Raw genomic sequence first — 462,189 nt, 5'->3', positions numbered from 1 at the left:
AAAATACTCTCTGTTCTTACCACCGAGAAATATAATCGGTAGAGTTTAACCTAAAGGCGTTTCCGTGTGAGTACAAGCCACAGGATCAGTGAGCATTTGCGAGTTAATTACCACTTCTGCGGAGGAAGCAACAAATATCTGCAACTTCTCATCAAAATCGAAGTTTATAACAGAGTAAACGGGAGTATGGTTGTGGTTGGACTTCTCTCCTGCAGCTTAACAGCTGCCTGAATTGGGTGGCACGGTGGCACAGTGGTTAGCATTGCTGCCTCACAGCCCCAGGGTCCCTGGGTTCAATTCCCAGCTTGAGTCACTGTCTGTGTGGAGTTTGCACCTTCTCCCTGTGTCTGCGTGGGTTTCGTCCAGATGGTCCGGTTTCTTCCGAAAGACGTGCTGGTTAGGGTGCATTGACCCGAACAGGCGCCAGAGTGTGGCAACTAGGGGAATTTCACAGTAACTTCATTGCAGTGTTAATGTAAGCCTTACTTGTGACTAATAAATTTTTTAAAACTCTCCAATCTGCGGTAGGAAAGCATCACATTTAACTTCTGCACACGATGATTAAATACAGCGCAAGACTAATAATTAATACAATTGTAACAAAATGTGTATCAGAGAATACACCCACGACAACACCTAACAATTAAAAAGGCTTGCACCTACATAGCGTCTTTCACCAGCGCCAATTTCTCTGTGTTTTACAGCCAATGAAGTATTTTGAAGTGTAGTCATAGAATCACAGAATGCCTACAGAGCAGGAGGAGGCTATTTGGCCCATCGAGCCTGCACCTACATCAATCCCACCCAGGCTCTATCCCCATAAACCCATGCATTTACCCTAGCTAGTCCTCCTGACACTAAGGGGCAATTTAGCATGGCCAAACCACCTAACCCGCACATCTTTGGACTGTGAGAGTAAACCGGAGTACCCGGAGGAAACCCACGCAGACACGGGGAAAGCGTGCAGACTCGGCACATACAGTCACCTGAGGCTGCAATTGAACCTTGGCACTGTGAGGCAGCGGTGCTAACCACTGTGCCACCGTGCCATCCCAACTGTTGTAATGTGGAAAACATCGCAGCTAATTCCCACAAACCATCTGAAAATGACCAAATCATTTTTTAATCTGTTGATTGAGAGATAAATATTGGCAGGTACACCAGGGCTAACTCCCCAGTTCATCTTCAAAATGGTGCCATGGGATCTTTCACATCCATCCAAGCAGATGTATTGAGACTTGTTTCCAAGAGACAGAACCTTTGATAGTGCAGCACTCCCTTCAAAGAATTCCCTAACCTTTAGCAAAGACAACAGTACTGGGACCAAAACAGATTGAATCGTGTTTAAAAATGGACAAAGGGATCGTGAGCACTGCATTGAAATTGTACTGCATCTACATGCGAGGGTGCAGTGAGTGTGGAGAAGCTGCTCCTACTGTCTGGACAGGCCCACACTCTTCCCTGCTTTGGACAAAGTGGGACACTAGCGGGACTCATGTTGCACTAGAGGATCAGCCTTGATTTTTGTGCTCTTGTGGTACTTGATGGTACTTGGTGTCTCAGAGGTGAGGGTGTAACCAACTGATCCACGGTTGGTACTAATAACGGGGCGGCACGGTAGCACAGTGGTTAGCACTGCTGCTTCACAGCTCCAGGGACCTGGGTTCGATTCCCAGCTTGGGTCACTGTCTGTGTGGAGTTTGCACATTCTCCTCGTGTCTGCGTGGGTTTCCTCCGGGTGCTCCGGTTTCCTCCCACAGTCCAAAGATGTGTGGGTTAGGTTGATTGGCCACGCTAAAATTGCCCCTTAGTGTCCTGAGATGCGTAGGTTAGAGGGATTAGTGGGTAAAATATGTAGGGATATGGGGGTAGGGCCTGGGTGGGATTGTGGTCGGTGCAGACTCGATGGGCCGAATGGCCTCTTTCTGTACTGTAGGGTTTCTAAGATTCTTCTAAGATTCTAATAATAACCCCAATAGGTACAAAATATTTCACTGGAGAATATGTAGGGCACCTGTTATAGATCTGGATGATGGAAAATATCACACCACTTTCTACAGGTTATTTCAAATTATTAATAAATAAACCAGTGTATTAAAGCAATGGTGGCATCCTTCTGTCTCGTAAGATGATGATTTGCCCCATGGTGATCAGCTCTGTGTTAACCATCACCTGGTGTGGTTCAGAAGTTCCACTCTGGCGTGGTAGTCTCTGCCGCATTTGCTCCAGAGGAAGGCAGTGGTCTGGGGGTGGGAGAAGGTGCATGATTTGCTGGCTTTTGTTTTCTCTGAGGCTTCTTCTTGGCCAGCTGAGCTTTTCATTTTTGCTCACCTCGTCCAGTCCTTCCAAATAGTCAGCCTCCAGAAGTCATGGTTGTCAGTAACTGTCTCCATGTTGTCAATATCTGCCATCTTCATGTCTCGCTTGCAGGTGTCCTCATAGCCGAGTTATTGATGCCAAGGAGGTGGTGACGGAGTGGCCAGTTCACCTGACAGAAGTTAGGTAAATGGTTGCCATCCATCCGATGAACATGGCTGAGCCAGCACAGAGATCGTTAGCTTAGCAATGAGTGTAGCTTAGCAATGAGTATGCTCCATCACCTCTTGAGATGGTGATCTTATCCTGCCAAGAAATTCCAGAGAGTCAGGTGCCTAGCATTTGATGTCTAGGTCTCCCCAGTGTAGAGGAAGACACAAGTCTTGATGGATATGCAGTTTGGTGTTCTCAATCAGGATGCTCTGTTCTCTTACTCAGCTGGGACATAAGTTGCAGATTTTGCAATGCCCATGTTGATATCAGCATTAAATATTGCTTGTGATTGTGGATTCTAGATATGTGAAACTATCACATAGCACAGTGCCACATTGTCAATGGCAGTACAGCAACATCCTGGACCATGATGTTTGTCTTCCTGCTGCTGATGGTCAAACGATACTCTTTATGGGTGAGAAAGTCTATCCATTTGCCAGTGGAGGTGTTCCTCAGTATGGAATGCGAGTGCAGCATCTTCTCTGGAGAGCCACTCTCTGATGAGGATTTGGCACAGCTTTGTCTTGGATCTCAGGCAAGCAAGGCTGAGCAACCTTCCGTCATTTCTGGTGTGTAAGCGGTCACCCTCTGCAGATGATCTGAAGGTATATGACAGCAGCAAAGAGAAAAATGTGCCAAAGCGTGTTGGTAGCTGAACACAACCTTGTTTGATCCCACTGCGGATCTCGAAGGGTTCTGATGTTGCCCTGTCATAGCTGACTTTACCTATCATGTTGTCAAGGAAAGAGGAGATCATATTGAGCAGCTTCAGCAGGCAGCCAATTTTCAGCTGGATATAGCACTTGGGGCGATGGGATCAAAGGTTATGAGGAAAAAGTAGGATTAGGTTATTGAGTTGGATGATCAGCCATGATCGTAATGAATGGCGGAACAGGTTCAAAGGGCCAAATGACCTCCTCCTACTCCTATCTTCTATGTTTCTATATTTCCCCAGCAACTTAAAAAGACTTTCTCTGCTCACATGGTCAAACACCTTGGTAAGATTGATGAAGGCGAGGTTTAGTTGTTTCTTTTGTTCATGGCATTTCTCTTGTAGCTGCCAGACTGAGAAGAACATTCTAATTGTTGATCTTCCAGGTCTGAAACCACACCTGGATTTGGGATAGATGCATTCAGCCAGGATCTACATTCTGATAAGGGTAACACTGGAAAATACCTTCCCTATGATATTCAGCAGGGAAATGCCTCAAAGTCTCAATAATTGTTGTAATTGCTGCGGTCACCCTTGTTTTTGTACAGAGTCAGAATCTTTGCATCATGCATATCCTGGGGCACTGTCTCCCCCTCCAGCAGAGACAGAGAATTTATTCCACATGCTGCAGGAATACCAGCTCCCCATAGTTGAGGAGTCCAGGTGATATAGCATCAGCACCTGGACCTTTGTCCTGGCAAGCAAGTCAATGGGTGGAATTTTATGACCTCATCATGCCCGTTTTTTGGCAGGAAAATGTTGTAAAATTGGGAGTGATCCGATTAGCAGGAATGGCGCACGTTTTCAAGCACATTCCCCACGCACCCCGGACATTCTCTCTTCCACCTTCTTCCATCGGGAAAAAGATACAAAAGCCTGAGGACACATACCAACCGACTCAAGAGCATCTTTTTCCCTGCTGCCACCTGGCTTTTGAATGGACTTACCTCACATTAAGTTGATCTTTCTCTACACCCTAGCTATGTCTGTAACACTACGTTCTGCACTCCTTTCCTTCCCTATGTACGGTATGCTTTGTCTGTATAGCACATAAGAAACAACATATACTACTATACAAATATACAATATATACTGTATACCAATACATGTGACAATAATAAATCAAATCAAATCAAACATTCCCATTTTACCACAAAAGAATCGGCACGATTGGGACCCGCTCAAAATGGGCAAAACGTCAATTTGCATTTTTTTGCATTCATCACAATGCAATTAGTGAGCTTCACTCCCAATCGTCCCAGCTCACCTGCCTTACCCACTTCCCTTCACTGCAGCTGGAACCGGTTAGGAAAACACCTCAGGTATAAACAGTCGGATTCAGGCATTGAAGCAGTGAGGGCAAGCAAGGAGGTACATCTCTGCTTTCAAACAGCTCTGTGCTGCTGAAGGGGGGTTGTTTCGTGGTGGCCATGTTGCATTTCGGGTCGGGGGCGGCCTCTGAGCGTGTGAGGGGGTGGGAGGCTGTTTTTGTTCACGGGATCCGACATCGGCCTCTCATTTCGGACCCAGGTCTGAGCGCTGACCTTGAGTCTTAGCACTGGGTCTGGTGCTAGTAGCAGCAAGCAATGTTGGTGGTGGGGGATGGGCTGGAAACTCTCAGAACTGGCAGTGCTGCAGCCTCGGGACATGTCAAGTGGCGCTGTCTGGGGCCACTACTGCATTGGTTCTGGGTGAGTGTGGGGGGGGTGGGGGGGGGGGAGCTGGTGGTGCTGTGGAGGGGGATGTGTGGGGGAGGCAGTGCAGCCATTCTGGGGGGCTGCAGGGGGAATTGGAGAGTGTAGCTGGGAGGCTGTGGGGAAAAATAGGGAGTGTGTATTTCTGGGGGGCTGTGGGGGGAAGTGGGGAGTGTGTGTTGCTGGGGGCTGTGGGGGGTATGGGGAGTTTGTGGTGCTGGGGGGATGTGGGGAGTGTGTTTTGCTGGGGGGGGGGGGGCTGTGGGGGGGATATGGAGAGTGTGTGTTGCTCTGGGCTGTGGGGGAGAATGGGGAGTGTCGGTTGTGGGAAAGCTGTGGGGGCGATATGGAGAGTGTGTGTTGCTGGGGGGTTGTGGGGAGAGTGTATTTCTGGACTGGAGGTGAGTAGCCTTCTCTAACTTTTCCATCTGTCTCTCACCCCCCCCCAAAACCCCTCTCTCCAGATTGACTAGATGGCTTCTGCAATGCAACCCATTGATCTTCGTTGCTGCTTGAGCTGAGGAGAAGGAGCAGGAGGATGAATTGCGGGCACAGGAGGCCCAGGGCATACCACTCGCAGGACGAGAGGGAGACGGCCACCGGAGGCAGGACGTAGCTGGCATTCGCCCTGAGGCAGGGGAGGGGGCAGGAGAGGAAGGAGCGGAGACCCCGGCAGTTCCGCACGCGAGTATCCTTTGAGCAACTGTCGGACATCACGTGCCGTCGACGGCTCCGAAAGGAGGCAGTGTGACACCTGTGCCATTTGTTAGAGGATCTGGCACCTCAGGGCATGGGGGGCACCCACTCCCAGTGGTGTGAAAGTGATGGCTGCCTTAAACGTTTACACCACCGGGTCCTTCCAGGCCGCCAATGGAGACCTCTGTGACATCTCACAATCATCCATCCACAAGTGTGTGAAGGAGGTCACGGATGCCCTGTATGCCCGGGCTGGCCAGTATATCAAATTTGATCTGGACCAGACCCAGCAGGAAGCCTGGGCTGCAGGATTCGCGGCCATTGCGGGGATGCTAAATGTGCAGGGGGCCATCGACTGCACCCACGTCATCCTCAAGGCCCCAGAGGAAAATCCTGGAAGATGCATGAACAGAGAGGGCTTCCATTCAATCAGTGTGCAGCTGGTCACAACTGCACATTATGCATGTCTGCGCCAGACACCCCAACAACATGCATGACAGTTTTATATTGAGGAGCTCAGATGTTCTAGAGGTCTTTGAGGAGGAGCCCAGGTGCAGGGATGGCTCGTGGGGGATATGGGGTAGCCACTTTGGACTTGGCTGATGACCCCTGTGTGGAGGCCTGAGACTGAGACCCAATATAATGAGGCCCACATTGCCACCAGTCAATAGTGGAACGGTGCATGGGGCTCCTCAAAATGCGGTTCAGGTGCCTGGACATCTCTGCGGGGCCCTCCAGTGTAGCCGCCTGACATCGTCCTGCGTCGTGCTGGTGCACTGCGCCCTGCACAGCAGCCACAAGACCTTTTGGAGGAGAAGGAAATGGAGGCCGACCAGCCGGACGTCGTTGGGGAGGAGGCCACTCAACAGGAGGAAGAGGAAGAGGAGGAGGAGGACGATGAGCAACACCACCCAGGCGCTGGAGGGCCGGCGGCAGCAAAGGCCAGGCATACGATGGCAACGAGGGAGGCCCTCATCACCACGCACTTTGGTCAAGTCCTACAGTCTCCTGCAACATTGTTACACCAGAGTGGTGGGCCTCGGTTCGCTGTGTTAGCGAGTTTCTGTGGCAGGCAGGAGGGTGATGACGACTCGCTGTGCGCCATGATGATGATGCCCTGGTGCAAACTAGTCTGACTCCTACCTGAGCTCCGCATGCACGCTGACACCTGGGCCCACATCTGATTGGTGGGTAAGGGAGCACTAAACACCCATGCAGGGCCTCGGGGAGGTGGGGGGAAACTCTCCCAGGTTCTGGGGATGCCATGGCAAATGTTTTAAGTCACTGTCAATGCATGCCACCCACTGTAGCCAGTGAATGATTTGAGCGCCTTAATTTTCACAGTAGCAGTACATCTACATGCAGAGTCCCTCCGGCGACCGTCAGGGTAAGTACATTCCTGTTGGAGGCTAATCAGAGACAAGTTAGTCACAGCTGTGGGATGCAATAACATTTATTGGTGCCAATAAAAGTGCCAAAGTAAGTGCTAAAAAAAACATGTGAAAGTGAAACTTTAAAGTGTCTAAATATTCTATCTAACTAGTGTTCTCCTTCACCCGTGCCATCTTAATGCCACTACAACTTCTTAACTTTACATGTCTGACCACTAGTCTCGGTGTCTACCAGGAGGTACATCGGAGGTGGAGGGGGCCAGCTTCCCCGTGGCCTGTGATGCCCTTGGCGATCGTCCTCTGGAGGGCCTGGACCTTGAGGGTCCTGGTCAGCTTCCAGGTGTCATGGACATATCCATGTTGCATTGGACATATCCATGACACCCTGTTCATCCCGTTGCCGCTGAGATGCCCTGGTGTCAGGAGGTGTAGCCACTGCCACAGTTTCCTGAGTGGAAGGCCCTGGCTTTGGGCTGAAACCCTTCCTCCAAACCTGGGGTACCTGTGGGCCCTAGGGTCACTCCATGGGACGGCGGTGCTTCTGCAATGAGCTGCAGAAGCTCAGGTGTGGCCTGGCCTGCCAGTCCTGGAGGACCACCTGCATTCTAGCCATGGTGGGCAAGCTTTCGACGATGGCTCTCTGAGTCAGGGGCCACCTGTCAATGGCAGCAGCAAATGCCATCTGAGACTGGGCCATGCTCTGCAGCCCCTCAGGCATGATCCTCTGTGACTGGGCCACGTTCTCAAGGGCTGCTGCCATAGGCTGCTATGTCTCAGCACTGTCCCACTGGGTCTCCTGTAAGTTCTGCAGCCCTTAAGCCATGACCCTCTGTGACTGGGCCACATTCTCAAGGGCTGCAGTCATAGCCCGCTGGGCCACTTGCAGGTTTTCGAGCCTCTCAGCCATGGGCCACAGAATCTCAAGTAGCTTGTTGGGGCTCTCAGCTGTGGCCCGCTGTGACTCGGTTGTGCCACTCTGGGACTCTGCCGTGCCCTGCTGTGACTCAGCCATCGCTTGGACCCTGCCACTCATGGTGAGGATTTCCTGCCCCAGGCTCTCCACTGTGGGTGCCACCCTTGCAGTGTTGGCACTATGAGTTCAACATTCAGCTCTACCATAACGGGCAGGCTTTCTATGATGTCGAGAGCTTCATCAGTGAGTGTTCTCCCTGCAGTAAAAGTCAAGGTAATGTTCCACCTGACTCTCCAAATTGCAGTTGGTGATGACCTCCCTTCATTTATTTTCAACTGAGTTGTTTTCTTTGTTGATTGACCTGCTGCCTTTTAATCCCATCATACATGCCCCTAGCACTCCTTATGTCGATGCAGGCTCATTAAAACATGGACACACCTTGGCACTCATTAAACCAAACTCCCAGCTATGGGTAATAGCTCCAGTGCTTTGTGGATACCTCAGGAGAATTGAAAGCTGAGGAAGTAAACACCAACAAAATATGTGGAGTGGAGAACAAAGGCATCCTGTCCCAATATGGCACCCTTCCGGCATCTCCTTAAACCAGTGCCAAACATAGAGCATTGCATTTTTTTGGACTCAGCCAGGGAGACTAACCGAGGAGTCTGATGTTTGGGCAGACCTGGGTCTCCATATAATTTGTCGGGGCTTGTGCTCCAGAGAGAATATTCCCATTTCCATGGACCAGCAGTTATAAGTGATAAGCCCAACCCGACTGGTTGGAGAATGTATGCTATGGGCTCCCACCAATGGTGGGAAGGACCATTGTGTCCCACTGGTCAGTCACTATCCACCCTAGGTCAAGCAGCCCCCAACTAGTAAGGTGCTGACCCGCCATGGTCCATGGTTTGCTTCAATGGGTGCCTGGAGCTTAGAGTTTCTGCTCAACAAGTGACGGGATCCATCCAAACAATCAAACAAACAAAAAGAAAAAAGATAGCAACTCTTAAATTGGCAATCTGGAACGTCAGGACAATGTGGACCAGACTGAAAGACAGCTTGCAGCTGCATGCAAGGCACACTAAACTACAAAACCTAATTGCGAGATCTAGAATCCATCCACAAGAGAATTAATATAAATTTCCCAGGAAACGTACTATTCAAAGCTTCTTGAAATTGTCCCTTTGACAAATAAATTGAGCATTTTCTCTTCCTAGTTACAAAGCCATAGTTTCAAAATGTATTTCTTTGGACGGCACGGTGGCACAGTGGTTAGCATGACTGCCTCACGGCTCCAAGGACCCGGGTTCAATTCTAGCCTCGGGTGACTGTCAGTGTGGAGTTTGCACCTTCTCCCCGGGTCTGGGTGTATTTCCTGTGGGTGCTCTGGTTTCCTCCCACAGTCCAAAGATGTGCAGGTTAGATTCATTGGCCATGGTAAATTGCCCCTCAGTGTCAGGGAGATTAGCAGGATAAATACATGGGGTAATGGGAATAGTGCCTGGGTGGAATTTTGTCAGTGCAGGCTCGATGAGCCGAGTGGCTGCTTTCTGCATTGTAGGGATTCTATGATAAGACATCAGGGAAGGGAACATGTTACCCATACCTATCCAACTATCTGCTACTCGCTTTAATAAGTGCAAAATATCTCAGTAAGATGATCATTTGTTTGAATCTTGTTACAATCGCCATGCAGATCAATAATATAAAAAAGGAACTTCCCAAATGACTTCAAAGGAATAAACCAATGGACAAGATTTCACCTATAAACATTTTCACTGTAACAATCAAATCAACATAAATTAGACAAATTAATATGCACATTTTATTCAGTAGAAACCATAAATTACACTTTAAATAGCCAAAACAAGACTGATCTCAACAGCAGTTTCTTCAGCATTAATCTCAGCCACAGAGTCCCTCAAATAGAGGCGGTATGGTGGCACAGTGGTTAGCATTGCTGCTTCATAGTGCCAGGGACCTGGGTTCAATTCCCGGCTTGGTCACTGTCTGTGTGGAATTTGCAGGTTCTCCCCATGTCTGCGTGGGTTTCCTCCGGGTGCTCTGTTTTCCTCCCACAGTCAGAAAGATGTGCTAGTTAGGTGCATTAGCCATGCTAAATTCCCCCCCGCCCACCCAGTGTATCCCAACAGGCACCGGAGTGTGGTGACCAGGGGATTTTCACAGTAACTTCATTGCAGTGTTAATGTAAGCCAACTTGTGACACTAATAAATAAATAAAAATATGGTCTTTCCTAGGTGGATTTCAGTTCCTTTATTCATGCAGGAGTTAGGAACAAATACTAATCCAAGAGCAGCTTCACTCCACCCAAATTACATGGGTACAATGTCCACCAAAAAGCATACCTTCCTGAATCCTGCTCATGGAGCTAGCCTTTTTTCACTTCATTACCATCTGTATCACATTTTCTACCTTCGCTGTTTCATTTGTGCACCACTTCTCCACAGTCAATGTCCCGTTCTGACCACTGGCTGAAATGTTACCTCTCAGCTCTGTGTGCTTTTTCCCCAATCAGCTTCCATTTCCCTAGCAACCAAAGGTACAGCCTTCTAGGCCACAGTACCATGATGTATTGGGAATGCATGAGCATCAAGAAGCATGCTGGTTGGCACCATCAGCTAAGCAAATGGTAGAAAGGCACTACTTTCTGATGCACCCTTAGAGTTCCTGCTCCAGATGACGTTGACCCTTTATGGGTAAGGCTGTGAAAAGCAGCGCAGGTTTGAATAAATGTGTCAGAAAGCATCAATGCTGCTTCACTTGTCGACCAAATATGGAAGCTACTGTTCTAAATCTTTACAGATCTCTAATAGGATGCCAAGGTAAATGCTGCCACAGTTTGCTAAATTTAGCAATTGTTGTCTTACCAGATGTGAAGTTCCGACTCAAAGAATGGAATCTGGTACTTAATCTGGTTTAGCCAGGATTCCCGTGAGATTCTCAAATCTAATAAGCTACAGGAGAGATAAAATGAATAATGATTCAGTGAGGACTGTGTTTGATGTGCGTGTATTAGCCAGGAGCTAGCACAGCTGAGATTCCCAGGCCACAGGTTTCTTTTGGTTTTGATGTTGTGGCCATTCTACCATTTTGTCTGTAAAAGCAGGGAAGTATTGCACAGGGAATAGGTAAGGCCTTACTCAAAATACTGTGTACGGTTGTGACCCCCTTACTTAAAGAGGGATATACTGACATTGGGAGCCGTTCAGAGAAGGTTCGTTATACTGATAGCTGGTGTTTTCTTTGACCGAGCTTTTGATGACCTGTCCTCGTGTTGAGCAGGTTAGGCCTATGCTCATTGGAGTTTTTGCTTAAGTTGTGTCAGCATGAAAGGTGATCTTACTGATGTATACTGATTCTGAGGGACCTCGCCAGGGTGGATGTTTAGAGGATGTTTTCCCTCATTAGGGAATCTGGAAGTATTCCACAGTTTAAATATAAGATGGAGGTGCGGAGGAATTTCTTCTCTCTGAGTGTCATTAGCTACAGAGAGCAGTGGAGGTCAGGTCGCTGAATATGTTCAAGGTTGAGTGAAACAGATTTCTGATCTGCAGGAGTCAAGGATTTTATGGGAGAGGGCGATGGGGTGAGGTGGCAATGAGGTGAGGTGGGGTTGGGGGGAGGTGGAAACACAGACAGGAAAGTGGATTGAAGAACACAGTCAGGTCAGCCATGATCTTCCTCTGGCAAAGCAGGCTTGATGAACCATACAGCTTACACCTGCTCCTATTTCAGTAAAGTTTATTTATTAGTCACAAGTAAGGCTTACATTAACACTGCAATGAAGTTACTGTGAAATTCCCCTAGTTGCCACACTCCGGCGCCTGTTCGGGTCAATGCACCTAACCAGAGCATCTTTCAAACTGTGGGAGTGATGCGCGATATAACACACGAGAGGCGTGATGTACTCGGGAAATAAAGGCTTTTATTGCCAACAATAACAGAGCTACCATATACAGTATACGATCCCAGACTGAAGGGTCACCAGGCAGAGCAGTGACCTTTACACCTCTCCCAGGAGGCGGAGCCGACTGGGGTGTACCATAACAACTATATTAACAGGTAGAACAGCCCAACCCTAATCCCAACAGTAACATATCTACAGACTCATAGTACTGGCCAGACCATGGCTCAGCACTACCTGGTGGGAACCAACAATGGTTCACCACAGGGAGGAAACCGGAGGAAACCCACGCAGACACAGGGAGAATGTGCAAACTCTGCACAGACACTGACTCAAGCTGGGAATCGAACCCAGGTTCCTGGCGCTGTGATGCAGCAGTGCTAACCACTGTGCCACCATGCCGCCCACTCATTTCTCATGATCTTTGAGCTCAACCAGTTCTGGCCTCTTGCATATCATCAATTTCAATTGCTCTATCATGTTTTAGCTACCTGGGTCATTGCTCTGGCATTCCCTCCCCAAACCTCTCTGCTTCACTACCTATCTCACTTTAAGGCGTTTTACAAGCTTGACCCAAGCTTGTGATTACTTGTCTTAGTTTCTCCTTACGCAGCTCGGTGTCAGATTGTGTTTGATAATGTTCCTGTGAGGCTCCGTATAAAATCAAGCCATTGTTCTTGTAATCTGTGACATCAGAAACAAATTGTAAACGGCTGTTTTCTGGTGAAATGGAAAGCATTTATCATAGCTGTGGGATCTACTAACAGAAGCATCCCTGTGTGAACAGATGCACCAACAAGAAAGAAGCATGGAGTGAACAAGACTGCTGTACAGCTTGCCTCCTGGGCTTGCAGAATCTCACTAGATGTTCTGTCTGGAGACAATACACATCTCTTTAACCTGTGTTTAATGTTCCGTCCACCCACATTGTCTGTACCTTTAAGACCTGGCTGGCTGTAGGATTCGCATTCTAATCAGTATTCTGCAACTTGATTTTGTGTCTGTTTGCACTGTTTGAGAGCAGATATCCACTCCATCTGACGAAGGAGCAGTGCTCCGAAAGCTTATGGTATTTGCTACCAAATAAACCTGTTGGACTTTAACCTGGTGTTGTGAGACTTCTTACTGTGAACAAGACTGACAGCCGTCGCTTGCAAACTGCACAATAACAATGAAGAAGATAAAGGCAAAATACTGTGGATGCTGGAATCTGAAACAAAAGCAGAAAGTACTGCAAAATCTCAATAGGTCTGACAGCCTCTGTGGAGAGAGAATAGCTCAAATGTTTGGAGTCAGGATGACCCTTTGTCAGAGCTGAAGAAAAGTGGTACTGGACTCTTCCAAATCTTATTAACTCTGTTTCTCTCTCCACAGATGCTGTAAGATCAGCTGAGATTTCCCCAGTACTTTCTGTTTTTATTAGCATTGAAGCTTGATTTTGGCTGGGTTTCTCCTCTTCACAGTAAGAAGTTTAACAACACCAGGTTAAAGTCCAACAGGTTTATTTGGTAGCAAAAGCCACACAAGCTTTCGGAGCTCCAAGCCCCTTCTTCAGGTGAAGGGGCTTGGAGCTCCGAAAGCTTGTGTGGCTTTTGCTACCAAATAAACCTGTTGGACTTTAACCTGGTGTTGTTAAACTTCTTACTGTGTTTACCCCAGTCCAACGCCGGCATCTCCACATCATTTCTCCTCTTCATCCAGGGAAAAACCAATCAAGTGTACACATTCACAAGTGCGTCCATTCTCTGGGTATTTTTTAAATAATCAAATAACACAGCACCATTGGCTATGCAACGTCGAAAATGGCTTGGTTGGAATCTTTACATAATTCTAGCTTTCAGGCACACACTTAGAACTTTCCACTCTTGAGTTCCGGGAAATGCAATAGTTTGGAATTGTGGCCACACACCTGCCATATGTTAACACATCCATGCTGCAATGAGCTATGTTACCACTGTGTCAGTCCCTTGTAACTGAGATAGGAACTGTGAGTAACAGCATTGCTGCTTTGATAGAATTGGCACTGACTGTTGTTGCTCTCTGAGTCACGGATACCACACCTGGTTGAATCATACAAAGGCCGCGAGGAACATCAAAGACAAAGTTTCCCAATTGAAAGTCTCTCACAGACATTGCTGACTCCCCATATTCCATCCCTTCTCCACGAAAGGGCAAATGATGAATTAATCAGCACTTGCTGAATCAAAGAGAATCAGTGAGCAAGTTAGGGAGGAAGAAAATACCCAGGGGGTGGTTAGAATGTGCAATTCTCTGCCACAGACTATTTTTGAAGCAAAGGACATAAATTCCTTTAAAGGTGAACTACACAGTTCCCTGAAAAAAGAAAATGGAAGAATTGGTAGCTTATATGATCCATTCCGCTGTGATAAAGATACTAAGCACTGACATCATAAAGCAATAGCCATGGTTTGCTCAGACATGAGCCAATAAATTACTTTCTGAAATCATTATGGGGAAAACAGATCATGTGACGAGAATAATTATTTTGAAATAAGAATAGAAAATGATTGAAAAACTCTTGCAGATCTTTGGAGAGAGAAACCGAGTTTATGGGTAGGATTTTCCGGTCCTATCAAAAGTGCCTCCCTAGCCGTCCCCCGTTCCCCCCCCCCCCCCCCCCACCCCTCCCCCCCTCCCACTTCAGCAGGTTTCTCAGGACGGGACATGCAAGCCACACAAAATGTCATAGACATCAGCAGGACCAGAGGATCCTACTGGCAGCCAATGGCAAGCAGCCTCCACCACCAAAATACAAACACTCTATGGGGACATGGGGAGAGGGGATCAGTAAATCCTGCCCAACGTTACAAATGTGACTTCTTTGGAAGAAGACAGAGTCAGAATGTGATGGTATGCTGTTGAATAAAGGAGGAGAGGGAGCTGAAGTAGATCAAAAGATCGGGTCGAGAGCAGCAGAAATTATATGACGAAAATGTTGGGGAACACGGATGAAAGCTATGATCCAGATTGGGTGTTAATAGCAGAATAACGGACATGACTATCTGAAAGTAAATTAATCACTTTGAGATGTCTTTCAATACATTACCCAAGCCACTAAGAAAAGAGTCTGAAAGTAATAACACCATCTCTCTTCCCTCCTTCTTAAATTCAAGACCCTAACTCTAATACATTTTGGAAGCCAACACAGAAATGGAGAAATTCAGTTTAAAAGAACCTAAATTACAATTGCATCGACTTTTGGATAAGACAGATTATAGTTTAAAAAAGACTATCTCCAGAAATTACGGTTTACATCAGCCTCACCTCCACTAGAATTTCAAGACCACAAATGGAAAAATTCTGCCTCAATAACTGATACCAGCAAAGGACTCAGCAACAATTAAATCTCTTTTTTGCCTTTTATGAGTGAATTTTAATTTGACCAAAGAGTAACCTCTGACTGTGGATTTTGGAATTTTGCATGCTTGTGCCTGTATGATTTTTGTGGGTGTGTTTGTATGTGTGAAGGTCAGGACATGGATTTACTTTTTAAAATATCTTTCGAGGTTTACCGAGACAGGTTTTCAGCTCAATAAAAACTCTTTTGTTTAAACTTAAGAAAGCCTGCCAGACTGGTTTCTTTGCAAACAGCATGTAAATAGTTAAGCACAGACATTGAATTCATACCTTATAAATTACAAAAAGAACCTTGCTACAATCAATCAAGGACTGGAAAGAAAGAGCAAATCCTGACACGTCTACTCCCTGGTCTTAACATTGATCAAATTTATACTAATTCTGGATGTGTTGCCTCAGTTAACCAATCCCAGACATTGGTATTCCTTTCAGTTTGATAGATCTTGACAGTGAATAGATGTCTTCCAATTGTACATATATCAGACAGACCGCTTATTCGGGTGCATGGGGCAGAGAAATATTATTCTTTTCCACAAAATGTCTCCTTGCAAAAACTATATCAGGAATTGCTGAGCATTAATTACCCTATGGGCTTGGTTAGTGGGTCAACTTCAATCTCAGAATTTTCTGAATATTTTGTGTTCTTTTTTAGTCAATGTATGCAGAGAGTAGTTCTGGCATTTACCTCATAGAAACTACTAAAAATTAATAATACAGGAAAGTTGAATGTGAAATCTTATGTGTGAATAATAAAGAAGGATAAAGAATAAGTTACTTGTAAATAAAATCTTAGAATCATAGAATCCCGACAATGCAAAAGGAAGTCATTCGACACATCGAGCCCGTACCAACAATAATCCCACCCAGGCCCTCTCCCCGTAATCCCACATATTTACCCTACTAATCCCCCGACGCTAATGGGCAATTTAGCATGGCCAATCAACCTAACCCGCACATCTTTGGAGTGTGGGAGGAAATTTTAATTTACTTTAAATTACCTTTTCGCGGGTGTTTTTTAAAAAAAAACTTTGAACTCTAACCCGGAAGTAGGCCACTGGGTGTTCTGGGAAGGGTCTAAATTTTTCTTCAGCGCGTGGGAGGTATATAAGTAGGCCACACTGTCCAGCGGGCAGCGTCGTTAGCGGGCAGTGGAGTGAGCAGGGAGCAGAGTGAGAGCTAACGGGCTTTGGCTCATCAGGCTTTGGTGTAAACAGGCAGAGGCAGGGTAGGTTTAGATAGTTTTTCCTGTGTCATTGGAAGAAAGGGGGAATTATGAGTGTGAGGCCAGTTTGTTGTTCTCAGTGTCGGATGTGGGAGGTCCTGGAGTCAGCTAGCCTCCCAGACGTCCATATCTGCGCCAGGTGCATCGAGCTGCAGCTCCTAAGGGACCACGTTAGGAAACTGGAACTGCAGCTCAATGACCTTCGTCTGGTCAGGGAGAATGAGGAGGTGATAGGTAGGAGTTACAGGCAGGTGGTCACACCGGGGCCACGGGAGACAGACAAGTGGGTCACGGTTAGGAATGGGAAGGGGAAAGGTCAGGTACTAGAGAGTACCCCAGTGGCTGTGCCCCTTAAAAATAAGTACTCCTGTTTGAGTGCTGTTGGGGGGAGCAGCCTACCTGGGGGAAGCAACAGTGGCCGTGCCTCCGGCGCATGGCACAGCAGCTCAGAAGGGTAGGGAAAGGGAGGATGAGCAAACTGACCACAGCACCAAGGTACAGGGAGCCGTTCAAGTGGGGGGAGAAACAAAAAATGTAGTAGAAATTGGGGATAGTACACTTTTGGATGCTGTTGAGGACGGAGGGAACTTAGCAGGGGTAAGCCATTTTGTACAGGTCACTGGCTCAGAGTCTGTCCTTGTGGCTCAGAAGGGAAGGGGGGAGAGGAGTAGAGGATTAGTCATTGGGGACTCCATAGTTAAAGGGATGGATAGGAGATTCTGTGGGAACGAGAGGGACTCGCGGTTGGTGTGTTGTCTCCCAGGAGCCAGAGTCCATGATGTCTCGGATCGTGTTTTCGAAATCCTTAAGGGGGAGGGGGACCAGCCCCAAGTTGTGGTTCACATAGGCACTCAAGACATAGGTAGGAAAAGGGATGGGGATGTAAGGCAGAAATTCAGGGAGTTATGGTGGAAGCTTAGGGCTAGAACAAATAAAGTTGTTATCTCTGGTTGTTACCTGTGCCACGTGATAGTGAGGAGAGGAATAGGGAGAGAGAGCAGTTGAACACGTGGTTACAGGGATGGTGCAGGAGGGAGGGTTTCAGATACCTGGACAATTGGGGCTCTTTCTGGGGTAGGTGGGACCTCTACAAACAGGATGGTCTGCACCTGAACCAGAGGGGTACCAATATCTTGGGGGGAAATTTGCCAGTGCTCTTCGGGAGGGTTTAAACTAATTCAGCAGGGGGGTGGGAACCTGAATTGTAGCTCCGGTGTACAGGAGGTTGAGAGTAGTGAGGTCATGGATGAGGTTTCAGGGTCGCAGGAGTGTACTGGCAGGCAGGAAGGTGGTTTGAAGTGTGTATACTTCAACGCCAGAAGCATCCGGAATAAGGTGGGTGAACTTGCAGAATGGGTTGGTACCTGGGATTTCGATGTTGTGGCCACCTCGGACACATGGATAGAGCAGGGACAGGTATGGTTGTTGCAGGTTCCGGGGTTTAGATGTTTCAGTAAGTGCAGGGAAGGTGTTAGTCAAGGACAGTATTACGGTGGCAGAAAGGACATTTGATGTGGACTCGTCTACTGAAGTAGTTTGGGCTGAGGTTAGAAACAGGAAAGGAGAGGTCACCCTGTTGGGAGTTTTTTATAGACCTCCGAAAAGTTCCAGAGATGTAGAGGAAAAGATTGCAAAGGTGATTCTGGGTAGGAGCGAAAGTAACAGGGTAGTTGTTCTGGAGGACTTTAACTTTACAAATATTGACTGGAAAAACTATAGTTCGAGTACTTTAGAGGGGTCAGTTTTTGTCCAATGTGTGCAGGAAGGCTTCCTGACACAGAATGTAGATAGACCAACAAGAGGTGAGGCCACATTGGATTTGGTACTGGGTAATGAACCAGGCCAGGTGTTAGATTTGGAGGTAGGTGAGCACTTTGGTGATAGTGACCACAATTCGGTTACGTTTACCTTAGCAATGGAAAGGGATAGGTATATACCAAAGGGCAAGAGTTACAGCTGGGGGAAAGGAAACTATGATGCGATTAGGCGAGATTTAGCTGGCATAGGTTGGGGAAGGAAACTGCAGGGGATGGGCACAATTGTAATGTGGAACTTGTTCAAGGAACAGCTACTACGCGTCCTTGATAAATATGTACCTGTCAGGCAGGGAGGAAGCAGTCGTGTGAGGGAACCATGGTTTATTAAGGAGGTTGAATCTCTTGTGAAGAGGAAGAAGGAGACTTATGTTAAGATGAGACGTGAAGGCTCAGTTAGGGCGCTTGAGAGTTACAAGTTAGCCAGGAAGGACCTAAAGAAAGAGTTAAGAAGAGCCAGGAGGGGACATGAGAAGTCTTTGGCAGATAGGATCAAGGAAAATCCTAAAGCTTTCTATAGGTATGTCAGGAGTAAAAGAATGACGAGGGTAAGATTAGGGCTAGTCAAGGACAGTAGTGGGAAGTTGTGCGTGGAGTCTGAAGAGATAGGAGAGGCACTAAATGAATATTTTTCGTTGGTATTCACACTGGAGAGGGACAGTGTTGTCGAGGGGAGTACTGAGGTGCAGGCTGCTGGACTGGACGGGATTGAGGTTCATGAGGAGGAGGTGTTAGCAATTCTGGAAAGGGTAAAAATCGATAAGTTCCCTGGGCCAGATGGGATTTATCCTAGGATTCTCTGGGAGGCTAGAGAGGAGATTGCAGAGCCTTTGGCTTTGATCTTTGTGTCGTCATTGTCTACAGGAACAGTGCCAGAAGACTGGAGGATAGCAAATGTTGTCCCTTTGTTCAAGAAGGGGAGTAGGGACAACCCTGGTAATTACAGACCGGTGAGCCTTATTTCTGTTGTGGGCAAAGTTTTGAAAAGGATTATAAGAGATAGGATTTATAATCACCTAGAAAGGAATAATTTGATTAGGGATAGTCAGCACGGTTTTGTGAAGGGTAGGTTGTGTCTCACAAACCTTATTAAGTTCTTTGAGAAGGTGACCAAAGAGGTGGATGAGGGTAAAGCGGTTGATGTGGTGTATATGGATTTCAGCAAAGCGTTTGATAAGGTTTCCCATGGTAAGCTTTTGCAGAAAATACGGACACATGGGATTGAGGGTGATTTAGTGGTTTGGATCAGGAATTGGCTAGCTGTAAGAAAACAGAGGGTGGTGGTTGATGGGAAATATTCATCCTGGAGTTCAGTTACTAGTGGTGTACCGCAAGGATCTGTTTTGGGGCCACTGCTGTTTGTCATTTTTATTAATGACCTGGATGAGGGCGTTGTGGTGAACCACTGTAACTACATGTGTATGCCTGGACACACCCATGCTGCACCTGGCCCGAGACTCTCCCTTTCCACCAGAGCGAGATATAAAGGTGATGGTTCCTCCTCCTCGCCTCAGTTTAGGCCAGGTCAGCTACAAGGATGTGCTCCTGTTCTTTGTGAATAAAAGCCTGTTAATTCACTCACTCACTGGAGTCCTCGTATCGTGATTGATAGTGCATCAGGCGTAGAAGGATGGATTAGTAAATTTGCGGATGACACTAAAGTCGGTGGAGTTGTAGACAGTGCAGAGGGAAGTGGCAGATTACAGAGGGACATAGATAAGCTGCAGAGCTGGGCTGAGAGGTGGCAAATGGAGTTTAATGCAGAAAAGTGTGAGGTGATTCACTTTGGAAGGAGTAACAGGAATACAGAGTACTGGGCTAATGGTAAGATACTTGGTAGTGTGGATGAACAGAGGGATCTGGGTGTCCATGTGCATAGATCCCTGAAAGTTGGCACCCAAGTTGATAGGGTTGTTAAGAAGGTGTAAGGTGTGTTAGCTTTTATTGGTAGAGGGATTGAGTTTCGGAGCCAGGAGGTCATGCTGCAACTGTACAAAACTCTGGTGCGGCCGCACTTGGAGTATTGCGTACAGTCTGGTCGCTGCATTATAGGAAAGATGTGAAAGTGTTGGAAAGCATGCAGAGGAGATTTACCAGGATGTTGCCTGGTATGGTGGGAAAATTGTATGAGGAAAGGCTGAAGGACTTGAGGTTGTTTTCGTTAGAGAGAAGAAGGTCAAGAGGTGACTTAATAGAGGCATACAAGATGATCAGAGGATTAGATAGGGTGGATAGTGAGAGCCTTTTTCCTCGGATGGTGATGGCTAACACGAGGGGACATAGCTTTAAATTGAGGGGTGAGAGATATAGGACAGATGTTAAAGGTAGGTTCTTTACTCAGAGGGTAATAAGGGCGTGGAATGCCCTGCCTGCAGCAGTAGTGGACTCGTCAACATTAAGAGCATTCAAATGGCTATTGGATAAACATTTGGATGATATTGGAATAGTGTAGATTAGAGGGGCTTTAGATTGGTTTCACTGGTTGGCGCAACATCGAGGGCCGAAGGGCCTGTACTGCACTGTAATGTTCTGTGTTCTATAAACTGGAGCACCCGGAGGAAACCCACGCAGACACGTGGAGAATGTGCAAGCTCCACATAGACAGTGACCCAAGGCCGGAATCAAACCCAGGTCCCTGGCCCTGTGAGGCAGCAGTGCTAACCACTGTACCACCATGCCGCGCCAAATGCAAGTAACAAATTGTTGTGGTAATTTTAAAAATTCTTTCACAGGATGTGGCCACCGCTGTTGAGGATTGCCCATCTCTAATTGCTCGAGAAGGTGCTGGTGAGCTGCCTTTTTGAACTGCTGCAGTGCCTGTGCCGTAGGATCATCTGCAGCGCCGACTGCTAAAATGGTGCAAAGGTAAAACAGCAACTGTGGCTGAACCTCCCTACCGTCAACAGATTTCACTCAGGAAAAGTCTGACCCTGTCTACGGCTGGGTCGGGATTACTCCCTCTTGTACCTATCAAGAAGAGTTCATCTCTCACAATACATCTTGTCAATGTTCTGCTGAAAAATCTCATTTTGCTCACACATACTAAGTCTTCAGATTTGACACTTGCATTTCAGCTAACGATCCTGGTCAGTTTATAAAATTACATTCTATTGTAAATGCTGTAGCTTTTGGACTTTCTGGAAAATCGAGTCCAGTTTTTGAATCAGTGACTGTACCCTTACCCCACTTGTGATTTCCAACACCCCCTTTCTTAATTATCTCCAAATTATTTTTTGGCAAGTACCAGGATTCAATCCATACATTGTTGTAGATTGTATTTTCAGTAGGTTTGTCGATGACACTTCCATAAATCAATCAGGTGGAATCAACTCTTTACTGACATTTATTTAGTTACTAAGTTGTTTGTGAATAAAGGATGTGGATATGAGCATGGACCTGCACTCCATCACTTTAACCATGGTTGCAGTGCAGCAATGGTTAAGTTAGAGAAGGATGAGACATGTTTTTAAAGTTTATCTATTCATGTCACAAGTAGGCTTACATTAACACTGCAATGAAGTTACTGTGAAAATCCCCTAGTTGCCTCAGTCCGACGCCTGTTCGGGTACACTGAGGGAGAATTTACTGTGGCCAGTGTCCCTAATCAACATGTCTTTCGGGCTGTGGGAGGAAACCGGAGCACCCGGAGGAAACCCACGCAGACACAGGGAGAACCTGCAGACTCTGCCATGACAGTGACCCAAGCCAGGAATCCAACCCGGGTCCCTGGCGCTGTGAGGCAGCAGTGCTAACCACTGTGCCACTGTGTTGACTGTCCTCCAGGTTCCCCTTTCCTCAAGGAGTCAGGCAGGTGCCACCATGTACCCAGAGGGAGGAGGAGTGCCAGCCAGGCACCCCAGCGGCTTCATCCCAAGACACTTCCAAAGGTGCCCTGCTGCTTCACTTCCCATTTGCCAGTGACCACATTGCCTCTGAGGAGGATGCACCTGTGTGGGAGATGATGTGCAGGCTAGAGCCCGCCCTCTAGACATTGGACAACCAGAGGATGATCACCAAGGTCACCTCAGGCTATTGGTCAGCGAGGTCCAGAGGCTGCACCCACAGCAGTTGTGGATGTTGGGGCTCCACATAGGCATAGTAATAGTAAAGGAAGTTAAAATGACGTAGGCATCTAATCACTGTGTACATGAAGCACAATTGTAAGTATATGTTTAATTTCATTTTATTTCAAGGCATTGCCCCATTTGGAGAATGTGCCAGTGACAGATGTGTGACTCCCCACCAAAGTAACCTATGGTGCTGTAGAGATGTCACTCAGTTGGCCTGTAATCTTATGCGACGAGGGTGTCACAGGCCTATCTGCCACATTGCACCATCGCACTGGCATCTTCTGCTGCATCCTCACCTTCATCAGCAGCACCGTCTGCTCCCCATCACAGGAAACATTTGTCTCCTCCATCTTCCCCTCTGTAAATTCCTCCTGTCTTTGTTGAATGAGGTTGTGCAATGTGCAGCAGATCACAATAACCCCGGCACTCTTTCTGGAGAGTACTGTGGTGCTCTGCCAGTGCTGTGCAAGCAGTGGAAACTCTTCTTTAGCGCTCCAATAGTCTGTTCTGTTGTTCCTCTTGTTGGGGTATGAGTAGCATTGTGTCTCTTCGCTGCTACATTTTATGAATTTCACCCTGCAGTCATTAGCCTGGTCTCCTGCGACCATCCCCTGTCACCAAGGAGCCAACCCTGCAGCTGACGAGAGGGAGCAAACATTTGTGACAACTGCAAGTGTAAGTGAAGATGTCTGAATCCTGAAAGCTCCCTGGGTAGCACGTACACTCCTGAAGAATGGGTTTCTGGTGAACACAGATTAGCTGAAATTCGGAGATTGCAAACACATTCTGTTGATTAAGGCCACTGGCTGATCCTCGGGAGCTCTCAGTGCCACAGTCAATTGCCCCTAGTGCCTGTGGAAAACCAACAATGGCAGCGAATTCCACAGCTCCGGCTTCCTGGCTCGCTGGGCCTGTCACAAATCTAACAAATTCACTCTCCTACATAGGGAATTGCTGATCTCCCTGCGTTGCTGCCCTCTGCTGCCCCTTCCTGTTGTTGTTCTGGTCACTGCCCTGCCTGACCCTGGGGTTACCCTCGTCCAGTTTCTCCACAGCTGCACCAGAGATGCACAAGTGCTAAGTTGACTTAACCCATTATATCTGCCTGAGGTGATCTGTGGACAAATTGCAGGGAATGATCTGGTCAGTATATCCGTTGAGGTCTTCCCTCCTGTCCTGAGCATTTTTGCCCAATGGGAAGCTGTATACTCAGCAATGGGCACATCCACTCCACTCTGATCAACACCACTCTGGAGGGTCACAACCCAGAACACCTCTTATTGGTGCCAGCTGCATGGATACCAGAGCAATGAAGCTGGAAATAGAAAGCATGAATGTACGCCCTCCTGCAATCACTATTGAACCCCCTTCCATCACCCTCAGTTCATCACCCTTGCCTTGCCCTCAGTTAAGTTCTAGCCACCCATCTCAATATCAGCCATGACCAGCTCTCAGGGATCCCATTGCCCATCATCCTCAGCAACTCCTCTATCATCACTGAACTTCCCAAAGTTACCCTCAAGTCTCAGGTCTTTGGGAGTAACTTTCTTACTATGACCCTTGTTCCCCACAATCACTCTAGACCAACGCTCTTCCAACACAACATTAAGCTTTTCTACATGGTCCAGTATCCTCTCTCTATCCCCAATCAGAGATCATAGGGCTGACAACTCCTTCCCATTGGCCAACAGGAGCTGTCCTTCAATGCATCCTCTACTCTTTCTCCCGACCTAGCTGGGGTCTCGGTTGACTGAGAGCCATGGAACTGGCAGTAATATTACCTTGTTTGGAGGATGGCCATAAAGATGAGCACATACCTGACTATGGTTCTCATCCCTTTAACTCATGATTATTAGGATATCACTTTAGTTGGCCATCACCATTAACTCCACCCATCCAAAACAGTCCTTCTCCTGCAATTTCAGAGCAACTGCCATGAATAGGTTTAAGGAATAGTGTGCGTCACATTTTAGATCTGCTTCGCTACCTTCTATCCCTCCCCCATCACCCTTCACCCATTCAATACAGCTGTTGCAAGGATAAGGACAGTGGTCTTCATTAGTGTGTTTCACGACTCTGAGTGCAAGTTCCTCAAACACTTACTATAGACATGTTTTCCATGGATCAAAATGTTATACAGAAGCGCCCACATACTGTAGCCATGACACATCACCCACCCTACCTTCTTAATGTTTTAAACAATTACTTAATTAAATTATTTAATTATTGATGATGCTTTTTTATATATATTTTATTAACTTCAATACCATGTTGAGTACTGTTTTAAACCTTTGGGATAGAGTAGAACCTACCCACTTATCAGATTCTCACCAAACGGCCAGCTCCTTTCCTTTAGTAGAGTTAAAACAAGTCATAAAGGGTGAGAAAGAGAGAAAAAGTGAAGGGAAATAAACGCTTCCTGCTCCCCTCACCGAACTCCCCCACTTACCAAACTCCACTCAGCTTTCTTGCTGCACTGTTATCCATGGGATCCTTGCTCCCTGACTGCCCAATGCTGTGAAGGAGCAGCTTCACTAGTTGAGCGCATATGCTTGCGGTTGCACCTATATATCTGGTTGAGTTTTTCAACTCTCGCTTTGAGTTTCCAATTGTGGAATTATGTGTCATTCTTTCCTCCTAGTACCTTTGTGCTATCCCTGAAATTTGTTGGTCATTTGCATGGTTCATTGAAAACTTTAATTTATCATGTGCTTTCAAAGGTATAGACTCAGCTGGAATCTTGCCCTTCAACTTTTCCTGTTCAACTCTGATGTGAACATTTACCTTTGGCTCATGCATTTAACTGCACTAACATGATTGGCAACTATCTTATGGTTTAATTGAATATTGTCTCTCTCTCTCTTGGGAGTCTTTTGTTTCCTCTCTCTGGAGTCTTTTTCTGCCCTTTCCCTGTTGGCATGTTCAGGCTTTAGGCTTGCTCTAGCTGTTGCATCCCATCTATAACCTGGAACTCCAGATCTTCTTTCTTGCCAATGCACTGGGCTGTTAGACTAATTTGACCTCTTTGTATGAATATCATGCCTTAATCTTTCTTTCAAGGGTTTCATTTTCTGATCACAATGTTGAGCCATTTCAAACAGATCTGTGAAGGTCATTAAGTTGCAAAATGCATCAGTGATATTTCTTGTTCGCTCAACCTCTCTCCCTCTCTCTCTGCAGTCTTCATGGAAACATTCACAACCCATTTCGATTTGATTTATTATTGTCACGTATTAGCATACAGGGAAAAGTATTGTTTCTTGCGCGCTATACAGACAAAACATACTATTCATAGAGAAGGAAAGGAGTGCAGAATGTAGTGTTACAGTCATAGCTAGGGTGTAGAGAAAGATCAACTTAATGTGAGGTAGGTCCATTCAAAAGACTGATAGCAGCAGGGAAGAAGCTGTTCTTGAGTCAGTTGGTACGTGACCTCAGACTTTTGTATCTTTTTCCTGATGGAAGAAGGTGGAAGAGAGAATGTCCAGGGTGAGTGGGGTCGTTAATTATGCTGGCTGCTTTTCCGAGGCAGCGGGAAGTGTAGACAGAGTCAATGGATGGGAGGCTGGTTTGAGTGATGGACTGGATGGCCCTTTCTAGTTTCTTGCGGTCTTGGGCAGAGCAGGAACCATACCAAGCTGTGATACAACCAGAAAGAATGCTTTCTATGGTGCATCTTGTCACCTATCTGACTGAACCAACCTGTTGTATTGTGTATAGTTCTTCATCACACTCGTCTGCAGCGTCTCTCGTGGCCATCTGAATAGGCTTCATTGGGTTTTTTTTAGCCAAACACTTGTGTGCAAAATGATATTGCTTCTTGCAGTTAAAACTCTGCTTTCCCCATGCCAGGCAGTCCTCCTTTCCCTGTCCCACAAAGTATTTGCATCCTGCTCTTTTCTGTGATTACTCTGCTTTTAACTGTCGAAATTGCCATGATTCTACTCGCTGTGTTACTGCCATGACCACCATTCAATGGTATAAGATGTTTGATTTATCAGAGCTGAGATTTATGGGGTATGCAATAATCCCCAATTGTAAATCACATCAGGTTCTAGGGATTTAACTATATGGCAAGAAAGAACACTTTAAATGGTGAATTCAGAAAGTTTATTAACCATTAAGAAGGTAACAAGTCAGAAAGATAAATAACTAAGTGTCAATTAACAACAATTAGCAGTAATTTACAATAAAAGGACAAAGCTTAACTTTAACAATTGAACAGACTTTTCACCCCCTTCTCAGACCAAGCCATGAAGTGATGACTCTAAAAAACATTGATAACTTGTAACACACAACAGCTCGCAACACCTCTCCATGAACATTGTGCTCTCCACCTCTCTCTAACCACACCTTCCTCTCTACATCTCTCAACATTTCTCTCTTTACACTTCCCTGTCCTCTCCCTCTGCCCTATCTCTCTCTCTGCCCTCCTCTCTCTCTGCCCTCCTCTCTCTCTGCCCTATCTCTCTCTCTGCCCTCCTCTCTCTCTGCCCTATCTCTCCCTCTGCCCTCCTCTCTCTCTGCCCTCCTCTCTCTCTGCCCTCCTCTCCCTCTGCCCTCCTCTCCCTCTGCCCTCCTCTCCCTCTGCCCTCCTCTCCCTCTGCCCTCCTCTCCCTCTGCCCTCCTCTCTCTCTGTCCTCCTCTCTCTCTGTCCTCCTCTCCCTCTGCCCTTCTCTCTCTCTGCCCTATCTCTCTCTCTGCCCTCCTCTCTCTCTGCCCTCCTCTCTCTCTGCCCTATCTCTCTCTCTGCCCTCCTCTCCCTCTGCCCTCCTCTCTCTCTGCCCTCCTCTCTCTCTGCCCTCCTCTCCCTCTGCCCTCCTCTCCCTCTGCCCTCCTCTCTCTCTGCCCTCCTCTCTCTCTGCCCTATCTCTCTCTCTGCCCTCCTCTCCCTCTGCCCTTCTCTCTCTCTGCCCTTCTCTCTCTCTGTCCTCCTCTCCCTCTGCCCTTCTCTCTCTCTGCCCTTCTCTCTCTCTGCCCTATCTCTCTCTCTGCCCTATCTCTCTCTCTGCGCTTCTCTCTCTCTGTCCTCCTCTCCCTCTGCTCTTCTCTCTCTCTGCCCTCCTCTCTCTCTGCCCTATCTCTCTCTCTGCCCTATCTCTCTCTCTGCCCTTCTCTCTCTCCATCCTCCTCTCTCTCTGCCCTATCTCTCTCTCTGCCCTTCTTTCTCTCTGCCCTTCTCTCTCTCCGTCCTCCTCTCTCTCTGCCCTTCTCTCTCTCTGTCCTTCTCTCTCTCTGTCCCCCTCTCTCTCTGCCCTTCTCTCTCTCTGTCCTCCTCTCTCTCCGTCCTCCTCTCTCTCTGTCCTATCTCTCTCTCTCTCTGCCCTATCTACCTCTTTCTTAAATAACTTCTCGATACCCTTTCCTATACTTTAAAATGTTGAAAGCGCCCACCTGAGTCGATTGTTGTAAAATAGCAAATCGGTCAATGACTTGCCAATAATGAAATACGAATTAACCCATTGGTTTTTAGCTAATTACACACATTAGTCGAATTTTGCGAGAAAAATTCTAAGTATCCAGCTAGCGTGAAAATGGGAGAGTTGCAGATCCATTTTTTGGGCTGGTTTAACTCCCAATCTTGTACACCTAGTGCATGAAAAAATGGACTAGCCTGTTTCTAGCTACTGGAGGCAGTGGGCGGGCTTAACTCACCAGCTGCAGCAGAGGGAGCTATTGCGCATGCGCAGACCTCTGTGGCTGCACATGTTCAATATCAACAGCTGACAGAGAGAAAGAGTTGTCAGGCCTCTGCTGCTGCAGCCAGCCTCAACCAGCCACCACTCCGCCAGGCAATCTGGGGGCCTGCAGCCAGGTACCAGGCTGGCAGTGCCAAGGTGCCAGGCTGGCTCCTTGCCAGGCTTGCAATACTCAAGGGGCACATTCCCCTTGCCCTTGGCCTCCCTGGGGGGCCTCAATGGCTCCGGTTCTACTGGCAAGAGCAACAAGACTATTCCCCGTCCCTGGGGAGGTGATGTTTTTACTTGCCGCAAAAGCAAGTGAGCCTGGATGATTGAGCACCGAGCTCACTAACCAGATGGAAAATCGCATTTAAATAAAATTAAATAAATTATTCAGCCTCTTGCTGGAAGTGGGCGAGAGGCTGACCATGCTGGATATCTGGTTCTGGTAAGATCGTGAGAGCTGAGAAGCCAGTCGTGATCCTGCTTTCTCAGCTCTCGCCGAATTGTACCGGCTCGCTCTGCCCGTCGATGGGCAGGGCAAACATGGCCATTGCCTCAGCTTTTAAGACAATGCTTTCTCTCAAGCTATATCTCTTATCTCAAGGTAGGCTGTCGACCAATAATTGGTTAACGTAGCTGTCTGTTATTTAAAGTTGATGCCCATTTCAGCAAGGGTCTATCCATTCCCCTCCAGTCAAGGTGAACAAATCATGTTATCTCTTTTTATTCTGCCAGCCTGAAAAATACACAAGCTTCTTATTACCACAGCATTTTAAGAATCTGTACTTATAATCAAGTGTTAATAATTTATTCTTAATTATAAAAGTTATAATTTCCAGCCTTTCTAACTTATCTTTTAATGAAATACTTACTCTTTAATTGTTTCACATTTGAGGCTGTCTACTTAATGAACCTGGCTGGTTTCCAATGCTGCTGGTTTAGTTTTTATTAAATAGCTCCCATCAATTTTAGCAGGAAATGCTTAAGGACATATTCATTCAAACTACAAATGAAAGTCACACAAAAACTAGTGATTTTGAAAATACCAACAATGGTCTAATTTTCACTCTGGATCTCGCTGTTGGGTGCATAACATTCGTCCTCGGCAAAGCAGCCAGCATAATCAAGGACCCCACGCACCCCGGACATTTCTCTCTTCCACCTTCTTCCATCGGGAAAAAGACACAAAAGTCTGAGGTCACATACCAACCGACTGGGCGGCACGGTAGCACAGTGGTTAGCACTGCTGCTTCACAGCTCCAGGGACCTGGGTTCAATTCCCGGCTTGGGTCACTGTCTGTGTGGAGTTTGCACATTCTCCTCGTGTCTGCGTGGGTTTCCTCCGGGTGCTCCGGTTTCCTCCCACAGTCCAAAGATGTGCAGGTTAGGGTGATTGGCCATGCTAAAATTGCTCTTAGTGTCCTGAGATGCGTAGGTTAGAGGGATTAGTGGGTAAATGTGTTGGGATATGGGGGTAGGGCCTGGGTGAGATTGTGATCGGTGCAGACTCGATGGGCTGAAGGGCCTCTTTCTGTACTATAGGGTTTCTATGATTTCTATGACTCAAGAACAGCTTCTTCCCTGCTGCCGTCAGACTTTTGAATGGACCTACCTTTTAAGTTGATCTTTCTCTACACCCTAGCTATGACTGTAACACCACATTCTGCACTCTCTCCTTTCCTTCTCTATGAATGGTATACTCCATCTGTATAGCGCACAAGAAACAATACTTTTCACTTTATGCCAATACATGTGACAATAATAAATCAAATCAAATCAAGACTTTCACAATCTCTGCCATCTGTTCTCTTTGCTTGTCTGTCTGATTTAGGGTGGTAGACACTTTGTAGCCCCCCCTCCACCCCCTGCCCCCCTCCCTCCCCACCTGCCAGCAGTGTTAACAATGTAGCTCCTCTTATCTTTTTAGGCTCGTTAATTAAGTTTGTTACAGTGGCAAAACTATGAGATTGCAAGTGGAAAAACTGCCACGGAAAACCATCTAATGTGACTGGAGATGGGATTGGAAAATTTACTGCAGCAATTTTGACTCACTCAGTAATGTCCTCTTTGCCAGTGTTTCCTTTTCCTCTGCAGCCAGTAAATTCACTTGCAAACTGTATGTGCTTTTCTTTCATCCTTTTTTCTGCAGCCAGTAATCCTGTTACTCTTGAACCTCACCCCTTTACGCTTGACCCTATAACCGACATCTTCTACATGCCTTCTCTCCCCTCTGAACCTACACCCATTACCATCCTCATGCCCACCCTGCTCCTGATCTCCCTTTATCTGCACCACCTGTTTTATTCATTTCTGTGAACACCACCCCCAATGATACTATCTGACACCTGACCATGACTCCGGCCTCAGACCACTGCTCACTCTCATTGTCACTGTTTCCTTCACTGCCCGGTGCCCTCAGATCAATCTTCAGGACCCCACCATTGACAGCAGCAAACCGCCTATATCTGACCAGCCCTGCCTAGAAACCCCCTTCCCCATTACAACATGATGCTAGACCTTTCACTCGTCCTTAGATGTCTGCATTGTTGCTGTCCCTCCCTATTCCCTCTGTCACTGCCTCAGTCAGTCACCCTCCCTTCCTCCCTCTCTTACTGCCTTAGACAGCCTTCCCCTGTCACCATCAATTGCAATCTTTCTCCCTCCCTTGGACAGCCCTGCCCCATTGCCTTGTGACTGCCGCCACCCAATCTCAATTATTACTTGTTGTGGGCCAACGCTCACCCAGAAAGGAGCACCTACTCGTTCCTACTCCAGAAAGTACACCACCTTGCCTGCTGCACGCCACGTATATGCAGTCAGGAATCTGAAGGCATGTATTTCCTGCTCACCAATTACCTAAGGGCTTTCTGATGCTTCCCTTCAAACCTCCAAGGATTTAATCCCTTAGTTTCACCCTGCCATCAGGAGACTGATTTTTGAACTTCTTTCCCGAATAGGATCTCATCTACACACTCCTGGGATCATTGCTACCAGTGTGCACTTGTTTCCAGGAAGATCACTCGGAGGTGGGAACATGCTGGGGAGTCGATTATATACACAACTCTCAGAATTAGCTCCCGGCCTCACCTTCAAACATGTTTCCACCCATAGTAATACGGCATGGTAGCTTGAAAGAAAGTTTGTCTATTTAAGACAGGATAATTGAACTCAGCTGCAAATTGGCATAGAAGGTATATGTACCAAAAGCCTCTGGCAAAATAATCGAGATAAATTACCAAGTTAGCTTCTTTAAAAGGTTGCAACATTTTTACTGAATTACAAAATAAGCTCAAGTTGCAGTATTTTGTTATTGATCATTGTAAAATGTTGAAAATTGCAGGTCACCGAGATTTCATTTACATTGGTCGTGATTTTCCAGTCCCACATGTCCACGGCACTAGAAATTCCCGCCTGAAGTCGACAGACCTTTGGCTGGTCCATCGAGTTTCCCCCGACGATTCCTACTGCGGGCAGGACCAGAAAATCCCGGCCTTTACAGTTGTCTTTCCCGAAGCCCCGGTACAGCAGGGACCATGGGCATGTTGACTGGGTTAGCAGATTTTTGGTTTTGGCAGAGTGACACAGGGCGAAGTCACACTTTCCAGAAATGTTCTTATTGCTTTCCTCTCACTGGGGTCTGAACTTGCCAGTTCCCTATGAATAGCCTCAGTGTCCATGGACTTCAAAAATGAGACAAGGTCATCATGGGCATTCCCATAATGCTCGTGATAAGTGGTCAGCTTCCTCCTGTTCTCCTGATTTTTGATGTGAGCGTATGTGACAGCTGGAACTATTCCCTTTGGTGGAATGTCTCGGGTTGCATTGCTGCCAAAACGGGCAGTGCTTGACATGAGGACATTGCGTATGCATGGTGAACGGTACCGATCACGGAATTCTGTGATCAACAGATGCGGGATTTCTTTTTTCTGTTCAACCGGTCTGGGAAGGACAGGTTTTGGCGCAGGTGCTTTATTTCCTGCTGTAAATTTCTCCTGATATTCAGTGCAAAAATCCGCACTAAGTATCTGGCGTGTTTCTTTTTCATTAGGGTGTTTGTTCCAATACGTAAGAGGAGTGGGGACCCTTTGGATCTCTTTTCGGTTCAGATGATGCACCATGAATATTTCATCAGGCTGGGGATTATTCCTTGAATGTTCATACCAAGCGCCCTCTCGGAAAGAATCTGGCTTCCGTGAGGTTTTAGATTTATAATCATGTTGGTACACTGTCTCGTATGGATCAAAAGGTGCTGCAGCTACCGGGCAATCTGGTACGTTCTTGGACCTGGTTTTGGTAGGCCTCCCTTTATTGTTCCTCTTGACATGTTGCATTGTCCTCTTAGATGTGACCCAGGACTTCCATTTCTAAAATTCTGCATCAAATCCAGATGGCATCTTTAAGTTGATAATTGATTTTATATCTCCCTGATCAATTTCCCAGCGATGGCTGCTGTCTTTTTAGGCAACATCTTAAATATCTGTGGGCTTTATAAATGAACCGAATGATTGTGACATCACAACAATGGTGTTATGTCATGACGACACTGTACCAGAGGCTGATATCTAACAATGAGTTAAAATAGGTGCTTAAATTCTGAAAATTTATTGAGACAGATAGAGGCTTAAACTATAATCTTCAGTAGTATCTGTGAAATGTCTGGCCTAAGTTAAAGGTGGTATTTTGCCCCAATGATCGACTACTAATCTCAACAGAGTGTTGCCATTAATATTTAAAGTAAATATATCAGAAATTATCTAATGATATTGTCATTCATTCACTTTTTTACTATGCTCCACTAAAATTAGCAAAGACAGGGGTTGAAATTGTCTAACCTCACCCGCAGCTGGGATTCTTCAGTCCTGCTAATGTGAAGAGACTTGGCTGAGCGCCAAATTCTCCATTCTCGCTGGCAGTGATGGCGTGGCGTGCGAGACTGGAGAATTCCGGCCGGATTTCTGGTTCAGGTCATCTGAAACTTGACAAAAACATAATTTCCTTGCTATTTTAAAATTCAGATGCCCTGTCAATAATTGTGCATAAAACACCAGGTAATTCACATACAGCGTGCATGCAGCCTAGAAATATTGCGATTCTAAATATTTTGTATTGGTGGATCTCCTGCGCCATTGCTCATGGTAAATCGATTGTGAGGCAGTTTCGAGAAGACAGGGTGTGGAATTTTCTGGCCTCTCCCATCCGTGGGATCGGGAGATCCCGCTGAAGGCAACGGAATTTGGAATGGCTCTCCACATATTCCAGCCTTGTCCCCAACCCGTAACATCCCACCCAAGAAAGCCAATACTATCACAACATGACAATAACTAGCAACAATCAACCAACAACTGGAAAGAAAAAACCAGACACAGCAACCCACCATCACTCCCACCATCACACAACCGGAGGAACAAGAATAGACTTCATTTGAAGGCCAGCACATGTGAAAACAAGTAGGGTGAGAAATGCTTCTGGGCCCCTTCCCTATCTCAGGAGAAGATGCTGCAGAGTGAATGAGAATCTAGTCACATGGAAACTACTTGTAAGATTGGTGAGGGACAATTATTATAAAATTGGCAAAATCTAAGCACCATTTGTAAGTTCTAGGTTTTTTTTGAACTTAAATTCTAATTGTGTTCATTTAAGCATTTAGGCAACAGAAGATAGTTTGGTGAAGTAACTCAGGAAATCTTTGATAAATTGTAGATTATTATCTATTCAAGGCAGGGAGGGACTTGACTCACATACTACAGCTCTTGCTTTCTGGTTCAGCTTTGGGCACAGGTTGACACTCGAGGTGGGAATTTTCAGCCGTGCTCGCCCAGAAACTGGAAAATACCATCTACTCCTCGCCCGCTAGAATTCCCACGGCGGGCGGAACGAGAAAATTCACCCTTTGGTCTCTGTTCTCTCTCTGTAACTTCTGCTTCCCTCTGGACTGCAGTCACTTGCTACGCAACTTGCTGTGAAAGCTGCTGCTCATTAACTCATTCCAAGCCACAACTCACAGAGGCGAGGCTAATTCTTAATAGGCTTAAGGGGTGTGTGACCAATCTGTGGTTGGTCAAGTTGGGCATGATCAGTTTCTAATTGGTTTCTTGAGGGTGATGGTCACCTATTGGTTATTTCCCATTGTCCCCTGCCTGGCTCTCTAAGACGTCAATTACTTGTGGGACTATCCCCCTCATTAAAGTTTGTTTTTGTTACTTTACTTCTTGTTAAGATAAAATAATGTTTCGTGATATCCTCTTTGCCTTTTTTTTAGAAATGCTCTCATGCCCTCATTATTGATATCTTGAGCTCATCGTCTCAAAACTTCATTTAATTGGTATTAAATCAGACCCATATCAATGACTCTATGTTTTGGATAGGTCATTTGAAGGTTACTGTTAATTTTCTCTGGTTACTTGGAATGAATTGATTTACTTTTAAAACAAGGGGTAGAGTTGTAAAGTTGCTTATAATCTTAAATCTAATAAAGAAGTTTAGAAAGTACTCATATGAAAAATATATAGGATGTAAGTGAGTATATTTTTCATGTATGCCTTTACTTGAGATAAGACAGCATGTGATGTCTGGGAACATAGATTCATGAGATGTCTAATTGATCTATTGGTAATGTCATTGAAACAGTCGCTTATTAACATTGGTGTTTTTGCTGAGACAACTGCTTTGCCATAGTTGCCGGAATTTTACCGCCTAGCCTGCCCAAGGCCAATGGAGAATTCTGTTCTGTGAGCCTCGTCCGTCCCGATTCTGGGGTGGGTGTGCCGGTAAAATTCCCACAAGTATGTTTTTGTTGCATCTGTCAGTGCTTGGTATAAATCAATTGAACTTAAAGTAGTTTTGCAAAACTTAAAAGTTACAGCAACGCCGCAAAGTCTATATAAAATACATTATCAATGCTTGACAGTGATTGGTGTGCTAAACATAACGCACTACATTCAACTAACAGGTCTTAAAATATAAAAGAACTTTAGAGGTGCAAAATTACTGAACTTACTTCTAAACTTACAAAATCAAAAATGGTCACATAGAGTGAAATAAAGTGACTTTTCTTAAACATCACAAGTAAAGCTGCAATAATTTAATGCACAAGGCCAAATGTTTTTCTTTGCACGATAGGGCTTTGAATTTAGAGAACGGAGCTGATAATTTTAATTGCGAGGGAGGTGGATGGTCCGCACCGGTAATTGTTCGACCTTGACGTCCTGCATCCCTGCCTTTCTCCCTTGTCAATTTTGACTGTGTTGCAAAGACCAAATCATGTGATGCGCTTGTATCCCAGAATTCAGCATTAAATCATATTGGCTTGACATACTTTGATTGTGTGTAAACTAAACTAAATTGCTCATTCAACATCAATTTCCCTCCATATTAGTGCCATTGATTGGTAGATCACCTTACTGGTGTTGCATTTTGTGACAAAAAACAATTGGACATTCCGTGCTGTTTTTAAGAAGCAGTCTGTATCTCTTCTGGGAGAGATGTGTGCCAGCGATTTGTACCCAATAAACTGTCAGACAAAGGAGAAGCTGCAAGGAGCCCTCTGGTTTTCAGATGCAGGTGTTGATGGAAAGCTTGGGAAGGAGGAGTGATGTTCTCTTCTCAAGCGAAGGTGGGAAGATCTCAACCAAGATGCTCAACAATAGTGGGCCCAGTGTCAGAAACATCACCCCCATGAACTTAGCTGTAATGTTGCAAGTAGTTTATAGACTTGACCAGGGCTGCTAAGTTAGGAATCTGAAATCAGATATTGCATTAATCTCTGCTTGATCCTACAATATCTGTTGCAGTAGCATTCAGAAATCATTATCTCTCCCTGATTATCACCATTCTCCTTTAAATTATCTGCATATTTCACTCCACCACCTTCCGCTCCTAATGGAGGTCTGCACCTACTATTCTGCTCGATATTGCTCGCCCTTACCTCCTCACACCTCTACTGCTTTCCAAACAGCAACATCACCAATTCTATCCTGACATCCACATCCTCACCTCGACGACCACAAGCATTTCCCTTTGCTGCAGGGAACCTCACAAGCAACATCACTGATGAGACAAGGAGTAGGGAGAGTCTCCATTTACATCCTCTCCTTTGTCAAGGTGGCGATCATGGAGATGGTTAAGATACATGGTGGTGTATGACTAGATGTCTGATCACATGACATCAGCACCATCATCAAATGTTATCGCATTATTGCCCTATTGTTTTTAAGATGGCCTGTTTATAAATGATACACACAATTTTACAAAACTTGCACTCAATTTGCTTCTGTTCCTGCTTTCAAAAATTGAGGTATTGATTACACAAAACAGTAAATACATTGGGCAGGATATTATGGCCTTGCTCGGGCGAGACCGGAAATTCCCACCTGAGGTCAATGGAGATTTCCATTGTCGGACCCTTGCCCGCTCCAATTCTGTGGCAGGCAAGGTGGTAGAGTTCCAGCCATAAGATCCAGTGTCTGACACAGTTCGTAGGAACATAGGAATTAGGAGCAGAAGTAGGCAAATTCAGCCCTTCAAGCCTGCTCCACATTCAGTCAGGTCATGGCTGATCTCTCCCTGGTCTCAAATCCACCCCACCACCTGTTCCCCATATCCCTTTATTGGAAATATATCTATCTCCCTCTTGAAACCATTCAACGATCCAGACTCCACCGCGCTATGGGACGGTGAGTTCCACAAATTCACCACCTTCTGTGAGAACTAGTTCCTCCTCATCTCAGTTGTAAATCTACCAACTCTCAACCTACACCTGTAACCTCTTGTTCTAGATTGCCCCACAAGAGGAAACCTTTGGTCTACAAATGATGACATTTTTCATCAACCTGAAACACTAACTCTGTACAGATACTGCCAGACCTGCTGAGTATTTCCAGCATTTTCTGTTTTTATTTCAGCTTTCCAGCATCCACAGAATTTTGTTTTTGTTTATCTGAGACATTGGCCTGGATTTTGCAGTTAGCAGTGATGCAAGGACACTTGCCACTGACCTCGATGAAAGCATCACTGCAATTTCTGTGGTGAGGAACTTTCACTCTTGCTGTGATATTAATTGTAACACTTAGCATAAACACGTTGAGATGTTTTCTTACATTTAAGGCACTCTTTAAATATAAGTGGTTCACTGGAGATTTCTGGTGTTGAACAGCAGTGATGTCAACCAACTGTCAGTCAATCAGTTGTGATGGAATATTCCCCACCTGCCTGGATGGGTGCAGCTCCAACAACACTCAAGAAGCTTGACACCATTCAGGACAAGGCAGCCCGCTTGATTGGCACCACATCTACAAACATCCACTCCCTCCACCACTGACGCTCAGTAGCAGCAGTGTGTACTATCTACAAGATGCACTGCAGCACTTAACCAAAGATCCTTGGACAACATCTTCCAAACCCATGACCACTTCTATCTAGAAGGACAAGAGCAGCAGATAAATGGGAACACCACCACCTGCAAGTTCCCCTCCAAGCCACTCACCAGCCTGACTTGGAAATATATCGAAGTTCCTTCGCAGTCGTTGGGTCAACATCCTGGAATTCCCTCCCTAACAGCATTGTGGGTCAACCCACAGAACATGGACTGCAGCGATTCAAGAAGGCAGCTCACCACCACCTTCTCAAGGGCAACTAGGGATGGGCAATATGGGCCCATGTCCCATGAATGAATTAAAAAAATTGTATTAAAGAATTCTCACCGATAGCCAACCAGGAAATTATACTCCATAACAAACTCTGACTCATGGCCCAGCATATCACTCACTATACTAATCACCTTCAGTCCAGGGGACCAACTCTGGTTCAAACAACAAAGAAAAGTACAGCACAGGAACAGGCCCTTCGGCCCTCCAAGCCCATGCCGATCACGATACCCTAACTAAACTAAAAAAAAAACCTTCTGCCCTTACTCGGTCCGTATCCCTCTATTTCCTCCCTATTCATGTACCCATCCAGATGCCTCTTAAATGTTACTAATGTGCCTGCTTCCAGCACCTCCTCTGGCAGCACATTCCAGGCACCCAACACTCTCTGCGTGAAAAACTTCTCCCGTACATCTCTCTTAAACATTCCCCCTCTCACATTAAGCCTGTGCCCCCTTGTAATTGACACCTCCACCCTCGGAAAAAGCCTCTGACTATCCACCCTGTCAATGCCTCTCATAATTTTGTAGACCTCGATCAGGTCTACAATGAGAAGAATAGAAGATACCAGTGATACCAGAGGCTAAAACTGAGGTCCCAACCTGGTGAAGCTACAACAAAGGGCTACAAAGGTGCTTAAGCTGTATAAAAATAAAGCCAAGCGATTTCACAATTAGTCACTCAGATTAGAGCTCTGCAGCTCTGCCACATCTAAGTTGTGAATGGTGGTGGACAATGAAACAACTCATGGGAGGAGAGGGTTCCAAAAGCATCCCCATCCTGAAGGACCAGCATGTCAGTGCAAAAGGCAAGGCTGAACTAGTTGAAACCATCTTTAGGTAGAAGTGGATGATACATCTCAGCCTCCAGCTGACTTCTCAATACTACTGATGCCAGTGTTCAGTCAACACAGTTCACTCCAGGTCGTAGCAAGAAACACAAAGGCTAAGAGTCACTAACATCCTGGCAGCAGTGGTGAAGAATTGTGCCCTAGAATTAGCTGTGCTTCTAGTCAGCCTGTTCCAGTACAGCCACAACAATGTCTTCTACATGACATTGCAGTAAATTTACCAGCAATATCCTGTTCATGAGAAGCACAATTCCAGATGTGAAATGCTGTATTGTTTGTTGTCTGGTTGCTCTTCCCTTTGTAAGGGTTCATTTTAAATATGAAAATAATGTTTCTTTGGTGGCAAGCCTTTGATGGCTTAGGCTACAATTCCAGCACAGATCCCCAGCAGAATGGTCAGAAAAGTGGCAGACGGAATTTAATGCAGTGAAGTGTGACGTGGTGCATTTTTGCTGGAAGGATAGGCAGGGTTAATGTAGACATAATGGCACAGTTCTAAAGAGTGTGCCTCAGAGGAACAGGGGAACCTTGGGTGCATGTGCCTTGATTTTTGAGTGTAGCAGGACATATTGACAGAGTGATTAGCAAGGCAAATGGATACCAAAAACCTGTGTTCTCGTTCACGGCCAGGACTCTCCAGTGCTAAGGCTCACAAATTTGAGATCTCGGGCCATAGGTGCAGGGAGAATAATGAGAAGGGAATCTTTTCTGCAGCAAGTGGCAATGGCCTTGAACCCACTTCTCACAATGGTTTTGGCATTTGAAGGAAATAAACTGACATGGGAATGGGAATTGAGCAGGCGAGTGGGACTGCCTGGACTGCTCCGTGCAGAGCTAGCATCCAATCAACAGGCTGAATGGCCTCACTTTGTTTTGTAAATGATTATGACTCAAATCTCCTCTATTCCTTCTGCCAATTATATTAAATCAATGAAACCTGGTTATTGGCCGCTCTGCTAAAGGGAATAGGTGCCCTTTATAACTTTCTGTACCTCACTTAAATCTGCCTTCAGCCTCTGTTCCAAAGGAAACAATACAATCAGATCCAATTTGGCCTCATCACTAAAATTTTCCATTCCAAGCAACACCTTGGAAATCTCCTCTGAACCTGCTCTGGTGTGGTCACATCCTTCCAGCAATGTGGTGACCGGAACTGTACTATAGCTGTAGCTAAACTAAGGTTTTGGGCAGTTTTCGCACAACTTCCTTGTTTTTATATTTGCTTTTACATTTTATGCTTTGACTAGTAAGGGAACGTCCATAACGGCCTCTTCCTGTCTCTGCTGGTATTAATCCAGTGGCAGGTGGGCTATTTGCCATGTGGAGATTAGGACATACAAACCTGGGCGGGGCACAGCCCCGTGTCCCCGCACCATGAAACCCCATTTCATCATAACTTTCCTCTGGCCTGGTTGCTCCATGATCCCATTGGTACAGTGGCTAGCACTGCAGCCTCGCAGCGCCGGGGACCCAGGCTTGGTTTGGGTCACTGTCTGTGGAGTTTGCACCTTCTCCCCATGTCTGCGTGGGTTTCCTCCCACAGTCTGAAAGATGTGCTGGTTAAACGCATTGGCCATGCTAAATTCTCCCTCAGTGTACCCAAACAGGCACTGGAGTGTGGCGACTAGGGGATTTTCACAGTTACTTCATTGCAGTGTTAATGTAAGCCTGCTTGTGATTAATAAATAAACTTCTTAAAAAACTTTACACAACTGTGATTGTTTCTTTAACCAATGCTGTGGCCACCTCCTTTTTACCCCCCTCACTTTGCCATTTGAAAACCCTGTAACTAGGAATATTAAGCTGCCATTCTGCCCTTCTTTAAGCCAACAAGATTAGTGTACTCTTGTTGTGGTTCCTGGCTGCTGATATATGTGACCTGTCTCCCCTAACCAGACTGTAGTCTTACTTGGTACCTGCTTCATTAGTGGATTAACATTAGACATAGGACAGATTACAGAGTAGGTATGTCTCTCCTGAGCATTGTGTTCCATCCACTTGCTCTCGAGTCTACTACATGACTACCTGAGGTCATTGATCACCTACACACTCATTAGCATACCTATTCTATTAACCCATTACGCTCTACCTCCCACAAGTATTCTATCAGCTTCTTGAACAGTGGTGAGGTGGCAAATTTTGAGGTGCTTTTTGATGTGTTTGTCATATCATTTCTAAATGTACTATTACATTATTTTCCTTTATATTAATCATTTGAGATGCCATAAATCAGGAACCCATGCTTTTTAAGTGAAAAATATTAGTGTCGGTAGGCAGTAGGCATTTTATTTTGAACTGTGTGCTATTTTGAATCATTAGTCTTCAGTGTAGCTGGAATTTCATTAAGCAGTGTTTTACAGGCTGAGCATCGGTTATACAAAATCCTCGGGGCCGACTATATTTCAGATTTCAGATCATTTTGGATATTGCATGAAGGGATAGGCGTAGTAACATTACGATAGCCTAAGCCTCGGCTGACAAAAGCCAAAAGTTAATAAAATCGCTCAAAACGTAAGATGCATCGCAGAATAATAAATGCAGGATACCTGTATTAGGTTCCCGGTTGTGGCACCATCCTCTTTGTTTCATAAGTTTGTCTTTTATTCTATAGATTGACATTATTTCTCCCTCATAGTGTGCATTTTATGGGACTGAGTGCCCTCCATTGCCTCCACTGGTCAGTGGATGTTACTGGAAATAAACTGAAGACTCGATTATTTGATCTTGTTTGAGCTGTAGGTAAAGTAAATTATATCTGTAACTTACTCCCATTTTTTTGATAAGACATCATCCTCCTCCATATCTACTGCAGCGTCACCTTCTCAAATTTCACTGACGTTTATATACACAGTTCTGTCGCTTCATCTGCCGTCACTCTTTAAATATTATTAAGTCTCTCCCATTGTGCTCTGCTGCCTATAATGTGACTCCTTGATTACTTTTTGCTCCACCTCCACTCCCACTGCTGTTACGTTCGCCACTTGCAGTAACTGGTCCCACTCTTGCTGTGCTCAAAGCACTGTGAAGAGTACTGACTGTCCCTTTTTGATGATGACAATTAAGGCACTTACCCTAATCCCACAAGGCCATCTCACCTCAGGTTTTCCACAGGTTTTTAAAGTTTTAAAAAATTCATTTATTAACACTGCAGTGAAGTTACTGTGAAAATCCCCTAGTTGCCACACTCCGGCGCCTGTTTGGGCACACTGAGGGTGAATTTAGCATGGCCAATGCACCTAACCAACATGTCTTTCAGACTGTGGGAGGAAACCAGGGCACACAGAGGAAACCCACGCAGACTCGGGGAGAATGTGCAGACTCCACACAGACGGTGACCCAAGCCAGGATTCGAACCTGAGTCTGTGGCGCTGTGAGGCAGCAGTGCTAACCTCTTCTCCTCAAGGAGTTCAGGCAGGTGCCACCATGCGCCATAACACAGAAAGATGGAAAATTATATAAACAAAGGTCAGCATCATTGTTTACAAAGATTTCAAATAAGGTCAAAATTATGGAACTTTAATTTATCTTGCTTGATGTTATGTCTATCTATAAAGAGCCATCCAGACTATTTACATCCCCCATTTCCCTCAGTGTAAACTTCACCTTGTTCTACTCCCCACTGATGGTTAGATAAAGTATGGTGGAAAAAGGTGTATGTGAAGCATAAAAACTGGCACAGAAAGGATGGGCCGAATGGCCTGTTTTGGTGTTTTACATTCTTTGTAATGGCTATAGATTTTCCGGCACTTAAATTGCAGATGAGGAACTCTCTCGTCCATTTTTCCACAAATCAGCCGAGAGATAATTTAAACAAAAAAGTTGATTACTGCGCTAACTAAGATCAGTTACTCAGTACTATCATTTCATTCTGTACATTTCTGGTCTATATTCCAAAGCATTACCAAGTATTGGCAGCACAGAAATAAGCCAGATAGCTCAGCAGCGTTAATGTTTCAATAGCCTCCTCCCATTAATCTACATCCAACTGCATCAGCATATCCATTGATTATTTTCTCATCCATGTGTTTACGTGGTTTTCCCTCTCACTCCAGCTTTTTTGAGCAAACTACCCCATGCAACCTTCCCAAACTCTGTCAACGTTTCTGGCAGTTGGGTGATCTGTGCCGGAAAGGGGGAGAGCTGAGCCTACGCACACTGGGGAAGCTGGCTGCACAGTGCTCGGGTGCCATTGCGGACGTTCTGATCTCCCAGTGCATTGGGAGACCTCCTGCCACCGCCCACCATGGACATCGCCTCTCCCCCCACCCCCCTCACCCCCCACATCATCAGCGGCAGTGTTAACCCACCCCCCCCACGCCCCCCCCCCACCCCCCACCATGACCAGCATTGGAACATAGAGCCCCTCACAATGTGTTCCCCCGTCACGATCCCCTCCGCAGCCCACACCCCCTTGGCTTGACTCCCCACCCACTTGCCAATCTCCTCCTGTCTGTCCATCATCCCCAGTTTGCCGATCACCCCCCTCTTGGACACCCTCCCGCAAAGCTCCCTCCTTGCATACACCCCCTGCAGAGCCCTCCCCCTTGTATATCACCCAAGGAGCTCTCCCCTTGCAGACCACTCCTGCAGAACTCTGCCCCCCTTGCATATCCACTGCAGAGCTTCCTCCTTGCAGACCTCCTCCTGTAGAGCTCTCTGCCTTGCATGCCCCCCGTGCATACCTGCCCTCCAGAGCTCCCCTCTTACCTACTCCTACAGAGCTCCCCCCTTGCATACCTCCTCCCGACACAGTAATGGTGCCAGGTGGGCACTGTCAGAGTGCCAGGTGGGCACTGTCAGGCTAGCAATGCCCGATGGGCACTGCCTGGCCATGTCCCCAACCACCCAGGGGCTTTGATGGCCTCTGATCCCCCCAGCATGGCCATTGTGTCTGGTCCCTGTTGGTGGGGATCATGAGGAATTCTCGGGGAAAGCATCCAGGAGGCCGGAAATGGCCATGTCGGCCTCATAAATGTCATGCTTTCACGCCCAGATCCCACTGGCAAAATAGGGCCGGGGGGGGGGGGGATGGTGTTTGGCACCAAACTGGTTTGCACCCGGCATGAACTGGATTTCCAGCCTCGTACGCTACCTCCCTGGCCTGCTGCACTGATCAACTGGCATAGCGGACTGGTAAGATCTCACCCTTGGGTCTTTCTTGCACTTTCCAGCAGGTTTGTGTAAAATAAGTAGATCAGTCCAGGTGAACCCGATGATTTTTACTTGTTCTGAATACGTAACATAGCATAACATAAAATAACATAAATAAATTTAGCTTTCATGTGTTTTCTTGAAATGTATAAAGAGTAGTGACTGCTTAATGACATCATCACAAGTTATGGCATCACTAACATTACTGTGAGATCATAACTGAAGATCCTTATGTATTAGTATTTAAAATATGGAAATTACCACAAAGGTGCAATATCAATGGTGCTAGGTTGCTCATGTCATGAGTAGCTTCCAGTCAAATGCAGTATTCATATCACAAGTGGTGGCTCTGTCCGGCAAATCAGTATCGTGAGTATTGTCCATCAGATATTTGAGAAGGATAGCTTTGAGTGGAAACGTACTCTATTTTCCAAGAATGGCTGTGTTTCAGCTTGGTAGGATAGTCCAAGATCCAATCCTCAATCTCTGGAGGATAGCAACGGGGCACTAAAGATGTTCTCAACACATCCAGGGCAAGGAGAGGAAAATACAACTCGCTCTCCTGTACATCTTCACTTTATAGTGACCTCTGCTGGAAAATGTGTGGCAGTGGACACATGAGGACAGATTCAGGCTCACTCCAACTTGCCGACAGAAAACCTGGGCCATTTAATTCAATGTCTCATAAACATAACCACCGGCTGGCAGGCAGGAGCGAGGCGAGCAAAGGGAGGAAGTCGTCACAGGACCCTGAGAGGCGATGTCTAGCAATCAGGCAAGTTAATCAGGGTGGCAGGGGAGAGTGGACTCATGCCATGGGCTTGGTCATTGGGAAGCTCAAGCCAGGGAGAACTGCTACACATACTGGAAACCCATAAAATCTTAAAGCATAACCTTTCCTGCACTCTTCGTGGCTTACTGCTCCTGGACACCCAGTGTGCCTGACACAGCCATCGTCTGGTGTCAAACATGGAACAAGATGTTAAAAATAGTGTTGTGGTCTGAATGAGCCTGTGCTGGATCTCAATTAAGCTCTTTTCTGCTTCAGAAGGAGGGCCTTACACATAGAAACATAGAAGATAGGAGCAGGAGGAGGCCATTTGGCCCTTCGAGCCTGCTCCGCCATTCATCACGATCATGGCTGACTGTCCAACTCAATAGCCTAATCCTGCTTTTTCCCACATGACCAAATAGTGCATGATGCAGAGTCAATGAGAAGATGGTGATTGGAAGCTGCCACATTTTAAACTCTCTGTCCACATAGTGGGTGCAGAGGGGGTGGGGAGGGGGGTTTGCGGTGGAGGTATTGGAGCTATTCAATCTGACCTTTCCACAAAATGGAACGATAAGCAACAACCATCTTTATTACCCCAGTGGATGGGGTGCTCATGAGATTTTAAGGACTTTTATCTTGCTGTGGCAATCATGTGCCAAACAAAACTAACTTAGCTTCCAGAAAATCATCAGAACCGCACACCCATGAGATCTAATTATCATCTCATCATCAAGTTCGTTAAAAGAGCTCAGTTTGTTTGTTCTGTTGGTATGTTTTCTTCAAAATGCACAAAGCCACAGGTTCATTGTATGTATCATAATTGTGTGGGTACAGAATAAGGACAATTCAAATTATATGCAGAGTTCTATTATCTGAATTAATCTTCGACAGGTCAATGGAGATGGGGACAGATGAATGGTGCAATGACATCATTTTGGCATCACTGTCCAGTGACCTGAGTGAAACTAAAAGAGCTGTTAATCATTACAACCATACCTATGCTGCTAATCTGGTTCCTTTGTGTTCGGCTCAACCCCAACAAACAGCTCTTGCTGACTGGATGGTGCAGATGCAGCTGCAAATTTCGACAGCATAAATTGATCAGAAGTTTGCCAGGTTTCAGAAGGTGCACGATTTGCTGGCCTGTTTTCTCTGTGCCCCAGGCCAGCTGAGCTTTTTGCTTCAGTTCACCTTTTTCAATGCCTTTCCAAAGAGAGTGCCTCCAGAGGTCGCAGCCATCAGTGTCTGCCTCCCAGGTGTCAATGTCAATGTCCACCATCCTCACATCTCACGTGCAGGTGTACTTGCAGCAGAGGTATGGATGCCCAGGAGGTTGTGAGCCAGCAGCCATTCTCCATACTAAAGGTCTTTGGGTATATAGCCATCATCCATGTGAGGAACATGGAGAAACCTGTGCTAACGTCATTGGTTTAGGAATGAGTGGATACTAAAGGAATTACGACACTCCAGAATCATTGTGTTGGTGACCTGGTCCTGCCAAGGGATACTGTGGACATGTCTGAGAGAGCGAAGGTAAACAATTCAGCCTTTTCTCCTGCCTAGTATATGTTGTCCAGGTCTCCCCACTGTGGTGGAGTGTGCTGGGGATGCAGGCTTGGTAGACTCTCAGTTTGGTGTTCTCAGTCAGGTTGCTGTTGCTCTTACTTGGCTTGAACACAGCAGTTGCAGCTTTTGTGATGCGTCTGTTGATCTCAGTGTCAAGTGAGCGATTGCTGGTGATTGTGGAACCAAGAAATGTGAAGCTATCAGCAATCCTCAAAACACAAATAGATCATCATGATCTTATTGAATAGTGGACCAAATGGCCTACTTCTACTCCTGTTGTGTATCTTCATATGTTCATATTGTTAATGCTGATAGATGGTTGTATGGCAACATCCTAGGCCATGACATTTGTCTTCCTAATGCTGATGGTCAAACCAAACCCTATACAGGCGTGGGTGAATTAGTTTATTGGCACTGAGGGTGTTCCTCATGATGGAATGTTAGTGTGGCATTGTCAGCATAGAGCAACTCATATCTGAGGTGAGGACAGTTGAATAGGTTCCGTCTGTTCTGATATGTAAGTAGACACCTGCTGTAGATGACCTGAAGGCATATGACATTAGCAAAGAGAAAAACATGCCAAAGAGAGTGTTGGTGCCAGGCCCCACTGTGGATCTCGAAGGGTTCCAATGTTGGCTTTACCCACCATGTTGTCAAGGAAAGAGGAGATCACATTGAGCAGCTTTGGTGGGTGGCCAATTTTCTCCAGTATCTTCAATAGACTGTCTCTGCTCACATGGTCGAAAGCCACAGTGAGAGTGATGGAAGGCAATCTATAGTCAGCTCCTTTGTTCATGTCATCTTTCAGGTGATTATGTCAATCATTTGTAGCTCTTCCAGCTTTAAAACCACCTTGGTTTGGGACAGTTGTGTTCAGCCAAATCTGCAGTCCGACACGAACAACATGAGCAAATACTTCCCCACAATTCTCGGCAATAATGCCTCGATAGTTGTTGCAATTGCTGCCCTCGCCCTTGTTCTTGTACATGGTCACAAATGTCATAACTTTGCTGTATCCATATTAAATGACTTCTGCCGCTTATCAGTCAACCTTTCATCTCTCTCTCCAGGATGCTGAAATCTTAAATAAGAACAGAAAAAACTAAAATATTCAATAGGTTGGGCAGCACCTGTGGAGAGAACTGGAAAAAGAGGGGTTAGGACGGGGAGGAGGAGAGGAAAGGGCAGAGCGAGGAGAACAGGAGGGTCAGGGTAGAAAGGGGGAAGCTCAGGGTGCAAGAGGGGGAAATTGGGAGGGAAAGGAATGGGAACAGGGCAGCGGAGCAGAGGAGAAAGGGAGGGGAGAAAAAAATGGAGATAGGAGAGAGGGAAAGGGAGGGTAGAGTGTTAAAGAAGGGGATGAGGATGTAAGAGGGAAAAGTGGAGGAAAAAAAGGAGAAAGGGGGAAAGTGAAGAGGGAAATGGGAGAGGAGGGAGACAGAGAGAGTGGGTAAGGTGTTGGTATGCGGCTGGGTGCTAGAGAGGGAAGCAGGTGGAGATGATGGGAAGGGAGTGAAAGAAGGCATGGGGAGGGAAACTGGTTGGGAAGGGGAGGAGAAAAGGGGAAGCAGGGGTTGGGGAGGGGAAAGAGAAAGGGAAATGAGGAGTGGAGGGGAAAGGGGAGGAAAGAAGAAAGGGAAGGGTCTCTGATAGGGTGAAAGGCAGGAGAGATTAAATAACAAAAGGGGCGAAGATGCAAAATGAAAAGGAATGCTAACTGGACAAGTGCAGAAACAAAAAATGGCCGAGAGTAGGAGGAAATGGCAACAATATGATCTTTAAGACAGCTGCAGTCTGAAATAAATGGACCAGTGATTATGATCTGCATTTTTTTCAATTTTGATGAAAAGTCATCACATTGAAATATTTCTCCTGTCACTGATGCTGCCTAATCTGCTAAGTACTATCAGCATTTTTCTGTTTTGATCTCTGATTATATAGACTTGAGGCCAACTGCACATAATGGAGAGTATGCAAACTTTATATAGTTTTGTTTCTTCCCATTCAATTATGTACACAGAAAACAATAACACTCAAACCTAAGACATTTAAATTCTCGATGTACAATCGAGTCCATTTCCAATTGATAAATTCCCCAATTTAATGTTTGTTGGCCTCAGGAGCCACTTTTATCTCAAGGTCCATTCTTAATGTGGGAACCTTACCAGGCAGCGGACAAGCTCATTTGGCTGCAGAGTCATCACAAGCGCATTTGATCTTGTCAGCACACCCAAGTCCCTGTTTTTATCCCCAGTCTTCACACACAATCCTTTATTGTGGATTATGAATACTGGCAAGGAATTCCATCTGATATTAACCTCTCTAGTTCAGTGAACTTATCCAATGGCAACAGCTCCACGTGCTGCTCTGAGAACAACACTCAGCACAGACTGAGAATCTGTATTTTGTCAATATATGATTGAATGATGTGGAGATGCCGGCGTTGGACTGGGGTAAGCACAGTAAGAAGTCTCATAACAATGGTGTTTAACCTGGTGTTGTGAGACTTCTTACTATGATTGGAATCCTAATTTTATCGTGCCAAATTAGACAATACACAGAAAATGCTTTGTCTCTAATCTTTACTGCCTACAAAGTACACCAGTTAAACACCTTGTTCCTAATCACATATTACAATGCCAAAATTACTGTTGATTCTTTTGCGTTACAATGTTATGTCCTCAAAATATGAAGCCTTAAAGCAGACAATTATTCTCTATGCATTGCTCCTGGGGTCTTCTAGGTGTCATTGGTCCTTGCAAGTTGCCAGGATAGACCGCACCCATTTCATCAGTAAAGCTGCCTTGCATCATTTTCACCAAGAGCCTGAAGATATCTGTCAATTTTTTTGTGTTGCATGGGTTTTACGAAGGGACAGATTTTGATACATAAGTCCTCATCAAAATTCAATTGACACGAGGTTAATGAACGTTTGCCTTTCTGACTTTCCATTTGAGAGTTCTTTCCTGAGCAGACTTTTCTCTTTGAAAGGCTGTTTGAACACACACACTTTGAAGTGCTGTGCTCAATCTCCCGTTTGTGGTGTGATGTGCCATATTTTTCTTCGTAATGATCAAGTCGCACGGTGAAGTTAGGAAGGATGGTTTTTTTGTTGTAGTATTTGGTCCTTTCCAGGGTTGTTTTTTGGGTAGTGCCCTGAAACAGAGTGTGGATCATTTTGGTTACCAATGCATCGCAGTAGGGGTTTGCCCAGCATGCCTGGCTGTTCAAATGCTCTCTGTTCTCTTCACTACACTCCTTGTAGTTTGAGTTCCAGTATAAACGAAACCTATCAGTGTTAATGGGCAGCAGTGTTGAATATCCCTGCCAGCACACCTTTGCAGGCCTGCAGGGATATGCACATTCTTTGCTGAAGTTTTCATCTTTCACCCGCAGAGATTTATAGACTGATCCAATGGCTCCATCAATTCCTCCATCGTTGTGTCTCCACAAATTCAGCTTTTTCATTGTTCTTCCAAAAAGCGACTGAGCAAACGGAGGGCTGCCTCTGTCTTAGTCACCCTACCTTGATGCTATTTGAACTTTTCAATCACCTTGATGAGGCATTTAATTTGCAGTTCCTCTAGCACTTGCATTCTATAATATGTTGGATAATTGTGGCATTAACTATTGATGGTTTTACAGCCCAATTCAAGCCTTATTAACTTTTTCCAAGTTCATATAGTATCTACATCATGTCACTGATGCTGAGTGCATGGATTATAACACGTGACATCACACTGATTTTACACCTCACAACACTTTGGTTACTGCCTCATTTGTGGCACTTTGGGACGAGCATTAAATCCTGCCTTTGGCCCTTTTATGCTCTGATCCAGGTCTGAAAACGATAAAGGGCATTGACGATTGCCTCTCAACACACAACCCGGGTGTGAGTTACAGATTGGAAACTAATTCAAATGGTTTATATTTATAGAATAACGGATACCTGGTAGTGAGTTACAGAGTGGGAACTAATTGAGGTGTCTGGATGGTCTGAATAGATAACAGATAACGAGGACAGAGTTGCAGGTAAGAAAATCATAGGGTTTTTAGGTAGCTTATGTCATGCATAACAGAACCTTGATTTTGTGTTATTATGGCAGGTTAAAGTGTATATTGTGTTCCAGCGAACAATTTGCTTGAACTAAAATTTAGGTGGACATTATAGTCCCTGGCAGAATGCTACCTGTGGCTAGATTAAGTAGTGATACAGTTTAAAAGTGTTATGATTGGATTTTAGTTTTATAATTTGAGAGCGTCACCCAAATTCAACAGCCAAGCGATACTGGATAGTTTTATAAACAGGCTTGGTCCCTTCCAGCCAGTAATAGTTCTGTAAACACCACTAGAATGCAGCACATAGGAGAGGATGAGCCAGTCATAGAATCATAGAATCATAGAAACCCTACAGTGCAGAAGGAGGCCATTCGGCCCATCGAGTCTGCACCGACCACAATCCCACCCAGGCCCTACCCCCACTTATTTACCCGCTAATACCTCTAACCTACGCATCTCAGGACTCTAAGGGGCAATTTTTAACCTGGCCAATCAACCTAACCCGCACATCTTTGGACTGTGGGAGGAAACCGGAGCACCCGGAGGAAACCCACGCAGACACGAGGAGAATGTGCAAACTCCACACAGACAGTGACCCGAGCCGGGAATCGAACCTGGGACCCTGGAGCTGTGAAGCAGCAGTGCTAACCACTGTGCTACCGTGCCGCCCTCGAGTTGTCAGAACTCTCGAGCAGCAAACGATTCAACAGCTTTTCTTAATGTCTCCCTCTCATCCCCAATACACCACCTGTCATCTTAGCCCTTGGACATTGCTGCAGGACTTTGTGAGGTTAGTGGCCTAGGGCCAAACATCTGCAGCTGCTTCATCAATAACCTTCACTTCAACATAAAATCAGAAGTGGGGATGTTCACCAGTGACTATGCATTGTCTCATATCATTTACAACTCTTCAGACACTGAAGCAGTCCATGCCCATGAGCAGAAAGGCCTGGACAACACTCAGGTTTGAGCTGATATGTGGCAAGTAATATTCACACTTTATAAGTGTCAGGCAATCATCATCTCCAACAAGAAAGGATCTAATCATCACCCTTTGATGTTCAATTCACTGAATCCCCCACCATCAATATCCTGGGGGTTATCAATGACTGGAGACCAAACTAGGCCAATTGTATAAACACTGTAGCTACAAGAGCAGGTCAAAGGCTGGGAATTCTGCAGCGAGTAACTCACCTCCTGAACTCCCTAAAGCTTATCCATCAAAACCAAATCAATTGTGATGAAATACTCTCCACTTGCCTGGATTAGTGCAGCACCAACAACATTCAAGAAGCTCGACACCATCCAAGGCAAAGCAGTCTGCCGAATTGACTTCCTATCTTAAACATTCATGCCCTCCACCAATGATGCGCACGAGCAGCATTAAGTAGCATCTACAAGATGCACTGTGGCAACTCAGCAAGGCTCCTTCTATAGCGTCTCCCAAACCAGCGACTTCTACCACATAGAAGAACAAGGCAGCAAGCGGATAGGTACACCACCACCTCCAAGTTCCTCCAAGTCACACACCAACCTGACTTGAAACTACATCACCATTCCTTCACCTTTGTTGGGTCAAAATCCTGGAACTCGCTCCCTAAACAGCACTATTGGTGAACCTACACTAGGTAGACTGCAACAGTTCAAGATACCACACTTGGAAAAATGCTGCCTTTGATGCCAAGAATATTGGCTCTCATGTCTTCTCTTGAACTCAGTTCTTTTGTCCATGGTTAGACCAAAGCTGTTATAAGTCAGGAGATGAGTGGCAAAGGAAAAACCAAAACTGTGCATTAGTGAGCAGGTTATTGCTAAGTGCCACTTGATAGCACGGTCAACAATACTTTCCATCACTTTGCTCATGAACAAGAAGAGATGAGACACTGGTTGGGTGTAATCAGCTGGATTGGACTTGTCCTGTTTTTTGTGGACAGGACATATGAAGGCAGTTTTCCACATTAATGGATAGATTCTACTGTTGTAGCCATACTGGAACAACTGGGCTAGAGACATGGCTGATTCTGGAGCACAAGTATTCAATCCTGTCAGGATGTTAGGGCCTATACACATTGCTGCATCTTGTGCCTTCAGTTTCTTGATAACATTGGAGAGGAGATTGAGCAGCCTGGGAATGGAGGGATACAAACGATTGGTCTAGTTGGACCAAGGAGCGGCACAGGCTTGGAGGGCTGAAGGGCCTGTTTCCTGTGCTGTACTGTTCTTTGTTCTTTGTTCTTTGAGTAAAGATGGGCATCTGTTATGTTAGGAACCTCAGGAGGAGGCTGGGATGGATCATCCGTGAAGCACTTCTAACGGAAGATGGTTGCAAATGGTTCATCCTTGGCTTTTGCACTGACATGTTGGGCCACCCCATCATTGAGAATGGGGATATTTGGAGAGTCGGTGTGGAAGACTCTCTAGGGCTCCTTCTGACTGTGTTCCACACTGTTGCCACCTCTGGTGGCTTTATCCTGCCGATAGAACAGGACAAACCCAGGAATGATGATGAAGGAGTCTGGGACATTGGCTTTAATGTCAGATTCAATGAATACGGTTATATCAGGTTGACCATTTGATTGAACAACTCTCTCAATTTTGCACAAACCCCACATGTTCATAATGAGAACCTTGTAGGATCAATTGGGCAAGTCTCTATCTCAAACCCATTGCGTGTGTCAGGGTGTGATGATCATCATCAGTATCTTTCTGCTTTTCCATCTCCTTCTCTCCCACCACTGCCTGTCTATATTGCAGTTCTTGGGAAGCTGAAATAAGAAAAGGCACAAGGATAGGTTTGTGGTGTGGAGAGGGGAGAAAAACGAGAGGTGGATGCATACACCACTTGCATCTTATAAATCAGTACAGATGGTGAGTTGGGTTTGGGGTGGGAGGAAGTGGGGTGTGAGAAGGAGGATTAGCTATGAGTGTACCATCATTAGTGATGATTTCAGCTCTGCTGTTCAAAACTACAGTAAGGAGTCTAACAACACAAGGTTAAAGTCCAACAGGTTTATTTGGTAGCAAACGCCACTAGCTTTCGGAGCGCTGCTCCTTCATCAGGTGAGTGGGAGATCTGCTCATAAACAGCAAACAGGGCATATAAAGACACAAACTCATTCAACTCGTTCAAAACTACCGCAGTCAAGGCTGACAAGCACTATCTCCTCCATGGGAGTAAGGACATGCTGCTGTCCCCTGCAGTTAGGTATTGTAAATTTTGGTTATGCATCGCCTTGTCTTGGAAGAGAGAGGGAGGTGTACCAGTGAGTGCCATGCAATTTGTTTGGGTGAGGCTGTTGTCATGGTTGAATAGCTGGCTGCATGTGAAACAGTGAGGTGTGCAATGTGGATGTGGGGCTTGGAGCACTGCTAAGTGTGCGAGGCTGAGGTGAAGCTATATTAGATATGAGTTCTAATTTATATAGATTGTTGGTAGGGGAGTGATGGATATGGTGCATTGAGCAATATGTAAGGATAGTGGTACAGTTGATGAGATGAGCCATTTGAAGATACATTCACTGACCTTGATCACTTGTGTGAGGTCATTGAACTTCTTTCTGCAATGTACTTGTCTTCAGATCTAGACGCCCAGCATTAAGTGCCATGGTTATCAGGTCCCATTGCTTTCGCAAAGTTTGGACAGATGGCCTCTTGTGGATATTTGAGATTTCTCCTAATATCCACCTCCTTCATCAAAGTCTCCAGCACAGCGTTGGAAAGTCTCGGAATCCACTATCCACCATGATGTTGTCCTTCTTGTGTTTTTCCGATGTTAAAATCACTTTCAGAGTGACTTAATGCTCCAGCCAAAAGGTACCTCCATTTAAGGGGTATGAATTAGCTTCAAGTAAACCAGCCCAGCTCCAACTCATGTTAGCCTCTCGTGATTTTGCATCTCTCCTCGGGCACGCAGCCATTTAACAGTGCACTTAGCATTGGCTGCATGCTGCAACCATTTTAATTTGCAGGGACTATAAAGTTGGCACTGCGCATTGCAGTCTTTGTGCCAGTTTTCTGGCCCTGTCCAATCTTGTGGCTGAAATCCCTGTGCAAAACGCATCATAATTTGCTTTATGTGACAATTCAAAAAATCAAATAATATATTTAAACAGTACCAGACTCCCAGAGCTCACTTACCTTGATCCTCGAATTAAGTAGACAGAAGTTCTGAAAGCCCCTGGTTGAATCATACCAGCGTTCCTGGTCCCCTGCTGAGCTAGGCTGAGATTTTAGTTTCAACCCTTTCTTCCTTGCTTGAGGTGGTAAAGATTATTTTAACTAGCTTGAATGATTGATTCTTTGACACTGAGGCATTAAGTTGTGGAATTCATTTAAAGCCTCAAGCTTCCAGCAGTCACTGCCTCTATTTTGTGATGTTGTTTACAGCTCTTCCCTTTTGCATCACATTTTTATTCTTGCTCTTGAGGATCATCACCGATCTGTACACAAACCAACATTTTCATTAAAATTACCAAATGGAATCCTAACTCTCTGTTTTAAGATTAGTTTATTTCCTAATTCATAGAACATAGAACAGTACAGCACAGAACAGGCCCTTCGGCCCACGATGTTGTGCCGAGCTTTACCTCGGCACAACAATTCCTCCCTGTTCCTGACCTCTTTGTTATTTTGTCAGATGTCTGACTTGTTACAGGCAATGTCATTCTCAAATTCAAATGGAGTGCAGGACAGCTGCTTAGAAGCAACCAAAGCAATTTCTAACAGAAAACATAAAAAGGTAAATGGAAATGTTGGAAATCTGAAATAGCAGAAATGCTGGAAATACATCAGCCCCTCAAGAGGCCAGAACTAGGGATTGGTTAAGACCTGACAAAACAGAGATTCATTTCTGATCACTACTGCTTGCTGTACGCTAGTTTTATTGATCGCTGTGTCCACTTTACATATTGTATTCATTTACTGTGCCGGGGAGGAGGGAGCACACAGGAAGCAATTCATTTTAAGGCAGCCTACGGTGCCGTCACAAAGACAGATCTCCCGGTGGCACATGGGAATTAAACAAAACCTCTGGGAATCTGCTATTATTCCAGGGTATCAGTTGAGTACAGGTGCTGTTGCTCTGAAGTGCAGGTCACTCAGATTTTGAAGTCTCGCTTCAGGTATTCCAGAGATCATAGAATCCCTACAGTCAGTGCCGGATTTAGGCATAAGCTAAACAAACTACAGCTTAGGGCCTCACAATCCACAGGGGCCTCACAAAATTTCAGAAGGTTTACAATGAAGAGAAAATTTAAGAGCGGATACCAGAAAAGAAAAAGAAAGCACCAGCTTGAAGAGCAACTCAAAAAATTACCAAAATTACCAAAATCTATGAGAGAGATCAAGCCAGCCAAATGATAAATATGTAATCAGTAAATGCATTCATTTGAAAATAATTTGTATTTTTCATTTTAAATACCTTGCTATTAAATAATTGAAAGGCATGATTATGTTTTCAATTTTTTTGTGGCGACCCAAGGTCCTGTTTTGGTACGCACCTTTGTGAGACCTTTTGGTGTAACTTTTTAACAAGGGACCTCCAAGCTTTATATAGCTTAGGGCCTCACCAAGTCTAAATCCGGCACTGCCTACAGTACAGAAGGAGACACTCGGCCCATTGAGCCTGCAGCAACAACAATCCCACCCAGGCCCAATCCCTGTAACCCCAATTATTTACACAGCTAATTCCCCTGATGCTAAGGGACAATTTAGCATGTCAATCAACCACACAGTCACCCGAGGCCAGAATTGAACCCATGGCCCTGGTGTTGTGAGGCGGCAGAGCTAACCACTGTGTCCTTGGATGTCCTGCAATTCATCCCAGTGAAGGTTTCATTGCTTAACATTGCATGCTACATATTGGACAGTTGGAAATGAAATATTAGCGCCTGCCTTTCCTCTTTTCACAAGTAATGAAGTCTCTATATCCCAAACATTAACTGTTTTTTTTAACCTTTGATGAACCTGTTGCATATTCCCAACATGATGCTTTTAATTTGGATATGCTCACTAACCTCACTTTAAGATTATGTCTTGGCTCCAAATATTTGTATTAGTGAGGGTAAGATTCAGCACTTACAGGATTAGTTATATATTTTTTTCTTGGCCTGTAACTTGGCTGGTCAGAATACATAATGTGTAAGGAATAATAAATAATAAGCTCTGGATTGCATCTTATCTGCTAAGATGTGGAGATGCCGGCATTGGACTGTGGTGGGCACTGTAAGAAGTCTCACAACACCAGCTTAAAGTCCAACAGGTTTATTTGGTATCACGAGCTTTCAGAGCGCTGTTCTTCATCAGAATTGGCTTCTTCATCAGGTGATACCAAATAAACCTGTTGGACTTTAACCTGGTGTTGTGAGACTTCTTACTTATCTGCTAACACTGACCAATCTGTAACTTAAACATAAATGTAAGTTGTTGCTGTAATGAACTTCTGAACTTGACAGAAATATAATCTCACCTTATCACCACAGGTTGTAAGAGATCTGGGAGCTTACCAATGCATTCATCACTGCAGCTAAAGAGAGGTGACCTGGCTGAAAGGTGTTAAGTGCAATAAAATTTAACATTCAAAAACCAAGACACTTGAATGTTTTCATTTAAGGTTTTGTGCTTCAATGCATTCTTGAATAAAACAAACTCTTAGAAAATCTTGTATTTTGGTGCTGAACTTCTATCTTAGTCCACAGTGAGTCAAAAAAATAAAGCATCAATCATAGATATGGAGGTTGCCAAGAGTAGGGTGTGTTCTGCCACTCCCAAAATTCACAAGTTCCTCACTGCTATCAGTTTTGGCACAAGTGAAGTAATAAAATAAGCAGATAATTAATTGTTGGTTGCTGGGCCTTCCAGTTAAGGAGTCTGTGTGGAATTGTTACATTGCATTTTAATTTGGGGCAAGACACCATTCAGGCAAACACTGAATGGCGCAAACAATCAGAAAACCTCAACTAACATGTCGTAAATTAGGATTGACAAAGGAAGAATAGTGGAAGGATTAAATAATTTACTGTGGAAAAGCACTAAAAATAAATGTTATAATTGTAGCAACAGCTTTATGATTTCTAGCGGACTGAGGAGAAGAGGATGGGGTGGGTGGGGGCAATGAGTGAAATGCCTCAACAGCATGCCTGCAGTCAAAGCAACAACATTAACATTCGTGTCATTGATGTCCACAATTTTCTAATTGAGAATGTCCATTTTTTAATTTGTTCATGGGATGTGGGTGATTGTTGCTGCTCAGTCAGGAGTTCCAGAATCGTGTCAGTGAAGGAACAGCAACATATTTCCAAGTTAGAATGCATTGTGACTGGGATGGGAACTTCGAGGTGATGATGTTCCCATGGACACTCACAGAATGATTACAGCACTGAAGCGAGCCATTCTGCCCTTTGCATCTGTACTGGCTCTTTAGAACAGCATCTCAGCAAGTCCCACTTTGCTACCCTTTGACTGGAGCCCTGCAAATCTTTGCTCTTCATATCCAAAACTCTTTTGAAAGTACAATTGAACCTACCTCTACCACACTTCCAGGCAGTGGATCCTAGATTCTAATCACTCATGTATATCCAATAGAAGCCCAACAATACCTTCTCCGAGTTCAAAACAGGCTTTATGTTATCTGCAAATTTTGTAATATGTCCTGTACACCCAAGTTTAGGTCATTTATACTTGAAAGCAGTGCTCCTAATATTGACTCTTCGGGTATCCCATAATGTCCTATCTGAAAAACAACCATTCATCACTATCATTTTCTGTCACTCAGCCAATTTCTCTTCCATGCTGCCACCGACCCTTTTATTCCATGGGTTTCAACTTTACTGGCAAGCCCGTAATTTGCCTTTTGGAAGTTCATGTGCTCACATTAACCACATTACCCTTTGTTATCTCATCAAAAAACTCAATCAAATGAGTTAAACACAATTTCCTTTAACAAATCCATGCTTGTTTTCCTTAATTAATCCACATTTGTCCAATTGACTGTTAAATTTGTCTTGGATTACCTTTCTAAAAGCTTTCCCATCATTGAGGTTAAACTGACCGACCTGTAGTTGCTGGGCTTATGTCTGCTCTCTTTTTCGATTAAGGGTGAATTATTTGCAGTTCTCCAGTTCCCTGACACTATCAACTAATTGTCTAAGCAGAACTGAAAGATTGTCAGTGCCGTTTCTTGGGATGTATCGGATCCATCCCTGGTGATTTAATAACATTTAAATGCAGCCAGTTTTTCTAATGCCTCCTCTTTATGAATATTTAGTCCATCCAGTGCCTCAACTACCTTGTCTTCACTATGACTTTGGCATCATCTTATTCCTTGACAAAGATAGATGCAAAGTACTCATTTAGTGCCTCAGCTATGCTTACTGCTACATAAATCCCCTTTTTATCCCGATTCGGCCCTACTCCTCTTACCACCCTTATGAATTATATGTCTTAAAAATGAATTTGGGTTCTCTTTTATGTTGGCTGTCAATCTGTGAATGGACTTGTTGTTGTATGAGGAAAGGTTGGAGAGGACACGGTGTCACAGTGGTAGGGGCGGTACGATGGCACAGTGGTTAGCCGGGTTCAATTCCGGCCTCCGGTCACTGTGTGGAGTTTGCATGTTCTCCCCGTCTCTGGGCGGGTTTCCTCCAGGTGCTCTGGTTTCCTCCCACAGTCCAAAGATGTGCGGGTTAGCCATGATTGGCCATGATAAATTGACCCTAGTGTCAGGGAGACTAGCAGGGTAAATATGTGAGGTTACGGGAATAGGGCCTGAGTGGGATTGTGGTTGGTGCAGACTCAATGGGCCAAATGGCCTCCTTCTGCACTGTAGGGATTCTTTGATCTGATTCTATGAGGTGTCCATTAGTGTTTAGAAAGAACTGACTTTATCGTTGTTTATTGCAGAAATAATACGTGGGACAGACTTTGGTTAAAAATGAATGGAGCTTTATTAATGGTGTGTGATCTCTTCCATGGCTGCTTCTTCTCTATTTCCCGTGCTAGGTCTATTACATCATTTCCGGTGCACACATTAATACAGCAGAGCTCCAGTGAGCCAAAGGAATAAATACAAATACTTAACACTTCCTTCCCCCACCCTTAAATTGAAAGCCTCAAACAATTTCAAAACAAGTTCAACATGAACAAAAGTCATGAGTCAGTCACTATAAATAGTCTGGAGGTCATCGTTCTCGGAATAGTTGACAGCGAACATCTGGTGTCTTCCTCTTTACACTGATGGGAACTTTTGGCGTCATTGTCTTCACGCTGACATCAAGTGTGGTTAGTTTGGCCAGTGTTGATGTGGGAACTAGAGGTTGTAATAATAATCCAACAATCCCAGGAGTGTAACTCACTTGTATTCTGAGGTGCAGGTCCCGCCATAATTATGTTATCCTTGGAGATTTGTGAAAGCCAATAACGTCAATCATGTGTCCCAATTACTCAATGGAGGATGGGAAAAACCCATTTGTCCTTACGGATTCTCAGACCATAGTGTTCCAATCTTTGGAGAGTGCCATCCAAGTTTCGATGGTGTTACTCTTCATCTGTTCCAGTAACTAGGATGTCATCAAGATAACACTGGACCCTGCTCAGTCCAATCAGGATCTGACCCATTGCTCTTTGAAACAAGTGAGAGTTTTAACAACACCAGGTTAAAGTCCAACAGGTTTATTTGGTAGCAAATGCCATTAGCTTTCGGAGCGCTGCTCCTTCGTCAGATGGAGTGGATATCTGCTCTCAAACACGGCATACAGAGACACAAAATCAAGTTACAGAATACTGATTAGAATGCGAATCTCTACAGCCAACCAGGTCTTAAAGATACAGACAATGTGAGTGGAGGGAGCGTTAAGCACAGGTTAAAGAGATGTGTATTGTCTCCAGACAGGACAGCCAGTGAGATTCTGCAAGTCCAGGAGGCAAGCTGTGGGGGTTACTGATAGTGTGACATAAATCCAAGATCCCGGTTTAGGCCGTCCTCATGTGTGCGGAACTTGGCTATCAGTTTCTGCTCAGCGACTCTGCGCTGTTGTGTGTCGTGAAGGCCGCCTTGGAGAACGCTTACCCGAAGATCAGAGGCTGAATGCCCGTGACCGCTGAAGTGCTCCCCCACAGGAAGAGAACAGTCTTGCCTGGTGATTGTCAAGCGGTGTTCATTCATCCGTTGTCGTAGCATCTGCATGGTTTCCCTAATGTACCATGCCTCGGGACATCCTTTCCTGCAGCGTATCAGGTAGACAATGTTGGCCGAGTTGCAAGAGTATGAACCGTGTACCTGGTGGATGGTGTTCTCACGTGAGATGATGGCATCTGTGTCGATGATCCGGCACGTCTTGCAGAGGTTGCTGTGGCAGGGTTATGTGGTGTCGTGGTCACTGTTCTCCTGAAGGTTGGGTAGTTTGCTGCGGACAATGGTCTGTTTGAGGTTGTGCGGTTGTTTGAAGGCAAGAAGTGGGGGTGGGGGGATGGCCTTGGCGAGATGCTCATCTTCATCAATGACATGTTGAAGGCTCCGGAGGAGATGCCGCAGCTTCTCTGCTCCGGGGAAGTACTGGACGACGAAGGGTACTCTGTCCACCGTGACCCGATGAACATTTCGCCAAGGCCATCCCCACACCCCACTTCTTGCCTTCAAACAACCGCACAAGCACGGGACACGTAGCATTTGCTACCAAATAAACCTGTTGGACTTTAACCTGGTGTTGTTAAAACTCTTACTGTGTTTACCCCAGTCCAACGCCGGCATCTCCACATCTTTGAAACAATGCAGGAGTAGATGTGATACCAAACGGCAATCTTTGGTACTGGAACAAGCCCTTGTGCGTCACAATTGTCAGAAGTTCCTGTGGTTTCTTGTGCACATTTATCTGCAAGTAGGCCTGACCGAGGTGAATTTTTGCTGAAACTTTGGCCAATCCTGCAAACAAGTCTCCAATGCCACGTTATGGATGCTGTTCAGCACATAACGCTGGATTTATGGTGACTTTGAAGTCTTCGCAAATCCTTACAGATCCATCTTTCTTGATGACTGGAACAGTAGGCATGGCCCATTCACTGATGCTGACAGGACTCCAGTCTTCACCAGTCGCTCCAAGTCAGCCTCCAACTTTGGCCTAATAGTTTATGGGACAGACCTTTCCTTCAAGCATTTTGCTTGGCTTCCTTCTTTAATTTTCAGTTTGACTGTAATAACTTTCATGCTCAATATTTCTCCAATAAAACAAGTTTGCTTCTTTAAAATCTTCATGAGGCCTGATACTCCATTGGTTACTTTTGTATAGCATAGACATTTCTCCTTTTATTTTGTTTAAATGCTGTCTAGGTTTGTTCTTGCTTCTTATTTTTATTCTAGTTTACTTTTTCTTACTGCAGGCACGTTCTGCGTTCTTTTCTTCCCACAGCTTTGACATACCATGGCCGGGATTCTCCCCCAAAAATTCTAAGTCCCCAATTTGCGGGAAAATGGGTGCAAATCCCACTTGTTTTTTCAGCGTGATTTCCAGGATGAATCTCTGACACTCTGTGCATCACAGAGTGCCCCAGGCGGCATGGTAGCACAGTGGTTAGCACTGCTGCTTCACAGCTCCAGGGACCTGGGTTCGATTCTTGGCTTGGGTCACTGTCTATGTGGAGTTTGCACATTCTTCTCATGTCTGCGTGGGTTTCCTCCGGGTGCTCCGGTTTCCTCTCTCAGTCCAAAGATGTGTGGGTTAGGTTGATTGGCCATGCTAAAATTGCCCCTTAGTATCCTGGGATGCGTAGATTAGAGGGATTAGCGGATAAAATATGTAGGGATATGGGGGTAGGGCCTGGGTGGGATTATGGTCGGTGCAAACTCGATGGGCCGAATGGCCTCTTTCTGTACTGTAGGGTTTCTATGATTTTAGATTCCCTCTGAAAATCAAGGGGCGGGGCCTATTCCCGCCCGAGAGGTCGGCAGCATAGCGCTGAGTGGGTCAGTGCGCATGCGCCGATCTCTCAGGGAGATTAGCATGCGCAGTGGCCCCACATTGCCAGCCTCCTGATCACTGGCCAGCCCCGCAACACCCCCCTCCCCCCATCGCTCGTCTCCTGGAACCCTTGATCTCCCCGATTTTTTGTTTCTCTGCCCCTCACCCGGATAGTTAGCCCGGGTCACCCCTTCCCTCCTTCTGCCTGTTATCCCAATGCACTGTGGCAGTGGGACCCCCTGACCCTTTGGCACTGCCTGGGGGGCCTCAATGGCCTCTCTTCCTCCAGCGGGTTGTTCCCCATTTAGTGGAGTGCAGTAGTAAACCCGGCTGAAGTGAGCCACTCCTGGTGGGGTTGGGGGGGGGGGGGGGTGCGGGGAGAGGAGGAGGGGAGACACTAACAGGCCCAGAGACCTCAGTCCCGCTAATGAAATTAAAATGACGAATTCCATATTTTAATCCACCCGCACCGATTTTCGGGTGGAAATTTAGCATGGCCAATGCAACTAACCAGCACGTCTTTCAGACTGTGGGAGGAAACTGGAGCACTCGGAGAAACCCACGCAGACATGTGGAGAATGCACAGACAGTGACTCAAGCCAGGAATCAAACCCAGGTCCCTGGCACTGTGAGGCAGCAGTGCTAACCATTGTGCCACCGTGCCACTCATCCGTCTGGCTGCATTAAACTTCTGAGGAACAAACAACACCCCCATTATCCCCTCAGCATGCTCAGGAATGTGGGAACCTTAATGTCTTCAGCCATTTTGTTTGCCTGCACATAATTGTCAAACCACTCAACACGTTGCTCCACATTTTCATCAAAGGGTGCCATGGCATCAAAAACTACCATTTCCTTCCCAAAAGAAGGACCTCTGTGTGCACAGTCTGTAATGTGTTTACAGCAGTTACCTTGCTTTTCTCTTTAAAAATAAGGCACAACCTGAGCTTCAGCCTTTCTTTTTAAACAACTCCCCATTCTATATTTACTTCTGAAATTGCTCTTTAATCACCTTGCAGGGCAATCGTTACTCATATCCGAGTCCGTTCTGTTTGAAGAAAGTTTTTCTTCAAAAGTTCTTTTTCCTGACTTTTCTTTTCCCTCCTCCCCGATGGCTAGCAAGTGCTGTTCAATGTCCTCATAGTTAGTTTGTGTGTTGTGTCTGCAGGATTGACGCTAGGGGGTACTGACTGACAAAGTAAAGGATCTTCATTAATGAGGTGTGTTCAGTATAGGCTGCTTCTTACTCTGCAGTTACCAGTGCTAGCGATTGATGACACCACTTCCAGAGATGTCATGCATATATTGTTATACAGTGCTCAGGGCAGTTTCAGTGCTGCTTCTCCAAAATCAACAAAAATACGTAACACACTCCACTTACTTTTCCTGTCCTTATCTTTCTTCCCTGAACACCTTGTATCCAGGAATATTCAGTTCCCAGTCATTCTTTCTTTTGTATAAGCTGCCCTTGTTATTCTAGTAAGAAGTCTCACAACACCAGGTTAAAGTCCAACAGGTTTGTTTGGTAGCAAATACCATAAGCTTTCGGAGCACTGCTCCTTCGTCAGATGGAGTGGATATCTGCTCTCAAACAGTGCACAGACACAGAAATCAAGTTACAGAATACTAATTAGAATGCGAATCTCTACAAGCAGCCAGGTCTTAAAGGTACAGACAATGTGGGTGGAGGGAGCATTCAACACAGGTTAAAGAGATGTGTATTGTCTCCAGACAGAACAGCTAGTGAGATTCTACAAGCCCAGGAGGCAAGCTGTTATTCTAGACAGCGGGAGTCACAGATTTGGAAGGTTCTGTTGAAGAGGAACTACAGTGACTTGCCAAGGCATCTTGTAGATTGCATACACGACACCCATAGTGTGCCAGTCGTGGAGGGAGTGAAAACTTTAGTTGGTGGATGGGATGCCAATCTGGCAGACTGCTTTGTTCTGGATACTGTTGATCTTTGTGGTATTGTTAGAGCTGCACTCATTCAAACAATTGGAGAATATTCATTCCCACTCCTGACTTGCACATTTTAGATAGAAAGTATTTGGGGAGTCAGGAGGTAATCTTCTCTGAACAGAATACCCAGCCTCTGACCTACAGTAATTGTGTGACTGATCCAGTTAAGCCTCTGATCAATAGTGACTTCCAGGATGTTGATCATGTGGGATTCTGCAATAGTAATGCAATTGAATTTCAAGAGATGGTTACACCCTCACTTGTTAGAGATGATCTATGTCTGGCATTTGTCTGGTGTGGAAGTTACTTTCCACCAATCAGCCCAAGCCTGAATCTCTGTAATCGCCTCTCACCCACAACCTAAAATATCTGAATAGCCCCATGTGCATTCTCCAATTATTGTTTCTATCGGTGACTGTGCCTTTACTTATCTAGGTCCAAAGCTCTGGAATTCCTTCCCTACACTTCTCTGCCTCTCTAACTTACTTTCCTCCTTTAATGCAAAGGCCCCCATCTCTTTGACCAAGCTTTTTGTTATCTGACTGAATATCTCCTTCTGTGGCTCAGTCTTAATTTGTTTTATAATGCTCCTGTACCAACAGGAAGGTTAAGACACTGTTGGCAACCAGACAAAAAGAAAGAGCTGGAGGACAGAGCAAAGGCATGCTTAGGACTGCTGCCGCTGCTTTTTCACTTCCGGAAGATTAAATGCTCAAAATTGGGCCATACCATGTGATGTTAAATGCAATCCTGGGTAGATCCATGCTACCACAACCAACAGGAACTGAAGCTTAAGATGGTTCTGGAAGCTGTATCAAAGACAGAACACTGTTTATGCAGAAACCACTGCCTGTAAAGAATCCTTTAAGGATCCAGTCCCTGAAGGAATGGGACTGGAATTCCAGTCTAGCAGCATCCAAGCCTTGAAAAAGATTGTGGCTGAAACTATACAGAATGGACTACCGCAAATGTAATTCATAGCTCATACCAACTGTTAATTTACATTTAATTAACACAAGTCAGAATCATTCTAAAAGTGTAAGTTAGAAGTGAAATCTTGTTCAGTAATTTCTTTATTTGGGGACCATTTGGTTATTTTGGTGTATGGTGCCACATGGGAATTGTGACACTGATGACAGAGTAGACTGACTGATGAGGTGGTAATAGGTTGGCTTGCATTTGTCCTTTTTTTGGCCAAGTCATACCTGTACAATTTCCGGGTCCCTTTGTCAAATAGATGCAAGCATTAGCTAAAGATACAGCTCGCTTTGGAGCACAAGTCTTCAGCACAGAAACTAAGATGTGATCAAGGCCCAAAGCCTTTTTTGTGGCCAGGGCAGTCTTTTCTTGTGAACTGAATTGTTTTGAAGACCTGCATCACAGGAGGAGGTTGAGATGGGCCATCAACTCAACATTTTTGGCTGAAGACCATTACAGCTATTGTAGACAAACATTACATTGTAGACAAACAGACAAACATTACAGCCTTGTCTTTTGCACTGATATGCTGGATTCTGTCATCATTCAGGATGGTGATATTCGTGGAGCCTCTTCAGCCGATTAGTTGTTTAACTGGGCCACCACATTTCACAAATGGATTTGGTAAGACCACAGAATGATCTAATCTGTTGACCATGGAATCACTGAACTCTCCCTGGCATGTAATTTCTGTTTAGCAAGCATGTAACCCTGTGTTGTAGCTTCATTGGGTTTCCATCTCATTTTTGATGTACCTGGTGCTCCTCCTGGCATGCTTTCCTACACCTCACGTAAAAGCAGGTTTGATCCCCTGACATGATGAAAATTGTAGAGCAAAGGATTTCCTAAGTCTTGCAGTTACAGTTTGTGGTGGAATACCATTCTGCCACGCATTCAAATAATCTCTTTCAAAACTATATTTTTTAATATGGAGACATTGCTTTATCTATATATTTGGATGTTGACCCAGAGTTTTCTTTTAAGTCATAAGTTCACCGTGAAAACTGTCAACAAACATGCCTTTTCCAAGAAATCACCTGAACATCATGGTACTTGAAAGGGAAAGAGCTATTTGTTTTGAATAGCAAGCACATTAATTGATTGGGGGGGGGGGGGTGGTAAAAGCTGATAAAAAGGTTAGCGACTTACTGGAAATCAGATGACAGAGAAAAGTGCAAGTTTTGCACCTTTGATTTTGAATTCAGTCTTTGAGGAATATGCAGAGGAGCAAGCCTGCCCTAATTGATACTCTCCCTTCCTTGCCTGAAATTTCATGTGTGGTTATCAACCCACAGCTGAGAATTCTCATCTGCCTATAACTTGTCTGCAAATGGAAACCGAGAAAGCTGAGGAGGATTGATCCAGCCCTATTTTCATCCATGCTGTGGCTCCTTTGGAAAGAACGTCTACCAACTACAGTAACCAGCAATCATCCTTCTATCAGAGCACCAGATTAACTGCATCAAAACCCTGTCAACTTTATTCTTAAACTTCTTAAAGTTTTTTTTCCCCCAATCATCTATTTCTGAAGAGCCTCTACTTGTTTGCCTGTGTGCTCGCTGGGGAATATTTTAAGAGGTCAAGTTATAATTCCAGATTACAAGAGCGTTAACCAGTTCTTGGAACTCATTTTAAAAATTTTCTTTTATAATAGATCAATCATTCTGAGTTTACTGAAAGAAGCCTGGTCGAAATATCTTTTATTCTTGGTCTAATGGTAGCAAAGGTAAACAATCAACTATGTTGGTGAGTGAATTTTAAAGGAATAGTGTGAGCTATGGAGTAGTGGGGCTAGATGAACTGTGCACTCCTCCTATCCTGATCGTAACACTGCCGGTGGCACACGCCATAGATGCTATATTTAAGCCACCAGATCTGCCCAAATCTATTTCATTCAGCCTGGTGGTAGTGCCACACAAGGTGAAAGTTTCCTCAGTGGGAAGATGGGGCTTTGTCTCCATAAATATATGCAGTGGTCACTCATACCATTAATATCATGGACAGATGAATCGGAGACAAATAGATTGGTAAATTAGAATGTTTTTCTCATGTTGCTTCTCACAGACACCAGTGGTCCAGTCGATTATCAGTAGTGCTACCATGTCATTCTTGGTAATGGATTTTTAAGTTCCCTAGAGTACATGCTGTGACCTTGCACTCACTGCTTCTTCCAAGTGATCTTCATGAAGGAATACTGTTTCATGAGTCGAGGGAGGATTGCCGTTGCCAATCAGCATGCGTTTTCTGACCCCTGTCTGATCTAATGCCACATGACTTAGGAAAGCAATGTTGAGGATTCCCAGGATCACTGCCTCCCAACTGCATATCAGTGTGTTCCCAGCTTTTGTGGGCTAATCTTGCTTGTTGGACAGGACTTACCTAGGAAGAGCTGTGGGATATTGGTTTAAAGGTATGATTCTAGCTATCATTATGCTATGCTTCTGTTTGACTGGTCTGTAGGTAAGTGCTCCCACTGTTGGCACAGGTCCCAACTGAGCTGTGTACCATTGTGTCTAGTGCCTACATTGGTACTGGGTGATCAACCCAGTTTTATTTTACTATACTTCTTTGCAGCAGTTTGATACAACTGCGTGGTTCAGGGGGAAGTTAAGAGCCTACAATTGTTGTGGTCTGAAGTGAAACCTAGAGCAGGTTGGGTCAGCAGATTTCCTTCCCTAAAAGGGCTCAAGTGAAACAATAATCCATAGATTGCAGATTTACTTGATCAGCTGAATTTAAATTTCCCAGGTGTTGCAGTAGAAGCACTATTTGAATGAGAATTTAGTCAGTCAAAGCATATTGAGGTCATATGCAAACTTCATTTTTGTCCAATTTGCACCAATCTCTTGATTTAGTGAATCAGGCATAGACCAGTTAGCTGTATCTCTTAAGGGAGGTGAAAACAGGTGTACATTTTTGTGAAGTAGTTTTGGCCCAAGGCAATCCAGTGGATCTAAAGAATGCCCATCTATCATTACAACCAACACCATTACACTAATTGAACATTTCTAGCTCAAGTATTTGATTAAGTATAAAAGAGAATACAAGGATCAGCTCGCAACAGAACAATGAACATGCATAAACATTAATGATTGGAGCAGGGAAGGTAAAGGAGTTATTTTGCTTCAAGCAAATAAGCAAGTATTGTAAAATCTGCTATGTTGGTCACAATAGCTTAAAATTAGACTAAGGATTTTTATTTCCACAAACATTAGCAGCTTGCACATCTGCAATGGCATGGCTGGCTATCGGCTTATGCTCATTAGATTGTCAAACCAAATCAGGAACACATCATCAGGGATTCCTCACTGCAAATGGTGGAAAGTAAGAGGGTTCTACTACTTCCTAGTAGTATTATAGAAGAATACAAGAGAAGCAAAAGAAAAAATAAAACAAAGAGGTTGTTGGAACTTAGCCCAAGAATTTAAAAACAAAATCCTTAATTATTTTCCCCAAATTGTCAGGAATAAAAACTGCTTTGAACAACAGGGCAAGGCACAGCATGGATATAAGCAGTTTCAGTCACCCCATTTCATTTCGTCAGTTCAATATGTAGAATGGCAGGGACTATTGACAAAGATAGAATATTTCAAAATATCAAGCTTCTTTTACCAGAAGAAACCTTTCTCCATTTTGACACAGTACTGAAGTATCTTGCAAAGAACTGTGAACCGAGTCAAAAATTACAAATGTATAATCTTGTTAGTTGTTGAAAAATTCGCTGTTTCCTCATGTTATCACTAATTTGACTGGAATCAGTATCATGGTACATTGTTAATCAAAGGAATCAATGCAGTAACATTCCATGCCATTTTCCAAAGTAACTCCAGCAATCAAATTTTTTATTTACTGTTTTACTTTTGTTGTCAAAGTACAAAGTTGTAAAGTTCAAACTACGAAATGCACCTTTGTTACACATGATCAACACCTCCAGTCTGGATGAAAGAATTTCTACTCTTAGTGAGAATGTTCTTAAATCATAATCATTGCTGACAATGTGCATTGAAAAGGAATATATCAATATTTCCAACTGATTATGTGGAGAAAAACAAAAAAATCTCATTTTACATTATTTTTGCAACTGGTGCAAATATCATGCAATTTGTAATGATCTCACTCTCAGCCAGTGGAGTGAAGAATTAACACCAGAAGTTTCCTTAAGGCAAGTGAAGACAGGGAAGGCGGAATGTGCAAGGTAGCACATTGTGGTAAGTAATAAGAACAATGCACAAACTACCCCCATGGGTATATATGAGTTTGGTACTGAACTACACACTTCAGAGAGCTTGATGTTTGATCTCTGATCTTTGCTGGGCTAGCTGATGTCAGCCAGGGGCTGAGGAAAGATCAGCAGAAGAGGGCCTTCATGATTGCAACCCTTATTGATCCTTGCTGAAAAGTACATAAGTGGACTTCTAATGAGGTCAAGATCAGACTTGATTGTGATACTGAATGGGCTTGTTTATCTTCAGAGGAATGCCAATGAACATGTTACTATGCTCTATCATGAGACATTACTTTTAGGCGACGGTGAGAAAAAATGCAATGTGCATTGTTACAGAACATTAAAAATAAACAAGACAGTAAAAATCTGTGTTCACTGCCTATGACCACCAAGTTATGGCTTTACTCCAAGCAACAGACATTTCTACTGGATTCTTAGTGATCTGATATAGCTAGGGCAACAAAGGAAATGTAGCGGGTGGCATAGCACCCATCACACTGCCCTCAAGCCTGAGCCCTGACTTGCTTTTGACCAGTGACTCCTGTTAAGGGTCACTGCTCAGGGATATGAGAAGGCCAACATCAGAATTAGAAGAGAAATGAATGCTCTTTGAAGGAGCTGAAGGTAAATGAGCTTATGGAAAGGGAGATATTCCTGAGGAGGTAACACATCTCCCCCTTGTTCAGAACAGTTTTATTTAGTGGACTTATGCCCATTAAGAATTGATTTAATATTGCCAAAATAACTTTACTCTTTTCTTACAACTAACACCATTACACCAATTGAACAAAAAAAGAGACAGAGGAAACTTTTATCCTATCAGTGTGGTGGGACTGATCCCAGAAGTGAAAGGCCAGAGCCTAATCTACTACACAACCAAGTCTTTTTAAAAAAAGTCAGAACAGTGAAGGAAACTCAACAAATGAAGAAAGCAAAGGGCAGTCAGAGCCTTATACATTTTGGAAATCTGATCAACACCTGAGACAACTATTGACAAATGAGATGTGATTCAGTAATAGTAGATAAGAAAATTCTACTCATTTAGAGGAAGCTCCATTTGATTTTAAATGGTGAACAAAAAAGCTAAATGTTTTGATTGTTAACTTGCAATTAGAGATATAACTCATACATTTTAAAGGATGGTATTTTAGGAAAATATAGTCCTTAAAGTATATCTCAATGAAAAACTAAGGGACAACAGTTTCATTAAGGTATTAGACAGCAGGATCATGCCAATGGTTAGGCACGTGGAGTTAGGAAAAATAACTGGATAGATAGCATCAGCTAAAAAAATATAGAAACCAGTATTATTATATAGGTGCTTAATCAGATTGAATGAAGTTAGAAAACAGTATTCTCCAAGGACCACTGTTATTCATAATTAATGAATAACATTTTGACTTAGGAACAAGATAACTCAATAATCAGTTTTAAGATGATAGCAAATTGGGGTTTGGTTAATACGGAGAAAGAATTAAACAATGCAAAATATTTAAAAACTTGCTGATTTGGCAAATGAACTTCAACATAAATAAATGAGGTAATATACCTCATCTTTGTGTGAATGAAGATTGAGCTTCAGACAGACTCAAACTTCCTCCTGTCTCCAACAGCTGATATCAGAAGGTGAGGATTTACAGACAGAAATCTCAATCCAAACTTCACATCAAGACCTGACAGAGTCATTGCTGACACCTTAGAAAGAAAACTCAATTTGATAGAAGAGAAATGTGATTTAAGGATACAGGTGAAATGGATCATTCAAAGCAGCAAAGCACATCAGCAAAGCAACTGAAATTTTAAGAAAGCACTGGGGGTTTATTTCTATTGGTATAGAATTCAAACACAGTAAAGTGTTGTTAAACTTGTAGAGGACCCTGATAAAACCACCACAAAGCACAGGTTTGGTCTCCACAATATAACAAGGATAAAAGCACTGGGGAAAGTGCTTAAATAATTGAGGATGGTCCCATTAACTAAGATATTACAACAAAAGAGAAAGATTGAACTGTTGGATCTTTTTCTTCAGAAAAGAAAAAAAACTGAGGTGGCCTGTCAGAGGTCAATAAAACTACAAACCACTTGGACAGGATAGATTCAGAATGCTTCAACTTTTGAGAATGCAAAATGCAAGGTAGGTTACTAACAAGTCAAATAGGGAAGTAAGGAAATATTTCTTATTCAAAATGGTTGGAATGTGAAACTTGCTATCACAGAAAGTTTGAGGCAAATAGCTTAGCTTTCAAAAGGAAACTAGATGAATACATGACTGAAGATATGCTGAAAGAATGAAAAAGACAGCTAGAATTGGGAAGCTGCTCCTGGAAAATATGAGCAACACATGATACTGAATTGAATGGTCTATTTCTGTGTTGTATTAGAATTAAAATTAAGCTGGTATTACCAAAAATTGAATTTTCCAGTTAAAAACAAATACTAATCAGTGAGTTTCAGCTAAACATCCTTGATCTTCTGGAAATATCCTCAAAGTATGGTCAGAACAGAAAGAAAGATCAATTAATATAACACTTATCTCTCAGAAACGCCCAAAAGTGGTAGGTAGTTTATGCACAGCATGATCTCACAGATATGACAGGCTAATCCCGAACAGTGAAGGTTCAAGTAAGGAACATTAACAGGAAAACAGAACTACTGGGTAGTTCAATTTCCCGTTGAAGACTTATCTTCAACATGTTTGCTTTTAGCAACATAACCAAGTTACAACAAATGGATGACTGAAGTTCTGTGCAATTTACAACTGAAGATAATGAATCAGAATCTTGTGTGTTTTATAGAATAAATCACAATACATAAGAACATAAGAAATAGGAGCAGGAGTAGGCAGGCCATCTAGCCCCTCGAGCCTGCCCCGCCATTCAATAAGATCATGGCTGATCTGATAGTGGTTTAGTTCCACTTACCCGCCCGCTCACCATAACCCTTAATTCCCTTATTGATCAGAAATCTATCTACCTGTGACTTCCAAACATATTTAACGAGGTAGCCTCCACTGCTTCAATGGGCAGAGAATTCCAGAGATTCACTACCCTCTGAGAGAGGAAGTTCCTCTTCAACTCTGTCCTAAACTGACTCCCCCTTATTTTGAGGCTGTGTCCTCTAGTTCTTGTTTCCTTTCTAAGTGGAAAGAATCTCTCTGCCTCTACCCTGTCTAGCCCCTTCATTACCTTATATGTCTCTATAAGATCTCCCCTCAGCATTCTAAACTCCAACGAGTACAGGCCCACTCTACTCAATCTCTCCTCATAAGCTAACCTCCTCATCTCCGGTATCAACCTGGTGAACCTTCTCTGCACTCCCTCCAAGGCCAAAACATCCTTCCGCAAATAAGGGGACCAAAATTGCACACAGTGCTCTAGTTGCGGCCTCACCTTGTACAATTGCAGGAAGACCTCCCTGCTTTTATACTCCATCCCCTTTGTGATAAAGGCCAACATTCCATTTGCCTTCTTGATCACCTGCTGCACCTGCAAACTGAGTTTTTGCGATTCATGCACAAGGACCCCCAGGTCCCTCTGCACAGTAGCATGTTGTAATTTTTCACCATTTAAATAATAGTCCATTTTACTATTATTCCTTCCAAAGTGGATAACCTCACACTTGTCAACGTTATACTCCATCTGCCAGATCCTTGCCCACTCATTTAGCCTATCCAAATCTCTCTGCAGACTTTCCGCATCCTCCACGCAATTTGCTTTCCCACTCATCTTTGTATCATCCGCAAACTTTGTTACCCTACACACGGTCCCCTCCTCCAGATCGTCTATGCATATGGTAAACAGTTGAGGCCCCAGCACCGATCCCTACGGCACGCCACTAGTCACCAACTGCCAACCAGAAAAGCACCCATTTATTCCAACTCTCTGCTTCCTGTTAGATAACCAATCCTCAATCCACGCTAACACTTTACCCCCAACTCCGTGTACCCTAATCTTCTGCAGCAACCTTTTGTGAGGCGCCTTATCGAACGCCTTCTGGAAATCCAAAAACACCACATCCACCGGTTCCCCTCTGTCAACCGCACTCGTTACATCTTCATAAAAATCCAGTAAATTCGTCAAACACGGCTTTCCCTTCATGAATCCATGCTGCGTCTGCTTGATCGAACCATTTTTTTCCAGGTGTCCTGCTATTTCTTCTTTAATGATGGATTCCAGCAATTTCCCAACTACGGACATTAAGCTAACCGGCCTGTAGTTACCCGCCTTTTGTCTACCTCCTTTTTAAAACAGTGGTGTCACATTAGCTGTTTTCCAATCAGCCGGCACTTCCCCAGAGTCCAGCGAATTTTGATAAATTACAACCAACGCATCTGCTATTACTTCTGCCATTTCTTTCAGTACCCTGGGATGCATTCCATCTGGGCCCAGAAACTTGTCTACCTTTAGTCCCATTAGCCTACCAAGCACTACCTCTTTAGTAATAGTAATCGTTTTAAGGACCTCATCCCTACAGTCCCACGACCATCAATTTTCGGTAAGGTATTTGTGTCCTCTACCGTGAAGACCGACACAAAAAACTTGTTTAAGGCCTCGGCCATTTCCTTCTAAGGGTCCAACATTTACTTTAGCTACTCTTTTCCTTTTTATATATTTGTAAAAACTTTTACTATCAGTTTTTATATTTTGTGCTAGTTTAGTTTCATAATCTACCTTTCCTTTCTTTATCGCTTTCTTAGTAGTTCTTTGTTGTTTTTTTAAAGCTTTCCCAATCTTCTAATTCCCCACTAGTTTTGGCCACTCTGTACGCATCGGTTTTTAATTTAATACTCTCCTTTATTTCCTTAGTTATCCAGGGATGGTTATCCCTTTTCTTAAATTCCTTCTTTATCACAGGAATATATTTTTGCTGAGTACTGTGAAGTATCCTATGTCATGTGGCACTATTACAATGATGGCATGTATAACAAACCTCCTTCAATCTATTTACTAAAACTTCAAGGTGAATGCACTCGGAGTGTGCTATTAGAGTTTAGATGGATGCAAATTTGAGTGCCATTCAGCTCAGATTGTCCTCGAAGATTTATCAAGTTAGGTATCCTAAGCTAAATTCTCCTGGACAGCCAGCCGGAGAGTCAAAATCATAAAATAAAAACTTATCTTGAAGCCTCTCAAAACAGAAGTCCATATTTTCAACATACCTTACTTTTGCGGAAAGCACCGGACAAACGAGGGACACTCTTCCGGGAGTGGAGGATAAAGGGAGCGTGAAGCTCGGGGCCCTCACTTATCCTCGGAGCGGAGAACTCTGGACCTGCGAGGGACACTCTTCTGGGAGGTGGAAGATCAAGGGAGTGTGAAGCTTGGGGCCCTCACTTATCCTTAGGGAGTAGAGAACACCGGACCGGCAAGGGACAGCAAATCCAAGAGTGACATCACAGGAAAGCAGCAAGCTGACAGGTTGGTGAGTAACTGATATTAGGGACGGTCTTTAAATAGCTGAAGCTTTAACAAGATAACAGTTAGGAAACAAAACTAAAAGGATAAAGGAATAACGAAAGAGTGAATCCAAGAGCAGAGCCAGGTGGTTAAAAGACTAAGAAAGAATGGAGAGCAAGTTTACATCTCCAACAGAAATCTCAACAGCTGTTTGAGTAGTTAGTAGGTACTTGCTATTACTATTGGTTATAATTAAGATATCATTGTGATTAATTAAGAAATATATTCTACAGTAACTGAGCCAAAGAATGGTCCTCGTTGTTATTGTTTGATATTAAAAGGATTAATTTAACTTAAAGGGGTAAGACATGGCAGGAGAGCTCCAAGCCGTAGTCTGCTCTTCTTGCTCCATGTGGGAGACCAGGATCATTTCCAGTTCCCAAGACCAGCGTGCAAGTGTCTCCATCTGCAGCTCCTGGAAGCCTGATTTTCATAGGTGGAGAGGCATCTGGCGACACTGGAGCATCCGTGAGGTGGAGAGTAGCAGGGATAGCACGTATTGAGAGGTGGCCACATGCAGGCTCAGATTCCACAGGCAGGAAGGGAATAGGTGACCACCTGGCAGGCAGTGCAGGAATCTCCTGTGGCTATTCCCCTGCAAAACAAATATACGGTTTTGGATACTGTTGAGGGAAGTGGCCTCACAACCGCAGCCAAATTTATAGCACTACGGTTGGCGCTGTGGCACGGGGAGGAGCAAAAGGCGTAGAAATGCAAGAGTCATAGGGGATTCAATTGTGAGGGGAATAGATAGGCATTTCTGTGGCCGCAAAAGGAGACTCCAGGAGGGTATGTGGTTTCCCTGGTGCTAGGGTTAAGGATGTCTCAAAGTGGTTGAGGGAAATTTTGAAGGGGGAGAGTGAACAGCCAGTTGTGGTACATATTGATACAAACGACATAGGTTTTTTTTAAAAAAAAGGGGTCCTAAAAGCAGATTATAGGGAGTAAGAAAGCAAGTAGAAAAGTAGGACCTCAGTTATCTCAGGATTACTATCAGTGGTATGTGCTAGTCAGAGTAGAAACAGCAGGATATATAGGATGAATAACTGGCTGAAAAGATGGTGCTAGGGGGAGAGTTTCAGATTCCTGACACATTGGGACCAGTTCTGGGACAGGTGGGACCTTTCCAAACTGGACAGGATACACCTGGGCAGGACCAGGACTGATGTCCTTGGAGGGGTACTTACTAGAGTGGGTGGGGAGGGTTTGAGCTAATATCACAGGGGATGAGAACATATGTAAGGATTCTGAGCAGGGGAAATCAAGAACAAGCGAAAAAGACAGCAAAGAGAATACGAAAAGTGATAGGGTGAAGAAATCAAGAGCCATAATCAGATAAGGATGCAGTAATAAAAATTGGGAATGGGACAAGGAATGTTAAAAGGACACAGAATTCAAAATAAAATGGATGAATTTGTGCAGTTAGATGTAAAGAGACATGATACAGTTGGGATTAGAGACATGGCTCCATGGCGACCAAGGATGGAACTAAACAGAGGGCTATTTAGTGTTTAGGAAAACAAAGGAAAGACAAAGGAAAAGGTGGTGGGGTTGCATTGTTGATTAAAGAAGATATTGATACAATATTGAGGAAAGACATTAGCACAGATGATGTGGAATCTGTATGAGTTGAGTTGAACACCAAGGGGCAAAATATATTTGTGGGAATAGCAGTAGGCAGGAAATCAGGGATAAATGTGATAAGGGAACATCTGTGATTATGAGTGACTTTAATCTGCATACAGATTGGTGAGTCAACTTAGAGGAAGAATTTCTGGAGTATATACGGGATGGTTTTCTGGACGAATAAGTTGAGGATGCAATAAAGGAACAGGTCATCTTGGACTAGGTAATGTGCAATGAGAAAGGATTAGTTGGCAATCTAATTGTGAGAGAACGCTTGGGAATGAATAACCATAATATGATAGAATTCTTTATAAAAGGTGGATAGTGAGGTAGTTGATTCTGAAACCAGGGTCCTGAATCTCAATAAAGGCAACTGTGATGGTATGAGGCACGAGTTGGCTATGATGGACTGGGAAACATTACTGAAAGGAAGGACAGTGAACAGGCATTCAAGGAATGAACAGGTGAACTCCAAAGTTGTTTTTTACCGATTTGGCGCAAGAATGGAAAGAGAACTGTGGCCAAACCATGGCTTACAAGAGAAATTAGAGGCAGTATTAGATTCAAAGAAGAAACAGACAAATTGGCAAGGAAAAGCAATTAGATCCGAGGATTGGGAGCAGTTTAAAATTCAGCAAAAGCAGACCAAGGGATTGATTAAGAGGTGGAAAACACAGTATGAAAGCATGCAAGCGGGGAACATAAAAACTGAATATAAAAGCTTCTATAGGTATGTGAAGAGAAAAAGATTGACAAAAACTAATGTAGGCCCCTTAGTCGGAAAGGGAGAAAATTCATAACGGGAACAAAAAATAACTGAAGTAATAAATTCGTACTTTTGCTCGTGTCTTCGCAAAGAAAAACTGTGGAAGTTCTGAGAAACACAAGTTTTAATGAGGAGCTGAAAGAAAGCAGTATCAGTAAAGAAATGATTCTGGGGAAATTAATGGGATTGAAGGCAGATAAATCTCCAGCCTGATAATCTTCATTCCAGAGTACTTAAGGAAGTGTCCCTAGAAATAGTAGATCAGTTCGTGGTCATTTTCCAAAATTCTTTGGGCCCTGGAATGGCCCACTATTCAAAAAGGGAGAGAGAGAAAACGGGGAACTATAGATCATAGAGCCTTATGTTGTAGTAGGGAAGTTACTAGAGTCCATTATCAAGGATTTCATAGCTCAGCAGTGGCATAATCAGACAACAGGTTTATTTGGTAGCAAATGCCATTAGCTTTCGGAGCACTGCTCCTTCGTCAGATGGAGTGGATATCTGCTCTCATACAGGGCATACATTTTGTGTCTCTGCATGCCGTTTGAGAGCAGATATCCACTCCATCTGACGAAGGAGCAGCGCTCCGAAAGCTAATGGCATTTGCTACCAAATAAACCTGTTGGACTTTAACCTGGTGTTGTTAAAACTCTTACTGTGTTTACCCCAGTCCAATGCCGGCATCTCCACATCATAATCAGACAAAACATGGATTTACGAAAGGGAAATCATGCTTGACAATCTACTGGAATTCTTTGAAGATGTAACGAGTAGAGTTCACCAGGGAAAACTGGTGGATCCAGTTTATTTAGACTTTCAGAAGGTTTTTGACAAGGGCTCACAAAGCAGACTACTGTGTAAAAGTTAAAAGCGCATAGGATTGCGGATAGTGTCTTGAAGTGGATTTTTTATTTATTCATTTGTGGAACATTGGTGACACTGACTGGCCAGCATTTATTGCCCATCCCTAGTTGCCCTCGTTCAGAGGGCAGTTGAGAGTCAACCACATTGCTGTGGGTCTGGAGTCACGTGTAGGCCAGGTAAGGATGGCAGATTTCCTTCCCTGAAGGACAAATCAAATGGGTTTTTTTGACAACCAACAATGGTTTCATGGTCAGCAGTAGATTCTTAATTCCAGATATTTGTTATTGATTTCAAATCCCACCATCTGCCGTGGCAGGATTCGAACCCGGGTCCCCAGGACATTAGCTGAGTTTCTGGATTATTAATCCAGCGATAATACCACTGGACCTCCCCTAGATAGAAAGCTGGTTAGCAGATAGGAAGCAAAGATTTGGAATAAATGGGTCTTTTTCCAATTGGCAGTCAGGGATCTGTGCTCGGAACCCAACTGTTCACATTAATGATTTGGACAAGGGAACTAAATGTGTAGTTTAGTTCCCTCTGCAAACCAAATTTGCAGAGGATACAAAGTTGGGTGGGAGAGCAAGCTGTGAGAAGGATGCAGAGATGTTTCTACGTGATGTGGGCAAATGCAGTATAATGTGGATAAATGTGAGGTTATCCACTTCAGTAGCAAAAATAGGAAGGCAGATTATTATTTGAATGAGTGTAAATTGAGAGAGGTGGATGCTCAACGAGACCTTGGTGTCCTTGTGCATAAGTTGCTGAAAGTGTACAGATACAATAGGCAGTAAAGGTGACAAACGGCATGTTGGCCTTCATAGTGAGGGCATTTGAGTATACAAATAGGGATGTTTTTCTGCAAATATATAGGGCACTGGTGAGACCACAACTGGAGTATTGTCTGAGAAAGGATGTTCTTGCTCTGGAGGGGGGGGGTGCAGTGAATGTTAATCAGGCCAATTCCTGGGATGGTAAGATTATCATACGAGGAGAGACTAAATCAGTTTGTTTTAAATTCCAATGAATATAATCCTGTGAGAGGGGATCGCAAATGTATGAAATTCTAACAGAATTAGACAAGGTAGATTCAGAAGGGGGGAGTCCAGAACTAGGAATTATAGTTTGAGGATAGGAACTAAATCTTTTAGGACTGCGGTGAGGAGAAATTTCTCCACCCAGAGAAAGGTAAATCTGTGGAATTCACTACCACAGAAAACTGTGAGATTTCAAGGAATTAGATAAAGCTCTTGGGGCTAAAGGGATCAAGGGATATCATAGAACCCCTAAAAGTGCAGAAGGAGGCCAATCAGCCCATCGAGTCTGCACTGAAAACAATCCCACCTGGGCCCTATCCCTGTAACCCCATATATTTACCCAGCTAATCTCCCTAACACTAAGGAACAAATTTAGCATGGCCAATCAAGCTAACCCGCACATCTTTGGACTCTGGGAGGAAACCCTCAGACACGGGGAGAATGCGCAAACTCCACACAGACAGTGACCCAAGCCAGGAATCGAACCCGGGTTCCTGGCACTGTGAGGCAGCAGTGCTAACCACTATGCCTCATGGAGGAAAGGCAGAATCAGGGTATTGAGTTTGATGATCAGCCATGGTCAGCAGGCTCAAGGGGCCTAATGGCCTACTCCTATTTTCTATGTACGTTTTTATGTACGATAAAATTAAACTGGTAGGATAATAAAAATTAAACTGGCAAAAATTTAAGATGAATGCTATACTCTCCACAGATGGCACCTGAGCATTTTCTTCATTATGTTCCACTTCAGGTTTGACTGTCAAATATAAACTGCTAGTGGAGCTCTTTATTTGAATATTTCACTGACAGTGGAAAATCTCTGTGAAGCTTCTAGCTTTAATTTTGTGCAAATGAGTAATATTAATTCATTAACATTCCTCAGAATCAATTATTAGAAATACTATGTAGGAAAAAAACCTTAAGGATTACACATTCTTGATTGTCAGAGTGGTGATAGGAAATAATACAGCAGTTTAAAGCACTGCTTGAGTCATACCAATAAATGCATGATGGAGAGAACATGGCCAAATAAAACGCAACCATCACAGAATACTTGCAATGTAACATCACTTACAATCTGAACACACACTGATAATGGTTGCACGAATGACTTCATCTTTGAAACATTTAGCAAAGTTAACTTTGGAGAAGAAAGCATCATTAAGTTAACTTTCTTCACAAATAATCAAGATTCAGTAAAGATTGTCACAGTACACTCCCTCCATCAAAAACACCATTGTTTGGATGGATGCGAGGTTCCTTCAGCAGGTTGTGTTGGTTCCAGTTTAAAATATTTTCAGTCATTTCTTCATTTTCTATTTTGTCTGCCAGGCAATCTGGTGCCCCTGAAACAGAAAAGTTTACATTAGCTAAACAGACTCTTCCCTCTTTCTGTAGAAGTTGTTTCAGGTCATTTCTGCTTCAGTCACTAGGATGTTTCCATAGCCATAGGTTCAGAAACTAGTGGAGGGTGGGTATGTTACGAATGAGCCCCATTGGAACGTAGATCACATGGCCATGGATCATGCGGCCAGACCTGCTTACCAGAACTTTAACTGCAATCTGTGTGCTAATTGGCAGATGAGTTGATGAAGATTACAGTTAGGAAGCTGAAGTCAGGGATCCATGTGTGTGTGTGTGTGTGTGTGTGTATGGCATCCAACAGTAATTAGGGAAGTGATGAAACCTTGGGCATGGACAATGACCATCTTTTTGAGGTCTACAGGAACCTACCTAGCCCACAAGGAAGCCTAAATACATATTAAATCCTTTCTTGCCTGTGCCTCTTCTGGCGCACAACCACCAACCACAACTGGCTTTGCTTGACAAAGAAATAATCATCGTTCCCATGCTCAGGTCCAACTAAAGTGGGGTAGAACAGGCCTTGAAGTCATAAACATCTAATCTACATATTTGAAGCTGACTCTGCCACCGCCAGAGAGAGAGATGGATGAGGCACCTAATCTCTGCTAGGTGCTGCCCAATGAGGAGCAGGAAGGTCTAAACATACCATACGCTAGCAGACAAGCTGCCTGCAGTCTGTGGGCTCCTCTCAGGGCACTCCAGATGAAGGCATCAGTTCCACCACCCTTCTACCTGTGGCTGCTGCATCTGCCATGGGGCTGGACACACCCTTCCACGCAGAGCCTACTCAGGCTTCAGAGGCCAGAGGATGACCGCCTACATCATTATTGCTACTGGGACAGCAGTCAGCAAGGCAACCTCTAATGCCACTGCATTGGAGGGGGCCTCTAAGATGCAGCACCCACAGATGCAAGTTGAAAGCATTTAGAGTACAACAAGGGTTTGACATGGGTGACATTATTTCAGTTCATTACTTTGCAATTTGTGTTCGGCTTGGCAACTTTGCATGCACGTTCTTTGTTTGTTGTTACAACTGTTCCTCAGGTGATTGCTCCCCAAGTTTGTTAACGTGGACAAGATCCATCAATCTGTCACCATCCAACTGGGATATCCCCAAATTGTTATGTCTTGGGTGAGGAGGGATAAACTGGCTTTCTTTCTTTATTTAACCTTCTTTAATGGTCGCAACATGATTAATCTAAACAGGTTTTCTTCCTATGCGGATACCTTTTCCCAGTCCCAAAATTTATATTTCAAAAGGAACAATTTAACCAAGCTTTCTTGAGTTAAAGGCAGAATGTGTTTATTAACTACAAAGGACAAGGAAATGGCAAAACATATGCATATATATTCATAGAGATTGGAAGTGAGAATCAAGTCCAAAGCGAGTAAAAAAAACTATACAAACATTCCTTTAACTTGAGGCATTGCGATTTGAGATTTCAATTGCGCTGACTTCAGCAGGCAGTCGGTTGAGATTCTAGTATTCTGCAGTTTGGCAGAAAGGCTTTCCTGTTTTCTTTTCAGCTGTGGTCTTTGCTGATTTGGCCTACTTCACAATCAGAGAAAGAGATGGAGATATAACTTCAAAAGCTTTTGCAGAGTGATTCTGCTGCAGGCTGGCATTTTGTTTCTGTCACACACATTTTGACATCCCAGCACTAGTTCATGAAAGCACTGGGCAGCTTTTCAGCTGGCTTTACCTCTTCCTTTGTATATTCCTGGAAGGAGAAATCCACAAAACCATCTTGACATTACTTGCATGATATTTCTTGGAGAGATTTACTCATCGTCCATGTCCCACCGGAGATAGCAATTAGCTTCTGTGTGCTTTAGAAGTATCTTCGTCTAGAAACAGAATTGGTTCAATTGCCTCTCAGATTATCACCCACCAGCAATTCAGCCAGTGAATGACTTTACAAACCAAAGATATGAGGATGTATGTCCATTTTAAAAAAAACTCTCAGATCTTAATTAAAGTTCAATATTCGGTGTTTTTCCTTAATTATGACATTATTCATCTAGAACAAACCTTTACTTTGCTGTAATGGGCTGAGTTGGCTTGATAGTTGAAATAGTTGCTAGATGCAGCACAGGCTTCTAATTGCATGTGGTGCTCGATTTTTCAGTTGATTTAGCTTATAACAATTGTTTGTAAAGGAGATGGTGCCATTGTCATGAGGAAGCATCAATGCCTTGATGCCTAGCTGAAGGTTCACAAAGCATCCCTGCCTCCCTGATGGTTTCTGTCGTTTGCATCCACATCCTCACTGTGCTTCCCCAGGCTCTTCCTCAGACCCATCACCGAGTCATCCTCCCTGGCCCATGGAGCTGCTTCGCTTTCCCAAGTCTCCACTGGAGTCCCCCTCACCAGAGCCAGATTATGCAGGAGACATGCTTTTCAGGAAACTGCAATGCTCCCCCGATCAGTCCATATGTCTGAAGCACATCTTAAGCCACTTGATGATCCTCTCCACCACCGCCCTTGTGGAGGCATGACTCCTGTTGTCTCGCTCCTTCGCCTCTGGTCTTGGGTAACAGAATGGTGTCCTGAGCCACTTTTTCAAGGTTTAGCCCTTCACCCAAAAGCTATCCATCCAATCGGACAGGAGTCACAAACAGCCTTGGTACCTGTGAGTGCCGCAAGATGCAAGCATCATACGAGTTGCCAGGGTAAAAGACACAAACTTAGAGAATAGTGTCCTGTGGTCATAGACAGCCTGCACATTTTGTCGAGGGGAAGGCCTTTCAGTTAATGAAGGCTCCGGTTCACCTGCTGGCACCTTGATGGCCAGATGAGTATACCCTAGATGCAGGGGAATCCAGCCATTATGGAGAAGCCTATGGCACTCTCCACCTGGCTAGCCTCATCTGTCTGATAAGTGGATAGATGTGCAAGATGTGCATGAATATGGTAATCAGTCACCAGCTTGACCCAATTGTGTGCAGCTGATTGAAACATGTGATACAGCTCTTCCCCCCCCCACCCCCCAGAGCTCTGAAAAGTACCAGATGAGTAAGTTGAGACCCACTGAAAGCCTCCTGCAGCACTAGACCTCAGACATTTGGAGGTAGTTAGAGCACTGCCTGTACATGCTAGCTGCTGGATAATGGTGTCTTTAGCATTTCCCACTGCCTTGACCTCCCTGCTGGTGCTTCACCAACTAAACTCTTAACTCGCCTCTTAAAGGCCTCTCCCTGCATTCACTTGGCCTCCTCTCCTGCCTGCCCCTTTATTCCTCTTCAGAGGAGGTTCCACAACTCAGTACTCTATTTCCATTTGATGAGATGCAGAGGAACTATGCCTTGCAAGTCAGAAAGCATTGTGTTTCAATCTTTAGGGAAACCGTCTAGTAAAAATGAGATCTTGAAATCCAGCAAGACAGGCTTCAAAGGCTGCCAAACTCAAAATAAATTCTGCAACAACATTTTATCCAGCTCTTTGATAAGGAGTTAATTAAAAACATGTTTGCCATGCACCCATTTTGCCTGCAAGACTAACTGAAAAATTGCAAGAAGAGTGCATTGGCGATGGCCTTGTTAATGGTCTTATTGGTCCTTTAACGTCGGCAGGCATGCATCTGATTCACGCGTGTGCATTCTCCAGCTTTAATACTGCACACATGCCCAACTTGATTTGGCGCTATTTTAAATTCAGTTGGGTCAAGCGCATGCCTGCTGTCAAAAGCAAAATTCAGGCCATTAATATCTTTAAGTTGAAGGCAGTGGTTAAAGAAAGAGACTTGGTTGTTATAGTGCAGTGGTTGCCAGCCTTTTATACATCATGGCACATCTCTATACTGCAAGAAAATTTGGACTCACACCTCCTATTTTCTGTGTCTTCTTCCCTTATGTCATTATTAACTTCGTCCGTTCCTCCTGCCTGTTTTTAACCACTCCATCTCTCTCACTTCTCCCAGTGCTTTTATGCCCTTAAGCTTTTTGTGCATGGGACTTTTGTTTTCAGCTCCAAGTCCTGTTGATCATGCGCATTGGCCTGATCAACATGAAAAAAAATCTAAACCACTACATGTGGCTCTTTCCCAGCCACATGCATGAGGCCAAAATTCATCAGGTCTTGGAGATGCTAACCACAGAGCTGAAGATGGAGACTAGATTTAGTTAGTTACATGAATTTTTAATCATTTTGAATTGTTTTTCGTGACATACTGGTTAAGAACCACTGTTGTAGCAAGTTAAAGGTTTATGACCAATGCAATGCAGCTAGACCTAAAGTAAACAGGGTTCTGGGCTGTACCAACAATAATTCACTACAAAAGATACTATCTTGAAATAAAAACAGAAAATGCTGGAAATACACAGCCGATTTGAAAGTAGTGGAGAGGGGAAAAATAGAGCTAGCATCTCGAGTCAAATATGACTACCTCCGAACTGAAGGAAGGTAAAAATGTGATGGGTTTTATGCTGTTCAAAGAGGAAGGTGAAGGAAAAACAAAAGGGAAGGTCTGGGATAGGGTAGAGGGTGGCAGAGATTAAATAACAAGGATGTCATGGAACAGAAGGCAAAGGGAATGGTAATGGTTGTAGTGAAGAAACAAAGCAGTTGTCCAGCATGAATGGCAGAATAAGGAACAGTTCTGTCTGAAAGCAATAGGATACTATTTTGATCTTGTTTAAGTTCTTGGCAAAGTCTCAGTTCGAATACTATACGTAGTTTTAGCTTTCTCATAGGGGCATATTCTCACATTAAGGCTTTAGACATGGTTCAGAGGAGGGCCGGAAGATTAGTTACCAATTTAAGCCATTTTCGTTACCCAGAAAGGTTCAGGTCTGTATTCTTTAGAAAAGCACAGGTTAGTGAATTTAGCTACAGCTGGGGCAGTCTACAAGACACTTGTTATAGGTTGGTGATAGTTGTGCCACCATCAGCATGTGCCTCAAATGCTGCTCTCAAATCTGAGCCTCAGCACTCACATTGCCCTGCATGAGAACACATTGGGGGCATACTAGGAGGCCTCAAAGCTCTTATCTATGTTCTCATTCAGGCTTTGTAAGTCAGTCAGGCTAGGTACTGGACCCCAGAGTCAATAGGACAGCAGTATGCAACTTCCATTGAAGCCATCATAGATGGCACCAAATACTCTAGTGTGGAATGGCACTAAACTGATGTGGGAGGTGCAAAAGTAGTCCTCAAGTTGCAAAGAGTGCCAAATGACTCAGTTAACACACCTGCCATCATCTACCGTTTCATTACCATCAAACTCCAGTCGTAACATTCAGCTTTACCTAGAAGAAAAAAAAGTCACAGAATTAATTTCACATTGCTTTGAAATACACAAGTTTTTCAGCTATAAAATGAATACCTGAACTTTTTCAGGTTCTCTTCTGCATACTGTACATATACATAAAGTATTTTTGGGGGGTAGTCTTACATAAATGTCGATATTTTACATGGATGGATGACATTTTGGATGCCCTATCGAATGACCAATAAACACAGATTCAAACACTTTGCTCTTTTAAAGTTGTCCCAAGAATAAGTACAGCTCAATTATACTGGGTTTGCCTCATTGTGGCAAATGGTTCCTGTACATGGCAGAAGGGACTATTAACCATAGATAAGATTAAAAAATAGCAGTGGGCCATACAGCCACTCAAGACTGCCCCATATTTCAATATGATCATGGCTGCACTTCTGCCTCAACTCTACTTTCCTGCCTGCTCCCTACATCCCTCGATTCCTCGAGACACCAAAAACCTATCCCGGTCTCAAATATATGTAACAACGAAACACCCATAATCCTCTGGCATAAAGAATTCCAAAAGTTTTAACCCTTTGAGTGAATAAATTTCTCATTTCAGTTCTAAAAAATCAGTCCTTTATTTGAAGACTGTGCACCCACATTCTAGATTCCCCAGCCAAAGGAAACAACCACCCTATCAAACTCCTTAAGAACCTTGTATGTTTCACTCAGATCACCTCATATTCTTCGAAACCATATAGGCTCAATTTACGCAGCCTCTCCTATGACAATCCTCTAAACCCAGGAACCAATCTGGTGAACCTCTGCTGTACCGCCTCCATTGCAAGTATATTCTTCCTTAGATATGGAAACTAAAAAACTGCGCACTGTGGGGTCTTACCAAAGGCCTATAAATTCTAACAAGGCTTTCTTATTTTGTTAGTCCATTCCTCTTACATTAAAGGCTAACTTGCCTTTTGCCTCCCTAATTGCTTGCCCCACCTTGCAGTAAAGTCTACAGCCCATAGCAATATCCTGAGTGTAGTATAGAACATAGAACATAGAACATAGAACATTACAGCGCAGAACAGGCCCTTCGGCCCACGATGTTGCACCGACCAGTTAAAAAAAAAAACTGTGACCCTCCAACCTAAACCAATTTCTTTTCGTCCATGAACCTATCTACGGATCTCTTAAACGCCCCCAAACTAGGCGCATTTACTACTGATGCTGGCAGGGCATTCCAATCCCTCACCACCCTCTGGGTAAAGAACCTACCCCTGACATCGGTTCTATAACTACCCCCCCTCAATTTAAAGCCATGCCCCCTCGTGCTGGATTTCTCCATCAGAGGAAAAAGGCTATCACTATCCACCCTATCTAAACCTCTAATCATCTTATATGTTTCAATAAGATCCCCTCTTAGCCGCCGCCTTTCCAGCGAAAACAATCCCAAATCCCTCAGCCTCTCCTCATAGGATCTCCCCTCCATACCAGGCAACATCCTGGTAAACCTCCTCTGTTGTGCTCCAAAGCTAGCCACGACAATGTGAAAAACAGCCAGATACATCTTGTCCCTAAAGAGGACAAAGCCAATCCAGCTAATTACTGCCCCAGTAATCTATGCTTTATCAGCAGCAAAGTGATGGACCTTGCCATCAACAGTGCTATCAAGTGGCATTTACTCAGAGCATTAACCTGGTTACTGATGCTCATCTGAGATCCATCAGGGCCACTTGGCACCCAACTCCACTACAGCCTTGGTCCAAATGTGTACCAAAAAAGGTGAATTCAAGGCAAGCCAAGAAGAACTACCCATGACACCAAGGCTGTATTTGACCAACTGAGGCATCTAGAAGCCCAAGCAAAATTGAGGTCAATGGAAATCAGGAGGAAACTCTCCACTGGTTGGAGTCTCACCTAGCACAAAGCAAGAGAATTGTGGCTATTAGAGGCCAATCATCTCAGCCCCATCACACCACTGCTGAATCCCCCACTAACAACATCCTGGGGACTTGCCATTGACCAGAAACTGAACTGGGCTCGCCAACACTGGTAACAGCAGGTCAGAGGTTGGAAATGCTGCAGCAGGGAACGCACTTCCTAACTACCCAAAGCCTGTACACCATCTACAAGGCCTTAGGAACGTGATGGTATACTCTACACTTGCCTGGCTGTGTACGGTTTCAACAATAATAAAAAAAGCTCGACTCCAGGACAAACAGCTCACTTGATCAGCACCCACTTGCCACCTTTAATACTCACACCCTCTACAGGAGGCCCACAGTGGCACAGGTCTATGTACCATACAGTAAATTCACTTCAGCCACTTACCAAGCCACCTTCAACAACACCTTCCAAACACATGACCTCTACCAACTAGAAGGACAAGAGAAATAGACATGTAAGAACACCATCAATGCTTGCAAGTGCTCCTTCAAGACCAACATCCTTATTTGGAACTATATCTTTCTTTCACTGTTGTTAGATTAAAAATGTGGAACTCCTTCCTAAAGACATTGTGGTATCCCATTACTACACCACGGGCTACCACAGTTCAAGGCAGCAGCCCACCATCACCTTTGAAGGTCAAATTAGGGCTTGGCAACACATATCGGTCTGGTTAGTAGTGTTCGCATTCTATGAAAGAATTGGAAAAAATGCTCACCTTTTCTGTTCCCTGTACACCAAAATCTCTCCGAACATGTGGAAGTTTAAAATAAATAATATACCCCCCACTTAACGTTATACTCCATCTGCCACCCTTTGCCCATTCACTTAGCTCAACCCCGTCTCTTTGCAGGCTCTTTGTCCTCCTCACAAGGTTACATTCTGACCTAGCTTTAAATCTGGGTTGGGTCTCTTTGTAAATATTGGAGGCTGTAGCAATGACTTTTGCAGTATTTCACTAGTTACAGCCTAACTTGAAAATGCTGTTCATCACTACACACTGTTGCCTGCCTGTTAAATAATCCTCCATTCATGCTAATTATCCCCAACTCCAATGACCCATTAAACACTTCTACAGCATCTTAAATCGAATGCCTAATGGAAAACTAAGTATACTACATCGACTAGTCCTCCTTTATCCATCCTATGGTTACGTCCTCAAAAAATTCTTATTAGGGTCAGCAGTTCTTGGGAGCAGGCCGCCAGCCTCAACAGGATAGCAGACCCAGTAGCAGCCATCTAATTGGTTGTCACATCTTAAGTCCCACGGCCTGCAGAAACAAAGTCACTTCCTGCCACCGTGGCAAAATTCCAGCCATTACAGATGAAGTGGAGGTGACTAAAGGCGGGTCCCTCGGAAACTGAATAGTTGTGGTGGGACCAAGAAAAGGTAATGCAAAGAGTTGGACAATGGAATAGGGGCATTGGAGCAGGGTGGTGCAATCAGACATATCAAAGTCTGTATTGAGATTAAGAGCAATGAGGGAGGCTGATGCACCACAGTTAATATCACCAAGGATGTTATCTGTGACTTTGATTAGGTATATTTTCCAATCCTGAGTCAACAACAACCTATCTTGTTTTCTAGTCAGTATTGGAAACTCTGGGCACATTTCCCACATTTTCCCTGTACCTGTTACTTGCAGGCAAGTTATCTTGCTGCTGGCCTGGATGTAGAATATTTATGCTTATGGATCTACCTTCAGTTTAAATTTTGACAAACTAGTTTCTCCTGCATTTTCAATGCAACCACTTGCTTTCATGGAAGTAGATGAAAGTCTAGTTCAATTGGGAGCATAATTCAACATGCTGACTTCTGTGCCCAATTCTTTATCTGTGCAGTGGAAACTGTCCCTAAGAGTCTAGCCTCAAATCTTAGGCCTACATTTGTAATACTTTTTGGATTTTTGGGGAATATCTTAATTTTTTCCTAAAGCTGTTTGTTTACTAGTTTTCTGATTTGGTATGCATGAACTCATTAGGTTCTGTCTCATAAGCTCTGAATTTAACATAAACCACCAGGAGGGAACAGAGTAATTGGATTAGGTATACGTTTTACATCCAGTCTGATTTTACATTACACTTGACTTCAATGGGGATCTAAAATTGGTGTCCAATCCACGTTTGCCCAATTTCTGCAGACTGTTAAGTTATATTCAAAGCTATAGAATTGAACTGGGCAGAGGAAGTACAATTTATATCAGGAAGTGTGATGGTTGTTAAGGAAGGCAACAGAAGTATTATATATAATGCAATGGAAGATCAAGTAACGTCACAAAAGGTGGTCATGAAACAAATATAAATTAGCAAACAGTTGGAAGTGAGAACCTCCAAGTCCAGGTGTTGAGTTTTAAACATTAACATTAGATCAAAATGCCGTCGAATACAGGAGTAGTAGCCACGTAATGAGAAGCTGGAAACTCTCAAAAGGAAAAACTATTGAGCATTCAGAGCGTCTACTTTCTAAACACTTATTTGCATTTTTGGGAAGACTATGGTGATCATTGGAGAAGGGAATCAAATACATAACTAAAAAACAAACCAATACTTAATTTTAATCAGGAATATGGTAGAAAATCTGTGGAGAGAGAAGAGCCAGTGTTGAGTCAGGGTGACCCATCTTGACTCAAAACATTTCTCGCCACGGATGCTGTCAGATCTGTTGAGATTTTCCAGCATTTTCTGTTTTTTTCAATATCACATTCCAGCATCCGCAGTATCTTCCAACAAAATGGCAGACACACAGATAGATTTTCAACTCAGTGCAAGGCTGGCACTGCCAATTTGCCCATTATAGAAATCAGTGATAATCAAGTGGTTTCTATAAATGTAGCTGATTTGCAGCACCATTTTATGCCTGCACAACAATTTTGAAAGTGAACCCACTAGTTTACTAACAATCACCCCAATAAGATTACAAAATACTGCTGTCCTACCGGAGAGGGTCCTTTCAAATTGGCAGGTGTTTTAAAGTCACCTTGCAGAACCTGTGCAAAAAAATGAACAAAAATCATGTTAACATCTGAACTAAAACTCAACAATGGTCAAGGCCGATAAGCAGTCTATTTTTTTTTTTAGCTCTGTCATGATTCAAACTGGATAGGAATATCCAGAGCTGGATATATTGTGACCATAGATATTAACAATGACTGCTTCCACTAACACCCATTTGATGCATCCAGTACCAAATTGGTTTACTTCATTAATACAGATTATGTAATATTCCCTCTAGTGGTGTGTCTTATCTAGAGCAAAGGGAAACAAAAACAAGTCTTCTTCACATTGTTGAAGTCATTCACCCATTCAGTTTTGAACCATGAATAGCCATTTATCTATGACAGTTTAGGAATTCTATCATGAACAAAAAGGGAAGCCTCACTATCAATCCAGCATTTTTCCAATGTGCCAATATTGGGAGGGGTGCCAATCCTGGGTTGGGTCCACAATATTGATGCCTTAGTAATCCAAGTAGTGCCCATGAAACAGAAGTGACCTCCCATTTGTGACTTGTTTTGGAGGGGAGGCATGTTACTTCTACAGAAGAGGGAAACAATCAAGCACTCCTTATCCAGTAATCCTTGCTGGAAATTGCATCAGTAGAAGATATGTGATTACAGGATTGAGCTTGGCTCTAATGTCTTCATGAGAGAGACTGGGAGGACAACTATCTGTGCACTGGAATGGTACCTTTTGCAGCATTCAGCAACTTCAGGAGAGAAGTTCTAAAATAGGGAGAACTATCTACATCAGGAGGGGGAAGATCAAATTGAAGGATAAATCACCACAGACCATTCTCTCACATTTCTAACTGACTGGACAGCAGCAATAACAGAGACTTAGAAGCAGTTTTATTGCAGAAAAATGTGAAAAAGCTACAAATAAATATTTTGAATGAAACATTTTTCACATACCCTTTTGGTGTTATTAATTACTAATGCATCAGGATCTCCATAATTTGGTGGATTGGCATTGGGATCATATCCTAGTTTGGCCAACATGGGTGCTATCCGTGCCATATCCTCGAGCACACTATTTGGAATGTGTCCCACCCATTTGGCCAAAGCCTCAAGATTAACTGGCTTGATAACCTGGTCTGTGGATCGTTCTATTCTGTAGGAGGAAGAAAAATGTAGACAGCTTTTAAAGTACCATGATGTTTAAACGTTAGTTAGTAACCTAAATCAGGCAGACCTTGGATAGAGATGGGAGCTCAGAGGGAATATTCCAGGCTCGACTTTAATTTTTCCATTTCGCTCAAAAAACTCTTGTAAATAAAAAGATTGCTGATGCAGCAGCTATTTTACAGAATACCAAAATGCCCCTCATTAATCCTAATTGTTCTTGTGTATCAGTAATTAGAACCATTTTTCTACACCTTATTGGCCAATATTGTGCTTTCACATATTGCAAGTTATAAACTACAAATCTATTTGCATCCACTGAAAGGAAATGGGAAATATTACTAGTTAATGAAAGCTAATTACTTGGGGCGGGATTCTCCAGCTGCACGCACCGCAACACCAGAAATTACTGCCCGAGCTCAATGGACCTTTAAACAGTCCGCTGAATTTTCTGCCTTGCCTGCTACCATTCTCACAGTAGGTGAGACGGGAGAATTTCGGCCTTGGTCTGAAAAGGAGGAAGAAATAAAAATGCTGCACAAAGCAAAGCAACGGTCAGAGCAAGGTTGGCTTTTTTATAAAAATTTAGAAAGGGAATTCCAGCTGATTGCAATGGAGACAGAATCAGGGACCAATATTAAACATTCCTGTTGCTACGCGGACCTAAAAAGGTAGATAAACTTGTAATTTGTGTGGAAAAATGTGGATCAGTTTCTTGGTGCAGAAACTTCATAATTGTCATTTCCATTAACTTCAATAGAAATTAAAGTCAGTTGTTTTCTACGATGAGCAGCCAATCTGCAATGCCAGTTTGACAACCAGGTTAAAAAGCTGCTCCTTAATATGCATAGCAATGACACAGAGTCAATGCTCTCTAAGTTTCTGGTCATCTGTCTTAACTCACATTAAGTTCCATTCACCAATCATGTATACCTGCTAACCTCTCAGTCCAGCAACACCTCAATTCTAAATCTGTATCCTTCTTTTCAATGGCCTCGACCCTCACTATCTCTAATCTTCGCTAGTCCCACCATGTCTCTGCAGTCCTCCAATTCTGGCCTCTTGCGCATCTGTCAAAGTTCCTTGTAAGATATACGGGTACACAGCAATCCAGAACTTAATGCACAGGGGACAAACAGGCTATACATAAGAAGCAATCCCTTTAAGGTGTGTGCACATGCAGCTCTGTGGCAATCTTAAAAGGATTGCGTTGTGCAACAAGTGGGCTGTGTACACAATGGGAAATAAGAGGCAACATTGGCCTTCAGCTGCCTTGGTCCAATAGCTATTGAATTCAGTCGTCCAAACACTTTGCCTCGCTCTCCTCCTTAAAACAGCCTCTGTGACCAAATTTATGGCCAACAATGCTATCATCTCCTTAATGTGGCTTGGTGTCCAAATTTTGTTTATTGGTCCTTTGAAACATCTTGGAATATTCAACAAGATCATAGAATTTAATAGTTAAAAATAACTAATTTCTCAATGCCCTTTTCCTCTACTTTGATAAATATGTACCAAGAATAAAAGCAGTCATTGAGACTAAAAGGTTTAGAGGTTCAATTCTATCCCAAGTTACCTGTGCAACACTGGAGTAGCATGGAGATGCTACGTTTGGCCTAAGGACCCCTGCGCTGTGAATAATTTTGATGTGGAGATGCTGGCATTGGGCTAGGGTAAACACAGTAAGAGTTTTAACAACACCAGGTTAAAGTCCAGCAGGTTTATTTGGTAGCAAATGCCATTAGCTTTCGGAGCACTGCTCGTTCGTCAGATGGAGTGGATATCCCTGTTTGAGAGCAGATATCCACTCCATCTGACGAAGGAGCAGCGCTCCGAAAGCTAATGGCATTTGCTACCAAATAAACCTGCTGGACTTTAACCTGTTGTTAGAACTCTTACTCTGAATAATTTAGCAAGGCTGCCAATTGCTATATACTTCTGCTCGCAAGTAGTGTCAGTAAACAATAGGTGAGCAGAGTTTAGCAGTAATGTCAATCTAGCCTCCTAGTGCTACTCCTATAAATGAATGGTAGCAAGACTATATCCCTGTAGGAAAAAAAACACTTTTAGGAAAGGAGGAAGAGGAAAAAGCAACAAGAAAAATACAAACAAACATACTTTGAAAGTGAGACTCCTCCCGATTTTCCTATTAGTTCTTCATGATGCAAAACAGCATCGTTCCATGGAATGTCCAGAAATGTCATGATTTTCTCCATTGTTTTTTTGGGATGCAATACTAGTTGCTCATAATAAACAGAGAGGCACCTGGAGGGCCCCACATCCACACATTGTCCATACATAATTTCAATAGCCTTGTTCCATTTGATTATACAATCTCTATAACTGTTAAGATCAAATCCAGCAATCGTCACTTTTCTTGTAATCATAGAATGCACTGATGCCCGACCATCTCTAAGCATGAGAATAAATTTAGACTGCGAAAACAGTTTAGACAGATAATTTAAAGACTTTAAGGTGAAAGGGTCCTTATTGCACAAGTATTTTGCAGGTTCACCATGTTTTGCAATAACTTCTAAGATAAATGCTTGTAATGCCGAATCTAGGACATGGTCCGTCACTCCTGCCTCATTTAACCGCATCTTTTCACGTTCCGATTTAGACCACACCTGACGCATGGCCAGCACACGTGGAATGATCCGAGTTTCTTCACCGCAGCGGATTTCTGGATGTGCATCCATCATAGCTCGCATTAATGTTGTCCCACTTCGGGGCACCCCACCTATGAAGATTAGTGGCATGTTTTTACTGTAGCGATATTCGATGTTTTTTGAGTTATACATGACCAATTCCTCCCTTTCTGGTTTCATCATACTATGCGTTCGTCTGCCATGAAACCAGCCTCCATTCTGATTAAGTATTTGCTGACATTCCCATATGTGCTGACCCATGTGAAAGACCATCATTGTAGCAAAGGCACAGCAAATGAGCAGAACAATTCTTCTCATGCTGATGCGCATATTGGATAGTTTAGCTTCTGTACAGTTAGGTACTGCTTTTCAGCTTCGATGTGGACTTTTTCTCATTTCATAAAGGCTTTCATTACAGCTCTGAAACAGAAAAGAATACATGAGAACACATGTCGCATAAACACAATCCTTTGCAACTCTAGTCATACCAACTAGGTATGGGTCATCTTTAATATTGCTGAAAAGAGAGCCATGTTATCAAAGCTTTTCATGAACAAACACAATGCTGTCCCTTTGTATCCTCTTCACAACTTACTTTCCTACCTATCTTGGTGTCATCAGAAAATTTAGCAATCATACCTATGATCACTGCTACCCAGGGGTGCCTTCACCCATGAGTTCATTAATTAATCATATCTAGTTGTACGATACCAGATCTGTTATAGCCTGCTCTCTGGTTTGTCCCAGAACATGTTTTTCTAAGAAACTATCCCAAAAACATTCTATCGATGCCTCATCTACACTACATTCGTTAATCTAATGTTTCTGGTCTATGTAGATTAAACTCTCCCAACCCCTTGACCTGTACTTTCGACAAGCTCCTATTATCTCTTCCTTTATACTCTGTTCTACCATGTAGTTACAATTAGGGGGCCAGTACATCATTCCCACAAGTGACTTCTTGCTTTTATCATTTCTCATCTCAACCAAAACTGCTTCTACATTCGATTTCCTGAACTTGGGTCATTCCTCTCTATTTTGCTAATACCATCATTAAGTAACAGAGCCACCCCTCCACCCTTTCCTAACTTCTTGTCACATAGCCTTCAATATTCAGGTTCCATTTGTCATCCTACAGCCAAAAGTGCAGCTATCAGATCATACTTATTAATTTCTATTTGCATCATCAATTTATCGATTTTGTTTCTCTCCTGTCTTACCTCTACTGATTTCTCACATCTGCCCAAATTCTAATCCCTCTACTTTCCTAGTTATGCAACTCATTAGAACACCAGCCCAGCATGGTACAGGTGTAGACTGCGCCTAATTTGTCCCGTACTGTTGCCAGTACCCCACAAACTGAAAAACTCCTCTCCCACATGGGGAGGCGATGGCCTAGTGGTATCATTGCTGGACTATTAATCCAGAATTTAGCAATGTTGTGGGGGCCTGGGTTTGAATCCCACCACAGGAATTAAGAATCTACTGATGACCATAAAAAAACCCAACTGCTTCACTAATATCCTCTAGGAAGGGAAACCTGCCCCCCCCCCTTTGTTTCCTTTAGGGAAGGAAATTTGCTGTCCTTATCTAGTCTGGCCTACCTGTGACTCCAAAGCCACAGCTGCTCTCAACTGCCCTCAAATGGCTTAACTGAGGGCAATTAGAGATGGGCAATAAATGCTGGCCAGCTAGCAGCATCCATGTTCCATGAATGAATAGCCATTTTGCACTTGGAATATAGTGTTCAATTCTGGTCATCACACTACCAGAAGGGTGTGGAGGCTTTGGAGAGGGTACAGAAAAGATTTACCAGGATGTTGCCTGGTGTGGAGGGCATTAGGTATGAGGAGAGGTTGGAGAAATTGGTTTGTCCTCACAGGAACAAATGAGGTTGAGGGGTGACAAGATTATGAGGGACATGGACAGAGTGGATAGTCAGAAGTTTTTCCCCCAGGGTGGAAGAGTCAATTACTAGGGGTCAGGTGGGGGCCTCAATGGGGGATGCAGAGTGAAGCAGGCAGGACAGAATGTGCAAAAAAGTTAAATTCTTTTTTAAAAAACTGGATGAGGAGCCTGACAAGGGACCAACTAAGTAAAGTGCCTCCTATTTAGCCTTCATGGTAAATGGTAGATCCCTTAAAACGAAAGTTGACACAGTGGCTGTGGCCACAGTCATAGGGGAGTGGGCATTTCATTACCTTCAAAAAGGCCTCCAACCATCGAGACTGAGCAAATCAAAAGCCATATTGTTTACGTATACGGGAGAAACATTGAAGACCATAGGGTCAGCACCAGTTACTGTGTACTACATGAATTGAAGGTCAAGCAGATAAAATTAAATTGGTTGGAAATATTAAACCTATATTACCTGATTATTATATTGCTGTTTATGGGAGTTTACTGTGTGCAAATTGGCTGATGCGTTTCCTACATTACAGCAATGACTATTGTGACTATACTGTACCTTTAAGAAATGTTTTTATGTTTTCGTGCAGGATCTGCTGTAGCAGTGTGCTTTTATTATTGGAGCCGCTCTGTCTATAACTGGCATCCCAAACTGTTTTTGCAGCAGTACAATTGATCTTAACTGCCCTCCAAGGGCAACTAGGAATGGACAATAAATGCTAGCCAGCTAGCGCCACTCATGTTCCACAAATTAATTTTAAAAACTGATAACAATGTTTGTATAATTCTGAACTAATGCAGGATTTTTTTTCCCCCTGCGATATTGCAGAGTAGAATTTGATTAGGTTGATTGACATGCAAGGTCATATGACTGGGTGGGGCTAGGCCTTCACAGAACTCAAAGCAGTCTGCTTTTTGGGATCTTTCGAGAGAGGTCAATTTCTCTATCTCATGCTCGGAGGTCTGGAGACTGGAATCTGCTAGGAAATAAATCCCTTTCTTTGAGATTCTACTGTTTGGGGGCAGAGCTTTCTCGAACTTTAGTTAGGCCGCACTTGGAATAGAGTGTTCAATTCTGGTTGCCACACTACCAGAAGGATGTGGAGGCTTTGGAGAGGGTACAGAAAAGATTTACCAGGATGTTTCCTGGTATGGACGGCATTAGCTATGAGGAGAGGTTGGAGAAACTTGGTTTGTTCTCACTGGAACGACAGAGGTTGAGGGGTGACCTGATAGAAATCTACAAGATTTTGAGGGGCATGGACAGAGTGGATAGTCAGAAGCTTTTCCCAGGGTAGAAGAGTCAATTACTAGGGGTCATAGGTTTAAGGTGCATGGGCAAGGTTTAAAGGAGATATACAAGGCAAATTTTGTTTTTTTTTTAAACAGAGGGTGGTGGGTGCCTGGAACTCGTTGCCAGGGGAGATAGTGGAAGCAGATACAATAGTGACTTTTAAGGGGCGTCTGGACAAATACATGAATAGGACGGGAATAGAGGGATATGGTCCCGGGAAGGGTAGGGGGTTTTAGTACAGACAGGCAGCATGGTCAGTGCAGGCTTGGAGGGCCGATGGGCCTGTTCCTTAGCTGTGATCTTCTTTGTTCTTTGAAGTTGCCACATGAGAATTAGAAGAGGGGCGTCTGTCTGGATCACTCTCGAGGTGCTAAAAGGCCAAAAATTGAGTAGCCATGTAAGCATCTATATTCCTTGTTTGGTTTAGGATTATTGGAAGCTTGGAACAGTTCTCAAAATAATGGAGGGAAACATTTAGATGATTTTGCATTGAAATACCATTGTTACGAAGATGTGCTTGTGTGAGTTATTGCAATTTTAAAAAGATTTTCGCCAAAACAGACTAGAATGATTTTAGATCTACGGCAAGATGGCCTAATCTAAATAAGTCACATGAATATGCTAATTCTGTTATGAATAACAGCTTCCTTGATTTGTAAACAATCTCTTCCTGCCTCGAGATTTGTATGGAAACATCCACAGTATTCCACAATGGAAATTGAACCATTCAAATGTCATTTGCTTGGACAAAATACCTTGATTCCCCCCCCCCCGCTATCTGATAGCTCTTCAGATGAGCTAACAAGTTATCATTGGAAAATATTTTTTTTGAAATACTAACAGTGGAGAGAATTTACATGATCAACCAAGCTTTTTGTGTGTTTGAGCATGTGCTTGGGCAGAACAAACAAGGAAAGCAAAAAGAGGAAAGCCCTTCGATCCTTCTTCTTCTGGTCATCACACCATATTAAAACATTTTTTAAGCAATTCCCTTACAGTCTCCCCAGCATTGCATGTTTTTTAAAAGCCAAGAGACAGAGGAGGCAAATTACTCCCAAGGACAAAACTTTCTCCCCTGAGAGGAAAAAATCTAGCTTCCAATCAGACCTTTCCCAACAATTTGGGTAAGGTAGCAGCCCAGAGGATCACATGCAATACATAGCTCAGTGCCATATGTTGGTGCTGCAATTCAACAATAATTTCATGTCAAACTAAGTCAAAAATCTTACTGATCTTGCTCTGAACTCTGGAAAGATGAGTAATAAAGATCATTAACCATACAATTCAATGCCTTATTGCTTGAATTTTGATCGATTTGAGTGAAAAGAATGAAATAAATCAATATATTTTAAAAAGGCAAGTTTATTATGCAGGAAGTTTCATCAGGTGCACGGCTGTAGGCTCACTCAAGTGTAAGCAACTCATTCACTTGCAATTTTAAAATCAATTTGGCTTTACACTACCGAAGCACTGGTTTACCTAGTACCTGAACATTGGCTTCAGACAAAAAGAAAACTGGGAAGTGACCATTAGATTAGATTACCCTGCATAGGTTTTGATCAGTTCCAAGTAATTACACTACCGCATTTCATAATTACTTTGAGTGCAACTACATGACCATGAATTTGGTGAACATTAGTTGGAATTTATAGCTCTAGAATTGGGCCCTGAGGCAATTCCTTAACGCAATTAAAATTGAATGCTACAAAACTTCTCAGGAAGGCTATTCCTCTAGAGCCTGGTATGGAGGGCATTAGCTATGAGGAGAGGTTGAGAAACTTGGTTTGTTCTCACTGGAACAACGGAGGTTGATGGGCGAATTGACAGAAGTCTACAAGATTATGAAGGGCATGGACACAGTGGATAGACAGAAGCAATTTTCCAGGGTGGAAGAGTCAATTACTAGAGGGCATAGCTTTAAGGTGCGAGGGGCAAGGTTTAAAGAATGACGAGGCAAGTTTTTTTTTTAAAAACACAGAGGGTGGTAATGGGAGTTCCACTGATCTCCCAGGTGCTTCATAAACTACTACAAAGTCTCTTACTACAGAGTGCAGCTTCTCTAGTCTGCTCTGAAGATGCTAGAAATTTACGAGATTGGAAGCAGAGCTCTGTGTGCGCAACAGAGGGAAGGTATAAAGTATTTATTTTTATGGGCAGAGTGAGATCCACAATAATAGTACAACACATTGGGTTTTTGCAGCTTCTGGTTCAAAGCAGTAATTCGATACAACAGCAATCTTTGTGTAGCACCTTTAAACCAACCAAAAAAACCGGGACAAAAAAGGGACATGTTAGGACAATGGTAGATGTGATTTGCTGCTGGGCAAACCAGATCGCGAGGGAATCAACCTTCTTGACAACAGCTCTTACAGATTTTAACTATAAAAATCCAGTATTACCCAAAGCAAAGAATTGTTGCTTCTTCAATAAAAGTCGAACACATCACTCCTCAAACACTTCCACTCAAGTGGGAATCCAAAAATGTTCAGCACCAAACCGTTTACTGAAAACAAAGGCTTTTCTGGCTTGAAATTGCATGGCTGTTTCAAATTCATAACTTGCGCACCTTCTCTTCCACACAGGGCCACCACAATTTAGCTGAACATCTTTCTTGAAACATATTTTTCCCCTTTCATCTCAAATTCTATTGCCCACAAACATCTTTGTATTCAACTCCTCCAAAATACAAAAATATTTCCTATTTTGTCTCTACTTTAGGGTCAATAAAATTTAACATACCTTGCCCTGTTTATCTATGAAACCTCTAACTTGAAAAAGTTCCTTGTCACTTTTAAACTGCTCTTTGAAATTCAATAACTAAAAAGTCAAGTCCTACTCATCTTATAATGCAAATTTTAAATCCAACCTGTTTATTTACAAATACAACCTCACCATAACCTCTCATTACAAATTCATGAACCTAATGTCCTTACCCTTTTATCTCAGTTTTCAGACAAGCCAGTGTCTAGTAACCTTCCCCAGTTTAAATAATCATGGACACACCACACATACAAAATATCACCCTAATCCCAAAGGTATTTTTAAAAAAACATCCATCATCCCAGACAAAATGAATAAGATTTAACAAATCACTACCATTTCTTTCTGGGCTGAAATCAAGAGGCACTGTTTCACACAAATGGTAATTAATGTTTGTAAAAGTCTGCAGATTAACATGGTGTACACAAGAACACTGGAATAATTTCAAAATCAGGTAGGTGCTGTATTATCAGATTGTAGGCTCCTATAAAGGATGTGGTATGAATCAGTAGGTTCCTCAACTATTCTTTACCTTTGAAATCCAGCCGAATCCACGTAATAACTAGGGTACATTTCAATATCACCATCTATGTATGTATAGAAAATGTAAATTGATACAATTATATCTGAAATAGCAGATAGCTGAGAGCTGGTGAAACTGTGACGATGGATGATGGAGCAGCTGGTATTCAAAAGGATAGCATTTCTATTAGTTACAGCAGCCCTTTGTGCAAGTTATCTGCACTTTGCATAAAGATGGTGTAGCTCTCCACCACAATGCTGCTGCCAAGGGGTACCAGTAGTAGTGTTACCTGCCAATCCAATATGTGCAGGTCTACTGACTCCATCTAGGGGGAACAAAAACATAATTGTCTCACTCATTTTGTAAGCATCTCTCATATTGACTGAGGGGCTGTATTAAATTGTGATTAAGGAGAAGTTTCGACACAAATTGAATGATCATAGAACCCTTACAGTGTAGGAGGCGGCCATTCTGCACTTACTCTCCAACAGAGCATCCCACTCCGCCCTTTCCCCCCTGCCTCATTCCTGTAACCCCACACATTTACCATGGTTAGTTCCCCTAACCTACACATTTTAGGGACACTAAGAGGCAATTTAGCATGGCCAATCCACCCATGATGTTCGTATAAATTGGGTAATGCATTTTATGAAATAAAGATAGGGACACTGCTCACAATAACATACTGAATTTAATGTAAATTTTTGACAACTGAAATGGATGCCCCTTGTATAGATATTCCTGATGTATCAGGTCTTGTCATGAAGTTACAGAATCTAAAATTGTGAATCCCCACTGGCTCTGTTTCTCATCCAGATTAAACAATCATATCGAGAGAGCAGAAGAGAATGACTCCACCATGCTCATGAGTAGTTCGAAAACACTCAAACCTCCTCAGTCTTCCCCACTTTTGGGTTGAGTGATAGCATGTAACAAGATGTGAAGTTTGTAGGTGGGTGAAGAGAAAATGCCTACTGCATACTGTTATTAAAACCACGAATCAATAATACATTAAAAACTACAAAGAAACCATGTAATTTTTATGCCAATGTCTACTGCTTGTACGTCAAATGTCAGATCATTACCTTGGAAACAGCGCAATGGAGTAGGAATAAGCAGATTATTATATGGCAGACTGTTACTAGTTATGAGTGGACTACTACAAGGGTCAGTGCTGGGGTCATTACTGTTCACAATCTTTCTAAAATGATTCAGATCTGGAACCAAATGTAATATTTCCAAATCTGATGACACAAAACTGAATGGGAATGCAAGTTGTGAGGAGGATGCAAGGAGGCTTCAAGGGGACTGAGCAGGCTAAGTGAATAGGCAAGAACATGGCAGACGGGATATAGCATGCCGCTTTGGTGGAAAAAACAAAGGCAGAGTATTTCTTAAATGGAGAGAGGTGGGAAGTGTCAAGTCCCTGGGTATCGTTGCTCATGCATCTCTAAACGTTAGCAGACAGGTGCAGCAAGTAATTAGGAAGGCCAATAGGTATGTTGCACTTTATCATATGGGGATTTGAGTACAGGGGCAAAGATGTCTTGCTGCAATTGCATAGAACCTTGGTGAGACCACCACCGAGTAGTGTGTACAGTTTTAGTCTCCTTATCCAAGGAAGTATATACTTGCTGTAGAGAAAGTGCAATGGATGTTCACTGGACTAACCCATGGAATAGCAGGATTGTCTTATGAGGAGAGATTGAGAAAACTTTGTCTGTGTTCTCTAGATTTGCGAAGAATGAGAGGGGATCTCATTGAAACTTACAATATTCTCACAGGACAAGGTAAATGTGGATAGGTTTCCCTTTGCTGGTGAAAGAACCAGGGGACAGTGTCTTAGACTAAGGGACAGGCCATTTAAGACTGAGATGGAGGAGGAATTTCTTCACTTAATGGGTGGTGAATCTTCGGAATTCTGTACCCCAAAGGGGTGTGGAAGTTTAATCACTGAGCATGTTCAAAAGCAAAATCAATAGATTTCTGGATGATGATATCAAGGAATATAGGGATAGTATAAGTGGTATTGAAGTAGATGATCAGCCATGCTCCAATTGAATGAAGGAGGAGGCTCGACTGGTCAAATGGCCTTCTGTTCCTATCTTCCTAACTTGATGTCATATTTAGAGGAGTTAGCATAGATTTTCTCCTTCATAAACAAGAACTATTGAGATTTTAATAGAAAAAATGACAATGCATAAAAAAAAACACAAAAGTGTCATAGACAGGAAATACAAGGAGAAGTAAAAATGATGATTATAAACTGCTGGCCACCCATTCACAGTTTACACTGAATATTAGACAGAAATCATAGAAACCCTACAGTATAGAAAGAGGCCATTCGGCCCATCGAGTCTGCACCGACCACAATCCCACCCAGGCCCTACCCCCATATCCCTACATATTTTACCCGCTAATCCCTCTAATCTACGCATCCCAGGACACTACGAGGCAATTTTTTTTAGCATGGCCAATCAACCTAACCCGCACATCTTTGGACTGTGGGAGGAAACCGGAGCACCCGGAGGAAACCCACGCAGACACGAGGAGAATGTGCAAACTCCACACAAGCCGGGAATCGAACCCAGGTCCCTGGAGCTGTGAAGCAGCAGTGCTAACCACTGTGCTACCGGGCCACCCTCAGCGGAGCTAGGCAATTTAATCACTAAAGCATCCACAAAAACTTTAGAATACAATAAGAACATATTCTATTTACTCAGAGGAACATTATCCAATACAGGGTACAAACAGTCCTCAAAACTTTTAATCATCATGACTAATGCTACAGGAGATCTATTAGCATATAAAGTTCAAGTTAATTTATCACAAGTTGGCTTACATTAACACTGCAAAGATCCCCTAGTCGCCACACTCCGGCACCTGTTCAGGTACACCGAGGGAGAATTTAGCATGATCAATGTACCTAACATTTTTTTTTTTACATAGATGAAAGTTAAAATAGCAGGTAGAAAGGAATTTCAGGTGAATGCATGACTTGCCCATAGGTTAGCACTGCACAGTGTCATTTCAGGGTCAGAATTTTCTGGCAACATAATGGAAAGTTTAAGGTGCACATTGCTGGACAATATGCACCACTTCGCCATTAAGCTCATGAAAACAACTCACATTTCATGAAATTGCTACATTGTGACAAGTTTTAATTGATAATAAATGAACCAAAGTTAGTGTTGGTATCTGACAGCATAAGGTCCCTTTTAATGAAGACATGCATATTCCCGCAATGCCATTTTTCTTCCTCTCCTGCTCAGAAAGGAAACATTTGAAATTAAATTGCTTGAAGTTTAAAAATTGTTTTATCATATTCCACTTCTCCAGTTTTATCTCTCCCAATCCAATCTTTCTTGACTTCCCTATTTTTGTACCTGACTTGACCGCACTTCACACAATTTTCTTTTCAGTCACCCTCCATTTCTTTCTTAATCCACAAGTTTCTTATGTTGAGGTAGACTGTTGGACTTGTTATTGACCAAGGTTCCAGATGCCCCTTTATACTTATACTTTCAGCAATTTGCAGCAGAAAAATAATTAACCTCAAGGGCAAGGGAAATGTCTAACCAATAGGTCATGCCATGAAATACCTCACTCCAGCAAAATCTGGGGTTCAGTTCTAAGTGTTCATCTGGCATTGCTTTGTTGGTTAATTTAATGAAGGTAGCAACTGGTTTAATCATTGTTGAGATTTTAGTAACTGATCAGTTCAAACCACCTTAGTTCACTGACCACAATCTGATCAGTTCTGGCCCCGTAGATCTGACATTAGTGATCCTAGGATGAGAATTGGAAAGCAAAGAATTAAATGCTATTCCTTAATCAATTCATTAACAGTTCCTCCAAATCGTATTCCATAGCTAATCTTGCTGCCTCAAAATATAGCCTAGGTTAGTAAACTATGTGGACACATGTGGAACAAATATCACAATAAGAAATTAATACTTCTAGGAGGGGGAAGGTAAAAAGGGAGAAAACTAGTGAATAAAGTATTTCAGATTCAAGGCAAAGTTAGCAAACAGAGACTCATTTTCTAATTTGGCACCTCTTCCTCTGTGTCATCTTCAATCTGTATTGCACAGCGCCAAAGGGAGGAAACAGGATAGATCCACCACCCAGTCATGTTCCACTTCAACTACATCTAATCTGCACATTTCTTGCTTCATTTTAATTAGCAAATTTCTGAATTTACTTTTTTTCCTTTTCTAAACCTTGCTCAATACCGAATTAGAAAGAAAAAATTGACTAATTGCCTGCATCACACTTACTCTATTCTTGTACAGCAAAACAATTATGTAAATATTTAAAAGGCGGCTGAATGCTTTACTTACCTCTACAGGAAAATAGATAAGAAATGTCTATTTGTACATACTGATCTGATCCACCAGCTAACCACAGTCTATCAATATCAGAAGTCTGTCATGAAGCTTGAAGTATTTACAGATGCATTATAGACTAACAATGCGTCATTGGCTATAGTTTCCAAACATTAATGATTGTGGTTGGTATTTAGTGTTACATCTGTCAGATAAATTAACATGTAATGATTCACTTTTTTTTTTAAAACCAAAGCCTTATGTTTATCTATAAATGTGTTATTCCCTTCACAAAGCAAAAGTCCCCAAGGACTTGACAGGAGGGTTGAAAAGTGGATTGAATACTTGGGTTGAAAATACAATAAGGGTGGTATTTGGGTAGCTTAAAGCAAAAGGGGGGATTTTAGGAAACCTGCAGAGTACAGGGCTCTTTGTACTTACTGAAAGATAAACCAGACAGTAATCCAGCATTAGAAAAGGAGGTTGGATCTTATGGATGAAGATGATTGCTCAGGTAGATATGGAGAGAAGGGGCTGGTTTTGAAATTAGAAAAGGATGAAAAGCATTGACCAGGGCATAGTTGAGTTTTATGGTTATGATGGATTCTGGACCATTTTGTGGAAAAGCACGTGGATGAAGGGGTTCTGAATAAAATGTAATTTGTGTAGGCTACTGAGAAACGGAATGAGTATGATTGACAAGTTTCGGTAGCTTTGGAACAGGCATACGACAGTAGGCAAGCAATGCACAGAGAAAAGGCTGTCAACTAGAACCTTGCATGGGACATTTGGGATTTTCACCCTTTCAGGTTAAAGGACTGGTGTGGCACACTAGGGAAATTGATGAAGGTGAAGCCACAAGTTGGTACTGGTAGGAGTTAAAGACACTGGCTTCAGTTTTACTGACAATGAAATTTCAACTTTTGCCAGTCAGAGTACAGGACGATAGCAAGACCCTCATGATGGATATTAGACGTAGGAAGGTAAAATTTAATGTCTTTTGCAAGGCAGTCTGCGCAACACAGAAGAATCACATCCTGCAAAGAAGCAAAAAAGCCCCGTGTCTAAAGACAGTCATCTTAGGCAGTGGAAGGGTCTCATCATTTTCGCCTGCAAGATTACATCTCTTCTCTACAGATGCTTGGTCAGAATTTCATAAGAACTCAGAAATTTCCAATCATCATGGTCTTCAGAGAAACAACTGAAAATCACTTTTCAGTTTAAAAGTGTGGGTTCTACTCATGGACACGTAACAGAATCATTTGGTAGTATAGAACTTGAATACTGCTCAAAAAAGACATGGGAACAAAGTTTTTCACCTTGTGCTCATCAGAACAAACAAGAATTCCAAATTTCAAATGATCACAATTTGTACAATAGGAAGTGGGTGCTGATTGCTTGGCAAGTTGACTCCAATTGACAAAAAAAAAAGTGTCATCATGAAGTAAACATAATCCTGGACAATTCAAGAAACAAAATGGCTGCTGCTGGATGTGATTCTGAGTGGCCAATCTTGCTGAATAATCCTGAGCGTGCTAATCGCTACACTAACAAACAAGTCAAAATAATCCCTTAAATACTTGATTCATATTTTTTCAGGTAGGTGAAAGGCAGAGTGCATGTTATATAAAATAACATCTGGGAGATCACAAAAGACAATAAAATATTATGGTTCAAATGACTATCCACTACTCGATATTAATCCTCACACTTTAAAGCCATCAGAAACCTCTAGACTAAATTACATTTTTCAAATATATTGTATATTCATAAGAAACAACTGACCATACTATCAAAAGTAGAAGTGAAACCAGAGAATATATTATAACTTTGATGGATTGTAGCTTACCTCAAATATTCTCCTGTAACATGTATTTCATGCTGAATTCAAGCACAATATCCACCAACCATTTACATTCAGAAACTAGTTTACCCATACATTTCTAGCTGTAAAATTGAAAGTAACTTACAGGTACACACACTGCAACCAGTAAATATTATAATTTTTTAATTCTTTGCCAGGAAGAGTTAAAATATGAATTGTTACCTTGTGCAGTCTCCAGAAAAATGTTGCATTTAATACCTCTCAGGGTGGCACAGTGGTTAGCACTGCTGCCTCATAGTGCCAAAGACCCGGGTTCAATCCCCAGCTTTGATCGCTGTCTGTGTGGAGTCTGCACGTTCTCTCTGTGTCTGCGTGGGTTTCCTCCGGGTGCTCGAGTTTCCTCCAACAGTCCGAAAGACGTGCTGGTTAGGTGCATTGGCCATGCTAAATTCTCCCTCAGTGTACCTGACCAGGCGCTGGAGTGTGGTGATTTTCACAGTAACTTCATTGCAGTATTAACGCAAGTCTACTCATGACACTAAGAAATAAACTCTCATACCTTATAGATGCAGCATCGACACCATCTTGTGTGTTGCGAAACTATCATTTTGACATTTCACTGTCCTATTCTCCAAATGCATGAGACACGAACTGGGAAGGAAAAGCAAACGACAATTAAAAACTACTGACAGTGCTAAATCTCTGGCACAAACTGTTGAACAAGATAAGCAATTTATTCTCCAAGTTCAAATGCTTCCAAACCTGGAATTAAAAAAGGTTGACCGTTTACATATTCCCCCCCCCCCCCCCCCAAGAAATTGAGCAGAACTGATCAAATATTATTGATCTGCAACATTAAATCTGTTTCTCTCTCCATACATGCTACCTGACTGACCTATGTTGTATTTCCAGCATTTTTTTGACCGTGAAAGCATTTCATCAGTGTGATAAGAGTTACAAGACAACAAACCAGTGCCTCTATAGTGTAATGAATTACAAACTGGCATGAGTTGTCCATTGTACAGATCAAAGATATTGGAAGGGGTCATGAAGAGAGAGTATAGGGAATTAGGGAGACAGCTGAGAAGGAGGAAAGCAAAGGTAGTAATCTCAGGATTGCTGCCTGTGCCACGGGAAGGTGAGGACAGGAATGGAGTGAGGTGGAGGATGAATGTGCGGCTGAGGGACTGGTGCAGGGGGCAGGGATTCAGGTTCCTGGACCATTGGGACCTCTTTAGGGGCAGGTGTGACCTGTGCACAAAAAACGAGTGGTACTTGAATCCCAGGGGGACCAATATCCTGGCGGGAAGGTTGGCTAAGGCTACTGGGGAGAGTTTAAACTAGATAGGTTGGGGGGAGGGGATCAAAATGAGGTGACAGAGTGAGGAAGGTAGCTCGCAAACAGAGAAGGGTTATAGGCAGAGCAAGAGGGCGGATGGACAGGGAATAGAGAAGGGGAGAGCTCAGACCAAAGGATTGAGATGTGTTTACTTTAATGCCAGGAGTATAGTGAATAAAGGGGATGAGCTCAGAGCGTGGATCGATGCCTGGAAGTGTGATGTGGTGGCCATTACGGAGACTTGGATGTCTCAGGGACAGGACTGGATACTCCAGGTGCCGGGATTCAGATGTTTCAGGAAGGACAGGGAGGGAGGCAAGAGAGGGGGTGGAGTGACACTGCTGATCAGGGATAGTGTCACAGCTGTAGAGAAGGTGTATGCTGTGGAGGGATTGTCCACCGAGTCTCTGTGGGTGGAAGTTCAGAGTGGGAAGGGGCCGGTCACTTTGCTGGGAGTTTTCTATAGGCCGCCCAATAGTAACAGGGAGGTGGAGGAGCAGATAGGGAAACAGATCCGGAGAGATGCAGTAATAGCAGAGTTGTTGTGATGGGAGACTTTAATTTCCCAAACATAGATTGGAATATCCCTAGGGTAAGGGGATTGGATGGGGAAGAATTCGTTAGGCGTGTTCAGGAGGGTTTCCCCACACAGCATGTGGACAAGCCTACAAGAGGAGAGGCTGTATTTGATCTGATACTGACCAATGAACCTGGACAGGTGTCAGATCTCTCAGTGGGAGAGCATCTTGGGGATAGCGATCATAACTCTATCTCCTTTAGGCTTGCATTGGAAAAAGAGAGGATCAGGCAAGCTAGGAAAGTGTTTATATGGAATAAGGGGAAATATGAAGACATTAGACAGCAAATTAGAGGAGTAAATTGGAAGGAGGTAATCTTGGGGAAATGTACTGAAGGTGGCAGTTTTTCAAGGAATGTCTGTCTAGAGTTCTACAGGACAACGTTCCGAGCAGACAGGGAGGTGTTGGTTGGTTAAAGGAACCGTGGTGCACGAAAGCTGTGCGGGACCTAGTCGTGAAGAAAAGGAAAGCGTACAAAAGGTTCAGAGAGCTTGGCGAAGATAGGGATTTAGAAGAGTATACGGCTTGTAGGAAGGGACTAAAGAAGGAAATTAGGAGAGCCAGAAGGGGTCACGAGAAGGCCCTGGCAGGTAGGATTAAGGAGAACCGTAAGGCGTTCTATAAATATGTGAAGAGTAAAAGGATGAGACGTGAAGGAATAGGGCCTATAAAAGGTGAAGGCGGGAAAGTCTGTACGGAACTAGTAGAAATGGCAGAGGTGCTCAATGAGTATTTTGCCTCGGTTTTCACAGAGGAGAAGGACCTGGGTGGATGTACTGCAGGCGTGCGGTGGACTGAAAGGATTGAGTATGTGGACTTTAAGAAAGAGGTTGTGCTGGAATCTTTGAATGGCATCAAGATAGATAAGTCGCCGGGTCCGGATGGGATGTACCCCAGGTTACTGTGGGAGGCGAGGGAAGAGATTGCAGAGCCTCTGGCGATGATCTTTGTGTCGTCGATGGAGACGGGAGAGGTGCCGGAGGATTGCGGATGTGGTTCCTATTTTCAAGAAGGGGAATAGGGATGGCCCAGGTAATTACCGACCGGTGAGTCTAACCTCAGTGGTTGGTAAACTGATGGAGAAGATCCTGAGGGACAGGATATATGAGCATTTAGAGAGGTTTAGTATGCTCAAGAATACTCAGCATGGCTTTGTCAAGGGCAGATCGTGCCTTACGAGCCTAGTGGAGCTCTTCGAAAATGTGACTAAACACATTGACGAAGGGAAGGCGGTAGATGTGGTTTATATGGATTTTAGCAAGGCGTTCGATAAGGTCCCCCATGCAAGGCTTCTAGAAAAAGAGAGAGGGCATGGGATCCAAGGGGCTGCTGCCCGGTGGAAGGTTTTGCCCAAAGGAGGCAGAGTGGGTACAGATGGGTCTTTTTCTAAATGGAGGTCGGTCACCAGTGGGGTGCCCCAGGGATCTGTTCTGGGACCCTTGCTGTTTGTCATTTTCATAAATGACCTGGATGAGGAAGCGGAGGGATGGGTTGGTAAGTTTGCCGACGACACGAAGGTTGGTGGGGTTGTGGATAGTCTGGAGGGATGTCAGAAGTTACAGAGGGATATAGATAGGATGCAAGACTGGGCGGACAAGTGGCAGATGGACTTCACCCCAGATAAATGGGACCTGGTCCACTTTGGTAGGTCAAATGGGATGAAGGAGTACAATATAAAGGGAAAGACTCTTAGTACTGTCGAGGATCAGAAGGACCTTGGGGTCCGGGTCCATAGGACTCTAAAATCGGCCCCACAGGTGGAGGTGGTGGTTAAGGTGGTGTATGGTGTGCTGGCCTTTATCAATCGAGGGATTGAGTTTAGGAGTCCGGGGATAATGATGTAGCTATACAAGACCCTCGTCAGACCCCACTTGGAGTACTGTGCTCAGTTCTGGTCGCCTCACTATCGGAAGGATGTGGAAAAGATTGAAAGGGTGCAGAGGAGATTTACAAGGATGTTGCCTGGATTGAGTGGCATGCCTTATGAGGATAGGCTGAGGGAGCTCGGTCTTTTCTCCTTGGAGAGGCGAAGGATGAGAGGAGACCTAATAGAGGTGTACAAGATGTTGAGAGGCATAGATCGGGTGGACTCTCAGAGGCTTTTTCCCAGGCTGGAAATGGCTGCTACGAGAGGACATGGGTTTAAGGTGCTGGGGGGTAGGTACAGGGGAAATGTTAGGGGTAAGTTTTTCACACAGAGGGTGGTGGGCGAGTGGAATCGGCTGCCGTCAGTGGTGGTGGAGGCGAACTCAATAGGGTCTTTTAAGAGACTCCTGGATGAGTACATGGAGCTTAATAGGATGGAGGGTTATAGGTGGGTCTAGAAGGTAGGGATGTGTTCGGCACAACTTGTGGGCTGAAGGCCTGTTTGTGCTGTAGTTTTTCTATGTTCTAAAGGGTGAGGATAATTCTGGGCTATGCATGCAGTTTCAGTCATTCTACTTCAGAAAGAATATTGATGCTTCACAAAGCATTCAGAGAAAAGTAACTATCATGACCTATGGGGACTAAATTAGCTCGGTACTTAAATTGAATATAAGTATAATATAGGTTCAAATAAAAACTCACCCACTGCTACTCACTTCTCTTATCCTACCTCCCATCTCCCTCTGACACACCCACAACTTGCATTACTTGACTTTAATAAAGTAGGGAGGGAAATTGGAGTAAGAAAAGGCCATTTAGTCCATTGTGTTAGCTCCTTGCAGCATTCATTTCACAGATTTTCTCTTGTCCCCAACAAATCGCTCATTTGATTTTTTAAAAAATCTTACTTTTCACTGAAAAACTTCAAAAAAATCATTGTGCTATCCATATCTCCATAATTCTAGCTTTCCGTTAAGAAAGACAGGCAGTGAGGTAATTGTGTTGGAAGTCCATCAAGAAAACCTACAATCTACAAAAAATAGAGTATACAATGTAAGAACAGGCCATTCAGCCCAACAGACCACGTTCCATTTGAACATCCTCCCATTTTTCCTTAATTCAACCTGAGCAGCATAACCCTCTATTCCCTTCTCCCACACATGCTTGTCTAGTCTTGCCTTAGAACAAAGATCTATGGCATTTACCTCAATTACTTCCTGTGGCAGTAATTCTGCATCCTCACCATTCTGAGTAAAGAATTATGATGTGGTGCACAAAGTATGGATTTTTTTTGTTCCGAAATAATTATTCTAAAGTTTTGGTTTAAAGAAAGGGGATTGATGAATGGTATGTTAGTTGTATCAAGGGTAAGAATCCACAGGTGAAAAGCATGCATTGATTAAGTTTTTTGAGTACTTCTGCAATACTGGGTGTTGGTTCGGGAGCAGGCATATGTTGCATTCTGTAAATAAGTCTAGTTTTAGGTAAAAGATTCTTAGCATTTGGTTCCCTACTTCACCATGTGGCTACAGAAGAAATTGACACACTATTATCTTTATCCACAAGGATTTTATTCGTCTCCCCCTCCCGCCCCAACCACCACCTCCACAGCCACAGCCAGTTAGCTCAAAGAAACAGTTATTCCATTTTCCCTTTTAGCCCATCTTTTCTGAATGCTATAACCAGCAATGTTGTTTTTCTATTAATCTTTTGCGGGATGTGGGCGTGACTGGCTAGGTCAACATTTACTGTCCATCGAGTTGCCCTTAAGGCAGTGGTGAGCTGCCTTCTTGAATCACTGCAGTTCCTGAGGTGTCGGTACACCCACAGTGCTGCTGGGAGGAAGTTCCAAGATTCTGACCCAGCAACAGTGAGGGATCAACGGTATATTTTCAAGTCAAGATGGTGAGTGACTTGGTCTCAAAGCTCCAGGTGGTGATGTTTTGTCCTTCTAGATGGTAGTAGCTGTGAGGTTGGAAAGTGCTGCCGAAGGAGCCTTCTTAGAGAGTGCACCTTATAGATAGTACAGAGTGTTCGTCTAAAATGGAGGGAATACCGATCAAGCAGGGTGCTTCGTCCTGGATGGTGTCCAGCTTCTTAGCCATTGCTCAGCAATCCCTGGTATATCCCATTCCTCACAATTATTGCCTCCAGTTCCCCAGCTTTATTACAGACACTGCAATATTGCAGTTTACCTCCATATTAATAGCAATTCCTTTGGCTTTTTTTTAAACAATCTTGTTCTATTAGTTTCCTGGTCATTTATGCTCTAAGCTTACTCTGTCCTATGTCTTGCTTTCCCCATTTGTTATTTTAGCCTAATTTCATTGCCCCTCCATCTCACTAGTTTAAGCTTCTTGCCAATTCCCTACTTACCCTTTCCACTTGAACAGTGATCCCATTTTGAAAAATCCTAATGGTGTGCTAAGAGTTTCAACCTCTTTATATGCTTCCAGTATTCATTCCACCTGGCTATGGCCAGGATTTAGTTCCACTTTGTCTTGTGGAAAGAGGTCAAGAATACCATTAGAAGAGATTATCAAATTTCTCTCAATCTCCCCTTCCCACAAATTCCAAATGTAACTCATAACATGACTAAAAATCACATTCCACCAGTTTTTTAAAAAATGTATTAATTCATGGGATATGGGTGACATTGGCAAGGTCAGCTGTTTACCTGTTCCTGATTGCTCCCAAACAACTTATTTCAAATTCCTTTCTTCTTAACCTTTTTCCAACGAGGTAGGCTGGGTTCAAGTTGGTTCACCCAACAATTTGAAACTCTTATAATGTTTGGTTCAATGTTAGCCACTTAATAGCAGCAGCATTATTCTCTGCATTTGGCTCCAAAGAATGTTTCTTGGAGGACAGTTAGGGAAATAAACAAAATAGTTGAGCATATATGTAGCATAAAATTATGTAAAACTTTAAAAGATCTGGTATCTTAATATACTTTCCTCCCAGCACACTTTAAATACACTTCTAAAAAAAAAATAACATAACTGGGTCACCCTTTCATGTTCAATGAAAGGCTATTCTTTTCAAGAAGATATGATTATCTCAAACAAGATATGGCAGCAGTCCAAATATACTGATAGTAGCTTTATGCTAAACTGAACAAAGGGTGTCATTGCATTCAGGGATATGGGTCACTTCTTTCAGGGTCTCAACACCATACTTTTTTGGGAATTGACTCACACTGTTCTTCTGTAAATCTGCTTGGTCAAAAAAACCTCAGTCACGAAGAGGTATTTCACAATTTGTAAAGCATCAAATTTCTCATTGTTTGCATTCTACGAGGTCTATCAACGCTAGCTTATTCACAGTTTAACTACCTACTGCCTCAATTAAATTTATTTACATTTTAGATATAAATTGCTTTTAAAACACTTTCCCCAAAAAATATTTAGAGCAATGAGAGTCATATTTACAAACATTATGGAGCACTCTGTTCAGCAATTGTATTCCGGATTTTTAGCAACTGCCAATATTCACTGCAAGCCCACAGCCACCTCAGCTCACTTCCTGCAAGCACTTGATCCCATTCTCTCAGTTTCTCATCTCCATCGCAGCTGTTGCATATGCCACCTTTGAAAATGGTGCTTCTGGCATCTACCTTTCTCCTTAACCAAAGATCCACCCCGGCACTCAACCAGGTTCTACCCAGTTCCTGCACCTCTGTTCTCACCCCTTCTCCCTCCCAGAGACATGACAGAGCCCCTCTTGTCCTCATTTTCCACCACACCAACCTCTGCATTCAAAGGATCATCCTTTGCCATTGCCGCCATCTCCAGCATAAAGCCACCATGAAACACATCTTCCCCTTCACCCCATTAGCATTCTGCAGGAACCTCTCCTTCAGTGACACTCTGGTCCACTCCTCCATTCAACCCAACTTCCCACCCCTTTCCCATGGCACCTTCTCTTGCAAATGCAGAAGGGGCAATACCTTGCCCCTTCACCCTCACCATTCAAGACCCCAAACACTCCTTCAAGTTTAAGCAGCGTTTCACTTGCAACTCCTTCAATTTGGTTTATTGTATTCACTGCTCCCAATGTGGTCTCCTCTACAATGTGATGACTAAATGCACACTGGGTGACAGCTTTGTGGAACCACCTGCGCTCAGCCCACAAGCATGACCAACTCTTCTGTTGCTTGCCACTGTAACTCAGCTGTCAGAAATCTCACTAACTGTCCTGGCTGGAGACAATACACATCTCTTTAATCTGTGCTTAACCCTCTCTCCACTCACACTGTCTGTACCTTTAAGCCTTGATTACCTGTAAAGACTCGCATTCCAACCATTATTTTGTAAATTGAGTTTGTGTCTTTATATGCCCTGTTTGTGAACCGAAGTCCCACGCACCTGAGGAAGGGGCAGCGAGTGCTCCGAAAGCTAGTGGCTTTTGCTACCAAATAAACCTGTTGGACTTTAACCTGGTGTTGAGAGACTTCTTACTGTGTTCATCCAGGAATGGCAGCCAGGCAGGAGCATGGAACTGATGGTTAGGGAATGGAGCTTGTGGTGGTGGGGGGTAAAGTCTGTGGTTTTGGTCTTCATTCTGGTTATTTGGAGAAAATGTAGCATAATTTTTTTTACAGAGGTGCAGCCTCATTTCCAACCCCTCCCAAATTAAAAAAAGTTTATCCATAGCTGGATGTCTGATACACAATCTCACAACACAGACAGAATGAAGGCAGTCAAGGAGAGGTGGTGGCCATTTAGAGTTGGATGTCATCAGTCTAAATGAAGATTCCAACATCATATTCTTATGTTGCCAAGGGGCAGCATATTGGTGGGATGGTATGATAGACTCATACATTTTAATACCACCAGTATAGAACCTCTGAAATAGACAACAGCAATTTTAGTTTATATATTAGCCAATTTTCGGTTAAGATTTAAATTTTGTCTAGATGTCTTAAAAGACTGCTTTAAAAGATCTTGTATCAGAGCCCTCAAGTCAATAACTGTATGTAAATAACATTTTTTCATTATCTTAGTGAGTCATTGGCTTCAAATGCAAGTTAAGGTTCTCCCTAACTAACCCTAAATGGGTACTGTATTCTTTTTGACCCCTCTGTTCCACCACCTCCATCCACTCCCATTTTATTTGTCAGCTTTTAATTTTATTACACAGCACAAGAAAAAAACCTGAGAGCTGGGCTATTCTTTACACAAATGCCTTCCCCATGTTGCTTTTGGAATGTTGCGCATCCAGTACTCCAAATGTAAAAGCACAAACATTTTTATTTATCTGATGTGGTATTAAGACAGTCTGAATAAAACAAGCAAATGCTAGTACATGGGCTTCCAATATCAGCTTCATGATACTTGACCTCCCAGATATTCTCTTACCAGCAAATATTCCAAATCGAATTGAACAGATGTGTCATTGCGAGCAGCAATTCCATTAGCATCACAATTTGCCTATCTCAGCAAACCGCATGGGTAAATGAAAAATGACTACAACCAAAATAACTGTCAGGTTTTCCTAACTTCATGAATGATCATAAAGTTAGAGCCATTAACGTTAATTCCATTTTACAATTCGCGGTGGTTAAACGTATATGACATCTAAATGTTACTTCCAAATATATTTGCTGAGTCAGTCACCACATAAATGAAGTGACTATTTGGAGTAGGTATGTGATTAAATGGATACTTAATTTAAATATTAATGCTGAGCCACTTAATTAAAAACATAAATGCACCTCTCAATAATGAATTATATTTGTGCCACATTAGTAAACAATTGAGACAAATCAAGCATATGCAAGACTACTCTTCACATTCCTGAACTTTTATATATTTTTGAAACTGAAATCAATGTGTTACTAATAACAAAAGCAGTATAAAGTTCACAAAGTAATGTTCAGGCAAAGAACATTTACATGGTAAACATAGAAAATAGGAGTAGGCTGTTCAGTCCTTTGAGCCTACTTCCACCATTCATTATGATTATGGCCGATTGTCCAAATCAATACTCTGACCCTGCCTTCCGCTGTATTCTTTGATCATTCACCCCCTAACTTCATGAAAACATCAATGTTTTGGCCGTGGATGTCGTCTATATGGATTTCAGTAAGGCATTTGACAAAGTCCCATATGGCAGGTTGGTTAAGAAGGTTAAGGCTCATGCGATACAAGGAGAAGTGGCTAGATGGGTGGAGAACTGGCTTGGCCATAGGAGACAGAGGGTAGTGGTCGAAGGGTCTTTTTCCGGCTGGAGGTCGGTGACCAGTGGTGTTCCGCAGGGCTCTGTACTGGGACCTCTGCTATTTGTGATATATATAAATGATTTGGAAGAAGGTGTAACTGGTGTAATCAGCAAGTTTGCGGATGACACGAAGATGGCTGGACTTGCGGATAGCGAAGAGCATTGTCGGGCAATACAGCAGGATATAGATAGGCTGGAAAATTGGGCGGAGAGGTGGCAGATGGAATTTAATCCGGATAAATGCGAAGTGATGCATTTTGGAAGAAATAATGTAGGGAGGAGTTATACAATAAATGGCAGAGTCATCAGGAGTATAGAAACAGAGGGACCGAGGTGTGCAAGTCCACAAATCCTTGAAGGTGGCAACACAGGTGGAGAAGGTGGTGAAGGCGGCATATGGTATGCTTGCCTTTATAGGACGGGGTATAGAGTATAAAAGCTGGAGTCTGATGATGCAGCTGTATAGAACGCTGGTTAGGCCACATTTGGAGTACTGCGTCCAGTTCTGGTCGCCGCACTACCAGAAGGACGTGGAGGCGTTAGAGAGAGTGCAGAGAAGGTTTACCAGGATGTTGCCTGGTATGGAGGGTCTTAGCTATGAGGAGAGATTGGGTAAACTGGGGTTGTTCTCCCTGGAAAGACGGAGAATGAGGGGAGATCTAATAGAGGTGTACAAGATTATGAAGGGGATAGATAGGGTGAATGGTGGGAAGCTTTTTCCCAGATCAGAAGTGACCTTCACGAGGGGTCACGGGCTCAAGGTGAGAGGGGCGAAGTATAACTCAGATATTAGAGGGATGTTTTTTTACACAGAGGGTGGTGGGGGCCTGGAATGCGCTGCCAAGTAGGGTGGTGGAGGCAGGCACGCTGACATCGTTTAAGACTTACCTGGATAGTCACATGAGCAGCCTGGGAATGGAGGGATACAAATGATTGGTCTAGTTGGACCAAGGAGCGGCACAGGCTTGGAGGGCCTGTTTCCTGTGCTGTTCTTTGTTCTTAACTGCTTTCTGTGCTGGCGAATTACACAGGCTCAGCACTCTCTGGAAGAACAGATTTCTCTTCATCTCAGATCTAATTGGTTTACCACATATCCTCAGACTGGGACCCCTCATTATGGACACCCACATGGTTGGGAACATCCTTCCTGAGATCTAGAGGGAGCATTTACCATGTCTAGCTTTGTTAGAATTTTATAAATTTCTATGGGATCTCCTGTCATTTTTCTAAACCCTAAAATATAATCCTAACTGACTCAAAATCTTCTCATACGCCAGTCTTGCCATCCCAGGAATCAGTCTGGTAAACATTCTTTGTACTCCCTCTATTGCAAGAACATTCTTCCAGACTTCACCTGACGAAGGAGCAGCTCTCTGAAAGCTTGTTGGACTATAACCTGGTGTTGGACTATAACCTGGTGTTGTGTGACTTGTCATCTGGTTCACCCCAGTCCAACACTGGCATCTCCACCTGCTGCAATTATACAGGGGCCTTGGTGAGGCCACACCTGGAATATTGTGTAGCTTTGGTTTCCTTATGAGGAAGGCTGATGATGTGAAGCCTGATTCTCCATTAATCATCAAGTTGACTTCACCCCAGTCCAGCCGAATCTTCTCTAACCGTGTTCGACCCATCAATGCTGGATAATTGCCCTTTACAACACTGGAGACAAATCTGCTGTTTGTCCATTAAGTTAGACAGCTACTTCAATGTGACCCTTCAGTGGTACCACTTCACTTGTGTATTTCTTCAACACTATTCTTGGAGTCTTCAAGGGAAAATTAGAGTTTTTCCTTACATAGTCTCTGGCAGCCACAGTTTTTTTGCATACCATGTCCTTATACCAACATTCCACAACTGAATGCCCTGGCTTCACACCTCGGTAACATGTACAAGTTTCAAAACTCTTGGCCGTTGATTCAGCTGACATTTTGTGCATTCGGTTAGCAAACATTTCTGCATTGTTTTGCTTCACAGACAAATCTGTACCGAAATGTGCCATTTAACACATCAACAAACTCTCACTACTCTGCAAGTCTTTTCAACACAACCACGATTTCTTTTCTGGAATTTGAAGTACTCTGAAGGCTTCGGCAAAAAGTGTGCTTGCCAAATATCTAAAATGTATTCATATGTTTTGGTGCCTGGCTTCTCCGGTTGCACTAAACTTCTGGAGATTAAACATTTCTACCCCATCATGCACAGAAACATGGGAACCCCAATGTCTTCTGCTGTTTTGTTTGCCTGCGCAAAATAGTCAAGATGCTCAGTGTAGGAGCGCCATCATTCTACATTTTCAAAGGGTACCAATATGCTGAAAACACACTTTTTTTTCTAAATGAAGTTCCCCTGCACGTTTCGCAATGTGCTTCCAGGAGCGACCTTGACTTTTTCTTTTAAAAAAGGCAACAATCTGAGCTTCAGCCTCTTAAATATACCAGCTCTCCAATTGCTCTGTTGAGGATCGTTACTCAGATTCACCTCGCCTGTTATGTCCGGAGCACAGCTTTTCCAATAAGTTTCCCCCTCCTGAGTGGCTAGCAAGTGCCATTCAAAGTCCTCATCGCCAGTTTTTATGTTGTATATCACAGAGTTGAAAATAACGGCGAATTAGTTACAAGATGGTGTTCACTACATGGCTGCTTCTTCTCTCTGGCAGTTTCCTACACTAGTGACTCATGACATCACGTCCAGTGAATACATGAACATATTAATACATGGCGCTTAGTGCAGCTACCAATAATCAATATTAATACATAACAGGAGGTGTTTGAAATGGAATACTGGACTATCAGCAAACATCCCCACAAATAATATGAATAAGGATTTGATGAAGCAGCTGAAGATGGTTGTGCCATGACACCGTTCTAAGGAACTCCTGCAGTAATGTACTGGGACTGAGATTAGTCTCCAACAACCACAGTCATCTTCCTTTGTGGCCAGGTACATCTCCAACTGGGAGCTGGATAGCTCAGCTGGCCAACAGGCTAGACCATGATGCAGAATAACACCAAACAACATTGGTTCAATCCTGACGTCAGCTCTTTTCTCTCCTGATGCTGCCAGACTTGCTGAGATTTTCCAGCATTTTCTCTTTTGCTTTCCATTAACTGTTTGCATTAAGAATTCACACCAGGTTTCCCACCTCCTTTCAGCTTTCCTTCGTCTTGAATGTTCTTCCTATAGAGGGAGTGCAGCAAAGGTCGACCAAACCAACGCCTGGGATGATAGAACGGAGAGAATTGGTTAGGATTATATTCATTGGTATTCACAAGAATGATTTGGGGCGGGGGGGGGGACGGGACACGACACTTATAAAGTTCTAACAGGACCAGACAGGATAGATGCAGGATGTATCCACGTGTTTTCTTCTGGGTACTTCGGTTTCTTCCCATACTTCAAAGATGTGTGAAGTGAACTGATTGACTGTACTATATTGCCCTTGCCAGGGGGACAATCAAAGTCAATATGTGGGGCTAAGAGGATAGGGCCTGAATGGCTGTTGTCAGCGGAGGTTTGGTGGGTTGAATGGCTTCCTTCTGCATTGTAGAGATTCTATTGAGTTACATATAGCTCTTGGGGCTACAGGGATCAAAGGATTGAGGGGAGCGGCGGAGAGAGCAGGAATAGATTACTGAGTTGAATGATTAGTCACGATCATCATTCATAATTGGGTTCGAAGACTGCAAGGTGAGCAAAAATTTGGGCTAAATGGGTAAAAAGTACTGAGGTCCCATTTCCATTGATCTTTTGTGTAAAGTTTTTAAGAACTGTAAAAATCACTTAATTTGGAATAGTGGCAAATTGACTAGTTATCAGGGTATTAAAAATAAATTCATTTTTGTTGAACTGCATGCTTACATTTTGATGATGCAGCCTTAATTAAATCTGAATCATTAGCAGTTACTTTTGTGGCAGCAGACCTAATATTTGTCACAATAAGGGCTATTGTATTATCATCCATTGGAAATTCATGGTCCTACTTTGGAATTTAAAAACTTGGGAAGTCTGCGGCGCCTCAATTTTTCAGCAGTTTCCCCAGCACATAAAAATCATTAAAATAGGCAGCTTCTGCAAAATAAAATCATCAAAACAAAGATAAGCAGAATTTCATGAACTTGTCATCTCAGACTTCAGTGGTTTCAAAACAAGAATTTTCATTTTCTTTCACAGACAACTCTTCCTCTCCATTTTCACACTGTACATTTGCACATGCAGACTGGTTTCTATTTCTGCATTAGAGAAAAGACCAAGAATATTGTTCCAAGAGAGCTGCACAAAACATGACTGCAAAAAAGTCATGTCCCTGGACGCTTCAACAAAAATTATATCAGACATAGTACCACTTAACTTCACCCTTGTTGATACCGGACCAGCACAAAATTTAAAAATACTTTAAGCCACCCTGTCAACTGTGCAGATCAGTGATGGGCTACCTAGGCAAGTGAGTGGGCCACTGAGTGCCCTCCATCTCAGCGGGCTGCAAGATTGAAATCAGACTTGTTCACTAACCATGGCCCCATTAGTAAGATTAAATACATTTAACAAATGCCGAATATTTCACAACAAGTTATAGAAAATGCTTATTCATTTTCCATCAACATGAATAGAATCATCAACTTCAAGTGGCAAAAACAAAAGAAATATTTACACAGCAGACAGCTCAGTCCATGCTGCGTACAATCACTTCACTCATCCCGGATTTACATGCGCATCACTTCAGTCAAATCAAGACATCTGTTTTACACCTTTAATTTCACTCTTTCACAAAACAACAATGACTATTTGTGCTGTGTAGGCAACACATTTATGCTTCGTTAAACATCCAAATTCATGCCCAGATATATATAACGTCAAAGTTCTGCAAGACACGTCTTCCAAAGTTTAATGGCAAACTAAATGGTTAGTGGCAAGGGATCAAAGATATTACTTCAGCCAACTGTTCGTTGTTCTGACTGCATTAGCCAGGCGCAATTAGCGAAAGTTCTGATCAAGTCCTAGTCTAAACACAAGCACAGAATCAAAGCTTATGGGTGTATTTTCCACACAACCCACCATGTGTTTCAGAGGGACAGATACCAGAGTCATTTGCTGGCAAGATCATCTGATTGCACTGACGTCAACGGGGTTTCCCATTGAATGCATCTCTTGCCACTGGGGAGCCCACAGTGGGGATGCACTGACAGTAGGACGGAAAGATCCTGCCAGCGTGAATAGCCAGAAAGAAAGTAACGACCAATGTGCCAGTGGAGTACTGAGGGATTGCTATAGTGTCAGAGGTGCCATGTTTCAAATGAAACCTGTCCGCCCCATCATGTGATGTAAAAGATCCTCCATCACTACTTCAAAAAAAAAGTTACTCTTCCCTGTGTCCTAGCTAATAAATTCCATTGGCATGAAAACATGCCACCAGTCCAACATCAATGAAGAAACATAGAAACATAGAAAAACTACAGCACAAAACAGGCCCTTCGGCCCCACAAGTTGTGCCGAACATATCTCTACCTTTTAGGCCTACCTATAACCCTCCATCCTATTAAGTCCCATGTACTCATCCAGGAGTCTCTTAAAAGACCCTATTGAGTTCGCCTCCACCACCACTGACGGCAGCCGATTCCACTCGCCCACCACCCTCTGTGTGAAAAACTTACCCCTAACATTTCCCCTGTACCTACCCCCCAGCACCTTAAACCCATGTCCTCTCGTAGCAGCCATTTCCACCCTGGGAAAAAGCCTCTGAGAGTCCACCCGATCTATGCCTCTCAACATCTTATATACCTCTATTAGGTCTCCTCTCATCCTACGTCTCTCAAAGGAGAAAAGACCGAGCTCCCTCAGCCTATCCTCATAAGGCATGCCACTCAATCTGGACAACATCCTTGTAAATCTCCTCTGCACCCTTTCAATCTTTTCCACATCCTTCCTGTAATGAGACGACCAGAACTGAGCACAGTACTCCAAGTGAGGTCTGACGAGGGTCTTCTATAGCTGCATCATTATTCCCGGACTCCTAAACTCAATCCCTCGATTGATAAAGGCCAGCACACCATACGCCTTCTTAACCACCTCCTCCACCTGCGGGACCGATTTTAGAGTCCTATGGACCCGGACCCCAAGGTTCTTCTGATCCTCGACAGTACTAAGAGTCTTTCCCTTAATATTGTACTCCTTCATCCCATTTGACCTGCCAAAATGGACCACTACACATTTATCTGGGTTGAAGTCCATCTGCCACTTGTCCGCCCAGTCTTGCACCCTATCTATGTCCCTCTGTAACTTCTGACATCCCTCCAGACTATCCACAACCCCACCAACCTTCGTGTCGTCGGCAAACTTACCAACCCATCCACTTCCTCATCCAGGTCATTTATGAAAATGACAAACAGCAAGGGTCCCAGAACAGATCCCTGGGGCACCCCACTGGTGACCGACCTCCAATTAGAAAAAGACCCATCTATACCCACTCTCTGCCTCCTTTGGGCAAGCCAGTTCTGGATCCACAGGGCAGAAAACAAAAGACTACACAAAATATAATACTTAAAATATTTGAATTGTAAAAAATTCTGAATGTATGAATTCCTCTACAAAACAAGAAAAAAGACAGACAAATTATTTGAGCCACAGAATTCCTGAAAGTCAGTAATGGCTGGATATTCTAAATAGAAGGTATACTTGCAGGCCCAGACTGCTCCAGTGCAACCACCAGGCCAATAAAAAGTCAGTTTCCTTAGGCCAACCCAGGATACTCTTAAATAATGTCACTGGTGCAACTCAACCTGAAGGGAGAACCTTGAAGAGGATCTTCATGCTAACAAAACATTTGACATTAAAAACCGAGTAAAAATAAATTGGTTGAAAAAAGCAAACTTATTTTTTAAAATTTTAATCTATAATTTATTTCTTTGGCAAATAACAGTGGCATAAAGCTTATTCGGCATATTACTATTTTATGCAAATCATCTCAATTCATGTACATTAAGATTAGTAGTGACACATATAACCCGTGTTTCAGTATGATACAGTTTAAAATTCTCCAGACAGCCCCCAGTTGATCCACAGTTTAAGTGAATGAGTGAATAATGTTTTCCTGAACCTTGATACCAAATGTGCAATAAATTCTATAATCAGATCTGAACAATTTTATTACTTTGGGGATGCTTCAAGTCATTTTGTTAACAGGTTCTGTTGTAAAAATTAGTGTTAAAATGTATTTTAGTGCAAGTGTTTTTCCTCCAACTCCACTTTGTCCTTCAAGTGCTTTTCCCGTGCTTAAAAAAATGAACATACATAGCAGAGATGTCATTTTTTTGACTGTTGTAGAACTTTCAGCTTTTTTGGAGATAGCAAATCAATTATTGGTAGAAAGATTAAGTTCTAGAACAGTGGAAGCAAGCACAAAGACATTCAAAGACAGATCAAGTTGTCTGACAGGAGAAACCATATCCGAGTCAGGTAATAAACAGAGAGATTGGATTTCTCTGCTTCAGCAAACTTGGCATAAACATGATCATTTAATACTTAGCTTCACATTTAACAGCAAACAGCAAATTGGCAACACAAACAACTGAATCTTAGTCCACGAGAAAGGCATCACAGTAGGTTAACACATGTAGAATAGTTTGAGATATCACAAAACTGCAGCCGAGCTGATGCTGCTTAATCAGTATACGGTCATGAACAAATTTACTCCAACATCCATCAAGCCTATCGCCGCAACATGTCCACAGCATACGCCATCTCTGTGGCCCTACACTCAACCCTGGAACACCTGGATAATAAAGACACTTATTGGAGACTCCTATTTATTGACTACAGCTCAGCCTTCAACACTATTATTCCTACAAAACTCATCTCCAAACTAGACGGCAATAAAGATAGGCAACGACACCTCCTCCACGATTATCCTCAACACCAGTGCCCCACAAGACTTAGCCCCTTACTATATTCCTTATACACCTATGACTATGTGGCCAAATTCCGCTTCAACTCAATTTTCAAGTCTGTTGATGACTCCACTGCAGTGGATTGGATCTCAAACAATGAGACGGAGAGATGGAGAATCTGGTGATTTGGTGTGACAACAATAATCTCTCCCTCAATGTCAGTAAAACGAAGGAGATAAGACATCGACTTCAGAAGCTTGGTGGAGAATATGCCCTGTCTATAGTAATGGGGATTAAGTGGAAATGGTCCAAAGCTTCATGTTTCCAGGTGTCCAGATCACCAACAACCTGTCCGGATCCTGCCACGCTGGCACTATAGTTAAGAAAGCCTACCAACACCTCTATTTTCTCAAAGGCCAAGCAAATTCAGCACATCCACTATGACTCTCACCAACTTCTCCAGATGCACCATAGAAAGCATCCTTTCTGCCTGCATCACAATTTGGTATTGCTCCTGCTCTGCCCAAGACCGCAAAAAACTATAAAGGACTGTGATCGTAGCCCGGTCCATCACGCAAACCAGTTTCCCAACTATTGACTTTCTCTATACATCCCGCTACCTCGGAAAAGCAGCCAGCATAATCAAGGACCCCACTCACCCCAGACATATTCCCTTCCACCTTCTTCCGTTGGGAAAAAGATACAAACGTCTGACGTCATGTGCCAACCAACTCAAAAACCGCTTCTTCCCTGATGCCAAACTTTTGAATGGACCTACCTTCGATTAAGCTGATCTTACTCTATACCCTAGCTATGAGTGTAACACTATATTCTGCACCCTCTTCTTTCCTTCTCCTCTATGTACTCTATGAATGGTATGTTTTGATCTACTATCAAGCCAGATCTTCGATCTACACATATCTCAAACAATTGAGATGGAGTACAGGAAAGAGACAGAGAATCTGGTGAACTGCTGCAACAACAATAATCTCTCCCTCAATGTCAGCAAAACGAAGGAGATAGTCACCGACTTCAGGAAGCATAGTGGAGGACATGCCCCTGTCTACATCAACTGGGAGGAAGTGGAAAAGGTCGAGGGCTTCATGTTTCTGGGTGTCCAGATCAACAACAACCTGTCCTGGTCCCTCCACACCAATGCTATAGTTAAGAAAACCCACCAATGCCTCTACTTTCTCAGGAGATCAAGGAAATTTGGCATGTCCACTATGACTCTCACCAACTTTTACAGATGCACCATAGAAAGCACTCTTTCTGGTTGTATCACAGCTTGGAATGGTTCCTGCTCTGTCCAAGACCACAAGAAACTACAAAGGATCGTGAACGAAGCCCAGTTCATCATCCAACCAGCCTCCCATCCATTGACTCTATCTACACTTCCCGCTGCCTCAAAAAAGCAGCCAGCATAATCAAGGACCCCATGGATCCCAGACATACTCTCTTCCACCTTCTTCCGTTGGGAAAAAAATACAAGAGTCTGAGATTACATATCAACCGATTCAAGAACAGCTTCTTCCCTGCTGCCATCAGATTTTTAAATGGACCTACCTCGCTTTAAGTTGATCTTTCTCTACACCCTAGCTATGACTATTACATTCTGCACTCTCTCCTTTCCTTCTCTATGTATGGTATACTTTGTCTGTATACATAAGAACAAGGAGCAGGAGTAGGCCATCTAGCCCCTCCAGCCTGCTCCATCATTCAATAAGATCATGGCTGATCTTTTCGTGGATTCAGCTCCATTTATCTGCCTGGTCACCATAACCCTTAATTCTTTTACTGCTCAAAAATCTATCTTTGCCTTAAAAACATTCAATGAGGTAGCTTCAACTGCTATTTTACAAAATTACTAAGGACAATGTATGTTCAGCCAGCAGGGGAAGTTTAGGAGAAATGATTGAAGGGTTGAGAGAAAAATATTGAATGAAGAATTGAAAAGTCAAATGATACGTAGATAGCTACCTGCTATTACCAGTGGTAGAGCAGAGGGAGAATGGAATACACAGTTGGTCAGTGACTGAAGGGTTTGGAAACAAAATCTAGACAGGTGTTTTTTTCACAAAAAAAAACGATACAGAATGAGGCTTTCATGTTTTCCACTAAAAGCGTTTGGAAGAATTATACGTGAATGTTTTATATGGCAATTAATATTGACATATCATCAAGAGAAAAATGGTTAAATTGCTACTGAGTCAGGCACAAGAGGTTGTTTACTTAAATACTGAAAGTGACAATTAATAAGCCCACCTCCAATCAATGAATATCAAGTACATTGGAAATAATGGTGAAATTGCAGAATTATTTTGTTATTATTAAACATTTGTTGTTTGTTAGTGTGAAAAAACCCCAGCAATTTGGCGAGACAAGAAAGTTACCTGCAAGAAAGATTCCAGCCAAAAGATTGCTGGAAGATTTAGTCGCCCATGGAAAAAATAAGAGCTTGCTGTCAATCTCTAGATTTGTGCAATCTCTCCATTGAAATTCTTGGAATTGTGCAGCAGAATATTAGAACTGGTATCCAAAAATGCAAGCAACTTTTTAATGATGAGATTCAGTTTCTGTAATCCACTCATCCATGGAGACTCAAAGGGGACAATTAAAATAATGCAATCTCATTCTTGCAGATTGTAAATGGTTTCTTAATTCAATCTTTCCCTTGCTCTTTCCTCTAATTGTATCTAATTGAAATCCCCCCCAACCATCTTTAAATTGGTTAAGGAAATAGACTGTTGGCCCGGTCATTCACCAAGGCCCAAATGCCTTGAAGTCTCCACATTCCTGAATTTGCACTCTAAGCAATCAGCAACGCACAAATATTTGACATAATGGGTGAGAAAAAAAATTAACTCACGGGGAATATTGAGATTCCCTGCTCCCGCAAATTCTGGCCAGTTTTGGAAAGCCTCTGCCCCCAGGTGCTCATAGTGACAAAAACAAACACACTTTGACAAAGTTTCTTAAAAAACAGAAATCTGTATTTTGTTTTTGCATAACAATACTACATAAATTGTACTGATTTAATCAAACAGTTTAATCTATTTCACTACACCCACTTGCACCTTATCAAGCATCTTCTTGGTCTACCTCTGGAAAAACTAAGGTGCTCTTTAACGTGCTCCAATCACTCAAAGTGTGACCAGCGTGAATGTGGAACTGTGCAATTTGAGACAGAAGTTTGAAAATGAAAATATACGGTGGTAATGCAGGGGTATCGTAAGCTGATACCAGGGAGGTTAGGATAACATGGGACAGAAGGAAGAAGCAACAGATGACCATGCGTATTGACATGAGGGAATACCTAGAATCATAGAATCCCTACAGTACAGAAAGAGGCCATTCGGCCCATCGAGTCTGCACAGACCACAATCCCACCCAGGCCCTACCCCCATATTCCTACATATTTACCCACTAATCCCTCTAACCTACACATCTCAGGACACCAAGGGCAATTTTAGCATGGCCAATCAACCTAACCCGCACATCTTTGGACTGTGGGAGGAAACCGGAGCACCCGGAGGAAACCCACGCAGACACGAGGAGAATGTGCAAACTCCACACAGACAGTGACCCAAGCCGGGAACCGAACCCAGGTCCCTGGAGCTGTGAAGTAGCAGTGCTAACCACTGTGCTACCATGTTGCCCAATGATGATTGGGCCTGATGATACATACCTAATACGTACTTGATGATACATCATGGAATATACAATGGGCAAGAGTGGAAAAGGGAAATACTGCAAATGGAAATGACCGTAAAGAAAGCAATGGAAGAGAAGTCAGTAATTAGAAGCAGTTGAGAAACTCAGGAGGAACATAATGATGGGATGAACTGAGAGGCATGGGCACGATAGGAGACATTCCCGTAACTTCCGAGGAATGGCAATCAGAGCTGGATTGCCACTCTGCTGCTTGGAGCCATGCCTTTCTTGTCGACCTTATGACTTAGGCCGTGCATGAACAAAGTGTAGCGAGTTCCCGAGGCAGTGTGTCAAGGATAGATGAGTCAGAAACAAGGAATCCATGCCATTTTTAATAGCACTAGCTGCCGTAAAACAGCTAAGTTTAAAGGTCCAGCCACTTTTGAGAAGTTAGGTTTGTAAGGCAAGTGGATAGGATTGGAGGTGGGGTCAAGTTGGTCAGTCATTAGAGAGTCAGGTCTATAGTTACCCAGAAGTTAGAAGTGGGTTTAAATTCCAACTTATTCTGGGTAACGATTATTAAAAGACAGTCAGAAGCATCCGGAGTTTGTGATTTATATTAGTTTTGGATAGCTTCCATTGCAGGGCAATTGCCCAATGAAAGTTTGAACATCCTGGGTAACCGTCATACAATCCTTACCTGGGGACCTTGGTGTCGAGGATCCCAGTTACGACATCCCAGAGCTCTCAAATTATAGGCCAATGAGTCAGGTGAGATAAAGTGGTAAGATTAGGAATAAAGGACTAACCATGGAGATAAAATGGGATGGTAGCAGGGTGTTTCCATGAAAGGGAGTGGTGAGGGAGAGGAGGGAGTGGTAAACACACCCCAATCTGATCATATTCCTCTCTCACAAACAATTCAGACTCTGGCCTTTAGGCCTATCTGCAATTCTATTCATATGAATGGGGGCTGGTTTCACTCAGTTGGTTGGACAGTTGGTGAGTGGTGCAGTGCAGATTCAATTTCTGTACCGACTAAGGTTATTGATGAAGGCCCTGCCTTCTCAATCTTGCCCCTCACCAGAGGTGTGGTGATCCTCAGGTTAAAACACCATCAGTCAGCTCTCCCCTTCAAAAAGGAAGTGCAGCCTCTGGTCATCTGGGACTATGGCAACTTGAGTTATCTACTGCCTAAAAGTTACCCTGCAAGACCGGAGCAGAGCAATACATAGCCATTTGGATCAGCCAGCCTATGACCATGGCCAACTCTGTATATTCATCTTGGAAAATGTGACTTCGGTCACTTCAGTTCTCTTCACTACCCCAGCCCACACTCAAAGGAAAGATTAAAAAGACAAACAGGACATGAGATACACAAGAAAAAAAAGGAAGTGGATATCAAAAATGAGACAATATGTTTCAACTTATTGTGAATAGTGCAGTATGTATTTGACATTGTTAGGTGTCAGTTTCTCTCTCCACAGATGCAGTCAAGCCTGCTGAGTTATTTCCAGTATCATTTTATTCCAGGTTTCAAGTATCTGCAGTATTTTAATTACAAGGTAGGTTGAATGGGAATGACTGGAGAAAGGTTAGCGGACAAAGGAGGACAGAAGTTGGGGTTGCAGAAAGCATACCGATGACATCTAGGGTGCTGAGGTAGAGTTGGGAGTGTTTGTGGAAATGGACATATTTTTGGAGGATGTCACTGAGGAGCAAGGGAGGCCTCCAAAAGTAACCGTTCGAAAGCAGTACAGGAAGTCACTGCAGGCGATTCTCTAACTCAGACTAAACAGATAGATAGAAATAGAACCAGGTGAAGATGATGCTCCCAAATAGGGTAATGCAAGAGGGTGATGTGGTTAACCCTGTGGATTAATGAGAAGGGATTAGTAACACTACTTTAATGCATTTTACTCCTAACCATACACAAATTTGGATATTGAGAAAACAGTGTATGAAGGGGGACATGACCAGCATCATCTGTGGATGACCAATTTTACCAAAATCATGGGAATGTTTAACAATCCCAATTCCTTTTTTATTATTTAAATATACAATGATGAAAATGGATTACGGTATTAAGCTTTTATACAAAATAACTAACTGCCTCACACTTCTGGGTTTTTCACTTCAATGTCAAATAATCAGTTAAAAGCAGATTACCGTGGATGCTGGACTCTGAAACAAAGACAGATAATACTGGAAAATCTCAGCAGGTCTGACAATGTTTGTGGAGAGAGAACAGAGCTAACGTTCAGAGTCTGTTTGACCCTTTGTCAACTATATTCAAAACATTGGCTCTGTTCTCTCTCCACAGATGCTGTCAGACCTGCTGAGATTTTTCAGCATTTTCTGTTTTTGGGACAAGTAATGAAGTGTTTTTGTCAGTCAGATTTGCTTAGAAACTTTGAAGAACAGAAGGCAGCAACATTGAATGTTTGTAACCTTTTCTTGCTTTCTAAAACAAAATGAAATAAGACTTGGCTCAAAATTTCTTAAATCCACTATCAAGTTTGTACTTAAATATATAAAGTGCAATGTAGTTATTCACAATTTCCATATTGACTTGTGCAACAAAAAATACTGTTTTTGGAATACATAATTAACAGTGTATAAATAAAGTGATCAGTGCCAATTTCCATGTTTGCTTTCTCACACTGATCTTTTAAAATTAATTTAACATTTATTCAGAGTTAAGGAAAACTAGATAGTTATAGACGAGATTTTTTGGCTTAAATATTAATTTCCTCAGCTGTGGGGCAGGGTAGTTAAAATTTTAAAACTGAGAAAGGGTCCCCAAAGTGCTTGCACCATGCTTTGAGCACCATGGGAAGCTTGGTATAAAAGGTTAATTGTCGTCAGTCAAATTTCCCAGTGCTCAGGAAACTTAGCAGTATATTTATAACATTCCTTGTGGGCCTGAAACTGAAATGCTCCCAAACCCCTCAAAAGGAACCATTCAGCCTTCTTACAGCCAAATTTGCACACATTGGGACAGTGACATTTCCCTTCAGTGGGCAACAATAAAAAAGACAATGAACTGGACAAAAATAAAGTTTGACCCAAGACATTTGAAAGAGGGTGAATGTTCAGTAAAGAGGCACTGAAAAGATAAACAGACTAGGAACTTTCTCAGTTATTCTTGCTACGTTATGACTTCATCCTTACAGTGCAGAAGGCGGCCGTCGGCCCATCACATCTGCACCGATGTAAATTAAGCTTCAAGGAGGCCATTCAGCCCATCGAGTTTGACAAGAGTATCTTACCCAGGCCTTCTTCTCCAGCCTATCCCTTTACCGTAGCTAATCCCGCTAACCTTCAAGGGGCAATTTAGCATGGTCAATCCACCTAACCTGCACATTTTTGGACTGTGGGAGGAAACCAAGTCTCACAACACCAGGTTAAAGTCCAACAGATTTATTTGGTAGCACAAGTCACAAGCTTTCGGAGCGCTGCTCCTTCATCAGGCGAGTAGGAATTGTGTTCACAAACAGGGCATATATAGACACAAACTCAATTTACAAGATAATGGTTGGAATGTGAGTCTGTACATGTAATCAAGTCTTAAAGGTACAGACAATGTGAGTGGAGAGAGGGTTAAGCACAGGTTAAAGAGATGTGTATTGTCTCCAGCCAGGACAGTTAGTGAGATTTTGCAAGCCTAGGCAAGTCGTGGGAGTTACAGATAGTGTAACATGAACCCAATGGAGGAACCCAATGCAGACACTGGGAGAATGTGCAAACTCTCAAGGCCACACTTCTGACAACAGTATGCCAGTGGAACAGATCTAAGGATTTTCCTATCTCTAGTTATTGTAAAATGGGTAATTTTTTTTTAAAGTAAAAGAATGTTAGAAGGACTATTTAAAATTTGTAGTTCGCTGACTTAAGCAGTAGTAACTGATTGCACACCTTTCTAAAAAATGTTCACATGACTGCTGCAAGTTGTGAAACATGCAAGTGATTTCAGGAAATTAAAGTCAGTTTCCGTGTCACGGCTGGGAAATCTTATGACCGTTTGTTTAACCCCTATGCCTGTAAAAAGTAGTTGAACTGTAGGAAATGGTCAGAACAAGTCTTATTTTTGACAGCTTTTTCCACAATTGGCAGTAGCAGGTTAAGAGGATCAATGTTTAAATCTCTCAGATCAAAATCTGTGACCAATAGTGGCAGTTAAAGATGGAAGTCAAAAGTGGAGTGGACCATAATCAATCATTTATTTATTATTTCACTGCATTTATTGCAGATCCCGATTGCCCCCACAGAAGGTGATTTGAGCTGCCAATTTGAACTGTTGCAATCAATGTTGTGTAGAAACACCCACTGTGCAGTTAAAGAACAAAGAACAATACAGCACAGGAACATGCCCTTCGGCCCTCCAAGCCTGTGCCGCTCCCTGGTCCAAACTAGACCATTCTTTGGTATCCCTCCATTCCCACTCCGTTGTGGCTATCTAGAGAAGTCTTAAACATTCCCAGTGTGTCCGCCTCCACCACCTTGCCTGGCAGCGCATTCCAGGCCCCCACCACCCTCTGTGTAAAATATGTCCTTCTGATATCTGTGTTAAACCTCCCCCCCTTCACCTTGAACCTATGACCCCTCGTGAACGTCACCACTGACCTGGGGAAAAGCTTCCCACCGTTCACCCTATCTATGCCTTTCATAATTTTATACACCTCTATTAAGTCTCCCCTCATCCTCCGTCTTTACAGGGAGAACAACCCTGTGTGGAGTTTGCACATTCTCCTCGTGTCTGCGTGGGTTTCCTCCGGGTGCTCTGGTTTCCTCCCACAGTCCAAAGATGCGCGGGTTAGGTTGATTGGCCAGGTTAAAAATTGTCCCTTAGAGTCCTGAGATTTGTCGGTTAGAGGGATTAGCGGTAAATATGTGGGGGTAGGGCCTGGGTGGGATTGTGGTCGGTGCAGACTCGATGGGCCGAATGGCCTCCTTCTGCACTGTAGGGTTTCTATGATTCTATGAACCCCAGTTTACCCAATCTCTCCTCATAACTAAGCCCCTCCATACCAGGCAACACCCTGGTAAACCTCCTCTGTACTCTCTCCAAAGCCTCCCAGGAGTCCCAGAATTTTGATCCAGCAATAGTGAAAGAATGGTGAATATCATCCCAACTCAGGATAGTGAGTGGCTTGGAGGTGGTGTTTATCCTTCTACATGGTGAAGGTCACGGGTTTGGAAGGTGCTGTCAATGGAGTCTATGTGAGTTACTTGAAGATGGTGAACACAACTCCAGTGTGCCAGTGGTGGAAATGGTGAATGTTAAGGTGATGGATGGGATTACAATAAGCAGGCTGCTTTGTTTTGGATAAAGTCAAGCTTTGAGTGTTGTTGGAGCTGCATTCATCCGGGCAAGTAGAGTGTATTCCATCACATTCTGGACTTGCACCATGTGGATGGTCGACAGGTTTTGGCAAGCTTGGAGTAGTTACTTTTCACAGAATTCCAGCCACTCATCTGCGGTTGCAGTCATTGTATTTATACAAGAGTAAATATGAAAAGCACATTTAAAATATAGTAGGATCTATGAAACACACGAGGTGAGTTACAGGAGCCCACAGCATTTTGAGGGAGGATCCCATTATTTCAGAGTACTGGGTTAGAAGAGATAGATTGTCTGGGATTAGGATCACTGAAGCAAGTTAGGAGTTGGAGGTGAAAAATAAATTAAAAATGTATGCGGGGTTTGGGGGAAAAAAACAACTACAGTCAAGAGAACTGGTTTGAAACAGACAGAAATCATGGACAAGTTCCCAATAAATGTGGACAGATGAACACACTGAGTAGAGGAATTGTAAGGCCCTGACCATCACCATCTTTGAGAAATTGGCCTCGATATGATTCCTCATCAACTGTACACATGGGCAATAAACTGAACAAGCAGTTATATTCAGTAAATGAAGAAGCTGCTCTCCAATAGTAAGGTATCTACAATGCTATGAGAAATACATTTGTTTGTCCAGCATTTTAGATGGGAACCAAACCTACACAGATGTAGTCCATCATCTGCACAAATGACATTCAGTGCCCTCAGGATAAACACAAGCATCAGCTTTCATGTACTGTAGAAATAGCGAACACAAACAGAAGACATTAACAGCTACATAGAAATACAGCACAATGCATAAGCCAACTGAAACACATGTAACTCGACAATCAAAAATCTTAATTCATACAGAAACATGTCCACAGTTAAACATCCAGAAGAAATAACATGCAAAACATGGTATCTAATTCATAGCCATTTCAGTAAATGCTATATCAGTGATCAAAGCACCAGCTCAGGTTAATTTTAGTTCATCAAATTAACACTATAAAATTCATAAGTGCTTTGAATAAAATCCTACCTATAAAGTAGCTTCGTAGAAGAAAGAGATTCATATGGCAGTAGAATGCTAGATGTTATTTCAGGGCCTAAGTGAGCACAGTCCGCAGCAGGCATACAAGTTGCTATAGCAATGAGAAAATATGCCACTGCTGGTTTTGTGGTTTCGGCATTTGTGCAGATAAATGAAACATCTTGAAACTACCAATGAACTGCTGAGGCTCTATATCACTAAAGAAGCTGCAAAGTAATAGAAGCATTTCTGTTTCAGTAAGCAGAAACTGAAAGACTTCTAAGCAGCAATTGTTCAAAAAACATTGTTACACACTGAACAACAAAAATAGAACTATTCTTCAACATAGGAAAATAGTTGTTGGTCAAAAAAGTTGAAAGGTCATTTTTAAAAAGTTATAAATGGGTTAACCGTTTTACCTAGAGATGAGTAATAATCACAATATGCTTATAGACTGAACCCAACAAAACAGGAAACAAGAGTCATCTGCTAGCAGCTGGCCTTTGTAACCAGTGCCAAAGTCATGTTAAACTTAACTCCTGCAAAAAAAACCTGGAATCCTCCATGACAAGGTACTATGGGAGGTTAAAATGGATAACACTAGGAAATGGGCTGGAGATCACAGTACATGATTAACCTGCATCCGTTCATTGTGGTCAGCATGTTAAATTGGTACAGCCTGCTGCTTCACATGGTTGCTGCTGTGTTCAGCCATGCTCTTCATTTGCAGAACAAATCAGTAGGGGTGCCAAGATTGAGAGTGATAGTCTGCACCTCTTAAAGGGAGGTCTCTGCTTGGAGACATCTTGACAAGACAGCTCCATTTTGAAGAGAGGTAGGAACAAAGAGACAAAGGATTTACTGCTGTGTGTGTGTGGGGGGGGGGGGGGGGGGGGGAGGGGGGATGGAGTTGAAGAGACGCAGCAGAATGAACTGGTTTTCTGTGAAGAACCAAGCAGAATGCTTGTAAAATTGGTTTTTTGTTCAAAAGAAGGGGGATTTTGAGATTTAGGATGAAGGAATCACCAAGGTGGGCTTAACTGGTGCAAGTCTGCTCAGAACAATTTGAGGGCATCAGAAGATTTGATATGGCGTGTTCTGTTGGAACTTGGGAGTGCCTTGAAACTTGTATTGCTACCCGTCTGCCATGTTATAAACATTTAAAGCCAAGTGCTGGAAAGTGGAATGTGTGTAGATTTAGTGTAGTATTGTCAGTGCAGATTCAATGCGAGTAATGATACTCTGCAACAGTTATAGAGCTTGGAGTGTTAAACAAGAGGCTGAAGCTTGGGCTATTGCTGGAATGACTTGTGAAATCGGGAGTCTTGGGACCTGCCAGCATTAGTGAATGGGCCATGCCAATAGCTCCAGTCATCAAGAAGAATGATCAGTAAGGATTTGCGGAGACTTCAAGGTCACCATTAATCCAGTGTTATGCGCAGAACAGTGCCTGTTACCCCAGATTGAAGACTTATTTGTGGATCTGGCAGGAAGCCAAAATTTCAGCAAAATTGACCCAAGCCAGACTTACTTACTGATGAATGTGGACAAGTCGTCACAGAAACTTCTGACAACCATGATACATAAAGGCTTGTTCCGGTACTGAAGATTGCCAGTTTTTGCATTGTTTCGAAGAGCAATGGATCAGGTCTGGAGTAGACCGAGCAAAGTCCAGTGTTATCTGGAGGACATCCTAGTCACCGGAAGAGGTGAGTGAAGAGGAACACCTTCAAAACTTGGATGCCACTTGCCAGAAACTGGAATGGGCCATGCCTGAAAGTCCGCAAGGACAACTGAGTTCTTCCAATCTTCTGTTGAGTATTTGGGCACGTGATTGACACCACTGACATTCACAAATCTCCTTCTAAGGTTAAGGCCATGACAGAAGTGCCTGCACCTCAAGAATATTAACCAGTTATGTTCCTTTCTGGGATTACTGAATTATCATAGAAACTCTACAGTACAGAAAGAGGCCATTCGGCCCATCGAGTCTGCACTGACCACAATCCCACCCAGGCCCTACCCCCATATCCCTACATATTTACCCACTAATCCCTCTAACCTACGCATCTCAGGACACCAAGGGCAATTTTTTTTTAGCATGGCCAATCAACCTAACCCGCACATCTTTGGACTGTGGGAGGAAACCGGAGCACCTGGAGGAAACCCACGCAGACACGAGGAGAATGTGCAAACTCCACACAGACAGTGACCCGATCAAAGATGCTTTACTTAAATCCGAAGCTCTCTCACATTTTGATCGTAGTCTCCCCCACCAGTTATCTTGTGAAGCATCCCCTTATGCTGTAGGGGTCCCACATGTGAACACCGACCCATTGCTGTTGCGTGTCGAACCTCACAGGAGAGGATTGACATTGCACGCACACACACGAATTCCGTCACTAGCAGCAAGTAGAATGCAAAGGTGGGCATTGCTTTTGTCTGCATATACTTATACCATTAAGTATCGACAGTCGAATCTACATGGTAATGCGGACAGACTGGAGATTGCCACAGGTAGTCAGACAGACGACTCCCGCGGGAATATCTTCTACTTCGAACAAGTAGTCAACACATCTGTCACTTGTCAGCAAAGCACACACTGAGCGATCTCAGAAGTGATGGATCTGATTTTATGATGAAAGACTTCGGAACCAACACCTAACCAGAAACCCTACTACTCCAGGAGATTGTGCTGTCAGTACAGTCAGGATGTCTTATGGAGGCTTAGAGTGATCATTGTGTCACCATTGAGAAAGCAGATGTTGGAGAAGCTACATGGAGGGCCACTGTGCAATTGTATACATGAAGGAAATAGAAAGAAGTTATTTCTGGTGACCTAAATTGGATGCAAAAATTGGAGAGAAAGCTAGAACATGCTCTTTCTGTGCGAAGGTAAGAAACCTGCCATCCTTAGCAACACTAATGGCCTGAAGAGGCTTGGCAATGAGTCTATGTTGATTTTGCAGAACCTCTTGAAGGGCATATGTTCTTAGTAATGGTCAATGCTCACACTAAGTGGTCAGAAATTGCTGTGATGAAATCTACATCATTGGAGAAGATGATCAAGATGATAGAAGTATTTAGTAGTTTTGGATTCCTGGTAAAACTGGTAAGCAACAACAGACCTCAATTTGAGTTTAAGTTTATTTATTAGTGTCACAAGTAGGCTTACATTAACACTGCAATGAAGTTACTATGAAAACCTCCTAGTTGCCACGCTCTGGCACCTGTTCGGGTACATTGAGGGAGACTTTAGCATGACCAATGCAGCTAACCAGCACGTCTTTTGGACTGTGGGAGGAAACCAGAGCACCCGGATGAAACACATGCAGAAATGGGGAGAAGGTGCAGACTAAGCACAGACAGTGGCCCAAGTTGGGAATCGAAGCCGGGTTCCTGGCGCTGTGAGGCAGCCGCACTAATCACTGTGCCACCCCAAGAATTTTAAAGTTTCATACAAGAGAACAGTATTCAACATATTAGGTCAGCGCCACATCATCCTGCTACTCACGGACTAGCAAACGTTTCATTCAAACCATGAAACATACCTCGAGGGCAACCAAGGAACAAAGACTGCTGATTAAGCAAATTCCTACCAGTGCATAGGAATACCGCACATTCCATGACCAAGACCTCTCCTGCATTACTAATCTTGAAGGGACAACTTTTCGCTCGATCCATTGAAACCTCCGAAAACTAAAAAGATCCCACAAAAGCAACGACAAGGACAAATGGAATGGCAGGAAAGCAAAGCACAGCACAGAGTTATCCAACAAGGACGAGGAATTTGGTTGGAATTACTCCACAGGAGAGAAATGGGTTCCTGCCACAATCCTTGCAGAGACTGGACTTGTCTCTTATACTGTCCAGGAGATGACATCTGGAGGAGACATGCGGACCAGCTGTTGGCTGGAAGAACAAAACCACCAGAAATCGGAACCTGCTGAGAATCCAGATTCAACTGTACAAAGTCTTGACCTGAACCTTCTTACAACCCCGGTACCAACAGACATTTGATAAAAGCAACCCCTCATCTACTGATGATCAATGCCAGTTAAAGCCACCACCAATGACGTTCATGCAAAGTTGGAAATGCCAGAGGTTACCACCAGTGTAAAGACGATGCCAGAGGTTTGCCATCAACAATTCAAGGAATGACAACCTCCAGACCATCTGTCTTATTAATAGTGACTGACATGATTATTGTTCATGTAAAACTTTTTGGTTACACTCAATTTCAGGGAGAAAATTTTATGTATTCACTAGAAGTGATGTCATAAGTCCCTAGAAGAAGCTATGTTTGAAACACACACCTGTAAATAAGGCTCCATTGTTTTAAACCTTCTGTTCTCCAAAATACAATTACTATCAAGTTGATCAAGTGACTGAGCAACCTTAGTTCCAAGGGTGCAGAAGGACTTGCCAAGAGTAGGACCAGGCATACCTAAAAATGAAGTGCCAACCCAATGAATTCGTAACACAGGTCTACTTGCATGCCGAACAATAGCATGCAATAGACATAGCCAAGTAATCCTACAACTGATGGATCAGATCCAAGCCATGAGGTGCTGCCATATCCAGTTGTGAGTGATGGTTGACAATTAAACTATCTGGGAGCAGGAAGCTCCACAAATATCCTCACCTTGAATGAAAGGGGAGCCAGCACATCTGTGCAAAAGACAAAGCTTGAGACTTTTCAACCATGTTCAGCTAAAAGTGCTAAGTGGATGATCCATCTCAGCCTCCTTCCAAGAATTCAGCATTACATATGGGCTGAAGATGGCATTCGATTCACTCCATGATTGAAGGCATTGGATACTGCAAAGGCATTGGGCGCTGGCAACATTCCAGCTCGAGTACTAAAGACTTGTCTTCCAGAACTAGATACACCCCCAGTCAAGCTGCTCTAGTACAGGAACCACAAGCATCTATCCAAGCATTTGAAAAATTGCCCAGGTATATTCTCCCCACAAAAAGCAGGACAAATCTAGTCTGGTCATTTATCACCTCGATCTACCCTTAATCAATCAGAAAAGTGAAGGAAGGTCAGTACTATCAAGTAGCACATACACAAATAACCTACTCATGGGCACTCAGTTTGGGTTCTGCCAGGGCCACTCAGCTCCTGACCTCATCTGCAGTCTATTGCAAACACAGACAAAACAACTGAACTGGACGTGAGGTGAGAAACTGGTTAGCAGAAAAGGACAGTGGGAAAATGGGAGGTTTTCCAAATGGCAGGCAGTGACTAGTGGGATACTGCAGGGATCAGTGCTAGGACCCCAGCTATTCGCAGTAGATATTAATGATTTAGATGAGGGAACTAAATGCAATATCTCCAAATTTGTAGATGACAAAGCTGGGTGGGAAGGCGAGCTGTGAGAAGAATGCAGACATGATTCAGTGTGATTTGGACAAGAACGAGTGGGCAACTGCATGGCAGATGCAGTACAATGTGAGGTCATCCATTAGTGGAAAGAACAGGAAACCAGATCAGAATAGTTGGCTATAAATTAAGTGAGGGGAATGGACATGTAATCTAGATGTCCTTGTACACCAATCGCTGAAGGTAAGCATGCAGATGCAGCAGGTGGTAAATAGTATGTTGGCCTTCATTGTGAGAGGATTAGAGTACAGGAACTGGAATGTTTTGCTCCAATCATGTGGGACCTCGGTGAGGCCACACCTGGAATATTGTATGTAGTTTTGGTCTGCTTATCTGAGGAGGGATGTTCTTGCTACGGAGAAAGTGCAGCAAAGGTTTACCAGACTGATACCCATGATGGCAGGACTGACTTACAAGGAGAGATCGAGTCAGTAAGGATTATATGTGCTGGAGTTTAGAAGAACGAGGGGGAAACAGGTCTGGACAGGCTCAATGCAGGAAGGATGTTCCCAATGGCAGAGGAATACAGAACCAGGGGTCATAGTCTAAGGTAAAGTGTAAACTTTTTAGGATGAGAGGAGGAAAAATGTCTTCACCCAAGTGGAATTTATTACCATAGAAAGTAGTGGAGATCAAAATATTGTATGTTTTCAAGAAGTTAGAAAAAAGGTCTAGGGCAAAAGGAATCAAAGAATATGGGATGGGGGAAAGCAGGATAAGGCTATTGTGTTGGATGATCAGCCATGATCATACGGAATGGCAGAGCAAGCTCAAAAGGACCAAATGGCCTACTCCTGCTTCTATTTTTTATGTCCTTGACATCAAGGCAGCACTTGACAGCGTGGGATCAAGGAACCCGAGCAAACTCCATGGGAATCGGGAAAAGTTGTTCACTGGCTGGAGTCATATCTAGCCATGTGGAGATGCCAGCGTTGGATTGGGGTAAACACAGTAAGAGTTTTAACAACACCAGGTTAAAGTCCAACAGGTTTATTTGGTAGCAAATACCATTAGCTTTCGGAGCCCTGCTCCTTCGTCAGATGGAGTGGATATCTGATTAACCACTACTTGACATCAGTTCTTCACCTACCCACAGTATAGACAAAGTGACTGACTTGACTTCTCCCAGAATTCTCTTCTGCACCTTGGCTGGATCTGTTATTCAAAAGGCAATCTGGGCCGCTGCTCGAACCGCCCTTTCCAAAACCCTTTCGGCCAGAGGGGAGCTCGCAGCCTCTGGCCGAAAGGTGCACGGTATTACGGATAATGTATTAGCATGGATAGAGGATTGGTTAACTAACAGAAAGCAAAGAGTGGGGGTAAATGGGTGTTTTTCTGGTTGGTGATCAGTGACTAGTGGTGTGCCTCAGAGATCAATGTTGGGACCGCAATTGTTTACGATTTACATAGATTATTTGGAGTTGGGGACCAAGTGTAGTATGTCAAAATTCGCAGACGACACTAAGATGTGCGGCAGAGGAAAGTGTGCAGAGGACGCTGAAAGTCTGCAAAGGGATATAGATAGTCTAAGTGAGTGGGCAAGGGCCTGGCTGATGTGAGGTCATCCATTTTGGTAGGAACAGCAGCAAAATGGACTATTATTTAAATTGTAAAAAATTGCAGCATGCTGCTGTGCAGAGGGACCTGGGTGTCCTTGTGCAGGAATTTCAAGGAGTTGGTTTGCAGGTGCAGCAGGTAATTAAGAAGGAAAATGGAATTTTGTCCTTCATTGCTCGAGGGATGGAGTTTAAAAACAGCGAGGTTATGTTGCAGCTGTATAAGGTGCTGATGAGGCCACACCTGGAGTACTGTGTACAGTTTTGGTCTCCTTACTTGAGAAAGGATATACTGGCACTGGAGGGGGTACAGAGGAAATTCACTAGGTTGATCCCGGAGTTGAGAGGGTTGGCTTATGAGGAGAGACTGAGTAAACTGGGGCTATACTTATTGGAATTCAGAAGAATGAGGGGAGATCTTATAGAAACATAAGATTATGAAGGGAATAGATAAGATAGAAGCAGGGAAGTTGTTTCCACTGGTGGGTGGAACTAGGGGACATAGCCTCAAAATAAGGGGAAGCAGATTTAGGACTGAATTGAGGAGGAACTTCTTCACACAAAGGGTTGTGAATCTGTGGAATTCCCTGCCCAGTGCAGCAGTTAAGGCTACCTCATTGAATGTTTTTAAGGCAAGGATAAATTTTTGAACAGTAAAGGAATTAAGGGTTATGGTGAGTGGGCAGGTAAGTGGAGCTGAGTCCACAAAAAGAGCAGCCATGATCTTATTGAATGACGGAGCAGGCTCGAGGGGCCAGATGGCCTACTCTTGCTCCTAGTTCTTATGTTCTTAGATGCAGCAAAAACTGGGCGGAGGTGTAATGTGAATGCTATTTGCCAGTTAAGTGCCAGGTAATGAGCATTTCTAACAATAACAGAAAATAATCCAACTATCTCGCCATGATATTCAACAGCATCATCATCAATAAATCTCAGACTATGAACATCCTGCAAATTGCCAATGACTGGAAACTGAATTGGGCCAGCCATATTAATACTGTGGTTACAAGAGCAGGTCAGAGGCTGGGAATTCTACAGCCAGTAACTCATCTCTTGACTCCCCAGAGCCTGTCCACCATCTACAAGACACAAGTCAGGAGTGTGAAGGAATACACTCCACTTGCCTGGGTGGGTGCAGCTCCAACATCACTCAAGAAATACAATATCAACCAGGACTAAGCAGCCCTCTAAATTGGTACCCTGTCCACTACTTTAAACACTCACATCTTCCACCACTGACAAAGTGACAGTGTGCACTATCTACAAGGTGCACTGCTCATCCAAGCTCCTTTGACAGTACCTTCTAGACCTGCGTCCTCTACCACCTCAAAGTAGAAGCCCCACACAATCCTGATTTGGGGCAATAATCACCATTCCTTCAGTCGCTGGGTTGAAAACTGGGACTCCCTTCCTAAAAGGATTGTGGGTGTAGCAACACTACATGGGCTGCAGCATTTCAAAACAAAAGTGGCACATTACCTTCTCAAGGACAATTAGGGATAAACAATAAATGCTGGCCTAACCAGCGATGCCCACATTCCAAATTTTTTTTTTTTTAAATTAGAAAGAACCCAGTTCTATCATTTTTAGGTCCCAAGTGGATGATCTCACATTTATCTACATTCACCAGTTTTCCCCCCCATTTACTTAATCTATCAATACTTATATGCTGAAAGCAGTGTAATCAGCAAAATTGGATACATGGTTTTCCAGCCTGTCATCCAAGTCATTAATGAATACTGTGAATAGTTTGAGGCCCCAACATAATCCCTACAGAAAAATCATTAGTCATATCCTGACAATTCGAGAAATTGCCCATTCTCCCAGCTCACTGACTTTTCTTTTGCTCAACCAATTTCCCAACAGGGTCAATAATTTACCTTTGCTGTCATTAATCTTAACTTTAGATAACAGTCTATTCTGAGACTGGATTCAATATCTATTGGAAGTCCACACAAGTAACAATCAGAAATTCTCCTATCCAAGCAGAATTGTCAGGCATGACCATCCGTTACAAATCCATGCTGGGTCTCTGATCAGATGAAATTTGAGATGTTCAGTTACCCTATTCTTAATTATCAACTCTAGTGACTTCTCAACAATAGACGTTTAGCTAATTAGTCTATAATTCTACAGTGCAATGTTCAATTGCCGTGAAGCCCAATTCTCATTTAAATTAATGAATTGAATTAATTCTAGAACATATTGCTTCAGAAAACTATATTAAATAAATGAGAAATGCAGCTTTTCTGACATGCTAATTTGCTTATCCAAATCTAAATGAAAGTTAAAAGCACCCATTCAAACCATTCTGCCTTTGCAACATGCTAGTTTAATCTCAACATTTATACAAGCTACCAGTTCAAAACAACAACAGTACAGCACAGGAACAGGCCCTTCGGCCCACCAAGTCTGTGCCGACTCAGAAGTCTTTCTAATTTAATATTTGCACGCCTCTATGTGGTCAATATCCCTCTATTCCCTGCCTATTAATGTATCTATCCAGATGCCTCTTGAACGCTGTCATAGAATCTGCTTCCACCACCTCCTCCGGCAGCGCGTTCCTCTGTGCTAAAAAACTTGCCCTTCCCCCTTTCGACCTATACCTCAAAGTATTGAAAAAGACTGACTATCCACTCCATCCAAGCCTGTCATTATCTTGTAAACCACTAACAGGTCCCCCCTCATCCTCCAACGCTCCAGTGAAAACAATCCAAGTTTGTTCAGCCTTTCTTCAAGGACCTGCACAGAGACCAGGGGCAATGCACAATTACAGCTGGCCTAGAATCCTTTCCCATTTCTTAATTCTCCCCATAAAGTCTCCATTGCCTACTTAACTCTCATTACACCCACTCTCTATTGAATCGAATGATTTCATCCTTAATCATTTAGTTCACACCCCCCTAGCTACCATTTGTTCCATTTTCCTGTGACCTTACAGCCTGGCATATTTGGCTCCCCAGTCCTGATCAATTTCTCCCCGTGTCTATTTGGGTTTTCTCTGGGTGCTCTGGTTTCCTCCTACAGTCCGAAAGACAGGCTGATTAGGTGCATTGGCCACGCTAAATTCTCCCTCAGTGTACCCAAACCGGTGCGACTAGGGGATTTTCACAGTAATTTCATTGCAGTGTTAATGTAAGTCTACTTGTGACACTAATAAATAAACTTAAACCTTAGAGGCATATCTCCATAATGGCTGCCATGTCACACCCTCAAAGTTGAATTTGTGCCTGCAATTCATTCAATTTGTTCTGTTACAAAGAGCCAGACAAGAATCTTGAAGGGCTACAGAAGGTGGTTGATGGTGTCCTCTATTCTGTTTGCCACATTCAGTTGTACGAAATTAAGACAGGATAATAATTGGAGTGTGGAGTTCAAACATAGCATTGGTGGCTTTAAATCAGTGTTGCATATTTACTCACACCTTCTTATTGTTGGCTGCCGATGTTTTTTACCAAGATGGCACCCTGCATACCGACATCCAATTTACCCCCGTAACTGCTAAGATCCTACAACTACACCCTAGGACATTACTGCTGATCAAAGTTGTGTTACCCAGGCATTGTTTTGCAAAAGAAGAAGCTTCCATAATAACCTTGTGACTCTGATGAATACCAGAGCTGCTGTGCATTTGAGGTGCTTGTGCTTTCACTTCTCTCATATGTAACATTTTCGAACATGAAATTAACAAAACTATGTGTAGACTGCCAAAATGTGGGACAGTGCAATAAATCTTTGCAATATTAACGAAACAAAATCACTTCCGATTGCAAAGACTACTCAGAATTGCTATACAAAATGGAAACATCTAATAGACTTCAGTACTACAAATGAAGTGGACAGACAAATCAGTCTGCAATACAATCTTTTATAGCTGGCATGGGGACAAGATTTTCAGCTCAAAGAGTCTCAGAAAACATCAGTGACCTAATACACCACTTTTTGGGGCACAGCAACTTAAAAAGGGGGACTTTCAGGTTGCTATGTAACTTACAGGGAACATTGCAATGCAGCCACCCCAGACTGTTGTGAAGCTTTTGCTTGTTGAACTAGTGAACTCAGTCATTAAACGGCATGCCGCCTAGCAAGGACCAACAAATATCAACAGCTTTGCCCAGAACAGAAAAGGCCCAAGTTTCATTGAGGAAAGATCTAATGATGATTGCAAAGCACTGTAAATATAGAATCATAGAAACCCTACAGTGCAGAAGGAGGCCATTCGGCCCATCGAGTCTGCACCGACCACAATCCCACCCAGCCCCACCCCCACATATTTACCCACTAATCCCTCTAACCTACGCATTTTAGGATTCTAAGGGGCAATTTTTTTTTTTTTAACCTGGCCAATCAACCTAACCCGCACATCTTTGGACTGTGGGAGGAAACCGGAGCACCCGGAGGAAACCCACGCAGACACGAGGAGAATGTGCAAACTCCACACAGACAGTGACCCGAGCCGGGAATCGAACCCAGGACCCTGGAGCTGTGAAGCAGCAGTGCTAACCACTGCGCTACCGTGCCGCCCTATATGATGCAGAGGGGCCTAAATGTCCCTTGAAAATTAATTTTGCTATCTTCCATTATTAAAATAATAAAAGCAACTTTGCTGTTTGAGGGAAAAAAGCCCAGTTAATGAATTTTCATCAAATGGTGTTCAGAATTGGTACGTAAATGATGGGTTTAAAACTGCACTAGCCAATTCAACAAACATTACTAAAACAAAGACCCAGAAAAGCATAATGGCTGTAAAATGATTTACCTTTTCAAGATGTTAAAACCCTTCCACTGCCTTTTCTCTCCTCAGCTGGCTCTTATATTCATGTACCTGATGTACAAAGCAATCCACTAAATTAACAAAACATGGCTACATTTTTTGAAACATCAATTTTAATACTTCAAAACAAAACCACTCTGGCATGTTTTTCTTCCCAGAACCATTTCACTGAAAGACTCCTCAGCTAAGTGCATATTACAGGCTTAGCGAAATCCAGTTCTTTTCAACTTGCATTCAAACTTCTCATTTTTACTGCCAAGTAAAATTTTGTATGGTATTAGAAGAGTTAACCACCATTTCATGAAATGTGATGCACATATTAACTACATCACATACTTCCTTCCTGTTGCATTTCAGGGGCTTTGCTAATGTGAAGTAGTTTTAATAACATTTCCTGTCCTGTAGATGAGCTTTAATTGTTCCTGGTCATGGCTTGAAAAATGCAGTAGCCCCAAGATTTACTAGGGCCAAGCAGCAACACTAGAGATTCTGCTGCAACAAGAATGACCAGCACACTACATTAACCCATTTTTATATTGCCATGTATTAAACCAAAACCTAATTACATACTGCGTATCAAAGGTTAGGATCAATTTTCCTTTACATGACACCAAAATAATATTCAGGTTCTAGACTTAGAGGGGTCATTACCACCCCTCCCACACTACTCCAGGATGGTCCAACGGTTTTCTAAATGGACTGATCCAGTTCTGCTTCTACAACAGCCAGTGCTGGGAATATGGCAGGGGAGGGTGCTTTTGGTCCAGCTGCCTCTTTTTCTTTACAATACAGTTCATTTCAGTGGATTCTCAAGCACAGGTCCACCAAAAAGCTCATGATGGGTCTTGCACCCGGGCCCTCTATAGTTCACAAGATCTCAGGTTAGGAGCAAGTTATAAAACAGCTTTTGAGCCACCTTTGTCCCTTCCAAAACAGGATCACTTGGACCTTCTGGTACTAATAGTAGTTACATGCATTTGGAAAAGATTTTATGGATAGACCAAGAACAGACATTACTCCCAATTTTCATTCTTAGACCAATAACTTGACTACGGTGCTGTGAAAATAAATGGAATTGAAGTTTGGATAACAATTTTCACTACATGTTGCATTTGAGGATGTCACAAAGTTAATAAATTTTCTTGTAAAATTTTCTGAAAGTTGCCGCATTTTCGGCAGTTTGATCAAAGTCAAATCAGTACACACACTAGTGACATGGCTGCAAAAGGATGCCCACAGAGCATGGTGTCCCTGTGACTGAGGATCAAATACCTTGTGATAATCCTGACATAAATTGTAGTAAACAGGAAACTAGTCTTTCCTAGCAGCTGCATCTACAGACCATGTGGTAGCTATCCAAACATGGCTATATTTACTCTTTTAGTTATTTTCTCACTTTGTCACAATAGGATGTGCAAGAGTGCAACTGCCCACTTCCATCAATGAGTTCCTTAATTTCAACACCCATCAAAAATAATTCCAGCTTTTTAAAAAAACTACTCCAAATCAGAATATTACAGATTAGCTCCAAATATTTTCTCATTCATACAGTTTAAATTTCTTAAACTGAAAAAGGTTAACACAAACACTGGCAGAGATGATTGATTGAGACTTTGGGACCACAAAAGCAAACAGGATATCCTTCACTTTCAGCATGTTGCCAGTAGCACTAATACCAAGCATTTTAAACACCAATAAACTCAATGGGAAAACCACTAAAATTGAGAAACTACTAGAACATTCAAGCACGTGGTGACTGCAAAACTTGCTCGCAAGAATTTGAAAATTCTCTCCCAATTGTGATAGGCACATTGCAAAAATGATACAATCTGAAGGGTGCAGTTAAAATAAAATCTAATTCATGGCATTGGCTCCAAGATTCACCACTTCAGCAATTTTTGTGCCATTGTTAATGCTTGCCAAAAGTGAAAAGCCACCAGATACTGAAAAACATCAACTAGCCTTGTTCTTTCATTTACACATCTCCAAAAATATTATTCATTACTCCCCTGGAGTTAAACACATGGATCAACTCAATTACAAAACATCATATCATGTGAGAAATTTCAGAAGTTTTGAATCATTCTAGGTCGGTTAAAATGCCAAAAGAAGATTATATCTTCTGAATTTTCAGTTGCATTTGGCCTAGTTTTGATCAAATGAAAATAGGTATAAAGTTTTTTTTGATGACTCTCCTGGGAAACACCTTAAGCTGCATTGTGATAATACTAATTTTTCTTCAGCCATGGTAAATGGCATTACCATTCTTCCACACTAGTAATGGTGAATTAATAGTGATGCTTCAACAATTCTGTTGAGCAACCACCTCTGGCTTCCTCATTTTGAAGTTTAACAACACCAGGTTAAAGTCCAACAGGTTTATTTGGTAGCAAAAGCCACACAAGCTTTGGGAGCTCCAAGCCCCTTCTTCAGGTGACCACTCACCTGAAGAAGGGGCTTGGAGCTCCCAAAGCTTGTGTGGCTTTTGCTACCAAATAAACCTGTTGGACTTTAACCTGGTGTTGTTAAACTTCTTACTGTGTTTACCCCAGTCCAACGCCGGCATCTCCACATCATGTCCCTCATTTTGGCCAGCTTATGCGCTTGGCAGCAAACTCCAAAGTAAACTAGATGGATAACCTTAGGTTCCAGCAATTGGCTCAATCATAATTGTACACTGTGGTTTATTGGAAAGGACCTGTGCTTAGGGATTAGCAAAAAAAGTATAAAAGCACCTTTCCTAGGTTCAAAACATAGGTTATTACTGAATCTGTACAAAAGTGAAGTATTGAAGATGCTGGAAAACTGAAATGAAAACAGAAAAGGCTAGAAATATTCAGCAGATCAGACAGCATCACATTTAGGGTTTTTGCTGACCCTTCAGAGTGAAGTCATGATCAATTTGAAACATCAACCTGTTCCGCTTCATAGATCCTGCCTGACCTGCTGAATATTTCCAGCATTTTCTGCTTTATTACTGAAGCTGTAAACTCATTTTCCCCCCAAGCATCTGCTTTCATGATGGAGTGGGTTGTACCACAAAACTATTGTTTGAAATGAAACACTTCCTGTTCTTTGTATCAGATCCCAGGTTTATCTGTGATCTTTCAAGCAACACCCATACATATATAATTACAGAATACTTTGTGGTTTGAGGATCTTATTCTCCTTATGAAATTAAAGTTATCCTCTCCACATACCAGAGCTCAAAACTACAAAGCTAAATGGTTATGCTCCAATTCAGTCATTTTCTTAAATTATTTAAAATTTACTAATTTGCACTCATCCTGAAATGTAGAAACATAATGATCAATTCATTAAATTTCTTTCAAAAAGACTGCCCCATTAATGATAAAGACATTTCCCTACTCTGCCAACAGATAGAGAAATCCCTTTTCTTGAATAATGGATTTGCTTTTACAGTGCTTTATTATTACAGACTTACTGGTACTATTCAGTACTTAAAAAACTCCACTTGCTATTAGAGTGTAAAATGAAAATCTAAAGTACTTTCAACTGCACAAGCTTTTACTCAGCCACAACGGTTTCTTGGTTCTTTCACTAAGTACCAAACAAATCAGATTTTCTCCCTTCTTTCCATTTTTCCAACCACTTGTGTCCCCAGTTTTTCTCCTCTCAAAGATATTCACGTTTTCCTAGAATGCACTCCAGAGGTAGCAGGAATTCTTCAATGCCTCAAGTGCCACTGCCTCACTTGTGGGCTAATTGAACAAAGAAAACATTGACACTCGAGGCTGATCATATCTTCATCCAACAGCCACAGATATCAATTCTCAAGTGTCACGGGATTGGAATCAAGAGCAAAATAATATGGAGTTACTTAGGTGACAAATGAGGTTGCCTATGAAGTGGCTGAGATTTACTTCCTCAGACATGCTCTAGAATTGTCATTCAGTGTCATCGCGATGTGGTGTAACAAACAAGAATCTGGAGTGAAACACTGAAGACAGATTCTTTAGGTTTGTAGTAAATACCAGGTTGAAGCAATTAATGCCACGAAAATGAGGTATTTTTTAAAGTTTCTATCGAAGAGTCAGACGTAATCGAGTGACAGATGTAAAAACAGCTTTTACAACAGGACACCCTTGCAAACAGTGTCCTTTGGAGAATTTCACAATGGTGTTGAAGCATGCAGTTTCAATAGCCACACTATATGAAGAATTTGGTACTGTAAAAAGCATTAAATCCTCCTCCGAGATGAACATTGCCAGACCAGTGAGAAGGGGTAGCCAAAACCTTTCAGCAAAGCCCAAGGGGAGGAAAAAATGTAAACAAAAGAAAATTGACTCCAATATTCTTCATCCAGCAATGTTCACAAAACAGGTCTTCCCCATGGTGATTACTGCTTAGCAAAATGAAAACAACAGGCTGGAAGTAGATACCATGAAAGCTGAGCTCCAAATCTACAACAAATTTTCAGAAGAAAGCAAAGACATTTTAGTTTGGGAACAAAACTCACCACAACGCCACCAGGAATGAAGAAAAACATGAACACCAGACATTCCCATGCCAAGGTGGGTATGTTGGCTTTAAATTTGCTTCTCTCTCCTTTAGAGTTTGGAAAAATTGTATCATTTAGATTTTTGAAGAAGTGCACTATTAGAAGTTACTTTGTGGGCAAAAGCCATAAAACTCAATTCAAATAAAAAGATTACAAACCTTAATACTTACACCAACAATCCACATACTCAACTGCATTCTGCCCACCACTTGATCTCAATGCCCTTCAGTTAGAACAACTGAATACTGCGAAAGCTATGGGCCATGACAATGTACCAGCAGTAGTACCGAAGACTTATGCTCCAGGGCTTAACTGTTCCATTACAGTTGGCAGCTGCACAGCCCAGGTATGTTCAGTCCACAAAACGGACAAAACCAACCCAGCCAATTACCAACTGCATCAATCTATGCTTATTTAGCAGCAAAGTGATGGAAGGTAGTGCAATCAAGCAGCACCTACCTCAGAAATAAACTATGCATCAATGGGCAGGTTATGTTCTGCCAGGTTACTTGGCTCATTACAACCTTGGTCCAATATGCTGATGAATGCCACCAAGAATGGACAAAAGTATGGTGACAAGAGTATTGGCTTTAAATTTTTGTATTGTTAACAATTGCTATACTATATGAAGTTATTATACTATATATAATCAGTAATTACTTAATCAGTAAAATAATTAATGCAATGACAGAAGCAGCACACCGTACTCATTTTAATTAATTATATTGGCTTGACAAACAGGCCTTGGCTCCACTTGTAAACATTTTAGTTTCTGTCTATGCACAAATGTTGGTGGGACAAAACAGCTGTCCTCGAGGGAAGGCAAGGGTGGCTGCCTTTGACATCAAGGCAACAAACATTTGACCGAGTGTGGCATCAAGGAGCCCTAACAAAACTGGAATCAATGAGAATTGGGGGAAAACTTTCCACTGGTTGGAGTCTTGTCTAGGACAAAGGGAACACTGTTTGTACAAGGAACACAAGAAAAGTCAAACCCAAATCTCATTGAACATTCACATTTACAAGTTTCTCACCTTTTAAATAATAATCTACTCTTCTATTCTTTCGACCAAAGTGAATAACTTTGCACTTCCCACATTATAATTCATCTGCGGTCTTGTTGCCTATTCACTTCTTTGAATCTAATACTACTCCTACCCTCCTGAGTGATCCATAAATGGGTCTTCCTTGCTGAGTTTTTGTTTTGCCATGAAATGCATTTTTGTTGGACATATTAAATAGTTTCTTTATGTTTCCCACTGTTCATTTACAACCATCTATTCACCCATTCTACCTTAGCAATTCTCCCCTCGCACCTATGTCGTTGGCTTTAGTATTATGATCACAATTTCAGTCGATCCTTTACTAATTAATCCTGCTTCATTACACAACGCCTCATCCAAGATCGGTTCATCCCGAGTGGATTCCAAAATGCATTGATCCAAGAAACAAACTAATATTCTAGACCACTCTTGCCAATTTGATTGTCCCAGTCTATAGGAAGATTAAAGTCCCCCCCGTAATTATTACATTGCTTTTGTTATAAGCTGTAATGATTTCTTGTTTAATGCTCTGTGCAATGGTATAACTACAGTTAGGGTGGCTATAAATATTCAGTGTTTTCTGACTCTTGCTATTTCTAATTTCTGCGCATAATGATTCTGACATATTGATTTTACTTCATGATCTTGAGGTCAGATCTCTTCTCTTTAAAGTCCTAGTCTTTATGTCATCATTTACTGGAGGGCTATCCCTCCTCTTTTGCCATTTCATCTGACTTTCCAAAATACTGTGCACTCTGAAATATTTATTGCCAAACTTTGATTACCTTGTAACCATGACACTGTAATGGCGATTAGATTTATCTCTATTTGGATCATTAGTTCACCTATATTAGAGATGCTTTGTGCATTCAGATAAAGAATTTCTAATTTAAAAAAAAACTTGTATTCCCTGCAATGACCTTAATCATTGATGTACAACTTTTGTTAAATTTTCAATCCCTTTCTGTCCCATTCTGCTTGTCCTTATCCATACTGCTATTCTCCTCTATCACCTCAAATTTTTCTTCACCCGAAACTAACATCCCTTTCCCTCCCTTCACCTGAAGCTAACACCGCCTCCCCCCGTCCTCCCCGATTTGTGCCCTGTTCACAGCCCTGGATACTCAGATTTCCCTACTTTTGTTTATATTCAGTTGGATATTTGATAAGTAATAGATAAGTGGATATTTCAGCCAATCATAATATTCTATATGTACATCAATCATGCCTTTGGAAGATGCAATGGTAATATGTATGCCAGAAGGTCTTGTATTATATATTAAGAAATAAATTTTGCTGAAGGCATCAATTTTGTGTGCACAAACCTTAATGCTGGTTATGATTTTCAGTCACAATTGAGTCAACATTTACCATTGTAAATTTCAATGTCACTTGTTAGACATAAATAAGGAGGCCATTCAGCACATCATATCTGCACCAGCTCATTGTTTGATGGCTTTCACTTGCTGGCGTCATTGTGGAGCACATTAGAATATTGTCTAATGAGCTCACCACCTCAAACATAAAAAATTATAACTCATTATCTGCACTAACCATTCTCAAGAAGCTCTAAAACAAAGCATTTAACAAAAAGTTTTTAAAATGCTTTCAGTAGTTCTAGTTTTTTTAAATTCATTTTTACAGGATGTATGCGTTGCTGGCTGAGCCAGCATATGTTGCCCATCCCTAACTGCCCTCCATTTCAGAGGGCATTTGAGAGTCAACCATGTGGCTGTGGGTCTTGGCCTCCTCCCAAGAGTAGAATGTTTAAGTAATTAATGGGATGCTTATGTATTATTCACAGAATCCCCAGCACAGAACTAGGTCATTCAGCTTAATGGGGTTACACCAGTGCCTATACTCTATAACCAGACTCCTCTCAACTGTTATTTCCTTCTTCCCTGATTTGCAAATCACGGTACAGTAACAGCACATGAGGCCTATGCCTTGACGTCCCAGGCAAATATGGTGTCACTCAATCATCAACTACACTGCCCATCAGATTTAATTATCAGAGTGGTTTCCAAAAGTTGTCCAAAGAGGACTTATCTTCAGAGTCTTGCAGCCAGCATATATTCTGAACACCATGCAGACAAGGTTGCAAACTTTGGGCAAGGCAGACCAAATATGAACAAAAGCAAAATAATGCGGATACTCAAAATCTGAAATTTTAAAAGAAAACAGAAAATGTTGGATAAACTCAACAGATCTGGCAACATCTATGGAGAAAGAAGCCAAGTTAACGTTTTAAGTCCAACTAAGCCTGCTAGAAAACTGAAGGGGGTAAAAATTCTGTAGAAGGGTCATATGGACTCGAAACATAAACGCCATTTCTCGTTCTATAGATGCTGCCTGGCCTGCTGAATTTAGTAAGAAGTCTCACAACACCTGCTGAATTTACCCAGCATTTTCGGTTTTTAGATTAAACATGTTTTTTATTTTAAAAATTCCAGGCTCTGCAAAGTTGGTACACCCAAAGAAATGAAAGTCCAAAGGAACTAAGAGGTGTGTGTGGGTTTCCTCCCACAATCCAAAGATGCGTGGGTTAGGTTGATTGGCCATGCTAAATTGTCCCTTAGTGTCAGGGGGATTCGCAGGAGAAATACATGGGGTTACAGGGATAGGATCTGGGTGGGATAGTTATCGATGCACTGTAGGGATTCTATGACTCGGCCTTCCGAGTGACACAGGTTGTGCATCCGCCCCTTTAACACCTCCACCCACCATGCGCCAGTCCGTTTCCGCCAATCAATCCTGGACATGGTTGATGGATAGCACCATTGATTCATGAAAAGCCAAATGCTCACATTAATCAAGCACAGCCCCCTCCATCCCCAACCCTTCTCCACGGTGCTCAAGCCGGCTTATCACTGGGGGAGCGAAATAACAGGAGCTGGTAAGAAATTTCACACCCAGGAGGAACAATTATGCACAGCGTTTTGTGTAGAAAAGGAGAAATTGAGCCCAGGCAGGGCACTGCTTCTCCCCCGTGTTTGTGCACCTCATGCATCCCCTTTCCCAGGCCCTGGACAACCATGGTGCCTCCTCAGCTCACAAACTGATTGCTTCACCTGTGAAGACGACAGCCACGACGAGAACAATATTGGAGCGAGGATGGCCAGAAATCACTGGCAAGTTGCAAAAGGAACTTGCGAATTTATACAGTGCCTTCCACGTCCAGCCCACGGGAGCATCTTTGGAGTGCAGTCATTGTTGTAATGTAGTGGTTGAGGTTGGCTGAGCAATAGAGGTTGACCAAGAGAGCTGCCCCGATAATGTCCAGCTCTGACGAAGGGTCATCCAGACTCGAAACGTTGTCTCTATTCTCTCTCCACAGAGGCTGTCAGACCTGCTGAGATTCTACAGCATTTTCTGTTTCAGATTGCAGTATTTTGCTTTTACTTGAATGTCCAGCGTTGCTCCAGTGCAGACCAATGCCACTTTCAATCTCCCTCCCTCGGGCAGTATGTGCGTGCACCATCACGTTTGCATCAATGCAGTGACCTTCCCCCCACACACACGCACACAGCACTAGGCAGCCTCGCACGTTGTCCAAAAGGGGGGTAATTTCCAGCACAATCTATATCGTTCAGTGTTGCAGCAATGTGGATTTTTCCCCCACCCCTGCTCTCGACACCCGTCATCACAAAGCACCAGTTATCACACTCACTATCCCCCTGGCCTGGCCCGGCCGGCCACAGCACCTCATTCACCGCCACTGACTTCACATCATTGCTTTTATACACACACACAAATAAAAAGCAGCCCCGGGATGGGGGGGTTCGGGGCTGAGGAGATTCGGTACCTCGGTCACTAAATCACCCCCCTCCCCCCCCGGGGGGATGTTGAGGGGGAGGCAGGGGAGGTGAGGTGAAGTATGTTTATATAAAACCGCTTACGGCGCTCACTAACTTACCATCCCTCATTTCGCCCTGTGGAGTTTTTCACCTCGCGGGTGCTTCGCTCGCGCTGGGCCGCCCGTTACTGGGGGAGTCTCTCGCGCCGCTGCCCAGCCATCGCGCGCGCACGCCAGCCACCCTCCTCTCGCTCTACTCCTTCACTCGGCTCGAGCCGGCCGCGGCTTTCAAAATCTCATTTACATCTCATTTAAATATGATTTAAATACGCCACCGCGTCACCTGGGCCGGCCCCACCCTGCCGCTCCTGGGCGCACGCGCGTCTCTGCGTCCGTTGAGAGAGCGAAGCCAACAGAAGAGGGAGGGACTTTGGCCATGTTACTTGTGGACCCCCAATGCCTAATATTGGCAGCAATATTACTCAGAAGCTAGTCAATCTTAACCTCAGAGGGCTGTAGAGACAAGGTAATTTAGTATGTTTAAGACCGAGATAGATAAGGGAATCAAAGGCTATTAAGTTTAAGTTTACTTATTGTCACGAGTTGGCTTATATTAACACTGCAATGAAGCTTACTGTGAAAATCCCCTAGTCGCCACAGTCTGGCACCTGTTTGGGTACATGGAGGGAGAATTTAGCACGGTCAATTCACCTAACCAGCAGGTTTTTCGGACTGTGGCAGAGCACCTGGAGGAAACCCACGCAGAGAACGTACAGACTCCGCACAGACAGTGACCCAAACCAGCAATTGAACCTGGATCCCTGGTTGCTGTGAGGTAGCACTCCTAACCACTATGCCACAGTGCCGGTTATGGGGATAAGGCAGGAAAATGATGAGGATTATCATGTTGGATCTCATTGAATGACAGCACACTCAATGGGCCAAATGGTCTACTCCTGCTCCTACATCTTATGATCAACAACATTTGATTTATTGTCATATGTATTGGGATACAGTGAAAATTATTGTTCCTTGTTCGCTATACAAACAAAACATTCCATTCATAGAATATATAGGGGAGAAGGAAAGGAGCGAGTACAAAATATAGTCATAGCCAGGGTGTAGAGAATGATCAACTTCATATAAGATAGGTCCATTCAAGAGTCTGCACCAGAAAGAAGCAGGCTGCGTTGTGTTTATTTAGCACCATAACGGAAAATGTCTTGGGGCTCAGAAACAAGTCCCAGTTCAGGATTTGATGGTCAAGGAAGATGTGTTCATAGTGCAGTCAAACAATTTGATATCAACTTGTAAACACATGCCAATGACAGGCCATACAGCATCTTGGACTGGGTTGGGAAGGTGCATCGAGGGAAGGAGGAATGTTTTCAATATTTTAATTGATGAATCCAGTTTGTTCTATATATGTTCTGTATAATTTACCAAACATATATTGAATTTGTTTGCAAAAATTCAAGCTTTTTCTTCCCTCTATTATAATTTGCAAATAGAAAAGCCATAGAGGGGCCATCAATTTGTATTTGACTAACTGATGGACATTAATTCTGTAAAAACCCATTCCTGTTTTCAAATCAATCGAAATTATGCACATTCAAGAAAACTATTCATTAACATGAGTCAAAGATTCTTTTTAGACATGCAATTTCTTTAATTGCCTCTGATATGCTTTTAATGTCAATCCATGTCACAGCTTGAATCACTCAGTGTCACCCACCCTCACAATTCACTATTCTCCCTAGTTTAGTATCATCTGCAAATTCAGAGAATGGGTGGTATAGATTGGCACTGGGGCTGCCAGAGAGATTTGAAGAGGATGCTGGGGGTTTGGGTGCTGAATGGGTGCACATTCCTGGTGTGACTGACGGGACTGATGCCAGGATGAGATGCATGGAGCCCAAATGAAGTTGTTCATCTTTTTGGGAATTTTCACAGTAACTTCATTGCAGTGTGAATGTAAGCCTACTTGTGACTAATAATAAACTTTATTTTCTTGCATTGGACCTGCATGTCAAGCCACGGGCACCGTCTGTGGTGATCACTGCCTCCCTGCTCTTGGAGCATCTTCCCTCCTGGGGGCTAAAGGATGGCCTGCCTCTCCTCCACAGCATTCAGCAGCCAGCCGAGCTCTCTCTTGATGAACATAAGAACATAAGAAATAGGAGCAGGAGTAGGCCATCTAGCCCCTTGAGCCTGCCCCGCCATTCAATAAGATCATTGCTGATCTGAAGTGGATCAGTTCCACTTACCCGCCTGATCCCCATAACCCCTAATTCCCTTACCGATCAGGGATCCATCTATCCGTGATTTAAACATATTCAACGAGGTAGCCTCCACCACTTCAGTGGGCAGAGAATTCCAGAGATTCACCACCCTCTGAGAGAAGAAGTTCCTCCTCAACTCTGTCCTAAACTGACCCCCCTTTATTTTGAGGCTGTGCCCTCTAGTTCTAGCTTCCTTTCAAAGTGGAAAGAATCTCTCCATCTCTACCCTATCCAGCCCCTTCATTATCTTATAGGTCTCTATAAGATCCCCCCTCAGCCTTCTAAATTCCAACAAATACAAACCCAATCTGCTCAGTCTCTCCTCATAATCAACACCCCTCATCTCTGGTATCAACCTGGTGAACCTTCTCTGCACTCCCTCCAAGGCCAATATATCCTTTCGCAAATAAGGGGACCAATACTGCACACAGTATTCCAGCTGCGGCCTCACCAATGCCCTGTACAGATGCAGCAAGATGCGATATAGGCCAACATCCCATTTGCCTTCTTGATCACCTGTTGCACCGTGGGGCTGGTCTCCTTGGTGCCATGTTCCTGGCATGACTACCTGTGAGTACAGCAGAAGCGTTGAAAAACAGCTGCCCCTGTTAACGACGCACAGCTGCAGCCACCTCAAATGAGTCATGTGCCTGGAGACTCCATAACGGCGCTAGTCATGTGACGTCTCTTTCAGTGCACTAAGTGTTGGTGATTTGCACTGCGGAGCGTGCCAATAAGCCCGGCTTGGATCACTCCCATTTTCTCGTCATTATGACACAGAATTTTTTTGGGAGAATTCCACTGATTATATCTCTATTTACAAAAAGGAGAAGAATAAACACAGCGATGATAGACTAGTCAGCTGAACATTGGTGCTAGGAAAGCTTTTCTTTAAAGAGACAATAATGCAGGACAAAATTAATTGACATTTGTAAAATATGGATTTTAGTTTTATTTCTTGCATGGGAGATAGGTATCATTGGCTACGCCAGCATTTATTTCCCATCCCTAATTGCTTTTAAGAAGGTGGTGTTGAGCTGCCCTCTTAAACAGCTGCAATCCTGAGAGTTCCAGGATTTTGACCCAGTGACAGTGAAGGAACGGCGATACATTTCCAAGTCAGGATGGTGAGAAACGTGGAGGGAAACTTACAGCTGGTGGTGTTCCCACATACCTGCTGTTCTTGTCCTTCTAAACGATAGGGTCATGAGTTTGGAAGGTGCTGTTTAAGTAGGCTTGGTGAGTTACTTTAGTGAATCTTGTCAATGGTATACACACTGATAATTTATTTTTGCAATGTTCAAATGACATTTAAGATTTAATCAGATGACCAGACCAGCTGAGGATGGCAGACTTCCTTCTGTAAAGGAGATTAGTGACAATGGTTTAAATCTTTTTAATTCCAAATTTATTAACTGAATTTAAATTCCACCAGCTGCCGTGGTGGAATTCGAACCCATAGCCTCAAAGCATTAGCCTGAGCCTCTGAAGTACTTGTCTGGTGACATGGTAGCTCAGTGCTTAGCATTGCTGCCTCACAGCATTGGGCACCCAGATTCAATTCCGGCCTCATTGCCTGTGCAGAATCTCCACGTTCTCCCCGTGTCTGCGTGGGTTTCATCCGGTAAATTTAGTTGTGCAAGACTCCTTGGGGATGAACGACCATGACATGATAAAATTTTTCATCAAGATGAAGAGTAACGTAGCTGATTCAACCAGATGTCGGCCTCTTTTAAGGTCAAACCAAATAAACAAACTCAAATTAAATCAGGACAAAGCAAAAGGGGCAGCTCCCCAAAAGGAGGGGGAACAGCCCGAACAAAAATCAAAGTACAAAGGAAACTTAAAAACATCAAACCATAGTGTGATTATTAGGGTCGATAACGCACCCCAACCCCTGCGGTGCCCAACGGGCGCGGAAGGCGTCAACCATGCCCGTGGACACCGCATGCTCCCTCTCCAGGGACACCTGGCCGCGAACGTAACCATGGTAAAGGGGCAGACAGTCAGGATGGACGGCCCCCTCGATCGCCCGCTGCCTGGACCTGTAAATGGCGCGTTTCGCCAGGCCCAGGAGCAGGTTCACGAGGAGGTCGCCATCCCGACCCTCCCCTCTCCGCACCAGGTGTCCGTAGAACAGGAGCGTGGGACTGAAGTGCAAACAGAACATCAATAAAAGGTTTTTGAGGAAAACAAAAAGGGAGTGCAACCTAAAACACAAAACATAGACATGGTCCATGGACTCCACAAGGCCACAGAAGGGGCAATCTTCGGAGCCTGTGAACCAGTGAATCCTACGATTGTGCCGAACTGCTGCATGCATCACCCTCCACCCTAGGTCCTCTGTAGAGGGACCTCCACTTGGGACCACTGCCGCCCGACGGCAACAAGGCCCGCCAAGGTGTATCCGGGCGACAGGCGAGGAGGCGGTAGTGGAAGGTGTGCAGCAGCAGCCCGCACAGGAAACGCCTCCGCGCAGTAGCAAAAGGCACCGAGGACATTTCCGCGAGGCGGCTCATGCTGTGGGGCACCTGACCTGAGGAGGGGGGTTGAGGCTTTAGGCCAATGTGGAATTCCGTCCGAGCAGGGGAACGCTCGGGTGGGATGCCACCGCACGCATGTGCCGCCTCGAGATTGCGTGCAACCAGATGTCGGTACTGGGGAAAATTCTAGAGTCCATTATCAAGCATTTTATAGCAGAGCATTTCGAACAGAGTCAGCATGGATTTACAAAAGGGAAATCATGCTCGACAAATCTACTGGAATTCTTCAAGGATGTAACTAGTAGAGTTGAGAAAGGGGAGCCAGTGGATGTGATTTGTTTGGACTCAGAAATCTTTCAACAAGGTTCCACATCAGAGTTAGCGTATAAAATTAAAGCGCATGGGATTGGGGATAGAGTATTGAGATGGATAGAAAACTGTTTGGCAGACAGGAAATAAAAAGTAGGAATAAAAAGGTCTGTTTCCAAGTGGCCAGCAGCGACCAGTGGGGTACTGCAGGGATCAGTGCTGGGACCCCAGCTATTCACTATATATATATTAATGATTTAGATGAGGGAAGTAATATCTCCAAATTTGCAAATGACACAAAGCTGGGTGGGAGGGTGAACTGTGAGGAGGATGCAGAGATGCTTCATTCTTCTTTGGACAAGTTGAGTGAGTGGGCAAATGCATGGCAGATACAGTATAATGTGGATAAATGTGAGGTTATCCATTTTTGCAGCAAAAACAAGGAAGACAGATTATTTTCTGAATGGCTATTAATTGAGAGAGGGGAATGTGCAACACGGTCTGGGTATCTTCATATAGCAGTTGCTGAAGATAAGCATGAAGGTGCAGCAGGCAGTAAATAAAGCAAATGGTATGTTGGCCTTCATAGCAGAGGATTTGAATACAGGAGCAGGGATGTCTTGCTAGTTTTTCCAGGTGAGACCACATCTGGAATATTGGGGCAATTTTACCATTTTGATTCTAATTGCTGAATCTGGGTGCAATTCAGATCCAACTTGGAAATCTGTTCTCAGGCGCCCCAGAAAAAAAAGTCACGAGTCTGAATTGCGCTGTGGGTGGGGCTTATCGCGCCCGAAACGCTGCTGCTCTGATTGGAGCCTTCAACTGCACATGCACAGTAAAGAAAAATTTGAAAAACACTCCCCTGCCACATCGCTCCCGGCCGCAAAAAGCAGTTAAAGCGGCCCGGGAGTGATGGCCCCCACAGACATCACCCCACCCCCGCAACATAACTGTCCCTCTTATCCACCCACTCCGCCCCGCTACCCAGACCGATCACGGCCCCACTTCCCCTCCACCGATCGCCTGCAGAATGGCAGCAGACCCCCCCTTCTCCCCCACCGATCGCCCGAAGAGTGGCAGCGGACCTCCCTATTCCTGCCCCCCCCCCCCCCGGCAACAAGAGCGATCTGGCCCCCCCACCACCGATCTGAGTCAGTCAGAGAGCTGCTGGAAGCTCTGAACTTACCTCTTCAGAAGCTGGAGCGCCCGAAACAGACCTTTGCTGAGCGTGTCTGTTTCACACCGAATCTGGACAGGCGAACGCAATGGTAAAGGGGAAATGCCGGTAGGATTGGGCATCCAGCTCATTAAGTCAATTTAAATGCATGCAAATACATTTAAATGGCCGTCGTGCCCGTTTCGGGTGCGGTTCCGATTGCGGCCATTTTCAGGCCTTGGTAAAGTGGGAATCTGCATGGGCGCAGATCGCGCTATTTGCCTCGCACCCGAAAACGGCACAACGGTAAAATCAGGCCCATTGTGTGCAGTTTTGGTCTTCTTATCTGAGTAAGGATGTTCTTGCTATGGAGGGAGTGCAGCAAAGGTTTACCAGACTGGGATGACAGGACCGCTATGAGGAGAGATTGAGTCAGCCAGGATTAAATTAATTGGAGTTTAGAAGAATGAGGGAGGATCTTATAGAAAGCTATAAAATTCCAACTGGACTGGACAGGGTAGATACAGAAAGGATATTCCTGATGTTGGGAAGTCCAGAACCAGGGGTCACAGTCTGAGGATATGGGGTAGAGCATTTAAGACTGAGATGAGGAGAAATTTCTTCATTCAGAGAGTGGTAAGCCTGCGGAATTCTCTACCACAGAAAACAGTTGAGGCCAAAACATTGAATGTTTTCAAGAAGGTGTTAGATATAGTTCTTGGGCCTAAAAGGATCAAAGGATATAGGGGGAAAGTGGAAACGAGTTACTGAAATGGAGATCAGCCATGATCATAATGAATGGCATAACAGGCTCGAAGGGCCAAATGGCCTATCCCTAGTTTCTATATTTCAGTTTCAGTTTCAATATTCTATGTCTCTTACCAGAAAATCCAATTTTCTTAAATTATCTGATGCACTTGAGGTGCTGAATGTAATGTATTCTGAGCCTAAACACCCAAGTATCTCTAACACATCACTCAATGTTCCCTATATTGACATTGAATTACATCTGCTATGTGTTTGCCCGTTCCACCATATTTTCAACACCCCCTTCACCTTCCCCGGGTCCTTGGAATGATTTGCCCATTTTATTATTGTCTATGTATTTGGACGGGGGTAGTTGGCTTTCAAAATTATTCTTTGGTATGTGGGCTTTGTTGGCTTTTTTTTACCCATTCCTAATTGAACTTGAGAAGATGGTGTAGATCTCATTCATGTGATGAAGGTATTTCCACAATGCAGCAGAGAATTCCAGGACTTTGACTCTGTGACAGTGAGGTCAGGGAGGTTTACGTCAGGGATGTGGTATTGCCAAGCATGAACCAACACGATGCAAACCCATGATATCATCCAGTCCATCAGCAAAATGATCTACTTCATTCTGACTTATTGTTCATTTCCAATATCCCCTCAACTCCACTCTCTCATTGATGCCTTTGTTACATCTAGACTCTTTCAGAAATGCCCTCTAGCAGAGATCATAGAATCATAGAAACCCTACAGTGCAGAAGGAGGCCATTCGGCCCATCGAGTCTGCACCGACCACAATCCCACCCAGGCCCTACCCCCACATATTTTACCCGCTAATCCCTCTAACCTACGCATCCCAGGACTCTAAGGGGCAATTTTTAACCTGGCCAATCAACCTAACCCGCACATCTTTGGACTGTGGGAGGAAACCGGAGCACCCGGAGGAAACCCACGCAGACACGAGGAGAATGTGCAAACTCCACACAGACAGTGACCCGAGCCGGGAATCGAACCCGGGACCCTGGAGCTGTGAAGCAGCAGTGCTAACCACTGTGCTACCATGCCGCCCAATCTATGCAATATAAATTTCAATTGATCCAGAATTCTGGTGCTCATGGTATATCCCAAAGTTTCGCTCAGCGATCACTCTGATTGCCAATCTCCATTGGCTCTCTGTCCCTCAACACATCAATTTCAAAATAAATTGTGTAATTCCACCCTACCTTCATAATCCTTTGCATTTCTAAGTATCTGTTTGTACCCTCTGATCTGACCTGGAGTGTATTTTCCTCTCCCCCCCCCCCCGATTTGGATGTGGGGACCAAATTTAATATTTCCAAGCTTGCTGATGACACGAAACTTGGTGGGAATTTGAGTTGTGGAGAAAATGCAAATTGGCATCAAGGAGATTTAGAGAAATTAAGTGGGTGGGCGAGAACATGGCAGATGGAATATAAATGTGGAAAATGTGAAGTTATCCACTTTGGTAGGCAAAGCAGAAATGCAGAGTATTTATTAAATGGGTACTGCTTAAGTTGGGAAAAGTAGATGTCCAAAAAGGACCTGGGTGTTCTTGTTCATAACCCTTTGAAAGCTAACAAGCAATTAGAAAGGCAAAGGTTATGTTCACCTTCATTCCAAGGGGACTTGAGTATAGGAATAATGAAGTCTTGCTCTAATTATATACAGCCTTGGTGAGACGCAGTTTTGGTCTCCTTACCTAAAGAAGGATATCATAGCCATAGAGGGAGTGCACCAGATTAATCCTGGGGATGGTGGGATTGTCCTATGAGGAAAGATTGAGGAGACTGGGTTTGTATTCTCTAGTGTTTAGAAGAATGGGAGGTTTCTAACTTAAGTGTACAATAGTCTTACAGGGCTCGACAAAGTAGACGAAGGAAGGATGTTTCCCTGCCAGAGCGGTCTGGAACTAGGGGACACAGTCTCAGAAGAAGAGATACACCATTTAGGACTGAGATGAAGAAGGATTTTTTTCAGTCAGAGGATGGTAAATCTTTGGAATTATTTTACCTCAAGAGGGTTGTGGATGCTCAGTCATTATGTTCAAAGCAAAAGTCAATAGATTTCTAATACCAATGACATTAAGGGATACAGGGATAGTGCGGGAAGATGGTGTTAAGGTAGATCAGCCATGATCTAGTTAAATGGTGGAGTAAGCTTAAGGGGCTGAATGGCCTATTCCTGCTCCTTTGTTCTACTGTACCATTTGTGGTACAAACTTCTGTAACATAGATCTCACACTCATTATATCACCAGCCCTTGCTTCATCTTTCCCTCCATTTAAAGTCCTCCTTAAAAAAAATTAGGCCTTGGCACACCCCCCACCCATCAAGTTCCCTCCTAGTCTTGCACAGCCTTTGCTGCACTAATAACATTTATTGCCACTTAATGATTGCCTTTAGAGATGCAGTTGGAGCATCTTCTCAAATTAGATTTAAACCACAGTATAGCATGTCAACCACTTCACAAACTTCTCTGAAGTTAACCCCCGGGTAGTAAACACAGGCTGTAGACATAAACATACTGACATTCAAAACAAAGTTTTAAGTAGTGATTTTCATTTCTAAATTGTAACAGGAATGCTGCTCTCTTATGCAAGAATATCATGTTGCAATTGGAGATGAAATATACAATGGCCTATACATTTGGCAATGTATTTTGTGGGTGCTAACATGTCCCTACTATGGCGGGCAGCAAGTGGCATACATCACTATAAAAATAAACATTCTTTACACATGCTTGAAAAAGGCACAGACCTTCTACATTTGGAAATAAGGAGCTAACACCTCCAAGATTGGTCTGTCAAGAGGCATGGCTCATATTGGCATGGGAAACCAAACTATGAGATTTTAACCTAAAAGCTAATTTTTCTACATTTACTTATCTGAATGTAGAGCCAGGGCAAGTCACTCTTGATAACCCCCCACTACTCATTCTTCACCACCTGCAACACCACTCCCAGCTTCTTTTCCTTTTCTCCACCATCCCTGAAATCTCATCCCTGCTCCCTAATCCCCACACCCATTTACCTGAGGCCAGCTGTGGGATTGTGACACGAGCAGCAATTCAACACTGCACATTTCTTCACTGCGGGCTGACGTTGCATAGGCTTCATGATAAACACATCCAAGGCCTGGTATTGGAGGAACATCGCTAATCAGAGGCAGGGAACATGTCCAAATTCCTAAACCTGTGTGTGCTGAACTTGGGTTTCGTAAGAAAGTCTGACAAAGTAGAATGTGGTGTTTTTCCTTCATTTCCAATGTGAAGATGAATGCAATGGATTAGAATTCACTCCATAGCACAATATGCAGTCACCACATTTTTTTCTAAGAACACATTTCATAATGCTAATGTATCCAGTTATGCAGAAATTGGGCAATATAATGCCGGAAATTTGCTTCAAGATATTGACTGCATAAAGTACTATAGAGTGGGCAAGTAGTTTTATTGAAACATCTGATAATGACGTTAGCAGATTTTATTACCTTTCAGGTTTATACATCAGCCATAACCACATATGATGTGATGGGGGCTATGGAAATGGTCACAATTCCAAAACTACACTGCAAACTTTACAGCTGCTCATCTCCCATGTGGTGGGAGCAGCCTCTGGATTTCAAACATGCAGTTTATTAATACAATGGTCAGGTATGTTTTTAAACTAGATAGAATTTTTACAACACAGAAATAGATCACTCACCCCCACAGATTTATGCTGGTGCTTTTTAAGATTCTGAGGAGTCTCACCTTACTTCATCTAGCCATTTTAACATAGCCTTTTGGGCAGAAAAGGAATACAAGGATATATTGAATTGTGACAGGAACATGTGGAAATATAATCAGAAATGCTCATGCTGTGAAAAAGCACTTTGCATTGCTTGGGCACAGATATGAATCAGCTGGAGCCCCAACCTGAGAACCACAGTGAGCTAGCTGTAAAAAAAAAATCCAAATTCAATATTGAGAACTTCAAAACAATTCTTATCAGAAACAAGATCTACAGGAAATACGTTTTGCACAGAATGCAATCACCCATGTAGACATACATTGTGAAATTTGAATTGTTTTGTCTCTTTATAAAACACATACAATTTTAAAAGATGACTTTGTTCAAAGAGTTTAGTCACTTATTAATCTAATTTTCAAGAACTAAGGCTACAACGCACCATATAAATACCACTTCTGATGTTTTGTAGGTGTTAATGCTTCGTGACCTTGTGAATTGCTTCCAGCCATTCCATTCAGATTTGAGAAATTATTCGCAAATTACGAAGTATTCAAAAGTATTTACATTACAGAACAGACCATTCAGCCCAACAGTCCACATCTGCTCCGAGAGGAGTTTTAAAAAAAATCTGCATTTTATTTTTATTTGTTCATAGGGTGTCCCGCCCGCCATGGCTAGGCCAGCATTTATTCTCCATTCCTAATGGCCCTTGAGAAGCTGGTGGAGAGCTGTCTTCTTGAACTGCTGAAGTTCATGTGCTGTGAAACACCCACTATGCTGTTAGGGAGGGAATTTCAGGATTTTGAGCAAGCCACACTGTGAAGGAACGGTGATATACTTCCGAGTCAAGCTGGTGAGTGACTCAGGGGAACTTGCAGGTGGTGGTGTTTCTATGCGTCTATTGCTCTTGTCCTTCTAGGTGGTAGAGGTCAGGGTTTGGAAGGTGCTGTTTAAGGAGCCTTGGAGAGTTGTTATAGAGTATCTTGTAGATAGCACACCGCTGTCACTGTGAATTGGTGATGGAGGGAGTGAATATTTAAGGTGTTGGTTGGAGGGGTTCAGCAAATGGGCTGTTTTGTCCTGGATGGTGTCATGTTTCTTGAGTGTTGTTGGAGCTGCATTCATCCCAGCAACTAGAGAGTATTCCATCGCATCCTGACTTGTAGCTAGTGGTCCAGCCTTGGTGAGGCAGAAGATGAGGTTTTCGCTGCAGAATTCACAACCTCTGACTTGCTCCTGGAGTCATAATCCTTTACAGCATAGGAGGCCATTCAGCCCATCAAGTTGATGCCAGCTCCCCATGTAGCAATCCAGTCAATCCCATTCCCCTGCTTGGTTACCGTAGCCCAGCAAATTTATTTCTTTCAAGTGCCCATCCAATTTCCTTTTGAAATTATTGATTGTTTCCGCATTCACCACCTTTGTGGATAGAGAGCTCCAGGAATCTGTAGCCACAATATTTATATGGCTCGTCCAGTTAGGTTTCTGACAGTGGTGAACATGTTGATGCTGATGGTGGAGGATTCAGTGATGGTAATACCATTGAACATCATGGGAATATGGTTAGATTCTCTCTTGTTGGAGAAAGCCATTGCTTGGCACATGCTGCACAAATGTTACTTGCATTAATCATTAGGCTGGATTTTACAATCCCCCACCGGCAGGTTTGATGGGTGGGCCGGGGTGTGGCTGTAAAATCCAGTGGGTGGCCTTCCATCCGCCGGCTTACCTGTCCCGACTTGCAGAAATCTTACAGAAGGCAAGCCATTAATGGTCACTAAAGGGTCTCATCCCACCTCTGCCGCTATTTACCCACGACAGGTGAAGAAGGCCCAAACCATACACCATGCAGGAAGCCCAACAGCTTTAGCTGCCCAGGCTGGTGCATCGGAGGCACACCTTCCCACAAGACCATTGCCCCCAACCAAGATTCCCAATCCCAGACTTACCTTGGTTCCTTGGCTTGGTGGGACTTCCTACTCCCAGAAGTGGCCTCTGCTGCTGGCTGACACTACTGGAACTACAAAGATGCCAGTGATCCGAGCAGCTCTCTAAAGCAGAACTTCCTCCCAAGAAAGGAGTGGATGTCTCACTCTGAAGCAATCAATTCTGGCCCCAGTGTTAAACTGGTGCAGGGCAGTCACTGGGAATGTGGCTGGGTGAAGGGGATTGTAGGGGGTCATCAAACTCAATGCTATTTTTTAAGGTTACGTCCTAAAACTCACCTACTGGTCATGGTGAACACAGGATCAGGAATAGGCCATTCAATTAGATCATGCCTGATCTGAATCTTAACTCCACCTACCCGTTTTGCTTCTGCAGCTTTAATTTACTTGCCAAACAAAAATCGTCAATCTCAGTTTGAAATTTTCAATAGACTTGGCCACAACAGCTTTGGGGAGATAAGAGGGTCTAGATTTCTACCGCTCTTTGTGCAAAGAACTGCTGCCTGACACCTGAATGGCCTAGCTCCAAGTTTAATATTATGGCCCCTGTTCTGGATTCCCTCAGTTAAAAAAAAACACCTCAGTTAGATCAGCCCAATAGGCAAGGGAATACAAGCCTCATCATTGCTACCTTTCTTCATAGATTAACCCAATATCATTTAGTTCAATAAAAGCAAAATACTGCGGATGCTGGAAATCTGAAATAAAAACAGAAAATACTGGATAAACTCAGCAGGTCTTGCAGTATCTGTGGAGAAAGAAACAGAGATAACAGGGGGTGGGAGGGGGATTTTCCTGTCCCGCCCGCCATGGCAATCATAGCGGGTGGGGAGGAGCATGCAAAGATCCATTGACCTTGGGGGTGGGAGGAGGGGGGGGATTTTCTGGTTTTGGGGTGAGTATGACTGGAAAACCCTGCTCAACATTTCATCTTTAAGGCCACTATAACATTCCAGAGGTCTGGTACTCCAGAACTCAAGTTTAAAATTTAAAAGTGTTTAAAAGTTTACTTATTAGTGACAGAAGTAGGCTTATATTAACACTGCAATGAAGTTAGTGTGAAAATCCCCCAGTTGCCACACTCTGGCGCCTGTTCAGTTACACTGAGGGAGATTTAGCATGACCAATGCATCTTACTAGCACGTCTTTCGGACTGTGGGAGGAAACCGGAGCACCTGGAGGAAACCCACGCAGACATGGGGAAAATGTGCAGACTCCGCTGGGAATCAAACCCAGGTCCCTGGCACTGTGAGGCAACAGGGTGCTAATCACTGTAGCACTCTTAATCAGGTCTAACAAATCTTTATAGAATGAAAGTAACTTCCATCTCTCTGAATTCCAGACTCCTCAAGACAACATACTTGTTTTCAGTGACTTCTGTAGTTGGATCTTTCTGTTCCTCTACAAAGTGTTACTCCATTATGTTTTTGTCTGGATATATCTTTAATATTCAACCACTTTCCTTGAGAGAAATAAATAAAAGTTGGGTGGGTTTGCAGAATCATTCATTTTTGCTGGATTCTGATTATTGTTCAATTTATACTGTTCCGTGCACATTTATTTTTCATGTTCCTCATTAAAGTAAGTTCCTGAGATTTCAGACAACATTTTGGTATTAAGGAGCACGTAGACTGTATAATTTACTTTGGTGGTACTGAAGACATTTTTAATTCTATTCCAACTGTTGGAAAGAGGTTGGTGAGCATTGTGATTGTCACAGATTACAATTGTTTTGTAATTTTGTATTTAATTTTGTACTTATGTTTAACTTGTTTCACAGTTGCAGAATCATTAGTCTGCATAAATAAATCCCCCCTCAGTCTCAGACGCCAGTGTGACCTACCCTTAATGCAGCACCTGTAGCATAATTGATTTGACCATTAATTGCCAGATCCTTCAATGTTGCAGTGAAAAGAAGCATGTAGCACGATCCTAACAGGTTTAGTCCTCGTCCAAAAACTGTCATTACACTGTTAAATAAATTTGACCTTGCTGTTGAATGAGAGCTTAATAATCCAAATGAGTAGATTTAACTCATGACACGTTGTCAAATCGAATCAACTCAATGTGCAAAGCCTCCTTGAAGTGCAGAATTCTGAACAAGAGACGATGCAGCACAGTTTAAGCATTCCAATTTTGTAAAGTAAAAAATATTTTATTTCACAGTCTTTCCAAAACAGCAGTTGCACATTGATCTTTTGGCATCCATGAGAAATTAGTTAATGCATGAAATCTAGCTTGCACCATGTTTGGAATATGTCATCAAAATTCAGATCAAAAACTATATTCACAGAGTAACCCATAGCAAAGTGCTGTTTAAGATCGTGGTTCTGTGGTTTAATGAAGCAATCATAATTCCTGCTATCTTACTAGAGCTTTGATTAGATTGTTTGCACAGGATGAGATCTAAAGCCATTGCAACAAAAGGGTTCAATGAACAGTGAGCTGTGTATCAAACTCAGAATCTAAATGAGTAACACGTTCTCAGTGAGAGATGTTTAATACAGCTAGATGTTCAGTTCACAACTCGCCTCTATCCACAGATTCCTCATTCAGTGACTGAATCTCTCACCTTGGGACTGATACCCTGTCCCAGATTCTCGATCCATTGCTGCATTTCTGTTCATGATCTACCTTTCCACAACTGAAGCCCTGTCCCCTGGATCCATCTTGCTTTTGTACACTCAGCAAAACAAGCAAAGGATGACAGAGGCGGGAGACATAACATTAATCTACTTCTTGCCTAGAAAACTTGTCTCTCAATCTTAATTTGGATCCTGTGCAGCTAGATCTCAACCCAAAAATCTTTCAACAAATTCATTTACCCTGAAGATACAGACAGCTTGATGTTCAATACATCTAATTCCTGTTGAAAACAGCAGGCTGCACCTCCCAAGATATCAGCAGCCATCTTTTTTATCTCATCCTCCTTAACAGAGATCCACAGACCTTTTTGCTACTGTCCTTTTCTGCAATCCTCTCCTTCCTTTATACATCTGAAGCCCTTTTCTAGTCCCCACATGGAAATTTACAACTATTTATTTTTCCGATAAAGAACTGCAGTCCGCATTCTCCTTCTCGAAGGTGAACAGCCACCATCCTTCCTCCAGAGTTTTGCAGCCCTTCTCCGCTGCCACACAAAAACACTCAGATCTTTTTCTCCTTCCCCACAAAGAAATTGAACTGCCCCTCCAGCCTCACGTGCACATGTACACTTCTTCTCTGGCCTTCGAGAAAGATACACATTTCTCCTTCCCTCTGCAGAGATTAGTAGGCCTCCGCCTCCTCAGAAATTTGCAGCTCTCAGTCTCTATTTTAAAATGAATCCACTTCTCTTGTATTGCCCTCCTACAGTCTATCTTCAAGGCAGGAAGATTTACTGCAGTTTGATATTTATGAAGAGGGAAGCACTTTGTTTCCCTTTCAAAGTACTTAAGTTACAAACAGCTAAAGAAAAACATGGCAACAGAATTTAGTTCCTGTGCTGCTTTTCAACCGAGGAAACAGATTAGGCCCTTCAGCATCTTCAGCTTTTTCTGCAATTGTACTCCAAATCCTTTGATATCCTTGCCAAATAAAAATCTATTAATCTCAGTTTTGATGTTCCAATTATCCCATCATTCAAAACCTTCTGAGGAAGTTCCAGATTCCACTACTTTTCAAAGTACAGTATTTCCTCATGCTACTCCTAATTGGACTTGCTCTAATTTTAAGATTATATCTTCTTATTCTGACACCCGATCAGAAATGTTTCAATCTACCCCACCAAATCCCTTCACTGTTTTAAACACCTCAGTTAGATTACCGCATAACCACCTGAACTGAAAGGAATGCAAGTCAGGTGTATGCAATATGTCCTCATAATTTAACACTCTAAACCCCAATATTATTCTGGCAAATTTATGCTGAATCCCTCATTGGCCAATTATCCTTCTGAAGGTAGTGTGTCCAAAACTGAATGCAGAACTCCAGGTAGGACTTTGTCTGTGTTCTGTACAACTGAAGCATCATTTTCTTTCCTTCCTATTCCACAGCCTTTGAGGTAAAATCCAATACTGCATTATTGATTACCATTCAGACCAGAGGATCAGCTGTTAATGATAAAGGAAAATGTCCAACCCCAATGTAACAGCTGTGTTTTTCTATTCTCTGAATTATATCAGGATCAACCTTGATGGCTGTTTGAAGTCGCAATATCCCTTCATCATCCAACAGCCCAACCTTATTTTCAATCTGTCCTTCCAGAAACCTCACAAAAATAAGGAATCAAACATTCTAAACTTAAGTAAAATATCACGGCAAATAAGATGAGGTCTATCTCAAGCTCCAAGGACATATTGCAAGCCAACGGCAGAGTGCACCAGCTTGGCCACTGTCCAAATCCTAGATTCCTTGACGCCATATATTGTCTTGTGGAATCGCTTCTGGCATATTACCTGGGATCTTGAAGCCAGTTTCCTGTTGCAGCAAGTCCAATGGCAACAGAACTGAAAGGACGATACTGAACCTCCCACATCTGAAGTGGTACAGCAACTGGGTGAGAAAAAACAGTATTAAACATGCAGTTAAGCAAAAACTCCATTAACACTCCATTTCTTTACTTTTCAGTTCTCTGCTGGAGGCACCAGTCTGCGCTGAGTTACTCTTCAATGGTCTCCAGTACCATTATCTAATGAAGTAGCAGAACAGGTTCAAGGGACAGAATGGACATCAGAGTGTTCCTAAGTCCCTCTTCCAGGTGATCATTCTTTATGCCTGAGCTAAACAGCATGTGTTATCAGGCCACACAACTAGCACAGTCATACTCTATTGTGTTCTCATTCCATCACCACACACACATTTGGATACCTTGGCTGATGTTTTCGCCCAAAGCTCAGTAACATGTAGGCAAATTGCTTCATGTCAACTGCTACCACAGCCAACATCAGTTAAAACAGATCAAAGATTAAACCTGGGAGTTTCCTGATCTGCTAAGCTCAGTGATGTGCCAGGCAATAGACCTGATAACAACATTCATGAGTCAAGGTGTAGAAGTCCAATAAGTTAAATATTCCCAGTGTATCTGCAGAACAGAGAGACATTACCTCAGTCACACTACTTGGCAATAAACGGCAAGATTCATTTGCAAGTTAGATATAAAAATAAATTAAACAGAAAGAAATAATGGGAAGATATTCAATGTGAAGGTAGTATAAAAGGCCCAAATCTGTAAGAGGAATATTTGGTGGACAAGGACTGGGAAAAAGTACGTTTGAATAGGAGATGCTGTATCAAGCCACGGTGATGAGGATGGACAGACTGCCTGCGACTGATATTGCCATCATTAAATTGGTGTTGTATCACTGATGGCCTAAAGCTGCAGGTAAGATGAAGGTTGGCATTACTAATTGTAGCTTTAGGTCATCATCAGACACATGCTGAAACTCATCCCGTGTTATCAGGAGTTTCAATAATTTGTTTGCAACATCTGCAATCAGTAAGGTAGCACTTTTCACCTCTGCATTAGAAAGATGACACAAAACCACACTGTCCAGCACCAGTCGGCATACCTGTCTCTCCAGGTGAAAGCTGCAGTGTATAATGGGTACATTTGCTTGCACATATGTCCTTAGGTAAAAGTTGAACCTCAAAGGTCCCCTGTAGCTGAGCAATCCACATCAACAGGTCCCCATCATGATCTCTCACCTGTGTAAAAAAAATCTATCAGCACTTCTCTCAGTTCACAGTTTATTCACATGGCTATTCTAGTTGCCCGAATGACTAAGTCTATAACCATCTGTATCAAAGAAATAAACCAGGACATAATTCCCTAGGGTCCAGAAACAGCTGTACAATTATTTTTGCGGATGCCATCCGGAAACAAAACACAACTTCTGTATCAGGTACATCAATACTCATGCAACTGCAATAAAACATGGGCCAATCAATCATTCACATTCTGATTCAACTAAAAAACAAATATTGTTTTACCTTTACAAATGTGTCTTCCATGACGCCATTCTCTTCTCGTGATGCCATCAGCAACCAGTTGGACTCTGCCAATTCCACTACCGGAGGGAGGAAGTAGGGTCGCTGATAAAATGCACGGATCACTTTTGCAGCTGTTTTGTTGCAATTCTTCCTGTGTAGAGATAACTGTCTTATCTATAGTCATCATTCAATGGCTGAAACTCACTCCAGCAGCCTCAGCTCAGTCTACAGAAACAAGACTGTAACATCCACTAGTGGGAAATTTGTTTGCAATTTGCCTCAGTTCACCATACCCATTTAGCTCCTATCAGTCTGCCAATTCAAGGACGATCACCACTGTCTCAGAGTCTAGATGAATATACAAACCAAAACAAATACCATGCACAATGACGGATTGCTAAAGCATTCAAGTGAAACACAATGTGAAGAGAGAAAAGATCCTCGAGTGAGAGTGGAAGTCTGCAAAATTAATGATTTACCAGAAGGTTGGCATCAGCAGGGCATGTGTTTTCCGGATGAAGATTGGAATCCTTCCAATGATGATATAGCATGACATGGGAATGACGATGTGAAAAACCAAACTGAGATAGAAGGATTACATATGGACGGATGTTATTGGAAGAGGTCAACAAGGAGAGAGTTGTGGGAGTGCAATGCCATGACATCCATGACAAGTCTGGTTCTGATAACTGACAAATCACAACAGCCAATTAATAATTAGCTAAGCAGGAAATGTTATGAATGAATCAGATGGGAGAGGGTTAAAACTCCATTTACTGATTAGGAGGTATTCAAATAATCAGTGCTCGAGTATTGCTGAAAAAAAGAGACATGTTGAAGCTTTTTGTCTTGCCCTCATCTGAACAATTTCCAAGAATACTGACACAAGGGGAAACAACAATTTATACAATATGAGAAGTGTTGATTGGCAAGTAGACTCTGATTGGTAGAGGCATTGCCATAGAGAATGCACCAGGTGACTGGCAGTTAACTGACTAGCGCTATTTGAAATTTAAACCAGGAGGTTTGACCCTAAGTGGTCAAGGCATTGCCCTGAGGAATGAACCAGCGAATGGCTGTCACATATTTTGTTTAGTGTACATGTTCTTTCTCTCTGCAAAGAACAAGACCCTGTGTAATAATATACATAGTTTCCAGGACACGTAAATGTGCCACACTGCAAGCCCAAATGACAATTTTAAATTGGTTGTCAGCATAATTTTTAGCACACAGATTATTTAGCAAATGTCCAATCTCAGAATCACATTTAATGTTGGACACTTGTGTTTTGAGTTTTGTGTGCACGGGCATTCTTTATAAAGATGTAAATGACAGTGCTGTTGTTCCAGAGTGAATAGCCAAACCTTATGGTCAGATCCAAACAGATCAAACAGTAGTTTTGGTTTGTGTTTACAACAAATTTACATGTCAATTCATGATTAACAGCCTTTTTAAACACATATGGATATGTTGGCATAAATTACATCTCCCTAATTCCCAAGAGATTTGCCAACTTTAATAGAGTATGGAATCACAACTGAAAAGTTAAGAATGATCAGAATCAAGAAACCTGGAGTGATGTTTTCAAATGGACTTCTTAAAAAGTACTCCGATCCTGAAGAAATGACGGATAGGACAAACTGCTGAATTGTTAGTTTGACATTTACATAGAGGCAAGGGGCAACAAAGTAAATTAAAGGGCTTCTGAATAGAATAACAGTTTCAGAAACAGAAAGACATTTTTGCAGTAGGAATTGGAAGTTTGAGAATTCAGTTCAGAGAGAGGTTTGGCTGTTCCAGTAAACTAAGTTCGCAGACTATACGTAGAATAGAGTAACAGTTAAATGAAAAAGATAACGCCAAATGAAACAGAAAATAAAGGTAGCTACAGAGACTCGCTCTCCATCCTATTTAGGCACAAAGCAGAGTGATGGAACAGCATGTCAACAGGGGAGGAAACTTAATTCAATATATCAATTATTAAATAATACAGCTAGTGAATCCAAAATATTACTTCAAGAGCATCTAAATTCATAGCAAATTCCACCACCATCCTGCCCAACCCAATCTCTACAATCTTCCCCTGCTTTATAAACCAAATACTCCCCAACTCCCTGCCTTCAATCCACTGACTGGCCTGTTGTGCAAGCCTCTCCTTTCACTTGCTGTTGGTAGCAGGTTTCTCAGCTGCTTTGATCCCACTCTCTGGAGCACCTTCTCTCAAATGCCTTTATATCTTCACCTCGCTCTCCTTTAACAACCTTCTCAAGCCCCATCTATTCTGTCTTGTTTTAGATCACCACCCCCCCCCCCCTCCCCCCTACTCACTGGCATCTGTGCAGCTATGTATTTCCATTGTGAAGTATCTTGGAATGGTTTGTTTATGTTAAAAGGGGATTATATGAAAGCACATTATTACTAATGTACCACATCAGGTCACAAGGACATAAATGTAATTCAGTCAAGATAGGAGGAAAATTGTCTTACTTAAAATGTGATCATTGTTTGGAATAACCTTTCAGGATTCAAAGGCTAGTTATCTAGGCACACTAGAGTGATTGGCATTAGTAAATATAATGGAATTTTCCCATCACTGACCACTTATGGGACTTTTATGTCATCATCTAAGCTGGAATTATGAAATAAAAACAAAGTGCTGAAAAAACTTAGCAGGTGTGGCAGCATCTTTGGAGCAGGTCGAATCCAATATGACTCTTCTTTGGAATTTCAAAGAATTTATACATAAATGGTGAAGGAATTATAAAATACTTCCGTCCAGTCTTCACATACTGTCAGACAGTAAGGATACTATGTACTGTTGCGAATTTCTAAGTTTATTTATTAGTGTCACAAGTAGGCTTACGTTAACACTACAATGAAGTTGCTGTGAAAGTTCCCGAGTTGCCACACTCTGGCATTTGTTTGGGTACACCGAGGGAGAATTTAGCACGGTCAATGCACCTAACCAGCACATCTTTCAGACTGTGGGAGGAAACCGGAACACCTGGACGTAGACACGGGAAGAATGTGCAAACTCCGCACAGACAACGACCCAAGCCGGAAATTGAACCCGGGTCCCTGGTGCTGTGAGACAGCAGTGCCACTGTGCCGTGCCATATGTTTTCAAAAATAACTTTTAGTAAAGGAATTGAATTTTAAACATAGAGGAATATAATGACTTGGTTGAGAAACTGGTAAACAGAACTGGGGATACACAGTTGTTTCATGAAGGGATTTAAATTATTCATATCATTTCTAGGTCCAAGAAGCTAAAAACACCCTTATAAAGAGGATAGGGGTGAGGTTCTTGGTGGAGCAAGCAAGTCTCAAAGAGTGCCAATAACTCAATTGGAGATATAAATTAATAATGTGAGTCCCAAAATCAAAGTGTTGTTTTGAAAGCAAAAGAAAATTAACTTAAGTTTCTATTTGGAGCTGTGCCAATGAGCTGTGGGAGTTAAAGGTTCCTTTGATTTATCTGTGTGTATTTTCTTACAGAAAATGTGCAGTTTAGCTTGCAGACAGGCAGAAAGAGAGAGAGAGAGACTGCCAGTAGCTACAACGTGGCTGTGGAAAAGACTGAATTTTGATGAAAATACAGCAAAGGATTAGGAGAAACTAATAGCATTTACCACACAAGCCTTGTGTCTTACCACTGAATTGCCCACCGCACAAGTCTCTTTCGATGGACCTTTTCTAAGAAGGCACCAGGACTATTCTCCAGCGAGTGATGAGAGTCCCAATAACTGCAGACCTTTGTGTCCTGCAGTGCTGGATGATCACTGTATAACTGCAAAAGAGACAGCAACTTCAATCAGGCATGTGCCCAAATCTTATTAACTATCTGCTCTCCATCCCCATCTTCAATGTTACCCAGTTCACCAGCTTCCCTCTTATGCCCTAAACTACATGATCCATCTCTGCTCAACAACCTCTGCCCCCAACCCACCCACCCACCATCTGCACTCTCCCAACCTCATCCAGTCACTTCCCCTGGGAGAAATACAATGCAATTTCAGATTCCCAACGGCAATGACAGGACTGCTGGAGTCACCATCATTGCAAGGTAAAATTTGGATTTGTTGCTCTTTGATCTCACTCCACGTACCAAGGCAGGACACCTCACACCCTGATGGAAAAAATAAGCAATGAGATCAAGAATTCAAAGATTAAATAGATCACAAATCCATAATCAGAAAGTTCATCAAGAATGTTTTAAATTTCTAAATCTGCCAGGGTTAACAAGTGAAGGCATTAACCTTCACATCAATCACAAGGTTCATCAGTTTGGACATTTGCTGTTCCTCATTCCCTTCAGCTCAGAAAGGGCACTGTAACTTTAGAGCTAAGTTCTGAGACAGATTCACAGTCATAGTGTACAAACTAAGGAAGCAAGGGGCAGGGTTGTACACTTGGAAACTTTATTTTTCTCAGAGGATGACTGACATGTGAAACAGGATTCCGGAAATGGTTGTGAAGGCTTTTTTTAAAAAACCTATAAAGGAAAGCATTAGATGGATATTTGGCGCTTCAGCAGGAAACCAGTTAAGGATGGGACAAAATACATGTAGGCCTGATGGCCTCTCCTCATTCTAGAGTCAAACATTTAAAAAAATCTTGCATCTACTATTGTCCAATTTAACCCATCCACATGCACAGGATTAATGTCTTGTTTGTTAGCTGTGGATGTAGTGATTAAGACCAAAACTAGATTTTTGGGAGCTCCAGCAGTAAAGCATGAGGACTCCTGCCTAGAGGTACAGAGCACAAGACAGAGCACAAGACCTCATTATCGGACACGTATTATCAAATATAACATTGGAACATTGCGAGGGGACAATTTCCACATGCGGAAACTAGAGTTTGAAGCTTAGTTGGGCACTAGCCCAGTGGTTATGTCAGCTGACCCTGATTATAGTATCAGTGGCTCCTGTGCCCACTGTACATTGTGCGATTGTCTATTCATTTATGAAGTGGAAAAGAGGTTTTTAAAAAAACTTCTTATTGACTGACCTGAGTTAGGAATGGTACCGTAAACTCTCTCTGTGCAACCCATTTTTCAGCTCCATCTGTTATTTTGAGGGGCAGATTCTGACGCAGGTAATTTTGGAGAACAACTTTTGGATCCACCTTGTGGAGAGATTCCACTGTAGGGTGTTTTTGGCATACCTAAACAAATAGGTACACAAATACAAGGCTTCTAAAGAAACTGTACCAGCTCAAAGTTGCAGGACTAGTAATTTGCCATGATAAAAACAAACTTAGGGCAGCATGGTGGTGCGGTGGTTAGTGCTGCTGCTTCACAGCTCCAACGACCTGGGTTCAATTCCAGCCTCAGGCAAATTCCATGTGTGCATGTGTGTCCTGCGATGGACTGGTGTCCCATCCTGTGTACCTGCTTAGCACTGTGCCTGTCAGGATAAGTCTGTCTCTCCATGACCTTGAAGTGGAGTTAGTAGTTAAGTCATATCAAGCTGTGATTCTTTCTGGTTGTATCTTGGTATGGCTCCTGCTCTGCCCAAGACCGCAAGAAACTACAAAGGTTGTGAATGTAGCCTAATCCATCACGCAAACCAACCTCCCATCCATTGACTCTGTCTACACTTCCTGCTGCCTCGGCAAAGCAGCCAGCATAATTAAGGACCCCACACACCCTGGACATTCTCTCTTCCACGTTCTTCCATCAGGAAAAAGAGACAAAAGTATGAGGTCACGTACCAACCGACTCAAGAACAGCTTCTTCCCTGCGGCCGTCAGACTTTTGAATGGACCTACCTTGCATTAAGTTGATCTTTCTCTACACCCTAGCTATGACTGTAACACTACATTCTGAACTCTCTCCTTTCCTTCTCTGTGAATGGTATGCTTTGTCTGTATAGCGTGCAAGAAACAATACTTTTCACTGTATACTAATACGTGTGACAATAATAAATCAAATCAAAAAGTGTAAATGGAGTAGAATCAAACTTCTGTCTACAATAGTTTTACTTCAAAATCCCTACAAAAGCACCCAATCTCACTACAGCATAGTTTGAAGATGGTCGGCATCCTTCAAATCGTCCCCATCTGTGCACAAACCTCGCGAGTGCAGAAAAGCAACTCAATTGTGGTGCCCAGTACTTTCCTGAGCTTAAACATGTATGCCTTCCAATGCAAGGTCATCAGGAGTTCAAGCCTGGGCTGATTTCCCCCCTTCTTCCTTGTGTGTGAGCAAGGAGGCCAATTATTGTGCCCTAACTGCCCCCACTAACTGAGATGAGCTAACTCAGTGAAGACGGGACAACGTTTTGATCTGTACCACACAGTGGTACAGTAGTAATAATCTTTACTCACTGGGTTTTCATGAAAACTCCTGTTCTCCAAACACTATTGAAAGTTAGAAATAGTCTACCACAAGTAAATCAAATTATAATTTACATTTCAATGCACTGGTGAATTAATTGCAAATAAGAAACATACGCTTGGGTCAAAAGAGCTATGTGTTTCTATCAACATAGTTCACCTCAGATATGCCTATGAAACAGTCTGACAAGCTATTTCAGAGATAATGAAAAACACCTAACCCCATCCCCCTTGATCATAGAACCTCTACAATGCAAAAGGAGGCTCTTTGGCCCATCTGGTCTGCACTGACTCTCCCTCAGAGCATCTTACCCACACGAACACAGGGGGAATGGTGTGATTCCTCCCACAGTCTAAAAATGAGCAGGTTAGGTGGATTAGCCATGTTAAATTGCCCATTAGTGTCCCAACATGTGTAGATTAGATGGATTAGCCATGGTAAATGTGTAGGATTACAGGGATAGGCTGGGGGAGAGGGCCTTGTAAGATACTCTGTCAGAGAGTTGGTGTAGACTTGATGGACTGAAAGGCTCCTTCTGCACTATAGGGATTCTGTGAACGTGCAAACTCCATACAGTCACCCAAGGCCAGAATTGAATGCTGAGAGGTAGTAGTGCTAACCCCAACATCAATGTCATTTGAGGTATGAATGATATGAATACGCTCAATGGAGGTCCTACTCCAGCTTTATAATTTTAAAAACTCTTGATACACAGAAACTGAACTTACACTGATGCAGTCTGTGAGCTGTAAAGAATCTAGGCCTTTCTCAAAGTAATAGGGGTTCCTGATCAAGCAGTCACTGTTGGAGTATAACGTCCAGTCCCAGTAAGGCAGCAACTGAAGATAAGGAGAAATATGTTTCAATTAGAAATTCTCCATCATTTAAACTTGCCTCCAACTCACAGCTTGTATGAAGTATAGGGTAGGCGATAGCCTAGTGGTATTATCACTAGAATATTAATCCAGAAACTCAGCTCATGTTCTGCAGACCCAGGTTCGAATCCCACCATGGCAGATGGTGGAATTTGCATTCAGTAAAAATATCTGGAATTAAGAATCTACTGATGACCATGAAACCATTGTCGGAAAAACCCATCTGGTTCACTAATGTCCTTTAGGGGAGGAAAATCCGCCGTCCTTACCTGGTCGGGCCTATATGTGACTACAGAGCTACAGCAATGCGGTTGACTCTTAACTGCCCATGGGCAACTGGGGATGGGCAATAAATGCTGGCCAGCCAGCGATGCCCATGTTCCACAATGAATAAAAAAGTGAATGTAATTCCCTGTAAAAATAGCAACCGTGGTCTGGTGTGGAAAACACAATACTGGAGCTTTGACTGCCCTTGACCTGGAGCTAGTTCCCCTGATACCATCATTTGCTTTGGACTTGGGCCAGTATCCCAATCCAACCATTAATGTAGGCTTGGGGTCATGATCCTCAATACCATTCAGTTGCACAGTCCCAGAGCCAGAATCTCTGGCCAAGGTCTGCAGCTTGCTCGGATCACTGAAACCAGAACAAGCCTTGGCTAGGAACCAGGATTTTATTATTAAACTGCAGCTGAAATCACCAATACAGCATGAACAGGGACTGGATTCATTATCAGTCTAGTGTGAGCCAGAATCCCTGATAACACCCATCCAGGCTTGGCTGAAATCCCTATTGCCAGTTCTACCCTCAGCCTCAAACCCAAACAACAAAAACGCAGTTTGCAACGGAGCTGCTGGTTTATCATCCTTTCCCCCTTTAAGACCAGGCCAATATTTCCTGCAATGCTTGAAGAGTCATTTAAAAATGATCTTTATAAAACTACAGGCATACAATCCCAACATACCTAGTGACAATTTGGCCCATCTGAAATCATAAGCATCTCGATGTTGAAGATTAAAAACAGAACATGTTGGAAACGTTCAGCTAGCCAGTTTTTATTTCAGATTTTCAGCATGAGCAGGAATTTGCTATTGTCGATATAGTGATCTGTGATTGTTTGCAGTCAGGGCAGTGAGTCCAATTTAGCTGCTCTGGGTAAGTTACTAAATGACATGGTGGGTTGACTGGCTATGGATATAATTGCTGGGTAAAGTATATGCTGAATCCAGTGAGTAAATTCTGTGAAAATCATACACATTGCATGAATCAAACCCAAACCCTTCTTGATCTATTTAGATGACAGATCACCAAACACACGAGAGCTTGTCTGGATTGGGAACAGAAATTGACCATTCAGCCCCTCGAACCTGTTCCACCGTTCGTTTAGATCGTGGTTGATCTGCATTGACTCCATTTATCCTCCTTTGCTTATCCCTTTAATATCCTTAACCCAACAGAAATCTTCTCAGTCTCAAAATTGCAAATGATCTCCCTATGCCTCGTCCTTTGGGGGAGAGAGTTGCAGATTTCCATTATTCCTTGCAGAAAGGATTTCCTGATTTTACACCCAGCTGGCCTGTCTTTAATGTTCAGATTTTCTGCCCTTGTTCTTGGTTTCCCCACCGGACAAGATAATGCCTCCTGTATCTGTCTTATCGAATCTCCTCATCAACTTAAACTTTTCAATCAGATTGCCCCTGAACCTTCTAAACTCGAGGAATAGATGCCTAGTACAAATGCAGGTGCTGAATTATTGACTGTGTGCAGGCAGAGCGCAGTCTGTCTCAACCAGGACCTTCTATACCCTGTATAATCAACTTCAAATCAGATGTGTCTGAACTCATAGTGATAACATCCCTTATTATTGGATACGGATGCAGTCACGATCATGGATGAATTATGCATACCGCTCTGACAGCTGTTAACAGCGCAAGATGGGTTTTGTCAATATAACCAGCCCTTAAAATGACTGCATCATCAAGATGACAACTTCACTCGATTATTAAGTTTTATAGCCTTGGCTCCCACATCATTTTAAAGCCTCTTCAATTGTTATTTCGTAATAATTCTTAATTTCATTTTATTTCTCAAACAATTGAATAAACAAATAACCTCATTCAATTAGTGCATCAATTGTTTAGGGATTGCACAGAACTTGGTGCAGAAACGTTTGACCCAATAGTCCCTGCCAGTGTTTATTCTGCACACGAACCTCCTCCCAGTTTGCTGCTTTTAACCCTGTCACCATGACTTTGTATTCCTTTCTCCCTCATTCTTATTTAGCTTCACCATAAATGTATCTACACCACTTGGCTCGACTACTACTGGGGTGTGGAATGGACTGCCTGCAGTGATAGCGGAGTCAGACACTTTAGGAACATTTAAGCGGTTATTGGATAGGCACATGGAGCACACCAGGATGATAGGGAGTGGGATAGCTTGATCTTGGTTTCAGATAAAGCTCGGCACAACATCGTGGGCCGAAGGGCCTGTTCTGTGCTGTACTGTTCTATGTTCTAATAGGATAAATATCCTCCAGGGACAGCTTTAGCAGTTTGGGCTTAGAGATCAAAAGTCCAGGTAAAAAAGAATCACTAATTTTGGAAATCTTAAAAGGCTTTCAACATAATGCAATAATTGTCTTAACAAAATTGAAACCCCTGTCATTAAGGGACAGTCATGATGTGGAGATGCCGGCGTTGGACTGGGGTAAGCACAGTAAAAAGTCTCACAACACCAGGTTAAAGTCCAACAGGTTTATTTGGTAGCAAATGCCATAAGCTTTCGGAGCACAGCTCCTTCGTCAGATGGAGTGGATATCTGTTCTCAAACAGTGCAAACAGACACAGAAATCAAATTACAGAATACTGATTAGAATGCAAATCTCTACAGCCAGCCAGGTCTTAAATGTACAGACAATGTGGGTGGAGGGAGCATTCAACACAGGTTAAAGAGATGTGTATTGTCTCCAGACAGAACAGCTAGTGAAATTCTGCAAGTCCAGGAGGCAAGCTGTGGGGGTTACTGATAATGTGACATAAATCCAACATCCCGGTTTAGGCCGTCCTCATGTGTGCGGAACTTGGCTATCAGTTTCTGCTCAGCAACTCTGCGCTGTCGTGTGTCGTGAAGGCCGCCTTGGAGAACGCTTACCTGAAGATCCAAGGCTGAATGCCCATGACTGCTGAAGTGCTCCCCCACAGGAAGAGAACCGGTGTTCATTCATCCGTTTTCCATGCAGACGCTACGACAACGGATGAATGAACACCGCTCGACAATCACCAGGCAAGACTGTTCTCTTCCTGTGGGGGAGCACTTCAGCAGTCATGGGCATTCAGCCTTGGATCTTCAGGTAAGCGTTCTCCAAGGTGGCCTTCACGACACACGACAGCGCAGAGTCGCTGAGCAGAAACTGATAGCCAAGTTCCGCACACATGAGGACGGCCTAAACCGGGATGTTGGATTTATGTCACATTATCAGTAACCCCCACAGCTTGCCTCCTGGACTTGCAGAATTTCACTAGCTGTTCTGTCTGGAGACAATACACATCTCTTTAACCTGTGTTGAATGCTCCCTCCACCCACATTGTCTGTACATTTAAGACCTGGCTGGCTGTAGAGATTTGCATTCTAATCAGTATTCTGTAATTTGATTTCTGTGTCTGTTTGCACTGTTTGAGAACAGATATCCACTCCATCTGACGAAGGAGCTGTGCTCCGAAAGCTTATGGTATTTGCTACCAAATAAACCTGTTGGACTTTAACCTGGTGTTGTGAGACTTCTTAAGGGACAGTGACAGTGCAGATACAATATTTACTAAGGAACAAAATAGAGAGTTGTGGGAAATAGTTGTTCTTCAGACTGGAGGGATGTACATAATGGTGCTCCACTACATTGGTATCTAGACTGCCCTTTCTGATCATTAATAAAATTATTAGGATGTATGACGACAAGGCCTGCATTTGTTGCCCATCTCCAATTGCCTTCAAGGAGGCAAGGGTGAGCCACCTTCATGAACTGCTGCAGTCCATCTGGTGCAGGTACATCCAGTGCTGTTAGGGAAGGAGTTCCAGGATTTTCATCGAGTGACAATGAAGGAGTGGAGATATATTTTCAAGCCAGGTCAATGTATGACTTGGAGGGGAACTTGCAGGTGATGCTGTTCCCATGTATCTGCTACCCATGTCCTTCCAGGTGGCAAAGGTTGGAAGGTGCTCTTGAAAGAGCCTCAGTGAATTGCTGCAGTGCATCTTGTAGATGGTACACACTGCTGTCACTGTGCATTGGTGGTGGAGGGAGTAATTGTTCAAGTTGGCTGATGAGGGGGGCTGATGAAATGGACTGCTATGTGCTGGATAGTGCCCAGTTTCTTGAGTGCTGTTGGTGCCACATTCATCCAGGCAAGTAGAGAATATTCCATCACACTCCTGACATGCACCTTGTAGATGGTAGACAGGCTTTGGGGAGTCAAGAAGCAAGTTGCTCTCTGCAGCATTCCCTGTTTCTGAACTGCTCTTGTAGCCATCTTATTTATATGGCTGGTCCATTTCAGTTTCTAGTAAACAGTAACCTCCAGGATAATGCTAGGTAGGGATTCAGTGATTATTAAGCTATTGAATGTCAAGGGAAAATGGTTAGATTCTCTCTTGTTGGAGATGCTCATTGCTTGACACTTATGTAGCGCAAATTTTATTTACCATTTCTTCGCCCCAGGCTCAATATTGTCCAGGTCTGCTACATATAGAAACAGACTGCCTCAGTATCTGAGGTGTTTGCAAATGGTACTGAACATGGCAAACATCAGCGAATATCCTCACTTCTGATTTTACAATGGGAGGAAGGTCACTTTGAAGTACTGAAGATGGTTGGGCCTAGGACATGACCTGAGGAGTGGCAGCAGTGATGTCCTAGGACTGAGATTGGCATCCAACAACCATTACCATCTTTCTTTGTGCTAGGTAGCACTTCAGTCAATGGGGGTTTCCCCTGATTCCCACTGACTTCACTTTTACTAGCGCTCTTTGATGCCACACTCGGTCAAATGCTGCCTTGATGTCAAGAGCAGTCGCTCTCTGGTGTTCAGCTCTTTGTCCGTGTTTGAACCAAGATTCTAATGAAGTAATCTTGCCGAAATTCAGTGAGCAGGTTATTGCTGTGTAAGTGTCGTTTGATGGCACCGTCGCCAACACCTTCCATCACTTTGCTGATGATAAAGAGTAGACTGATACGGCAGTGAATGGCTGGAATGGATTAGATCTGTTTGTTGTAAACAGTGTGGCTTTTGCTACCAAATAAACCTGTTGGACTTTAACCTGGTGTTGTTAAACTTCTTACTGTTGTAAACAGGACATATCTGGGCAATCTACCACAATGTCAGGTGGATTGCCAATGCTGCAACTGTACTTAAACAGCTTGGTTAGGGACATGGCTAGTTTTGGAGTACAAGTCTTCAGTACTATTGCCAGGATGTTGTCAGGACCTCATAGCCTTCGCAGTATCAAGACCTGGACGTAGGTATACAGGCCAAAATTTCTAACATTGCAAGTGACATGAAGCTCAGAACTGTAGTAAAAATGAAGAGGATATTAACATATTTCAGGTGAAATAGGCGCATGGCAGATTAAATTTAATTCAGAGGAGTGCAGAAAGATGTATTTCTTTTTAGGAAGAATGAAGTGTAATATAAATTAACTGAATAATTTCAAACTTGGCGCAAGAGCAGAGTTTATGTACACAAACATAAAGATGGAAGGACAAGTTGAGAAGGCTGATAAAAAAGAGCATGTAGGTTGTTTGCCTTTACCAACGAAAGCATAGAGTATTAAAACTTATACTCAATCGCTATAAAACAGTGATTAGGCCTCAGCTGGAATAGTTGTTCAATTCTGGACACCACACTTTGGGAAAGATGTAACATTTAATTCAGAACCGAGCACAATGCTCCATCGTGGAAAATTGACATTGTAAAGTTCCCCTCACTTTAAACGGAGCCTCAAAGCCAAATATATGAGTCCTGATCAGACAATGGCCACGTGAATCCTAAGCCCAAATTCCAGACACCTCAAAATTAAAAACAAGCACATTCCTCCATTTCTGAAGTTCCAGAAGTTGTTCAGCAGCTCCCATCCTGCACAAGGGGGAAGGGGAGGAAACTGCACAAATAGAAGTATTTTCCACTGAAAGGAATCAATTATCCCCAAGTGTACAGTGCAAATAAAAAGGCGGAAGAATCTGGTGATCCAGTGGATCACTTGGCAGCTCAAGGCGTGTTGCTGCTATTCTTTGTGCATTTTGGATCTTTTATGTTGAACAACCCCGCGCACCCACTGAGAGATCAAAGTACATTCGGCGCAAGCTGGCAGTGAGGTCGAGGTAGATACCGACCTGAATGAGCAGAGCCCGGCCGCAGTAACTCAGGAAGCTGGAGCCGCGGCGGCTGCAAAGCAGGAGGCAGCCCAGCAAGAGGAGGACGCCGGCGGCGAAAGCGACCCTGGTGCCGCGGCCGCCGCCAGCAGCAGCAGCCCGGATGCGGGAGGCAGGGGGACCGCAGCGGAGCAAGGCTTCCAGCACCCGGCTGCGGTCCGAGGCGGAGGCAGGCAGCAGCCGGCTCCGGTACAGCTTCTCGAACTCGCCGTCAAAGTAGGAGAGCTTCCTGGACAAGGGCAGCGAGCGCAGCCCCGAGGAGCTCCTGCCCCGGCGAACCACCATCTCTGCCTCTCTCCCTCTGCCAAGATCACAGACATTGCCTTAAAGCGAGGGCGGGGTGGGAACATCCCCCACACAGCCCAACAAATATACAGCACGCAAATAGAAATATATATGTATTACTGACAGAATGCATCTTTCCCGCTGTTATAATGGCTATAATAACTTGCATTTATATAGCGCCTTTTCAGATATTGAAACTATCCGAGGCGCTTCGCGGGGAGCTGCACTCAAGCAAACTTTGCCACAGAGCTAATATATTTTTTAATCCAATTCAATCAAATTAAGTCCATTCAGAGTTTCAACAAGTTGAGACATTCCCGATCCAAGCTGACAAGACAGGGCTCTCACCTCCTGTCTTGGGCTTGATCTACATCAGCGGTCTCCAAACTTTTCAGTACGAGGGCCACATAGTATATTTTACACAAAGAAAAAAAATTAGTTTTATAAATGAATGAATATTTCAAGTTGCTGTGGGCCGGATGTTGGCCTGCGGGCCGTAGTTTGGAGACCCCTGATCTACATGATCCAAGCTGATTGGAGTAGGCATTGCAACTCCTCCAAGGCTTGATCGCATTTGCATCTTAGCCAAAAGGCCGAGATGCCGCTTTTAAAAATTGCTTCAAATGAAGCTAAAATGTAACCTAATGACTTCAACCAAGTCACAGCATGTCGCTACTACACTTGATCTTAGCCAAAAGGCCAAGAAGTCACAGAGCTAATATTTTTTTATATACTTTTCCAATTCAATCAAATCAAATCCAATTCAGAGTCTCAACAAGTTGAGACATTTCCGATCCAGGCTGACAAGACAGGGCAAGCGACCAAACCACCCTGTCCTGGGCCCGATCTACATGAGCCAAGCTGATTGGAGAAGGGGGAGGTCCCTCCTCCAAGACTTGGGCTCATTTGCATCTTAGCCAAAAGGCCGAGATGCCGCTTTTAAAAATTGCTTCATATGAAACATATGAAGCTCCAATGTAACCCAATGACCTCAACCAAGTGCAGCATCCTCTCCATACTACACTTGATCTTAGCCAAAAGGCCGAGAAGCGAGGGCTAATATTAGGACAGATGACCAAAAATGTGGTCAAAGGTTTTAAGGGATACCTTAAAGGAAGATAAGTAAATGGAGTGTGTGCAGTACTCTCTCTCCTGGTCGACCTTTCATCTTCCACTCACCAGAAACGTATACTGTTGCCCACATCCTAAATTGCACCAAATTACATTCACCCAGCACTCACTGATGAACACTGGCTCCCAAGTCCAGCAAGGCCTCCGTTTTAAATTTGTCAGACTTGTTTCCAGCCCGCTCTATGGCCACAGGTAGTGAGAAGCTCTTCCTAAATGCAAAACCAATCAAAAACTCTCTCAACAACTTGCATTTATGTAGCACCTTTAACGATAATATAATGTCCCAAGACATTTCGCAGAAACATTTTCCAACAAAATTAGACAGGCATGACCAAATGCTTGGGCAAAAAGATAGTTTGTAAGAAACATCTCAAAAAAGGACACTGTTGAAGCAGGGAGGTTGAGGGGTGGAAATCTAGCCCATAGGGCATAGGCAAATGAAGGCACGGCCACCAATGTTAGAGCAATTATTATTTGGGATAACCAAGGGGCCAGAGTTGCAGAAGCACAGAGATCATAGAATCATAGAATCGAATCCCTACAGTACAGAAGGAAGCCATTCAGCCCATCGAGTCTGCATCGACAACAATCCCACCCAGGCCCTATCCCCATAACCCCATGCATTTACCCTAGCTAGTCCCCCTGACACTAAGGGGCAATTTAGCATAACCAATCCACCTAACCCGCAAATCTTTGGACTGGGAGGAAACCAGAGCACCCGGAGGAAACCCATGCAGACACGGGGAGAACGTGCAAACTTCACACAGACAGTGACCCAAGCTGGGAATTGAACCCTGGTCCCTGGCGCTGTGAGGCAGCAGTGCTAACCATTGTGTCACCGTGCCACCCCAAGAGAGATCTTGAAGGTTGTTAGACTGGAGGAAATACAGAGCTTTGGAGTTCTTAGGTCATAGAGGGATCTGAAAACAAGAATGAAATTTTAATATCAAGTGATAACCAGCTCTCCACCAAGATTGATTTCATACATGCTCAGTATCAGAGTGAAAGGAAAGGAGGTGACAGGTTGACAGTGTGTGTTGTGTTAGCTTATTTTAGCTGCGGAGGAGATTATTTGAGGGATTAGTATTGGTCTCAATGGTTCTACATTTGGAAGGTGGGAGTTGGAGGAGATGCTGTCCGGGAGAGGATGAGAAATCAACCAGTGTCCCAGATCCTATCTAGATATTCCCATTGGAAAGTGAATTGATTATGGATGCCAGGGAGGCCTATCAGTTTGGTTCTTTGTCAAGTGCAAATATATCCTCAGATGGTATTATCCCAAAAAGAAACTCAACAAATGATTATAGGATGGCACAGCACAGGAGGAGGCATTTGGACCCATTGAGTCTGCACCAGCTCTTTCAAAGAGAAATCTAGTTGGTTCCACTTTCCTGTTCTTTCCCCAAATCCCTGCAGTTTTAACTACTTTGAATATTTATTCAATATCCTATTAGAGACAACTGTTGAATTTGGATCCACACTTGTATAAGCCAGTGCATTCCAAATCCTCACCACATGTTACACAGAACAACTTTTCCTTATATTGCCTTTGGTTCTTTTTGCCAACCACTTTAAATCTCTATTTTCCCATTCCTGACCCTTCAGCTACTCAGACACTGAAAATTAGAGGAAACCAGGGAGAACTACTGGAAAAAGGACAAAAGTCACATACAGCCATTTGTCTTATTTCTATTCTTGGTAAAATAATGAAACTGAGTATGTAATACTGTGAGGATACTATGCCTTTAAGAAATGTATCTATATCATATTTCTTGTGAAGAGTATATTTAGAACTCAGCTCTGTTGATGGTACCGATTTGTCTGCATCAAGCATCCCAGATGCTGAGAATGCAGGAGAATTGAGCATGTGGACATTAGGAAAGAGGATATGTTGGAGCTTTTGAAAAGCATCAAGTTAGATAAATCGCTGGGACTGGATGGGATGTACCCCAGGTTACTGTGGGATTGCTGAACCTCTGGCGATGATCTTTGCATCATCAATGGAGACGGGAGAGGTTCTGGAGGATTGGAGGATTGCGGATGTGGTTCTGTTATTCAAGAAAGGGAGAAGACATAGCCCGGGAAATTATAGACCAGTGAGTCTAACCTCAGTGGTTGGTAAGTTGATGGAGAAGATCCTGAGAGGCAGGATTTATGAACATCTGGAGAGGAATAGTATGATCAGAAATCATGCCTTATGAGCCTAATTGCATTTTTTGAAGATGTAACTAGACACATAGATGAGGGAAGAGTGGTAGATGTAGTTTATATGGATTTCAGCAAGGCGTTTGATAAGGTGCCCCATGCAAGGCTTATTGAGAAAGTGAAGGGGCATGGGATACAAGGGGACATTGCCTTGTGGATTCAGAACTGGCTTGCTCACAGAAGGCAAAGAGTGGTTGTAGATGGGTCTTTTTCAGAATGGAGGTTGGTCACCAGTGGAGTGCCCCAGGGATCTGTTCTGGGACCCTTGCTCTTTGTGATTTTTACAAATGACCTGGATGAGGAAGTGGAAGGATGGGTTGGCAAGTTTGCTGGTGACACAAAGGTTGGTGGTGTTGTGGATAGTGTAGAGGGATGTCAGCAGTTGCAACAAGACATAGGTAAGATGCAAGACTGGGCGGAGAAGTGGCAGATGGACTTCAACCCAGATAAGTGTGTGGTGGTTCATTTTGGCAGGTCGAATAGGATGAAAGAATATCATATTAAGGGTAAGACGCTTGGCAGTGTGGAAGATCAGAAGGATCTTGGGGTCTGGGTTAATAGGACGCTCAAAGCAGTGTCGCAGATAGAGGCTGTGGTTAAGAAGGCATATGGAATACTGGCCTTCATCAATAGAGGAATTGAGTTTAGAAATCAGGAGATAATGCTGCAGTTGTATAGGACCCTGGTCAGACCCCACCTGGAGTACTGTGCCCAGTTCTGGTCACCTCATTACAGAAAGGATGTGGAAGCCATAGAAAGGGTGCAGAGGAGATTTACAAGGATGTTGCCTGGATTAGGTGGCATGCCTTATGAGCATAGGTTGAGAGAGCTAGGTCTTTTCTCCTTGGAGAGGCGAAGGATGAGAGGTGACCTGATAGAGGTGTATAAGATGTTGAGAGGTATTGATAGAGTGAATTCTCAGAGGCTTTTACCCAGGGCTGAAATGGTTGCCACAAGAGGTCACAGGTTTAGGGTGCTGGGGAGTAGGTACAGAGGAGATGTTAGGGGTAAGTTTTTCACTCAGAGGGTGGTGGGTGCGTGGAATCGGCTGCCGGTAGTGGTGGTGGAGGCGGATTCGATAGGGTCGTTTAAGAGACTTTTGGATAAGTTCATGGAAGTTAGTAAGATAGAGGGTTATAGGTAAGCCTAGTAGGTAGGGACATGTTCGGCGCAACTTGTGGGCCAAAGGGCCTGTTTGTGCTGTAGTTTCTCTATGTTCTATGTTCTAATAATTCATCCTGGATAATGGGATATTTGTTTTAATCTGAGCTAATGCATTTGTGTCTATTTTAGGGTTTACCTCTGGGGTTTCAGAGTAGGGTTAATTAGCTTGATTGACAAGAGGCAGAGTCATGGGACTGGTTGGAGCTAAGCTCAGAGAGAAATGCAGACAGTTTCTGCTTAGGTCTGCGAGGAACAAGATGTCTTTCTCTCTCTCTCTCTCTCTGGAGTCTACCATTTGGGACTTGCTAGAAAAAGGTCTCTCTCTCTCCAGAGGTGTTCTGGAGGCCTGAAAATTGGCAGCCCACCTACCAGCATGCAAGCCAGTGTTGTTTTCTAACTGATTTTGAAGGGGAGTTTAAGTCTATGAGGAATATTGCTTAAATTGGAACTAATAATATAGGTTAGCTGTTAAGAATTACATAGTCATGTTCAAATATTTCACTTTGTTACAGTTAAGTTAATTCATTTGTTATATTTAAACTACATTGTTAAAATAAATTTTGTTTTTCTAAAAGCTTCCTAGTGTGTCAATAGAATCACACCTGGAGTGAAGCACCTTATCCTCACACTACTACCAAAATAAGAAATAGTTGGGGTCTAATCTAACTTCACAATATGTCCTGGGGTTTCCGATCTGATCCTGAATAATACCTTGCAGGACAAAAACACTTGTGCATGCACATGGAGTTCTAACACCCAACTGTACTGGTTTATTCTGGTTTTATATGAACAAACATATACACATGGCCACAAAAGACTGATATTACACTCCTCCTTCGAATGAAAAAGTTACACAATGTTCAAAATCCATACAACTTATTTACATTTATTGTTTTTCAATTATTTACAAATCAAACTTAAACATGCATTTCTTGATAACTCCTTTCTTCACCAAAAGTTTCAGAACTTTGGGAAGGACCTTAACACATTTGGACCCGAGTCTGAGGCGAAGGTTTCTCCAACAAGGACTGATTCTGCCCTTGACCTTCAATTGAAATTTCCACTTCATCAGACAACTGTTTTGGAAATCATTGCAAATTTAGATTTGGCATCAAAATGAATCATGGGCAGAGCTTCAATAATGCCACAAATATGGCAGGAAATTATTCAGGTGTACAAACAAGTATTAGGGTACAAGATCAAAAATCCCAAGGTATATTATGAAGTTAGACATTAATGCAATTAATGTGAGGATAGGATGTTTCACTCCAGGTGTGATTCCACTGACAAACTAGGAAGCTTTTATCAAAACAAACTTTATTTAACACCACAGTTTAACTATAACAAATGAATTAGTTTAACATTTACCAATTGAACAATACTCAAACATGACAAATACAGTTCTTAACTGCTAGCCTATATCTATTAGTTCTAATTCAAGCAATATTCCTCTTACAACCTTAAACTCCTCTTCAAAATAAGTTAGCAAAAACCCAGGCTTACATACTTGTACAGTCCCAGAACTTTTTGAGCACCTCTGGAGAGAGAGAGAGAGAGAGAGAGAGAAACCTCTTTTAAACAGCTCCGGTCAGCAACTGCTCTTGATTTTAAAAGTGAAACTAAAACACTGCGTTTCCTGCGAGTTTAGCTTCTCCCATTAATCACATGACTGCCAATCAACCTAATCAAAACCCTACTCCAAAATCCCAAGGGGAGCCAAGGTAAACAAACATGCACTTTCCGTTGAGACAAACATATCGCTAGCTAAAATCAGTCATTATCCTGCATTATTGACATTTGAGCTGTCTGCTCCCAGACAAATGGCTGACTTTCAAACATACCCCTTACAAGAAACATGAAATACATTGCTTAAAGGCACAGTATCATCACATAAGACTGAACAAAGCAAGCCACTGTGCATTATTCATCTCTAGTTCCAGTCACTCCTTGATTAAATGTGCCATGCAGCAGCTGAATTGTGAGAGGCAGCCCTACATTTTTTTTATTTTGTCCAAAACTTGTACGCTTTTTTTTAGTTTCCATGCATCGATGGAATATACTGCAATCACGCTTAGAGCAGGCACATCGAAAACATTTGATGGTCAAAAGAATTTGTGACACCAGGTGGTCTGCTCATGTAAATGCTGTTTTGGCTTTGAAACTGAACTTTGTCAATATAAGGGAATACTTATCAGACATAGCCGCGTTAAATTCAGAGTAAGTACATGTGAAAGCTGAAGCAAAACCCTTAGCAGAGAAGTTTGAAAGGTACAATATTGCAGTTTTTTTGTTGAACCATTTACTTCAAAGAATCAATGCAGTCAGCAAATTGCTGCAAAATGTTGATACATCTTTATTTAAATCTTCACAATTATTAGCCTGAGCTAAAAGTTTTGTAATGGAAGTTCAAAATGATTGTATCTCAGTGGAAGCAGAGGCACGAACAAAGAATACAGGTCCCCTGATGACGTGAAGTATATAATGTTTAGCGCAGCATGGTTGCACAGTGGTTAGCACTGCTGCCTCACAGCGCCAGGGACCCAAGTTCAATTCCGGCCTTGGGTCACTGTCTGTGTGGAGTTTGCACTTTCTCCCCATGTCTGCATGGGTTTCCTCCTGGTGCTCCGGTTTCCTCCCATAGTTCAAAAATGTGCAGGTTAGGTTGATTAGCCATGCTAAACTGACCCTAGTGTCAGGGGGATAAGCAGGGTAAATGCACGGGGTTACGGGAATAGGGCCTGGGCAGGATTGTGGTTGGTACAGACTCGATGGGCTGAATGGCCTCCTGTACTGTAGGGATTCTATGAAAATAAGCAGCAGGAAGTTATTTTTTGATGGAACGAGAGGAATAAAATCACTTTAAAAGGGAAAGAGAAGATCATCATTGAGTCTGTCAATGTTATTTGTGACACAATAATGTTGCAGAGTAGAAGTGAATCTCTGAAGAAAACTGTTGAATTATTTTCCATGCTTTTCGACAGAGGTTTGGACAAGAATGCTAAGAGCCGCTGCAGTAAGAAATGAACCGAATTCTAGCGGGAGGATATAGGCACAAATCCTTTTGAAGTTCCACTGAAACAATGCATTCATTTCATTGATTATTATGAGCTCTGTGCTTTGAGATCACCAGCTAATTTGTACAGACATGTAAGGCTGCAAAGAGATATAGATAGGATGCAGAGCTAGGCTGAAAAATGGCAAATGGAGTTTAACCCTGACAAATGCGAGGTGATTCATTTTGTTAGGACAAATTTAAATGTGGATTACAGGGTCAAAGGTAGGGTTCTGAAGAATGTGGAGGAACAGAGAGATCTTGGGGTTCATATCCATAGATCTCTGAAGGTTGCCACTCAAGTGGATAGAGCCGGGAAGAAGGCCTATAGTGTGTTGGCGTTCATTAACAGGGGGTTTGAGTTTAAGAGCCGTGGGGTTATGCTGCAACTGTACAGGACCTTGGTGAGACCACATTTGGAATATTGTGTGCAGTTCTGGTCACCTCACTACAAGGAGGATGTGGAGACACTGGAAAGAGTGCAAAGGAGATTTACCAGGATGCTGCCTGATTTGGAGGGTAGGTCTTATGAGGAAAGGTTGAGGGAACTTGGGCTTTTCTCTTTGGAGCGGAGGAGGTTGAGAGGAGACTTGATAGAGGTTTATAAGATGATGAGGGGGATAGATAGAGTGAACGTTCAAAGACTATTTCCTCGGGTGAATGGAGCGGTAACTAGGGGGCATAACTATAGGGTTCATGGTGGGAGATATAGGAAGGATGTTCGAGGTAGGTTTTTTACTCAGAGAGTGGTTGGGGTGTGGAATGGACTGCCTGCAGGGATAGTGGAGTCAGAAACTTTAGGAACATATAAGAAGCTATTGGATAGGCACATGGAGTACTTCGGGATGATAGGGAGGAAATAGCTTGATCTGGGTTTCAGACAAAGCTCGGCACAACATCGTGGACCGAAGGGCCTGTTCTGTGCTGTACTGTTCTATGTTCTATGTATGTGATGGTTTGCAGGCAACCTTTCCAAATATGGAAACCATTCTGAAAATATTTTTATCAATACCTGTCCGTGGAATATTCTCTGTATTTTGACTTGATTTATTGTCATGTATTGGTATGCAGTGAAAGGTATTGTTTCTTGCACGCTATATAGATAAAGTGTACCATTCATAGAGTACATCAGGGAGGAGGAAAGAAGAGGGTGCAGAATATTGTGTTACAGTTATAGCTAGGGTGTAGAGAAAGATCAACTTAATATAAGGTAGATCCATTCAAAAGTCTGACGGCAGCAGGGAAGAAGCTGTTTTTGGGTCAGTCGGTACGTGATCTCAGACTTTTATCTTTTTCCCATGGAAGGTGGAGGAAGAGAGTATGTCCGGGGTCTGTGAGGTCCTTGATTAGAGGATTGAAAAGAGTTTAAAATTGTCTGCGAAGTACGATGAGTCAGGAATCTTTGACAAGTTTAGCAATACTAATGATTGAAAATACATCCTTATAAGGTTTTACCTATGAAGATGTTATTGGTGATTTTGCGAAGAAAAAGTGCAGAAGAAAATCTATCTAAATTGCCATGGATTGCACACAACTGATGAAGCAAGAAAATCTTAAAAATATGTCCTTTCTCTATACTCCCTTGTTTAAATTCTGTTTTTCAAACGGGACCACCATTTGTTGGTCTGATATAATGGCTGCCACATGCAGATAGTTATAACTGGCGAGTAACTGCCATCCCCTTCGCTCTCAATACTGGCCTTCAGAAAGTCTCTTCTGGACGAAGAGCGGAATCCTGCCAGACGGTTGCCAGCAAAACAACTTGGACTTGAAGTCACTGGACTCCATTTGATTGGAGTATTTTCTCCTGCACTGAACATTTCCTGATTCATTCTGTCCTGCACTGACCTGCACTGTGCTGGAGTCATCGGCTGATTTCTCCATCTCGTTGCTTATTGACCAGTTTCATGTTTGCTCGCCTCAAGACATATAGATTGCAATATTGGCTGTAGTCATACAGCATAGAAACAGGCCCTTCAGCCCACTATGTCTATGTCGACCATCAAATACCAATCTATACTAATGCCATTTACCAGCACTTGGTCCAAAGCCTACTATACCTTGGCGATTTAAGTGCTCGTCCAGATGCTTTTTAAATGTAGCGCGTGTACCTGCCTCCATCACCCTCTCAGGCAGCATATTCCATATTTTCACCATTCTTTGGGTGAAAAAAATGTTCCTCAAATCCCCTCTAAACCACTTTCTCCTCACCTTAAACCTCTGGTCTTAGACAGTTCTGCCATGGGGAAAAGATTCTTACAATCTATCCTATCTATGCTTTTCAATTTTATTTACGTCTATCAGATCCCCCCCTCAGCCTCCTCCAGGGAAAACAGACCCAGTCTATGCAGTCTCTTCTCATAGCTGAAACTTTCCATCCCAGGCGAGATCCTGGTGAATCTCCCCTACACTCTCTCCAGTGCAATTACGTTCTTCCAATAGTGAGGCGACCAGAACTACACACAATATTCCATCTGTGGCCTAACCAATGTTTTATAAAGTTGTACCAAGACCTCCCTGCTCTTATATTCTATGCCCCAGCTAATGATGACAAGTATTCTCTATGCCTTCTTCACCACCCTATCTACTTGAGCTGCCACTATCAATGATCTACGGACTTGTAAACCGAGGTCCCTTTGTTCCTCAATAGTCCCTATAGTCAATAGTCAATAGACCTATCATCCATTGTGTATATCCTACCCTTATTAGAACTTCCAAATGCATCACCATACTCTTATCAGGATTAAATTCCATCTGTCATTGCTTGCCTAACTTACCAGCTGATCAATATCAGTCTGTAGCCTAAATATTCTCTTCACTATCAACAATACCACCAATTTTCATGTCATCTACAAATTAATTATGCCTTCTACATTCACATCCAAGTTGTTAATGTATATAACAAACAACAAGGGTCCCAGCACCAATCCATGTGGTACACTGCTGGTCACAGACTTCCAATCAGATAAGCAACCCACTGCCATCACCCTTTGCCTCCTATTAAGAAGCCAATTTTGGATCCAATTTTCCAACTTGCCTTGGATTCCATGAGCTCTAACTTTTGGACCATCCTTCCTTGTGGGACCTGGTCAAACGTTTTACTGGATTCCATGTAAACCACATCAATTACACTACCCTCATCAATATATTTAGTTACCTCTTCAACAAGTCAATTAAATTAGTTAGACAGGATCTCCCACCAACAAATCCATGCTATCCCTGATCATTCCCTACCTTTCCAAGTGTTGATTAATCCTGTCCCTCAGAATTTTTATCCAATAATTTTCCTACCACTAGCGCGGCACGGTGGCACAGTGGTTAGCACTGCTGCCTCATTGCGCTAGGGACTTGGGTTTAATTGGGTTGGGTCACTGTCTATGTGAAGTTTGCACGTGCTCCCCATGTCTGTGTGGGTTTCCTCCGGGTGCTCTGGTTTCCTCCCACAGTCCAAAGATGTGCGGGTTAGGTTGATTGGCCATGCTAAATTAACCTTAGTTTCAGGGGGATTAGCGGGGTAAATATGTGGGGTTACGGGGATAGGGTGGAATTGTTGTCAGTGCAGCTCGATGGGCTGAATGGCCTCCTTTTGTACTGTAGGGATTCTATGATTCTAAGTGACGTTAGACTAACTGGTCTGTAAGAACTTGGCTTATACTACTGCCCTTCTTGAATAAAGGCACCACATTAGCTATACTCCAGTCATTTAACACGTCGCCTGTAGCCAGCAAAGATTTAAAGATCTCCATTAGGGCCCCTGCAATCTCTTCCCTTGCCTCCATACATCTCATCAGGCCCTGGGGATCTGTGCACCTTTATGCCTGCTAAAACATCTAATACCTCCTCCTTATTAATCTTAATATGCTCTAGTACTTCACCGTTCCAATGAAATCTTCAGCTACAATGAGATTTTCCTCAGTGAATGCAGATGAAAAATATTCATTTAAGTCCTTGTCCTCTGGCTCCATGCACAGATTGCCCCTTTGATCTTTAATGGGCCCCCACTCTTTCCTTGATTATCCTCCTACTCTTAATATACTGTTGTTATGCTGACAATAGGCATGCTTGGAGTTCAATTAATCAATTATAGGCTTGTTTTCATGTTTAAAAGGACTAAGGCTGCCAAGCAGTGATTTGTTATTTGTGTATTTTTTTGTATTTTTGTGGCTTGCATTGTAGATTTGAATTAATCAATTATGGGCTTGTTTTCATAATTTACAAATCACTGCTCACTGCTTTATGTACTTGTACTTTTTTGGGTTTCTCTACACTGCATTATGGATTTGAACTAATCAATTACTAGTTTTTTTCATAAGTTAAGAAGCACTGAAGCAGTGAATTGTATACTTTTCTGTATTTTTGTGGCTCGCGTTGTGTGAGCAGAGGTTGGGCAGGGTCAGGAGGGCAATGATGTATTGGGGCGGGGCTCAGCATCATTAAGGGGTGGGACTTGATGTCATTGGGTGTGGAGCACCACGTCACCAAGGGATGGGTGTGACGTCACAGGGTCCCCCGTCATTAAGCAGATTGCAGGGCCCCCACAAATGCAAGTCCACCTCTGCTCAGACCCAAACTAATTCCAGGCATGACTTATTGAGTTGGAGTAATCATTGGTACTCTACTTGTATCCTAACCATCCAATTCATCAGCTTCATTTGATTCTTCCCAACTTACTTCTTCCTTATGAATCTCTGAAGGTAAAACATGATCTATGTAGAAATATAACACACTACCAAACATCCTGACCAAATGTGTGTGAGGATCACATTTTTATGACTTTTCCTGATAGCCACTTTAACTATTTAAGATGACGATCTTTCACCTTAACCTTCTGGTTTAACTTCAGACTTTGTTCTCTCATTCTACTCCTATCATGGTTCTCTTTTTGACTAGATTGTTGCTCCTCTACTGCCCCTTTGATCTTTAATGGGCCCCCACTCTTTCCTTGGCTATCCTCTTGCTCTTAATATACTACTTCATGCTGACAACAGTTGGATTTCAATTCTATCAATTATAGGCTTATTTTCATATGTTAAAAACTAAAGCTGTGAAGCAGCGATTTATTATTTGTGTATTTTTTTGTATTTTTGTGGCTTGCATTTTAGATTTGAATTAATCAATTACTCTCTTTTTGACTAGATTGTTGCTCCCCTGTGCTACATGTGGCTTCAACCATTAAAATCTCATCCTAAGCTGTCTTTGAAGAATCAATTCAGCTGACATTCTGCCAGTAGTGCAAGGTGTGTTACAATAAATAAACAAAAATTTCCCAGTTTGTGATTCAATGAGAACTGACATTCCAATTTGTATCTAAGAATTATTTAACATGAGCACACTTAACCATTTGTACTGTGCGCTCTGCTGCTCCAGGATGATAGGGTGGAACTCTTGTGTGTTTTGCTCCATTCATTCTCATGAATTTTACAAACTTCTAAACAAAACTGAGATCCATTGTTGGACACAATTTCCTCCAGGAACCAATAAGCAACAAACAAACCATGAAAAATATCCAATCTGCTGGTGGCCTGATTCATCAGAAACCAGTTCAAAACATTATCTATCACCAGGAATATCTGTTGTACTTCAAATTCTGCAAGATTTATGTGTAGCCTCTGCTACACTCTAGTTGGCCATTTCTTTGGTTGCAAAAGTACCAATAATGGCTTCTTTATTACTGCTTGGCATGTTCTGCACTGTTTCACTGTATCTTCTTTGTCTTTACTTAACCTTGGCCACCAAAGATAGCTTCTCGCTAGATTCTTTGTTAAGCTCCTCTCTAAGTGTTGGTTATGAAGATCAGATAGCAACTGCAATCTGCATTACTCAGGAATTGCAATTCTGGCTCTCCAAAGAAATGCAACCTTTAAACACTGACACCGATTTCTAAATCCAGTATTTGTGTTGCTCACCCATTTGCAATATGGTATATATACCCTTGCTAACACAGGATTCCTATGGGTTATTCTATCAATATCATCGGCTGTTACTTGCAACTCATCGATGTGTGAAAAGAAAACATCTTCCATGTTGTCTATAACTTGGATGGGAGGGTGATCTACACACTGCATCAGCATTACAATGTCTGAATTTAACGTTGTACTGAAAAGTAGACCAAATCAAAGCCCACATCTGTAGTTGGGCTGCAGCTTAGGTGTGTACTGGAGACTGAATTCAATGTAGCTGTCCTTCGCTTATGATCAGTTTCGATCATGAAACTATAACCAGAGAAGCATTTATGAAATCTTCTGAAGTCAAAAGTCAAAGATAATGCTTTATCTTCTGAGCATAACTTCACTCACTGGCACTGGTGTGACAGTACGTAAGCCCAATGCAGTCGATCTCATCTGATCACAATCCAACACAGAGAGATCACAGCACCGAGGCATCACATGCTGGATTAATCTTTTTGGACACATTGTAATGTTCAAGCATTCTACCATCTTCCAATTTACTATTACACATCTTGAATGCTTTGTCACATTCCTATGTCCAATTTCACAGAAAATCCTTCCTCCACTATTCAATGGATGCAATAAGGTTGCCAAATTTGGTAACAATTTACTATATAATTAAGTAACCCCCAAAAAGATCCAAGTTCAGAGATATTCTGAGATATGGGACACTTTTTACAGTGTGAAACCAACTCTTGGTAAGATGTAACCCATGTCTGTCTCCCCTCTGACCCAAACATTCTACGGAGTTTTTAAGCATGTCACATTTGCATGCTTTGCCCAAACTCTATGCTTTACCAAACAGTGGAGCACTTTTATCAGCCGGGCATCATGGGTCTGTCTGTCTGGAGCTCAAACAAGTACATCATCCAAATGGCACACTGCTCCTGGAATTCATTGCAAAATTTGGTTCATAATCCCTTGAAACTTTCAAATAGCAGCCTGAAGTAAACCCACGCGTATATTAATGACTTTAGACTCATCGTCTAACTGAAGTTGCAGACAGGCTTTTATCAGATAAAACTTTTGAAAAAATATGGCTTCATGACAACATTGTGAACAAATCTCCCACGTTTGACAAAGTAACAGGTGGATTACATTCTAGTACCTGATTTACCTTACAATCACCACATTATGGCTTGGTCCAAAGCCAAAGGTTTTTGGTAAGATCCACTTAGGGAACTGCATATCTGCCTGAATTGGTTTATTCCTGGTTTGATTTATATATATGAGAGTGCTATTACAAGCGTAAGGATTAAACAGGAATGCTATTTGTGCAATAATAACCAAGTATAACCAAGAAACTACAAAGGGTCATGAACGAAGCCAAGTCCATCAGTCAAACCAGCTTCCCATCCATTGACACTGTCTGCACTTCCCGCTGCCTCGCAAAAAGCAGCCAGCATAATTAAGGACCCTATGCACCCCAGATATACTCTCTTACACCTTCTTCCATCGGGAAAAAGATACAAACGTCTGAGGTCACGTACCAACCGATTCAAGAACAGCCACTTCCCTGTTGCCATCAGACTTTTGAATGGACCTATCTTTCATTAAGTTGATCTTTCTCTACACCCTAGCTATGACTATAACACTACATTCTGCACTCTCTCCTTTCCTTCTCTATGAACGGTATACTTTTGTCTGAATTGTGCCCAAGAAACAATACTTTTCACTGTATGTCAATACGTGACAATAATAAATCAAATCAAAATCAAAAAAGTATAAAACAGTTGATATAAATTCAGAGGGCATGGATTCTGCCTGTCCAATCTCCTGAACTTTAATTTGGAAATGGCAACCCATGTGGAAAGTGATCGGTCAGAAATTTAGTTTTCCTAAACTTCCAAAAGGCATTTGATACATTTCTACTATTGAACTCAATAGGCAATGGATAAGAAATTGTTTCCTAACCTTTAGCCGCTGAACACCAGAGCTTGGCTTTAGGGCCATTACTATTACCAATTTACATAAATTACTTTGTTACGGTCACCACATATCAATACATTTTAGAAAGAAATTTGAACTCCCAGTTAATAGCTGAAAGGATGACACGATTTCACAATTTTAAGACTTTTACTATAAAAAAGACTATAAGCACTTATCAATTAAACACCATTTTTGTAAGCAACTTATACCTTAACCTATAAAACAAGAACATTCCACTTTTTCTATTAGCACAACTAAAAACTCAGTTCAAAGATTTTTTTAAAAATTAATTTGTTTGAGATGCGGGGATCACTGGCAAAGTCTGTAATTGCCCTTGTGTAGGTGGTGGTGAGCTACCTTCTTGAGTCGCTATAGTCTATGTGGTGTAGGTACAGCCATGGTGCTGTTCGGGAGGGAGCTCCAGGATTTTGACCCAGTAGCGGTGAAGGAAAGGCAATATAGTTCCAAATCAGAATGGTGTGTGACTTGGAGGGGAACTTGCAGGTGGTGGTGTTTCCTTGCATTTGCTACCCTCGTCCTTCTAGGTGGTAGAGGTTACGGTTTGGAATGTGCTGTCGAAGGAACCTTGGCGAGTTGCTATAGCGTGTCTTTAAATGACACACACTGCTTCCACTGTGTGGTGGTGGGAGTGAATATTGATGTGGTAGATGGGGTTAAAATCAAACGGGTTGCTTTGTCCTGGAAGGTGTTGAGCTTCTTGAATGTTGTTGGAGCTGCACTAAAGCTATACTTCACATTTTCCTTTGTGTGGACAGTGAACTGAGGCTGGAAACTTTTAATCCCACCACTACCCTGCTTCCGCCCCCCGCCCCCAAGAGATTCTTCCTCTAATGCAAGCCAGAAGGATCTTCCAGCTTCATTTTAATTCTTTGTGAATTTGGTTTTTTCAATCTGACTGTGAGCTGCCACCCACATTCCTGCCTGGGGAACCACAGCGTCTTGCTGCCGATTGCTGCTTTCCCTCTCCCGGATCCTGGCAGACTAAGTTGTCAGGGAAATCTTAAGACCCTTGTCCTCTCAAGGTCCATCTCCATGGCAACGTGAATTACGGGAGGCCTTGTATCCAAATGCTGATTAGCTACCCTTGGGACCCCAACTTTCTTTTATATCGCAAATAAATGGACAATTTAAAGCACAACTGTTTACGTCCCAACATTGGAGACTCTCAGTCTATTATCTATAAACACACAGGCTGTTGCCATTCTCTCCAAGTGTAAACACCTTATACCTTCTTCGCAACAAAATAATCTGGGCCCCCTTTAATCTCTAACAATCAAACCACACAGACATGCTGCCAGGCAGACTTGAGAACTGGTCACATAACTCTTTAACTTCACAGTCGCAAAACATAATCTTATAAACCTCATAATAGTAATAATTTGGATTCACAAACACATTGAAAAGTGGTCAAGTTCGCAGATGGGCCGGTGAATTTGAACTAAGCAGCTCATAAATTACAGAATGAGTTCACTAAAATTTGTAAATTGGGAGAACAATGGCAGATGGACTTCATTGCTGATAATGAGATGAACTGCAATTAGGGAAACATTGCCTATATAATTCATAAATAAATTCTTATCTACTCTTTGGTTCTTTGAAACTGCAGAAAAGCAGTTTGCAGAACTATTTTTGGGTCGTAAAGATTCACCAGTTAAAATTGATATTTCAGACAAAGGCAAACTTAACTACTTCTTGGTTTGACAGGTCAACCAGATGAATGGATTCAGCAAAGGCTGTGGGCCCTGAAAACATTGACCATCTTATCATTTGTTATTTCTGTTCACATGTTGAAATATTGACATTGTTGAGGACGACTCAGTCCAGCAGGCAAAGCAAATTATAACTGGTGTATTTCTTGGGGCAAATGAACCATTGCACTGAGGATGATTCGTATCTTAAGCAAGGGGAATTTTGTTACATTGGAAGCCTAGATAATAAGCCCGAGAAATTCGGCCACACAGCACCTAAAATACTCAAGACACTAAATGGCCTCCCAAACTTCCAATATAGTGGGCAAGAAGTGTACACACAACACAAGCTGAAATTGTGGCATCTATTAGGAGAGGCCAAAAAAAAATCAGCATTCACTGTTTGAATGGCGTTAGGCCATTTATATTTGCAAATAATGGGCTTAACATCTGTTCATGGGCTGTCCCCACAAGATTGGTTTGTCCTGAGGCTCAAAACTAACTGCACTTATGAAAGCTAGGTGTACAAATGGACTAACAGATGATACTAGCCTCAACTGAAAAGCCAGATTTCTAAAATATACTTATCCAAATGTGAAGATGGAGGAGCAGGAGTGCCCGGATTGCCACCATTACCTCCCCTTAAAACCACTCCTATCTCCCCTCTAACCTAGTCACTTCACTCCAATCCACTTTAATTACTTACTTGTTGCATGCTGCGAGCATTGCAGCTGGCAGTTTCCCAACCTTCTTTGCTCATGATTACAGGAGCATTCAGTTTCCATATTTCCTTGGATCAGAAACTTGCACCTTTACGAACATGACATACGAGGAGCAGCATGCCATACAATTAACAATTCACTCTTTTACTGAAACAGAGGGTTTGAAGAAGCCCACCATACATCTTGCACTCCCTGAAAATGCAGAAAATACCACGCTATAAGACCGCATGTTCAGGCTAAATCTAATGATCAAATTTATTTACACCATATTTAATTACACAGAAGCAAGAGATTATACAGCCGATAATTTGCAATACAAAGCTTGATTTACATACTACTTTAAACTTCCTGTATCCAAAATAATAGTTTGAAATCAGATTCCTTTATGGAATTATTTTAATGAGTCTTTAATGATCATAATGTGGGTACATCTCTGCCTCCTGCAGTTGTCTCATTCATGTGAATCAGAAACAAATGACTAAAACTGGAGCTGCAGAATAGGGAAAGTTAAGCACACTTGTACTTTGCTACACTGAACGTTGCCATTCAAGAAGAAAGCAGTTTTTCTACACTCGGCATGTTCCTTTGAAGAAACACTTCAATTTTTTTTCTCAGGAGCCCGGTAATTATACAAACAATTATTTCTATCATTTAAAATGATGGGATGTGGACAACAGTCTATTAGCTGACTTTAGATCAGGACTAAATACTTTGGAATCGTCACCTGCCATGAAACCCTCTTAATAACTGTAGTAATCTTAAACAAGCTCTTTCACTGCTACAGTGAAAAATTAGCACACATTACAATTTGAGCAGCCTGAGGTACAAGCCAAAGAAATCCGATTAAATTCTGGTTACAGACCAATAACAGGTTGCTTGCCCTTAGGACTAATAGCTATCACCATGGGTATGACATACTTTTACCATGCAAGGACAAAATAATTCATCTTGAAGTGCAGCCAAAAGATTTGTTTTAAAATCACATTATTTTGACATGTCAAAAGCTCATATGAAAAAGATATAATTGTAATTTTATGATTTAAAAACCAGACTTTGCATCTGTCATATACAATCCTGTGGAAGGAGCTGAACAGTGTTCTTACTCTGGCTTTCCAATTGTTTCAAATTTAACATAAACCACTCTCCCAGTGTGATATTTGAATAGAAACACATAAGGTGCCCTGAGGCCCAAGGATATATATCACAAATATTTTAATCCAGTGCAAAATCAACTAGATATTTGATTGAATCTCTGCCCTCACAAGAGTATTCCTGCAGAATGATTAGAAAGTAAGTATTACATCTGTTGTTACTCATATATCCCTTTTAATGAAGCAAAAACATCTAATGTCTCTTCACAAAGTGGCAGTTGGCCTGAATGGGAGTAGGGAAGAGTGAAAGAAAATAGGCGCAATTATAATTGGAAGGACAGATGTGAACAAAGTTTTGAAGTTGGGAGAGATATGGTAAAATAGATGGATTTGCAAAGAGAACTGCAGAGTCCTGGAGAAAATTGTATAAAGGTTGGTCATGAGTAATAGGTAGGATGCCTGGGAGGCTAACCAGAAAGCTGGAGGGTGTGAGCAAAAGGTAAACTGCAGCATGGTCAAGGAAGAATTTGTTAACTAGGACAAGGCTTTTGAAACTGATGGACTGGCAGATGCACGGATATTTACAAAGATAAACAAATGAAATTTACTGTGAGATGGAAGGTTGACAAAGGAGTTCTTGAAGAATTAGAAATACAAGCAGAATGTTAGAAATTACAAACATAGGGAAGGTTTTTATCAACTTTTATGAGATAGAAAGATGATATTTCAGGGTTAAAATAGATGGTTTTTTGTAATTGAACTGAATGCTGAGTTTAAAGCTCAACTTGGATGAACAAACAGTTTACACACAGTTGGATTCATCTTGAGGGATCAGTTAGAAAGGGAGGTTGGGATAAGGGTGCAAAAAGTGCTTGGTTTTTGGGTGAAATCAAAACCAGGGGGCGGAATTTTAAGGCCTTGCTCATCCTGAAACCATAAAATCCCGCCCAAGGTCAACAGACCTTTCCATTGTCTGCCCCCACTCCGATTCCTGGGGCGGGGCAGTAAGCAGTAAAATTCCAATGTGGATCTCTTTTGTCTTGGTAATATTAAATGCAGAAAGTTTTTGAAGAGTCATGCACCACATCAACACTGCTGGAATTAAAGGTGAGCTTGAAGAGGTAAAGCTGGGTATCATTTGTATTATATATGAGAATTAATTGCATGTATATTGTCTAGTATTACCAATATGTGATATTACCACTTAGATGATGACTGGGGGTTGTGCAAAGGATGGGAACTTGGGATACTCTGGCAGAGATTGCAAAGACGCAAGGAAAGATATACTGACTAAAGTGGGATAGATAGGAATGGAATCAATGAAGATGATGCTTTGTAGTTGTATTAGAGGGTCAGGCAGCCTAGGAAGACAACATGATCAACCCTACTGAAAAATAGGGAGTGATTGAGAAGGGACAATCGACTTTAATTGCAATCAAGTATGAGGATCGCTGTAGTCTTAGTTAAGGTAGAAATCAGACTGAAGGTGCTTAGACATGAAAAGTAAGACCAGAGACTGATAATGATAATGCATTAGAGGACATTAGAAAGGAAGGGAAAGTTGGAGATGCGATAGTAGTTGGTGTAATGCAGGAGTTGAAGGTGGGCTCTTTAAGGAGTAATTTATGACAGGAGTTCTGAAAGGGTATATGGTCAAAAGGGAGCAGTTAACTATGTTAACAAAAACCGGACTTGGGTTGAGGTAGCAACCTTTCAGTCTCAGTACCAGCTATGGCCCAGTTAGTAGCACTCTCATCTATGAGTGGTGTGGGTTCATGTGTCACTCCATAGATGTAAGCATAAAATTTAAGTTGACACTTCAGTGCAGCAATGAGGGAGTGCTGAACTGTCAATGCACCATCTTTAAGATGAGATGTAAAACCAGGGTCCTGTCTAGCCTCTTTGGTTGACAAAATATATCATTTTGTCCAAAATATACTATTTTCAAAAGCAGCAGGGGAATTTCTCTTGTGTCCTGGTCAATATTTATACTGAACCAACATCAGAAAACAGATTAGCTGGTCATTCTTAGATTGCTGATTTTGGAAACTTGCCATGCAAATTAGATGCCATATTCCCAATAGCAGTGACACATTTCAAAAGTACTTAAATGGCTGTGAAGCACTTTGGATATAAATTATTCAATGACACAATTTGAAGATCAAGGTGTTCTTGTGTGGTCCTAGCCAACTTTTATCCATCAGCCAAAGCCACCGAAAATTATCTGGTCATTACGCTCTTTGCTGTTTGTGAGCCCTTGATGTGCACCAAGCATCTTTTGCGTTAGCATTTGCCACAACAGTGATCATTGACTGCAAGGAATGTAGGGATTCCCTTAGGTTGTCAAATGCGTTACATCAATTCAGTTTTTAAAATTATGTATAATCTATACTGTACCATAACTCTATTCCAAAAGAACCTCCACCACTGTAACATACCTATTTCTCAAACCAGCAATCCCTGTAGTCTCTCTGTTTTGATGACTTGTGTTGAATTATTTTGCATTGTGGACCCACACCAAAATATTGTAAAACTCTCTTTGTTACAGGAGTTGAGATATTTTAATTCCTTCTAATCTGAATTCAAATAGATGCAGTTCATAAAGACTTATGCAGTGGATGCTATTGTCTGACAAGCTCAGTGCAGAATTCCCTCATGTTCTGAATTCAAATGCAGGGAATAACAGGTTGAAAGAATGTTCTCTTGCATATATTTGTGCCTGGAATCTTCCACACAATAAATCGCAATCACCAGTAAAGAATACTTCACAACAGCAAGGGAGCAAAAAAATAGGTTTGCCCTCTGGCAGTCTGGTTTCAAAACGTCGATGTATTTCAGCATTAACTTAGGGGTTGCTGAGTAATCAAGAGGTCAAAACATATTTTAATGAAAAGGGCCCCAAAATTGATGAAGAAAGCTTTTTCACCGACAGAGAAACAAATATTTGATGGAAAATGGGTAATCCTAGGATTCTCCCTCTTTTGTACTAAGCCCTTTAGATTCCAGTGGGGAAGGAGTGGAGTGAATCCTCCCTGCTGGGAGATCGCCCTGCTGGATTTCCACTGTACTTGCACCACTCTGCCATTTTGGCTGGCAGCCTCAGGCAGATGCTTCATGAGTCTCTTTGCAGGCATGGTGAACTCATTGATCTCAATTCCAAAGTAGCCCTCTAGGAATTTCAGAGTCAGTAATGTCACCCCTAGTGAAACATGTTCTGTAGTAGGTGGAGGTTGCAGTGATGGGATGATGTTCTATATCCAACGTGATGTTCAGATGAATGATCAGATGTTGGTGTATTGCTGTGATTCCACACACATACTAAAAGTGAAATTCATTGATGTGGAGCTAGCATCTGCATCAAGATGATGGGTTGGATGGCTTCAAGTGTTGAAATTTTGACAACTTTTCCAATGCCCACATTGTAATCTTTAATTCAGCTCCCATAACTTTTGCTATTGCCAGCTCATGTAGCTTTGGCTTTTATTGATTTTATAATGAAGTATAGTTAGGAAAGGCAGCATCTCATTAACGTGGGCTGCAAAATTATTACTGGTTTGATTTTTAGTGCTTTAGTGGATTAAATTACAGGCTGCTGTAAACACACATTTACCAGATACTGCTATTATTATGACAGATCTGAAAAATGTTTGTTAATCATTGTAAAATATTAAACGGATAGATGGGGCAAAACTGTTCATTTTCATTTCTTATAAAACTACTCATCTGCATCACGAAACCATTGATTTATATCCGATGGAAAAGATTGAAGTTGTGAAGAGATGCACAATTCCAGTTTCCTGCTGTGGTGTGATTAACAGAATAATGTACTCCCACTCAGAGTGCTTGCTCATACATTAAAAACAAATTGTGTTAATAACATTCACCCATACCTCTTTCAAAAGCTTGTTTGTACCAAAGGCCATTTAGACTGCTTATTGGAAACAGAAATCATGATATCACTTCTCAATTGGGATCTTACCTGTTTCTACAAGAACTGTCACACTAGCTGTAAAACACAATAAATAAGAATGACCTAACAATAAATGTTGATTGAGTTCCCAGTAGCAAGTGGAATAATAGATCTAGCACAGATTCCAGCATCATTCTGTTAGGAATAAGAGTGGGAGCAGTTTAAATTCAACAAAACTTCTGTTTCTTTTAAAAAGGAGGGAATGACTTACCATTGTCCAATATGCCAATTAGATGAGTCCACATTTTTCCCTAATAATGGTCTGACCACCATTCTAAAGTATTAAATTCATCTGAGATGGTGGCAGGATTATTGCTGCCTAATTACAATCTATGTGACTCATGGAGCAAGTGTGAAGAACTGCATTTCAGAAAACTTTGAACTCATTAATACATTATTATTTTTGCTCCTGCCAGCTGTTTATGGAGGAATGTTGCTCTAATTTGCACACCAAACCACAAGTGCAATTCTACAATAGTCACTCTGCTCCAACAGTAATTCATTTGGTAAAGTGCTTTGAAACATTTCATTGCCATAAGGTGCTTTATAAAGCAAAATGTTATTAATACTACCATTTTAAAAATTACCTCAGAGGGACAGATTTATGGCACTCTAGTCAACAGGAAGAAGCAGCCACTTATGATAAATGCCACGTTTCACATTGGAATAACAGAATTTTTTCTTCCACATTTCTCTCCTCCTCTCCTGAAAGAGTTGACTCGTGCTGGGAAATGGTTCCATTAAGTTGCAGCAGCCCATGAGTACTTTGCTCAAGTGGTTAGTCTTCAAAAGTGAGCCTACAGTACTGGGGGAAATCGCAGTCAAGCCCAAACCTATTCATACAATGCCCACATGTCTACTTTTCAGAAAATTATCACTGGATAGCAATTTAGAGTGTGAATGTTGACTGTTTTTTTCAGGATAATTTCAGAGGCTCAGATCAGGTCATTCTATAAAAACTACTCATTCGTGAAGTTAGGAACTCTGCTTCACACAAGGATGATAGAAGTGTGGAACTTTCTATTACAAAAAATAGTAGATACTAGTTCAATTAATCATTTTACATCTCAGAAGGATAAATTTTTGCTAGTCCAGGGTATTAAGGGATGCTGAGTCAAGATGAGTGTCTGGAGATAGGACTCAAATCAATCATGATCTCACTGAATGACAGAACAGGCTTCAAAGGCTGAATGAACTGCTTCTGCCTATATTGTCTTTCCTAACTATTCCACCAGAGGAGGAGAGAATGCCCATTTACATTTTTGGGATCAATTTCCACACCTGAGTATATAATACCTGAAAACCTCAGATAGGACAAAGAATCAGAGAAGCAATAACGTGACCACATGCACAGTAATGATTCAGACAAGAATTTGGTTTGGAATGTCAGAATGTCACAATGATGTTGAAAGAACAGGTTCACAATAAATAACATAGCATGTCTTTCTAGTCCCTCCCCACCCACCCCCCATGTCCCCGATTCCGACTTTTACACTGAAGACAGCATGGCACCAAAAATATACAGCTGTGTCCATGACACAGTACGCAAGAATCCTTTAAAAAGATACAGATATTTGACTAAGAGGGGATGGGGAAAGAGGGAGGGAAGAGGTCAGACATTCTGTATATAGGATGCTCCTTTTGTTTTAGAATATATACATCAGTTTGATATAATACTAACAAGATTCAGTCAATAAACAAAAGCTTAAAAAACATTTTCTCGTTTTTTTTAAATTCAAGCACTGTATAGAAGTTGAAGATGCAGCATATCTTCGTGGGGGCTAATGTGGGCTTTGTACCACGCGCTTAGTATGACGCATGTTTCCCACTGAATATGACAGTAACATGCCCAACCCTGGATCATTCCAGCCTTGGTGCTCTGCACCTTTTATTAGCGTAATTCACCAGATTAAACAATAAAGAATTAGGGGGTGGTTAAATTTGAGGATATATGAGCTTCATGAGCTTTTACATGATTTATTTTTCCATTTATTATGCTCCTTGAATGAAGCACTGCTGAAGGTCATCCTTTCATTTGTTTGAAATTAAACAATCTTCTTGGTTACCAACTGGCCACTTGTGTGTGTGGAAATCCAATATTGGTCAAATAGAAGCCACGTCAGAACGTGCACATCCCTGAGCCCAAATTTCCTGGAGTTTCTTTCCAAGATTTTCCACTGTGCTGCAGGTCGATTGTCGTGGGCATGAATCTGAGCATGGTCAGATCTCCAGGATCGAGCTTCAGTATGCTCAGAAATCATTTGAAACTTATTTGCCAAACACCATAAGAATCATGACCAAAACAGCTCAACGCAATGGCTGCCATACCGCTCCCCCAACTGATTTACACTCGGTTTCCTGGGACTTGATTTGCGAAACTTGGGGCACAGTAACAGGGGTTAGTTAAAGCACTTAAATGTTAAACCACGTAGGCCACCACTAGAAATGCTGCAACTCTCAGTACATCCTTAAAAGCATTTCTTCAGCAGTATAAAGTACAGGAATTAACCCGATTCAGACAGCCTCATTAATGCAAAGCAGCTTCTTTCACATCCCTGAAAACTGGTGCAAAAAATATGATTTTAAAGTTTAAAAAAAAACCCTAAAGAGCTAATGAAAATCAAATTATTCGTTGTGCAGAGACTCAAAAAGGCACAAAATTTACCACAAGCTGATGTCATAAACCACTGCTTTATTGCTATGGCCTGCCACTATGAATTCCGCAACGAATAAAATTAGATTTCAGCCGAAAGACCTGCCCATTTACCCAGCTCATGGTGCCTTGCTCTTGGGCTGCAAGTGCATCTCATTGCTCAATATTAACCCTTAAAGGCTGTTACAGGTCTTTCTGGATATAAGGTGAGGAATTGGCTAGGTCTTAGCGATCTAGATGACTGGAGAACATTAGGATTGAGAATATGATCAAAAAGAATAAAATGGATTGGAAACCCACATAAACCAATGTGGATTTACTTATTTACAGGAGTAAATCAAAATGAATGAGACACACTCTAAAGATTAGAGTTTGCGTCGAATTGTTATGCCCATGAGTGGGAATTATGCATGCTGGCTCTTACGATTAAAAAAAAACTTTTTCTTGGCACTGTGAGGTGAGCACAAATTGAAGAATAACACATTCAGTTACATTTTTCTATCAGCCCTTGGTCTGTTAAACTTAGTTACTTGTGGATTAAAATCAACAGTAATGCTGCAGAGGGTGTCTATTAATGAAGGTTGGTCATTTGTCCTGATCCTTTGTCAATAGAATTCTGATTCTATCACATTATCCCCTTTTCTGTAATGCATGCCGATAAAATGTTTCTTCAGGTTTCTATGCAGCAATAATTTGTTTTACAGTACACCTGGAGCATTAATTAATCTCCTAACCTATGGAAATGCAAACAAATGACAATGTCACTATGTATGTAACTAATTTTGCTGTGCATTCAATGTTACTTTAGACCTACATAATGTTTCGATTGTCACAAACACTTCTTTTATTCTGTTTCATACCTCACCACTATTTACTGGCATGCAGTGTACCTGTGGGTACATTAGAAACTTTAGCCATTGTTCAGAAATGAGCGTCACCCTCAGTATATGGGGAAATTGGAAGATCTGCGTGATTATCAGTCAGGTCAATGGCATGGCAGAATTTCTTTCGCAAATCAAGTTCTAAACATTAAATTCAAAATTTAAACCATACAGATCTGAGTACAGAATGTAAACTCAACTGAGGGATTTCAATGATATTAGATATTTCAAGTGTAAAACTTAAATCAATTTATAACCATTGTGACCCTGAGGTTGAATCAAAGCTGCGCAATCATTCTCTGCTATAGTATAACATTGCATGGACCATATATGGGGTTCTTGGCAGCATTTTTGGTTTGTACAGACTGGGAATACCATCAGATTCTAGGATGCCAATGCATACAATTGCATTATCAATTGTGACTGAGAAATGTTATGTTTGCAATGACTGTAGGGCAGGAAGTCCATGCGTTTTTTGGTACACACCAACTGTAAACCTCGTTGGAGTGCACTGAAAGAGCCCCAAGTTAGGCTGGAATCTTGATGCACCTGGCCTTAACTGTACATTAAATATATAGATCTTGTTTGTGCCGAGATCAAAGCCAGCTTTGAACAAGGTCAGCAACATAGCAAGGGCAGGGATGGACACTCACAACACAATGATTTTATGTATCTAGCTATGCATTAGTCAGGCAGACCACTGGTAGCTGGTATGCCATATGAAACAATAAGTGATCAGCTAATTGTTAGATGTGGACTTCCAGCTACTCCAAGCTTCTGGCCTTTGGCCCAAGAATTTTTAATTTAGAATGCAAAGGTAAATCAAATAATATTAGGACTGAAAACTGGAGTTTTCTAATTGGATGACTGACATATCTTCCTTTACTAAGTGTGCGACCTCACATTCCTGTCATGATTCTGATATGCATCACTGAACAAACTTTTAAACAGATTTTGTAAGGAAGAAAATTGGTGAATTTTGATATTGAAAGAGCACCCTAATGTTATTTAGCTGGAAACAACTGGGGTTACAGCCCCATTCCTAGCTAGTGTTACTGCAACAAGATGGGGGAATGCCCTCTTGTTCACTGGAGATGCTTTTTAATAATTTGTAAATTTTTTACTATTGCAAATAAAAGTAATTTCAGGAATATTTACAAATCTCCCATTATTTATTTCACATTTATTTTTTCTACTCTTAAAACATGGACAGCAAAGCTTTTACTCGCATGCTACCAGGTTGTATCATAAGTAAGCAAGCTAGCTTAGTAAGCATTTCCGGCTTATGTATCCACGGAAAGATTAAGAAGTCACAAATTGGAGTCTACTACCCTTGCAAGTGAATATCAACATTTCAGCTGGGTTATCTGGGCTGTGGTCATGTGTTAAATGTAATACAACTTAGAATTACTATCTAAAAAGGCACATTAAGAAAGTATAACAATATTACTAAAACATTTGGCACAGAATTTAAGTATTGCTGAAAGAAAGAGACATGCTATTGAAGTGTTTTGTCTCGCAATCATCAAGCCAACTACACAGAATAAACCAACAGTAAAGGGAATAATAATTTACACTGCAAGAGAAGTGAGTGCTGATTGGTTGGCAAGTGGACTCTGATAGATTGAGGCATTGCCATGGTGAATGCAGCAGAGAACAGTTAACTCCTCAAGATTTTGTTTCAAATTTCTTCTGTCCGCAAGGAGTATGTCCACGCATGACGCATTTTACAACTAAACTAAAGCTGCGAGGACAGCCAGTCCCTAGTTAATTCCCCCATGGCAATGCCTTGACCAATCGGAGTCGACCTACCTGGTTTGAATTTGAAACAAAAGCTTGGCAGTCAACTGCTCTCTGCTGCATTCACCATGTCAACACCACTAGCAGAGTCCACTTGTCAACCAATCAGCACTCTCATTTTATGCATGATAAATTCTTTCTTTTACTGTTACGTTTATCTTGTATAGCTGCCTTGATGAGTGCAAGACAAAAAACTTTGAGAGCATGTCTCTTTCTGCAGCATTAATGTATAAAGTTTTTTTTTAGATTTTACATCCACCCATTTGTCATAAAAACAAAGCCTTTGCAATTGTTGTCAATAATTTTAGTGCACATGCATGGCACAACAATTACAATCTGCAAAATCATCCTTAAGCTCCCTCCCAAGAAAATGTATATGAGTGAGATTGCCTATTTATAGTGGTTTATGAAACATTATGGTCAAATATCCCATTTGCAGATATGGTGGGAAGGAGAACTATTTACAGAACCAACAGAAATGTGAAGCTTTTCTCACCAAGGGTGCACATAGCCGGCCTCCATTTGGATGTTCACTGATTTTATTAATGATGCACATAATGCAATAAATAGAAAACAATTACAAATAGTGGTGTTTTATCATTCATGATTTCTAATGTTTTATGTAGCCTCCTGGGTTTAATTTTTCACACTAGATTACTGACAGAATGTGCATTGTTAAAGAATATTGACTTAATGCTAACATTTTAACAATGTTAACAAGACTAACATTCACTGGTAGAATGGGCACTGCTCACTCATATGGAGATCATATAAAGTACTTTCTCCACAATTCACTCCTTCCTGTAACACATTATAAAATGTGCATCAAGAATCTTACACAAATTCAAAAGCCAAAAGTTCTTGCTCACAACTGAATCCAAAACAGAATCAAAGAAGAGGATGTTCCTGAGTTACAAGAACATCTGCTTTTAATAATCAACTTCCCTCTACCATCAGAGAAAAGTATCTGCAAGTGGCACTCAGTTTTTGTGTTGCTGATTTATTTATTTGGGTTATGCCATCCGAATATTGGCCCTTTCCATGTTGTTTATGTTTTTCAAGTTTAGCTATTTTACAACAATCTCAGCCATGCACATTATTAAACCACCCTAGGTGGTTAACCTGTGCCAATTTTTCAGGTCTCTGAGACTGTTCCGATGCCTGATATGTAACACTAACTGATATTATGTGCATTTCTTATGCCACTAATATGAAGCAATATTTGAAAAACAGGAGGAAAGATTTTGTCTTTATGTTAAACACTGCCTAGGTGTAGCATAGAGGGGGAAACTGGAAAGGGAGAATGGGATGGCTGCTACAGAACCCATCTGATTCTCTTTCCATTATCTGGGAGGTTCTGTTAGGGACCTTCAACATTCCCTATCCAATTCTCCTCTCTAGTCTCAGGAAAAGACAAAAAATAGCTGAGTGTTATAGGATTAAGAGGGTGACTACGGCAACAAATATTATCAGAAAAGTTTCTGTTGAAATAAGTTACTTTTTGTCCAGAAAATAAAACTACAAAAAAGATGCATTATCAGAGATAACTCCTACAATAACGCAGAATTATTAATTTGGGTACTAATTGGTTATATCTGGTAATCATATCTTAATGATTTTGTTTGCATATAGGCACTATTTTAGAGAAAAATTAAATCATGCCTGTGCTGCCTTAACACCAGGTGGCACTGTGAAATAGCGCAATTACAAGTGTACTGTATCCATTTTCATTGTTTTGTGGGTCAAGGAGGGGAAGAGGAGGGGAAACAAAGTGGTAAAATGTTTTCCTGTATAAGCGAGAGATGTACATCAATTTTCTTATTGTATCATAGGCATCAATGTTAACCAACTAAGCCCAAGCCCTCCTTTGGCTTCAACAGTGCCACCTCCAACACCCTTGTGACAAGCCCAGGGTATGTATTCATTGCTGATTTAAAGAACAAGCAAGTAACATAATCACTCTTGGTAACAGAAATCATTATTATCGCATCATCCTGAATGACAATCAATCGGACTGACCATAGACTCGTTTTGTTCCATCATTCTGACTCTTATTTCTATTAAAGCAGCAGACCATGGCAATGGTTGTGGTAAATGTTGAGCCCATCCTGTCCTTGGTATTATTATTTTTCAGTACGCACTAAATGTCGCAGTTCTAAACAAAAATATAACCAGAAAAAACTATACACATCATCTGTGTTTTTTCTTTACAGTTGAAATATGAGGTTTAAACATTTTAGTGGTACTTTAGCTAAAACAAAATGCAACAAAAAAGAATTTCAGCGTTGATGTTGCTCCCTAAATTCGGATTAATAGCTGACCCTTGTTGTGACTGACCAGTTATTAAGATGTAACAATTGTCACTGTTCATAGAAGACATGTCGATAAAGCAACTCATGCTACGCAATCACCATTTAAAGATATTCTCAAGTTGTGACCACGGATTCTTGGTATATTAGTTCTTAAACATTATGTACACTTGCACAGTAATATCTATGATAAATATTTTTCTCTTCGATCATTGTTTTTTTTTAAAATCTTCCTTAATTTGTAAAGTCCATTGGCACTTTGCACTTCACGGTGGGAAGGGGACAAAGACTTTACAAAACAAATCAAGTGCTGCGTGGATCAGAGGTGTTGTAGAATGTGGGGATTCATAATTTTTTTTGTCTCACTGAAGTAAAGGTTGAGTTGCAGCACACCTTTATGTCCCATCAAAGCAATGATTTCAAAATCCTCCGAACTGTGGCAAGTAATCTAACAATGGAATGGTGTCCAGTAATCCTGGATCAGTATCTGTGAACACAGAAACCAGGACCAGGCTAGGTCTGTAGATCAGCATCTAATTAAGTACAATAACTGAAAATTGCCCAGCAGTAGCAGAACAGTCCACACTGGAACCAGGCATCACAGAAGCACGATGGGTCATGAATCAGTAACTATAGTTATATATCCAGTAGCCATAAATATTTGGCAAAAACACACTGAGCCATGTCATTCGTTATCCATAGAAACTCGACAATGAAGTGTGACTGTGTTGTTATCTAGCAACCACTGAAACCCTATCAACAAAACAGGCCACAAAGCAACATCCAAGTAGCCATGAAAATGTAGCGATGGCTGAGAGCGGTTATAACACGTTGGCAACCTGGCGATCCAGTGTGGCAGCAATCGTTCTCTTGTCATCATAAAAACATTGCAATTAGCAGGGCTGTGGGGCTGGGTGGGGCGAGGGAAGGGCGGGGAGAGAAATTAAGCACCGACACACTGTTGTTTATCACAATCCGTAGAACAAGAATCAAATGTTCTCTGGTAACCATAGAAACAAAGTAATCCATCATCCAACTGATGTTTACAATCACCCAATCTTAGGTACGTACAGAAAGCAGCAGCTGGTAAACACAAGATAGCGAGTCTGAAACAGCAAAAGAAATCCAGGTCAAATGATGATGATATTGGCACATGGTGCTATTGGTGACAGATGTCACAAAACAGCATTTTGAGAGGCGAGCGACAGATGGACCACCAATGATGGGTCAATGTTCTATGTGGTATGTTGCAGTCCAGGATGATTCTATGAAAATCTGATTGAATCAGTGACTGAAAACACAGGTCCAGTCAGCCACTTGTTTTGTACGTCAATGTTCCACCGACCCTCTGATATGAAGCAAAGAACACCACCAGGGCGCAATGACACATGACAAAATAAATTTTCCAAAATTATTTGGCAACATCCTCTAGTCCATTCCTGTGGAGTTGGCTCATGAACCGCAGTGGTCACTGTGGTTGCAGTTAACAGATGCTACACTCGTTCATCAATACTTCCAATAAAAATACACAGCCAAACTGTTCCAAAAAGTCTCACATTCATATCTACATACATGTATGCATATATATTTATATATATATATTTTATATATATCTATATGCACATATAGATATATATATATATATTTCCACATATATATATATATATATATATATTTATACACATCCTGTTTTATGGGATCATATAATTAACTAATAACAACACGCTGGACCACGTACGAGGCGATATAGAAGTAGTTTTGCACAAAACCATCCTCAGGTCTCTTGTTTCTGTTCCCCACTCACACACAAGCACTCTCCCTTAAAGCCCATTGCTGTTCCTGTGGCTGAGGGGGGGTTTGGTCAGCTCTACCACTGCTGAACGTGACTTATTCAGCATCTTAGGAGCTCTTCGCAGGACCCTCTGAGCTTCATTAAAGGCTTCCGTTAATTCTTTCTTCCACTGGATGAACTCTGGGTCACTCTGGGGGGAAAAAAAAGGAGAGTGCAGAGGAGTTATTGTAAGACGGTGTGCTTTTATTTGATTTTCCTAATTTTCTCCTGGAGCCACAGATTAGTGCTAGGGTATTGGTTTTATGACTACTGAGGGCCTTCCGGCATCTTCCCCAAAGTTATTTGGGATTTAGAACAGTCAGTATTGGCAAGATATTTGATTTTGAAAGATATTTCAGCCCACCTTGATCTTGTCTTCACCCAAAGTTCATACATGAACATTTTACAACAGTGGTTCTTTGCCCAGGCAATCTTTCCCTCAGAAGAAACAGACTTGCCGAACAGAGAAATGGCCCAATCTTTAATCAAGAGAGCCTGTTCGCTCCTTTCATTGTGTGAAGTATGTAATTAGCTTTGTCATAAAGGATTTCTGTTTTGATTAGAGTGAATAATAAACATCCTGTGAACATTTTCCTATAATTTTATATCCATTCTTCCAGCAAGTATAATAGGTATATGGAGTATAAAATGTGAGGTTTCCATTCTATGTATCACCTATCTGCCCTGAACGAGAAAGCTGATGTCAAATTGTGCTCAATTCTGAATGAGAGCTAATGCTCATTAGAACCTAAACTGAGACTAGCAGATTATTTAATCCAGTGCCTTACAAAGAGTAGATTAAGGCTTTCATCCCAACAGTACAAGGGTTCATTTTTGGTCCTCAGAAGTGGAAGATCAGTTTCTAACTTGGTGACTGGTGGTTGTAGAGGGTTGTTTTTCAAACTGGAGGCCTGTGACCCTCAGGGATTGGTGCTGGGTCCACTGTTATTTATCATTTATATTAATGGTTTGGATGAGAATTTCGGAGGCATGGTTAGTAAGTTTGCAAATGACACCAAGGTTGGTGGCATAGTGGACAGTGGGCTGATGAATGGCAGATGGAGTTTAATTTAGATAAATGCGAGGTGATGCATTTTGGTCGATCGAACCAGGGCAGCATTTACTCAGTTAATGGTAGGGCGTTGGGGAGAGTTATAGAACAAAGAGATCTAGGGGTACAGGTTCATAGCTCCTTGAAAGTGGAGTCACAGGTGGACAGAGTGGTGAAGAAGGCATTCGGCATGCTTGGTTTCAATGGTCAGAACATTGAATATAGGAGTTGAGACGTCTTGTTGGAGTTGTCCAAGACATTGGTAAGGCCACACTTGGAATACTGTGTACAGTTCTGGTCACCCTAATATAGAAAGATATTATTAAACTAGAAAGAGTGCAGAAGAGATCGACTAGGATGATACCGGGACTTGATGGTTTGAGATACAAGGAGAGGCTGGATAGACTGAGACTTTTTTCTCTGGAGTGTAGGAGGCTTAGGGGTGATCTTATAGAAGTCTATAAAATAATGAGGGGCATAGATCAGCTAGATAGTCAATATCTTTTCCCAAAGGTAGGGGAGTCTAAAACTAGAGGGCATATGTTTACGGTGAGAGGGGAGAGATACAAAAGTGTCCAGAGGGGCAATTCTTTTACTCAGAGGGTGGTGAGTGCCTGAAACAAGCTGCCAGAGGTAGTAGTAGAGGCGGGTTCAATTTTGTCTTTTAAAACGTGTTAGACAGTTACATGGGTAAGATGGCTATAGAGGGATATGGGCCAAACGCGGGCAATTTCGGTCTAGTTTAGGAGTTAAAAAAAGGGACGGCATTGACAGGTTGGGCCAAAGGGCCTGTTTCCATGCTGTAAACCTCTGACTATCGGACGTCTCTTTTTTAAACAAGCGACAGTTATGATACTGACCTGTGTACTATTTATTTAACATAAATTATCTTCAAAAACTGAAATCTAATCAGGACTGTTGTTATGTAATAAATTGGTTCAAGCCCACTCCTGCATGTCCTGATGCAACAACGTGACATTTCTACTTCATACTACCTGTACTTATAGTCCATGGCTACAGCCAGGCATGCATAAGGTTATGCGAATAATTAGCACTAATTGTGTCTAAACACTATCTAAATATGAGTCATATGGACTCAAAATGTTGGCCAGAACTCTACCACCTCGCCTGACACGGAATCGGAATGGACAAGGGTCCACAACAGAAACCTCTGTTGGCCTCGGGCGGGAATTTCTGGTCTCGCCCAAGCAAGGCCATAAAATCCCACCCATTATCGCTGTTTCTCTCTCCACAAATGCTGCCAGACCTGCTGAGTTCAGCCAGCATTTTCTGTTTTTATTACAGATTTCCAGCACCCACAGAATTTTGCTTTTATTTTAGTGTCTAAACACTAGACTGTTTTGTGCCCTGAACACTCATTACCTGTTGAAGGAGCAGCGCTCCGAAAGCTCGTGATTCCAAATAAACCTGGTGTTGTGAGACTTCTTACTGTGCCCACTCCAGTCCAACGCTAGCATCTCCAACTCATTACCTAAAATCTAGGCTGAATGTACATTGGTATATTTAATTTAGGGTATGTACAAACATTAAATGGAGGATTGATTGGAGATAGATTGGAACTCAGTACTGTGAAGTGATACCATACACTAAACCCTATGAGTGCAGCATCAAGGGGAGGAAACCCAATTCTGGTGGTGAAAGAATCATGACCGTGGTTGGAATTTTCCGGTTGGTCATGCTGGGTTTCCTGGTGACGTAGGGTGCAGTCAATGGGAAATCCCATTAATGAAGCCGTTTCTCAATTAACTTACTTAATGATCGAGATGGTCAAAATTCAACTTTTTTCGAACAAAATGGAGTTATAGCAATGATTTGCATAATTAAAACAAACTGGTGGCGGGGGGGGGGGGGGGGGAATGAATGCTTTGAACTTTTCCCCCTATGACCACATCAGTGCCAGCCTATATCCAGATGAGACAGTAGACATCTCCATAACTTCCTATCTTGCAGGAACCACTCACCTCACATTGCAGCACAAATTGCTTTCCTCCCTTAATCCGCAGGAGGATACATTTCTTATCTTTAATCTGAGTCTCTTCCACCGACACTATCTGCTCCATTGTCAGCAGGCTTTGCTAGATTAATAAAACAGAAAAGCACTAAGTTCATTCAGAGATGAATCTCAATTGCTTCCTTAATTTGATTTTGCTATGGGTTGCATCTGGTTCTGTGTCAGAATCTTAGCACTATTTACTATCTAAACTACAGCCTCATAACTATGGGAGAATATATCTTAGAAAAAGAGGTGCATAGCTAACACTTCTAACTACAAGGAATGCACAAAGTAAAAGGATTGTTGGATGAAGAGTTAACATCCGAGGCAAATTTTATAGTGAAGCTTGAAGCTTTTTTGTGATAACTATGCTGTAGGGTGGCCAGGTGCTGGAAATGTGCTGGTGCTTTGCAGGTGGTAAAGGTTGTAAGACTCTGTTGCCAGTCTTGCTCAGCATTGCTAGCCCACCCATTTCCCAAGACAAAAGATTTATGCTAGGTCATCATGTGCAATGTCAAGCCAAGGTTCAGAGTCTGACTGACTGGAAAAGGAAATGAAAAATTTCTTCCAGGCTGTTGGAATGTCAACAGTTAACTGCTTTTTCTGAGCCTGTGCACGATTGGGAGGATTAGATGGTGAGAAAATAGATCAGTCTATAAATATCATCAAGCTTTTCTAAATTGCAGTGTACTTACCATGTGTGTTACTTCAACTACATTTACTACCCAGTCCCCAAAGGAATTGCAAAGATTGTACATTTGAGTAACTAGCAGTGCCAGTAAAAAGATCAAATAATATATAGCTACACATCTCCAGGCTCTGTCAGAGAATTAAATCACGAGACACTACCTAGCAATTTCCCTTTTGTCACTGTGCATTTATTGCTAATCTGAAAAATCTAAAACAGAAAATGGGGCATGACTTACATGTTTCAAATAGTGACCTTATACGACTGAATTTGATATCAGGTTCAAGAGGAAGGGAGAAAAGAGAGTCACAAACCAAGATTTTAAATTTACGCAAGGCAAATTTTGAAGGGATGAAATCAACCACAGTGAAGTGATAAACTGCTAATGCGGTAACCGACTAACAGTGGTATATCTTCAAAATGGAATGTGGTTATGATACAACATATATATATATATACACATATATACCCCTAAAAGGCAAAGGCTCCACTTCTTAGTTAACTAACCATGGTCAAAAAATGAGGCAAGAGACAGTGTCAAGCTTAAAGAAAAGGCTTACACAAATGCAAGAGAAAGTGACTGGGAGGACTATGAAAAAAAACAAATAAAGTAATTCTATTGCAAAAATGGAATATGAGGGGGAGGAAACTTGCAATGGTGTCAGAGCTAACAGCAGTTTTTTTTAAGAGAAAGGGGAACTTAGGATCATTAAAGATAGATGAAGATAAAACCTCAATGGACAATGAAGGAATGTCAGACTTGTTAAATGAACATTTGATATTCATTTTCACAGCGGTGCAGGAGGACTAAATGCAAGGGATCCCAAAATAATGAGAGGAATTTAGACACTCTCATGTAAGTCAATATAAAGAGAAAAAAAATGGGACTTAAGATAGACAAGTTTCTAGGCTTGATGTTTTCATGAGGAAATTACAGCTGGAACTGTCATAATTTTCAAAAGCTCCCTTGATTCAGGAATTGTGTTTTTGATTGGAAATTGACAGAAGTCACTATTATTTAAAGAAGGAAGGAATTTAAGTTTCTGTAATCTATTATCAGAGACTGAGAACAGGTAACTATCAACTGATCAAAGAGAGTGAGCACAGCTTTGTGAAGGGTAGGTTATGTCTGACAAATCTGGTGAACTTTATTTTTAGGAGGCCATTATCATAGCAGATAGGGGAATGTCAATGGATGTTGTCTACATGAATCTGCAGAAGACATTTAATAAAGGAGTATTCTCTGATTAGCAGGATGTGACAGGTGTTCCTTAGACTTTTGTATTGTGTTCTCAACTATTCACCACATATATTATAAATAACCTGGAAGAAGAAATAGGGAGCTAAATATTAAATTATGAGGCCCAGTAAATTGTGGAACTGGAAGCAGGAAATGAGAAGGGTGACAGACAAAATAGTGAATGGGCTATACTATAGCAGATGACATTGAATGTAGAGAACTGTGAAGTAATTCACTTTGAATCTGTGAAATAAGAAATTGGAATTAATTTTTAGTGGTGAGAAACTGGGAAATATGGAGGTGAATTTGGATGTTCAAATTACTAAAAGATAAAGCACAGTTAAAAAAAAGTATCTAAGAGGGCGAATGGAACGTAGCCATTATCTCAAGGAGGTTGAAATAGAGAAATGAGGATGTGTTGTTTCAGTTGTACAGAGCTCAGTCTGACCCCATCTGAAGTATTGTGTTCAGTTTTTGTTGTAAATTGGGAGAATAACATTAGGGAGCATGAAGGATTTAAAACAATGGAGCTTTATTTACAGGTGTGTGTTCTCTAATATCGCTGCTTCTTCTCCGCCTGTTTGTCATGCTAGGGACTTATGACGTCACTTGTGTAAATTAGGTGGATTAGCCATTGCAGATTTGTGGGATTAAGGGGATAGGACGGGGAGTATGCCCAGGTAGAGTGCTCTTTTGAAGGGTCAATGCAGACTTGATGGACCAAATTGCCTCCTTTTGCACTATGGTTCCAGCAAACACACAAATACAGTTTTCAGTAAACTAATAAGAATTAATACAAATACCTAACATTTCCTCCCCCTTAAATTGAAAGCCCAACAAGTTCAAAACAAGTAAGTCTGTCACTATGAATAAGTCAGACGGTCTGGAGGTTGTCGCTCTTGAAACGGTGAAGGTGAACCTCTGGCATCTTCTTCTTTACACTGGTGGTAACCTCTGCCGTTTTCGTCTTTGCATGAACGTCATTGGTAGTGGTTTAACCAGCATTGATGTAGGAACTAGAGGTTGTCTTGGTATCTGATCAGTAGATGAGGTGTTGCTTTCCGCAACATGCCAGGGTTGTAAGAAGGTTCAGGTCAGGACTTTATACGGTTGAATCTGGATTCTCAGCAGGTTCTGATTCTGGTGGATTTTTTCCTCCCAGCCAAGAGCTCCCAGCATAGCATGTCTCCTGCAAATAATGCCATCTCTGGTCTGGACAGTATGAGAGACAGGTCCAGTCTGTGCAAGGATTGTGGCAGGAATCCATTTCTCTCCTGTGGTGTAATTCCTATCCAAAACTCCCTGTCTTTGGTGTAAAACTCTATGCTTTGCTTTCCATTTGTCCTTGTCGTTTTTGTTGTACGATGTCTTTAGTTTTCGGAGGTTTCATCAGATCAAATGTCAATTGTGGTTGTTCCTCCATCATTAGTAATGCAGGAGGCGTCTTGGTTGTGGAATGTGCACTATTCCTCACATTTTCATTGCAGCATCCCATGACACCGCAAATCCCCACCATTTTCTATTAATGGAGGTTTCCTATACACGTGTTTCCAGCAGCTGTTCTTTCACACGAGGCAATAACCTGAGCTTCAGCCTCTTATTTAACACGCCCAGCACTATTACTGTTGCAGAGTATCGTTACTCACGTCCACTTAGCCTGTCACGTTCAGAGCACATGCAAAAAGCTTATTTTCTAACTTCCCTCTTCCCGATTTTTTCCTTGGTACATTCGTCTTCCCAGCTGACTAACAAGTGCCTTTCATTTTCCTCATTGCTAGTTTTTATGTTGTATATTAGAGAGTGACACTAGGGAGCACAGAGGGTTTAAAACAGCGGAGCTTTATTTACAGGTGTGTGTTCTCATTGTTGGTTTTTCTTGCTAGGGACCTGCGACATCACCTGTGGTGGATACGCAACTAGAGCAGAATTCAGTAACCAATTAGAGTTCATACAAATACATAACAGTTTTGGGCACCAAACATTAGGATTTATGTAGTGGCCTTAGAGGGGCAGGTGCAAATACAGCAAAGGATATTAGGGGTCTCAAAAGTTTAATTCTGAGAACAGGTTGTATAAACTTGGCTTGTATTCCAATGAGTTCAGAAAATTGAGGAGTGATCTAATCAAGGTCTTCAAAATATTAAAAGGATTGAATGGGGCAGACATTTTGTTTTCTTTATTCTTTTATGGGATGTGGGTGTCACTAGTAAGATCAGCATTTGTTGCCCATCCCTAATTGGCCCTTAACTGCCCTTTGAAATAGCTGAGCAGTTCAAGAGTCAACCACATTGCTGTGGGTCTGGAGTCACATGTAGGCCAGACTGAATATGGACGGCAGATTTTCTTCCCTAAAGGACATTAGGTCAATTATCTTCACATTAATGAACCAGATGGGTTTTTAACAACAATCAATAGTAATTTTCAAGGTCACCATTACTGAAACTAGCTTTATATTCCAGATTTATTAACTGAATTTAATGATGGGATTTGAACACATATTTCCAGAGCATGAGTCTGGGTCTCTGGATTACTGGTCCAGTGATGTTACCATTATGCTACATCTCTCCAACATAGCTCTATATATAAAGCCAATCTCCAATATACTTCTGACAGCTTTACCAACTTGTCCAGCCATTAAAAGCTAAAAATTAGTAAATCTTTTGAGATTAACAATTAGGAGATTAGAGTGAAACATTAAATTTAAGGTGGTTAGATTATGGAATTAAATACCAGGGAAGACCATTAAAATGAGTTCAAGAACCAATTCTAGAAAACACCTTTCTCGAAAAACTTTCAATTTATTCAATCTCATTCTTTCAGAATACTAATCAAAACAGATACATGTTATTCCCATTGGACTGGATGTAAACCACTCCTGTCATACCACTAGAGTGACCAAATGTGTTACAAATTTGGCTATACCACCATTTGAAATTTAACAATCTGAAGAGCAGGCAGATCGTGTTATTATCAGTGTGCAGTGCTGACTTGATGCCAGCAGTGCTCAATACATCTGCACCATCTCATTGCAGGAAAGATCCTCAACCAGCGCAATTTGAAGGGACACAATCCAACAATCTCCCATTCTGCAATGCATTTGAATTCCTGCTGGTTTTTGGTAGAGTAGAATTCTGACTGCAATACAGTAGACTGATGGTTATAAGTCAGCCGGTTTTAAAAGAGCAGCTAGCCTGGTCTGCAATTAGATCGCTGATCTCTGCCTGGGCTACAATTAGCTCCTGTGTTCAACAATCCTGCGTTAGGGAGGGGATAATTAACCAAAATTCCTGCTCCTGATTGCTGTTGTGATCTCTTTTGGATAAACATGAGGATTTCTATATTTTATATACTTGCATAATAGTCCATCTTGTGTAAAAGTTGACCAAAGAAAGCCTACTCTTTACTTACCATTCACTTGCTGCCTCTCCCACAGGCTAGCTCTCTCCCTCTCACCAACTCTATATTTTCCCATCCGCCACTTCCCTGCCCGACTCTCCTGTCATTGCTTTCTCTTGCAAACATTTGTTTGTGTGCACAGGTTTAGGAGAGAGTCGGCGAGAGAGAGAATGTGAGCAATGAAGCTGAGGGTGGGAGAGTCGGACAGGGAGGCAGTGAATGGGAGAGTCAGGCAGGGAAGAGGCGAGTGGGAGATTCAGGCAGGAAAGCGGTGAATGGGGAAGAGTCTCAGAGAGCGGAACAGACCGCTCCAAAATGATGCCAACCAGGTCATGCACACTCCATTAGCCCCACTGCAATTTCAACCCCTCAGAAATATTACTCAAGTATAAATCAACCTTGGTCTTGACCTAGCCTAAAGCTTTGGTCTCAAAAACTCGACATTTACATGAGTCCATACAGTATTTGATGGTTGTTTTTAAGGAGTTATGGTCAAAATGGAAGTACATGTTCCTTTGCCATGTTTCGAAATGAAAGATAGGAGATGGGCTATCTGCAGGGATCAGATAATGTTGACTGCTACCTAAAGTAATCACAATAAAATGGGCTTTATGAATTGAGTGTTCTTTATCATGACTATCCCTTAAAGCAGTCAAGATCATTAGGACAGCAGGTACAGGAGAAAACTGGTAGAGATGGATTGTTAAATAAATGACTTAAAAAATGAACCTATGGATCATGTATTACATTTTTACTCGCTGTCGTGTCATGTTCCCAATTATTGCCCGTGGAATATTTGGTTGGATCCACTAATCAAGTGAATATGGTGTCGTGTTGGTACCCACTAACATCAGGTATTTCAAACTTGTATTCTTATGCAACAGTGGTTTACAGAAGGTAAAGAAATTTAGAAAAAAAAAAATCACAAAAATAACCACTACAGCAGGGATGTCACAATCAAATATATCAGGAATAGGATCTTTTACACAGAGAGGGTCGCCACCAGGGGAGAGTCACACAGGAAAGGTGGGAATGAATACAGATTCTGTGCCCTGTATAAACTGAGTTCCTATGGCTTTATATCAAGCTATTTAATTGCCTTTGAGCTTTACCAGTTTTCAGATAATTTTTCAGAAAGATTGCCAGGTGATAAATTTGGTTTCCTGCTGCAGAAGAAAATAAAATATCATCCCTAGATGCTCTCCCTTCCCAATGAAAGAGGGCTAAGATGATTTTGAAGAAATTATAAACAAAATGTAAGACTTAAAGGCATTCAAGTTGAATGATCAAGTTTGCTAAAGTGCTGACTGAAGGAGAGGAGAATAATGAGAGACAGAGAGACGATGTAGGATGAAAAAAACTAACTACATGCTAATAAAGCTCATCGTGACATCCCCACAATACACTCATAAAACTTCAACTATAGCATGGGAGAGCAAGATAGATGCTATAGTTTGACAGCATTGTTCTTACCAGCCTACGTCTTTTATAAATAATCCAGGCATCCTAGATGGAAAATAACATGACAAATTCTTTGTTTGATTAGATCTCACTTTATAGAGCATTGATCGACTGATCAACTCACTGCAATGAAGTTCTGTTAAATTTAAATGTTTAAACTTTCAAATGCAGTCACATGGGGCTGAGATTGCACTTCAGACCGAACCTTCCAATCATGGCTTTTCGTGTGGAAACAAAATACCATTACGTATACATGCATGATCAAACGTGTGTGACCTGCAGTATTGGAAACATTATTTAAGGTGCGCTAACTTAGAGAAAATATGTTTTCCATCACAAAAGGAAATGATTACTTTAAACATTTTTTTTTTAAATGTAAAACAACAAAAAAAACCACACATATATGTGTATAGATTGGTATATTCAAATGGATCTCACCGAGGAGTGCAGAATCAGACTATGTCTAGATCAGCACTCGACATCTAACTTTGCTGGTCCTGGCCTACATGTTTAGCAACACAGCAATGATTAAAAAGTCTGTTCACCAGAAATAACATCCCTCACCACTATGAGCACAAAACATTTCCTGGAAAAATGCAAAAAGAGACACCCAAAATAAATTATTAACTGCAGTGGATAAACAATAACGTGTTAGTGTGGCATGATCTTTCAATGCAGGCAAAGTAGGTGCATGTTTGTTTACAGTGTACCTTAAATCAGTGGCTTATTTTCAACATGTGTCCAGCATACATCTTCCTTTCATCTTACACATCAATCCTTGGATCTGAGGCAGAGACAACCATCTTGCACAAGTGCCATTTATTCCACCTGCATGCTGGTCGTGGCTGGGTTAAAGATCATGCTGTACAAATACCATGCAGTTTGCCTGCTGCAATTAATCATTTATTTTGGGTTTCCTTTTGAATGTTTCCAGGGAATATTTTGCATTAATCATGGAAAGGGATATTATGTCTGTGAGATTTCTTTTCCTTGGCTATTTTGTTAAGCACTACGTGTCAGACATGTTAGAGTAGATACAAAGTGAAGATCTTTCTACATTACCCAATCTGGCCAGCCTGAGTCAGGCACCAAATGGTTAGCTACAGATTTAAGCTCCTTCTACACAGTGTGATTGAGCAATCCTGAAAGAGATGCAAGACCAGCTAGACACACCATGCTAATTTCCTTTTCTACTGCCCCAATGTCAGAAGACTACTCTTCCTGCAATAGTGTGACATTACTACCCAGTTATCTTTGTAAACTCTTATAACAAGTCATGAGTATCTGACTGGGCAATGAGAAGGGACCAGCACATTATAAGCAGGACAACAGGATGATGCAAATTCAAAAGTGTCAAATCAAACAGAGGCAACTATAAACCTGTAATCTTAAATTGATTTTTTTTTGTTAGAATCAATTACCCGGGGAACTTAAAGATTAGATGTATTAAAATAATAATTGACAACATTGGCCGCATTTGGAATACTGCACCCAGTTCTGGTCGCCACACTACCAGAAGGACGTGGAGGCTTTAGAGAGAGTGCACAGGAGGTTTACCAGGATGTTGCCTGGTATGGAAGGGCTTAGTTACGAGGAGAGATTGGGTAAACTGGGGTTGCTCTCACTGGAAAGACGGAGGATGAGGGGTGACCTAATAGAGGTGTATAAAATTATGAAAGGCATAGATAGGGTGAACGGTGGGAAGCTTTTTCCCAGGTCGGTGGTGACGTTCACGAGGGGTCATAGGTTCAAGGTGAGGGGGGGGGGTTTAACACGGATATCAGAAGGACGTATTTTACACAGAGGGTGGTGGGGGCCTGGAATGCGCTGCCGGGCAAGGTGGTGGAGGCGGACACACTGGGAACGTTTAAGACTTATCTAGATAGCCACATGAACGGAGTGGGAATGGAGGGATACAAAAGAATGGTCTAGTTTGGACCAGGGAGCGGTGCGGGCTTGGAGGGCCAAAGGGCCTGTTCCTGTGCTGTATTGTTTTTTGTTCTAACAGTTAACATGGATTCAGAGTGATTCCTGCATGAAAAAGCATCTCAACCTCTTTGAAAAAATGACCAGTGGTAAGCTCCACAATTCAATACAAACAAAGGACAATTTATGTCAGAAGGAAACAGGCATAACATGTATGTATGAATGATGTTGAAATAGCTGAAGGTGAAAAAGACCTAGGAGTCTCAGAGGACCCAATGTTCAACATACCCAACCAATGCAGGGCAATAATTAACAACAGAATGATGAACTATACTGTTAACTTTGATTAGTGATAGCACTTGCATTTGAGTCAAAAGGCTGTGGGCTAAAGTCACATTCAAATTATGGATCTGAATATATAACTTAGGCTGACAACGTCAGTGAAATGCTGACAGAATAGTTCATTGTTGGTGCTGGTATATCTTTTAGATAATAAACCATGAGCCTGTTCAAGTGAACATAAAATATACCCCAACATTATTTGAAGAATCGTAGTGGTGTTCTTGGTGTTCTGACCAATATCCATCCCTCAACAACAATAGTTCTTATTAACTGCTCTTTGTGGGTCCTTGCTGTGTGTGAATTGGCTGAAATGCTTGCCTCAATATCAGTCATTGAACTCTGAAAACAATTTGTTAGGTATTAAGGGCTTTGAGACATCTTGAGGGTGCGAAAGATTCTATATGAATGCAAGTTCTTTCTTCCTTTATATTTGATGGTTTTAGCGATATAAGTGATAAAGTAATGATCTGACCACACCTTGAGTACTGTGCCCAATTCTGAGCACTGAGACACAGCAGTGTGAGGGAGTTAAAGACAGTACCAAAAGTGACAAGGATGATCTCCAATCTTAGCAGTCTGAGTTATGCGGAAATACTGGAGGTACATTAGCTGATCAGCCTTAAAAGAAAGTCCCGGGGAAATGATTCAATAGAGGTATGCAAGATCACAAATAGTATGAAAAATGTTAATTTAGAAAATGAAATTGCAAGAAGGAGACAAAGGGCTAGAAGTTGAAACTAGTAAATGGGAAGTTTACGACTTTTATTAGAAGTTTTCTTCACAAGGGTGATCAATGCATGAAATTGACTTCTGAATAGAAAAGTAGAATGAATTTTATTGAATTGCTTAAAAAGCAACAAGAAAGGAGGAATGGCATTCCTCAACCACAATTATCTTGAAACTTTGTACTTCACAAGATTTCAAGAATGCATCATATATTTTCCCAACTGATTTTGGAGATATAATGCTCCGTAAGAGACTTCAGAATGACTGACAATATATTACAATCTTTAAAAGACCAAGGAGGGTGGGGATTTGGGCTACTGAAGTTCCTCTCCGCATCCCTCTACAAGATCTTGTGCAGTTTTCATCATTCTGTGCGCAAAGGAGCTCATCTAGATTTTCTTGTTTTGAAAATATTTGGGGAAATCTTTGGGGAAATCAGGTTGATTTAATCATTTCTTAACCTGTTTTTTAAAAATTGGGATCTATTTAAGCTATTACTTGAACAAATTTGAAAGATGTGGTGGGAAAGAAACTAAAACTGAGACATCGGAATGAAGAAGTAACTTCTGCGATTGCGTGACATGACGATGTCACTTCTATGAATTAATTTTCAGAATTTATCCAGAGAGGTCAAAATCAAGACATTACATACACCATCAGAAAAAACTGTTTCATGACAAAATTACTGGAACCACTAAGGCAACATTGTAGTAATTTAAGAGGAGATTTTCTATTTTGGCATTAATGATCAGAAAACAACCCATTCCCTTTTTTCTGATTTTCTGTGCATTAACATGAATAGATTAAAATCAAGCGATTAAAAAAAATTTTTCTATGCTCCCTGAATACCAGGCTGTGTTGAAGTGGAAAATTTCCAATATAGCTCCTATTTAAACTTTAGCTTGATATTGTGCCTTTAGCATTTTAAGTTCCTAATAACACCATGTGACAGAATAGATGATGAGGAGCTGCAGAATGTGATTGTTACCCATGGCATTGACTATAATTCACTGAAGGATTTATTATGTTTTCAAACGAGTTAATTTATTGGTATGTAGATTTTTTGCTGGATATATGTTATCGTTACTTGTGTGTGCCTGGCATATTAGATTTAATAAAATATCATGGGCTGGATAAACAGAAATTCATCCAATTAATTCTACACTAATGCATTTTATCTTTAGTGCCCAAAAACTCAACACTTAAAGATGCTGTGTGAGAGATATTAACCTTGGTACAATTTTCATTCTCCTGGTGCTATTCTGAAGTGATACTCCTACTCACAGAACAGGGTCTTCACTTCTGTCAGCCTAACATCGCTTACCCGTGACTCGCCCTCTCCTCTCCACTCCAACCGATTTGGAAAGAGGTAGAAATAACGACGTTGCCACTGAGTCAGGAAAGGATTTCCAAGTTTCAGCATATAACCATGCATGATGCAGTCTTTACCTAGGGCATAATCTGTATAGAATATGAAAAGTGATGTTAGTCCAGGTTCTCCTTGGGATGGGGATAAGTAAATTGATTTTGAATTTCTTAAAGTAATTTATCCCTAGTTTTTTCTTTTTGCTTGTAAGCATGGTTGCATCCCTGTGGGCAGGCAGGCTGCACACAGGTAGAAGACACCATTCAGGCAAGGCCCCTTTCCATTCTTCCTTTGTGCATGCTAGACATTCCATAACCCATGCTGATCCAGACAGGAGCGGAATGCTGGATTGTGAATGCAGCACTTTAGTCCATGGAACTGAACATTAGGGTTTCAATGGAATACAAAAGGGTGGAATATATTTTAAAATATTCTTTCATGAGATGTGGACGTCACTGGTTGGGCCTATTCCTATTTGCCCTTGAACTGAGTGGCTTGCCTAGGCCAGAGGGCATTTTAAGAGTCAACCACATTGCTGTGGGTCTGGAGTCATATGTAGGCTAGACCAGATAAGGATGGCAGATTTCCTTCCCTAAAAGAACATTAGTGAACCAAATGGAGTTTTATGACAATGGTTTGATGGTCATAATTTATTGCATTCAAATTCTGCTATCTGCCGTGGAGGGATTCAAACTCGGGTCCACAATGCATGACCATAGGTTTTTGGATTACTAGTTCAGGAACAATGCCACTACATCACTGACTCCCCATAACTGTAATATTATGGTGTGATTAGAATCCACCTTATGCACTACATTCAGATATAGATAATGAACCTCTGGAAGGATATAGTGGCCTTGGAGTGGGGCAGCACAGATTCATCAGAAGTGGACAGCTGTTAGAAAAGGGTTAAATAATGTGGACAGGTTTCATAAACAAGGCTTGTTTTCTTTTGAGTCTGGAAGATTCATGCATAATCTAATTGAGGCATGTAAGATGATTAAAGATTTGATCGTGTAAATAGAGACAAACTACTTGCTGGGCGGCACGGTAGCACAGTGGTTAGCACTGCTGCTTCACAGCTCCAGGAACCCGAGTTCGATTCCCGGCTTGGGTCACTGTCTGTGTGGAGTTTGCACATTCTCCTCGTGTCTGCGTGGGTTTCCTCCGGGTGCTCTGGTTTCCTCCCACAGTCCAAAGATGTGCGGGTTAGGTTGATTGGCCATACTAAAATTGCCCCTTAGTGTCCTGAGATGTGTAGGTTAGAGGGATTAGTGGGTAAATATGTAGGGATATGAGGGTAGGGCCTGGGTGGGATTGTGGTCGGTGCAGACTCGATGGGCCAAATGGCCTCTCTCTGCACTGTTAGGGTATCTATCTACTTCTTTCAGTGTATGAATTGAAAACAGAGGTGTATAACCTTAAAATTAAGGCCAGGCCATTCAAAGGTGATGTCAGAAAACACTGAAATTCTCTACTCTGAGGTTTAGGCATGGTCAATTGAAAATTTTGAAATTGAAATTGACAGGTTTTGTTGGACAAAGGCTTTAAAGGTTATGGAATCACAATGGGTTGATGGGAGTTGAAATTCAGATCAGCCACAATCTAACTGAATGATGAAACAGGCTAGCGAGGCTGAATGGCCAACCAATATACAGAGGTTAAAATAGCAGACAGTAGAATGTCATTTTAAAGCATCCATTGACATGCATTTTCAACCTTTTTGTCAGGAGTTTAGTAGCACACAAGAAGAACAAAAGACAAGGGAAAAAGCCATAGAGAATAAAAAGTGAAAATACTGAAAATACATAGGTCAGCCAGCATTTGGAGAAAGAAAAGATAAGTCAACATATTGTGTATGAAGGTTATACACCAAAAAAGTCAACTTGTCTTGTTGCTTTACAAGCATTTACTGTCTTGCTGGGTATTTCAAAGCATTTTCAGTTTTTATTTCAGGTCGCTGCATTGAAAATATCTCAAAAATGAACTTTCCTACCTTCCTCATGACCAAGCATCTTATTCTTTGCTCTCTTCCTGACCTCGTTTTTATCAGTGTCAGCATTGACAGCATCGTACACAGTTTCTGCCACCTCTTGTTGCCAGCGTTCTGATATCACCAGAGGGAAATTCTTATACAGTTCCTGATCACTATCCAACAGCTATGTGGGAGAAACAAAAAAAAGACAAGGAGAGAAAGAGAGATGGAGAGTGAAGGGAAGAGATGGACATGGTAGACAGAGCAAGAATTTAATAGCAGGTAACAGGGGAGAGAAAGAAAGATGGATAGTAGAGAGAAAATATTGGTGGGGGCAACAAGAAAGAGGAAGAGGAAGAATGCAGAGTGACGGCAATAGAAAATTAGGTGAAAGGGAGAGGGAAAAAGGAAGAGGGAAAGGAGAAAAAGTGCCAAAAAGAGAAAAGAGGGAGAGAGAAACAATAATAGAAAATTAATTAACATAACTTTCTGAAAACAATTAAACGTTTGACAAAATCTCACTTCATTTCCATTGGTATTTGGCTGGATTTCAACCTGGCCATTTTGTTTTACTAATACCATGTTTTTAGCTCCTTGGAGCCTTTTGTTCTGATATACAATACCTTACTGCACTTTGTCCAGTGTGCTGTATTTGGTTGCTTTGTTAACTTTAGACATTTACCATCTGAAAGTACTGTATGTTCTCTTGAAATCAAACTTCTTAAAATGTCCTTTCATAACTTTTGTTTTTTTTGTATACTAAAACTCCTACTCATGGGCATTCCACAATTTTAGACATTCCTCCAGCCCGGAGGTGCCCAAAACCTGAAATTCCATTGTTTCAGATGTAGGAAATGTCCAATATCAAACAGGAATTGAGATAGGGGAAGGACACTATCACAAATGGGTCAAAGCCACTACACACAGGCCATGGCAATCACACAAAGGCCAATGACCAATCAAGAGTAATCTGCCTATTCTACTCAGTTATATACGTATGTCTCCACAGCTTTCACCAACATCCACTCATTACTTGAGTGTACAGAATCCACAGATTACATGTCTGCCACAAACACTGTATTTGTTAAAACATCTGATGGTTACTCAGATGTTACTATTATGCACAGGTGGACCAAGTCTGATTATTCAGGACGTTGCGCAGATGGACCAACAGATACTGGTTATATAGGTGCCACCATAACTGGGTAGTTGCTTAGGTCCAATAAGCACTCTGGTTAGGAATGCCACTGGTATTGTCCATTATGCAAGTGCATAACAGGTGCACAAGGCCACAGCATTATCGCTGGAACACAGTTCTAATGAAAGGTCTTCGATCTGACATATTAACGTTGTGTTGCTCTCCATAGATGCAGCCTGACCTGTTGAGTATTTTCAGAATTTTATGCTACTAGCACTTGCTCATTACATGAGTGCCACTTGTTTCATTAATACTTCCCATTTTACTAGGATATACTGGTACCAGCACCATGTCCACAGAAAAAAACAATACAAGAATATGCAGATAGTACCTTGATGCCTTTTGTATCTTCTTCGTCAAATGATCCTATGTCAAATGCATCAGCTGCATTCACCTCTCCCCGAGGAGGAATGAGTGGAGGTGGATACTTGAAACAAAGAAACAGGATGAAAATAATTTTAGCGTGCACTGTGCTAGATCTACTACAATCAGAACCACAGATATGATTCCATGACACCTGCCATGTGTTAGATTTTTTTGTCTGTTATCATTCATGTAAATCATTCTTGGTGGTGAGAAGTTTTTGCAAAACAAAAATCACAGTGGCTGTTTCTGTCCATGAATCCTGGGTCTGGAATTGTGTGACTAATAGAATGAATATGATGGCAAATAACAAGACTAGTGGTACTCTTGCTGTGGCCAGCTAAAATACAGTTCTTCCATATCTACCACCTAGTTGAATCTAACTGGAAGGTTAAAACTCTCTTCTCTCTACTGGTTGTTGAGTTCTTAATGAAATTAGTTTGAGACAGTGTCATCAGTTTTCATTTGGCAGAAAACCACAGCATAAATTGGGCAGGTTTAATAAAGTCATGAATGGGCACGCATAACATCTTCCACTGATAGTAGCAATCTCATCTGTGACAAACACATTGCATAGCTTGGTCCTGGATTTCTCTCATGGCTTGGAAGTGGCTCTTCCATTGCCAGTTTAGGAGTTTTGAACTATGGAGGAGAACTCTTTAGGCACCTCCTTTAAGCCATAAATGTAATCCTTTCAGAACTTGCTTAGACAGACCATAATACATCTCTTTCCTCTTCAGTGCAGGCCATCCAGACTGAACTTGGCATCTACCAGATCTTAAAAGTACTGATTCCTGTTGAACCAAGCAAGGTTGTACTTGGGAGTGCCATCTTATCTTATTAGTTAGCCCATTGTTCAAGATAGTCAATACAGAATGATAAATCCTAACATAAAGCATTCCCTCATAGCTTTATTAGAACATTTGACTTGTCAATCCAGGTGAATAATTTTGATCATGACTGATGGTAGGTTTTAGCCAATGTAAAAGCCATTTACTTTCACTTTTGTGTACTTGCTTAGCCTTGCAGATGAAGGAAACCCACTGATCCTAGTACATCTCTCTAATAGCCTTTCTGCCTCATGAGAAGCTGCAGTACAATCTACCTTTTTAATAGTTCAATTTTCCAAAGAGGTTTCAAGTCTAACTTTGAAGGCCTCCAGCTTTTCCTAAAGGTTCCCCTTTCCTTTGCAATTACCATAACAATGCACTGAGTGTCTAGCTGACTGTAGCTTCTACTTAATCATGATTTCAGTAACCACAGCAAGAGTACCACTAGTCTTGTTATTTGCCATCATATTCATTCTATTAGGTCACACAATTCCAGACCCAGGATTCATGGACAGAAACAGCCTTCCTGTAGCTAAATGCCTTGGCCAGTTTGTGTAAAAGTAGAGACCATCATCCATTCTAACGTGACAGTCATGCTGACTCAAATTCAGCATCTTGTCCAAGACAGATTACAGCTATTCTATTAATTAAGAAAGTGACTAGTCATGATTTAAAATTTTAGTGATGCTTAACAATACAAGGAAAAAAAGGATATAGTATTTTACTCAACACTGAATAATCAATTGTTGTTCTACACTGAACTGTATGCTGATGCCTTGTGAAGTTTGGAATGTGAAGCTTGCAATAGACAATCTAGAAATTGCTCTATAACATTATCTAGAAACGTCATCCAGTGTGTAGAGTGCGTGCTTCTGAAGTACATATACACATCCCACAAGCCAAGGCTTATCCCCTAAGGAGTATAATTTTCCAGACAATTAACTGAGCATGCCCATTTCCATTACGTCAGTCTTGGCCTTGCCTGGGCCCAGTTTCATCTGGATCCATAGGCCATTAAGTAATTCTTAACCATGGATTCTTAGGTGACAATCAGCATTCCACACATTTCCCACAGGGACACAAACCTGTTTCCAGGAAAAGATAAGTTCAATATCCGGCTACTTCCCATCAAAGGTATTGGGATTTCAGGTGGCAAATGCAGAGTTACGAGGGGCATTCTTGAGGTTCTTGGATGGAGTGATCGTGATACCAGGTTGAAGATGTTAGCTGACATGTTGCAAAGATCAACGCAGGTGATGCTCATGGGTAAAATATTTAAATAGATTGACTAGGAACTTCCTGCTTTCCTTCAACCCAGATCTCAAACCTAACTTTGTTAGGTCCTGGAGCTAGATGACTCAAGTATCTGCTGAAACATTCCTCACATTGTCTATTTCAGACATTCATTAGCATTCCATGCTTCTTCAGAACTCCCAGTCCTCCCACTGCACTGACACTGGCTCAATTCTTAATTGATTTTACAAATAGACACTCAACTCAGTTAATGCCAAGGAAGGAAGTTCCAGGATATTGAGCCAGCAACTGTGAAGAAACAGCAGTAGAGTTCCAAGTCCGGACAGAATGTGGCTTGGAGGGGAACTTGCAGGGGTTGGTGTTCCCAGTCATCAGTTGGCCTGGCCCTTCTAGGTGATAGCGCTCACTGGTTTGAAAGGGGCTGTCAAAGGGGGCTTGATGAGTTACTGCAGTGCATCTTGCAGATGGTGCACAGTGATCCCACTGTGTACGTTGAAGGAAAGAATGAATGTTTAAGGTGGTGGATGGGGTGCCAATCAAGCAGGCTGCTTTGTCCTGGATGGTGTTGAGCTTCTTGAGTGTTATTGAAGCTGCACTCATCCAGCCAAGTGCAGTGTATTCTATCACAGTCCTGGCTAGTGCCTTGTAAATGGTGGACAATCTTTGAGGAATCAGAAGGTGAGTTACTCTCTGCAGAGTAAGTTCTGCTAGACTGATAGCTCACAGAGCCTCATTGATCCCAGTTCTGAGTTGCTAGGTCTGTCAAAATCTATCCCATTTAGCACAGTCCATACAATAAGATAAAGGGTATCTTCAGTGTGGAGATGGGAATTTATCTCCACAAGGATTGTGCATTGCTAACTTCTACCGGTACTGCCAAGGCGAGATGCATCTGTGCCAGGTAGTTTGTGTGGACAAGGTCTTGTTGGTTCACTCACATCTGCCACAAGCCCAGTCTAGCAGTTATGTCCTTTAGGACTCAGCTAGTTCAGCAACTAGTGGTGCTAATAAGCCACTCTTGATGATGGACATTGAAGTCCACCACCCAGAGTACATTTTGTTGTGCGTTTGCACCCTCAGTGCTTCTTCCAATTGATGTTCAACATGGATGTTTACTGATTCATCAGCTGTGGGGAGTCAGGGCGGGAGCTGGGGCACGAATATAGCTAACAATCAGCAGGAGCTTTTCTTGCCCATGTTTGACCTGATACTGTGAAACTTCATGGCTTCCGGCTCCAATGTTGAAGACTCCCAAGGTAACTACTTCCCGACAATATGCCATTGTGCTGCCATCTCTGCTGGGTCTGCTCTGCTGGTGGGACAGGACATACACAGAGATAGTGATGGTAGTGCCTGGGACATTGACTGTCAGGCTGTTGCTTGACTAGTTTGTGGGACAGCTCTTTTGGCATAACTTTTTATAAGGAGGATTTTGCAGTGTTGGCAGGGCTAGGTTTGCCATTGTAATTTCTGATGCCTGCCAGGTAGTTTGTCTGGTTTCACTCCTTTTTTTAAAGGCTTCCATGAGGTTTGTTACAACCCAGTGGCATACTAGGTTTTTTTCGGAGGGCACCAAAGAGTCACCTATGTTGCTGTGGGTCTGGAGTCATATGAAAACCAGACCAGGTAAGGATGGCATATTTCCTTCATTAAAGGACATTATTGAATCAGATAGGTTTTTCTGACAATTGACAATGCTTTCATGGTCAATATTAGTGAGACTAGCTTTTAGTTCCAGATTTATTAATCAGCTGCTGTGGTGGGATTTAAACCCAGAACATTAATCTGGGCCACTGGAATACTGGTTCAGAGATTTGCAGAATGCCTCATCACCAGAACTTTCAAACAAGACATAGCTTGGCTGGCAGTGAGAAAAGCACTCCCCATCAGACCATTCTTACATGCCCTGAATTTTCTATAAGTTTGAAATCAAAACCTTTTGCAATGTACTTTTACACATTTTACGAATAAAGTATATTTTTAGACAAAAAGGTGCAAAAAAAGGCTGAGGAACAGTTGCCTGTTTGCCTTAGGGTAGGCCCTGGAGCTACAGAGCAAGTGAAATGATGTGCAAAGCAGAAGACACAATTAAAGAAATGAAGGAAAATGGGGAAGTTTAAAGAAAATTCTAAATTTCCCTATGCATGCTGGTGCAAACCTCACCACTTGATGGCACTGTGCAAGACAATTCAGCATGCAGCAATACTCCACTATTCTTCACTTGTTACTTAGAGGAAACATAAAATGAGGCATGTCTTACCTTCTGCAAATAGACTTGTTGCCAGTCAATACCTTTAAAAAAAGGATGCTCTTTCACTTCTACAGCTCTGTAGAGATAAAATAAATAATCAGCAACCCTGGCATTAGACAACAACATATCTTCAGTCACAGTTGCACCAAGAAATAAGATATAATCAGTGACACTGAGTAACAATAAATTATTTTCTAATCTCTTCACGCAACTGAAATTGCTCACCCCGTACCATCCTAATGAATTTCTTTTGGACTCTTTTCAGGGCCCTGACTACCTTCCAAAAGTTAGTGGTTCAGACTTGAGCACAATAACCCCACTGCAGCCTAACAGATTTATAAAGATTTATAAAGGTTTCACATAACTTCCTTGCCTTCTCAACGTGCCCTGATATCAGTGACACTAGCATTGAGCAACAATTGAAATCAGTAAAGCTACCATTGAGCAACAAGAAATTATTAATCGTGGGATGAAGGAACAAGACATAATCATTAATGCTGGCACTAGCAGCAAAATATAATTATTGTTTCTTGCTGTTTAGTGCCAGGCTCAATCAGTAAACATGCGAGTAAGTAATACAAAATCATCAAGTCTGGCAGTGTGCAACAAAATATAATCATTCCATGCAGTTTAAAGTGTCAGAGCTAATTCGTAATCCTGGAAGAGGAAACAAGATATAATCTTTAACAATGACACAAATCAACAGCAACCCCTATATTAAGCAAATATACATAAACCTGCCACTGAGCAACAAGATATCACTATTACCACTGGCACACAGCATCAACATATCATCACAAACATTGCTACTGAACATTAAGGTATCACTAACATTGGTACTGGTGCTCAGTGAATGGATGTCATTGCTAAACTGTTACTGAGCAACAAGATATCATCTAATACTGGCTCTGAGCAACAAGTTATCATCACTAACACTGGCACTAAAAAACAAGGTATCATCACTAATCCTGGCATTGAGTAAGAAGTTATCACTAACCGTGGGAATGAGCATCAAATGATCATCACTAATGCTGGCACTGAGCTGAGAGATATCATCACTAATATTGGCACCAGATAATGAGGTATCATCACCACTAACCTTGGCAGTGAGCAATAAGATATTATCACGAACACTGGCTCTGAGCAACGAAACATCACTGCCAATCCTGGCATCAAGCAACAAAATATCACTAACCCTGGCATTTAGCAACATATTATCATCACAAACCTTGGCACTGAGTAATAACATATCATCACTAATTCTGGCACTGAGCAATAAGGCATCATCACTAATACTGGCACTGAGCAATAAGGCATCATCACTAATACTGGCACTGAGCAATAAGGCATCATCGCTAATACTGGCACTGAGCAATAAGATATCGCTAATACTGGCACTGAGCAATAAGATATCATCACTAATACTGGCACTGAGCAATAAGATATCATCGCTAATACTGGCACTGAGCAATAAGGCATCATCACTAAGACTGGCACTGAGCAATAAGGCATCATCAATAATACTGGCACTGAGCAATAAGATATCATTACTAATACTGGCACTGAGCAATAAGATATCATCACTAATACTGGCACTGAGCAATAAGGCATCATCACTAATACTGGCACCGAGCAATAAGATATCATTACTAATACTGGCACTGATCAATAAGGCATCATCACTAATACTGGCACGGAGCAATAAGGCATCATCACTAATACTGGCACTGAACAATAAGTTATCATTGCTAATTCTGGCACTGAGTAATAAGGCATCATCACTAATACTGGCACTTAGTAATAAGGCATCATGCATATAATAATGGCATGTAGCAAGAAGCCATATAGGCTATATTTTGTTTAGAATCATGGAACCAGCTTTGTCATATTACATACTGAGGATATACATTCCAGCATTAGCTCATGTACCTTGAGTCATTAGTGTCATAAAAGTGAATTATTGGACAAGAACGTCTGGAGAGTGACAAACAGTCAAATGAACACTCCAATCCTTTTTATTAAGCTTAGTTTGGAGCTGCACATTTCTCATCTGGACCTCCATGTTGGGCCTGGTGAAAAATGTGCAGCATACCTGGTTCCCAGTCCTTTCTTTACAGGCCAACAGCATTGGAGAAAATGAAGCCATGTCTCCTTTTTACTGCACTAGCTGCCATAAATCAGGTTAATTTAAAGGTGCGAGCCACTTTGAGAAGCTGTGGAGAAGGTAAGTGTGGAAGGTAAGTGTGTAAGCTAAGTAGGTGAGGAGTTGGCGTGATCGGGGGGTCCAGGTCAGGAGGCCAAGGGACGGGGAGTCGGGGTGGTGTGTTGGGTGACAATGGGGAAGGGAGTTGGCTGGTCAGGGGAAAGGGGTGTAGTCATGGCAGTCGGGAGGGTTGCCAGGAGGGCAGTTGGGAGGATCAGGGGGTGGTCAGGGCACTGGGAAGTATTTGAGGGTGGGTGGGAAAGGCAGTCAGGGTGAGGGAGAGTGGCCAGGGGCGCTTTGGGCAATAGTATGCAGGGTAGATGGGGATGAGGGAAACTTACAGAGACTCCCCCAGCACATTTTCTGGAGATCAGAAGTTCAGGGCCATTTTCATTGTCAACCATCGTTTATCTTAATGTATTCCACATATGAGAAGCCACATCCACAATACATAATGATACAGGTCTATAACCTGCTCCACAGCACAAGAAAAACATAAATCTGCAGCCTACCCTCGTCCCAGGCACCCCAGCCGCTTGGCAACATCTCGCTGTAGAAGGCCTTCCAAAAGAGACTTCAACTCCACAGAGAAAGAATCTGGTAATTCCACATTCTGAGGGAGGAAATTGAAAAATTAAACATTGTTGAAGCCCAGGACTCTAGTCTATGTGGAATAGAGGTTCAATGCATTCCTCTCAACAGCTCCAATAATGTTGGAAATTCCTGACATCAAACAACATTGCTGAGAAAAATCAACAAAACTAAAGAAGAACTTACATTTATGAGTTGCCTTTCACATTCTCAAGACATTTCAAAGTACTTCAAAGCCAATGAATTTGTTTTGGAGTGCACTCACTGTTGTAATGCAGGTAAATCAGAGGGATATAAACAGGTTAGGTGAGTGGGTAAAAACTTGGCAGGTGGAATATAATGTAGGAAAATGTGAAGTCATGCACTTTGGTAGCAAGAATAAAGGAGCGGAATATTATTTAAATAGTGAAAACTACAGTACAGGGATTTGGGAGTCCTTGTGCATAAATCACAAAAAGCTAGCTTGCAAGTTCAGCAGGTAATTGGGAAGGCAAATGGAAGGGTGGCTTTTATTTCAAATGGAATGGAGGAAAAAATATGGAAACACTAGTTAGACCACACCTGGATTACTGTGAACAGTTTTGTTTCCCTTCCCTAAAGAAAGATATACAGGCATTGGAGGCAGTCCAGAGAAATGTCACTAGGTTGATCCTGGATATGGAAGGATTTTCTTATGAGGAGATGTTAAGCAGGTTGGGCCTGTGCTCATTGGAGTTTAGAAGAGTGACCTTATTGAGACATATAGGACGGTAGCTGATCTTGTCCATTCCTGCCCCGATACCAGCAAAAATTGAGAATTTGGCACCCAGTCAAAAGTCCATTCACTGCAGCTGCACTGGACAATACCAGCCATGGAGGAGGTCGGAGGTTTTTAGCAATAGGATTCTGAGAGGGCCCGACAGGGTAGATGCTGAGAAGTTATTTCCCCTGTGGGAGAGTCTAGGAGTAAAGGTTTGTCTATTTATGACAGAGATGAAGAGGAATTTCTTCTCAGAGGGTAGTGAATTGGGGAATTCGATACCGCAGAGGGCTGTAGAGGCTGGGTCATTAAGTAAGCTCAAGGCTAAAATAGACATTTTTAATCAGTAAAGAAATGAAGGATTATGGGGATAAGGTGGAGAAGTAGGGTTGAGGAGTATATCAGATTAGTCATAATCTTACTGAATGCGGAGCACTCGATGGCTGAATTGTCTACTTCTGCTCCTATGTCTGATGGTCAAATGCAGCAAATTTGCACAAAGCAAGACCCCACAAACAATAATGACATAAACTGCTTCAATGGAGTTGGTCGAGGGATAAAAGTTGACCAAGAAATCAAGAAAATTCTCCTGCTCTTCTTTGAAAATGTCATAGGACTTTTATGTCCACCTAAAAAGACAGACTTAATTTAACCTTGTCTGAAGGATGTAATTGCTAATGATACAGCACTACTTTAGGACTGCAGTCAAGTGTCAGCCTAGATTGTGTGTTCAAGTCTCTGGAGTGGGACCTGAATCCATAACATTCTGACTCAAACGCAAGAAGACTACCAAATACAAGAAAACAGGCTGCATTTAGTTAACTTACTAATTGCACTGTAAACCAGACTGTACTGCTCAATAACCCAGTCTCTGAAAACTTTGCATGCAACTTACACTCCATGTGTACAAGAGTCACAATTTAACTCATTCAATATGAATATGTGAAAAGTGCCTTTTACTTGGTTAGGGCTGTAAAATACTTTGAATCCCCTTCCAAATAAGACAGCAAACATACACTGCTATGTATTTAGGCTCTGGTTTCTTTTGCCTTGTTGTCCTACATCCCTCCCACCTGCTCCACCACTCCCTCTCCCCATCCTCCCCAACTGTTGGCTCAACCCCAAGGCCCACTAAAACCCATTATTCCATTACTAAGCTTGGCAGGCAGATGATCTTTTCCTAGGTTACTGCGGAGGTCACACTATTCCTATGCATCACAAAATTTGAGAATGTTGACTGACTTCCTTGCACAATTTTATCTCCTTCCATATCTCATCTTAACTTAGATCTTTCCCAGATGGTTTGGCAGAGATCAAGAGATTCCCATTCAAAGATAATGTGATACAAATATCCATATTCCAACATATTGTGCCGCTGGTCCTTATACAACTTGAAAGAAAAACTAACATCCTTCTTTTAGCACATTGGAACCCAAAGCTTTACTCTCAATATCTGTACTGATATACTATATTGTCACTGGTGTGACATGAACTGCGTTCACTTCTATATTTGCCTTTGATACGAACGACTTCTCTCTAATAGGGTGCTATCAGTAGTATTTCTTTATTAGCTGACCAGAAGAAATTGTTTGAACAACAGCAACTTCAGTTAATACAGCATATCTAAAATGGTAAAACATCCTTCAGTGTTTAACCAGTGGCGGTACCAATAAAAATATTGAGCTACGAGGATATACAAGGAAGGGTGGCAAGGTGGCACAATGGCTAACACTGCTGCCTCACAGCTCCAAGGGCTCAGGTTCAATTCCAGCCTTGGGTGACTGTGTGGAGCTTGCACATTCTCCCCGTGTCTGTGTGGGTTCCCTCCGGGTTCTCAGATTTCACAGTCCAAAGATATGCAGTTTTTTGGATCGGTCATGTTAAATTGCCCCTTAGATTGCCCCAAGATGTGTAGGTTAGGAGGATTAGCGGGGTAAATGCATGGGGTTACACGGATAGGACAGGGGGTGGGCCTGGATGGGATGCTCTTTCAGAGTCAGTGCAGACCTGATGGGCCAAATGGTCTCCTTCTGCACTGTAGATATTCCATGATTCTATGGTTTTATGGATGGATGAACAGATACTTAATCACAGAGATTGGTTTTAAGAGAGCATCTTTGAAGAAGAAAAAGCTAGAAAGACAGACAATTAGGGGAAGAAATATAGTGCTTAGGACCAAGGTAGCTGAAAACACAGGTGCCAATGTTAGAATGATTGAAATTATGGATGCGCAAGAGGCCAGAATTTGAAGAGCACAGAGATCCTGAAGGCTTGTAAGGTTGAAGGAGATTTCAGATGTAGGGAGAGGCTAAGCCATGGAGGATTTTGAAAACAAGGATGAAGATTTTAAAATTGAGGCATGTTGAACCAGGAGCCAGTGATGGTAAACAAACAGAGAGAGATGAGGGAATGAGCTTAAGTTTATAGAGGGTAGAATGTGGGAGTCCAACCAGGAGTCTTTCTGAATAGTCAATTCTAGAGATAACAAAGACATGGATGAGGATTTCTGTGGCAGATATGTTGAGGCAGGTTCAGGGTCAAGTGATGTTACAAAGGTGGAAGCAAACAATCTTGGTGATAATTTGGATTTGTAGCCAAAAACTCACCTTGGGGTCAAACATAACACCAGATTGTGAATGGTTTTACTCCGCTTAGTTCCCACAGATGTAAATAATTGGCAGGGAAGGATTTTATGGGGAGAGAGGGATCCTTCTCAGTACTTTGTTGGAGGAAAATTTTGGTCATCCAATATTGGATGTCAGACAAGCAGTGAGACAAATCAGAGATAAGGAAGGGTTAAAAGAGGTGAGACAGAGCTGAGCATCGTCAGCACAAGTGTGGAACCTGCTGTGTGAAACAGATGAGAAATAGATCCCTGAGCGACTCAAGAGATAACAATGCAGGAGTGGGTGAAAAACCATTGCAGATGTTCTTCTGGTCAGGATTAGTTAGATAAGAATGGAATTTAGCAAACATAGTTTCACCCGACTGGGGGACATAGGGCAGGCATTGGAGGACTATAATGTGGTCACCTTACTCAAAAACTCAAACAGGTTAACAAAAATGAGAAGTGATAACTAGTCACAAAGAATATCCTTAGTGATTTTGGCAATGGCTGTTCCAATACCACGGCCAGGCAGGAAGCCTGACTGGAGGGTTTCAAACAACTTTGGAGAAGAAAGGGAGATTATAAATTAGGTGGTTGTTTGCTGGGACAGAGGAGTCAAGGGTAGATTTTATGGAGTTGGGATAATGACAGCAGATTTGGGGAAGGGGGAGAACAGTACCTGGGGAAGTGAACAAAAAGAGAAAATGCTGGAAAACCTCTAACAACATCTGTGGAGAGAGAATAGAGCCAACGTTGCGAGTCTGGATGACCCTTCAAAGGGTCAGGCTGGAGAACCAGGAAGGGGGCTTGGAGCTAGAGCCGGTAAGGGTGTTTGGGGTCCCTTTCAAGACTGTGGCTGGGTGTTTAGGTTGTTACTCTGAAGTGAAAAGGATATTTTTTCCTTTTAACTCTTTCAGAGTAATGCTCAGGGTAAAACTGTCAGAACCACCCGACGTCAGCAATTTAAATCACTTCTTCGGATGGTTCTGAGCCCAACGCAATTGTCAAGAGAAAGTTAGCACTTTTGGGCAATTACTGGGTAAACCCGTACATGCAAACCTCTTGGGGGGATTCCCCAGCACATCACTGGGGTACTCCCCAAATCCAACACTGGGGAACCTGAAAGTTATGGACCTTAATGCTCCAGCAGCTCTTTGACAGAATTCTGAAGCAGCATGACAGATTCACTGTCTCATTTGTGAATTGTGATCTGTTTTCTTACCATTGTGAGCGTCATGCGGTCAATCTCATGCTTATCCTTTGTTTTGTGCTGTCGGAATGGACTGTGCCTAATGGGAGAAAAAATAAAGTTTGTTATTTGAGACCGAGCAGACTGACTGCAGCATTATTGTTCACTGACTAGATGGCCAATGATGTGGGAATGATGATGGCAAGAGGTGGGAACTGGAAAATGGTGAAAAAGGAGAAAGAAAGGAAAAGATAAGACTATATTGTCGCTAAACTTAACAACTCAAATGATAACACCAGAAATGTGTGTTAGGAGATTGGATACCAAGGCAGAAAGGCTAGCATCCTGTGAAATGTCAAGCATCACTTGGAGAATGACAGGAGGACAACCGTTTAATAGTACATATTTTTGATACTTTTGTTTTCATAAAAGACAAATCCGTTATTTTGCATTAGTTTTTTTTGCTTTTCCATTTCAAATTGCGTCCCTGACAAATTGCCTCTGTCCTCTTTGCTTTACTACTACAATGTAGTTATAGACATTGTGCAGCAATTGTCAATATACCTGTGGCATAGTCAAGTTTTAATTTTGATTTTGTGGCACCATAGTATTTAAATTGCAAAACAAAAGTGCCGTGGCATTCTAGACTCCAGTTGGCACTAAACATGACCTGTGGTACAGAGTAATGATTAAAGTTAAACTGTGAAGCTTGCCAACATGGGTTCCTGATGGCTCAATTGTTAGAGAGCACTGCCTAATGTATGGTACTCAATACCCAAGCTCATGCACGAAGAAATCACTTGGGTGAGATACCAAAGGATACTCAAAACTGCTGGTACTATTTCCCAACAATTGATAGTGCTTTCAGAAGAGAAAGGGAGAAAATTAATTAGACAATAATGCAGCCTCCTCTTCCAGTGCCAGGTCTATCTTTATATCTTTAAGCTAACATTTGCTTCCCATCTCTCCTGAATGCATGTTTTTGCTGGTTTATTGTTGTATGGGCGAAAATGGACCTTTCAGTACCTTGCTTTAAGTATGAGCTAAAACAGTGAGCATTGAAAGAGTATTCAATTGCAGGGTTGTGACACCTCAGCTAAGCCACTGCTTTTCTCACATAACAACCGCATATATGCATTTTCCAGTAAGGGCCAATAAACAATGATTATGAACATGAGCCCTAGCTAATTTTACCCTTCTTTGCCTTAGCCGCTGAGCTACCGAACTGTCGTGCCCCATCTGTTGCCACAGCTGAAACAAGCTACATTTGCTGCAGTCTGAGGATTAAACATGAAACCTTCTAGTTTGCTTTGTATAGTAACAGACTGAATAGTACCTTTACTCAATAAGCCCCTCAGAGGAGCGAGCAAAGATTTTTCTTTATAACATCTGTGAATATACTTTAATAATGTGGGGAATTTGAACTTGTCTTCATTCACAGTATTTCCTGAACAAACTAAATGTACTGCAGCTGGGTTTGATCTATGAATAGGCTTGTTGCTCCTTTTATTCTAAAAAATATTTTCTTTGCTAACGTACAGTGTCAGCATATAACTCAGAACACTGACTGGGGTTGAGATTATTTTAAAAACAAGATGTAATTTGTCTTTTGAGCCAGCAGGTAGCAGTCCTATTGCACAAGACTCCAATTGAGGGCACGTCCCAACCACAAGGTTCAGTAGCTGACGAGCTGCTTAATTTGTTTTCCTGCTGCTTTGCTGACCAAGGACTCTTTTATTTATTTCCTCTCTCCTCTGATCTCTCTGACTTTTACTCCACGACACTTCAAGGCCTCGTTCGCATCAATCAAATTGAAGCATCCCCGCAGCAGGTCACTGTTGCTGTCACTGCCATCTCTTCTTCTTTATTGGTTCATTCTGCACAACTCTTCAAAGGGCAACATCAAACAGAGTGTTTTGCTTCTGCACCACAGAGTTCTACCTTCCATACCACATTTAAAAAGAACGGAATCATGCCTCATTGGCAGGCTTTTTCTTTGAAGAGACTGGAGAAGAATTATTAAAGCTGCTCTCAGAAGGGTGACATGCTTGCCTGAGAAACTTCATTTTCATTAGCCCTGATTTTGCTTACTTCTTTGCTCATCTTTTTTCCATAAAAATGAAATGATAGGGGTCTTAAATTTATTTGAAAACAGTATTATTCTATTTCACTATAGTTGCGAAATAAGGTGTGTTGGAGGCAGAGTGACATTAGCATCCTACCCAACACCCCAAATTCAGTTTCATACTTCTCAGCATTGTAATTCAGGCTGAGATGTGAAAGGTGTTACCTCTGAGCTTTGATTCAGTCGTGAAGATCCAGATAGCCAAGTTCTATTTACCTTCTTAGTTCTTGCTTTTTGGCTTGCTGTTTGAATTTGGTGAGTCTTTAGGTAGTGCTCCTGCCTCATTGGTCAATATATAACCACCATATTATGGTGGAACTTGAGATATATGCAGACTAATGGGAACATGACTCTAAATGGGTGGAATTTTCCGATGGCAGGGTTTTCTACTCCTGTCAAAGTCAATGGACTTTTGAATGGGCTTGCTGCATTTTTAAGCCCACCCCTCTGTGACAGGGCCGTAAAATTCAACCCAATGTTATATGACACACCCCCATTGGTATGCGTATTATATGGTTTATCAAGCCAAGTGCTTCGCTATTGCTGATTGAATGTATGGGTTAAAAGGTTACAAAATGGCACTCCAATGAGTGGAAGTGAGTCACTGGATCTATGCAAATAAACACAGTTTATAGTGTTTTGGCAGCGTAAGAAAGCTATGCCTGACAAAAATATTCTTCCTTGGACATCCTTAGAGTATCTGTATCTCTCATTAATAACGGTTGCATCTGGCAATGTGCCTGAAGTGCATACAATTTCCCAAGTGCACTAGCTGTACCAAAGTTGTAAATCCATTTATGAAGAATGTGTTTACAATTAGGCACAGAAGCAAATCTTCCTCTATAGTACAGATGTTTTCGTCTGGCACCTGATCAATCCCAATTTAATTATAGTCACAAAACAACGATGATAAAGGAGGACATGAGGTGCATCTACCCAGAATGCAGTTAAATGATTTCAAGTTAAAGTATTCAGTTATAGTTAAATGATTTCACTATCTGACCTTAAAGTCAATTTCATGCACTGATCACTCTGAGTGAAGAATATCTTCCAGGCATCAGTCCTAAATTAATATTTTATTCTATTTTGAACCTATTTGCCCTACAGAGACAATGTCGTTGGAAGCAATTTTCCCAATATACTTTCTCTACATCGATTATCATTTTACACACTACCACAGATTGTTTAGATACTGCTTTCAAGTCTGAAAAGCCCTAGGTTTCTTCAGTCTTTCCACATAACTCAGACCTTTGGTATTAGGGTCCTGTAGCTCTTTACTGGACTGGCTCCAATGCTTGACTACCTCTGTTGTATCTCGGTGACAAAAACTAGACATTGTTTGATCAAAGCACAAAACAGTACATCCATCCAGAAAGGTGCAATTAAATTGCAAGCATAGTCTTCATCCTCCACAGGATTGTTTCAATTGGTTCTTAAACGATTAGATAAAATACACACCTGCAGATTAATTGCTTCGTAGAGTCGTAAAGATTTTCAGCACATAAAGAGGCCTTTCGGCCCATTGTGTGCCAGCCATCAAGCACCCATCTATTCTAAACACATTTTCTAGCACTTGGTCCATAGCCTTATATGCTACGGCATTTCAAATGTTTTTAATGTGTGGTTAGGGTTCCCACCTCTACCACCCTTTCAGGCAGTGGGTTCCAGATTCCCACCACCCTCTGGGTGAAAAGATTTTTCCTCCAATCCCCTCTAAATTTCCTGACCCTTATCTTAGATCTATGCCTCCTGGTTATTGACCCCTCTGCTAAGAGGAAAGGTTTCCTCCCATCTACCTTATGTCAAACATAATTTTGTACATCCCAATTAGGTCCCCCAATCAACCTTCTCTGCTCTGAGGAAAACAACCTCAGCCTAGCAGGCCTCTCTTCATAGCTGAAATGTTCCAGCCCAGGCAACATCTTGGTGTTTACACCCTTTCTAGTACAATCACACCCTTCCTACGTGGTGTGGGAACCACAACTGCACACAGTGTTCTATCTGTGGCCTAACAAACATTTTATATAGCTCCATCTTAACCTGCCAGCTCTAATGTTCTATGCCTCGGCTAATAAAGTATCCCATATGCCTTCTTAACCACCTGTTCTGCTGCCTTCAGGGATCTTTGAACATACACACCAAGGCCTCTCTGGTTCTCTGTACCTGTACTTCATGGCATCCTCTGTTCATTGTGTATTCCCATGCATTGCTCACCCTCCCAAAATGCATCACCTCTCACTTTTCAGGATTAAATTCCATTTGCCACTGTTCTGCCCATCTGACCAGCCCAGCTATATTGTCCTGTAATCTCAGGTCTTCCTCCTCACTATTTACCATACTACCAATCTTCATATCATCTGCGAACTTACTGATCATACCTCCCACATTCACATCTAGATAATTAATGTACACTACAAATAGTAAGAGACTCAGCACTGTTCCCTGCAGTATACCACTGGACACAGGTTTCCAATCACAAAAACAACCTTCGACCATCATCCTCTGCCTTTGTCAGAGCAAAGGGTCATCCAGACTCGAAACGTTAGCTCTATTCTCTCTCTACAGATGCGGGCAGACATGCTGAGATTTTCCAGCATTTTCTGTTTTTGTTTCAGATGCCAGCATCCACAGTAATCTGCTTTTACTTTTTTAAAGTCAGTCCATTTTTCAGTTACAGATTTGCCTGCCAATCTTTGATCCCAATTTACCTTGGCTAGAGCTTTTCTCAAATCTAATGAAATTGATCCTCCTCCAATTAATTATTTATACTTTAGTTTGTTTCTTGTTCTTTTCCATAGCTAATCTAAACATTATGATTCTATGATAACTTCCCTGAATGGTTTTCCTATTGACACTTGATCCACCTCATTCCCCAGAACTAAATCCTGCCATGCCTCTTTCCTCAATGAGCCAGAATACTGATCAAGAAAATACTCTTGAACACATTTCAAAAACTCTTCCTCCTCTCTGTTGTTTACAGTATTACAATCCCAGTTTATATTAGGATAATTAAAGTCCCCCATTACCATTATATTGTCAGTTTTTGCACCTCTCTACAATTTCCCTGCAATTTTCCTCCTCTATATTTTTCCAACAAGTCAGCAGCCTATAGAATACATGCAGTCATGCAATAGTGCCACTACTGTTTCTCAGTTCTAACCAGATTCCATGCTTGACCCCTCTCTCTCCAATTATGGGGCAGATGGTAATTATCCTCTCCTTCAGATCAAACCCAGGTCCAATAGAAAAGTACAGCTGCCAAAGTGTACAGAAGTTAAATTGGTGACAGTTTGCAAAGCTGTTTTCAGGCAAATTACATCTGACACCAATGAGACAGACAGGATTACCTTTATTATCCTACAGTTTTTGCGGTTTGGTGACTTACCCTCGAAGAAGTTTGAAGAGCATGCACCCTAGGGAGAACCAATCTGCACTGCTGTCATATGCTGTTCCTTTTTGTAACACTTCTGGAGCCATGTACCCGTGGGTGCCACTACATCAATAGAAAAAAAATAAACTTCAGCATAAAAAAAACCTTCTGGTTACATATGACAATCTATCACATTTTGATAGCAACAACAAAAAACAGTATGGGGAAAAACAACTTTTTGAAATCATTGATGGTACGTGGGCATTACTGCTTATTCTTAATAGCCCTTAAGAAGGTGGTGATGAGTCATCTTCTTGACAACTAAGTGGTTTGCTAGGCCATTTCAGAGGGCAATTAAGAACTAATCGCATTGCTCTGGGTCTGGAGTCACATATAGGCCAGACAAGGAAAGCAGAATTCCATTCTTAAAAGGACATTAATGAAATAGATGGGTTTTTACAACAATTCAATAGTTACATAGCCACCATCATTTATACTAACTTTTTATTTCAGTATTACTAAATTATCTTAATTTAAGTTTCCCAGCTTCGCTGCTGGGGTTTTAACTCATGCCTCTGGGTTACTAGTACAGTAATCTAACTATAACTGACCACTCCCAGGGAACATCTCTGCTGACAGCTAAAAGAGGAAAGGCATCACACAGTGAGGTGTTATGAGTCATGCTGAGCAAGTAGACTCCAAATTTCATCCCTCTTCAAGGATGAGTTAGCTGATCTCAGACGGGTTGATGGTGATGCTGCTGCTGTTGACTTTGACACCTTTGGACTAAAGGGGGGGAAAAAAAATCTGCTAATGTTTTGTTCTTGATTGTCATCTAATAACCCTTCCAGAAGCGCATGGGGATTGTCACAGTAACTTTGTTGCAGTGTTAATGTAAGCCAACTTGTGACTAATAAATAAACTTTATGTGCGGATATTGGATGAGGGAGGATTTGTTTGTATAGCATGCTTGGAAAGGTACTATGGAGTTGCTGGAGCCCATACAACTGTTAGTCAGCAAGAATCACCATCTTCAGGAGTGTAGGGCTTAAAAAGAAAAAAAACTGAAGGTAAAATAAAAACAGGAAAAATAATGGCTATCACTCTAATTTGATATTTGTATAAATAGATCCAGTTGCAAAGGACTTGTGTGAAGGAGTTGCAAACATGCAAACCAAGGGGTATCAGATTTATACAATGAAATGTTAGGTCTATTTTACAGCATTCATATAAATTAAAATATAATATACAACCAAAATTGTTGCTGCAATCCTCAATGCATCACCTTTGGGGGCTTTCCCCCTTATTCTGTCCTGAAGCTCTTGCTAGGTCACAGCTTTCTAGCAGCTGTGAGGCGGAAGTAGTGAACTTTAAAAGAGAAACAATGTTCGTGTGAAGAGAGAGAAACAAAAGGGGAACACTTGTCAGCCAGTACAAGACTGAGTTTGTTCATGGAAGGATGGTCACTAACAGGTGAGCAAGTACGTACACGCTGGCATGGGGCTTCTTTTTTGAGAAATCACAGGCAAGCCCAAGGTCTGATATCCTCACGTGACCATGTTCATCCAGGAGAATATTTGCTGGCTGAAAAACACAAAGTAACAGAGTGCACTGGTCTGAATCATCTTAATTTCACAGCAGAACTACACAAAATGGCTTGAATACAATAAGAAAACCTAAATCAAGCAGATTTATCCTTTCTTCCTCATTACATGTATTTTCTTCTTTTGTTATTAGGTACCACTTCACAATGCAGTGATCAGCGAAGAGACTGTCCAGTGAATGCAGTCATCAATACGTGCACAACAGTGAGGCATCACTGAGGGGGGCGTAGGTACGATGCTCTTCGGAGAGTCGGCACAGACTTGAATAGTCTCTTTCTGCACTGCAGGGATTCTAGACTTCATTCTCCTTTACAGTCAATGTTTCCTCCATGCTGCATGCTTGCGAAGTCATACAGCAATCTGGAATGTATTGTCCAGTGCAATAAACAGACTGCGGACCACAAATGTTGCTTCTAAGTTGCATGCAAGATTCATCGTGGTACAATCTTGAAAGTAAGCCGTGGTGCAATAAATTGGCTGTACACATGAAAGAAGAATTAGAGGATACATTGGTTCTGGTCTGTCCTGACAGCAATTTACCAAGTGGGGAATTATGGGGAGTGAAATAATACTCCACAGGGCCACTTGGAGTTGCATTTGTCTGGCATGTCTTAACAGATTTATTTTATAACCACAACTTCAGATGTGGTGCATCACAGCATATTTGTCTCCTTGATTATATAGAATGAATATAATCAATGGCATGGATTTTCCACACAAATGATTTGGCAAGTAAAGTGCGCAGAGAAGTTTTCTGCCAAAACTAGGACCCAAAAATAGTAATTGGACAATCCCTCTGTTAATTTTACTGTGACTCTAGTTGTCTGCATGTAGATAAAGGAGGGAGTGGCATGATCCAATGCTTCTTGGGACTTCTTTACATTTCCGCCTACTTAATTCCCCAGCAAATCACTGCCGCCATAAAGGTGACAGCACTGTTTTGCTCCAAAAAGAGTATAAAGATGACAGTGCTAATCCTATATGATGCCCAACAGTTGGAGAGATTGGGAATACAAAACATCAAATAGAATGCAATTTTGAAACACCATCTTGGCTAGGAGTTATTTCCAATACTTAGAAATTGCAGTATATGGATATTTCACTTTGTGAAACCAACTACCAATTTAAAGGAAATTGTGTGTAATGAGAAGATGAATTTTCCTGTATTATTCATTATTCTCCTCCTTTGATGAGGAGCATGAAGATGACATGGAGGAGATATGATGATCCTAATTTCATGCCTTAGCTCCTTCATGTTGTAACAGATGTGATTTGTGGTGGTCCGATATTAATACTATCTGCAATACGCAAGACAATACTGCACTGCCTATAGGTAAAGGTACATAATTTGCATTTATTTAGTATCTTTGACAATTTCAGGAAGTCCCAAACATGCTTCACAAACCAGTTTATGCACAGCAGTGTTCCAGAAACAGCAATGTAATAATGACCAGATATTCTGTTCTGGTGAAGTTAGTTGAGGGACAGAATTCTACTGTTCTTCTTTGAATTAGTGTCATGGGATTTGAGAGAACAAATTTCATCTGAAAGCTGGCACCTCCAAAAGTGCAGCACTTCCTCAACACCGTGCTGGAGTATTAGTCTAGATTTTGTACTCAAGTATTTGGACTGAGACTTGAATTTGCAACCACCTGATTCAGAATCCAGACCACTGACCATATTTGAGATCTTTTAAAAACTCAGGCTGGGATTTTCCCCAATATTGGCAAAGGATGATCCTGGGCAGGAAAAGATGTGCTGCTTAGGTGCATTGGCCATGCTAAATTGCCCCTTAGAGTCAGGGGGACTAGTAGGGCAAATACGCGGTGTTGCGGGGATAGGGCCTAAGTGGGATTGTTGTTGGTGCAGGCTTGATGGGCCAAATGGCCTTCTTCTGCACTGTAGGGATTCTATGATTCTAAAAGCAGTGTTGAGGCTGCCAATGGCAATGGTGGCTTTCTCCACCATATAAGGCAGCACTTGGGACAAAAAACTTGCATCATGGATTCCACGATGCACGGTGACACAGTGGTTCAGGTCACTGTCTGTGAAATCTGCACGTTCTCCCCATGTCTACGTGGGTTTCCTCCGGGTGCTCCGGTTTCGTCCCACATACTGAAAGACGTGCTGGTCAGGTGCATAGGCCATGCTAAATGCTCCCTCAGTGTACCCGAACAGGTGTCGGAGTGTGGCGACTAGGTTTTCACAGTAACTTCACTGCAGTGTTAATGTAAGCCCACTTGTGACAATAATAAATAAACTTTAAACAACATATTGTTGGCAGTATGTCCTCTGATCTGCCCACCTGCCAGCAAATTAGGCTGCCAATGGCAATGGTGGCTTTCTCCACCATATAAGGATCGGGGTACCATTTTTAAAGGCTGCCCCAGCACAGAGCGAGCCAGGAACCCCTCTGGCAACCCACCTGTCACTGCCCGCACTGTACCAAGGGGATACTTGGGCACTACCCTCCCCATCCTGAGCACTGCACTCACGTGAGCTCCCCTGGGAGGTCTGCTCACCAGATGCACACCTTCAGAGACCAATCATGATTCACTTTGTTCTGTCGTCACACCACAGTAGACGGGGGTATTTTCCGCCTGATGGGAACGGGAGTGGAAAGTCCTGGCCTCAGTCTGAGAGATCCTGGTCCTTGTGATCCTCAGTCAACAGCAATCATTTTAGCCTCATTGGTGAGAAATGGCTATTTCAGCACCAAGCTCTGTATACTCACTGGTGTTTTATGAATCATCTTATATGCCCTTCTCCCAGGTGGGTGTAACTGTGCTAGTACTTGAATAAGAAGGGTGCAATATTGGGAGTGAATCAGATGGAGAAATGGAGGTGCCTAGTGTTACTTCCTGTTAAATGTGAGTGACAGATTGGGAATTCATTTCAGGAGGTGCACTCTGAGTGGTGAATCAGAATGTGTGATTAATCAGTAATAGAAAGCCTTTAAAGTAATCAGAATGTCTGAAGATAGAAAAGGCTCACAAATCCTGTAAGTATTCCATCCCATTATCAACCTGAACCTGACAGCTTTTCTCTACCTTTCCCATCACCATCACCCACAAGCTTCTTGATATGTCTGCTCAGAAGTTACAGCCTTTCCTTCTGTGCCTACTCACGGGCTTGATGCTTGCTGTTCCTCCACCTGAGGTAGTTTTTGCCTCTGGTTGTGTGCAAATTTCTCCTTTGAAAAACATAAATATTTCACCTGATGGACTAATTAAAAATGCCTTTTCACCCAGTGCAGACATTGCCTTGTGAACATGCTATCAGCTGTTGGCAATGCAGCTGCCTCTTCCCTTGTCACTGAAGCATTGCCAGAAATGTAATATGAAATAGTGGAATGGTAAGAACCCTCGAGAAGAATGGTGAAAGAATCTTGTTTACACGAATGGTCTCAATTCATTGTTTCTTTACACAATGATCTTGATCTCAGTTGCACCATTAAGTTATGCTGTTCATGAGCAGATTTTTTTAGTTGTTCACGGGATGTGTGTGTTATTGGCAATGCCAACATTAATTGCCAATTCCTAACTGCCCTCAAGAAGGTGACGATGAACTTCTTTCTTGAACCTCTGCAATCTGGGTGGTCAAGGTATCCCCACAGTGCTGTCAAATATTGAGTTCTAGGATCATGGCCCAACAACAGCGAAGGATCAACAAGTTGTACTCAAGTATCCAATTAAGTTAATTTACACAAAGTGGCATGGATTCTGATGTAATTATGTTCTAAAAACACAATGAGCAGCTTCGGCCCCAGGAAACTTGCGCAGAAGTGCTGCAGCCTATGTTATGATTACAGTCTTAATTAAAGCACTTTTTAATAAAAATATTTCAAGAGACGTGAGCATCCCTGGTTAGATGAGCATTTATTGTCTGCCCCTAATTGTCTTTGAGGTTGTGGTGGTGGGACCAGCAAGGAGAGACTGCAGAGATTCTTTCCTTGGTCCCTTTCATCTCCCACCCTCATCTGAAGACAGCATCTTGCCATTATCATGTGCAACCAAAGGCCAGCTATGGGGGCACCATCGCATTGCAAATTTTTCAGAAGATGAACAGCAAGCTCTCCTGGAAGATCTGGAACTCTGCCAACGCGCTCTCACGGAGGATCACACAGTGCAAGAACTCTAATGGCTCACCAGGGAAGTTAAGAACCAAAGCTTCAGTCCCTTTCTTTCTCACTCAGCTGGGGCACCATCTCGCAGCATTCATACTTAGTGACCCTTCAACTCCAGTCTGCTGAACACCAACCACTCCCTATCCCACATTATGGCCATACCCCTTACACAAACACAAGATACCTTCCGCCAATCAAACATATTCAGTACCCACTTCTCTCTCACCTCCCTTCACTATGACTCTTTCCACACAGTCCATGTCATTTAATTTTATCAGAAAAACATGTGTATAAAATGCCCAAGAGATTGACTAGCAACAGGGGCATCTAACTATGTTTGTTCTCCTTAGACCAGAGAAGGCTAAAGGGATCTGACTGTGTGTCCAAAATTATGAAGAATATAGATAGGGTGGATGAGAATAACCTTTTTTCCTTAGTAGAGTCAATAACCAAGGGGTATATATCTAAAGTAAGGGTCAGGAGATTTAGAGGGAATTTAAGGAAAACCTTTTCACCCAAATGGTGGTAAGAATCTGGAACGAACTAACTGTCTGAAAGGGTGGTGGAGGCAGGAAACCCCATAACATTTAAGAAGCATTTAGATAAGCACTTGAAACATCATAGTATGCAAGGCTATGGACCAAGTGCTGGAAAATGGGATTAGATGGGTGCTTGATGGCCAGCACAGGTATGATGGGCCCAAGGGCCTCTTTTTGTGCTATAAAACTGAGTCAAACTCCTGACACACAAACAAACTAGACATTCTCATTGCTACAACTGGTGCCAATATTGGTGGAATTTTGCTAGTGCCTGATAATGATCACCCTGCTAGCTCACCGCATAACCAAATGGATACTCTAAATCCGTCAACTTGCTTTCCATCTCTATTGTAGCCCAAAGGAGTCTTGTTCATTCCTTCTTGTCCACTATCATCCTTTCCTGCAGCTGCATCACAATCACAGAGCCTTCAAATTAAAATGAGAGGGCTCTCGGAAGAGGTGAAAGTGAACCATTGTTAACAACTGAGCAGGAAGCAGATGCTCAAGAAAACAACAGGCCAAGCTAAAAGTCAGTGTAGTGATTCTATCTTTAAACTCATTCCCAAAAATCCAGTTCGTCACCCATTAGAAGTTGCTTCCTCTGAGGGAATGTAAATGATGAGTAGACAAAACGTCATAAGTAGAATCATCTGAAAGGAAATGGGGATCTGAGAAAAGTTCAGGCTGTGCTCTCTTCCCACTGGAAGCCGTGAAACTTAGAACTTAAGAGCACTCATTTCTAAAAGAGTGTTTGGAGGACATTACAGAATATTTCAACGAATTATATATATTAGCAGGCTGAGGACAATCTCAGGGTATGCAGCAATTGGCAGATGTGACTGTCCAGTTAACATGTTTCATTTGCACTGACATCTAGGAAGCCTTGTTTTGCTTGCAGTTACCAATGCAAGTGGTAAATGTACTGACATTACAGATTCCAGATGAGGGCTAGCTGGAATGCATTGGAACCACCACCTCCGTGGAAATATAGACTGCATTTTTGCAAGGGAAAATTCTACAGAATAGCATAGATCTTGGTTACCATATCAACACCGGTGGTATGTCACAAGCCTTCAAAAATTTAATTGCTGCCATGAAACCAGTCATTGCACTAGTCACAGAGGCTGAAAATCCAGAATTCAGTGGAATGTCTGTGGCTGAACCCTCATATGTCAAATATCGCTCTTTTTCTGCACATACCATGACACCAGCAGTTCCCCTCAGAAAAATGGCTGCAGATGGGACCAGGCACTTGCTTCAAGGATGCAACCAGCTCCCTGACAGAAGCTAGCTGCCACGAGTGTAGGGCCACATCAGCCCATAGTCCTTTTGTGCCCATTTGAAGCTACCTATTTCCTGCCAGCCTCGCCCAGAGGCTTAGAGATAGCAACAGATGAGGGTACAGGATCGGATGTCAGTCACCAAGGGGAAATCAGTAAAAAAATAGTATGACATTTGTTTTCACTGTAGTAAGCTTTGCACTGATCGCTTGTTTGTCAGGTATATTAACAATACCAAAGGAAATATTCAACACTGTTTTACTTGGGACTGTCTTTAACTTGAGGTAAAACGAACAGAGTCAGGTGACCTGTTCTGAGGTCTGCCTGACAAAAATCTGAGCGGTTTGAATGCTGGAGATTAAAGGGGGTCCAGATTGTTTTACTGCTGGTAAAATCACACGCGAGCCAAGAAATTAGGTTCACGCTCGATTTCTCACCTCTCGCGATCTTACAGGCACTGGATATCCGACACAATCAGTCTCGTGATTAATTATTGAAATAACATTCAAATGCTCTTTTACGTTGACTTAATGAGCCTGGGATGGAATAATCGGGTTAATAGTGGGATTGCTGCCCACTCTGCATTAGGATCAGTATGGGGAGGGAGGGGGGACCTGCCCCAGTCTGCATCAGGAATCGGGGGGGGGGGGGGGGGGGGGGGGAATCGGGATGATCAGGGCTGGCGATGGGGGGGGGGGGAGGGAGAGAGAGAGAGAGAAATCGATCTGGGTGAGTGGGGGTGGTCACAGTAGGCCACAGGCCCCCAGTGGGTGTGCTATGTCTAAGCCATGGAGGGAAGCTGAGAGCAGCAGAGGCTGAATAACAGGTCTCTGCTGCTAGAGACCCACACATGCACAATGGCACCCTCTGCTGCACTCAGTGAGCATTCAGGTGGCTTAAGCCCCACCCCCTTCCCTCAATAGGTGAGAAACCATTTCTGCTGTTTTTCCATGCTCTGAGTGCATAAGATTTGAACTCGCCAAAAAAACGGATCTGAAACTCACATTTCCACAGCCATCCTGGACTTAGAATTATTTTGGCAAGATTGTCCCCAGGAACTGGAAAAGAAAGAGCAACTAGTGGCCAAAAGTCTCTGAATCACGCAGGAATGCAGGTGGGAGCATGGGCTCAGATTGAAAAGACCAAATTTGTGATGACTTAGAACTTGACTGGAAGGTTCGCCGCGGTAGAGAAAAAATTTCCACGAAAATATTCATCATGAAGGATAGCTCTGGGGTTGAAAGTTACCAGACTGAGCAAGAAAAAAAACAGAAGCAAACCTTCAAGAGTCAAAAATCACCTTGGATTGGTTCCTGGAGAATAAAATGCTTGCATAAAGGACAGTGTAACGTGGGTTTTTCCAGTTGTTTCAAACATAAAAGAGAGAAGTTCTGTTTCATAATTTAAAGTATAGGTTGTCTGAAAGAAGTGTTCAGAGCAATGGACCTCTAGAAGTTTTAAAATGTGGAATCTTGCATCATGTCATCTTTTTTAGCTATTAACTGGCAGTTTAAATTTCTTTTAAAAAAATTAACTGTCTCTACAGGGGTTGTAATAACATTATAAGAGTAAGGAAAATGCCACTTTGGACTGAGATGCGGAGAAACCTCTTCACTCAAAGGACTATTTCTTTGGCATTCTCTGCTCCAGAGGGCTGTGGATGCTCGGTTGTTAAATATATTCAGGAAAGAGACTTAGATTTTTGAAAACAAAGAAAATTAAAGATATGTGGATAATACGAGAAGATGGAATTGAGGTAAAAGATCAGCCATGATCATTTTGAATGGTGGAGAAGGCTTGAATGTCTGGATGGCCTACTCCTGCTTCTATTTCTTATGTCCTTTGACTCCACTGGATCTGAGCAGGCAGTGAAATCTATTCTTCAATTCCAACTATTGTTTCTATCGCAACTGTTGTTGCTGCAAAAGACTGGTTTTAAGTATCCTCTGCCTCACATTCTTGGTTGCCTCAATGGAGTCATGAACCACAGCTGTGGCAGATATATATTGTCCATGAGGGACCATCTTTGTCTTCATGGAAGAGATTAGAAAGTGCTGACTGGTGTAAAAATGAAGACATGGTGGCTTTTATCTGCATAGCTAGGAGTCACAGGTTTGTGTGGTTGACATTGTGGGTAATCTGAACATTTAGTGAATGGAACGGTTTCATGTTTAACAGATTTTAGCAGCTGTTCAGCTGGCATCTTAAAGGCCACATGTGTGCCAACTATAGCAGCCTGCAACATGGGCAATCCAACAATGTGGTAGGACTCCTTGGCTTCCTTTCCCTATCATCTGGGTCTGATACCAAGCAGCATGAACACTGCAGCTCAGTTGATCTGAGTCACTGCTCTTAGACTGAAGTTGCACAGACCCTCTATGACATGATGAAAGTATTGAGTGCCATCAAATAAAGGCTAGAAGTCACTTACATAGTGGCAGGCATAGCCATTCAAACAATGCAGCAAGGTTAAGATCTTTGTGAAGAAAGTCACAGAAATATCAAATGGCACACTTTTAGAACAAAGGCTCCTCCAAGAGATCTTTGAAGTACAGATGTTGTCTACTGGCACATTTGGAGGCCAGTAGCAGATGTTATCTGCTAACCTTATCCTCCTTGCTTCATTAAGTCCTGGCAATCACACCATGAACCTGTATTGATATTTATGCAGTCCAATCACACGGTAAGGATCAGTAATTCCCAACATCCCATTATCATCAAAACCAAAGTTCAAACAATGGCCAGGATTTTACAGCCCCCACCCCGGTGGGCTTTCTGGCAATGGAAGTGGCTCATCATTTGCCACTGGCACAATCTTCTGGTCCTACTGACGTCAATGGCAATTTGCGTTGCTCACCAACCAGGCCATTGGGAAACCTGCTGGGGCGACTGGAAAATGTATAAAAACTCAACACCAATAAAGGGAATGCAGTGAAGGTTTACCTGGCTGATTCCTGGGATGCCAGCACTGTCATATGAGGAGAGACTAAGTCAGTTAGGATTGTATTCACTGGAGTTTAGAAGAGTGAGATAACATTCTAACAGGATTAGACAGGGTAGATACAGAAAGAATATTCCTGATGGTGGGGTTTGGGAAGAGTCCAAAACTAGGGGTCATAGTTTGAGGATAAGAGGTAAAACCTTCAGGACTGAGGAGAGAAGAAATTTCTTCACCCAGGAGGGTGGTGAATCTGTGGAATTCACAACCACAGAATGTGGCTGAGGCCAAAACGTTGCATGATTTCAAGAAGGAATTAGTTCTAGCTCCTGGGGCTAAATAAATCATGGGACATGGGGGCGGGGGGGGGGGGGGGGGGGAGAGATCAGGCTATTGAATTTGATGATCAGTCATGATCATAATGAAGAGCCTACTCCTGCTTCTATTTTCTATGTATGTTTCTATGCAAAAGTTGGTAACTGCAAAGCGTCAGAAATGTGGAACTCTTTTCATTGTAATAGTTAATCCCAGCTTTAAATAGCAATAATCATAAGCAGAAAAATTAAAAAGACGATCTTTGGGGTGACACGGAGGCACAGCGGTTTGCACTGCTGCCTCACAGCTCCAGGGACCCGGGTTCAATTCCGGCCTCGGGTGACTGTTCGTGTGAAAAATCCACATTCTCCCCGTGTCTGTGTGGGTTTCCTCTGGGTGCTCTGGTTTCCTCTCAGTCCAAAGATGTGCAGGTTAGGTTGATTAGCCGTGCTAAATTGCCCCTTAGTGTCCCAGGATATGTAGGTTCGAGGGATTAGCAGGGTAAATACGTGGGGTACGGGAATAGGACCTGGATGGGATTGTTGTCGGTGCAGACTTGATGGGCCGAATGGCCACCTTCTGCACTGTAGGGATTCTACGAAACTTCTATGATAGCTCTTTTCAAGTATCCACTTGCTTATTTTTGAAAGGAGCTTTAATGTCAATGTCCTTTCCATTCTCTTCATACTCCAGGAACAAAATTGAATAAAATGAATTGGTCATTTAACAAGCACTGGGATGTCTGACACCTCGATTTTCATTACCATATGGTTCTCATAGGGTGGCACTATGTCAGATTATTTACTTTCGCTAAGCTCCAGAAATCTGTGACAAATGAAGGTAGAAAGCCTTATTGCTCTGTCAGTTCCCTGTGGAGAAAACATGTTTTCAAACCACCCCATTCCAATTAGAGATGTCAACCCTTCAGGAGTCCGCAGGACTTAATGTCTAATCTCCAGGACACTGTTTCAAGCAACCCAGGAGAGAAATCATAGGGATAATAGAGACTGTTTTTATTCATTAGTTGTAAAAATAACGGACATGGAAATCGGGTTGTTTGACTGACAGTCAAAAATCTTCCTAGAGTCTATTGGTTTCTCAATTAGCCTAGGAAGGCAGTGTGCGGCATGTATGGCCGTGATGGGTGACCAATGGCAGGTGAGAGATGGTTGGGGCGGCACGGTGGCACAGTGGTTAGGACTGCTGCCTCACCGCGCCAGGGAGCGCATTCAATTCCGACCTCGGGTCACTGTCTGTGTGGAGTTTGCACATTCTCCCCGTGTCTGCGTGGGTTTCCTCTGGGTGCTCTGGTTTCCTCACATAATCCAAAGATGTGTGGGTTAGGTTAATTGGCCATGCTAAATTAACCCTAGTGTCAGGGGGATTAGCAGGGTAAATATGTGGGGTTATGGGAATAGGGCCTGGGTGGGATAGTGGTCAGTGCAGACTCGATGGGCCTCCTTCTGCACTGTAGGGATTCTATGAATGGTTGGAAAGAGCAACTCTTGTGATGATAGCTCCAGAAATATGTCAACCAGAGCTGCCAACCCTATTTCCAAAAGGAAGCTGTTGTTGCGCTCCCTTCACTGAACATGTTGCAGAATGTTCTGCTGAGTTGATTTTAATCATTGAATTCTTACAGTGCAGAAGGAGCCCAATCAGCCCATGGAGTCTGCATGGACTCTCTGACAAGAGTATCTTACCCAGGCCCTTTCCCCTGACCTATCCCCGTAGCCCCACACATTTACCATGGCTAATCCATCTAACCTACACACCTTGGGACACTAAGGGACAATTAACCCTGGCCAAACCACCTAACCTGCACATTTTTGGACTGTGAGTTTGGACTAAAAGTTTAGTCAACTTTCAGAATCTATAATGATTAATCTTTATATTGCATATTAGGAGATCAGTGACACTGCTGTACACAGTAAACAGTGTACATTTACAGAGTTGCTACACATGGCACACAATGCATTTCAGTCCATCAGTGCTCAGGAGTTTCCCAGGAGAAGTCACATTTTGCTGACGTAATCACATAAATGTATTTATCTCATAATGACAAGAGCTACAAACTTGTCTTCAGGATACTGTATCATTTGGATCTCCAGCCTGTTTCCTGTTTATTTTGTTACATATTTATTATAAAGAAACTTGAGTGAATGTTTGAGGCTTATCACTGAATTATTATGGTGCAAAAAGAGGCCATTTGGCCCTTTGTGTCTGCATGGGTTCTTCAAATGAGCACCTCATCTAGTACCAATCCCCGCCTTCTCCCCACAACCCTGCACATTTTTCCTTTTCAGATAAGTCTAATTTCCTTTTTGCATGCTCGAACTGAACCTGCCTTCAGCATATTCTCAAGCAGTGTATTCCAAAGCCCAATCGCTCACTGCATAAAAATGTTTTTCTCATATCACTTTTGCTTCTTTTGCCAATTATTTTAAATCTGTGCCCTCTTGTTCTTAATCCTTCCACGAGTGGGAACTGTTTCTGCCTATCTACGCTGTCTAGATCCTTCATAATTTTGAATCCGCTATTAAACCTCCTCTCAGCCTTCCTCTCTAAAGAAGTCCTAACTTCTCCAATTTATTTTCAAAACTGAACTTCCTCATCCCTGGAATCATTGTCGTGAACTGCTGTGTCCACCCCCTCTAACGCCTTCATATTCTTCCTAAAGAAGCTGTGCCTAGAACTCGACACAATAGCCCAGCTGAGGCTGAACTAGTGACTTGTACAAATCCAATATACAATTCTTTGCTCTTGTAATCGATGCCCCTATTAATAAAGCCCAGGATACTGTATGCTTTATTAACTGTTCTCTCAACCTTCCCTGCCACCCTCAATGATTTATACACTAAGGTTCCTTGGCTTCACCACACCCTTTGGAATTGAACCCTTCTACTTTATATGCTCCCTCCATGTTCTATCAAAATGAATCACCTCACACTTCTGCATTGAAGTGCATCAGCCACCTGTCTGCCTTTTCCACCAACTTGTCTACGTCCCTTTGAGGTTTACGCTACCCCCTGACAGTTCTCAAATCTTCCAAGTTTTTTTAATTACACACAAACTTTGAACTTGTGCCCTGTACACCAAAGTCTAGGTCATTAATATATATCAGGAAAAGCAAGGGTCCAAACCCTGACCCTAGGGGAACTCCATTACAAACAAAGAACAACAAAAGAACAAAGAAAATTACAGCACAGGAACAGGCCCTTCAAGCCTGCACCGACCATGCTGCCTGACTGAAGTAAAACTCCCTACCCTTCCGGGGACCATAGCCTTCTATTCCCATCCTATCCATGTATTTGTCAAGACACTCCTTAAAAGTCACTATTGTTTCTGCTTCCACTACCTCCCCCGGTCGCGAGTTCCAGGCACCCACCACCCTCTGTGTAAAAAAACTTGCCTCATACATCTCCTTTAAACCTTGCCCCTTGAACCTATGTCCCCTAGTAATTAACTCTTCCACCCTGGGAAAAAGTTTCTGACTATCCAAACCTTCCTCGAACAGGAAAAATATCCAGTAACCACAATCTCTGTGTTCTGTCGTTCAACCAATTTTGTATCCATGTTGACACTGTCCCTTTTATTCCACTCATAACACCTTCAAGGTTGAAAACAGCAGAAGAGAGGCTGAATTCTATGATTCTGCATTTAACAAATTTAAATAACTCCCACAGATTCTCACAATAAGCAAATAATGCACTGTTTTAGAAAATAAGATATACACTGTGTAACACAAGTATTTTTCTTTTTCTATGGTGCATTTACAAATCTTTAATGCCACAAAGTTTAACTGGTGCTCAATAAATACTACCTCAGATCAATTAGTATTTAATTGATGTTTGGTATTGCAACCTGCAGATCAAAAATGTCAACTACTGGTTTGCTTTCCTTTTATTTAAAAAAAAAATCATTTTACATCTTTATTGTGATGTGATGGTAGATGCATAATTTTTCATAAATAATATACTAACATAACTCCCAAGTAGTCTGGAGTGTTGGAATGATACTTGCCTACTCGCCTATCCACTTAAGACCACAGGTAAAGTGGGATCACAAGAAGCTGTAGCTACCTGTGATAGCAGCGGTTGCCATCACTAAGGAGGTCAGAAACAGTCTGTAAAATTTCCATCTCCAATAATTATATTTGTTTATTGCAATTGCATTGTATTTATAACTGTGTGTTGAGTGGTTTGCAACATCTGGGGAATTATGAGTTGCACAAGCAAATCCCCTATATTGTGTCATCATAAGCCACAGGATGCAATGTTTTATAAAGCCAGGAACACTATTACATAAAACACATGGGGGTTGAAATTCAACTGATGGCCATTCTTTTTCTACCCAATTGATGCCCAAAGCCCAATGGATTCAGACTAGCCCGTAAATGGGCTACTGCACAGCCTCCCACTTAAAACAGGCAATTAGCTGCTCACCTATACAAATCATGGTCCTTCTGTGCTGGATTGCAATATCTTTGCTATATTCTTAATTTCCTTTATAACAGGAACGATTTGTTATTTGTTGTTGGCCTATGTCTGGCAGTGGGGGCATTTTCGTGTATATAGTGGTGACACATGGTGCCAGGGTTTTGAGGCCATGGTGCTGGCCATTTTAAAAAACATTTCTCAGAACTAGTGGCCCACCAAGTTCTGGGAACATTTGCTATTTTGATTTCAGATTTTCTGCATTTGTAGCTTTTCTTTGCTTCCTCTTTTTGTTTATTTTCTCATCCTTTTGCTCACATGTTTCAGAGTCCTCAATGCTGAGTTTTGTAACACCGATTTAGCAGTTTGCAGGTCACTTAATCCATTTACTTTCCCCTCTGCTGATCCTTCTCTGTCCAGTTTTTCTCAACCTTACTACAATACCTGTTTTATCTTCTCAGTCCTGGTTTCTGATGAAAAATTTACCCAACCAAAATGTCAATGATCTGTTATCTCAGACCTACTGTGTACAGTTAACATTCACAGTTTAGAAAAGAAAGAATTTCCCTTAAATTATTCATTATTTTCCAAAGCACACGATACAGAAGCTGACTCAACCTGCTGTGTATTGTCTGGTTTTATATTAAGTTTAACTTAAGAGTATTTAAGTCTCATCTTACCTTCAGGTCTCTGTATACTACAAATCGGTTGTGCATGTGTTCAAGGCCCAGCATGATCTCAGCAGCATAGAACCTCATCTCCTTCTCAGAGAACACTCCATGCTGTGAAAGATGATAATGCAAATCTCCACCTAGAAATAGGACAAGCAGTTAGCCACATGATATTGGATCTATTAAAACATTTCATACACCTCCACCAGTTTGCTCCATTATTGCTGCCCTCACAATTGTCTAGTTAACTAAGTAACCTAGCTAGCATTGTTGGTTTTGGTAGCAGAAGAAAAAAAGAATGATTTGCATTTATTTTACCACTTGATTTACACAATTTATTGCAGTAACTGTTGTTTCACAACCAAACATGGCAGCAGATGATGATGAATATAGGAGCACGAGTAAAAAAGGTCCTGCTTGCAGAACACGCTCTTGCAGATTGAAAGGCCCTCCAATTCACACACATGCTCAGAAACCTCAACAGATGCCAGTAAAACAATTACATAGGAGAAAAGGCTTAGAAGAACACTATACTTAAAATGACACTCTGAAACATGGTCAGAGGAGGAATGTTGGGCTGCACAATAGAAGAGTTATTCATTCTTGTCCAAATAATACTACAGGATCTTTAATGTCCACATGAATCCAAAGAACAGCTGACAGGGTTCAGATCCCATTCACAGGATGGCACTCTGGCAACGCAGCATTCATCAGAATCAGAATGCCATTCACATGGCATTTTTTAAAGTTGTGGGGTACATCTTTAATCCATTACCATCTAAATCAGAGGTGGAAATGCTACCAAGTGAGCAAAGCTGATTTGGGAGTGTTTAGATTATTCAAAGGAGATCACAGGATATTTTAATAGTGAATTTGCGATGACATGATACAAAGTTCCAGTTATGTCAAAGTCGCCAACCCTTCCCATTGGCATAATAGCAAATCCCATAGACCGATGACTGCGATAAGCCAAAATTCCACACTGGTAATTCCGGATTTGCCAAACTTGTCTAACTTTCCTGTATGACCATACCAAACAATCAGAGTGGAGTCTGATCACAAGCGCACAGGGAGAGCTGGGCAAACCATCATTTTACAGTGAAATGAAAGGGCTTGCAATGCCTGTGAGTGTAGCTGAACCTTTGAGAAAGCTAAAATGCTATTGCTTAGAGATTAGGTTCAAACAAGTTATGATTGTACAAGATGTTAAGAATGAGGAGCAGAGTGAAGCCAGCTAACCCAATGATGAGGCACTTTTCATTCGCCTGTGGGAGGCTGGCATGGAAATTCCAGCAGAGACAATTATAGAAGTGGATGATGCTGCGCCCTGCACAAAGGAACTGACAGATGATGCAATTGTAGTTGCAGTACATTCTTCAACTGAGGAACCTGTTGACCCCGAAGAGCTTGATGAATGACCACCTTCTCGCCTGAGCAGAAAAATATTAAGCAACTTTTCCAGAGCTAACTCCTGACATTGTTCAATGCAAAACTACAGTCTTTGTCAAGGTCAGGCCAATGTAAGGTGTGAGCAAATTGAATAAACTAACTTTTTCACACATTTACTACTTTACTGTGTTTTCATTTGACATTTGAATCTGTTGTTTTTGTCACAGACCATGTTTATAGGCTACAGGTGTACATAGAGATGCATTCATGTGGGAATGGGGCCTCATTGGCTATCATGAAGCTCCACTTAATGTGAAATTGTGGGCGGATTCCCTGCTGTTCAGCACATTGGACTTTTAATGTATTTCACAATTATGAATTGATGGGAAGGGTAGATATAGACTATTTCCATTTATTGAGGGCTTTACATGAAGGAGATGTAAATGTGAATTTAATTATAAGACATTCAGGATAGACAGGAGAAACTATATAAAGAGGTTTGTTTGGCTATAGACCTCATTACCCATATCAGAACTTAATAGATTGGATCAACATTAAGAAAGGGAAAAATAGTTAAACAAGGGAAACAGAAGTAGGGCGTGTACATGGGATCAGGATTACTGCTGATGTGGAAGATAAACATCTATACGGACTATTTCTCATCTAATCTCAAACAAATTTTGAGGCTGTACTCCTATCATCTCTTACAGACGGAAAGATACCAGCAAGGCAGAGGAAGATGAAAATGATCTGAATGGATCAGGTGTGCATTATATGGTCTGAACAACCTTCCTTTCTTTCTACCATTTTGTGTTGTTATTCATTATGCTGTACTCGGTAACATATCCCACCCAGGGTTATTTCCACTAGCAAATCGGTTCCTAGGTTTTACCAGCAAGCAGAAAGAAAAATTCTGCCAGCTTTTTGACTGAAAATGCATTGGTTAGATTAAGAATAAAAGAAAAGTGACAGCTTCTCAAAAAGCAACTCAAGTTTATTTTATTGAAAATGGGATCAAATGCCTTTCAAAAAGTTAGGGCAACATTGTGACAATACTGAGTTGTGAAGTACACAACGTAGGAAGGATGAGGTAGCGCAGTCAATTACACTCTAAACTAAATGTGCTTGAATGGGGCAATGTAAAAGGAGATTTATTCTAATTCTAAACTTGATTGTGTTTGACGCATCCATGCAGATAAAGCTTTATTTTGCATCTACTTGTGCCATATCTGACCTGAGAGTGTTTGAGGCTGACATACAGCAACTACACATATCACCAAGAGTGGCACCAAATTTGCTGAAAATAAGTGATCATAAAAAAAAATCAATGAAAAAAATTATTCAATAAAAATTTGGAGAGATTGAATGTTCACCGAATTATGTAAATAAAGAATTAAATAAGAAAGAGATGGACTAATCTAAACCACACAAAAGTATTACGCTCATCCCTCTTGTCCCATTAAGCCCCCAGTAATTGAGCAGAATTAATCTGGGTCTCATCCCAGTTTACAAAGATTAGAATATTTTGTCTTACCATTCATCAGGTCAAGAATAAAACACAGCTTGTCAGGTGTGTGGAAAGCATAGGTCATACAGACTATAAAGGGGCAGTCCTGGGGAAAAGAAGGAAAAAAGAGAAGCAGCAAATGAGTGATCAGATAGACTGTTATACAATTCAGCAAGACACCTTCTTGATAATACAATTAGGGAGGCATTTTCCCTTCATCCTCCGAGGCAGTAAAACTTTGTTTAATTTCAAAAATAGAACAAATTTCAATTTAAAATAAAATTTTCCCACAGGTGCTAAAGTTAAAAGTGAACAATGAACCTACGCATTATTTTCTCTCTCTCTCTCTCTTTCCCGCCATCATTTTACGTCAGCTGCATTCCTGTTTTATGGTGACGTACACCATCCCTCAATTGAGATCTTCTGCCTTTCAGTTGGGCAACAGCAGATGAATGGAGCAGCCTCACCAATGAGAAATATCAAACTAGATTAAGGCAAATCAAGCTACAGCCCTTTCATTACTACCAAACTGACCGTTACTATCATCACGTTAGAAGTAACAAACCAACTATTTATTTTCTGAATGATGTTATCCAGTTTTTATTTACTTTTTGTTGCTTTGTCTTCAAATATTGGACATCTTTAGATTAAGTAGAAATAATGTAGCCCCAGGCACAGGACACCTCAATGAAACCATTAAGAAAGCATTTCAAGGTAATGAGCTATACCTGTGTTGGATCAGCTGAAACAAATAAAATACTGAGGAGTAAACACAAATGTGACATGAAATTGGACCATGCTCTGCATAAACAATGTGCTAACCTGGCTCTGCAGGATCTCAAGCAGCACAGAAAACTCTGGACACCAGTAGAAAACTTGGGGGCCACAAAAATGTTGAGCCTTTGTACATGTTTAAATTCAGACCAGTCCAATAGCATGTCCACTGCTTGAACCCCATGCATCACAATTCACAACATTACTGTAAAATATTAATCTCCCTCTCCTCCTTTAGAAAGGCATGAAAAGTTTTGAGAAGACATTTCATTGGAGTGAGTTTTAACAGACTTTTGGAAGCAGGAGAGCAAGCAAAATCAGAGAAAAATGCATCAGGCTGATCCTCCCACTTTGCAAAAGGCAGTTTCCGTTTAGTGACGGCAGCATGCTCAGAGGTGGGAAGCCAATTAAACTTGTAAAATGGACAATTATGGAATCATAAAATGGTTACAGCACAGAAGGAAGTCATACGGCTCTTCTTTTGATGAGTATGACATGAGCTCCATGCTGTGTCAGATCCTCGCTGTTAGAGAAGGTGCCTACACAATGGGAGGTCAGAAAAGCAGGAAAATACAGTGCAATCTAACCATTTAATGGTGTGAACAACAAGCCCGATGACATCCACAGGCAGAGGCTGGCTATTGCAAGAGCAACTCCTGAAGATTATCTGAAAGCATCCCAGCATCCTGGGATACACTCTTTTAGATCCCATCAGCAAGTCAGTCTGATTGCAGTCCTTTCGAGAGTTCCCCAGAGCCCTATATGTCGAGTGCACAGCTTTTGGAACAAATCCATTGTGTGAGCTCCTTTCAACCAGCTCCTGCTTTCCACATTAAACACACAAAATTAATTTGAACTACAGTTAGCTTCACTGAGAATTGAATTTTGTATAAATCTATCCTTCAGCACTGCAAGCTTAAAAGAGTTGAGGTTGTGACTTGTTATTTTTTGAGCTTTTGTGGGAGGGGAAGGACAGACTGGGAGTGTGGAGAGTGGGATGGTTGAGAGAGCTTAAAATGTTTGTGTTGATGAGGTCTTTGCAGTTGCTACAGGCATTCTACAGAAGACTTAAATACTGATTACAATTAATTCAGGCAGAAGATAGCATCCTTGCCTTTCAGACAAAACTTCATGGATTCAAGCTGGGCTATGGACTTATGTAATCTAGATTGGCATTTCAGTACATTGCTGAGGGGTGCTACATTGTCAGATGGGCTTGCCTTTTGGATGAGATGCTGAATCAGGAGTCTATCGGCTGGCTTTGGTGGCTGTAAAAGATTCCCAGGCACTATCTGAAGAACAGCAGGGAGTTCTCTCTGTATCCTGGCCCATATTCCTCGTTCAACCAACACTACCAAAAACTGATTACCTGGCCAATCAGCATGACCTATGCTCACTTGTGCAAAATGGCCACATAGACAAGCATCAGATGTCATGAACTATTTACAGAATGGAAACTCTTGCCTCCTTGATACACATAAGAACCAACACTTTAGTGAATAAAGGCAAAAAGTGCCGGCAGGACTCAGGAGTTCTGGTAAAATCTGTGGAGAGAGAAAAACAAGAGTTAATAGTTCAAGTCCAATATGACTCTTATTCAGAACTGAAGGCAAACAGAAATGTGATAGATTTTATGCCTTTGAATAGGGGGCGGAGGGTTCCATCACATCAAAAACCATCATTTTTCTGCTCTGTTCAGTTCCGAAGAAGAGTCATATTGGACTCAAAATGTTGTGCGGGATTCTCCTATCTCATTCGTGGCCGCCCCACTGCCAGTGAGAATGGAGAATGTATTGGAGAATTCCAGCTGCGGATGAGGACAGAACTTGGCAGTGGTTAACTCTGTTTCTCTCTCTCCACAGATGCTGCCAGACATACGGAGTTTTTCCAGGACATTTTGTTTTTATTTCTGATCTCCAGCATCCACAGTATTTCACTTTTACTTCAGAGAATATTTCAACAAACAGAATGGTGCATCGCTTGTCACCAGCAAGTGAATATGGGACTGTTTAATTCTCCTTTTCCACCCCCACTTATCAAAGAAGCTTAAACTTCCAATTTCCTGTGCCATACACCATCCATTAGCAACTTGTTTCAGCATAGTTATAGATGTTTTGAGACCTTTTGTTTATGCCACCGTCTCTTTCAACCATGGTAATATTCTCACTTCGGAGTCTAAAGGTTGTGGGTACAAATCCATTCCAGCATGGAAATCTAGGTTCACACTCGAACTGAAGGAATGCTGCACTGTCTGAGATGCTGTCTTTGGATGAGATGTTAAACTGAGGCCCTTTCTGCTTTTTCACATCGATGTAAAATTAGCATTATTTCAAAGAAGAGCAGGGGAGTTATCTCCAGTGTCCTGGTCAATATTTATCCCTCAACCAAGACCACAAACAGATGACCTGGTCATTGTCACATGGTTAGTTATGGGGGCTTCAGTGCTCAAATTGCCTATCATGTTTCCTACATTTCCACAGTAACTATCGGCTGTCAAGTGTTTAGGAGGTCCTGACAGTTGCAACAAATTTCGCCACAGCAGCTGAGACAATCGACAACATTTTAAAAAAACACCCCATAACATTCTAAAAAATAGTCAATTCACTCGTTAACAGATCCTTTAAATTTCAGGATGCAGATCCACATCTTCAAAAAAAAACTAACCAGTTCTGCCTTGTGCTTTTCCCTATCTGCATATCAAGTTTTGCTGAAATCACCCATTAGCTTTTGAGATATTATTGTTTACAAACAGACGAACAAACAGGGGTGAAAACATTACCTCCGTCCACCTTCAGTGGCAGAGGTAACAAATGCATGGTCATTCTTTCTTTCGATTGTTTACAGGTTGCTGGCTAAAGAAATGTCAACCAGGTTTCCCCTTAGCACTGGGCTCTTGATGCCTAATAGCCAAATGACTGTTCAGGTTTACCGTGAACAACGGGTGTTTGAACGATGCACTTGTAGAATTAGACACCAGCAAGCAGTCAGTGCCTTCAAGGAAGTCAGGTACAAAATTTTCTCAGACAGTTTGCAATTGAAGAAGGAATAGACACAGCTGGTAGATTCAATTTTCTTTCATTTCTTGTTGCCAAATTTGTTTTTGTGTGTCAACTTTACTTTTAAAATAGCTTGTGCATAAAAATGGTATTGTGTTAGTACAAAACATTATTCTTTCCTACTTAACTGAGGATTCCAAACACTTCAAAATAATTTCATGAATGAAAAATCACCAAATTTGTTAAGGCATTTTCATTTTTATTAAACATAAACTCATGCAATATTCAATAGTGGCTCACCTCTTGCTCAGTGATTCTGAAATAGCCACATTAATTTAGGTTTTTTCCCTACTTCATTTACCTTCAGATAATTACGGGAGAAGTTCGATCACACCAGATGCTGGCTACTAAAAGCATTACAGAACCACTTTGTTACCAACCAGTCAGTACAGCTTACTGCAGTGGAGCAATAAAGCACGACTCATTTAACACAGCAGCAATGCGACACTCACACTGTCATCTGCCATCATAACCAGTGACTGCACAAATCAGTCACTAGGCCAGTTTGTTAACGCCTTGAAGACCATGACTGGATAATAAATATGAAACACTGTAGTAGTGCACTACAAACGTTCCATCGCGAATTCAAAAGCCTGGAAATAAGGAGTGGATTAAGTGCAATTACATAGCCATGTATTTATATGACTGAAAGAACTTCAGTAATACACCATCTGTGATGTGAAAAGCTAACTGTTTTCTGATTATTTGTTCTTAAATGTGTTCTGGAACATACTAGAAAGGAAAGACTTCTATTTATGCAGAGCCTGATCATGATCTCAGAACTTGCTAAAATATTTCACATTGAATCAATTACTTTGGAAGCGAATTCTCTCAAATATGACAGCCAACTTCCAAACAGCAAAATGCCACTTTTGGCAATAGAATGACGGCAATGATTTTGGTGGAGTTTATTCAGAGGAATTTTGATCGGGAATGAGAAGTCACTGCTCTCCCTTGAACAGTGTCAGGGCATCTTTCACTCCTTCAGCAATGCTAAATGTTCAGGTCCCGACCTATCTTTATTAATTTTATTCCTTTCTCAGTGTTACAAAGCCAGTCCGCAGAATGGACAGCGGAAGGCCAGAATTCATCTCCTTGCTTGCTCCAAAAATCAATTCAAATTCAAACTGAATCCAATTCATGGTCTCCACAAGAGAGACATACTGGGTGGGATTTTCCAGCCACGCTCACCCCAAAACCAGAAAATCCCCCCCCCCACCCCACTACAATTCCCGTGGCGGGCAGGATGTGAAAGTTCCCCCCAATAGATCCAAGCTGACAAGAGCAGGCATTACATCTAATTTCACACTTGATCTTGGCCAAAAAGGTCCAGACTTATCTGGGCTATCTTTGAAAGAGTCTAGCTCCAACACCCAATAAAATGTTATGGTGGGGTCTGGGTGGTACACTGGCCCCTACTGTCCTTTAAAATAGCCTAACAAGCAAGTAAGTTGTATCAAACTGCAAGCATTTCAAGAAGGCCTGCCCTAGCCTCCTTGAGGCAAAAAAAGGATAGGCAATGAATTCTGACTGCTAGAAATGCCCTCTCATCCAAAGAACAATTTTTAAAAAAAATCACAGGATAATACCATGTACTTCCAAGTCGCTTGCTCATTACAGTGCAAATGGGACCGTTGCATCAGATTGCCTAATTGCAACAAATATTCAAGACTCCAGATGACAAAAGAATTTTAAAAATGAGTAGATCAATTTAAATACAACCAAATTAGCAATTAAATAGCTCCGAAACAGTCAAGGGAAAAATTCAGTCATCACCTACAACTATTTAAATGTACAAGACATAGAATACAAGAGCAAGGATGTTATGCTGGAACTGTCAAGCCATAGCATAGATGGGGAGAAGAATCAGCCAGGACTTTTAAATGTTGACCTGATGATCCTTAACAGGAAAGTGTAAATGTGGTGGTGGTCAGTTCAGAACAGTCCTGCTGAACAGATTTCAGGTGTGAACAGTGGACATTCATCTGAAGTGCTGAGATACTGCCAACACCATGTGGAATCATACACAGCAAGGGTGAGTAAAAGTGAACAACTTGCAACATGGAATACCTTCATCACTGCGCTAAATGGAAATTACTTTATTATTTTCGACCTGACAATTTACATGTTTTCCCATACAGGAATTAAGACAATGAAGCTCTTTAGCTACCTGCCATCTGGTTTATGTTCTCATTGTCCAACAATGGCATGAGGAATAACGATTAATTAAAAAAGATACACGGCTGCAGTTCCTCGTCACTATAATATCACAACTCTTGACTCATTGCTCAATACCTCAAGGTCATTTGGTAACTAATACAGGAAAACATACATCTTTATAAATGTGACACAGCAATGGCCACACTATTCTATGATGTGGAGATGCTATTCTATACAGTCCATAAATTTAGTGTAAATTCTTGTGTCCGCAGCACCATGCGAAAGTGGATAGAATCTTCCCAACAAAGAAAATAATAGAGTTGGAACCATTTCTGACTCCACCCCACTGGTGTCTGCCATTCACGTTGCATCACAATCTTACAGGAGGCAGCAGTTAATAAACCACTGCGGCTGGCCAATTAATGACAATGGCAGGGAAGAATGTGACACAAAAGGGACAATGAGTGGAACGGTAGAACTGGATGGCAGGAGAAGTGTGTGCTGCGGAGGCTGCCAAGTGGACATGGGGCAGAATTCAGATTTCTACACCAGCAGGTTTATAAGTGCAGGCGACAGTAACATTTTTTGCAAGGCCTTCCCACTGGGTTTTCACCTGACCCAAACTCTCTGTAATTTAACTCTGGGTCGGACAAGGCCGTGGCCAGCTCACCCAGCCTTGCATTAATTGAGGCCCTTAAGTGGCCAATTACTTAAGGATTGTTTGCTGCCCAGCCTCAATTTCCAGGCTGGCAGGAGGAATTCAGTGGTAGGGAGTGAAGCCTGAAAATTAACCTTGTTTAGGCCTTGGAGTGAGGGCCTCCATCAGCAGCCTCCTTTTAATGTGGGGCACCACAACCCCCCTAAAAAAAAGGTCTTATCCCTGTGGAGATTCCCTTTCCCATCCCTCTCCACTGACATCCCAAATCCTCTATGCCAAAGCTTGTCAGGGCTCACCTATCTATTCCAACCTGACACCCCCTAAACTTACCTGGTCCTGGATTCTGGGCTCTGGGGACTGCTGCATCCTAATGCTGTCCACTGCAGTTTCTGGCACTGCAGGGAGTAGAGAACTGCCAGCCAATCAGATTGGTGTGATTGGATAGCAGCTCACGGAGTCAGGGCTTCCTCCTAACAAAGAGGGTGAAGTTCTGTCTCCTGCCAATTAACAGTCATTATAGCGTGAAATGATTGCAGGGCAGTCGATATGGGCAGAGATGTGTTTGCCGCCAATGGCGGGAAGGGAAACTCTAACATCCAAAATATCCTGGCCGTGAGAGTATCTCAAAACGGAGACACTCAGATGGCTGCAGAACATCTTCAAAGAAATGCCCAGAGCTGATAGGGCTATCAGTATAAAGGGGGAGTCAGTCCACAGAAATGACTATGGCTACAGCTATGTACGTTTTAGTCTTGAGGGTCCATCACTGGGAATTGAGAAGAGGCTCCGAACTGCCACAGGTGTCCACCTAACTCAGGACTCAGCATGGGGTCCAGAAACGTTCAGTGGGGGTGATATAATGGCCCTTGATTGGGGCCGGAATTGGATCAATTGATTGCCCACCTCTGTGGAACGGACTGCTGATTCTCACAGGCAGTCCACACCGGGAAACCTGCCTGGAGGCAAGAAGCATCATGTTGCTTTCCTACATGGTTCACCGATTCCTTCCCTGCACTCCTTGCTCCAAAGCCGCCTCAACAGGGGTGCAGGGAAATTCAACCCTGTATGTTAGCAGGGAAGGTCTATTTATTCGTATGTAGCAGATATCTTATTTCTCCTCCCCTTTAAAAAAAAATCTACTTTGTTGGAAAATGGACTGGCCAGTGCCTCAACCACACAAAATGGTTTCAAAGGTCTCAGCTTTGATTCTTGATTTGTCATTCAGGACTGCAGTTGGGAGTACCACAATGGGACTCCTTGTCCTCGGAGGAGTAAATCTAACCTCCATTTCCATTCCCAATTGCTATGTCATGACTTGATATGAGTTTATGTGGATAATGGATGAAGATCAGATCAGGTTCTGTTGGGAAGCTTTCCAACAGCACTGGCAGGCTAATGTCTATGAAACCATACACAATGCCAGCAGTTTTCAGGAAAGAAATAGAAAACTGGAGGCAAATTAATTTTCTGTTGCCATGTATTATTTTAATGTACATCACCCAGGACAAGGAGCAAGTTGGGTTTTGTCAATAACACTCTATGCTGGTCACACAGAGAGCTGATTCACCTTTCACCTTGGCCCACCATCCATTTGAGGTGTGTGGCGTACGGGGAAGTCCTTCCCTTCCAACAGGATCATAGAAACTCACAGCACAAAAAGAGGCCATTCAATAGGTCATACCTTTGCTAGATCAGCAATGTTTAGTCCCATGACCTAGCTTTTCATCCATAAATTGCAAGTTCTTCATCCTAAAGTATGTGTCTAACTCTCCTTTAAATTAGTTTTACCACATTTTCAGGTAGCATCTTAACAACCAACAGTGTGAAAAAAAGTTTCATTTCATCTCTTGAATCGCTTTCCCAGTGATTTTGAATCCATGACCTTCAGTTACTATCTCACCTATGATTTTACTCTATCAAAATCTATAGAAAATCTCTATTATGTCGGCTGATTGGGTCAGAATCTGAATTTATGTTCCATAATGTAGTGTTTATGTTTACTATCATATTGCAATATCAGACATTTTCAGTCACACATATTAGAGAAAATTATACAGGTTCCCATTCAAAAAACAATGTTTTGGGTGAGATTGCACTGTGAATAACAAGGAATGACAGTGCTGGAGAAATGTGATATTGTTAGCTTACTGTTATCTGATCTTGAGGCCAGATTCAAGAGGTGGAATGAAAGCATCTTAAATGATTTACTATCAAGAGAGATGGGAAGAATGTAATCATGTGGCACTGGAACCAAATGCAGAAGTGTTTTCCGTCATGTTGGCACCCAGTCATTCAGGTCTGAACAATCCCAAAGATTCTGGGCAGGTGGCAATAATTTGGCCAGAATAAGATGTGGGCCGGAATTTAGAGTCGGTGAGGAACACATCCGTGTCGACTCCAGAAGCCCCGATGCCATATTACACTCTGAAGAGCACTGATTGAAGCAGGATTTCCGCCCTCACTTGGGAGGAAGTCCCACCTTGGACAGTCCCTCCAGGCACAAAACTGCAGTGAACGAAAGTGGAACTAAGTCCAGTGACCCAGAGGGCAGGTAATTGGCAGGGGTCCCGGGGTCAGGGGAAGGGGTGGTCCATCGGTCTCCAGGCCTTAAGGGGAGGGAGGCTGTCCCAGTCAGAGGGACCACCCCTCCCATCACCTTATCGTCCAAGATCAAACTTGTTTTTCCAGCTGTCATTTATGTCAATGAGCTTACTAATATTTTCACCAGTGCCAAATACAAAAATGCACCATCTTCTACAAACGACAATGCAAAATTACATCTGAACTCACCCCAGTGCTGACCAGTGACAACATAATTCGTTCATTAAGGGCTAACGTTTCTCCCTGTTTCATCTTGATTCGCTTTTTATCTAAACACTTCATGGCATACCTAAAAGTTGCAAACAAAAAAAAGGATAATTACACAAACTGCCACACTACAGAGCAGCATGATTCATCAAGATAAAAAGGTACAGATTGAAAGCAAAAGGAACAAAGAACAAAGAACAGTACAGCACAGGAAACAGGCCCTTCGGCCCTCCAAGCCTGTGCCGCTCCTTGGTCCAACTAGACCAATCGTTTGTATCCCTCCATTCCCAGGCTGCTCATGTGACTATCCAGGTAAGTCTTAAACGATGTCAGCGTGCCTGCCTCCACCACCCTACTTGGCAGCGCATTCCAGGCCCCCACCACCCTCTGTGTAAAAAACGTCCCTCCACCCCAGGTGAGAAACTTGATCACAGTCAATTCCTTCACTATTCATACTCACACCTGAACATGCAACACAACAAAATGCAAATTGCTTTCAACTATAAGCCAAACAGGACAAAATAATAAATTATTGAAACGATGTTGATTTCTCCTCAGGGTGAGGGAAGCAAGGAAGGAAATGAGGTCTTTTTGGGATTGCGTTGGCTTTTGCTATGGGAGGTTAGAACAGAGTAACCCTCCATAGCAGACTGTTGAGCTTTGTAAGTACTAAGTACTGTATGAGCCTGAGATTGTTATGCTGAAGCTGTATAGTGCTTTGGTCAGGCTCCACTTGGAATAGTGCTTACAGGTTCAGTCACTGAGGCACAATGGAAACACTGAAGCTATGGGTACGGTGCAGAGAAGCATGTGATCAGACTTATCGCTAGTTTCAGAGCAGCAACTTACAAAGCCAAAAAAGCTCTGACTCTTCAGCTTTAAATGTGTGTGTGAGAGGCGACATTATAAAGATGTATTTTAAGATATTAAAATAGCAGGCAATCCTGAACACTATTTCAAAGTCAACCACAACTGCAAGACAAAAGAATATTGATTAAAAAATGGAAATTGACAAACTCACAATTATTACCAGAAGCACAAAGAGTGATTAAAACCTGGAACAGTTCATGTTGGTTAAAGGAAATACTGGTTTCTAAGTCTTCTGCCTCTCCCCTTAAAATCATGCTGATCAGTTCTTATTGCCTAATTATGGGATGGAAGTATCACAAGATTATGAAATCAAGGTCCATGATTTTCCAAACTCTAACACTTCTACGCGTATGGTTCATGACACAAAAGCTGAATTAGACACTGCATTTTTTTTTAAACCACCAACTCTGGTGCAGTTAAATTGGATGATAGAGGTACTAACTCTGATATCATGATGGGTGGATTGTAGGCGTTTTTGTAAGCATCAATTAGATTGACTGAGCGGCCTCCCTCATCTTTACTTCTGTTTCTGATCTTTTTAAGTTAATTAGAAAAAAAATTACTCATCTACAATTCTTAGAAAACGTTTTTTTTTAAAAAGCTAGATCACAAATTGTTCTCAATGTCTATGTAGTTGGTGTTCATTTATTGATTTATCCAGTCACTGCAATTTTAATTGAGTGCCAGGTTGCTATTTAACCTCTTGTTCTGTAAGGAAAAATCATCCAATTTAACTGTACCAGAGTTGATGGTTTAAAAAAAAATGCAGTGTCTAACTCAGCTTTCGTGTCATGAACCATATGTGTGGAAGGGTAGGGGTTTTAGTTCAGTCGGGCAGCATGGTCGGCGCAAGCTTGGAGGACCGAAGGGCCTGTTCCTGTGCTGTAATTTTCTTTGTTCTTTGTTTGTAAGAATGTTACAGTTTGGAAAATCATGGACCTTGATTTCATAATCTTGTGATACTTCCATCCCATAATTAGGCAATAAGAACTGATCAGCATGATCTTATGGGGAGAGACAGAAGACTTAGAAACCAGTATTTCCTTTAACCAACTTGAATCCTTGTGACCTTTCTCTGCTCAGTAGATTGGACTCATAACTGGCAAAACCTCTTTCCTCAGCCAAAAAGACATGATGGTACAGGGTTTCTAACCGCTACGTGACCTTACAAACTAAAAACACAGGGTGATCCATGTTACAGGCATCCCCAACAGCAGTTAGTTTAAATCTCTGGGCACCAAATAGAGGAATGCTTGTTTGTCTGTAATTGTTTTCAATTTTCTCTTCCCTGCCCTCTCTCCAAATTAACCTCCCACAATTACACTCTTTGTTATACAATTGGACATTTCATTGATTGCAATCAGTGGTGTAGTGGGAAATTTTGAGGCGCAGGAGCTTTAAGAACATGTGTTGACCATATCATTTCTAAATGTACTATTACATTATTTTCCTTTATATTAATCATTTGAGGTCCCATAAATCAGTGACCCATGCTTTTAAGTGAAAAATATTAGTGTTGGTAGGCAGTAGGCATTATATTTTGAACTGTGTGGGATTTTGAATCATTAGTCTTTAGTGTAGCTGGAAATTCATTAAGCAGTGTTTTACAGGCTGAGCATCGGTTATACAAAATCCTCGGGGCCGACTATATTTCAGATCATTTTGGTTTTTGGATACTGCAGATCGGAGTAGGCCTAGTAACATTACAATAGCCTAAGCCTAGGCTGACTATAGTCCAAAATTAATAAAATTGCTAGAAAACTAAGAATAATAAATGCAGGATACCTGTATTAGGTTCCCACCTGTGGCATCATCTTTGATTTTGCTTATAGGAGAGGGTTCAGTCAATTTACTCTGATGGGAGACTTATTGGATAGTTCTTCCAGCTTCATCTGCATCATCAACATTGTTTTTTGTTTCATAAGATTGGATTTTATTTTTTGGATTGACATTATTTCCAGCTCACTTTTGAATGCACATTGCTCCAATGCATCTATTAACCCATCACACATCTTAATAATATGGACTTTGGCTACTTTCTCCACTGGATTCACTATGTCATCCTTATCATCACTGTTTTTATAATTTACATTTAATGACCTGAAAATTGCCTTGATCCACTGGCTGAATTAATGCCGTTACGTTGGGCAGGGTGTGTAGACACAGTAAACAGCAAAAACATTGTTCTTCACCAAGGCAGGGCAACATGCTTAACAGTTGTCCAGGAGCAACATGACTTTACTGTTTTTCAATTACTCTGCAACTCTATGTACAGTCAAGCTTCACCTTCAAGCACACGTTCAGGTCTTGGGCCAAGTTAGGCAGAACATCACTGCTGCAAAGGCAGTAAGGAGTCACCAACTTTCAGCTACCTCCTCAGATCTTCACAGCTTCTTTCAAGCCCACTTTGCTTCTCTCTTTGCAGCTCTCTTTAACTTGGAGCTTTCTTTAATTTTAGAGCTACTTCTAAATATTCTGGGACCTTTCTCCTGTCCGCCTTGCTGAGTCCTGCTCTGTGGGCCACCTCTGAGCTTCTGCTCAGGTTACCTGACCTGTACTTTCACAGTGTTTGGGCCCTTCAATTCTTTATATTGTGCAAGTATAAGGCTATTCCCTGGTCCGAGGAACAATAAAAGATAAACTGTGCCAGCCAATGCATGTGCAAAAGACCTAACAGTAGCCGCAGTCTGACAGGAAATGTGGTTCCATGGCAGCTGTGCCAAGTTCCCGGTATGTCCCTTGAGCTCAGGGCCCGTTGAGTCTGTTCAGAGTGGGGTGGGGTTGGCATCTGGGCTGTTCGCAGGGGTGTTGGGGGGCAAGGGGGGGGGGGGTGTTGGGGGGCAACCGAGGGTGGCGAGGGCCATCTGGGGATAGTGGTGAGTCAGGGCTGTCTGGGGGTGGGGGAGTGAATCAGGGGCTCCTGGGGATGGGGGGGGGGGGGGGGTGAGTCAGGGCCATTTGGGGGTATATTGGGGCCATCCAGGGTAGAAGTGAGTCTGGACTGCCGTCTGGGGTTGAGGAGAGTCAAGGCTGTCTGAGGGTTGGGAGTGAGTCTGGGCTGCCTGAGGTGATTCTGAGCTGTCCAAGGTGGGGGTGAGTCAGGGTTGTCTGGGGTTTTGGGGGTGGGGGAGTTAGGGCTGTCTAGGGTTTGAGGGAAGATGGGCTGTCTGGGCTTGGGGATGAGGAACCGGGATTATCCAGGAGGAGTTGGGCTGTCACTGGTTGGAAGAGGAGGTGCCGGAGAAACACTCCAGCATGCTCCAGCAGCACTACACCACTGATTGCAGTCAAGAAGCTAATGAGGAAACAAGTGCGTCACCATAAAGAATACAGAGATCTCTAACAAATCATTTTTCTGGTCGACAGAATCTATTGAGTAGGGCTCAATGAGATACCATTTTTCCTGGGCAAAAGATCTACAATTAGGCAAAATATGACAATATATTTACGAGTGCTGGACTCTATTTTTCCTTAGATAGATACCTGCATGTAAACTTCAAGCCTCTAACTCGAAACAAATGTTCAGCTAACATCCTAAACTGCAAAATTGAAGAATATCATCCAATAGCATTGGCTGCTTATTGATAGCTTCAGCTACATAAAATTCTCACTCATAGATGTTCAAACATTGTTGGTTCTCAATCTCAGCTGAGTTGTCAAATGCGAAATGTAGAACCAATATGAGGGTGGAAGAGCAGCAAGGAACAATTCTAAAATTGTAACCATGGCACCATTTATGCTTTTGTTCATGCTGAGGCAGATGGTGAAACAGTGGTAGCCGCAGGTCTGTGAGCAGATTATTTTCTGGCTCCTCAAATGGGAATCAGAAAAGGCTGCTTGTAGAGAGAAGAAATGTTTCAAAGCTTGTAGACGACAGCTTCAGGGTATGTTCTAATTTATGTATTATTTGATAGGCGGCACAGTGGCAGGGTTCGATTCCTACCTTGAGTGACCATCTGTGTGGAATGTGCAGATTCTCCCAGTGTCTGTGTGGGGTTCCTCTGGGTGTACCAGTTTCTTCCCACATTCCAAAGATGTGTAGGGTATATGGATTAGCCATGGTACGTGGAGTTACATGGATAGGGCAGAGGGGTGGGTCAGGCTAAGTTGCTCTTTTGGAGAGGCCGGGTGGCCTCTTTCTGCACTGTCGGGATTCTACCTCTGGCCCGTACATTACTTCTTAAGCAACACACTTCCACTTGTGTATTATTTTGTATTTAATACAGGCCAACCTGTATTTTAATCTGTATGTAATAACTTCAGCCTAGATATTATTCAGTCACGCACTACAGTCCCCGTATTATCCTCCATGTAATACACCACAATTACTGTGCTATCCTCTTATGTCAGTATACTGAAGTAAACGTGGAACTAAATAGTGAAACTCGGAATAAAATTACATTTTTCCAGTATCAGCTTTCCTGCATCCATATACCTCGCCGAATCCTCCCCTTCCGATTATTCGATGTACACTGAAGTCATTCATTGTTAGCTGCAAAGTAAATGAAATATCATTATTCCTGGGCACTGAATGGCATAAACACACTGGCAGGCTATTAAATAGGTGCAATCCCAGCAACAATCGTAGTCAGAAAATGTGTCATAAATATGCTTGTTTTGCTCAGGCCTTCTTTTAAAGTGAACTTGCACTTATTCTCTCAGAATGTATTACTGCAATATGGAATCCAAGACAGCGATTGTTACTTTATGAGCTAATGCAAAAAAGGAAGGATTATCACTGGAAGTTATACAAGGCAGGATATTACTTCCTACGTAGCGCAAATGGTATGACTTCAAGAAGTGTCATGGGGCACAAAGTATTACTACAGAACAGAAAGTAGAATAGAAGCTGTTATTACAAGGGAAGCAGGACTTGGAATGATAACGTGGAACATATAAACCTTCAATTATTCAGTAAGTGTTTTATATCAGCATATGATAAAATGTCAGTTGCATATAAAACAATGTGAAAGACAACAAATTAATTGTTGATTCAGATAAGTCGGTGATTCTTGCTGATTTGCTGTAGCTACCTCAGCAATAAGACCAAGTTCTGACCACTGTCCAATTACAACATTACTTGAATACACTTCCACTTCCTAAATGCTTCAATAAATACAAATATTATTCCCTGCAGCTGCAATCAATGGGCAAGATTTACTGCAACACCAGAAAATCTGGCTTTATGCTAATTCAATTAAGGTGTAGGTTAGTTGTGTGCATCTAATGTGACTCCCTCCCACAGGCTGAGACAGGCATAAGTAATTACAATTTAATGCAAAACAAATCTGAATCCACATTGTCGTAATTTTGTTATGGTCGCATTTTATTTACCTGCCCCACGGGAGATATATTCATTTGGGTCACACAATAGCATGATTTAATTTCAGGGCAACTGGGTTAGAGAATGCACAGGTCGATCTGGCCATGAGCTGCAAACAGCAATTTAGTCGACTTCAAGGACAGCATTGCAGTGAACTTCACATCCAGAACAGGACATTCTGAATCAGCTTACCAGCTCTGGGCTAGTACAGCAGCAGACAACTTTAAACTTAAAGAACGAGGAAGAGCATTCTTGCTTCTTTTGGCCCATACGAATAATTTTTAGCACTTATCAGAACTGATTGTGACTGATTATGTGAGTAGCGTTGCCATGATGAATTCACTTCCCTATAGTCTGTTACAATGTTATTGGTGTCTTACATACATCATTGGATCCCATTTTACACAATTTCATGATTCGGGTGAACCCTCAGCTGCCCACAAAAACATGGGTGTTAATCAGGGAGCAGAGGGGAAGTCAAGTGAGTCAGTTCATCATTGAAGTTTACCTCAGTTACAATCTGGTTTCAACTGGGTAAAATTGGTCTCTACTCATACAACTACTTGCTATTGCAATTATTTAAAGCAAATATTAATGCTTGTGAAACTTTCTGATTGTATTATTTAGGTTATAACGATACTGCTAAACCTCTGTGTTTGCGTGTTGTGAAATAAAGTACATCATAGGAAAGATATTTTGTTTGAGGGAAACATAAACTACATCTATCACAGATTAACAGGGAGCAGTTATTACAGAGTGAATCTTTTATATTTTTTAGTGATAGCAGTTATAAACAATATGTATTCTGTTTGAGTGTAATACTGAGATAATTATTAGAAAGAATTATTTATGTCATTAATAATGGGAGAATCATAAACCATGTGTCATCAGAAACTGGTAAAAAGAAACTTGTATTTATATATAGAAAAGTATGTTGAAGTATATGGAATATTAGTGAATGATAGAGATAACTACAGGATAATAGAGAAACTCGGTGACCCAAGCCAAGATGTTCATGCACTTATAGAGTATAGATATTTATAAGTGCAGCCGCATAGCATGTGCCTAAATGACAGATTTACACAGTTAACAAAACTTGTGCCTCTTGTGTCAGAGGGATGTATTTTCAAGCCCAACGAATTGGACATATAATTTAGGCTGAGGCTTTAGAGTAGTACTGAAGAAGTGCTAGCATTGTTAGAAGTGCCAATCCTTTGATTTGAGACGAGATTCTGGAGTTTTGGAGCAGACATTAAAAATCCCATGGTACTTTTCAAAGATGAGCACGAAGTTCTCTTGATGACCTAACATTCTTCCATTAAGCAACATCACAAAAAAAATGCTCATTCATCTTATTATTTCTTATGGGATCTTGCTGTGCAAGCATGGCTACTTTGTTTCCCATTTAAGGTAATACATTAAATGTAAACTGCTTTCAAATATTTCTTAAATATACAATAATAACCACAATCCTTTCTTTCATAAAATGTCTAACTGAACTTTATAGCACCCTAGTCTTGATATGCCTTGGGTGCTCTCTTGAGCTCAGTGGTGTCTCTGCTTACACAATCATAGGCATTGGGCTCCCATTCCATAACATCCTTTGAACAGTATCATTCTGTTGTGGAATCAAATCTGCATCAATGATTGTGCTTACAAGTGTTTGGGCCTTATTGCAAGTACTCATGAAAATGGCCAGATCTCTACTCCAGGAGTACACTAACTAGCAAACTCTTAGCAAAGGTACATCCCATCCTGGGAAAAATGACTAACTGATGGGTCAGGAACAGCCCAATGGCAAACGCAATAACTCAAGAATGTTCTCAAATGTGTGAACTCAAAATCATGTTTCTGCAGGAGACAGATGGGTTGTCAAATCTTTTTCCAGAAAAGGCAATCCCACAAAAATGTTACAGGTGGCCATTCGATCCGTCATTTCTGTGCTGACTCTCCAAATGTACAATTCACTTAACGCCATTCCTCTGCCATCTCCCTGTAACCCTCTTCCAGTTCAGATAATAATCCAATTTCCTCTTGAATGACTTGATCGAACCGGCCCCCATCACAGGTTCAGATAGTGCATTCCAGATCCTACACATTCGCTGCATGAAAAGATTCTTCCTCAAGTTTCTGTTACTTCTTTTGTCAATTATTGGAGTGCATCTTGTACATGGTACACACTATTGCCACTGTTTATCAGTCGTGGAGAGAGTGAGCACCAAAGGTGGTGGATTGGGTGCCAATAAAGCAGACTGCTTTGTCCTGGATGGTGTTGAGCTCCTTGAGCATGGTTGGGGCCACACTCATCCAAGCAAGTAGAGGCTATTACATCACAATCCTGACTTCTTCTGCCTTGAGATGGTGAACAGGCTTTGGGGAGTCAAAAGGTGATTTATTTACCACAGAATTCCCAGCCTCTTACCTGCTCTTGTAGCCACAGTATTTAGATGGCTGGTCTAGTTCAGTGTCTGGTCAATGGCAACCCCCAGAATGTTGATAGAAGGGTATTCAACAATGGTAACGCCAGTAAATATCAAGGGCAGTGATTAGATTCTCTCTTGTTGGAAACAGTCATTGCCTGGCACTTGTGTGGCACAAATGTTACTTGCAATTTATCATCCCAAGCTTGAATATTGTCCAAGTCTTGCTGTGTATGGACACGAACTGCTTCAGTTTCTGAGGAGTCGTAAAATGTGCTGAATATTGTGCAATCATGCACAAACATTCCCACTTCTGACTTTATGAAGAAAGGAAAGTTATTGATAAAGCAGCTGAGGATGGTTGGGCTAATGTCACGAAAACCCAAGAAATTGTACTATTTTTCTGCTGGTAATATTCTTGTCATCTTTTGAACTGTTGGGGATGTGCGAGTGGTGATTGAAGCAACAGACAGGTTGACTGTGAGAATCCGAACTGACAATGTGAGTTTGATATGGTAATGAGTACAGGAGGACTTCAAACATGTGTTTATATAAGGCAATAGCAGGGTAGATTTGAATGGATTGTGGTTCAAAGAAGAATATACACAGGTTGTAAAAAAAGGTGCCAATAGGTAAAAGTCAGTACAGAGTGAGTGAGAAATACTATGTATGCTTAGCTCTGTTTGCTTCAGTCCATGCAAAGACTTCATTTTAAGATGTTGCTGCCTTGGCAATTACATTTAAATGCTAGACAGTAGGGGTTAACTAACACTGGCTTGACTACATTTTAAAACTCAGAAGGGATGCTGGGTTAGCTAAAAATTGACTGCATTCTTGTAGGGTACACAGCAGGTAAACTGCAGCCGCAAGGACTTGTTTCTCTAGACAGAGACAGCTTGTGGAAAACATTTCCAATAACGAGATAAGGGTTGAGATATGCTTTTGATTTTGGTGTATGTTTGTGCGGTTTGTTTGAGAGATCAGTGTGTTCAAGTCTGTAAAAGCCAGTCCCAAGTTTGCTTTTTTTTCACTTTTGTCATGTTAATTTTAATTTCTGCTCAATAAAAGAAAACCATTTCAAAACCCTGTACCAGTGCTGTCCCCTCATCTGTTCAAAGGAGTGAATGGACCCAACAGTGAATTTGCTTTTCTTCAGACAATGAAGAGATCAAAAAGAAATAACGTATGCAAGGCGATACTGAAACCTTTGTGGGTAACTGTTTTAGATCTTAGCAGACAGCCGTAATAGCTGGTCAACTAAACAGTGCGAACAAAGTCAGATCCGAAGACACCCCTAGAGAAATTAAAGCTCCTGTGTGGTAGAAGTTACTGGATTTTCATTCATTTTAAAATCGACACGAAGTTGCTAGACAGATAAGGGGAAAGTTAGCTCTGAAGGTAGTTAAATTAAGATGGTCGGGAAATGTTTTAAAATATTACTATATGAAACAATTGTTTTTAAGTGTAATCCTATCTCTTTTTATTTAATAAACATTTACTTCACTATAAAATCATCACAAATAGTCAGACGCATCGGCCACAATTCTCCCATCCCGACCTGTTAATTTTGGCAGGTCGGGCCGGGAGAATCACACTTGCGCCGATTCACGGGGCTCGCGCATACGTTCCCGACGCACACGCATCTCCCAGCGACAGATATCCAGCGTGGTCAGGACCACATTGGAAACCAGCGGGAACAGCAGGTAAGTTACTTTAATGTTATTTGAATGTAATTTAAATGTCATCAGGCCTGGGACTGAAGTCTCCGGGCCCCATAGCATCTCGCTCCCCGCCAGTACAATTTCACTCGGGCGGGGTTTAGAGTAGCTCCCCACTTTCGGGAAACTAGCAGGAGACCCCGCTGGAGTGAGGGAGGGGGGCAATTGGGGCCACCCCAGGTGGTCGGGCGGCTGGGGGGGGGGGGTGCCTCCCCCCCCCAGGCATGGACACCCGGCCAGTGCCCAGGAATGGTCTGAAGGGGCAGCACTGCAGGGGTCCCGGGCTGGCCAGTGAATCAAGCTGGCCAGCAAAATGCAGGCTGACAGTGCAGGGACACTGTGCAGGCGCAGAGGCCTGGAACTGTGTCAGACTCTGGCGTGAATAGGCCCCGCCCTCAAGCTTTTGGTGATATTTTACAATTGTGGCCTCTGCATTGCACGCAATGTGGGAGATTCGAGTCTGAACTCCCACATCGTGATTTACACCAGTTTTCCCGGGAATTCAACGCTGAGAACTTTTTTTTGGGGAGAATCGCCCCCATCATTTTTCAGATTTCAGAACCTCGCCCTCATGCTATACAAATTGCAGAAACAAACATGTTGGTAGCTGTTTCAAGTTCCCCTTCTGGGATTTGAGCAGCTTGACATTTACCATCAACTGTGCCATCACATCTGGGGCATTACCCTGAGAAACTCTTGCAGCAATATTCCAGAACTGAAATGATTGACCTCCAACAACCACAATCATCTTCCTTTGTGCAAGGTATGATTCCGAACAGTGGAGAGGTCCCCCCCATTTCCCACTGACTTCAGTTTTTCTACGGCTCCTTTACGTCATACTCAGTCAAAGTCACTCATGGGTAGGAGAGTGGATGGAAACTCGATCATTAGCCATGAGTATAGATTGCCCTTTTGCTTATCTCAGCACTGTATCAGCCATCATGCTTGATGTACTTCAACAATCATTTCATCACAGAAGTACATGCATTTCTCTCAAAAGAAGATTTAGCAGGACCTCCTTGCAGTTGGGGTTGAGAAAGATTGACGATCCTTGAATAATACCTAGCTTGTGAGATCCATATATATGGCCACAAAATCTGCACTTGCTGAGTATTAAGATTCTGTAACATTATAGGTATAATTCTAATAATTTTCTAGAATTATTCTCTGGCTGCTTACTCTCCAGATAAGTGACTGGAAAATGTCACAACCCTGAGCATCAAAGGCAATGCATATTCCTTTATAAGTGGTGTTCCCGGCTTCATTTCCAAAATTCACCAATTATGCATGATCAAAATAGGCCTCAAAGTGACACTACATTGACCATGAAAGGCTTTGCACGCTCTTCATTGTCCATTATTGCCAGGAAATGACTATTTATTTGATTAGAGTTCTTAGCTGTCATGCCATCACAGTGCCAGGACACACAGCAACAAAGAGAATATTATTATTCAACCAAGTTACATTTGAGCAGGCGGTGTTAGGCCTTCTTCTGAACCATTAGGCCACAAAGCCTAGGACCAGGTTTGTGAGGCTGCCAAGTGTATGAACTGATTGGCCTATCATGTGACTATTGACTATCCAACCTCTACATCAAAAATCATAAACAAGCTAAAGGCAGAGTCTGTTGGCCAATCGTCCATTAAGTAGGTTCTTGCTATGGGTATTGTAAAAGGAACTGGAGTTATTTGGTGGATGGAAAAAGGCTCCAAATAAAATTGAAAGCTCTTCACAGCATTGAAGAGCTACTGTGAAAGTAGATTATGATTCATTGTTTTGTTAGGCTAAGAGGATCATTAGGGAGATGAAACAGGATCAATGGATTTCATTTACCTGAAAGGCTGGGCAATTACACAGAAATTATCTGAAATTATTTTTCAATTGGATAAAGCTGTCTTCATTTGTGGTTTACAGGGTCCCTTCAGGCTAATCAATGGCATACAAGCCCAGTAACCTTGAAACAAAAATCTGTAAAGTCACTTTCCAAGTCTGGAACAAGCATTATTACATGGCATTCAGTTAAATGGGTTGTGGTAAGGACTCATCTGTTAGAAGTTAAAAGGTCAGTGGAATGTGTTATGTAGGTTAAAAGTCTTTAACCAATCCACTTAGAAGTTGTAGGCTCCATAATATCGATCAGAGACAGTATTCATAGCCTCATACATTTTATGGAGAGTTTTGCTGCTGCTATCTATTATACCTCACAAGAACATATGAATTAGGAGCAGAGGGAGGCCACTTAGCTCTTCGAACCTGCTCCACCATTCAATAAGATCTTGGCTGATCTGATTTTAACCTCATCTCCACATTCCTGCCTACCCTGATAACCTTTCACCCACTTGCTTATCAAGAATCTATCTACCTTCGCTTTAAAAATATTCAAAGATTCTGTCTCACCGCCTTTTGAGGATGAGTTCCAAAGACTCAGTCTTCACAGAAAAATAATTTCATCATCTCCATCATAAGGGGGTGGCCCCTTATTTTTGAACAGTGATCTATAGTTCTAGATTCTCCCATACGAGGAACAATCCTTTCCACACTCACCAAGACCCCTCAAGATCTTACCTGTTTTAATCAAGTCACCTCTCACTCTTCTAAACTCTAACAGATACAAGCCTAGCCTGTCCAGCCTTTCCTCAGAAGACAACACACTCATTCCAGGCATTAGCCGAGTAAACCTTCCCTGAACTGCTTGCAACATATTTATATCCTTCCTTAAATAAGGAGACCAATACTGTACACAGTATTCTGGCTGTAATCTGTGTAATGACTTTAATCAGGTAATTGAAGTGGGCCTATTAGAATATGAACTCCCTGATTAAGGGCCAAATTGATGGGTCAATCAGGGAGCCTCTTGCTTTGTATTTAACCGGGAGTGTCAGTTCCTCTGGGACTCCTAGTGTGGACTGCGAACTGAAAGCACTCTGTATGCTGTTATCAGACTTGTAAATAAAGGGATTTTGGAGAAGGGACTTCTGCCTCTGAGGACTTATTACAGTCTCACCAAGCCCCGTATAACTGAACCATAACCCTCCACTCTTGCATTCAATTCCCCTCAAAATAAATGACAATATTCTATTTGTTTTCTTAATTACTTGCTGTACCTGCATACTAGCCTGTGATGCAGTTGCAAAGAGTTAAAACCCACACTTGTCAGCTGTCTAATGAGTGAATAGTGCCTATCCTCCTTGAGGACGGGTTTGGATGATAAGCAGAATTGGCTTCTAGGTGTGCTAACAAACGATGGAACATTGGTGAAAAGTGAACTCTGTGGCAAACTCAGTAATGGTACCGGAGGTGGGCAGGAAACAATACTGCTATTAACGATTGACCAGTGGATATAAGAAATCAATGTGCCCACAGGCAGTAAAAACATGGATATCAGTACTGGTCAGAGATAAAATTGCCACAGAATTAGGATGCTAAATTTAAAACAACCCCGGGAATTCCAAGAACTTGATGAGTCTAACACTTCATATAAGCAGCATGAAGTTGTGTCCTGAAGGAGCTTATGAGCTTACAACAAATAAACTCAAATTCATCCTGCAACAGTTTTCTGAAGACAATACCCAAAAATAATAGTCATAGTTTTATAGCACAAAATGAGGCCTTTCCGCACAATCTGCACAAATGGAATGCAATTAAATAATCACTAGAGTAATGACTTGCATTTTATAGACCTTGTCATGTCAGACAATGTCCTAAATCATTTTACATATAATGAATTACTTTGATGTATAGTCACTAATGCTATATAGACAAACATAAATCAGCCATTTTATGCACAATAGGATCCTGCAAGCGGAAATGAGATAAATAGCCTATTAATCTGTTCTTGATAGTGTTGCTTCAGTAGGAATTTTGATCACATCTCCCTGCTCTTTTCATGGTATCAGGAAATGTTTAATATCCAAAATGAACAAGTAGATCAGGGCTCGGTTTAGCATGTTGTCTGAAGGATGGGCAGCACAAAACTGCACTTAATATAAAAATGTACATCCATGAATTTTATGCTGGACAGCAAAATAACACTGCCACTAACTCACAGGTCAAACGCTCAGACTTGCAGGTCATGAACTCGATGTAAAAAGCAACTTGCACACCACATTTTAACTATACTACAAATGACTCAAAAGAAAACTGTGTACTTACATGGATGTTTAATTCTACATTCTTCCATTGGCAGAACCTAGTGAACCTGTCACTGCAAAAGAAATCAAAGACAAAAACTGGTGAGAAGTCCCTGGATCGTTGTCAAACTTGAGATATGGAGGCAGTAAACTCAAAGGTCTGTTGCAGCTCAGATCAGAGATAGTTGACACTTGCTCGAGAACAAAACGACATTTTTCATATGTGAACTAGACAGTGAATGGCACTAGGTGCCACCCATGGAGGGCATACTGGCCAAGCTCAATATTTCTCTTCTCTAGTGCCAATACACAACGTCCAGCAGGGTTATCCCATTGCAATCTGGGGCCGAAACTCAGTTCTTGTTTCAACCTTACTAGCTTAGCAGCACTGAAGGTGCCCATAACACAACGGCTGCTCCAAGTGATATCAGGCCACCGACCACAGAGTGGAAATCAAACATAAAGCTTTCTTTGTCTTTTATATCTAAAGCACACCGGCAAGAGTTTTCATTCACGAAATCAATTCAAGCAGTTAGCTGAAGAACATTGCTCCAGCACTCAAGTGTTGGAAGCAGAGGCCTGACAAATTGCCTTGAATCTAATATCATCAGATTTGTATGTGTTTTGCATAATTTCTCAGCGATTTTCTATCACTATCCTTTCTTTCCTTAAGTAGATATCTCAAATTGGACTACTTATCATCCTCTGCTACTTTCCTCATGTGACCTTGGGCAATAACTGACAGTGGGTAACAGCAGTCAAATCCCATCCTCATACTCACATTTTTATAAACCGCAATCATTTGTGCATACCCTGCGTAAGCAACATTCACACAACACCTACACTGTTAAAACCAAGAGTCACATAGCACATGCTCTGAAATAAACAGCATTGGTACAACATGGGCACAATACCTACCCTGTTATAGCACAGCACATGCCCTAATAAACAGCATTAGCATAGCACGTACTATGTTATAAACAGTTCTTGCACAGCACATACTCAGTTATAAGCAGCATTTGCACAGTGTGTACCCTGTTATAAGGAGCACTTGCACAGCACATCCCCTTTTATAAACAGCATTTGCATAGGATATAGCTTTTCATAAACAGCATTCATACAGGTGTATTTCCAGAAAAAACATTCAAATCACAAGTAGCATTTTATCAATGACATTTGGACAGTGCACAACTCGCCATAAACAGCATTCACACAGCAAGTACCTTTCCCTAAACAGTATTTGCACAGCACATAACACTCCCTAAACAGCAGTTGCACAGCACATAACCTTCATAAACACCATACACCCAGCAGCTAGCCATGTAAGGACCAGTATACTTGAACTGAACCTACCTCTCTATAAATTTCTGAAAAATTTTTCCCCGTAGGCTGTCACAGATCTCTTCTATGTATGGCTGGTAGAAAGAAATAACAATTAAAAATTGATAATGAACAGGTTGTTGGAGCTGGAATGTCCACAGACTGTACTAATGTTATAGGAGGTGGCTGTGCATTTGTGAAAGCTTCATAATGAACCACAGTACTCTACTCTTACACTTTAGACATGCCCCTTTAGTTTAGCAACAAATCTTTATATAGTTGGTGGACATTGCGTAGCAGTTAAAAGCAAAAAAGAATGCATAGTGCTTTAAAACACAGTAGAGAAGTGAGAGTTTGGACTGGAAGTTCTGCCAGCTGTAGAGTGTGACAATATGAGTGGGAAGAAAGGGGCAGTACTGCACGATAAGGAGGAAAAGTGGCAATCCAGGGGGAAATGTTTACTCATAGCTGCTCCCTGAACTGGGATTTTTCCAGAAACTGATCCCACCTTTCAAGCACTTTGGATAGTGAATGTTGTATGGCATGAGAGAAGGAAGAAGCAAAAATAACAAAACATACGCAAATTGAAGGTGAGAAAGCACTGATATAAATATGAACAAATGAGGGTTGTAGTCCATTTATACAGGACTTTTTTGCTATTCACAGGACTGCTGTAACATTATAAGAATGTATGTATTATTTAAAAATTAAAAATATGAGGAATAGGAGTAAACTCAACAAATGTACCCCTCTTTGATATAATGCGATTGCTTTGACTTTTGATATTTGTTAGCAAATAACCAATGGCTTTTCTGTCTTTGCTTGTCCTATGAACACAATACTGACCCTACCAGATGTTACCGCACGCAATCCCAAGGAAACATAGGAGGAAGAGTAAACCAATTAGCCCCTTGAACCTGTTTAACCATTCATTAAATTCTGAAAGAGCTTTACATCAAAATGCATTTGACTCCTTTTGCTCCAGGTTCCTCGGTACATTTATCTAACAAAAATCTACTGACCTCAAGTCTTAAAAATTCCAATTTACCCAAAATCTATAGCCTTTGGGGGACAGAATTCCATATTTCCTTAACCCTTTGTATGAAAAGCTGCTTGCTCAGTTCATTCTCAAATGGTTCCTGTCTTATTATGCTCTCTTGTTCTTAATTTCCGACTAGAGAAAATAGTGTCTATGTATGGAACCTGTCCCTTCATCATTTAAAACTACTCCACTAGATTACCACTTAACCTTCTAAATCCAAGGGAATAAAAGTCAAGATTATGCAACCTGTCTTCATAATTGAACCATTTAAGATTTTGTATAATTCTTTACACTGAATCTCTTTCCTGCGATCGATGGAGTGCCCAAAGTTGAATGCAGTAATTCAGTTACAATCTGACCAAGGCTCTACGCAACTATGGAAGCACCTCTTTTTATCAGGTCCTGTTTACACAGAAGACAGTGGAAGAATGGATTGTAACTCAATAGCTAACATCTTGTTCCATTTAAGACCTGTATATAGAGAAGCCTGCTAAAATACCCATATAGGCATCAAACACTGAAGGATCCTTCAGTAAAATTTAAAAAAAGAGCAACTCCAGATCGACTGCAGCATTAAAAGGTGGCATTACATTTGTCTCAATTCAAAACAGCTGGACAGCATAAAAGCACCAGAATGAATGGAAAATTAGATATAAAAAACATGTAGCAAGCCCAAGTGAATTTGGTTACTTTCAAAGCTAAGGTCCAAAATTAAGGAAGAGCTCCCTGTAAAGTGTGTTTATATGGGCTGCAGGCATTTTAAGTGCTACTCATATTCTGACTGCCTTTGAAGCCCAGCCCAATTGGGTCCTTAAGGAGATCAGGGCACACAATCTATGCAGGTTCTCCGTGTTGTATTGCACTGGGCATTGTGCATTGAATTGGCCGCAGCAATCCATAACCAGGGCCTAATACCAAGTAGTGCATTATAAGTTCCAACGTCACCTAGTCTAAAAGCAGCATCTTAGACCAGCAGGTCCTTAAATCTGGTCTTAAGGATGAGAAATGCAACATAGTTTACAGTAGTTCAAATAAAACATCAGATGTTATTTCAGGGTGGTAAGCATAGGAACTAATGAATGTACTTTAAAGCATATATGGCTCCTATAAGTTGCCTTTTGCTTTTAACCAGATGGACCACGTAAATCTTAACTAATTGTGTCCTAACTCACACAAGTTCCTGCTCACAAGAATCTATGCTCACTGACCAACATTGACTCCCAGTCAAGTAAAGCCATAATTTTAAATTTCTCATTCTTGTTTTCAAATCTCTTCATGACGCCACTCATCCTTATCTCTGTGATCTCCTCCAGTCCCGCAACACTCTTAAGATCTCTGCATCACCTAATCCTGGTCTCTTGAGCATCCTTGATATTAATTCCTCCACCATTGGTGTCTGTGCATCCAGTTGTCTAAGCTCTAAACTCTGGAATTCCTTCCCTACACCTCACCCCCTGCTACCTCGCTTTCCTCCTTTAAAACACTCCTTAAAATTTTGGCTGAGCTTTATGTCAACTGAATCACATATCTTCTTATGTGGCTTGATGTTATATTTTACTCTATATTGCCCCTGAGAAGAACCTTGGGATGTTTATTACTTTAAAGATACTATATAAAATAAATTGTGTTCTTGTTATATTCAGAACATACCTGGAAGAGACTGGGCGGCACTTGCTTCTTGGCCAAATGGGTTTGCACATGATCCACAGCGTGTTTGGAGAAAGGCTGCAACAGGAGCAAATCTACATTAGCACCTTATTCAACTATTAACTGTTTAATTGTATGCAAGTAGTGGACATTAACCAGTGATCCACTTGTGCTCCTATATATAGCAACACACGAAACTGTGATGGTTGGGTTTGTAGGTGCATGATTGTGACAAGTATTTTTGCAAATAAAAGCTTTTAATGTGTAAAAAATAGGCTCCAGTCCTATCCTTCACCACCTGCCTATATGGAATAGAACATCTAATGCTAACTTTATGTCCTGTTGTTTTCAATTTGCTGACCCAATGGAAATAGTCTTTCATTATTTATTCTCTCACGCTCTTTCAAAATTTTAAATACTACTGTTAGGATTCCCATTAGCTATTCTGCTCCAAAAAATAAATTCTGACTCATCAAGTCTCTCATTATAATCATAGCCTCCCTAATCCAAGTAATGCCCCAGTAAACGTTCTATACACCTTCACCGTGGTTCAAATTTTCTATAAATGCATGCCCACAGATTCAAACAGGACCTCAACTGCAGACTAACCAATACTTTGTACGGACTCATCAGCACTTTCATGCATTCTACATCTCTAAGTAGAAAATGTAAGGGTAGAAATTGGAGAAGGGGTGTGATGGGAAACTGAGGGGAGTGGAGTAATGGTGTACTTCACACCTTAATGGCAAGATTGAAGCTCTCATGATATTGGGCCTTGGGTCTCATTTCAAGAGTGAAGAATCTGCCAGTGAAGAGCATGCCTATCTTGGGCTGTTGTTAATGCTACAGGTCCGCAGGTAAGAGAGGCGTCATGGTGGCATGGCACAGTGGTTAGCACTGCTGCCTCACAGTGTCAGGGACCCAGATTCAATTCCCAGCTTGGGTCACTGTCTGTGTGGAGTCTGCACGTTCTCCCCGTGTCTGCATGGGTTTTCTCCGGGTGCTCCGGTTTCCTCCCACAGTCCAAAGATGTGCAGGTTAGTTGAATTGGCCATGCCAAATTCTCCCTCAGTGTACCCAAAGAGGCACCAGAGTATGGCGACTAGGGGATTTTCACAGTAACTTCATTGCAATGTTAATGTAAGCCTACTTGTGACTAATAAATAAATAAACTTTAAAAAGTATTGGGGATCAGGAAAGGACCAGAGTTAAGGATGGATTCTTGGATCCGTGTAAAGAATCATAAGAGTCTGTGTTAGGGATCAGTGATGTGGAGACCTCACCTCAATATGCCAACATCTTCATGCACAGGTTCGAACAAGACTTCTTCACCGCACGGGACCTTCAACCGGTGCTATACACTAGATACATCGATGACATTTTCTTCCTTTGGACTCATGGTGAACAATCACTGAAACAACTCTATGATGACATCAACAAGTTCCATCCCACCATCAGGCTCACCATAGACTACTCTCCGGAATCGGTTGCATTCTTGGACACGCGCATCTCCATTAAGGACGGTCACCTCAGCACCTCACTGTACCGCAAGCCCACGGATAACCTCACGATGCTCCACTTCTCCAGCTTCCACCCTAAACACGTTAAAGAAGCCATCCCCTACGGACAAGCCCTCCGTATACACAGGATCTGCTCGGATGAGGAGGATCGCAACAGACACCTCCAGACGCTGAAAGATGCCCTCATAAGAACAGGATATGGCGCTAGACTCATTGATCAACAGTTCCAACGCGCCACAGCGAAAAACCGCACCGACCTCCTCAGAAGACAAACACGGGACACAGTGGACAGAGTACCCTTCGTTGTCCAGTACTTCCCCGGAGCGGAGAAGCTACGGCATCTCCTCCGGAGCCTTCAACATGTCATTGATGAAGACGAACATCTCGCCAAGGCCATCCCCGCACCCCCACTTCTTGCCTTCAAACAACCGCACAACCTCAAACAGACCATTGTCCGCAGCAAACTACCCAGCCTTCAGGAGAACAGTGACCAAGACACCACACAACCCTGCCACAGCAACCTCTGCAAGACGTGCCGGATCATCGACACAGATGCCATCATCTCACGTGAGAACACCATCCACCAGGTACACGGTACATACTCTTGCAACTCGGCCAACGTTGTCTACCTGATACGCTGCAAGAAAGGATGTCCCGAGGCATGGTACATTGGGGAAACTATGCAGACGCTGCGACAACGGATGAATGAACACCGCTCGACAATCACCAGGCAAGACTGTTCTCTTCCTGTTGGGGAGCACTTCAGCGGTCACGGGCATTCGGCCTCTGATATTCGGGTAAGCGTTCTCCAAGGCGGCCTTCGCGACACACGACAGCGCAGAGTCGCGGAGCAGAAACTGATAGCCAGGTTCCGCACACACAAGGACGGCCTCAACCGGGATATTGGGTTTATGTCACACTATTTCACATAAATATTTCTGCTTTTTTCCTCCTGAGTCTTTATCATGCGATCCTAGAATCAGAATTTATGTCACACTATTTGTAACTCCCACAGTTGCGTGGACCTGCAGAGTTTCACTGGCTGTCTTGTCTGGAGACAATACACATCTTTTTAGCCTGTCTTGATGCTCTCTCCACTCCCATTGTTTTGTTTCTTAAAGACTGGATTAGTTGTAAGTATTCGCATTCCAACCATTATTCATGTAAATTGAGTCTGTGTCTTATAAGTTCTGTTTGTGAACAGAATTCCCACTCACCTGAAGAAGGGGCTCAGAGCCTCGAAAGCTTGTGTGGCTTTTGCTACCAAATAAACCTGTTGGACTTTAACCTGGTGTTGTTAAACTTCTTACTTAGGGATCAGTGGCAGGATCATGGCAGTCTTGAGAATGGCCCAAAAGTTTACCCTCCAATGAATGGCTCCTTACATCCCATAGTATAAATGGCATTACATATCCCATATCTGATACAAATGCAGTATTCAAATCCTGATGTGTGATGTTAACAAAGTTTATAAATCTGTGCCTTTTTTAAGAAAATAGCAAACTCACATGCGAACAGGACAGTAATTCTTTCATTATATATTTGTCATAGATCTGTCGACTTCTGCACAAACGATCTTCTTCAGAGTCTAGCTTCTCATAGTCTTTGATCTGTAATGGAAAAATATTGCTAATTATTATAATAATGTCCTGTAAACGGAACATTATTTGAAGTTGCAATAGGGAAACCTTTCTAATCTAGCATACAATTTAGTTTCTATTGCATTTGAGTATTTTCACAAGAATGCTGCAGGTTACATTCTTCTTCTGGAGTTCTCTGCCCAACAGCAGGTCTAAGCCATGACACTACAACTTCCACCATGGATAGGGCAAGGAACAAATCCACCCCAATTCGAACAGGGATTAAGCTCCACGCTGTTGACACCAATCTGGTCCACTCTGGCCACCCAGCCAAATGCCACACCTCCCAACTCTCACACAGAGTCAGAGTTACTGTGCCATCTCACATGCATGTTGTAGTCCTGGAGCTATGGTAATGATGGACAGGATCCAATTTCTTTCCATCACAAGGCAGACCGGGAATCTCTCCCACTCTTACCACATGCCATCCGAGTATGCCGGGAGGATTTACAATTTGATACTCAACCTGTTTGGACACATTATGATTTGATTCAATTTATTGTCACATGTATTAACATACAGTGAAAAGTATTATTTCTTGCGCGCTATACAGACAAAGCATACTGTTTATAGAGAAGGAAACAAGAGAGTGCAGAATGTAATGTTACAGTCATAGCTAGGGTGTAGAGAAAGATCAACTTAATGCGAGGTAGGTCCATTCAAAAGTCTGATGGCAGCAGGGAAGAAACTGTTCTCGAGTTGGTTGGTACATGACCTCAGACTTTTGTATCTTTTGAGTACATCTTCCTTGGCCATCATGTCTTGAAATGAGATTTTAACTCAGAGTTTCTGCCTCAATGACAGGGACTCCACTCACCGTGCCACATGACTTCCAAAGTTACATTACTTTACATAAAATAATTAGCAACCTGAAGGGACTAAGAATTTGGGCATCTTTCTGGTTTTCATTGTTTATATTTAACCAATTTAGGTTTTCGCTAAATCACTTATTTTTTCAATAATTTCAGATGTCTGCAACATTTTGAATGAAAACTAGTGGAAACTCCGAGCAATTTACATAAACACAGGTTCTTACAGTATTAGTACTTCGTGACATGGATAATGGGACCCATTCAACCTGAGTGCAACAGAGGCCATGTCGCATAGAGGAACAATCAGATGGATGACATAATCTAGGCAGGAAAAACACAGCCTATGCTGCAAAAGAAAACGGCCCTGGAAGCCAGTTGAGAGCAGTCTCCACACAACCCAGTAATGACCTGCAATAACATTACAGCTGACAGCACTGACAAAGTGAAATATGCTCACTTCTAACATAAACTCAACACTCAGGGTAAATTCACATAACTATCTAATGGGCAATGATCTGCTGGACTGGATCATCTGCTCATTGTAAAATTTGTCCAGCTTTCATTCCATTGATTTCAGTAGAACAAAAATGGGGCAGGTTTGACAACGGGTGGGTCAACCACACTGGCAGATTAAGACCCACATGGTGGCACTGACAATTCACTTACACAAAAAACACTAATTTTAAGGGCCCCAAATTATATTTGCTCCCGAAGTGCCTCAAACACTTCATGAATTAGTTGCAACAAAATCAATGAAGGATGACAGAGAACGGCAGACCTCAGATCACATTCAGAATTATACAATATCAGTCCGTGACCAAGGACAATTGCCTGTTGGTGAACAGGGTACCAGCTACAGACCTCTGCCATCTGGATCAAGTGACATAGATGTGGCACCTCTTTCAATGTTTTGCTTTTAAGTCATTGCCAGTCAGTACTGCAATATCAGTTAATGTACTACTCACAGATCAAAGCTTTGTCTGATCCATTAGGCAACATGGTCAATGCTTTTATCTCCTTTCTTCCTGAAATGCATGACACAGCTCATTATATGCACCACTGCACATCCTAAAGTATAAGAAGTCAACAACGCTCTGTCATGTACCTAATCTGAAGTGCATCCTGTGTGTCAATAAGGAATCATAGTTGTGTTGCAATGGTTTGATGTGTGAAGCCCTTGGGAAGTGCAAGCTTGGCAAGATTTAATAATATGAGTTGCCTCTTGTGTTTGCGCCCTGAAGTATAGGTAGGCATCACATGCAATGGAAGATTGTGTTTGAGATTAACATAGATAAGAAATACATACAAGGCTGTTTAAAAAGCAACAGTTTGTCATATATAATCTTGCAGTAACAATCTGGTACATGGTACTATTGGGAAGCTTTTTGCCAAGTTACTCAGAGTACTCCATTTTCTTCCTACATTTGTACTGAGCTTACACAAATATAAACACAGTATTCAGCCTGCCAGCAACTTCTGCGAGGTATGGTCCCCTATTACTTTGTGACGGGTGGGGGCGGGGGAGGGGAGAGGGTGGCTTAAAAGCCTGACTTGTATTCACCTCATGTTGCAGCACATACAGCCAGAAAGCAGGGATGAGAGTTAGTACAACCATAACATTTGACAAAAGACTCTACTTTGTGCCCCAATTATTTTGGACTGTAATTCCCCCTTTTTTTACTTTTAATGCAATCTCTAACCAGACTGACAAGTTTTTTAAAAATTCATTTTTGGGATGTGGGCATCTCTGGCTAGGCCCGCATTTATTGCTCTTGAGAAGGTGGTAATGGCTTTCTTGAACAACTACAGTCCAGGTAGTATCGGCATATCTGCAGTGTTGTTAGGGAGGGAGTTCCAGGATTTTGACCCAGCAACAGTGAAGGAACAGGATATATTTCCAAGTCAGGATGGTGAATGACTGAAGGGGAACTTCCAGGTGGTGGTGTTCCCATGTGGGTTTGGAAGGTGCTGTCCAAGGAGCCTTGATGAGTTTCTGCAGTACATCATGTAGATGGCAAACACTGCTGCTGGTGATGGAGGGAGCGAAGGTTAGTGGATGAGGTGTCAATCAAGTGGGCTGCATGGTCCTGGATGTCGTCAAGCTTCTCCAGCGTTGTTGGAACTTCACTCATCCAGGGAAGTGACTTGTGCATGATGGACAGGCTTTAGGGAGACAGGAGGTGAGTTACTCACTGCAAACTTCCCAGCCTTAGTCCTGCTCATGTAGCCACAGTATTTATATGGCCAGTCCAGCTCAGTTTCTGATCAATGGTAACCCCCCCAGGCTGTTAATACTGGGAGATTCAGGGATTGAATGTCACGGGGCAATGCTTAGATTCCCTTTTGTTGGACATGGTCATTGCCTGGTACTTGTGTGGCATGAATGTTACTTGCTTCTTGTCAGCCCTACCTTGAATATTGGCCAGGTCTTGCTGCATTTGCACATTGAGTGTTTCAGTATCTCTCGAGTCTCGAATGATGCTGAGCATTGTGCGATCATTGGTGAACATCCCTCCTACTTTTGACCTTATGATAGAAGGAATATCACTGAAGAAGCAGCTGAAGATGTTTGGGCCTGGGGCATTGCCCTGAGGAACTCCTGCAGTGATGCCCTGGAACTATGATTGACCACAACCATTTCCCTTTGTGCTAGGTATGACTCCAATCAATGGAGAGCTTTGCTCCAATTCCCAATTACTCCAAACTGGCTGAAGACTGGCATCTGTGATGTTAAGGACCTCCACAGGAAGCGGCGATGGATCATTCACTCAGAAGATTGTTGCAAATGCTTCAGCTTTATCTTTTACATTAATGTGTTGGGCTCCACCATCATTGAGGATGGGGATATTTGTGGAGCGACCTCCTCCAGTGAGTTTTTTAAAAATTGTCCACACCATTCATAGTTCACTGTGGCAGAACTTAGATCTGATCCATTGGTTGTGGAATCACTTAGTTCTGTCTATTACTACTCATGCTGTTTGGCACACATGTAATCCTGTATTGTAGATTTACCAGATTGACACTTCATTTTTAGGTTTGCATGGTGCTGCTCCTGGAATGCCCTCCTGCACTCTTATTTTTTTCAATACTTCAATGAAAAGTATTAAAGTTAAAAATAAAATCAAAAGAAATGCAAAGATTTATCTCCCTAATGCCAATTACATTTACTACTTAATTGTTTCTCTCAATAGCTCTTAAGAGCTCTATTAATGCACTTGCAATGCATGGTATACGAAGCCAAGAAAGTATACTAAATTAAATCAGCTCTTTGCCTTACAGATATAACCAAAACCTGCTGCATATTACTCCAGACATTGCTGCAGTGAAACATTCTGTCATTCCTTCAGTGTACTGCACCCCTCATAATCTGTATTCTTTTCCAGAGATTTTGAAAACCTCCAGCATCATTAGAAATTGTGGCTGAAGCAGCCGTACACCGAGCTCTCCTTCACTGTGCCTGTCTTATCGTGCCTGCTCAAGTACACCCTTCCCTAAAAGTATAGATAGATAGCAAAAGGGGAGCATTGATACCAAATCACAAAGCACGGGTGGGCAGGAACAGTGATGGATGCTGGAATAAAAGCCAGTAGTCCTGGACTAAAGGATGTGGTAGTCATTTCCCTATCCCTTTCCCCACTGCTACCCACCCTCAGATTTGTAGCTCAGCTCTCTAAGCATAATACATTTCTAGAATCCTTGGTGGATCTTCCTAGAAGCTTCCAAAAATTTGCATGAAATATGGAGGAATCCTACATCTTCATGCATGGGGTATTGAGCGACCTTCACACAGCCTTGGAAAGTGACAAGTCTGCAGCAATTTTGTCAAAGACGCCTCACCGATCATTCAAGTAGTTGCTATCAGGACTTTGACTACACTTTCCTCTCATCATTGAGGATGGTTATTATTGGGTAGTTCAAACGAAGACTGTATGGTAACAGGGATTACAAAGGTATATTCTGCTTTTTCTCAAGATAGCTGCACTTGCATGCTACTTGTCTTTAACCCCATAATGACTACCTAAGAGCTTCAAGGCTGTCCTGACACTAACACTGACCATCCGGAGTCCGGGTTCAAAGTGTTTGAGGGTCATCCTATTGACAATATCACGTAATAGAGATACAGTTTAGCTCTTTCCGTGGAGTTCACTTAGAAAGCACAATACATGTTGTATATCTCAAACACCTTGGTGGTGCTAGTTGTATAAATTGAGGTTGATTTCAGGTCTCTCCATTCAGCAACTGGCTGTGAGAGGTTTACGCAGTAAGAGGTTTAACAGAAGTTTAACCACTAGAATGTATGAAACAGGGTCAGGGGATTCAATTGACAAATTGTTCAAAGCTCAACCCCACCTGCTGTGAACACAGATACTTCTGTTTTAAACATGGTGAGTTTTATTTTGGGAAAGCAAGTAACCAAGCTGCTCTGGAGAAGTTGGTCCAGGGTTACAAATTGCCAACGTGGCTCTGTTCCTCAGATTTTAATAACCATTTGAATTCAACACTGTTGGACCTAGTTTCCCAGGGCTCGGAAAACCGACCGGCCTAAAGGGGGTGGCAGGATCCAATAGGTAGATGCTTTTCCAGCACTGATGGTGGATCAGAAGAGATTGGTGTGCTTCCTCGGCCCCTCCAATAAACATTATGCATCTTCTGGTCACAACATTGTAGGAACGACGTGATCGCACTGGAGGGGGTGCAGAGGAGATTCACGAGGATGTTGCCCAGGATGGAACATTTAAGTTATAAAGTGAGCTTAGATAGGCTTGGATTGTTTTCTCTGGAGCAGGAAAGGCTGAGGGGGTGACCCGATTGAGGAGTTCAATATTATGAGGGGCATGGACAGGGCGGATAAGGAGCAGCTGTTCCCCTTAGTTGAAGGGTACATTATGAGGGGACACAAGTTAAAAGTGAGGGGTGGGAGGCGTAGGGGAGACTTGAAAAAAATGTGTGGGTGTGTGTGTGCATGCGCGTGTCTGGAATGCACTGCCTGGGAGGGTGGTGGAGGCGGGATGCCTCACATCCTTTAAAAAGTACCTGGATGAGTACTTGGCACACCATAATATTCACGGCTATGGGCCAAGTGCTGGCAAGTGGGATTAATGGACAGGTCAGGACCTTTCATGCGTCGGTGCAGACTCGATAGGCCAAAGGGCCTCTTCTGCACTGTAGTATTGTGATTCTGCCATGATTGGCTGATCCACCTTCCCCACCAAATTCATCACCTATCCCAGCTCACCTGCAGTACCTTCCGATTGCCTGTCCAACTCCCTCTCGACCAAATCCACGGTTTTCAGGTACCCCTTCCTCCTGCCCCCTCCCAATTATCTGTCTAACTCCACAAGCCCCTTGCTCCCCCCAGCCTGAATGTTTCCTGGTTGCTGAAGATTGACTCCAACAATCCCCAGCTGTAGTTTTTTTTTTACTAGGTTTGAGTGGCTGGCCAGGTGGGAAAACGATAAAGTCCTGTCATTAAATTCAGCAGGATGTCTGCATTACTGGTATTTGTGTGTTTCTTGCTCACAAACACACCCTCCCGCTCCCTCCCTACCACATGCTGGGGCCGTATGTTGCTAGAAGAGAAAGACTGTAGTGAGGAGGAGTGGACTGTCATTCTTTTGTAATCACTGTTAGAGTGCTATCATCATACTTTGAGTATATTTTTAACACAGCAGAACATGGAAAGCAGGTGTGGGTGCATTTGCTAATGGTTTGGGAACAGAAGAAGATGACTGAGGACTTTTTAAAAAATCTGTGTGGGATGGAGCTATGGACAGATGAAAGGAGGGTTTCTGCTCTTTTGTAAGGAACTAGTTGATGCTGAAGACCAGGTAAACATCTTTGTTTATTCTTTCACGGGATGTGGGTTTCACGGTCAAGGCCAGTATTTACTTCCTATTCCGAATTGCCCTTGAACTGAATGGTTTGCTAGGTCATTTCAGAGGGCAATTAAAACTCACCCACATTACAGTGGATCTGGAGTCACATGTAGGCCAGGCCAGGTAGGAATGGCAGATTTCCTTCAAAGAACATTAGTGAATCAGATGAGCTTTTACAACAGTCAACAATAGTTCCATGGTTACATTACCGAGACTGGCTTTATATTCCAAGTTTATTAACGGAATTCAAATTCATTAGCCTGCGCCTCTGGATTACTAGTCCCATGACATTACCACTATGTTACTGTCTCTCCCTTCAACAGCTATTATGGGTTTGCAGTTGATGCTCCCCATCCCACTCCAAATAAACTTTCAAAAGGCAGAGATCCATTGTACTGAAAGTGCCTCCTTCAGTTACTCAAAAAAGTGAACTACATTTTCCAGTAAGTACTGGGACAGCAAACTCATTTTTAATTTCTAAAGGTTTCTTAACAGTATTAGCCCGGCCCTTTACGACATCATGTAAACAGTGGCTTTTGAAACAGTAATACTGGGCTTGGTGAAGTTTTCACAAACCTGCACCTGCCACGATTTACAGGAAATCTGTGTAGACCAGCAGTGGATTTGCTTCATTCCAAGTGGGTTTGGGGAAGATTGAAATTTCATAGAAACCCTACAGTACAGAAAGAGGCCATTCGGCCCATCGAGTCTGCACCGATCACAATCCCACCCAGGCCCTACCCCCACATCCCTGCATATTTACCCACTAATCCCTCTAACCTACGCATCTCAGGACACTAAGGGGCAATTTTAGCATGGCCAATCAACCTAACCCGCACATCTTTGGACTGTGGGAGGAAACCGGAGCACCCGGAGGAAACCCACGCAGACACGAGGAGAATGTGCAAACTCCACACAGACAGTGACCCAAGCCGGGAATCGAACCCAGGTCCCTGGAGCTGTGAAGCAGCAGTGCTAACCACTGTGCTACCGTGTGAGAGAATGTCAGTGAGGTTATGAATTGCACAACTCGAGCTAATGACAGAAGTAGAGACCCCCCCCCCCAATGGCCCTCTAGCAGGCCGGAGGCTCTTGGAGGCAGAACAAAATGAACCTAGAAGAGCAGGATCAATGTCGGCAAAAATAAGAACCTTCCTTTCAATATTAGCTTTGGAGAATGAATCATTTCTGAATCAATTAAATGGTCTTTTTAAGTGTTGGTACCACTTCTTTGTCAAGTAACAGCAAAAATCATTCTCTGCCATGGAAACCAGTTAAAAAAACAAATGTCATCAAGAAGCAATGTCCACAAGAGGCACTGGAGACACTGTTGTTGCTAAATCTGCCAATAGATTAAATAGGGGCCAATTCATCTCCAGGATACTACACCACCCGTGCAACTCTGAGAGGTAGAATATTATGTTGCTGAGCAACTGTAAGCTTTTCCGAACTCAAAATTTATACACATTAATCCTGCTACTTAGCATGTGTTACTTCAACTGCTCTTGACCCTAATGGAAAATTGAGCAAAGAGACTGTATACAAATGAGCCTCATTTTCCTGAAGAGTACAGCTTTGGGAAATAGTTTGTCTGTTTTCAAAATACGTTTTATGTTGATAAGATTCTCATTGCACGTATGAAAATACAAGCATTAGATAAGAAATAATAATGTTGATAAATAAGATATTAACATCAAATAGATATGGAATAAAGCAACTCGCCATTCAATACGCAAGAACAACTGAGCACTTCACAAATAGAAGTGAAGGCAAATGAACAGGAAATGATGGGATTTGGGATGGAGAAGAAGGGGAGACCAAAGTCACAGTCAAAAGGATACGTGTGTAGGAGGTATGGGGCACAGAGGTTTATGGGGCCTAATTTTCCAATGGCACTGGAGTGGGATATGAGCCAGATGGGCCTGCAATTTCCTACCAGCAGCAAGCGAGCCAGTTTTCTGCCAAGGTCCTGCTTCTGGACCATTTTCATCCTGGGAGGCTCAGAGGGGTTATGGCTACTGACCTGCAAGTGGCAGGTAGCTTATTAGGCCAGCTAAATGGTTTATTAAGGCCACTCAGCAGAAGCCAACTGGAATATTTCAGTTGGCATTCAGGCTGCCCATTGAGGGCAAAGCATGGCCATGGGACGGAAATGGACTCCTAACATGGTGTGGTGGGTGATTCAAGGGGCAATGAGAAGGAAGGAGGCCAGCATTCCATCTGCCTATAGAGCCACCCACTCCACCATAGCCCGTCGGGCCACAGCTGCAGGCATTGTTCAGTGGAGAAGTTACCCCTCCGCAGTGACAGCATAGTAAACTGTGGCCTTTTATATTGTTCATAATGTTTTATCATAGAATCCCGACAGTGCAGAAGAAGGCCATTCGACCCAGAGCCTGCACTGACAACAATGCCACCCAGGTCTTATCCCCATAACCCTAAGTATTTACTCTGTTAATCCCCCTGACACTAAGGGGCAATTTAGCATGGCCAATTCACCTAACTTGTACATCTTTGGACTGTGGGAGGAAACCGGTGTACCTGGAGGAAACCCACACAGACATGGGGAGAGCATGCAGACTCCACACAGCCACCGGAGGCCGGAATTGAACCCAGGTCCCTGGTGCTGTGAAGCACTCTGCCGCCCATAAAATTTTAAAATGTCCATCTTAAAATGTTCTTTGATATTCCACCCCTAAATTAGCAGTTTCCATCTCCAATCGTGGGACTGCCGATGTGGTGTTGCCCTCCAGCCTCAGGAGCTCGCCTGCCATCGTTAATTAGTCTGCTCTTTAAAAATCACATCTGGTGTTGGGTGCTATCACAATGCAGAATCAGAAACTAGAATTAATCAAATTCTACAAAAATTCCTGTCCACAGAACAAAATTTCAGCCCATGGAATCATGTAACAGAGCAGCCATGATCTCACTGAATGGCAGTAGAACAGGTTCAACAGGTTTAAGCAGCTGAAGTGGCTACCTTCTGTTCCTATGTGAAAAAGGTCACTGTCTTTTTAAGGGGAGTTCTGTAGGAGGATAATTTGAGGGGGAAAAAAAGCAGACTTGTTCCACTAATGGATTTTGTGGATAAATATGCCTGAGCCATACAGATCAAAAGAATCCCAGCTTCTGTGCTGTGTACTTAGCACTGATCTCTTAGTGCTTCCTGTTAACAGGGGGAAAAAAAATCAGCTTGGGTTCCCATGATATTCAGTGGCTCTTGTTGCAATGTGCACAAGTATGGACATCTGCCAAGGTCAGCACAGGGCTTAGCTCTGTTATCCCTGCTGGTCAGATGGGTTCAGATTTTTATTTAAATTTCAATGAATTATTTGTTTTCATCAAGTAAAGGATATTAAAGTTGAGGAGTAGACCCCATTCCATTTCAGGCTTCCAGCACCCCTGCCAATCACATTGTTCCTAATGGTGTCATGTATTTCCTGGGAGAGTAAAAAGTCTATTACTCTGTCCAATGTGTCCCGGCACCTGCCTTAGAAGAGCACTACCTATATTACTCCACTGTCCACTTCAGATAGCTAATGGTATTTCTGAGTGGGATTGCAGAACTCATACAAAATTAGGATGTATGGTGGAGACTGCCCAAGTTTTGTTGACACAAAATTCTCATGGACAACACACACTAGGTTCCCTTTGTGCCCAAAAATCATTTACTCTCAATTCTGAGTATACTCAATGACCGAGTACCCATCACCTCCTGAGATGGAGTTCAAAAGATTCATAACCTTCTGAGAGAAGAATATTTTCCCCATTCTCAGCCCTAAATGGTCAATGCCTTATCCTGAGATTGTGAACTCCTAGTTCTACATTCGCCAGCCAGATGTCTTACCTCTTCATAAAACTTCAGCTGGGGAACGGCTTCATCAATTTCATTCAGACAAAAATCTTTAAAGAGCAAAAATCCTGAAAAACAAAATGCAAGAGGCATTGTTATTTGAAGAATTATACAAATACCTATAAGCCACAAATTACTATTGCTGATGTCACACAAATGTTCAATGCACTCATAAATGTACTGTGCCACCATGCCGCCCAATCCTCATCGATTTTACTGTGTTATTGAGTTTACATTAAATGATTTGATTTATTATTGTCACATGTATCAGTATACAGTGAAAAGTATTGTTTCTTGCACGCTACACAGACAAAGCATACTGTTCATACAGAAGGAAACGAGAGAGTGCAGAATGTAGTGTTACAGTCGTAGCTAGGCTGCAGAGAAAGATCAACTTAATGCAAGGTAGGTCCATTCAAAAGTCTGATGGCAGCAGGGAAGTTGGTTGGTGCGTGACCTCAGGCTTTTGTATCTTTTTTCCGACGGAAGGTGAAAGAGAGAAAGTCCGGGATGTGTGGGGTCCTTAATTATGCTAGCTGCTTTGCTGAGGCATGGGAAGTGTAGACAGAGTCAATGGATGGGAGGCTGCTTTACGTGATGGATTGGGCTACATTCATGACCTTTTGTAGTTCCTTGCGGTCTTGTGCAGAGCAGGAACCATACCAAGTTATGATACAGCCGGAAGGAATGCTTTCTATGGTGCATCTGTAAAATTTGGAGTCGTACTGACATGTCAAATTTCCTTAGTCTTCTGAGAAAGTAGAGGTGTTGGTGGGCTTTCTTAACTATAATGTTGGCATGAGGGGACCAGGACAGATCACAGATTTCTACAGTGCAAAAGGCCATTCAGCCCATCGAGTCTGCACTGACCACAATCCCACCCAGACCCTATCCCCATAACTCCATGCATTTACCCTAGCTAGTCCCCCCGATACTAAGGGGCAATTTTAGCATGGCCAATCCATCTAAACCACACATCTTTGGACTGTGGGAGGAAACCGGAGCACCGGGAGGAAACCCACGCAGACACGGGGAGAATGTGCAAACTCCACACAGACAGTGACCCAAGCCGGGAATCGAACCCAGGTCCCTGGCGCTGTGAGGCAGCAGTGCTAACCACTTGCTACCGCGCCGCAGGTTGTTGGTTATCTGGACACCTAAAACTTGAACTTTCGATTATTTCTACTTCATTCCCATTGATGTAGACAGGGGCATGTTCTCCACTACGCTTCCTGAAGTCGATGACAATTTCCTTCATTTTGTTGATATTAAGGGAGAGATTATTGTCGTCGCACCAGTTCACCAGATTCTCTGTCTCATTCCTGTACTCTGTCTCGTCATTGTTTGAGATCCGACTCACTATAGTGGGGTCATCAGCAAACTTGAAAATCCAGTTGGAGGGGAATTTGGCCATACAGTCATAGGTGTACAAGGAGTATAGTAGGGGGGCTGAGAACACAGCCTTGTGGTGCACCGGTGTTGAGGAGGATATAAATGAGTTAGTGCCTCTGCACATCCCAGAATTTTGTTCACTCCACCAAAAGCAGATGGATGGATGTCTTTTCAGCTACCTGGATCTTATGCTCTGGAACTATCTTCCTAAAACCTTTCACCTCTACTCCTTTTAGGACACTCCTTAAAACCTCTCGCTTTGATCAAGCATTTGGTCACCCACCCTAACATTTGATCTGTGACCAGTTGTCTGATGTTGTCTGATTAACACTTCTGTCAAGTATAGGTACATTTTACTGCATTAAAGGTGCAGTATTGATGCCAGATTGTTTCTGGGCCTCAACTATTTACCATTTATATAGATGATCTGGAAGAGGGGACTGAGTGTAGGGTAACAAAGTTTGCAGACGACACAAAGATAAGTGGAAAAGTGTATCGTGTGGAGGGCGTAGAAGGTCTGCAGAGAGATTTGGACAGGCTGAGTGAGTGGGCGAGGATCTGGCAGATGGAGTATAACGTTAACAAATGCGAGGTTATTCACTTTGGAAGAAATAATAGCAAATTGGATTATTATCTAAATGGAAAGAAATTACAACATGCTGCTGTGCAGAGGGACCTGGGGGTCCTTGTGCATGAGACGCAAAAACCTAGTCTGCAGGTGCAACAGGTGGTCAAGAAGGCAAATGGGATGTTGGCCTATATCGCAAGGGGGATAGAATATAAAAGCAGAGATGTCTTGCTGCATCTGTACAGGGCATTGGTGAGGCCGCAGCTGGAAGACTGTGTGCAGTATTGGTCCCCTTATTTGCGGAAGGATATATCGGCCTTGGAGGGAGTGCAGAGAAGGTTCACCAGGTTGATACCAGAGATGAGGGGTGTTGATTATGAGGAGAGACTGAGCAGATTGGGTTTGTATTCGTTGGAATTTAGAAGGCTGAGGGGGGATCTCATAGAGACCTATAAGATAATGAAGGGGCTGGATAGGGTAGAGGTGGAGAGATTCTTTCCACTTAGAAAGGAAGCTAGAACTAGAGGGCACAGCCTCAAAATAAAGGGGGGTCAGTTTAGGACAGAGTTGAGGAGGAACTTCTTCTCTCAGAGGGTGGTGAATCTCTGGAATTCTCTGTCCACTGAAGTGGTGGAGGCTACCTTGTTGAATATGTTTAAATCATGGATAGATGGATTCCTGATCGGTAAGGGAATTAGGGGTTATAGGGATCAGGCGGGTAAGTGGAACTGATCCACTTCAGATCAGCCATGATCTTATTGAATGGCGGGGCAGGCTCGAGGGGCTAGATGGCCTACTCCTGCTCCTATTTCTTATGTTCTTATGTTCTGTTATAATGATTCATGCTGAGTTTGGTATGTGCAGATTAAGTAACTACATGGAAAGCTCACCAACAGTAACTTCCTCCCTTGTGCTTCGAAAAAAAGTTTTAAATGCACAACACTTCTGTACTTATTCTATGATTAAATGCCAAAACGTTTGTGGTGGGAATCTGCCCCAGATGTGATAGATGCAAGGCCAGTTCAGACACAATCAGAACAATAGTTTTTCTGCCTCAGTTCTGAATTGACTAACTTGCCAGTTTTCTTGCATAACATCAACACACCATGAAGCAAGAATAGAAAAGATCATTTTGATTGGATAAGTCAGAAGTGTGGATTCGGTTCAGATAGAAACAGTAAGAGTTCCATTACTGTAGCAATTAAAAGAAAGGAAATGCAAAGAACAATCTTAACAGACAAAAACTCTTAAAGCACAATGTTGCTTGTAGTATATCACTATAATTCCTGGTGCCAGCCCAACTTAGTGTTTACCAGTCAAATTGTGGAAGTAACTATTTGAGGAAAAACTTTACCCAGTCCGGTGTTCAACCAAGTGATAGAAGGTGTAGCTTTTCATAAGGAGTGAGCTGGTTTAAAAAGAATAGGAATTTTGCCCTCATTCTTTGATTATAGTTCACAAACAATTCTTCTATGCATGTTACTGCATTTCCTCTTACACGTGAAGCATCGTGTGCTTGTTGGATCACATGCTGTGCCTCTCATGAACACTACCTCCTTTCACACTCTTGTCACGTAAAGAGGGAGGAAAACCAAAAATAATCAGCTTCACAGCATCCCACCCACTCTCCCAAACCTCAACCAACAAACATACACTGCTCAATCTTCAAAAATGCCTGAAACTGAACTGCAAAGGCCTGAGAACAGTCTGCACACCTGCTATCAATAGGTCACAGTGCAAGGTTAGCTAAGAGGAAATACCACAGCAAAAGAAATTATGAAAATCTACCATATTGGAATATAATGGAGGAGGCGGGTTAGGCTACCATAAAGCAAAATCACAAGGAAGTACAATGTCGTTCCCTGTTTTCACAGGAAGTGGACTGAATCAGGCACCTAAAGTTATTCTGGGTTTAACCAGAATATTCAAAATTGGAGAAGTTTATTTGCAGTAGAAGGAAGCACAAGAAAAGCTATAGGGACATTACCACAGATAAATAGAAAGAAGAACAAAACAAGTTGATTTCAGTACAAACCTGCTGTCAATGTTTCTGTCCCTGGTTCCTGATCACTTAGCTGATAATATTGCCACTCAATGGTGCTTTTGTCTATTATATTTGAACTTTACAACCGAACAAAAAAAGGAACAAAAAAATTATGTTGTTGATGTTCACTACAGATATGAGGATTATTTAGCATGTCGATACCAACATGTCATAGCAAAAACTCACATGAATACGGACTGATGTTCATAAACTCAAAATTTCTCTCACCACAGGTAATGAAATTGGAGCTAACACTACATTACCCTAGCGTTAGATCATTCAAGATAATTTCAACTGGACACAATGGGCAGGAATTTCCGACTGCGCTCACCCCAAGACCGGAAAATTCCGCCTGAAGTCAACAGACCTTTGCGTGGTCCGCCCCCCCCCCCCGCCCGCTATGATTCCCGTGGTGGGTGGGACAGGAAGATTCCACACAAATTCTCAAAATGTAAAATGGTTAATTATTTTGGTTGCTGCTTTTAATATTTCAAATCTGCATAATGTGAAAATTTCATACGTCCACCATTGTTATTATTTGGTGGTAGAGAATTTGACTATTGTTGAAACACAAACATTTTTTTTGTCAAAGCTTTTTGTCCTGACTCATCAGGACAGTTTGCAAGAATGCCAATGAGAGGAAATAAATGTATTCAGTATGAGGAGAGTGCTGATTGGTCGGCAAGTATACTCTGATTGGTAGAGGCATGCTTTCAACTGTTGCATTATCCATGGCAACATCTGTACCAATCGAGTTCACTTGTCAACCAATCAGCATTCTCTTCTCAAACAGTATAAATGTGTTGTTTCCCTTGACAATGGAATTCCTGCAAACTGTCCTGATGTGTGCAATAGAAAAAGTTTTGATAAAAAAAAGTTTTTGTTTTCAGTAATTATTACCATTGATGAATATGGGACCAAGTATCAGTGGATACTATTTATATTGTACAGGCGGGCAGATCAAAGATGGGCAATTTGTTCTGAGTCAGGATTTCATTTCTAAGAAATAGTCCATGAAAATTACATTGTTAATGATTATAAATCAAAGCTGCAGAAAATGCATGATCCAATAAAAAGGATGCCGTTTTCTGTGTGATAATCTCTAGAAGCGGCACAGTACAGGAAGGAGGTCATGTAATGCTAAGTGACTGAAGAATGCATTACAGGTTCTGGTTTCAGTGTGTGACAGGTTTCACTGTGACAGATTAACGTAATATTATCAGCACTAGAAAATCCCACAACTGAGAACAGAGCGATTTCATTCTCCCTCAGGCCTATACTTGCCTTCACTGTTGAGTCGATCAGTAGGGACTCCACTTCTGAAATAATTATGTGAGCAGTGTGAAGATGGGCATATTCCCAACTGGATATTCTTCAACTCAATGTGTTGGCATTGGGATTACTAATTAAATGATGAGCACACTGAACCTGCAACGCAGGGAGAAAGATTTCCCCAATGTGTGTGTGTGCCATTTCCCTACACAGTCAGAGATGGCAGCTACTTTGGCACAGGCCAAGCAGTCACAGATAAAGGCACAGACACAAATAACTTGCCTAGTTCAAACACAGACAAAACTGGTAAGCAAGCAGATGAACAGATACAAGCATGGACACTGACATAGGCAGAAACTTTCTGACAACCTGCCTGATTAATCCCTGCAATCAACAAAAGCAGCTCCTCTGATTCACATAATACTACTCTGGCTGCCTCCTTGTTCCAGCACATCATGCACAGCTTGCCAAATTCAAACACCTCATTGCCAGCATAATACTTTTGCCCTGAGGGCTTATGAAATGAGGAATAGGGTGTTTTTTCGAAAAAGAGGTGACCGCATCTCTGGACAGGAACATATGAAACTTGAAAAAGTATTATGCACTATGGTAGGAAGAATAAAGGAACTGAATATTATTTAAATGGAGAAATACTGCATAAAGCTGCAGCTCAGAGGGATTTGGGGATTCTCGTGCATAAATCACAAAAAGCTAACATGCAAATTCAGCAGCTAATAGGGAAGGCAAATGGAATATTGGCCTTTATTTCAAAATAAATGGAGTACATAAATAGGGAAGTCTGGCTAAAACTGTACAAAGTACTAGTTGGACCACACCTGGAATACTATGAACAGTTCTGATCCCCTTATCCAAGAAAAAAATATACTGGCATTGGACGCAGTCCAGAGAAGGTTCACTATGTTGATCCTGGGTATGGAGGGATTTTCTTATGAGAAGTTGAGTAGTTTGGGCCTGTACTCATAGGTGTTTAGGAGTATGAGGCAATCTTATTGAGACATAGGATTCTCAGAGGGCTTGACAGGATAGATGCAGAGAGATTATTTCCCCTTGTGGGAGAGTCCAGGACTAGAGGGCATTATCTCAAAGTAAGGGGTTATCCATTGAAGACAGAGCGGAGGAGAAATTTCTTCTCTCAGAGGGTAGTGAATCTGTGGAATTCTTTACTGCAGAGGGCTGGGTTAAATATGTTCAAGGCTGAGACAGACACATTTTAATCAGCAAGAGAATCAAGGATTATTGGGAGAAGGCAGGAAAGTGGAGTTGAGAATATCATATCAGATCAGTCATGATCTCATTGAATGGTGGTGCATACTTGATGGGCCAAATGGTCTACTTCTGCTCTCATGTCTTATGATCTTACCTACCAACAGTTAAGGAATCAGGGGATATGGGCATAGGGCAGGAAAGTGGAGTCGAGGTACCAGGTCAGCCCTGATTTTATTAGAAGTCTCACAACACCAGATTAAAATCCCAACAGGTTTAGTTGGAATCACGAGCTTTCGGTGCACTGCTCCTTCAACAGGTGAGTGGCTCACTCACCTATTGAAGGAGCAGCGCTCCGAAAGCTCGTGATTCCAAATAAACCTGTTGGGACTTTAACCTGGTGTTGTGAGACTTCTAACTGTGCTCACCCCAGTCCAAGCTGGCATCTCCACATCATGTCTGATTTTATTAAGTCTCAGGGGGCTTTTTGACCTGATCCTGCTCCCATATCTTATGTTTTTTATGAGTCACCTATTGAAACTTAAATAATGACATTAGGTGCAGCAGGAACTGTGAAAAGTCTGTTTTGTTTTATTTGGCCTTTTGAAATCCTCTTCTCACTGGTTTCCTGAACGTCCTAGCCCAGTGGTTCCCAAACTTTTTTCACTGGGCCGCACTTTCGGAATAAAAATTTGCTCGCGCCACACTGATTTTTTTATTGATAAGAAATACATTCAAAAACAAAAACTCCTAGCAGTGCTTGATTCATAACATAGAACACAACTACTTTATAATATGATCATGGGACATCGTCCTCAGCATCACTTGATGCTCTTGCTCTCACTTTGGAAAAATATCTATCCATGTTTAAATGTTTCTTTGATTGTCCTTGAATCTTCCCGCCACACTTGCCATCCTCTCTCGCCGCACCAGTGTGGCGTGCCGCACCCTTTGGGGACCACTGTCCTAGTTAGTTGAAGTCATGATCCTGGGTCATTGCAGCCCTATAGGTGGCCACAAGGTGGTGTGTGAGGCTTAGCTTGCTGAGGCCTGAATTTTCTCACCAGGCACCTTCCAGCTTGACCAAAGTAGGTCAGGAAGCATTGCATGTCCACTCAAGCAACAAGAGTAAACCCAACTGAAATCTGAAGACCTCTAGCTTAAAGAGGCATGAAAATTATTGTTGTTTTATAGAAAGGTCATGTCTACAAGAAAATATAGAACCCACAGGTAGTCAGTAGGCAGGGAAGGTAGGCACCCTCTAGCACCACAGGATCTCAAAGCCACCCACCCAGATTCAAAATAAGGTGGTAGCCAGAGGAAAAACAAATGCCAATTCTACCAATTTATGTGCAGCCAGGGAGTGTAGGATAAAGTTTAATGACCTTACCAGAACAGACAGACAGAGGAGGCACCCAATATACATTGAACTAAGCATGCCTGACAGTTGCAACAACTCCTCATAGTGTGCTATAAACATTTAATTTCTTTACACTGATGCCCATGGTGTGCTTTAATCCATCAGATGAAACCATCAATCGAAGGAGAGCTACTGTAGAGGGGACGCCCGATCTTGCTGAGAAAACAATACTTTAAATCTTGGGAAGACTTGGAGACGGCAAAGTACCACAAGGGGCCACATGCTAGTTTTGGGTTTTTAGTGACCTACAGAATGAACTGCCAACAACCTGATCATTTTCTTCTCCAGAGGTGTCCGGACACTTCAAGCTGTATGCTGCCACTCATTCAACCTGACATGTGCATGGGCTCTGTCACATCGCTCTTAAGTGAATTAATTAGCAAGTCAGTAGGGTTGTGTAGGTTAACACAAAGAAAGCATAGGAGAGGCTGCCGGTGGTACATGATGCTGGCATCTCCAAGGTAAACACAGTAAGAAGTTTAACAACACCAGGTTAAAGTCCAACAGGTTTATTTGGTAGCAAAAGCCACACAAGCTTTCGGAGCTCTGATCTCCAAGGTATGCAGAAATCCTAGATATGGATTTATATGGGGGAGAAAAGGAAATGCAGCAACAGAATGAACGATGCGTTAAACTGCCAAAGAGCAGGCTTTTTCTGCAGCTGCTATGGGTATATGAGTGAAAAACAGGACAGTTACATATTGGAGAGATCCAGCCGAATGGATATCAGCCTTGCATTTTAAGCTGTTGGATTTGTGCCCATAAATCAAAAAACTTCAACAACAACAAGGAGGTTTTCCTGTGCTCATGTTCTTCCTCTCCACCTGTAAGGTTGTTTTTACAGTATGACTTATATCCAAGTTCCATCAACACTTGGTGGGCGTCTCTGCAGGAGAAATCTCACCTGAGAATTGCTATCCCCTGAGTGTATGTACTAGCCAATAATTTCCTGGCACAGCAATAAAAAACAACAGATTGCTTTGGATGAAAGAGTAATGGAGAGAAAGAAAGAAAATAAAGATAACTCCTCTGTTTTTCTTCAAAGTAGTGCTATGGAATCTTTTACCTCTCGCCTGAAAGATAGCACCTCTGACAGTGCTGCAGTCCCTCAGTACAGCATTCGAACATCAGCTTAGACTGTGTGCCTCTGACTCAAAAGGCAAGAATGCTACCAACCAAGCCCTGGGTGACACAGGACGATAAGGGGAGAGGAGTATCGCTTGATTGCTTCCTGTACCCAGTAACAGAGTAAGGAGTCTAACAACTGTTAGGCTCCTTACTGTGTTTACCCCAGTCCAACGCTGGCATTTCCACATCATGACTACCATCGACCCAGCAACAGATACAGCTTTCCATCTCCAGACATAATTATGCATTTAGTAAGAATGGATATGGTAAAAGATCCAAAATCCCATAGCTAGGATCTGTCCATTGTAATGACATTATGCAGCTACTACCAGACAGAAATTCAAATCCTATTCCTGTGGCACAACATGCAAGAACCTCAGCACCAACCCCACACCTCACCCCAGTGCTCCATCCCAGTAATATTGTGCTGCATCTCTAATTACAAAATCCAATACATGTCCCTACAGTTCTCGGCTTCTATTCGTGTCCCTATCCTTATTTACATTACTTACATTCAATCAATAAAATATCACATCTGTGTAATATTCTGCCAGTGAAATGTGAATAAGAACAGATGGAATTCAACAAGGCATACAGATCAGCAGCTACCCAGGAGAACATCATGAAGTTCACATGTGAATGCCGCCAAGGCAGGAAATGGTGTTAGACACTTGAAAAACATTTGAATAAACACTGCGTTGTGAAAAATAAACCCATACAGCAACTTGAACAGGCTATGTTATAGACCCATACAAAGCAGGATTTCAATGTAAATGCTCCCTCCTCCTCCCACACACAATCTGAGCACTCAGTTTTATATAATAGGGTGTAATCATGAAGTATAACAGTGAAGAATGTGGAGCGTATTAGTGTTGCAGGGAGGGGCGTGTGGTATATCAAATTGTTACAGTGAGCGATGGAGTGTCATAGCTGAGAGGTTTGGGACCAGAGATTGTTATAATGAGGATTTTTTTTTATCAAGAAGGTATTTTACACAGTTTCTGTAGCAGTGAGGAAAAGACATTACAATACTTCAGACTTTGGAGACACAGTGGGGCTTAAGGCAGTCAAAGAGAGTGCGAAAGACATCAAAGACATAACTGGGCTTAAAGGAGTGAGAGTGTTTGGAGACGAGTCCCCTATTGACTGTTTGTGGGTTCAGAGCCGACACTCAGAAAGAAACAAAATATCACCAGTATGATATCATAGTATAGTAGCGCAGCTCGGCGGGTCATGTGATCAGCAAGGACCCTATGGAACGTCCTGGTGGAAAGCCAAGCCAATCGGCAGGAGGGCATGTATCGTGGTGAAGGGGGGATTCGCAGTTGGAACTAGGGAGTCAGCAGAGCAGTTACGTTTGTAATCTAGTCTGACCGTGTTGTACATATATACTTTTGTTAGCAATAAAACCTCATTGTTAAAACCACATTGAGTCTCCCTCAATCTATTCCAGTGAAGACAAGGCAAAACATCGAAGTTGTCAGGGCTTGTAGTGTTCAGACTGCGGACAATACATAGAAAGGCTGTGTTATATCTTCATTACAAACAAAATATTGACAAAGATAAGAGCAAGGTTATTTTGCTCTCAGTCTATGACACATAGACTTACAGCTTTGAGAGAACATTAACATCGGCAGTTGCTCCAGACACAAAGTCTTTTGACCAGATTTTGGAGCTAGTCAAAAATCATTTTAACCCCATCCCTCGATCATTATGCTGAGGTACAAATTTCATATGGCAATCCGTGAGCCAGGGGAGAGGAGCTTCGTGGCATGAGTGAGGGGACTGGCAGAACACTGCAAATTCAGCCCAGCTTTATTAAGGGGCAGAATAGTCTGTGGTATAAACAGCTTAATAATACAAAAAAGCTTTCTGGTGGAGGCCAAAAGCACATTCAAAAAAACTATGGAGCTGGCCCAGGCGACTGAATACATGCAGCACGGCGTAATAAAGTTGCAAGGTTAAGTCTTATATAGGCCTATAAATAATAAGAATCATAAAAGGTAGAGTAGGGTTGATTAGGAACCAGAAAGGGGATTTATGCATAGAAGCAGAGGGCATAACTGAGCTATTAAATGAATACTTTGCATCTATTGTTACCAAGGAAGAATATGCTACCCAGGGTGGGTTAAACAGGAGGCAAGTCAGACACTGGAAGGGTTTAAAATGAATAAGGAGGAGGTATTAGATCGGCTGTCTGTAATTAAACTTGATCAGGCACCAGAAATGGATGAGTTGCATCCAACGATACTGAACGAAGTGACAACTGTGGAGGCAGAGGCCGTAATTTTTCAGTCTTCCTTAGTGGTGGTGCCAGAGGATTGGAAAATTGAATATGTTACACCCTTGTTCAAAGAAAGGTTTAAAGATAGCCCAGCTACAACAGGCCTGTCAGTTCAATTTCGATAGTGGGTGGGGAAAGCTTCTAGAAAAAAAATTCAGGACAAAATTGGTAGTTACATGGACAAGTGCAGGTTAATTAAGGAAAGCCATCATGAATTTAAGGGAAAATCATGTTTAACTTGCTGGCGTTTCTTGAAGAGGTCACAGAGAGGGTTTGATGAGGGCAATGCTGTTAATGTGTTGTACACGGACTTCCAAAAGACATTTTATCTAGTGCCACACAACAGATTTGCAAGTATAGCTCATGGAATAAAAGGGACAGTAGCAACACAAATATGACATCTGCTGACTGGCTCAAACCAGTTGTGGTTAATGGGTTGAAGGAAGATTTGTAGTGGAGTTCACCAGGGGTTGGTGCCCTGTTTCTCTTGACATAAAGTCAAATGAAGTTCAATGTGGAGAAATGTGAAGTTATTCATTTTGGTAGGAAGAACATGGAGAGAACATACAATATAGAGGGTACGATTCCAAAAGGGATTCTGTGCCCATTGAAGGTGTCAGGAAAGGTTGAGAGAATGGTTTAAAGCTTATAGTATCCTAGGTTTCATTAATAGGGGTATGTAGAGTACAAGAGCAAGGCAGTTATGTTGATCTTTCATAAGACACTAGTTTGGCCTCAGCTACAGCATTGCTTCTAATTCTGGGTGCCCCATTTTAGGGAGGGTGTGATGGCATTGGAGAGAGTACAGAAAAGATTTACAAGAATGGTTCCAGAGATGGGAAACCTCAGTTATGTAGACAGATTGTAGAAGTTTGGACTGTTTTCCTTGGAGAAAAGAAGAAAGCGAGGAGATTTGATTGAGGTATTCAAATCATGTAGGGTATATACAGAATAGATAGAGAGAAACTGTTCCCACACGTGAAAGGATTGAGAATGGGGGGCAAACATTTAAAGTAATTGGTAAAGGAAGCAAAAGTGATATGTGAAAAAACTTTTTCATGCAGAGTGGTTGGGGTCTGGAATGCATTACCTGAAAGTATGGTTGAGGCAGGTTCAACTGAAGCATGTAGAATGGAATTTGATTGTTAACTGAAAAGCTAGAACATGCAGGGTTATGGGGAGAAGGCGGTAACAAGGAAGGAAGTAACAAGGAAGTTAGATAAAGGAGAACCAGTAGATGTGATTTATTGAGGTTTCCAGAAGGCCTTTGACAAAGTGCCGCAGAGGAGACTGTTAAATAAGTTAAGTGCCCATGGTGTTAAGGGTAAGATCTTGGCATGGATAGAGCATTGGCTGACTGGCAGAAGGCAGAGAGTGGGGATAAAGGGTTCTTTTTCAGGATGGCAGCCGGTGACTAGTGGTGTGCCTCAGGGGTCAGTGCTGGGACCACAACTTTTCACAATATACATTAACTATTTGGGGAAGGAACTGAGGCACTGTTGCCATTTTTGCAAATGATACAAATATATGTAGAGGGACAGGTAGTATTGAGGAAGCAGGGGGACTGCAGAAGGACTTGGACAGGTTAGGAGAGAGAGCAAAGAAGTGACAGATGGAATACAATGTGGAAAAGCGTGAGGTTATGCACTTTGGAAGGAGGAATGGATGCAGAGACTATTTTCTAAATGGGAAAATGCTTAGGAGATCAGAAACACAAAGGGACTTTGGAGTCATTGTTCAAGATTTTCTTAAGGTTAACGTGCAGGTTCAGTCGGCAGTTAGGAAGGCAAATGCAATGTTAGCATTCATGTCAAGAGGGCTAGAATATAAGAGCAGGGATATACTTCTGTGGCTGTCTAAGGCTCTGGTCAGACCCCATTTGCAGTATTGTGAGCAGTTTTGGGCTCCATATCTAAGAAAGGATGTGCTGGCCTTGGAAAGGGTCCAGAGGAGGTTTACAAGAATGATCCCTGGAATGAAGAGTTTGTCGTATGAGGGACGGTTGAGAACTCTGGGTCTGTACTCGGAGTTTAGAAAGAGATGGGGGGATCTTATTGAAACTTACAGGATACTGCGAGGCCTGGATAGAGTGGATGTGGAGAGGATGGTTCCACTAGTAGGAAAAACTAGAACCAGAGGGCACAACCTCAGGCTAAAGGGACGATACTTTAAAACAGAGATGAGGAGAAATTTCTTCAGCCAGAGAGTGGTGAATCTGTGGAACTCTTTGCCGCAGAAGGCTGTCATTAAGGCCAGGCCATTGAGTGTCTTTAAGACAGAGATAGATAGGTTCTTGATTAATAAGAGTATCAGGGTTATGGGGAAATGGTAGGAGAATGGGGATGGGAAAAATAACTGCCATGTTTGAATGGCGGAGCAGACTCGATGGGCTGAGTGGCCTAATTCTGCTCCTATATCTTATGGTCTAATAGCACTAAATTATTTGTTCATTTGGAGATTCAATGTCAACATCATGGGCTGAATGGGGTCCTTCTGCACAATAACAATTCTGTGATTCTGTAATGTATTTTTACAGAATATTGTGTCCATTAATGTGTACATGGAAAAACACCCATAATTAATTTTTGTGAAGCAAGAACAACAATGCATGGCTCCAGTGTGGACATCAGGCGTATGAGTAGAGGGAAGGGATCACCATTAGCCAGACTAAGAAATGGGATATGCACAATGGCCACTAGGATTTTACCCGAAGGATAGTGTGGATAATGAAGGAAACTGGGTTGAAGGTGGAAATTTCTATTTGGGTTAACAAGGGGAGAAATTAAAATGGATAAACACATATGTTGTAAGTGACAAGTTAATTTTCAAGCAAAGTGATGACCAATGAGGCATTAACTGTGGCTAAATTGGAATTACCTGGTTAATAAATTAAATTAGGAGGTACCCACACAAGTAATGGGCTGAGAGAAAAATATTTTGCATAAAAAACCTGAAACTGTCCTAACTAATAGCGGGATAGCAAAAAAAGTCATACCAGTGTGTCATACTAGTCAGGTCAAACAAAGTCAACGGCTGACTTAAAGTAAGTTACATTGATAGGTGTAACTTACACCTATCAATGTAACTTACACCTATCAATGTAACTTACACCTATCAATGTAAGTTATGCTATATTGATATGTAGGACACGAGTATATCTAAAACATTTCACAAAATTATTTCACTGTGACTAACTGATCAGTCATACTATTGTATCATCTGAGCCCTTTGCCTCTTCTAAAGGGGTCTGCTTAGAATGAAGAAATCTTGCATGTGAAGAAGACCTGTCAATGTCACTGAAATGCCCTAAAGGATGTCAGGTGGTAGTTTAGGCATAGCAAACATATATCAAAACAAAGAAAACAAATGTCCAGGTGAGTCAAAGCTGTCTATCATTTATTGATTTGTTCTGTAGCATGCTCTAAATGTAAAGGGCATATCACTAAGTCTGGTAAATGATATAACTGACAATCTTAGATATAGTCTTGCGTGTAGATAATGATGGTAACTATCAGTGCAACAGCAGATATTGCAGGTATAAATTTCATTCGCTGTATTGACATGGAGATAGCATCCACTGACAGAGACCTGAAAAATCAGAATTATAGTAGGTCACCATCTAAAGGAAGTAGCTTCATTTGTCTACTTAAACATGGGTCACAACAGATGCTGTTGGATGTTCAGGAGACATCAAGCAAAGAATTCCAGTTGCTGCAGACAACTGAAAAGGCTGGAACTCTCAAAGCCATAACAATGCAACTGAAGGTTTATTACCATCTTATTGTTGATGCCATCCTTTACCACAGCCATACATGAGGCAGAAAATAGATGAAAGCTTCTCAATTTTGAAATCTTCTGCTTATGTAAGTTAATCAAAGTACAACAATGGTTAAGCAAGGACATCTTGAAACAAATCCATTATAGGAACTATAGAAGATCAGAGAAAACACAAAACAAGTACAATATTTTGCACACATTCAATAAATGCCCTACAAATTGACTGTCTCTACCTATAAAATGCAAACCTGTGACAATGGGACCAGAAATCACCAAACATACCCAGTTGTTCAGGTGTTGCTGAACCTGCCCCACTGTATAAATGAGTTGAATGTGGCACTAAGGCAGCCTACTGATATATAACCAGACTGTAAATACTTAGTAAGAAATTATTTGCATTTAAGACCTGATCATGTCACTCAAGGATATCCAAAAATACTTCATGTTAGTTATTTTGAAGTGCAGTCACTGTTGTTATCCAAGGAAATAAAGAAGCCATTTTGCACACAGCTAAATCACTCAAACAGCAATCTGATGAATGGCCAGCTAACCTACTTAGCTAATGTTAGGTGTGGGAGGAATGCAGGTCAGGGAACTGAGAAGTCCCCACTCTTTTCTGAATGTTGTTTAGAATATTTAACCCCTGGATGAACAGAAAGACATGCCAGCTGAAGGTAGACATTTTGAACAATGCAACAAATCCTTATTCCTATTTTTGAATAAATCAAATAGTAAATCCTAATTTATTTTGATAGCAAATCTTTATTGTTGCACTGAACTACCAATACTGATTATGTGCTCTCAACTTCTTTAAGTGTAACTTCCTTACTCAGAAACCAAACTGGTTGATGAGATTAGCTGAGACCAAGATTGCTGATTGGAGATGGGGGGCTGAAACTGCTGCTTGTAGAACAGGCAAGGCGGGATTGCTACTTAAGGTGGGTGGTGCTGGGAGTTGAATTATCTTTGGGAGAAATGGTTTGTTGTTTGCTAAGACATAGCCACAAACATTACATTTAATCTTTTGTGATTGGTGTATATTTCCATCTCTTTATCTCTCATTCACTTCACTCGCAGGTGTCAATAATTATACAGTTTACATTTTCTAACCATCAATAAAACACAAGCAGCAATTAGGTGAAAACAAGGGGTTGTTTGCTCACAAAAAAAATCAAATTAGAATGAGGAAAGATACTCCTTTATTGAGTTTACCAGATGGATATTATGCATTGCCTGCAAACAGTACATCAAAGAAAACCTAGCAGAGGGAATCACATATCCCTCAAATAAGCTGTTCATTTTTCTTCCATTAATTTTGCAACAAAACCCTGAAACTGCCCTAATTAGTGGGAAGACAAGAAAAAAAATCATACAGTGACTCAACTCGGCTTCATACCCGCACATTTGCACATCTGTAATATAGTCTTTTACACCTCTAGTGTTAATGTAAGCTGACTTATGACACAAAAAATAAATAAACTTGCACCTATGCCAATTCTCTTCTCTCTATGAATTTATGAATATTTCTTGGTGATTTTGAGATATGCATCACTTTAGTTTTGCCAATGTTCATTTTTATTCCAAGGTTCACATCTGCTATCACTAGTCTATCTACTAGCCCCTTTAATCCTCCTGCTTTGCTTGCCACACCTGCAAATCTAGCTGATAATCATTCGCTTTCTCCCCCCCCCCCTCCCGCCACACACACAACCAGATTGTGACTTCAAATGTTTCTTTGATCATTGCTTCTGCATAGACATTGAAGAAATTCAGTGATAAAACAACATCCTTGTCAAACTCCTCTTCCAATTACACATGGTTCTACACCCCGCTGGCAATTCTCACTGTTGCTGTTTGTCCAACAAACATTTCTTATGAGTTGTCTATCTCTAAAGTTAAAATTTATTTATTCGTCACAAGTAAGGCTTACATTAACACTGCAATGAAGTTACTGTGAAATTCCCCTAGTCGCCACAGTCCGGCACCTGTTCGGGTCAACGGACCTAACTAGCACGTCTTTCAGACTGTGGGAGGAAACCGGAGTTCCGGAGGAAACCCACGCAGACACAGGGAGAATGTGCAAACTCCACAGACAGTGACCCAAGCCGGGAATCGAACCTGGGTCCCTGGCCCTGTGAGGCAGCAGCGCTAACACTGTGCCGCCCCTACAGACTACTCCAATGTATTTCATCAATGTCAACCCAATTGTATGCTTCTTCAAAACTGACAAAACAAATATATAATTCCTGTCCAAATTCTAAACTGCATTAATTTTATGATCTTAATCTTCTAGTGCCGATTGTTCCTCTTGTCCCTCTTTCTCCCTGGAATCTAAATGGTCATCTCTAATGTAGTTCTTGTGTCGTCCTACCCACAACTTGTAACAGAACCGTTGATGCATGAACAACTTTAGTTATCTGAATGTCAGAATATCATCAGTCCTTCTGATGGTGATCAGCATTATCTGCATGAACAACTTCTGATAAGTAAATCTCTTAACATTAATGTTTACTAAACTGTGAAAAGTTCTTTCCTACGTTCCAACTTTGTAGGCATGTCATTTATTCTAGACACATTTCCAGTTTTTATCTCATTTATTGCTGCTCTTATCTCACTCATCTAGTTTTTTTTTAAGTTTATTTATTTGTGTTACAAGTAGGCTTACATTAACACTGCAATGAAGTTACTGTGAAAATCTCCTAGTAGTCACACTCCAGCGCCTGTTGGGTACACTGAGGGAGAGTTTAGCATGGCCACTGCACCTAGCCAGCACATCTTTCAGACTATGGAAGAAAACTGGAGCACCCACGCAGATACGGGGAGAATGTGCAGACTCCACACAGAGAGTGACCCAAGCTGGGAATTGAACCCACACCTGCCCCTCTGATGACGAGGATGCAGACTCTGATGGAAGCTGACGAAGCGGGTGCTTCTACTGAAGCAGCAGCAGAGGTGGAATTCACATCAGTGGCTTTGCGATGCTCCCTCTGGAAACAAAAGGTCCCTAATTCCGTTCACATCACCAGATCTGGTCCCGCCTTTAACTGGCCTCAGACTGATCGCCAAGCGTTTTTGTGGTGGGGGTACTGGGAGAAAAATGGACACGAGGGTGGGGGGGGGAATGTTATGGTGGCCATGAAGGACATGGGGAGTCATCAATAAATCTCCCCATGAGCTTCGTGGAGTATGAACGCCCCTGTTGAGCATCGTGGCCTCGCCTAATGGAAAACAGGCAGGGGGGTTTAAAACCTACTGCCTCAATCCGGACCAAGTTGTGCTGTCAGTCGCCGGGCTTGGACTTCAGAATCACAGAATCCTACAGTGCAGAAGAGGCCCTTTGGCCCATCAAGACTGCACTGACACATGAAAGGCTCTGACCTGGCCATCTAATCCCACTTGCCAGTGCCTAGTCCATAGCCTTGAATGTTATGGCATGCCAAGTAGTCATCTAGTACTTTTTAAAGGATGTGAGGCATTCCACCTCCACCACCCTCCCAGTGCATTCCAGACCCTCACCACTCTCTGAGTAAAAAAGGTTTTTCCTCAAATACCCCCTAAACCTCCCACCCCTCACTTATAACTTTCGTCCCCTCGCTTCTGATCTTTCAACTAAGGGGAACAGCTGCTCCCTTTCCACCCTGTCCATGCCCCTCATAATCTTGAGCATCTCAATCGGGTCGCCCCTCAGTCTTCTCTGCTCCAGAGAAAACAATAAGAAGTTTAACAACACCAGGTTAAAGTCCAACAGGTTTGTTTGGTAGCAAAAGCCACAAGTTTTCGGAGCCTTAAGCTCCTTCTTCAGGTGAGTGGGAATTCTGTTCACAAACAGGGCATATAAAGACACAAACTCAATTTAGAGAATAATGGTTGGAATGCGAATACTTACAGCCAATCAAGTCTTAACGGTACAAACAATGTGAGTGGAGAGAGCACCAAGACAGGTCAAAGAGATGTGTATTGTCTCCAGACAGGACAGCCAGTTAAATCCTGCAAGTCCAGGCAAACTGTGGGGATTACAGATAGTGTGACATGAACCCAATATTCCAGTTGAAGCCGTCCTCATGTGTGCGGAACTTGGCTATCAGTTTCTGCTCAGCGACTCTACGCCGTCGTGTGTCGTGAAGGCCACCTTGGAGAACGCTTACCCGAATATCAGAGGCCGAATGCCCGTGACCGCTGAAGTGCTCCCCAACAGGAAGAGAACAGTCTTGCCTGGTGATTGTCGAGCGGTGTTCATTCATCTGTTCTTCCGGCCTTCACGACACACGACGGCGCAGAGTCGCTGAGCAGAAACTGAAAGCCAAGTTCCGCACACATGAGGATGGCCTCAACCGGGATATTGGGTTCATGTCACACTATCTGTAATCCCCACAGCTTGCCTGGACCTGCAGAATTTCACTGGCTGTCCTGTCTGGAGACAATACACATCTCTTTGACCTGTCTTGGTGCTCTCTCCACTCACATTGTTTGTACCTTTAAGACTTGATTAGCTGTAAGTATTCGCATTCCAACCACTATTCTGTAAATTAAGTTTGTGTCTTTATATGCCCTGTTTGTGAACAGAATTCCCACTCACCTGAAGAAGGAGCTTAAGGCTCCGAAAGCTTGTGGCTTTTGCTACCAAATAAACCTGCTGGACTTTAACCTGGTGTTGTTAAACTTCTTACTGTATTTACCCCAGTCCAACGCCGGCATCTCCACACCAGAGAAAACAACCCAAGCCTATCCAACCTCTCTTTATAACTTAAATGTTCCATCCCAGGCAACATCCTGGTGAATCTCCTCTGCACTCCCTCAAGTGCGTTCACATCCTTCCTATAATGTGGCAACCAGAACTGCACACAGTAATCCAGCTGTGGCCTCACCAATGTTCTATACAATTCCATCATGACCTCTCTGCTTTTGTAATCTATACCCCAATTGATAAAGGCGAGTGTGCCATATGCCTTTTAGACCACCCTATTAATCTGCCTTTCCACCTTCAGAGATCCACGAACAAACACGCCAAGGTCCCTTTGTTCTTCGTAACTTTCCAGTGTCAGACCTTTCATAGTATACTTCCTTGTCAAATTACCCCTTCCAAAGTGCATCACCTCACACTTTTCAGGGTTAAATTCCACCTCGTTATCCGCCCATTTGGCCATCTCGTCTATATCTTCCTGTAACCCAAGACACTCAACCTCACTGTCAACCACCCAACTAATCTTTGTGTCATCGGCAAACTTATTGATCCTACCCCCCACATAGTCATCTATGTCATTTATTTAAATGACGAACAATAGGGGGCCCAACACAGATCCCTGTGGTACGCCACTGGTCACTGGCCTCCAGTCACTAAAGCAGCCATCTGTCACCACCCTCTGTCTCCTACCGCTAAGCCAATTATGAAAGCACCTTATCAGATGACCTGTATCCCATGTGCATTAGCCTTCTTAATAAGTCTCCCATGTGGGACTTTGTCAAAGACGTTGCTGAAGTCCATGTAAACTACACTTGCGTGCAGTAAGCGTGGATGTGGCTCTTTTCCATTTTGTGAATAAAAGGTTATGATGATGGAAGACTGGCCTTGGGAAAATATTAATTATCTTAAGTTCCTCAGTCTTATTACCTTGGCCATCCCCTAATTCTGGTATGTAAGTTATGTTTCTTACTGTGAAAACAGACAGTCTTTGTTCAATTTTTGTCATTTTCTCATTCCCTGTGATAATGTCCCCTGTCTCCAAGGGACCTACACTTTATCTATTTTTTTTCTATACTTGCAAAAGTTCTTATTTGTTTTCATATTGCTGGGTAGTTTTTTTTTAAAAACCTATTTATCAACTTTTTGGTCACCCTTTGCTGGTTTCTAAAGCACTCCAAATTCCCATGGTTTACAACAGTCTAATTATTTTCTATTAATCTTACACTATTCTTAATTTCCTGGGTAAGCCCAGATAGAATCATAGAAACCCTACAGTACAGAAAGAGGCCATTTGGCCCATCGAGTCTGCACCGACCACAATCCCACCCAGGCCCTACCCCCATATCCCTACATATTTTACCTGCTAATCCCTCTAATCTACGCATCCCAGGACACTAAGGGGCAATTTTAGCATGGCCAATCAACCTAACCCGCACATCTTTGGACTGTGGGAGGAAACCGGAGCACCCGGAGGAAACCCACGCAGACACGAGGAGAATGTGCAAACTCCACACAGACAGTGACCCAAGCCGGGAATTGAACCCAGGTCCCTTGAGTTGTGAAGCAGCAGTGCTAACCACTATGCTACCGTGCCGCCCTTGTGGATATTTCATGCTCCGTTTTAGTTCATGAATATGTTTTTGTTGAATATTTGGAATTGTATCTTAAAATATTTCCCACTTTTTATCTCCCATAATATATTTTAATCTATTTAGCCAATAAACCTCGGCCAGATATCCCCTCATAGCTATGTAATTGGTTTTAAGATTCTCCTTTGGTATTGCAAGTGAATGTGGAATTCCATTTTATTATGATCAACTTTTTCTCAGAGTAACTTTCACTATAGCCAGATTTTATGACTCCAACCCCCTGCCCTGGAGTGGGCTGGCAGATTGGGGAGGCGTAAAATCAAGTGGAATGACAGAGGGCATTAAGGCACTCTGTGACTCAGGGGCCCCTCTCTTCAGGCACCTCCAATCCACAGCCACTCCTTGGTGGGGTCTCAGCAAGACGGCCCTACTTCTCCAGCCTCCATTGCTGTTATTGGTAAGGGATTGGCTGCACTCCTAGTAGTTGCCCCCGTGACACTGCTGGGTCTGATGAGCCGCCAGCCTTCTGAATGGGGGCAGCAGCCACAACTTCAGCTATCTAATTGCCCAAGCCACACAAAGTTGTGCTTTAGCTTCCAGGGCTGGTGGAGGCAGGCTTGCTGCTAACATTCCAGCTGGTGGGTAAGACTACCAGCTCTTCATTAAATCTATTGACTATGAATTCCATCATTCCAGCAGAATTCTCTGTGAAACTCAGTTTCCACAGTAGCTACAATTTAAACTGTAGTGGCAGGTCTGTATGTTGTAAATTTGATGCAAATATCTTCAAGCCCTAAGCTACTCTCCTGATTTGAAGTCTTTGGTCTCCTTTGTATGTCAGTGTTAACTCTCATTAGATTCTAATCACACAGCAGTAGTTCATTATTTACATAGATAACAATACTTACATTCTGCACACACCCATCTAAAGTTAGTTTTGAATTATTATTTATAGTTTACACAATATAAATACTACAGGATATTTTAAATGTTATAACTTAACACTGGTCTCAACTGGTAATGTTCCACAATTGATAGGCTTTTGAAACCCAAGATTACTCTCATCTATCGCTATTTCATGAGCTGCCTCATCATCTCTCTTGTTCTGTTTAACTTTCCTGCAGCTAAATTTCTTAATTTTTTAATGGTGTGCTGCCATGCAGGCCCAGGAAAGGAGACACAGAACTGTGGTTTCCCAAATGTAACACTGCTGTAATTACTAAATCCTGCTTCTCTCTGTGCTGATGCCTATTACAGACCAGAACTCCTGTGTGGTGAGTACAGTACACTTAAATTAGTGTCTGAGCAAACTGCTGTTTTTGATCCGAGATGAAGGGAGGTCAGGACTGTAGGTCATGAAGTCACAGTAACAAGAAATAATGTCACAAAAAACTGTCAAATAGTTCAGTTCTCTTTTATTCTTCCTCCAACAGTCTGCAGTGTTGTTTCAATTAAATCAAAGCTCTTGGTTTATCAGGCTGCCAGGAATGTACCAGGGTCAGTCATGATTTGCTTCTTCATGTCTCCTCTGCTACTGCTTTTGCACATTCTTGATAGCCCAATGTGGTTCACTTTATTTAGCCAACCAGCAGAAGATTCATATGTTAGCATTCAGGAGGTGTGGTAATGAAATTGCTCCAAATTTCTGCTGGTAATTTTTTTTAAAAGATGCTCCTTGGGCCCAATCGCCTCCACATCTGTGTGGCTGAAAACAACCCCAATTTTGCAATTCCAGTGCGGGAATGAGGCTGCCCACCAAGTCTTATTCCAGGAGTCTGTTCAAAGACCTGACTGAATAGTATACTCATCAGGGCAATGCTAAATAACTGCTATTACAGAGGTGGTAGCAGAAAACAACCAATTTTGCACAATGATATAATGGACAATATTGCCCTTTATAATGCCGCATGAGGTGCACCAAAGGAGGCTGTTCTATTTAGGGCTGAAGGTTATTCTTCAGTAAAAATAAGAGTAGCTACTGCATGGAAGGAAGTTGCTAACACAGTCATGTAATTATCCAGGTGCCTCAAACCTATCCAGTTACGGAGTTCCCAACTTACATTTGTGCTATGGTTACTGTTGCTCACACGAATTATGTGCAAAGTTCAAATATCCATTTACTTTCAATCTGTTTGTATCAGAAAAGTCGAGTTGTTGGAAAGGCCTGCAACCTCCGGAAGTTGCCATTTAAAGCACAGTGCAGAACCATTGCTTTTTTCTGCACATGTGTCTAAGCTGCACCACACACTATTCTTAAAAAAAGTATGAAGTAATTAAGAAACAGGATGTCAGGGAATAAAACAGAAAATGCTGGAAATATTCAGTGGATCTGGCAGCAACTGTGGAGAGAGAAAATGTTTTAGGTCAATGACATTTTGTCACAAGTTAGAATTTGCAGGAACCCTGGAATACCATGTAACCTATACATGTTGTATAGGTCCACAGGAGAAATGGAAGTATTTCTTCTTGCACACACAGCAGTTACTGCTTGCTTGATGCATGTGTGCAGCGTAAACTGTGTGATAAGGCATGATGGACCTGTACTGGCTTGGAGAAATATAGCAGCACAAAGGTTTCATGATGATAAGCTTCATTTCTACGGGAACTGTCATTCCTTATCCGCCTATCTGCAGATGATTGCCCAGAAGGTGTCACAACCTTGTGGCAGCCTGTCTTGAGGCAAAGTGGCAAGGACAGTTCGAGCATGATACACAGCTTTATGCAAAGCAGTCTATAAAGACATGCTCCAAGGTAGTGACAGAGAGAGGGTTACAGCATTTATAGTTGTTGGCTTTGTCCAGGCCTTGCAAATACTTACAAGTTCTGCACTTGCCAGTAACACAATCGCCATTCCTGACTTCAAGCTATCCATTCGCAAATGGAGCACCCCACATATTTTTGGCACAGAATTATGCCCTCAATTTTCTGACCCATGCCCACTTTCTAAGATCTGTAGGTGATTAAAACATATTTTCACCCCAGAGGAACAGAAAGTGCAAAACAGCAGCTGTGTCTGTTTGGCAATTCAGTCATGCATTTAACAATTGTGGAGCTGTAACTACATCATCTGAATTGCCTGCAGACAAGATCAGTCTGAGCAACTGATGCACACACATTTTCTTAGCACGAGGTCTAGGGACTATCACTGATACAAACTGCTCTCTGTAACTCTAGAAATTCAGGCCAGACCAAACTAGGCAAGACAAATAATGCTTCAGTTGAGAGTAGGGTAGCTGTCAAAATTCTTGCTTTTACTGTTACTTAGAGACGCCAGCTCTACCACAGAATTGTGCACCTATGGTTTCCCAGAAAATGAACTCCAGAACCTCTGTGATATTGAAGTACCCACCCCAAGCCTATGTACAACTCCTGAGAGACCAGGGTTAGAGTAATCACTTTTGTTGTCCATCACTCCTGCTCTCAGCCTTCTCCAACCGCAAACTGTAATCGGCCATTCGCAGTTCTTCAAGAGATATGGGGAGGAAGAGGATTAGGGGAAGGACTCAATTTTTTAGTGTGTTCTATCAGTTGGGAAATGACTGGCTTCCATTCAGAACATGTGTACCACTGCCCACAATTTCAAAAGGAAAGATGTTGTGCAAGATAGCAACATATTCTTCATCAAAATATCACCTTATGCTCTGAAGCAGATAATAGATACAATAGTAAATTCTGCAAGATTCCACGATACCAGTAGAGCCTCACACACAACCAGTGCACACTGGACACTTTGTCACAGGTGGCATGCCTATCATTTTCTGTTATGAGCTGGTAGAAACGAGGCCCCTTTGAGCACCAAGTCTCACAAAGTTTTGGTAGCAATGAGAACATTCCATGAGTTTGAATACAGCAGGGTAATTGTGGCATTTTGAAGACCCAGCTCCTTCGCTGGTCCTACAAGGATAAAGTATGTCTGAGAATTTACAATGGAATCAACACAAGCCTTTTTCCTTTTTTTCCTATTCTGATGGGTCCCCATTCAGGATTGGAAGGAAACCATTGAGTGTAACCATGGTCATTAAAGGAGGCAAAATGAGTTGGTGCTACTGTTCCTACCTTCAGGTTCATTTCAAAATGAGTTACTTACTAAAAGTAATGTAGCAAAGGAGAGGAAAAGCTCTTAAAAGGCCTTTGATAAAAGATGTTTAAACACACTAATATTTGCATTATGAGCACACAAACAAAAAAAAGCCATTACTTCCAACGTGTCTTACTCTTTTTAATTGAACTAAAGTTAATTGAATACCTCCCTAACTTTTCCCTACATTTCATCTCTTCTCTCTCCAGAAACACATCTGGTGGCCCAGTGCTCTCAAGAAGAGATGCACATAGCGAGTGCAGCTCGGGAAATCATGGGCTCGCAGTCCACATTCCAATCATTCATTTTAATTGACAAAAATAATCATGGGCTGCATCACCCAATAATTTCCTGACCTGGGCTCCTAGGAAACATTTGAAACCACCTAGTCTTCAATTCGTCCCTTTTGTTCTCTCTTCTCCCTAATTACCCTAATAACATTTCACAACTCTATTACTTTTTGGGTGAAAAAAATCATGGAATCGTCCAAAGTCATTTAACATCCCGAGGGAAATTAATTCCCAAAAAGGAAAACTCTGAAGAATATGGTTTCACCAATGCCCCACCATCCTTTATAAATGTCATCTAGCAAAACTCCCATGTATCACTCTGCACATAATCAAAATAATTATATTTAATTGGTTGCATTCCACTGACATCTTTCCCTTCTTCTTAAGTAGGCCTTTGGGATCAAGAGTGTCTTGCTTCCACCTCATTCTGTGATAAAAGATAAGGCCAACGTGTAATCCAAAGTCTCTTCCATATGCAGGGCAAGTGATGCTTGGAGGATTGGATAGATGGATTGGCATGAGCCCGTAGACCTCCAGTGCCTTGGTTTCACCTCTGCAAACTCCCGATGAAATTTCTTGATAAATTTGATGCCTTCCCAAACCAGCTTTTTCCATTTTAGTCAGTCAGAATCAGGTTCTCCCTTGAATCAGATGGTATCTTTGGCCTCTTTAGGAATGCTTTGAGGACATCCCTAAAACATTTCCGCTGCCCTCCTGGGAGTCTCCTGGGCAGTACGGTGGCACAGTGGTTAACACTGCTACCAAGGACCCAGGTTAATTCCGGCCTACAGTGACTGTGTGGAGTTTGTACATTCCCATGTCTGCGTGGGTTTCCTCCCACAGTCCATAAATGGGCAGGTTAGGTGGATTGGCCATTGTAAATGCACAAGGTTACATGGATAGGGCTAGGAGGCGTGCCTGGTAAGATGCTGTTTCAGAGAGTCGGTGCAGACTCGAAAGGCCAGATGGCCTCCATCTGCACTGTAGGGATTCTACGATTCTATGGCCGAGTTCCGATCAGCTGCTGAGAGAGTCTGGTGTCAGGTTTATGAACAAACCAGCAGAGTTGGTTTAAGCCTCGAGTGCCTGCATGTTGGGAAAGTTGGCTTGGGAATGGGCGCTGCTTCTTCCTTGCCACTGGATTTGGAGGATCTTGAGAAGGCACTGCTGGTGACAACTCTCCAATGCTTCAAGGTGCTGTCTGTATGTTCTCCAAGTCTCCGAAGCATATGGGAATGCAGGGATCACCGCTGCCTGGCAAACCATGACCTTTTGTCTCAGATTTGAGACCCTGGTACTCAAATATTCTTTTCCTCATTTGACTAAAGGCGGAGATGGGATATTGGAGGCAATGGTGGCATTCTTATAGTCCCAAAAGGAATACAAGTACAGTGATTGGCAGAAAAATCTGATCTTCTCTCTTTTTAGCCTCCTTAGCGTTCAGTCAAACTATGGACTGGATCGTTAACTAGCTCCTTTATAAATTACTTAACTACAGCTTTTAGAAGGAGCTTTGGTGTAATAATAGTCTAACTCTGTGATGTGACCCCAGACTGCGTAACACTAATAATGCAGCATTAGAGCAACAAGTATACATTTACACAGAGGCTTTTATTAACAGACAATTCATTAATTGATTTGATTGCAACTGGAAAACAACTGGTGAGAGGGCCTGAAGGAATTAACTCCAGCCAAATGGACCATTGTATCACACAATGACAGACTTATTCTGTAAAGAAAAGATCTTCAGTGATGCTACTTTGAGTTTGAGATAAAAATAGGAACCCTGTTTCAGATTTAACATCAAACACCATAACTGATGCACAAACGCTAGCAGGATTTTTGTCACTGTATTTCTGGTTACATGAAGCATTCAATTGTACCATCAAATATTTTGTCCCTCACTGTCTCTAGTCTGGCCATAGCAAATTTTGTCCCTGAACCAAGAGAACAGACAGCCAAGTGCTCTGTGGCAACAGTGAGATGCAAAAGTCATGTCAATAGGGGCAACCATCAGACACAACTGCTCCCTCTTTTCAAAGACCCATCCTCTTCCTGCTGGTTCTTTGTAAAGACATGGCTAAAATTGAGGAGATGGTGTGTGGGGATCACAAGTGTGACCACATTCACAGCTCATATTACACATCTCAACAGTCTATGGCCAGCTTTTTCATTCATTATCTGACCAATCTTAAAAGAAAAGGCAATATTTCAAGCATCTCAAGCAATGGTAGAAAAATCCAAATTTGAACTTTAATTCAGTGTATCCCACCAGCTTTAGCTAAGGGGAATGTTAGTTTTACTAAGTCTCAACTAAATTTGCAAGTATAACTTCATGTGACACCTACATATGAAATATTGGGGCAGGAGTCAGTGGGAGAGAAGATAGACAAGATCCATGCCAGCCACAAAGCTCTTCCTTTGGTGCTTGAATTGACTCTGTTAATTAAAATCCTTCTTAAAATGAAGTCTCCCTGTTAACTTTAAAGAAATAAAAATCAAAAGGATTTCATTCGCCCACAGATCCTGCCTAAGAAAGAATGAGCATTTTCTAGATAAAGCATCTTTCCCATAAAACCACTAGAGGTCAGTGGGAGCGAATCAAGGCTAGATCCTACAGAAAGGCATGCCAATGAAAATAGAACAGAAATATTTTTGAGAAGGTGTTAGATTTGGACACTGGGTGTGTTCTAAATGAAACTCGTCCACACTGAGCTGAGGACACATACTTCAGACATTCCAACATTGAAGCTCCTTCTTGCCTTCACGATAATGAGGCCTCCACAACAAATTTGCTTCAGTTGTATGTGCAGGAACCCCACCCCTCATGAAATCTAACCTATACCGTTGGGTTGAAGGCATTTTCTGTGCTACAGGACAGGTTGAAAAAGGATTAATAAAGCATCTAGGATCCTGGGCTTTATAAAGAAGAGCGTAGACTACAAAGACAAGGGGATTATAGTAAACTTGTATAAAAATACTCGTTCAGATTCAACTGGAGTATTGTGTCCAGTTTAGTCACTACATTTTAGGGAAAATATGAAGGCATAGGAAATAACAGAAAATAAAAGTAAAGTAAAGTTTATTTATTAGTCACAAGTAGGCTTACATTCACACTGCAATGAAGTTACTGCGAAAATCCCCTAGTCGCCACACACCGGCGCCTGTTTGGGTACACGGAGGAAGAATTTAGCATGAAAATATTCAGGAAAATGGTCCCAGGGATGAGAAACATCACTTATGTGGAAAGATAGGAGAAGCTGAAGCTGTTCTTCTTGGAGAATAGAAGACTAAGAGATGATCAAAATCATGAGTCTGGACAGAGTGGATAGGGAGAAATGATTTCTATCAGCAGAAGGATCAGAGGCCACTAATTCAAGGTGGTTCACAAAAGAAGCAAAAGTCCTGTGAGAAAACTTACATAACAAGTAATTAGGATCTGAAATGCACTGTCCCAGAGTGTGGCGGAGGCAGATTCATTTGAAGCCATTGAAAGAGGATTGCTTAGTTCCCTGAAGAGAGATCATTTGCATGTTATACATGGTAAGTCGCTCTTGCAAAGAGCCAGCAGAGACACGATGGGCAGAATATCCTGCCCCAATATCTTTCTATGACTGTACATGAAATGAATTTGGGCTGGCCCAGTCTGGTTCCCGATGAATATTGGCAGATGTTCAAAAAGAAGAAATTATGCAGTAGGCAATAATATTCCAGGGTTGGAGCTAAAGTACATTTCTGGGCAATGTGTGTCTACTTTGCATCTTCCCCATATTGTCCTTGCTTTGTGACACATTGATGGTGAATTGAGTATTGTTCTGATCCAGCAGATGTTAATTGCTGTGCAAACCAAATCCCAAAAAGGAAACTTTGTCCACATATCACAACCTTTGTTTTTATATTCTGACGACGAGAAAAAAAGTCTAATGAATTTAAAAGCCACAAATTCCAGTAACACTTCCGAGATTTTCAACATTTAAATTAAAACATTTATTAACAAAAGAAAAGAAAACTTAGGCACACAGTTAAACAGTTGAAATTTGATTCACAGAAAATTCCACCTAGCTAAATTCGCAAAGCTCCCTTCTAGATATTACTACAAAATTACAGCATTAACACGATACAAATCCTCCGTTGCTGTAAAAAAAAAAGGTATATCACAGGACCTCTTAACCTCGCTTCCACTCTACTGGGAAAATGGAGACTTTTCTGGCTCGACTGCAATGGCTGCTTAAAACATGATGTGGAGATGCCGGCGTTGGACTGGGGTAAACACAGTAAGGAGTCTAATGACACCAGGTTAAAATCCAACAGGTTTATTTGGTAGCAAACGCCACTAGCTTTCGGAGCGCTGCTCCTTCAAGCAAGAAGGAGCAAGCGCTCCGAAAGCTAGTGGCGTTTGCTACCAAATAAACCTGTTGGACTTTAACCTGGTGTCGTTAGACTCCTTACTGTACTTAAAACATGGCACCTTAAAAACCATTTTCCCAACAACAAGCTGCACTCCAGGAGGTCTCACAGAGCCACCACCAACACACCTCAACATCTTTCCTTAAATATTATTTTTCTTTTTCATCTCTGGTTCCATTGTCCTTAGCTCCCCTTTGAAACTCAGCTTTCCAAAAATAGAAAAATCTTTCGTGTTCTCCCTATTGTTACCACTTCCGGGTCAAATGAAATGTAATAACTTTATTTATTTATGACATTTTCCAAGTTGTAAAATCTTTAATTCCCCTTTGAAATTTAACAGCTGAAAATCCAAACCCTATTTATCACCTAATGCAAATGCCTACCCACTACTTGTTTACTTACTGAAGCTTCATTTGGCCACACCTACTTCAAATGTATGCCTTTAATACCTACACACCTTTCATGTCTGAAACCAGACAATCAGTCCCCAGCTTTTTAAATTATTTTCACAGACAGAATAACAAAATTGACCTCAAAAATATTAAAAAATAACATATCTCTCATCATAGTTTCTAAAGTGAAAATGTGCCATTTCGCACCAGCTTTCCTTGTATTGAGGAGCACTTTTCAAAATTAAAGCTTTCGAAATCAAAATAAAAGCCTCTGCTAACTGTCCCAGTTAGTATTCATAATTGTGGTATGTTTGCAGTGTCTTGGATGACTATCATTGTCATACATATGTGTATATATATATATATGTATGTATGATGTCTCCAAGTATATGGGTGGGATTTTATGGTCTCGCTCGTCCCAAAACTGCAAAATCCCGCTCGAGGTCAATGGATCTTTCCATGGCCCGTCCCTCGCCCACTCAGATTCCCGTGATGGGCGGGACAGTAAAATTCTGGCCCATGTCTTTGCTGAGAGGTCACCAACAATCATCATTATCATACATATATGACAGCTCCAGATACATGTCTTTACTAATAGGATACCAAGTTAGATATCCTTGCATTTCGGACACAGATCATCTTCTGTGTGTGCATCTCTGCATACGCTTCTAAACATTAGGTCTTCCAAGTGGTTAGGTCTCCTAAGTATTAGTCTTAAAAAATAGGGGTAGCACAGTGGTTAGCACTGCTGCCTCACAGCTTAGGGACCCAAGTTACGTTCTAGCCTTGGGTGATTGTGTGGGTTTCCTCCAGGTACCCTGGTTTCCTCCCATAGTCCAAAGATGTGCAGGTTAGGTGGATTGGCTATGCTAAATGTGTTGGGTTACGGGGATAGGGCGGATGAGACAGCAACTCTGTCAGAGAGTTGGTGCAGACTTGATGGGCTGAATGGCCTCTTCTGCACTATAGGGATTCTATGAAAAGCATGACGCATAAACCAATTGATCTCACTATAACTTGGGCAGTAAAGTTTGGTGACCCTATTTTAGTGCATGCATACAACAAATTGTTTTGCATTGTTTTGTCATATTGCTTTGACTTATGGAAATTGCCCATGACAGTATTTTACTCTTTCACCTCCTGTGGTTAAGATTCAATTTTGTTATCCTTTCAGTACACCCACCTCAATGTTATCCATGAACAGTACCACAAGCATTATGTGCAAAAGGTTGCGTTATAGGGCAGGCGATGGCCTTGTAGTATTATTGCTCAACTATTAATCCAAAAACTCAGCTGATGTTCTGGGAACCCAGGTTCGAATCCTGCCACAGCAGATGGTGAAATTTGAATTAAATAAAAATATCTAGAATTAAGAATCTTCTGATGACCATGAAACCATTGTCGATTGTTGGAAAAACCCATCTGGTTCACTAATGTCCTTTAGGGAGGGAGATCTGCTGTCCTTGCCTGGTCTGGCCTACATGTGATTCCAGAGACACAGCAGTGTGGTTGACTCTCAACTGCCTTCTGAAATCGCCTAGCAAGCCATTCAGTTCAAGGGCAATTAGGGATGGGACATGAATGCTGGCCAGCCAGTGATGCCCATGTCCCAAGAATGAATAAAATAAAAACAATAATCCTGCCAACTAAACTGGAACTGGCATCAAAAGGGATATCAGATTTGCAATCACTTGGTACTTTAAGGGTTAAGTGAAACGTTCAACTGAGAAAAAAATAGGACAACTGTACAAAGCCTAATATCTCTTCTCAGCTACTACAATGCAGTGTACTGTATACATCCTGCAATAAATCAAACACTTGAGTCAATAAGGTTGTCAACCTATTTAACTGTAACTTCCAGTTCCATCCGCTTTCTATGACTAGGTTCACAAAATATAACTCTCATTCATGAAACACAGGCTTATATTTTTTCTTTCATTTTGTTGTTCTGCTGCTTCGTTCGAATACATTTGTGCAATCCTGCTTTTTTCTACCTAAATCATGGAGATAGTTCAAATTAATTTCTGTATAACATGGTGTATTCTTATATGTATTCTTATACTAATTGAATTTGCTTGGCAGTTAAAATCTAAGTCAACTAGTGCTCCTGACAACCCATTTCAGCTGTCAATCATCCTCTGTAAATAAATACTTCCTGACGTTTATTCAAAATTTGCCCTTCACAACCATGAAACTACATCTTCTTATTTGTTGCCCTGACATATCTGTTGAGGTAGTATATGGAAGAAGCTGGAGGCGCTTGATGTGGACACCTGTTAACTTGAAAGTGTTCCATTTCTCATCCCAAATATGCCTCTCATTACTAACATAATTTTAAACAAGTGAAGGGGGCTCACAGTAGGGCACATACCTCTGCCACGATGCACGATGTGTTAACTCAATGCTAATACAATTATGCAGCTCTCCCTTGAGACTTTTCCCATCCTAATTGATGCTCTGTAACTACAACGCTGAAAAAAAGAAATATTTTTATTAAGAGTTTCCATCTCGTGCAGGAGACTTCAGTCCAATCCACATCTAACAATTCTGCCCTGGAAACTCTGTCCACATCTTGACCACTGTAACAAATTGCACAGAGAAGCTGGAACGACGTTCTAAAAAAAAAATCAACAAATTCTAAATAAAACAACCCACAGCACTCTGGCTTTTTAAAAAAATTGTCTCTCAATGTTAACAGATCCTTTCAAAAATTCCAAGATCCAGATCTGTATCTTTGCCAAAACAAATCAGTTCTTCATTGGGCCACACTCTATCTGGATACCAAGTTCTACTGAAATCTATTCATTAGTTTTTGAGATAAACTGCTTATAGAGAAACAGACAAACAAACGGGTGAAAACATTAGTTCTGCCCACTTTCAGTGACGGAGGTTATAGCATGTAATCACTGTTGTTTTGGAAGAAAGCATGGCAGCTAATTTGTACACAGCAAATGAGCTAAATGCAACTCTGCATAGTTTTTTGGAGGTGTTGACTTGAAGGATGAGTGTTGCCTAGGATACTGGGAGAACTCCCTAGTTTAGCTTTCAGAAGTCACAGAGTCCTTTCAATCCACCTAGGTAGGCTAACAAAACCTCAGTTTAACATCTTATCCTAAAAACAACACTGCTGACAACACAGCACTCTGTCAGTATTACATTTAAGTGCCAATCTATATTATGTACTTTATTCGCTGGAGTAGGACTCCTGGTTTGGACAAGAGAGTGTGTTGCCACTAGGACAAGACAATACTTTAAAATATATGTGTTGTGAAGAAGCATCAGTGCTTTATTGTTGTAGTGTTGCCTTTTTTCATGGAAATTATTCATGGAAATATTTTCTCTCTCAATTCCCTGCAACTGACCTTTCAAGGCACCCACCATACAATGTTAACTAATAAAAATTCTATAATTTATCTACATCCTTAGATGCTTAGGACATGTTCTAATACAATGTGAATTAAACTAGAATTTTAAGGGTTAAATCCTATGAGTACATGCAAAACAGGATGACTGTACATATCTGAGTTTTCCACCGACTACTGATTTTGCAATGCACTGTACATATTCTGCAATCAAATATCACCTGAGGAGACCTTTTGTTTGTATACAAATCTGGGCTTAGCCCAGTTGGTGTGCGCTAAGAGAGAGAATGCACTTCACTTCAGACAGACAATCTACATGCATTTCTCAGGAACCTGGTCTCCTTAGGTGATTTCTCATTCAAAGTGGAAGATTCCTAGCTTATCTCAATATTCCTCAGAGTATTCCCTTGATATTAGAACTCGACCTTGTTGCTATCCTTCACATTCCAGCCTCCTTGTTTTGTGATGACCAGAGCTTAACTGGTTTAGCAATAGCCCCAGCATTCCATTTACTCTACTTACATCATATTGTTGAGACAGAGTGAGCAATGAGTCAATTAACAACCTTAGGACTCTTTCATGTTGCTCCTATGCAAATTTTATCCCAACCAGATAAAACCAAGGATCGTGTACTATTTTCAATACTTATTACCCTGTACTGATTCATTGCCATTGCATAGCAGATACGGTGGCCCATCAAGTTTTCTTTGTACAACCTTGGCTGCATCCATTGAATCGACAAACCCTTATTTTTTTAGAATCCACTTTGCATTGAGACTGCATTTCCAGGTCATTTAAGCATCAAGGAACCAGAAATGTCATTACTGAGCTCTGGGATAACCCACTCATAAGAGCCAATTTTAACCAACCTAACAGGAAATGAAGCAAAAGTGTCCTGAAAATTCTTGCTCCTATCCAAATAGCCACCATTTTGCCCAGGCCTTGGCGAGGACACTTCTGCACTTGCATGAAACAGACTTAAGCCTATTAATATATGCACTTATGCTGTATATACAAGTTATCCCAGCTTTTGCAAATCAAACTCATGTCCTATTCTTGATATGCAGTGACCTTAGCTTTAGGTCTGAAGTAGCACAAGTCAGCTTCAGAATGGTATTGATAAATATGTGACAAGGGAATCATCAGTGGTGCCAGGAAAAGTGCACTGACATAAATAGATTGAAAAGGAGGGGAATGCTTTTGTCAATAGTGTCTCTCGGGATTTGGGGAATCAGCAATATATTCACTGGGTCTGAACAGAGTTAAAGAGTTCATGTACAAATTATTTGGCAATACAAAAAGTCAAGGCCCTCTTGAGAAGTATGGATCCATTTTCTGGATTGGGGTGACACTTTTTTCTCTTTTGCACTGCTCATAAACAAAATTTGCAGATAAAACAAAACTGGGACGTGTAATAGACAGTCAGGAAGAAATAGAAATAGACTTCATGAGGACATAACAGCTGGTGGAAAGAGTGGATAATTAGACGAAATTCAGTGAAGATAAATGAGAAGTAATACATCTTGACAAGAAAGAATGAGAAATTAATACATGTTAAATGATACAGTTTTAAAAGGGATGCAAGATAAGAGAGATATCTGGAGATGTCTGTGCACAAACCATTGACGACAGGTTGATAACAATGTTTTTGGGCTGGGTTTTGTAGCATACAAAAGGCAGGAAGCAATGCTAAAACACTAGCTTGGCCCCAATTGAAGAAGCATGTCCAATTCACATTTTCAGAAGATTGAGAAGGCATTAGAGAGATATACTAGAATGATTCCAGGGATGAGAGAATTACAGTGACTTGGATACATATAGAGGTTAACCTTCTCTGCACTAATCTAAGAGAAGATTTGATGGAGCTGTTTATTTTAGTTAGAGTACAGTTTCCAAGGGCTGAAGAGTCAATAACCACAGGGCACAGATTTAAGGGAAAGACCCAGAAGTGATAAAAGAGAAACATATTTGACGCAAGTGGCTAAGATTTTAAATACATTGCCTGATGGACTGGTGTATACAGATTCAATAGTAAACTTCCAAGAGTGAATTAGATAATTCTCTAAAAGGGAAAAAAAAGGATATGGGGAAATAGCAGAGGTTTGGGACTAACTGGATCGCACTTCGAAAGAACCAGCACAGATCTATTGGGCCATATGGGCTCTTTTTGTTACATTCTATTGTATGACAATTCATTTCTATTTTGTACTTGTACAAGAAATGAAGCAAGTTAGCATGCTTATGCAGCAACAATTAGGAAAGCAAATAGCACGTTAGCCTTTATTGCAAAGGGAGTGGAATACAAGAATAAAGAAGTCTTGCTGCAATTGTACAGGATTTTGGTGTGGCCACATCTGGAATATTATGTGCAGTTTTGGTCTCAGCATTTAAGAAAGAATGTACATGTATTGGCGCGATACAGTGAAGGCTCACTAAATTGGTCTGTGGATTGAGAGGGTTATCCTATGGTGAGAGGCTAAGTAAATTGGGCTGATATTCTCTGGCATTTAGAAGAATGAGAGGCGATTACATTAAAACATACAAAATTCTGAAGGGGTTTGATGTACTAGTCACAGAGATTGTTTCCACTGGTTGGGGAGTCAAAGATATGGGGGCATAGTCTCAGGTTAAGGAACCAATTATTTAGGACCTAGATAAGGAGAAATTATTTCACTCAAAAGATTGTGAATCTTTGGAATTCTCTACCCGAGGATTGTCGATGCTCCATCATTGAATACATTCAAGGCTGGGATTTTTGATATCTCAGGGAATTAAGGGATATGGGAGCAGGCAGGAAAATGGAGTTAAGGCCAAGAACAGTCATGAACATATTGAATTGTGGAGCAGGCATGATGTGCCATATGGTCCACTCTGGCTCCTAGTGCTTGTGTCCTTGTGACAAGATGCCTAGGTACAAGCCAAGGCATAACCTCATTCTAAGGAACCTAGACTTCTTCGCCAGTCCTTCAGGAGGGGATTCTTGAGATTTATTGTATTTTTGCACTTCTGTTATTTTTTCCACATCTCTTGGCAGCATTCAAAGAAAACCGGCTGGTGAGACAAACAAAACATTATCTTCAGGATTAAATGTTTTGTTGGACACAGTGATCAGTAGTTTCTAGTAATACTTATACAACACAAAAGAATTCAACAAGAGTTTAGATTCATACAGCATTAACTGAAAGCACTAGTTAAAGCCAATAGTCAAATCAGTAATCAGTTTGGTTACAAAGATTTTTTTCAATACACATTCTTTGCTACGGCGCAAAGGCACAAAACGTTCCATCACTGGTTACAGACCACCGGAGTGTTCCTAGTCTCTACACACAAAAATGATTTGTAGTCACCCTTGGAACTAGCCCAATTATTTAATGTCATCTTCAGTACTCCAGGCCACTTTAGTGGCCCTTCAGGAGATCAATATGCTTCACCTCACTGGATGTTCCAGCCTCCAACTTTAAGCCATACTGAAGTTGGACTGCCACTCATAATAAAAGAATCATTACCCGTTCCGATGCAAGGTGTCATGTTTGGAGCAGACGAAGGTTTCACCCTAAAGAAGAGTCCAGAAATGATCCCATTTCCCAGGCCATTGAGTAACATTAGGAGTGCAATTTTGATGAATTTTGTTTCTATATATTCAGACTCTTCCTAATGAGAGAATGTAGGGTAGTTAATCCTATTTGCAGGGTGGGCGTCTATTATTTTCATCCATCCATATAACAAAGCGTGCATCCACAACCACTGGATATCAAGCTAGAACTCATTGCCAGAACTCTCAAGTGGGGTTTGAAATCTGCACAGTCTGACTCAGAGGCAGGAATGCTACTAAACCAAAAGCTTACTCCAGTTCGTGGGATAAAACCTAATAACCTTCAAAATACTTCCAAACATTTGGAAGTGATGGCCTTCTTATATGAGTTTGCAGTGTCTATTTCTCATGAGGACATCCCCGAAGATAAAACCTGAGGGATTGCTCCAAATGTAATTTTACATGATTTTCTTTCCCACATGCTTAAATTATTTAATCATGCTCTTCAAGCATGACCGAATATTTCTTAATACCTGAACTGACCATCGCTATTTTTCTGCATTTAAATGTTTTCAGACTGCTGCCACTAAGGTTTTTAAAATGACGATGCTGGTATGGGAAACTGAACCAAAATCAAATTGCACTCTACCATGTTACTTATATTATTAACAAATGGAAAATCAGGGTTTACAAAAGGGAAATCATGCTTGACGAATCTACTGGAATTCTTTGAGGATGTAACTAGTAGAGTTGACCGAGAAGAACCAGTGGATGTGGTTTATTTAGATTTTCAGAAGGCTTTCGACAAGGTCTCACATAATAGACTACCATGTGAAATTAAAGTACATGGAATTGCAGGTAGTGTCTTGAGATGGATAGAAAGCTGTTAGCAGATAGGAAGCAAAAAGGGCATAAATCAGTCCTTTTCTGATTGACAGTCAGTGACTAGTGGGATTCCACATGGGTCTGTGCTAGGACCCCAATCGTTCACATTATATATTAATGATTTAGAGGGGGGAACTGAATGTATTGTCTCCAAATTTGCAGATGATACAAAGTTGGGTGGGAGGGTGAGCTGTGAGGAGGATGCAGAGATGCTTCAGCATGATTTGGACATGCTGAGTATGTGGGCATATGCATGGCAGACACAGTATAATGTGGATAAATGCGAGATTATCCACTTTGGCAACAATAATAGGAAGATAGATTATTACTTGACCCGTGTAAATTGAGAGAGGTGGATACTCAATGAGACCTTGCAGTCCTTGTGCATCAGTCGCTGAAAGTATGCGCGCAGGTATAGCAGGCAGTAAAGAAGGCAAATGGTACATTGGCCTTCATAGCAAGTGTAATTGAATATAGGGATGTTTTGCTGCAATTGTATAGGGTGTTGGTGAGGGCACACTTGGACTATTGTGTGCAGTTTTGTTGTTCTTATCTGAGGAAGGGTGTCCTTGCTACAGAGGGAATACAGGGCTAAGGGGGTAAGGGGGGGGGGGGGGGGGAAGAAGAAGAAAGAAAGGGAGAGAGAGAGAGAAGAATCAGAATATTGAATTTGATGATCAGCCATGATAAAAATGAATGGCGGAGCAGGCTCAAAGGGCCGAATGCCCTCCTCCTGCTTCTAGTTTCTATGTTATGCGATAGTGACTTTTAAGGGGTGTCTTGACAAATACATGAATAGGGTGGGAATAGAGGGATATGGTCCCCGGAAGGGTAGGGGGTTTTAGTTCAGTCGGGCAGCATGGTCGGTGCAGGCTTGGAGGGCCAAAGGGCCTGTTCCTGTGCTGTAATTTTCTTTGTTCTTTGTTATCTGACACTTGAAAGTTTGTTGCTATAATTCTGTGATGGTGACTAACCTGAGACTATTTTGTCACCCTCAAATCACAATGGAACCAGAGCAGTTTCTGCCCCATTTGGATATCTAATTATTTGGTTATTCAGCCACCTAGTTATAAATTCTGCTTATGGTCAGCTTAGGGAGGGTATGTTGTAAACATTTTCCCTTACGACTGTTTGCAGGAGTGAGCAAAATAAGCAGGAGGGATCAAGCATTGGTATCTACGTACACAAAAGGTATTTGCGTGGGAGTCTTTGAATAACTGCATGCATCTCTATATTCATAGATCAGTGTGCAGCTGTCTCTAGAAGTCTGAGAGAGCATGCATAATAGCTAAGCAAGCCTTTGCGTGTGTCAGCCTTTAAATGTGTGTAATACCGTGTTAACATCTGTGTGTCTTTCCAGGTATCTCTGCAATTGGTGCACATTTGTGTCTCTCCTCGGTCTATGCACGTGTCCTGATAACAAGTCTGTGTAAAAGTTGGTCTATGTGAGCATTTGTGTCTATCTTGCAGTAGTCATATGAACTAAAATAGGTCTAAAGATAAACAGTAATTTGTGCATTGTATTGCTGGGCTGAAGGCTGTATGTAGTCAAGATCCACAATTTCTACTATAAGGACAGACATAGCCTGCTGAGAATGAAAATGGCAACATTGGCCAAGTCTTTAAAGGATTCAGGTCATCAAGATACATATCCATCTCAAACTAATATTAGGAATGTGCAGTTTCTGTACTTGCACTGACCTGTGCTCTCATACATTGGGGTTTGCCAATCACAAACTCAGAATGAAACAGTGTGTAGGAAGGGCAAGTACATAAACCACATTCCTGGAATACACTTTGACTATAAAAACTTGAATAGGCAGTGAAACAGTGCTGATTGGTCAATAAAACACAAGACTCCTTAACTCCTAGCTTTCTTTGCATATCAGTGGCTATTTTGCAGCTCTTCACCCATTTGGCCATTTTGATAATCTGGTTGGTGAATGTTGATAGGATATTCAGCTGATGGTTGGAATCACACAGATAAGCACAATCCTGTCCTTGTGTAATGTTCACATCCAAACATTTTCAAGCAAAAGTCATTGCTTTAAATTAGCAGTGGAAACCATGGCATCAATACTGATTTTAACTCTCCAAATTAAATCAGGTAATGCAGTTGAGGCCACAGTTAAACATGGAAGTTCTTGGTCTGCATTACACAGGTAATGCATTTAAAGTCTAGAGCCAAAGGCAAGACTAACAGTCCAATAAGAATTAAATTATTTAATTAATGTAGAAATATATATCTGGATTTGTTGTTTTTTTACACCTCGGTGCAGCAACTTGGGGCATGTTTCCATATTAAAGACATCGTAAAAGTACAAGATGCAGAATAACAAGCTGCAACAGGTAAAATGTTGAGTGAGTGCCTGCTTTTTCAAAAGTCTTTGCACATGGCCACTAAAATCTCCAGGAAAGTTATCAGAGAGAAAAAACAATTCTTTACAGTAAACTTCGCCCCAAACAAAGTCATTGGCATTTAAAACCATGAATTCAATAAGGTCCCTCAGTTTCACAAGTAATTTTTTTAGTACGGTAGCACAACGGTTAGCACTGCTGCCTCACAGTGTCAGGGACCAGGTTCAATTCTGGCCTTGGGCGACTGTCTGTGTGGAGTTTGCATGGTCTCCCCGTGTCTGCGTGGGTTTCCTCTGGGTGCTCCGGTTTCTTCCCACAGTCCAAAGATGTGCAAGTTAAGTGGATTGACCATGATAAATTGATCCTTAGTGCCAGGGGGATTAGTAGGGTAAATACCTCAGGTTGCGGGGGATGGGGCCTGGGTGGGATTATGGTCGGTGCAGACTCGATGGGCCAGATCGCCTCCTTCAGTACTGTGGGGATTCTATCATTATCTATAAAGATGTCCATGAATTGTGTGCACTTGGTTGCATCTAAGATTCCTGAATTGAATCCGATACAGAAAAGCATTTACATAGAAATACAAATTTACTAAAGATATTGATCAATTTGTACCTGCGCACACCCCAACTGGGAGTCATTGGATAACAATCAGAAACAGAGGTAAATTTTCCAGTCCCACCCAGCAAGGGAATCATTGCAGGCAGGACAGACAATAAAAAAGTCCATTATCCCGCCCAAAGACTTTCCCTTCATATCCCATGCACACTTAAGCAAATTGTAGCACCCAATGTTTGCCCCAACACACGTCCACCAAACATGACCTTCTGGATCAGAATGATTCAGTAAACATTTAGATACTTATCAAATGAGCCATCAGAGAACCAATTAAACATTTCTTTCCAGATATGTATGCCTAATAGTTTAGCAGCTTCATTTAATAAGTAGATGGAGCAGCCATATAGCTCAAGACAATCTTGGGCTGAATCTATGATTATGGTCTGTTTGCAGTTAGCTGATCCCACTCAGCAAAGTTGCTACAACTCATTGTCGTGAATTAGAACACCCAGCCTGCCATTTTTACACTACCTGCTCCTTTGGGAGAAGCACAGGACCTGTTCCAAGGTCTTATGCAATTTCTGATGTTAAGTTGTGGAATCAGTCTAATTTCCTCCCCAAAATGCGCAACAACAAATATTGTCATCAAAGAATAGCATTGGTAATGTTGCAGTGAATTTATTATAGTGTACAGATGCCCACATCTGAAATTTCACTGAGAAATTCAATTAAATGGGCCAGGGCTATAATGCAGGACATCAAAAGTACAAAAGGCAAAGCAAGCAAGATCAGAAGTACAGGTGAAATTATGTTAGCCTTTGGTTCTGTAAATCTGAAGATTTTTGAAGGAAAGACTGAGCACAGAGAATGCCATAGTTTTGAAGTCTTTGGAAAGATGAGTCAGGTAAAAGTTGATGTAATATCTTGTTTCAACAAAGTGAGGATGTAGCAAGGAGGAGCAGCAAGTAGCATGGGACAATAATAAGAGGAATAAAAGCAGCAAGCACAAAACAACATGGGTAATAGAAGCAACAATAAAATAGAAAAAGGGAGAAACAGCAAAATTTGAGAAAAAGATTAGAGGCTGGGGAGGGATATTTTGTGCTCTAATACATGGATGTAAATTAAAGGATTTTAGTAATTTAATTTTATACAATAGGGAACTTCAAACTTCTAGGTAGTAAAATGAATAAATGGTGTATTACTTGTCATCAAAATGTGTTAGTTTATTTTTAAACATTGTTTCCAGCAAGCCATCAGGCATAAAATAATTTTGATAATCTCTTGTAATCTGCGAATAAATGTATCCATGTGGTAATAAATTAGCAAGACCAGGATGGTACCAGGTCAATTCACCACCTATGCTTGGTTAATTAATCTTGCTCATGAAAAAAAATTGCAGCCATGTTCCTGGCTCCCGATCACAGCCATCGAGTCCTGCTGGAAAGTGAGCATGCCTAGGCGTCAGGCTAAATTGTGTGGTCTGCATTATCAAATAGTGTCAGTGTTTCAGCTCACAAATAAAGAACGACCTCTTGAAAAGTGTACTTGAGTTGGTGCTCACAGAACTGTAGCCCATCAAGAGTCTGCAGTTTCATCAGAGGGAGGAAATAAACTCTCTAATGACACACTTACTGTGTATTGGGTTTGGAGACTTTCCAGTTCAAGAGATTTGTTTTCTGTATGTTATAAATTTTCTATACAGCACAAGTGCTTAGACTCTCTGATTGGACGCTTATCCTAATCTCTTCCAAGAAAAAAAACTTGACGAGTGCTTTAAATAAACTTTATTTGTGGGGGGGGGGGGGGGGGGGGGGTTTGCGAGGAAAGAGGTGGAGGGTAGTCGCTGCAATCACCAAGGACATAACCATAAAGCAGAACCGAGGTGACATCAGCAACTCTATGTTTAGGAGATGTTTGCTGCTGGTGCCAGCTGAAGTTTAGCATCTACAACACTATAAAAGGACATGCAACCACCATCACTAGTCATAATGTAAACAGTGATGCTGCAATGATCAAGTGCAGCTTTTATGAAATCTCTTTATTCCTTTACAGATATGACGGGGAAGGAGAATAACACTATTCAGATCACAACAATGCAGCATTATAGGTGGGTGACATCCTTCACTAATGCTACTCTAAGTACAACAATATTGAGGCTGTTACTACGCAAACAATATTGGTTGGGATTCAGCGATTATCATTAGCGACCCAGAATAATTAGACAATAGTTATGATATCACAGCCCAGATATTTACTGTATCATAGTACAGCACAGTAAACCAGTGTTCATCCTATCACAATCTGGCCCAGTAGTATAGTTATCACAGAATCATAGCCCAGCAGCACGTTATTTACATGTCTTTTGCGAACAAAAGAAAAAAATTGAGTGTTTATGGAATGAGCAGGCAAGAAGGACTAATTGAACAGCTGTATCATAGGCACAATGAATTGGATGGCTTCCTTCAAATGTTCTAAAATGCCAAGAGAGGTGGAAAAAGACTAGCGATTCAATTTTGTTCCATCCAGAGTAATATTACAACATCATAAACATCTCTACATGGTTAATGTCTTATTTTAGGGAACTCTATATTTCACTCCCTGATCTCCCCTAAAAGAATGCAATATTGAGAAATATTTCAATCACCTTTCTCAGCAAACATCAATCCAGCTTCATTTTATGCAGAACACAAGTATATTTATAGACCCCATTAACAAAAAAAAATTGAAATGCACTATCCATGAAAGAAACCTTTAGGATATGTCATGAAAAACAGAGATGACGTGAAAATATCAGAGAAATCCAGTAAATTAAAATATTTTTCTGCTGTTATGTATTTTAAAATCTATGGGAAAACGTAGGCTGCTTAAGGCAAGAACAGTTTGGTTGTGCTAATGGAACAAGTGTTTTTGATATGTTGATGAGCCTAGCCACTTTGCAAACAGATGTTTACCAAAGGCAAGCTGGTAACAATGGGAAACAGAACATGAGAAGTTTTGAATTAGATATTAGCGACACAAAGGAGACAAGTTGCGAACTCTTAGACTCACAAAATGAAGGTAATTAAGTTTAACTTCTAAAGAGGATGGCTTAGATAAGAGAGATCAAAAGAGAAAAACTGTACATCAGGAATGATTAAACTGAAGTAGGTAACAGTTTTTAGACCTAGTCACAGCAGGAATAGTTGCTTAACTCCCAACAAGCAACGTCAGTGAAGAAAGCCTGTCTTAAAAAGCCAGTTGTTTGTTTTAATTCAGAAGCAAACCTGAAAGAGCTTGGTGTGGTAACTGTTATTGGATAAAAATCCATAAAATGATGTTGTATGTTTAAACAGAATTAACTCTGAAGGTAGTGAAATAAAAGGTGTTTGGAAGATGGTAAAGTGAACGATACTGTGTACAGCTATCATCTTAGTTAAGGTGCTCTCGTTTATTTGCTTTACTTTATTGCTTAATATATATCTTATTTAAAAATCACAAAATGTCTGGGATATTGTACTTTGGGTTTTAAGTCCTTTCTCACCTTATACCAAATTGCAAAATACAGTTGTTTCAAATTTTCCCCTGGGATTTGAAATAACCTGACATTTACCATCAGCCATGTTCTTAAACAGATAAAATGGGTTAATGCCTATACTAAAATAGTAGAAATAGGAATTTTAATGAGCACGGTAAACATTTATAGGTTATGCCAAAGATGTCAACAGAATTTAATGTGGGCATTATATGAGGGGGGGTGGGGGTGGTACCAACTGAAGCAGTGGCTGCAATCAGTAGCGCTCCAAGGGATTCACCAGGAATTGTTGTTGGATTCCTGGACACATGGTAGCCTTCAGGAGGCATGGAAGAGCCATGCTCTGCCATTTAATCCCTGAGCAACCATTAAATTACGGTTGGCTTAAGGATAATTGGTATATTGAGCATTCCACTGTAAGCAGACAAGTTGTGTGGGCTCCACTTTTTTTTTAAATTCATTTGTGGGACACGGGCATTGCTGGCTGGCCAGCGTTTATTGCCCATCCCTAGTCACCCTTGAGAAGGTGGTGGCGAGTTGCCTTTTTGAATCGCTGCAGTCCATGTTCTGTGGATTGACCCACAATACCATTAGGGAGGGAATTCCAGGATTTTGACCCGGCGAAGGAACGGCAATATATTTCCAAGTCAGGTTGGTGAGTGGCTTGGAGGGGAACTTGCAGGTAGTGGCATTCCCATGTATCTGCTGCCCTTGTCCTTCGAGATGGAAGTGGTCATGGGTTTGGAAGGTGCTGTCTAAGGATCTTTGGTGAATAGCTGCAATGCATCTTGTAGATAGTACACACTGAGCTTCAGTGGTGGAGAGATTGAATGTTTGTCGATGTGGTGCCAATCAAGCGGGCTGCTTTGACCTAGATGGTGTCAAGCTTCTTAAGTTTTGTTAGAGCTGCCACGTTTGCTGCCACAATGAGATTAAATTCCATCCATAATTTCAGATTCCCATATTTTGCAGTCTCCTTACTGGGTTATAACATTGCTGCCAAAGTAAAAGTTACAAGAAGATTCCTATTTACTACATTTATTGCCTGTGAGGTTTTGTTTGAAGCTGAGGGAGGATGTATTATCAGAACCACTTGACTGTTCTGACCATAAAACACCGAGTTGCATATTGTTAAGTAGATAATTAACACTTATTATTGTTGAATGTTCACTGCTGTAAAACATGTCAACAAATTTCTCGTCCCTGTTCTATTCCTTCTGTAATGATATGAAACAAACATCATTATGGCAGATGAACAGAAGGTGATCCAAGATCATAATGAAACTCCACTCTATTTGCTCGTTGGAGATCACATCTCGAGGGAACCCTACAGCAGTCACCAGAGACAATGTTCAACTTGCTTTAATGAGAAGTACAAGAGCTAATTTAAATGGATTTCTGGCACATATTCAAATCGGAAAATACAATTCCAAAGGGAAATCGAGGAGGTAATTTTACAAGTTTGTACCAGTAGTCTCTTACACTGATTGCACAAATTGGAAAAACGTGGCTGAACATTGCATTTCTCTTCAATGATACAATATACTGTCAGTAAATTTCTGACCAGTTCCATCAACTTAAATGGCTGCAATCTCATGGGCAGCATGCTATTTTTCCAAGCATTAAAAATAATGGACATAATATTATGGGCTAAATTCCACCTACTAAATTGGACTGGATGAGGTCCTTAATTGGACCTTAATTGTGCCATGAGTGGACATCACCCAATACTATACATGCCGCATGTAAAATTGTGGCAGGGACGCTGCCATTAACTTATGGGTCCATCCTCCTGTTTTCCCATTTGTGGGTGATACATAACATTCAACCCATAATCATGTGTTTAATATAGATGTTTCCTACTGATAAAGCTATTCTTAAAAAATGAACAATTTATTTCAAACTTCATATTTGACTCCCGTAATTGTAAACATAGTGCACTACAAAAACAGACCTCAGGAAGTTAGTCGCAAAGCAACACTCACCAGAAAGGTGCTAATCCAATTCCTACCTGGGTGTGCTGATCTCAAATGGATAGCAACTGGGTCTCTCCAATGCACCTTTAGGCACCTAGTTTAGTGAGAGGAAAACTGGCAAGTGTTTCCAGTCCTGACTGTTCTCCAATGAACCCTGATGGAAGTGTGTGCATGAAGATAATGGCGAGGATGGCACCATGCTTGATTTGAATGCATCATGGTTGAATAGCTTGTGGCACACATTGCTAGGACTAAATCTGATTAAAGATTGGTTGGTATTGATCGCAATTGGTACTTGTAGAACCAGACTCCTGGAAGTTGTCAAGGGGTAAAAGGAAGCCCATCTCATGCAGGTTCCGTACAGTTGAAAGTGAAAAACAAAGACTCTCACCGTGCCAGTCTGTGCTGGATTTAAAATCTTGGTTCCCTCGGCGAGAGGATAATATACTAATCCAGAGTATTACTCAGACTCCTGCATTAAGTAAATGCTCTAGTTGAAAACATGTAGCATAATGATCTACAGTTGTTTTTTCGTGTATCTGCACAATATCACACACTGGTGAGTAAAATAATGACAGATCTTCAACTGAAGTAGTGTGCACTTCAAACTATCACCAAAATCTTGCTTCTGTTTACACTGGCAGGATCTTATTGTCCCTGCCAACAACGCACCCCCTCCATGGGTTTCCTGGCGAGGGGTGTGTTCAAAAGGAAACCTCGCTGACAAAAGTGGGACCATAAGACCCTGCTGCCAGCAAGAGGCACACAGCCTCCCACCACTGCCAAACACGCCATGGAGAGAGAAAAAAACCTCACCTTATAACTTTTATTTAAGGTACATATCTTGCCTTTCCTAGCATTCATTCATCTGAAATCCAAAACAGGCAGGAAAAGAATTAATCTGTGGTATCACTACTCATGTGATGTCAAATATATTGGTAATTCAGCAATATTTTCTTACTAGATTAAGAGTATCCTTACCTTTAGCCCTAACTTTACTTTTTCCACTTATCTATCCTCAGCTAACTGTGCTCCACAGTGAGAAACAATTGGTGTCTATATCCATTACAAAAACAAGAGATCAACCACCAGAACACCCACTACTTTCAAACCCAATGTAAACAACTAAGATTATTAGCAAGCAGCTTTAAAAGGACAGTTAAAAGGGACCTTCTAGACAGCTCTGTCACCCCAAGACCAATTTCTTTTGATGACTACCTACTTTGTCTGGATATTTGTAGTTGACTGATAATTCAGTTTAACAAGGAGCACTGACTTGTGCTTTAATCCCTTTTCTATGCTAATAACTATTAGAATAGATGACTGCCACTGCCGACTATTTATTACTTAAGTGTCCCATTTAAGCAAAACAGAATGTGTACAGTATATGAATGTGATATTAAGTGCTCCAATGGCTCATGGATAAATGACATACCAGATGTGGCACAAAGCCATACAGACAGCAAGGTTCCAAGTTCAATTACTGGTTTGTTCTTAGTCATAATGCTGGAATTTGTGTTCTTGATAACCTGTTTTTGTTTCGGATCATGAAATCAGGATAGCAATCAGGATATCTTAATTGCCTCAGCGTCCCATGCTACGTGGGAAGATGCTGTATCAACTAATGCCCTCAACAATAAAAGGGTCTGCCAATACTCACTATTTACAGTCACACATTAGGAATAGGTTCATGTGGAAGGTACTGGAGAGTTGTCAGCGTCATTGTCCAGCAAGACTCAGTATTTTTGTAAAGAGGAGAAAGAAATTGGGGAATCTTTTATTTTTGGAAGAACGTACCATCACACTGAACTTGGCTAGGCAGGAATCCTGACTTGGTCTGATAGTGCTTAAGGCACAAAATTTTAAAATTGGCATCATTTGACCACAGCAACTCTTCACAAAAATTCAACATGATCTGAGAGATCATCAAATGTCTACATCTCACCCGATTTCAGTATTTTGCTTAACTGTTGTGTTAATAGCAGAATTACAGTATATTAATAAAAGTAATATTTTCTGTATTGATTATACTTTTGCCTTAGGTAACACAGTATTTTGTAAGTTAGAACATGGACTTCCTAAGGATTGTGCCAAGAATTGCAGGGAATCCTCAGGAATGTGTCAGCGTTTACAGGTAGTTCTCAGGGGTTCTTTCCTTCTACAACATTTCACTTGCACAATGCAGAACAAAGGCTCAGTATCAGGCTTCCTATTCGATCTCAAGTTGAGCTTTCAACCCCATGTCAGCTCCATCTCAAAAAACAGTTACTTCCACCTTTTTTTTTAAGTTCATTTACGGGGATGTGGGCATTGCTGGCCAGGCCAGCATTTATTGGCCAGCCTTTATTGCCCTTCAGATTGTGGTGGTGAACTGCCTTCTTAAACCACTGCAGTCCCGGAGGCGTAGGTACATCCACTGTGCTGTCAATGAGGGAATTCCAGGATTTTGACCCAGCGGCAGTGAAGGAAGGACAATATATTTCCAAGTTTGGATGGTGAATAACTTGGAGGGGAACCTCTAGGTGGTGGTATTCTCAGGTATTTGCTGCTCTTGTTCTTCTAGATGGTAGTGGCCATGGCTTAGCAAGGTGCTGGGTAAGAAACCTTGGAGAGTTCCTACAGTGCATCTTGTACCGGTACACACAGCTGCCACCGTTCATCGGTGGCGGCGGGAGCGAATATTTGTCAAGAGTAGCAATCAAGCAGGCTGCTTTGTCCTCGATGGTGTCATGTTTCTTGAGTATTGGTGGAACTGCACTCATCCAGGCAAGTGGAGAGTATTCTATCACACTCCTGATTTGTGCCATGTAGATGATGGACAGGCTTTGGGGAGTCAGAAGGTGAATTATTTATTTCAGGATTCCTAGCCTTTGACTTGCCCTGGTAACCATAGTATTTACATAGCTAGTTTAGTTCAGTTTCTAGTCAATGGACCCCCAGGATGCTGACAGTGGGAGATTTATCGATGACAATGCCACTTAATGTCAAGGAGTGATGGTTAGATCCTCTTGTTGGAGATGGTCATCAGTGGGGTGAAGATACTCGCCACTTGTCTGCCCATATCTGGATATTGTCCCAAGTTTTGTTGCATTTGGACATGACTGCTCCAGTAATATCTGTAAGATGATTTCAACTCAAATGCTGCTGAAGCACTCAATCTTGCCTTGGTTACCACTCGTGGACCATTCTAACTCCTTCATGGATGGTATTCCCCCTTGCACCCTCTGTAAACTTGAGCTCATCTGAAACTCTGCTGCCCAAGCTCTATTTGCCTATCACCCTTGTGCTTCCTAACCTACAGTGGCGTTTGACAACATTGAAATTTCAAAATCATCCTTGTTTTCAAATCTTTCAATGGCCTCACTCCTTCCGATTGATATAACTTTCTCCAGCCCTACAATCCTCAGATCTCTGCATCCCAATTCTGGCATTTTGCGCATCTCTGATTTTGATTGCTCCACTTTAGGCAGTCATGCTTGAACTGCGCAGGCCTAAAGCTCTGGAATTCCCTCCTTAACTTTTCTGCCTCTCTGCATTTTCCTGCCTTTTAAACAATTGTTTGACCAAGCCTTTGATTACCTGGACGAAAGTCTCCTTGTGTGGCTGAATGTCAAAATGCTTTCGATAATGTTCCTGTGAAGTATCTTGAGACATTTTATTATGTTAGAGGCTGCAAGTTGGAAGAAAAATACTTGCACAGTAAATTTTGAATACCATCAGTTTACGGTGGCCATTATTGTTTATTCCAGTATATTAAATTTATACCTTATACAAGATTGCAAATCAAATCAATGACTTATTTTTCCTGAAGCAGAAAAAGCAGGTGGCCCTGACAAGCATTTCTTGGGCAGGCAAGCCGCATTACTGAAGTTGAAAGCTGAGTTTTATTGCTGCTGAATTCCTACTCTCCACAATATTGTTGCATGCAATGTCCCTGAGCAGGGCAGAGACTGAGGAAGGGAATCAAGAGTACAAATTGTCATTTAGTATCACAGCCAAGTGGTTGGTAGGTTTTCCAAGAATTCTGGATTGCTCTGAGCTGTCCAGGAATTAGAGACAAATCTCCCAGACACTCCCGTGAGCAATCAGGGGGTTAAAAAAAATCATAGGGGCATTAAAGAAAGTGTGTGTGCTTTCCCACATTTTCTTTGAGCACTTTTATTAGTTATAAAATGTTGGATACAAGGAAGAAAAGTTGTTTGATTGGGCAGGGCAATTGGAGGATGAATGTCATGTGTGAAATCTCCAAGAATAGGTCAAACCAGTGTTGACAACCCGAATTGGTAGCAAACCACTCACAAAAAAGCAGATGGCTTGCCTATTATTTAGGCAGTGAGGTGAAGTTTTAGAAAGAATGCTGAGGCAAGAGTAGAACCTGAGCAAATTGCTAAAGAAACTGGAATAGGAGGCACAACCTAAAGAAAAGAAGGGTTGTTCCTACCATGTAACTATGGATATTCAGGACCACTGTAACTGTATTTCCTACACACCACAGAAAGTTATGTAGGGAAGGAAATGAGGAAATAGCATGGTGTGGATAAGAAAAGATTTTACATTTTCTTCGCCATGCCTCCAATTTCTGAACAGCCTGACATGACACGGTTATGTACTTTTGCAATGTCTCAGATGTGCAAAGGAAAATGTCTCATTCACACTTGAAAGAATCCTGAAGGCCACAACCGATGAGCACAATATTACATAGTTGAATGTTGTGGTTGAGCTTCAGTTATCACTTGTGCTGTGGATTCAAGGCCTTGTGATGGAATTTCAAAGATTTGAGAGTTTGCTTATTCTGCTGAGATCAGGATTCAAACTCAGATTCTCAAGCCTTTTTTCCTGCTTCTTCAGTCTTGACTTTATGGCCCTTGACCCTGAATTTGCTTCCTCCTATTCTCACTAGCATCTCATCTCACTTCCCCCCCAGCTGTAATCTCACTTCCTCTAGTGGAGTTTAATGCAGGGGAGGTATTACACTTAATAGGAGCACCAGTCATTATCTGCATTCAAGAATAGTGAGTCTTGAAGTTTAACAAAAGGAACTTTACTAACCTCTCCGCATTTTAAAATTTTGTACTCCATTAAGGTGAACCACGACTGTATTTGAGAATTAAGCTAACTTTAACCACATGATGAGTACTTTCCTGTGAATCCAGAATCTGTTTTTGTAGGGTTATGGGGTGAGTGGCTTGTGAATCAGTCCTAGCCCAGAAACAGTGAATGTAGGCACTAGTCTCAAATTATTACCCATGATCAGAGATTGATTAGTGCCATTTCTCTCCGGTATCTTTACTGGGCACTAATCACAGTGGATCTGTGTGACTTTAGTACAAATGAACTGCCAACAACAACATAACCAAAAAGGTAATCAACATGAAATGTTAACTATTTCTCTCTCCACAGATACTGCCTGACCTACAGAATATGGTAAGAAGTTTAACAACACCAGGTTAAAGTCCAACAGGTTCATTTGGTAGCAAAAGCCACACAAGCTTTCGGAGCTCCAAGCCCCTTCTTCAGGTGAGTCTCACCTGAAGAAGGGGCTTGGAGCTCCGAAAGCTTGTGTGGCTTTTGCTACCAAATAAACCTGTTGGACTTTATTTAACCTGGTTAAACTTGTTAAACTTCTTACTGTGTTTACCCCAGTCCAACGCCGGCATCTCCACATCATGACTACAGAATATGTCCAGCATTTTCTGTTTTTGTAGTCAGCAAGCCACTTGAAGCTTTGAGGACAGCGACTCAAAAGTCCACATTTGTTCCATCAAGATTACAAAACTGCAGCTTGATTCAAACAATTAATCCTATTTTTTTTCTTTTATTTCGGACATGTTCACATCTCTTTAAAAAGCTAATGCAGTTTATTTTAGGGAAGAAAATCTGACTCCTTTGTGTGTACGGGACTCCAGACCCACAGTGATATGGCTGAATCATAACTGCCCCCTGAAATGGCTTAGCAAATCACTCAGTTGTTTCAAGAGAAATGACAAACAGACAATAAATTCTGACCTTGTCAGCAACACCCACATCCTGTGAATGAACAAAAAAATTATCTGAGACACAAGGCAGAGCATCTTCTATAATCAGCAACATAATCTTTTGGCACTTTAGGGACTGGTTTGCTTTTGTAATGGAGTATATAAATTGCCCAGCATAGATTGTGAGACAAACACAAGTCACATGAAGACCAGAATGTTCCCTATGCCCAGTTTTTACTGTGCATTGTATAAGAACTGACACAGACAAGTGAGCTGTACAATACGATGCAGAAATAATTTTTTTTTACTCCAGGTGCAAAACTGAAATCGTATTTTGCAGTGCCAGCTTTGCGCTGTGTGTGTGTACAGGAACTGCAGACAATACATTCATGAATCCTTCAATAGCAGACTGGAGTTTTCACTGAGTTCATATTACACGTGTACAGGAACTGACACTGAGACATATAGTATAGATGGACATATAGGATAGATTTTTTGACTGCTTTTCTCGAACAGTAAGTGAACAGGCAAATAACGAGTAGAAATTTGAAACGTACAATTGCTACAGTAGTTTTTAAACTTTGCTAACTTCTCAGTTAATAAAAACCAATTTATTTCATAACCCAGTTCCAAGCTAATTATAATTAACTTTAGGTAACAAGAGTTGTCTACCTTAACTGATAGTCTTTATGTGACCTAGAGGCATTTCCTCCATAGGTTCCAGATAAACTCAAATCGACAATGCAGGTCAATAAACACCACCAAAATAGTTACTGGAGCTCCAATAAATTTAAATAGCTATCTGTTAAATTCAAAAGAAACTGCCAGACACATACTTGAACTGATCATTTAGAATATTTATGTTTAAAATTGTACAGCTTGGCAACAATTGACTTGTCCTCAAAACACTGCATCGAGTTAAGCTAGGACATGATTTCTACGAGTAAATCTGATTGTATACAATGCAGCTAATAACAAACTTAATTTTTTAAAATCACAATAGCATCCAACTATATTTAGTAAACCACAATGTTTGAAATATTAACTTAGCATGCCAGTAATTCTACGCTATGCACTGGCAACTAACAAGATTCCTCACCACTAGTACACACTTGGAAAATTAGCTCCATTATGTTCAAAGCAAATCCACTGTACAATAAGTCACATAATGATTTAACTACTCGTCCAATAACGTGCTCACATTATCTCAAAGAAGAATGGCTATCTGAAAGGACCTTAATACATCCAGATCTAACCATAAACACAGGGAAAAATGGATATTTGGGTAAACTCAAAAGTAGCATAGGGCATTAACGACTAACTAAAAAGTCAATGAAAGCCATGTACTGTAGGAAAATATATTTATGTAAAAACACTCTAGTGCTGTACATTACATTTCATGCTTGATGGACTTGATTCATAATCACTTCAAATAGCTCCCACTGCTGTCAGCATTAGACTAATTACCAACACTCCACCCCACTGGTACATAGCGCAAAAGGATCTTTTCAAACACAACATAATTTTGGAAGGACAGGCTGAGTGCTTTTCATAGTTCACTCCGACAGGTTTAGAAATTTTCAAACATACATCATTTACATTTTTCTATAATCCCAGTGATAGTCCTGCATCTGCCATGGTGGCTAAAATCTGGCCAATTTCATAGTTATTCCATAACTCTGTCATTTCTTCCTTGGCAGTTTAATGGTTCAGCAGGAGACCTGCAGAAACCCTGGAGAAGTAGCATAAACAGCAATTATTCAATTTCTCCAAGATTTCTGTTCATTTTCTGAAGTTACAGCTCAGGAGAATCGACGTCACCTTGGGACAGACATCCCCGAAAACAGCGGACAATCACTTGGACTCTTAAGGGGTCCTCAGTCTTTCCATGTGATCTATTTCCCCGAATTAGATCCGACCCCAAGATGTGATTTGACTCCCCTCCAACTGTAATCTAGCCACATCTTGTTAAACACAAAACTGCAATGCACAATGTATTATGCCATAAGCCGCAGTCTTCAGCTGCAAATTTGATCTGGCAAGTTTACTATGGTGACTGTGTGCAACTGGCACAAGAGCTTTATCCACCGAGGTCAAAAGCAAAGGAAAAAAATCAAAAAGTACATAATCACAGAACCCCTCTCCTGTATACCGTGCAATAGGATTTCAGACTAAGATTCCAGCCTTAACTGCCACAATAAGGGCTATAGATAAAGAACACTCCCTCGAGCAAGAGAATGGAAAACATTGGAGGGGAAGGGGAGGTGTCATCTCCATTAAATGGCTCAGTGGTATGTGTATAGAGATCAGGAAATTCCCAAATTCATACCTGTCAATACTGAATTTGCTGACATGTAGCAAGGTAGTACAGTTGGCTTCACTTTTCTAAGCTTGGGAGTACCTTGTGAGGTCTCCACTGCTGACTGCTATCCAGTGTGAACCCTGCTAAAAGGAACATGTGTGTATTTGTCAAGCGAGATGAAGAGGCTTGAAGATGGTGCTCTCTAATTGAATAACTCACCTTGTGAAGAATTAGGCACGAGAGGCCTCTGTAGAGGAGAGGAAGAAATTGGGGAACCCTAATTCACAGCACTGGTTCTGCTCTGGATCTATGTGGAAATGCAGTATTAAACAGGGATGAGGTAACAACCAGTAGCTATGCAGAACAGGGAGGAAAGTGTGCATGAACCTACACTTCAAAAGATTCTAGCATGCCTATGATGGAATTTATTAGCGAATTACTAATATGTCTGCCTATTCTTAGAAGAGATTTAATACAAAGTCCGAGCCACAGTACCAAAGAGATGCGTCACCACATGAGACTACCCAAGCGTACTGAATGGAATTAACCCTCTGACACACCCTGAAATAAAGAACTCACCTAATCCTATCATTGGTCTCATCACGCTTTAGCAATTGCATTGGTTTAATTACAGTAATACTGGTGCTGCAACAGGTATAAGGAAAATAGCAGCGACCTATTTAATCTAAGATCACATGGAGACATTCTATGGATAGGTATACAGACTATAATACTGCAGACTTCTCTTTCATATGGGCTACATTATTAAATGTCAATTTTCTGGTGTCAGCAAAGGTTCTAATCCACAACCCTTTGCAGTTCCTTTTTAATTCTGGTTCCTGTTGTCAATCTTGCAACAATTAGAACCCCTTTCATGCAGAATTAATTTGCAAATTAACGAGGCATTAGATTCAACTTATCTTTACTTATCTGCCTTTTATCTTATTAGTGAATTATTTCTCTGTTAACTCTCTTGAACCCACATTATCTGTTTCAAAAACCTAAATTATTTCATTGGAATTTTAATATCATTTTGGTGAAAATACTCTCCTCTATTTAAATGACTTGGTTTTTATTCCTTATGTGCAGTGCCACATGTGATTGACTAATTAAAATGAAATATTCTTCACAGGGCAGTGACCCATAGCAAACCAAGAAAGAAGCCACCACAACTCATGACAGTCTCAGCCCCATTACCAGTTAGAAATTGAGAAACTGTTGAAAGAGTAATTCTGACTTCAACCCAATGTACAGTGGCATTAGGCCACAAAGTGAGTCAACATGGTTACATCGATCTCCACCACCAGCGCAAGCTTTGGTGGAGTAGATTGTGTCTCATTGCAGAATCCATCCAATTTCCATTTTATTGATATTGACCATCCTTGTCTCATATTCACCAACCTTGTTAAAACAGAACACCCATCTAGCATCTGAGTATTTTGCTTCTGTATTATAATCTTTGCCATGTGGGCTCTGAAGCATGACCTCAGAAATGTGAGACAGGATGAACAATGCTGAAGATTTTTAATGACATAAATTTGCAGCACAGAAGGAGGCTATTTAGCCCATCATGGCTGTGCTGGCTCTTCGAAGGAAGTATTAATCCAATAAATGTGAATTCAATATTAGAAACGTCTGCAACAAGCTTCCCTTACACAGACCTGGTTACTGAAGCTTTGGGTCTGAGCTGGAATTTTAACGTGGGCTTCAGGTGTGGGTTATCTAATTGCATTAGCAAATTGCCTTTGGGTGAGGAAATTCTAGCTTTCATCCTGCTCCTTTGGTGGAATGAACAAGCAAAAACCTGTGTGACACAATGCCCCAGTAAATGAAGAGGTTTTCAATTCTGCAATTTACGCTTCTAAATAAAATAAATTGGTTTTATTTACAAACAGCTGTTTTGCATCATTAAAGATTATTGATGATTGAGCCAGGACTACGGGGGATTTTTTTTGGATATTAGTCAACAAGCTAGATCCAAACCATGACAAAATGACCACCTGCTCAAATGCTGGTCGTTGAAGATTGAACAGTGAAATAAAAACCTGGGTATTGCAACAGCAACAGTAGATTCAGCAAAATGTAGAGATCCACCATAGGAAGCAAAGAGAGAAGTAGGTTCTAATAATTTAAAATAACTGAGAAAGAAAGCAAAGCTTCTATGGAAAGAGAGAAAAATAAGCTATATAAAATATTTGAACTGTTCTCACTTTTAGGCTGCAACACAGCCGTGTTAAACTGCATGTCAAGTCCCAAATTACCTTCCAGCAACATCACTCTCAACTGCCCTTGGGTAACTAGGGATGGGCAATAAATGCTGGCCAGCCAGCGATGCCCATGTCCCACTAATTAATAAAAAAAATCTACAAGTATTAAAGGTACATGTTACTTTTTCACTCCTGACAATACCGCCCTGTGTCCAGAATAATGGGCACTTGAAACTAAAAAGAAAATAGGAAGAACAAGAAATATAAAAAGTGTTGATGTCCACTAATACGGCCTCATTCTAGACTAAAATCTCTGAGACCAATGTACAGAAATTGATACTTTTATGTACAGTAGAGAATAGGTACAGACAAGCATTTTACCCATGGTGCATGATAATGCTGCTCCTGAGAAATGATAGATAAGGTAAATACATTGTCCATTTAATGCAATAACATTACCAGAGTAGAAAAGGAGGAGGGGTGTATCCCCTCTTTACAATTGGCATTCCAGTTCCAGTACGCAGTATAGAATGTGCATGTGACCTACATAATCTCTGATTTTGCTGTCCCTGTCTACAAAACACAGGATTATATTACCTCTTTACAATTAGTGTTTGCCCTTAATTCAGAGGTTCTAATTTTCCCTCTTCAACCTTATAATTTCCAACCTGCTAATCCAATGAGGAGGCTGTTTCAAGAACCAGGCTGTAAAATAATTGTAGCACGTTCTATAAAGCCCCCCCAAAAAAATTAACCATGACAAACTGTCAGTTACGTCTAATACCTAATTTGAAGTATTCACTGGGCATCCTACCATGTTAAAATCAAAAAAACCTTCCACCAGAAATCCACAACGATTGCTTGAAAGAATTTTGGACTTGAATAAATTTTAACCTCTGTATTTTGTTATGGCTTTCCATGTACCGAATGTCACCTGGACTTCCAGCACCTCAGCATCAATATCTTGATAGAGCATGGTTCTTATAAAGATTCTCCTGACAGGCAAGTGCCATTTGAAATCTGCTGGATGAATTCAATGCAATTGCTCACGGTGTATGGGGGTGGCGGTTTCAAACATCCTAAACTGTTACCTTAGCAACAGAATTTGTGAGATGCCATTTCTACTGAATTGAATTGATTTCAGAAATATCAATAGTAGTTGTTCAAAGAGGGACACGCATTGTCATTATTCCAACTGGGATTTGCTCTTTTGAATTTCTGAAATTCTGCAAATTATGTCAGGATTTTCTCAGCCACAGTAACAACTTAAATTTCAGAAGCAATCTTCACATTTAGGAAATTGTCTTTCAATGCTTTAGAAACGACAGGAAAACAATAACTGATGAGCAGGAGGAGAAAAGAACCATGGAAAACTCGTGGGAGGAGGGAAAAAGAGCTACGGAGTAGTAGTTAGAAGCTTTTTGAAAGTGGGGGAAGTAGTAGTTCGTGGTGGAATGAAAACTCCAAAGAGCGCAGTTAGAGGAACAGCTTCTGCTGTTGGACCACAAGGTGTAGGGAACAAGACACAAACCAGTGTCAGAGGAGCAGAGGTATGCACAAGGGCACATAGCTAAGGCGATCATTAAGATAGGGCAGGGAATAAAAATGGAGGGACTTGCAAGTGAGGACCAGGGATGTTGGAGTCAATTCAACACCAACAAAAACACGCATTTATATAGCACTTATAATGCTATAAAACGCCCAAGGTGTTTCACAGGAATGTTAGCAAATACAAATTTGACACCAAGCCACATACGGAGATATTGGGACAGGTGAAAAAAACTTGGTCAAAAAGATATGTTTTAAAGAGCATTCCAAAAGAGATGGAGAGGTTAAAGGAGGGAATTTCAGAGTATAGGGCTGGGCAGTTGAATGCATGGCCACCAGTGTAGCATTTAAAATCAGCAATATGCATGAATCTGGAATTGGAGGAACAGCAAGGTTAAGAGTGTGATAAACAATATTCCCTCCAAAATTCTGGAGAAAAGAACCGGTTATACACAACAACCGTATGCAATCCTTTTAAATATTCTCTTATTGCATGGCCATGCAAAAATAGGGGTAAAATGTTTGTTTTTTTTTAGATTTTCATCACAGTAGAAGCATTTAATATGGGGCACTGTTGCTTTTAATAATAATTCAGCTATTTTAAATGTTCAGCCAAATGAAAGTCAAAAAGGTAATTTCTTAATCCCCTTAATTTTCTCCCTGATGGGAGTTGGTGCCACAGCCAATTCTGTCTCATTTGCACAGATCACAGAACAAATCTGTAATATCTGACCAGCACCCAGCTAAACAACAACAAAACTGCTCAATGTTGGCGTGGGTCCCAGACATGTAGAGCAACAGTTTTTTGATCGGCAGACTTGATAGAGAGCAACGAGCACAAGAGGGATCATGACTGTGTTAAATTGTATTTGTGAAACATTTCACTCTGACTTTTTTCTAAATGAAGCCATTGTATAAAACTTGATCTCATTTGATTATGTCACTTGAAGCTACTGTTTTTGGGACTCTGCTGCCCTTCTTGCTATAGATTCCTGGGGCTTCTGTATTTTAGATTATGTTCGTAAGTGAGTCTTGGCTCCTTATAATCTCAGAAGTATCTTTACTGGACCTAATTTCTAAGTAAATTTTTGACAGTGAGCCTAGCATAATAAACAGAAACCAACATTGTGTATTAAAGCTGCAAGACAGCATTAGACCTCCACTTTGCTGCATTCATGGTAGAATGGTTGATAATCATGGATATGTTAGACTGTGATCTTTGTTGTAGTCCAGTATAATCCTGACCACCCTCACATTCCAGGCAATCAAAATGATAGGTTTAATAGATTCACTATTGCATCCATAACTTTGCTCAGAAGGGAGAGTCACGAGATTTAATCTGTATGTGTGTAAGGAATGTCTTCTTTCATAAGATGCTTATGTGGATGTTTCCACAACATAATAAAGGCGCTATATAAATGTAATGCAAGTATTTCTTTCTTACATTTCAGAGGGTTTCATTGTTCCTTTTTGGAAAATGTATTTGATAATTAGTCTCCAAACTGCGTCCCACTCCAACTGCACTGCAACCAGCCCACTGTCTATCTGGGAATACAGTACATTATTAAACCTACATCTTCACTTCTGTACCCAATTGATCCTAGTAGTTAATTTTTAATGCACAGTGTAAACACAGTATACTATTAAGACTTATGGAATAGGATTTTCATTGCACCCGAAGTGAAATTTACTCACTGTCGTGCCAGTTCATTTGATGGATATGAATCATATCTCATATATTCTTCACTGATACTCCCAACTGTTATCTTCTAGATAGATAAATGGTAACAATCTAAAGTCTGCAAAAACTTCCTGTCTGTGACACTTTACTTTCTGAAATTACATCAGTCACATTTTTAAAGTTAACATTTTGTATTATAAATTCCTGTCTCCATTTGAACCAGAAAATATCTATGACATTCCTTTCTTCATTCTTCCAACATAGGCATGAAGCAAATTAAAATAAGGTTTACCAACCACCTCAATGCGATGCATCAGTTGGCTGCAGTTAGAATGAAAGTCTAAAAGCTTGTCCACTTTGGTGTTCAGATCGCTATGAGGAAAGACCTTTAGGCAAGTGTTGGAAAGATTTATGATGAAAAGAAATAGCAGAACCAATTCCCTTCAAACATTTAATGTTGTGTGTTTTGGTGAGTCAAATATATCATATATACTGTAATAAGAGAGGCTAGAGGGGTCTGGTAAAGAAACAATGCATTTATTACTACATTGAGGCAGCAGAAAACACCCATTGCAATGTACATTTTACTGATCCACTCCTTCAGCAATTGATTTCTAAAATCAACACTGTTTATATATCTAAGAATATAACACCATTTCCTCCCGTACCAAGAACATCTATTTCTACCGCTCTTTCATAGCACTGCTTTACCTCACCTGCTGCTGAAACTTTGATTTATGCCATTGTTACGACTCAACTAATCCTGGTTGTCTTCCCAACCTTCATACTTAAACCTCATCAAAAACTCTGCTGCCTATATCTTATCAAAATCAACGTCAATCCGGTTTAAATACTTCTGCAAAACATGGCGAGAATATGTGCACCCATCAACCTTGTGTTTGCTGACTTGCATTGGCTCCCTGTCTAACAAAGGCTTGATTTTAAAATTCTTATCCTTGTTTCCCAATTATTCCATTCCCTCACCATTGCTCATCTTCTCCAGCTTATAAACCGCTGGAATCTTCCGCACTCCTCCAATTGTGGCTTCTTGCATATCCCCAATTTTGATCACTCCACGATTGGTGGTTGTGTCAGTGATCATAGCTGGAATGTTGGTTGGATATCAATATTCCACCATTGTGTTAATTACATCGAATTCAACCCATTTTGTGGGCAATGGAGCAAAATGGCATTGACCTGCACCTCGAAGGTGGCACGGTTAATTAACACTGCTGCCTCAACGTCAGAGACCCAGGTTTGATTCTAGCCTTGGGTGACCGTGTGGATTTTGCATGTTCTCCCCATATCTGCAGGTGTTTCCTCCAGGTGCTCCGGTTTCCTTCCACAGTCCAAAGATGTATAGGTTAGGTGGATTAACCACGGGAAATGTTCAGGCATACAGGAATAGGGTCTACGTGGAATGTCTTTTGGAGTGCAAACTTGATGGGCCAAATGGCCTCCTTCTGTGCTGTAGAGATTCGATGGGTGAGGTTTCACCCAGGAAAATAAAGTCATCTCAGGTCATGAAGGAGGGCTACTCCATTTAAACTGCAAGTGCGTGTGTGTGCTTCACATCAATGACCTTTCATCAGAATCTGATGAGTAGTCCCTAGTATTTTCAGTTAGTACTTCCGACTTCCAACATCTGCAATATTTTGTTTGATAATGTTCCTGTGATATGCCTTGGGATGTCTTACTACATTAAACGTACTATACAAATGCAAGTAGTTATTGTTGACGAAGGATAGAGCTGTCACTTCTTCCATCTTCTCAATCACTCTCAGCTGCCCCCACAATCTGATTAATATGTACAGAAATTACCTCACAGCCTGACAAAATTGGTGTCCATGGCAACTTCACACCTGTGCCTAATGCTGCACATCGTGATGGTAGCGGAGTTGGGGATGCAGCTGATTTTTTCAAACAGGAGAGACAAATTCGAAAAGCTGTGAGATTATTGGAAATCTGAATGTTAGCCGGAAACCCAGATCAACTAACAGAGAAAGACAGGCTAACACAACATAGCCATTTCATTCTGAAAACCCACACCATCTGACATGGGAAGATAGACTAACACTTTGAGCACAGCAATTTCAGTTTAATGTGGTCAGGCTATCAAGAAGAAAATATATCAAAATATTTTTCAGTGACATGTTCTGAATGAATAGTTTCTTCCACTTTTGTCTAAAGCATTCATTATTTGGTTTTCCTGTCCTTCCCTGGGGAGTCAATGCCTTCAGCCAAAAGGAGTGCAGCATTGACTTTTTATTTTAGCTACTAATCAACCTGCTGTACATTTATAGCATTATCTGATTTTTACAAAAGACTATGCAGCACAGTGGATTCTGACTAAGATGTTATATCCAGAATTGGACACAAAAGTAACAGGGAAAAACAGGAATCAAAATACATCAATAAAAATTTGTACTTCCTTCAAAGTATGAGCATTTTGTACAATGTAACCTCCATGATAATGAGGAAATAAGGTTTGCTGTGTTCCACAGTATTCTACCCTTGACTCTTAAGATCAGCGCAACTGATGCTTTAGGGGTTAAATTTCAACTTCACCATCTGGTGGTAACCTGGCAAAGTAGATCTTCTGCCTATTGTAGAATCCCTCTGATACTCATTCCCTTTCATTTCTATGAAACAGAATCAGTCAAGTTCTTCAACAAATGACCAAGCCAGTCTGCCTGCCTTCCACCAGACAATGAAGTTGAAAATGATCTCCTACATATTTTACTATATTTGCCTGTCCATGCCACTGGTGTTCCTGTTGAGAAAACCACAATTGCACCGATGACCTAGTGGATAATAGTACCATTCAATTTTGAACAGTAGCAGAACCGTGAACCAATTTTTCACAATGACACAATGGACAAGATTGCTCTTTATGAAACTGCATGAGATACACAAATTAGGTTCTATTTAGGGCTGAAGGTCACCCTCCAGTAAAAATGAGTAGCTACAGAATCACAGAATTGATTCGGCACAGGAGGAGGCCATTTGGCCGATTGTGGCTGCACTGGCTCTCGAAATGAGCACTAAGACTGTCTTTCCCCCATACATTGCATATTGTTTCTTTTCAAATAATCATCCAATGCCTTCTCGATTGCCTCAATTGAACCTACCTCCGCCACACTTCCATGTAGTGCATTCCATACTAGAACGACTTGCTGTGTGAAAGTTTTTCTCATGTCACATTTGCTTCTTTTGCAAATCACTTTAAACTTTGCCCTTTTATTCTCAATTCTTTAACAAGCAGGAACAGTTTTGCCCTATCTACTCTATCCAACCCGCTCAAGATCTTGAACATCTCTATCAACTCTCACCTTAGCCACCTTCTCTCCAATGAAAACAATCCCAACCTCTCCAATCTATCCTCATAACGAACGTTTATTATCTTAACTATTATTGTAAACCTCTTGTGCACTCTCCACAATGCGTTCACATCCTTCCTTTGGTGTGGCATCCAGAATTGTAGACAATTTTCCAGCCATGTTCTAACTAGTGACTTGTATGAATTCAGCACAATCTCCTTGCTCTTGTACTCTATGCCTCAATTAATAAAGTCCAAATACTATATGCTTTTGAAAGGTGCTTTCTCCTGCCACCTTCAATGACCTATGCACATACACCAGGTTCCTCTGCTCCTGGATCCACTTAAGACTTGTACCCCTTATTTTACATTGTCTGTCCATGTTCTTCCTACCAAAATGCGCCACCTCACACTTCTCCGTAATGATCTGCTACCTATCTGCCCACTTCACCAACTTACGCATGTCCTTTTGAAGTTCTACACTTTCTTCCTCACAGTTTACAATGTTTCCAAGTTACAGGTCATCTGCAAACTTTGAAACTGGCCCTGCACACCAAGATCTAGATCATTAATATAGATAAGGGAAAGCAAGGGTCACAATGGAGTTTCCCAGGGGTCGATAGAACATGTACTGTTCTATGTTCTATCGACCCCTGTGAAACTCCACCACAAACTTTCCTCCAGCCCAAAAAGTATGCATTGACCATTACTCTCTGTTTCCTTTGTATTTACATTGCTATTGTTCCCTTTATTCCATGAGCTATAACTTTTCTCACAAGTCTTATGTGGCACTATATCGAATGACTTTTGAAAGTCCATATACATCAACAGTGTTACCCACATTGACTGTTTCTGTTATCTCTTCAAAAAAAAAGAAACTCCAGCAAGTTAGTTAACACAATTTCTCCTGGAGAAATCCATGCTGGCTCTTTCTAATAAACCCACGTTTTTCCAAGTCCTTACTAATTCTAGAACATAGAACAGTACATAGAACAGTACAGCACAGAACAGGCCCTTCGGCCCACGATGTTGTGCCGAGCTTTATCTGAAAATGAAGCAATTCTATTCCAAATAATTGTTTCTAGAAGCTTTCCCATCATTGAAGTTAAACTAACTGGATTGTAATTGCTGGGCTTATCCTTACAATTTTTTTGAACAAGGGCATAAATAGTTTCTGAAACTCTCCAGTCCTCTGGCACCTCTCCTGAGTCTAGGTAAGACGAAGATTATGTTTATGCCTCTGCAATTTCCACTCTTACTTCCTTAAATTTCCATGCTCCCTGTCTCCAAATATAAATTTAATTTTAGGTCCCTAATCGACCCTGCTTCTCATTTTACTATTTATATGCCTATAGAAGACTTTGTGATTATGTTGCCTGCCAGTCTTTTCTCATGATCCCTCTTTGCTTCTCTAATATGCTTTTTCACTTCCCCTCTGAACCTTCTGTATTCCTTTTGGTTTTCAATTGTATTTTCTACTTGACACCTCTCATCAGCACACTTTTTCTTCTTTATCTTAATTTTGATCTCCCTTTTCATCCAGGGATCTCTGGATATGTTTCCCTTATGACGGAATATACCTTGACTGTGCCTGAACCATTTCTTTTTTGAAGGTAGCACATTATTCAACTACCATTTTTCCTGCCAAACTTTTGTTCTAGTCGATCCAGCCCAGCTCCATTTTGCCTTACTCAGACTCCACCTATCAACTTATTATTCTCTATACTAGTGATGTCCGTCTGTCCCAGTATTTTGTGCACTCTGATATTCCTATCAAAAATTCTCCCTCCATTCCCTGTCGAGTTAGTTCAAAGCCTTCCCAACAGCACTGGCAAGGAATCCTACGAGGAACTCCGTCCCAGCTTTGTTCAGGTGCAACCTTCTGTCTTGTACAGGTGACATCTTCCCGATCCCAGTGTCCCAGGAATCTAAAGCCCCTCCCTCCAGCACCACCTTTCCAGCTACACACTTCTCTGCCTTAACTTCCTATTTCTGTCCTCACTCACATGTGGCACTAGGTGTAATCCGGAGATTACTACATTAGAGGTCATATCATAAGACTCATTTGCAAGCCTTTAAATGTTCCATTTACACCTGTTGGCTAGGCACTGGAGGTGGGACATAGGAGCAGAACTACAAAGCCCCTGTTTTCACATGACATGCATTTTCTGGGACATAAATCCATAGAATCTCTACAGTGCAGAAGGACAAAATTCAGCCTCTGAAAGAGCATCCCTCCCAGACTCTCCCCAGCGCCCTATCCCCGTAACCCCACGCATTTACCAATGCTAATCTAAATGGGTATCAGACACTGCCCATTCAGATTAGAGAATCTGCAAAGGGGCAACTAGAATTTCCTGGGTAAAAAATCTTCAGTTGACAACAGTCAGCAGAGCCAACATATTACTTAGGATGTATGGTCCTATGGACCAATAAAGGCTTGTATACAGCTTCCCAGCCCCAACTTTCTGGCACCTTGGGATTTTAACAATTTGAAGGTGATTGTCTGACACACAATTATGATATTTGAATCAGCTGAACATATCAAGATAAAAGGCTGGTTCAGCAGTGGTGAGATTGCACTTGTCCAGAAATTGAGCCCCTTATTTATACTACAGTGATAAAATGGAGAAAAATCAATCCTGATAAATTTAATTCTTGTACCGTGCTCACCTGGCTTGGCTGTTTCAACAATGACCTTTGGACTAACAAGGAGATTAAATTAGCTCCTAGTCCGACTGATCATTATCCATTGACTCTCACTGGAAACTTTGCATGAATGAGTTCAGATTGGATGAGATTCAGTTGTGACAATCAACTAGCTTTTGATTTGATTTGATTTATTATTGTCACATGTATTTCTAGAAAAAGTGAGAGGGCATGGGATCCAAGGTGCTGCTGCCCTGTGGATCCAGAACTGGCTTGCCCAAAGGAGGCAGAGAGTGGGTATAGATGGGTCTTTTTCTAAATGGAGGTCGGTCACCAGTGGTGTGCCCCAGGGATCTGTTCTGGGACCCTTGCTGTTTGTCATTTTCATAAATGACCTGGATGAGGAAGTGGAGGGATGGGTTAGAACATAGAACATAGAACATTACAGCGCAGAACAGGCCCTTCGGCCCACGATGTTGCACCGACCAGTTAAAAAAAAAACTGTGACCCTCCAACCTAAAGCAATTTCTTTTCGTCCATGAACCTATCTACGGATCTCTTAAACGCCCCCAAACTAGGCGCATTTACTACTGATGCTGGCAGGGCATTCCAATCCCTCACCACCCTCTGGGTAAAGAACCTACCCCTGACATCGGTTCTATAACTACCCCCCCTCAATTTAAAGCCATGCCCCCTCGTGCTGGATTTCTCCATCAGAGGAAAAAGGCTATCACTATCCACCCTATCTAAACCTCTAATCATCTTATATGTTTCAATAAGATCCCCTCTTAGCCGCCGCCTTTCCAGCGAAAACAATCCCAAATCCCTCAGCCTCTCCTCATAGGATCTCCCCTCCATACCAGGCAACATCCTGCTAAACCTCCTCTGCACCCTCTCCAAAGCCTCCACATCCTTCCTGTAATGTGGGGACCAGAACTGCACACAGTACTCCAAGTGCGGCCGCACCAGAGTTGTGTACAGTTGCAACATAACGCTACGACTCCTAAATTCAATCCCCCTACCAATAAACGCCAAGACACCATATGCCTTCTTAACAACCTTATCTACTTGATTCCCAACTTTCAGGGATCTATGCACACATACACCTAGATCCCTCTGCTCCTCCACACTATTCAAAGTTGGTAAGTTTGCTGACGACACAAAGGTTGGTGGGGTTGTGGATAGTCTGGAGGGATGTCAGAAGTTACAGAGGGACATAGATAGGATGCAAGACTGGGCGGAGAAGTGGCAGATGGACTTCAACCCTGATAAATGCGTAGTGGTCCATTTTGGCAGGTCAAATGGGATGAAGGAGTACAATATAAAGGGAAAGACTCTTAGTACTGTGGAAGATCAGAAGGACCTTGGGGTCCGGGTCCATAGGACTCTAAAATCGGCCCCACAGGTGGAGGAGGTGGTTAAGAAGACGTCTGGTGCGCTGGCTTTTATCAATCGAGGGATTGAGTTTAGGAGTCCGGGGATAATGACGCAGCTATATAAGACCCTCGTCAGACCCCACTTGGAGTACTGTGCTCAGTTCTGGTCGCCTCATTACAGGAAGGATGTGGAAAAGATTGAAAGGATGCAGAGGCGATTTACAAGGATGTTGCCTGGATTGAGTGGCATGCCTTATGAGGATAGGCTGAGGGAGCTCGGTCTTTTCTCCTTGGAGAGACGCAAGATGAGAGGAGACCTAATAGAGGCATACAAGATGTTGAGAGGCATAGATCAGGTGGACTCTCAGAGGCTTTTTCCCAGGGTGGAAATGGCTGCTACGAGAGGACACAGGTTTAAGGTACTGGGGTGTAGGTACAGGGGAAATGTTAGGGGGAGGTTTTTCACACAGAGGGTGGTGGGCAAGTGGAATCAGCTGCCGTCAGTGGTGGTGGAGGCAAACTCAATAGGGTTTTTTTAAGAGATTCCTGGATGAGTACATGGGACTTAATAGGATGGAGGGTTATAGGTAGGCCTAAAAGGTAGGGATATGTTCGGCACAACTTATGGGGCCGAAGGGTCTGTTTTGTGCTGTAGTTTTTCTATGTTCCTGTGTTTCTATTAACATACAGTGAAAAGTACTGTTTCTTGCTATACAGCCAAAACATACTGTTCATAGAGAAGGAAACGAGAGAGTGCAGAATGTAGTGTTACAGTCATAGCTAGGTGTAGAACAAGATCAACTTAAGTCCATTCAAAAGTCTGACAGCAGCAGGGAAGAAGCTGTTCTTCAGTCGGTTGGTACGTGACCTCAGTCTTTTGTATCTTTTTCCCAAAGGAAGAAGGTGGAAGAGAGAATGTCTGGGGTGCATGGGATCCTTAATTATGCTGGTTGCTTTGCCAAGGCAGCGGGAAGTGTAGACAGTGTTAATGGATGGGAGACTGGTTTGCGTGATGGATTGGGCTGCATTCATGACCTTTTGCAGTTTCTTGCGGTCTTGGGCAGAGCAGGAGCCATACCAAGCTGTGATACAACCAGAAAGAATGCTTTCTATGGTGCACTGTAAAAGTTGGTGAGAGTCGTAGCTGACGTGCCAAATTTCCTTAGTCTTCTGAGAAAGTAGAGGCATTAGTGAGCTTGCCAAGAATATACACAAAGAATGGGGATCTATATATGATACTGGAGAGCAGCTGGCAGCCATGCATCAACCCCAGGTTGGAGAGAAAAGTGGCAGAGAAAAGGGGTGAAAAATTGGTGGAGGTGCATACAGCAACCAGCTGTTCCCCCTTCACAGCGCTACCACCAGGACAGGACATAAAAGTGTGCTTAATCCTTTCCTTGCAATCGACTCACAAGCTGCATAAATTCAAACCCTAATTATTTTCACAACCTGTTAAGAGGTATAGGTTTTGAAAATCCCATTGTTCCTGCATTCTCAGGCATTTATTTTTACCCTAAAATGAATGTACGTGTCACTGTCTCAAACACACTGATAATTCAGAATGTGGTTGAATGTTCCATTAGCGGTGGATGCTGCATCAGGTTCCTGTATCTTCTACTTCTACCAATTTCATTGTTATTTGCTTGCTCCCATCTTTACGTGGTTCACAATGTCCACACTAAAAATAAGAAAAGGTAGGGAGAAGCAAGGAAATCATAAACTTTCTTACAATAAGCCCATCATTAGTTTGAGATACTACTGTTATAGGATTCAATCATCTATTTTCTACATTAAAATATAATTGCAGTGATGTAGGGTTATGAAAGAAACTATTACAGAATTCCTAATCTCCAAATAACTTTTACAAAAAAATTCACATTATACATCACCTGCAATTTGTTTCTGTATGTATTTGAAAATTGTCCATCTGCCTCTATTAATTTTACCATCTCCTTTTACGTTTGTTGGATAGTAAGGGCTCAAATAACAAGAGAAAGGTTTGAATGAGAAAGTTATGAATAAGTGGAAGAAAAAACGTGAAACTTTATCTGCACAAAACATTATAGAGCTGTGCAGCATGGTACTAAAGAAGGTCATTGAAGTAGACACCATAAATGTGTTCAAGAAACAATTCTGTATGCTTCAGGAGAAGGGTGAAATTGAGAGATGCAGGTGGGGATTGAGAAGATGAATAAGTGAGACTAATCTGTGAAATAATGAACAAGCTCTTCAAGAATGCTCTTCTTATTCCTAAAAGTTCTTAGCTTTCATGGAAAGGTAAAACAATGTCAAGTAATTCAGTCACCACATTTATCATCATCTATCTATCATCAAGAGAGAAATAGCGAGACATCTGGATATAAATTGTCCCATTGGTAAAACGCAGCATGGGTTCATGAAGGGAAGGTCATGTTTGACTAATTTGGTGGAATTCTTTGAGAACATTACATGTGCAGTGGACAATGGGGAACCTGTGGATGTGGTGTATCTGGATTTTCAGAAGGCATTTGACAAGGTGCTGCACCAAAGATTGCTACATAAGATAAAGGTGCATGGTGCTACGGGTAATGTATTAGCATGGATAGAGGATTGGTTAACTAACAGAAAGCAAAGAGTGGGGGTAAATGGGTGTTTTTCTGGTTGGCGATCAGGGACTAGTGGTGTGCCTCAGGGATCAGTGTTGGGACCACAATTGTTTACGATTTACATAGATTATTTGGAGTTGGGGACCAAGTGTAGTATGTCAAAATTTACAGATGACACTAAGATGGGTGGCAGAGCAAAGTGTGCAGAGGACGCTGAAAGTCTGCAAAAGGATACAGATAGTCTAAGTTAGCGGGTGATGGTCTGGCAGATGGAGTACAATGTTGGTAATTGTGAGGTCATCCATTTTGGTAAGAAAAACAGCAAAATTGACTATTATTTAAATTGTAAAAAATTGCAGCATGCTGCTGTGCAGAGGGACCTGGGTGTCCTTGTGCAGAAATTTCAAGGAGTTGGTTTGCAGGTGCAGCAGGTAATTAAGAAGGCAAATGGAATTTTGTCCTTCATTGCTAGAGGGATGGAGTTTAAAAACAGCAAGGTTATGTTGCAGCTGTATAAGGTGCTGATGAGGCCACACCTGGAGTAGTGTGTACAGTTTTGGTCTCCTAAGGATATACTGGCACTGGAGGGGGTACAGAGGAGATTCACTAGGTTGATTCCGGAGCAGAGAGGGTTGGCTTATGAGGAGACTGATAGACTGGGGCTATACTCATTGGAATTCAGAAGAATGAGGGGAGATCTTATAGAAACATATAAGATTATGAAGGAAATAGATAAGCTAGAAGCAGGGAAGTTGTTTCCACTGGCAAGTGAAACTAGAACTAGAGGGCATAGCCTCAAAATAAGGGAGAGCAGATTTAGATCTGAGTTGAGGAGGAACTTCTTCACCAAAGGGTTGAGTCTGTGGAATTCCCTGCCCAGTGAAGCAGTTGAGGCTACCTCGTTGAAGGTTTTTAAGGCAAGATAGATTTTTGAACAGTAAAGGAATTAAGGTTTATAGTGAGCAGTAAGTGGAGCTGAGTCTACAAAAAGATCAGCCATGATCCCACTGAATGCTGGACAGGCTCAAGGGGTCAGATGGCCTACTCGTGTTCCTAGTTCTTATGTTGTTATGTATAGCTGTTGTACATCATTCTCCTTCCTACATGTAGTACCTTATATTTCTCTGTAACAAATTGCATATTACATCTTAAATACACACACTATATTTTATGAGAATCCTCTTTCAATTTAATTGCCCTAATCAGGCTAAGGAAAATACTTTGATTGTGGTTATCTCTCAATTACTTCCCTCCCAAATGCTGGAATAAGAAAAGATGGAAAACTGAGGAGCCCATCAAGTGACTGAAGCGGTGGTGTCAAAAAAAAAGGAATTCCATTATGTGGGGCATTGATATACGTTCTGTGGAAAATGGGATCTGAAAAGATGAGATGTATCTGAACAGGCTAGGATTAGTCTATTAGTGTTTAAATACGTAACTGGAGTTAAATTTGAGGAAGTAAGGGGACAGGAAAGATAAACAATGAAAAGAAGTAGTGCAAGTAAACAAAGATGCAAATATACAAAAAATATTTTTTAAAGGGATCGCTACCAGGAGCAATAAAGACAATAAAGGAAGAAGTCAAATCCAGCAGTTGGAAACATGAAAAAGACTGATATGAAGATATGTGGCTGAATTTAAACAAAAACGGAGACGATTGTAATTATCCACTTAATGATTGTGTCGGGCACTGCACAAATAATCAATTATGAAAGGAATTCTAAATTGTGTGCTTGACTCTTTTCTTACAAAGGAATTGGTTTTGTTAGATCTAGTTACGAGTAACAAAATAGAGCAGGTAGATTAATTAAATGTGGGTAAGCAACTCAGTAAGTAGTGACCATGATGTAATATGGTTTATGGTTCTTTTAGAAAAACTTAACACAAAACCTAGGACATCAGATTGGAATAGGGCATATGAGGCCGAGGTCAGATGAAAATAATTTTTTTTTAAAATTTATTCATAGGATATGGGCATTGCTGTCTGGCCAGCATTTACTGCCCATTCTTGAGGGCGTTTAAGTCAACCACATTGCTGTGGGTCGGGAGTCACACATAGGCCAGACCAGATAAGGATGACAGATTTCCTTCCCTAAAGGACATTAGTGAACCAGATAGGTTTTTTATTTAAAACAACAATCGACAAAGGTTGCATGGTCATCATTAGATTTTTAATCCCAGATTTTTATTGAATTCAAATTTCACCATCTTCCATGGTGGGATTTGAACTCCAGAGCATTACCCTGGTTCTCTGGATTACTAGTCCAGCGACAATACCACTTTGATTTGATTTATTACTGTCACATGTATTAACATACAGTGAAAGTATTGTTTCTTGCGTGCTATACAGACAAAACATACCGTTCATAGAGAAGGAAACGAGAGAGTGCAGAATGTACTGTTACAGTCATAGCTAGGGTGTAGAGAAAGATCAACTTAATGCAAGATAAGTCCATTCAAAAGTCTGACAGCAGCAGGGAAGAAGCTGTTCTCGAGTCGGCTGGGACATCACCAACTCCCCCTATTAAAGGCACAAAGGACTGAAGATCAACAATTTGATTTTAAGATTAGAAAGACGCAAAACAAACATATGCTACCAAAAGGCAAACTATTGCAAATTTCAGGATGCAACAGCTAGATAAGAAGATTAGACATAAACTAACACTGAAGAAGTCGGCACACCAATCTCTAGGTTAAATAGAAATGACAAAAGACAAGAAAATAAGGAAAGTTAAAACATGGATAAGGAAAACAAAGAGGGAGCTCAAAATTATTAAAAGGAACAATAAGTTACCATATATCAGTAAACAGTGTGTGTGGTAGGATGCCTGAGAGGAGAGGATAATGATTTAGTTGAGCATAAACAGAAATTGGCAGAAATACTTAACAAGTACTTTGCAGTAATGTTTAGAAAAGCGAAGGATATTGGGTTGGAGGTAAATTCTGAATCTGCCAAAAGTGAGAGAGATATAATAAATAAAGGGAAAGACGTTAGATTAGTTAGTTAAGCTTAGGAAGAACCAGTTGCCAAAAGCTGAATAGATACATCAAGGATCCTGAGGGAAAAGGGTAAAGAGCAGAACCCTGGGAATTTATAGTCCGGATATAAACTCAGGCCAGGTTCCAGGTGAGCAGAAAGCTGTCTTTGTCTTGTCAACATGAAGCCCAGGAAATTTTAACTCACCCATCTGTATTCCCCACTCAGTTTCCCTTCCAAAAGCAGAGGCCGATGAGCAAAAGTGCAGGAGGCCAGCAGCGGCGACCAAAGGAGTGGTTCCTAACATTTACATTAATTAATTTGGGGAGCAGGGGAGGTGGGGGTGGGAGACAAGAGAGGTTGGGCATGAGAGGCCTGAAATTTTCTTGTGGGCCTGGAAGAGTTGATATTATTAGATTTAAGTTATTAAAATTTCCTTCATTCCTCTCCTCAAAAAAACCTATCCCTGACACCATGTTCCTTGCAAACTAACACCCCATCTCCTATCTCAGTTTCCTCTCAAAGTGCTTGAACATGTTGTTCCCTCCCAAATCCATTCACAGCTTTCTTGGAACTTCATGTTTGAATTCCTCCATTCAGGCTTTTGCTCCCACCCTCTTGATAAACTCACAAATGACATTCTATGCGACTGTGCCAAAGGTACTATCTCTCCTCATTCTATTCTTATCTAGTAAACTGCAGCCAGAATACCACTAGCAATGGCTTTGTTTCCCATTTCTGCACAATTACCTCTGATGTCTCCCAAGAATTTCTCTTTGGTTCCCTCCTATTTCTCATGCTGCCCCTTGGTAACACAATCTGAAAGCATGGCATTAGTTTTCACCTGTACACTGATGACACCCAGCTGCACCGCATCATCATCTCTCACTACTCCTGCATTATTGCTAAATTATCAGATTGCTGGCCCTTCATCCAGCACTGGACGAGCAGAAATTTCCTCAAATTCCATATTGGGAAGAGCGAAGCCACTGTATTCAATCACAGCCACAAATTGCATTACCCATTTGCCAACACAACTTTCCCTGGCAACTGTCTTGAGGTTGAAGCAAAATGTTCACAACTTTAATGCATATCTGACCCCAAGGTGAGCTTCTAATCACATATCCGCATCATTATTTAAGCCATGTCCTTCTATCTCCAAACATCAACTCCACTCCTGCCTCAGCTTATCTGCTGCTGAAATCCTCATTCATGTCTTGTTACCTCTAAGCTTCACTATTCCAATGCACTCCTGCCCGGATCCCATGTTCTACCCTCCTGGTCATTCTTAAACCCTGTCTATATTCTTACTTGCATCATGTCCATTCAGCCATCACTCTGTGCTCACTGACATTATTGGCTCCAGGTCTTGAAATACCTCAATTTTAAAATTCTCAACTCCCTTTTCAAATCCTTCTATGGCCGCATCCCTGCCTATCTCTGAATTGTCTATAGATTCCCCTATTAATCAAGACAATTCAAAACTCTCAGCTACAATAATCAGGTATGACATACACTACACAAATCAATGCTGATTCTCTACGATCAGCTTGACTATCCAAGTGTTCAGTCGCCCTTCCGATGATAGAAACTAGTAACTTCTCAATTGATGTAAATCTAACAGATTTGTAGCTACCTCGATTCTCTCTCCCCCCCTTCTTAAATAATTGAGAAATTTGAAATTTCTCAATCCGAACATCCAATTCCTGAATCTGGAGGGCTTTGTAAGATTATGATTAATGTAGTGAAAACTATCAGACCCTGAATATTTGTCTAAGGTCTCACTATTTCCTCCATTATCATTTTTTAAAACTTGTATTAAATGTACTAAATTTCTCTCTGGTTTATTTTTAGGTTCTCTTGCACCACTGGTAATTTGTTCCCTGCTGTGAAAATGAGGGAAAGTGTTACTTTTAACAAGTCTATTATTTCTTTATTGTCCATTAACTTTTGAACCTTTTGTTTTTTTGGCGGGGTGGGAGAGGGGGTGGGTGGAGTACAGGTTTTGTACCATACTAATTACTTACTTGACTTGTTTGTAAGTTTACCCATTAACAGTTCAGCACAGTTTACAGTCAGATTACTAACTAATTCCGTGTCATTCATCAACACTAAATCCAATAAGGACTTGAGGATTACAAATGTTGCATCCTTGTTCAAAAATGGGAAAAGGCTAAACGTGGCAACCACAGGCCAGTCAGTTTAACATCAATGCTGGGGAAGCTTTCAGAAACAGTAATCCAGGAGAAAAATAACAGCCACTTGAACAAGCACGGACTAACAATCTTTTTAAAGGTAAATCGTCTTTGATTAACTCTTTTTGATGAGACTGTTGTGCATATGGATGTCCAAAGACACTTAGTAATGTATCACATATTAGGCTTCTTAGCAAAAGTGAAGTCCTTGGTATAAAAGTAGCAGCATGGATATAATATTGCTAAGCAATAGAAATCAGAGCGATGTGGTGAATGGCTCTTTTTTGGATTGGAGGGAGACGTATGATTTAGTTCCCCAAGGTTCAGTACTAGGATCACTTGTTTTTGGTATACATTTATCACTTGGACTTCGGGATACTGGGCAGATTTCCAAAATTTGCAGATGACACAAAATGTAGTAAACAGTGAGGAAGATAGTAAAAGACTTCAAGAAGACAGGCAGGTTGGTGGAATGGGTGAACATATGGCAAATTAATTTTAACATAGAAGTGTGAAATGATACATTTAGATGGGAGAGACGATGCAAGCTAAATGGTACAATTTTTAAATGAGTGAAAGAAGAAAAATCTATGGATGTTTGTGTATGCATATTTTAAGATGGCAGAACAGGTTAATAAAGATTATGGGACCCTGGGCATTATAAACAAAGACAGAATAGAAAAGCCAGGAAGCGAGCTAAATTTGTATAAAACACTGGTTCGGCCTCAACTAGAGCATCATGTCCAATTCTGAACATTGTACTTTAGGAAAGAGAGAATACAGAAGAGATTTACTACAATATTTCCAATAATGAAGGATTCCAATTACATAAACAGACTAGAGAAGCAGGAGTTGTTCTCCTTCAAACAGAGAAGGCTAAGAGGAGATTTAATAGAGGAGTTTAAAATTAGGAAGAGTTTGGACAGAATAAATAAAGATAAAAATTTTCCAATGAATGGTTGATAACCAGGGCACAGATTTAAGGTGATTGGCAAAATAAAAGATTGATATGAGGAAAATGTATTTTTACATTAAGTGCTTGAGATTTGGAATGTACTGCTCATTAGGGTGGCAGATAAAGATTTAACAGGTAGCTCTCATTAAAAGAAATTGGATAAATACATGAAGGAGAAAAATATGCAGGGATATAAAGGAAAGTGAGGGGGAGTAGGGCTAACTATATTGATCTTTGAGAAATGAGAACTCCATGGGCAAAAGGCCTCCTATGCTGCACAGACTCTATTCTATTCTGGTATAAACTTTGTTTTGATGTGGAGATGCCGGCGTTGGACTGGGGTAAACACAGTAAGAAGTTTAACAACACCAGGTTAAAGTCCAACAGGTTTATTTGGTAGCAAAAGCCACACAAGCTTTCGAGGCTCTAAGCCCCTTCTTCAGGTGAGTGGGAATTCTGTTCACAAACAGAACTTATAAAGACACAGACTCAATTTACATGAATAATGGTTGGAATGCGAATACTTACAACTAATCCAGTCTTTAAGAAACAAAACAATGGGAGTGGAGAGAGCATCAAGACAGGCTAAAAAGATGTGTATTGTCTCCAGACAAGACAGCCAGTGAAACTCTGCAGGTCCACGCAACTGTGGGAGTTACAAATAGTGTGACATAAACCCAATATCCCGGTTGAGGCCGTCCTTGTGTGTGCGGAACTTGGCTATCAGTTTCTGCTCAATTCTGAGCAGAAACTGATAGCCAAGTTCCGCACACACAAGGACGGCCTCAACCGGGATATTGGGTTTATGTCACACTATTTGTAACTCCCACAGTTGCGTGGACCTGCAGAGTTTCACTGGCTGTCTTGTCTGGAGACAATACACATCTTTTTAGCCTGTCTTGATGCTCTCTCCACTCCCATTGTTTTGTTTCTTAAAGACTGGATTAGTTGTAAGTATTCGCATTCCAACCATTATTCATGTAAATTGAGTCTGTGTCTTTATAAGTTCTGTTTGTGAACAGAATTCCCACTCACCTGAAGAAGGGGCTTAGAGCCTCGAAAGCTTGTGTGGCTTTTGCTACCAAATAAACCTGTTGGACTTTAACCTGGTGTTGTTAAACTTCTTACTGTATAAACTTTGTTTACCAGCAAGTAGCACTTGCTGATTATCCAGACTGGAACAACTTACCCATTCGGCCATTAGTTTGAAAGTTTGCAGGCAGCAAATGGATATCCCAACCACAGTGACAGCTCTATTCTTTAGTTGTGCTAATTAGTTGGGTTCTGGTCACAATCTGGAGTCCCTGAAGTGTTGGAGCATCTTTGGCTCAAATATTAAGCTATTGAGTCTACCACAGAGGTCTATGTTGGTTGCAATCTCTCATCACTGGCTGTGACAATCTGGAGCCAACTCAATTCCAAAACAAGCCACTTACCTCTTTCGCAGAACGATAATCACTAGCTGGTCATTACATAATGCACTGGTTTGAGCTCTCACGAGACAAACAGATAATCCTCCTGAGATGAACAATTAGTGAGCAACACCAATTAGGACAAAATATGTGACTGCATCATTACCAACTTCCAGAACGCAGGATAGAAATAATTTTGACATAATATTATCATTTCTAATGGTTAGAGCAGGCCAAATTATTTGTAAAGCAGACCAGAGTAGGATCTAATGAACAATACTATTATCAGAAGCAATAGATTGGACCATCCAATCAAGTCACATTTGTCAACACAGCAGAGTCTATAGCATTTCAGAACTTCCCCCATCCCGAAACTGTTGGCTCACCTGATTGAAGCTTCGAATTAACAAATCCCATGCTGTATTAAAGCAGAGAAGATTGGGGACTGACCGAATGAATGAGACATTAGAATAGTTGATCCATGCGGGAAAGATAGCTGCAATAATGGTTTGGACATTAGATATATTTTTCTATCTTTACTAATCTACCAGTGATTCTAATGCAGGTCATCATTGAGACACTCGATTCCTTTGGCAGGCTTGAAATTGGGAACAGCTGAAATTTTCCCCATGTCTGACTAGAGTGTCAACTGTTCATTGGACATATGTCCAAATACCTTGATCTAACAATGAAGAAAAAAAGCACAATAATGTAGGATTAGGTAAATCCATCTTTGATGGACATTAATACAATATGTGGAATATGGACAAAACTAGCTGAAATATGGACAAACCTAAAATTCTGTGTTTCAAAACACATGGACTTAAAATGGCTGCAAACAAGACATCGACAAAAAGATACACAGTCTTATCAAATCCATCTGGGAGTTGCTTGAGCTGCAAAGGACACTGCGTCTCGGCAAAACTAGCCTGCTAGACCTGGCTAACAATGCTACCCATAACAACATCTATGGAAAGTACACGTTATTACTCCAAGTTGTCTGCGAAATCCAACAGGTTTGGGCCCAGGCTGTGTCTTGCAAAACCATCTTGATGGAAAAGCGATCAACACCTCCTGAGACCCACCCAAACCATTTCGCAGCCCATCAGCTTCAAACATTCCCATCAATTCAACCGACCATTGGGAGAAGCCTACCAGAAGTTCAAAGGCTGCATCTCTTAAAATTGAATTAAGACAGGGGACACTCGACTTTGACAGTTCAGTACATTTTCTTCACCACTACACCCAGAGACTCTTCTCCGGCCTACCGCAACCAAGATATAGCTGACAACAAGGCCTGAAGATCGGACACCGTGGAAGAACTACCAAAGAAAGAAATTCAACAAGTACTTTCCAGCAAAGATCCAAGACACGAGAAACCACATCGGCAGACACAACCCTAGACGGAAGGCCTGGGTTGTGCAACAAAGACTAACCACGCAACCAAAGTGCGTGTCTCTTAAAGGCAAGACGGCCCTGACTTTTTTCTGCCCCTTTGAACACAGGAGTGTTGTGTATAACCTACAGTCCCCAAAAATCCTCAATTAACTAAGTGTTGAGGAAGGATGATTGGGAATTGTGTAAAATTATGTAAACCTAAAAATATCCCTTCTGTCGTTATAGTCTCTTCCTTCCATAGCATTGTAACTGGTTATGTGTGCACATTGACAGGTCTGGTTAATTTCATCCCTTCCTAAATAAAATTTGGCCTTTTATGTCACCCAATCTAAAGTTTATTTATTAATCACAAGTAAGGCTTACATTAACACTGCAATGAAGTTACTGTGAAATTCCCCTAGTCACCACAGTCCGGCGCCTGTTCCGGTCAATGCACCTAACCAGCACGTCATTCAGAGTGTGGGAGGAAACTGGAGCACCTGGAGGAAACCCACGCAGACACGGGGAGAACGTGCAAATTCCACACAGACAGTGACCCAAGCCGGGAATCGAACCCGGATTCCTGACGCTGTGAAGCAGCAGTGCTACCGTGCCACCCCATCGTCTCTCTCTCTTTTTTCATCCTGGTGAATCACAAAGCTAGAACATAATTCCAGAGTCGAGAACCTACAATAAGGTTAATTTTATAAGAGTTCCGTCAACAATCAGCACAAGTCATATTTGTCTCTATTTTCTATCTACTGCTTTCAATGGATAAAAACCACAAGGAGCATGTTCTTGATTTTCTGATATGGGTTGACAAGAACAACTCCCTGCTGCTGGAAAATTACCTCAGTAAGGTTTAATTGTTGTTTACAACATTATGTACTGGAACTCAAGTGGCTACGTATTAAAGGCAAATTACCAAATATGAATTTAAATTCCTTCTGCCTCTTATGATAATTCATCCTGGAATCATGTCTAGCTGTTAACAGGATGGAGGGAGCATGTGCCACAGCTCCTGTTGATAACTTTCTTTCCTTCTCAATTATATTCCCTGCAATGTAGGCATGTAGAAGTAGACCATTCAGCCCATTGAGCCTGCTCCGGCATTCAATATGATCAAGGATGATCATCCACTACAAAGTGTTTTTCCCACACTATCACCATATCCCATTATATGTCATTAGTAATCTGTCAATCTCTTCTTTAAACATACTCAATAACTGAATTTCCACAGCCCTGGGGCAGAGAATTCCAATGATTCGCAGCCCTCTAAGTAAAAGAAACTCCTCATCTGGATCCTATGTGACTTCCCCCTTTGAAATTGTGTCCCCTCGTTCTGGACTCCCCGACTAAGGGAAAGATCTTACCATTGATATATACTGTAGAGAGCTGCGGCCCAAGTACTGATCCTTGTGGTACCACACTAGTCACAGCCTGCCAACACAAATGACCTGTTTATTCCTACTCTTGTTTTCATCCCGTCTTGTTTTAATCCATGTCAGTATATTACCTCCTATCCTGGGTGCTTTAAATTTAAATTAATCAACCCCCTGTGGGGTTTATCAGGAGCCTTCTGACAATCCAAGTACATTACATCCTCTGATTCCCCTTTATCAATTTTGTTGGTAAAACCCTCAAAGAAACTCCAACAGATATGTCAAACATGACTCCCATTCATAAATCCATGATGGCTATGCAGATTAAGATCATTATTATCTAAATGTCCATTTATCACATCCTTTACAAGATTCCAGCATTTTTCCTATAATGGATGTATGGTTAACAGGCCTGTAGTAACCCATTTTCTCTCTTCCTCCCTTGTTAATAGTAAGGTGTCATTTGCTACCTTCCAATCTACAGGAACAATCTCTAGAATTTGATTGCATGTTTTGATGATCATCCTCCATCTCCATAGCGACCTCTTTCAATACAGAGGTAGAATACCAGGTCCTGGGGACTTGTCAATCTTAAGTCCCCTTAATGTCTCCAACATAATTTTCTAATACTAATTTCTTTCAATTCTTCATTCTCCCTGATCCCCTGGATTTCAGATTCTGTAAAATTTCTTGCATCTTCCTCAGAGCTAAATTCCACTCTCTCTCAACTCTCTGGTATCTTACCCAATTGGCTTTTCTTCATTTGTAAATCATGATTGTCAGAAGGATAATATGACCTTACTGCTGTGCCAGACAATGTCCTCATTTAGCATGCACACATCACACTAATCAGCAAAAGCCAATGAATTGCTGCTTTTTCCTCCCTGACACCAGGAGCACGCAGATCAATTCTCACATCCTTGCAGATACATTGGATGAGATCAGCTAGGTCAGTACAGATTGCAGTTCAAAAGTTTCATGTTCCTCGCTTATTTGGCTTATAGTTGGCACCTTGAACCAAACCGTCCACTGCAGCGAGCTGTGCGCAATAACCTTGACTTAATTGAAGGGCTCATCACCAGCTTTCCTTGCTGCTATCAGGATGTGTGCAATTTTATTAATGTGGGATTTAAATTAAGATAAATTTTCCTGTCATTCCTTCTTTATAAATAGAGGCTGATGAAATTCATGTTTATGTTCAGTATCCCTGGACAATCACAAGCAATAGCATGGCTTTCTAAATGCTGATTCAAATTATGAAATTTTAAAAGTTTAACACAATGCACTGTTAACTAACAAGTGTAAATCCAATCCACAGGGCTACCATTTGGGCAATTATAAAGCTGCATTACACTGTCAATTACACAGAGCCATTCTGGAATATAATTCTGTTTTCGAGCCTGTAGTTGTCACCACAAAATTGGTTCAAGTTGAAAATGCATTCATTGACTGCATACACAAATAATTAGTTTTTAAAAATGGCTTCTGTCTCTCAGTGACCTAGCAGGTGAGGCACTGCCTAGCACTGTGTGCGGCATAAATACGAGAAGTTAAATGCACAGTTTCAGCCTTAGTGCCAGTAGAGGCGCTAGAATTGGGCGAAATGACCCTGGGCTAGCAACAGAAAACGAATCACCCGAGTTTCCTGCTCTCAATTCCCAGCTTAGGTCACTGTCTGTGTGGAGTTTGCATGTTCTCCCTGTGTCTGCGTGGGTTTCCTCCGGGTGCTCCAGTTTCCTCCCACAGTCCAAAGATGTGCGGGTTAGGTGCATTGACCATGCTACATTTCCTCTTAGTGATCCAAGATGCATAGGTTAGAGGGATTGTGGTGAATATGTGGGGTTACTGGGACAGGGGCTAAGTGGGATTGTGGTCGGTGCAGACTTCATGGGCCAAATGGCCTCCTTCTGCACTGTAGGCTCTCTAATGATTCTAATTGTCATCCAGTGACCTTTAATGAAGAACACATGTGGCAACTGAGGACAAAAATCAGACTGAACTGTAATTGTGAGGTAATGTTAACATGTCTTTCCATTGATGCAAATTCAATGAAATCTTGAAATATAATGCCTCCACATCATTCAATATGTAAAGAACTTGAATATAAAATTTTGAACATAGGATCAAACAAAGCCTGTTCAATCTCTCAAGCCTGTTTTGCTATTCAGTTACATTATAGCTGATCTGTACCTCAACCCAATTTGCCCATCTTTGCTCCATATCCTTTGACATCTTTACCCAACAATAGTCTGTCAATCACATCTTTGATCATTTCATTGACTCAACATTCACAATGTTTGGAAGAGAGTTGTATTTTCAATCCCTTTTGTTTGAAAAAGTGCTTCCTGATTTCTCACTGAAATGACCCAGCTCAAGACATTGCCCAATTGAAGAAATAATTTATCTACATCTACTCTGTCAAATCCCTTCACCATTTTAAACACCACAATTAGGATCACTCCTCAAATTCCGAAACTCAAAGGAATTCACATCAAATTTATGCAAGCTGTGCGCATAATTAAACCCTTGTAACCCTGGTGTGAATCTCTACTGTACCCTCTCCAAGGACAAAATATCCTTCCTGAGGTTTGATGCAGAAAATCTGATGCAGTATTCCAGATGGGGTCTGACCAAGGCTCTACAACTGAAGCATAACTCCCCCTCCTTTGTATCCTCGTCTGAGACAAAGGCCAAAATTCCAAGTCTTTTTGATTACTTTTTGTACTTGTGCTTTTGGTGATGCATGTTGATTAATTTTATTTGACAGCAGACTGATTAATGCATCATCTGCTATTTTAGTGCTGACAGCTGCATTAGAATTAATTGACAACTATGTTGAAACAGTGCAAAAATGTAATTTCAGATAAACGTGTGAAGCAATGTACGAAGCATGTTAGAAATTTTCCAACAATCTAACCAAAAGCTACACTGGCAGCAATTTATCTGAATAGCACATCAAAAAATATGTAAATATATAAATTATGAAAATATATAAATATTATGTGCATGGGAACAATAGCACTAAAGTAAAAATTCATATCTAGGAGAACTGTTCCACCCACTTTTATTTGATGCACATCACTGGTCTCTTTTGTGTCTGTCAGAAGTGAGAAACCCATATTTTACTCTGCTTCTAATACCAGCTCTTGCAACCCAAAAATAGTCAACCTCTGGGCATTTTTTAAGGTTTCAAATTTGCCTCTTTTACATGATTAGGCAGCAGTGGTAGGATTATCTTCCAGACACAGCCGAAGGCAACTTTGATATGCCACCAGAAAGACTGCAGAAAAGGGATGGTTTTTAAAAAATTCCTTCATGGGATGCAAGACCAACATTTGTTGCCCATCCTTAATTGTCCTCGAGAAGGTGGTGATGAACCACGATCTTGAACTGGTGTGGTCCATCTGGTGCAAGTGCAACAATAACTGCAGTTTGGAGGGGAGTTTCAAGTTTTTAACCTGGAGACAGTGAAAGAAGAGTGATATAGTTCCAATTCAGGTTGGTGAATGGTTTGGAGGGGAACTTGCAGGTGGTGGCATTTCCATGCATCTGCTGCAATTGTCCTTCGAGGTGGTAGAAGTTGTGGGTGCTGCTTTGGGGAGTTGGGAGGTGACTCGCACCAAATTTCCCAACCTCCAATCTGTTCATGCAGCTGTGATCTTTATACAACTGGTCCAGTTCAGTTTCTGAACATTGATAACTCTTAGGATTTTGATAAGCACACCATTGAATGTTAAAAAGAGATGGTTAGATTCTCTCTTGTTGGAGATGGTCAGTGCCTGGCACTTTTGTGGCATGTATGTTGCTCAGTTTAGCCCAGGCCTGAATGTTATCCAGGTAATATGGGGGTAATTTACTGGCATGGACTGAGAATTGGTTAACGGAAATAAAGCAGAGTAAGGAAAAAGTGGGTCATTTTCAGGTTGGCAGGCTGTGACGTGTGGTGCACCACAAGAATCAGCGCTTAGACTCCAGCTGTTCACAATCTACATCAATTATTTGAATGTGGAGATCAATCATAATATTTCTAAGTTTACTAATGACACAGAACTAGGTGGGAATGAGAGTTAGGAGGAGGATGCAAAGAGGATTCAAGGGGATTTAGACAGGCAAGTGGATGGGCAAAAACATGGTAGATGGAAGAAAATGTGGTTATCCATCTTGGGAGGAGGATTTCTTAGATGGGGAGAGATTGGTAAATGTTGTTGTCCAAAGAGACCTGGGTGTCCTTGTTCATAAGTTACTGAAAGCTGACATGCAGGCGCAGCAAGAAATTGGAACGGTAACAGTATGTTAGCTTTTATTCCAAAATAAAATCAAAGACTATTTCCTCGGGTGGATGGAGCTATTACAAGGGGGCATAACTATAGGGTTCGTGGTGGGAGATATAGGAAGGATATCAGAGGTAGGTTCTTTACGCAGAGGTGGCAAATGGAGTTTAATGCAGAAAAGTGTGAGGTGATTCGCTTTGGAACGAGTAACAGGAATACAGAGGGTGGTGGTTGATGGGAAATATTCGTCCTGGAGTTCAGTTACTAGTGGTGTACCGCAAGGATCTGTTTTGGGGCCACTGCTGTTTGTCATTTTTATTAATGACCTGGATGAAGGCGTGGAAGGATGGATTAGTAAATTTGCGGATGACACCAAAGTCGGTGGAGTTGTAGACAGTGCGGAGGGAAGTGGCAGGTTACAGAGGGACATAGATAAGCTGCAGAGCTGGGCTGAGAGGTGGCAAATGGAGTTTAATGCAGAAAAGTGAGAGGTGATTCACTTTGGAACGAGTAACAGGAATACAGAGTACTGGGCTAATGGTAAGATACTTGGTAGTGTGGATGAACAGAGGGATCTGGGTGTCCATGAGCACAGATCCCTGAAAGTTGGCACCCAGGTTGATAGGGTTGTTAAGAAGGCGTACGGTGTGTTAGCTTTTATTGGTAGAGGGATTGAGTTTCGGAGCCAGGAGGTCATGCTGCAACTGTACAAAACTCTGGTGTGGCCGCATTTGGAGTTTTGCGTACAGTTCTGGTCGCCGTATTATATGAAAGATGTGGAAGTGTTGGAAAGGGTGCAGAGGAGATTTACCAGGATGTTGCCTGGTATGGTGGGAAAATCGTATGAGGAAAGGCTGAGAGGCTTGAGGTTGTTTTCGTTAGAGAGAAGAAGGTTAAGAGGTGACTTAATAGAGGCTTACAAGATGATCAGAGGATTAGATAGGGTGGATAGTGAGAGCCTTTTTCCTCGGATGGTGATGGCTAGCATGAGGGGACGTAGCTTTAAATGGAGGGGTGAGAGATATAGGACAGATGTTAGAGATAGGTCCTTTACTCAGAGAGTAGTAAGGGCGTGGAATGCCCTGCCTGCAGCAGTAGTGGACTCGTCAACGTTAAGAGCATTCAAATGGTTATTGGATAAACATATGGATGATATTGGAATAGTGTAGATTAGAGGGGCTTTAGATTGGTTCCACTGGTCGGTGCAACATCGAGGGCCAAAGGGCCTGTACTGCGCTGTAATGTTTTATGTTCTAACTCCAGGACTTGAGGACAAAAAAAATCAACACTGGCACTCCAGTGCAGCAATGAGGGAGTGTTGTACTATTGGAGATTTTTTTTAAAAATTCATTCATGGAACATGGGCTTCGCTGGCTGGCTGCCCATCCCTAGTTGCCAGAGGGCAGTTGAGAAACAACCACATTGCTGTGGGTCTGGAGTCACATGTAGGCCAGACTGGGTAAGGACGGCAGATTTCCTTCCCTAACGGACATTAATGAACCAGATCGTTTTTTTCCAACAATCGACAATGGTTTCATGGTCATCAATAGATTTTTAATTCCAGATTTTATTTTTAACTGAATTCAAGTTCCACCATCAGCCTTGGCGGGATTCGAACCCAGGTCCCCAGAACGTTAGCTGAGTTTCTGGATTAACAATCTAGCGATGATACCACGAGGCCATCACTTCCCCCAAAAGGGAAGCTACCTTTCAAATGAAATATTAAACTTTCTTAGGCAGAAGTAAAAATTCTCATTGTGGCAGTATTTGAAGAAGAGCAGGGGAGTTACCTCCAGTCCCCTGGTCAATATTGATCCCTCAATCAACATCACAAAAACAGATTATCTGGTCATTATCACACTGCTGTTTGTGGGAGCTTGCTGTGCACAAATTGGCTGCTACTTCACTGGCTGTAAAGCACTTTGCAGTATTCTGAGGCCATAAAAGATGCTGTATAAATGGAAGTTTTTCTTTTGCTAAATATTATTTTTGAATGTTTTAACTCTTATATAAATGTTACCCAAGCAATGCTTTTGTTAGGATTACGATGCATACAATACTGAGTGTGAAATATTTTTATGCAGCATCCTCTTGCACTGTGAAACATCAGTACGATCACAGACTGCGTCCACCTAAATTTGAGTTGTAACAAGTAGAGAAAATTTTGAACTGTAGTAAACAACTCTGTCAGTGGTGGCCATAGCATTGGGAACAATCCGCGTTGATAAATTAACAGTATCATACGTCATTCAAGTTTATCAATTTAAGTGTGTTTTCTAATTTTTTTTAAAAATCAGTGCCATTGTGCTAAGTAAATCTAGAGGCAACACTGCCAAGGTTCTGGAAAATGATTTAAATGACACCAAAAAAAAAATCACTTAACTACTTAAGTGATAAGACATTTAATATTGTGACGGTGGGCTCCCACTTGAGATATTGTGGCAAAGGATTAAATTGGATTAATGGCACACTGGAACACAAGGAACAGAAGTAGGCCATGTGGCCCTTCAAGCCTGCTCCACCATTAAATAAGATCATGACTGATCTGGTCATGGTCTTAGCTCCACTTTCCTGTCTGTCCCCATAGCCCTTGACTCCCTCAGCTAACAAAAATCTGTCTAACTGATTATCCTATAGGAGATGCAGACAGTATTTGCACTGTGAGAGGGGAGGGGAGTGAGCAATTAGTGGTGGGGTCACCTGTGGTTGTCCCCCTCCAAAACAAGTATATTGTTTTGGACAGTGTGGAGGAGGATGACTCTCCAGGGGTAGCCACAGTGACCAGGTCACTGGCACACAGTCAGGCTCTGTGGCCCGGAAAGGAAAGAGAGGGATTAGGAGAGCAATAGTGGTGGGGGACGCGTCGGTTAGAGGCATGGACAGGCGATTCTGTGGGTGCGAACAGGACTCCAGGATGGTAGTCTGCCTACCTGGTGCTGGGGTACTGGATGTCTCCGAGCGGATAGGAGGCATATTAAAAGGGGAGGATAAAGAAACGGATGTCATTGTACACATTGGTGCAAATGACGTAGATAGGAAGAGCAGGGGGATCCTACGAGAGCAATTCAGGGAGTTGGGAAATAGGCTAAAAAGTAGGGCCTCCAGGGTGGCAATCTCTGGGCTGCTCCCAATGCCTAGGGCCAGTGAGGCTAGGAATAGGGAGATAGTACAATTGAACGCTTTGCTAAAGGAATGGTCCAGGAGGGAGGGCTTCATATTCCTGGATCACTGGGAAGTTTACAAGAGAGGAGGGCAACTGTACAAGAAGGATGGGTCACAACTAAATTGGAAGGGCACGAATATCCTGGCTGGGAGTTTTGCTAGTGCAGTTCGGGTGGGTTTAAACTAATATGGCAGGGGGGTGGGGATCAAAAAATTATGTCGACAAGTGTAGAGGCTGGGAACGAGCTTGGGGCCAGGACAAGGCTGGCAAAGAAGAAGAACACTCTGCGGGAGGATGACCTCACTGGGCCTGGAGGTCTGGATTGCATCTACTTCAATGCAAGGAGCGTAGCAGGTAAGACAGACAAACTTAGGGCTTTAATGCTTACGAGGAATTTGGATGTGGTTGCGGTGACAGAGACTTGGTTGAAAGAGGGGCAGGACTGGCAATTGAATATTCCGGGGTACAAGTGTTTTAGGCGAGACAGAGGAGGGGCCAAAAGAGGTGGGGGAGTAGCAGTGTTAGTTAGAGAGCATATTACAGCGGTGCAGAGGGAGGACAATTCAGAGGGGTCGAGTAACGAGTCACTATGGGTAGAGCTCAGAAACAGGAAGGGCACAGTCACTATGTTGGGGGTATACTACAGGCCTCCCAACAGCCCAGGGAAGTGGAAGAACGGATATGTCAGGAGATAATGGATAGGTGCAGGAAAAATAGGGTTGTTGTAGTGGGAGACTTCAATTTCCCTGGTATAGACTAGAAATCGCGTAGGGCTGGGAGTCTGAATGGGGAGGAATTTGTAAAATGCGTACAGGAACGTTCTTAGGAACAATATGTAGATAGCCCGGCTAGAGAGGGGCTATACTGGACTTAGTACTGGGGAATGAGCCTGGTCAGGTCTTCAACATGTGGCAAATAGTGACCACAATTCTGTTAGCTTTAGGATAGTGACGGAAAAGGATGAGTGGTGTCCCAAGGGTAAGGTGTTGGATTGGGGGAAGACTAACTTTAGTGGGATTAGGCAGAAATTGGCAGCTGTTGATTGGGAGAGGCTGTTTGAGGGTAAATCCACATCTGGCATGTGGGAGTCTTTTAAGGAACAGTTGTTAGGGCTGCAGGATAGGCATGTGCCTGTAAAAAAGGATAGGAAGGGTAGGATTCGAGAACCGTGGATAACCAGGGAAATTGAGGGATTGGTCAAAAAGAAAAAAGAGAGGCATACGTTAGGTCCAGGCAGCTAAAAACAGAGGGAGCTCTGGAGGAATACAAAGAAAGTAGGAAAAAACTCAAATGAGGAATTAGAAGGGCAAAAAGGGGTCACGAAATGTCCTTGGCAGACAGGATTAAGGAGAATCCCAAGACATTTTATTCATACGTTAAGAACAAAAGGGTTGTCAGGGAAAAAAATCGGACCTCTCAGGGACAAAAGTGGGGAATTATGCTTAGAGCCCAAAGTAGGGGAGATCCTAAATGAATACTTTGCATCGGTATTCACAAAGGAGAGGGATGTGTTGACTGGGAGTGTCTCGGAGGGGAGTGTTGACCCGTTAGAGAAAATCTCCATTACAAGGGAGGAAGGGTTAGGTTTTTTAGGGAATATAAAGACTGACAAATCCCCAGGGCCTGATGGAATCTATCCAAGGCTGCTCAGGGAGACGAGAGATGAAATCGCTGGGCCTCTGATGCAAATCTTTGTCTCGTCACTGGACACAGGTGAGGTCCCAGAGGACTGGAGGATAGTTAATGTGATCCCATTATTTAAGAAGGGTAGGAAGGATAACCCGGGAAATTATAGGCCAGTGAGCTTGACGTCCGTGGTGGGGAAGTTGTTGGAGAAGATTCTTAGAGATAGGATGTATGCGCATTTAGAAAGGAATAAACTCATTAACGATAGTCAGCATGGTTTTGTGAGAGGGAGGTCATGCCTCACTAACCTGGTGGAGTTTTTGAAGAAGTGATTAGAATGGATGATGAGGGAAGGGCCATGGATGTCGTCTATATGGACTTTAGTTTGACAAAGTCCCTCATGGTAGGTTGGTGCAAAAAGTTGGATCTCATGGGATAAAGGGGGAGGTGGCTAGATGGGTGGAGAACTGGCTTGGTCACAGAAGACAGAGGGTGGTAGTGGAAGGGTCTTTTTCCAGCTGGAGGCCTGTGACTAGTGGTGTTCCGCAGGGCTCTGTATTGGGACCTCTGCTGTTTGTGATTTATATAAACGATCTGGAAGAAGGTGTAACTGGGGTGATCAGTAAGTTTGCGGACGACACGAAAATGGCTGGGCTTGCAGATAGTGAGGAACATTGTCAGAGGCTACAGAAGGATATAGATAGGCTGGAAATTTGGGCAAAGAAATGGCAGATGGAGTTCAATCCTGATAAATGCGAAGTGATGCATTTTGGTAGAGCTAACGTAGGGGGGAGCTATACGATAAATGGCAGAACCATAAAGGGTGTAGATATGCAGAGGGGCCTGGATGTGCAAGTCCACAGATCCTGAAGGTGACGTCACAGGTGGAGAAGGTAGTGAATAAGGCATATGGCATGCTTGCCTTTATAGGATGGGGCATAGAGTATAAAAGTTGGGGTCTGATGTTGCAGTTGTATAGAACGTTGGTTCGGCCGCATTTGGAATACTGCATCCAGTTCTGGTCGCCACACTACCAGAAGGACGTGGAGGCTTTAGAGAGAGTGCAGAGGAGGTTTACTAGGATGTTGCCTGGTATGGAAGGGCTTAGTTATGATGAGAGATTGGGTAAACTGGGGTTGTTCTCATTGAAAAGACGGAGGATGAGGGGGTGACCTAATAGAGGTGTATAAAATTATGAAAGGCATAGATAAGGTGAACGGTGGGAAGCTTTTTCCCAGGTCGGTGGTGACGTTCACGAGGGGTCATAGGTTCAAGCTGAGGGGGGGTGGGGGAGATTTAACACGGATATCAGAAGGATGTATTTTACACAGAGGGTGGTGGGGGCCTGGAATGCGCTGCCTGGCAAGGTGGTGGAGACGGACACACTGGGAACGTTTAAGACTTATCTAGATAGCCACATGAACGGAGTGGGAATGGAGGGATACAAAAGAATGGTCTAGTTTGGACCAGGGAGCGGCGCGGACTTGGAGGGCCGAAGGGCCTGTTCCTGTGCTGTATTGTTCTTTGTACTTGGTTGCCTCAATCTCATCTCACACCAAGTTCCTGATCTCACTCTGCCATCACTTACCAGTCACTACTTCTCACTGTGCTTACCCCAGTCCAACGCCGGCATCTCTACATCAGTTACTAGTCCAGAAATGAGTTATAATCAAAAGGAAAGAATTTCTGGTTTATGGTCCCATGCATCATGGTTGACACCTCAAAAGCAATACTGACAGAGGCCTGGAAACAAGGACTTCAGACGCCTTTTCCATCTTGAAAAACAAAACCACTTCAAAAATAGTGGAGTTAAATGGCTCTCAGAGAGCAGAAGTTTTAATTAATCAGCAGCCTTCTTTTTAACCTTGCCCAATCTTTACCATTTACTTACAATTCACTACTGTCTGTATTGCATACCATCCAATACCAGTTTCAGCCCCAGTGTTTTGCAAAGATGTCAGGAGATTTGTCATCTGCCATCACCATAAACAACAGAAATACAGTGATCTCTTGGGAAATGATATTGTGGCAGGGTAGACAATGGCCATTTATCACCAGAATCTGGTTGAAATTTAGCTCAGAGTGATTGAATGAAAGTCTGCTTTGTCTGCCAGCTCCAAGAATTTTATCCAAAATAACCAGGGCAGTACTCACTCCAGTTCCTACTGGGCTTAAGTTTATAGAAAATTACAGCTCAGAAACAGGCCTTTTGGCCCTTCTTGGCTGTGCCGAACCATTTTTTGCCTAGTCCCACTGACCTGCACTTATAGAACATAGATGGATACTAAATAACAACTTTATAGAGATAATCAGACATCTGGTGTGGGAAATGGAAAAGGCCACACTGGAGAAGGAGGCATCTTTTCCACAGTTTTGAGTGGCAATTGGGGAAGATTTTACTTTGTAACTGGCTGTGCTTTACCATACTTGGACTTGGTGTGCTTTATACTAATACAGGGTGCCTGAATAGGGAGAGTCCAGGAACAAAGAACCCTCACCTTGATTAGCACAAATACTTAGGGAAAAATGTACTTTCAAACAGGAAATGACAAATTATTAAGCCATTTAAAAGTTAATTTTCATCACCTGGACTCAATCTCAAAGAGAAAATTTTAATATTTAGAATCCTTTAAAAAAAAGGGGTGTCTTTCTAAAGATCCATTTTAAATAATGAATAGTTGTATATTGTATTGTATTTTCTGTTTGTATTCTTTAAACCTGAGTCAAAAATATCAACTTGAAGAAGTTACTCTTCCTAATGGCATGTAAGAGCTCAGTCAATACATAGAGACATAATGAAATGTTCACTACGACACCGTAAATGACTACTTGACGTTAATTCAGCTCCATCAGACTCAGCAACTCATCTAGCCAGGAATTCTCAAGTAATCTGAAACTGCCAATAAAACAAGAATGTTAAAAAATGCGGTCCAGAAAGAGAACAACAGGCAGTTTTTAATTAAGTATTCTTATTCAAAGGGGATGCGCAAAACGTTTTTAAAATTATCTATGTGCAACCTATTAATATTAGGAAACTGTTTTTGTGATGATAGTGCTCAGTGTTCAGTGATTATGTGCAGGTCCCAGCAGCATGTGGTTACAATGCAGGTATCATATAAAATCCAACTGTGCAGGCTGAGTTCTGGCCCAAGGAGCTGAACATGATGAAGAGCATTGAGCTGAAGGTGACTACACGGGCAGGCAGCCAGCCTCACACTGACTCCCACACAGTTCTCATATGGCTTGTTCAATTTGCTTTAAACTTTTTTGGCTCCTGGAGCATACACAGCTTTGGTTCAAGCTGCACTGCAACTGCCAGCCTCCTCTGGGACGTTGGGAGATGAGTGAAAGAATGGCTCCATGTTTTTCAAAACAAAAGTACAGGTTTATGACTAAAGGATGGTCCTGCAGCATTTTAGGAACAGCATGCCTGGCCCAAGTTAGGGAAAAAGTGGAGGAAAGAATACACTAAGGAGGTTTTACTGTTCACATGAACGGGCACCTTTCATCAAAAAAATACTTCCATTGCCTCAGCATCCAGTTTACATTTTCAATCTTGGTGACATCCCATACTTTGAAATCTTTTGTCTACGTTTCTCTGGCTGGTGGACAAAGGCATTTCCTGCATAATGATCAGCTATACATCCTAGTCTGTGCTAAACTAGCTATAAGAAAGAAAAAGTAAAGCACTTGCAATTATACTCGGTTTCACTTGTCCTCAGCAGTGGACTGCATCGGCTAAGTAATGCTATCAGAGCACTATAATTGTCATACTGTGATGCAGAGATGCCCAGATCTATTTTTTTGACATTAATCCGAACACAATATACCAGTGCAGACTTCTCCCATCCTCCCCCATCAGTGTCATTCAAACAGGTGCACAATATAGATCACTCTTGCACACCAATATGAAAAGATTTCCTCCCCTAAAGGGCAGTAGTAAAGCAGGTGGATATTTACAACAGTCTGGTAGTTTTGTGGCCACTGGTTGAATTTAACCTAGTTTAATTCATTGAATTTAAACTCTCCAACTGCATGATGGGATTTAAATTTTTAAAAAACAAACCATTAATCCAGACCAAAACAGAAAATGATGGAAAATCTCAGTACGTCTGACAGCATCTGTGGAGAGAAAATAGAGCCAACATTTCAAGTCTGGATCCAGACTCAAAACATTGGCTCGGTTCTCTCTCTACAGATGCTGTCAGACCTGCTGAGATTTTCCAGCTTCTTCTGTTTTTGTTTTAGATTCAAGCATCTGCAGTATTTTGCCTTTACATTAATCCAGGTCTCTAGATTACAGATCTTGTAACATAACATATGCTTCTGTACCCTAAACAGTCAAGGTTTAATGTTGTATAAGATTGGCACTTATTCTATGGGTCCAGGATGTCTTTTATTTTTAACATGAATGCAAATAAGCGAGAACAGCTTTGTGCTGTAGATCCTTACCCATTAGGAATTGGGTTGAGACCCAAGGATCAAATCTTACAATAATGCAGTAACGGCTACTTGTATTGCTCAAAACATCTGTAGTCAACTAAGGTAGGTGGGAGTCACATATCAGCCTGGGCAAAACAGTAAGTATCGATTGTATCATCATATAAACTTTACTCTTACTTTTTCACGGAGGTAGCGCATGTAGGAAGTGCATGCATCGACTCTCCGCAAGCAGTGCGCAAAAAGTGTGAATTGCGCATGCGCTGACTCTGTACATAAGCAGTGCGTAGAAAGTGCATACTGCACACGAGCCGAGTGCACAGAAAACGCGTGGCCAACTGGAAACAAGTTCCTGATCGACCACGATTGATATTTTGGCCGCTTTGGCTATAGTGTAATTTCTGATTCTTTTTGATCATGAAGTGCATTCATGCTTTTTAAAATACATTCTGATGCCTACCTAACTCAAATATATTTGAAACTAATTCACCGGTCAAACTGAGAAAACAGGACAGTGTAGCAATGTGAGAAAGGATCTTGGCTCAGAAGATCAGGAAATAGCATCAGTGTGCGTGGAGATTAGGAACATCAACAGTCAGAACAGGTTGGTGGCCATAGTATATCAGCTCCCTAACAGTAGCATGCCCTTGGACAGAGCATTAAACAAATTATTGGAGCTTGTAAAAATAGTAATTGTAGGGGTCTTTAATCTTTATATATGCTAAGACAATCAAACAAGCAATGGTAGCCTGGAAGAGGAATTTGTAGAATGCTTTCACGACAGTTTCCTGGATCATACATTGTAGAACCAACTAGAAATAAAGCTAGTATTGTGCAATGAGGCAGGGTTAATTAGAAATCTCGTAGTAAAAGATCCACTGAAAAACAGTGACCATAATTGAATTAAGTTTGAAAATGACAAACTCTAATCACAAACAAGAAGCTTAAACAAAGCCAATTACATAGGTAAGTGGGAGAGCTGGCTCAGATTGACTGAGTAAATGGACTAAAAGGCAGTAAATAAACATTGGGAAACAGTTGATGAAACAATTCAAAATATTCAACAAAAATTAATTTAATTGAGAAAAAACTCAGAACTATCCATCCATAACTTATGAAGGAAGTTAAGGTTATATTAAGAGGCTTATAATGTTGCAAAGGATAGTAGTAGGTCTGAGAACTGGGAGTGTTTTTGAAGTAAGAAGTCTCACAACACCAGGTTAAAGTCCAACAGGTTTATTTGGTAGCAAATACCATAAGCTTTCGGAGCACTGCTCCTTCGTCAGATGGAGTGGAAATGTGCTCTCAAACAGTGCACAGACACAGAAATCAAGTTACAGAATACTAATTAGAATGCAAATCTCTACAGCCAGCCAGGACTTTAAGGTACAGACAATGTGGGTGGAGGGAGCATTCAACACAGGTTAAAGAGATGTGTATTGTCTCCAGACAGAACAGCTAGTGAGATTCTGCAAGACCAGGGAACAAGCTGTGGGGGTTACTGATAATGTGACATATCAGTAACCCCCACAGCTTGTCCCCTGGTCTTGCAGAATCTCACTAGCTGTTCTGTCTGGAGACAATACACATCTCTTTAACCTGTGTTGAATGCTCCCTCCACCCACATTGTCTGTACCTTAAAGTCCTGGCTGGCTGTAGAGATTTGCATTCTAATTAGTATTCTGTAACTTGATTTCTGTGTCTGTGCACTGTTTGAGAGCACATTTCCACTCCATCTGACGAAGGAGCAGTGCTCCGAAAGCTTATGGTATTTGCTACCAAATAAACCTGTTGGACTTTAACCGGGTGTTGTGAGACTTCTTACTGTATTTACCCCAGTCCAACGCCGGCATCTCCACATCAGTGTTTTTGAAAGCAGTAAAAGTCCACTAAAAAGATAAAAAGGGAATAAAAATAGAATGAGAGTAAACTAGCCAGGAATATAAAAACAGATTGTAAGAGCTTATACAAGTATACAAAGAAAGAGAGTAGTTAAAGTAAACACTGGTCTCTTAAAGGCAGAGAAAGAAGGAATTATCTTGAGGAAATGGCAGAGACATTGAATAAATATTTTGTGTCAGTCTTCACAGTAAACTACACAAATTACATTCCAGGAATACAGAGCAACCAAGAGGATAATAAGAGGAAGTTAATAAGGTAATAATTAATAATAAGATAATTAGCAACAGCAGAGTAAAGGTACTAAAGAAACCTAGGGGACTAAAATCTGACAAATTCACAGGACCTGATGGCCTTCATCCGAGGGTTCTGAAAGATATAGCTGGATGACTTTAGATGAGTTAATTATGCTTTTCCAAAAGTCCCTAGATTCTATAATCCAGCAGATTAGAAGTTAGCAAATGTAACACCACTATTCAGGAAAGGAGGGAAAGTGATAAAAGGGAACTACAGACTAGTTAGGCTGACATCAGTGGCCAGGAAAGTGCTGGAAGCCTTAACAATGCACTTAGAAAATTATTGTATGATCAGATAAAGCCAACATGGTTTTATGAAAGGGAAAACACGTTTGACTAGTTTATTAGGGTTTCTTGAGAATGTAACTAGTAGCATAGATAAAGAGCATCCAGTAGACGGTGTAGTTAGATTGCCAAAAGGATTCAATGAGATTAATAAGCCAGATAAGGGCTCGTGGAGTTGGGGGTAATATATTAGCACGGATAAAGGATTAGTTAATGGATAGGAAGCAGAGAAAAGACATAAATGGAACATTTTCACATTGGCAGGCTGTAACCAGGAGGGTACCTCAAGGATCATTGATGGGGCCTCAGCATTTTAGAAGCTATATTGTCTCAGACAAAGAGATTCGAGAGTAATGTATATATAGGGGGATAGTAGTCCCTAGTGGACTAGTAACCCAGAGGCCCAAGCTAATGCTCTGGGGACATGGGGTCATATCCCATCATGCTGGTTAGTGGAATTTAAATGCAATTAATAAACCTGGAATATAAATATAGTCTCAGTAATCGTGACCATAAAACTATTAACCGTCGTGAAGACCAATCTGGTTCACTAAGATTCTTTAGTAACCTGGTCTGACCTGCATATGACTCCAGACTCTTAACTGCCCTCTGAAATGTTCAGTTCAAGGACAATCAGGGACAGACAACAAATGTTGACCTTCCCAGTGATGCCCACATCCTGTGAAAGAATAAAAAATATGCCATCATCTCCCCTAGAATGTTATTCTCTGTGTCCTTTTCTTAGACATTAATATAGATTCTAAATTGCTGTTGGTACAAAGCTAGATGGTATTGCAATCTGAGTTGGACACAAAGAAACTAAAAAAAAATGTAGATAGGTTAAGTGAAAGGGCAACAAGTTGACATTTGGAGAATAATGTGGAAGTGAGTGATTATTCACTTTAGCAGTAAGAATTTTTTTAAAGGGTGAAACTTGTAAATGTAGATGCTTAGAGAGATTTGGCTATATTCATAAGAGCAACACAAAGTTAGCAAGCAGGTACAGCAAGCAATTAGGAATGCAAATAGCATGCTGGTCTTTATTGCAAGGAGGTTATATTTCAAAATAAATAAGTCTTGCTACAACTGCACAGTGCTTTGGTGACACCACACCTGGAGTATTTTGCATAGTTTTGTTTCCATATTTAAGTAAGGTTATACTTGCATTGGACACAGTATTTAAAAGGTTCACTAGATTAGTTCCTGGGACCAGAGAATTGTCTAATGAGGAGAGACAGAGTAAATTGGGCCAATATTTTCTGGAGAATCGACGAATGAGAAGTGATCTTATTGAAACTTATTAGATTTTGATGGGGCTTAACAGGGTAGACACAGGAGGTTGTTTCCACTGGCTGGAGAATCTATAGGACAGAGGTGCAGTCTCAGGAAAGGAGGACAAACATTTAGGACTGAGATGAGGAGAAATCTCTTCACTCAAAGGCGGCACGGTAGCACAGTTTGGGCGGTACAGTGGCTAGCACTGCTGCTTCACAGCTCCAGGGACCTGGGTTCGATTCCCGGCTTGGATCACTGTCTGTGCGGAGTTTGCACATTCTCCTCGTGTCTGCGTGGGTGTCCTCCGGTTTCCTCCCACAGTCCAAAGATGTGCGGGTTAGGTTGATTGGTCATGCTAAAATTGCCCCTTAGTGTCTGAAATGCGTAGGTTAGAGGGATTAGCGGGTAAATATGTAGGGATGGGGGGGTAGGGCCGGGGTGGGATTGTGGTCGGTGCAGACTCGATGGGCCAAATGGCCTCTTTCTGCACTGTAGGGTTTCTATGATCTATGATCAAAGGGTTCTGAATATTTAAGATTTTCTGCCCCAGAGAGTTGTTTGGTGCTCCATTGTTGAAGATATGCCAGGCCAAGATGGACAGACGTTTGGTCTCTCAGGGGATACAGGGAGTGGTTGGGAAAGTGGATTAGAAGCCAAAGATCAGCCATGATTGTATTGAATAGTGGAGAAAGCTTGAGAGGCTGGTTGGTCTACTCCTGTTCCTATTTCTTTTCTTATCTTACGTCAGCAACCTGATAATAGACTTCAGTTTAAATACAGTTGGTGTCTCTATTAAACAGTTCCCTTCCTCCTCTTGGCAAGTCTTTCCTATTCTTCTGTGCCAAACATCTTATCAAGATCCCATTAGGAGTGTGAACAATCCAAATATATAATGCCAGTTTGTACTACCCTTCAGTCTGTCTTCTGGAATACAACAGAAATAAATCAGCTTTTTCCTTGATTTTGGCCTGCCCCAGTTTAATGGACGTGTCGGACCAATCTAGTGCAGTTCAACAACGATGGTCAGTCAAAGGCAATTATCTCGGGCAACAACATAATCAATCAAACAATTTAAATAAGGCTGGTGCTGGTACTTGACAAGGCTCTAATTAACATCACTAAACCTATGCTTTATCGCCTGCTGTGACAGTGCCATTCTAGACTATAAGTTAAATGATCTATTATGGACAGGTTCCTATCAAGGCCAGATACCAAAACTCTAAATGAACAAGGGTACCAACAATGACCATCCAGTAAAATTACAAGTTTTGATTCACTATCACGGATCACATTTTAAAATGCAGTCTCCCAATTACCAATGGAAAGGGCGCATGTGTGGACAGCAGATAAGAAAATGATCAGGCTTCACTTTGCTGGCATTGCTGTGCAGGTTCATAAATGGCAACTCTGATGAATTATCAAAGAGATTCTGGCACCTGTGCAATTTTACCTCAGCAAATTATTTGAAAGAGGAAGGAAAAAAGGGGAAATTTCACAGCCTTGATTTTTTTTTTTAAGGGAATGCAGTTAAAATTATGCAGTCACTTTGTTAGCTTAGCGAACTGAAAAATGGCCGAGTGTTATAGCTAACTGCTGTTACAATTTCCAAGTTTTCATTTATATTCAGCAAGATCACTTCCACAAGCAAACCCTCACTTCCCACAAACCAGTGTGTGACCTTATACGCAGTACCTGGTAACATAGCATTATCCAAATTCAAAGAAAACACCTTTGTTATTATAATTTGCTAACTGGAAAAACACAAACCACCCAATAATGCTCTACTTTTCAAATAATGGAGGAAATACCACTATCGGACTAAGTGACTTGAGCTTTTATCAATGAATCAGATTTGTTCAAACTTAAAATTAAACAGTTGCAAAAGTTGAACAAAGCAGATTTCACTTATGTGCACAAAATAACGACTTTAAATCATAGAATCCTACAGTGCAGAAAGAGGCCATTCGGCCCATCGAGTCTGCACCAACCACAATCCCACCCAGGCCCTATCCACATATCCCTACATATTTACCCACGAACCCCTCTAACCTATGCATCCCGGGACACTAAGGGGCAATTTAGAATGGCCAATCAACCTAGCCCGCACATCTTTGGACTTATTGAATGTATTTTTGAAATACTGGTTACGTTAGCCCAGATATTTAATTGGAATATTTTTACATCAAGTTTCAACACACTCCGGGTTAGTCAACTGCCTGGCAAGCACAGAATCATTGGAGTGTCTGCAAAGGGCATTATACTCTGAAGTCTACATCATCACAAACAAATGCAAATGTATTATTTCAATAAAATAATCAATCACCAGTAAGATTAAATACACAGAGATTGCCAGCTGGGACAAGTTGAAATCTCTTGGTGTCAGTTACCAAAAATGATTAACTGGCTCATTCTTATGATCAGATTTAACCGTTTCTAACCTAATATGCTGTAACTTCTCAGTTGCTGAACAATTGAGAAATATTGTGCAGCCTTAATTTTGCAAACCCTCCTGAGTGCAATTAACATTGGAGAAGAAATCAGTTCAAAATCATTATCTATATAGTTATTCATAAATCTTCCACATGAGGATTCAAGCCCAAATGTAGTAGCCTTAAAGTGAAATGGGATTAGGGAGCCTGCGATAATTAAAGCAGGGTATGCAGACGTAATTTAGTGCCCATTTTAAAGTTCTATATTCTATTCTTATTTTGCAACAAAATGTCAGAACTAGAGAAGTGGAGTTGGCTGCAGCACTGGAATGACACTGCAGTACTGCCTGAGGAGCCAAGAGATAGATGCACAACCAAGTTGCTACAGTGTCACAAGAGAGAATATTCAGTGTGTCAAATTTACACTATCCTTCTGCACACACAATTGTTACAGAGCGGGGGCCATTCGACCCATCATGTCTCCACCAACTCTTCTGAACGAACAACATTTTTATAGTGTACATATCAAGATAAATCATAAACATCAACTATTAAGCCTTTTAACTGAGTTGCAATGTAGCAGATCTCCTTACCCATTGATCATTGTAAATTATTTTGGGGTTATTTTGGTGAAAGGGTAAAAACAGGTGTTCAATAGGTCTTAATGCAAATAGACACACCTCTTTAAAAAGATGGTTTTGGCCTGAAATTTTGGGGTTAAATAATTAGCATGATTTAAACATGCTGGAGGCACTAAAACGGACACCTGCAAGTTTAACACTCAAATGCCAACTATAAATAACTATCAGAGTGGTATTTGTAACCTCAGCATGCTACACCTTCTTTGCAGTGGGTATTCCAAGCTGACATACAACACAATGCTTCAAGATGGCTCAGGGACTGAAGGAGAGCACACACAGGTTCTCAAACACTGGACTGCAGATACTGACAGAGGAGGACAAGCAGGAGGGAAAGAGAGCTCATGGCACCGGCCCTTTCTCCTACAGGAGCTAATGCTGCTCAGGGTGCCCTCCTCCTATTCCTCCTCCAAACCAAGGGGGACTCTAATTAGGTGCCCAATAAGATACAGTAACCACTGTCCTTCGGCAAAGTCTTCAGAAATTTTCCAGAATAAATGGGCCGGCATGGCGGCACAGTGGTTAGCACTGCTGCCTCACAGCGCCAGGGACCCGGGTTCAATTCTGACCTCGGGTGACTGTGTGGAGTTTGCATGTTCTCATCATGTCTGCATGTGTTTCCTCCAGGTGCTCCTTGTTTCCTCACACAGTCCAAAGATGTGTGGGTTTGGTGGATTGGTCATGCTAAATTGCCCCTTTGTGTCAGCGGGACAAGCAGGATAAATAGATGGGGTTACAGGGATACGGCCTGTAACCGTTATTAGCGGTGTAGGCTCAGTGGGCCGAATGGCCTCCTTCTGCACTGTAGGGATTCTATTCTATGATTCTAAATGTTAGTAGAGATTTGAAGTCTAGAAAAAGCTCCTAGAAAATAATGTGACATGTCTCAAACATCCTCAAAGCTCCAGCAACAAGTGAATAGAGAAAGCTAAGTATAAGTTAAGCTGCATTCAAAATCCTCAACAACAACATATTTATTCCACTTCAGCTGGTCAGTGTTAGAAAAGGTAATTAATAGAAGCACAAGCCACAAAATTGCCACACAGCTTCTTTAATGAGGGCTAACAGACAATTAATGTCAATCTGACCTTTAATTCTCTTCCTCGTGGCCATTCCTAGTGGGTGTCTCAATTCCTTTACCAAGATGGCACACGCACTAAAGGTGGCCCAAGCCATTTTTACAACTCAAGACACATTTTGGTTACCTCAGAGGCTCTTTGGTGCCTAAAATATATGGGGGAAAATTATCCCTTACATTTAAATATATAACTCAAACAAAGACATGAACTGTTTGTTGTATTCTCCATATGTACATGGGGTAATTTTAACTTCACCCACTGGACAGAAATCAAGAGTGGATCAGTTACATTTTTCACATGCTTCCTGCTTTTATTTTTCTCTAAAGTCAATGCAAAACAAATAACTGCTCCCATCAGTTTCCTGTTGGAAGAGCTAGATTTAAAATTAGCCTCAGTGTCTAAAGATATGGAAAATATCTTGCAGCTGATTCAAGTTACTTTAATTTCAGAGTAGACTGACCTAGGCTACTCCTGACTAAACCTCAATAAAATAAACTCTTCCACTGTGATGATACTGGACATTTTTTTTTAAAAATCATAATATGAACAAGACATGCGGAGATAGAGAACAATATTGGTCTGCATTTTGTTCTCATCAGCAATGGAACAGTTTTCGTCATTCATCTCGCATACTGCTGCCAGAGACTTATTGTGGGCTTGTCAGTGGAGATTTCCACTAATAAGGCATGGTGCCCTCTACAGGGGTCTGTGGTGTGAGTCAGACAAGAAATAGTGAGGCTCTAATCAAATTGAAGTATTCTTATTGACACAAGCAGACTGCAAACCAGGAAGTAAAAAACAAAATGTAAATTATGTGCAAGAAGTGAAATGAAGGTTTCTAACATGCAGATGAGATTAAGGAGAAAGAGAAAAATTAAAGTGCAAAACAAGTGGGTAAATAACCCAAATTATGTAATTACAGTGATTTTAAAGCCAAGTCAATTGGTGAGGACAGTTACTGCGCGCCGCTGACAGCAACTTCTGTTTTTTTGTGTTTAACTGCGCATGTGTGGACACTAAATGTTGATGCCAGATTTATCCTTCATTATCAGTAATGCAGATAGCTTTGTCATTTTTATTATAGCAAAACATGGACCATCATTTGTTTAAATTCTGTCTTTTCACCTCTGGGATCTGGCCTTAACCCATTCCAGACTAATTCAAAATCTCTCCACTAACTTCAACAATTGTGGATGAAACACAGATAATTTTATTCAAATCTCACATGAGTATGAATTCACACATTAACATGAGTCCACAGCATAAAGTTGCCTCAGATTATTGACAATCTCACACAAAGTTGAAGAATCGTTTATGGAAAATGGAAATGTATCGTTGGTCCACTCTTCTGAACAATAATTACTAATTGCTTTTGAATAGCACGTTTAACATAATAAAACATATTTGGCTGAAGCAGATTTGAGGGAGCTTTGCTCTGCATCATACCATTCTATACCTAACCTTGGGAGTGCCTGATAAAGAAGAGTAGATGGAGCTTTACTCTACATCAACTGATATAGTATTGATCTGTGCTTGATGGGGAAGTATAGGTGGAGATTTATTCTGCATCTAACCATGTTGTACCTAACTTGAGTGTGCTAATACTGATACCAGTTGTTAAGGTTGAAAAATATTAACAGTTCCCAGCAATTACATATATTACATCAAACAGTGAAAGGAATTCAGGACATTTCCGCTGTGAAAAACATACTGTGGAGTCCTGCTGGTAACAAGCTCTCCTGTATGATGATGCTCCATCACAATCACAACCAGCAGCGTTTACAATTAGTCATGCAACAGACTGATTCGTAGCATTACAATAACATAAAATTTGTTTATCCTAAAAGGGCAACCACGTCTGTCAGCATCCAGCATACATGTATAGGTGTTTTGAACAAGGCTGGCTTGATAACCCTATAGCTGTGGGAACCCAAGTTGATTTTACCTACCCTACCCTACCCTGACACAGACTCGCAGAGGTTAACAGTTCCTCAACCCTCAATGAGGTAGCCTACTCATTTGGGCCAGGGGCTGGCAGCAGTTGGTGCTCAAAGAACTGTAATTGGTCAACAACTTTGGGGCAGGAATGGAAAAAATTAGGAGGGAAAAGTATCCTTGGGTGGCAAACACTTCAATTTCTGCCAATTCTGGCTCAATATGACAGCTGAGAACATGTACAGGCAGTCTTTTATAGCTGATACAACTGATTTTCAACAGGCTACTTCTATTATGCAAAAAACAATTTAAACAAATTCTGTTAATACTGGTTCTGAGAAGAGTTGGAAAGATTGAAAAATATACCCTGGAATTTTACTTATCTTTAATAATTGACAAACCATAGCACATCATCCACCTTTCCCCCCCAGCACTGCATGGTTTAACCCTCTTGAATTCCATCCATATTAGCAGCTTCGTCATTCTAGGTACTCATTAAATCACAGATATTTCTTGTGCAGTGTTCCCCATTTGAAGACAACAGTAATTGCACTTGACTGAGGTGTGCATGTTAGCACAGCACAGGAATACTTCTGAAGGAACCACAGTTCTTCAGAGTTGTGACTCTATGTAGCAGTCTGTTTCGTACCCTTATATAACAATTATAATATGATTCACTGTTGTTCTTGAAAAGGAGATTGACAGAGGATCTGATAGAGGTATTCAAAATCATGTGGGGTGTGGACAGAGTAGACAGGCAAGGCCAATGCACTGACCAATCTTTTTGGCAAACCAAGTAAATTAACTCAAATTATCGAGGGGATAAATGAAAAGGGGCAGTTCCAAAAAAGGAAGGGAACTGCCCAAAACAAAAGACAAAGTGGAAAGGAAACTTAAAACATCAAATCAAAATGTGATTAAAGCGGTCAATAATGCATCCCAGTCCATGGTGCCCAGCAAGCATGGAAGGCATTAACAGTGCCCTCGGACACCGCATGTTCCCTCTCCAGGGACACTCGGCCGCGAATGTAGCCGCAGTAGAGGGCAGACAGTCGAGTCGGACGACCCCCTCAATCGCCCGCTGCCTGAACCTGTAGATGGCAAGCATTGACCAATGCACTGGCTGTGCCAGCATTTGTTTTCCATCCCTAATTGCCCTTGAACTGATGCAATTGCAATTCTAGATGGATCATAAGTGCCAGTCATTATCAAAATTTTGTTGGTTTGGAAATTCATTTGTGGACCTTACGCAAAAATCTCAAGCCAATAAAACAAGTTGTGAAAGCAGCTCGAGGTCAATTCAGAATCACCTGTACAAATATTGAGGATGGATCCTAGAGGCACAGCAGTAGTTATAAATTATAGATTTTAATTATTTTTTGGGAATTTCCATAGTAAAACCTCTGTAACAAACATTTTTTCAAGCCCTTCATCTGTCAAGCACTTGTTTTCAACTCATGACGTTCCAATGATATTCATTACAAGTCAAAGGATACACTGTTTTATAACAAAAGTAGTGTTACATCATACTACATACAATGTATTATATGATAAGTGGGGAGAGTACATATATATCTTGGTAGCTCTTTCCTGGTGGGTGTTAAGTGGTACTTTTCAAACTTTAGTATACTCCCAGGTACTACCCTATCCAAACTGAAAAGTACTGTCAAATACAAATAGAATCAACTTGCAAGTCAACAAATATAGACATTTGACGCTCCCTTAGTACAGATTTGGAGTATCAGCCTAAATTATGTGCCGAGCCTCTGAATTGGGGCAATGAACCTATGACCATCTACAACCACTTTATTCAAAGGTTAGAATTCTACTCTGAGCCAAGGTTAACACCTGTGGGTTTAATCACCTATTATTATATCATTATTGTCCTTATCTATTTATTTCATCATACCTTATCCTTCCCAGATGTTTGTATTAAACACCTTTCAAGAATAAATTTGAGGGGAAATTGAAATCGTATGATAGGTTGCCTCTGCTTATAAATGAGGCAATTTATATTTAAGAGAGGCAAGAAGATCGGGCCCATATTGCAGGACCTAATATAGAAACCAATAGTGACAATTTTCAGAGGCAATCAAAGGTGGATTTTATAATCATCTTGTTTATACCACTCACCTAGAGTCTCAAGGGTTATGTGAGGCAAATATTGTACCAGCATTCCAAAATGGCAACAAGAAGCAGGAAATTAGTTTGACTTTGATTGTAGGCTTGTTGTCAGAAGAGATGATTACAAATACTCCGTTTGACCACCTGGACAGAGGAAGATTATTACAGCCTCTCAATGTTACTTTTGGAAAAGGTTAAGTATCACCAAGCTGGCTGAATGTTTTTTTTAAAGATGTTTTTAGGTTGATGGATAAAGATAGCTGGATTGATGCAGTATACTTAGATTGTGAAAAGCTTTTGACAAGGTGTCACATAATAGGCAACACTGATTTGTCGCTCTCGCTTTTCTCTCTTGCGTTTTCATCTACTAAAAGTTTAAGTTCTATCTTCTGCTTTATCTTCTCTGTTCATTATTTTACATTGTCCTTTTTTCCAACTTTGCGACTTCTCACAGCCCATTTTACATTTTCTCACTTTTTCCTTCCCTTTTCATCTGAAGGTAATAACAAAAATCTCAATCACCTCCAATGCTTCACTTCAGAGGCTTTTCCTCATTTATAATAGTAAATGACAGTAAGCTGTTCAACGGTAGGGGTAACTCAGCCAAATCAGACTTTGCTCTTACTGTACATCCATATATGCACATCCCAGAGGCACCACTAGATATTCATCAGGGCATTAATTCTAGTCTTTACTCTCCTTCTTAAGTCAAGGTCAGGAAGAACATTGTAGCATCCCAGCTGCGAACTGGTTCAGATCAGTTAACTGACCCCAATGCAAAAAAGGGCATTAACCATTTTAGAGGGGGAAATGCAAGACAAATTGGAAATTAAAAACATGTTACATGTTTTCTGATAGCAAGAAAGGATGAACAAAATATGGGTTGTTTGCAGAATGAAAGTCAATGTGACTAGCCGCATGTAAAACGGATTCAAAAACTTCTGAAACAGTGGCCCTAAATGTGCTCCATTATTTCCAAGGCAGCTTAACAGCAATGCAATAACCTTTAAAACAGTGGCTTTTACCAACTAGGTGCTCATCCTTCCTTAAACAACTCAGAAAAATCAACAGTTTACACAGACTGCTCTGGTTAACTAAAAGCAACCTGCTTACAAACTTCACATGAGCTTTTTGTCCAGGCTTTTTAAGTTGCTCACTGCCCCACTTTTTTTTCACACTACAAATTCCCACAGGATAAGCTTTAAACAGAGCAAAATTGTTTTGGCCCAAACCAGCTGTATGGTGTTTACACCTAAGGTATGGGAACTGTTCGAACACAGCACGTGTTGCAATGACATGTTGCAGCAGTAACTGGCAAGGAAGTGTTGCAAACAAAACAGTGCACTCTATCAGATTTGTAATTGAAGAGGTGGAAAAATAATTCTGCCCAATTGTAGGAACAAAATCAGGATCCTGCAAGTATTTTCCAATTAGAGGCCAACTGCATATATTTCATTCTGCATGGAAGCTGCATTCATTTATTTCCCAGTTTCCTCCCCTCATTTATTAACAGTGCCATAATACAGTTTTGTATGTTCAAGCAAGCTGTACTCTATTCTCACCTGCCAAAAAACACACAATTTCCAGCAGAGACCACTGGACCACAGTCAAGAGCAGAGACCCCTATTACTTTAATCCCCTTCTTAGGTTAGGATCATTGGACAAAATATACACCACTACAAATAGCCTTGAGACGAAACATCCCAGGGCCTTGTTCATCGTGGCCAGGGACTTCATTCAGGCCAAGCTCAAGAGCGTCCTACCAAGTTACCACCAACACATCTCCTGTTCCACCAGAGGCCGAAACATCCTAGACCACTGCTACACAAATATCAAACATGCCTACCGCTCTATCGTCCACCCACACTTTGGCAAATCAGACCACAGAGCAGTACTCCCGCTCCTGGCTTACAAGCAAAAACTGAAGCGGGAGAATCCATCAAAGAAAGTCGTGCAATGTTGGTCTGAGGAATCGGATAATCTCCTACAGGGCTGCATGGAGTCAGTGGGCTGGTCAGTATTTAAAAACTCTGCGACCAGCCTGAAGAGTATGCCACCACAGTAACTGACTTCAGTAGTAAGTGTGTAGAGGACCGTGTGCCAAAGAAGCAAATCCTCTTGTTTCCCAACCGGAAACCATGGATGAACAGGGATATCTACTGCTTGCTGAAGTCCAGGTCTGACGCGTTCAAGTCAGGCAACCCTGACCTATACAAGAAAGCCGATACGATCTAAGGCGATCCATCAAAGATGCCAAAAGACAGTACCGGACCAAGCTTGAGTCCCAGGCTAGCCACACAGACCCCCGCCGATTATGGCAAGGTCTGCAAGACAGAACAGGCAACAAGATGAAGGCATGTAAAATCGCTGGCTCCAATGCACCCCTCCATGATGAGCTTAATGCATTCTACACCCGTTTTGAGCAAGAGGTCAGCGAGAGCACACTCTCCACCCTGGAAGAACCTGTATTGGAGGTCACCAGTGCAGATGTCAGAGCAGCTTTCTCGAAGGTCAATCCACGGAAAGCAATTGGCCCGGATGGGGTACCCGGACGAGCATTCAGATTCTGCGTGGATCAGCTGTGGGGTTACTCGCAGACACCCTCTCTTTACAATAATCTGAGGTCCCTATCTGCTTCAAGAAGACAACCATCATCCTGGTACCCAAGAAAAGCCAAGCAGATGTCAGAGCCACCGGATGACTATCATCCGGTGGCTGACATTCATCATTATGAAGTGCTGCGAAAGGATAATGGCAGGAATCAATACTAGCCTCCCGGACTACCTAGATCCCATACAGTTTGCCTACCGCCGCAACAGGTCCACAGCAGATGCCATCTCCCTGGCCCTGCACGCAACCCTGGAACACCTAGATAACAAAGACAACTATGTCAAACTCCTATTTATTGACCAGCTCAGCCTTCAACACCATTATTCCTACAAAACTCATCTCCAAACTCCGTGGCCTGCGCCTCGGCTCCTCCCTCTGCGACTGGATCCTGAACTTCCTAACCCATAGTAAGGATAGGCAACAACACCTCCTCCACGATCATCCTCAACACCGGTGCCCCACAAGGCTGTGTTCTCAGCCCCCTACTATACTCCTTATACACCTATGACTGTGTGGCCAAATTCCCCTCCAACTCGATTTTCAAGTTTGCTGACAACACCACCGTAGTGACGAGACTGAGATGGAGAATCTGGTGAACTGGTGCGGCGACAATAATCTCTCCTTCAATGTCAACAAAACGAAGGAGATTGTTATTGACTACAGGAAGCGTAAAGGAGAACATGCCTCTGTCTACATCAACAGGGACGAAGTAGAAAGGGTCGAGAGCTTCATGTTTTTAGGTGTCCAGATCACCAACACCCTGTCCCGGTCTCCCCATGCCGACACTATAGTTAAGAACTATATCAACGCCTCTACTTTCTCAGAAAACTAAGGAAATTTGGCATGTCAGCTACGACTCTCACCAACTTTTACAGATGCACCATAGAATGCATTCTTTCTGGTTGTATCACAGCTTAGTATGGCTCCTGCTCTGCCCAAGACCACAAGAAACTACAAAAGGTCATGAATGTAGCCCAATCCATCACACAAACCAGCTTCCCATCCACTGACTGTCTACACTTCTCACTGCCTCGCAAAAGCAGCCAGCATAATTAAGGACCCCACGCACCCTGGACATTCTCTCTTCCACCTTCTTCCGTCGGGAAAAAGATACAAAAGTCTGAGGTCGCGTACCAACCGACTCAAGAACAGCTTCTTCCCTGCTGCCGTCAGACTTTTGAATGGACCTACCTTGCATTAAGTTGATCTTTCTCTACACCCCAGCTATGACTGTAACACTACATTCTGCACGCTCTCATTTCCTTCTCTACGAATGGTATGCTTTGTCTGTATAGGGCGCAAGAAATAATACTTTTCACTGTATGCAAATGCATGATAATAATAAATCAAATCAAAAAAAATCAAAAATCAGTGAAGCAATTACCAGAAACTGCAACTGTGATCTCCTGCTACATACAGTTTAATAACATGAGGCAGGGTGTTTACACATAAAATCATCTTAATAAGACATGAAAGGATTTGTTTGTATGATACCTGTACCTGTCTGTATGTCCATCACTACCTGTTAAGAACTTTGCGAGTTTCAGAATATGACATAAAAAGACAAGTCTATTTCACAAATCTGGTTCCCATTTCAGATCACCATGAAGTGACTTCTACTGGAAAGTGCATGCCTATGGATACTGGATAAGGACAACATCAGGCCCAGATGTAATATCTTCCTTCAAAGAATAGCCAGATGGAACTCACAGGTTAGTTCATTGGTTATTAAAGCTACCTAGCTATGATGCTACACTTTTGTTTTATTCATTTGTGAGACATGGGTGTCACTGGCTTGCCAGCGTTTATTGCCTACCCCTAGTTGCCCTTGAACCGAGTGGCTTGGTGATTTCAGAGGGCAGTTGAGAACCAACCACATTGCTGTGGCTCTAGTCACATGTAGGCCAGACCAAGTAAGGATGGCAAATTTCCTTCCCTAAAGGACATTAGTGACCCAGATGGGTTTTTCCGACATTCAACAATGGTTTCATGGTCATCAGTAGATTCTGAATTCCAGATATTTTTTATTGAATTCAAATTTCACCATCTGCTGTAGTGGGATTCGAACCCAGGTCCCCAGAACATTATCTGAGTCTCTGGATTAATAGCCTTAGCGATAATACCACCAGGCCAGTGCCTCCCCCAAGGTACAACAAAATCCTCAAATGGATCTGTCCCAATAGTAGAGGGAGCACGAGATAAAAAAAACAAAAACTTTAAAGAAGTGAACTGTACAGATAGTTCCCACAGCAAACATAATGAGTGCATTAAAAGTCAAGCATTCCATTGTCCACCCTGCACTTACTTCCTTGAAACTAGTTATGTATTTTGTAGTGTGCTACACTTGTGTTTTAAGCCTGTCCAACCCTGCTACTCTCAGTGGAGTTAAATATAAGAATTCCCAGATTCTGGGTGGTGCCCACTAATTGGTACAAATTGGCTGTTTTCTAGACTGCGATGTTTAATGTTCAACTCTCACAGAGATAATTTCCAAAGATTCAGATCTTGTTGTTTACCTTAAACCTTTCACAGGAGTATCAGTATCTCAAGACTACGGTGACTCCTCACATTATCACAGTCAACACCTATACAAACGTGCAAACTCTTTTGCCTGGATGACCATGCACCCTCAAAATGACAAACATACTAAACAAGTAAAAGTTAGATTGCAGAACCCATAAAAACATTGTATCCAAGCACTCCAAATGATAGAACATGGTTTATCTTGTATATCGTCTGGCTCTATGGTTTAAGATCTCAGCTGGAACTTTTGAAAATGATTTTTTTCATTAAATATAAACTTCAAAAAAGCAGGTTAACTCCGGACAACTGGTGAATCCATTTAAAATGCCATTATGGACATCCAGAACACTGTGCAGGCCAAAGAGCGCAGCAAATTAAAAGGGGTTAGGTGGCATACTTGCAGACAGGTTGCATAGCAAGTGCTTGACAAGACACCATGATTATTGGAGCTGCTGTTGCATGTCCAAGTGTCGAAATATATATAGTATTTATGCTGTCTTTAATTTACAGGATAACCCAAGCTACTGCAGAAATAGGTATAGAAAAGGTTAGTGATTATTCAGTGTAAAAAAAATAGCCTGGCAAATACAAAACCATTTACATCACAAATTAAATATTTAAAAATAGCTTTAGGTCCATCAGCTCAAATGCAACAGTCCTCCAAATAGCAATTGCTAGTCATTCACCTTGCTGATGATGTGTGTGCATATGTGGACAATAGGAGAGGGCAGGATAGAGGGCGCATCTGATGACCTGTCAAACAATCTGACAGCATTTACTGCATTGAATGATATGTTGAATGATTCCTCATCATTAGTTCTCATCTTCAGAAATGGGAAAAAACATTCCATGATTTTAGGAACATCTTGAACTTATTCCTCTGCTCAGTTAGATCATAGTTAATCTACATCTTAACTCCATTTACCCACCTTAGTTCCATAACTCGTAATAACCATGCCTAACAATCTCACTTTTAACATGTTTAAATAGCCTAGCTTCAACACCTGTTTGGAGGGAGAGTCCAAGGTTTCCATTGTGCTTTAAGGTCAGAATCTATTATGTGATTTTTCTGGAAGGCGGGGGAGGAGATACTAAGTGGGGGATAGGAAGAAGAGAAAAGTTCAAGTGACAATAGTAAATCACATGAGACTTGACTAATTGTATGTGAAATCAGCTGTAAACGGTACTGGTATAATACATGGAGAGGTATGCAATCCCCATTAAACAATGGCAAAACTCAGACAGCCAAGAGTCTGTGTGGGTGCTGTATTATTGATGCAGCTGTTTACATAACACACATTTGAATGCAGGAGACCACAGCAAGTTTTAAAGCTAAAATGGGAACTGCACAGAGAGCCTTCCTTCCTCTTTGCCTTAAAAGTCCTATGGTGCAACACAGCTGCTATATTCAATCAGAGTATTGACCTGACTGTGCATTTTCGTTGCAGGATCTCCTTCCGCTCCTTCATCCACAGTACTGATCAAACCTCCACTCTCGACAAAAACAAATCCGCTATCTTCTAGAATGGACTGCGATTGATGTTTCATACGAGTTGAAGCAATAGATCACTGTGCATCTTGCTCTTACGCCTGATGAGAGGTAACCGATTCTCTAAAATATGTATCTAGCGGGTGAATAACTGAAATGCAGACAAAAATCATGCCATAATTCAAAAACTTAAAAATATTTGAAAAAAGGCTGTTGAATATTTTTAATAGCTGAGAAGCTCAAAGAGCACACAATACTGAATGGAAGTCTAGTATGTGAATGTAAATGTCCTAGGGCAGGCAAATTAACTTGAGAAATTTTGCAAAACTTTTACAACATAGCTCAGTGTGCTACATCATAAATTAGAGGAAGAATTGGTAATCCTCCACAACATTTTAGGTCTCAACCACATTACTATGGTGAGCAGAGACTAGACGCTTGCACAAAGAGAAAAGGGGAAAGCCAGAGACACATTGGGTTGTTCTTCAGACATTTTAAGAGAATGATTGGCAGAGGTCTGGGAGCAAAATTTGCTCACATGCTAACACACTGAGTGCACCAACCAGAAACCACAAAAGGGGAAAGGAAAAAAAAACTCATCCTTCAAGATAAGCAGAATAACAAGAACTGAATGGGTTAAACTCGTGTAAAATGTTATGAAAATAATTTTGCTTCAGAGGCCATGTAATGATACATTGATGTTCCATTGTTTTGTGATAAAGTGTGATTTTATGCATACAGCTTCTGAATTAAATCAATCCTAAAACAGCCCTTCAAAATGTTGCCTTTTTGTAATTATTTTCTAATTTTTCCATGTCCTCCTACTGTGAGCACTAACCTTCATGCTGTGATCAATTTGCACAAACTACAGTTGGCATACATACATGTGAATAATGGACATTTGAATGAGGTAAGTTTTAACTGACAGACAACCCAACTGTGGAGGGCAATGCTGAACCACAGCCTGTCTGTATCCAATAAGCACAAAACCTGTCTCTATCCAATAGGCCCACACACTTTTCAAAAGGGACTGACCAAGAGTTCATTTTTTGTTTGTAACTGAAGGCCAATTGTAATGCCTTGCTGAAGAGACTTTGGCTTCAAGTCCCAACCATAACTCAGTGATGGCACTCTGGTCTCTGTCAGAAGGTCATGAGAGCCAGCCTCAATCCGGAGACTTGAGCACAAAGTCCTGGCTGGCATTTCAATGCAATACAGAGGGTGTGCATGGCAAACTCATGATTGAATCATCTAAACCTTGGGTTAATCTATGCTCTCCTATTTAAGAGGCCCCTTAAATTCTACCTCTTTGGCCAAGCATTAGGTCATTTGTTTTACTGTCTATTTGTTAAGCTTGGTGATTTTTTTTTTGATTTGACTACACTCCTGTTAAACATTTGGGAGTGTTTTACTGTATTAAAAGCACCATATAAATGCATTTGGTTGTTGATTAAAAACTAACCGGGAAGAGGTAAAAGCAATCAATTTAAAGATCTCCAGACATCCTATTTAAAATGTAATTTGCAACCTTGCAGGTGACATATTCCTACATGCATTAATTGAATGAGCCCATTGCTTTGGAGACTGCTGGAATCATCCATGAAAAGTAATATTCCAGGCAAGTTGAAGATTTGTCACTGACAAATTGCTCTATGTGCAAGCTGCAGCAGAGGGAGGGCAGCCCTTGGTTTCAGATATTTTACCATTGCCTTTCTGGAATTTTGGCACCAATGTGAATCAAAGAATCCCAAATCCCAAATCCCAAATCAAAGATCCTGAGAGACAGGATTTATGATCATCTAGAGAAGTTTAGTATGATCAAAAGTAGTCAGCACGGCTTTGTCAGGGGCAGGTCGTGCCTTACGAGCCTGGTTGAGTTCTTTGAAAATGTGACCAAGCACATTGACGAAGGAAGAGCGGTGGATGTGGTCTATATGGACTTCAGCAAAGCGTTCGATAAGGTCCCCCATGCAAGACTTCTTGAGAAAGTGAGAGGGCATGGGATCCAAGGGGCTGTTGCCTTGTGGATCCAGAACTGGCTTGCCTGCAAAAGGCAGAGAGTGGCTGTGGAGGGGTCTTTCTCTGCATGGAGGTCAGTGACCAGTGGAGTGCCCCAGGGATCTGTTCTGGGACCCTTGCTGTTTGTCATTTTCATAAATGACCTGGATGAGGAAGTGGAGGGATGGGTTGGTAAGTTTGCTGACGACACCAAGGTAGGTGGTGTTGTGGATAGTTTGGAGGGATGTCAGAAGTTGCAGCGAGACATAGATAGAATGCAAGACTGGGCGGAGAAGTGGCAGATGGACTTCAACCCGGATAAGTGTGTAGTGATCCATTTTGGCAGATCCAATGGGATGGAGCAGCAGTATAAAATGAAGGGTACCATTCTTAGCAGTGTAGAGGATCAGAAGGACCTTGGGGTCCGGGTCCATAGGACTCTTAAATCGGCCTCGCAGGTGGAGGATGCGGTCAAGAAGGCGTATGGCGTACTGGCCTTCATTAATCGAGGGATTGAGTTTAGGAGTCGGGAGATAATGCTGCAGCTTTATAGGACCCTGGTTAGACCCCACTTGGAGTACTGCGCGCAGTTCTGGTCACCTCATTACAGGAAAGATGTTGAAGCCATTGAAAGGGTGCAGAGGAGATTTACAAGGATGTTGCCTGGATTGGGGGGCATGCCTTATGAGGATAGGTTGAGGGAGCTTGGTCTCTTCTCCCTGGAGAGACGAAGGATGAGAGGTGACCTGATAGAGGTTTACAAGATGTTGAGGGGTCTGGATAGGGTGGACTCTCAGAGGCTATTTCCAAGGGCTGAAATGGTTGCTACGAGGGGACACAGGTTTAAGGTGCTGGGGGGTAGGTACAGGGGGGATGTCAGGGGTAAGTTTTTCACTCAGAGGGTGGTGGGTGAGTGGAATCGGCTGACGTCGGTGGTGGTGGAGGCAAACTCGTTGGGGTCTTTTAAGAGACTTCTGGATGAGTACATGGGATTTAATGGGATTGAGGGCTATAGATAGGCCTAGAGGTGGGGATGTGATCGGCGCAACTTGTGGGCCGAAGGGCCTGTTTGTGCTGTGGCTTTCTATGTTCTATGTTCTATGTTCTAAATGCTAATCTATATTCTCCTCCATTTACAATATACGCATGTTGCTGATGTGTCTGAAATCAAATATAAAAAGAGACCTGTGTTGTCTGTACCTCTGATGGATACTCTCAGGATTCAGGAAGAACTGGATGACTGAATTAACTATTTTGATATGACAGCAGAACTCCCATCAATAGCACACGATCTGTGTGCAAGTCACTTCAGTATAGTTGCACTTATGATTGGTTTGAACAGGATAGGAACTTGTAGGTGCCAAAATAAATGTTCTAAAAAGGCTAACTTGTCACTGCATGATTGATACAATATCATACTTTTGGTGATATAGGAAGGAGGGACTTAAAAATTCAAACAGAGAATTCTAAGAATTCATGCAACATGACAGAACATGTTGAAAAATGGGCAACGCATTACAAGGTACAGAACACGTCCTGGCACGCTGTGGTCCTGAAGTCTTATCTTTTTTCATAATTTTGAACACAGTACCAAAATGCTAATGAGACATTCCAACAGCTAATAGTCAGGCGTGCGAAGCTGCAACAGGCCTCTTTCCTCTCTGCAGACCTCCCTTCCCCCATTACTTCCTGCTTGGCTCAGTACTTCCTGTATTCTCAGGTTACAGATTTTCTACAGAAATTCTGCCTCACCCAGCAGTGAGAAATTTTTAAAAAAATTCAAGGGTGTGACGGCTTGGGAGTGATAGAAATAAAATCATTCAACTCGCATTTTATGTGATTCTTCAGGACTAGAAAATCCTTTGGTGATTGATGGGGTATCTAATGGAACTGGGTTCAACACAGTAGCAATCCTATTATATTTACAATTTATCCAATGAAATCCACAGTCTAGTAACAATCCTATGACATGTAGTTCTATAACTAGAATAAATTATGACATTAATAATCCTGTAGATTTGTAATCAATCCGTAGATATCTGCAAGAGTCACTAACAGTCCTACCGATCATTATTCACCACAATCCATGAAGACACAGTAGATTCCCTATAGAATCATGGGTTCATCGCAGTTCATATTAAACAAAATTACTTCAAAGTAGCTGTTCTCTAGGCTGTTTTGTGGCAAAGTCTTTGGCAATATATCACTAGGTAGCAATACATTGCAGTTCAGTTGGTGCAAAATGTTATTCAGTTCCTTCCAGTGTAATCCAGTACAGATTTTCCTTGCTGTCTGCCCAATGAAAAACTGACACCAGTACTGTCAAATTTAAATAGACAGCTATTGTAAAGGTGGGGAGTAAATTGTGCTTCATAATTAATGCACCACACAATTGTCCCTGTGAATTGTAAAGTAGCACCTCCAGGTCAGCTAGTTTCCTTTCTTATTTCAAGTGAGACACCATTTGCGCATATGTACAATATTACCCTGTTTCCTGCTCCAATCAACGGCTACCGCTCTATACGCTTAGTGCCCTCATTCATCATACTCATCAAACACTCACTCCTGGCTAATGCACTGTGAGCGACAGGCAACAGCTGTCCTAAAGACGCACTAAACAGATACTTTTCTTCACCCACTCCCCATCCCAAGACCCAACAACTAGCAACTTTTGGAGACGGTCTAAACTTCATTTGTACACGCACTCTACTTGGGGGAAGGGATCAGCAAGTGAGGGATGATGTGGTGATGAAATAGCTCCGCGCTTTTTTAAGTATTCCTCAACAGTGTTCTTTTAAAACCGATAACTGTCTCTTCCAGTGATTCAGGTAGATTTTAGAGGTCACAGGGAATTCCACCCCCCGCCCCCCCAAGTATCCTCGCCAACAACCTCCTTTCAACTACCCCCCCCCCCCAAAGTATCCTCGCCAACAACCCCCTTTCAACTAATAGCACCGAATATAAACAGATTAACTGTTCAGTCATCTCATTACTGTTCCTGAAGCATTGTTACTGCAAAATGGGTGCCACATTTGCCCGCATGTCAGCTATCGGGACTCAAAAGGTATTTATTAAGAGGAGAGAGTACATAAACTAGGTTTGTATTTCCTGGAATACAGAAGGTTACGGGGTGATATAATTGATTTATTAAAAAGATTTTGAAAGAAACTTACAGGGTAGATAGGGAGAAATGTTTTACACTGGTGAGAGGAATCTAGAACAAGGGTCCATAACTTTAAAAAAGCCAAACAACTCAGGAGAGAATTTAGGAAACACTTCTTGGTAGAACAATGGAACAAATCTGCTACAAATAGATGTTAAACAGAGAATAATTTTATACCTGTTATTGATATATTTTTGCTAGCCAATAGCCAACAGAAAATATATAAAGCCAATGCAGGAGAATGGGGATTGAATGTCATTGAATGGCAGAACCAAGGAACTGAATTCCTGTTCCTATGTAAATAGTCGCAGCCCATGTTCATCAAAGTGATCCACTATATAGTTAACAAATCAAAACTTGCACAAGACCAAATAAGGTGCTATATAAATCCAAGTCTGTTTTCATTTTCTCTCAAATATTTAGAAAAAAACTGCATACTTGAAATAGAGTTCTTTATAGCAGCTTGTAGATAGTGTGTAATGGTACCTCAAAGAACTCCTTTAGCATTTCAGGTCCCAAATACTGCAGTGTATGAAGGATTCAATATGATTTATATTGCACTGCTGGGGATAATATGGTGCAACATAAAGACTCAGCTGTGCAGATTGTTGTCAGCTTCACAGAAGAGAATTGTGAATACAGTGCAAGTCCAGGTCTAATTACAGTATCCCCACAGGCATCACAGTGGTGGAAAGATAGTATGGCAACTGGAGGCTGAGCATCTCCTCCCATAGGATGGGCAATTAAAGCAGAAAGATTAACTGGAAAAGGCACATGCCCATGAGTGTTGCTGTGTTTCTTGCAGCAACCAGATCCACAGTATCATTATCAGGTTATTAGTGTTCCAAAGAAAAGGTACATTAGACTCAAAACATTAACTCTGTTTGTCTCTCCGCAGATGCTGCCAGACTGGCTGAGTTTTTCCTCGCACTCTAGTATCTGCAGCATTTCACTTTTATCATTAGCAGATCCCTGGATTAATGTCCTCAATAGTAGGCCCAATTGGCAAGTTAGCAGTCTACCCTCCTCAGGACAGGTGTTAAATTATATTACGGCTGAAAGTTATTTTAGAAAAAACAATTTCTGGACTAAACTTAGGGACGTACCATTTGATATACAATAATTGTTTGAAACTATAGGTCCAGGGTGGCATTGGTGTACTCCACAATTACACTAGTTCCTGCCTGGTGCAGCAAGGCAAGAAATTTTAAAGACAACAGCTCAGGGTTAAATGATGGAAGCACAAGAGTCAATGAATACTTGAGTTTTGTTTGATCATTTTTTTTTTTCGAATCATAAAGTACTTTTACAGAACTTTCTCCCAGAAGACTAGATTGATGAGATTGAGTTTATCCTAAGGTAAATTGTACAACGACTGTAGGAACAGTTTCTACTGGCTTCAATAGAAATTAAAATTGGGAAAAATGTCCAGTAGGCAGCCAATCAGTAGTCGGTCATTTTACATCATAGCCCAAAGTCATTTTTGTTTTATTCATTCATAGGATGTGGTCATCACTGGCTTGGCCAGCATTTATTGCCCATCAACTGAGTGGCTTGCTGGACCATTTTAAGAGTCAACCACGTTGCTGTGGATCTGGAGTCACATATAGGCCAGACCACATAAGGACGTCAGATTTTCTTCCCTAAAAAGGCATTAGTAAATCAGGTGGGTTTTTTTTTACAACAATCAATAATGGTATCATGTCATCATTAGACATTTTAATTCCAGGTTTTTAGTGAATGTAACTTCCACCATCTGCGTGGATCACTAGTCCGATGATAATACCACTACGCCACTGTCTCCCCATATCAAATTACCCCCAGTGAATTTTCACCTGTTTTGAATTTTGTTTCCAGTAGGTTTTTAAACATCATTAAATGCCATAAATTTGGGTGAATAAATCTATACGGTGCGTGACCTTTGCTGAGTTAGTATCATATCACATGGTGTGAAGCTTTTTAGTGTGCAGTGTCACAGAAATCAGATTAATTAATAAGATCTCTCAAACCATGCAATAGCTGGTTTGCATTCGCAGAAGTATTTTAAAACAAATAATTCTCCATTCATAACATTTTTATGGCTTTCATGATGTGATGAAGCCATAGCCAGCTGCTCCAGTTTTACTTTAAATGAATAAAACATGACTTGCACCATTTACTGAAGGCTACAGATGGACATTAGGAAAACAGGGCTACAGATGGGAGAAGATGCTGAATTAAAAAGACAAAAATATCCAATGTCAAGGGAAGTGACATCAGCCATTTTTAACCATGCTTCATACCGTCACCATCTTATACTGAGTTTTATTGATATACTACAGAAAATTGTCTTCCGTGCATGTCATACATTACCCAATAATTTACATTACACTAACACAAGTTACTGCACATCAGTCGATCCAGCTTCCTATATAAAGTAATGCTCAGTCTGTACAGCTCCAAGATCAATTTATGCAAACCTCATGTAATGCCTTATTCAATCCCTACATGCTGTACATGTAGTGCATTCAGCTCTTTATATATTACTTAGTCGATATAATGCACTTTTCAGCTCATCCTGCACCATGACACTGCTTAATACCTTGTAACTCAGCATTTGATTTGCATGATTTGCATGACTCTATGTATAATATGGTTCAGACTTTATGCCTGTCCCTCATCATAATACTATTCAGTGCAATTCCTTCTGTAAAGCCCACTGCCCATCCTGCACAATACACTGTTGTTGGATGGCTTTCCATTACGTATATATGTAATGCCATCTAGAGTAAAAAAGGATGATATAGTTTTGCTGGGTTAGTTCAGTGAATAGCACAACTATTTCCTGTCTGTCACACTTGAAAGTTTAAGAGGTGTAGGAAACCAGCCATTTGTACAGTTGGATTTTTTTTTAAAACAGGTAGCCTAGACTCCTGAGAATTTGAACGGTCCTCCAAAATTAATTGCTGAAAATACATTATAAAGCAGAATTTAATAGTTACAATCATCTGCAAAGCTGACACCTGAAGCCTCAATGGAACACAATTCCATATGCTCACGTGTATTCACATATTCAACAACTTTTAGATTTCCTAATTTTAGACTGTAAAATTTAAATTAGATTGCTGCAGTTGTCAGATGTTGAAATTGTCCGCCAACACGTTTTCAAATGAATCCTAAACATTGTTTGTTGCTGGCACTATTACCCATCTAATGTCTTACTTCAGACCTCTGATCTGCATCTGTTCTGTGGGTGTTGCTGAAAACCTGTTTTCAAATAGATTCATTAGCTTGTATTAAGCTGCATTTGTTCATCCTTCTCTCCCCAAAAACATCCACTTTGAAGATGGACTATGTTAAGATTGAACAGTAATTAGGTCCCTTGTCTAGTTTCAATTTATACCTTTATTAAACCAGCGTATAACTTGCAATTGTTTTTTCCAGTGGCAGCAGAATTGCAATCTATTGCAACAGAATCATTTCTAAGTACTTAACAAAAGAAAGTGAATTTAGCATTTTCCGTTAAATCAAAAAAGAAAGGCTAACAATGACATCATCAGGTGCAGACAAGTCAAGATAGGACCAAAAGAAGGGCTTTTCCTCTTAAAACATGCATCAGGAAATCCACTACGTAGTAAAATGATCTAAATAAAGAGAACAAAGAACTTTTAAAATGAAGCCAATGCAGCCATTGAGGTTTACTGGAACATACCATTGTGTTGGTGTGCAGTCTTGACTACAGATTCATACTGGATTTAACAAAATAGCTTTATCTGCACAAAAACAGGAGCAACTTTTCCCTATATATATATATGCACTGAACATTTTAACAGAAGAAATCATAATACTGAGGAGGCTTTAATGGTACACTGGACTTTGCAAAGAAAGAACAGCTAGTAAAGTAAACTCCATCAACAGCTGCATTACTTCCAAAATGCATTTAGCTCCTTAGCATCTCAGATTAGCTAATGGGCTACCTGCCTCATTTGCAAGTCTGAACTGTACTGTACTGTTCTTTGCCCCTGAAAATCAGGCAACATCAGATAAATTGTAACAACCAAATCATTGCACAACACGACAGGAGTGTGAATCAGGATTTCAAACTTGAAAAAAATATTTAGTAACCCGACTTAAAGCTGTAAGTAATTAGGAAAATCAAAATTCCTGCTCAGTGAATTGTAGAAGTGCTACAATATGTAGCAAGTAGAATGATTTTGCATCTTGCAATTGCTCAGGTTGCAGTCACCATTCCCGAGAGATACAATGCAAAATAGAATGCTCCATTTGGCAAATACACCTGAATTACTAACTAATGTACCTCAGCAAAAGTCTTTTTGTGAACTTTCAACATTCCCACGGAAATACTTCTTGCTATCACAGAGATTAGTCATTCTTCCTCTAGCCTTTCCTATCCTGTCCATCATATAACTGCCTGCAATAAAGCTTTGCAAACTATAAGCCAATTTCCAGCAGCAACGCAGCCAATTACTCTATTCTGTGCATTTCTCACTCAAAAGCATTGGATGATACAGGACCTATGCAACTACAACAGCTGCATTATTTATTGAGACCATTACTCATTGGTGCAAAAGGGTAGGAGGGGACTGTGGATCTAAAATTAATAAAACTTGTGCATCAGGACTCGCTTACAAAGATCTTTTCGTGTTTAGGAAGCTACCCAAGACCACGGGAGGAAGGGAGGGAGGGGGGAGGTGGATTCTCCGATCTCGCCACATCATTAGTACGCACCGGTCCCGGAGAATACTTTGAGCCTAAAAATCCAGTTCACACCTGGCGCTTAATAGTTTACGAGTCTCCAGCCTCTTCTTAATGGTGAGAACCAGATTGCGCAAGTCCAATTAGCGTAATTAAAGTAACATTTAAATATGCATAGTCCGTTCAAATCCCAATGCACGGAATTCGGGCGCAGCATGATAGCGGTGAGAAGCACCATTGGTCTCCACTAGTGGAGATCTGGTATGATGGTCACGCCAGCGGGCCCGGGGGCCACTGAAGCCCCAGGTGTCGGGCACACTGGCATTACCCAGCTGGCACACCTGCTGTGTCTGCAGTGGCCACTAGACAGCCCAATGGTGCCAGTTAGGCACCGCCAGTGTTCCAGGGCAGTGCTGAGTGGGTAGGGCCTGAGTGGGGACCATGACAGGGGGGGGGGGGGGTCGCGCAGGGTGGATCATGAAAGCCTGGGGGTCGGTCAGGGGGACCTATTGGGAGGACACTGATGCGAGCGAGCAGTGTCAGGGAGGGGGTGGGGAAACATGCCTCCGATGAGGGGGAGGAGTCCCAATATCCATGGGCCAAGGGAGCAGTCTCCCAGTGCACTCAGATTGGGGCCCGAGCACTCAGGAGTCAGGCTCATCAGCGTGTTTAGACCCCACCTCCCCAGTAGCAGCACGTAACTCCTCAACTCTCCAAAAAAGTGACTAAGTGGGAAGACTGCGATGCACAATGCACCTGAGAGACACTCCATTATTCTCACTGTTATGACAGTTCGAAATTTTTTGGATAATTCCACCCCCTATCTACAACTCCTATGTGATTTTTGTTTATTTTTCAAATTGTTTGCATTTCGAATACACATATTTAGCATCAATCACAGTATAGTTAACTTCAAATTAGCAGTGTGCTCCAAGCATAGAAAATTCCATTGGGCCAAACCCTTCCAATGTACTGTCCTGCAAAGAACCAACTTCTCATTCCACTATAGAGAATCTCAGAGGATGAAAACAAACCATCCACTCCCGTTATATAAAATGCAAGTGGATCAAACTACCTCTCATTCACTCAACAAATTTAATGTATTTAGTGCCTTTGACAAAGAAGAGAGTCCAAAGTTGTTTCACACAGATATAAAAAGGACACCTGGCAAAGGAGGATATACCTTGGTTATTTGGTCAAAGAATGGGTATTGAGAATGACTTGAGAGGAAAGACTGGTGAATAAAATCTAACACAAACCACTTCTCATTTATTCCCAGCATAAAAATTCCAACAATTTATTTACTAAACTCGGTGTAGAAATGCAATGAACCATTCCCCTTCTTATTGGTATTGTGTAAAATTCCAATGCATTTGAGCAGTTTCCTAAATTTTGGAGACGTTAATGAAGCAACTTTTACAGACAAGATTTGATATGAGGATCATGGATATCAAACTAGCCAAACACATTTTCAGCTCTTCAATCATATTTCATTCCCTAATGCAGCTTTTGTATATTAACACATGAAATGGCTGATAATATAGTCTTTTATCAAACACAAATTCAAGATCCAAGCCGCTACACTCTATACAATTACCATGTATAAAGATTTTCACTATAAAGATCTTAACTTTTTTGAGATGCATCTGGATGTTTCTAAGAAATAACACTATTTACTGCAGTTTACTCGAACAATATTCTTCAAATAGCTAAATGATGGCGTACACAAACTCCAAAATTAATAGCGTATCAGCTAACAAAGAAAAAAGGGATGATATCTTGTTAGTAACAGGATGAACCCATCACTGTGGCTTCTTGGCTGTCAAGACTTTAGAAACTTCAAATCAATGTCAAATTTCAGGAACAAGAAAATAATCAAAACAGCCAGTGGAATCCTGGCTTTCACAATTAGAGGACCAGAATACTAGGAGGAAACATTGTGTTGCAGCTATACAAAGTCCTAGTTAGACCACATCTGGAGTACTGTTAGCAGTTTGGATACCACACCTTGGAGAGGATATACTGGTCTTGGAGAGAGTACAGCATAGATTTACCAGAACTATACCCTGGATTACAGGGAGGGATTATACAAACTAGGGTTTTGACCCCTAGAGATTAGACAGTTAAGGACTGATTTGATCAAAATTGTCAAGATATTGGGGGGGGGGGGGGAACAGAAATAATAGAAATAAACTATTTCTGCTGGTTGTGGAGGACCAGAGACTAAGTCTAAACATCAGTACCAGACCTTTCAGGGATGAAATTAGGAAACACTTCTTTGGGTGGCATGGTGGCACAGTGATTAGCACTGCTGTCTCACAGTGCCAGGGACTTGGGTTCAATTTCGGCCTGTGTGGAGTTTGCACATTCTCCCTGGATCTGCGTGGGTTTTATCCGGCTGCTCCAGTTTCCTCCCACAGTCCAAAGATGTGCAGGTTAGCTGGATTGGCCATGGTAAATTGCCCCTTAGTGTCCAAAGGTGTGTAGGTTAGGTGTATTAGCCTTGGCAAATGTGTGGGGTTAGATAAGATGCTCTTTCGGAGAGTGGGTGCAGATTCAATGGCCTCCTTCTTCACTGTAGGGATTCTATGATTTTACACCCAAAGTGTGATAGAATTTTAGTACTCACTTCCGCAAAAGGGAATTAGTGCTAGATTATTAATTTTAAATCTGAGACGAATGGATTTTTGTTCACCAAAGTGGATTTAGAGCAAAGGTAAGAATATAGAGTTAGGTGACAGATCAGCTATGATCTGGCAGAACAGGCTCAAGGGGTTAAATGGCCTAGTCCTGTTCCTATATTCCCATATCAAAGAAGGCCTAGCATGTATATCTGAGGATTTACAATTAGGTAAGTGTTCTGTAATTTTACTTATTTTGCTTTTGAGAGAGCAGAAATTTCACAGATCAATTTGTCAGATGTCAGGTTTGTCTGGCAAAGTGATATGTTCCATTTGTTCTCAACAACTGCAGCACAGAATAAACTGTCTAAGTTCCCTATTGGAAGAACAGTCAAGAGAATAACCTATTTTTTCTAATGTTAACGTTTCCAGATCTATTGTTAACTTCTGTTGCTGCAGTACGCTCGGAGAAGAGGACATCGAAATATGAGGTAACCAAAGTGTCCACAAAATATTTAACTAAACTTCAATTCAATAAGCAGTACAGCTGTATTGCATTACAGTAATTGATATCATAAATATATCGACATTCACCTATAGCCCTGGAATTGCAGAAGTCTTTATTTTGCTCATTTTTGAGTAGAGAACTTAGTAATTTATTATGATTGTGCAAGAGGATGGTGATGCTTTGGTAGGACATTCATGACATTTAGCGATTTGTAGCAATGTTCAGGACTAAGTATGTGGTGACATCAGAAATGGAAACTGTCAGACTAAAAAGGCTGAAGGCAAACCCATCAGATTGGGGATGCAAAACCAGCAGGTTGGAGACACGATCTAGCATTCAGGAGGCAGCAAAACTGCAGCTTTCGGTGGGAAGGACAGGGATCATGAGGACGACAATGAAGATGCTTCTGACTGGTCCAATTAGGACCATTTCTTTCTCCAATTTCAATCCTAATGATGCACCTATTTCTTTATTAAACTTACTTGATTTTATCAGGGCTCCAGTGCATTGGTCAAGAAAGAGCCTTTTCAAAATGCTGTCTACTCTCACACTCTTTGACAACACTCAACATTTGAATGCAACACAATATTGTTATTTAGATATAGTGGGATTGTGCTCACATTTTGGTTAACTTGGTATGTCCTAATTCATTACAGCCTTACAACCAGGAAGGTCCCTGGTTCAATCCCTAGTCTCCTGAAGTATCTGAATATGGTCAGGTGACACTATAATTGGTATTTCTGAGGCTGGTGGTAAGAGTGAAAATAAACAAGGATGTCCATGTCTTGTCAATTACCTAGTGGCTCCTGCATGTGTGGGTCAGGCCCGAGGGTAATGCTCTGCATGGTTGCATTTTTTAAATTCTAAGTTATGCATGAAAACTGAATACCCGGTTGTGCACTTGATGGTTGCAGGCACATGCAGGAGCCACATCCCAGCACAAGTCACAACTTCAGGAGAGAAAAGAAGAAAAAAGATTTAAAAAATAAGAGAACTGATCAAGTGAACAAAATGTGATCTGGTTGAATTTCACGCACTCTTTTATAACATGTCTGCTGATGTATGATACTATTAAAAACAAAACTCAAAAATCAAATCCCTGCAGCAAGAAATCATTGCCATTGAAACGTGCAATTTTTTCACTCACCAATTTTCTGGTTGAAGATTTTCTGAAAAGTTAGTTCATCTCTTTCCTCCAGGTACTTTTGCATAACACTGCGTATGCTGAAAATTAAGAAAAATAAAATGTAAAAATCTCCCAGTTGTTTCATTAAAGTGCAATATGTTGACTCCCAACACATTGCATGAAATCCCATTAGTTTCACTACTAGCTGAGACATATGATTTCTTTAATTAGTTTCTGAAAGTCAAATGAGTAACAAATTATGGTTGAATGAGAAGAGAGAATGCTACACAGTTTGCCTTTCAATAATACAGAAATTGTCTTGATACATGGTACCTCCTTTAAAAAGGCTTAGTTTTGAAATGTTTAGTTTTTCATCTTTCTATTTTTCTTTGGTTGCTTTGAGACCTCAGTCCTACACAGCCAAGGTGGCAAAGAGCAAACCTAGTCTGTTAATACTGATACAGGCAGATCCTGTTTTTACGAAATGGGTTGGTGCTGAGTTCATTCTATAAAAAAGGACTTTGCTTAAAACTGGTACTGTGTAGTTCACCCTTAGATTATAGTAAAATACACAAAGATATTGGTAACAATATATTGAGATATTGGCGGCATGGTAGCACAGTGGTTAGCACTGCTGCTTCACAGCTCCAGGGACCTGGGTTCGATTCCCGGCTTGGGTCACTGTCTGTGTGGAGTTTGCACATTCTCCTCGTGTCTGCGTGGGTTTCCTCCGGGTGCTCCGGTTTCCTCCCACAGTCCAAAGATGTGCGGGTTAGGTTGATTGGCCACGCTAAAATTGCCCTTAGTGTCCTGAGATGCGTAGGTTAGAGGGATTAGTGGGTAAATATGTAGGGATATGGGGGTAGGGCCTGGGTGGGATTGTGGTCTGTGCAGACTCGATGGGCGAATGGCCTCTTTCTGTGCTGTAGGATTTCTATGATTCTATGAATATTGTAGGCCATGGGAAATAAATATGTTGATTATTGAACAGGGAGGCGTGCATTCAAATATTTTCATGTTTTTGAGGGGAGCAGCCAGCACCACAGCATGCGCCAGTTTGCAACCCAATCACTTCCATGCCATGAAACTAGCATTTCCGGCAAAATGGTACTACATAAAAATAGGATTTGCCTGTACCTGTATTGGCCATTTGTACAGCAGCTCCTCTTCCTCTCCCTGGGGAATTCTTTATTTTCACCCTCCATGCCAGAATGACTCTTCCTCTGGTTTTATTCTCCCCTAGCACTTAAATGACCACCCATCCCTTACTAACCATCACTGAGTGATTTTATCTTTGTTTCCTCCACTCAACAGAGTAGTATGGCTCAAGTCAAGGCATACAACCACAATCTCATGATTTACTGTGTAACTGTATTCTTCATAATTGAACACAGTTAGAGGGCATGGCCTTGAAAACTAAGTTTATCAATTATTTGTATAAAGTTCTGATAAACAAATTCATTCTCACCACTTACTTAGATTATACATCATTTGACTTAACCAGCTACAATGAAATCTTCACGAAGCAGACATCAGTAGACAATGACAGAGATAAAAACCCTAACGATTAAAGTGCTTTAGTTTTCTAATATTTTTTATTGACCACAAGAACAAAAAGTACATTATTGGTGACACTTGGAGGTCCTTATCACTTGTTTTGTTTTACTATATTGATCTCAATAAGCTGTGGGGAAATCTTACACCAATGTACAACATGTTATTATTAATTTATCCTTTCAAATTGAACCCACCACAACCACTTACAGTGGCAGATCTGTTACAGTGTGGCGATGCCGGCGTTGGACTGGGGTAAACACAGTAAGAGTTTTAACAACACCAGGTTAAAGTCCAACAGGTTTATTTGGTAGCAAATACCATTAGCTTTTGGAGCGCTGCTCCTTCGTCAGATGGAGTGGAACACCCATCTGACGAAGGAGCAGTGCTCCGAAAGCTAATGGTATTTGCTACCAAATGAACCTGTTGGACTTTAACCTGGTGTTGTTAAAACTCTTACTAGATCTGTTACAACCAGGGCTTTATTCTAGTGTTCAGCTTGCCATTGGTTACTAGTGCAAGGGTCTCATGCAACAAAAAACAAAGCCAAAATAAAATTCCTCATGGCTTTCTTGTCTCTGCAACTTCTTTCAATATTGCATCCTTATCGATAACTTCCATTGTGCCAACTCTTGTCTTTTGTGAGTGGTCCCTCACTTTGACCATTTTTCAGCCACCAGTGTTGTACTCTCTGGAAATTATTTTCTAAATCCCTCTACTTCTTAACTTCACTGTCCATTTTAAGAAACTTTCCAAAACTCTATTAACTCTCGAACCACAACACACCATCTTTTTCTGTACAGGTATTTAACTATTTTGTCTCTGGCCTCCAATGCAAAAGTACCTTGGCACATATTCTACATGGAACAATATATGCTGTAGCGTACTTTGAGTGAGAATTTCAGTCAATTTTCAAAAAGATTAATTTCACTTTACTGACAGTGCTTGCAGGGGTCAGTTCCATTGTTTTCTCAAGATCATTCCTTTCCCTTTATTTATTTTTTGTACTTTTCCAATTCAATCAAATCAAATCCAATTCAGTGTCTCAACAAGTTGAGACATTTCCGATCCAGGCTGACAAGACAGGGCATGCAACCCTCTACCCTGTCTTGGGCCTGATCTACATGAGCCAAGCTGATTGGAGTAGGCAGACGTCTCCGCCCCCCTCCAGGCTTGATCTCATTTGCATCTTAGCCAAAAGGCCGAGATACCGCTTTTAAAAATTGCTTCGTATGAAAATGAAGCTTAAATGCAACCCAATGGCCACTACCAAGTGCAGCATCACCAGACCACACTTGATGTTAGCCAAAAGGCCGAGAGGCAAGAAAACTTCAATGACCTAACAGCCCAACATGTTGTTGTGCAAACACTGATATGTTTATTGAGTCGACATCTATAGTTCCTGATCTCAACACTTTCAGAAGATAAGAGGCAGCAAGGCACTTCCCCTGGAGGAAGGGTCAAACCCATCCTCTTGAATGTTTCCTAATGGGTATACGCACACAGCATTATTGACATGGCCCTGATGGTGCCAATCCTAGTGGAACCATTGCAGTGCAGAACCCAAGATGAATAAGTCACTGAGCCCCGATGACATATACCCAAGAGTTTTGAAAAAGACCAGAGAAACAGAGGCTTTGTCCACAGTTTTCCATTCTTTAAATATGCATATTATGCCATTGAACTGGAGCAGAACCATTGCACATCTTTGTTCAAAAAGGGAAGGTAGAATAAAATGGACAACTATGGATCAGTTAGTCTAATATGTCAGTTGTGAGAAAACACTCAGAATCCATAATTCAAAATAAAATTACTAAATATTTAGAAATGCAAAGGTTAGTCAAGGACAGCCACAACAGACTTGTTAAAAGCAAGTCATGTTTGAAAATTTTGAGAGCTTTTGAAGAAGTATCTAATTAAATACAAATTGAATTCATAATGCATACAGTGTATAAATGTCTTCCTTTTTAACAAAAATCAGTCATATGCGAGAAGTGTAGCCACAAAGAAAGAAATTAAAGAATTGGTGCAAATAGGTATAGCTTGGATTAGGGAAGGGGTGGAAGTTCTGTACTGATTAGCCTATTTTTATTATTGGTATACAAAGATGATTTGACTGGAGTATGAGCAGCCTTACCTTAAAATTATTTCAAAAAAACAGAAATAGGGATTTTGACAAACAAGAGCTGTAAAAGACTTCAGTAAAAGACAGATAGTGGCTGATGCAATTTAGTGAAAATATATCTGAGGTAATAACTAGAAGAACTGAAACAATGAATGGGAGTACATATTCAATGCAAACATGCTGAAGGGCACAGATCAATAGGGAAACCCAAAGATGTAAATATATAGTGCTCTGAACACGCAAGTGCAAAAACATAAAGCCATCAAAAATCCAACTTGGACTTTATAAACAGCACCAGAGTGAGAAAATGTATACATTTATATAAAATATTGGTCAGGTCACAGTTAAAATAATGTATACAGCTTTAATGGCCCCATTTTAGAACTATCATTAAAACCATTAAGGTCATACAACAGATTCACTAGAATGAGGTCCGGAGCCATAATTAGGAAAATATTTAACATTTGTGGTATTATTTCCACAAATGCAAAGAAAGCAAAAATAAGATTTAGTAGTGAAGATGAAGGATTTTGTTAGAGGAAATAGGGAAGAAATATTTCCTCTGGCTGGGCTGGAGTTAGTGACAAGATGCTATCAATTTAAAATTGTTTGCAAGATAGTGAGAGAGATTTAGAGAAATTTGTCAGAGTTCACAAAGTTTTGTTGCAAGGAACGCTTAAGGCAGAGACCATTACACTGAAAATTGAATGAATATTTATAGCAACAGAAAATGCGGGGCTATGTGAAGGGAGCAAAATAGTGATAGACCAATCAGAAATCTAACCCCAATGAGCCAACACAGACTGTTGGGCCAAATAGCCTTCTTCTGTACTGTAAGCTTCTGTGGCTCTATGTGTGGGAGGTGCACGACGAAGCTGGGAAGGAATTTTGTTCTTACTGCATTATTACAAAGGTATTGGTTTTCCCTTACTGGCAGGTTCCTGTTATTGTACAGTCACAATCAAGGAGTGTAATGACCCCATGTTTGAATTCCCTCCAATCAAAATTCCAACTCTGCCACAGTAACAAAACAGCTCTTACCAAAGTCACATATTATATTGTATACCATTGTAACAACAGTAAGTTATCCACCTTCATCTTTCCCAAGCTATCTGAAGCCTTTGACACAGCTGACCACAGCATCCTCCTCCAACCTCCTTCCACCATGGACCAGCTTGGTTGGACTTCTCTTGTTTGTGTAAACTGTGAAGTTGACAACCGAATATACTAAACTTTTTTTGTTTTTTAATTCAATTTTCTCACCTCTCCCTTTCCACGTTACTAGTTGTCCTCCAAGTTATTAATAGTTAAGCATCAACAGTGACTATTATTTGGCTAAAGAGGTGGGGTGTGAGTCATCTCAACCATGCCCAAGCTTAGATTCATCACATGACACATGAACTTTTCCCCTCCCTTACTCTAGGACATTGATGCCACTTTAGCATCCTTAACATTCTCCAGACAACTCAGCATAGACCAACAATGAAATTGGAACCTTTTCTGGTTTGTAATTGCATTTACCTAACAAAACACTGAGCTATTGAGGAACTCAATAATTACTTACATTTAAAAAAATTCAGTGGGAAGTGCCTTAAGCCAACTGCCCAACATCTTGGGAACAGGCGATGGAATTTAGAAAGCTAGCGGAAGCAGCAAATTAATATTAAAGAAATGTTCCAGAAACTTGAGATATTGGTGTGATGTACTTGTAGACACAGTGTAGAAAAACATGTTTCTGTATTAAGCCTCATGGTGAACAATAATTCCTAGCTAAAAACAGAATTGGGCAATTTTCAACAGCATTTTAAAATATTGATTTCAAACTATATATATATTTGCACACATGAAGACTATTTTTGTGGGGGATTTTGTGCTCACCCATGTCAGGGTTAATCATGCTCGGTAATTAAAGATTTTCCACCCTGTGTACTCAGTTTTAACATCAAGCACTTCCAAGTCAGGTTCATTTCATACAAATGAAAAATAAAACTGCCTCTCACCTGTGGTAGATCCAGAGTCAAAATGCTTCTGCAATTCGCTGTCAAGCACCTTGAATTCAAGTACAACTCAGCTAAATGCAGAATAATGCTTCATCTAAACTGCCTCCTTCTATGAGGTGGAGATGCCGGCGTTGGACTGGGGTAAACACAGTAAGAAGTTTAACAACACCAGGTTAAAGTCCAACAGGTTTATTTGGTAGCAAAAGCCACACAAGCTTTCAGAGCTCCAAGCCCCTTCTTCAGGTGGGTGGGAATTCTGTTCACAAACAGGGCATATAAAGACAGAGACTCAACGGCGCAGAGTCGCTGAGCAGAAACTGATAGCCAAGTTCCGCACACATGAGGACGGCCTCAACCGGGATATTGGGTTCATGTCACACTATCTGTAACCCCCACAGTTGCCTGGACCTGCCGAGTTTCACTGGCTGTCTTGGTCTGGAGACAATACACATCTTTTTAGCCTGTCATGATGCTCTCTCCACTCACATTGTTTTGTTTCTTAAAGACTTGATTAGAATCATAGAATCCCTACAGTACAGAAGGAGGCCAATCGGCCCATCGAGTCTGTGCCGACCACAATCCCACCCAGGGATTAGCTGTAAGTATTCGCATTCCAACCATTATTCATGTAAATTGAGTCTCTGTATTTATATGCCCTGTTTGTGAACAGAATTCCCACTCACCTGAAGAAGGGGCTTGAAGCTCCGAAAGCTTGTGTGGCTTTTGCTACCAAATAAACCTGTTGGACTTTAACCTGGTGTTGTTAAACTTCTTACTCCTTCTATGAGATCAGGACCACAAAAATTAGATATCAAGTGATGCCTCCTGTGTTCCATCTCAACAATGTTCCCAGTTCCAACTACACCAAAAACCCTTGAATCCAATTCCATACAACCACCATTCTTGTGATCTCTCTGAAGCTTGTTTATTACTGGCAGTATTCTCTTATATCTGCTTCTCAATCCAGTGACAGAATCATAGACCTGTGAAAACCAACGGCATTAATCTGTGTTGGAATACAGTTTCATGAATGCCAACAGCCAGTCGGTACCTCATCCAAATGATAATTCTTCTAGTTCGGTAGTACAAGAACTTGAGTATTGCTGAAAGGAGGGATATACTGTCAAAGCTTTTCATTTTACACTCGTCAAGACAGATGCAAGAATATCAATTTCAAGGAAAGCAACAATTTATACTGCATGAGAAAAGGGGGTTGTCAGTTTTGATTGGTTGAGATATTACTATAGAGAATCCACCAGGGAGCAACTATTCTTCATTTAAGAGGCTGGAGGACATCATATTGCAATTCAACCATGGTAAGCAACATTAACTTTCACCCCACCATCTAACAAACACAACCGGGTAGCAATCAGAAGCAGAGCCTTAGCTGATACTTCTCATTCCTAGTCTCAGATCTCTGATTTCATCTTGAATACACGAGGTTAAGTCAGCTAACTCCACAAAGACCTGGTACTAAACCCAGGATAGTATATATTTTGCCACTGCAACTGGTGATGCATTTTCTCATTCAACCAAAGGGAAATTTCCAAGCCGACTTGAATCTAGCCAGCTTCCAAAGAATAATTATTACGAACCACCACAGCAAATGGAGTATGATGATGCATTTAGACTCCTTTTTCATTAGCAAGAGAGCTCTTCGTAATATACAAGCACTGCAGGAGTGAGTTAAGAGCCTTTAATGCTTGTAAAAGCATAATGGTGATTTACAGTCGTTCAAAAGATATTATAAGCAGAGGTTCATTCCTGGAATCAACACTTGTTTAACTCTCATAACATTTTGGGATTTTTTCCCCCAGTTTATCAATTTAGGAGAAAAAAAAATCAAAAGATTGAAAGAAATATATTTGCAAAAAATCTGAAAAAACCTTTCAGATGCAGGCTCAAAATTTAGATGAGACTGAATACTTTATTATCGTCACCAATGATGCATATTAGATTGTCATCGGATAACAGCATAACTACACTGATATTCATATTTGAAGCTTTTTTAAAAAAATCTGTAAAACTTTTAAAAAATTGTTTCCAACTAGATTCCCCCTCTGGGAATCAGCTAACTTGTTTTGTTTCCTGTGAGTGCATCAGAACCACAACAAAAATTGCAAGGCTGGTCAACTGAATTGAAAATGTGATCCAAGCTGACAAGTGGGTCTCTTTGAGAAAGGAAAATGACATAACTTTAACTTTTATTAAGTCCTACTCAGACACTACATGCAACAGATATATCAAACCTCTGTGTAGTTTGATTTAGATTTTATGTGAATACATATACAGAAAACTAAATTTGTAACAAAATAACTTCTTTAAGGATAGTAGAGAACAATTATCAGCAATTTAGGCAGATTTGATATCAGTTTACCTCTCAAGTCTTTCAGGATGGATTGAGTTACAGCCCTTGAATGCATTCAACATGTAACAATCACAACACTACAAAGAGTCAGCAAACAACACACACATGCACCATTTTTACATGTAAATTAATTTTGTTTCCCTATGCCCCTGTTTGATTCTGAATTTCTAACATATTATTGTGGAAGCAACGTATCGACAAACTCTTTCCCACACACTGCTCTGCTTCTGTTTGTTCAAATCAGACAGGAAGGAACCATAAAACCTACAGTCTCATTACTCCGAGCACGAGTGGCCTATTTACAAAAAAACAAAAAAATCATATGGCACCTTTCCCTCCAAAAATGGATTTTGCTGAATGTATACCACGTTTTGTATTCAATTTTAAATACTACATTCACATTTAATCATATTTTACTTAAGCTTTTCTAAAAAACAAATATCATTCAGACACATTGTAGGAAGACCTCATTCTAAATTTTGATCAGCACTATTTTCTATTTCAAAAACGTGCTCCAATTGAATTTCCTTGTGAAGCTTTTTTTCATTTTAATCTAGAGATTTTGTTTTCAAAATTTTGATCAAATTAAACAAATTCTCAAATATAGTTCTAACTGGGGATGTGTAAAAGCAAAAGGCACACGTGATAACTGGACAAAAACAAAATAAAATCAATCTAACCTATATTAAATTTGGGTTTGCACAATTTATTGGGTATTGGTAATGTACATTTTTGATTATTTTTTAAAAGAACATATGACCCTGTCATCAGGATGCTTTGGACAAATATAGATTCATTTTCATACATTTTATTTATTTGAATTGGTTTTAATTAGGTATTATTTTAAAGATATGTGTGTGTGTATATAGCTAATTTGAGATTCACTCAAATTGGAATATTAACGGTGGGGATCTGCAGAGAATATTTGATATTTAACTGTCGATTGGGTCCCGTTGTATTTGCACCCAGATTAGGCGCGTTTGATTTCTTTAGCTTCCGTTAATAACGCAATTTAATGTTTTAAAGCATTGGCGATATTAAGAATTTGTGCAATAAATGACAGCTGCTGCTGTTGTGTTTTGGTGGTGATTCAGAGGTGCTGCGTCCGCTCGCTATGACAAACGGGCTGCCGCTTTCAAATTCGGATTTTGGGGACATTTTTACCTCAGGATTCGTTCTTTTTTTCCCTCCGGTTCCTTACCTGGGTTCCGGGAGTACGATTTTCTTGCTGGCTCTGGCGGCTGGAGTCGACTTGCTTTTCTCCATCGCCATTAAATAGCTCACATCGGCCAGCACAGCCTCCAAGTCCGCCATCTTGGTGGGAGAGAGAGAGCGAGAGACACACAGACGGTGGTGGTGGAGGAGGAGGAGAGGCACTCAGCTCAGAGAGAGAGCAAAAGGCAAGGGGACACACACACCTACAAAACCGCCGAGGGACAGGGCACCCGGCCCACGGGGGAAGAAGACAAGACTTCAACCTCCCCAAGGGGACAAAACCCCCTGCTCCAACAACAACAACAACAAAAAAGATGGGGGGGTTGGAGTTGGGGGGGGAGGAGAGGAGGAGGCTTCTTCAAGGAGCCAACAGCCAGAAAACTCTGTCCAACTGTATCATCTGGGAAGCAGCCAGGCTTCAGTCTTCATTCCCGGTGTGAGGAAACCTCCAGGGGTGGCCGTTGAGAGAATGTATTGTATTCCCCCCCTCTTTCCCCTCCCCAACACCGTCTCCTCCTCCACCTCCACCACGATCTTCTCTGCTCCCAGCTGCTTTTATTTTGCCCCTCTCTTTTTGGTGCAGGCTGATGCTTTCTGTTGTACTGTAGTAGCCATGAGCAGAGACTGAGAAGCAAGCTTTCCACTTCCTCCTAGTGTCAAGAGAAGGATCTCTCCGAAAACCTGGAACTGGAGCGCTCTTTATTTTTACCCAAGCAGAGGGGGGCTGGCTGTGGATTCATCTCCAGCAGACACAGGAATTCCAGAACAGCTTTCTTACAACTTGAGGAGAGGACGGGGGGAGGGGGTGGGGAAGGTGCACGTCGGAAAAGAGAAACAAATTTTGCCATCTGTGCCTCACTGGCTTTGCCACTGAAGCAGACTGGAGAGGAGTTAATTTCCCCATTTGAAACGGCACATGGGTGTTGGTGTCAGAAAGAGCAATGTTATCAAGGTTTCGTTAGATTCAGTTGCAATCCATGGTTTTTCTTGTTTCCGAGAGATAAGTACCGCAAAACAGAGAGAGGCATGTTGTCCACTTTAATCTGTCCACTTTAATCTGTCCAACCTACCATTCACACATAAAAGAACAATCTCTCGGGGATTGGCGAAACATTGGCGGTATCGTATCAGCCGCCCGATACTAAGTATTTAATCTGCATCTGATATATAATCAGACGCTGCAGATTCGAAACCACCTATTTTGCGCCAATTCTCGAGATTAATTTCTAAACCCCCCGCCCCCCAAATATTTATTATCGACTGGATATTTTAATTAGTAAGGTTTAATTTCAAGTAGAAAGTAAACAACTGAAAAAAACAAAGCAGTCAGTTGATGTTTTGGATTAAAATGGGTCATGTTGGTTAATTTTCAGAGGTGACACAAACCAACAACTAGCGGATTTTATTCGCCATCAGACCTGCAGTTCTGTAGGTTCACACATAAAGATGGATCATTTAGACGATCCTAATTGAATGTGGGTGAACTGCACCGCAGCGAAACCAACGAAGATATGAAAACTTAAAAAGAGGTGAGGTGAGGGGGGGGGGGGGGGGAATTAAGAGTTTATTTTCCTTCTGTCACACTTTTCCTCATTTCAATGAGAGGCTGAGTTTTCTTTTGCTGGGGTACCGATCCACAGCAACTGAAGCTGTTATCATGTTAGCTCAGAACAAGTTACTCGGCACAGACCACAAAGCAGCCTGCGACCTTCATAAACTTCCCCGCCCCCCATGAAGAACCAAAAGAGGCGGGTTTAATCTGACATTTTTGGTGATGATGCTGTCTGCTTCTGGAGGTCAAATTGTTGAAAGTATTTTTTGCTGATTTCAGGAAGCTTTCTACCCCGTGCCATGCATGATGTTACTCACATATCACACAGGAACTGTGTGAATCGATCTACACTGGTAAGTTTGCCCCAAATCAGCAAAAGTACTTTGAAATAATCAACAATTTAAACTTAAAGCTAAACCCATTGTGTCCTATAAATAGATATAATTGAGAAAAAAAACGTGTCAAAGCTTTCATAACGTATTTGAGTACATCTTCCACTTTTTTATATGTTAACTGTTTCCTCTGTCCCCTGGAAACATTCACGTTGCAAAAACAGGCATGCGAAATGTAGTATATTTTGAAGGACGCTATCCCCCCCAGTAACACTGACCATTGTTCCTTCTTGGCTATGCTGCAACCTGTAAATTCCCACTCAATTAATCACGCGTGCACGGTGGTGCAAAATCATTTTAAAGGTCGCACACTTAAATTGCCCACGCACGCCAAAAAAAAATGATACATTGATACTGACTCATGGAGCTGTATTTTGCGTTTTAGGCAAGGACCCCCAACGTCGGGGTCAAATGGAGGTCTCGATCCCGCATTTTGTCAGGAGCAGTCTCCACGGGATATTGGCCAATTAGTGCTCAACTTTGAAGTTGGACAACAAACTGGAGGCTGCAGCCAGCCTTTGCAGGGAAGGGAGGGAGGGAGAGGCCCCATCTATTTTGATGCAGCTTCTCAGCAATTTATTTTTAAATCTGAATTTAAAAATGGCCTGGCCACTAATGTGACTGTTGGGAACCCCCTCTACAGGGCAGCCTGAGGCCACGGCTGTGTCCAGGCTGGCAGGAGAGCCTCGGAGTCAGCCTGGAGTGCTGGTACTACCGGGGGAAAATTGGCCTCTGATAATTGGCCTTAGTTGACATTTAAAGTCCCTCAATTGGCTCGCCTCTTGGCCATTTGGCTCAGATGAAGAGTCAGATCAAGCCCAAGATGGGATGCAATGCCTCATCTTGTCAGCTTGGATCATGTTTGTCTCCCTTATGGGCACTTGAATTGGATTCAATTGGATTTTGAATTTGGATTTTGGAGCAAGCAAGGAATGGATTTGCCCAGTCCATTCTGAGCATTGGCTTTGTAACTTTACAGAAATCACAGAAACCCTACAGTACAGAAAGAGGCCATTCGGCCCATCGAGTCTGCACCGACCACAATCCCACCCAGGCCCTCCCCATATCCCTACATATTTACCCACTAATCCCTCTAACCTACGCATCTCAGGACACTAAGGGCAATTATTAGCATGGCCAATCAACCTAACCCGCATATCTTTGGACTTTAAGAATGGAGTAAAGAATTTAAAAAGTAACCCTTCAAATGGCTCGATGGTGTGATGATGCTGGGAAAATAATGTGGTCAGTAGCGCTAAATGACGTGCCTGCACAACTCTGTTCTCACCCCCTGCCCCCACTCCCTTTATCTGGATGAAAATGCTGCTCATAGTTAGAATGATGTGTTAACCACATAAGTTTAATGCTGTATCTCACAATGATCATACTTTCTCCAGCAATTCCCTTGTCTCTTTCCACCCCCTCCTCCCCACCCCCTTCTCCTGAAAGTGTTGACTTTTGGTCGGATACAATTCCATAGACAGCAGCCGTCCTCCAGAATCTCATCCAAGGAACTATTCTGCAATATTTTGCTTTTATATGAACTTTTTTTCATATTACTGTAGCATGAATCCTTCCATGCCTTATTCTGTCCTCACTTGACATCTGCATGCATGCTTTAATAATTACAAAATAATCGATCACAATCATCCACATGAAGCCTGGCTGTTTATCTCTTCCCTAATCCATGAGCATTGAGTTCAGTTCAGTACTAAGACTGCCTTGATCAAAGTCATGAATGATGATATTCTCTGTAATTCTAACCATTTACCTTGCCTTGTTTTCCTTGCTTTCTCTGTAGGAGTTGATGCAGTAAATCAAGCCTTCTTCATCTATTCCTTCCCTCTATTATACAGCTCTCTGAGTTTGTGTCTCGTGATGCTGCAATGTATTTTGATCAGGATAGCCCTAACCTAGATAATATTTGTGAGACATAAGAGTGAATGTGGTATGAAACTTGACATTTACCATTCAAGCAAGGAGCCTCAGATTGACTTCTAAAATACTATCCCATATTTCAAAGGGTTAAGTTTGGATACTTTTGACAATGGATAACGGCTTTGACTTGGCTGCAAAAGACCACTCTGGATACAACTCTGTAGTAGGAATGACAACCAACAGCAATTCCAAGAAAGACATAATAACAGCGATTGACTGCCTACTGCTTTACAATGAAAAATTTGAATTTCCTTTGTTTGGAACATCATAGAACCCATGATCCACCTTCACCCTTTGAGGCTGCATTGGCCACGCAGATAATGAAAAAAGTGAAGGAAGAATGCAAAGCAGTAGATCACTATATGAATTTTAATGTACATAGAAACATAGAAAAACTACAGCACAAACAGGCCCTTCGGCCCACAAGTTGTGCCGAACACATCCCTACCTTCTAGACCTACCTATAACCCTCCATCCTATTAAGCTCCATGTACTCATCCAGGAGTCTCTTAAAAGACCCTATTGAGTTCGCCTCCACCACCACTGACGGCAGCCGATTCCACTCGCCCACCACCCTCTGTGAAAAACTTACCCTTAACATCTCCCCTGTACCTACCCCCCAGCACCTTAAACCTGTGTCCTCTCGTAGCAGACATTTCCACCCTGGGAAAAAACCTCAGAGTCCACCCGATCTATGCCTCTCAACATCTTACACACCTCTATTAGGTCTCCTCTCATCCTTCGTCCCTCCAAGGAGAAAAGACCGAGCTCCCTCAGCCTATCCTCATAAGGCATGCCACTCAATCCAGGCAAAATCCTTGTAAATCTCCTCTGCACCCTTTCAATCTTTTCCACATCCTTCCTATAGTGAGGCGACCAGAACTGAGCTCAGTACTCCAAGTGGGGTCTGACGAGGGTCTTATATAGCTGCATCATTATCGCCAGACTCCTAAACTCAATCCCTCGATTGATAAAGGCCAGCACACCATACGCAGGGCCGATTTTAGAGTCCTATGGACCCGGACCCCAAGGTCCTTCTGATCCTCTACAGTACTAAGAGCCTTTCCCTTTATATTGTACTCCTTCATCCCATTTGACCTACCAAAATGGACCACAACGCATTTATCTGGGTTGAAGTCCATCTGCCACTTGTCCGCCCAGTCTTGCATCCTATCTATGTCCCTCTGTAACTTCTGACATCCCTCCAGACTATCCACAACCCCACCAACCTTCGTGTCGTCGGCAAACTTACCAACCCATCCCTCTGCTTCCTCATCCAGGTCAGTTATGAAAATGACAAACAGCAAGGGTCCCAGAACAGATCCCTGGGGCACACCACTGGTGACCGACCTCCATTTAGAAAAAGACCCATATATATCCACTCTCTGCCTCCTTTGGGCAAGCCAGTTCTGGATCCACCGGGCAGCAGCCCCTTGGATCCCATGCCCTCTCACTTTTTCTAGAAGCCTTGCATGGGGGACCTTATCGAACGCCTTGCTAAAATCCATATAAACCACATCTGCCGCCTTCCCTTCGTCAATGTGTTTAGTCACATTTTCGAAGAACTCCACCAGGCTCATAAGGCACGATCTGCCCTTGACAAAGCCATGCTGAGTATTCTTGAGCATACTAAACCTCTCTAAATGCTCATATATCCTGTCCCTCAGGATCTTCTCCATTGAGGTTAGACTCACCGGTCGGTAATTACCTGGGCTATCCCTATTCCCCTTCTTGAAAATAGGAACCACATCCGCAATCCTCCAATCCTCCGGCACCTCTCCCGTCTCCGTCGACGACGCAAAGATCATCGCCAGAGGCTCTGCAATCTCTTCCCTCACCTCCCACAGTAACCTGGGGTACATCCCATCCGGACCCAGCGACTTATCTATCTTGATGCCATTCAAAGATTCCAGCACAACCTCTTTCTTAAAGTCCACATACTCAATCCTTTCAGTCCACCACACGCCCGCAGTACATCCACCCAGGTCTTTCTCCTCTGTGAAAACCGAGGCAAAATACTCATTGAGCACCTCTGCCATTTCTACTGGTACATATAGGCTGGAAAACTCAGATGGGCTAAGATAGCCTAGGTGAGAAGATTATAGAATATTTTTGAGATAGTTTCTTAGAACAGCACATTCTGGAGCCAACCAGGGAACAGGCTATACGCTACCTGATATAGTGCAACGAGATAGGATTAATTGAGCTCGATGTTGGGACAATACTTTTCACAATATACATAAATAATTTGGGCTTGACTACAGGAGGCACTATGTTAAAATGTGCCTCTACAAAACAATACATAAAGGGGAGTATGATTAACTATGAAAAGGAATATAAGTAACTTCAGGAGGTTCTGGACAGATTAGCAAAATGGGAAGTTAGCTGTCAGATGGGGTTTAACATGGAGAAATATGAAGTGCTACATTTTGAGTGAAAGATTCACTATGATTTGGGAAGAGAATAACCAAACTAGGGCTTGTAAATTAGAAGAAAGTTGTGCACCCTTTCTCTTCTTCAAATAATTCAAGATTGGTCATGACCTTCCCTTTTGAAAGGGGAAAAAAAGACATTGGTTTTGAAATCAAAACCAGATACATGATTCCTTCTGAGTCAATATGATTGACAAAGTGAAGGCAAAATACTGTGGATGCTGGAATCTGAAACAAAAACAGAAAACACTGAAAAATCTCATCAGGTCTGAGAGTATCTGGAGAGTCAATAGAACCAATGTTTTAAGTCAGCGTTGCCCTGACTCTAAACGTTGGTTCTATTTTCTCTCCATAGATGCTGTCAGCCCTGCTGAGATTTTCCAGCATTTTCTGTGATTGACAAAGAAGGTGTGTTTCAACCAAGGGTATGAATATTTAATTAAATAATGTTAGGTGCACTCAGAACAGTCTGTATTGGTAATGCCCTATCCCCAGGTAAATCTCCCACGCGTGACTATCCAATATATACCACTTATTTGTTATTTATGTGCGCTGTCCAGTAAAATTTAGCCAGTTGATCTGACTCCTTGGTTCAAGGGGAGGCAATGGCCTAGTGGTATTATTGCTGGACTATTAATCCAGGAAACTCAGCTAATGTTCTGGGGACCTGGGTTCAAATCTCGCCACGACAGATGATAGAATTTGAATTCAATAAAAAATATCTGGAATTAAAAATCTAATAATGACCATGAAAACCATTGTCGATCGTCGGAAAAACTCATCTGGTTCACTAATGTCCTTTTGGGGAAGGAAATCTGCCGTCCTCACCTAGTCTGACCTACATGTGACTCCAGAGCCACGGCAATGTGGTTGACTCTCAAATGCCCTCCAAGGGCAACTAAGGATGGGCAATAAATGCTGGCCAACCAGCGACGCCCATGTTCCATGAATGAATAGAGAAAAACTGTTTAAGTGCAAATAACTTTATAACGGGAGGTAATTTAAAAGTTTCCATTTTCTATTCCTCATATTGAGAATTTGAAAACAGAATATATTTATTTTTCCTGCACAAATGATATTTCTTTTTCCTCATCATGGTAGAGCATTTCTGAGTTTTTCAGATATGTAGAAATAAGCTGCAAAAATTTCAGAAATTATTTGAATAAAATACAATGAAAACTATTGTTGACTGATTTTTATTATTTCAAGAAGCAGAGCTGGAAAAGGGAAACGAGAGAGAAAAACAAAAGATTATTATAATATCTCTGTTTTCTTTTGTTTATACTGAGAACTCCAAAGCGATTGTTTACAAAAAGATTTGATTATGTAGCTGTACTTACTATACTTAGAGTGCACTGTCATCTGGCCAAAAACAAGAAATAACAAAAGGTACAAACAGCTGAAAAATATGTAAGGGCTTTTTATACACCAAGACATTAAATAAAGGTTAGGTAACAAGTTGTCTGAGAGAATATTTTTGCTTCTTCATATGATTTTTGTGTGTGGCAGGGTTAATTATTTATAGAGCTTATATGTTTAATAAATTATTCATTTATTTATTGTTTCAGGAGGAAATAATATTAATACACTTTTATTTAGTATCAATATACAAGGAAAGCCCCATTTTTTCGGAAACAATCTAAAACACATTACTTCTTCCAGGGTAGAACTTATTTCTGAATTCTTCCACAACTGACGTCCTCTAGCACTTCTGTATTCCCACACTGTTGTACTCTCCTTTAAAATAGCATTGCCTCTAAACACTGTAAGCGATTGGAGACGGTAATATAACACTGCGCAGATTTCCTGTTGTCCATCACGTTACTTCTTGCCTTAAATGGACACAATATCATCTAAACAGCAGAATGATGCATCCTGCATTGTATGGAATAACACTCCCCTTGTTTTCAAACAGCACGTTCTCCAACATCATAAGAATCTTCAAAGGGATGTAGATCAGTAAGTGGACAAAAATTTGGCAGATAAATTATAATGTGGGAAAATGTGAACTGGTCCCCTTTGGCTGGAAGAGTTAAAAAAGCAGCATTTATGTAAGTGGGGAGAGATTACAGAACTCTGAGATACAGAGGGATCTGGGTATCCTGGTACAAAAATCACAAACGCCGAAAACCTCTGACCTCGTCTGCGGCTGGGATTCTCCGGTGCCACTGCAATGGATGGAGTTTTGACTGAGTGCCAAATTCTCCATTCTTGCTGGCAGCAGGGCAGCCACAGATGAGACCAGGGATTCCCACTCAAAATATTAGTATTCAGGTACAACAGATGATCAGGAAGGCAATGGAATTGTTTATTGAAAGGGGGAATGGAATATAAAAGTAGGAATGTTTTTCGACAGTTGCATAGGGTATTAGTGAGACCATGGGCATGATCTTACTGCCTGCTCACGCCACACTCCCACTGCAGCAAAGACAGAAATTTTGGCGACAAGCCAAATCTTCGTTCACTGCAGCAGGATGGGAAAATCCCGCTCGCGTGAAAGGTAGGAAAATTCCAGCCCACATTTACAATACTGTGTACAGTTTTGGTCTTCCTATTTATGAAAAGGCATAATTGCATTTGAAGCAGTTCAGAGAAGGTTCGCTCGACTGATACCAAGGTGAGGGGATTATCCAACAAAGACAGGTTGGGAAGGCTTGCATCCCTTGGATTTTTGAAGAATGAGAGGTGATGTTATTGAAATGTACAAGATCCAGAGGGGACTTGCCAGGGTGGATGTTAAAAACATGTTTTCTTTTGTGGGAGAGACTAGGACTAGGGAACACAATATAAAAATAAGTGGTCTCCCATTTAGGACGGAGATGAGAAAATGGGTAGAATTTTCCCGCCATTCACGCCAGTGGGATTTTCTGGCCCTGCTGCAGTGAACAGAGCGTCAAATTCTCCCTCCTCACTTGCAGCGGTGGTGCGGCATGAATGGCCAGTAAATTCTGGCCATTATTTCTCACAGGATCATGAGTCTGTGGAACTCTTTTTCCCAGGGAGTGGTGAATGCAGGGTTATTGTATATTTCTAAGACTGAGTTGGCTAGAGTTTGGTTGAGAAGGGAGTCAAAGGAAGGAAAAGTGGAGTTGAGGCCACAGTCAGATCAGCTATGATCTTATTGAATGGTGGAGCAGGCTCAATTCACCGAATGGTCTACTTCTGTTCCTAATTCTTATGTTCATATATGCTTTTATCACACTGTCAAAGAGCCTCAAAGTTTCAAACTGTCAGACATAAAGGTGTTACACTAGAATGGGTACGTGCCATTTGCATCTATTGGCTCAAATATTGTTTTCATAAAATCCCAACGTAGCACAACCAGAGGTATCAAACCACAGTCAGCTAAAAAAAAATTAGTTAACAGTCAATACACAACCATCAATAAATTAGAGGATGAATCAATCAAATGCATGGATGAAGTCCAAGCTGCCAATAACTGGTGACAAATGGAAAAGCCACAGGAGCAGATAGGGTTCTAGCAGAGATTTTCAAACATGGGGAAAAAAAGAGATCACCTGTCATCTCCATCACCTGTTCCTGAAAATCTGGGACAGAGAAGAAATTCCTGCTGGCCTCAGAGATGCCATCATTGCCAC

The 462,189-nt window shown here is 41.9% G+C and overlaps 3 protein-coding genes, 1 long non-coding RNA gene and 2 other non-coding genes across 14 annotated transcripts; 1 reads left to right on the top strand and 5 right to left on the bottom strand.

Annotated features, from left to right (window-relative positions):
* Positions 1 to 79,510: 79,510 nt before the first annotated feature.
* Positions 79,511 to 156,159, bottom strand: LOC144502938 (protein-tyrosine sulfotransferase 2-like). Of its 7 annotated transcripts, XM_078227368.1 has the most exons (9): positions 155,961 to 156,061; positions 111,551 to 111,665; positions 107,419 to 107,510; positions 100,996 to 101,031; positions 93,692 to 94,641; positions 91,364 to 91,562; positions 90,389 to 90,439; positions 85,489 to 85,545; positions 79,671 to 80,279 (listed from the first exon to the last, which is right to left on the bottom strand). In XM_078227368.1, the coding sequence occupies exons 5-8, from the start codon at positions 94,549 to 94,551 to the stop codon at positions 85,516 to 85,518; spliced, it is 1,140 nt and encodes a 379-aa protein (XP_078083494.1). In that variant the 5' UTR covers positions 94,552 to 94,641; positions 100,996 to 101,031; positions 107,419 to 107,510; positions 111,551 to 111,665; positions 155,961 to 156,061; the 3' UTR covers positions 79,671 to 80,279; positions 85,489 to 85,515. The 7 variants fall into 7 exon arrangements, with proteins under 7 accessions (XP_078083492.1, XP_078083493.1, XP_078083494.1 ...); XM_078227367.1 differs by lacking the exon at positions 100,996 to 101,031 and having other exon boundaries at positions 79,668 to 80,279; XM_078227369.1 differs by lacking the exon at positions 111,551 to 111,665 and having other exon boundaries at positions 155,961 to 156,159.
* Positions 156,160 to 170,663: 14,504 nt separating this feature from the next.
* Positions 170,664 to 188,432, bottom strand: LOC144502942 (uncharacterized). Of its 2 annotated transcripts, XM_078227375.1 has the most exons (7): positions 188,094 to 188,432; positions 181,562 to 181,672; positions 179,504 to 179,659; positions 178,144 to 178,280; positions 174,491 to 174,641; positions 174,070 to 174,205; positions 170,664 to 173,053 (listed from the first exon to the last, which is right to left on the bottom strand). In XM_078227375.1, the coding sequence occupies exons 1-7, from the start codon at positions 188,415 to 188,417 to the stop codon at positions 172,953 to 172,955; spliced, it is 1,116 nt and encodes a 371-aa protein (XP_078083501.1). In that variant the 5' UTR covers positions 188,418 to 188,432; the 3' UTR covers positions 170,664 to 172,952. The 2 variants fall into 2 exon arrangements, with proteins under 2 accessions (XP_078083501.1, XP_078083502.1); XM_078227376.1 differs by lacking the exon at positions 174,070 to 174,205.
* A 503-nt stretch (positions 188,433 to 188,935) lies between these two features.
* On the bottom strand, positions 188,936 to 189,128 carry LOC144503238 (U2 spliceosomal RNA). Its single transcript, XR_013499458.1, has one exon. It is a non-coding gene; the product is annotated as a U2 spliceosomal RNA (small nuclear RNA).
* A 147-nt stretch (positions 189,129 to 189,275) lies between these two features.
* Positions 189,276 to 189,471, bottom strand: LOC144503264 (U2 spliceosomal RNA). The gene has a single exon (XR_013499473.1). It is a non-coding gene; the product is annotated as a U2 spliceosomal RNA (small nuclear RNA).
* Positions 189,472 to 206,515: 17,044 nt separating this feature from the next.
* Positions 206,516 to 453,799, bottom strand: grk3 (G protein-coupled receptor kinase 3). 2 transcript variants are annotated; one of them, XM_078227374.1, is made up of 21 exons: positions 452,226 to 453,799; positions 443,036 to 443,112; positions 316,145 to 316,218; positions 305,478 to 305,579; positions 302,453 to 302,527; positions 299,794 to 299,855; positions 298,463 to 298,514; positions 289,250 to 289,341; positions 283,962 to 284,061; positions 274,551 to 274,629; positions 271,637 to 271,767; positions 257,208 to 257,302; positions 255,734 to 255,841; positions 250,257 to 250,323; positions 245,609 to 245,709; positions 242,903 to 242,969; positions 238,527 to 238,622; positions 237,019 to 237,181; positions 234,981 to 235,117; positions 223,846 to 223,959; positions 206,516 to 220,963 (listed from the first exon to the last, which is right to left on the bottom strand). In XM_078227374.1, the coding sequence occupies exons 2-21, from the start codon at positions 443,097 to 443,099 to the stop codon at positions 220,802 to 220,804; spliced, it is 1,941 nt and encodes a 646-aa protein (XP_078083500.1). In that variant the 5' UTR covers positions 443,100 to 443,112; positions 452,226 to 453,799; the 3' UTR covers positions 206,516 to 220,801. The 2 variants fall into 2 exon arrangements, with proteins under 2 accessions (XP_078083500.1, XP_078083499.1); XM_078227373.1 differs by having other exon boundaries at positions 452,263 to 453,799.
* LOC144502944 (uncharacterized) lies at positions 428,903 to 459,760 on the top strand. The gene is made up of 3 exons (XR_013499402.1): positions 428,903 to 429,014; positions 441,813 to 441,871; positions 454,108 to 459,760. It is a non-coding gene; the product is annotated as an uncharacterized LOC144502944 (long non-coding RNA).
* The last annotated feature ends 2,429 nt before the right edge of the window (positions 459,761 to 462,189 follow it).

This window comes from Mustelus asterias, chromosome 13 (genome assembly GCF_964213995.1).
Source record: "Mustelus asterias chromosome 13, sMusAst1.hap1.1, whole genome shotgun sequence".
Lineage (NCBI taxonomy): Eukaryota > Metazoa > Chordata > Chondrichthyes > Carcharhiniformes > Triakidae > Mustelus > Mustelus asterias.
Note: the sequence above shows the minus strand (reverse complement) of the source record. Positions and strands in the feature narration are given on the sequence as shown.

Excerpts from the sequence above, each read along its gene's own strand:
- LOC144502938 (XM_078227369.1), bottom strand. The coding sequence starts at position 94,551 with ATGCGCATCAGCATGAGAAGAATTGTTCTGCTCATTTGCTGTGCCTTT. Across the intron at positions 91,563-93,691 it reads GGAGGAGTCTCACTTTCAAA|AATAGAACGATCCACAGACC; the intron begins GTATGTTTGTTT and ends TTCCTCCTACAG. Across the intron at positions 85,546-90,388 it reads ATTTGAAAGGACCCTCTCCG|GTAAAGCTGAATGTTACGAC; the intron begins GTAGGACAGCAG and ends TTTTTCTTCTAG.
- LOC144502942 (XM_078227375.1), bottom strand. The coding sequence starts at position 188,417 with ATGGTGGTTCGCCGGGGCAGGAGCTCCTCGGGGCTGCGCTCGCTGCCC. Across the intron at positions 181,673-188,093 it reads GCCGGGCTCTGCTCATTCAG|TTGCTGCCTTACTGGGACTG; the intron begins GTCGGTATCTAC and ends CCTTATCTTCAG. Across the intron at positions 179,660-181,561 it reads AGCTCACAGACTGCATCAGT|GTATGCCAAAAACACCCTAC; the intron begins GTAAGTTCAGTT and ends CTATTTGTTTAG.
- grk3 (XM_078227373.1), bottom strand. The coding sequence starts at position 452,375 with ATGGCGGACTTGGAGGCTGTGCTGGCCGATGTGAGCTATTTAATGGCG. Across the intron at positions 299,856-302,452 it reads TGCCGCCCAGTCTCTTCCAG|CCATACATAGAAGAGATCTG; the intron begins GTATGTTCTGAA and ends TCTTTCTACCAG. Across the intron at positions 284,062-289,249 it reads AAAGCTGATACTGGAAAAAT|GTATGCCATGAAGTGTTTAG; the intron begins GTAATTTTATTC and ends TGCAACTTTTAG.